Source organism: Tenrec ecaudatus, chromosome 12 (genome assembly GCF_050624435.1).
Source record: "Tenrec ecaudatus isolate mTenEca1 chromosome 12, mTenEca1.hap1, whole genome shotgun sequence".
In the NCBI taxonomy this organism is placed as follows: domain Eukaryota; kingdom Metazoa; phylum Chordata; class Mammalia; order Afrosoricida; family Tenrecidae; genus Tenrec; species Tenrec ecaudatus.
In genome coordinates this window covers 14,590,807-15,107,526 of record NC_134541.1, presented here as the reverse complement: position 1 = coordinate 15,107,526, position 516,720 = coordinate 14,590,807, and the positions used below count along the sequence as shown (strand labels likewise).

At 48.9% G+C, this 516,720-nt stretch overlaps 4 protein-coding genes across 11 annotated transcripts; 2 read left to right on the top strand and 2 right to left on the bottom strand.

Moving 5' to 3' along the window:
• The first annotated feature begins 29,490 nt into the window (after positions 1 to 29,490).
• Positions 29,491 to 179,846, top strand: NCOA3 (nuclear receptor coactivator 3). 7 transcript variants are annotated; one of them, XM_075528639.1, is made up of 23 exons: positions 29,497 to 29,621; positions 101,931 to 102,008; positions 146,174 to 146,278; positions 147,114 to 147,286; positions 147,951 to 148,051; positions 150,655 to 150,829; positions 151,251 to 151,439; positions 151,588 to 151,689; positions 155,812 to 155,952; positions 156,175 to 156,322; positions 157,325 to 157,719; positions 157,897 to 158,768; positions 159,615 to 159,753; positions 160,612 to 160,806; positions 161,223 to 161,429; positions 161,538 to 161,664; positions 162,996 to 163,167; positions 170,950 to 171,240; positions 172,582 to 172,686; positions 174,664 to 174,901; positions 175,539 to 175,713; positions 175,985 to 176,126; positions 176,319 to 179,846. In XM_075528639.1, the coding sequence occupies exons 3-23, from the start codon at positions 146,193 to 146,195 to the stop codon at positions 176,328 to 176,330; spliced, it is 4,185 nt and encodes a 1,394-aa protein (XP_075384754.1). In that variant the 5' UTR covers positions 29,497 to 29,621; positions 101,931 to 102,008; positions 146,174 to 146,192; the 3' UTR covers positions 176,331 to 179,846. The 7 variants fall into 7 exon arrangements, with proteins under 7 accessions (XP_075384748.1, XP_075384754.1, XP_075384751.1 ...); XM_075528636.1 differs by having other exon boundaries at positions 161,175 to 161,429; positions 174,661 to 174,901; XM_075528637.1 differs by having other exon boundaries at positions 161,175 to 161,429; positions 176,319 to 179,845.
• Positions 78,892 to 79,531, top strand: LOC142422353 (small ribosomal subunit protein eS7-like). The gene has a single exon (XM_075527748.1). It carries the CDS (start codon positions 78,902 to 78,904, stop codon positions 79,484 to 79,486), a length of 585 nt encoding a protein of 194 aa, XP_075383863.1. The 5' UTR covers positions 78,892 to 78,901; the 3' UTR covers positions 79,487 to 79,531.
• LOC142422352 (biogenesis of lysosome-related organelles complex 1 subunit 1-like) lies at positions 108,795 to 109,169 on the bottom strand. Its single transcript, XM_075527747.1, has one exon. It carries the CDS (start codon positions 109,167 to 109,169, stop codon positions 108,795 to 108,797), a length of 375 nt encoding a protein of 124 aa, XP_075383862.1.
• Positions 179,847 to 180,470: 624 nt separating the features above from the next.
• Positions 180,471 to 286,091, bottom strand: SULF2 (sulfatase 2). 2 transcript variants are annotated; one of them, XM_075528641.1, is made up of 21 exons: positions 285,957 to 286,091; positions 255,643 to 255,900; positions 236,678 to 236,917; positions 205,951 to 206,102; positions 199,730 to 199,899; positions 193,187 to 193,337; positions 191,589 to 191,764; positions 190,588 to 190,716; positions 188,947 to 189,003; positions 187,531 to 187,663; positions 187,125 to 187,329; positions 184,614 to 184,842; positions 184,411 to 184,507; positions 184,130 to 184,224; positions 183,563 to 183,625; positions 183,082 to 183,251; positions 182,850 to 182,992; positions 182,184 to 182,307; positions 181,819 to 181,852; positions 181,604 to 181,657; positions 180,471 to 181,272 (listed from the first exon to the last, which is right to left on the bottom strand). In XM_075528641.1, the coding sequence occupies exons 2-21, from the start codon at positions 255,815 to 255,817 to the stop codon at positions 181,242 to 181,244; spliced, it is 2,628 nt and encodes an 875-aa protein (XP_075384756.1). In that variant the 5' UTR covers positions 255,818 to 255,900; positions 285,957 to 286,091; the 3' UTR covers positions 180,471 to 181,241. The 2 variants fall into 2 exon arrangements, with proteins under 2 accessions (XP_075384756.1, XP_075384755.1); XM_075528640.1 differs by lacking the exon at positions 285,957 to 286,091 and adding an exon at positions 285,559 to 285,704.
• Between the last annotated feature and the right edge of the window lie 230,629 nt (positions 286,092 to 516,720).

The following is a 516,720-nucleotide window of genomic DNA, read 5'->3' as shown; positions in this document are numbered from 1 at the left end:
TAGTGGTGGGTTGGAGGGTGGGGGCACACACGTGCTGCCTAGGCATGCAATCAGGGCCCATTCCAGGCCTGCTTGGGACCCACAGCTGCTCTTGCCCCCTGGCCTCTGGGCCCTCCTGCCCCTTGCTCCTCGACCCCTCGGTCCCTAGGATTCTCCCCACCCGCCAAAGTCCCCATGTGTAGGTACTTTTTCCCACCAGGTTGCTCATGCCCAGTTGTGAACCCCTGAGACAGTAAAACCTGAAACCTGTCGTGTCCTACATAAAACCCCGCTTGGATCACAAAACGGGCTTTGGCATGGTGCTTTCATTGTGCGAAGCCACGAGCGGAGGCATTACCCACTTGGGAAACCTAGCAGGAATACTTTCTCTCTGCCAACTCTGGGGAAGGTCCTTGTCAATCTTCTCTTTGGTCTAGGAGGGTCCCAGCTTAAGGACCTTGAGTCTAAAGGATGCACTCTACCCTGGATTCTTCTTCCTTGATGGCAGTTGGTCTCTTTTTCTGCTTGCTTCTTTCATCTCTTGTAAGGTAAAAAGTGACACGGGCCATACCCCAGGGTAACTCCCCTTGCAATGAATCAGGGCGTGGTTCCCACCCTAATCCTCTTGCAAATGATTGGCTGGTCACATCAGATTGCTAAAGGAGGATGCCTACATTATAACTTAATTGCCAAACCACTACGAATCTACTAGGTAGCTAGCTAGCTTAGGGACAGGGGGTTGTCCCTCCCATGCCTGCAAAGGCCCCCATAGAAGATGTTGGAAAGAAATCAGGCAACCGTTAGACACCTATGAAGACCTCAAACTGAGCGTGCTCGTGCTCAAGCCCCCAGCCAGGTGGGAGGTACACCTGGGCGGCCCAAACTATGCCCAGGCTCATGACATCACCCAGGTGGGCTGAACTCAGCCAATGGTTGTCAACCAATACCATCAACCATGCTGTCCCCCAAGCCAGGGGTGGGCTAGAATAAAGGCAGGGAGCATGCTCTAGGACGTTCTCTCTTACCCTGCTCCTGGTCAGAGGCAGGGGGAGGGGGAGGGTCTCCCTCTCGCTTGCGGATGCACATGCGCCCACTCCGGGCATACTCGGGGCCCACAACCTCTTGGCCCACATGCTCTCAGCCTCTAGGATTCTTGGGCTCCGAGCCTCCCGGGATTCCCCCCCACCATGATCCACACGCGGGTGCTCTTTTCCACGTGGTTGTTCAGGCCCAGTTGTGAACCCCTTTGAGACTCACACCTGAAGCTTGTCCTTCCTAAAAAGTCACATGTATTACAAAACGGTGTGAAGTCTTCCATCGTGGGAAGCCAAGCACTGAGACTCGAGAATCCTAACAAATCCTGGCCCAACCAAGTTGACACATGTTTGGGGGAGGGCCACAAGTCCATCCGAGCTAAAGATTCAGCACAAAAACCAGGGAAAGCCTTAGCCAGGTGGTCACCCTGCTCCCAGCGGGCTGCCAAAGGCAAACGGTGAGAACAGCAGCTTGGCCGGCTTCTCTTCCCAGATCCTCTTCCGGGATCATTGGACAGCTTCACGTGGACTTGGTGACTTCCCCTCCACGCTCCCCAGCATAGCACAGGTTTCCTAAGAACAGGGGCTCTAGAATTACTACCTGACCACCCAGGGCTAGTCGTGAGGTTAGTGCCTAAAGCAAAGCCCGCCCCGCAGAGCCCTGGTTTCTTCTAAGCCTTCAAATTAGTCCAGATGCGTCTTGAGCCCCTGTCCCCCCCCCCCCACACACACTCACACAACACATTCACTTTCTGACCCCTAAGTTATAGGAGTGAAGTCCAAGGAGAGAATTCAGGACAGGAGCCCCAGGGCAATCTCCTTGGTGGTCCAGGGAGGAGCAGGCTACTCACAGAAAAGACAGATGAAAATATACACAAATAATGATAGACAAAAGAAAGACCAAATTATGCAAATTGAGAGAGCCATCTCCCTTTGTCCTCTGCGGTTCTGACCAGATGGATCAACAAAAGACCCCTCCTGACTGTCTTTATCACACACCAGGGACACAGGCTGGGCAGAAGTTAGTTTATATTTTTCTATCTGTTGTCTTAAGAACCTAACCACTCCCAACTCTGTGTACACAGAGCCTGTCTGTCCTGCATGGCATTTTGGATTGCTCAGGTATAGCCTTGGCTGTGTGTCAGTCCGTTTCCCATCTCATCGTTTTCTCCTCACGATTATAATTTTGCTGAACCCTGGCGGTGGAGTGGGTATGCATTGGGCTGCTAACCTGGAGGTCTGCGGTTCGAAGCTCCCAGCCACTCTCAGGGAGAAAGACAGCTTTCGACTCCTATAAACAATTACACTCTCAGAAACTCACATGTTCTACTCTGACCTCTAGGGCCACTATGTGTCAGAACTGACTCGATGGCAGGCAATTTTTGTATTATAACCTTGAGATGATTTCCCCCTAGGACAATTATCATACTCAGGAACCTATCATTAATAGCAAACTATTTTCTAGTAGACCCACTATGCTCACATGTCCCAATGAGCTTCTGCTGCTTTTTTTTTTCTTTCTGTTTTGATCCAATATGTAGAGATTGCATCTTGGATTTCACCGTTGTATTTCCCTTGTGTCTCTTCTCAGTAATCAATAGATCTGCAAGAGTCCTCTAGCCTATTTGTTTTCAAGACAAGAGTTGTGTTTGTTTTTTTTCCCAGAGTCCAGGCCAGGATTTGTCTGTTTGCTTCCACAGGCTTACAGGCAGCTCAAGTATCTGTCACATACTAGAATGATGTGTTTTGTAGCAGGGAAACAAGTTTTCAATGGAAAACTGCGGCAGCCCACCCCCTTTGTTGTTCAGGGTGCTGACCCGTAGATTCCCGCTGCTGCAGCAAAGCGCCACCCAGACCCAAAGGATTTTCTTAGCTGAAAGATTCTAAGGTAGTGGATTGCCAAGTCTCTCTCCCGTGGACCTGCTGGGGTGGACGGGGTGGGGTTTGAACAGAGTGCTGTTGTGTCCCCAGAGTTCCTTCCAGCCCTCTAGAGAAGAAAATATTGAACACAGTGAAAGGGGAAGTACCTTGCTCCCAAAGCCAGACAGCCTTCTTAGAGACCCGAATGCTGGCCTGCTATGTGCCCCTGAGCCATCCCGTCTCCTAACTGCTTAGACATGACTTTGTTTTGTTTTTTTTCCTCCGGAAAATCAAACTCCAAACTCACTGCCTTTGAGTTGATTCCGACCCACAGCAAGATTTTTTTCATCAGGAGTCGGCTCAGAAACCAGGTTTTTGTTTTGTTTTTTCTCTTTTGCACATAATGCCATTCTGTCCAAGCAGACATGCACTACCATTGTTTGCTTCCAACTTCCTTGCTTCCAATCCTTCCTCTTTGCAAGATAAGGCCTGTTTTTCCCAGGGCTCAGGGGAACCACACCTACCAGAGACTGCTCCAGGCAAGCTCAGCATTGTTTCCCTTTCTCTGATAAGGTCCACCGCTGCCAACACTCCCTTTGCCTCTTACCTGCCTCCACTTGGTTCTTAGGCTGACTTCTAATTCCGTTTGATAGTTGGTTTTTCTCCTTTAGTTGTTTCTGAATCATACAGGCAACTTGGTTTTAAGTCCAGTACTGACCCAAACCTTTAGATCTGGCTTCAAAGGGTTGTTCTTCTGACTACCAGGAGTCAGTGAGTGCTCTCAGAGAGGGTGTTCTTGGAGATTTAGTAGCTGCTAGTCCTTAAATGGAGGAGCCCTGGTGGCTTAGTGGACCATGTATTGAGTTTGCTAACCTCAAGATCAGCAGTTTGAATACACCAGCTCCTCCTTGGGAGAAAGATGAGGCCGTCTCTCTAGTAAAGATTTACAGCTTGGGAAACCTGGGGTCACTATAAGTCAGAATGGACTTGATGGCAGTCAGTTCGGTTGCAGTTTTGCTCTTTGACTCAAGCCCAGACTGGAAGGTGGCTGGTGCAGGGCCTGGCACTTGCCCATTTCCCAGCACCGTCCCATGCTGGTCTCCAGCCACAGCGGTTTTGTTTTAGCTCCCTCTCACCATCCCACCCCAGCTTTGGTGCCCAGAGACTTCCTTCTTCCCAGACGATCTCTTTGGTACTGCAAGACTTTCCGTCTCCTCATTCATTCTTTGAATTACTGTGGGCTTGGGGCAGCGGGAACTGTTGCTGGTTAAAGATCTCTATGCAAAAAGAACCGCAGTATCATTTGCATCTTTAGGTAGAAAACTGGTCAGGAATGGCAACTCTTGGCTTCAAAACCGTGACAGAACCAATTTAACCCTGGTAACCCAGCCCATTTGCCTATGCTTGGCCTAAGTGATGGGCGTGCAATTCAAATCTAATCTGTTGGGGGATTCTGGGAAGAAATCCTCTTGAATTAAAGAGCTACATGAAGAAAAGCTACCTTTCTTTTTTTTTAAACATTTTATTAGGGGCTCATACAACTCTTATCACAATCCACGCATATACATACATCAATTGTATAAAGCACATCTGTACACTCTTTGCCCTAATCATCCTCAAAGCATTTGCTCTCCACTTAAGCCCTTTGCATCAGGTCCTCTTTTTTTCCCCTCCCTCCCCGCTTTCCCCTCCCTCATGAGCGCTTGATAATTTATACATTGTTATTTTGTCATATCTTGCCCTATCCGGCGTCTCCCTTCACCCCTTCTCTGTTGTCCGTCTCCCAGGGAGGAGGTCACATGTGGATCCTTGTAATTGGTTCCCCCTTAAAGCTACCTTTCTTGTTCATGAGTTTTGTAGGCTGAAGACATGCTGCGCGGATTGTTGGCAGCCATCTTGGGACCCGGAGGAGACCATCCTCAGGATCGAGAGAACATGGGGCAAGAAAGGATGGATCCACCAGGGTCCTGCTTGATTTCCTGGGGCTGCAGAACCACCCTTTGGGAGTGCTCTGAACAACACCTGTAGCTGATCTCTCACGGTCACCCAGAAAAGCCTTGCTGCTTCGAAAAGCCCTGGGTGTCCTTTCGTCTCTCTATCACGAGTTGTTCTCTAATGTGATAAGCATTCCTTTACCTCTGCTCCCAAATTTCCTCCTACGACACTGCACCGCATACCATAGGTCTGATTTTCTGGGTCCCACGTCTGTCTACTCTCTGATTCTAGTTTCCAGCATAGTCAATAGTACTGAGCCCAAACAGAAACTTCAGCCCTGACCTAGGTGCTCAAGTTCAGTCTGTTATATCCAGTTACTAATTTAGGGTCTCCCCTGGGGTATCTAATCGCCATTTACCCATGGCCATCTGATCAGTGCCGATGCATGGTGGCCTCGTGTGTTAGAGTTGAGGTGCTCTGTCGGGTTGTCTTGGTTATAATCTGTACAGAAGCAGACCACGAGGCCTTCCTTCCGGGGGGCTACTGGGATGGGGGGGTTCAGACTGTTCTGGGTTGCAGCCAATCACAAGTTACTTGTGTCATTCAGGGACCTAATAGACACTTCCAGTGTCTGAAACAATGTTCTGCACACGGATTTAAACCCAAAAATCCACGCACAGTTCTTATGTTCTTTTTGGTAACCACCTACCAAATGGAGGTGGTGAAGGTTAGCACAAACCTCACCGTTGATTATTCCTTCATTTCGTGATTATAACAAGGGCATAAAACAAAACAAAAACAAGGGCATATCTGAGGCCAGTTCTGTTCCACCTACAAATACCCTTCAGCGGTAATCGCTAGCAAGCAGGCCCAAGGACTTTGCGTAATCCCCTTGGCACACTTGGTGAAGCCCTGGCTCTGCCACTTACTGATGAAGATCAACGATTGCAGCTTTTCGTGTGGAATCCAATTCAAAATCCTCACAGGGGCACCCATCGGTACAACATGATAAGCAGAGGAAAGGTTGAAGCTGTCATGGATTTCATCTTGCTTGCTTGCACAATCAATGCCTACGGAAGCAGCAGTCACGAGATCAAACGATGCGTTGCATTGGGTCAATCTGTTGCCCAGGACCTCTTTAACGTGGTGACAAACAAGGAGGTTGCTTTGAGGACTAAGATGCACCTGGTATTTTCCATCAGCTCCATGCAGGTGAAAGTTGGACACTGACCAAGAGCGACCGACTAATTTATGCATTTGAATGGTGGAGCTGGTGAAGAATATCGAAGTGGACCGCCAAAAGAACAACCTAGTTGGTCTTGGAAGAAGTACAGCCAGAGTGCTCCTCCGAGGCAAGGGTGGTGAAACTTCTAACATACTTTGGACGTGTTCTCAGGAGAGCCCAGTCCCTGGAGAAGAGCATCCGCCTGGCAAAGTGGAGGGGTGGTGAAAAAGAGGAAGGCCCTCAGCAAGATGGATGGACACAGTGGCTGCAGCCATGGCTCAACACAGGACAGAGTGTGAGGATGGTGCAGGAACGGGCGGTGTTTCATTCTGTTGCGCATAGAACATAGGAACGCGATGAGTCAACCGCGCCTAACAACAGCTGTTCTCTCTCCCTGTGAGTGGTGTAGCCACTCCTGAGAAAAATGTGCTAGAGGCTGAGACAACATTCTAAAGGTGGGCTTCATTGCCTGAACCTACGGACTACCATGACTATTAGCGATCAAGTCTTGGATGCAACCCTAAGAGTTCAAGTTACAAATCTCCCTCTTTGGATTTTAATAGCCTGGTTCATGGGTTTCAAACATTTGAGCTGATCTATGTGTCTTGAATAATTTTGGTTTCATCAAAAACGAGCCCGTTTCTAACATTCTCCAATGAACATCTACTTTTGTCATCTAGCATGTTGATTATCAAGGCCAGGGGGTTATTGGAGGAAATGGGGATAGCTGAAGGAGTTGGAGAACTCCCCTGGGGTGTGTGGGCATTTCTAATAGGATGCTCGTTAATAATCCCTGGATAGTTCAGTTGATTGCAATGACCAGTTACTGGTGATCCCTAGAAACCAGTGGCTCGAGCCAGGGCTTCGCAAACTTGAGGTACATTAGAAGTACCTGGACCACCCCCACCCACCCACACCCCGAAGGGGACAAACAACAGAAACATGAGTGAAGGGAGGTAGGAGTTGGTGTAAGATATGAAAATAATTACAATTTATCTTTTATCAAGGAGTCACAAGGATGGGAGGGTGAGGAGAGGAGCTGATACCAAGGGCTCAAGCAGAAAAAAATGTTTAGAAAATGAAGATGGCAACATATGTACAAATATGCTGGATACAACTGGTGTTTGGATTGTTATAAGAGCTGTAAGAGCCACCAATAAAATGATCTTTAATAAAAAGAAGTACCTGGAAGATTTATTAGAACACATGATGTTGAGCCCTGCCTCCAAGATTCTGATCGCTAGGTCTGGGAGTGACCGAGAATTTGCATGTCTAATTGGTTCCAAAGGAGCCCCGGTGGCACAGCTGTTAATCGCTTGGCTCCTAACCCAAAGGTCAGCAGTTTAAAACTACCAGCTGTCCTTCGGGAGTAAGATGAGTCTATTCCTATGAAGATTTCCAGTCTTGGAAACCCACAGGGGCAGCCCCACCTCACGATGAGTCAGAATCGACTCGATGGCAGTTAGTTTTGATGGGAAACCATTTCCTAAGAAGCCCTGGTTAAGCACTTGGCTGTTGAATCTGTTACCCACTCTCCACGGCAGAAGAACCCTGAACATCAGCATCTGTAAAGATTACAGCTTTGGGAACCACCTAGAGCAGCTGTAGTCGGTCCTATAGGGTCACTGTGAGGTGATTCCAGTGCTAGAGCACACCAAGGTGACATGCTGATCCACAGACAACGCTTTGAGAACCATTGGCGCCTATGTGCAAAATGAAACCATTCGATCATTTGTTTCACCGCGTATATCGTGTTCTGGTTTTGTTGTTGTTGAACAATACGTTTATATTGGGACTATCAGTTCACACTCCCTGTTTCCCCACCTCCTGGGGCGTGAGTTCTAGGGAAACAGTTACTGTTCACCCTTCCAGCTCCCACTCTGGAATAACGGAGTTCCCTGAAAGCAGCGACCCCGGTAAGCCATGGAGTCCGAGCCTGTGCTATTTAACCGAGATGGGATTCAGTTAAGGAGCTTGAGATGGGAGTGTTGTGGTGGAGTTTCTTGGCGAACCTGACAGAATCACAGGGTTTTTATAAGTGGGAGGGAGAATCAGAGAAAGATGGGAGTGGAGGTTGGAATGAATGAGACTGCTGACTTTGAACATGGACGGGACCAAGGCATGTCAGCAACCTCTTAGAAGCTGGAAAAAGCAGAAAATAGACTGTCCTTTAGAGCTTCCAGAAGGAACACAGCCTTTGACTTTAGTCTCCTAAGACCAATTCCAGGCTTGATTTCCAGAAATCAAAGATAGGGAATTTGTTACAGCTGCCTTAGGAAGCAATTACTCACTCAAGCCAAACCCACTGCCAACAAGTTCATTTCATTTCAACTGACAGCATCCCTCTATCGGATTTCTGAGACTGTGTATCGTTGGGGGGTGGGGGGCAGATAGCCTCATCTTTATCTGGGGAACAGCTGGTGGGTTCGAACCGCTGACTGAGTTTGGCAGAGCAATGCCTAGAGGGCTCCTTTGGAAACAAAGTCAGCCCTCAGTAAGTACTTTCTGAAAAGATGTGACAGGAAAAGTTCTTGTGGACACTCTGAAGTTCTCCCGGGAGCTCTGCTGCCCATGACCTCTAGGCTGCATGAGCATGCCCCTTCAGTTGGAGCGGAGCCTAGCACTCTGCTTTCATAGAACGTACTTACTATGTCCATTTTGGATTCTCTATAGGAGCCCTTGTAGTATAGTGGTTATGCATTGTGCTGCAGTCCGCATGGTCAGCAGTTCAAAGCCACCAGCCTCTCGACAGTTACAATCTCAGAAATCCACAGGTTGGTCACTAAGAGTCAGCATTGACTCGATGGCAGCGCTTTTATTTATTTTTAATGGGTCATCTTGCACCCCTCCAGCCACTCACTAGCTTCCCATCACCCTCTACCCTGCTTGGTTCTGTGTCAAACATACTGGATCTTTTGTGATCATGTATTATTCCTTCCTTAGAGTCCCTTCTTTTGCGGCTTTACATCCACATCGCTCCTGATTTTTATCCCAACATTGTCTCATCTGAATCCCGGGGGTCTAAGCCCACAGTTGGCTTGAGCTGCAAACGCCAATCGCTAGGAGAATTGCTTGTTATCTTCCGGACACGGTGTGAACCCAAGGCCCATTTCCTGTCCTCGCATTAGCAGGTCAGCCCAAGGCCCTGGGCTTCCGAGACCAGGGACAGCGGGCTCCTCGGATTGTCGTCGTCTCGGCTCACATTAGTTGGTTTTCAGTTCCATTTTTGGTTTGGCATCTGGGGATTCCCCTTATGTTCTTGCAAAGGCAGTTATTCATTTGAGAGAGTCTTTGTTAGCATTTACCCAGAATTTCCACATGGTTTTTTGTGGTGGTAGGGGAGAGGGGGAGGGTGTTTCCTGTTACCTAATCGGCTGACTTTTCTGGAAACTGAACTTGTCAAATAATAATGCCTTAGTCTCATCATTTTGAATATTCATATTTTCTGTTCCTTTGCACTCCCCTCGAGCGAGTTGCTCCTACTTCCTGTGTCTTGCACCCCCTTCGCTTGGCAACCTCTCAGGAGTCAGCTCACTCACCTTATAGTTTCAATTCTCCCTGAATAGAAGCCAGGCAGCTCCATCTGGCCCCTGGTTGGCCAGATATTCCTTGTGCCCAGCCACCTCATCAATCACTGGCCAGCCAGGCATTGGCTGTCTGAGGATGAATGCTCACGGCCGTGACCCAGACAACTATGGGGTAAACAAAAAATGGCCAATCACAAGTCACCAAAGAGCGTGACTTCTGCCCTTCCTTTGGAGGGGCCTAGAGGTGGGGTTGCCTTATGATTGGTGTGTACAGTGACTTATCCTTAGCAGGCTCTGCAAATGTCGTTGATTGATACTAGCCAGGAGGTTTTCTATTTAAAAAAAATATTTTTAAAGATAGAATCTTAACTTGGCTTATACATTTATCCCTGGCATAGATATTGTTTTCATGCCCTGACACATCCACTCCTCTGATGTTCTTACACTATAATTACTAAATAATTGGAAGAGGGTTTATCCTGTTAAATAAGCTCACTGTCATCACGTTAAAATCCAACTTCATGAAAATGGGGGAAGGAAGAAAGAAAAAGAAGCTTTCTAATACCAGAGCGAGGGTCAGCCTATCTTTATAAAAGCCCCAAGACACCCTAAAGTCATCCCGCCAATAAACCATGATGAAGCTGCTCCACACGCACCAAGGTCAAAAGATCTCTCTCAGACTCTGCCTCTAGCCCAAACCAGAGACAAAAACAAAGAAAGGGACAAGGCAGGGTGTGTTGTATGTCATTAACTGTGCTTAGAAGTCTCTCTGTTTATTTGTAAACATGAAAGAACATCTCCAGCACCAACAACAGGGGTTGTCTCCACGGGAAGAACTGGGAGTTGACCTGGCATCGATTTTTGTAGAAACTTAAGGAGGAGAAAGGAAGGAAAGAGGAAAAGAGGGAGAGAAGCGAGTGAAAAACCACAACCAAGGCGGAGAGATTGTGTGGAAGTGAGTCCTCAAACCTTGTTCTTTTAAGAACTGAAGGGCTGAGGATTAAACTGGCTCCTCACAGCTAGCCAGGTGCCATCCATGAGACTTCAACTCCTGTACAACAGAGTGGAACATAGTCTCTGAGTCTGCCCTTCTGTTTCACTCCATGGGGTTGTCGATGGCTGCTTGTTTTTGGTTTTTTATCCTTTTCACTTCCGCCATATACATCCCTTGCTTTCTTTCCTTTTTTTTTTTTCAAACTGATCCTGAGGTAGTTAGTTTGTGTGCCAACCTGGCCAATAAACACATGTGGAGTTAATTGAAGGGTAGAAGGATAAATGGCTCAGTGAACCTTGCCTTTCTGGTTCTCCGGTCTCTTGTTTTCTGATGGTCGGACCAGGGTGCAGCTGCCTTAGCCAGTTCCCTGCTTTAGCTGGCAAGGCTCACTTCCTGCAAGACATCCCTGAGGAGAAGCCTCATGGACCTACCCTGATGCAGCTCTGGGTGCTGGAGCAGCCATGTGGAGACCCCTGTCAGCACCGAGATGCTTATACGTTCACTGATTCAGCTTTCCTCCTGCAGTCAGCATCATTGCGTGTGTTTTGTGAGATGGAGGAGGACTTTGTGGATTGGTGTCAGACCTATGGGCTAATGTTGGACCTGTGGGCTTGGGCAGCACTAGGTTGGAATGTTTTCTTGATGCGCACTTACCCTTTATATAAAACTCTCCTACACATGAGTTTCTGTGGATTTGTCTCTTCAAAGTACACAGACTGACACAGATACATCTATTAAATATAGACTAATGGTTCTGTGCTCAAACAGTGCGTCTCAACGGCGCTCTGGACAGAAATAAAAAGGGCCACAGAGATGATGGCCAACACAGAACCATTTCAGACACTTGCCTCACCTGCTTTCTACTCCTGTAAAGTGTTCGTCTGTGAAACTCCCAGGGCAGCTCTGCACTGTCCCATAGGGCGGAGTGAGCAGCGAGTCCATCGGAGGGAGTTTTAATAAACATTACCAGGTGTTCTTCTAAGGTGCTGCTCGGTGGACTCAAAACAGCCAATCTTCTGGTTAGCAGCCAGATACGTTACCCAGGTGCACTACCGTGGGGCTCCCTCTCAGAGCTGTGGTTGTTAGGTGCTGTTGAGTGTGTTCTGACTGGAAGCAACGCTGGGCACAGCAGGATGAGACACCATCTGGTCCTGTACCAGCCTCTCAATCATTGTTTGAGACCATCGTGGCAGCCACGGTGTCAATCCAGCTCCCGGGCTGTCTTCTTCTTGTGCGCTGACCCTCCACTTGTTTTATTAAATCATTTTATTGGGGGCTCGCACAACTCTTATCACGATCCATCCACCCATGTATTGTGTCAAGCACACTTGTACATTTGTTGCCATCATCATTCTCAAAACATTTGCTTTCTACTTGAGCCCTTGCTATCAGCTCTTCATTTTCCCCCTCCCTCCCCACCCCCCATTAAATTTTTCCTGGGAAAAGCTGAAGGCTCTACTGGGAGTCAAACCCAGGGTCTCCTGTTGACGAGACAGGTGCTTTAACCAACTAGGCAATAGAGCCACCTTGACCCTCCACTTTATCAAGCATGGTATCTTTTTTCCAACCACTAGTCGCTCCTGACAATATGTCAAAGTACATGAGATGAAGTTTTGCCATTTCGCTTCTAAGGAGCACTGTGATTGTACTTTTCCCAAGACAGGCGTATTTGTTCTTCTGGAAGGCCATGTTGGTTTCAAAATTCCTCAGCACCATAATTCAAACGCATCCATTCGTCTGTGGTCTTCCTTATTCACTGTCCAAATTTCACATGTGTATGAGGCTACTGAAAACCTAGGTCAGGTGTACCTCAGTCTTCAGAGTGATATCCTTGCTCTTCGGCACTTGAAAGAGGTCTTGTGGGGCACAGTGGCCCAACACAAATCACCTCCCTTTCCAGGGCCAGCAAACCTCTCTACTTAACTGAATCCAGATTTGGATGTATTTGGCTATTGATTCGATAGCAAAAACCAGATTTTAAAAAACATATTTATTTATTTATTTATTTATTTAAACAGTTTATTGGGGGCTCATACAACTCTTATCACAGTCCATACATATAAATACATCAATTGTATAAAGCACATCCATACATTCCCTGCCCCAATGATTCTCAAAGCATTTGCTCTCCACTTAAGCCCTTTGCATCAGGTCCTCTCTTTTTTCCCCCTCCCTCCCCGCTCCCCTTCCCTCATGTGCCCTTGGTAATTTATACATCGTTATTTTGTCATATCTTGCCCTATCCGGAGTCTCCCTTCCACCCCTTCTCTGCCGTCCCTCTCCCAGGGAGGAAGTCACATGTGGATCCTTGTAATCAGTTCCCCCTTTCCAACCCACTCACCCTCCACTCTCCCAGCATCTCCCCTCACACCCTTGGTCCTGAAGGTATCATCCACCCTGTGGATTCCCTGTGCCTCCAGCCCTCATATGTACCAGTGTACAGCCTCTGTCCTATCCAGCCCTGCAAGGTAGAATTCGGATCATGGTAGTTGGGGGGAGGAAGCATCCAGGATCTGGGGGAAAGCTGTGCTCTTCATCGGTACTACCTCGCACCCTAATTAACCCATCCCCGCTCCTAAACCCCTCTATGAGGGGATCTCCATTGGCCGACACTTGGGCCTTGGGTCTCCACTCTGCACTTCCCCCTTCATTTAATATGGTATATATATACATATATACATATACACATACACACACACACTTATATCTTTTTTTTTTTTTTTTGCATGATGCCTTATACCTGGTCCCTTTGGCACCTCGTGATCGCACTGGCCGGTGTGCTTCTTCCATGTGGGCTTTTTTGCCTCTGAGCTAGATGGCCACTTGTTCACTTTCAAGCCTTTAAGACCCCAGACACTATCTCTTTTGATAGCCGGGCACCATCAGCTTTCTTCGCCACATTTGCTTATGTACCCATTTGTCTTCAACAATCCTATCATAGAGGTGTGCAGTCAATGATATGATTTTTTGTTCTTTGATGCCTGATAACTGATCCCTTCGGGACCACTCGATCACACAGGCTGGTGTGTTCTTCCATGTGGACTTTGTTGCTTCTGAGCTGGATGGCCGCTTGTTTATCTTCAAGCCTTTAAGACCCCAGTCACTATCTCTTTTGATAGCCGGGCACCATCAGCTTTCTTCACCACATTTACTTGTTCACCCACTTTGGCTCCAGCCGTTGTGTCGGGAGAGTGAGCATCATAGAGTTCCAATTTAATAAAAGAAGGTATTCATGCATTGAGGGAGTGTTTGAGTAGAGGCCCAAGGTCCTTCCGCCACCTTAATACTTAACCTATAAATATAGACACATAGATCTATTTCCCCATCCTCCTATATATATTTGCATGTACATGTCTTTGTCTAGACCTCCATAAATGCCCTTTGACTCCTAGCTCTTTCCTCCATCTCCCTTGACTTTCCTCCTGCCCTACTACCATGCTTCGTCGCCACCTGGGCTAGAGTATACCTCTTCTCTAAGCAACCTTACCCTTGATCATTTCCCACCAGGCCTGCCACTCCCCCCTCTCTACCATTTTGGGTCCCATGTTGTTCCCTTGTCCCTGTGTTTGTTAACACCACTTCCTTACCCCCCATACACCCCCACCCCAAGTCCCCCCGGAACTGTCGGTCCCATTGTTTTTCCTCCAGATAGTTCATCCAGCCTGTCCTATTCAGACAGACCTGTGGAGACACTAACATGCACGAAAACAAGACAGAGGAAAACAAAGCAACAGTATACAACCAGACAACAAAACAACAACAACAAACCACTGACAAAGAACAAAACAAAACACTTCACAAGAGAAAAGCTTGTAGTTCGTTCAGGGATCGTTTGCTGGCCCTTAGGAGCGTTTTCCAGTCCAGTCTGTTGGGGCACCACGCCCTGGCCCCAAAGTCCACTCTCAGCATTCCCTGGGGACCTTGCCGCTCCATTCCCTTGCTGTTCCGCTGCACTCCCTCAGTGATTTGCCTCGGTGTGGTGGGATCAGGTCAGGTGCAATTCCCACACTGTGTCTCCGGTGCTGTCCCCTGTATCGCCCTTAGTCACGGAGGGGCATCATTTCTCATAGTGGGGCCAGCCATGTTGTTCTCTCTGTGCAAAAACCAGATTAAAAAACCAAACAAACAAAGAAAGAGAACCCAGGATTGATGAACCGATAGAGACAGCCAGTAGAATAAGGGTTTGGGGGGTTCAGTGGTGGAGGCGGGATGGAGGGAGGACAATGTTAAGAAGTCCATGTAGAAAAAAACATTTGGAAACTAACGTGGTAGCAGTTGTACAGTTCTGCTTGATGTGGTCTAACTGTGCAGCGACACGCTGTATATTAATTTCTAAAAGGACAGAACGAGAAGGACAAGGCAGTGTGTGTCAAATGCCATCAATTGGGTTAGAAAGTGGGTCTGTGTATGTGGGTATTTGTAAAGGCAGATCTCTCTTTTTGGTTCATTTTTATCTCAGCTGAAAAGGTGCGAGATTATGAGAAAGCACCCGGAAGACAGAGAGTCACCAGTTTAGTGGTTTTAAATGTCTTTAAATGTTTGATTGTGAATCACAGATGAGATGGTACTTCACATTGAAGCCAATATATACTCTTGAGAAGCCATGCCTACTTTTGCTATTTTATAACGTTCCATTACAGCCCCTAGTGACCAGTAAATGACTTTCTATTTCTGTAGATTTGCCTAGCCTGGACAATTTCTATCCATGGAATCAGACGATATGTGATCTTTTTGTATCTAAGGTTTTCAAGGCTCATCCTTACGGCAGCATGCATCAGCACTCCATTCCTTTTTCGTTATCTAGTAATATTCCACCCGTATGGCTACATCTCACTTCGTTTCCCCATTCATCGCTTGATGGACATTTGGGTTCTTTCCACTTAGGCATTACATAAATCGTGTTGCTATGCACATGTGAACCAAGGTTCTGGGGTGAACCTATATTTTCAACTATCTTGGATATGTATGGGGGAATGGATTTGCTGCGAACTCTATGTTTAACATCTGAAGAATCGTCCAGGTATTTTCTAAATGGGCTGCGGCATTTTACAGCACGCTAGTTCCTCTACCTCCCCATCAACACTTGCTATTGTTTCTCTCTCTCTCTCTTTAATCCTTTCATTGGGAGCTCTTACAGATATCATAACGTTCCATTGTTCCATCACTTCAAGCAGTATTGTGCAATTGCAACCACAATCACTTTGGAAACATTTTCTTTCTTCTTGAACTCCTTGATATCAGTCCCCCCTTAGCCCCTCCCACTCCCATTCTATCCCCCAAGAACCCTCATTATTATGTTTGCCATATCTCACCCATCCAATATATCCTTCCACATACAATTCTGTTGTTAGACACCATTGAGTGGACTTACACAGTCACCAATGCTACCTGCTCCCATCTTTTTTTAAGCATCCCACATGCATGTTTGTAAAGCAGTTGGTAGGTAATCATAGTGTCTGAAATCAAGCAATTCTAATACAGGAGTACCCAAACAAAACAAACACACAACCCCAAAACCCAACAAACTCACTGCCATCAAGTTGATTCTGACTCACAGGGCCCCTGAAAAGACAAGGCAGAACTGTCCCTGTGAGTTTCTGAGTCCAACTCTTCACAGGAGGAGAAAGCCCCACCTTTCTCCCCTGGAGCTGGCTGGTGGTTTCAAACTGCTGACCTTTCAGATCGCAGTCTAATGTGTCACCACTCTGACACTACACTCCTTCTGGAAGTACCAGAAAGGGGAAACAAAACAATATAAAAACCACAGGAAAACAGCTGGACTTCAGATTGTTTCAGTTGTGGAGCGTCATTTGTGGGTTGGGGGCAGGGCAGCCAACCCAGGTGCTCATTCCAACTGGTTCTGGTGCCATCCTTGGCATGCACACACTCACAAAAGCAGTGAAAACAAACCCAACAGCCACAGGTGGACAACTCCTGGTGTGGTTTAAAGTCAGAAGGATGAGCAAGGTTACTCTGGTTTTCAACGACCAGCATGTTCTTTGTGACCAAGAACTCGAGCTAAATAGGATTCTTCCCAGAGGAGTTCTCCCATCCCAACCCCCCCTTTTAGCAAAACAACAAATAAAGCATTCACTGGTTCTAAATCTTGCCTGTCTGTCTGACTGTCTGCCTGTCCCAATTGTATGTACTGCCTGGGGAGTACAGTGGTTCAGAGTGTAGTCTAGGGCTGGAGACTGGGCCAGTGCCAGCTCATTTTTAGATTAGGTATGTCCAAATGGAGTTTTCGGCATGAATAGGACTTAGGTTTCCACCGAAGCAGTCTATTTTCATTTGCAGGGAAATTTCAGACGGTAATAACTATAATGAGGCAAAATGGGGCAGAGGAGGAAATTGTTGCTGGCCCTTGGATGTTAACCCCTGCAAGCCTCAACTCTGGAATTGCCACCCACGATCATGAATGCCATTTACCAAGGGGGCTCTGGTGCCCTACATTGTTTGTAGGGCTTTCCCCGGTGACATTTTGTTTAATCCTCACACTGGCCCTGTGAAGTAGGCACTATTATCACTGTCACGGTCATTTTAGGAAATAGAGGCGCAGAAAGTTCAAGAACCGGCCATTATATCACAGTTTATAAGCAGCAAAACCAGTCTAGCAAGCCAGACTGGGAGCCCAAAGCTGACACTCTTAACCACTGAGCTCTCGTGGAACACAAGAGGAGGGAACTTGCAGGAGGCTGTGACTGCAGAATGCCCGGGCTGGCCCAGACAGCTGAGAAGCACACGCTCATCCACCCATTGGAAGCCATGGGCGGAAATAGCAAGTGCTGCGATTATGGTGCTGGTGCAGAATATTGAAAGGACCAGGGACCCCAGAAGAACAAACAACTCTGTCTTGTAAGAAGCGCAGCCAGGATGCTCCTGAGAAGCAAGGAAGGGGAGTCTTTTTTTTTCTTTTTAAATCATTTTATTGGGGGCTCATATCACTCTTATCACACAATCCATACATCCATCCATTGTGTAAAGCACATTGGTACGTTCATTGCCCTCATCATTCTCAAAACATTTTCTCTCCACTTAAGCCCCTGGCATCAACTCCTTATTTTCCCCCTCCCTCCATCCCTCATGAACCCCTGATAATTTATAAATTATTATTTTGTCATATCTTACACTTTCTGATATCTCCCTTCACCCACCTTTCTGTTGTCCGTCCCCCAGGGTGCAGGTTATATGTAGATCCTTGTCATCCGTTCCCCCTTTCCACCCTACCCTCCCTCCACCCTCCCAGTATCGCCACTCTCACCACTGGTCCTGAAGGGATCATCCGCCCTGGATTCCCTGTGTTTCCAGTTTCTACCTGTACTAGTGTACATCCTCTGGTCTAGCCAGGTTTGTAAGGTAAAATTGGGATCATGATAGTGGTGGGGTAGGAAGCATTTAGGAACTAGAGGAAAGTTGTATGTTTCATCGTTGCTACACTGCACCCTGACTGGGTCGTCTTCTCCCTGCTACCCTTCCATAAGGGGATGTCCAGTTGCCTACAGATGGGCTTTGGGTCCCCACTCTGCATTCCCCCTCATTCACAATGATATAATTTTGTGTTCTTTGATGCTTGATACCTCATCCCTTCGACACCTCGTGATCGCACAGACTGGTGTGCTTCTTCTATGTGGGCCTTGATGCTTCTGAGCTAGATGGCCACTTGTTTACCTTCAAGCTTGATGGGGAGGCTTTGTCTCACGTACTTTTTGGACGTGAGATGGATTGACACACCAGTTGCAACCATGGACTCAAATATAGCAACAGTTGTGAGAGGATGGTGCAGGACCGGGCAGTGTTTTGTTCAGTGGCACAGACATTGGAATGGATTCAACAGCATCAAGCAGCAGCGACAACTATCTCAGATTCTCTAGTGGCAGCCGGGTGGCCCAGTGCCTCACTGTAATGCGATGTCCGAGGACAACGACTGGGGTGTGGTGTGGTGTGGATGTCTTTGGGATAGAGTTTTCTATCTACCTTTTTTTTTTAAAGAAGAGATGTGATGTATTCTTGACACCAGTTGGGCTGTCAACTGCAAGGTCAACCGTTTGAACCTACCACCTACTCCTCGGGAGGAAGATGAGGCTTTCTGCTCTTATCATTGCCTTAGAAGGTCCCAGGAGCAGTTCTACTCTTGCCATAAGGTCTCTGTGAGTCAGCATGGATTCCATGGCCTGAGTTTTCATTCCTTCCTCTGCTTTCTGCCTATGTGGTTGATGATTTGATGCGAGGCTCCGGCAACGGTAGCCACCTGTGACCGCGAGGCAGCCCTAGGCCAGGGTCAGAGAGCCAGTTTGCTGAAGACGGTGCAACAGCAGCATTGTAACATCCTCGTCCTTCGTGGACACACCTTGGTGCTGTCTCCCTCTAGACATGTTACGCGAGACAATTAAATGTCTTTATTGTTTATGCCTCTACGAAGAGACGGTCGAGCATAATAATTCCGAGCATGAGCTGGCAAGCCTGGGTTTAATATATCCTGACTGTAGCACATTGTAACGTCTAACCTCCATTTCCTCATCTGTGAAATAGAGATAATAAAAAAACCTACTGCCTAGGGGTATGGTGAGGGTTAAATGAACAATATGTAAAGCGCTTCAAATAGGCCTGCCAGCTAAGAAGTCTCTACCAATGCTAGCTAATTGTTTGGTTTTTATCGCCCCAGCCTGTTACATCACAGCCCCAAGTTCTTTATGTTAGAAAAGTTCAGATCTACAGAAAATCACGGGAAAATACAATGAACACCAGAAGACCTGAACCTACAATGGTTAGTTGGTATCATTTCCCCAGGTTGACTCATCTTCTTTTTCTCTCTGATTTTCCTGAATCATTGGACAAGTAGCTGCCAGCAGGCTCCTATGGTAAAACAGGGGAACGCTGGGACCTGTTCCACAATGTGGAAATCTATCGTAGCTAATCTTTCCCATTCTTAGGGAGAGATAGGAAAGTGGTCAGACTGCACCCTGCCAAAGGCGGAGATCTTGGAAGACCTGGAAAATCAAGCTGGTCCCCTTGAGTTCCAGCTCTCACAGATCTTATGGTTTGGTTATTGGAGGTCTGGTTGTCCGTTATGAGCCCTGTTGGCAGTGGTCACGTGCTAAACTCAAGGCCAGCAGTTTGGAAGGACCAGCTGTCCACAGGAAAAAGGGTGAGGTTTTCGGCACGCCCATAAAGAATTACCATCTCAGAAACACACAGGGACAGTTTGACTGGGCCCTACAGAGTGGCCATGAGTCAAAATCTGCTTGGTGGCAGTGAGTTTGGCTTTTTGGTCGGTCATCTGTTCTGTGCGGAGACAACAGGAGGCCCAAGCTGGTTCCTTCTAGGAATTTAAGTCTTTGAAGGAAGTGATAAGGCAGGATAAAATAAATGGTTTTATTAGATCTACTGCCAATCTGTTTTGACTTTCTGGGCCATATCTTCCAGCCCTCCTTTTGAATCTCTTGAGCCACTGAATATCCTTGTTTATAGTGTAGAGTCAGTTGTTATTTACAACCCAGGAGCCCAGAGTGCCATGCTGCTCTTGTGAAAATCAGCACCCTGCCCCCAGAGGACCAGATAGGGGCGTTACAGAGTCAGACATGCACGCCCTCCAGGTTCCTGACCCTTCAAACCTAAAGAGTGGTCTGAGTGGCAAAAAGAAAAAAGAGGAAGAGGAAGCGTAAAATTGAAATGGAGTCGATTAAAAATAAAATTGAAATGGGGTCTCTTGTGACAAACAAGTTCATTTGAAATGAACAATCAGAAATCTAGGCATAATCCCTTCATTTTTAGAGGGTTTGAGCTAGTGACCTTCAAGTTCTATCCTCAAAGCACTTACGCTTCTGGGCCCCTTGGCCGAATTAGTTTGGTATGATGATTTCAGAATTTAACCCTACTCTTCCTGCCTCTTGAAAGTCACCGACCGCAGTCCAACGGGAAGCCCGCAGTTGTAGACTGTTTCAGTTATCTATTGCTGTGTAACAAATCCCTGCAAAGGCCAGTGGCTTGAAAGATCGCTGTTTTATTATATCAAATGATCCTGCAGGTTGATTGTGCTCAGTGGGATGGATCTTCTGCTCCAGGTCCTGTTGGCATCTGGAGGCTCTTACTGGCTGCCATCAAGTAGATGCCGATTCATAGCGATCCTATAGGACAGGGTAAAACTGCCCCTGTGAGTTTCTGAGACTATCATTCTTTATGGGAGTAGAAATCTCATCTGTCTTTCTTCCGAGGAGCAGAGGGGAATCCAATCCATAGCCACTATGCTACCAGGGCTCCTCTGGAGGCGCTAGGAGCTGAAATGTGCCTGAAGGCTGGCTCACATGGCTGGCAGTTGCAGTTGGCTCTTGCCTTGGATTTCATTTGGGTTTGTCAATGAGCTGGCGTGCCTCAATTTTCCTCCGTGTGCCTTCTCCAGGGGTCTTGGTCTTCCCACAGTGCAGTAACTGGGTTCCAAGAGGGAGAAGGTGGGACTTGTCAATCATCCTAAGGCATAACCTTGAATGTCCCACCACGTTGTTTCTACCACTTCCATTCCTGAAGCAGTCAAGCAGCCAATCCTAATTCAAGAAAGAGAAAATGAAGTCTACCTTTGGGTAGGTGGTATGACCTGAGCAAGACAGGAGGAGGGCATGATGGCAGCCATTCTGACAAATGACTTACTCTTTGGGTTTAAGAGGTTGTGTGTCCAGAACAGTGTTTCGCAGATATCACCCAGCTGCAGGTGTCATGAAAAGCCTGCTGGGGCTGGCTGAGAAGCCACGCCCTCCTTGAGTTAGAGGCCTGTCCCTGGTCATCCACAAACAGCATAAATAAATATATATATCTGGGTTGACTAGAGAAACAAATTCATAAACATGCATGTGTTAGTCTGGGTAAACTAGAGAAACAAATTCATAAACATGCATGTGTTAGTCTGGGTAGACTAGAGAAACAAATTCATAAACACGCATGTGTTAGTCTGGGTAGACTAGAGACAAATTCATAAATACGCATATGTATATAAGGGAGAGGTTTATATACAAGAGCAATGGCACATTGAGAAAACATCCCAGCCCAGTCCAGATCAAGTCTGTAAGTCCGATATTAGCCCATATTTCTGATATCAATCTATAAAGTCCTTTTCATACTTGTGAAACACATGCAATGATGCTGAATGCAGAAGATCACAGGCTGGTGGGTATAAAGTCTTTGGATCCAGTGTCATTGGAAACATCTCAGCACTGGCAGGGGTCTCTCTGTGGCTTCTCCGGCTTCTGAAGTCTGGTTGCATCCATGTAACTTGTCTTCTGCAATGTCTCCCAGGGAGTAGCAGAGAGAGAGAGAGAGAGAGAGAGAGAGAGAGAGAGAGAGAGAGAGAGAGAGAGACACATCTTCTGCCGCCAAGAAGGAAGTTCCAGATTTCCCAGAATTCTCTGGAGAAGGCCAGGCTCACAGAAGTCTCATTGGCTATCTCTAGATTGACAGCCTAGACTCCACCCCTACACTCTTAATCCTTAAATTGACATCAAATTAGGTGACTACCACAATGCATATGTGTATAAGAAAGAGCGTTATATAAAGAGTAATTGTATATTAAGAAAACATCCCAGCCCAGTACAGATCAACTCCATAAGTCCAATATTAGTTCATATATATATTCCTCTATATATTCCTATAATCTATATATTCCTTTTTAGACTCATGCAAACATGCAATGATGCCAAATACAGGAAGATCACAGGCCAGTGGGTGGAAAGTCCCATAGATCCAGTGGCAGTGGAAGCATCTCAGCACTGGTGTGAGTCTCCACGTGGCTCCTTCAGCTCCAGGGCTCTAGAGTAGCTCCAAGAGTCTTATCACCAGGAAGACGAAGCAGAGAGAGTCTGGGTGTATCTGGCCTCCAGTTAGCTATTTATCTCCAGGGAGCCTCCAAATGAGGTCATCAAGCTGCAACCTGATTGACAGGCTAGACTCCACCCCTTCTCAAGTTGACAACATATTATGTAACTACCACTATATATATAATTATATACATATATGTGTATATAATATAATTGGGTCAATTATACATATATCATGATATATAATTGTTTCTATCAGCCACACCTGTGGATTTACATATATATACATATACATATACTTATGCATACACATATACAGTAGAACCCCAGTACTCAACATAATTGGATTTCGAAGTGAAATGTTGAGAAAATTGTGCATCGGAGCTTGAACAAAACATCAGAATCTGACCCGACGCACGTGATTTTTGTAAACAAAAGCAGTTCGTGTTTTGTTCACGTTATGTTAGTTGGTGTTAGTACGCATTGTTTAAATCTTTTGAGGGTCTGCTCCAAGCGTTTTGCTATAATTTTCTTAATTATTGTGGTTTTTGTACTGTTTTTAGAAAAAACATGGGTCCTAAGAAAGAGTTTTTTTGAAAGAATCATCATGATAAGGAACTGGTTAACCGTGTTATTGATGTTGTTGACGATAATTTAATAAATCCTTTTAGAAAACAGTTAAGCAAATGCCAACAGTAGACTGCCATTAGACAGTTTTGTTTTTTTTTTTTTAGAGAGAAAGCCAGCCAGGTCTGAGTGAAAACAGACAAAGAAGGGGGGGGGAAAAACTCCTGAAAAGCAGCTCCCAGTTGATTTTATGGAAGGGGATTCCCCTTCCAAACAACGACTCTCTCTCCATCCCTCCTCTCCACATCCACGTCCACAGATCCAGATCCTCATTAGTTTCAAAGGACAGGCCATACTGTAGTTGTTAACAACTTTTTAATTGTTGTGTTTCTTCATTAAATTTTATAATTTAACTGTGAACTTATTTACTTTGTATACAAAGGCTAGGTTAGGGTAAAGCTTAGTGGTCGAGAATGGAATAATCCGTTTTCAGTTATTTCTTATGGGAAATATTGATTTGGAACTCGACTGCATCGCATCTCAACGATCCTTCTAAAATAGATTAGCGTCCAGGTCTGGGGTTCTACTGTGTGTGTGTGTGTGTGTGTGTGTGTGTGTGTGTGTGTGTGTGAGTGAGATTGGGTCAATGGCTTGCTTGTGTTCCTTCTGTTCCCCACTTTACCTTCTCCCTTCCATGAACATTTACGAAGTGCCTCCAAAAGTAGCCTTGCTAACACAATGGTTAAGCCTTTGGCTGCTAAGTGAAAGTCTGTGGTTTGAACCCATCTGTCACTCCTTAGAAGAAAAGACCTGGCAACCTGCTCCCCTGAAGATCACAGCCTAGGACAGTCTATAGGGTGGTTCGACCCTGTCCTATAGGATCGCTGCGAGTGAAGGATGCACACTACAATGCTAACATCAAAGGTCAGACACTGGAGACACTGCAGTGAACTCGACAAATTCCTTGCCCTCATAGAGCTTATAGTCCCGAAAGGGAGACTCAGGCTCCAAGCTCACTGCCTTCAAGCCAATTTTGACTCAAAGCGACCCTATAGGATAGAGTAGAATTGCCCCCTTTGAGTTTCTGAGGCTGTAAATCTTTTTTTTTTTTTTTTAACATTTTATTAGGGGCTCATACAACTCTTATCACAATCCATACATATACATACATCAATTGTATAAAGCACATCCGCACATTCCCTGCCCCAATCATTCTCAAAGCATTTGCTCTCCACTTAAGCCCTTTGCATCAGGTCCTCTTTTTTTCCCCCTCCGTCCCCGCTCCCCCCTCCCCGGCTGTAAATCTTTATGGGAGCAGAAAGCCTCATCTTTCTCTTGCAGAGCAGCTGGTGGGTTTGAACTGCTGTCCTTGTGGTCAGCAGCCCGATATGCAACACACCATGCCATGAGGGCTCCTTGAGATGGAGACAGACTTTTAAAAAAAAAAAAAAAAGAAAAAGAGAACAGAAACCTAAAATTTTGTTTATTGCTGCGGATTCTAGTTGTATGGTTGGAGGTGTGGGTGGGTGCATTGTTTTAGAGGATCTAGGCAAGAACAGACATTTCTTGAGAGCTATATAACCAGAGAGTCAGAAACAAACAAACAAAACAAACAAAACAAAACACACAAGAGACATTCCAGAAGAAGGGAGCAGCAAGTGCAAAGGCCCTGAGGCAAGAATATGAGGTGCTAGTTTCAGGAACCTTCAAGATTGTTGGAGCAGGAAATGGGGAGAGACGGAATTACTTAAGATCGAAGAGGGAAGTGGAGTTGAAGTCACTCAGGGGCTGGGTTTTATCCCCCCCAAAATGGGCTGATCTCAGAAGGTGGTCAGCTTAGAAGTGACACAATTTAATACAGGCTTTTTCAAAGATTGTTCCGGCTACTGCGTGGGGGAACAGTTTGTAGGCATCAGTTGCCGCATTCTAAGCGAAAGGCCAGGCAGCATCTGGGTGTCCTGAGTCTAGAGTCTCAGCACCTGGCTCAGTATTGATTATCTGATGTTGAGTGAGGGAATACATATACTCACACAGCAAATATTTATTTACTGAGTACAGACAAGGGTCAGTCAAAAAGGATTGCTGTTGGAGTTGGAGTTCAAACATGCACGGGCTGATTCCAAATGTGTTTAAACATGTTTCTGTGATCAGTAGGTAGTTAAAGACAAGTTCTCTCTGTGATATACTTGTCAAAAAAAAAAAAAAACAAAGATGGGGGCCGCAGGAAAAAACAAAAACAAAATAAAGAAACAACAAGAAAGGATACTTCTTATACCACAGGGGAAAAGAGCATTTTTTTGAGGTCAGGGCTAATATAAAATGTTTAACAAAACTCAAAAAACTCGAGTGGATCGTCTTCCCAAATGACTGAGGCTTTGTAACAAGATGTGGGGATGCTGCCGCACATATGACAACCCTTCTCAGAGGAATCAAGGGCTTTGAGAAAGGTCACAGAGACTTCCATGAGGAACTCAAGGCTGGGAGGTCAGCTCGGAAGGTCATTGTGTGAGTCTGGGTAAACTGGGGAAACAAATCCACAGAAACTCATATGAATAAGAGAGTTTTATATAAAGGGTAAGTGTACATTCAGAAAGCATCCCAACCCAGTGATGACCAACACCAACTTATCAAGTCCTCCTCAATCTCACAAAACGCTTGCAATGAGACTGACTGCAGGAGGAAAGCCGAATCAGTGAATGTGTAAGCTGGCAGGGGTCTCCATGCAGCTGCTCCAGCACCTGGGGCTGCATCAGGGTAGGTCCATGTGGTTTCTCCTCAGGAATGTCTTATAGGAAGTGAACCTTGCCAGCTGAAGCAGGGAACTGGCTAAGGCAGCTGCATCCTGGTCCGACCATCAGAAAGAAAGAGACCAGAGAACTAGAAAGGCTAGGCTCACCGAGCCATTTATCTCTCTGCCCTTCAGTTAATCCCACATCTGTTTATCTGTCAGGTTGGCGCAATAAACCTTAACTATCTCAGTAATGATCATTGTTTTGTGGGGTTTTGAAGGGGTCATCTTGAAAGATTTTCGCGAAGGACACAGCATGATCCTGGAAGCTTATTATAAAGAAATTTTAAGAAAATTGAAAACAAAAATGATAATTTATAAATTATCAAAGGTTCATGAGGGAGGGCGGGTAAAATATGAGAAGCTGATACCAGGGGCTCAAGTAGAAAGAAAATGATGATGGCAACAAACAAATGTAGTTGACACAATGGATGGGTGGATGGATATTGTGATAAGAGCTGTACGAGCCCCCAATAAGATGATTAAAAAAATAAAGAACATTGAAAACAGTCTGGTGGGAAATGAAAGACTGAAAAGTGGTATCAAGGATTTTTTTTCCTTTCCCATCTTCCTGACACCACACCTGCTCATTCTTTAAAGGTAGCAAGGGCTGTCCTATGAGAATTTCATTGGGAAACCTCACCCTCGCCACCCTACAGCTAACGGGACCTAGTGCCCTCTGACTTCTTTCTCTTCCCCAAACTCCAAGATCATTTAAAAGAGCATGATTTACATTCCCCAAGGATGCCACAGCTGCTGTTCCCACATGGTGTAAGCAGAAGCACGCACAAGTCTTGGGGAAGGTTTAGAGAGATGGAAACCCACCCCCCCTGCCCTTCAGAAGGGTATAGACCTAGGTGGGCGGTCAGTCGAGAAACAGTAGCTTTGCACTTTGGTATTGTTATTTCATAAAGGCTCTATGGTTTTGTGGCGACACTTAGTGACCTCTTCCTTATAGTACTGTAAATTCTGTGCTGGGTGCTGGGGATTTATTAGAGAGCAGAAGAGACAAAAGCTGTGTCTTCATGGAGTTTTCATTCAGGTTGGGAAAAGAGATAAAAATACATACGTGATCAAAAGTGGTGTTCTCAGTGATAAAATGTACTAGAGACATGAAGTTGGGAAGAGGTATAAGAGAAGCTGGGCTTGGAATGGAACAATGGTGCAGGAGTAGGGGGGTGCTGGACCTTCTCTAATCTCAGGAAGGGGAGAGTCAACCTCTAAGGTTGATTACTTTGGGGTAGAGGTCTGTCTGGTATACCTGGGCCCTCTGGTGTCCCAATGCTAATGCCAGGCACCCTTCCCACAGAACTCTGGACTTCTGGGCTGGGTTCTATAGTTCGTTGCAACAGCCATACAAAATCACAGACAATAGTCGTGATTAGGAGGTTTATTAGTGAAAGAAAAGATTACAATTTAGGATTAGGAATGACCCAGGATACACTTCTTTTATCAGGACAGCTTCATGGTAGTGGCCATAGTCAGGCCTCTCCCCAGCCCTTTGGCCCTTTTGAGCTGGCCCAGTCTCTGCCCTGCTTGGGTAAATATTACAAAGCTCTTTAGGTCAAGAAACAGTAAGGTCTGCCAGTACGCCTTGGTCCACAGGTGCCCAGCTCTCCAGCTCTGTGCGTCAGGAAGCCCAGCTCTGTCAAGTGCCTGGAGCACCCCAATCTGCCAGCTGGTCTCCTGTCGGAAGGCACTTGGCCTTCTAATTCCACTGGCTTGGAAGCCCCATGCATTCTTTCCTGTCTACCTCTTGGTTTGGTCGCTTTTGCTGCCGTTGCTGCTTGTGGTCTTGTACCATGTCCAGTAATACAAGCCTCCCTGTCTCCAGGATCTAGGTGTTTCTCAATGCAAGGACCCCAGGTCCAAAGGTTGCAGTATGTCCAGAGGCCACATATCTTCTGTTTGCTGGTTACTGAGGTCCGCCTTTCTTGCCTCTGGGATGACTCATTTTAAGCTTACCAGGATGGCAAAATCGATCAGTCCTCTCATTAGGGTCTTATACACAACCCATTGCCACAAGTGTGTTATGAACCTTGTTTGCATTATTGGCAAGCTGTCTCGTCCCCTTGGTGGGCCACAAACAGCTTGTTTGCATAGTCTCACCCCATCATTTGGTGGGAATTTCACATCCAAGGTAAGAAAGGCCACATAGAAGCAGCTGCGGTTGGGATCACCCTGCGGCCAGGATTTAAAATAGAACAAGTAGGGAAGACCTCACTGAAGAAGTGACATTTGGACAAACAACACCCCAGGAGGTTGAGCTATGTAGATTTTCTGGGGAAGTGTTCAGGTAAGGGCAAAGTCTCTGCGATGGGAATGTGCTAGGTATGTTGGAGGGATTCCTGGTGTACATGAGGGAGCGGAAGAGAAGTGGGGAGTTTGCATAGAGAGGAAAGGAGGGGGAGAGGGGAAGTACTATGTGGCTTTCCAGGCCACTGCAAGGATTTTGGAGGAGGGACATAAATTGACAAGTGTTTTTGCTAGGATCCTTCTGCTGCTGGGCTGAGCATAGGCATTAGGGGCAAGGGTAAAAGCAAGAACAGCGAGGAGGGGGTTCTAGTGGTCTTCCAGGTAATCCAGGACATGAGGGTGGTGGAGCAGAGCTAGTTCATGGTCAGGTACACTGCATTTTATTCCTACCCAAGACATTTAAAATTGATTCAATATTATTAAATTGTAATTATTTATTATTTAATGTATGTGATTGTTTTTTGGTGCCAGTTTCAACTCACAGCAACCTCATGAAACCGGACTTGGTCCAGCTGCACAATTGTTACCTTTCAGTCCATATTGTAACCTTGGAGTCAATCCAACTCATTGAGACTCCTCTTGTTGACTGACGCTCTACTTCGCCAACAATGATGTCCTTCCTCAGGGACAGGTCCACACCATGTGAGTTCAAGTGTCACATTCTTGTTTCTAAGGAGCCTTTTTGCTGTCTTCCCCCAAGATTAGATTCCACACCCCTCGAGTTCTTTTTAGCTCCACCTCCCCCTTCTTTCTTCCTCCAATATCCTGGATCCAATCAAAGGTCATTTCTCTTTAGTCTTTCAGCTGTTAATGTTTGCAAGAACCCAGGCTAGTTGTTTTGTAGAATGTCTCACATTCTGCATTTATCTGCTTGTTCTTTTCATGATGAGATTCAAGTGAGTGACTTTTTGGCACTACCCAAGTGGCTTATGCCCTCCCCATTGCATCATTTCTTGAAATTTAGGGCAGTTCAACCCATTATTGGTGCTACTGAGTTCTGTCATTGGTTTAGGTGGTGTTGGATTTCTGCAGTCAGGGAAGCTAGCAAATGACAGCAATAGGTGGATTTACACTCCAACATTGAATATATTGTTTCTCACCACCTTCCACCCAATGGCTTTATTACTCAAAGAACAAGCTCTAGGCGGATGACCTTGTGCCATACATCTCATTTGAAAACGGATTAGTAGTGGTCCCAAAGGTAGGCTTACTCTGAGGCTCACGTTTGGCATACAATAAACACTCCAGGAATGTTAGTTGATACCACTGGATGAATGCAAGTCTGAACAGTAAACGGCGGCGCTGCCAATGCAACCCTCTTCGGCTCCCTGAGCAACACCCAGGTGCTAGGTGAACCAAGGCCTTGCAAGGATCCCACGTGGCCACGCCCCCGCTCTTGGACGCCCGGGCGCGGGCGCCCGAGCCCACCGTGCAGGCCGCGCAAGGCCCCCTGGGACCAGTAGTGCTGGGCGGGGCCTCGGGACTACATATCCCAGCGGCCTCCGCGCCGCGGCTTCAGCCGCTGCTCCCTCAGCCCCACCAGAGCGACGGCGGCGGCCGCGGCTGAGACGGTAGCGGCGGCGGTAGCGGTGGCCGCTGACTGAGCGGCGAGTTTCCGATTTAAAGCTGAGCAGCGAGGAAAATGGCGGCTATCGGTGAGTGGAGATAAAGGAGGCGGTGGTGGCGGCTGGCGAGGGGTGGGGTGCGAGGCCGAGGGGAGAGGGCGAGTTCCCGGCTCTGCCGCCAGCCGGCGGCTTGAGCTTCGCTGAGGCGCTGATGGGCGCGCCGAGCGAGGGGCGCGCGGAGGACAGTTTCGGGGTGTCGGGGGCGGCCCCGCAGCCTGGGGCGGTCCGCGGCCAGGGGAGGGCAGTCGGGGTCAGCGGGGGGCCGGCACAGGGGTAAGCGGTTGTCGCCGCGCGGAGGGGTCACCCCGAGAGTTTGGGGGTGACAGCGGGGGCTCTCTCTCCCCTCCTGTCCCTAAAGTTTTACCTTCCTCCTGCCTCCCCAGCGCTCGGGGCTGCTCCTGCACGCTCCCCGCGTTCCCTCCGCTGCCGCGAGGTCGTTCTCAGACAACCCCCCCCCCCCAGCCCCGAGGTCGTTCTCAGAATCGCGGGGGGGGGGGGGATGGCGGGATTTTGTTGCCTGGTGCCCTCCGACACTGGGGCTTCGGGGGGCGGTGCATTTTTCTAAGATGTATCCCCCCCGCGGAATTTCCATTTTGGGTCCTGGGGAGTTGTCTCGGTCCGAAGGCATTTTCCCGGGTCTGGTGTGAAGGCTGGGGAATGGCAAGTGGGAAGTTGGGGATTCGATGTGGGGCTTGGCCGTCTGTCTGTAGTACCCCGACTATTGTGTGTGTGTGTGTGTGTGGAGAGCGGGCGAGCCGTCGGCCGTCTCTAATCTTCTTAGGGTACTGGCTCAATTTGTAAGGATGTCAATAAACGTGCCCTGCACATGCCTTCAAATAACACGCCCGCAGCCGGAGGGGAGCTGGGCGCTTCCTAGACGGAGAGCGGGGGCACCTGGGCTGGAAAAGTTAACCCACCCGCTGTGGCACGCGAAGGGGTGAGGAACGTCGGAAGCCCAAACTTTGCCCTTTCTCTTTTGGGGAGGGGGTGGGGGATGGGGGTGGGGGTCTGTCGAATTGGAAGACTTCCTTTTTGCTGCGCTTGAGTCGCGCTTCAAAGCCAACTTGGGTTTTTTTTTTTTTTTTTGGTTTTTAAGCCCGTGCGGTAAAGAAACAGGAAGGCGAGTACCAGCTGGCTGCTGGCGGCGGCGGTTTGCAATGGAGCTGAATGAGATGGGCGAGTGGTAGTCGTAGTACTGAGTAAGACGGCTGGCGGCCGCTCGCCTCCATTTAAATGCCCGGCCGGCCTCCACCTGACTCCGGGCTACGGGCGCGCGGGAGCGGCTGTTGCAGCAGCAGGTTGCTGGGGTGGGGGTGGGGGTGGGGTGGGTGAGAAAGGATCCTCGCGGGCCCCCTCAGCGAATGCGGCGCGCAGTGGAGCTTGTAAGCGGGAGCCTGTTAAGTTTGTGAACTGCTCCGTGGGAAGTCCGCCCTGCTTATGTAGAATAGGGGCCGCTGCCTGCGACACACCGCCGGGAAGATGCGGAAACATTGAGAGACCCTGCCCTCCTCTCCAAACCCTCCAGTTCCCCCCCTCGGAGGTACCAAGTGGTACCTTTTTGGAGGGCGCCCTTGGACTTTAGAACCCCCAGCTTCAGGTGTTTATCAGACGCCTCTTTCTAAGGCAGGGAAATGAGCAGAACGTGTTTTACTGTCCCAGTGTTGCTAGCCTTAGAAGGACTCTTGTGAACTTGTGGCCGGTGTTGCCTGATGTCGGCACACCCTTTAGGAAATGACAGTCGGAGGGGGCCGGGGTCTGGCCCGTGCATTGTTTGTTAGATGAAGCGTCTGCTGTGGCTAACCAGTAAAATGATACTGAACGCTGCGGCTCCTGTCACCGGAGGCTGCTTCACGTTTGCATTTAAATGAGAAGTAAGCTACATCGCCTGTGATCCTAAATTACAGGGGTATTTTATGTATGGATAGAAATGACTTAATTGCCCAATCAGCATTAAAAAAAAAAAAGCCCTCTGCTGGCTCCTGGCATATAAGAAGTGCCGTTTGGAGATGGGAATTGTCGATTTACTGGGAAGCTCTAGGGCAGCTAGAGGAACTGTTATCTATCATAAAATATTCCTTTAACTACAGAGGCTTTGAAAATGCACAACAAGCCCAGCATAATCACCAAGACTTGTTTTCATACAGTTCAGAATGATTATTCTCAAGCTACAAGCATGAAGAATTCATTTAAAAAAATTCAGTGATGTCAGAGCTAGCTTATTAGAGGTAGATGAAACCTGTATTTTGGAAGTCAGCATGCTGTACATGTCTTTACCCACCGCAGCATGAGAATTGTTTCTATGAAGTGTGCTCTTCTCCCTCCCTCCCTCCCATGACAGTAAGTTAGGATTCATTTAGTAAGGAGTGGAGTGCACCCTTCTTGGACCCTGGGCCTTTTTCTAGGGCAGGTGTAAGTAAAAAGTAGTGATTATATGACTGTCTACTAAGAAGACCTTGACTGGCCTTTTGAACTAAGCTGCTTTGCCATTTTAGACACCTTACGTTAAAAATAAAGTTTACACGATTGCACTATTGAATGGTATGTTATCTATAATAGCTCCCAGTAAAATGCTTTTGAAAAAAGTTTGCTTTATAAAAATTTTAGTTCTTTGTGCATTAGTCACATGATTGTAGAACAGTTTGAACTTGAAGGCTACTCTGTCAGAAGAAGTCTTTTAATTGAGTACTTTTATCATTTATTTGAGTTTGGACACTAGGGTAAGATTGAAAACAGAAAAACAAAAAAAAATCCCCCAACGCAACAAAACCACCTCCAAATGTCTTTTCCCTAATTAGTTTTAAAGCTAAATGGCTGTAGTTTTGTTGTTTTTTTAAAACTATACCTATGCAGTTTCTACCTGTGGCTAGAGGCTGTAGAGTACTTTAAAAAACTTTTTCTCCTTTAGCAAATTGTAAGTCTATGACTTCCATTTTCTGGTTGTCTACACAGCAGAGCACCACAGTTTCCTATAATTGTTACTCTGTTAATGCTGCCTAGGGTTAGCTAACCAAGTGTGAATCAGGTTTGAAGAGGTACTGTCGTGTCCTAGGTAAAGGCTGGGTTGTGTTTACTCTAGTATAGAACGCTTCCTTTTTTTCATTGTTGGGTGATGAAAGATCTGGGAAATTGCTATTGGAGCTGTATGTTGGCTTCTTTCTTTTTCTTTTCCTTATAGCTCAGCAGCTGGAAAGAAATGGGTGTATGTCCGAGTCTCAGGGCCAGCCCTCAGTTTGAGTGCTGGAGTAACCTGTGGGCACTTTTCTTCCTTTGTAGGAGTGCTTTTTTGAGGCTGGGGGAAGGGATTCTAAAATGAACACATTTCACAGTCAAAGTGTGGAGGAGGGGCCCTCTTGTCATGCCGTTTACCCCTTCCCTCTGTTAGTGTTTGTTAGGTAAATTCACTTGGCCTGTCGGCTTCTGAGAGGACTTCTGGGAGAGGATTGTTTTGGGTTAAGCAGGCCTTCCTCCTGGAGCCTCACTTTATTTTGAGGCACCTCTGACGCATGGTGGAATGGACTGGAAGGTAATCACCTTACCCTCCCCCCTCTGTGAAATGAGCAGGAAAATGGCCAGCAGATCCACAGCAGGAGCTGCTGGAAGACTTTAGGGGCCAGTCACTGGATAATCTCCCTAGACTACTACCTCCAGCCTGCCCGTGTCAACAGTACCTCTGTTTGGGAGGGACTGCCAGCTAGGTCAACTTCCCAAGGGGGCAGCCATAAAGGTTTATTTGAGTAATAGTAAACTGGCCTAGAGGCCTGAGGAGTAAACCGGTTTTACCTATCAGAGCGGTCCTTAAAGCCAATGGATGAACATTGGCTGGTTCTCCTTAAGATCACTTGTGTCTTATTGTATGTTTTTCTTTTCTATTCGTAGTTTTCTTTTGCCTTCTAGGAAAAGGGGTGACTTTTTTTTGCCTGCTGTTTCTCTGAAGGTATTCTGAAGTGTTTCTCATGGCTTTGCTGTGAGGGAGGGCTGTGCATCTTCATGTTTTGGAAAACAGGCTGACTAGATGGCCAAGGTTAACACTTGATTATCCACACACTGATGGAAGGAGGGCAGTGACCTGGGTTGCTCAGAGGACTGGATAGTGCACTACTCCCTGGGGCTCTGCCTTTGGCAGCCATGGCAGCTGGGTTGGGGTGACTGGGTGGATTGATGGGAAGCGCTGCAGAAGTCAGCCTAATCCTCAATTAGGATAAGCCTCATCCTTAATTGAATGTTGAGTGTATAGGTTAAATCCCATTATAACAAACTCCAGGGGACTAGTTAAATTATTTTGTTGTATTGGGATTAGGCTTTATTAAATATTGTTTAAATGAATTAGTCAACTCTTGAAGTTTTGTTTTGCTTTTTTCTTATATGGAAGTGATGAAGAGTTTGGGAAAAGTAAATTTGTTATAACAATTTGACTTTCTGTTTTGAATGCCTTTTCCTTTGGAAAAAGGAAAGAAACTATGTAGAGCTTGGCAGAGGATTGATTCTTACCCTCCCCACCCCAGTCCCTAGCTTTGGGAGTGTGTTGTGTAGTTAGTTCCATTGGTTTGTCTCAGCAACCAACCAAGTTTAATTAGTAAGTTCTGTGACTGCTACCATTCATTTAACGTGTGGGAAGAGGAAATGGGAAATTCCCCAGGTTTTCAGGTAACTGCTGGTAATTTCGGCCCTGACAATTTTTATGAAATGTATTCCATTTAAGTCACTAATTGATTTAGTTATTTCTATTCAGCCCGATGTAGTTGGAAACTTTTTAGGTATCTACATAGTATTAATAATAATAATAAAGTGGTGGTAATTTTGTGTTAAGATATGTACTATTCATGTACATATGAAGTTTTCCAGAAACTAGATTCATTTATACATACGGGGAAAGTACTGTTTTTATGGTTGGCCAGAAATAAGATCTTTCTTTCTGATGGTACTTTTACGTTTGTATTTTTCTAAACTTCAGTCACGTATATACTGCCCTCATCGCTCAGGCCCGTTTCTGTAGAGAATTTTGCTTGGGTACAGCAAGACATTTTTGAAGCCATTCTTTTAAGTAGATGTTCCATGAAGGAGGGAAAATCTGAAAGAGGGAATTTCAAAGCAACCCAAGCAGTGTTTTGAAAGTTCTCAAGTCTTCAGAATAATGGCTGAGCAGTGGGCAGGAAGCCTGCCGTTGTATTGTGGCATTGTTCCTCCTGCTCATGCATTTGAGAACTTCAGTACAAAGGAGGAGAAAGCCTGGGGAGGGGGAAGAAAGGGGCTTCACAAAAAGAGGGCAGTGAGGGGAGAGCCTTTCAGAATAAATATATTTTTGCTCTTCTGTTTGAATGAAATCTAAAACCAAATTATTTTTACTTTGATGGGAAATGTTAGCTTATTTAATCCAAGTGTCTTAAACTGACATTTTTATAAATGAGAGTTAATTGCTGTTGGTGGAAAAAGTAGCTTGGTAATATGCTCAATTTCAAATCGGAGCCTTAACTGGAGAATAGCTACACATGTAAAAACTCTTAAAATATTTCCCACCTTTTGGTACCTGATCCCTATCACTTTGAAAAGAATACTTATCAGTGAAGTGGAGACTAGCTTGTTAGTGTAAGCTTTGGGCAAATCAATCTGTAGATCTTTGTTTTCATTTATTTAAAGACCCTACTGCCATTGAGACAATTCTGACTCCTAGGGAAGTGACCCTATTAAAGAAGGGTGGGCAATATCATCTTTCAACGTTCCTTCTGTTAGAAATTATTTATATAAATATATATATATTAATCACCACCAGGCCTCTACTACATATCCATAGGATGAGATATATATATATATCTATCTATCTGGTAGTGGTTATATTACAGCCCCACCTGGAAGCTTTCTACTCTATTAAAGACTTAGAGTATCAGAAACCCACAGGGACAGTTCTGTCCACCTATAGGGTGGCTATAAATCAGAATCAACTTCATGGCAGTGAGTTTGTTTTTTTGAGTTCTATGGGTATGTAGAATAAAGTTCTTTAAATTTTATTGGTAAATCAGTCATGAAGTGGATTAATGCATTCATGTCAGATAATGCTGTGAAGTCACATGCAGCTTTCATTGCTTATTCGTCATGAAGAATTTGGGGACAGAATGACTGAACTGTTGGCTTCACCACAATATGAGGAGTCATGGAACATGAAATTAAAAGTTAGTGGGATTTTTCTTTTTTTACTAAAAAATTTTTGGGGGGATAGCTTTTCACATGCTTCCTGAAGCCCCCTTGCACATGCTGTAAATGTGAAAAACCAATGTGTTTAATTTTCTTTCCTGTGTAAGGAAATAAAGTTTTCTTTACTCTCAGTAAAGCTGTCATCAGTGAAATGAGTTATTGAATTTTAAGTGACTCTGTAGAGTAGTTAAATCAGCTTGATGATTTTTATTCCAGATCGGATTTTGGCAACTTTATTTGAAAATGTTTTACAGGATTACTCAGGGTTTTCTTCAACAGATCCTCTACATAGCCTCTGTTCTAGTCAAGCTAGCCTCTCTTAAAAAAACCTGCTTTGGGGGGTGGTTCTGTTGCTGGCAATATCTTTTTGCCAATTTGGTTACTTTAGGGTTGGGGCAAGTGTTTGGCTTAATCTAGGGAAACCTAACTGCACACATGGTTCTGGGATGATCCTCACAGAATGAGACAGACAGGATTGGTATGCACACCTACTTGCTCATGAACTGTCTCATTGTCTGGCCTTGTGTAGTTAGGAGAGCTTCCTAAGATTTTAAGGAGGCCCCCCTAATAGTCTGAGCCTTGTGGAGCTGGCAGAGGGAGGGACACTGTCTCAATTCCTTAGGATGTCTCCATCTGGCTATGGAGGATGTCACAGCATGTGACAGTGGGAAGTGTGGGTGAAGATCTGAAGGTGCTTGGTGTGCCAGTAGGAGAAGCCCCAAGTGGGGACAGGAAGGGGGCCTCTGGACAGAGGCTGGACAGATGGAATATGTGCGGGTTTCTACCGAAGATGAACAGCTGGTAGCACCCAGCCTCCAAACCACAGAGGTTCCTTGGGGGTGAGGGAAATGATACCACGCCCCTCTGGCCATACCCTTCCAGAGACTCAAGACTTAGGGGAAGGGGAAAAGGGGGCCCTGACAGGGAGTGAGTCTATCAGAGCCCTTGAGACTTTCTCATTAAGCCAGTTCAGCCTGATCTTTGGAACCAAGAAGGTTAGTAAGGAGGACCTATGCCTTACATTATGTTGTTGGAAATCCGCACAGCCGAATATTGGAGTGGGGCTCCAACAGTTCATGGAAAACTGGAATTAAAAGATGAAGGATTTTTCCCAGGAGCCTTTTGAAGGCTCCTGGCACACCTATTCAACAATTGCTACACGTACAGTGGCATTGATCACATTCTTACTTTGCTCTCTGTTACTCCTCCCCCCTTAGCATACACTCCGGGGACATGGGGAAAGGGAAGGACGTAGCACTTAGCTTCCATAAAGATTTCTGCCTTGGAAACCTATGGGAACAGTTTTACTCTTCCCTGTAGGGAAGATCACTGCGGGTCAGTGTCTCGGGCAGCATTGCACTCTCAGTGCTTTGTTTGTTTCTCTACCTGGGTGGCGTACTGGGTTATGAGTTGGGCTGCTATCTGTAAGATCTACAGTTGGAAAACACCAGCCAGTCCACAGGAAAAAGATGAGGCTTTCTGTTCCCCATTAAGATGTATAGTCTTGTAAGCCCAAAGGGGCAGTTCTCGGTCCTGTTGGGTTGTTATGAGTTGGAGTGGACTTAAAGGCAGTGAGGTGTTTCTTTCCCCGGTGAAATCACGTCTGGGATTTAGAGTCCATCATATTTTTCCATATTCCCTAGGACTGAACAGCCCTGTAAGTTGCTCATACTGTTTTGATTCAGGACCCCTATTCTTCAAAGAACTGTGCTAAGTATTATGGACATTAAAATCCCTTTGTGATCTAGGAGTTTATAATCTACTTCAAAGCTTCTTAAACTGTGGGTCATGACCCCATATGGGGTTGCATAACTGAATGTGGGGGTCTTGAAAAATTTGGCATCAGTAAAAGGTTTCTGTTTGCTCAAAGACCAAAAATGAACGGAAACCAAACATAATGAATCGAGGTGTTTCTGGCCCGTGTTACAATTTTCTTGGGCAAAAACGGGGTCGTGAGTGGAAAACTTTTAAGCCCTGGTTCTAGTTGACTAATTGCAATGGGAACCAACAAACAAAAAGCAGTTGAAAAGGCAGAAATAAGTGGTTCAGAGACTGTTGAAAACTTCACAAAGCGGGTACAGACTTGTGTGAAAGGGAATTCATGGCTGGTGCTCATCTCTTCTTTCCCACATCTTGTATAAGGAGCCCTGGTAGTGTGTGCAGTGGGTTACTCATTGCACTGCCAACGACAAAGTCAGCACTTTGAACCCACTAGCTGCTCAGAAGGAAAAAGATGGAACTTCTTGCTTCTGTGAGATTTACAGCCTGGAAATCCAGAGGGACAGTTCTGTTCTGTCTTACAGGGTCTTTATGAGCCATAAGCGACTTGAAGGCAGTGAAGTTTTTTGTTATTTTTCTGATTCGTTTATGTATACACCTAGTTAAAAGTGTAAGTCAAGCAGGCAGGTGATGCACAGTGACAATAAATAGAGCTGCCTGTATGTACCCCAAGTCTCTCCTCCTTCCAGCCCTTCCAGTGACAGTTGCTGTAGGGTATTCTGGTTATGCCATCATGCACGCATAGCAGCGCTTCCGTTTCCGTGTTCTCTCCCCCTCTCATTTTAGTTTTCATTAACAAGTGGGAACCCAGTGGACTGCTATTCTTCACTTAACAAAAGAACTCCAGAGCTCTTTCTCCACCTCATTTAAAAAAAACAAAAGCAAAAGCCCCCAGACTGCAGAATATTCTGTGGTACAAATAGATTTGACATTAGCTATCTCCTCACTACTATTTCCAGTTTTTGTTGCATTTTGAATGGTGTTACAGTGAACTGTATGTTGATCTGGGCACCGCTATTGAAGTAAATCTGTAGTACAGCAATTTTGGAAGCGAATTTTCGAACCAAGGGAAATGCACATTTAAAGCTTAGATGCCTCTCATGAATTACTCCTAAAGTTGATACTCTCACCAATTGTTCAGGAGGCTGCCAGGTTCATCCCCTCAGATTGCTGCACTGCTGGAAGGCTTGAAACCTGCCAGTGCTCTTCATGTCTTCGCAGAAAAGAAACCGAAGTTCTCCCCCTGGACTACTTACCCAGCCTGTCATAATCTGACTCTAATCTTTTTCTCTAGCATCAGCATCTTTTCTCTAGTTTGTATTATTTCAGTAGCAATTAACCAGCCCCCTTACTTTGCCTCCCATCCCCCAGTCATTTTCCTGTATTTTGCTTGATATATTCTGGTCATATTTGTAGGTGCATTTAATAATAAAAGCTACTACTGATTGAGTGCCTACGTATCGTAGGAGGAGCCCTGGTGGTGCTAACTGCAAGGTCTGCAGCTCGAAACCAACAGTTACTCTGTAGGAGAAAGGTGGAACTTTGTACTCCCATAAAGTCTCAGAAACTTACAGGGACAATTCCACCTTGAATCCCTAGGAATCAACATTGACTCTATGGCAGTGATTTTGGTTGGAAATACTGTCTGCTTAGAGTATTATCTCATTTAACTGTCCTGAGTCGCTCACCCTTTTGGGCAGTAGACCTATTTTTCAAATGAAATATTGTAAAGGACTCCAAAATAGAAACTGATTCTATTCTTACATATTTATCTTTTAAATAGAAAATAATACTGTTTATCATGTAAACAGTATAGTGAGTTTGAGACTTGTGAATATAAATTTGATGAGTAGTTAGGTTAGAGAGGACTATTGTAAACTTAAATTCATATATAATTGGTTATTTCTGCATTTTTCCATTTGTGGTATCAAGATAATCCTGACCCATATAGATATACGGTTGTAAATGGTCTCAGGTAAACATTTTTTGGGGGGAGGGGCGGGGAGAAATATTTAACAAGTGCACTTGGGAAAAAAATCCAAGGTATAAAAGAAAGCATACACAACGAAAAAGACACCTTTTTCCAATTGTTGGCTCCTCACTTCCTCTACCCCTTCACCTCTTCCCAGAGACTGCAGTCACTGTCACTCCAGGCTAGGCATATAAACTCAAAAAACCAAACTCCCCGCCATTGATTGGATCAGTTCTTAGTCATCCTAAATCTATAGGACAGAGTAGGACAGCCCCACTGGGTTTCTAATACTGAATTTTTATAGGAGCAGACAGCCTCATCTTTTATCCCTGTAGCATCTGATGAATTTGAACTGCTGTCCTTGTGATTAGCAACCCAATTTGTAGTGTACTATGCCATGAGGACTCCTAGTCTAGGCATGTGGGCACACATATACTTAAAAGCTTTCAAGTTTAATGTATTTTCCTTTACATTTTTGATAAATATTGAATGATTTCACCCATTCTGAAGTGTGCAAGCCTGATATATTTTTATAAAATTAAAACGACTATGTAACTGACACTCAAACTATGTATATATTCTTTGGAGGAAAAAACTAACAGCATATTGTTGCATGGCAACCAGTTCTCTTGCATGTTGCATTTTGATATGAGTAGGAAGCAGGCAATAGGGCCTTGCTTAAAGATGGTGACCTGCTGCCACTTGGAACTGGTCACCCCCATCACTGAGCGGCCTCTTTCATATGCAACACCTATGCTTTCCTTGTGTCCTCTAGCCTTGACTGAACCACTTTGAACTGGTTTGAAGTTCTGTTTTGAAATGACCTTGCAGTAGGTTTTATGTTAGTAATTTATAGCTGCCTAATTCTTAATTGTTACACAGTATTCCATTAGACGGATATAGCATAATCTGCCCAGTTTTATTTTACTAAAAACAGAGCTTAAGATGAATGCCCTCATATATTTGTTTCCAAGGTTCATTGTAGCATGTATTTCTAGACATGGAAGGGGTAAATGAGTGAGTTTACAATTATGCTAAGTATTACAACTTGCCCATAAAATTTACAAATCTAATTGCAGAGTATGAAAATGCCCCTTTCTTCAGTCCCCGTGATATCAATTATGGTATCAAGATTTTTAATTTGAGTTTTTAAAAATTTTATTAGGGGCTCATACAACTCTGATCACAATCCGTACATGCCTCCATTGGGTCAAGCACATTTGTACATTTGTTGCCCTCATCATTCTCAAAACATTTGCTTTCTTGATTTGATGAGTTGAAAAATGTTTTCTTCTTGTGCTCTGGTGTTTCTTTAGGGACGTGCACATTCTTTACAATGCTGGGCTATCAAACCAGTAGCGTGGGCTAATAAGTGGTAGTCTAAGTATACTTGTGTAGCATTTGGGTATGTAATTTTCAATTAAAATGTACTTTATTGAGATAGGATAAAAGGTACTATTTATTGAGTTGCCTGTATCAAGTACTATGCATTTTTATATGTGCAATTAGAATTTTGACAAATGTAAACAGTTGTTTTACCTCTGCCCCAATCAAGATTCAGAACATTTCCCTTACCCCAAGAAGTTCTTCTTCTCCCACTGGCAGTCACTATTCTTACTGACCACAGGAAATTGCTTTAACCCATAGCCCCCTGCCATAATTCATAGTGATCCGATAGGATAGAGCAGAGCTGCCCCATAGGTTGTCTGAAACTCAATCTTTACAGGTGAAGACAGTCTGTCTTTACTTTCAGGGTAGCTGGCAGATTTGAACCACTTACTTTTTGGTTGTTAGTAGCCTAACGGTGAACTCACTGTGCCACCAGGGCGCGCATAACTGTGGTGCATCCCCTTCCTTCCTGTTTAATGAGGCATAATTGACATACAATAAATGTCATAGATTTGAGAACACCAGGTGAGGTATATTATGTGTGCGGTGCAAATCCATTGTCAGTTACCATAATGGAAATATTCATCACTTTTGAAAGTTGCTTTGCATCTCTTAACTCCCCTTACCTCCTCATTTGTATCATAAATAATTAAAAAAAATTTAAATGGAATCAAACAATATGTACTTGGGGATAGGGAGGAGTCTGATTTCTTCCGATAGTTGTTGAGTATGTCAGTGGTTTATTTCTTTTTATTGCTGAGTGTTATTTCACTATATGGATATACCACAGCTTATTTATCCAACCAATGTTCAACCATGTTTGCTATCAAATACAGAGCTATGCACTTTAATGCACAGGCTTTGTGAAGAAGAACATAGGCTTTGATTTCTTTCAGCTAAATATGTATGGGAGAAATGAATAACCTCTATGCTAAGTGCATATTTTAAACTATTAAGAAACTGTCCAACATTCTCTTAAACTGGGTGTACCACTGTCCAGTTTCCCCAGCCCTGCGGACGTTCCAAACTGTTCCATACCCTCCCACACTTAGTAGAGTCGTAAGTGTAAGTGTTGGCTGTTCTGACGGGCATATGGTAGTATATCACTGGTTTTGAGTTTCCCTTATGAGTAATGATGTAGCATCTTTTCATATGTTTTTATTGCCATTGGTAATACCTTCTTTTGGCTATTTTAAAATTAGGTTTGTTTATTTGACTGAGATATAGGGAATTAAGAATATATGGAATTAAAAGATACGGAATTTCCCCACAAACTTTTTGAAGTTCCTTTGTACATTCCAGATACAAATCCTTTTGGATTTGGATATATATGGCTTTCTTTGAGTTCATAGCCCGTTCATTTTCATAACTTTGTAAGAGCAAAAGTTTTAATTAATTAATGATTTCTCTCATGGGTCATGCTTTTTTTGTTGCATCTTAACAAATAATGGCAAATCTGAGATCATAATGATGATTTTTTTTCAGTAGATTTAGAGTTTTCTTTCAGAAATTGGTCTGTGCTTCATTTTGAGTTAATTTATATCTATGGTAAAAGGCGAGAGTTGAGGTTCATTTTGTTTGCTTTCCATTTGTTCCAACATTATTTGTTGGAAAGGTTATTCATTACCCATTGAGTTGCCTTGGTACCTTTGTTGAAAATTAGTGAACCATATATGTGTGAGTTTATTTTTGGAATATGTTCTGTTGAATTTATCTGTATGTCTACATTTATCCCAGTACTGCACTATTTTATTTATTGAAGCTTGAAATGAGATAATGTAAATCTTCCAACATTGATCCTTTTCACATTATTTTGGCTATTGGATTTCTATATGGGATTAGAAATAATTTATTGATTTCTACAAAATTTCTGTTGGAAACTAGATTGTGATTGTATTGACTCAGGGATCCATAGGGTGAGAAATAACATTTTAACAATTTATTTTTTTAATCCATGAACCTTTAGCTCTGTTTATTTTGTCTTTGTTTTGTTTTTTAGTCTTTAATCTCTCTTAATACTGTTGGGTATACTGTGTATCAGTATATCATCTTAACAGTTTTGGTCAGATTTGTCATGAAATAGTTAATTTTTAGTGTGACTATAAATAGCACTGTTTTTTAAAGTTTACTTTCCAATAGTTTGTTACTAGTATATAGCAATAGACTTTATTTTTGTATATTTGACTAATAACTTATAACTGCTTAACTTATTTTGTCTGTGAATTGTGACTATTTCTTTTCAGTCAGTGTGCCTTTTTCTTGCTTTATTGGACTGGCCAGTCCCTCTAATTGAATGATCTTTGCCGTGTTCAAAATCTTAGGGGAGAGAATTCAATCTTTCATCATTAAGAAAGATGTAAGTTATGGGTGTGCTGATCTGCTTTGCATTGGTCGATGTTGCTCTGCTTTATAATTTCATCTTAATGGAATCGTATAGTATGTTGTATCAGGCTTCTTTAGCTTGGCCTGATTCTTTGAGGACTATCCATGTTGTGTGTACAGCCCTTTGTTTATTTTTTATTGAGTAATATTCTACTCTAGAAATACACAGATAACACTATTTGTTTATTTACCCAGTGAGTTATATTTATGCTGTTACTTGTTTTTTAGCTATTTAAGAATAGAGATGCTTTCTTTGAATATTTGGATTGAGTTAAAGTGTGAACATACAGTTAGTTCCGTCTTCTTGGACAAACCCCTAGGAGTAGGACTGCTGGGCCATATGGCAAGTGTATGCTTAAGAAATTGTGAAGCTGTTTAACCAAGTGATGACCACTTTTCACATCACCAGTAATTTATTAGAGTTCCAGTTTTATCCACCAACATTTGGTATTTTTATTTTAAATTTTAGCCATTCTGGTAGATGTGCAGTTGTAGCTCATTGTGATTTTAAATCTAAATTTCCTTTCTCATTCTTTGATGCATCTTTTATCAGTCAAGTCATATAAATATTTTCTCTATCTTCGGTAGATCAGATCTTAAACTGCTGATCAACAATGCTTTTGTACTAATGCCTGACTTCTTGGTCATTTGTATTTTATCTCTTAAGTGCTTTAACAGTAGTCATGTACTTGAAAAGCAATTATGTAAACATATATTATAGATCACATTTTTTCCTGTTAAAAATCATTTTATTTGGGGCTTGTACAACTCATCACAATCCATCCATCCATTGTGTCAAGCACATTTGTACATTTGTTGCCATCATCATTCTGAAAATATTTTCTTTCTATTTGAGCCCTTGGTATCAGCTCCTCATTTTTTCCTCCTCCCTCCCTGACCCCCTAGATCTGATTTCTTAATCCAAATAAATGAAAAGAAAATTGAGAATGATCAATTTGAAGCAATCAAGTTTTTAAGTACAGTCAATGATTTTCAATTGTACTTAACTGTTGAAAGTCATTTAAAAATTAAAATCTATGGTCTGGAACTTAATCTTTTTATCACTTTAATAAGAATGAACCAATCAAGCCTCATTTATTCATTTATTGGCGCAAACACTAAATATTATTAGTCTGATATAATCCTCATGAGCAGGCTCAGAAAACCTATCAAAAACTGCATCTTTTCTGAGAGCTTGTTATTTGTTGTCTATTTAGCCCTTACAGGAAAACCCAATCTGTAAGGCTTACTTCCCTTAGTACAGAAGGAGTCCCATTCTCGCCAAGCTATATTCTCTTCTCTTCTCTTTCATGGTTCCCGCGGTGCTTACCTGTTCTGCATGTATTAGCTTTTGAATGCCTGCACTGTGAGCTAATGAGAAAATATTGGCTTCACAATGTGCTCTTCGTTGCATCTAGTATGAAACTATTGTAACCTTAAATGACCTAAGAGCCTCCCTGGACATTTTCCTTTTTGTGGTTTACTGGGAAAGGGTAACTCACCTCAATTTACTTACTAATCTCCTCACCCTAATTTGAAGATATATATATATATATATATATATATATATATGTATTTTTTCCTTTTCTGTCTGAATTATTCTTTGTCATGCTGGAATTTTGGAACATTTTGCAATTTACATTTAAGGAGGTTAGTTTAAAATCAGTGGAAATTTCCAGCTTTAAAGAAAAACAAAAACCAACTATTGGTCTAATAACGGCTTTGCAGGAAGAAAGAAATATGAAAAAGAACCGCAGACGTTCTGGATGTCAGCCTGTGAAATTTTCCACTATTTCCCATAATAACATGCAGGCATGCTTTTGCTGGTATTCATGCAAGTGCAGTCCCACTCTGAGTGGGATTTGAAGCTACTCTATCAATGATAAAATGACACCTGATCAGCTTTCAGTGGGCAGTGTGTAAGTGCACATAAATATGGTGCTGTGTGTTTGATCTCTGTGACCAGCAAGCACTGCACTTACCAACTTACTTAAAATCTCTTCTAAAAATTGCAGTTATTAATTTTATTTTAATTTATAGTTAATAGTTGTTTGTTTTTTAGTTATTTTAAATTATTTTTTATTTCAATAGATTTATTGTGAATCTGAGATTAGATACTCAATTCTCTCACAATTTTATTATATAGAATATACTGCATTAGAATGCTCAGAACAAAGTTTAGAAATATTTGTATAAACTTGGTACTTAATAGATTCCCAGAAGCATCTTAATCTCTATTTCATATTTCCTTTTAAGTTTTCAAACGGTTAATAGGCTACATATTAAAATTCGTAGTGGAGTTATTGTTCGGCCATTTTCAGACTTTGAGGCAAACATAATAGAGAGTTCCTAATGACTGCGTACTCCTAGTTGTCCTGTCCTGTGAACTAGAAGAAGGAAATGATGTACAGTTGATTACAAATGCACCATAATCTCCTTCTTCTACCTTCTTTAATCCCTTTCATGAAAATTGTCTAACAACGAGATTATTGATAATAATAATTATTATTAAATATGAAAACAACCAGAAATCCAAACTCACTGACTCATTAAGGAATCAGATTAAGAAATTCTGGTTTTATGTGCATGGTTTTCCTTTTTTTATGTCTATGTAAGATAGACTGGATAAATGATCCCAAGGAAAAAAGAGCGGAACCAACAATTCCAGGGGGACAGAGTAGAGGAGGAGATGGGGGAAAAGCAGTGGGGAGCCAATAAACCCAGGGACAAGGGAAGAACAAGAGATCTAAAATCAATGGTGAGGAGGCCATAGAATGTCCCTGGTGGGGTTTCATCACGTGCAATGTAGCTGAGAGGAAATACAGAGCGGAATAAAGGTCGAACATGATAGTGGGACAGGAGGAAAGTAAAGGGAAATAGAGGAAAAAACTAGGCGGCAAAATAACATTTATAGAGGTATAAACATAGGCATGTACATATGTAAATATATTAATATATAATGATAGGGCTATAGGGTTATGTACTTATATTTATAGATTAAGTATTAAGGTAGCAGAGGGCTATTGGGCCTCTACTCAAATCCTCCCTCAATGCATGAACACTTTGTTCTAATAACCTGGTATTCTGTGATGCTCACTGAGGTAGTTTATTGTGCCAGCCTGGCCAATAAACACAAGTGGGATTAATTGAAGGGCGGAGAGATAAATGGCTTGGTGAGCCTCACCTTTCTTGTCTCACACTCTCTGATCATCGGACCAGTGTGTGGCTGCCTTGCTTGTTCTGTGACTCAGTTTGCAAGCTACACCACCTGTGGGACACCTAACTTGTGGACTGTGTCGCTGTAATTTGAGGTTCCTTCAAGACCTGCTTCGCCACATAATTGGAATTTACATCTCTTGAGCTGGTGACCTGGCTGTTGGTGACCTGGCTGTTGGTGACCTGGCTGTTGGTGACCTGGCTGTTGGTGACCTGGCTGTTGGTGACCTGGCTGTTGGTGACCTGGCTGTTGGTGACCTGGCTGTTGGTGACCTGGCTGTTGGTGACCTGGCTGTTGGTGACCTGGCTGTTGGTGACCTGCCCAACTGTTTCCTGCGTGTGCCAAGATAGCCTGAATCTCTCTACAGAGGACTACCTGGCAGCCATCAAGACTTGGACTGCCAGTGTTTCACAACTTTCTCTCGGGAGTGAGTTGCACTGAGCCATTTGTATTGCTTTATAATTTAACTGTTCATCTCTTGTTATCTATCTACTATCTATCTGTATAAATATATATAAATAGCAATTTGGTTTTGTCTCTCTAGAGAACCCTGTCTAACACACTCACCTTCCTGACATGATTGCTGAAGACAAAATGGGTACATAAACTAATGTGGTAAACAAAGCTGATGGTGCCCGGTTATTACAAGATAGAGCATCTGGGGATCTTAAAGGCTTCAAGTTAAACAAGTAACCATCTAGCAGGGAAGCAACAAAGCCCACATGGAAGAATCACACCAACCTGTGTGATCATGAGTTGGTGGGATCAGGTATAAGAAGACCCAAAACAACTATTTTGATGTGAACGAGAGGGGTCAGAATAGAGACCCAAAACACATCTGTAGACAATTGGACATCCCCTCACAGAAGGGTCACAAGGAAGGTATGAGCCAGCCAGGGTGCAGCATAGCACAGAAGGAACACACAAGATTCTTCTAGCTATTTAATGCTTCTCCCCACCCCCCTTCAGAACCCCAGCTCTACCTTACAAATCTGGTTAGACCAGAGCATGTACACCAGTACAGATAAGGGCTCTCTACGCACAGAATCCAGGACAGATAAACCCCTCAGGACCAAAAATGGGGTAGAGATACAATGAGGGTAGGGGGAGAAGCGGGAGACTTTTTTTGCAATGACTGACATACAACAGAAACGTGGGTGAAGGGAGACAGCGGATGGTGTAAAATATGAAAATACAAATAATTTATAAATTATCAAGGGTTCATGAGGGTGGGAGGGTGTGGGAGAAGGTTGAGAAAATAACTGATACCAAGGACTCAAGTAGATAGAAAATGTTTTGGAAATGAGGTTGGCAGCATATGTACAAATGTTTGATACAATTGATGTATGGATTGTTCTAAGAACTGTAAGAGCCCCCAGTAAAATGATTTATCACAATAAAAACGAAATTCTGGTTTTAGGAATTAACTCTTTAAACTGTCAATGCTTTTATGCTGTGAGCAATTGAGGGTTTGAGGAATGCATCGGATAAGAAGTCATGTGTTTGCCAATACACTGTCACTTATTTTACATATTGCAAATACAAGTATATATTTGCACATAAATTGTTTTCTGTACTGTTGTGATTTATATTTGAATAAGAACAGTGTTGTCACATCACATTGGTCTCCACCCTTCCCCCTGTTGTGTGCTCCTCCCTTGTACTGTGGCATCCTTCCTCTTGACCTTTCCTTTATCTATACCTCTCCTCCTGTCCCTCCGTGCACTTCCCCTCTCAGCCTCCAGCCAATCTCTATTTTATCCATTCCTCTCAGCCTAAATGTCCCCTGCCCTTTCCCCCCACCCTAGTCAACTTCCCATCCTTCCAGTCCCAAGCAGTTTTGTTTCAACTCATCCATTGTACTCCTGTCAGTGTCAGTTTACTATCACTAATCTCACTTATCATTTGTTTCCTGTTTCCAGTCCTCCTCTCCTAACCATTTGTACATTGTCCTTGGACAAATGCTGTCCTTTTGATCTTAAATGGACATTCTAGCATGGATGAATTCAGTTGCAAACATGAAGGGTGATAAGGGATATGGTCTTGATGATCCCACCAGTCTCTAGCTGACCAGTAAGCCTGGTCACTTATAGGATTTTGAATTTTGTCCCACTGTATCCATGACCTTCAACTGTGCTCCTTTTCAGAGCAGTAGGAGCCTGGCGCCATCTAGTTCGTCTGGTTATAGGATTGTGGAAGTGGGTGCTTGCACGATTCATTAGTCCACTGGACTAGGGCTCCCCAAGTCTTTAATTTCCTTTCTCCTTTCCTCTAGTGAGCACATGCTTGCTGTACCCCAATGACTGGTCATGAACTTTTAAGACTCACAGTTGCTATCCACCACTGTAGGATGTAGAACATTAACTTTGTGAGTTGTGTTATGCTAGTTGACTTTGGTGCACTCCAAGACTTGATCTCCCAGGCCCACTGATTCATTCCTCAAAATGGTTTGATTATGTCTAAGAAGTTTTCATAACTTTTCCCCTTGTGTGCTTAACCACATTCATGTATATATTTGCAGTAAAGGTAAAAATACATACACAAATATCCTTTGGCAAATCTGTGTATGCTTGTGCGCCCCCTTCCCACACCTGTTCAGCCTGTATATTTACTACCCAAGCATCTACTTCAAGTTCACCACCATTGCAGGATTAAATATATAAACGTATTTTGCCTTTAACTCTCGATGTCTTGCCCTGCTTCCATCATTGTATCGAATTTCTCTTATTGAATATTGTCTTCTCCAGAACACAAGTTAGCACCTGTCTACCTTCTAACCTTTGAAAGTCCGCACTCTTCCTTGTTGCTTTTAAACACATCTTTCCCTTATCTTAGGAAGGCTTCTTTGCATCAAATGCATTTTCTGCTCTTGTTAGATTTTTCTGCCTCCTCAAACCGCCCCCCCACAACATGCACATACTCATACCCTCTACAATCCTTTAACCCTCCTGTCTACCTCTACACTACGGCTTATTCTATGAGGACTTAGTGAGACTAGCCACATGGCAACCTATTCTCTCTGTTACAGATCCCTGTAATAGCAGTAAGCAGATTGGCTGTGAAAACCAGAACACTACAGTATAAGGGAGGGACTTGGGTCTGTGTGTGTGTATGTGTAGGGATGATAGTGTGTCTTGGGATATTTGCATTTTATGTATGTAGGCATGTAAGCTTGGCTGAGAAAGTAACATTTGGGCAGTCCAGGGAGGAAGCCAGTGGATCTTGGAGGGCAGGGAATGTTGCACGTTCTCTGGAAAGGCCCTTTGGGTGGCACATTCTTAAAATATTTGAAGAGCAGCAAGGTGGTCAGTGTGGATGGAGCACAGTGAAGGAAGGGGGAGGCACTAAGAAGAAATCAGCATGCTGAGAGCACAGACTAAGTTTGAGCGGGATTTTGGGCAGTAGTACTGATTTCACTTTTTACTTTGTAAGCAAAGTCGGGAACCATTGCAAGGTTTTAGTTTAATTTTTTGTTATTGCCAATAGAAGTATTTCTTTTTAACCCTCCTAATTATAGTAGACTTCATGTACATTTGGGAAAGAAATAAAAATACCAAGAAGAAAATGTATTATCCATTAGTGAGGGTTTTTGTGTATCTTTCCAGCCTTTTTTTCGCCTGTGTGTGGGTGTGTACAAACGCTCTATAGGGGTTTAGCAGATAACAAATAAACTGAATTGGGCTTTAAAGAGATCCCTCCAGTTGCTTGGTGAAGTGTAGCATATAAGAGACAAGGGTCACAGCAGAGACCAATTAGAAAGCTGTTACAGTAAGTAATCCATGGAGAGAGATGGATGGTTGATGTGAACCACGGTTTTGACAGTGAAGGTTATAAGAACTGGTCTCTATTATTTGAAGACGGTTGCTACAATGTTTTGTGACTGACTAGGTGGGAGGAGAGAGGGAGAGAAGAATCAAGGTGACTAAAAAGGTTGTGGCCTGGCCTGAGCAACTGGAAAGAAACCTTGGGTTTAATTTTTCTTTTTATCATGCTACCCATTCAAGGTCATCTTCACTCTCGCACGACAATTTCACCACGTTGCTAGTCTGAACTGCCCACTTTGTTAATTAGTACCTAACACATGTAACGCTTTCTTGGCATTGGTATCAGTCTCCCTCACTACATAGTATGCTTACTTTTACTGAATCATCCTGAATTTAATAATCTACTCTAGGATTACTAACTTTCTGAGCCATATGGGCAGTTCGGTATAAAAAACCTTGACATAAACATCTATTTTAGTTTGCTTTTGGTGTATTTTTGCCATCTTTTAGGAATTGGATAATTTGATTAAGTTATTTTCTGTATAAAAACCATCAAATACTTTTAATTAACATAAAACCTTTTCTTATTTCAGTATGAAGAATTTTGTTTTCTTTTAAATAATCACCATTTATTGCTTATCAGCCACAAGCGAAGTATCCTAGGGGGAACAGATGAGTGAAAAAACTCCTACTCAGAAAGGAGCTTATGCGTTGGAGATACAGATAGCTGTCTCCTTTATGCACACAGCCTATGTTAGGATTTCATAAAACCAAATAGTTATTGGCATCGCAAAGGGCCCTCATACTTTCACATGTATGAATTTCTTTTTGGAGCCTTGTTTCACATTGGCACAAGTACTCTTTTTAAAAAAAATCATATCATTGTTAAGGGGAAGGGCAGAGTACAGACCAAGGCCCATCTATAGGCAAGTGGACATCCTCTTATAGAAGGGTGTCAGGGAGGAGACGAGCCAGTCAGGGTGTGATGTAGTGATGTAACATACAACTTTCCTCTGATTCCTAAATGCTTCCTCCTCCCCCACTATCATGATCCCAATTCTACCTTACAAATCTGGCTAGACCAGAGTATGTACACTGGTACAGATAGGAACTGGAAACGCAGGGAATCCAGGGTGGATGATCCCTTCAGGACCAGTGGTAAGTGGTAATACCGGGAGGGTGGAGGAAGGGTGGGGTAGAGAGGGGGAACAGATTAGAAGGATCTACATATAACCTCCTCCCTGGGGGACTGACAACAGAAAAGTGGGTGAAGGGAGAGGTCAGACAGTGTAAGATATGACAAAATAATAATTTATAAATTATCAAGGGTTCATGAGGGATGGAGGGAGCGGGGAGGGAGGGGGAAAATGAGGAGCTGATGCCAGGGGCTTAAGTGGAGAGAAAATGTTTTGAGAATGATGTGCTTTACACCATGGATGTGTGTATGGATTGTGATAAGTATTGTATGAGCCCCTAATAAAATGATTAAAAAATCTATTTTAAAAAATTAATTATAAAAATTATTAATTAATTAATCTGAGCTAGATGGCCTCTTGTTTACCCTTCAAGCATTTAAGACTCCAGACGCTATATCTTTTGATAGCTGGGCACCATCAGCTTTCTTCACCACATTTGTTTATTCACCTGCTTTGTCTTTAGCGGTTGTGTCGGCAAGGTGAGCATTATAGAATACCAATTTAAAAGAAGAACGTATTCTTGCATTGAATACGTGGAGGCCCAATGTAAAAAAAATCTATTCTTATGTACTGGACAATTATTAGAGTAACCAGTCTCTAACAATATCGGGGTCTGTAGGTGCAATTATACAGCGATAATATATAAAGATTATAGTAAAGTCATGGAGAATAGGAGAGAAAGTGAAATAAAGGAGTCAGACACATTTTATAGTAGCATGCTCACCTCAGTCTCTCTTGGTGGTTCACATGGAAGTGGGAGAAGAGAGGAGGAGAGAGTATATTTCTAACCAAGGCTTATATGTACTCAGTGGCATGCAGTGGCATCCTGATTACAGGTAACCACAGGAAGGGGATGTACAAATAGACATACACATGACAGGAAGGGGATGAGCTAGGGGTGTACATGCAATAGGAAGGGGAGGGATTAAGGGTGCACATGATAAGGTGGGCGGACCCTAGATTCAAGATGGCAGCCTTACCTTGATCCTCCTTGAGTTGGCTTCACCTCTGGACTTTCCTTCAGGAAAACAATCCACTATCCTTTTCAGAAGGGAGTAGGTCCTACTTAGGGTGGGACAGACTATAGAGTCTGATTGCTCTAGATGGCTGATAACTATCAGGGAGATTAACCTTTAAGCAGCGTGCATTGACCTCCAAGTGTATAGTCAATTTGCCATGTGACACCAGCAGCCTTCTATGTTTGACATGTATTTGGGGGAGACAACTTGGGGAAAACCTTTTTGCATACCACAGAAAATGATTTAGGACAACTGAGGAAGAATTGATGCCTTTGAAGTATATTGGCAAAGAAAATTGAACATACCTTGGACTGTCAGAAGGAGGAACAAATCTGTCTTGGAAGTACAGGCAGAATGCCTTTCAGAAGCAAAGACGGTGAGCCTTCATCTCATGTTCTTTGAACGTATTATCAGGAGACAAGTCATCGTGTTTGTAGAGAACCTGCAAAAAAAAAGGCAGACCCTCTGAGATGGATTGACTTTGACAGTGGGCTCAAGCAAAGCAAGGATTGCGAGGCTGGTGCACCATTGGGCAGCATTTCATTCTGTTGTACATAAAGTCACTATCAGAAAAGATTTGAGTGCACCCAAGAACAAAATAAAATGTAAAACTGCCAATTGAACTATGGTCTATTTTTATCAAACATAAAGAAAATCACACGCACAGCAGAAGACACATTCTATATAAAGATGTGAAAACATGAAAAAGACTTTCTAAAGTAAGGATTACCAATAGTTTTCATATATTGTTTTCTGACTCATAGAGACTATGTAAAACAAAACAAAAAAACACTGCCCAGTCCTATACCATCCTCACAATTATCATTATTAAAAAAATCATTTTATTGGGGCCTCTTACAGATATTATAACAATCCATAAATCAGTTCTATCAAGCACACTTGTACATTTGTTGCCATCATCATTTTCAAGACATTTTTCTACTTTAGCCCTTATTGTTAGCACCTCTTTTCCCCCACCCTCCCCCATACTCCCACCCTTGTGAACCCTTGATAAAGTATGTATTATTATTTTTTTCATATTTTATACTGTCTGCTCTATCTCTTCACCCACATTTCTGCTATTCGCACCCCCTCACAATTCTTAAGTTTGAACCACTGTGTGAAGCCATCTTGTCGAGGGCCCTCATCTTTTTCACTGCCCCTGTACTTTACCATGATGTTGCTTTCCCGGTTCTGGTCTCTGCTGACAGCATGTCCAAAGTACATGAGACCAATTGTTGTAAATCTTCTAGAGGTAGATTCTATCATTCCCATTTTATAGATGAGGACTTTGAAGGTTAAGTCCATAGTCTTCCGATGGAGAAGATCCAAAATGAGGCTCTTATGCTTCAGATCTGGAGCCTTGGTGGTACAATGATTAAATGCTGACCTGATAGCCCAGATTGGGAGGTTGAACCAATCCAGCAGCTCTGTTTGAGAAAGATCTGGTGAAATGCTGTAAAGTTGACAGGAGAGGAAACTCTGTGGAGCAGTTCTGCTGAAACATGGGGTGACCACGATAACTAGTGATTGTGAGCATTTTTTATGTTTGTTGGTTGCCTGGGTGTCATCTTTGATGAACTATCAGTTCATGTCCTCTACCCATTTTAAATTGGATCGTTTGTCTTTGTGGTTGTTGCTTTGGTGTTGAACTTTTCTATAGATTGTAGACATTAGTTCTTTGTCTTATATGTCGTTTCCAAACAATTTTCATGGATTGGTCATTGAGTTCTTTCTTGGTGAAATCTTTCATGTGCACACATTCTTATTTTAGGAGACCCTGGTCATCTAGTCTGTCTTCTGCTGTGCATGTGATTTTCTTTGTTTGATGTCTATACTATGTCCTAGAGCCTATAAGTTTCTCTTTAATTTTTATTGATAGTCTATTTAGGTCTTTAGTCCATCTTGAGTTCATTTTTGTATGTGGAGTAAAGTATGGGTCTTATTTCGTTCTTTGGCAAATGGAAATCTAATTTTTTAGTGCCATTTGTTGAAGAACCTGTCTTCCCTATTTAATGTGTTTCAGTCCTTTGTCAAAAAGTAGTTGTCTGTATTGGATAGAAGCATTTTGCGTATAAACATTTTCTTTTTTTGTTAAAATCATTTCATTGGGGGCTCCATCTGCTTTTTTCACCACATTTGCTTACTCACCTTTTTCTTCAGCGATCATGTTGGGAAGGTGAGTATCATGGAATGCCAGTTTAATAGAACAGAGTGTTGCATTGAGGGAGTACTTGAATGGAACCTCAGTCCCCATCTGCTACCTTAATACTAAACCTATAAATACGAATATATGCACATAAATCTATGCCCCATCCTCATATAAATATGTTTGCATATGTACATGCCTTTATTTAGACCTCTATAAATGCACTTTGCCTCCTAGCTCTTTCCTCTATTTCCTTTTACTTTCCTCTTGTCCCACTATCATGCTCAGCCCTCATTTGGGTTACAGTAATTCCTCTCAGTTACATTACCCTTCATCATACCCTACCTCGCCTCCTACACCCTCCTCACCACCAATTGTGATCACTTGTTGTTCACTTGTCCCTGGGTTTGTTAACAGCACTTTCTTTGCCCCCACCTTACCCTCCTCCTTGCCCCCGGGGAACCATGGGTCCTGTTGTTTTCTCCAGATTATTTAGACAGACCTGTGGAGATAATAACATGCACAAAAACAAGACAGAGCAAAACCAAGCAACAAAAGAAAACAAAGCACCACCAACAAAAAAAAAAACAACAACAAAGAAAAGCCTGTGGTTCAAGGACTGTTGGCCTTTAGGAGTGTTTTCTGATGGAGTCTGATGGGACATGCCAAGCCCTGGCCCCAAAGTCTATTTTTGGTATTCCCTGGGGACTTTATTGCTCTGTTCCCCTTGCTTTTTTGTTGCATGCCCTTAGTGTTTTGCCTTGGTGTGGTGGCAATTCCCACACCTTGTCTCCAGTGTTGTCCCCTGTAGGGCTGTGGGTCAGTGAGGGATGTTGTCTCATAGTGGAGCTGGCCATATGGTCTTTTCTGTGGATTGGCTGCTTTGAGCAGGAACATCGTCCTCAAGGCTTGGTGAGCCAGGATGTGTTCCACTCTCTCTTCCTCCCCCTTCGTTTGCTCCCATGTGCTCTGATCATACATGTTCTTCTTCCTGAGCTTCAGCTTCAGTGCTGTCCTATGAAATAAATTCTTCTGGGAGTAAACTTTTTCTTAATGTTAATTGTTTTACATTGAAAAAAATCTTTGTTTATGATGTGCCGTGCCAGCTACTCTGTGTCACTGTGTACCAAACAATTTAAGACTTTAGCTCTTCCTCTCAAGGAATTTACAATTTATTTGGGGAGATGAGAAGTAAACTGAAAGTTAGATAGCTAGAGAAGATTTACCTAAATAACATTTCAGAGGATAATCAGAGAAATTTAACAAGGCAATGCAGGATCAATTGCCAAATAAATTGTACAAATAATTACATTTGGAGTTCAGAGGAAGGGGAGAGTGCTCGAGGCTGGAGTCCTCCAAGGGAGGAGTTAAATGAATTCCTGGGAGCTATTTTCAGCCAGTGAGATTATTTACTCTATTTCTAAAATGGTATTAATGTTAGTTACAAATGGAACTGTAAGCTATTGAACGTGAACTTTGGCACCTTATTATTTTTTCCCCCTTATGAGTGCAGAGGAATCTGCATGCCACCAAAATGCAGAAAATACTTTGTCTTTTACATTTGCTCTGTGATGTCACTTTGGAAGACCTCTTTGGTTGAAAAGAAAGGGGGCAGCCATTTGTCACATTTGTAATCTGTTACACTTTGAGAGAGGAGTCCTGGTTGCGCAGACGTTACGTGGTTCAAACTTACCAGGGGCTCTGCGGGAGGAAGATGTGGCAGTCTGCCCTGTATAGATTCATTGAATTGGAGACCTCATGGTGTGCAGAGTCAGAGTTGGAATCCACTCCACAGTAGTGGGATTGGTTTTCTGGTCACACTTCATGAACCCTGACCAAGACTGCTTTCTGTGGCTGTAAGAGTTGATGATGAACTGAGAGGCTGGAAATAGATATCAGCTCCTTTGTGTTACTAATGTTGCTTGTATTGAAAAATCCAAACGCAAACCCATTGCCTTCGAGTCGATTCTGCTTCAGAGAGTCCTGCAGGACAGAACAGAACTGTCCCATAGGAATTCTGAGGCTGTCATCTTTTTTTTTGGCTTTACAAAGAGAACTTTATTCTGTCTTCCTTGAGGTACAGGACAAAGAAATGTAGATGTGGCTGTTTAGAAAAATAAAGTTCTCAACAGGTTGGCTGTAGAAAGTACTGGTCTCTTTTCAACATCTGAGGTGCCTGCATCCCTCGGAGATCTCTGTGTGTCTGGGCATTCATGTTTTACTGAGTCAATATTTCCAGGGCAGGAATCTTGGCTTCAAAGGAAATGATTGTATCCTAGGAGCCTGGTGGCGTAGTGGTTATGCGTTGGGTGAAATCTGCATGGCGGGCAGTTTGAAACCACCAGCAGCTCCACACAAGAAAGACTGGGCTTTCTACTCCCCTAAACAGTCTCAGAAACCCATTGGGGGGGGGGGGCAGGGGGTTGCTAAGAGCAATGGCGATGAATTTGGGTTCCTTGTTTGCTGATGGGAGTCAGCATCCTCTCTGCCTGCTGGCGTTGCTCTCCTTTGATTTCTTGTAGAGAGGAGGCTGTCATCTTTATGGATCAGGCAGACTGCTAATTTTTCTCTCAAGAGAGTGGCTGGTGGGTTCAAATGGACCTTTAGTTTTACAGGCAAGTACTTTCAGCACTGTGGACCCAGGTTCTTGAAGACACGAGAGTGGTTTACCAAGTTTCAGAAGGATACTACTGGTAATGTTTCAGGATGCATTCCTTAATCTGATATTCAGAACTCAATATTGGAGTTCAAAGCCTGTTAATCGTTTTGCAGACCAGTCAGTATCATATAACAGTAAAGATTTTGGAACTGTATTTTAGACATAGCTAAGTAATTTTCAGCATTTTATTCAATTCTCTGAAGACATTTGAGTTAGATGACACCTTATTTTTTTTTCAAATTTTAAACAAACCCAACACCTCTGGTAATCCTTTTTTTAAAATAGAAAGTGCTTATAAAATAATGATGGCATCCTATTATACACATGTTTGATTCAATTGATATATGGATTGTTATAAGAACTGTAAGAGCCCCCAATAAAATCTTTAAAATAAAAATAATAAAAGAGAACATGAGAGAAACAGAATGAAGAGGAGGCTCAGAGTAGTACTTGATACATACAGAGAAAGTACTGTGTCCTCTGGATGCCATGATTGTTTTGTTACTATTTTATTGGAACAACTTCTCTTGTAGTATTGTTGAAAGCAGGACATTCATGAACTAAAGCAAGAAAAATCCCTAGTAGAAAACCTGGAATTTATGAGGGGAAAGACAAGGTCATGGGAGAAAGACGAGCTTTCCACTCCTGCAAACAGTTATAATCTGGGAAACCCACAGGGGCAGTTCAACTCTGTCTTATGCGGTCGCTGTGAGTCAGAATCGACTCGATGACAGTGAGGTTGGGGTTTTTGTTTGTTTGCACTGTAGCTGCTAGAAGAGCCCAGGCAGTTGGGTGTCACAAGGTAAGGTGGAGTTTGGAGTGCAAGATGCTATTTTTTGAGGTCAGTACTTTTCATGGACTTAGATGACTCTGCACTATTGGAATGTCTCATCCTTTGACTTTGAAGACAACGACCTCTCCAGCTCTTAATGGGGTCTTCCTGGAAGTTGGTCAGGAAGAGGATGTCTCCCCGGTAGAAAGCTGGCTCCATGCTGCAGCTCAACACCACCATGATGGGGCTCTTGCTGCCTGTGAGGACGATCAAGTCTTTCTAGATCTTGAGCACACAGGACATGATCATGGTGAAGTTCAGGACCTGGTAGTAAAACTGGTACTTGTTCATCTTCTTTAGTTCCCTGAAAATATACAAGTGGACTTGGGGAAATGCCGTCCCCACAGGGCTCATGGGTACCATGGTGGGGTCATAGGGGGCTGAAGCAGCCCACTGACTCTACTTGTTACTCTACTGTGGTGGAGCACAACTTGGCCCCCCAGCCCACCAGCCATGTCCTGACCCCATCCCTGATAATACATTTTCCCAAAACAAAACCCACCGCTCTTGAATCCATTCATACGCATGCGGACTCTCTGATTTCCACAGTTGTAAATCTTTCCCCCCCTTTTTATTAATCATTTTGTTGGGGTGCTTTTACAAATCTTATAAATATCATTCAATTGTATTAAATTAAACACACTTGTACATATGTTGCCATCAACATTTCCAAAACATTTCTTTCTGCTTGAGCCCTTGTTACCAGCTTCTCTTTTTCCCCTCCCTTGCCTACTCTCCCACCCTTGTGGATCCTTGATCAATTATATATTAATGTTATTTCATATCTTCACCCCCTCTGGGGCAGTGGGAGGGCTATATGTCCAACCTTGTAATGGCTCCGCCCCCCCTCCCTCCCCCCTGCTATAACTCTTTACAAAGTCAACTGCATGTCTTCCCTGGTGGATTCCAACCACACATCTTTTGGTGAGCAGCCTAACATTGCAACTACCAAACTATCAGGATACACTGCCAAATATATTTTCATGTTATTATTTAAATTGATCTTTTTTTTGGTGTGTGTGTTGTTGTAAATTGTTAACTCCATCTCATGTTTGATCAGATCGCATCCAGGTTCAATTATTATTATTTTGGGAAGTGTTATTTGTTGCTTTGTAAGAATTTTCCTGCTACTTAGCACCTTAAAGTCATATTTAGTTTCATACACAGCTTCTAAGGGTTGGGGAAATAGATGTGGCTTAGCTGGGTGGTTCTTGCTCAAAGTCTCATGAATTGCAGTCCAGCTATTACCCAGCTCTTCTGTCTGCAGCTTGAAGGACTGGAGGATGGCTCCTTCACGGGCTGCTGCTGGGGGCAGCACTGCCCTCAGGTGTTGTCCTGAGTGATCAGGGAGAGGAAAGCTCCTGTGCCTTGTTTTGACCTCAGACGCGTCGACCTATCACTTCTGCTCTATTCTGTAGGTCACCCAGGCCATCCTTGAGACTGTGTGGAAGGGGGCTAAAGGTACTGCATAGTACAGTCATACTAGTTCATATGTAGTGTGTTTTTTTTTCCTTCAGAAACTATGGTGTCTTGTTCTTTTTTTGTGAGACTAGCAGCTATTGATGATCAGTATGTAGGCCTATTAATATGTCAGATAGAAAAATGGTAATACTTCTATCTTATTATGCCCTTTTTACTTAATAGCAAGAGATAATTCCCCAAGTCATCTATTTGGTCCCCTAGTGGTACAAGTCATATAGGAAAGGCCTGTTAAATGTTTAGCCCTTTGTCTTGATCTACCTGCTGTTAAAATAAAAAGTTTCTTAGCATTCTCCAGTGGTGAAATTTTTCCCCTCAAAGAAAAACTCTGTATTTAAAAATAACTTCAGACTTACCAAAACATGGTTGCAAAACTGTGTACTCTCCTCGTAGCTTCCCGTGATTGAAACCAAGATGCTAGCTTTGGTGTAAAGCTGAGCTACACCAAGGCCATTTTTTTCCTGTCCCTGGAGCCAGTGCTCTCCTGATTTCTCCCTGCTGCTTTCTTTTGGTTTCTCCTGTTCCTTTGTTCTCGATTTTTGTGTGAGTTCTTTGTAAAAATACATCTTTTTTTTCTTTTTTTACATTTTATTAGGGACTCATACAACTCTTATCACAATTCATACATATACATACATCAATTGTATAAAGCACATCCATACATTCCCCGCCCCAATCATTCTCAAAGCATTTGCTCTCCACTTAAGCCTTTTGCATCTTTTATGTGATATTCTATCTTACCGGTTTTGGTTTTTTAATCTTTTATTCGAGTTTTAGGTGACAGTGTACACAGCAAAATGGGGTTACCTTTTAACATTTCCTATAAATACATATTGTTTAGTGACATTGATTGCTACATTGCTTCAATATTTCTGCTTGGCGGTTCCGTTTTCATCATTGTTGCTTCCCTGTCCCCACACCTCCCATCTTTACTTCAGGGTAAGTACAGAGCAGCCTTCATTTAGTTTAAAATATATTTTTAAAGACATTTATAAATATTTATGAAATTTGTAATTTTGCTCTACTTTCTAAAACCTTTATGCAGTATACTTAAGAACCCACTTTTAAAAATTTGTTATTTCCTTAAATACTATTTGAAATTACTGAGTAATCATTATGTTCCCCAGTATTTAATTTAAAATAACAACTTCCAGTCAATAACTATAAGACAATTAGTAATTTTACTATAATTTTTATATGAGCTCTGTATTTTCCCTTAATTTTTATACTTGTTCCGTGTCTACATTTTCACAGCATATAGAAAGATGAGGCTTTCTACTCCTGTAAAGAGTAGTAGTCTCAGAAACACATATGGGAAGCTGTTCCCCATCCTAAAGGTGTATTAGTCTGGGTACTTTAAAGAAACAAATCTACAGAAATTCATGTGTAAGAGAGAGTTTTATATAAAGGTTAAGTGTGCATCAAGAAAACATCCCAACCTAGTGCTGCCCAAGCCCACAAGTCCAACATTAACCCATTAGCCATTAACCCATATATCCAGCAGCAGTCCACAAAGTCGTCCTCCATCTCGCAAAACACACGCAGTGATGCCGACTGCAGGAGGAAAGCCAAGTCAGTGAATGTGTAAGCAAGCATCTCAGGGCTGGCAGGGGTCTCCACATGGGTGCTCCAGCACCCAGGGCTGCATCGAGGTAGGTCCATGTGACTTCTCCTCAGGGATATCTTGCAGGAAGTGAGCCTTGCCAGCTAAAACAGGGAACTGACTAAGGCAGCTGCACCCTGGTCTGATCGTCAGAAAGCAAGGGACCGAGAACCAGAAAGGCAAGGCTCTCTGAGCCATTTATCCCTCCGCCCTTCAATTAACCTCACATGTGTTTATCAGCCAGGTTGGCACAATAAACGATCTCCAAAGGGGTTTCTGTGAATCATTCTTGACTCATTGGCAGTAAATTTGGTTTTGTAGCTGTTACACATTATAATCTCTAATCTCTGCTGTGCAACAATCATTCAGTTTTTATAGATAAAAACTTTTAATTTTTGTTGTTGTTGATGTGGACTTTGCAGTTATTTGGGTCATCAGAAATTCATTTATAAATTATTTAAGAAGAACTGTGGAGCAGTGTAACTTTTTTGAGTTCTGTGTTTGAAAAGTTGATCTGCAGCTTAATATTTGAAATCCAATTTGGGTATAAAATTCTTTCCTGGAGTGTTTGAAATATGTTGTTTAATTATCTTCTAGCATAAAACCTGCTTTTTCCAGCCTAATGCCAGTTTGATTTTCTTTATAAATGACTTAGCTTTTTTCTTTGCTTGGATGGTCAAAGGATTGTTTTCATAGTAGTTTCATATACTGGTGTTTGTTCATTCTGACTCATTTTTCCCCAGGCTTGTAATGAGTTCTTTCAATATATAATTTCAAGTGCCCTGCCTCCCATCTGTCCCCTTCTTTCCTCCTTTCCCACTCACACACCCATTAGGAAAGTTTTTCGACTTGGAGTTTCTTTGTTTGCTTTTTGTTAGTTTTTTAGTTTTATTAGTTTGCTTTTTCTTAGTTTTATCCTTGGTACTCACATGCTTGTTGAGTCCTTCTCTGTATGTCATGTGTGTGAAAGAAGCCTCTCTACTATTTCTGATCAGGCATATCCAGTTGTCTTCCTAACTTGGATTTGTAATTGTCATCTCAAACTCAACATGCTTGTGATAGCTCCATTCTTCTAGTTTCTCTGGCCCTCCAACTTCAAAGACTTTCTCTTACCCCCATGTTTCTATCTTCAAAATGTACTTAGAATCTGCCCAGACTTCAGCATGTTAATGCAACGACTGTGTTGTGAGTCGTCATCTTTTGCTTGAGTTACTGTGATAATGTCTTAACAGGTCTCTCTGCTTTTTACTCTTGCCTTTATACAGTCTTTTAGTAATAGAACAGCTGGAGAGGATCTTTTACAAAAAGTTGATTGTTCAGAAAAGGGGGTGAAGGAAGACACCAGACGGTAAGATATGGCAAAATAATAATTTATAAATTATCAAGGGCGCATAAGGGAGGGGGGAGCAGGGAGGGAGAGGAAAAAAGAGGACTTGATGCAAAGTGCTTAAGTGGAGAGCAAATGCTTTGAAAATGATGAGGGCAAAGAATGTACAGATGTGTTTTATACAGTTGATGTATATATGGATTGTGATAAGAGTTGTATGAGTCCCTAATAAAATGTTTTTAAAAAGTTGATTGTTAATTGGAAGTTAATACATATATCATTCTATAGTTTAATCACATCAAGCAGAGTTGTACAATTAATTGCTACCACAGTTTCCAAAAATTATTTTTCTTCCTGGACTCCTTGACATCATCTACCTTTTACCCATCCCCCCAACAAACAAACAAACAAACAAACAAACAAACAAACCTCTTATTCTACTTTTGCTTATCGTTTCATCAATTCTTTGTTTCATATACCGAAACAGAAAAACATATAACACAACTTTATGAGGGTCACCCCTCCATTGACATAACTCCTCTGAGATACACTCTAATATGAACAACAACAACAACAAACAAAACCAAACATAGAAAACGTTGAAAACAAGATCAGGTCTAGCATGCACCTGACAGGTTTATGCCTTTGATCTTCTATATTTATCTCTACAATGCACTTTGTGTAGCAACCACTTTCCTCCCATCCCTCACTCGAGGATAGAGGGAGTTCATTTGGGGAACTACATAGGAGAAGGGTATCTTTTCAAACTGTAAGCTGATTTGTTACTGCTCACCTTAAGACTCTTCAGGTGTTTTCCATTTGGCATCAAAGTCAAAGGCAACTCTTTACCTTAGTCTCTGAGGGATTATATGACTTGACCTCTGGTTCTACCTCTTAAAGTTGGTGGGGAAAATGGATTTAAATGAATTTTCCCAGAAACTTTTTGAAGCCCCTTAATATGATTCACTAACCTTTATCTCATTACAGCCCCAAATTACAATTTCTTAGTAGGCCGACCATGACTTTCCTATTGAATACTCACAGGTGTCCTCAAACTATGGCCCACGGACCACATGCGGCCCGCTGAGGACATTTATCCGGCCCGCTGGGTGTTTTTGCCCCATTTGTGTTTTTACTTCAAAATAACATGTGCAATGTGCATAGGAATTTGTTCATAGTTTTTTTTTTTTTAAACTATAGTCTGTCTCTCCAATGGGTGTGAGGGACAGTGAACTGGCTCCCTGTTTTAAAAAGTCTGAGGACCCCTGCAAGTCTAACATCTTCCCTTATAGCATCAGTTCTCAACCTGTAGGTCGCGACCCCTTTCAGGGTTGAACGACCCTTTCACAGGGGTCGCCCAATTCATAACAGTAGCAAAATGACAGTTATGAAGTAGCAATGAAAATTATTTTATGGTTGGGTCAGCAAACATGAACTGTATTAAGGGTCACGGCATTAGGAAGGTTGGGAACCACTGCCTTTTACGGTCGATCCTGTTACTTAACTCACTGTGGTAGAGTTCATTTTAACTTATAATAACCCTGGAGAGGAGAATTTCTGAGGCTGTAAATCTTTATGGAAGCAAATAGTCTCATCTTTCTATTGTGTAGTGACTGGTGGGTTTGACCCACTGACCTTGTGGTTGGTTAGCAGTCTAGCACTTACCTGAAAGCAACAACAGGACTCTAATACCTATTGTGCTTAATGCTAATTTGTTTATCTTAATTTTTTAGTTTTTTAAATTTGTCTTTAAATAAAACTTTACAAGGACAGCGATCTTGGTGTCACTCTTATTCATTCATATACCTGAAACACAGGATAGATGTTCATGATTTATTTATTGAACACATTTACCCAATATTTCTGTGGGGTTATCAAGGAATATGAATTGGCTTGACAGCCTATGTACTGGTATATTGCAGGATGCCCTTTAGAAACCATTCTTCCACTCCTGTATCTGGCATTAAGAAGTTTTTCTAGGTCATTGCTTGCTTTTCATCTTGAAATTCTATGGAAATACAGTCTGAAGGAGCTGGCTTTTTTTTTTCTCCTGTAGTTAATGGTTTAATAGCTGACATTTTGTAGAAACCAAGATATGGAGGTTGACTGAAATTGTTTAAAGACATCAGTATGGAGAAATTGTGATGATTGTTTAGCCATCTATGAAATATAAGATGGAATTCTTTTAAAAATGTTCATATTCTGCCAGCCTAGTAAGACCAGATTACTTTCTTCCCCCCATTACATATCATATAATTCAGTAGTTCAATCATTCAAGCATATTAAAGAGAATTGTACAATCACCCCTGCATCAGGTTTAGAGCATCCCTCCACTCCCCCCATGGTTAACTCTCCATTAAGATGAGTTGTACAGTCGCATTTAGTTCTAGTGCTCCTGCCCCCTCCCAAAAGAAAGGTTACTTTCATTTACTGCATTTGTATGGTAGTTGGAGGAGAAAGGAGTGAGGTAGGTGTAGTCATTTATTAAGATGCGATTCAAAATTGCTTATATATGTATAGATGAGGATTAGTAAAAGTATTGCTTTTAGGGTTCTAGTTTATATATGTACCACTTTATTACAAAAAAACTGTTTAAACACATCTTTGATCAGTGGATGGCTGCAGTCAAGTTCTGTCAGTAAGATTTACCTAGTTTCCTTTGAGTGTCTTAAAAAAAACTTCCAGTCGAACAGTGCATTCTGAGGGAAAATTCAAGACAGAGGTCAACTCAGAAGATTATGGCAACAGCTTTTTAGTGTGCCACAGAGGTTATCTTGTTGTATTTTCTCAGAGGACATAGGGCCATCACAGGGACTTATAAGAAGCTGTTTTAAGAAAATGAAAACTGCATCGGCGAGGAAAAGGTTAGAAAAGTTATGCTGAGGAAATTTTGTTCCACCAGGACCATATGCCTGCTCATTTTTGGAAGGGAGCAAGGACTGTCCTATGAGAAATTAATCGGAAGACCTTACCTACCCTGTATCCCCGACTTTGCCCCTTTAGACTTCTTTGTATTCCCCAAAAGCATTTAAAATGAACAGAATTTTGACTCCTGGCGGTTGACAGACAAGTGTGCACAATTCTCTGGGGAAGGGTTAACTTCAAACTCACTGCCCATCTAGTCAATGCTGACTCAGCAACCCCCTCCATGGATTTCTGAGACTATAACTGTTTATGGGAGTAGAAAGCCCAGTCTTTCTCTGTAGGAGCTGCTGGTGGTTTTGAATTGCTGATCATACAGACAGATCACGGCCCAGTGTGTAACCCCGACACCTGCAGGGCTCCTGGTGAAGGGTTAGAGAGATGAAGCACCAGCTTTAGAAGTGTACAGACCTGGAGGGAGGATATGTGGAGAAACAACAGGTTTACTTTCTGATGCTTTTGTTTAATAAAGGTTTATATAATTTTGAAGCAATACTTTTTTGATTTATTCTCATAAGGTAAGCTTTCCCCCCTCCCTTTTACTTAGAGAAAGATGGAATAGGAAGTTTTGAAGTAGTCAGGCTTCTAGCGAGCTGTCGAAGGGATCAGATAACAAGCATCAAAGAACAAAAAATAATATCAGTGAAAATGTGGGTGAGTGCAGAGTGAAGACCCCAAACTTATTGGTAGGCAACTGGACACCCCCTTACTGAAGGGTTGTTGGGGAGGAGATGAGCCAGTCAGGGTGCAGGGTAGCAACAATGAAGCATATAACTTTCCTCTAGTTCTTAAATGCTTCCTCTCCCCCACTATCATGATCCCAATCCTACCTTACAAATCTGGCTAGACAAATCTGGCTAGACCAGAGGATGTACATTGGTAGAGATAGCAACTGGAAACACAGGAAATCCAGGACAGATGACTCCTCCAGGACCAGTGGTGGGAGTGGCGATGCCTGGTGGGTGGAGGGAATATGGGGTAGAAAGGGAGAACCGATGACAAGAATCTACATATAACCTCCTCCCGGGGGGATGGACAGCAGAGAAGGGGGTGGGAGGAGACGTCGGACAGTGTAACATATGACAAAATAATAATTATGATGGGTTCATGAGGTAGGGGGGAGTGGGGATGGAGGGGGAAAATGAGCAGCCGATATTAAGGGCTAAAGTAGAAGGTAAATGTTTTGAGAATGATGATGGCAATGAATGTACATATGTGCTTGACACAATGGATGTATGTATGGATTGTGATAAGAATTGTACAAGCCCCCAATAAAATGATTTAAAAAAAGGAATTAATGCTGAAAGTTTATAAAGCAATGGTTCTCAACCTTCCTAATGCCGTGACCCTTTAATACAGTTCCTGATGTAGTGGTGACCCCCCAACCATAAAATTATTTTTGTTGCTGCTTTATAACTCTCATTTTGCTACTGTTATGAATCGAGCAACCCTCGTGAAAGGTCGCTGATACTTCACGTAGAAAGAAAATGCTTTGAAAATGTTGAGGGCAACATATGTACAAATGTACTTGACACAATGGATGTATGTGTGGATTGTGATATGAACTTTACAAACCCCCAATAAAATGATTTAAATAGAAGGGAAAAAAATGAAATTTTAAGAGTTTTAAGCTTTGGCCTCATAAATTCTTTAGAAAGCATATGAAATCTTATTCTCCAGATGTCCCCTTCACTACTGTGCCTTAAACTGCCAAACAAAAGGAGCCAGGCTCTTTCCTTACTGTGTTGTATTTTTCAGTTAAAAAAAAATGTGTATGGAACTTAGGGGCAGTTAGAAATAGTGTTTAAAATGTGAATGACTAGTGACTGGGTAACATGGTCTTGCTTGGTATGTTACACTCTGTGTTCACAATGAAAAACTACATTTTATGTTTATTAACATGTCATATGTGCTCGGGTTTTGAGCAGTTGATGGCATAGTGGGCTACGCCGTGTTTGGCTGCTTGCCTCAAGGTCAGCATTTTGAAAGAAGCAGCCACACCACAGGAGGGAGATAAGGTTTTCTGCTCCCTTTAAAGATCTCCATCCTGGAAATCACGAAGGGGCGGTTCTACTCTGCCCCACAGCGGTATTGTGAATTTGAATCCGTTCAATGGTACTGAATTTTTGGATAATGGTGTAGTCACAGTTCCGATACTTAGAACCTATAATCAATTGGACTTTTGTTATTATCTCATATAGTTTTTGATTGCAGAGATGGCCATGATCAATAAACCATTAAGCATAAAATGATGTTTTATCACAATCAAATCCTGTGGAGAAAGAGGAATGAAAATTTGTATTATAGGAGACAAAAACAATTGTGAAATTAGTGACTGGTGAGAGTTGATTAGAACCTAAGTTCTTTTGAATATTGTGATAGAACAACTGATTGGAAATATTAGTGCTTACTAGTATCTTAGGAATTATGACTTCACGATCAATTAGAGAGAAATGGAAATGCTCACTTACCAGTGTTGTGGGGTATATACTTTTTCAAAATTCTTCTAGGAGGTACATGAGCAAACCAAGTTGGAAGTTCTTTGGTATAGCAAACATTTAGGTGTCTTCCTGATGTGTTAGGCACTCTGCCGGCTGCACTGATGAGAAAATGATGGGAGCCAACTTGGCTTTCAAACAGTAGATATTCCAGGAAACAAAAGGAGCACATCTTCTTTATGTCTGAAGCAGAAGCACATGATTTTATAAAAATACGAAACCACCATACCTCACCTCTCACCATTCTTTAAAGACGTCTGATTTGAGTTCTTGTGAACAGGCAAAGCATATGATTCTCTAGTGTGTATGAGCAGAATTTCAGATGTGCCTTTTTATATTTGGAATTTGAAATCACCAGCCCCACAATGTTTTCTTTATCAAAGTAGTGGTTAGAAAAGAAATATTCTTGTTCAGATGAATGTTTCTTTTTGATACAGATTAGAAGAGTAGAACAGTTGTGAATGCTGCAAAAGAGATTGTGTGTGTGTGTGTGTGTGTGTGTGTGTGTGTGTGTGTGATTTGGTCATATCCTAGTAATTTATTTTGCTTGAACAGGAAACAAGTAAAGGGGGAAAAAGAAAAGAAGGAAATTTGCATGTTTTCATGTTTACCATTAAGTTAACCATAATGTAGAGGCCGTCCTCTGTCAAAAAAAAAGAAATAGAGGAGCTTAAATTGAGAGGCTAAGTGTAAACATTTCTTAAAACGAAATTTTAGGGTTTATTTTTTTTCTTGAAGGATGTTCTATTTTCCTAGGTTTAAAAATCCTGATGCACCAGGTTGGTCTTTTTGCTGAGGATGAGGCACTTTTGTGGTAGTGTTGCCATGGTGACTGCCTTCCAAGTGCTGCCTCAAGGTTACTCATCACTCATAGCCCTGAATACTTAGATTTTGTTAAAGAAAAATATCAACACTCAGTGGATAAAATGAAGTTCATTATTATACTGCAGTACTCCATTAAATCTGGCAATTTTTACTTATAACCAGTATTTTTTTGTTAACAGCCTTGAAAAACTATATTTTCTTTGAATTTTAACCGTGTGTTTAGAAGGCTCTTTAATTAGCCAGTCATATATTGTAATTATTTGATTTGATTCTATATATGACTTTTAAAACCCAGCAACTTTATTTCATTGAATTTGAGAGTGCATAAATGCATGCTTCAATACATGTGTGTATACACATATCTTATATGTTAATGAGACAAGGGAAAAGGTTTCTTTCTTTTTTTATTTATTTTTTGTTGGTCTGGTTTTATTATCACTGTATGTCAAAAATTCCAAACAATGTCAGTGACAAATGGGAAAAGGTTTCTTAACATTCCTTTAATTATGTTTTTTTTGGGGGGGTGGGTGGGTGGGAGGATTAAATGTAGTTTAAAGCTATCACTTGCCTCAGCCTTGATGTATGTTAAAACTGGACAGTAATTTGCTTTCCCAAACTCTTAATTCTCGGATCTGTTATCCACCGGGTCTCTCTTTCATGCACTATATCTTTGTCTTATGCTGCTGTTAATTTCCTCCACCTTACTTTGAGGATTTTTATATTTTAGTTAGACGTAGATGTTAGGCCATTTAAGCTCTTTGTCAAAGATTTTCACATATTGTTCTCAAACCTGTTTTCAGTTTAGGAAAATGTGAGAAGAAATGCCCCTTTGTTAGTCTTATTTTCTTTTGGGTTTTGTTGCAGAGAGAGAAAAAAATCAGTTATGTGCTTCCATTAGGCAGGAAGGTGACTTTGAAATCGGAGATGAGAAGCATTACTGTAAAAAGGAAAGTGCCACCGAAACACACACACACACACACACACACACACACACACACACACACACACACCCAGCACAAAGTATATGGCTAACAAATTTGGTCATTGAGCTAATGAGAATCTTAGTAGTTGCTCTATCTCCAGGGGAATTGGACGAATTGGTAATGATGAAACATTTTCATCTCTGTCTCTGCAGAGCAGACACCTTTGCAATGTCTGATCAAGATATTTACATGCTTGAAATTTCAATGAAGGCAGAGGACTATACATAGTATCGCAAATATGTCAGGTAGTATATAGCAGCTAATATTTGTTTCATTTATGCATATTTATGAAGGCAAGTATGCTATTTGATGCTATTTTTGCTGGTGTATTTGGAAAGAGGGATAGATTTAAAACTGGAAGGCATGATGCAAAACACCATGATCTAGAAAACAATGTCAGACGGGAGTCCAGAGAACTGCCCCAGTTCCCTCTTGGGCTTTCACTGTGTGTACTTGGTCAGGTCATTTGCACTGCGTTGTTTTCCTCATTTGCAAAACATGATAGTCCATTTCTGTTTTGACCTTCCATGATTTTAGTGTCAAAATTACTCTCCATAGTGAAGCAATGAGGGAGAATTGCTGTTGATATTAACCCAATACCAAACCTTCCAATTTATTTATCTGATTTTGAACATAGATTTTCTGTTTCTTTAGCCATTTCTTGGTTCTGACTCCTGGCATTCTGGTGTGTCAGAGTAGAAATCTGCACCATTGGATTTTCAATGGCTGATTTTAAAAAGATCGTCAGAGCTTTTTTTCTTCTTTTTACAAGTTTTTTGTTGTGGATGAATGAAGGTGTAGAGAGCAGATCATCAGTTTCACAATCAAAAGTTCTTATACATTTTGTTTATAATCTCATTCATTGCAATCTCTTTAGTGTTACATCACTTACCCACTTCTTCCCTGTGTTACCTGTTTCTATTCCTCATTTTCTGACCCTTCTGAACTTTGTTCTTGGAGTGTAAATGCTCTCAAATGGTTGATTATTCTAAGGTAAAACCTTACGAGTATTATTGTTCCCTTATAGACCTGCCTGCTTTAATGAAAAATTGGCAGGTGTGGGGTGGCAAGTTCAGTCCCAGACCTGAAGGGTGACTAAGGACCATAGTTCAGGAGTTCCAGTCTGTATTTGACCAGTAAGTTTGGCCTCTTAAAATTTTGAGTTATTTGTACATTTTTCTCCCACTCTATACAGCACTTTCTAATGTTATACCTTCCAGAGCAGATGGTAATGGTAACTGGCACCATCTAATTCTTCTGGTCTCGTAGTCTGAGACTGACATTTGTGTGCCCCATTTTCATGTGCCTTTCAGTTTAATCATTTCTTCTTTTCTTTATCCCAGGAGAGGCCTTAGATGGCTTCTCACCTGCAAATGTGTATACTGGGCGACTTCAGAAAACTCATGGAAAAATGAAATTAAAAGGTAAAAATAAAACTATAGTACTTATTTCTCAGTTTAAGTTCCACCAAGATCAAGACACATTTTTAATAAGTGGTGATACCAGCTATTTAGTTTATCCTTCATCAACTGAAGGCCTGGGAACTGAGCCATGTCACCACAGTCTTCATTACACATCTGACCCCAAAACAGATGCTTTGAGAAAAAAAGGATTTAAGATTAGGAAACAAAAAGAAGTCAGAAGGAGCCAAATCAGGCACGTAAGGTGGATGCCCTTTGAAACTCTTATAAGATTGCTCTTGTTTAATAAGGGGAATGAGCAGGAACATTGTGTTGGAGACTACTTTCTGGTGAAGTTTTTTTCCCAGGCTTTTTTTTTTTTTTGCTAAAGCATTGGCCTTCTTTCTTAAAATACTCTCATAATAAGTAGATGTTACTGTTTGGCCCTCCAGAAAGTCAGCAAGCAAAATGCCTTGGGCATTCCCACATAACCGCTGCCGTGTGTTTGTGCTTTATCCCTTGGTCTGCCTTTTCCTTGGAAAGGCCACTTCCACCTCTTGCCAGCCATTGCTTTGATTATGCTTTGCCTTCATGATCAGACTGGTAAAACCATGTTTTATCTCTCTCCTATAGTTCTTCCAAGAAAAGTTTCAGGATCTTGATTCCACTTATTTAAAATCAGCACAGAAAGGTCTACTTTTGTCTGCTGCTGGTCTGGATGCAACAGCTTTGGCACCCATTGAGAGGAAAGTTTACTTAACTTTAAGTTTTCATTCAGAATTGTCTGTGATATTGGCTATTGTTTCCTCTGTTTCTGTTGGTTCTCTTCATTTAAACTGGTGTCAAATTTTTTTTTAGTGCCTCAAACTTGTAATAAATGTGTGAACAGGTTCATAATAACACATGTGAACAAGTTAGCATGAGTTTATTTTGGTGCACAAACAATTTTTTAAATCTTCGCAGTCTATCCCCCATTGTATGCACCCTCCATGAACTTTTAGAAGGCCCCTTGTGTATGTATTTTTCTTAAACATGTTCTGTTTCATGTTTCAGAAACGCATTAGTTTCAAGAAATTGTACATGTTTGTGTTTGTTATTTTTAAATTAAGATAAACCTAACAGGACATTTAAAAATGTTTATAGAATATGTGAGTGAAATGTGGCAGTTATTTATAGTTTAGTGGTATATTTTCCCATAATCATATCCACATATAGAAACACATGATTTCAAGTGGTTGAGTTATAATTTTGCTTACTGCTGCAATTGTGATCTTTTTGTTCGTAAATAGAGCTCTCTTGTCATTTGAAAAATAAAGGCAAATATGAATCTGTTACAGGGTCACTGTGAGCTAGAATTGACTGGACAGCAATGTTTTTTAAAAAGACTTCCCAGCATGGGCATTGATTGGTGACTCAGTGAGAGACCAGGATTTGATTACTATGTACCTCATTGTAACCATATCTGTCTTTGTCAGTGGAGGCTTGTATGTTGCTGGAAAGCTGAATAGGTTTCAATGGAGTTTTCAGACTAAGACAGACTAGGAAGAAAGGCCTGGTTGATCTACTTCTGAAAAATGGCCAATGAAAAAGTTTTGTGGATCACAGCATGCAAGCCTGCAACTGAACTGATCGTGGGGTGATGTAGGTCTGGGCACTAATTCGTTCTGTGTCAAAGGTTTGGGGCTGACTTGACAGCTGTTGACACAGCAGGATGGTATCAATAGTAAGCCAGCCTTTGATTGGCTGATAAAACAATGACACAAAGAATATCCTTTTTCTGTTCACAGAAAGATGAGGCTTTCTACTCCTGTGAAGAGTTAGTCTTGGAAACTCACAGGGGCAGTTCTACCCTGTCCTCTAGGGTCATCTGTGATCTGGCATCGCTTCCGTGGCCATGAGTTTGAGCTTTACTCTGGCATGTAACTGTTTTTAAAGAACAGATACCACCAAGTCACATTTCCATTCTGGAGGGACAGACTGCTTTCATGTGTTGATAAGTGTTTCAGAATTGCTTTCCAGAAAACTGTAGTAGTTCTACAGTCTTATTAACAATGACACTTAAATTTTTGTGCCCAATTTTTGATTTGATAATCTTATCACAGAACTTGTGCCAGGGGCTTAATTATCTTTTTCTAATTCCAACATTCCTGTCAGATATTATTTTCATCTCCATTCACAGTTGAGGAATTTGAGGATCAGAGAGGTGAAGTAACTTGCACAAGATCTCACGCAGCATTGGGATTTAAGCCTCTGTATCTCTGCTTGTATTCCTTCTATCCGAAATCATTGTCTCTAATACTGCTCATACTGAGGGGTCCATCTTTACAGGTGTACATACAAATTCAGAATATGTATACCCACTGCCATTAAGTTGATTCTGATGCAAAGGGACCTTATATAGTGTCTGAGACGCTGTATCTTTATGGGAGCAGATGGCATCATTCTCCTGAGTGGCTGGTGTGTTGGAACAACTGACTTTGCAGTCTTAACATTTACCCAACCTGGATAAGTCCAATAAGGGTACACAGACTTATGAATATGAAGCGCATAGTAATATGTAACTTAATTTGCGATGTGAGAGGTAGCTGTGAAAGAAAAACGTCCTAAAGAATCTGGGTATGATTTCAGGAAGTGGAGTATATTATAAAGACATAAGGAGGTGGGGATGTGTTAGAAAAGCATTGGAGCAGAATACTCCAATTTGTGTAAAAAGGCTTGGAGAAGTTCTGGTGTTCTCTAAGAAATGATAAGTGATATAATGACTAGACCATGAGCTACACCGAATGGGCCTTAGACTTCATAGATGAACAGAGTGTAAGTAGGGACATGGAAAGAGTTCCCTGATTCTAGCTGAGGACTAAGTGGTTACATTTTGGCACAGTACAAGGGAAGATACTATAAGAACTTGTGAGATATAATAGTAATGGGAATAGAAGGTAATGGAGGGATTTGAGAGTTAGTTCAAACTAATGGCATGGCATGATGAATGTGAGGATACATGAGCATTTAAGAGCATTTTTGTATCTTTGGCTGCCTGGTTTGGTTGTAGAAAGTCTTTACTAAACATTTGTTGAGTGAATAAGTGAATAAAATATGTTGATAATTTTGGTGATGCATCAGAGTTTATAAGTAACATACTCCTTTTCTTGAAAAATTATCCATATATTCAAACTTCTGGATATTGCCATTATGGAAAGGTGGAGATGAAGTCTTCACATAAGTCTGAGAACCTTACAGCAAAACATCCCAGACCAGATTGTATTACTGAGGAATTAGACACTTAAGGAATTGACTCTAACCCTCTCAAACCCTTTCAAAAATCAAAGGGGAATGAGAATTTCCTAACTGACACTATGAAGCCAGGCGTATCCTGATATCAAACAACAGACCATTATCCTCGGTGAATTTAGATATAAAAATCCTCCACAGAACTAGGAAAATGAATCCAACAGCACCTTAGAAGAACTGTACACATCGGTCAAGTGGTGCTTATTCCGGTGGTTTGGCATTAGAGAGGCAGTGTAATACACTACATTCATAGAACAAAGAACCACGTGATCATAACTTGACGCAGAAAAGGCATTTGTAAGAGCCTACACCCTTTCATGATAAAGACATTTATGAAAAGCCGACAGGCAGTTTTATACGCAGTAGACAGAGTAAGAGTTTCCCTCTTAAGACCAGGAAGACAAGGAAGGGTTTGCTGTCATCACTGTGAGGCAGCGTGGTACTGGAAGTCAAGAAAAGAAATACAGGTGTTCAGATTGGGAAGAAAGAAACAAAATTATCCCAACTTCCAGCTGATGTGATGCTATATTTGAAAAATGCCACAGAGGCCACAGGGAAATTTCTAGAATTATCAGTGCCATTCAGCAAAGTTGACTATAGGGACAGCACACAAATCAGTTGATTTAAAAATTTTTATTTTACGAAACTGCAATGAGCATTCCGCAAAAGAAAAATTTAAAAGTTCTACTTATAATACCATCTAGAAGAATAAACTAGGTAGGAAGAAGGAAATGTAGAACTTAACATGTGCATTAGGTAGAAAGTTTACTGGGTTTACAGGATTTCAGTCAACGTTTCATACACATTGTTTCAGGTCCTTTGAAGTCCCTCAATATAGTATCACGTATCCCACTTTCCCCCAGAGTTTCCCCCTTCTATTCCTCCTCCTCTTAAAACCCTTGTAATAACTTTTCAAAGAATCAAGGAACTGAGACTTGCAGTGAGCAAGCTGGAAGGATCAGAAAGGAGTGGGAAGGGGGCTAGGGCGGGGGTGGTGGGGTTGCTACATGAGGTCTTATAAGAGGGTTTACTCCAGCACACTCCTCTCCAAACCTGAAACTGCTTTCCAGTAGCCTCTGTAGTAGCTGGGAGATGTTAAAAATCCAAATTCATGGGTCTCACATACTGTCTCCCAAACCAGAACCTTTGGGACCCAGGATTTGTTTAACAAGTCCTGCAGGTGATGATGCTCTCAAGCTTGAGGAGCACCTTGTTTTAGACTAGCCAGTGAGCAGGAACGAGGAGGGTTAACACAACTGGTTCCCTCACTTTAGGAATATGATTAATCCCTGTGTTTGGGAGCCCCATGAAAGCTTGGCTTCCTTTACAGCAAAGGAGGGGTGGTGGTGTCTCACATGTTAGAGTGTATCTGAATCACCTAGTTAAATCACAGGCAGGTGGGCCTTACCTCCAGAGTTTGATTCTGGGAGGAAGTTAAAGATCTTGCATTCCTAAGTTTCCTGGTAATGTGGATGTTCCTGGTCCAAGGACCACATTTGGACAGTCACTACTCTGTAACAAATGGAGTTATGATAAAGGAACGTGCAGCGAACATAGAGCAGAAAAGGTTGGGATGAGTGGAGGTGTTCTGCTTTTGGCCGGATCTTTTCACCAGCAAGTGATGTTATGAACTTGAGGTTCCTTATGAAAAATGGGGGTGGGACTAACCTTCTAGTACCCCTGCCTGATTACTTATGGGAAAAGTTTAGTTTCAGGTAGTTGTTGGGCATATGTTTTCTGCCTGTGTCCTCCCTCCCCTAGATTGCAAAATGGTTGCTGTTAGGTAATTTTAGAATGAAAATTTATACAATCACAGTGATGAGTTTGGAGGGAGGATAGTAATAAGAGCTTGAATTTAGAATTCAGACTATTCTGAGTTGATTAATCCATGTTCTCTATCACTTATGAGACTTTGAGTAAGTTACTTTAATCTGTTTCAATTTTAGTTTAGTTGTTTTAAAAAGATATTTTCCTATTGTTTCTTTTCCTCCCCAATTTTAGTTTTCTTAGCCAAGGACAATGCAGTGTGTGCTGTATGCCTTTGGATGTAATAAATGCTCCATCTTTTCCTTTTCTTCACAGAAGGGCCTGGTTAAAAATAATTTGAACAGGGAGGGAGGGAAAAAACGGCTGATAACAAGGGCTCAACAGAAAGTAATGCTTAGAAAATGATGATGGCAACAAATGTACAAGTATGTACAGATACGGATTGTTAAGAGTTGTAAGCGCCTCCAATAAAAGAAAATAAAAAAGAAAGATATAATTGAACGAAAAAAGAAATAATTTGAACAATTTGTTTTTCTGATTCCAAATGGTGGATGAAAATAATTGGAGTGATAAAAGGAGCAAAACTTGCCGTCTGAAATTACTTTCTGAGGAACTCGCTCTTACTGCTCACATGCTTATTGGAAATTCGAGGTTTGTCTTCCCAGAGGTACCTTGGAAGAAAGCACTGGTGATTGAATTATGAAAAAAATCAGCCTTTGAAAACCATGTACAGCGCAGCTCTACTCTGACCTACGTGAGGCTTCCATGAGTCAGAATTGACTGGATGGCACCTGGTTTGGTTTTAAGATAGCGTTGTGATTTCTGTGTGAATAATGAGCAAATATGTGATTCTTGAATGTGATTCAGACAAATCTGAACTTTGTATTTTCTCATTATTTAGCAGGTTGTAAGCTAGTAGCTTGTTTGACTTTAAGGGGAGGGATGAGGATAAAAGATAAGCATCAGCCCAAAGTGGATTCCTATGAGGTGAGAGATGAGGCATAACTTTCCACTCTCCCAACCTGTCACCATATATGACACTAGTTATCTTCCCCACAATACCCTCTGTTTCGCTGCTGGTGTAAGAAGTGATTACAGTGCCCACACAGACCCGTGTTTATTGTATGGTTTCTAAGGGAAGCCATGGGCTACAGCTGAGGATCAGGATCAACTTGGAGGTAACAGGAGATAGGATACACTTTGACAATCATGACAGCTTCCCCTTCGCACTGGGCCTGCAGGTGGGTGGTGTGTCTCTGTACTGATCCTAAGCCTACTTCAGCTGTCTGTGATCTTGCTGCTCGGGCTGCTGTGTGCCTCACTGTCCTAGTGATACAGCTCTGTCCCTCCGGGGTCTGGGAGGATTTCAACACAGAGGTCCAAAGGGTGTCTTCCAACCCAGGTTCTTCTTCATAGTGGTGAGGTTCCCTTCAACCTCTAGGGCAGTGATTCTCAACCTGTGGGTCATGACCTCTTTGGGGGTTCAGCGACTCTTTCACAGGGGTCACCCGATTCATAACAGTAGCAAAATGACAGTTATGAAGTAGCAGTGAGAATAATTCTATGGTTGGTGGGCGGGGGGTGGGGGTGGGGGGTCACCACAACATGAGGAACTGTATGAAAGGGTTGCATTAGGAAGGCTGAGAACCGCTGCTCTAGGGCATGGTTCTTAGAACCTCCTTCTACAGCCACAAAATTAGTCTAATATTCAGTTAATCTCTCCACAAGGATTTTATACACCTTACTTGTATAGTTAACTGTGTAATCCCTGCAAGGGTTTTATGTACCTAATTTGCATATAAAATGGTCCAATCTTGTTGCAAGATCATGGGTTAGCAAACCATCTTGGCAGAGCTACAAATCAAGGGCAGAAAGTCTGTTTTTGTGTGTGTGCACGCGTGTGCCCGCACATGACATAAACCCTAAAACAAGTTTATTGGGAGAGATTTCTATTGGCGAAGCAAAACTATACATGCAATATATTCAATCTGGTGCATAGTAGGCATTTGAATTGGTATTATATCTATGTATGTGTCTATATACAAACATACATATACCAGGAGGGCTCAAGTTTTTGGAAAATTCCATTATTTAATTTTCCATTTTTTCTGCGAATTGTTTGAAGTCCCTGTGTGTATGTGCATGTACACATACTGTTATAAGATTATATTGTACAGCTTAGGCACAATTATGTAAATTTTAAAAGAAATTGTCCATATGGAATTGAGCTTTTACAAAGGAAAATTTATATTTATCATTAAGAACCAGGGTGGTTCTGGTTTTGGGTCTGACGAATGACCCAGAAGATTGTATTTTGTCTGTGGATAGGCCTTTTTTTAATACTACTGTTGGGGGCATTGGTGGTGGTAGATAAAGAAGGTGTAAGAATTCTATAGACGCATTTTGAAAATTTTATGAAATGTATTACAAAACTTTATTAATTGTTACATACTACTTTAATCAAGTTGTTTTCCTTTGAAAAAATAAGTTGGTATATTTTAGATGTAAGACTTAAAATAGTGAATCTTAATACTTAGAACAGTTATACATTTATAGAAAAATTGATTTCCTATGCAGTCCATACCCCTCCATTTTTAACCTTTTGTGTTAGTGTGGTACACTGTTAAAACTGATGAATCAGCTCTTCCTAGGCCGGTGCTCGGCAAGAACAGCCATGTTCAGCTCAAGCGCGAAGATTGTGAAGCCTAATGGCGAAAAGCCGGATGAATTCGAGTCCGGCATTTCTCAGGCTCTTCTTGAGCTGGAGATGAACTCGGACCTCAAGGCTCAGTTACGGGAGCTGAATGTAACGGCAGCCAAGGAAATCGAAGTTGGTGGTGGTCGGAAAGCTATTATAATCTTTGTTCCTGTTCTTCAACTGAAATCTTTCCAGAAAATCCAAGTCCGGCTAGTACGGGAACTGGAGAAAAAATTCAGTGGAAAGCACGTTGTCTTTATTGCTCAGAGGAGAATTCTGCCTAAACCAACTCGGAAAAGCTGTACAAAGAATAAGCAAAAGCGTCCCAGGAGCCGCACTCTGACAGCTGTGCACGATGCCATCCTTGAAGACTTGCTCTTCCCAAGTGAAATTGTGGGCAAGAGAATCCGGGTAAAGCTGGATGGCAGCAGGCTTATAAAGGTTCATTTGGACAAAGCGCAGCAGAACAATGTAGAACACAAGGTTGAAACCTTTTCTGGAGTTTATAAGAAGCTTACGGGCAAGGATGTTAATTTTGAATTCCCAGAGTTTCAATTGTAAACAAAGATGACAGAATAAAATATTCCCAATATAAAACAAAACAAACAAACAAACAAAAAAAACTGATGAATCATTAGCTGGTCAGTAGTTTATATTTAAGGTGACTCTATATTATACAGTTTGATAGATTTTGATAAATGCTAAGTGTCCTGTATTCATTTACTGTCGTACTCAGAATAGTTTCACAGTTTTAACCTCCCCACCCCTTGCTTCACCTATGTTACCTGTTCTCCCCAACACTAACAGCTACTGACCTTTTCATGGTCACTATTTTTGTTTTGCCTTTTCCAGAAGATCATAATAGTTGGAATCATAGAATAGGTAGCCTTTACAGACTGACTTGGCAGTATGCATCTAAATCTCTTCCATATGTTTTGTGACTCTGATAGCTCATTTATTCGTGTTTCTGAAGAATATAGATGTACCATAGATTATTTAGTCATTCAAATACATCCCAGTCACTTCTAGTTTTTGGTGATTATGAACCAAGTGACATTATTTGTGTGCAGGTTTTAGTGGACTTATATTTTCAACTCAGTTGGGTAAATAGCTATGATTACCAGATCTTATGGTCTCCACTCTGGACTCCCCCTCATTCACAATGATACGATTTTTTGTTCTGATGATACCTGATCCCTGATCTCTTTGTCACCTTGTGATCGCATAGGCTGGTGTGCTTCTTCCATGTGGGCTTTGTTGCTTCTGAGCTAGATGGCCACTTGTTGACCTTGAAGCTTTTAAGACCCAGATGCTATGTCTTTTGATAATCAGGCACCATCAGCTTTCTTCACCACGTTTGCTTGTGCACCTGCTTTGTCTTCAGCGATCGTGTCGGGAAGGTGAGCATGCCAGATCATATGGCAATGCTATGCTTAATTTTACAAAAAATTGCCAAACTGTCTTCCAAAGTGGTCGTACCATTTTCTGTATTATTTCCACCAGCAATGAATGAATCCTTTTGCTTTATATCCTCGCCAGCATTTTGAAATGTCAGTTCTTTATTACATTTCAGCCATTTGAATAGTGTCTCATTGTTATCTTAGTGATACAGAATGAGCATCTTAAAAAAATATACACACAGTATTTATTTAAATCATTTTATTGGGCAGAATGAGTTTTTAAAATTGAACTATCTTCTTGCTGTTGATTAGTATTTTTTCTTCATAATGAGACGTATTCAAAAGTTCTTTGTTTATTTTAGACACAAGTGTTTTATCAGATGTATATTGTGAAAATATTTTTTCTCTTAGTCTGCGACTGGTCTTAGTTTTTTGTTTTGCTTTGAGTTGGTAATTGAGGTCCAGGAAGCAAACAAAGAAAAAAGCACCTAAAGCACTGCTGTTGAGCAACCTGTGGGGTAGATGAGAACTGCCTCTAGGGTTTCCTAGATGGTGAATCTGTACAGAAACTTCTTTCTCTTGTGGAGCGGCCAACAACTTTCAGGCTAATCGGTGTGCGCTTAATCTACATGTCACCAAGGCTCCCAATTGACTAGCTAATTCATGAAACCTGTCTTCAGATATGGAGTTAGAAATAGTGTATTTAAAATGTAAAATAAGTATTTTTATGTAACATTAAATTACTACACCTTCACATCCTTTTCATGACTTGTGATTTATTAAAGCAAAACAAGCTATTACAATTTTGAATTGTGACAAAGTTTAAATAATCTCAGGGATTAACACTCTAGTGTATTTTCTAAGTTTTTCTTCTCATGCTCTCCCATGGGTGTTTTTTTTTTAAAATATATTTCCATAGCCTGCTTTTACATCTAATTGTGAAGAATTTTTCATAGTATTTTAAAGGTTACTTCTATTTTATGTTTGTTAAAAATAATGCTGATATATAAGATTTGATTCCACAAATGTACTCATTTCTGAATTTTAGAACAAGGGAATTCTCTTTAATTACTGATGAATTGATGTGGTGACCCTATCAGACAGATCTCTGATTTCACAAGGTAGGAGAATCCAACTCTTTGCCCAAGGTTGGTTCCTGTGAGGCAAAGGTCAAGCATGCTTCCACCCTCCAATCTCCTTTAATGTAACATCAACCATTCTCTCCACAGCGCTCTACTTCTCTGCTAGGTTTGATAAACCATTGCCACGGCCACACACAACTTATAGTCTATACAGCAACTCATGATTACTAACAATTATGGCGAGTTTATTAGGGAAGCGCTAAACAAGGCAGGACCAGAAATGTTAGGGATGCAGTTCTTTTTTTGTCCTCAGTGCTGCTTGTTAGTCATGCCAAAGGCCTGCCCTTTTCTGGTCACTGTACTCTCAGCCATGTGATTCCTTGGCCTCTTCCCTGTGGGCAAGTGTTACAAGGTTCCTTTAGTGCTGATATTTGCCCAAAGGGCATTGCACTTTACAAGAAGGCTCATGGTGTTCCTTTGTTCACCAAGCCCAGAAGCCCATTGCTCTCTCTCAAGGTTTCAGCACTGCTGCTGCTGTTACCACAGCTTCTCTGTGCCGGGATCTTGATGTGCTGCTCTCATAGGTCTTCCTGAGGATCAAGGAGTCTCTGTTTTGTTTCTGAGATGGCTCACTTCATGCCCTGTGTAGGGGCAAGAATAACCAGTTCCCAGCTAGTGTAACACACCCTGTGTGCATGCCCCCACTCAGTTGTCTTTGGTAGAGTTACAAAGACTAGGTTATGTACGGAAGTGCCATACCAATTAATTTAACTGTGCCACATCACGTACAATGATCCAAATTAGGAATTTAATTGATACACAGTGCCCTCTTAAGTGAAAGAATGCCCAAGATTGTGTATTGAATTTAGTTGCTATGTGTCTTCAGTGTTCCTCAGTCTGGGACAGTTTCTCATCTTTGTTTCATGACACACTTTTGGAAAGTTATAGGCCAATTATTTTATAGTATGCCCTCAATTTGTACTTGTGTAATGTTTCCTTGTATTTAAATTCAGGAGGAAGAGCTTTTAAAAAAATCATTTTATTGGGGCTCACACTCTTATCATAATCCATACATACATCAATTGTGTAAAGCACACTTATACATTTGTTGCCCTCATCATTCTCAAAATTCACGGTCCACTTGGGTTCCTGGAATCAGCTCCTCATTTTCCTTTTTACCCTCCTTTTCCCTCCCTCATGAACCCTTACTAATTTATAAATTATTATTTTATCTTATACTGCCTGGCGTTTCCCTTTACCCACTTTCCTGTTGCCCATCCCCCAGAGAGGAGGTTATTTGTAGATCCCCCGAGATCAGTTCCCCCTTTCTACCCCTCCTTCCCTCCTGGTATCGCCACTCTCACCCTTGGTCCTGAGGGGTTCATCTGTCCTAGATTCCCTGTTTCCAGATCCCATCTGTACCGCTGTGCTTCCTTTGGTATAACCAGGTTTGCAAGGTAGAATTGGGACCATGATAGTTGGGGGAGGAAGCGTTTAAGAACTAGAGGAAGGCTGTGAGTTTCATTATTGCTACACTGAACCCTGAGTGACTCATCTCCCCACTACCCCTCTGCAAGGGATGTCCAGTTGTCTATAGATGGGCATTGGATCCACATCATGGGCTCCCCTCATTCATGATGATATGATTTCCTCCCGCCTTTGGTGCTTGAAACCTGGCCCCCTCGGCCCTTCATGATCACACATGTTGGTGTGCTGCTTCCATGTGGGCTTTGTTGCTTCTGGGCTAGGTGGCCGCTTGTTTACTTTCAAGCCTTTAAGACCACAGATGTTATATCTCTCCATAGCCGGACACCATCAGCCTTCTTCACCACACTTACTTATGCACACATTCATCTTCAGCGTTTATGTGGGGAAGGTAATCACAATGATGGTTTTTGCCCTTTGGTGTCTGCTACCTCATCCCTTCAACACTTCATGTTCACACAGGCTTGTGTGCTTCTTGTGGGTTTTGTTGTTTCTGAGCTAGATGGCCGTTTGTTTGCCTTCAAGCCTTTAAGACTTCAGACGCTATATCTTTTGATAACTGGTTACCATCAGCTTTCTTCACCACGCTTGCTTATGTACACGTCTGTCTTCAGCGATTATGTCGGTAAGGTGGGTATCATGAAATGACCATTTAGCTGAGCAAGGTGCTCTTGTATTAAGGGAATGCATGTGAGGAGACCCAGTGTCCACTTGCTACCCTACTACTAAACTTATAAATATATGCACATAGGTCTATTTCCCCCTAATCCTAAATATACTTACATATATACATGTCTGTATTTAGGCTTCTATGTATGCCCTTTGCCTCCTGCTCCTTTCCTCTATTTCTTTATCCTTTCCTCCTGTCCCATTACCATGTTCAGCCTTCATTCTGGTTTCAGTAATTCCTCTCCGTTAACCTTGCCCTTGGTCACTCCCTACCAGTCCTCCCATCCCCTCCCTGCCACTGGTTTTGAACCACTCATTGTTCCCTTGTCCCTGGGTTGGCCAACACCTCCTTTCTTCCCCTACCTCCCACACTCTCATGTCCCTCCGGACCGTTGGTCTCATTATTTTCTTCTCACATTGTTTGTCCAGCCTTTCTTTTCTCGGTGCATAAAACTGGGGATGGCTTTGACAGCACCAAAGTGGCACATAAGAAATTGGCGACAATGGCAGCAACACCAACAAGCTAACAAAAAAGCCACTGACATACAAAATTTAAAAGAAGATAAAAAAGAAAAATAAGAAACAAAAAGCCAAAAAAAAAAAAAAAGAAAAGAAAAAGCCTGTTAGTAGTTCATGGTCTGTTTGTTGACCTTTAGGAGTGTTTCCTGGACGAGTCTGATGGGGTGCCACGTCCTGACCCCAGAGTCCATCCTTCATACTCCCTTGGGACCTCCTTGCTCTGCTTCCCCCTGCCGCTCCATTGCATGCCCCCAGTGTTTTGCCTCTGTGTGGTGGGGTCAGTTCAGTCGCACATCCCACACTGTCTCCGATTATGTCCTGCGTAGGGCCATGGGTCAGTGCAGGATGTCGCATCTTGCCGTGGGGCCGGCTATATGGTCCTCTCTGTACATTGGACCCTCCAAGCCGGGCAATCGTCCTCTGAGCTTAGTGGGCCCAGGTGTGCTCTGCTCCATTTTTCCTCCTTCCTTTGCTTCAGCTTCCTTCTGGGTGTGGTGTGGTAGGTCAGTTCCTTTCCCACACCTGATGATCTATTTTCATTTTCTGTGGTACTCCCTTCCATGGTGGGGGTTGGGCTAATTCTGATTAGGGCCGCCGTATGGTCCAGTCTTTTTGTGGATTACTCCACGTGTTACGTTGCCCTCCTGGCTTGGTGTGTCATGATGGGGTCTGTATGCATGTTCCAGTTCTGTGGGGACACAACCAGTACTCTCCCCCTGGGTGGGTTAGCGCCCTACTTCCCCTCCTCCACTCCCCCCACCCCGTGCCATCAACTTAGTTTCTCCCTACCCCGCTTCTCCCTCCACCTGCCCCCCTTCTCCTTCTTTATGTTGGACTCTCATGTACCTCCCTACCTGTGGCTTGCCCTCTCTCCAACTATCTATGCTTCCACCCCTTTATTGTGAAATAGGTGTTTATTCTCCTATTCCTAGTGTGCTGATTGTATTTACCTCAGGGGGCTCATGTTATACCCGTCCTTTTGAGTTTGGCTTACCTCGCTTAACATGATTCCTTCCAGCTCTTCCCAGAGTTTACTAATCCACTCATCTATCGATGGAAACTTATGCTGTTTCCAAGTCTTTACGATTGTGAATTGTGCTGTAATAAACATTGGAGCGCAGATGACTGGTCATGTTTTGTTGCTTCCACTGGGTATATAAGGTAGATCAATTTCCATTTTCTTTAAGTATTGCCAGATCGCTTTCCACAGTGACTGTATAAATCTACAGGACCACCAGCAGTGGAGGAGGGTTCCTACTTCACCACAGCCCCTCCAACCCTTGTTGCTCTGATTTGCTGATTTGGGCTAGCCTCGGGGTGTTAGGTGGTATCAGGTGGTATCGCATGGTAGTTTTGATTTGCATTTCTCTATGGTTAACGACTTGGAACACTTTCTCATATGCTTATTGGCCATATGGGTCTCCTCCCTAGTGAAAGTTCTTTTCAGTTCTTTTGCCCACTTCCTTAGGGGGTTAACTGTTTTCCTCTTTTTGCGGGTCATGATGGTGTTGTAGATGTTAGTAATGAGCCCTTTGTACCATGTGTCATTACTAAATATCTTCTCCCAGTCTGTGGGCAGTCTTGTCACCCTCTTGGTGAAGTCTTTCGAAGTGTACAGGTGCTTTATTCTTATTAAATCCCATTAGTTGATTTCCAGGTCACCTCTGTGTGTGTGTGTACCCTCAGGAAGAAGATCTTGGAAGTATGTGCTGTGATGTCTTAGAGGCACATTTTCTGGGCAGCCCCATTTTTGGCAATATTAATTTTGACCATTTGAGTTAATATTGGCTACTTTTTTTCTCTGTAAAGTTAATATGCTGGATGATAATACAAAGATAATTCTGAGGTTTTCAGTCTGTGGCTAATGAAATATTCTATTAGCTTTAATTTTAGCTTCCACTGATATATTCTTGCCTCTTGAATAAGTTATCATGAATGCTGACAAATGGTGGGTCTCCCCCACCCCCCAAATTTTATTATTTCTTCATTATTAATTGGCTTTGTAATTTAAGGAAGAACTTACCTTTTGGATATATGTATTTTCATGTTTTTTGGGGACGCTATAATTTTTACTTTATTCAGTGGATTACGATTATTGATCTACATTATCTTGATGCTCAAGTTCTACCAGTTAATGTCACATATATGTATATATACATTTTTAGTGTCACATATTTTTATGGTGTTTTTTAATATGACCTCTTAAAATATGCTTTTAAAAATAATTTTATTGTTGCTCATACAACTCTTATCATAATCCATACATCCACCTGTTGTGTCAAGCACATTTGTACATTTGTTGCAAAAATATGCCTTTTAAAAAAAACTTAATAAAAATTTGTTGATTTCTTTAGGCTTCTGGATTTTGTGTCTTCTTTAGAAAAAGCCCTTTCCTATTTTAAATTGATTACTCACTTTAAAAAAATCACCTAAATCTTAAGATTTTCTGACCCTTACTATTTATTCTTTGATAATTATTTTGCTTATAAGCAAGCATACCACTGGGGGAGTGTTTGTGGAAAAAGAAAAAAAAAACAGAGAAGGCCAGAGTCAGAGTGGTTGTTGGGGATTGCCCAAAACACAACCATTAAAGCACACCACTTGTTTAGAAGGGGAAAAAAATTAACCTACTGGAATTGTAATTCTTTTTTAAAAAAAAAACAAACGTTTTATTAAGGGCTCATACAACTCATCATAATCCATACATACATCAATTGTGTAAAGCACATCTGTACATTCATTGCCCTCATCATTCTCAAAGCATTTGCTCTCCACTTAAGCCCCTGGTATCAAGGTCCTCCCTTTTTCCCCTCCCTCCCTGTTCCCCCATCCCTCATGAGCCCTTGATAGTTTATAAATTATTATTTTGTCATATCTTGCCCTGTCTGATGTCTCCCCTCACCCCCTTTTCTGTTGTCTGTTCCCCAGGGAGGAGGAGGTCACATGTAGATCATTGTAATCGGTTCCCTCATTTGAACCCACTCTCCTTCCACCCTCTCAGTATCGCCACTCAGACCCTTGGTTCTGAAGGTATCATCTGCCCTGAATTCCCTGTGCCTCCAGCTCCTATCTGCACCAGAGAATTGTAATTCTTAAACATATTCAATGTTCTCTTTGTAATGTAATGTGCTAAATATATTTAATCTTTTGTAGTGATTCAGGACATTAAGGTGTGTGAGCATGTGTGTGTGTGTCTATTCACTCCTACTCCCTCCTGTGGGTGATACCTCTTTTTTAAATCATTTTATTGGGAGCTTGTATAACTTTTATCGCACTCCATATATCCATCCATTGTCTTAAGTACACTTGTACATATGTTGCCATCATCATTTTCAGCTTGGTATCCACTCCTCATTTTTCCCCCTCCCTCCTTCAGTCCCTCATGAACCTTTGATAGTTTATAAATTATTTTTTTCATGTCTTACACTGACCGATGCCTTCCCCCACCCCCTTGTCTGTTGTCCATTCCCCTGGGAGGGGGTTATAGGTTGTTCATTGTGATTGGTTCCCCCTTTCTCCCCCCACCTTCCCCTTCCCCTCCTGGTATGGCTATTCTCAATATTGGTCCTGAGGAGTTTCTCTCTCCTATATTCTCTGTGTTTCCAGCTCTTATCTGTACCCAGGTACATGCTCTGGTTTAGCCAGATTTGTAAGGTAGAATTAGGGTCATGATAGTTGGGGTGGGGGCAGGAAGCATTAAAGAACCAGAGTAAAGCTGTATGTTTCATTGGTGCTACACTGCACCCTTACTGGGCTGTCTTCTCCCCACAACCTTTCTATAAGGGATGTCCAATTGCTTACAGATTGGCTTTTGGCCTCCACTCAGCACTTCCCGCCTCATTCACATTATGATTTTTTGCTCTGGGTCTTTGATGCCCGATACCTGATCTCATTGACACCTCATGATCACACAGGTTAGTATGCTTCTTCCATGTAGCCTTTGTTTCTCAGGTAGATGGCTGCTTCAAGCCTTTAAGACCTGATACTGTGATTTTAAGATTTTGTGTATTTGCTTTTTTAGTTTTTTCTATTTTTCTCCACTGCTGGGTTGCCAAGCTCTGTATTAGCTAAGCCGTACTTCCTTCCTCTGGTCAATACTATTACTATTTGTAGTAGGTTCTCCTTTCTGATTTACTGTAGGGTTTGGAAACCAGATATACATACAACGCTAGGACAGTTGTATTAAATAACAGGTAAAGTTGGGTCAAAACCTGGAGGTGCTGAATGAGTGAATGGGCTGTACTGCCCTCTGTACAGTGATGCCGGCATTCTCTGATCTGGATGCAGTGTCAGCATAAAGATCTCATTCATTCAGTGTTCTTAACTGCCATTTGAGATATGTAGTGCAAGAGATGCCATTCATGTTTCATGGTGGGAGAAACAGTACGGGTGAAGGGGGAGCTACATGGAGAGTAACTGGGAGGGCTGGAATTTGAATCTGTCTTCAGTTTCCTCCAAATGCGTTGGAACAAGCATCACTTTTGGCAGTACTCCCCTCCCCCCAGTGCACTAACCTTTTCCTAGTATTTCCTTGCTGGTTGGTGTATGCAGATTTAAAGTATTGGTTTACACATTGATTTTTAGGCAGATTATCTCACTAATTTCCAAGGTCTCATTTTTCTACAATCTGGGCCCCAGACAATTTGGGAAGAAAGTCAGGTCTGTTGGATTTAATGATAATAAAAGCAATTGATTACCATTTTGAAAAACACAAATAGCACACGTTACAAGTTATTGCATAACTTTTCTTCAGTGTTGTCTTCATAAGTGCACTATACCAATATGTTTCATGTTAATGACCCCAATTTCAATTTTTTGTTCTGCCCAGTGGATTGAATGTAGACGTGGAGGTTAAGTTCCAGAGACAGACTCCAGAGCTTCTATAGCAGACCCTCTCCTGGTAGTCTGTCCCCTGCCCGCTTTGCCAGAGCACGAAGGAATCTGTTTCTCTGCTTGAGCTGACTGGCTGCTGTGTTTGGGCATTTGTATAACTTTGCCCTCTCCGATGCTACAAGGCAGTGTGTCCCTTGCTCAGAAGAGATGGCTTTGACAGACCACCCTCATCTTTCTCCTGCAACATAACTAGGCTGGTGGGTTTGAGCAGCCCAACCCATTGTACCACCAGGCCTCCTTATCCAGGCATGAGGGTCTCAAAATTCATGGACTTCTGTGAGACTAGGACCATTTCTGTCTTACTCAGAACCCACATAAGCTAGAGTAGCAGTAGTCTAGTGGTGGATACAGCATCAGGAGACATTTGGGGAATGATTGGATGACATATCTTTATTACTATGTTCCTAGGCACTGTAATAAGATCCCACTAAACTTAACCTACTGCCATTCATTGGATTCGGACTCACAGTGATTCTATTCGACAAGATAGAACAGCCCCTGTAGGTTCCCAAGACCGTTAATCTTTTTTTAAAATTTTAAGATAGCATGGCTCTTTTCAGTTTATTGCCATGAAGGAGTTATACTAGTCCAAGTTAAAAGTGGACCCCAAATGGTTACATCATACAAGCTGTGAGGTTTTAAACTTGTGACAAGGGACAGAGGGAACTTTTCTACTCGTTGCAAGGAAATCCTCACTTAAGCTTCCGTGAGCCACAAGCACTTAAAACTCAGCTGGTCGTCCTTAGCCAGTCCAATCTCTACAAGGAACTGGCATATGTTCTTGCGCTCGTCACCCTGGAGCTGAATCACTGCTCCATATTCTGGATGCTCAATCACAGTACCATTGCAGGCAAATTTCTTCTTAAACGCCTTCACTAGCTTTTTGTCATGGTCATCAGCAATCCCTTGGACCAGTGGTAAGGGTCTTCCTGCCGTTGCGCTGTTGAATTCTTATATGGATATGATCTTCTGTCCCGGCAGGCAGAAGGTCATCACCCTTACTAGCATCAGCAAAGGGGTCAAAAGAGTGGAGGTTCTGGATAGCGGACATACGATATGATTCCTTTTCCTTGGTGGAAACGGCGTGGAAGGAGGCGGCTGGAGAAGGGCAGGGGGGACGGAGTGTCGGGAAGCGAGGGGGCTCGAGGGGGAGGCTGCTGAGTCCTCGGTGGCGGCTCAGTGACTGGGGCCAAGACTGTTAATCTTAATGGGAACAATAAGTCTTTCTCCTAAGGCTCCATCTTTCTCCCATGGAGAGGCTGGCTGGTGGTTTCAAACTGGTGACCTTGTGATTAGCAGCCCAGTGTCTAACCCAGTATGCCATTAGGGCTCCTTATAATAAGATAACATTGGCTTTTTCATTTGAGGGTCATGGTTCTAAAGGCTTACAATCTAATGTGCTCGTTAAAGGAAGCACATGTGCATACTAGAATACTTGTGAGCTGTGTGTAGTACGTTGCTTTTTTTTTAATCACTGGGGGCTTGTACAGCTCTTACCACAATCCATACCTCATCCATTGTGTCAAGCACATTTGTACATTTGTTGCCATCATTCTCAAAACATTTGCTTTCTACATGTGTGTTCTTATCAGCTACCTCATTTTTCCCTTTCCTCCCTGCGACCCCCTTCCTCATATACCCAAATAATTTATAAGTTATTATTGTCATATCTTACACTATCCAATATTTCCCTTCACCCAATTTTCTGATTTTTTTTAAAACTTTCAATTATGGAATTGAGTTGTAGGAAAATACACATACACACAAACACATTTAAACAAACATTTATTTGGTAGCTCTCTTACAGAGTGACAATCTAACCACCTTGGTAGACCAAGATTTTTTGCCTCTTACTTTTGTTTGCTTTTATTTTTATTGTCAGCATTTCCTGTCAAGTTATGGTTTTGAATCAGAAATGCTCTGAGAAAGACCAGGCAGAAAGACCAGGCAGCCAGTTGTGACCCCAGCCAAGTGTCTTCTTTGCAAGTGAGGGAGTTCATTGGATGAAACCAGGGGAGAAGAATGACTTAGGTGGCCAGGTGAAGCAATGACTGCAAACCTCCCTAGCAAGAAGCTGTCTCCTTACTCTGTGCTTCATGCTGTGCTGACAAGTTAAAGGTGTTATCTTTGGAATAGTTAATATAGCTAGTGATTGAAAAAATGATGTAATGAGAGGGAGAATGAATAGCTTACTTTTACTCCTTCCCTATCTGTATGTAGGTGGCGTCCTATCTCAAAGGCATGTAACTTGTCCTGTTGAAGTCCCGAGCACCTTTCTCTGCCATGCTTAGAGGACTATGAGGTACAAGTGAGTTGCCTTCTACTTAGAGTAACCCCAAATGACAGTATAACTGTCCGTATAGGGTTTTCTTGGCTGTAATCTTTTATGGGAACAGAATGCCAGATCCGATCCATGGAGCTTGATAGATTCAAACTACCATCCTTTGTGGCCACCAGGGATCCTGACATTCATGGACTAGGTTCTCTGAATTCAACATATTTTTACTTGTTTTTATTCCTGTTCCTAAAATGGGTTAGAAACTCTGCATATACAGGGAGAGGGAGGGGCCCTGGTGGCATAGTGGCGGCAGAGCGGGTGATGAATTGGGCTGCTAATGGCCATTCAAACCAGCTTTTAGGAGTTGGAATATACTCGATGGCAGTGAGTTTGGTTTCTGACATTTGCTTATGCAGAAAGCATTGTGCCCATTAAATAAGAGCCCTTTCCATCAGTTACTGGAAGGTCAGGGGCTTTAACATTCAAAAAGCAAAACAAAAAACAAAAACAAGGGCTATCAATTTGTTTGAATTTGAGTACCTAACATTTTTTTTCTGTCTTTGAAGTTACTGAACCAAACTTCAGTCAGTGGGGAAAACAAAGGATGTAGGATACAAAGGAGAGACAATTCTATTCTGAATTTATTTAGAAAATAGAAACAATACCTTGGCCATATTGATAAATTTAAAAGCAAAATTTTGTGTATTTTACAGCCATTAAAATACATTATAACACACAGTGCTTTGCTGATCAGATGTTCCCATGGAATATAATGGTTCAAACATAATCACCAAATTTTTAGGTAACCAATTTGTTAGGTAAGGGAAACCGAGGCACTTACAAATTACAAGGATATACATAGGAAATTATAAAGAATATACCATTTTCTGACTCTTAGCTACATTTTACCTAATTAGTTGCAAGATATACAGAATCTAATAGAGTGCTGGCAAAATACCTATATACCCAGTAACTGCTCAATAAATTCTGGTGATTAGTTTTAAGGGAGAAGGGCTTATTCTAGTTTTCAATCATGCACATAAACACTTTTTTGGGCACCAGAGACATAATATTTATAGTAATATTGGTAAAACGTTGGAACTACATTTCATTTCAATAGAACAACTTTATCAAATACTTTGTATTATAGGCTTTTGTGCTTGGGATATTTACCATCATTTTTAAGCTGCCTTGATTTTACATGAAAGACATTTGAATCTCTGATTCTCCTTTCTTCAAGGGCCTGTATCTTTCTTTGTAGGTGTTTTGCATAGTAAGTACAGGTCGCATTGTGTTGAATGCTAAGTTTACTTCAGTGTCTGGTACTAAATGCTTTGTATAGTACTAAATAAAATGCTTTAATATATCGTACCGGTAAGGATATCTTTGATCTAATCTTGACATGAACATTTTATCTCCTGAATTGAATTATTTTTCAAATATGAAGGGGCAGAAATATTTTAATCTTTATATGCTGAAGGCCCCAGAATCTTCAGTGGTTTTTTTGGCACCCCCTTCCCCGCCCTCACCCCCAAATGCTGCTGATGGAAGCCTATCTGTGTTAATAAATACCATCACCCATTCCCTTCCCCCACACTTGAGAGAGCCTAGTTTGCCTGCAGCTGCAGTGGTAGGCATCTTTCAGGAAGTGACCTTGGCTTGTATTAATCAAATTCAGAACACACAAAAAGGCTTCTTGCTAACATGCTGACTTGATGTAAAATTTTATCGCATCCATTTTCTTTCAAAATGAGGCCATCTTGTAAAAAGAAGATATACAGAGGACTCCTAATTAAAAGGAAAAAAAAAGTTCTGTAAGCCATATTAAGTAGGAAAAGTTAAACCAAACCAGAAAACAATTAAATCTGTTTTAAAAGATTTTTTTATTGACTGATGTGCACATACTTAAAACATGAAGTTTGGGGAACTGTTATTAGGAAATCACTTGTTTTACTGCTGAATAAAACACAAGAAAACAAAACCCTGTATTGGCATCAAATCACTTTATTTACTATTTTAGCAACTGGCACTAAATTGCTAGGAAACTTTATGAAGTTATTTTGAGGTGCTTTCTACACCCATAAAGAGGTACAGTCTTGGGAACCCACAGGGACAGTTCTACCCTTTCCCAAGCAGGTTTTTATGGCATTGACTGGATGGCAGTGAGTTTTTAGCAGATGAATATTAATTTAGGCACCTTTGTAACATTTGGCTTTCCAGAAATAGTATGGCATCTTACTTTACTGGTTTAAATTGGGAAAAAATGTCTTATGCAAAATCACTTACTCATTTTCTTACATAGTAGTATTGCCTAGAACTGCTAACCCACTATGCCACTAAAAACAAAAATACACTGCTGTCGGACAAGTAGATCTCTACCTGTGTGGGTTTCTGAGACTAACTCTTTAGGGGAGTAGAAAGCCCATCTTTCTCTGGTGGAGCGGCTGTGGTTTCGAACTGCTGATCTTGCAATTAGCAGCCCGACACTTAACCACTACGCCACCCAGGTACTTCCAGTATACTTTTGGTTTCACATGAATTTTGATCAGCCAGAAGTAGATCACAGTTGCTGGAGAAAGATGAGGCTTTCCATTCCTGAAAAGAGTTACATTCTTAGAAATGCAAAGGGAGTACCCTCCCTGCTCTGTAGGACCACTCTGAGACAGCACTGACTCCAGGAACACCGAGTGTTCAGAATTTGGCTAGCGATTATGTGGAGAAACATGGCTACGTGCAAATTCACAAACACTTTTGAATTTTAAAATTTAATTGGCCATTTTAATGAGCAGCTAATATAGGTATTTCAGTTTTATTGTGTAATACTTAAGAGGGATCTAGTTTTTAAATGTAGTGTATTGTTAGGGTGTGGATAGTACAGTGTTTCTGTTTTAGCTTACATCAGTTTATTAAAACACAGACTGTTGAAAATAGTCCTTGGTGGACTACCAGTAGTGTATTGAGGTTTTTCTCCATATAAAGGAAATTAACATCTGAAAAATTAATTTTGGATCCATTGTTTCTGTTGCCAAAAGGTTCTTTCCTGAGTTCCCCTGCCCTTGGGGTACTGACGCGCCTGGAGAGAAGAAATAAAGCAAAGGAAAGCTAGAATCATCAGAACAGAATTTGCCTTTCAGTAGTTCTACTTGAGAAAAAGAAAGGCAGGCGCCTTGCATGTTTGTATTCATGATTTGGGGAAGGAGTAGGGAATTTATGCCAAAACCAAACCAAAGGAAACATAAAAAACCCCAAAGTAGTAAAAAAGTAGTTGAATAAAAATATCTTCATTTTCTGAATCAAATATCTTCATTTTTGAATAATTTTAAAGCATTTGTTGTAAACAAAACCATTGTTACTATGTTTTATCATATTGTCAGTTGTTCTTAGAATTGCAACCTCAGAGGTAAATCTCTCTTTAATCTGCTTAAGTTTATTCTCTACCTCGATATTAACATTAATGGTCTGTTTGTTAGATTTTCCAGGATAAAGAAACTGGTTTTAAAGAGAAAGATAAGTTATTTCATCACTTCTCCCCTCAAATACACTTTAAAAATACATGGTCTTGCATAAAATTGTCACCTTGAACTTAGGTGTCCCCCCACCCCCATGTCCCCTTTAAAGGAGGAACCAGGGGTTTGGGAGCCTTCCTTGAAAAGGAATATATGCAATCCTGGTAGCCAATGAGTTAATGTTCATTTGCAGCCTGAGGGGTCAGCGTGCAGTCTCTGTTTCCTGATTGGCTGCTAAAAGGTGAAATTGAAACCACTGTAAACTTTTGACCCTGTAGCAATTCGTGTGGAACGCCTTCCACTGGTGGAGCCCAGCGCTTCCCTCGCCTCCCCACCCAGCCCTCCCACCCTCTTTCCTGTATTTATTTTGTGTGATCGTGCAGTCCTGCATGCCGGTTTTCTAAGAGAGGGGGTGGCTTGGGGTGATGGTGATGCGGAGAGGGAAGAGAACAAGCACCAGCAAGTGACTTGCTGGCTGGCATGTTTGCTTTAGTAACCAGGCCATTTCTAACTAGGACTCGGCTGGAGAGACGGGGCTGTTCACAAACTGGTCTGCCAACCGGATTTTTTAGTTTTCCCCTTAATCGCAAGGTAGTTTAAAAAATGCAGAAGCATTATTTAATGCTATTGTTCACCAGTAGTGTCCTTGTGTAAGCAAAACTGTATGGCATAATTTTCTAGATAGGCCGAGTTAAAAATAGTTTCGTTTCCAGCCATCTTGATCCATCCCATTAGTGTTTCCTACATCTTGTGGAATTTTTACAGAAACAGCCAACATTTTACAAAAGTGTTCATGAGACACTCTCCCCTCCTCCTGTCTTTGCCTATAAAAGGGGTGCAAATGGCATTTTGGTAGGATAATCGCGGGCAAAGATTGCAGAAATTGTGTACATTGTAATTTCATTAGTCGCCTTTTTTGGTGGGGGGTGGTGTGATTGGGCTGTTACCAATGCTTTCTGGTTTGACTTTTGGATTTGCCTTAGTTTCAGTTTACATTTACTTCACGGTGGTGAGGGCAAGCCTATGGAAAAGGCAGGGCTGCCTGGGTCTCTCCCTGGTTTCACCCTGCCCCACCCAGGTTTCTACCTGCCTTTGATCACAAGTGCCAGCGCAGTGTGGCACAACGCTGCTCAGTAAATACTCACTTCAGGACCTGTAGTAGTTGTTTACACCTGCTTCAACCCTCTTAGTTGGTGAGGGGAGGGAACCATGGCTTTGCTTTTACCGAGCCAGCAGTTTAATTTGAATTCAGTATCTTGTACAAGGACAGTGTTAAGAAGGTGAATGTCCTGATACCTGGCTTCTGTTTTCATTGTACATTTAACTTTTTAGATGGAATCCATATTCAACTAAACATTTATTACAATTAAAAAAACAGAAGAATTGATACATCAGCTTGATTTTATCATTTTCCAGTACAAACCTTTGCTGTAATTTGGAATCAGTTCCTTCCCCTACCCTTACCACTGTCAAAATGGCTATGGCATTTAACAAAGCATAGCAGTTTCTGGTGTCATTAATGTTAGGTTTCTGGTGGTTTACGTCGGTTCTTGCTTCCCAACGCTGACAGAGTTCACATGGCAGAAGAAGCACTTTTGTCATCCAGGTTAACTTGTGTGCGGGAAAGAGGAGTTTCAGGTATCACGGCCTCAGGAGGAACACACTGCAAGGAAGGCTTCATGGTAGGGGCCTTGGAAAAGTTCGTGACTGAAAATGGCCGTTTCAGGGGAGTGTGGGAAAACACGTGAAAGGAGTACCGGAACAGGAGTATGGATCCAGAGTGTGGGGCCAGGAGCAGAAAATCCCGAGAGAGGGCCCTGAGAGAGAGGCCTGATGTGTGCAGTGCGCCCTCCCTTCCATCCCTTCCTATCTCCACTGCTGGAGGGGCGTGGTGAGGGTATTGACCGACTTTATTAAGTGTTCCTGTGTGATGTCATGTCATGTCATGTCGCTGGTGCCTCGCATTGTGTGTGGGCCTAGATTGGGTTTTCCCAAAGGTGTCTAATTAGTGTGCCGGATTCCTTTCCAACCCCTTTATTGTGGCATGGACAGCTAATTTTTGCTAAGTGTAGGCACTCGGTGGAGACAGCCCCCTTTATCCCGCTCTAGCTACCTTTCATTGGCAGCCAGCGATGTTATATTTGGATTCATTTACTTGAACACAGAGTGGTGGACTCAGCTATAATTACTAAAAGAAGATCTGAGAGATTTTAAAAAATACAGTCTTGTACAGCTTCAAAATAATTTAAAATATTTCTATGACTTTAAACATAAGCCTGCTCCCCCCCCCCCCTTTGGGTCTAGCCATAGATTGCAGTTATAAGTGAAGTCTTTGGCTTAAAAACATTTTTGGCAAAAAGTTGTCAATAAATATTCCCAGGTTCAAAATAATACTAAGCTTAATTAAATACAAATATTATATAATTTTTAACCTGAAATTTAGTTGCATAGATTTATGCAGCAGTAATTTGAAGGTTATGGGGCACCAATTGCCTTTCCCCAAAGAGATGGGTCCTCAACTCTGAATTTAGTGACCTGGGGGAGGAGTCTTTGCTAGTAGCAATGCTGCCAGCAGCCAAAAAACAAATGAGCCGAATGTGAGTAACAGTAGAGACTCCTCCCCCACAGCAAAAGGGGAAAAATCAGGCTCACAATATTCAGTGAACCTTTTGGTCTGACTGGTGTCTAAGCTCCAGGATTAGTAGTCTGGATTCCCCTCTCCCTCTTGAATCTTCTCCCCCAGTTTGAACCTTTGTTCTGGCCTCCAGGCCCCTCTCAGACTAGCCATTAACCCAGCCACTTTGCTTTCTCCCCACCACTAGCTCCCTAGTGATGCAGGTTCTGATAATGTGGATCTCATTAGTCACTTTTCTGTTAATTCTAAAAGAAAAATGGCTGCTACCCCCCACCCCACCCCCGCCCCGCTTTCTGAGGTACCTTATATTTTCGGAGAGCGTCTTTTGGTTTGCATCACTGTTATTTGCCTTTTGGATCTCTAGCGTTACTGGAACAAACAGCAATGTCTTCTCACACTTTGGGAGCCGGCTCTAGGGGAAGGCCTTCTTTCTGGAGGAAGGCTGCCCCTAGCTTCTGCTTCCTGCTTCCCTGGAGATCTCCTTGTGCTGGGCATGCTTTTTACCTCACTCTGCTTGCTTGCTTTCATCTCTGATATCTCAAAAGAGAATGATTTCAGACATATCCTACCCCTGTGCTGCTGCATTAACCTAACAAGGACTAGGACTACCCATTCCCAAATGACAACCATAGGCCTATAGGTTAGGATTTGCCACATCATTTTGGGGGCACAAATCTTAAATTTTGGAAATCAGTATGGGTAAGCTTATTTCCTTAGTTTTGTTACCACGCGCTTACTTAGATCCTAGAAGAATACTTTTGATAAGGCGACAGACAAAAATTTTAAGCTTATTAATTTTTATTATAGCTGATTAGGTTCTCACTGAACAGGTTTTACACACATTTCCCGAGACGTTGGTTACCTTTACACAATGTCAGCATTTGTAAGCTTATTTTTGATAAAGGGTAAAAACAAAATGGTCCCCAAGTAATCTATTAAGGCTATTGCTTTTACCGAATCTTTGTTAACCCATCAACACTTTTCTTGGCAGGTTCCTGGTAACCAAGCCAATCAGACAGTGTTTAGAAAAGTAGTTTGCCTCACTCACCCAAGTGTTTTGTTAGGGACCAAATACAAGTTTTCGGTATTTGTTCAGCTAATAACTTCCACCTGTTGAGCATTTATGTACTACAAGCTAGTAAGTATTTTACACATATTTTGGTTTTTGATATTTAGGGAAGCCTTGGTTGCCCACTGGGTTCTACATTGGGCTGGTAACCACAGGGTCAACACTTTGAATCCGCCAGCTGCTCCACAGGAGTAGGATGAGACTGCCTGCTCCTATAAAGATTTACAGACCAGAGGGGCACTTCACCCCGCCCTATCGGGACACTATGAGTCGGAATTGACTCAGTGGCAATGGGTTTGGTTTTCTAGTCCAATGGAATGCACTGGCTGAAATGTGAAGGTTTTGTAGATGAGTCTTTCTGGGTCCCAGGCATTTCTGTGGACAGATAGGCTCAAACTCCTATCTGGCACGATGTTTGCCAACCTTCTTCTCCAGGCAGCAGCAGTGTTTGTGTCCTGGCTCAGTGGTTACAGTACACCAAGGATTCCCTGAGTGAATTTCTTTACCTGCTTCACCTCCATTGTTTATTAGGTGCTAATTTACCCCTCTTCTGCCCTCCCACCCACTCAAGAAGGAACAGTGACACCAAAGCAACCATCTGAAGTGAAATTTGCTGTCAAACCAGGGCCAGAAAATCTAGACAGTTCCCTTTACAGTTTGCCTACCCTTTCTTTCATTATCTTCCTCTCAGTTGGATCGTATAAAAAATCATGTTACCGAAAAGTTTGTTTTAAAATGAAAATGATTATGCCTTCTCATTTTTATTTCAGTATATTTGGCAATTTTTAGGTTAGGTTATATGTCAAATAGCCCGTTGCTTAGCTAATACAAGCTTTTACCAATTGAGCATTTATGTGCTAGGTGCTAGTAAGAACTTACAACATTTGCATTTACTCTCCACAAGAGAGTGACTTCCAAAGAAGTCCTCTTACATTGCCCAAGTTTGCCTTGCTAGTCAATGAAAGAGCTGGGAGCCAAGTCAAAGGCCCGCTGACTCTCAGGCTTCTGCTCTGCATCCCTTATGCTAACAAGTACTTGGGCTATTACGGGTTAGATGGTGTATACTGAATTCGGAATACAACCCACTTTACTTTTGGCATGTGGTTGTTAGGTGTTGTAAGTCAGTTCTGACTCATGGTGACCCTATGTGCGACAGAAGGTAGCATCACCGGCCCTGCACTATTCTCACAATTGTCCTTATGTTTGAGCCCATTGTAGCCACTGTGTCACTCTATCTTGTCTAGGACCTTCCTCTTTTTCTGCTCCTACATTACCAAGCATGATGTCCTTTTCTGATAACATGTCCAAAGTAGGTGAGAAGGAATCTTGCCATTCTTGTCGCCAAGGGACATTCTGATTGTACTTCCTCCAAGACAGATTTTATTTTGTTCTTTTGTCAGTGGTGCTTTGCCACTACCATTGTTCCAATACCATCGTTTCAATGCATTGACTTTTTCTTCAGTCTTCCTATTCAGTCAGTGTCAGCTTTCATATGCATGAGGCTATTAAAAATATCGTGCTCAGGTCAGACATACTTTAGTCCTCACACTAGCATCCTTGTTCTTCAACACTTAATGAGGTCTTGAGCAGCAGATTTACTTAATGGAATCTATCCATTGATCTCCTTGACTTCTGCTTCCACGAACTCTGATTGTGGATCCAAGCAAGATGAAATCCATGACCACTTTCGTCTTTTCTGTTTATCACGTTGTTACCTATTGGTCCAGTTCTGAGTATTTCAGTGTTCTTTACATGGAGTTGTAATTCACACTGAAGGCTGCGATCTTTGATCTGTATCAGCAAGTGCTTCAACTCTTCCTTACTTTCAGCAAGCAAGTTTGTCATCTGCATATCACAGGTGGTTAATAAACTTCCTTCATTGCTAGTGCTGCATCCTACATAAAATCGAGCTTCTCTGATGATTTATTCAGCATACAGATTGAGTATGGTGACTGGACACAACCCTGATACACACATGAGCAATTGATGGTCTGTTCCACAGTTAGCCTCTGATCTGGAGCTTCTCCATTGTCACTTCCCATCGAACATATTCATTTTGACTTCTCTGCATTCCATCTGGAATGGCTATATCTCAATTATAAGTTGGTGACTATATCGTGATTTTAAATAGGTGTTTTAAGGAATAAATCAGTTCTTTTTACACCTTAACTACTTGGCACTGACACTGCTTTCCCAGCCTCGGAAATACATGTGCTGGGCGATCCCTCACTTTGCCTGGTTCTCTCCCCTCTAGGGCATTTGGGGTTCCAGGTCATGCAGCCAGATTGTGGTTGGTGGTTCCCTAACTGTCGACTCCCTGGGGACTGGCCATTGCTCTGGTGTGTGTGTTTCTTGGAACTTGTGAGTGTACCATTAGTTCTACCCTTTTTCCCCAACAGGCCTTCCAAATTTAGCATGAATGCCATTAACTCTAAGGTATAGGTGATTATGATTGTAGTGATAGAAACACTAACAATCGTGTAAGAAGCTGAGGTGGTACAATGGATAAGTGCTTGGCTGATCCGCAGGTTGGTTGTGTGAACCCACTCAGTGGCTCTTCGGGAGAAAGACCTGTATCTGTAAAGGTTACAGCCGAGAACACTATAAAGCAGTTCCTCTCTGGCACCCAGCGGCAGCTTGAGTATTAGTCACTTGTTTGGAAATCATAAGGTGAGGCCAGCTACCTTTGTCCTACTATAACTGCCTCCCCATTTCTTTCAATGTGAAAGTATGTTCATGTACTTATTTCAGACGATTTTGAGGGGCTGCTTCCATTGATTATAGCTTCTTTTGGTGACCCAAATGCATTCTTTTGAGAGGAGAACCATTCTGGGCTCTTTTTCTTTTTGCTTCTTTGCTTTTAGCTACATGCCCACTCAGCCTGTATGCATCTGTTTTGTACTTGGGTAGTTACTTGTTAAGGCCCCTACTGGCATAGTGGGTCACAGGTTGGGCTACTCATGGCAAGATAGCAATTTGAATCCACCAATCACACGGAGGGAGAAAGATGAGGTTTCCTATTCATAAAAATTTACAGCACCTGAAACCCAAGAGGACTCTTCTCTGTCTGACAGGTTCGGTGTGCATCGGAATTGACTCGTGTTGAGAGAAGTTAGCTACTGTTGGACATTTGTGTCTGTCTCTGTTGAGATGGGGGCAGGCATCCACATGTTCATTTTGATCTCTGTGCAGGACTGCATATCGGTCTCCTCCACACCCACTGTATTTACCAACCAGAAGGGAGCGCATTTGCTCTGCATGCTGGACAGCTTACACTACAGCTGTGGCAGATGGGAAAATGAGACATCGGCGCTGATTCCTAGGAAGAGCTGTTGTTTAAACTTTTTTTGTTTGTTTCACGTATCCAGGGAAGAAAAGTGATACAAGTTATTTTGTATGTGACTGATGATAATACACTTATTAAGAAAAGGTAATAAAATTCACCTCCCCCCCTTTGGTATATCCTCAGGATCAAAACATTTGCTGAACAGTGGACTCAGAGACCAATAAAAATAAACTACTCGAGCAGCGTTTGACTGTTAGCCAGGTAATTCAATTTTACTTCAACTTGGTTGTTTGCAAGTTTTTTCTCCTTATCCCCCTGAAGCTGATATTTTCTTCTTTAATTTGTTATTTAATTGTAAACTTGTTTCATGTCTCGTATTCCTCTTTAATTATATTAGTTGGATTAATGAATGAAATATATGTATACATATTTACATGCACATAAACATAAATTCAAGCATATGGAGATGGACCTTGTCTTTATAATGAGCATTTTAAAAGCATTTAGTCAGAATCTGAATCACTTTGAGACGACTAACTTCCCCAGATTACTTGGGGTGGCAAAGGATGTTGAGCCTAGAGCTCGCTAAACTTTCAACATGAAATCAGAATAGGAAACTCGAGCCTGAAAAACTTGACCGAGAGCCAGAAAGCAGCTGTGCTTTCATCACTTGTTTGATTTCTTTGTAAGATCGTCATAGTCTCTTGGTCAGCTAGACTTGAAATCTGAGTCATTTTGGAATATTTTCCCCCGCCCCTTTGACAAATATTGCAAACAAATCCTATTTGGTTTTCTATTTTCATGTCTTCTGCATTTGTCCTGCTTACTATTTCTAATATTAGCTCCCTAGGCCAAGACCCCATCATATCAAGCTGTGTTTGTCGTAGCCCCTTATCCCCCTTTCACCCCAAATTTTCTAGCTATGTTGTTAGAGAAATTTCTTCATTGCATCCCTTCAGCCATACCTTGAATTTGCTCTAAGCTCTGGTGCTCCCTCTTCCTGATCTACAGGAAAAGGAGAAATTCTCTTCACTGACATTTGAAGATGGTCCTTTATTTGGAAGCTTTCCTAAGCCTGAAGCCTTAGCCCTTACTGTTTCTCTGTAAAACAATTCATTGGTTATACCAGTATGCTTTGAACATAGCAGAAAATTGTTTCCATGATAATTATTTTCTTAAAGCAGCAACAACAAATTAACAAAACATTTTATTTAGAAGTAATTGCAAACTCACAAAAGTTAAACAGGAAAAAGAACATCTAGGTAGACTTTGTCGGGACGCACCCACGGGTGTGCACGGACTCTCTCCCAGCACTTGGCACTCGCAGTCGTTTGAGGGTAAGCTACTTGGATTCTGCTCCTCTTCCCGAAAGCTGCTGTGGTTACTGAGGACGAGGGTCATTCTTTTAGCTGCTTACCAACTTACTAATAAATTGATGTTGATCCAAACGGACCATTCCACATTCCATGTTTGTCAGTGGAACTAGTAAACATCTCTTTCCCACTGTTTTGCTACAAGTTTAATCGAGAGCCAGGTATTGCATTTAGTTATCATTTCTCTTTATTCCCCTTATTCCTGAAATTCTCGGGGAGCCTTTATTGTGGAAGAACGCAATCTTTCTAATCTTCTACACCCAAAACAAAAAGAATGTTTCTTCATGTCTTCTGTTTGTCGAAGTGTCCTTGTAATGACATGGCAATTCTGCATGCTTGCGTGGAGCAATGCGTAGGTGATGCCATTCCCTGAGAAAGATCCACAGCCACTGGAGGCACCTGAGCCCACCTCATTGTGGTGCAATTTCAAGCACTTGACTAAGGTGCCAGATTTCTCCACTGTGTGATTTTCTTCTCTCTTTTGCCAGCAGTAAGCAGCCTCTGGGAGAGACAATGTAAATACCCTGATCCTCATTTCCATTTCCCCTAGATTTAACCATTTATTGATGACTCTTATCTGATTGAATTTTTCCCTGTGATGGTTGCAAAATGGTAATTTCCTCATTCTAACACTCCCTTCCCATTTACCAGTCAGCCTTTGCCATTATTCTCTAATCAGGAGTCTGTCCATAGGGACCCGTGAAGTTTTATTTTTCAAATGGTTCATAAGTCACTATTCGATTTCTTACTGTTTGGTGCTGAAATTGTCCTAGATTTTGCCAGTGGGGCTCTTTTCTTTGGATTCTTAAGTGCTTCTGGAGGATAGTATTTGAGATCAAGATCTTGGAGTGTAGCCATCCTTTTTTTTTTTTTTTGACCCTTTCAATGTAGCAGAACTAGGAAATACATGTATGTTTGTACATATAAACACATGCATATACATATACATAAATAATCATTAATTCATATGAACATGTCTCACCCCCACCCCAAATTCATATCCATAGGCCCTTTTTTCCCATGAGAACCCCTGGCCCACATCAGCAGCATATTTACTCATTTGCTCAGTTCTATATCTACATTTGAATAGTTTTATAATCGTTTTGCCCATTTCACTAGAAGAAATGAATTTAAGGAAATGAGTGGGGAATATGTTGTAAATCTCTTCACAAGCCCCATGCTGCCCTGCCCAAGGCTAGGGTAATACAGTTCCGTATTGGGTTTTTAAATTACTCATATTAGCCATTTTGGCTCCCTCCTCTCTTCTCCTTAGTTCCCATCCTCACTCGTTTTGCATGGTATAGTTAGGGTTTCAGTTAGGGTCATTTGTTTTGCTTCCTTGAATTTCATGCTTGGTTGGCTCTGGTAAAATCATTTCCCTTGAGTACAGGCTTTTGTTAAGCCCTCCAACTCACATTCTGACTTATAGTGACTTTATGTAGGATTTCTGAGGCTTTGTGAATTTTTTATGGGAGCAGACAGCCTCGTTTTTTTCTGTAGGATCGAACCCTCAACCGTACAGTTAACAGTCTACCACTGACCCAACTGCACTGCTAGGGCTTTTATTAGAGGCGAGTAGAATGCTCTTGGCATGTATGAGAACGGCTATTTTACCCTCACTCCACTTCCTGAAAGCATACGTGGGTTTTCCTCGGGTCTGCGTTACAGCACGGTGAGACTCCAGGAAATACAAGTCAGGAAAATGTTGGGGCCACTCCCCAGCCCCCAAGTTTAAATTTCTATTGGTATTAGTGGCTTTAGCAGAGGACCTCTGTTCCGGGCCCGTTGTAGACCCAGACCAGGGATGAGTCTGAATGACTCTACCTCTCTACAGTGACCCAGTTATCTGCTGGATTTAAAAAGAGTTGTTGCTTCTTGGTTTCTTGAGCCCTTTTCTTATTTAAGAAGGGGATGACTGCTTCCAGTCTCTTTGCACTAGACTGGAAACTGGGAGCCAAGAGTTAGTCACTATATTCTGGATGCTAGCCTTCAGATATATGTTCTGAGAGTTTTCTCTCCAGTCTTTGCCTTTCCTTTTCTTTGTCTGAATTTCTTTTTTTCCCTTCCCCCCACATCATATTTATTTTGTTGTTGTTATTGAGAAAATATACAGTAAAACATACACCAATTCAACAGTTTCTACATGAACCATTTAGTGACACTGATATGACCTTTCTCACCCTCCTTTTCTGAGTGGCCCTGTCCTTTTAACGTAGTATATAAACTCAAGTTCCCCAGATGTTTTGATAGGATCTTTTACATGGCTCTTGTTAATTCGATTCCAGATAGATAGATCTTAAAGAGCACAGTGTTCAATTTCACCTTTATTAGGGACTTCTATCTTTCTTACATGGCCCCTTAAAGGTTAGAGTGCATACAAATTTAAAATTCAGCTCTATATTTCTCCCCCTTTGATCTGGGTTCTTCTATGGGATCTTTGGCCAAAATGTTCACTGATGATAGCCAGGCACCATGCAGTTTGTCTAACGTCATAGCAGAGGCAGTTGCTCATGGAGGCAATTAGGTAAACATGATCGTCCTCTTCTGATGCCTGCTCTTCTTTGCTCTAGGTCAGTGGTTCTCAACCTTCTCATGCCGCGACCCCTTCATACAGTTCCTCATGTTGTGGTGGCCCCCCAATCATAAAATTATTTTCGTTGCTACTTCATAACTGTCATTTTGCTACTGTGATGAATCTGGCCACCCCTGTAAAAGGGGTTGAGAGCTGCTACTCTAGGTGAATAGTGATCAGTTGTTGTGCCTTGGTTGTCAGCTTGTAGACTTTGAAGACCATAGGCACTACATAGAAAGACAGGCTTGCTTCTCCTGTAAACAGTTGCAGTCTCTGAAAAGCACAGGGGCAGTTCTATCCTGTCTTTTAGGGTTGGATTGATGACAGTGAGTTTTGGCTTGTTTTTTTTTTTTTTTTGAGTTCATGCCACAAACTAGGAGGTGAAACAAAAGCACTAAATACATTATTAGACCAATTAACTGCGATGTCCCATGTAACCATGACCTCAAATCTCCAAACCAAGAAACCAAATCTCATGAGGTGTATTTGGTTGTACATAAGTGACTGCACCTGCTACTCCATTTTCTATGTTTTGTTGTCACTGTAAATAGATCTATTACATTTTTACAGAGATACAACTTATTGACAGGAATTAAAAAAATTAGCTGTGCACCCCTGCCCTTATTCAATATGATTTTCCATCTTTTAAACCCATCTCTCTCCTCCTTCCCATCCCTAATAAACATTAGTCTCCATGCATTTGCCCTTTCTTGTCTTTTTATATAAAAAAACGAGGCCATAACAATATTTGTTCTTCAGTGATTGGTTTATCTTGCCCAGCATAATGTAATATTCTTTTGAAGGACAGAGTTTTGATTTTTGAAGTTCAACTTAACCAATTAAAAAAATTTGTGTTAAGTTTTTGGCATCCTGTCAAGGGTTGAGGTTTGGGTTTTAAATTATGGACATCTAGTTTTCCCACTATTATGTGTTGAAAAGACTTTTATTGAGTTACATGGTAACTTAATGCGAGGAGTTACCATTGAAGCTGACATCAGGGCCTGGGTTTTCTTTGTGTAAAGGTTTTAATTTTGAATCTAATAATAATAATAATAATAATACAGGGACACTTATTTTGTATTTTTTCTCAAATCTCTATTGTAACTTACATCTTGCAGTGAAATTTTATGGAGTTACCCTATTTATTGCTGTAGTCTTGCTCCCTCCCATTTTAATATCTTTAAAAAAATCTTTCATACTGGCAATTAAAATTTTTCCCTTTGTTTTTCTCTAATTTTACTCTAAAGAAACATCATATTTGTTACATTTATTGCTATTTTCAGAGAATTAGACTTTTTTGGTTGATTTTTTTTCTATTTCATTATTTCTTCTTTTTGCTTAGAGTTTGATTTGTGTTGTTCCCCCACCCCCCAAAGAAAACAAATCCATCCAACACCCCCTAAACTCACTGCTATCAAGTAATTTCCAACTCATAGTGATCTTGTAGGACAGGCCAGAACTGCTCCTGTGAGTTTTCTGGTACTGTGACTGTTTTTAAAGATGCTGTAACTTTTTATTGAAGTAGGAAGTCTTCTTTTGTGGAGTGGCAGGTGGTTTTGAACTGTTGACTTTGAGATTAGCAGTCCAAGATGTGACCACTTTGCTACCTGAACTTTTAAATTAGGGGTCAACAATTTAGCCAGTGAATCTTTCTTTAATCAGGTGTGACCGGGACTCTGCTGTATACCTAATTTACATATTACTATGGCTCTCAGGCCATGTACAACAGCAGAGCTGAGCAGCTCTGCCAGAGCCCCATCAGCCTAACCTCTGTGCTGTGTAGTCCTGTACGAAGGGACCCTTGGTGATAGAATAGGTAAGTGCTTCACTCCTAACCGAAAGAGCAGGAGACAGATGTGGCGGTCTGCTTCCAAATACATTTATAGCCTTAGAAACCCAATGGGTCAGCTCTATTTTTTTCTAGAGGGTTGCTATGAGCGGGTTCAATGGCATTGAGTTTCATTTTGGCTCTTGAAGTTTCTTGTCTCATAGAGGGTTTTCAAGCCGTGCATTTACTCTTAACTATTTTTCTCAGTAGCCAGCAAAATCTGTTCATGTTGTGTTTTCATTTTCATTCAGTTCAAAATATTTTCAATTATGTGACATTTTTTCTTTAATCCATTTGGAAAATTTTCAGATAATTTTATGTTACTGATTTATAATTTAGCTGCATTGTGTTGAATGAGAATGTACTCAGTAAGATTTCAGCGTGTTTAAATTGTTGTAAAATGATTAATGTATTAAATTGAGTACTAAGGTAGATCCAACAGAAATAAAAAGGGCTTTCACGGTATACTCATCAGAAAATAGAGTACTAAGAAAAAATGCCCCATATAACACGTCAAAACAAATAATTACAGTCAAATTTCTCTACTTAACTCATTCAGTACTATGTATTCTGTTTTGATGAGTCTGGTTCTGTAGTCTGCATTTAAGAGGTTGTCTGCTTAACGTGTAAAGAGAGAAAGTTTGACTTTGTCTTCTCGAATGGATGTAAAATTATCTTGGATATGTTAGGTGAATAGTCTGTCATAGAGAGTCATATTTCTTGAAAGAAATAAAGATTTAAAGGAGCCCTGGTGGGTGTAGTAGGTTACACTTTGGGCTGCTAACTGCAAGGTCAGCAGTTTGAAACCACCAGGAGCTTTATAGGAGAATGATGAGGCTTTCTACTCCCATAAAGAGTTGCAGCCTTGTAAACACTCAGGGGCGGTTCTACTCTGTCCTTATAGAGTCTCTTGGAGTTGAAATTAACTCCATGGTAGTGAGTTTGTATGTATGCAGTCTTTTTACATAATTTTTCTTGGGGGTCCTTGGGTGTTCTTAGAGGACAATTAAAACATGCTGGCTTTCGGGTATCATGAGAAGGAAGCAGAAGCCACCATCTAGCAAAAAGATATTTCTGGTGCAGTTTGTGTACTCTCCTAGAGTGAGCTAAGTTTTCATGTGATTCCTTTTCTTTTGGCCTGAAGAAGAATCTTTTGTTTATTTATTATTTATTTTTTTTGAGCACTGTGCTTTATTCATGGTCCTGTTAGCACTGCTTCCTCCTGCGGGGGGCGGGAGGGTTGGAGGGGGCGGACAGGTGGAGGAAGGGAAGGACTAGGAGGGGGCAGGCTGCAGATGCCCTTTGTAGACATATTCCAGGGCGGTGGCAACGGTGCGCATGTCCAGCTCGATGCTCCGAGCCCAGTTCTCCACATCCCCGATTTCCTTGAGTGCCTGATTGAAGTTCTCCACCATTCCGATCCACTGGCCAGTCTGCTTAGCAAACTGGGCGGCCTGAACCTGCAAGGTTTTCACCTCATGGTCCAACTTCCTCTGGTTCATGTAGGCTTGAGCCACACCCACATTGAGGTGATCCACCAAAGCTTCTGTCAGGCAGGTTGCGGCAGTAATAGCCTCTCGCCTCCTCTTCTGCAGCTCCTTGCGCTCGTTCTGCTTGGCCTGGTGCTCTTTCAGCAGGCGGGGCAGCATGGGTTGGGGCTGGGTCCCGAGCGCGCCGGACCCCTCTTGGCACGGGGAGCTGCAGGTTACACCTCCGAATCTTTTATTTTTTAAAGTGCTTTGGATTCATTGTTTCAATTTTTATTTATCTGGAAATGTTTGTATTTCCCTTCATTCTTTGTTAACTGGATATAAAATTCTGAGTGGACAGTTTTAAAAAATTCTATTTCAAATGCCAACACTCTCAAGATATTGTTCGATTATGCTGTGGGTTCTGATCAGTAAGCCTCAATTCTTCTGTCTGTAATTTAGTTGTTTTTCAGTCCACTGTCAAGGTTTTCGCTGATGTGGGCTTGAAGCCATTTGACCAGATGTACTTGGCACTGGTTTTCTTTGTGTTTATCCTGGTTGGGATTCTATGAGGTTCTTCAATTTGTAAATTAGTCTTTTCTTCAAATCTGCCAAATTTTGGCCATTTTTTTTCATAAAAAATTTTTCTTTTCCTTTCTGGGCTCCAATTATATGCTTGTTAGATAACTTGATACTTCTCACATGTCCTTTAGCGTCTGTCTGCTTTTCCTCAATGCTGCTGCTTTTTTCCCTTCAAATTGGGCAATTCTTTGATAATGTCTTCAAGTCAATTTTTTTCATATCATCTCCAACATGAGTGTTTTCCAACAATTTAGCAAATCTATTTTCTGATAAGTTGTGATTCTTACACATCGTCATTCTATCTTAGGCCTGGGATCCTGGAAGAGGATGCTACTTAATTAAATTAAACATTGCAAAATTGCATAACATTAAAGTCAAATTACCCCCTCTTCTTTACACGCTAAAAAAATTTTTTTTGGTTGAATAATTCAAAAACATCCTTGAAGTCAGTGAAACTTCTAAGAACTAATCTTTACAGTAATAAAAATATCTGTAGTTTTTCAAGAGAGATTTAAAATTCATGACGTTTTGAATTCCAGGTCATATCATTCATGGACATGGACATTTACTCTTTGAAGGTATAACCTATTTAAAGAGTGGATAGTTATCTCATGAAAAAAATTTGAACCAATTTGTTTCATTTTAATTAAAATAAGAGTATTATATTGTTGGCTAAAGTAATAGAGGCATTGTCAAGGAGCTGGATAATTGTATGGGATAAATGAAGACACAGGAAAATGTGCCTTTATAAGGGTCACAATGAGTCAGAATTGGCTCAGCAGTGGGGGTTATATCACATTTCAATACAATCCTAATTTCTAACTTTCTATTATATCCTTATAGAAACTTTTGTAATTTAAAAAGAGTATTAGTTGCATAAAAACTACATTTCAAGCTAAGTCTATATCTTTTCCATTTAGTTTGCAATTGAATTATTAAAGTTTAAAGGTTTTTTTATTAAAAATTCTGCTTTTGTCTTCTAGTTACGGTATAATAGGAATCATACTCGTGGAAATCTTGTGAAGCTACTGTTGCTTTAAAACCATACATTTTCAGTGAATTGGTTTGAGGTTTACATTTTATACATGCAGTGCAATTGACATTACCAAATTGATTAGCTTGCTTAACTCTCAAGTTTAAGGCCAGAAAACCCAAGATGTCAAAGTTTCTTAGCACAGAAACTGGGTGAGCTAATTGTCTCAGCCTGACATCAGTTTCCTCAGAGTGCTCAATTTGTTGTTTTACAGAAGATTTGGCGGTCTTTCTTGCTTTCAATATCTGTGACTGACAAATGAGGGCTCCTCATTACAGAGCCTTAGTTACCCTACTGCCTCTCTCCTCCACTCACCATAAGTGTGGGGTGGCCACTCAGACTTGGAGATTAAAGTATTGGTGAGATGAAAATATTTAAACTTTTTAAAGGGATGATGGACAACAGAAAAGTGGGTGAAGGGAGATGTCAGACAGTGTAAGATATGACAAAATATTAATTTATAAATTATTCAAGGGTTCATATGAGGGTGGGGGGAGAGGGAAAAATGAGGAGCTGATGCCAAGGGCTTTAGTGGAGAACAAATGTTTTGAGAATGATGAGTGCAATGAATGTACAAATATGCTTTACAGAATTGATGTATGTATGAATTGTGATGAGTTGAATGAGCCCCCAATAAAATGATTAAAAACAAATACTATTTCATGCTAAATTCTTAAAAAAAAGATGAATATAGGGGTAGATAAGAATCAGCAGTCCTAATAGTGACTTGCAGTAGGCCTCAGCTCTTAACTGTTTCTTGCTTCAGATTGGTAGGGCTTTCTCCTGGGTACGGTTAGAAAACAGTAACTTATTAGTTGAATTTCATCCAGACCTTTTTTTGTAGTTTTGAAAGACTGTCAGAACGACCTTAAGTGACGTGATCACACTGAGAACAGATTACATGAAAAAGGAAATAAAATATTTGATGTATGACATAAGACTTAAGTTCCTTGTGTTTGTTTGTGGGAAGAGGGTTAGGAATGATTAAGAGCATACGTTCTGAAGTTAGAATGGCTTAGATTTAATTTCTAGTTCTACCATTTTATTGTATGGGTGACCTCGGTGATTTATGCCCTGCCCTGCCCTCATGTAGAGATAATTTTGAATTCCACTTTCATTCAGTTCACTATTCTTAATATGATAGGGCTTAATGAGAATTAGATGAGAGTTATAAATGAGATGCATTTAGCATACTATCTGGCTCAAATTTGGATGAAATATTTTTCCTGTTATTTTTTTATTTAAAACATTAAAATTATGTAATATTTTATATTGGGACGTATATATGTTAAATGTGAGTTATGAACTATACTTCTAAGAATTGACATAGACTCACTAGTTAAACGAAATAACTGTAAGGTTTTCTGTATCTCTTTTCCTGTGTTTCTCCCTGAAGCCAGAGACAACCTCCTTGCTATTGAATCTGACTTAAAGAAACCCTCTCGAATGGAGCAGAATTACCCCTGTGGGTTCATGAGACTGTAAAGGTTTATGGGAGCTGACATGAGTGGTGGATTTGAACTGTACACCTAACTTGTGGTTAGCAGCCTAGCATCCAGCCCCACTGCACTTACAGGGCTCCTTGAAGGAGACACAAGAGTAGGAAAAAGGGCTGGAGTTCCTTATGACTCATTGTGCCACCACGGTTTAAAGAAGTTATGGCTATCATTAACTTAGTTAATAATTTACATGCTTTTCAAAAAGTCCTTAAAAAACAAAACAAAACAACAACAAAAAACCCCATAGGTTAGGTATGTATTCTTGAACAAAGGTTTCTCTTTTTAGTTTTATAATATCATAATTTATGTCATGCATTTTCCCCTTTTAATGCTTGCTTGTAGTGTTCAACTATGTTATATATAATTTTTTCTGACTGTACTAATTATATTTCCTTCCTTTATAAGGTTTTATTAGAATTTATTTTTAATTCTGTGATTCATAGACATTAGGGTTTGATCTGTTTTTGACATGTCAATGGTGTTTGTGGTTCAAATCTACGCAGCAACTCTGTGGACGAAAGGCCTGGGAAAATCTACCTTTGTAAGATGATTGATGAGACAGCTATAGAGTCGATTTAATGACTCTTTGTAGAGTTTCCTACACTGTGAATCTTTATGGAGAGAAGGAAGCTTCATCTTTCTCCTGAGGAGCAATTTCTGGGTTTAAACCAATGACCTTGTGGTAACAGTTCTATGTGTACTCAGCAGGAGCAGTTGCTATGACTTGAAATCAACTTGCCAGGTTTAGTATTAGGCACCAGACTGGAACAAAAGCCCGACAGTCTGTCCCAAAACACCTAAAACCAGTATTGAAAATCCTACAGAGCACAATTCTAATCTGGCACGCATTGCTATAGGTTAATGGTTGCCCTTGACCATGGAGAAAGGGACACGGGAAGAGGAGATGGTGGTGGTGCTGGCTGAGGGAGAGTGGGGGTGAGGGGTGACTGTTATTTTTGGGATGATGAAAATGTAAAAGTTACTGTGTTGACTACACAGCCCTGGGTTTACTAAAAGTCACTAAATGATAGAAGGCAAATGTTGTTAGGTGCCACTGGGTTTGTGCTGCCTTACGGTGACGCGTGGCAGCAGAATGTCTTCCTCAGAGTTATGTTTAAGTCTGTGAGCTGTTTTCTGTCTGTGTCTACTCCTCCTTCCCCTTTGATCTTAAATAGTGGATTATTCTACTACAGAGGTGAATTCACTTCTAGCCCTGAAGGGGGTGACTAAGGGCCGCATTCTTGGGGGATACATGTGTCTCTGTGTAACCAGTAAGTTAATTATGATTTTGAGTTCTGTTCCATATTTTTCTCCCACTCTACCCAGAGCTTTTGATGCGGAGACTGATATTTGTGTGGTCTGTTAGTCCATTGGTCTGTTGTTTTCAAAGACCTTTTGATTTTCAGCACTCTTCTTTACTCTGGACAGGAAAAAGCCAGGGCTTGCATCTTACGGTTTAGTGGCTGTTTATGAACTTTTAAGACTCCAGCCACTACTTTCCCAATAGACAGATGTCCCCTGAGGCTGTGGTCCTGATTCCTCAGGCCAGGGACTTATTCCATCAGAAGTTGGTTATGTTTAAGACATATTCGTAACTTTACCTCTGTGTTAAGGTTCTCTAGAGAAACAACATCAGAATGCTAATAATATATGTATATATACACACACATATAGATAGATGTATAACATAAGAAATAATTAAATTATAATGCAGTACAAATGGCTCAGTGCAGCGCACTCCCGTGAGACAGCTGTGAGACACTGGCAGTCCTTCAAGTCTTGATGGCTGCCGGGTAGTCCTCTGTAGAGCAATTCAGGCTATCCGGTCACAGGCAGCAAACAGCAAGGCAGGTCACCAACAGTCAGCCAGATGACAGGGTCTGATAGTCCCCAGCTCAAGAGATGTAAATTCCAGTGGTGTGGTGAAGCAGGTCTTGAAAGAACCTCAAGTTACAGTGACACAGTTCACAGGTTAGGTGTCCCACAGGTAGTGTAGCTTGAAAATTGAGGCAAAGAACAAGCAAGGCAGCTGTACACTGGTCCATTATATTGATGACATGCTTATTGGACCCACTAAAGAGGGTGTATCAAAGACTCTAGATTAATTGGTACAACATCTGTGTATGAGAGGTTGGGGAATTAACTCAATGAAGATTCAGGCACCCTCCACCTCAGTAAAATTTCTAGGGGTCCAGTGATGGGCATGTCGAGATTATTCCTACTAAAGTGAAGGATAAGCTACTGCATTTGCCCCCCCCCCCCAACTGAAAAGGAGGCACAGCACCTAGTGGGCCTCTTCAGATTTTGGAGGCAACACATCCCTCACTTGGGTGTTCTACTTCGATCTATTTATCAAGTGACACGAAAAGCCTCCAATTTTGAGTGAGGCCCAGAACAAGAAAAGGCTCAACAGGTTCAGGCTGCTGTGCAAGCTGCTTTGCCACTGGGACCATATGATCCAACTGACCCGATGGTACTGGAGGTGTCAGTTGTATATAAAGATGCAGTGTGGTGTCTTTGGCAGACCCCTATTGGTGAATCACAGCGAAGACTGTTGGGATTTTGGAGTAAAGTCCTGCCATTCTCTGCAAACAACTCCTCCTCCTCTGAAAAACAGCAGTTGGCCTATTACTGGGCCTTGGTGGAGACTGAAAGCCTCACCATGGGCCACCAAGTCACCATGAGGCCTGAACCTACCCATCATGAACTGGGTCTTGTCTGACCTACAGAATCATAAAGTTGGACTGCGCAGCAACACTCCATTGTTAAATAGACGTGGTATATACGAGATCGGGCCAGAGCAGGACCTGAAGGGACAAGTAAACTGCATGAAAAAGTGACTCAAATGCCCACAGTCTCCACTCTTGTCGCATCATCTTCTTTTTTCCAGTCTGCACCTATGGCCTCCTGGGGAGTTCCTTCCCATACTTTAACTGAAAACCAAAAAAGTTCATGACCTAGCACAAAGGGCTAGGCTTGTTGAGTATTGGTGAGAACCCATGGTCTAAAGGCAAGGTGACCAGTGGGCACTCTGTGGAGACTCAGTGAGGCAGCCCTCATTGACTTGACCAGACGTGACCAGATGGAGATTTTTGAGCCTGTGAACTGGTGCATATTGTTGCTGACTTTATGATGGATTGATTACCTGTCTGGATTTGATTTTGCTTATGGATGCAGGCTTTACAAGGTTCCAACTGGAATGAAGATTCTTCATGTTGGAAAATCATTGTCTCCTCAGAGCACTGGGTTGATGTAAGTGGGTAGTATATAAATTGGATACTCAAAATTTGGGGGATAAAGGCAAGAAGTGGTTGGCTTACAAACTTTCATAGGTCGGGGAACATATTCACAGGATTATAGGATTAAAGGTGTAGGTGTTACTTAATTGCAGTCGTGAAGCTAAAGAATTATGTACAGGTGCCAGGTTGGCAAGGGGTGGATTGAGGTAATGAGTTTGTTGTGCCAACCTGGCTGATAAACACATGTGGGGTTTATTGAAGGGCAGAGGGATAAATGGTTTGTTGAGCCCTCACCTTTCTAGTTCTCAGGTCTCTTGCTTTCTGATCGTCGAACCAGGGTGCAGCTGCCTTAGCCAGTTTCCTGCTTTAGTTGGCAAGGCTCATTTCCTGCAAGACATCCCTGAGCAGAAACCACATGGACCTACCCTGATGCAGACCTGAGAAGCTTACACATTCACTGACTCGGCTTTCCTCCTGCAGTCGACATCATTTTTTGTGAGATGGAGGACTTTGTGGATTGGTGTCAAACATATGGGTTACTGTTGGACTTGTGGGCTTGGGCAGCACTGGGTTGGGATGTTTTCTTGATGTGCACTTAACCTTTATACAAAACTCTCTTTTATACATGAGTTTCTGTGAATTTGTTTCTCTTAAAGTACCCAGACAAACACAACCTCCTATATGCTCCACCACATTAGGGGATATATTTGCAGCAAAGGCAAGCACACATATACAAAGGTCCCCTACCACATCTCTGTCTAACCTCGGTATAATCCCACTCTCCCTCCCAAACCTCCCACACACATGAGTATCTACTCATAGATTTCCATAGGATTGTGTATATAACCGTATTTGCATCTTTTGCATTAACTCTTGCAAACCTCCCAATGTCTTGTTCTTTTTAATTTTCTTAATTATATAAGTTGTAATCAACTTGATACCAGTGAGTTTGGTTTATTTTATTTTTTTAAATTCCAGTCATCCCATGGCCTTGTTTTGGTTTACAATATTGAGTTATTCTATGGTGTGAGGCCCATGTGTGCAGTCACATGTTCTTGGAAAAAAAAACAAAACACCTGTAATAAAGAAGTCTTTGGTCTTGCAAAATTCTATCATGCAATCTCTAGGTTCTTCTCTGTTATCAGGGCAATATTTTCCAATTGCTGACCTTCCTAATTGCCAACTTTCATATTCCAGTCTCCAATAAATACCAATGCATCTTGATTAGATGTTTGATGAAGTTTAGATCAAAGGAGTTAGTAGAATTCTACTGTTTCTTTATCAGCAGCTCTAGTGGTTGGTGTATGAATTTGAATGATAGTTGTGTTAACTGGACTTTACTGTCCGTATATGTAGATATTATCCGATCACACATAGAATTGTACTTCAAGTTAGATCTTTTTAAAAAAAAATCTTTTTATTGGGGGCTCATGCAACTCTTATCACAATCCATACATACATCCATTTTGTCAAGCACATTTATATATTTGTTGCTATCATTATTCTCAAAACATTTGCTTTCTTCTTGAGCCCTTGGTATCAGCTCATCATTTTCCCCCTCGCTTCCCTCTCCCTCATGAACCCTTGATAATTTATAAATTATTCACCCACTTTTCTGTTGTCCATCCCCCAGGGATGAGGTTATATGTAGATCCTTGTAATCGGTTCCCTCTTGCCACCCGACCCTCTCAAGTCAGAGTTTGAAATATTCTTTCTCATGATGAATGTGTGGTACCATTCCTTTTGAATTTGTCATTCTTGGTATAGTGAACGCTGATTGGATTGTTCGACTAAGAGCCATCAGTGCCTGTTTATTACAGCACCCTAATGCCTTGAGTAGCAATCCTTATGCATTCTATTTCATTTCGACAACTTCCAATTTTCCTAGATTTGTACATCACATATGTTATATTCTGATTATTAATGGATGTTTGCAGCTGTTGGCTTTCATTTTGAGTCATGCCCCATCAGCAAACGAAGGTCACGGGAACTTACTCCTGCTGTGCTCTTAGGGTCAACTCTACTTTGAGGAGACAGCTTGCTCCGCTCCCTCGTGGTATTTTGAGTGCTTTCCACCCTGAGGGGTTCTTCTTTCAGCACTGTATCTGTTAGTCGTAAGGTGTTCAGTGAGTGACTAATCCTTCTGAGTGGACATCCTATTCCTTCATCCTCATTTATTCTTAGTCTGCAGTTCCACAGAAACTTGCTCACAATTGGTGACCCTGCTGATATTTGAAATACTAGTGGCTTAGCTTTCGGCAACATAACACACACACAAGCTGGGAGAGGAATAGGGGATACATTTAATGGGTTAATCATGTACTACGCGACTATATTTCAATGAAACTGTTAAAAAGAAACAAACACTTATACTTTCCTATATGTTTATTGAACATTTCAGAGATGTTTACAGGCATCTTGTAACAGTATTTCTAGAATCAGTGTTGGCTCCCGAGATGATGACAACACGAAGCAAAAACAAAGCCATCATTTCAGTGGCTCTGTTATTTGTAGCTGAGGTTTCATGGGGGAAGTCAAAATTATTTTACTTGAGGTGAATGCTTACTTATTTTCTCAATCCCCCAATCACCCCCCTTTTTTTCTTTAAATGTTTTCTTCATGGAAGTAAAACTGGGCTAGTGATGACAATATACAATGGAACTGCCTTCTGTGATGTTACATGGAAGATACAAATGAATATAGAACTTTCAAAACAGTTTTAATTTAACATTGAACACATAGTAATTTATATTAAATTATAAAGTTTTTGTTAAGGCCAAAGTCATGGAATATACTGGGGATGCGTAAAAACAAAACTTAGGAGCAGCTCATACCAAGGGCTCAAGTAGAAAGCAAATGTTTGAGAATGATGGCAACAGATACAAATGTGCTTGACACAATGGATGGATGTATGGATTGTGATAAGAGTTGTATAAGCCCCAATAAAATGATTTAAAAACAATATATTGCTATTTTATAATTTTACTTTATTATGCATGTGATAAATGTGCTTTATTTTTAAAATCAAAGACCAAAAGTTAATCTGGCTTACTCTTTTTTTCTAGTTTTCAGAATATGTAGGAAAGAAATCATTGAAATTCTAAGATACATTTTTGACATGAACAATCAACTATCTAAATTGCTGTATTAATCCAACCACTGTTTTTTTGCTCTTTGTGAAAGTGGATGGAGATAAGGCTTTAATACAGTAAGTAGCTCATTCCCGGGATTCAGAAAAAGGACAATTCCATTGTATGTGGACAAGTATAGACATAAAAACATGGTAAGAAGTAGCCCTTATAGTACTTGATTTTGTAACTCAATTATGAAATATAATTGGCCTATGTATCAGCTCAGCCATCTGAAAAGTAAAGTCTGTCAAGGTTCATATCACTGTGACAATGGCCCCTATCTCGCAAGTGCACTACAGTAATGACTTTGGCTGCTTGTTTCCAGAAACTTTTATTAAGAATATGTGCTTCTCAGTCTGTGTGGCATTTAACATATTAAAGCCTGTGTCACTTAGAAGTTAATATGGAGAACCTTTAAACTTCCGATCTTGAATAGAATTCTTTGCGTAACCATTATATGCAGTGGGTAATTTCAAAATGGGCCTTTTCTGGGCCTCTGCTGTGTGAAGCATGGTGTGTGTATATTGGACACAAGTGTATGACAGATGACATTTATCAAGGATAGTGGGAGCCGTGCTCATTTTCACGTTTTAAAACAACTTGGAAAGCTTTGCCTGTATACACATGCTCAGCATATGTTTCTAAATTTTACATAAAATTTCCATCGTGCATTACCTGTCAGTGTAAGAAATTACGTATAAATCTTTAATGAGCTTTGTATTTTAAATTTGTACAAGTTGAGTAGACACACATTTACTGATCAGCAGTGTAGGATACTGAATTCATTTCCATGGAATTTTCTTTTTCTTTTTTTGTTTGTTTTTTTTTCTTTTTTTTGGAATTTTATTTTTCATTGAGCTTTTAAGCAAATATAAATATTAATGTAACTAATGTATCCCAGATAGCACTCTTGTCACATAATGTTGTATGATGTGCCATTCCTTTGTTTGCCTGCCTTAAAATTTGTTCCTAAAGTAGAGAACCAACTTAAATAAAATATTTTTTTCTAAATCAATTACTGCTAGATTGCTATTGTGTTGAAAAGATCAGAACTTCAAAAAGTTAGTGGAAAATTTCCTTTATCCATCTCCCCTCCTTGTTCTCTTTTAATTCCAGTTTGCCCCGGCATTTGTGAAGTCCTCTTGTTTTTTATAGAGCTAGTTATTTTATGTTACTAGAGAGTGACAGTAATAGAATTAATTGGTAGTGTATGATTGTTTGTCTTGGTTCTTCAGAAATTCTCCTTTAAAATTGTTATCACAATCTAATTTTAGGAAATTTTAGACTAAAATTTTGCAGAGCTTGTTAATTAAAGTAATCTCTTGTGTTAGTGTACTTGTTAATTAAAATAATCTCCTGGGAAAACTCGATGCATTGCTGTTCAGCTCACATGGACTTGCTTCCATGTGCCCACAGTCAGGCAGGCAGATACGGATTGACTTCTGAAGACAAATTGGCCACGCTCAGCTGTCATCCTACTGTCTTTTCATGTCCAGACAGGATTCGGTACGTAGTATAGGGCGTTGATTCCTAGGCCTTGGGAAGGAAGTTGAAATTTCAGTTTTATGTATTTGCAAGTCTTGGGTTTTTCATGAGCCTCTTTTGTTGAGTGAAGATACCATGTAGAGTGAAACCCGTCTTCTACCTGAATGTGACTTTCAGTCCCATTTGGAATATAGAAACCTGAGTCCCCTTTCCTTTTCCTTTAAGCAGTTGAGAAGGAGAGCATCTTATTAAGAATGTTGACTTTTAAAATTAGGCTGGCCAAATTCTCTTATGTAAACACATTTGTATAGCTATCAGTTAAGAACTTTAATGTGACTTTTCTTTAAAATTTTTTTTTAAAATGTGACTTAAAAAAAACACATTTTATTAGGGGCTCATACAACTCTTATCACAATCCATACATATGCATACACCAATTGTATAAAGCACATCCGCATATTCCCTGCCCCAATCATTCTCAAAGCATTTGCTCTCCACTTAAGCCCTTTGCATCAGGTCCTCTTTTTTTCCCCCCTCCCTCCCCGCTCTCCCCTCCCTCATGTGCCCTTTTTTATACATTGTTATTTTGTCATATCTTGCCCTATCCGGAGTCTCCCTTCCTCCCCCTTCTCTGCCGTCCATCTCCCAGGGAGGAGGTCACATGTGGATCCTTGTAATCAGTTCCCCCTTTCCAACCCACTCACCCTCCACTCTCCCAGCATCGCCCCTCACACCCCTGGTCCTGAAGGTATCCACCCTGGATTCCGTGTGCCTCCAGCCCCCATATGCACCAGTGTACAACCTCTGCCCTATCCAGTCCTGCAAGGTAGAATTCGGATCATGGTAGTTGGGGGGAGGAAGCATCCAGGATCTGGGGGAAAGCTTGTGTTCTTCATCGGTACTACCTCGCACACTGACTGACCCATCTCCTCTCCTAAACCCTCTGAGGGGATCTCCATTGGCCGACACTTGGGCCTTGGGTCTCCACTCTGCACTTCCCCCTTCATTCAATATGGTGTGTATATATATATATATGTGTGTGTGTGTGTGTGTACATATACACACACATACATATACATATATATCTTTTTTTTTTTGTGCATGATGCCTTATACTTGGTCCCTTTGGCACCTCGTGATCACACTGGCTGGTGTGCTTCTTCCATGTGGGCTTTGTTGCTTCTGAGCTAGATGGCTGCTTGTTCACCTTCAAGCCTTTAAAACCCCAGACACTATCGCTTTTGATAGCCGGGCACCATCAGCTTTCTTCGCCACATTTGCTTATGCACCCATTTGTCTTCAGCGATCCTATCATGGAGGTGTGCAGCCAATGATATGATTTTTTGTTGTTTGATGCCTGATAACTGATACCTTCGGGACCACTCGATCACACAGGCTGGTGTGTTCTTCCATGTGGGCTTTGTTGCTTCTGAGCTAGATGGCCGCTTGTTTATCTTCAAGCCTTTAAGACCCCAGTCACTATCTCTTTTGATAGCCGGGCACCATCAGCTTTCTTTACCACCTTTACTTGTTCACCCTTTTTGGCTTCAGCAGTTGTGTCGGGAGAGTGAGCATCATAGAGTTCCAATTTAATAAAAAAAGTATTCATGCATTGAGGGAGTGTTTGAGTAGAGGCCCAAGGTCCTTCCGCCACTTTAATACTTAACCTATAAATATAGACACATAGATTTATTTCCCCATCCTCATATATATATTTACATGTACATGTCTTTGTCTAGACCTGCATAAATGCCCTGTGACTCCTAGCTCTTTCCTCCATCTCCCTTGACTTTCTAAATGTGACTTTTCAAAGAAGAAATTGGCCTTAGAAACTTGTGACCAAAGACCACTGTTTCCACATATTAAAAAAAAAGTTGTATTGACTTATAATTCACACATCCTATAATTAAATAGTTTAATCACATAAGAGTTAATTGTCCCACGGATTCTTTTGACTTGTGTGTAGACTCACTCTGCTACTAAGAAGAGACCCCCCCAAGTTTTGTTTACTTTTGAATCATTTTATTGGGGGCTCTTACAGCTCTTATAACATTCCATACGTCAATTGTATTGAACATATTTGTACATATTTTGCCATCTTCATTTCCAAAACATTTTCTACTTGAGCCCTTGGTATAAGCTCCTCTTTTTCCCCTCCCTCCCCACCATCTCACCCTTGATACATTATTATTATTTCGCATTTTACACTGTCCATTCTCCCCCTTCACCCACATTTCTGCTATTTGTCTCCCCCTCCGGGTGCGTGTGTGTGCGCGTGCTATATATCCAACCTTGTGGCCCCTCCCCCCTCTATTAAGGAGAGATTAAAAAAAATTATTTGAAATGTTTTCACAAGAGTAGTTTAAGACCAGTTCCCAAACCTCTTAATTTTAGCGCTTAGCATCCTTGAGAAGCTAGCACTCTCCTAATACACAGTTCTTTCTCTTTTAAAAGAAATAGTGTGTGCTAGGTGAATGTTTACTGAGCAAATCATGTTCCCAGTTAGTACTTCCTGTACTTGTTCCATGGTATCGGTCCCGTTTTAAACAAAATATTTACATTATTTCCTTTGGTTCTGTTTCCATTCATCTAGTGTTTTTACCCTTCCTTAGTTTTAGGGTAGAAGTTGACTGTTTGGCCCTGGCCCTATAAATAGTTGGACCTATAATTAACTCAAACCAAACCCACTGAAAACTAGTTGACTCTGACTCATAGCCACCTTGCAGAGTTTCTTAGGTTGTAAATTTTCATAGGAGTAGATAGTATATTTCTTGTTCAGAGGAACTGGTGGAATTGAACAGACTTGTGGCACAATATTCATGAGTGATAGCATTTTAAATTCAATCTATTTTTCAATGAAAGATGGATACTGAAATTGATTTGTTTCAAGTTAGAGTGTCTTGGGGCAGTAGTTCCACTAGGCCCTATTGGTCTGGTAAGTCTTTTTTTAATCTGTCCTTTTTAAAGGAATTTTAGTTTAATTACAAATTTCTCTCCTTTTCTATCTCAGGTCTGTTACTGTGTTCCTGGTCAGAATGGTTATAGTGGTGGCTAGGCACCATCTAGTTCTCGTCTCAGACTAGTTGTGGCTGTGGTTGGTTCATGTGGCTTATTAGTCCTGTGGACTATTTTTGTCCAGTATTTTTTATTGTCTTCATTCCCTGATGTTGCAGACATGTAGAAACCATAACTTGTATCTTAGATGGCTGCACACAAGCTTTTAAGATCCCAGACTCTATTCAGTAAACTAGGACATAAAACACTGTCCTTATGAGCCATGCCAAATGACTGAGTTATCCCACAATACTGTGGTCCTGTGCTTTCAAACCTGGCACACCTGTCTTCTGAGGTGTTTTGTTGTGTCAAGGGGAGTATCTATAGCTGTGTCCCAAATGTGATATATATGTGGTACTAATAGACATGTGTACACATCTGTCTGTAGATGACCTGAATATAGTACACATCTATATAATCATATAGACAAAAGGTATCTCTTTAATACCCTTTCAGTATTAAGGCTATCAAGATTTGTAGCCACAGAATCCCACAGAGCATTTCTACTGTCCTGTGGGGAGCTCTCTGTGAGTTGGAATTGATTTGATGGCAGTGAGTTATTTTTAGTAGATAGTAGATACCAAGACTTAAACAACTTGCTTAAGCTGTTTAGTTAATACAGAAGTAGAAAACATACAAATGCATTATAGTTGCAGTGTGAATTTAGGGAAAAGTTTTTGAATTTTCATTGTAAATAAAATTATTAGTCATTTTTTATAAGTCTACCCTTTGCTAAACCACTTCACTTTTATTTTTCACTTGAGTTTTGGGCCTTTCAACACTTTTACAAAAGGTATAGTGACCTGTCCATTGGGCAGAATGGGAAATTAAGAGTCAGACATGTTAATTTGTCAAGATCCTGCTGGGGCAGGAATCAACCCTGAAGCCTATTTTTTCCTTTTTTTGCTTCATTTCATTGAGCTGCATTCTGATCCAAGTATTCAGTTTTCTTACACAGTTCATTAAGATCTGTGCATATTTTATGTGTCTGGTCTAGGAATTAATCCTGTCTATTCAGGTTTTGTTTCAGACTAGAATTCCTTGCTAACCTATCATACCTAGAGTTTGAGTTTTGGGGTGGTCAGATAGTAGGGAGTACCACTAGCTTAGTCTTTACAATTGCTAGATTATGATTATTTCTCTTTCATTGTTCTTTATAACCTAATTCCTTTTGTTATTTCTTATTTTCCTTTTTTTCATGGCTGTCAGTACTTTTATCTCTTTAAGGATCCTAAACATTTAAACTCATTTCAAGATTGCATTGAATTGGGAAGTATGACAAATATACTTTGTAAATATCTGTTAGCGTTTGCATTTGAGTCACATTTTTTTTCCCTTGCTCTCTTGGTGTCCTCCTCTGCCCTCTCTCCCTTTCTTGGCACTTCCAGTGGTTTTCTGTTTATGTTGTCTGGACTGATTTCTGCCAGGTCCTTAGCCCAGGTATTCTTGGAATATCTGAGAGTCACTGGCCATTATGGCCCAGGTTTTGTATGTTTAATAAAAAAAGAAGCTGAACCCACTGCCACTGAGATGATAATAACTCATAGCGACCTTATATAAGGTAACCAAGCCTGTAAATCATTAAGAACCCCTGACTTTGTGGTTACTAGTTTGATGCTTACCTGCCAACAGCACCACCAAGTCTTCTTGGTTCTGTATGTGGTGCCTTTGTATTCTATCACAACAGGTGGAATGTAATAAACCAAAACCCACCACTACTGAGTTCATTCCAATCCCGTGAGACAGACAAAAAACACCTCTATAGGCTGTAAATCTTTATAGGAGCAGATTGCCTCATCTTTCCACAAAGAGCAGTTGGAGGGTTTACACTGCCAACCTTTCAGTTAGCTTTCCAACACTTAGCCCACTGTGCCACCAGGACTCCTTTTTTATTTCAGTAATCCACAATTCTAGCTCTTGTTTACAACTTTTATTCTTTAAAAAAACCTCCCATTTATTCATATTTTTGGTCTTTTCAACCCATTGGTTTTACTTTTAGTTGTCTTTTTGATTTCCAGACTGCCTTTGCTTGTTTTTGGTCTTGGGCCCCCTGTTGATGGCACCATCCTCTGTTGCTGTATGCTGGTTCTGTTTGGTTGCAAGCAGTTCTTTGCCATGTCCTTTTATCAGACAGTTCTTATGCTCTCACAATGACTTGTTCATAGAGGCCTCTGGGTAGTGTAGTGGATGACATGTTGGGCTGCTAACCAAAAGGTAAGCAGTTTGAACCCACCAGCTGCTCTGAGGGAGAAACCTGAAGCCGAGATTTACAGCCTCAAACCCATAGGGGCTACTCTGTCCTAGGGGGTCATTATGAGTCGGTGCTGATTTGATGGCGGTGAGTTTGAGTTTTAGAATATATATAGTAGATACTTCAATTAAAGTGGTTTTCAAAGTGTGGTTTGTATACCCTGAAAGGTCCCCCAAAGAGCCCTGGTGGTGTAGTGGGTTATGTGCTACTAATTGCAAGGTCAGTAATCCAAACTCAACAGCCACTTCACAGGAGAGACGAGGCTGTCGCTCCCATAAAGATTTACAGTCTTTGGAGTCTTACAGAGTAGTTCTATGTCCTGTAGGGTCACTGTAAGACAACTTGAAGGCAATGGGTTGTTGTTTGGTTGGGGAGCACTGGAGAACTTTTCATGGGGTCTACAAGCTCATCATCATAAATACATAGAGGTCACACTGATCTATAAAACTGCTGGGATTTTGGTGTTATATTAGTCTGGGTAGACTAAGGAAACAAATCCATGGACACACACATAAGTGTGTAAGAAAGATTTATATACAAGAGTGAGCAATTGAACATGGAGAAAATATGCCAGCCCGGTCCAAATTAAGTCCATAAGTCCGATATTTCCGGATACCAATTTTTCCGATACCAATCTATAAAGTCCTCTTCAGACTCCTTTAACACATGCAATGATGCTGAATGCAGACGATCACGGACCAGTGGGTAGAAAGTCTTTGGATCCAGTGTCACTGGAAACAGCTCTGGCAGGGGTTTCTGTAGCTTCTCTGGCTTCCGAAGACTGGTTGCGTCCATATGGCTTGTCTTCTGCAACATCTCCCAGGGAGTAGCAGAGAGAGATAGAGAAGTGTCTTCCACCTCCAAGGAGGAAGTTCCAGATTTCCCAGAATTCTCAGGAGAAAGCCATGCCCACAGTAGTCTCATTGTCTAGTTCCAGATCGACAGCCTAGACTCCACCCCTACAGTCTTAATCCTTAAAATGATACTAGATTAGGTGACTACTACAAGTGTGAATCTAGGTAGTGGCATCACTGCCATTGATGACTTAATGCTGATGCATAGTGAACCTCTAGGATGGAGTAGAAATGCCCAGGTGTGTTTCTAGGGCTGTAAATCTTCACAGGCATTGACAAGCTGCTGCTTTCGTGGAGCTGCTGGTGATTGTGAATCGCTGACCTTGCTGTTCTCAGCCCAGTGTGTAACCCACTACACCACCAGGACTCTTTCCAAGTGGTACTGCTCGTCATTTTGCCTTTACTGCCAGTCACTCACAGTTACAGAAGTAGGGGGTGGGCAGGGAACCAGCGGCCCATTTAGGGGTATCCTTGATGAAGCATCAGATCCTATTAATTTCATTACATCTCAACTCTTGAGTGCGTGCAGCTTTTTCATATTCTCTGTGGTGAGAATGCGGCACAGTACGCATTGCTGCCGTCCTGCCCAGACCAAGTGCATTGTCCCGAGGAACCCAAGGAACGGTGTTTTCATGAAACAGCATCCACACTGGCTGCAGAGACTTGGGTGTTTGGCAGACAGCTTCTTTATGTGGAGTGTTTGTTGTCTGTCAGCAATAAAACTTGAGCTTTCAAGAAATAAGGATAATTTTGGTAAACTTGAATCTGCCACTGTGAACTTGACAGCTCTCAGCATTTCCACATCTTTTTAATGTGATGTGGTAATAGTCAATATAGTTGTTTTAAATATTTGTACATTATTGTATTGCTGTTCGTAAGATCTGCTTTACTTAGGGAGCCAGTTTTATCCAAATGACCGGTGTTTGATGTTGCAAGATCATGCACTGGTGAAAGATATGAATAGAGTGCACAGGCTGACGGAGTGAATGTAACAGTGTGATGTCAGTATTGTTTCAGATTTCACTTGACAACTAACCTTTAAGAAGCTACCACTTGGGAGCTTTAGCAAATATCAAGGCATTATGTCCACAGTGATCTGAACGAAGCGATTAAAATACTCTTTCCTTGCACAAGTACACATCTGTGCAAGGCCACATTTTCTTCATATGGTTCCCTCAGAGCAGCGTGCTGCATCAGGTCGACTGTGATGCAGAGAAGGGAATCCAGCTGTCTTCTGTTAAGCCAGACATGAGATTTGCAAAAAAATGCGAAACAAAGCCACTCTTCTCACTAAATAGCTTTGTTCTAGAAAAGCTATTTTGAGATAAAATTGGCATTTATGTGACCATGTGGTGGATTTCTTTTAAAATCAAGTAAGTAATCTCAAATATCTGGGGATTAATTTAGAGTATGACAAGTATTGGTAGCTATAACCCATAAAGCACAAGTTGTTTGGGGTTCCCAACTTTTAAGAGCCAGAGCCCAAGTCCAAAGCCTTGAGAGCAGTGGGTTTGTTTGGAAGTTGGAGAGCATACAGCTTCCCTCTTTCACCTGGTTGCTCTGATGCCCTAACAAAGTCAGTCTTGCCTAGCGCTGCTTCTCTTCTGTTTCTACCTGCACGCAAAGAGGGTTCAAACTAACTAGTGACATTTCACCCATTTCAAGGACATTTGTCAGTCATCCTAATCTGTGTCTTTAAATAGCAATGTGAGATTTACTGTAGACATTTAGGACATTGAACAGCTGTGTGACATTGTATGCAATGTCTGAATCAGAGACCAGCCACTAATTTTCAGAAGAGACACTTGATAGCACATAAATGCAATTTGTGATTATATGCTTAGTAGTTAGTGATCCCTGCCACTCTGTTGTCAGCCCCTTGAAGGCAAACACTTGATTTATTTCAAACACTGCACAGTGTAGGGGGTACAGTGTCTGTTTGTTTATTGCAGGCATGTTGAAGAGCGGCCACTTGACAATACTGGGGCAGCGGGTTTTCATTGGAAAGAGCTCTGTGGTAAAAAGCCGGAAGCCATAGGACTACAGTGGTTAAGCACTCAGCTGCTGCTCCCAGAAAGGCTGGTGGTTCAAACTCACCAGCTAGCCTGTGGGGGAAAGAAACGATGAGGTTGCCAACTTCCATCAAGATCTCAACCTTTGGAAACGTTACTGGGCTCTTGTCCTCTGTTTAGCAAGGTTGCTGTGAGTCAGCATAATTTGAAGGCCATGCGTTTGGCATTTGGTTTGTTGTGTAAATGTTTTATAAGAATTCATGAGTACATTTTTGTCTCAGATGTTCTCTTAAAAACCAGGGGGTGTCTCCAGCTTCATTTTCTAGACATGTGAAGGCAGGTTTTTATGAAGCACAGAAAGAAGCTCTTTAAAGTCATGAGTCATGAAACTGACCTTTGAATGTCAAAGGAAAAAATTATGTTTTAAAAAAACCCTTTTGTGTGTACACAACAGGACATACTCTATATGTACAGTTGTATATGTACATTGATTATATTCCGCAAGTTGTGTCAGTATTCTTTTCCGAATTGCCCTCCTTTTCTGAATTGTTCCTGTCCCGCTAGCTCACTGACCCCCCAACTTTCTTTTCCATTTCTCAGTTTGATTCCATAAGTTGCCCTTAGGTGCCATCAGGTTAGCTTTGACTCAGTAGCAGTCACAGAAACTGAAGAACAGAACACTGCCCACTCTGGCCGTCCTGGCGATTGTTATGCTTGAGTCCATTGTTGTAGCCACTGTGTTAGTTAGTCCATCTCCTTTCTCTGCCAAGTATAATGACCCTCTCCAAGGACTGGGCCCTCCCTCCTGAGAACACATTCTGGCTGTGCTTCTCCCAGGACAGATTTTTTGTTCTCTTTTATGGTCGTCCTTGGTATATTCAATATTCTTCACCAACACCTTAATTCAAAGGCATTCATTCTCTCTTATTCATGGTCCAAGTTTAACATGCATCTGATGAAATGGCAAGCGCTGTGGCTTTGAGTCAGGCACACCTGTCACAAGCTTGCCCTTTAACACTGAGGAAGTCTTTGTAGTGCTTTCCCCAATGTATTATGTCATTTGAGTTCTTGAGCACTGCTTCCATGGGTGTTGATTATCGATTCAAATAAAATTAAATTTTTAACAACTGCAATTGTATCTCTAGTTATCATGAAGTTACTTATTGGTAATTGTGAGGGTTTTTGTCTGTGTTCAGGTGTCATCCTGAGGAAACAGCATCGGGAGCACATGGGACTTCCTCAGGTTCCCAAGGCAGATTGCTATCCTACATCCTTCTTCACCCTATTCTGACACCAACAGTCCCTCAATAACACTCTACTTTCCTGCTGGGCACATTAATTCACTGCAGTGGTCACACAGAACTCAGATGATGCTCATGATTATGGGGTTTTTTTTAGGGCAGTTAACATATTACAATTCCAGGAAGAAATACTTGGGATACAGTTGTTCATTCAGAACGGTATCTTCTCTGCTATATTTGCAGGCAGGCCTTTCTCTGGGCCTGAGTCAGTTAGTTAGCCTGGCCTCTGTTCTCTTCAGACAATGTTTGCAAAGCTCTCTTATGGCTATCAATAAAGGCCCAAAGGGTATGCCACCCCCCCCTATAAGCTTCATCCTGAAGACACTTAGCTACAACTCTGTGGGCCAGCCAACCCAACACCCCCAATTAATTGCCCAGGGACACCCTGCTTCAGAAGCCAGACTTTTGTCCAAAAGCACTTAACTGGGCTTGCTCTGTGGACTGGGCATTCCATTTGCTCTCTCATGCTCTGGCTCTTGGTTCTCTTATTGCTGTTCTTCTGGTGTCAGAGCTAACTCCTGGATCAAGGAAGTTCAAGTTGTAGGAGCTTGGGGGTCCCAAGGATATGCTGCATCCCTGGCTCTTTAATCTTGGCAGTGAGATTCTGCGCCCCCCCCTCCCCGTGGTGACCACAGTCAATCCTGTTAGTATTCACTTACAGATGAATCATATAATCCAGGCAGTCTCTTTCCCCCCACCCCCGCTCTTACCCAGACCCACCCAGCAGGAAAATGAAGGTGGCTTGGTGGGAGTAACAAGGCCGTGACTAGAAGAAGCATCTTAAATAATAGAGATCCCATATAGACTGTTCTTAAAGGAGCCCGATGCTAAAGGCAGACAATCTTCACCAGTAGACAAACTATTGTTCGGCTTTAAGAATTCAGATGATTTTTTTTTTTGGTTTAAGGTTTAAAAATTATCTCAGGGCAATAATCTTAGGGGCTCATTCAGCTTCCATGGCTCCCAAAATAGAGGTTCCAAGAGAATTTAAAGTTGAAAACAAGCTGTGTTGTATTTACATTCAAGTTGATTGAGGTGGCAAGCCTTTTTCCTATTCTTTTGGCTTTTATCTCTGCTTGCTGCACATTAATCCCCTAGATCCAAATGGATGAAGAGAGAAAGTGCTTTGTTTGCTAGGATATAGAGCTGTTAGCTTCATATTAAAAACAAACACTCCCATTGATCCCATCGATGCTGATTCATAGCAACCCTATATATATGGTTCTTATGGGGGCCAGGGCTCGCTGGTGGTTTGGCTCCTTTGTTTTGTATATAGGCCCTGATACAGTTTAACCTTTCTACTAGTAGTACCCCATATCCCAAAAGATAAATGATGAAAACAAACAAGCAAACAAACAAAAAACCCCAAAAGTTTTTCAAGAAATGGGATTCGGATATATTTGCTTTCATTCATTAATTGCATTATGATGCAATGAGGTAGATGCTGATTTGGAGATTTATTTGGAGAGAGAAATTCTTTCAGAAGTGACTTCAGATTTGTAAGGTAAGATCTGGGGTCATGATAGTGGGTGTGGGATGGGGCAAGGAAGACTAGAAGAAGGTGTGTTTTGTCAGCGCTGTACTGCACCCTGGCTGACTTGTCCCTTCCTTGTGACCCTTCCGTGAAGGGATGCCCAATTGTCTAGAGATGGGCCTTAGGGTCTCTTACAGCTCTTACCACAATCTGTACATTCATCCATTGGGTCAAGCACATTTGTACATATGTTGCCATCATCATTCTCAAAATATTTTCTTTCTACTTGAGCCCTTGGTATCGGTTTGTTTTCCCCCCCTCTTACTGTTTGTTTTTGGGTCTTCTGTCGACACCTTCTGATCACACAGGTTGGTGTGCTTCCATGTGGGCTTTGTTGCTTCCCTGCTAGATGGCTGTTTGTTTACCTTCAAGCCTTTAGACCCCAGAGGCTATTATACCTTACAAATCCAGCTAGACTGGTACAGATAAGAGCTCTCGATACACACGGAATCCAGGACAGAAAAACCCCTTACGAACAGTAATGGGGTAGTAATACCATGAGGGGTGGGGGGAGGGGCGAGAGGGGGAATGATTGCAATGACTAATGTAACACCACCCTCCCCCTCCCCCCAGGGTGACAAACAACAGAAAAGTTGGGTGAAGGGAGCAGGCAAAATAGTGTAAGAGATGAAAATAATAATAAATCATGATTTATCAAGGAATCATGAGAGTGGAAGAATTGGGGAGGGGGCAGAGGGAAAAAAGAGAAGCTGATACCAAGGATTCAAATAGAAAGTAAATGTTTAGAAAATGATGATGGCAACATATGTGAAAATATGCTTGATACAATTGATGTAAAAGCCTCCAATAAAATGATTTATTTTAAAAAAAGAAATGTGACTTCTAGGGATTTAGGTACCTGTTTTTTTGATGGGTCAGGAGGTAGGGCAGAAAAAAAGTTTCTTTTAAAGTTATTTAAACTAGAGAGTTGGGATTTATAATCCTTGAAGAGGAACAGACTGAGGTTAAGAGAAGGAAACAAACGCCCCCTCCAAACAAAACAAAAAAAACCAGCTGAAGCAAACAGCAAGGACTGAGCCCAGGCTGCTCTTATTCAGGAAGTCCTCTTCTGAGTCAGACTTGCCATTCTGGCTGCTAGCGCTGCAGCCCATCCACTCCTTCCCTGTACTCAGAGAAGGAAATGTAGCTTCAGTGTGGGTGGGTGTTCCCTTTGATATTTCATATTCTCTTACACTTTAATACCTTTTCTTTGAAACAAGTAATTCAAGTGCTCTATCAGGTTTAGATTTCTATCTTGTTAACTTCTGTAATCTTCAGCATGGCAGATAGCTAAACTTCCTGCTCAGCCTCTTCATGATTTTAATGGTGATAGATCCGGCTAAGGTATTCCTGTTAGGAGGGGATTGTGCTGAGTGCTTTACTGCACCAGCACCCCACTTTAGGAAACTTGGCCCCCATCACCGTGGGCTTAGTGCCACTCCATACAGCTGCCCGTCAGCACCCATCATTGTGGTTATTATAGGGCTAATGTTGACATACTGTAAGTCTGCATTTCGCCTTAACCATTCCTTTCTTCCGTGAGGCACGGAGAGAACGGTTGAGGAGCGAAAGGGAAACATGCTGTGATCATCTGACCGGTTCTCATTTTTTGCTGATTAATTAATGCCAACTTCTGTTTCTGCTCTGTGCACCCTCTAGTTCCATACTGCTGATCCCCCATATAGCCCTTTACCTGCAGGACTTTAAAAACTTTGATTTTTGTTTCTCTTTTTCTTCACCAGCTATGTGTATCACATATTCATTATACACCAAGGGGGCAGCCTTGGATATAAATCGTCATTTTGATACAAAGATATTTACCTCTGTCAAAGAAAGAGAACCACAAATCTAGGAGAGAGAGTGTGTGCACCAGCGAGCTGAGGGCAAGCTTTTAAAAGGAGCCAGGGCCATATAATGCACCAAGTGTCCATTTTAAGTTTGGATGTCCTATTTTACCTCCTTTCTAAAAGGTTCCGGTTTACTCTTTAGTTAAATGTGTTTATCTTAACAAATATGTAGGAAAATGTGTTTGTTGTACTGTTTAAAAAATTTTTTTTAGTTACATTCTAGCTACTAGGAACCACTTAAATTTCCATGGGAATGGTTTTGAATTCTAGGCAGCCACCTTAAAGTTTAAGTAGGAAGCCCCTAGGCCCCGAGGCTAATGCTCTCGGTCAGGTCATCTATCGGCTTGCTTCTGTAGAGATCTCCACTTTGGGAACCTTCGGAGTGGTTCCACTTTGCCCTCTCTGGGTCCTGTTAGTCAGAGTCTACTCAGCAGCACTGCATGCATTTACTTTTTAATCTAAGTCGAGGATAGTGTCAGCAGTGCTAGCTGAGCTGTTGTTTTGGATCTTTCTCATGGATTGCCACATGGAAGACGGTGAAATTGTGTTGCTGAGCATCCATCACTGTACTTGGGAGTGTACCATGGAGGGGTTGCCATCTCCCCCATGCCAGGTGCTTGCCCTGGGTAGTGCTTCTCTTCCTTGAGACTTGTTGGGAGGTTTTAGCAGGGGAGCGCAGCTACTCATATACCCTTGACCGAAGGAGAGTCCTCCTTCTATCGGGGAAGGTTGTCCTCTTCAGGAGGGACTCATGGAGTGGTGAGGGAGGAAGGGAACACCCGCCTAACCAGCCAGATCAGCTGAATCAACCCTGGCGATCAATGGGTGACAGATGTCGCAGCCAGATCGCTATCTCATCCAATGTGCTTTTCTTTCTTATGGTAAATCTGAATTCACCAGGCATGACAATCCCGGTTTTTACAGATGATAACTCTCTTAGCAAAATGATGAAATTGATATTCCATACTCTGGTTAAAAAACAATCAAGTCCCATTGTCTTTTTACTCCATATGGTAAAATCAACAGCAAAAGCATCAGAAACTCTGGAGTTTTATTTTGATAGGCAGCTTGAAGGCCCAATATTTTATGGAATGGGGACTATCAAAGTGAAAAATGAAGAGCCAGAAAGAAAGAAAAAAGTTTTATAAAATCCTTAATCATCCCTCGGAAAGAGACTGTGGCCCACTCCTACCTTTTAAGAAGGTACAGAGAAGCACCCTGGTGGCGCAGTTCATTACTCTTTGGTTGCCTACTGCAAGGTTAGCAGTTCAACTCCACCAGTTGCTCTGCAAGATGAGACGAACTGCTCCCAAGATTTATAGCCTTGGAAACACTCAGGACCAGTTCTAGTGTGCCCTGTAGGGTCACCACGAGTCAGAATTGACTCGAAGGAAGTTTTAAAAAATGCCTAATGTGAGGACAAAGGACAATAGTTGAGCAAGAGAAATGACAACAGTAGTAACATGGAGTTTTTAAAATCAAAATAGCCACATAACACATTTTCTCTAGTGGCTTAGAGCTTACAATGTAGAACTGGGGAGGCTGAAAGATCAGCAGAAAACTGGACTGAGTTTAAAAGGTCACAAAAATGGTCTGAACCCGGGGCCCAGGGAGACTAGGGAATGGATGATTTCACCAGGGAACATTGTTGAGCTGAATGTTGAGTAGGATTTTTTAGATCAAAAGAGGGATTCTAATCTAAATTCCACCACAGTTTTGCAAAGAAATGGAAAAACTAATGACCAACTTTGGAAAGGAAAGAAATTTAGAATAAATAAAACACTATTTTAAAAGAGTAGGCCTTTCACTCCCAGACCTTAACTACTATGTAACCACTGTATACAAAACAACTGGTAGAAACATAGGCATGAAGATTAGTGGATTAGAATTGAGAACCCAGAAATACAATAATGCAATACAACCAAGTACCTGTACACGCTTATTTTTTGATAAAGAACCAGATCCTCTTAAGTGGGCAAGAGACAGCTTTTTCAACCAACAGTGCTGGAAAAACTGGATCTTCATCTGCAAAAGAATGAAACAAGACCCACACCTCACTCCATGTACATAAACAAATTTAAGATGGATCAAAGACCTAAATATAAATCACACAATCATTAAAACCATCAATGAAAAGATAAGTCTAAACTTTAGGACACCAATACAAGGCATAAACAAAAATAACGAACATAATGTAAACTAACCACACTGTAGGTGAGATAAAGAAATGGGGCCTCATAAAAATGTTTGTGCACATCAAAAGATTTCATTAAAAGTGAACAGAAAACTCACAGATTAGGAAGAAAATATTTATTAGTAATGCAGTAGATAAATGGCTAATCCCTAAATTTATAGGACATTATAGCATTATCACAAGAAAATACAAATAATCTGATCAAAAGTGGACACAAACCATGAATAGGGAATTTACCAAAGACAGCATCTTGGCAGCCAACAACTATGTGAAGAAATGTGTTTGGTTATCAGCCATAAGAGAATTCCAAATTAAAAACAATGAGATAACACTGCACACAGACACTTTTGGCAAAATTAAATAAAATAGTAATAAATGCTGGAGAGGATGTGGAGAGATAGGAACGCGTTTACATTGCTGATGGTACTGTAGAATTGTACAATCGCTATGGAAAATGTCAGTACCTTATGATCCAGCAATCTAAGTACCTTATGATCCAGCAATCTGGGTATATACCCTAAAGAAATAAAAAATACAACATGAATAGACATGTGTACATCTCATTTTTGCAACTATTTCCTTAATAGTAAAATCATGGAAACAAACCCCAAACCCTACTATAGAGGAATAGAGAACCAAACTCTGTTACAGTCATGCTATGGCATTTTATGCACCAATAAAAACAGTGACAACTCTCAAGCACCACAAGGCATGGACAGCACTGGAGAACATTATGTTTAGGAAACTCAGTCAATCTTACCAAGATAATTATTTAGTATCATCATTGTTATAAGGAAACACTAAGAAGAGACATGGTTTATACACCAGTAAAAAAGACTTTGATAACTATGAGGTGGTCAGGGATGACGGGCAGGGGAGAGCGCAAAAAACCGAGGGTTTAACAGGATATTATTGATGTAATTTTTGACTTGGCTGTGTAATTGTGTGTACACACACACACACACACACACACACACACAATGTTTGTCTTAAAAAAAAATCCCTCCAGATTCCTTATTCCTCAAACCTAAATAGTGATTTGAATAACTATTTTATTAAAAAAATTAGAAAAGTAAAAGTGAAATGGACTTGGGACCCAAAAGAGTAATGTAGGGGATTGATAAAATTATTTAAGGTTAAAAACAGGAACATTTTTTCAGTGACATTTTATTGTTAAAAACTCTAGCGTCAGTCATTTGGTGCTGCTGCTGATGGAGGTGGTGATGATAAAGGGTGAGAACTGATGATGTGCTGTTAGAATGAAGCTGAAGTCTGGTTCATTCTTGGTTCATTCTGCATGAGGTAGATGTAGTGTATCAAGTTGTAGGAATCACTGTAACCTTTAGAACATCTAAAGAATTACCCAGCTAGTTAGTATGCTGTCACAAAGGATAATTTGATTTAGATGGAATTGGTTTGCTTAATTCCCTCCCTCTGCACAGTGGGTTATCTGGGAACTTCAACTCTTGCTCAGGTTCAGATTCAGAAGTCTCTTGGCAACCCTTTTCTAGCTGCAACTAACTTACCTGCCTTGGCTAATTGGTTATGTCCAGCTCTGGTGCTAGAGCCTCTGGGGAACTTGTGTTTGAATTCAGCTTCTTCAGGTTTAAACTGCAGCATCAACTTGAAGGCAGCATCAACTTGGGGTCAGCCTATTATTTTAGAATAAAAAGTAAATTACAAAGAGAGAAGAGAGAGAATGAAGCCTTGTGAATATACTAGTTGTTTGATGTCATTTAGTCAGCTTCAACCCACAATGACCCTATACACAACAGAGTGAAACAATTGCATGGTCCTGCGCCATCCTCACAATGGTTCCTGTGCCTGAGCCCATTGATGTAGCCATTGTGTTAATCGATCTCACGGAGGGCCTTCCTCTTTTTTGGTCACCTTCCACTTTACTAGGTTTGAGGGATAAGGACTCTGGAGGGATTTTTTTGGTTGGGGGGAGAGGGGAGAAGATTAATTATCATATTTACCTGTTGCTGTGATGATGGGGGCTATTGTCACTGGTATTTCAAATGCCAGCAGGGTCACCAAAGTGATCAGGTTTCAACAGAGCTTCCAGACTTAAGAACAGACAGCAAAGAAGGACTTGACTTGCCACACCAGAGGAAGAAGGCACTGAAAACTTTACAACAGAAGCAGAACATTGCCAGAGACTTCAGCAGATGGACTCCTCAGGTCCAAGGGCACTCGCAGTGTAACTGAAGAGGTGATGAAATGATATCTTAGAGGGGAGTCCACCATGGTGACAAGAGTCTGGTAAAACCAGTGGGAATGGAGCCTTTGGGATCTTCATTTGCTGATGGGACTCGACTCAAGGTAAAGAGAAACAGCTGCAAAAGTCTTCTAATGATTAGAACTTGGAATGTGCAAAGTATGCATTAGGAATATTGGAAGTGGTGAAAAATGAAAGGGAGCACATGAAGATTGCTATCCTAGTGTGTTGGTTACATAATCTGTTATCAATTTGAGACTTGAGAGTGAAGGGGTGGAGGTTAACCTGTCAATCAGGTTGCAGCTTGATGACCTTATTTGGAGGCCTTGAAGAGATAAATAGCTTGCTGGAGGTGGGACACGTGCACACTTCCTGTGAGACATTCCTGTTGAGAAAACACATGGAACTACGCTAGAGCCCTGGAACTGAAGGAGCCATGTGAAGACCCCTGCCGGCACTGAGATGCTTACATTGCCCCTGGATCCACAAGATTTCCCCACCCACTGGCCTCTGAGCTTCTTGCATTTGGCATCATTGCATGTGCTGCATGAGTCTGAAGAGGAATTTTGTAGATTGGTATTGGACATAGGGGCTATTATTGGACTTATGGACTTGATCTGGACAGGACTGGGATGTTTTCTTAATGTACAATGACTCTTTGATGTAAAACTCTATATGTCTATGAATTTGTTTCTCTAACCAACCATGACTAACACACCTAGGCATTAGTAAACGGCAATGGACTGGTATTGGCCATTTGGTGATGGCCAATAAGTAAATCATATGATTTACTGTGCCAGGTATAACACAATCAAGAAGGATGGTGAGGCATTCATTGTCAGAAAGGATCCTGCTATAAATCCACCATGAAGTATGATGCTATCTGGGATTAGGTCATATCTATTGGCTTTCAAGGAAATCCAATCAATACAATTATTATTCAGTTTTTCTACCAACCACAAAAGCGAGTGATGAAGAAATTGAAGAATTCTACCAATTACTTCAGTCAGAAATCAAACGTGCAATCAAGATGCATTAATAGTTATTGGTGATTGGAATGAAAAAGTTGGATTCAAAGTGGAAGGAACAGTAGTTGGAAAATACAGACTTGGTGATTGAAATGAAGTTGGAGACCGCATGATAGGATTTTGTAAAACCAATGACTTCTTCATAGCAAGTACATTTTTCCAACAACACAAAAGGTGACTGTACACACATCCTCAGATGGAATACACAGAAATCAAATTGACTACATCCAAGGGAAGACATGCTGGAGAAGCTCGATATCAGCAGCTCAAACCAGAACAGGGGCCAACAGTAGAACAGATAGTCAATTGCTCACATATGTCAGTTCAGAATACAGGTGAGGAAAATTAAAAACAAGTCCACAAGAATCAAAATGCAATCTTGAGTCTATCCCTCCTGAATTTCGAGAACATATTAAGAACCGATTTGCTGCATTTAACACTAATGACGAAGACCTGATGAGCAAAAGGTAAGAAAGAAAAGATCAAGGTGGATGTCATAAGAGACTCTGAAATGTGCTTTTAATTGTAAAGTACTTACTGCAAATGGAAGACAGGACAAAGTCAAGGAGCTGAATAGAAAATTTCAAAAGGCAGCTCAAGAAGACAAAAGCATTATTATAATGAAATGTGCAAGGCACCTAGAATTAGAAAACCCAAAAGGGGAGAACACACTCAGCGGCTCTGAAACTAAAAGAACTCAAAAAAAAAAAATTCACGACTCAAATTGCAATTTTGAAAGATTTCTATAAGCAAAATATTGAGTGATGCAGAAGTGTCAAGGGAAGAGTGAAAGTATACAGAGCAACGGTACCAAAAAGAACCCGTAGACAAGGTCACCATTTGATGAAGTAGCACATTGAGTTAGAATCAATGGAGTGGAAGGAAGAATGTTTAAACTGCACTGAGTTCACTAAAACATGGCTCCAGGAATTGACAGAATACCTATCCATTAAAATGTTCCAGAAAGCTGAAGAAGCACTTGGAAGCACTCACTCCTTTATGCCAAGAAATTTGGAAGACAACTACCTGGCCAACTGACTGGAAAAGAATCAAATTTGTGTCCATTCCCTAAAAAGGTGACCCAGCAGAATGGTCAAGCTATAGAATGATATCATTGGCATCGCACACAGGTGCAATTTTACTTGACATCACACAACAACCGTTGCAGTAGCACATTGACAGGGAGCTGCCAGAGTTCAGGTATATTGAAGAGCAAGGATATTACTTGTAGCACTACAGTGCTCCTGTCCCAAGTCATGGTCTTCTGCAAACCCGAGCTACTGAGCCATTTGTGGTATTACTCATTTCAGTTTCCTGAACCTAAAGTAGCTCAAGCCACTTAAATGTGGCGCTAATTGCTTTGTAGTTCATGCTACCAAACGAACAGGTTATCCGCAACAAAACAAAAGCCAATGGTCAATCTTTCCCCCTGCGCTCCCCCGAAAGCCCAGACCTACTGCCAGAGTTCATTCTGACTCTGAGCCACCCTGCGTGCAACAAAACGGAACTGCCAAGCCCCGCACCATCTTCCTCATTGTTTGCTGCGTCTGTTGTTGTAGCCACTGTGACAATCCCTTTTCATCAGGAGCTTTGCTTTCCCATTGGTTGTTATCCGCAAGCAGTTTGAATCCATCACCAGGGAGAAGGCAAAGCTTTCTATTTCCAGAAAGAGTCAGTCTTGGAAACCCACAGGACAGGTTCTATTCTGTCCTCTGAAGCCACTATGAATGGACTCAGTGGCAGTAAGTTTGTCCCCCCCGCTGCCCATATTCCTCTTTACTGAGGATAGTATCCTTTTCCAGGGACTGGACTTTTCCTGAAAACATGCCCTCAATATCTGAGATGATTCCTTGCATCTAAAGCACGTGCTAGCTGTTTGTTTATTCTGGCAGTGCATGGTACCTTCAATATTTTCTGTTAACACCACACCATAATTCAATTGTATCAGTTCTTCGGTCTTATTCATTGTCTAACTTTGCCATGCATATGATGCAATTGAAAACACCATGACCTGGGCAGGTGCTCCTTGGTCCTCAAAGTCAACCTTTGCTCTTTATAATTTTGGAACGAAGTAAAACTATCCCATAGTTTTCCAAACAGACAGGTAATCTTTCTCCCAAAGAGCAGCTGGTAGGCTTAAACGGCCCACTTTTTGGTTTGCGGCTTGAGCGCTTTAACCATTTGGGTGTCTTGGTCCCAAAGTTAATTGAAGCACAAAGGTGAGTGGCATTTACTAGAGACTCGTCTAATTGATGAGGCACTTCCTTAGTAGGTCATGGACTTATTGATACCCCTGTTCACATCGTCCCCTGCTGCTGCTGCCCATTTAATTTCTGTTCAGTGCTTCCTCTGTGGTGGTAGGTCTCTTGGGGTTGCATTTATTAGTAAACGTGTGGAAACCAACTGGAAAAAACAAACAAAGCAAATCCCCAAACTCACTTGATATTTTGGAAATTACAATCTTGTGAGCGAATAGACTAACTGGTAGTGACTACCTATTGAATTGTATGCGAAGGGGAGTGCCCGTTTTGGAACTTGATTTTTGGATTGAGTTACCATAGTATGTGCCTTTATGTATAAATGTTTCATAAACTCTCCCCAGGAATAATTTTTTTTCTTAATGGACTTGAATAGTCTGCTTTTACACAGCGCTTCAAGCAGCTTTCAGTAAATCAGTTCAAGTCCATAGCTGTTTGAAAAATTTCCTCCAGTTACTGTGATTCTCCAGAGATAGAAACACCCCTTAATTAGCATATTTAATCATACCTTGTAAAAGTCAGGCAAATAAGGCTGATGGAATAACTGAATAACATTCAGAGTTCTTGGCCCTTACATGTAAATCCTAGGAAACGCAAGCATAACAGTACTCGACAATTTGAGGGCATACGCATGGTTTTCTGATCCCAGATTCTCTTTTGCCATGTGAGCCCCTGACTGTTCATGCCCCATGGAAATAAGGGGGCTGAGTAATGCTAGACTACCACAAGGACCCCTTGTCTGGTGATCTGTAGAGTACTGACTACTTTTTAGGGGCTGGTGGGGATTAGGCACCTTACTATTTGATCAGTTGAACAATTCTTTGCTTCTCCTCTTCCTGAGTGACCCCAAACCCTGTTCTAACCTCTCCTTGCCCTTATGTATGATCTGATACAGTAAGAAAATTTTGGGTTAACTTGTTGGAAATACTGGGATTCAACATGATAAAATTTTGGGGGGGTGGGAGGGGGGAAGAGAACATCCAAATAATATTTGATCAGTATTTTGTTGACTTTAAGATCAGAAAAATTACTGTAGACTCAGCCCTGCCATTTAAGTGCTTTGTATGATCTAGTGGAAAGTCATTAAGCTTTGTTGAATTTCTCATTTCTGTATTTTTGAACTGAATTGTAATACCTATATCGAAAGGTCATTGGGAGAAGTTGTACTGTATATGTGAATGTTCTTAGCTCTCTAGTGTCACAACCGCCACCCTGCTCCCTCTCCCTTCCATTTAGAAGGGTGAAATAGTCCAATCAGTCCCTGCCAATATAGATTTACTGGTTTGCCCATCTCCTTTCCAGTTTGTCCCATACTGATTTTTCTCAGCCTTCTCTCCACACCCCCCCTCTACTCCCCAACTCTTGCTTGCCTGGTGGACAGTGACATTGTTTATTGGTATCGTTTCCTTTTGGACAAGGAGTGCTTCCTATATTCTCATCACCTGATGTTTGCTGTAGACAGTCAAGTATTCTCTTCCTGTCTTGAACTTAAATAACCAAAAGGAAAGCTGGTTAATAAGCTATGCCACGTTCCAAAATGTTCCTGGGTTCTGAGATGGCAAATATAATTCTTTCTACTTTTTAGCCTCATTCAGAGTTCAGAAATGCTCACTCTCCATCCATCTGTAATATTCTGTTTAAATATGTATAATATATGGTTATTATGCATAGCAAATTCCGAAGTATGTATTGGAGTTCTGTCCAACTGTTAATAAGATTCTTATTTTTTATGCCTTAACACGAACCCGCTTCTTAACTTTTGCCAAATAACAGAAATATTGGGTTTTGATAGCACTGAAAGGTATTCTTATTTGCCTCTATTCTATACTTGAAGGGATTACATAGACTATCTTGTTTAAATGTAATCTTAGCTTAAAGTGTGTATTGTCATATTGATACATTTATATAATACAACAGTCAGCCCTTTCCAATAGAAACATTACAGATAGATATACCTCCCTGCCTGGGGGATGTACAGCAGAGAAGCGGGAGAAGGGAGACGTCAGACGGTGTAAGATATGACAAAATAATAATAATTTATAAATAATCAAGGGTTCATGGGGGAGGGAGGAAGAGGGAGGGAGGGGGACAAATGAGGAACGGATGCTGGGGACTCAAGTGGAAAGCAAATGTTTTGAGAATGATGAGGGAAACCGGTGAACAGGAGTGCTTGACACAATGGATGTATGTGTGGATTGTGATGAGTTGTACGAGCCCCCAATAAAATGATTTAATAAAAAAAAAGGGATGGGGAAGCAATAATGACAGGATTAAAAAAAAACATTACAGATAAGGGCAATAACTTTAAGAATGCCTCACCGATCTGGATGTTAGAGCTCACAATGAGAGATTAAATAGGTTTCGGGTATTCACTGACACTGGGAAACGGTCGTGTCTTTTCTAGACTGGTGGTAGGGGCTTGGAAGGCTTCTGTGATTGGACTGTGGCAAAATGCAGTGTAGTACCTGTGTTTTAGCAATGTGTGTATGTGTGTGTATCACTTTAATAGCACCTGCAGAATATATGTATGCATCTCTGTTGGGTTCAATAGCAGGGATGATCATCTTTAATTGTAAGGAGTCAGAATTTAGGAGCCCAGTGTTAATAGGGTATTCTTTGGTTGAAAGTACTGTGAGTCTCTGCTTTATTAATGATTATTTCCCCCTTTAGCCTGTCCATATGCCCTTTAAGCCAGATAGGTGTGCTGAAAGATAGAAAACATGTAAGTGGCGCGGTTCTTGTGTCTGTCGGACTCTTTCGAACGTCTGTTGGGTAGGCAGGAGAGAAATGCTCTGTTCATGGGCCTGACGTTTGCTGCAGCTGAGCCCACCTGTGCGGCTCCCCCCCCCCCCCTCCTCATTTTTGGTGAGGGGCTGAAAGTGATCTACTCTTGAGTGTGGATATGCTAGAAATTTATCCTTCTTTTGTACCCTAAGAGTAATTTACCCAACTGGATAAATTATCCTTATAGATAAATAGTTTGGCTGTGTAGCTGCCAGTGAGAAACAGACAGCATATCTTGCAAATAAAACAAATGCTGTTTGTAATTTACAACAATTTTCATATTTGTTTAAAATGGAAGATTAAGGAGAGCAAATGGGAACTGCATATAAAAGGCTTGTCAGAGTCATCTGTGCTCAGGAATTGTTATTTTTGCATATGCTGAAACTGTTATTTGTTTGGCAGACATGCTCATTTTATTTTTCATGATTGAACAATTGTCTTTATCTTACTAAGACTTGAGGTATATTTTGCTGTACCACTTTGATTGCTGTTGTACAGTAGTAGTCCCTCATTCATTCTGTGAACTTTATGTGATCTTTTAGGTGTAATGCAGTTAAATGTACCAGGGGTTGTCTGCAGTAACAACTAGGCAAAGAAAAAGAAACAAACAAGCAAACCCAAAACACTAGGAAAAGAAAAATTTGTCAAATGTATTCCTTCAAGCAAACAACACAGTAGAAGATGACAAACCGTTTCCAGATGAAGCGATGACACCCTCTATTTTGGATGAACAGCATCACCGCGGTTTTGAATTTCAGCCATGGTTTTGTATTCGCAATTTGGATAATTACCTCAGCATCATACTTGCATTATAAAAACCAAGCGATTCTTGGCTTGTGTAAAAGAGTCATGCTGGAGGTCCAAAGGTGGAGGCTCCTGTAGGCTGCACGGCCATCGGTGCACACCGTCGCTTGCTTCTCTGTGCAGTCAGGAAAAAATCCCACTTTTCCCGAAGTGCACATCAGCATGAACTTAATACATAAAGAGAGCTCCCTGTGCCATTGGCCGAGCACTTACATACTTCGTACATCTTTAGCCTTCCAAGAACAGGGATGGTCCTAGCCACAGCACAGACATCAAAATCATAAATTTACTCGTGCTGAAATACTTCTAGTCAACGTTTGTTAGCTGATACAAAAATATTTTTAATACGAGCATTTTTTCTTGTACCCAAAACAGACCCTTGTCCAGAATAACTATTACATTTAATATTTTTTCCTTTAGTTTCTGTTAATCTGGAATCTTTACAGACTTTTTCTCTCTTTGATATCGAGTCACTATTAATCTGTTTCTTACAGTTATCATTTCCATTTTAAGCAGCCATGCTATAAAGACACCAAATCTGTCTATTATAAACAGCTCAATTTTTTATATTATTGAAATTATAGGTAAAAAATAAAATTTTGTTTGTATTTCATTCATTTATTGGTCATCATAAAGATTATGTCATAATCTAGAGCCTCTTCATAATGACAGTGTGATTTCTAGATATATACTCAAACATATTTCGCTATATATTTTTAAGTTTGATGTAGCATCTTGTGATTTTTGCGGTAATTTTGTCTCCTCAGTTGAATTGTGCCACCTAGTGGGAGTTTGTCATTTTGTACATCTGTGTCTTCCAATAGAGTTGAAAGGAGCCCAGGTGTTATAATGGGGTTACGAGTTGGGCTGCTAACTGAGTCAGCAGTTTGAAACTACAACCTGCCTCTTAGGTGAAGAATGAGGCTTTCTACTCCTATAAAGATCTACAGCCTCAGAAACCTGAAGGGATAATTTTACTCTGTTCTTAAAGTGTCAGGGTCCCTGTGAGTCTGAATCAACAGTTGTAACAACATTGTAACATAGGAAAAAAAAAATAGAAGGCCTAAACTTCATGAGTTGGCCCAGAATTCTTTAGAACAACGAATTTTCTTGCCGTAAGCAAAAGTGTTGATATGTTAAATGAAAGTGTGAAAAATAAGGAGCTGATATCAAGGGCTCAAGTAGAAAACAAATGTTTCGAGAATGATGATAACAAATAAACAAATGTTTGACACATGGGTGTATGTCTGGATTGTGATAAGAGTTGGATGAGCCCCCAGTAAAATGCTGTGATCCACAAAGTTAGTAGTTGGAAGCCACCAGCTGCTCGGAGGGAGAAAGGTGGGGCTTTCCACTCCCATGTAAACAGTTTCAGCCTGGGAAATGCAAAGGAGGGGCGGGCAGTTCTATCCTACAGGGTTGCTATGAGGCAGCATCAACACAATGACTGAGTTTGGTTTGGTTTTTGAGTATGAATACCTGTTTTTAACAACAACAACAACAACAACATATTTACCTTCTTTATCAATGAAACTTTAACCAAAGCAAATTTATTCGTAAGTCTTAAAATGATTGTTTCTCTATGGATTTTGCAGTGTTTTCTTCTAGGAAACGTATTTGTCCACACATATTTTGTAAGCAGTATGTTGTGGAGTTTCATAGTGTACTGTACATACCTGAGGTTATTTTGAAGCAGCAGCAGAAAGAAAATATTGGCTGACAAATACTGAAGAAGTAGTCCCTAGGAAAAAATGTTCTACTTTGCAAATATCCTGGATGATTTTAAACCTGTACCACTTCCAAACATCTTTTCAAGTTACTACATAAGCTTTCACTTGGGCTTACCCGGATCCAAGTCAACGTTGAGACTTTTTGGAGACGTTCTCATCTTTGAACGGTTCCACTGGAACATGAATTCGGAGTGTGTCCTCAGAGTACGCACGATGCTCCATATACTTGAGCCTTCTCTAAGTAACCACTGAACATTTAGCAGTACTGTATTACAAGAAGCAGCTATTCAACCACAGAACACCTTTCTATAGCCACTGATGTTGCATACATTTCCCTTTCTTAGTTGCTGATGTGCAGTCAAGATGAGTGGGTTAGGAGAAAGCTCCTTGGACCCTCTGGCGACGGATTCCAGGAAACGCAAACTGCCATGTGATAACCCAGGACAAGGGTAGGTGCTTTCTTTCCTAATGCCGCAGACCCCACCTTGTGTTTAAAAGTAAAATTCTAAATTCCTGTTGCTGACATTTTCTGGTTAGATGTCTAGAATTTGCTCAATGTGATTTTGTACAGTGAAACAGTATGAGTAGACATCCATATAATGGAAGCTTTACCGCTGATTCTGACAGACGTGAGAACATTAGACATGTCTTCGGTAATGTCAGAAATGTCTGTGAATGGGGCAGCAAGAGTGTGGAATCAGGAGTGAATGACCAGGGCTCGATGTCCGTAAGGATCTTTGCTGTCCACTAATGACACGGGTACGCTGGCGTTTAAAATACATCCTTCTTTTCCCTATTGACATTAGAGGTTAAAAATACGATCACCCACGGTGAGACAGCATTCCTCTGTAGCTCTGTTAGTATTATTAATGCTGAGGTCAGTGACATTGGAATTTTTAAGTGATAGTTGAAGAATTAAACACAAATCTATAATGAATAAGACCTCATTAATAATAATTAGCTACCACACTTTTTCACTGCTATTTGTTAGTTTTTATTATCTCCGCAAAGGAAACCCTAATCACTCCTAATTTGCAGTTGAAGAGATTCAGGCTCACCCTTTCCCAGTCTGCCCACCTAAAAGACAGATGAAATTGAAGGGAGGTGTACATGCATTTCCATGACTTTGTACTTCTCAAAGATAATGTGTTCATTAATGATTTCTACGGGTTGAATGTAGTTTGTTACCACATAGAGTTTATGATCATGCATAGGAGGCAATTCTGCCTATAGCTTTTGTGGTGATGGACATACCCATAGCTGGTTCTCCTTTTTCTTTCTCAGTCTTACCTGCAGTGGTGAAAAGTGGAGAAGGGAGCAGGAGAGTAAATATATTGAAGAATTGGCCGAACTGATATCTGCTAACCTGAGTGACATTGATAACTTCAATGTCAAACCAGATAAATGTGCCATTTTAAAGGAAACTGTAAGACAGATACGTCAAATAAAAGAGCAAGGTAATACACAGTGAGCTTGCCTTCTAGAAAGAAGGTGTTCCCTGAGTTTGCATGTACCTTTCCCCCGGTGATGGAGTGGTTAAAAGTTGGTGGAGGTCCAGGAGGCAGTTCAAAACCACCAGCAGCTCCGCTAGAGAAAGATGGGCGTTCTCCCGTATACAGTTCGTCTGGGAGACTCCTGTGGCCGCTCTACCCTGTCCTGTAGGGTCACTCGAAGTTGGCACTGACTCGACGGCCGCACGTTGTTCAGTGGGGACTGCTCATTGTGGTTAGTGTCTGCGGGAAGGGACGAGTGAGTTGACTGGCGTGGCTCTTTAGGGAGCTGTGATCAGAGACGTGAAAAGGCCTCCACTGTAGCCCACGCAGTCAGTTGTTCGCTCCTTTGTTGAAAGCCATGTGCCCCCTTTGTGTAGTAAGAGAGAAATTAGTATCGCTACTGCCTTTCTGGGCTCCTGGGACATTTAAGTTAAGAAGCGATAGCCTCATCTTCCCAGGAAAAGCTGTGTGCATGCCTGTGCATGCCTGCCTTTCCTGAGGAGGAGTTAATCTATGCGGGGCCTTCCAAGAGTGCCCGATTGTTTCTTGGTTCCAGTTGCTCCCATGCTTCTTGACGCCCCTTGTATAATGGGTCTGCTCGCTATTTGTAACACTACCTTCTTTTCAGGAAAAGCTATTTCCAGTGACGACGATGTTCAGAAAGCTGATGTGTCTTCCACAGGACAAGGGGTTATTGACAAAGACTCGTTGGGACCACTTTTACTGCAGGCAAGTGCGGAGATTGTAGACAGCCAGGAAGCTGTGCTGCATTTGCTTATGTCATCAAGTGATTTAGATACATTTTAAAATGATGATATTTGTGTGGAAATGAAAGCCCAAGGAGAATGTTTGTATGAGACAGACCTCAGTAAAATTTCCTCACACTTTCAGTGTATGCCGTTTGAGGCGCCCCATAGCGTATTGGTAATATAGTTGGAGACATGATACAATATAAAGAAGAGGTGAATGGTAACTCCTAATTCCACCTGTCACAGGTAAACATTTATGTCCATTTCAGCTCGGCCTTTTGCCGCATTTTTGTCATGATTGATCGTATGCCACACCACAGCACTGTATTTGTAAGAAACTTAGTTTCTGAAAATGTACCTCTTTTGAAAGTAGTTGCCTTGAAACAGGTTGAATTGGACCAACTTTTGCTGCCCTTGTAGAATGTTTCTATGAAGTTCACGTGCCAACACTTTCGTTCATTTTCTACCTAGTTTGTTCTAACTTGTTTGCTAGCACTGTTTTTCAGTTTATCACCCTTTTCACCCTCTTTGTAAATCCCCACTAAGGGGTAGTGGCATTCCTGTAGCTTGACGCGGCGTCAAATGGAGAAATGAATAGCTCTCAGATGATTCTTATTTTTAAAGCTTCTTTGAAGATTGTAATTACTTTTGATTCTGTGTTAATCTTATTTGTCTTTAAAAAATGTTTTAGACTGGAGGAAAAACAACGGGACCGACAGTTCCGGGGGGACTTGGGGTGGGGGGGTAGGGGGGGGTAAGGAAGTGGTGTTAACAAACCCAGGGACAAGGGAAAAACACAGGACCCCAAATGGTAGAGAAGGGGGAGTGGCAGGCATGGTGGGAAATGATCAAGGGTAAGGTTGCTTAGAGAAGAGGTATACTCTAGCCCAGGTGGCAATGAAGCATGGTAGTAGGGCAGGAGGAAAGTCAAGGGAGATGGAGGAAAGAGCTAGGAGTCAAAGGGCATTCTTGGAGGTCTAGACAAAGACATGTACATGCAAATATATATAGGAAGATGGGGAAATAGATCTATGTGTCTATATTTATAGGTCAAGTATTAAGGTGGTGGAAGGACCTTGGGCCTCTACTCAAACACTCCCTCAATGCATGAATACCTTCTTTTATTAAATTGGAACTCTATGATGCTCACTCTCCCGACAAAACGGCTGGAGCCAAAGTGGGTGAACAAGTAAATGTGGTGAAGAAAGCTGATGGTGCCCGGCTATCAAAAGAGATAGTGACTGGGGTCTTAAAGGCTTGAAGATAAACAAGCGGCCATCTAGCTCAGAAGCAACAAAGTCCACATGGAAGAACACACCAGCCTGTGTGATCGAGTGGTCCCAAAGGGATCAGTTACCAGGCATCAAAGAACAAAAAATCATATCATTGACTGCACACCTCCATGATAGGATCGCTGAAGACAAATGGGTGCATAAGCAAATGTGGTGAAGAAAGCTGATGGTGCCCGGCTATCAAAAGAGATAGTGTCTGGGGTCTTAAAGGCTTGAAGGTGAACAAGCGGCCATCTAACTCAGAAGCAAAAAAGCCCACATGGAAGAAGCACACCGGCCAGTGCGATCACGAGGTGCCAAGGGACCAGGTATAAGGCATCATGCAAAAAAACCCGATATAAGTGTGTGTATATATATATGTGTATATGTATTTGTATATGTATATATATACCATATTAAATGAAGGGGGAAGTGCAGAGTGGAGACCCAAGGCCCAAGTGTCGGCCAATGGAGATCCCCTCATAGAGGGGTTTAGGAGAGGAGATGGGTTAATTAGGGTGCGAGGTAGTACCGATGAAGAACACAGCTTTCCCCCAGATCCTGGATGCTTCCTCCCCCCAACTACCATGATCCGAATTCTACCTTGCAGGACTGGATAGGGCAAAGGCTGTACACTGGTGCATATGAGGGCTGGAGGTACAGGGAATCCAGGGTGGATGATACCTTTAGGACCAAGGGTGTGAGGGGCGATGCTGGGAGAGTGGAGGGTGAGTGGGTTGGAAGGGGGGAACTGATTACAAGGATCCACATGTGACCTCTTCCCTGGGAGAGGGACAGCAGAGAAGGGGTGGAAGGGAGACTCCGGATAGGGCAAGATATGACAAAATAACGAGGTATAAATTACCAAGGGCACGTGAGGGAGGGGGGAAAGGGGAGGGAGGGGGAAAAAAAAAAGAGGACCTGATGCAAAGGGCTTAAGTGGAGAGCAAATGCTTTGAGAATGATTGGGGCAGGGAATGTATGCATGTGCTTTATACAATTGATGTATGTATATGTATGGATGGTGATAAGAGTTGTATGGGTCTCTAATAAAATGTAAAAAAAGAAAAAAATGATTAGGGCAGGGACTGTACAGATGTGCTTTATACAATTGATGTATGTATATGTATGAACTGTGATAAGAATTGTATGAGCCCCTAATAAATTGTTAAAATTTTAAAAAAAGTTTTAGAAAAGAGATGTCCTATAGCTAAAAGTGGCTGATAGTTGCTGATAGTAAAGAGCATTAATTATTGTGATCTAAATTAAGGGTATAATTTTATAATTATAAAATTAAAATATTACATTTTAGGCACTGGATGGTTTCTTATTTGTGGTGAATCGAGATGGAAACATTGTATTTGTGTCAGAAAATGTCACTCAATACCTGCAGTATAAGCAAGAGGACCTGGTCAACACAAGTGTATACAATATTTTACATGAGGAAGACAGAAAGGATTTTCTTAAAAACTTGCCAAAATCTACAGGTAGGCCTTTCTAAATATGTTGCTTCAATTTTTTTTCCTTGATCACATCCTAGAAAATTGATTGCATCTCTTTTTTTGGAAGTAAAGCACTCATGCAAACTCATGTTTGCATGAAAGACAAATGACAGCAAAATTGTTCAAGTATGACCTGGAGCATTCAGATATGGTATAGAGTACTCATGGGCCAAACTCTGCAGTGAGTTATTGAGATGTTTCTTGAAGTGAAACGATGCTAATATTTTGCATTGTTCTGAAATATCAGTTTAGAATGTATCATGATGGTAGCTACATGGAATATATATATATTTATATATATATATTTCCTTTATGGTGGCCAAAGACTGACTTGCTAAATTAAAAAAAAAAAAAAAGAAAACACAGAGACCTATAACCCAAACCTTTTAAAATTTGTTTCCCAAAGTTAATGGAGTTTCCTGGACCAATGAGACACAGAGACAAAAAAGCCATACATTTAATTGCCGCATGTTGATGAAAAGCCCACACGATATTCTGGAAGACATAAACACCAGCCCTGAGCTGCGGCAGAGATATGAAGCCATGCAGTGCTTCGCCCTGTCGCAGCCACGCGCCATGATGGAGGAAGGCGAAGGTGAGAGGAGCGCGGGCACACGACTGTCGCACGATGGTCACCAGTGGCTCCTGCTGTTGACAAACTTGCCCTTGGTCCTTCCTAACCCACTGAAGGACATATCCAGAAGGGAAACATGATTCTCACCCAGTCCCACTTTTTACTGTAGATTTGCAGTCCTGCATGATCTGTGTGGCACGCCGTATCACCACCGGAGAAAGAGCATTCCCGTCGAATCCCGAGAGCTTCATCACTCGACACGACCTTTCAGGTCAGAGCTTGGTGTGTGCATGTACATTTTTAGAGTTTTAAAATAAACATGGATGTTTCTACTGCCGGCACTGCCATTTACTTTGCTAGGCCCACTGTCGTGAATGCTTTGCACGCGCTTTTCCCTTGGTTTCTTCCCATCCCCCCAAGGGGACGTTCCTGACAACCCTTGGCATATGAGTTGGGTGTGCTCATCACCGACAGTCTCTCCAATGAGCAGTAAACAACATCGAGGCACCCGGCTTTCTCTTCGAATATTATTATTAATTTAATGAGAATTACTGAGGGTAATTCCTGATGTCAACATGAACTTCAGGCTCTCCTGTTTGATGACTCTGGGAGAAAACAAAGTAAACGCGAGCACGAGAGCTGATGGTGGTGCTGTAACTGCGACTCTTTTTAAAAGCACTTCAGCTATGGAAGTATATGATATGTGAATATTGTACTAAGACAATGTCTTAAAAAAAAAAGAAAGAAACCAAACTTGAGCAGTGGTTAGACTGGGTGAAGGAAGAAGAGTTTTTGCTTAGGGAGCAGTGAGTTAATGTTAACTGTGGTGGAGCAGTTTGGAAAAGAGTATCAGTAATGGTTGCACAGCATGAAGAATATGATCAACGGCACTGAATTATACATGTAGAAGTCGTTCCGTTGGAGAATGTTCTGTTGGTAAATTTTTGGCACAATTAAAAAAAACTACACTAACAATGAGTACAAGGGAGAAGAAAATGCTTTAAAATTGATTATGGTAATGATTATTTAACTCTTGATATGATTCAACTATTCACTTGTATGATATGTGGACGAAGTGTCAAAACTTAAAAAGAAAAAAGATACAAAGGAAAACAAATCCTCACTGTGGCAGAGCAAATCTGCTCTGGTGGGTTTCTGAGACTTAAAATTCTTATCAGAAAACCTCAGATTTCTTCTACACAGCGACTGATTGGGTTTGAACTATTGACCTTGTTGTTTGCAGCTTAGTGCCACATGGTTCTGGACAGTGGGCAATTAATAAGGCACATTGATGAAATTCACTGCTATGGCACCGTTATCTGTACTCGCCTTCAAGACTGCTCTTACTGTCCCCTGAAACCCTGCTGATGCAAATGCTTTGTTATGTGTGCTCCACTAACAGACGAGACCCGAGCCAGCCGAAAGAGGGGTTGGGTGATTTGTCTTAGGATCATGGCTGACAAACGAGTCGGCACCTCACAAACGAGGCTGATCTCACAGCCTGGGCTCTCTGCTCGGATGTAGTAGTTTGACCCGGCGGTGTCCTTGTGGACACGCAGTAAGTGATGGGATAACACGGAGTAGGTGTAAACACAAAGCACAGTGACCAAGTTATTTGACTGTAAAGAACAGCCACGTTCACAGGCTTTCAGCCCTTAGATGCAGCCTCAGTTACCCACTTAGAGGCTGATCGAGATTAATTTGCACAGATGTGGGGGAAGAACTAATTTTTTTGTTATTGTCAATTTGTTCACACAGTGGGATACTATCTGCATTGGAAACGTTTCTTGTTATTTAGTCACCTTGAAGAAATTAAACATGGTGACAGGAAATTTTTATGACTATCCCTTGAGAGCAGGCATTGACCCTGAGAGCCATCTTGCCGTAGTTGTGACCGCATTCGTGCTGTAGGGGGAAGGCATTGCCGTCTTCCAGTTGCTTGCGCACAGCTGCCCTGTGCTACATTCAGTTCAAATTTTGTCTTAGCCTTTGGAGAGGGTTTTTATAGTCTGCCCTTGATAAATTTGCCTACTCCTTCATTCAGGATGCTTTTTCTGACAGCTGTTTTGTGTGTGTGACTTACCTCAGGGGAGTTGACTGGGTTGGGATCGTCCTTCCTCTGGGCACACGCGAGTGGGTTTCCTCTTTCCTGGGACCCATTTCCCCTTCTTCTTAGCCTTTACAAATAAACAAGTCAAAAACACTGAATCAGATGTTATTAAAGCGAAATTGTAAGCAGGTTCTTCGGTGGATGGCCCATATCATCAAGTCATTCCACTTCAGTGCCTGTTCCACCCTCCGTAGCCCTTCAGAACTGTCTTCCCTGTGAAGCCCCATGTGTTTTCTCCACTTGGACTGGGAGGTCTTTAGTGTTGCGCTTTTCTAAGGTGCGCATCGAGTGGGTAAACAGACTTTTATGAGGTGCCATCGAGCTGGGTCCGACGTATAGCAACCCTGAGTACAACCGAACAAAACAGTGCCCAGTCCTGTGCCACCCTCACAGTTGTGCTCACCCGAACCCGTCAACGCAGCCACCGACACTGACTGTGCCAATCCATCTTGTCGAAGGCCTGCCTTTTTTTCACTGCCCCGCTCTGTTACCAAGCATGATGCCCTTTCCAGGGACTGGGATCTCCTGACATCATCATGTTCAAAGTACGTGAGATAAAGTCTTGTCAGCCATGTTTCCAAGGGCCATTCTGACTATTTTGTCCAAGACAGACCGCTTTGTTCTTTTGGCCGTCTATGGTACTTTCTTTAAGATTCCTCGACAGCACCATAATTCCAATACAAGACCGCGCTCTGTCTTTCTGACTGGAATAAATGTATCGACCACTTCTTTATAGTACCTGCCTGCTTGCTTAGGGTTATGATCCTCGTGATCTAATGGATTTGGTAGACCTGTTAGTGCTGACACTGTATTGGGTAAATCTGCACAAGACCTCATTAAAGTGTTGTAAAGCAAGGAGGTTTACTTTGACGACTAAGCTGTGTCTGACTCAAGCCATGGTATTTTCAGTTGCTTCATATACGTGAGAAAGTTAGCCATTGACTAAAGAAGACTGAAGAAGAACCCATGCGTTTACATTATGGTGCTGGTGAAGAATAGTGAAGGTACCATGGACTGCCAAAAGAACAAACAAATCTGTCTTGGAAGAAGTACAGCCAGAATGCTTTTCAGGGACAAGGATGGTGAGACTTTGTCTCGCATACTTTAGACATGCTATCAGGAGGGACCGCTCCTGCTTGGTAAAGTAGAGGGGCAGTGACAAAGAGGAAGGCCCTCAACAAGATAGCTGGACAGTGGCTTCCACCATGGGCTCCCACAGAAGAACACTCGGGAGGGTGGCCTGGACTGGGCAGTAGTTCGTTCTGTTAGACACAGGGTTGCTATGAATCAGCACGGACTTCTTGGCACCTAGGAGGTTGGCTAGGCAGTTTGTCCAGAATATGCCTGGTAATTTTCTTAATGGCTTCTGCATCATTCTGCAGCTTAGTAAGGCTCCCCTGAAAAACACAGCTCCTGAGAGCCTCTGGTGCGAGTTTGGGCCCTGGAGCCCTTGCAGTGTGATTCCTCACGTGTTCTCCAGTGCTGCTTCCATCGAGTGGAGCTGGGCTTTCACGTCTGCTCCTCTGCCTCAGGAGACGGATCACACACTTGCTCCCTCTGCCCTTTTTTGTAACTTGCTTGTTCTTGTGAGCTGCCAGGTCCTGCTCAGAGTGAAAAGGCCTACCTCTTTTCAAAGGGCCATCTTCATAAAACACCCTTCCATTTCATGGCACATTGGACTGGGCACCGCTGCCCTCTCCAGTCCATTTGTTGCCGGACACAGGTGACAGATACTTGACTATTTGAATATCCCTCCCATTTGTAGAAATGCAGTCATCTCAGATGGAAAGAATAATTCCTGCTCACTGTTGCTTCATGCTGTAGGGACAGAATATCTTCATATTAATGGTTTTACTGGAAAGTGTTGCTTTGTTAAAAAAAGGAAACTGAAGCCTTAGTTTATTTGGACATCTTTGATCCTGCACCGTTGTTTCCCAAAGTAGACGATATCGCCCCCTGGTGGGGGTGGGAGGCACTATCCTGAATCATGGAAGCAAGCTCTCACTCACTCACTCACCCCAAAATTGGGGGAACTTCTGCTCTCCATGGTCCTGATGGAAAAGGAGTTGTGTATAGCACTTTCGTATTCAATTCAGCAGAATGTTTAGATGCAATAGTATCTTGCAGGATGATGGTCTTAAAGAAACCTTGGGTGTGCCAGAAATTCGGGTAGCACTGTGAATGTGCATCTTGTAAGCTGTGTTCTTCAGTGCTGAGCTACAGCATAGACAACCTGCAGGCACTTCAGGGCTTGATTTGCGTCTTTTCTTTTCTGGTCAATAGGAAAAGTTGTCAACATAGATACCAATTCTCTTAGAGCCTCCATGAGGCCTGGCTTTGAAGATACCATCCGGAGGTGTATCCAGAGATTTTTCAGCCTGAACGATGGGCAGTCTTGGTCCCAGAAGCGACACTATCAAGAAGGTGATACATTTTGGAATCAGCTCTTGTTCTTTGTGTGCCATTTTGTCTGAGATGCTAATTAGAAAGATGATTCTTGAGGTTAATGTTTTGACTGCTCTCTAATTATGATGCTGATCCAGCGTTACCCTAGGCTTTGAACATTTTCAGGCTGAGAGATCACCTTCTCTCCTGTTTCTTGCCCTGATTGCTGTTGCTGGTACTGAGGTGTGTTTCTCCCGACAGCTTACATCCACGGCCATGCGGAAACCCCGCTGTATCGATTCTCTCTGGCTGATGGGACTGTAGTGACCGCACAAACTAAAAGCAAACTCTTCCGGAATCCAGTGACAAATGACCGCCATGGCTTTGTCTCCACCCACTTTCTCCAGAGGTAAAGATGGACTCTGGGAGGTCCTCACATTAAGAACAAAGTGCTCGAGGCGTTTTATTATGAATGTGCAAAAAGAGGTGCTAGAACAAGAGAAGCAGCTTGGGGATCCTTGGATTCGCTGAAGTGGGGGTAGACTTCTGGGGTTATGATTTTTTTTTAAAGTTAAACTTTGTGAAAATGAGGATTCGTTAAATAACTACTTTTTTGAAACGTGGTCGTGGTGGTGGGTGAGAAAGGACATAGCCTGACCACCTCTATTACCTTTTATTTCCCACAATTTCTGCATTCGCTTTTCAGGACTGAATATAATATTGAATTCTTGCCTTTAAGAGTCAATAGTAGTTCGTCTTGGTGTTGCCAATGGTACACAAGCAACACACGAAGGCATGCAGTTACCGTGCACCTCTGGGGCCACTCTGCTCTGCCTAAGCACTGTAGGAGCTGGTTTAGTACGATGGCTAAACCTGGCTGCCATCTGAGAGACTAGTGGTTCACAGCGACCTGACAGCTCTGCAGGAGAAAGGCCTCTGACTAACCGCTTCCATAAATGTGACAGCCACGGAAAGTCCATACGTAGCTCTGGTTTTGTTACGTGGGGTCCACATAACAGAGCTGCTCTTGGCCCATCCCCGTGCTGTTGCTTATGAAAAGTACGTGGCCAGAAGCCTGGGGGCAGAGTGGTTATGCATTTGCTGCTAACTACAAGGTCAGTAGTGTGAAACTATTAGCAGCTTCTTGGGTGAAAGATAACAGGCTTTCTACTCTCATAAAGAGTTAGGGTCTTGGAAACCCACAGGGACAGTTCTCCCCTGTTCTGAAGGACAGTGGGTTTTTGGTTTGAAGGTTGATAGTAGGTTAATATCTAGATTAGAAATAGTGGGGGGTCAGGAGGGGTGGGGGGATGAAATTCCTGTGCACTTGTGTGACTGTTTTTTTGCTTCAGAGCTGTGACACATGCTGGTGTTGGTAAATACGTGCTCTTGTGCTGTATGTTTCTTGCAGAGAACAGAATGGGTATAGACCAAACCCAAATCCTCACGGACAAAGCATTAGACCACCTATGGCTGGATGCCCTGGTTCGGTAGGCGGCATGAGCATGTCCCCAAACCAAGGCTTACCGATGCTGGGTAGCAGGACTTACGGCTTGGCAGATGCCAGTGCCACAGGGCAGATGAGTGGAGCTAGATATGGTGGCGCTAGTACCATGGCTTCCATGAGCCCTGGGCCAGGCATGCAGTCACCTTCTTCCTACCAGAGCAGCAACTATGGTCTCAACACGAGCAGCCCCCCCCACGGGAGTCCCGGCCTCGGCTCCACCACCCAGCAGAATGTCATGATTTCACCTCGGAATCGTGGGAGTCCAAAGATGGCCTCGCACCAGTTCTCTCCCATCGCAGGTATCTGTGCTGGTACTGCCTTTTTCGTTGTCAGTAGTCTGTGCTGCTTTCCTCTCCCCACCATTGCCGTCCTTGTCAGATGAGATCACGGCATCATGGAGACCTGAGGAGCAAAGTGAGGGTTTGGTGCAGCTTATGGTGGTCTGACTCATTTGCCTGACTTTTCTCCACATCCAGGTGTGCACTCCCCCTTGGGGTCTTCTGGCAATCCTGGGGGCCACAGCTTTTCCAGCAGCTCCCTCAGCGCACTGCAGGCGATCAGCGAGGGCGTGGGCACCTCGCTTCTGTCTACACTCTCTTCACCAGGCCCCAAGTTGGATAGCTCTCCCAACATGACCCTGCCCCAGCCCAGTAAAGTGAACAGCCAGGATTCCAAGAGCCCCCTCGGCTTATATTGTGACCAGAACCCGGTGGAGAGCTCCCTGTGCCAGTCCAATAGCAGGGACCTCCTCAGCGACAAAGAAAGTAGAGAGAGCAGCACGGACGGACCCGAGACTCAGAGGGCCCCTCTGGAGAGCAAAGGGCACAAGAAATTGCTGCAGTTACTTACCTATCCTTCGGATGACCGGGGCCATTCCTCCTTGACCAGCTCTCCCCTAGATTCAAGTGGTAAAGACTCATCCCTTAGTGTCACCAGTCCATCTGGCGTCTCTTCCTCTACTTCTGGAGGTGTGTCTTCCACGTCCAACATGCACGGGTCGCTGCTGCAGAAGAAACACCGGATCCTGCACAAGTTGTTGCAGAACGGCAACTCACCTGCCGAAGTGGCCAAGATCACAGCCGAGGCTACGGGGAGAGACGGCAGCAGTGCGCCTTCCTGTGGGGAGGCGGGCGTCAAGCAGGAGCAGCTTAGCCCCAAGAAGAAGGAAAGCAACGCGCTTCTTCGCTACCTGCTGGACAGGGATGACCCCAGCGACACCCTCTCTAAAGAGCTGCAGCCCAAAGTGGAAGGCATCGAGGGTAAAATGAGCCAGTGTGGCAGCTCTGCCATCCCTAGCTCGAGTCAAGAGAAAGACTCTAAAATTAAGGCGGAACAGACCAACGAAGAGGTAACTTTCTGTTGCCCCACCTTAGCCACCGGCCTTCCTCAGCGTGTGCCGGGATTAGAGAGATTCCGAGCTACACCCAAGCTCTTTGCTCTGTCCCAGGTTCATTTAAAGGATGTGCGTTTTGAGCTACTCCCGTTGTATTTGTTTTGGACACCGGTACTTCTTGGTGTAAGGCAAGTGAGAAGTAGCAGGTGCACATGTTTTAAGACATGGCTCTCTTCAGTAGCCAGTGGGCTGAGCAGATTGGCCCACTCGGGGTGTCGTAGAAGTCCAGTGGAAGGCAGTTTTTGTCGCATGCAACAAAAACCTTGAGTTTCACCTGAAAATCAGGTTTCTCGCACAGGATCACATTTTGTCTATACAGCCCCCAAACTGGGCTTGAGGGGTGCTGTTCCAGCGATTGTTCAGCGGCTCCTGAGCCAGTGCCAATTGTGGAGGAGCTGAGGGCTAGGCAGATGCCCCTGTTTTCCAGTGTGTTGACTCAGCCTTTCTGGTGCACACTCACGAATACCCTTTGGAGCACACACGGGTTGCTTTATTATCACTGAGGGCTCGTGTCAGCCATGAGCACTTGAGTGCTGTGCTTAGTGTTAGCTGGGGAGTTGGGTTAATGGCTAGGGGCAATTTAAAAAACAGTGTGATTTATCTCAGTAGTTGTTCTTTCTCTGAGAAGGAAGACCAGGGAGAGGGGCCGTATATCAATGCAGGCGTTTTACTTCGGTGCTATCATTTTAGGCAAATACCGCATTCCACTTGTTTCCATTGCAGGTATTTCTTTTGACAAATAAGTTTGGACCTGTGTATTTATGAGCATACAAAGATTAATTTGTCAAAATTTATTTCCAGGGATCCGGAGATTTGGATAATCTAGATGCTATTCTTGGAGATCTGACTGGGTCAGACTTTTATAATAATCCCATACCCACAAATGGTAGTAATCTGGTGGGAGCCAAGCCACAGATGTTTCACGGAACGAACTCTCTGGGTAAGGAAAGAAGTTGGTTTTATTTTGTTGGCTCCTCAGTGTTTCTGTGCACTTGCATACACCCCTCCACTAAGAACCAGGGTCTGACTCACATAAAACTTAAAAACACACGCGCTGGCTCTATTTCCGATTCTGCCGCATGACGTACGCAGTTTTAGATACATTTTCCTCTTCTGTTCGTGTCTTACGGGCGTGATATCAGTCATCATGGCAATTCAGGAAAATGCACCTCTTCATTAGCCAGAGTGTTGGGAGGACGGGACACCCAGACAACAAACGTGAAGACCAAAGCCTGCCATTTGACACTCAGGGCGTCTTGCCAGTTGACCAAGTTTTCCTCTTTGGTGCTCGCTGGTCCTCCCTGAGACTCTCCCCTCCCTATTCCCTTACATTTTAAAATGGATCTGGGGTGTGATCAATTGAGAAAAGAATAATTCACAGTTACCCAGAATATGTCAGCTGCTGGTTTGCAGTAGCAACCTTTAATAAATGAAATAAATGTTCACTCAAAGCAATCAAATAGAGTGGGGGTGGGAGCAAATTTTCTCCGTTTCCTTGTTTGCGAAAAAGTTGCAAGATTTTAAGATGTTGGTGGACTTAGGACTACCAAGTACAGTAATGACCATACCATACCAGGTCTGGGTAGGGCCCGGGCCTCCGCCAGCATGGAGGTGCTCTACTCTATTTAGAATCTGAGGCTTTTAATTGATCTTTTGCATTTAGTGTGTATTTTGTTAAGGAAGACAGTGTTTGTTTCTATAGGGAAGGCATTTTTTGGTGGGTGGTGGTGGTCTTGGGCTTGAGTGTCTGTGTATTGACTCATGGGGATTTGGACTTGTGCTTGTGTGTTTCCAGCAGGTCTGAGAAGTCCGCAGTCTGTACAGGCCATCCGGCCCCCCTATAACCGCGCAGTGTCGCTGGATAGCCCGGTGTCTGTGGGCTCCAGCCCCCCGGGCAAGAGCATCAGTGCTTTCCCCATGGTACCAAAGCAACCCGTGTTAGGTGGGAACCCGAGAATGATGGAGGCTCAGGACAGTTACGGTGCCAATATGGGTATGTTACCTTTAATTCATAAGATGAAATGTTTTTGTGTTTGTTTTTAGAAAAGCACATCTTAAAATGCTTAATGAAAAAGGAAAAAACAACAAAAAAAGGGATTCATAGTTGTTTTTTTAATTACATTACCAAGATGTGCTTTTATGAGTATTCCTCATTTGGTCCAAGTCCAAGTTATTAAGACCTTCCTCAGCCTCTTGTGACTTGACTACATAGTCTTGTGCCTATCAGAAACGGTTTCATAGTGGGAAACCCATGCTTTGAAGGATCGAGCTCTTGTTGTGGTCCAGGCTGTATCTGCATGTTACGTGGAGGAATCCACTGTGCTATGGATAGATCTCATTGTTTTCACATGTTCTATTTAGGCGGACCAAACCGAAATGTGACTGTGAATCCGGCTCCTCCTTCCTCAGGTGACTGGGGCCTGCCAAACTCAAAGGCTGGCAGAATGGAGCCTATGAATCCCAGTGCCATGGGACGACCAGGGGCAGATTATAGCGCCGCTCTACCCAGGCCTGCGATGGCCAGCTCCTTGCCCGCCCTGCCCATGCGGTCCAATAGCATCCCAGGCACGAGGCCAATGCTGCAACAGCAGCAGCAACAGCAAATGCATCCAATGAGTAAGCACCCCCTCCCTTCCCCCTCTTTGTTTCTTTAAATACAAGCAAAGAAAAAACATGTTTTAGGGTAATTGTTTGAAAATTTATACTTTCTGTGTGCTTCTCCAGGGCGTGGTGAGATTCCCATGGGAATGGCAGTCAATCCTTATAGCCAATCAGCACCATCTAACCAACCAGGCTCCTGGCCAGAGGGCATGCTGTCCATGGAACAAGGCCCTCATGGGACTCAAAATAGGTGGGGCTTTATTTTGTGACTTTGGAGAACACTGGCTTTAGCTTATCGAGCACAAGTCCCGAGCACAGGCACACACGGCATTTTGTGGAGACGGCGGGTGAACAAACGGGGTAGAGGCAGCAAGCAGCAGCATTCACGAGAGGGAGGCTATGGTGGACACTGCAGAAAGTTCAAGGAAATTCCATGATCTTTCTAGTCTATTTCCCACAAACATTTTGAAGCCCCCCTGTATTACTTAGCTACAGGCTCATTCCGTGGTGCAGCGCCTGATGACCTCTCTGGGACAGTTAACTCCCATGATGATGATCCCCTAGGCTGGGGGACAAATGAACACCCGTCTTAGACCGCAAGAACACGTTCCTATCCACCTCAGCATTCCGGAAAATTCGTGTTTTAGGATTGGTTAACTTCTTTCCAAAATCAATTTAAACTTGTCAGGGATTGTGGGCCAAGTCTATATTTGGTTTTACTTGCTTGGTGGGATGCTTGAGCGCATGACAGAAGCCACCTCTTATTGTCATATCGGATTACAGTCAAAGCCGACTTCTTCAGTAAGCACAGGAAAACGCAAAACAAACCAAACCTATTGAGGAGATAGTGAATTTCTGCCGGTGAGCGCTTCTACCCAGGAGAGCACCAGTAGTTTCCGTTGGCAGTGCTGTTGTGAGGCAGGGTGTGTGTCTGCCCCTCTCCCTGTGTGTGTGTGTGTGGGGGGGGGGGGTTGGGGGGAAGACAGTGCCGTGTGGCATCACACATGGAGTCAGTGAGCTTTGTACTTACCGGACGCATGAGTTCTGTGGACCTGCTGCAACAGCCACGGGTTAGGTAACAATTTGAGCTTTAGTTTTTCTGTTGACTTTAGCTCTTTCGATAAGATGACTGGTACACCACCTCTATTTGTTAGGTCTGGAAATACCACCTTCTCCCAAATCTCTTGTGTTTCCTGCATATCTAATGTCTGGAAACCACTTTTTGGTGGTGGGATTGGCACCTAGTTACTGTGGCCGAAGATGGCGTGGTGAAGTTGTAGAGTTGTTGAGCGTGCTGCGGTCAGGTGGCAGCGAGTGGGCGCCCACCCTTAGCTCCCGTGTGCGCAAAACAGCAAACCACTTCCCGGGGCCTGCTCACAGCGCTTCCTTTCCTGTGCTCCTCGCTGGCGGGTTAAATCCTTGTTGTTTTTACCTTCTACTTACTTATTAGTGACCTTTGGGCTATTTGAGTGTTCATATACATTAAACATATTCCGTAAGCTTGCTGTGGCTGTGTGTGTGTGTGTGTGTGGTCATAAGGAGAGTGCACACCATTGGAATTGATTGTAAGCCTCTTTTTAGGCCCCTTCTGAGGAATTCCCTGGATGATCTCCTTGGGCCACCTTCCAACCTAGATGGCCAGAGTGATGAGCGAGCCTTGCTGGACCAGCTGCACACCCTCTTGAGCAACACAGATGCCACAGGCCTGGAAGAAATTGACAGAGCACTGGGCATCCCTGAGCTTGTAAACCAAGTAGGTGGCATAATTGTAGAGGGGGTGGGTTAAGAAAAGGAACACATGCACATATATGAAGCCACGCTCAAGAAGGCCTATATGTGAAGAGGCTTCAAACAGTTTGTTGAAAATTTTCATTTTCTGTTGATTTCAGTTTTCCACGAGCCTTCTGAAGCCTCTGTAGTGTGCATCTCTTTTTAAGACGACTGTTTGCCATGTGACATTCCAATACCAGCATAAAAATGTAATAATATACTCTAGAGTTGTGATACCGCTCCTAACAGCTTACTGCTTTAGTAAGATGTCAAATTCTAGAACCAGTCTAGTGAAATGAGAAGCCTTTTCATGCAGTGAGGGCTTCTCATTCTGTAGTTCTCCTGCTATCTGACCAGCTGACTTGTCTGGGAGTTGAAGCTCCTTCCATTCCCTGTGGTAGGTCTGTGTACACTCCACCCGTGTCCTTGTTCCCCACCACACGCCCAGCCTGTGCTGCCCTGGGTGTGGAGTGTCGCCGCTCTGCATTCAGAGAGGCTGGGGTGCACTGGAGACTCCGTCTTTGATGGAGTCCCAAGCATGGACCTGGTTATGCTACAGGTGGGAAGCACAGGCATAGACCTTGACAACCGGTCAGAGCCCAGTTATTTCCTTCTTGGTTGTTGACAAGCTCAAAGCTTGAACTTTCCTCTACAGGAACAGCAAAGTTTGGGGTGGGAGGAGGAGAATCGACTGTGTCTGAACGGCACTCGATAGTCAAACCGAAAGTCGAACTTCAATGAACCTGGGCCGGCAGAGCCGTGAGTTGTGTCTTACCTGGGACTCACGGGTGACTCGCGCAGACAGTGTTAAAATAGTTCTTAGACAACATTAGTGGGTTAAAACAGTGTGCTTCCCCCATCCCCCCGCTTTATTTATTCTAAATAAACCATCACCATGCATCCAAAGAAAGTTCGTGTTACCAGCAGTAAAGCTACGAGGAAAACTGCGAGAACCACGATGGAGTTAGAGACAGAAAGAAGTTGTGAATTAGAATCAGGTCGCCGCTTGTCTGATCTGATGGCTAAACACAACACGGCTGCATCGACCTTTATCAGGAGGGATTTGATTAAAGTGACTAATGTAGCGAAAGGTGTGCAGTCGTTAACCACGCAACAAGCAAACCACCAAGAGATTCAAAAGTCACTATTACTTGAATAAATCAGAAACAACCAACTCTATGCTGACGCCACAGTTGAGGCAGGAATCTGAGAATGCTGAACGCCTCCATAGTGATTGAAAGACCTAGAAAAATTGTAAGCGTAATTTTTGGTACCTCAGAACAAGTGCTTGGTTTTTCCATTATTTCTGATGGAAAAATATGTTTGGTTTGTGAACCTTTTGATGTTTGAGCATGAGTTTGGAATGAATTGAGTTCAACAATGGAGGTATCACTGTGTTTTCATTTATGGAAACAATTTTGAATGAAATGAAGAGGGAAAATATTTCTAAGGTAGCATTGATGTCCATATAACTAGGGGGACACATGGGCCAAGGGCACGCTGGGGCTGGTGGGATGAGGCCATGTCTACAGTTTCCACGGGTTGAAGAGTGGGTATGGGAAGCAGCGCGGCCCTATGTCTGGCTCCAGGAGTATGCACAGTACTGGGATGAGGAAGGGTTGCCCAACCCAGGCTCAGATGCAGGTGAGGGTCACACCAAGACCGTTAAACCCAAACCACCACCTCCCCTGCCCCCAAACTAAAACAATTTCAATTTAATCTGGATATAGCTTTTTTTGGCCCCGGTGATAAGCTATTTAGTGTTCTTTACGTGACAGTGACAGCAATAAAATCCAGCCTCGGCCTGCCACGGGCCTCGTACAGAGATCACGCTTAGTCACGTTTTAGAGTGACCACTAGACTCTCAACAGGCACGAATGCACACAGATGTGCAGACTTGAAAGTCCTTGGTGTTAGTTTTGCGTTATGAGGGTTACTGTTTTAACCATCTGTTCATGGTTGTTTTACACATCCCGTTTTCCTGGTCCGATACCATCTGCTGGATACAAGGAGCCCTGGAGGCACATGACTAAGTGCCTGACTGCAGCCTGCTTCTGCACAACTCTGCCAAATGCAGCTTGATGGCACATTCAAGTTGAAATCCCTCCTACGTGTAGCTGTCATGAACGTGCTTATGCGTGACGTCTTGCTCACTTAATCTGTTTCTGTACTTCTCATGCAAGAGGATGTTGTGTGTGTTTTAAAGGCTTTGTTACATATTTCCTCACTGTTCTGAAGCATTGTGCTAGCTGCTTTCCTACCAGCAGGGGATGAGCGGTTGGTCCTCGCACCCTTTTCCCAGCACCTGCTGGTGTGCTAAGCTGAAAGAAGTTACCCACCAGCGTGTTTCCTAGCCAAGTCTGACTCATGCAACCTAATAGGACAAAGTAGAACTAACCACTCCTTAGGGCTTCTCCAAGGCCACCATTGCTGTGGAAGCACATGGCCTCGTCTCTCTCCCGTGCAGCGACTGGTGGGTTTACACTGCTGCCCATGTGGCTAGCAGCCGAGTGCAAAGAACACACACGAAGGTACAAATGGAGGCAAGAAGGAAAGAGTGTGCAAGTGAATAAACAGATACTGAGTGTGACTATACTTATATATCCTTGCCAATCTTATAGACCCACTGCTCGCTCGCTCGCTCTGTCTCTCTCTCTCTCTCTCTCTCTCTCTCTCTCTCTCTCTCTCTCTCTCTCTCTCTCTCAATAGAGCAAACCATGTTTTAAATTGTATTTCTTTGATCTGCATGAGTGGGCATCTGTCTATTGGCCACTTAGGTTGTGGAGTTTTCTAATGGAGCTTTTATTTTGTTGATCTGCATGACTAGTTTGTGTGTGTTCCATCACTGATTTCCTTGCTAAGTCTTTACTTCCCTTCAGCAAATATGTATGTATCTTCTGCATGCCAGTCGGTTAGAGGATGAGCCATTAATTCCATCCAGCTCCCTAAGCTCTCCTCCCACCAGACAGGCAGACCCCAGAAGGAGACCCCTCATGTAGGAGATGGGGATGCCCTTGAGGTTATGAAGGAAAGGCCTGTGATCTGATGAGGCTTTGGCCAGGGGCCTGGGAGGAGAGTGGGGTTCTCAAACAGTGATGTCTGAGCCGCCATTTAAAGGATGTGTGTTGTCTAACACGTTGCAAGTACTTTTCCTTTTTGTGGGGCCTTGTTATGACTTTCAGATGCTCAGATTTTCAAATCCAGGACGACAGAGTACAGCGTAAGTGGAAGTGTCAGGTCGGGAAGCTTTGGGAGCAGATGGCATGTAAGCCAAGACCCAAAGGGTCCAGCTATGCCGTGGGCTCCGGGAGAACATAGCAGAAAGAGTTACGAGTCCTGGAGGCAGGAAGGCTAGAAAGCACCTGGAAGTATGTGTGCGTGAAGGGCCTGGGGTTAGAGGACGGGGAGAGGTCAAGGGGAGGTGTGGTGCCGCTGAGGCATCTTGAGGACTGGGAGCCTGGGAAGGGTGTGAAGCAGAGCAGCACTCTTAGAAAAGTCGTTGTTGAGCAAAGTGACCCTTCGACTTCACACCAACAAAGTCAGGCGACACAGAAATACTTTACTGAAGAAGCTGTCTCTTGTCCCTGCTCAGTGGTATGAGAGTCAACTTCTTACTGTTTGTCTTGGGAATATTTTATTTCTAAGACATGAGTATGGTGTCATTTCTTTATCAGTGCCAATAGACTTCTGGATATCATAGTTGCTTGCGGTTATGTAGTCGTTGATTTGAGACCCTTGGAGTCAGATGTGGTCAGAAATTTGGAAAGTTTTGGATTTCAGCAATGTGGAATGGTGCATATGTGCCATTCATTCCGTGAGCCTGCTGGTAGAACTTTGATTTGCTGAGAGAGAATGTGTGTGCATGCATGGACACATACAGCCATTGCTACTTCTCCCCAGATGTTTCAACAGAACCATCCACCCCTCCCCCTCTGCTCCCCATGCTGAGATACATTTTTTTTTACATTTTATTAGGGGCTCATACAACTCTTATCACAATCCATACATATACATACATCAATTGTGTAAGCACATCCGTACATTCTTTGCCCTAATCATTTTCAAAGCACTTGCTCTCCACTTAAGCCCTTTGCATCAGGTCCTCCCCCCCCCCCCCCCCCCCGTCCCTCCCCGCTCCTCCCTCCCTCATGAGCCCTTGATAATTTATAGATTGTTATTTTGTCAAAGCTTGCCCTATCTGGAGTCTCCCTTTCCTGCCTTCTCTGCCATCCGTCTCCCAGGGAGGAGGTCATATGTGGATCTCTGTAATCAGTTCCCCCTTTCCAACCCACTCACCCTCCATTCTCCCAGCATCGCCCCTCACACCCCTGGTCCTGAAGGCATCATCCACCCCGGACTCCCTGTGGCTCCAGATCCCACATGCACCAGTGCATAACCTCTGCCCCATCCAGTCCCGCAAGGTAGAATTCGGATCATGGTAGTTGGGCGGAGGAAGCATCCAGGATCTGGGGGAAAGCTGTGTTCTTCATCGGTACTACATCATACCCTGACTGACCCATCTCCTCTCCTAAACCCCTCTATGAGGGGATCTCCAGTGGCCGACAAATGGGCTTTGGGTCTCCACCCTGCACTTCCCCCTTCATTCACTCTTTGCATGATGCCTTATACCTGGTCCCTTTGACACCTAGTGATCACACTGGCTGGTGTGCTTCTTCCATGTGGACTTTATTGCTTCTGAGCTAGATGTCCGCTTGTTCACCTTCAAGCCTTTAAGACCCTAGACACTCTCTCTTTTGATAGCCGGGCACCATCAGCTTTCTTCGCCACATTTGCTTATGCACCTGTTTGTCTTCGGCGATCGTATCATGGAGGTGTGCAGCCAATGATAAATGAGTTTTCGTTCTTTGATGCCTGATAACTGATCCCTTCTGGACCATGTGATCACACAGGCTGGTGTGTTCTTCCATGTGGGCTTTGTTGCTTTTGAGCTAGATGGCCGCTTGTTTATCTTCAAGCCTTTAAGACCCCAGACACTATCTGTTTGGCTAGCCGGGCACCATCAGCTTTCTTCACCACATTTACTTGTTCACCCGCTTTGGCTTCAGCAGTTGTTTCGGGAGGGTGAGCATCGTAGAGTGCCAATTTAATAAAAGAAAGTATTCATGCATTGAGGGAGTGTTTGTGTAGAGGCCCAAGGTCCTTCTGCCACCTTAATACTAAACCTATAAATATAGACACATAGATCTATTTCCCCATCCATATATATATATATATATATATGTACATGTCTTTGTCTAGACCTCTATAAATGCCCTTTGATTCCTAGCTCTTTCCTCCATCTCTCTTGACTTTCCTCCTGCCCCACTACCATGCCTGGGCTCAGCTATACCTCTTCTTTACGTAACCTTACCCTTGATCATTCCCTACCAGGCTGGCCACTCCCCCCTCACTACCATTTTGGGTCCCGTGTTGTTCCCTTGTCCCTGTGTTTGTAAACACCACTTCCTTACACCCCCCCTACTTCCCCCTATCCCAAGTCCCCCCCGGAACTGTCGGTCCAGTTGTTTTTCCTCCAGATAATTCATCCAGCCTGTCTTATTTAGACAGTCCTGTGGAGACAATAACATGCACGAAAACAAGACAGAGGAAAACAAAGCAACAGTATACAACCAGACAACAAAACAACAACAAACCACTGACAAAGAACAAAACAAAACACATCAAGAAAGAATAGCTTGTAGTTAGTTCAAGGATCATTTGTTGGTCCTTAGGAGTGTTTTCCAGTCCAGTCTGTTGGGGCACCACGCCCTGGCCCCAAAGTCCACTTTCAGCATTCCCTGGGGACCTTGCGACTCCATTCCCTTGCTGTTCCACTGCACTCCCCCAGTGCTTTGCCTCGGTGTGGTGGGATCAGGTCAGGTACAATTCCCACACTGTGTCTCCGGTGCTGTCCCCTGTATCGCCCTTGGTCACTGAGGGGCATCATGTCTCATAGTGGGGCCAGCCATGTTGTTCTCAGAGGACTGGCTGCTCTAATCAGGAACATCATCCTCACGGCCTGGTGGGCCAGGCTGTGCTCCACTCTCTCCTCCTCCCCCTTCATCTGCTCCCGTGTGCTCTGATCAGATATGTCCATCTCCCGGAGCTGCAGAATCAATGTCATCCTTTGGAACAATTCTTCTCGGGGGAGGGGCTGCCGAGATACATTACATTAACCCCTTTCCTCCCTCTGGCAGGTTCCCTAGTTTATGTCCACCTTCTGAGGCATGGCTGGACATGTATAATTGTTAGTCTTGAATCTGGTTTTCTGAGTCATTTTCTATCTTAATTCGCCCCTTTGTTGAGTTAAAACACAACCTCATTTAGCTTCCCAGGCCCTTGTAGCACGAGATAGAATGTTTGGGGTCCTTGTGTGTCAGCAGATAACTCTTTTTGTCTTCCTGCAGGAGTTCCTCTGAGAATTTTGAAGGGCTGTCCCATAGTTCTTGGCCCAGGTGTGCATGGTGGGGGTTCTGACAGTGGCAGTGTTGCACCGGAGTCTCATTCCATTCTGCTTCCTGTGCTTTTGCTTGTGACCCATTAAGTATTTATTACAGAACTTTTCTCTTTAGAAATTTAATGAAGCCATATCTTGGTATGGTTCTTATTCATTCTGCTGTTAATAAACAAAACAAAAATGAAACAAACCAACCTTGTGCTTTCCACATGTTCAGTTTGAGGTGCCGAGCATTCAGGCTCCGAGACATTGGGACTGGAGATGGAAGTGTAGCATTTGTTGTGTGACTGGGACCAAAGCAGAGAGTAGTGAGAGAAGGTTGCCTGGGACTTAAGGGGGTGGGTGTGCCAGGCTAGAGCAGTGAGGTCATGCCACAGAACACAGTTGGGTGAGGTGTGCTGGAGGGGGACAGCTGGGGAGGGTTTTCCGCAGGCTTGCTGTCTGTCCCCAGGGTGGAGGTCGAGAATACTGTACTGTTCAGATCTGAGCCTGGCAGGCCCTCCTCCCCTTCCAGAAGGCTCCATCTCTTCCTTTTCAGTCATCCACTGACTGCCCTTTGTTTCCCAGGACCGTAGGAACAGTGTTGCCACGTGGTTTTTAAAAGGCAGAGTGTCACTGCTGTCTCGTGTTCCTGGAGGTCACCATTGAGGGCAGCAGCCACACTGCTCTCTCCTGAACCCTTAGGCGCATCCTTGCCCCTCTCCCAGTTGCTTTTGGCTGCCAGCAGCCCTTGGTGGCCCATTGCTGCTTATGGCTGCAGCTGCTTCCTGAGTATGGCATCTGCCTTCCACAGTATGTCCTGATGTCCAGTGCCCAATCAGAGGGATTGGGGAGCGCCCACCCCCTCCCATGTGAACTTACTAATACCTATAGTGACGACCCCAGACGAGCTCACTTTCACCGATACCAGGACTAGGCCCACCTGTGAGGCACACTCGTTCTTGTACATATCGCTTGAGGATTTATCAGCCTCAGGAGTGATCATTGGGTTTTCCTTTTATAATCGGTCTGGGAGGTCCGGGTTGGTGTAGACTCTGGTCTGGGACACACAGAGCCTCTCAGACTTCCTGCCTTGTTGGTGTTGGACTCGGCTGCAGTTGGGCGTCCATGTGTCCGAGACCTGGAGGAGGCTCTGGGGCACAGCTGGGGGCGTGTGGGGCTGGCGGGTACTCAGGGGCTGCAGGTGGTACGTGGATGCAGCAGTGTTGCATACACACGTCGGACTTGTCTTCCTGCCTCTAAGGCACAGGTTGCCTGTAGTGTTCCCAGATGTGCTTCTCTGGTCATTTTATGCGTTTGACATTTCAGGGACAAGTGCTGGAACCCAAACAGGAACCCTTTCAAGGCCAAGAAGCAGCCATCATGATGGAGCAGAAGGCAGCATTATATGGGCAGACATACCCAGCCCAGGGGCCCCCAATGCAAGGTGGCTTTAATCTCCAGGGACAATCATCCTTTAACTCTATGATGAACCAGATGAGTCAGCAAGGCAGTTTTCCTCTCCAAGGGATGCACCCGAGGGCCAGCATCCTGAGACCCCGGACCAGTACCCCTAAGCCGCTTCGGATGCAGCTTCAGCAGCGACTGCAAGGCCAGCAGGTAATGGGCAGCCTGCCTGCTTGGGCCCAGGGTGCCGTTCCCAGGCTCCCCCAGCCTCCCCTTTGTTTCAGACTGTGTCCTTGGAGCTGGTGGAGACTTGGGAGAGGCAGCTATCCACCTGGCACCCATAGGCTTTCCACCCCTCCTTAAATAACACAAGCGATTATTAGCTTTTTCTTTCTCTGCACAATTTTCTTCGGGCTACCTGTGAGAATGGACTGCCTTTTTGTAAGGGTCTGTGCACGTCAGCATTGCTCGTGGGCAAAGAGAAGAGCTTCCTGGTACCATGCTCTCTCTGCCCTGTTGTTCCTAACCAGATCGCAACATTTTTTATCTTGTAGATGTTTCTAAAACGTGAACACTGTGCTTCTCTCATTGTTTTCTCTATCCCCAAGAAATAGTTGAGCATTCAGTGACTTCATTGTTTATGTCTGAGTGCATGGCATTATGAAATGTGGGGAACGGGACCATCTAAGCAGGTGGATGAAAGAATTTAGTGTCTGGGGCGCCAGGGCACCGGTGTTGCTGAAAACCATCTCCTGCTCTCAGGAAGCCAGGTCAGGGTGGATGTGTACCGGCTCCCCTTCATCATCGCTCCCCACCCCCTCCAAGTGATCCAGGAAACGGCAGCCAACCCCCCCCCCCCACACACACACAAACACCCTGCTATCTAGGATAGGGTAGAACTGCCTTGTAAGTTTCTAAGACTAATTTTTTTAAATTAATAAATCACTTTATTGGGAGCTCTTACAGCTCAAATAACCATTAACCATCCATACATCAATTGTAGCAAACATATTTGTACATATGTTGCTATCATCATTTTCAAAACATTTTCTCTTGAGCCCTTGGTATTAGCGCCCCCCCATACACCCCTGATAAATTATAAGTGATTATTATTTTCATATCTTACACTGTCCACTGTTTGTCTCCCTGTGCCGTTTCTGTTGTTCGTCCCTGGGGGCTGGTGTGAGTGTGTGTGTGTGTGTGTGTGTGTGTGTGTGTGTGTGTGTGTGAGAGAGAGAGCGAGAGAGAGAGAGAGAGAGAGAGAGAGAGAGAGGATCATTGTGCTTGGTTCCCACTGTAACTGTTTTCTGGGAGTAGAAAGCCCCATATTTCTCCCAAGAGAGAACTGAGTCAGGGCTCAGTGGGACGAAACTTATTTTTTCTCAGTGCCTGAGTAACCCCAAGAAACTGCCTCGATCAACCCCTCCACTCCTGCTGCTGACACTCCTGAGACGCAGCCTGGCCACCACCAGGCAGGCGGGGCAGGGAGTTCGGAAAGCAGTGCTGGACTCATTGGCACCGACCACTTAGATTCCACCTGCTGTCTTTCCTCAGTTTCTGAATCAGAGCCGCCAGGCGCTTGACATGAAGATGGAGCACCCCACTCCGACAGGGCCTGCGGTGATGAGGCCTATGATGCAGCCCCAGATGAATGCACAGGTGAGGACCACTCTGTGGGGGCACCTGTCAGGGCCCCTGGCTCCCAGCGCGTGGTTGGCTTGCAGTAAGTCCAGCTTCCTGTGTAAGGAATCATATCCCAGTTCATCCCCCATTCTCTCGCTCCTTGCCAGCTCTCTTGCCAGTGACTAGGAGGCAATAGGAAGAGTGAGCGCCCCTCCATTAAACCCGCAATTAGGGCTTTTAAGTCATTGTCTCTGCGATGATCAGTCAATCAATCACTGTGTGGGAGAAAAGCCTAAACTTGCTTTTTAAAACAGCCATGATTCCTGAAGGCTCCTCCTGGATTATAAAACCTATGCTCACTGGGTCAAACCTCGGCATGGGGAGAGTGGGGAATGAGTGTATAACCCTGCCTGCAGTGAGAGCCTCCGAGGGCCCCCTTCCCACAGGTCCCCTCTCAGCTGCCCAACAGAGCTGAGGGGTGCTTACAAGGCAGACAGCCACACAGACAGCTTCCCTGGAGCTTGGAGGATTACTGTTGATGCCCCATACAAGACAACCCCCACCCCCTCCCCCCACCCCGAAAACCAGCACCCAGAGAGGCCCAGTGTTCACCACTGGCGCCTAGTCTGAAGTGCAGAACGCGTCTACATCATTCCCGGTTGGTGCAGCCAGGCCATCTGCCTTGTCCAGCGTCCTGGTGCTCGCTGACTTGGCTTCTCTGTGCCTGACGCCATCTCCACATGCTTCCCTCAGTGCCACTCACCCCGCAGAGTCCCTTCTGCCCGTCTGTTCCTGTTGTTTGGCGCCGTCATCCCTGAAGAAGCGTGTCCTCAGATCCTTCCACTCAGTTTCTGTGTTGAGGAGGTTCTTCCATGTGAAAGCTGGATGCCTGCGTTTGTGTAATTAGTGTCTGAATTCTATTAAGTAATTTGTAGCACTTCCTCCTGTGGTTGGAGAGGGCACCAGCCCCCCCACCACTAATCACGGGTTCAGTAAGCACAATTGTACGGTTGAGATATATAAATATTAAAGTCATCGCGAGCACGAGAGAAGAGATATTGAAATAATGGAGTCAGACACATTTCACAGTAGCAGTGCTCACCTCAGCCCTGCTTGGTGGTCTGTGTGGAGAGAGGGGAAGGGAAGGAGGGATAGGGAACAGGGGAGGAGAGGGAGCCAAGGGAGATCTCTTGCTAAGCCAGGCCTATATACCTTTGGGGGAAGTGCAAGCCCACTAATTACAGGTAAAGACTTACGTCACAGGAAGGGGTTGCACTATGGGTTATACAGCAATGAGAGGGGGACAATCTAGGGATATACACACAATAGGAAGAGGGATTTGGGGTATACATGTGACAAGATGGGCAGATCCTAGATCCAAGATGGCAGCCTAACTGTGGATGTAACTGACCCGGTTTGGCCTGTTCCCTGGCACCATTGTCAGTAGGGTGTAAACTCCACCTACAGGAACCAAATCAGTGACTTGCAGATCTCTAGAGAGAACTAGCCGATTGTCCTTAGCGGCAGGGAGGGGGGCCCTACCCTAGTCTGGTGACTGACTGCCTCCAGGGAGGATGTCTCTATGCATCTGACCTCCCCCCATATGCTGGCCCAAAGCCCCTAATGTTTGGCATGTTTATTGGGGAGACAAAGCTGGGGAAAAGTCTCTTTATAATCCCACATCCTCTTTAGCGCCCTTCTGGTCAGAATCCTCAGAAAGTCTGTACTGTAAAGGGACGTGGGTGTGGTCTTGTGCCCTGGGGCATTGTGGGTGCTATATGTATGACAGCCTGGTGCAGTTTGGAGTGCTATGTTTGATGCTGCCTGGTACATTGTGGGTGCTCAGTATGAAGCAGCCTCTGGCACATTGTGGGGTACAATATATATGAAGCTGGCCGGTACATTGTGGTGCTGAATGTATGACAGACTGCGTGGCGTATGGTGGCTATGGTATGGGTAAAACGGACTGGCTCTTGCCCTGAGTGTGTAACGTTCTTTCTTGGGTGGCAGCAGGGCTTTCTCAATGCCCAGATGGTGGCCCAGCGGAGCCGGGAGCTGCTGAGCCATCACTTCCAGCAGCAGAGGATGGCCATGATGATGCAGCAGCAGCAACAGCAGCAGCAGCAGCAGGCCCAGGCCTTCAGTCCACCCCCTAATGTGACAGCTTCCCCCAGCATGGACGGGGTCTTGGGAGGAGCCGTGATGCCACAAGCTCCACCGCAGCAGCAGTTTTCCTACCCTCCCAATTACGGTACCGCTGAGTGACATGACCTCCCCCAGTAACGATGGGCCCATGCTTCACCCACTTGGCCGCATGCTACTGATTAACCAGGCCATGGCCAACAACCTCTTTGATTGCACAAGGCAGATGCACGTGTTTAGATATTTCTGGTAAAAACCACCTAGAGTGGGCATGGCATGGCATGGCACCAGAAGTATTGTGCTATAGTGACCCTTCCTCTTAGGCTTTTGGTTGGGAAGGATGACGTTTATTCGACGGTTTCTTCCTTTGGCATGTGCCACATAGCAGGACTAGACTCCCTGCTCGGTCAAATCGGGGCAAGGCCTTGGTGATCTGGATCCAGAGGCCCCAGGACGGTTGGTGGATTCTGGGGCGGGTGAGGACAATGCGCCCCGCCCTCTAAAGGGCTCCAGTAGGTGGGGCCCCACGGCACAGAAGCCCCATGAAGGACCCCATTCTGCAGTGTTGCTTGTCATTGTGCTGACATTGTCATGAGAAGCAAGAGCCCCCATCTGGTAGCACTTAGTACCTTGTGTCCCACCTCCACCTTTTTGTTTTAAAAAGCAAAACGAACAAAAACAATACAGAAAGCTGATATCCTGAGGACATTGTTTTTGAAAGTGTGGTTGTAAATTTTTTTTTAAAGGAATGGGCCAACAAGCTGATCCGACCTTTGGGCGAGTATCCAGTCCTCCCAACGCCATGTTGCCGTCCAGAATGGCTCCCTCCCAGAACCCCATGATGCAGCACCCTCAGGTGGCACCTATGTACCCGTCCTCTGAGATGAAGGGCTGGCCCTCAGGAAACCTGGCCAGAAACAGGTGAGGGGAACTCACAAGATTGGCACAGCTCGTGTGGATGGAGCAGTCTCCCGCCTGGGAACACATTCATTGGCTGGTCCAAACCGAGACGCCTCCGTTTTGCCCATGCCCGCTGGGGCACTGAGCAGACTGCTGTGAGAGTCGCCTTGGGGGATGAGGAAGGGCAGTTTGCCTTGGTCAGGTGGTGCCTGCTACATGACACAACCATGACGGCTGCATGTCAATCACTAGGCTGAGCCCAGAAGTAATTCCACTCCCTCTTTTTTCCCAGCTCCTTTCCCCAGCAGCAGTTCACCCACCAGGGCAATCCAGGGGCTTACAGCATGGTGCATGTGAATGGCAGCGGCGGTCACATGGGACAGATGACTATGAACTCCATGCCCATGTCCGGCATGCCCATGGGCCCCGATCAGGTATGGGTGCCCCAGCCCGCTCCTTGTTCAAAGTTCTGCTGCAGCTTACAGGGGTTAGGTAGACTTCACCTGAGGTGGTTGGCCATTAGGGTCCTTTTAGTGAGGTGGCAGCACTGCGAGCCTCATGTGGACGTGCGGGTGCCCCCGTTGTGCAGGACACAGGCCTTACACCTGCTTCTTTTGGTTTGACAGAAATACTGCTGACACCTCTGCCCCAGGCCCTCCAAGGACATCACTGCACAAGTGGCAGTGCACTTGCACTGTCCGGAGGGAGAGAATCATGGTTCAAGCCCCGGCCCTGGAAGACCAGCTTTCATCACCATCAAGGGCATTCCAAGGGATGTTGTGTGAGCAGGGCTGACATTTAAGCTGAAGTGCAATATCTACCCCTCCCCACCCCCGCTTGTGGCCCCCCCCACCGCCCCGTCTGTCACGGTGTTCAGAACAGACAGTTTCAGCATTCTGTCTCCAGGGATGCAGCTCTGGAGCCCCCATCAAGAAACCTTTGGAGTCCCTGCTTTCTGCCTTGATACCCAAAGTCCAGCACCAGCAGCCAGATGACACTGGAGAAACCACAAGGGATTAGCAGGGCACTCTCACCGGCAGTGTGGGACAAGGGCACAGGCTCCATCCTTCCAGTGTTGTCCCCATACTAAGGCCTTTTGTCCTGGATGCGGCATTGTCGAGTCGCTCAGCCCTTCCTGTCTAGGATCCCTACTTACCCGTGTCCTGTAGTGCGTGCTTCATCTCTAGGAATGGACCTTGACGTCAAGTGGCTTTGCAGAAGGAAGAGGAGATGACAGTATTTAATTGCAGCAGTAGCAAAGGTCCCACAAGCGAATGTGCAGGCGAGCGCACTTTATTTAGAAAGTAATGGAGAAATGCAATATTCTCGGTCTTGAGGAATGGTGAATCCCCCATCCCTGGTGGTTTTTTTTTTTTTTTTTTTGGCTAAACGAATCTGTTGAATGAGAATGGTGATTGGTTTTGAAAGTACTGGTGTCTCCCTTTGCCTCTAGGGGAGAGCAATAATGCTATTTGAAATGAAAACTTCAGCAGACCCAAGGCCAGGTACTACATTCTGAATCAGAATTTCGCAGTGTTTCTGTGACTAGATTTTCTGTGTAAATAGCACCTTTAAGATATTGTTATGTAAAGTATGTATATACCTCTTTTTGTAGGTCACAACAACTCATTTTTGCAGAGTTTGTGAAGCTAGCTATTGAACACTGTGGATTTCAATCAGCTCAGCGCGGTGAGGTTACAAGTGAGGTGCCTCCCCTCGGCCAGTGTTCCTTTCCCAGCCGTAGACACCCCTCCCGGTTCACCAGAAGGCTTTTTACAGAGATCATGTGTTTAGATGTTGGCAGTTAAAAAAAATTCCTCTATCAGAAGCACTTTGTTATTTTGGGGTAGGGGTCAGGAGACTAGAAATGGATGAACTTTTAAAGAAAACGTATAAATTTAGAAACAAAACAAAATAAAAAAGCCAATTTGACTAAGTTAAAATAAAGCAAGAAAGTCTCTTGGATTTTAAATGGTCCGAAAGGACTGCAAGCAATTCATAAGGGGTGGGTTTTAGCTAGTTCAGTGCATTGCCTTCTTATTACACCAAGGTAGGTGGGTCCAACTTGCCCACCTTCTGCCCAGCTGTCACTCGACAACATGGAGTCGAATCGGGCATCGCTGACACTGCAGAGCCAGTGTCCCTACTACTTCCTGCTGTTGCCGCTCTTTGGCACCTGCACCAGTCCGGAGGGAGGGGAACCAAGTTGAATCCTCTTCATCCCAGGTACGTTGGTGGTTCAAACAGTTGTGCGGATTTGGGTTTTTGGAACATTTAAGGTGTTGGCCTTGGAAGGGGCCCAGGTGGCTTCTATCCTTGAGGTCAGAAGTTGAGGACCGACCACCAAGCTGCTTCCTGGGAGAGAGCGGAGACGCTGCTCTGGTGGCGATCTGCTCTGTCCTCCATCCTGACGGCAGGCAGAGCCTGTGTGCCAGCCTTGGGATCATTTTCTAGCAATAATTGAAAGCCCGTTGTTTTCCATATAAAAAATGTTTAGCCAATATTTCTAGAAGTCTCTGAAGGTAAGACAGTTTTGACTTGCTTGTGAATAGTAAAGCCCCGTGTTTTCAGAACCACGCCCAGAATGGATTCCTCTCCCCATCGGCGTGCCCCCAGGTCTGAGTTTGCCTCTTTGACCTGACCCCTTCCCTTTCTTCCCTCACTGTCAGAAATGAGGTTCATTTTCAGATTTAACACCCCTCCCCCCAAGTCGCCCGTGTGCCTCAGATCACACAGGCTGCCTGTGGGTGACGGCCAAGGCCCCGCAAGGGAGAGCCGGGGCTTGACACACAGCTGAGCCCTGAGCATCCAAACCTCCTTACAGTCTTGTGAGCACACGTGTGTACGTGTGTGCGCACGTGCGTGTACTGGGGGCATAATGGTGCTCATACCCTCCTTTGACTTGATGAACTAGCATAACCCACGCCTTGTTTTGTGAGCCTCTCCCCTCAGCCCGACTGTACGCTCGCAGGAAGGCAGTGCCACCCCTTCTTCGACCAGAAGCGAAGTGGGGATGACCTTTTTCTATTTCCTCCCTGTTGCGTCTCTTGGTGCGCTGCCCTTCACCAGAGGCAGCCTGTGGGCGGTTGTGGGTTTCTACCTTCAGCGCGCCTTCCTCTCCCTTTTGAGTGATTCTCTTTGTACTCCTTGCCCGCCTACTCTCCTACTCTGCCCGTTTTTCTAAACTTAGATGTCCATCTCTGGGGCAAACAGTTTAATCTTTTCATCTGCTTTTAGAGTGTGGGGTATTTCCAGTACTTACTTTTTGCTGAATCCAAAGATAATATAAATACATATATATTTTATAAAGATGAAGCTGTTATAAGGGAGAAACCAGTTCTTCCTGTAGAGACAAATAGAAATGCAGTGTCCGTGTACCTGTCAGGGTGCCCCTTTGTCCATGAGTGTCCGCTTGGCGGCTGTAAATATCAGTAACCAGTGCTAGGGAGTTGGGCAGTATTCAACGTTTAGGGCAGTGGTTCTCAACCTGTGGGTGGCGACCCCTTTGGGGGGTTGAACCACCCTTTCACAGGGGTTGTCCGATTCATAACAGTAGCAAAATGAGTTATGGAGTAGCAACAAAAATAATTTTATGGTTGTGGGGGGTCACAACATGAGGAACTGTATGAAAGGGCTGAGGCAGGAGGAAGGTTGAGAACTACTGGTCTAGGGGAAGTTGGGGTGAGGCAAGTGGGATAGGCTTGGCAGGGACCTGCTGTCGAACCAGAATGGACGCCCAGTCACCTGTGTGCAGTAGCCATGAGCTTTGTTCCCACCGTGGGGTGGAGCCCATGGGCAGTGAGGACTGGAGGCATTTGCCAGCTCTCAGGCAACTAGTTCATCACAAGCAGGGCGCTTTCTTCCCTCTCCCCCTCTCCTCACAACCCCCCTCCCTGGATGAGATTTTGAAGATGGAAATGTCATTCTGAGAGCAATATTTAAATTCTCAGGAATTGACTGGAGTATGGAGAATGAATTCAGTTTCAACCAAGTTTACATGACGTGTTGCTTTCAGGCAGTCTCCACCATGCTGTGCGACAGAGGCTCTAGACTGCCCTCTGGGGGAGGCAGCGTGGGGGAGGGGTGGGTGGCTGTGGTTGCTCTGCCCATCGATTTGGATGTCATTGTAAATAAAGGTTTCTATTTAAAATTGCAGCCCAAGAGCTTGCTTGCCTTTTTGAAAAAATGAAGTCCCTGTTGGCTGGGGGTCAGGTGGAAGGCTATACAGGCCACTGTCAGCAGTTAGCCAGTTCACCCCTTGTGGGGATCCCTGCCCTATGGGTGTTTGGGACATGGACACCCTCTGTCCTTGTGTGAGGCCCGGTGGCTGAGGACCTTCTCTCGCTAGAATTCGGACAGCCAACAAACACTGCTCTCTACCAGAGCCGCCCACCTGGTGTGACTCGACTTACCTGGGAGGCCTCTGAAGAGCTTCTGTTAAAGCTTGCTAAGTGTGGCTTACAGATGACCCTCTGCTCCCATGTAAGGAGCCCTGGGTAGTGCAAGTGGTGAAGTGCTCACCCAGGACTGCAAGGTCCCCGGCAGTGACCGGCTCTGAGTCAAGGCATCGGGCCTCCTTTGGTTTTAATTCCCTTCAAAAGGCCCTCGACTCAGGGCATCTCCTCCCAGAAGGTGTCCACAGGTAGTCTGTTGAAGGGGTCTTTTCCCCTAAAACCAAAACATACCAAATAACTCCACGAATGGCCTTAGACACAGGGCTGGCCACTGGCACATGGGGCTTTGACCGTGGTTTGTATGACAATACTTTGACTACAAGATTTCCTTACAAAGAACAATTTCATTAGAACTTGGGACATACATCAACTTCATTTGTCTTCAGTACCATAGAAAAACATCAGTCCCAGGCTGGGCGACAGGGACGCCGAGCGGAATGGTGTGGGGCGGGGCAGACAGGCCTACAACTGCAAGGAGTGTTCGTTACACACACAGCTTACTGACACCCCCTGCGCTAGGAATCGGGGTGGTCTCGTTAGTCAGGTATCCCCCAGGAGTCCCCACATTGGTGACATCGAGATGTCATAGGTACAGTGAGGTCGGGGCTCTTGCGGTCAGCCAGTGGAGGGCCCCTCCATTTGTGCTGTAGCTTGGCGTCGCCATCTGCAGCTGTGAGCGGCCTCTGTCCATTTCTTGGCGACGAGCCGGAAGGAGGAGAGGGTTTCAGTTGGGATTGTTGTGCCCTTTCGATTTACAGGGGGAGTGGAAAATGCCAGTGACCCTTGGGGGCAATTTCCAAGGAGAGATTTCTGCATCCTCTCCCCTGAGAGAGCTCCTGTTAGTGGTGACTGATATGAACAGGCCTTTTGTGTGGCTGGTGAGGTACAATCCAAAGCAAAAGCAGGGACAAAAATGTACTTCCAGAAGCATCTCCAGGCCCGCGGTTATCCTGCAGAATTTGCCATGTGGACCGAAAGCCTCCCAGCAAGCAGCAAAGGTCTGTCTGCCTGAAATCCTGGGGGTTGGGGGGAGGGTCTTCACGTTGCTGGCTGGTCTTGGAGCCCCTCTGGGTGCGGAGGGCCGGCTCTCACTGCTTAGCCTTCCCAGCCTTCCCATAGCTGCCCCCTGAAGCAGAAAGCACTGGTTAGAGGTCATGGCCAGCCCCACAGCCAAACTGACTGGCATCCAGGGGCAGGCTGCTGAGAGAGGGGGTGGGGGACCTGGTCTTAGACTTTTACGTTCACGCTGCCAGCTGGCACGCAGGGCATGTCAGCCCTGGACAGGACTGTGACTTGAGGCTGTGAGTGGCCAGGGTTCTGTGCCTTAACACTTAATGCCCCGTCACAGCCCAGGGAGGGGGAGTCGAGGCTTTGCATGCACAACCCCCCCCCCCACACACACACACACCACCAGCCCTTGCAGAACCAGCCAGGAAGGCCCCGGGCACCCAACTCACATGGACTTGGAGGAGGGTTTCTTCATCTCAGGCCACTTGCGACGCTGAAAATGCCTGCGTTTGCCAGTGTTAAAGGGAGAACGAGTGGAGTGTTATCCATCACCAAGAACGCCACCAGGTCCCCACAGAACTTGTCTACAGCTGGTGACAGCTGTCCCCATTGGGTGGCCCAGACCCCTGCCTGGCCTCTGTAGACTTAGAACCAAGCCACGTACCTGTAATGCTCGTAGCTCCCTCCATCTTTAAGTCCTGAAAGAACGGGCAGAGAACACAACAGCGCAGACAGTTTAGGGCAGAAGTGACACACACACACACACACACGCCCTCTCTACCAATGTGGGCTGCTGTCCCCAGAAGAGCCCACGTGCTGTCAAGGTGTGTTTGCACACTAAGTGTTGGTTGAGTATACGGAAATCTAGTGAGACGGCGTTCTTCTCCTGGGAGCCCCTAGCAGTGCTTGACACGACCCTGGGGCTACCAGACCTTCCGGATGGCCGGTCTGTAGCTGGATCGCCCCATTCCTGGAGCACCCTGTGGAACAGAGACCATGCGCCTGCCACGCCCTTGCCACACGACTCACCCAGGTCCATGTTCCGGGTGCGGGGGTTGCACTGCTTGTAGCCCTCACAGCTCCTCAGCTCCATCAGCTGCAGGTGCAGCTGGTTCAGGACCTCCCTGTCCAGCGTGTTCACCGCATTCATGAGCTGCGGGGCAAAGGCAGGCTGCCAACAAGCTGAGACTGGGACCCTTGTGGGTGGGTGCTTGGCCACAGCAGGTGCTCACTACACAACATGGGAATGAGCGCCACCTCTGTGTACTTGGTGTTAAACTTGCATTTCCAAGCAGGCTACTCTAGTCCCTCTGTTCCTGGAATGTCTGTAAGCCCTGTCTTGCCTGGGAGCGTCCCCGGGGAAGCCACCAGCCCTTGGCACCACCATTTGTAAAATGCAGGGCTGAACTTCTGCCCAGGAGGAGAGCGGGCAGCCTGTTTGGCATTCAGAACAAAATATGTGAGAACAATGAAATGTTGCTGCTGACATGGACGGATGAGATTTCAGGCGTTTCTTGACATCAGCTCTCTGGCAAGGCCAAGTGCACAGAGCTGAGAAGCCCTCGCATTGCCTGCAGCAGTCACCATCTGCGCTTAGGAGGCTGCGGTGGGAGCAGGGTCGTCCAGGACACGGATGGGGAGACACACACACACACGGATCAACCCATCCCTCTGCTGCTGCTCCAGCTGCCCTACCTGGTAGGGGTCTGTGTTGAGGTCAAAGTACTCCAGGAAGCCGGTCGCAAATTCACAGAAGAGGAAGTTGTGGGTCTCGTTGATGGTCCGCAGGCACCAATACGTGTTGTTGTTGGCGCTGGTGCAGGCACAGAAGGGTCCCACTGCCGAGGGGAGGGGCTTAGGGGCGAGGTGCAGAAGGCCACAGGGAGCAGCCCCACCCACCACCGGCCCCGCCCACCACCCCGCTCACGGGTCCAGAGGGGCGCCGTCTGCCAGTGCTGGTTGTCGTGGGTGAAGCAGGTGAGGCCCGGCATGCTGCACGTGTCGTTGTTCTGCAGCCGCTTGAGCAGCTTGCGCAGCTTCTTCTTGCGCTTCTGCTCGCGCAATAGCCACACCTTGTCCTTCTCCTGCAGCCCCTTCCTGCGGCACAGCCAGCGCACCCTAGCACCTAGTGCCTGCCCCCCACAGCCCAATGGCTGGGTGGTCAGCCCCCCCAGAAGCGGAGCCTAGGGAGACAGGCTTGGGTCTAGACCCTGGGGAGCGGGGTCTACCCTGCACATGTGGGTAGACTGGCCTGAGTCAAGACTGCCTCCCTGGCAACAAAATCAGGGATGGGGAAGCCCCAGGGCTGGGCTGGGGGAGGCCAGCAAGAGAGGGGGTGGGAGGCTGACCAGTTGGCTTTAGGAGTGGGGTGTGGCCATGTGAGATCCTCCAAGGGCACCTGTCCTTACCTGAAGGGGTGCAGGCTGGAGCCCTTGTGCTTGAGGCGGCCTCTGTGCTGCTGGGTGTGGTAGCTGCAACAGACCCGGCCGGAGCTCAGCTACCTTCTTGGGGTGCTGCTACCCAACCACAGCCTCCCTAGGGTGGCCCTGCCCTGTGTTTGGCCTCAGCCTGCCCAGGTGGTGCCCACCCAACCCCACCCTCTGCTTGGTCAGGGGCCAGCACATCTTTTCTAGAAGCCACAGCTGTGCACACTAACACAGGAGCCCCCGGCTCTCTGAATTCAAGAACGAACACTGAGCTACACTACTGAGCCCCTTTCCAGTGTGGGCAGGTCACTGCCACCAGCCAGCAAGTTCTGCGGCCTGGTGCTGCCCCGCAGGCCGGCTGGGGACATGGTCTGCTTCCTGTCTGACTGGCAGCCTGGACACCACAAGCTGACAGGGAGGGAATAAATGATTTTTTTACCGAGTGGAGTTGATGGGCTTGGAAACAATGAGAGCAGCTTTCCAGGGTGCACTGCGCTCCCACGGTGGGCTCAGGAGGGACCTCGCCCCCTCCGGGGTGGGCAGCCTTACCTGAATTTGTGGCAGTCACATTCTTCAGGCCGCTTTTTCTTCAGGTGGCCTCGGACTTCCCGCAGGTTCTTAATTTTGTTCTGCAGGGTTTCGATCTGAGGAGCGAGCAGAGGAGGGCTGGCTTCGGGGCCTGTGCCCAGTCAGCGTGGCTGTCTGCCCACCAGGCATGCTCCATCCACGCCAGGGGCCCCGGTGGCCTCACCCACCACCAAGGATGCTATCTGACCCTTCCCCGGGTCTGGCCTCCCTGGCTCCCCAGCCTGAGCAGGTATCTGGCCCACCTCATGGTCGATGTGCAACTTGTGGTCTTTCCAAGCCTGCAGGGACTTGTACAGGAGCAGGTCACACTGGACGGTATCATTCTCTAGAATGTAGCACCTGCAGGAGACAGGCTCATGAGTGGCCTGGGGAGCCCAGAGGCGGCGGGCACCTCTTACCAAGGCCCCTCTGCCTGCCCCTCCCTCCCAGCCTCCTGGCCTCTCACCGATGTGTCACTCTAATGGGGTTGGGGGCCGAGTAGTCGGGAAGGCCGCCTGTGCCACTGAAGTCCCCAGTGTCCTGGTCATCCTGGTCTTCAGGGGCCCCTGCCCAGTGCCGCCTGGTGAGGTTGTGGGGCTGGGGCACATCCTCCAGGCCCACGTGGTACACCTCACCGTCCAGTTCCACAGCCACCGAGCGGATGGAGCGATTCCTCAGGTAGCTGGCCTTGTACTCTGCGGGCGGGGTGAGGTCCCTGGCCCTAGCATCACAATGAAGCCCTGTGCTGCCAGGGCACCTCCCTGTACACCATTCAACCACATCCCCACGGACAACCCCGGACGCGGACGATCCTCTGAGTTGTGCGTCCACTCCCCACCTCCTCGTTCCATCCCCCCCACCAGCTGCTGCAGTTGAGCGATCTCATGAAAACCCCACTGCCATCAGGTGGCTGCCAACTCCCAGGGACCCTACAGGACTGAGCAGAAATGCCTGAGAGTTTCCCAGACTGTAACCCTTTTCAGGGGGGAGAAAGCCTCATCTTTCACCCACAGAGCAGCAGGTGGTTTTGAACTGCCTACCTTGTGGTTAGCAGCCCCTTGCCTAACCCTGATATGCCAGCAGGGATCCCCATTCTGGCTCACAGTGACCCTCTTCAGGGTTTCTGAGGCTGTAAATTGTCACAAGAGCAGACAGCCTCATCTTTCTCCCTTGGGGCAGCTAGTGGCTTTGAACTACTAACCTGGTGGTTGGTAGCCCAACTTGTAACCCACCAGCCCCCAGGGTTCCTTGCAACATCTGGTCAAAATAAAACAAACTCATCGCTGTCTGGTCTAGGGGATGCATAGGGTTTTCTTGGTCACACATTTAATGGAAGCAGGTCATCAGGCCTTTCTTCCACAGTGCTGCTGGATGGCTTCCAAATGCCACCAGCCAACCATTTGTGAGCACCCCCCCCCCCCCAACCCCACCTCCAGCAGGCCTTCTTTGGGCCCTGAGGGTTTATTGGGAGAGTAAATGAATAAACACCAGCCCTCCTGGGCCTCTCTGCAGGCTCATCTCACTCCTGAGGCATGTGCTGGGGAGGAAGGATGGTGGGCCAGGACCCGACTATCATCCTTCCACACTGCGGTGACCCGGCTGTGTCATGAGGACTCACGGTGGAGCAGAGTCCCCTGCAGTTCAGGTGCTTTCTTTTGAAGGCCTCTGAGCCTTCTTAGGGGAGAAAAAAAAGCTTAATGGAGTCGTGACTTCCTATATTGTTTAAAGATCATCTACTGTGCCATGTACAGAAGAGAGATGTTAGCTGAGTAATTCAATCTGAGAACCAATGATTTCAGCCAGCTTAAAAAAATGAATTAATCAGTTTGTGAGGGGGCTAGGGGAGGGGAGTCCACCGGGGTCAGACTGAAGGGGGGACATGCATCCACACCACGAGGGAGGCATGCTCGCCCTTGGCTGAAGAGGAGGCCACTAGGCCGACCCCTTGACCCAACTTTGGTGATGCACCAGAGAATGACGGGTTACTTATCTTCAGGTCGGCGGTTCAAACCCACTCAGCAGGCTGCAGAAGGGAGACCTGCAGAGCCCCTTCCTCAGGGATTGCAAACCCTAAAGCCAGACCCACTGCCCCTGAGTCGGTTCACAGGGGCTGATGGGACAGGGGCACACTGCCCCGGTAGGTTCCCGGGGCTGTCAGACCGTAGGAGTTAAGAGCCTTGCCTTTCCCCTGTGGAGCGACTGGTGGTTTCGAACTGCTGACCTCATGGTGAGAAGTCTGAGGCATAACCCACGACCCACCATGGCTGTCTCCACAAAGACGACAGAGTAGAAAGCCCCTTGGAAAACGCCATGCCGCTGCTCTGCTCTGTCCCGTGGGACCGCTGTGGATTGGCATCAGCGATTTGGGTTTTCACAGGGGCCCAAGAAAGGAGCAGCCGGGGGCAGTGCCTGGCTCTGGAGAGGCCAATCATGGCCACCTGCCCAGGCCTCAGCAAGACCAAGTCCTCCTGCCGGGGAACCCTGGTCCTCTCACCGCTCCCTGCGCCTGTGCTGACCGGGCGCAGGCCCAGCTCCCCTCACAGTAAGAATGACTCTTTACAGAGTTTCATCCAGTCGTTTCTCAGGCACGCTGGTGGCCTAGTGGTTCCACCCTGGGATGCTGGCTGCAAGGTCAGCAGTTTCTACTCTTAGAAAGGTGACAGTCTCAGAAGCCCCCACTTCTGCTCCGAAACAGCTTCCTCTTGTCCACAGCGATCCAGCCTAGCGCTTCTCCCGCTCTGGGGCCCTTTCCTCACAGCTGAGCATTTTTGGCCCAACTCAGGCCCCCTCCTCAGCCCCACCCCCCACCCTCCATAAGCCTCTTCGCCTGCCCTTCAGCTGCATCTGCAAACCCCCCTTCTCCACTGGACGGGACAGGGGGTGTGGGTGTGGCCCGTGTTCCCGGAACATCCCAGAATGTTCTAGAACAGCCCGGTCCCTGGTGGGAAGGTCAGTGGCCTCTCTCCGCGACACTTACTTTTCTTGAAGAGCTTTTTCCGACGCCCAGCCAGGCTGAGCTTGTAGTGGATACGGTCGCAGGTGCAGGCCTCGCCACCGCTGCTGCGCCCGTAGTACTTGGGCACCAGGTTGGAGAGGGCTCTGCTGTCGCCCCCCGGCCCCCCGGGGCCTTTGCACTTGTGCAGCTTCAGCTTGCCCGTGGCGTCCTCCACACACTGCCACTTCTGCAGGACATGCAAGGCTCCAGTCGCCAAGGCCATGGCCACCCGCCCCCCATGGCCTTTGTCCGGCTGCCCAAGGCCTGGGGTCTCCCTCTCAGCATTCCAGAGTTCTGCCCAAGCCCCCCAAGGGAACTTCAGGCAGTGTGATGTCAGAGAGGGCCCAGGGCCCACCCGCAGCACCACGCCCCCCCCGAGGCACCTCACCTGCCCCAGCTGCTCGCAGGCCGTCTGGTACTCGGTGCGCTGACACAGGTCCTTCACGCGCTGGTACTTGGGCAGGAAGTTCTCCTCCTGGCCGTCCACCTTGTCGCTGCTCTCCCGTTTGTGGAGCAGTTTGCTGCGGGCGGTGGGTGGGCGGAGAGTGAGCTGGCTTCATAGCAACCGGGCTCAGCCCAGACTCGGTGGTCCCCGCCATCCTGCTGCCCTCCGTCCTCCCTTAGGCTCACCGGGGGGACTCCCCGCACCATCCGCCAGCCCCTCTCCTGACTTCTACCTGGGCAGCAGGATGTGCCCGCTAGTGCTTGCCACCCTCCCAGTCCCCGCCAGCCGTCTCTGACGCACACATGGGACTCCTGTGTCCGCCAGGAGACTGTGTGCCCCAGCAGCCTGGTGGCTGGTTTCGGAAGGAGACTGCCAGGCCCTTTCTGCTAGGAGTGGGCAGTGTTCACCATCGACAGTCTCCTTGCCGACCACTCACAGCTCAGCCCTCTACGGCCCACTTGGCTCTGGACCATCACAGGCACCTCCTTGCTGTCTCCAGTGCTCCCACCCTCGCAGGGCTGTCAGCAGGCCTGTCCTCAGCCAGCCTTGCCTTGCTGCTGCTCACGCCTGCAGCCACACTGGCCTCTGGGAGCCTAACATGCCTGGAAGGTACCCCCTCTGCCCCCCTCCCCACGGGCTGCGTCTATGGGGACACCTCCCTTTGGAGTCTTCTACCAGGGCCACTTTCTCGATGGAAGTGGAATGGCTTCCGCTCAGCTCTGACCCTGGTGACGTGTGTCACAGGGAGGATTGCCCCGTAGGGGGCTTTGGGCTGATGGTGCAGGAGGCCCACTGCCAGGCCTCGCTTCCACGGCACTGCCAACCTTCAGGCCGTGGTTATTGCTGGTGCCTGTCGCTGGTGTGCTTCCGACTCAGAGGGACCTATGTGACTCAGGAATCACTGCGCACAGGGTTTTCTGGGTCGTTAATCTTTACAGAGCAGTCTGCCTCCCCAGGACCCCAGGGTTAGCTCCGTGTAGGACGCCTGTCGACCACAGGGCTTCCATGGGGCAAGGGAGCATGCACACGGTGGGACCCCGGTAGCAGGTCCCATCAAGCTCCCAGCCATCAGGTCCATTCTGACTCACAGCGATCCTAAAGAACAAAGTCGAACTGCCCCTGTGGGTTCCTGGGACTGTAACCCTTTACCCAAGTAGAAAGCCTCATTGTTCTCCTGCAGAGCAGCAGGTGGTTTAGAACTGCTGACCCTGTGGTTCGCAGCCCGATGCCTAATACAGTCTGCCACCAGGGCTGCCCACGTGGCAGGCAAGGCAGTGATTGTCTTTCTCCTGCCCTGTAGGGTGCTGCTGGACTGGGGTGCTGGCATTCAGGAGGGCTGCCGGTGGCTTCACCACTCACCCTCTCTCCACCAGGAAGGAGTCCCGCCAGACCCGAACCTTCTTTTTCAGATGGAACCTGGAAGAAATCACAGCTTCAGCTTCTTGTTCACATGGGGGTCTCACAACCCCCACCCTACCCCACCCCCGGGCACAGATGGCTAGACCCCAACACAGGTCTGGGGCCCTGAGACCAGCAGGCTAAGCATGACCACTCCCCCCACCCGCCCCAAGTAGGGTATCAAGGCATGTTGCTGCTGTCATCGATGTGAGCTCTTGGTCCACAGGGTTCTTGTGGAAGGATTTCAGGTCCTTCCCAGACCCTCAGCCTGGATGGTCTGTGGACACACATGTGCTAGCTGTGTCCACCAGGACCCTCTCAACGCACTGGTCTGGCCAGGAGCCATTGGTGTGATGCCAACTCAGGGCAGATGGCTCGTAGGGAAAGACAGGCTTTCCCTTTGAAGTAGATTAGCCAGACCTTTCTTCTAGCACACCCAAGGGGCCTCAGCCTCTAACCTTCAGGCAGGAGCTGAGCACGTGCCTCACTATGCCAGCCACAGACTCCTCTTATAGACACAGAGGGCAGGTCCAAATTGCTCCCTCGGGTGTCCGTGTGGGTGGCCTGCTGCTTCTGGAGCCCCACGGCTCCCACTCTGTATGGCAGGGTCTCCCCTCCATTCAGCTCAGCACCGAATGAAGTGGGGCTTCGCTCCAGGCTAATGGCTGTGTTTTGGGGGGGATCTTCCTGGATCCCTCACAGTATGATCTGGGCAATTTCCAGGTGCATGCCCTATGACCTCACACTGTCCTTTCTGCAACCCAAATGGGGACTCTGAGGCTGGGCTAATCAGAAGTCATCGCTCCTGTCTGAGGGAAGAGGTTAAAGGGAGGGGTCCCCCACAGAAGCAATTCTTAAACCTGTTCTACTCTCTACCCTTTTTTGCCTGAGAAATTGACAACACAGGCAAATGCTACCACATATCTCCCATTTGTAACGCGTTGGATTTGGAATTCCATTTTGGAGGTGTGTGTTCAGGAATCTTTTGCTGTTGCCAAAATGTTCATGCCCCCATTTGGTAACCCCCACCCCACGCCCTCAGGGTAACCAGAAGGGGTCGCCAGACGCTGGGTCCCCTGGAAGTCACAGAGGAAACCTTGCAGGCACCAAGAATTACAGCACCTTGGGGCTTTTAGCCTGGCAGCAATTCCAGACACGGCCACCAGATGTCACCGCTGCCACACTAGTGGCTGTTCTCCCTGGATTTCCCACCTGTTCTTACCTGCTGCCCTTCCCTTTCCTGCCTCCTAAGAAATACGTCCCCATGGGCAGTAAATACGTCCCCATGGGCAGTAAAGCCAAGGACACTCAATCAAGAGTGTGGCCTCTGGTCTAGCATCTGACCTTCTGCAAGTCCCTCACTAGCTAGCCTTTCCCTGCTGGATTGGGCCCAGCCACTGAGGACAGTCAGTGTGCCCGCCCCCTGGCCGCTGTCAGGGTCACGACGACAGTGCCCAGTAAGTGGGCCTGCGGTGTCCAGGCCTGGGAGGGTCGTGGCATTCTGGCAGGGGTAATGGAGTCTTGAAGAGGGGACACCTTTCTTCCCGTCCCTCCCATGGAGTGGGGACCTAAGAGCCCGTGGCCTCCCATCACCTTCCTCACCGGTTCACGGGCCTCTCCGTGTCCAGCAGCTTGAGGATGGACTTCCCGTCCATGTCGGTGGGGATGTCCAGGCCTGCGATGTCCAGGATGGTGGGAGCCAGGTCGATGTTGAGGACGATGTGGGGGTTCCTGGGGAAGGAGGAAGGGCAGGGACTCGCCACCTGGGCAGGGGTGACTGACCTCACTTAGGAGGGGGCCACCTGGAGGAGGGAGGGAGGTCGGTCCCCACGCTGTGACCTTGAGCAAGAGGAATGCTGCTGGAGACCCTCCCACCCTCCCCAAGGGGCTTGCAAGCCTCGACCTTCTCTCCCTCCTGGCCTCTGCTTGGCCCTCTTGTGCCAGGAATGCCCTCCCTGCCCACTGTGACCTGAGCAGAGGTCCCATCAGGACCCCCATCACTGCAACCTGCCCTTCCTGGACCCTCACCTCGGCCTCTGAGCAAGCCCGGGCCCTGGTCTCTTCCTCCTGCCTCGGGGCAGGGCTGGAGTAGGGGGTGGTCCCCAGGCTGGCACAGAGGCTCCCTGCTAGACCCAGCTATGGCCACATGGTGGGGGGTGCTCCTAGCCAGCCCCCACTCTGCCTGCTGGGCCCCAGGCAGGCTCTTTGACTGCGACCATCTGTTTGAACCGGATGGTTCCTGGGGCATCGTGGTAATGCACTTGGCTGCTAACTGTCCAGTGGAGTCTCAGGGGAAAGATGTGCTCTCGAGTCCCGTAAACAATCAGTCTCAGGTACGTCCAGGGGCAGTTCTACTCTGTCCTGGAGGGTGGCTACCAGTGTTCAGCATCCACCCAGTGGCAGTGAGTGTGGGGTGGGTCCAGCCACTGTTGGTGGCGGGCCGCTCCCTCCCTGACAGCGGGGTAAGGAGTGCGCCAGGACCCTCTGGGGACACTCAGTCCCTGTTTCAAACCGTCTCTGGGTGTCTCCTGTGCACAACCCAGGGAGGGACTCGGCTGCGAGGCCGGCCTGAGCCAGAGGAGTGGGGTGGGGGACACACTCACAGTGATCCAGCCTCCACGTTGGGGCCCCGCACGTAGAAGGGGACCCTGATGTCGAACTCATAGGGCATGGACTTGCCCTTCACCAGGCCGAACTGGCCGATGTGGTAGCCGTGGTCTGCGGTGTAGACGATGTAGGTGTTGTCCAGCTCGCCCGTCTCCACCAGCATGTTGTAAATCTGCAGCGCAGGTGACCGGGGACGACACGGGGGTGACGGGGGTGGAAGGGCTTGGGGGTGCCGAGATCAGCGTTGATGAGGTGCTCTCCCCTCCAATATCACCTAATAACGACTGGGGGGCCACCCTATTTAGAACAACCCTGCCCCGTTTCCTGCCTCCAGCCCCCTCTCCTCTCAATGCCTGCAGGTGTCGGGGGCCAGGGGTCGGGCCTGGGTCCTAGCAACCCCACGTGACAAAGGGTTTCCTTCACCAGCACATCGAGGAGCAGACGGCCAGGCCTTTCCCCTGGGCAGCCCGGGGGTGATGGGCTAGAACCACCAACGTTGTTAGCAGCCGAGCACTTCACCACTCCATCAGCTCTTACAGGACCTACTTCTTTGTTTGTCCCTGGCTCCCAGTGCCAGGATGTCAGCCCCCACTAGGCAAAGGCTCTTGGTCTTTTGCTCCCCGCTGTGTCCTATGTGAGGAGCCCAGTGGGGCAGTCGTTAGGTCTTGGGCTGTGATCCCATGGTCGGCAGTTCAAACTACCAGTAGCTCGGCGACCACTCCTGTTACAGTTACACTCCTACTGAGTTAGTTACACTCCTGTTACAGTTACAGTCTCGGACACCCACGGCGGCAGGCTTTTGAGTCAGCACCGACTCCACGGCAGTGTTTGGTTTTTGGTTTCTCATGAACTTGGGGCTCCCGCCCGCACTGCTCGCTGGCTGGCTGGCTAGATGGCTGGATGGAACTGCGTGCTCAAAAATGACTTTCATTGCCATGCAGTTCAATAGCCAGGAGCCTGTTTTTATATCTGCCGTGGGCATCACCCAGCCCCAACGGGGTGGCGCCGACCCATGCCACCCCATAGATGGGTGAGCCGTGGCCAGCAGTCACCAAGGACCACATGTCGGATGCGTCCACTGACTGACACGAGACGCCCTGCAGAGAGAAGGGGGGCTGAGGGTGCTGCCTGAGGGCGGGGGCTTTCCTCCTTGGTGGGAATGAGAATGTTCCCACACTGGTGAGGGAGATACCTTGCGACCATAGGACAGATCACCGAGCTATACCCTGGAGCAGGTGACAAGGAGGTCAACTGCATGCAGTGCGGACCGCGTCTCATTACGCTTGCCTCCGCCGCCGGAGTCATATAAATCTAGAGGGGAGACTCCCGGGGCTCAGCGCTCTCAACTGCCCACCCACCTCTGCTGCCAACTCTGCCCACCCGTCCACCCTGCTGACGACCAGGAGGGGTCCCGAGTGACCGCCAGGAGGAGAGCATGTGGAAGTGGTGGCCAGTGTCTGTGCATGCGCCACTGTGTGTGTGTGTGTTTGTGTGTGTCTGACAATGTCTAGGTATATGTGTATACGTATGTGTCAGGCTGCCTGCATGGGTAGAGGTGTCAGTGTGTGTCTGTGCACGGGTGCGTGCGTCTTACCGTCTCCATGGAGTCGTCCACGGACATGAGGGTCTGCAGGCGCTTCCGCTGCAGCATGTTGGTGAAGTCCATGTGGATGGGCTTCATGGGCCCGGTGTAGCGCATGATCCAGTGCTTGTCGGGGTTGGGTGCGTAGTTGTAGCTTGGCGTGCTGTTGGGAAAACACACACAGCAGTCAGGCCACGGGGCCTGGGCTGTCCAGCAAATGGGGGTGGGTGTCAAGACTCTGCTAAGCGGTGTCCTCTGTGGGGCCCAGCCTGGGAGGCTGGATCAGGCGCAGCTTTCAGTGGCACTGAGCCATGGCCAGAGCCTCCGCAGCCCCTGCCTGCATCCACGGGCCAGCCTTCCGCAGGTGCCTTACTGAGCCCCTCCCTGGAACCCGCTCTCTCTTGAGAAGGGAGGTTTGGGTTAAAAGGCCAGCTGTAATTCAGTTCCTACTGGGTTTCTTTTTCAGTTTCCAAGGCGATTGGCAGCCCCGGTGGCACCGTCCAACTGCTAACCATAGGTTGGTTCAAACCCATTGGCCACTGTCTGAGAGAAAGATGAGGCCGTCTGCTCCGGTAAAGATTTAGTCTCAGAAACCACAGGGCGACTCTGACTTGGAATTGAGTTGGTGGCAGTGGGCTTGGTTTGGGGCAGTCATGGCGGAGGATAGGGCACCCCAGTAGCGTTGTGGGTTACGTGGTGAACTGCTAACCAGAAGCCTGAGGGTCGGAATTTACCAGCCGCTCCAACGGAGAAAGACAAGAGGTCCTTTGCTGTCATGAAGATTTTCAGTCTCGGAAGCCCACAGGGCAGGTCTACTCCGTCTTGGGCCAGGGTGAGTCAGAATCAACTTTATGGTAATGAGTTTGTTTGTTTTCATGGCAAACGGCACGAGTTTGGTGGTCGAAGTAAAGACCTAACCACCACCAGTCACCCTGGAGTCGGCGTGCTTCAGGGCAGAACGGTACTCCACAGCTTTTAAAAATGTGGGCTCTTTTGGCCGGGAGGTCACCAGGCCTTTCTTCCGAGATGTCCTGGGTGGATGTGAACCTCCGGCTCTGGCTGGCAGCCGAGTGTGTGCAAAGTCTGGGCCTGGCCGGGGCTCTGTGGTGAAGGTAGGTCGGTTGGGGTAGAAGAAAAAGCAAACTGGTAAGTAAGCAGGGAAGAGTTATCATGAGGGAGTGTCACAGCCCTCCTCAGGAGCCTGGTGGTGTCGGGGGTTACGCATTGGGCTGCTAACTGCAAGGTCAGCAGTTCGAAACCACCAGCCGTTCTGAGTGAGGAAGACGAGACTTTTGACCTCCACAAAGGGCTGCAGTCTCAGACACTCACAGAGCAGCACTATCTTGTCTTCAAGGGTCGCTGTGAGTCAGAAGGGACCCGATGGCAGGTTTTTGTTTGCTCACAATCCTAGTGTCAGTTTCATGTCCCAGGTCACCAGGGAGATCTGGGTTTCTGGGACCCACTGAAGGCCTCATGGGCTGGGCAGCCACTGAGTCCTGGCACGGGGCCAAGCGTCACTGCTGATGGCAAATGGGGCAAGAAACGGGACCTCGTGACAGGCCCTGGGCGCTCAGCGCGTTGTGGGTGTGGCCCCAAGGCCCATGTGTGTCACCCCACTACTTCGGACAGTTTCCTTGATAAAATACTCACATACCTTACACTGCCGTCGTTAGATCGCTTTAAGGAAGAGTTGTGTATACAGCATCGCCGTCCATTTTAGCACACACCTCTTGCTCCCCATCCCCCTGCCCCCCACCCCATGTGTCCCCGATAATCCACTGCAGCAGTTCCCCTCTCTGCATCCACTCCTGAACGTGGGTTTCAGGAAGAGGAGAACACGCCCGAGCAACGAAGGACAAATCAGACAAAACAGGAAGAAGATACTCATCACAGTGACACGTAGACAAAAACAGAGAGACAAGACCATCAACAATATTTTAAAAGCCAGAGAAGAAATCCCTGTTGTGGAACAAGCGAGAAATACTTTCGCCTAGAGCAAATTCAGGTTGGCTCAGGAGGGAGGTCACCGGACCAAGTATCCTATTACACGTGGTTCGATCACCCTCATCAAGTTCACAATCTTCTCTGTGAAAGCGATGGAGTCCCTCGCCTGGGGCTGGCGGGGATCTGCCTAGATGCTCTGCAGATGGATTTTGGGCTCCCACTGTCACCCCAATTACTTCGCACGGCAGTCCTGGGAGCAGGCCCCGTCTTCGCTCTCCCTGTGTGAGGGGTGGGGGCACTGGGAGCCAGGGAGGGGAGCTGACTTGTCACAAGCAGCACTGGGCTGTGAGTTCTCAGCGTCCACCCTCGGGAGCTGACGTGGCCTGTGGGGAGACCCTCACAGCGAGGGGGGGCTCTGCGGGAGGACGGAGCGGCGAGAACACAGCTCGGGACTTACTGGCTTTAGAATCTCTCAGCACTGGAGCAAACCCAGAGCAAACCAACATTTCCCGTCTTACCTAAGTGTACGCCCCCCAGCCTGCGGAGCGCCCTCGGGGGACACCTCATGGAGGAGAGATGTTGTATTTAAAACCCCCTCACAACACGGGGGGGCCTGGTCACGTAGGTTACGTGTTCGCCTGTTAACCCCAAGCTCAGCAGTTCTAGACCAGCAGCCTCCCTGTGGAAGAGAGGCGGCCTTCCACTCCCGCAAAGTGGTACAGGTTGGGAAACCCACAGGGGCAGTGCAGAGTCGCTGTGAGTCAGAGCCCTGTGCTGCGTGAGCACGGACGGGTGAGGTGGCCTACACTGTGTGCCAGGTGGAGGAATTCCATTTTCTCGCTGACTTTTCAAAGCCCTTTCATGCACTTTCACCCAAAAAGAAAATAAAGAAACCCCCCCCCCCCCCAATGTGGACAGCGCTAGCCCTGAGCTAGACGACATTCAAGGGGCAGTTCCCCCGTCAGAGCTGGGGACAGAGGGAGAGTGGTGTTAGAGGCCAGGGGCTTGGTGGAGATGAGAGGGGAGACATGCCTTCCCCGTGGACCCCCTCCAGATCATAGTGCCGCTGTGCTCCTGGGTCGATACTGAGACCCTGGGTGACAGGATCCTAAAACCCAGCTCACACTGAGCTCTAAAGGGTTCCTGAGACTCAATCTTTATGGGAGCCGACGGGCTGGTCTTTCTCCTGAGGAGGGGCTAGTGGGTTTGCAGCCACTAAGTTGACCGGGTCCTGCGTCTTCTGCGGGAGAGCAGCTCAACTCTCCCGGTGCGCGGCCCTTGTCCTTGGGGCTCCCGGCTGAGGGTGGTGCAGACGGAACCCCCCCAGATATGAATTGTAGCCGCCATCCCAATCTGTTAGAAGCTCCCCAGTGTGGGGCTAACCAGCACCACCTCCAGAATCCAAGGAGCGGCGGGTTCACAAAAGGGCCTGGAGAATGCTCTGTCCTGCTGGGTGGGTGGCAGGAGCGTGACCGCCCTGGCCCACACATAGGACGCCGACTGCACCTCCTCCCCCTCCAGTCTGGCTCAAAGGCCACTTTCTCCTATGGGATCGCACAGACCATAAATCCACGTCCAGGACACCACACTGCCACACACACGTGTGTGAGTGAGCCTGTGTGAGGGCACATGTCCGCCTAGCTGCATGAGTCTCTGTGTAAACATGTTATGTATTTGTTTGTATCTGTGTGTGTCTATCTGGGTCTCTATGTCTGTGTGCTATGTATTCATGCCTGTGTTCTATGTGTTAGCATGTCTGCGTGCACACATCTGTGTGCATGTGTCTGTGCACATACATGTCAATGTGTCTGCACGTGTATCTGTGCACATGCCTATCTCTGTCCATAAATGCATGCATGCACATATCCATGTGCCTCTGTGCATACGTGTTGGTTTACATGTGTAAATTCTGGTAAGTGCACATGTATGCCCATGCATGCCTATGGGTACATTATTTGTGTACCTGAGTACATGCTAATGTGCATCTATGTGCCTGTGTACATGTTGGTCTGTGCATGCCTGTGTGCACACGTCTCTGTTCATGTGTGCAGTCTGTGCATACACATGCCGGTGTACATGTCTGTATGCACACGTGTCAGTGTGTCGGGGGTGGTGGCTGAGGAGTAGGAAAGGTGAAGACAGTTAGCAGTCAGCTCTGGAGCTCCACCAGGCCTGTTCTGGAGCCAGGCGCAGGGCCGTGTGTGTGGGGGGGGGGGGAGGGGGCAGATCTTAGTAGAGAAGCAGGCACTTGGCTCCCCTCCCACCAGCAGGCCCGGCCCCTTGTCACCCGCCTGACGGCCAGAATTAAACCGCCCAGCTGCAGAACTTTCTTTTTATCGGTTTTGTTTTGGAAATGATTATACCCCAGAGACAAGGGAGCCTTCCAAACCAGCCCCAAGAAGGCGGAGGGGGCTTCTCGGTGTCAGTAACTGCGGCCCTGCTCATTTTCCATGGCTGTCATTGCCATTCCAGAGAGAAACTAGATGAGCAGGCAATGGCTAATAACACCCCCCACACCAGCAGCACCCCCCAGCAGCAGTGGCTGCTGCTGCCGGGCTGGCCCCAGAGAGGATGGGGTCCTCTGCCCCCTCATTTGGTGGGAGAGAAAGACTAGCCTGGGGAGGGGGCGCAGAGTGGGCTAAGCAGGTGGGACCAGGCTGCAGGGGGAATGGGGAGGGAGCATTCCATCTGATCTGTCAGATCCCCCTCCCCACAGACCTGGGACCAGAAGCTTCCTTTACTCTGCCCTCTGAGTCACCTGCACGACCATCAGAGAGGGGGACCGTGCGTTCTGTCTGTCATGAAAATCAAACATCCTGCAAGTGCAGGTCTCCTGCAATGTCACGGCCACGGCCGCTGAGCTTGTGGGGTCAACCGCTGCTGAGGGTTGGGTCTGGGACAGAGCACGATTTACTAGGTTAGTGAAGCCAACACGACTACCCTGAGAAGGGAGGGCAGGGCCGGGCTGGGCTGTGCTGGACCTGGCAAGCACAGCTGTTCCTGGGAAATGTACAGAGGGGAGGCCAGCCTTGGAACACTGAGCCAGCGGCAGACTCAGCCTGGTTTTCCATGGCAAATCACAGTGACCCTACAGGACAGCATAGAACTGCCTTCTGTGGGTTTCTGAGGCTGTGAATCTTTACAGCAGTAGACAGCCTCATCTCTCTCCCACGGGATGGCTAGTGGTTTCAAACTGCCGGTCTTGGGGTTAGCAGCCCAGTGGGTACCACGAAGTCACCAGCACTCGTGGCCTGGCATTGTGGTGGAGCTGAAACAGGTCACTTTCTGCCCTGACCTCCCATCCTCCTGAGACAAGTCACACACACACACGTGCACACACAGTAAGCGGTTTCGGGCCTCAGGCAGAGTGTGGGGAGTTTCTTCAGGGGCCTGGCCTGGTCCCGCAGTGTCGGTGTGGTGGTCTATGAATGATCTGTCGACAGCACTGAGACTGGTTCAGAACTGCACTGTGCTCACTGTCTGCCACCCAGCCCACAGAGGCTCCCCTCCCACTGCGGCCACAAGGAGGGGCCACAGCGACTCCCGAGGGGGAAGAAGCATTCGACAAGAAGTGATCGCAGGCCATTCTGCAAATGCAGAGCGAGAGGCAGAAGAATGTAAGCAGCAGCAGTCCCTTGGCGGCAGTTCTCGGAGGCCAGGCTTTGCAGGGTCCAGCAGATGGCAAGTGCCAGGGGGCTGGGAGCTGGCACTGTCAGAGGGCAGTCGGGGCCCGGAGAGGGCAATAGACCCTCCTCCCCATCCTTACTCTCTCTCACTGCCGTCGAGTCGATGCCGACTCCTCGTGACTCTACAAGACAGGCAGCACTGCCCCCATGGGTTTCTGAGACTGTCACTCTTCATGGGAGTAGAGAGCCTCCTCTTTCTCCCACAGGAGTGGCTGGTGGTTTTGAACTGCTGACCTTGCGGTTAGCAGTCGGATGCTACATCACCAGGACTTCTATCCTAGCACATCTATTAAAGATTTTTTTGTTGTTGTTCAAAAAAGCAAGAAAGATTTACTACCACCTAGGGGGGCTTGCAGGCTGGGCAGAGATGGGCCGCATTGAGCTCTGCTGTTGACCAGCTGGGTGGCCTGAGGGAGGTCACCTCACCTTGTGGAGCCTCAGTTTCTTCCCCTGTAAAACGGGAATGCCTAGTCTACCTCCTACAACCTGCCTCCTGGTATGTGTGTCCTTGTGTGGTCCCCTCCTACACGGAAGGAGGGTGCGACCACCAGGGTAGGGCACCTACCCCAAGAGTGGTTATGATCATCGCCGGTGGGTCCAGTGGTGGGCCCTTGTTTGAAGACTATTTGTAAGTGCATAAATCAAATGCAGAGGGTTATTGAAGGCCCCTACCATCCTGAATCGAAGTTCTTCACAGACACTTCTTAGAGGGGGTGTGGCTGATGGGTTAAGCCCCATCTCCTGCTGTGGGGTCTGACAGGCTTGGTGTCCCAGGCCCATCCGGATGAGCAGTGCGCTCCTGGGGCCTTTGGCTCTGGAGTATTTGAGAGAAGGCCTGGAGTGCAGCTCTGCCATCACTGGTACCACAGCTTGTCACTCCACCACTATGCCAGTCAGTGGCTGCCACACGGCGTTGGGAACTTACATGTGCTGAGATGCGTTGGGGAAGAGGCCAGAGTACTGGGGTGCTGAGTCTTCAGGGCCGTGGGGGGCTGCGTGGCTGATGACCATCAGGACCGGCCTGTGCGGGTACATCTTCTTGGACGTTCGGAAGAAGGTAACGCTGTCATTGGTGATGAGGTCAGTGAGGTAATCCTGGGGGCGGGGAGAGACAGGGAGACGGCGTGAGCAGGAGACAGGCGCTGGTACTGAGCAGCTGCTGCGTGCCAGACCAGAGCAGAGAGAGTCATCCCTGCCCTCATGCAGGTTGTGACCCTGGGCAACAAACAAATAAGCACACAGGCTAGCAAGACAGTCACAGGGTGCTAAGTGCCAGGGAGAAAAAAAATACAGAGACGAGGAGAGGGAGAACAGGAGGGAATGCAGTGTGCTACTGACACATAACACATGTTAAGAACAATGACTAACACTCCTGAGCACTTATGGGGTGATGCACCATCCTAAGAGGTGGATACACTGATCATCCCTGTTGAACAGAGCATCAAGGCCCAGAGAAGTTATGTGGTAAAGCCCAATGGCAAACAGCTGGTCAATGCTGAAGGCAGGACTCCCGAGTCTTGGTTTTAAAGTCTGATCTCTTCAAGGCCCTGGGATACCGTGGTGAAGGGCCCCTCCCTGCTTTTCTTGACACCTATTTTTGGTGGGGGTAGGGATAGGAGCAGGCAAACCTATCAACAAAGAAAGATGATTTAGTTGGCAGGGGGTGAAAGACGAAGGGATAAACCAGGGATAGAAAACAATCGATAATGGGGAGCTGAGGTGGGGGCTGTACTTTAGCTCCTCTCTGAGGAGGTGTCCTTTGAACTGAGTTATGAATGATAAGGAGGTATGTCAGACATAGGAAGATCCAGAGGACTGGATTTCAACCTCATCTGCCCACGAGAACCCCCTGGAGAGACGTCCAAGGGCTCGGTCAACCCCAATAGGCTCTGACTGCATTGGTCTCTGCCTATGGCTCAGTCTGGGCATTAGAATTTTGAAAGCTCCAAGGAAATGTCACTGAGCAGCCAGGATTGAGAAATTGTGATCTGGAGGAAGCATTCTGGACACAGAGAAAGCAAAAGCCAGGCCTGCACAGCAAAAATGAAGGAACAGAAAGGGGGGGGGGGGGATAAAATGCCAGGTGGAGAAGAGATTGCGTGAAACAGATGCACAAACATGCCTGATTCAACTGATGTAGGGAGTGTGATAAGAGTTGTACGAGCCCCCAATAAAATGATTTTAAAAAATAATTTTAAAATTTCAGATGGAACGTAGTGAGGAGAGAGTAAACCCAGGCATGCAGTGGCACCATCGGAAAAGTGGGGAGTCCACTTAGACATGGGACAGAGGAGAGAAGAGTTAAGAGGTAGTTACGGCCAGACACTGAGGGCTTTAAAAGCTCAGCAGAGACGCAGTTTTGTCTCAACCCCTCTTGAACTTAGTGTTCAGCTGTGTGTACCTCTTGGCAGTAATGAATTCTTGAAATTTACCCTCTGCTTCCGAGAAGCAGCTTGTTCATACAGAACCCCTGAGACATCCATACTCTTGTAGAAACTTTCCTGTCAGCATGTTCACCTGCTCTCCATCGACAAGGGCAAGCACTGCGGCATTATTTCCAAAGCAGAGACACATTGCAGTGCCTAGCAATCTGTGGGTGGGTCGTGAACGTGCACTGCTTCCATACCACACAGTGCTACACACATGTTAAGAAAGACAGTAGAAATGTATGTAGTTACTGACATGGAAAGCTGTAGAGTCAAGTCCAGCAGCAGCCTAGGCTCATTTGGTGTGTGTAGGGGGGGGGGGGAATGGGGAGCAGGAGAAAAGGAAGCCCCAAATTGTATATTATTTTGGATACCAAGGGCAAATCTAGAGGGATAGATAGAAAAGTGTTAGTTGGGGACTGGGATAAAAGGAGAGAAGGGGAGAAAGCCACTTGATTCTTTATATGCTCTTCCTTGAATATGCTTTACAATTAGTTTAGGGAGAAAGCCCTCTTAAAAGGGGGCTATTGTAGGACCTATGTACTTCATCCACACCATGTTTCAGGGTGCACTGAGCAGTTGCTGGTGTTGCTGGTGACACATGATTTAAAGGAGTTAGAAGCTCTCTTAAAGTCAGGTAACTCATTTTTGTTGGGTGCCATTGAGTTGATGCCAACTCAGTGACCCATGTGACAGAAGCGCACTGCCTCAGGGGGGTCCTTGGCCGAAATCTTTTAATTTTGTTCTTTAATCTCCTTTATTAGTTATCCAGCTTTCAAAAGGATATGAGGTGATTAAAAACACCATGAATTTATATCAGGTACACCTTAGTGTTCTCTCCCTCTCTTAAAACGGTTTTATTAGCACTTCATCCACACGCCATACCATGAAAAAATCCAATAATTCAATCATATCAAGATTACCACAGTCAATTCTAGATCATCTTCTTGAACTCATTGTTATTCACATAATCAATTTTTTTCCTAATTGTGGCACAAATATAACCAGAACATCCTCCCATCCCACAACTTCTGCGTGGGTCATTCAGGGTTGGCTGAAATCTTCATGGGGTAGATCACAGGGTCTTTCTCAAATTGAGCTGCCTGCTGGGTGGGTTTCACACTGCCAACCCTGTGTTAGCTGCCAACTGAATTTGGAAATGGAGCAAAGCTCTCTGGATAGAAGAGGGGCTCACGGTCTGGCTTCAAGTGGATGCATTGGGCCAGTGAGTGAGTGCGGACCTGGCTGGCAGGGAGGGCAGAGACCACCTGCTGTTTCTGGCGGCCAGTGGGGAGGATGTTTTGAGTGGCCTGATGCTATTCTTTCTCTCTGCCTTTTTCTTTAAGGTTTTGCTTGGTCTCGTTGTTTTCAGTAGGTAAGATTGGCATGTATTTAAAATTGTAGAAGCTACAAATGGGTAGAGTGCAGATCATTCCATTCTGATCCCCAAGCCACCCAGCCCAGCCACACCCCAGGAGAGAGCAGGCACCTCTTTCCTGGGCCCCTCCCCAAGGCAACAGCACTCACACAGCAAGGGGGCATTTGTACTCAGCCCCAAGCTCGCCCTCACATGGGCACCTCCCCCCACACAGGGCGCTCTGCATCTCACCCTCCCGCCCCCCAAACATCTGTTCTTCCTTCTCCTCAGTAGGCTCCTCACCCTTGCTCGCGGCACGGAAATTCATTGGGAAGGTGCCCCATTTAAAAAAAAACCAGTGTATTTAACCGGTCTTTTTTCTTGTTCTCCCTCCTCCCCCTAATAAACCCATCTTGGTGATTTCATTTCCCCAGATCTACGTCTGTTCAGCTATGACTGAACTTTATTTTTAAAGTCACACTCATATCGCTTCCCGGGAGAACACAAATCCCTCGTGGTCTCTTCACACAATGGGGTTACACGAGAGCCATACACACCAACACGGATCAACGTGCCCGGCTCGGTGCTGGGTGAGAAAGCAGGAGGTGAATGATGGGCGCCATTGCCATCCAGTCTGAGGACACCCTGAGCAGCGCGTACCAGGTATTGTCTGGCGAGGTCTGCACAGGGCATGATAGACTGAGGCTTGGGGGAACTGAAGAATCCCAATTCAGGAATCAGGTTGCCCCCGTGGTGTGATTGCCTCTGGGCTGGGGGCACAGGAAGGGGTGGCTCAGGGCCCCCGACAGCCTCAGGGAGGTTTGGTTTTCTGACAGTTGCTGTGGGGGCTTAAGATGGCAATAGACAAAGAGCTCTGGAGCCGGCACCTGGCACAGTGTGCCAGCCTCATTACAGGGTGGGCAGATAGCGTCATGCCTGCAGGTCTCAGACCCACCCCCTCTCCAGGGACCCCCACCTCCCAAACCTACCCCCTCACCTCCGTCTTCAGTGTGGCATTGGCAGAGGTCTGGGCCCTCGTGCCTGCCTGTCCACCATTGACTGGACCCCCATCCCCACCCCCTGGGTCACAGAGCCCGTGTAGGGGAGCGCCTCCTCTCCCCTTCCATCCATGTGCTTAGGGTGGGGTGAGACCACCCTGACTGGCCAGCCATCTCTTTGGGCATAGAACCCAGGTCAAGTGAATGCGCTGGAGTAAAGGACAAGAGTGCCTTGCCAGGAGTGTGTGTGTGTGTGTGTGTGTGTGTGTGTGTGAGAGAGAGAGAGAGAGAGAGAGAGAGAGAGAGAGAGAGAGAGAGAGAGACAGACACAGACAGTGTCCGTGGAGACTACAGACTATGTGGGGTGAGGGGCAGTCTCAGGCTCTCTTCCACCACTGGTTTCTGGTCGGGGCAGTGGACAAAGGACAGAGAAAGGTCCATGAGCAGAGAAGGCCTAGGGGAGCGATGGGTTCTTGGCCATGTTTGGTTGGGGTGCCTGGGTCAGCCAGGAGGAAGCAGGTGGACAAGCAGACTTGTTAGCTCCCAGGGGAGGCAGGTGTGGTTATCCTACTTGCCTACAGGGTGGGGGTGCTTTAGGGGGTCCAGAGGGCATGTTCAGGGTTGCAGAGACTGCTGGACAGTCCTCCGACCGCAGGGCATCTCATTTCCCAGACTGTCCCCAACATCCGCCAGTCCCTCCCTTCTAGGGACCTCTCTACGGCTTGGCTCTGGGTCACTCTGAGCTCCCCTCTTGGGCTACAAGCCTGTGAGATCACTCCTTCCCCTGCCTCATAGCCCCTTCCCCCCCAATCATCTGCGCACTTCTGTGACTGGGGACAGTCAGCAGATGGCCTTGTGGAGGGAGCTTGGGTAGGGCTGGTAGATGCCCTCCCACGAGGTCCTCAAGGCCACCGAGGGGCTCTGCTGGCAGAGGCACAGGCTCGCTCCTGGTCCCTGTGGATATTCTGGTGGCCCCTGCCGGCTGCTCCTGGAGCTGGACCAGAACCTTGGGCCACGAACTGGTTCTGACTCCTCATCCATTAGGACACCCCTGTTCTCAGGACCCCTCAGACCCGGGGGGTGCCTGTCATGCACAGGGGTCAGAGTGGCCCGGAGGACTCCGAGTGGCTCTGATCCAGGGCCAGGGGTTGGGGAAGAACTGTCACAAGGGAACAGTCTGTGTGGGGCTTTCTGATTCTGCTCCTGCAATGAGCCACAGACTCAGAAACCCAAAGGGGCAGTTCTACTGTGTCCCACAGGGTCCCTGTGAACTGGAACCGACTGGATGGCAGTTGTTGTTTTTTTTTTTTTGTTTTGTTTGGGACTTTTGGAAAACTGGAAAATCCCTGCCTGGAGGCAGAGGGGGGAACCAGGTGTAAGGTTGCGGAGACAATTTCTATTTCCCGGAGGCAGAGGGGACGCTAAGCTCTCTCCCCAGGATGTGGGGATCCATTTCCTCCGAGTTATGGAGGCTGGCTGTATGTGGGGATGGGATGCACAGGAGGTGGCCTGCGTGGTGTCGGTCACCAGGGCCTGGGTGATCCGAGGACACATGGGGAGTGGATACAGGTCAGCCCTGGTCACCACCTAAAGGTGGCCTGGGGTTGCTGCCTGAATTCTGACGCATGCGAACCTGGTGGCAGGGCAGAGCTGTGCCCTCAGGCTGGCCAGACTGTAGTCCTTAGGGGAGCCGGAGCTGCACCATTCTCATGGGAAGCGGCTGGCAGTTGTCAGCGGAGTGCTTAACCACTGCTCCACCAGGGCCCCTTCGAAGGCCTCCCTACACAGGATGGCACTTCCAAGAGGGAGCAGGAGCGGGGCAGGCTGCGCTGAGCACCTCGTCCCTTTTCCCAGTGGGAGCTCCCACTTGCACCTGGGATCTATGAGGTCTTGGTGGCATAGGGGTCATGGTGCTGGGCTGCTAACCCGAAGACCAGCAGCTTGAAACCACCAGCCGCTCGGAGGGAGAAAGAGCTGGCTTTCGACTCCCCTAAAGAGTCACCATCCCAGAAAGCCACAGGGGCGCATGGTTGGCATTGACCCGATGGCATTTTGCCACCGTCTGGTTTGCTCCCGGGGTGGGCAGGGTCTGTCTGCGAAAAGTTGTAGAACTGAATGCCGGATACGAGCCCGTTTTCATGAGGCTATTCTGTTTGGGCAAAAGGTTAACACAAACAAAAGGCAAGAGTCCTGAAGCAGCAATGAGAGGCGGGGCAGGAGGAGGCAGAGAAGCAGAGGCGGTCGGTCAGTGCTGCCCGAGGACACACATGAGCCTGGGCACCTGGCCTGGAACGGCCCCGAGCTGGAGCCGGCTGCTGCCGGCAGGCCACCCTGCCTCTCCGGGCCGGGCCGGGCCGGACCTTACCTTGCAGTAGTCGGAACCGTGCTTCTCCTTCACCCCGTTGCGGCAGAGCGTGTAGTTATAGAAGCGCGAATTTTTCAACAGTCCGACCCACTCCTTCCAGCCAGGTGGCACATAGGAGCCGTTGTACTCGTTCAGGTACTTCCCGAAGAAAGCTGCGGGGGAGAAGGGCCGGGAAGCCTGGTGAGACAACGCGCTCCAGCCTTCTCCCGTCAACACCCGCACGGGGAGCACCGCGCCACCACCGCCGGCCAACCCATACCCATACCCATGTCACCCCTCGGAGCCTCCAGCCGGCCTGGGAAGCCCACAGACCAACCCCTGTCTCAAAAGCTTTTCAAATGCAGGAAATAAACTATGTTGCCATTCCGGGAGCAACAATGATGTTCGCCAAGTACGAAAAGTAGTTGGGCAAGTAAGTGCCCTTTCAAAGGGATGTGTTTGTTTATTTATTGGTTTTCCACTCGACAACTCATGCGTCATTTGCTTCTCCGTGATGACTGGGGGTCCCCAAGAAGCGACAGCACCGGTCCCACGTCCTCCGTGTGTGCCGTTCCCAGGCAGCCGTCTGCCCTGTCCCTTCTAGCCTCCCGAGCAACACCCGGGCAAAGGCTGCCCTCCAGGTCTCCACAGGTTGACCGGTCTCGGGATCAGTGAAGGGATTCAGAAGAAGGCCTAGAAGAGCCTGCACGATTCACAGTGGTCATTGGCGAATGAAAATATCCTGCTGTGTGTTACCTGTGACACGTGGAAAGGTTATCAAAATAGAGCTGGTTGGCTTCTACGGGTGGGAAAGTACCAGGTATGATTGGTGGCCTATGCTTAAAACGGAAGCAAACGCTCAATTTCAGCGGCAGGGGAGTGAGCATCAAGGTATACCCAAGTGTGTACATCCATTGGCTTCTATATTCCTCACCGCCACCAGGCCGGGCAATGTTAAAAAGACATCGACGTCACCGCAAGTTGGCAGGATGTGGAGCAATGGGACCTCTCCATCCATTAGTGGGAACAGAGGCTGGTCCAACCGCTGCGGAAAACAGGCACTGTCTCCAAAGCTCCAACCTATTCACATCTGCTGCTCCGGTGGTTCAAACCTGGGCTTTTATCCGACAGAAATGCATTCACATATTCCCCGGAAATGCCCCCACTTCCTTGCCACAGCATGTAACTGCTGGTGATGACAAAACAGCAAGGGCCAAGTCAATTGTCTGCCCCCAAATCAAATGGGTAACTACATGGTAACATGCATCTATAATGGACATCGCACAGGAATGAGAACAGATGAACTAGTGGTACATTAAAGACCCAGCAACCTACCTAACAGGAATACACTCTGTGGTAATGACATACTTCTGTGTCAGCTTGAAGAGATAAGCGTGTAGGGGTGGCGGCTAGCCTGTCAATCAGGCTGCAGCTTGATGATCTTATTTGGAGGTGCCACCGAGAAAAATGGCTTTCTGGAGGCGGCCACGCTCTCTGACTTCACCTTCCTGTTGGTGAGCCGCGTGGCTGAGAACAGCCCGAGCCCCGTGATGCTTCCACCGTCATCGGATTCACAGACTTTTCACTCTCTGGCTGGTGATCTTCTGCCTTCAGAATCATTGCGCGTGGCTGCGTGAGTCTGAGGAGGGACTTGTGGACTTGAGTTGGACCGGGCTGGGATGTTTTCCGGACACTCCATTACTTCTTGATATAAAGCCCTTTCTGACACAGAAGAGTATTCCTCGATTTATTTCTCTAGTCCACCTGACCTAACACATCCTCTCTTCAGGTACCATCGCCCACCTGGCAGCTTGTTGGTGGGCGTGTGGCAGAGCTGCTGCGAAGAACAGGAATTTCAGAACACTGACTGTGCTCATGGGGAACCTGGTCACCGTCATGGGAACAGAGTCAGGAGATACTGTGCGGCCTGAGTCAGGAAAAGCATGCTTCAAAGCTCTATCTTTTCACCATGTTCAGGCAACCTGCAGGCCGAGCAAGTGATCGGCGCTGGACCCCAAGAAGAGTGCGACCTCAAGATTGGAGGAAACCCGTGAGCAACCTGCGGTACGAAGGCGGCACGCCTTTCGAGCTGAAAGCAAGGGACTTAAAGCACTTACTGAAGAAGAGCGAAGGCTAGTCTTCGGAGGGGATCACACCTCAACATGAAGAAGACAAAAATCCTCACAATCGGACCAACACACCAATCATCAGTGCCAAGGTTGGGAGCCCTGATCTGAAAATCCCATCTGATGCCTTGGCCCCCAGGCCCCCCCTCCCTCATTTCCTCAGACCCTCACCATGAGAGCTGAAGAGGTCCCTGGACCCCACAGAGGGGTCATCCAAAAGTGTGCGGGATGATAGGATGAAAAGTGGCATTTGCCTTCTCCTGTAATTCAGGAAGCAAGTTCTTCTGGGCCTTGATAAGTAGCCGTCCTGAGTCTGAACGGGAGTATGGGAATCAGGACAACTGCTGCCGGCCAGCAGGGGCAAAGTCCCAGAGGCAGGAACAGGCCTGGGGCATTGAAGAGCCCGAGGCCAGTGACAGGGGAGGGGAAGGGGTCACAGGGAAGATGACGATCCCATAGGGTCTTGGAAGCTACATAGGGGAAGCGTCAGGAAGAATGTGGCAAGTCGCCCAAACCAAAACAGTCACTACCATTGAGTCGGTGCTGACTCAGCGACCCTACAAGGCTGGTCAGAACTACCCCACGGGTCTGCAAGACTAATTCTTCACAGGAATAGAGAGCCTCGTCTTTCTCCCTCTGAGCAGCTGGTGGTTTCGAACTGCTGGCCTTGAAGCTAGCAGCCCGACTCTAACCCAGTAGCCACCAGGGCTCCTTTGAGCCTCCCGGGCACCAGAGTTGGCATTTTTTGTATATTTTCCTGGAGGTGGCTTCACAGCTTTTGACACATCCTGAAAGGTGTGACAGCAAATGATTTTAGGATGTCACCCGTCTTCCATCCGAGGAGGGAATAAAAACCCCAAGAAGACCGCTCCCCATACTCCCCGGGCCTCTCACTCCCTGGCTAGTGTGTCTCTGAGATCTGGGCCCAGGGCTCTCTGAGGGTCGTAGCTCAGAATGCTGGGGAGCAGAGTTCTTGGCCCCACTGGCTGGTGGGACAGGGCTTGCTGGGGGAGCAGGGTATAGGCCCTCCTTGTGCCCTGGGAGTCCCACCCCATGCTTGTTACAACTCAATGCCATTGGCATCCCCTCGGCTCCATGGTTCCTCGCTTCATACACATCCCAGAAAGGGCCCTAGAAAACAGGGCTTCTGTCAAAGGCAAACTTGACTTTGTTCTCATTTGATTAGATTTCCTCAAGGCACTGGTGATTCCAGTGCCAGTGGAAATGGGAGGAGCTAATTAGCATGGACCCCCGGGGTTCCTTGCCCGGAGACAGCAGGCTGGAGAAAGAGCTGGAATTAAAACCAAGATTAAAAATACAACACGGGTCAGGGCTGGGGCGCGGGAAGCTGGGAGTCGCTGAGCTTTGGTGGCTGAGACAGGGGAGAGAGAGAGAGAGAGAGAGAGAGAGAGAGAGAGAGAGAGAGAGAGAGAGAGAGTTGGTGTGTGTGGGGGAGATGTTTGCGAGCCACTTGGCAGGCAGACCAAGACACATGACAAGCCGCCATCAAAGGCCTTTCCGCTCTGGTTGACATGCTGGGGAGGAGGGGGGGCGGCTGATGCAGGGCTGGTGTCCACCCATTAGGACAGATGCTCCCGTCACCTGCCTGCCTAGCCATAGGTGGAAATTTTACACCTGGCCGCAAAGACTGCTATCTGTCTGCCTGGTGTCACTAGGGTGGGTGTCAACCAGAACGGAAATACATGATGTCACTCTTTCTCCCGCCTTCCCTGCAGACCCAGCAAAACAACACAACCCTCTCACTCCTGCAGGGCCAGGATTGGGCTGTGCCCCAGCCCCGCCCCTCCCTCACAGCTCCTCCCATTGACCAACGTGAAGACTGAGACCCTGCCCCCTCCCCACCAACAGGCAGGCACTGTGATGGCCCCACCCCCTACAATCCCAGCAGCCTTGGACATGGGGATCATTTTGTTTTCAACCCTCTGACGGTTTCAGGGGCTCCGGTCTGCACCCCGCCTAGATGGTGGTCCTTGGGGCACTGTGAGGTTCTCACTTGAGCGCACTCTGCCTGAAGGTACCCTGACTCCAGGGCTGCATGCATCGCATACAACTGGCCAAGCAGAGCATCTTGGCTCTCATCACTGGTTCAGGGAGGAGCACGTGACCCCATCTGAACCAACGAGGGCCAGCCCTGAGATTTTAAGGGGATGACTTCGCTGGGTTAAGTGCTTGGCTGTAACGGAAGGCAGGGGGTTGGAACCTTCCCAGAAGCTCCCTGGGCATCTGTTCCCGTGAGGATCGCCACCGTCCAGAGCCTTCGAGAAAAGCCTATGGGAAGTCGTACTGTGTCAGAAGGGTTACTGAGCCCACACTGACCTGAGGGCATGCCTAGAAAAGAGCAGCTTTTCCTCCAAGAGCTGGCGGCAGGGAGGGGACATGCTGGAAGCTCTGGAAGCCACTTGACCACCAAGAGTGGGGAGTCTGCCTGAGAGCTCAGCAACAGGGAAGGAAGGAAGGAAGGAAGGAAGGAAGGAAGGAAGGAAGGAAGGAAGGAAGGAAGGAAGGAAGGAAGGAAGGAAGGGAGGAGAGAGCGAGAGCGAGAGCGAGCAGAGACTGAGAGGGTGAGAGAGACCTGCTACTGCTGATTCAAGCCCCTGGGCCCACTCTTATCTGACAGCCCCACTTTCCCTTCTATCAGGGTGGTCCTGTCCCCGAGAGGAGACTGCGGGTCAATGGGGAGGGGCCATCGCCGGCATCCTGCAGTGGAGACAGGGACCCCGACCGCTAAATGTCCCATGATGTTCAGGACGACTCCTTTCCACCCAAGAATAATTGAGCCCCAAGACCCTCAGCGCTGGGCTCGAGGAAGTCCACGTTTCTCTGAGGGGCATAACGCCCCCCACCCCCACCCCCATCCCCCCCAGATCCATCTTGTCTGCGTCACTCCATCTTGTCTGGTTCTTTCGCAGGCATTTGAAGGAGCATGACATGCTTGCTGTTGGATGGCCAGATCGACACCATGGGACCTGTGGACCATGTCCAGCTCGTCACCTGTTGCCACGAATCCAGTTGTCCTGGAACACAGCCGAAATGGTCACCTAATAGCTGAGGCGGGCAGGGATGGGGGCGGGCTGCAGGTCAAACAGCCTCTGTCTGTCCTTCACAGGGAAAGCTTGCCTACCCTGGTGCAGCACCAAGCTCACTGGGCAGGGCTCAGGAGGTCCTGGGGGCCCAGTCCCACCCAGGAGTTACAAGACAGAGGACCAAAAAGGGAAGCGGGCCCACAAGATGCAGCCAAGTAGCAAAAGCAGTCAGGGGTAATAATATCTACATGAAACACACCTGGAGCTATGGGGTTGACAGTGCAGGGGTTGGTGTGTGTATGTAACCAGGAGTCCTCTCGGAGCCCTGGTTAAGCATTCGGCTAGCATAGAGGTCAGAGGTTCGATCCCAGTTGGCTTCTCTAAAGGTTAAAGCCTTGGAAGTCCCTGGGGCTGTTCTACCCTGTCTTCCAGGGCGCTGTGACTCCGAGTTTACTGGACAGCAGAGGGTCAGACGCTGCGGGTCAAAGGGTTAACGTTGGTGCTGGAATGTTCCAGAAGGGAGTGGCTGGACTGGACCACGCATGGCTGACAAGCTGAACACTCCTTATTTACTTCTCTCAGGAGCCCTGGTGACACCATGGGGAAGTGCCGGGCTGCTGACCACAAGATCAGCGGTTCGAAACCACCAGCTGCTCTGGGGGGAAAAGACGAGGCTTTCTCCTCCCGTGAAGAGTTGAGTCTTGGGAACCCACAGGCTGGCACAATTCTCATTGCCATCGGGTCAGTGCTGACTCAGAGTGACTCCCCGGGTGGGTCCCCGATACCGTGACTGTTTTACAGGAGCAGGAAGTCCAGTCTTTCTCCCTCGGAGCTGCGGGTGGTTTCGAACTGCTGACCCTACAGATCGCAGCCCAATGTGTAATCACTATGCCACCAGGGCTCCTTAGGGGTAGTTCTACTTTCTGTGCTATGAGGTCAGTACAAGTCGGAATTGACGGGATGGCAGTGAGTTGGATGTCACCCCCAGTCCCCCACCAACCACCAGCAGGAAGTGGCCTACTTTGAGGGCTTTCAATGGCAGGATCCATAGGGCAGGGGCAGGGGGCCTGAAAGGTTAACAAAGGTGGGAATGGGGTCAACCCGATGCCTAGTCTGTGTAGGAAGTGCTCCACCAGGGGGCACTTGGCACCGTCCAGGACAACTTTGGTTGCAGGAATGGGGGGCTGGAGGGGGGGGGTCCGTGTGTGGAAGAGAAAGAGGCTGGCACCCAGGGACACAGGCTATGGAGGGCTAACCCTTCACCATGCAGGGCAGTCCCCATGACAGAGCTCTAACCCTGGATGACCAGTGTTAATAGTGGTCTGTGAGTCAGCTCGCCTTCGAAGATCGCGGGTTCCGGAGCCCGAGGACCCGGGCTTGAGCCCAGCCTCCTGGGGCAAAAGGGTGCTCCTCACTTAGCCTGTGTCTTTGCCCACGACATGGGTGCAGGAACACGTGGCCATGCACAGAGCTAAGAACCGGTGGGTGCTTAAGAAAGGAACTGTGGGTTACTAGAACAGAGCCCACACTGATTTAGGGTGTGGGTGTGTGGATGTAGAGGGGGTGGCTGAGACCTCCCTTTCTTTTTCTCCGGGCGTGTGTGGGGGTGGGGTGGGTGAAACCACGGGTCCTTGGAGAAATCAACAATGGTTGCTGGGAACCAGATGTGACAGTATCTTGGAAAATCACAAGGCCCACCCGAGACTTCCAGTAACGAGCCTGGCGAGGGGTGTTTATGCTGCACCGAGAGATCAGCTGAGCATGACACATAGCTATTAGCAAAGATGGGCTGGGGCGCTGAGCCGCGCCAACGAAAACAAGCAGCGCTCGCCAAGGCCGCTTCGGAAAGCGCATGGGAAACAAGGTAGAGAGCTTTGGGAATTCCACGGCCCCTAAAAGACATCACTCCGCCTGACACGCAGGCAGCCGGGGACGCACCAGCGTGACACCTGCTTGGTCCAGCAGCCCGGGTCACCCCATCACAAGCTTCAGCAATTGTTAAAACGTATCCTTTGGGCCATTCCAGCCTTAATATTCCCCTGAAATCCAATTTAACTGACATGCCTGTTATTATGAAAGACAGAGTACAGTCGACAGTATTTCTGTCCCTTCAATTCACAGGCATAAAACACATGAACACATGCAGATCCTGGGCCCGGGTTCAGTCACAGTCTCACACACACAGTCTCTCTCTCTCTCTCTCTCTCTCTCACACACACACACACACACACACACATACACACCACACACACACACACACACACACACACACACACCTCTCTCTCTCTCTCTCTCTCTCTCACTCACTCCATTTCAGCCTCTCGAACCTTCCAGTAATTTGGAAGACCTCTTCTTGATCACCCTTCCTTCATCTCCACGTAAATAACCAAACAGACCCACTGCTGTCCAGTTTGACTCCTGCCTCCTAACAGGACAGAGTAGAACTAGCCCTGCGGGTTTCTGAGGCTGTCGATCTTCATGGGAACAAGCAGGCTCATGTTTCCCCGGGAGGAGCCGCTGGTGGGTTTGAACCGCCAACCTTGGAGGTTAGTAAGCTACTCACTTAAGTTTTGTTGGAACAACTCCCTGGCTTTTCTTTCTGAGGCATTCTCACCTGTGTGTGTGCCACTGTTAAAAAATAAGAGAGTCCCATTCGGGTTTGCGAGTTTCTGAATATGATGGGCTTTCACTGTCCCGGCAGCTCTGCCCTTGTGTCTTTGAGGCTCTGTGCTCTGTGCTGTTGATCAGTTCTCTGCACTGTAGCATCCTGACGGCAAGGGCACCTTCAGAAAGACACCCGGGTGAATGACGACAAAAAGCCAACCCACAAAAGCCCTGCTCTGGAGCCGTGCGACAGGGTTGTTATGCGCTACGAGCTGCAAGCTCAGCAGTTCACACCACAAGGTGGCCGTGAGCCGACTCGGTAGCAGCGAGTTTGGTGAGAGTTTTCAGTCTATCCCCGTGGCTGACCCAAGGGCACCGGCACTCAGGCCTCCCTCAGCACAGGAACCAGGTCCTGTGAGGATACTGATGTGGGGTTCCACCCTGGGTGGGTTCCGTCTCCGGGGGTGGCCATGGGTGGCCTCCGCTGGGCACCTTCTCACGCTCTGCTCAACACAGAAGCCTCTTTGGAAAGGTGTCACGACCATAGGCCTAGCCGCCCTCCGAGGAGCCTGCCCTGGTGGCACAGAGTCTAAGCACTCTGCTGGTGACCAGACGTCAGTGGTTCGGACCCAGCAGCCGCTCCAAGAGAGACTGATGTGGGAGTCTGTTCCCATAGAGGCGAGCGTCTCGGGAGCCCAGAGAAGGGGCAGTTCTTTTCGTTCTACTGGGTCACTGGGAGTCAGAATCAACTGAACTATCATCCTTTCCCCTTTCTTCTGAAAAAGCCCCCCTGGTTTCCTCCAATCTCGGCCCACATGGCTCAGGTAGGGGTGACCCCAGAACCCAGGCCCAGGGCTGAGTGGGGACATTCCATCCTCATGGTACCGGGGAGTGGTACAGACGCTGTCGCTCAGCCTGGGCCACGAGCTAAGGCCTTGTCCTAGAACTATTAGGCTTGGGGTGGGGGTGGGGTAAAAGCCTCGAAGGGCCACCTTGAGAGGGTGGCCTGAAGGAGCAGGAAGCAGGACTGAGGGATGGAGAGGAAACACATTACAGCTGACACCCTCGAAGGACCTGGATCGAAGCTCACTTGAAGCTTCAATATCTCATCTGAATCCTCCCGCCAACCCAATGAGGGGAAGCGGAGGGTAGATGTTCTTGTCTCGCCAAAGAGGAAAGTAGGGTTTGGAAAGGTTGTGGGTGCCCCCAAGGCCACCCAGCCAGAAACGCAAGTCTGAGGTGGTGACCCGGGTGTCCCCTACAGGGGTCTTGGACTCTTCCCATCTGACTGGACTTGCTATAAGGTAGGTCAACGATAGCTCTTCCGGGGCTTCCATCCCTGGTGGCAAAGTGAGTTACGCATTGAGTTGCTCACAGCAAGGCCAGCAGTTCGAAACCACCAACCACTTCTCAGGAGAAAGATGAGGCTTTCTACTTCCACAAATAGTCCACAGTCTCAGAAACCCAAGGAGGCAGTTCTACCCTGCCCTGTATGGTCACTGTGGGTCAGAATCTACTCGATGGCAGTGCGTTTTGTTTTATGGTTTCCCACACCCCGAGACCAGATGTCTTGGTCCCTGAGTGCTGCTGTAACCAAAGACCGTGGGTGGGTGTCTGGGGAGAATCCACATGCAGAGTGGATTTCAGACCATTGTGAACACGTGTTCTCTAGAAAATTCTGTCACACACCTGCAAATCGGTGCCATGGAGCTCAGGTGAGTTAGAATCGACTCAAAGGCACTGGGGACGCCCCCCCCCCAATAAAGATCGTTTCGGGTTCCGGGTCGCAGGACCACACTTTGAGAGCCTCTGGTTTTGATGGCAATGACGGTGAGTGACAGGAGGAGGTCACAATCCAATGAGGCAGGTATGATTTCTGCCCCCACGTGGGTGGGAAAGCAATCCTTGGTGGCACACACACTTAAGCACTGGCAGAAAGGTGGGCAGGTAGATCCACTCACCAGGAGTGACCCTGTGACAGGCCTGCCCCTCGGCTCGACACGCTCCCTGCCTTGGCCACCTCACTACTCCGGACGCCAGGCTCCATCGCCCAGAGGAGGAAGGCCTTTTAGTACAAAAGGTGGATAGACTGAGGCACAAGCCAGAGGACTCCCTTCTTCCGCCCCACATCCCACAGCTTGGAAGTGGCCAAGCAGAGACTCAAACCCTGGTGGCCTGTCCCCAGTGAGCCTCAGCTGGGAGGCCACTCCAGCCAGCAGACTGAAGCCCTTGCTGTGCACTGATGGAGACGAAGGAGGAAGAAAACCAGGAGCAGATTCCTCAAACGGACAGACAGAGGTGTAGAGACCCTGCTCCTCGGGGAGAAGGGGTGGGGTGGGGGTGGGGGAGGTTCAGACTAGCCCCAAGGTTCTTTGTGCCAGAATCCCAGGCAGAAGGAGCTTTCAAACTGAGGTTACCCCCACCGCATCCCCATTATCCTCCAGGGTCTCTCAGGATACTCTGGCATTCCCAGCGCCAGATCTCGTGCTGCCTGGACACCTGGGCAGGGGACATGATCTAGACCATCCTCTAGAACCGCGGCTTCCTGACCAGCCTTGCCAGAGCATGAGGTTGGAGGTGTTCTTACCCTCGGAGGCCTGAGCTCAACTCTAGATAGTCTACCTGCCGGCTCAGTTCTCTCAGCTATGAAACGGGCAAACCATAATGCACAGGGCTCGAGGGCAGGATTCAGCAAGAAAAGGTGGGGAACTGCACCCCCAAAGGAGGCTGAAAGCACCGAGGACAGCAGTGTGCGAAACAGCCAGAGAAAAGCACAGACTCGCACAGGCCCCACCCTCCCGGCGCTTCCACGCAGGGACGAGACTGCCCGCAGGCTCCGGGGTCTCCTGGTCCCCCTGGTGATGGACCAGGGAGAAGGGCTTGGTTTCAGACTATTTAAAAAAAAATTTTACTGGGGGCTTTTACAGCTCTTATCACAATCTATCCATCCACCCATTGTGTCAAGCACATTTGTTGCCCTCATCACTCTCAAGATATTTGCTTTCTGCTTGCGCCCTTGCTATCAGCTCCTCATTTTCCCCCTCCGTCATGAACCTTGATAATATATAAATTATTATTTAGTCATATCTTACACTGTCCAACGTGTCCTTTCACTGGCTTTTCTGCTGCCCATCCCCTAGGAAGGGGTTATATGTAGATCCTTGTAATCAGTTCCCCCTTTCTACCCCAACCTCACTCCACCCTCCAGTATCGCCACTCTCACCACTGGTCCTGAAGGGATCATCCACTCTGAATTCCCTGTGTTTCCAGTTCCTATCTGTACCAGTGTCCATCCTCTGGTCTAGCCAGACTTGTAAGGTAGAATTGGGCTCATGATAGTGGTGGGGTAGGAAGCATTTAGGAACTAGAGGAAAGTTGTATGTTTCATCGTTGCTACACTGCACCCTGACTGGCTTGTCTCCTCCCTGCGACCCTTCTGTAAGGGGATGTCCAGTTGTCTACAGATTGGCTTTGGGTCCCCACTCTGCACTGCTCCTCATTCACAAAGATTTGATTTTTTGTTCTTTGATGCCTGATACCTGATCCCTTCTACACCTCGTGATCACACAGACTGGTGTGCTTCTTCCATGTGGGTTTTGTTGCTTCTCAGCTAGATGGCCGCTTGTTTACCTTCAAGCCTTTAAGACCCCAGACACTATATCTTTTGATAGCTGGGCACCATCAGCTTATATACCCACTTGTCTTCAGCGATTGTGTCTGGAAGGTGAGCATCATGGAATGCCAGTTTAAGAGAACAAAGTGTTCTTGCGTTGAGGGAGGACTTGAGTGGGGGCCCAATGTCAGACTATTTTTGAAGGCAGAACCAACAGGATTTTCTGATGGATTGGATGTGGCAGGTGCAAGGGGAATTTCCAGGGTTTCAATCTGAACAAACAAGTGAGATGGACTTGCCATTTTCTCAGAAGAGCATCAAAGGAGCCTTGGTGGTGCAGAAGTTAAGCACTCAGCTGCTCCCCAAAGGGTCGGAGGTTTGAAGCCATCAGGGGCTGCATGGGGCAGAGTGGCAGCCTGCTTCTGGACAGATGGCAGCTTCGGAAGCCCCCTGGGGCAGAACTACTCTGTCTACAGGGTCCCTAAGTTGGAAGCCATGTGAGGACAGTGGCTTTGGTTTGTGTTGAGACTGGGTCAAGAAACCTTGTGACACAGCGGGTAAGCCTGTGGCTGCGGACTGGACAGTCCGGGGAGCAGTTCCATGAGGGAGAGGTGGGGCGTCGGCTTCGGCCAGTTGCCAGCCTTGGAAACACTCCTGGGCAATCCTGCTCTGCCCTGCGGGTTCCTAAGAGCCGGCTTCCTTGGCTCAGCAGCAAGGGGTTGGGTTTGCTCTCCACTAGCGTCAGGCCCCCGGGTGGCACACCGGCGTGTGCCCACTACTGACCCGCCGGATAAGGGAAGCCGGAGAGAAGCGAGGGGGAGAACGTCTTTCCAGGACCACGTGGGATCAGGACGGATCAACACAGAGGACTCAGAGCTTATCTTCCCGGCTGTGTGGGCCAGCCAGCCAGGACGCTGGAACTCTGCTGTCGTGCCAAGGCAGCCTGACATGAACATGGCCAGTAAAACTTTATTGACAAGAACAGACAGTCGGCCAAGTTTGGCCTGTGAGCCCGTTTGCCATTTCAGGACGCAGGCTCAGGGTCAGCGAGACCCTCACCATCCACCCCTCACCCCCAGCCCTGCTCTTCCTGATGGAATTTGCATTTTGAAAAACACCTTGCAGCTCAAGCCAAACGTATCTGAGGCTGAAGCCTGAACCCGGCCTCTCAGTTACCATTTTGCAAGGCCCCGAGTTTGGTCCGACTGAGTTTCCACGCGATCCCCTGCCTCACCCACTGCCCCCCATTCATCATGTGGCTCCTGGTCTGGGGCGGGCGTGGGGGGGGACTGGGGTCTCCTGAGGAGCAAGTGATAAACGAGAAGGAAGGCCTTCTGCGTGCCCGCCCTGGAACGTTATAAATATTAGATGTGAAATGCCACCGGCCTGCGGTCTTTGCTGTTTTGGCAGACAGATTGGCTGAGGAGAGGCATGGCCGGGAAGAAATACATTAAATAAACCCGGTGTCCGGCCCCACTCAGGACGGGGGCATTTGTGAAGCGCTGTCACCAGATCCGTTTAACTTTGGGCGGCTTGCAAGGTTACAACGTAAGTCTTTTTCTTTGGCTTTTGAAAAGATACCGATGCAAATTCCTGCACACCACGATAGATAAATCGATGCTGCAGCAGTTTGGGCTGCCAGAGATGGGCCCTGGCTCTACTGGGACAGCAAGAGAGCCGGAAAGGAAGGTGGGCTGCACTTGGGCATGGAGAACTGGGGGCTAAGGGCAATGCCAGCTACATGCCCGCGCAGACATCTGTTTCATTTCCAGGCCGGCACCCACTGCTCTGACTTTTGCTACTGTACCTTCCGGGGGCACTCACCTTTCCTCTTAGTTTCACTTGTGCAGGTGAGTTGGTTTGTTCCAGCTCCCAGCGCTTAGGCTAGACAGGTGATCGGGACCTGGCCAACCAGAGTATTATCCCACCTTGCCTGGCCTTTGTGATAGAGCGAGGAAGGGACACAGAACGTAAGCGGAGCCAATGCAAACCTCCCCTGAGACTTTTGGGGGCGGCACTGGGAAAGAGGCTCTTTCTTTCCAGGTGAAATCCAGCTCGGGTGAAGCGGGGCCTGCGAGGACCCTCTCACTGTCACCAAAGAGGAGCCCCCCCTCCGGCCCCTGGAGTCTATTTTCAATACACATGAATGGGAACCTGAGAAGCAGAAAGCGGGGTTCTGAAGACGGTATGTACATCATCCCAGGACCCAGTCAGAGGTGACCAGAAGTGATTGCAGCTGCGGTTCTTGCTGCTGGCCAATCGGCATGTTGCTATTGTGTTGCTAGGTGCCTTCGAGCTGGCTCGGAGGACTCCTAGCGACCCTCTGTCCAGCAGAGCACCGCACGGCCTGGCCTCGCACTGTCCCCACAGTCGCTGCTATGTTTCAGCCTGATGTGAGTTACTGGGTCAAACCATTTCATGGAACAGCTTCCGCTGTTTTACCGCTTGACCTTTTCCAGGGACCAGGCTCCCCCATAACACGTCCAAAGGATGTGAGACAAAGTCCCATCCTCCTTGTTTCCAAGGAGCATTCTGGCTGTACGTCCACCCGAATCTATGACACAGTAATCCAATCTCATTTCATTTTCACTTTCTGCTTCAGACTTAAAAAGGATCCCTATTGGCATTGTCAGGTAAGCACTGCATTGCTAACTGCAAAGCCAGCAATTCAAACCCATCAGCAGCCCTGAGGGAGATAGATGAGGCTTTCTACCGCTGTCAAGAGTTACAGTCTCAGAAACGCACAGGGGCCATGCTACCCTGTCCTCTAGGGCTGCTGGGAGTTGGAATTGACTGGCTGGACGTGAATAATAGGAGAAGAGTCATCCATTCATTCCATACCCATACCTGTCAGGCATTGCTCTGGAGCTGGGGCTACTGTAGTGAGTAACGCACACAAGGAACAAGATGACAAATTGCTGTGGTAATTTAAGAGGTGAGAAGCCCACGGAAGGATATAAAGCAGGTGTTGAGGTAGAAGGGACTGGCATGGCGGAGGGCTAATGAAGTGGAGGTCAGGGAAGAGGAGGGGCATCGTGAGAGAGAACTGGGTGAAGAAGGTTCTAGGCAGAGGCAGTAGCAGTTTGAAGGCCGTGAGGAAGGGCCAACTCTTGCCAAGTTTGAAGACCAGCCACGAGATCAGGTGGTCCAGGCGGTCTAAGACAGGAGGAGGCATGGCTTTGGCAAGGTAGACAGCCTAGACTGGGTAGGGCTTGGCAGCCCTAGGCGAGGAGCCCAGAATTGGTCCTGAGAGTGGTGGCAGCCCCAGGGGAGGGTTTTCAGCAGAGGGGTGGCAGGCTAAGTTTGCATTTTCTAAAGCCTCCTCTAGTTTAGCTGGGACAAGGTAGGACTGGTTGCAGGGGAGAGCCAGGGACAAGCAGATGACCTGGGCTGGGTGGCTGTCTCTGGCCACATCCCTTTCTAAACTCCTGCTTTCTACCCGCTTGGCTGTGGTGAAGTTGCCGCTACCAGGGAAGACTGGGCTGTGGATGATCCTCAGGCACCAAAGATGGACCCAGGGGGCCTAGCTGAGCTGCAAGGGGGTGGGGATGAGGATGGGGGAGGGCTGCGGCATGCAGGGGGCTGCCTGGTTTGAATTAAATGTTGGCCTCAGCCCCACACCCTGGGGGTTGGGGAGCACATGGCTGCCCTAAACGAGGACCTGGCTCATCCATTCCCAAGAAACTCCAGGTGTCAGGCACAGAGGGCATCCAAAACCAGGTTTTATTTCCTGCAGAACCACGAGCCCTGTCTTCATCTTTCTTACAGTGTGGGTTTGTCCAAAAATGGGCAGAGGAAGGTGGAGAGGCGCACGAGGCCCGCAGCGCAGGTCTGGAGGAAGCCGCCCTCGCTGATCACCCAGGGGGTCTCGGACACCAGCAGGCCCTGGGCTTGAGACAAAGACTTGCTCACATGCCCTGGTTTTCCTGAAAGGGCATTTGTAGGTAACAAAACCTACCCACGCCATCACCCACCCCCTCCACACTGCTGCCAAATCAGTGTGTGCCGCATGGCAATCTACACGGGCACTGAAAGGAAGCCACGGACCCCAGAGAAGCCTTTTGAGAAGTAACCCCTCCAGCACACCCGTCAAGAAGACACAGAGGTGCAGTCGATGCCGCTGGCACCCGGACAGATTCCCAGGAGCCTGACAGTCACAAATACGATGGGTGTGGGCGGGTGGCATTTGCAATGCAAATACTTTGGGTGGCCTTGCCCAGCAGTGACGTGATTTTCAGAAAGAAGGACCCAGGTTTTGAAGTCCAGTGCAGAAGTCCCTCAGCTGACAGCTGACTTCCATTCCGGGCCTGGAAACCGCAGGGTCTGCTGAAGCTGTGCCCAACCCCCCTGCAGCGTGCCGAGAAAAAGGGTTTAGGGCACCAGGCTCAGGCGGTCATGTGCGCGGTCAGGTCCATTGAGTGGGTCCCGTGTCACACAGCAGAATGAGAAACTGCCAGGACTTGCTCCCACCAGCCTCCTGCTGGCTGCAACTACCGTGTCCATCCTTCTCACTGCAGGGCTTCCTTCCGTCCCCCCATCCTCTCTACCAAGCGTGATGGCGTTCTCTGGGGACTCTGGCCTTTCCTGATCACATGTCCCAAGTGTGTCAGACAAAGTCTCACCATTCTGGCTTCTAAGGAGCAGTCTAGCTGAACCTTTACCAAGGGAGTTTGGTTTGTCCTTCTGGCCCTCCGTGGTTTGTTCCATGATCCCAAGGAATCCTCCACTCTTCTCAGGCCAGCCCTTCGGCTTTCCCACGCCGAGCAGATGGGGCAACGGAAAGCGCCCTGACTTGGGGCAGGTAGACTTCCGTCCTTCAAGTGACCTCTTTGTTTTCAACAGGGATCTTTGGCAGTAGATTTTCCAAATAAAATACACACTTTCTTTACTCCCACCCCCCCTTATTTTGTTGTTGTGGAGAACCTAAACAGCAGAACCAGTGTCTGTGTGGACAACTGAGTGACTCTGGGGGGGCATTCTTGCGTGTGCTCCGACCGTTCTTAACCTCTCCCATTCCGGGCTGTTCCTCCGCAAGTACATGAACCCACTGCCCCCTGAGGTTTCCCTCTGACCTTTCCAGTGGCCGTGTCAATTTGATGCCCCGGAGATGATAAAAGAGCAGGATGCCCAAGGTAGATAATCTTTCTGCTACGCAAGCTAAACTATTGTTCGGATGCAGATTATTTTTGGTTTAAGGTTTAAAAATTATTTCAGAAAAAAAATGGCTTCCGGGGCTCATCTACCCTCCATGCCAGCCGAAAGTCTACAGCTCACAGTCATTTTGAAATTCTATCCTGCTTTGATCAAAATGCTCAGTCACGGCAGCCGGGCACCATCCCGTTCTTCTGGTCTCACGCACGGGAAAGGAAGCGAATTCCTGATGGAGGTAATAAGCCACATACTCCATTCCCTCCTCCACCTCCTTCTGATTTTCCTTCTTCCTTGGTGGCTCCAGGTGCACAGAGACCAATTACTGTACTTTGGAGTGGCCACTTGCAAGCTGTTAAGACTGCAGGCACTACCAGATGGACCAGGCAGTAGAACAGAGGCACTGCATGTGTTGCTGGTCCAGTTAACTGGGATGCCCCATGGACCCATGGCCCCGAACCTCCAGGCCAAAGCACCCAATCCCAGAAAGTGCTTGGTTGGGCCTAAGTAGGCCAAGCAGCTACTTTTGTTGCGGTCGTCATGGCAGCTCCTACTTTTTACAGATGTACAACCTGTTGACCATGATTTCACAATTGGCTGGGCAACCTTGCCCTTACCGATACCATTTTTTCATCTCTGTTCATCCTCCCTTTCCCCACTTCCTTCGACCCCTGTAACCACTAACTTTGATACCTCTACAATGGCCTTTCCTGGTCTTTTTCACGGAAGGGCGGCCCGACAAGATTGTGTCTTTTTGTAACTGACGCACTTCACGCGGCAGAACGCCCTCCAACCCTAACCCGGCTGCAGCACGGATCCTGACTGCGTCCCCGCTGGCTGCGGGGTGTCCCCAGCATCTGTGCAGCACGATTTATTTATCCATCCAGCTGGTGCTGGGCAGGTAGGCTGGTGCCATTCTGCCTGTTATACATCGTGCTGCAAGGAGTGTCGGCGTGCAAGTCTCTTTGAGTCTCTGCTTTCACGTCTTTGGACACATGTGTCGGAGTAGAACTGCTGGGGGTCGTGGTAGCTCCATCTTCAGTGTTTGAGGAGCGGTCACTCTGTTCTGCACAAAGGCCGCCCCATTTTGCAGCCCAGCTTCCCCCTTCCCTCCCCAAAGTTTCTTTGCTTTTTCTTTAATTTTTATTTTCAGCCTAGCCATCCTGTGGGATCAAGTTGATACCTTGCTGCGGTTCTGGTTTGCATCTTGGAAGGGTCATGACCCAGAGCGTCTTGCCATGCGCTTCCTGGTCAGTCGCCCCCTTTGGTGACATGTCTGCTCAAGTTCACGGCCCATTTTATGATTGGGGCTTTTGTCTTTTTTGTTAAGGGATCCAAGTTTTATATATGCTTTGGATACTGAATTCTTGTCATATACATGGCGCCTGAATCCATTCTTCCACTTGGTAAAGTCTCTTGATGAACAAAAGTCTTTAAATGTTTATGAAACCTCATTTACGTACTTTGCGGTTTTTGCTGTTTCTGTTTTTGTTTTTATATCAGATAATGCCCCGTTGAGAGAAAGGCCTGACAGCATTGTTCTTTGAAGAATTTCCTGGTTTCAGTTTGCACGTCGAAGTCCTCTTTGAGTTTGTTTTTGTGTATGTTGTGAGGCACGGATCCTGCTTAATTTTTCTGCATGTGGAAATCCAATTTTCTCAGCACCATCGGTTGAATAGAGTCTTCTCTCTCCACTGAATGGACTAAGTAAGCATCCTTCTAAAAAAATCAGCTGACCATAGACATGTGGGTTTATTTCTGGACGCTCAGTTCTATCCCATTGTTGTATGAGTCTATTGTTGTACCAGACTGTTTTGATTACTATAGCTTCGTAATATGTTTTAAAACCAGTAAGTGTGAGTCATCTTATTTTGCCCTTCTTTTTCAGGATTGTTTGAGCTGTTTGGGGGCCCCTTGGCATTCCATATAAAATTCAGGACTGATTTTTCTATTTCTGTAATGAAAGCTGTTATAATTTTTATCAGAATGGCAATGAATCTATAGATCGCTTTGGGTGGTACTGACATCATGACAACATCGTCTGTCAAGGGACCATCCTTCCATTTATTTACATCTTGAATTTCTTTAGACAATGTTTTATAGTTTTCACTGTATCAGTCCTGGTTATTACTTACTCCTAAGCATTTTAGTCTATTAAATACTCATGGAAATAAAATTGCTTTCCCTTATAGATTACTCATTGCTGGTGTATAGAAACCCAGTGGAATTTTCTTTGTTGACCTTGTGCCCTCAACTTTGTTAAGTTCCTTTGCCATCTCGACCAATTTTCTTTGAAATGTCTCATATAGAGGATCATTTCATCCACAAATAGAATTGCACTTCTTCTTTTCAAGTCTGGTTAACCTTAAATGTCTTTTTCTTGGCTTACTGGTTTGAATAGACATGGTAAGGGCAGGCACCTTTTTCTTGTTCTGGATTTCAAGGGGGAAACCGCTGCATCTTTCTCTACTGAGTATAATTTTGACTGCTGGCTTTCCAGACAGGTCCTGAATTACTCCGAGGAATTTCCTTTCTGGCCCAGCCTTCTTCAGGGTCTTCATCGAGAAAGGGTGTTGGAGTTTAGCAGATGCCTCTTCTGCATCCACACAGCTGGTCACGTGGTTCCTTCCCTTTGTTCTTTAGGTGGGTGCTTGGTGTTGATTGATCTTCTGATGAAACATTCCTTCATTCCTTTAATAAATCTCACAGGGTCATGGTGTGAGACTCTTCTAACACACTGTTGGGTTCTGTAATATTCTTTTCTTGTGGTGGCTTTGTCTGGTTTGGGGTAACTGGATTATGTTTGTTTTGTTCAATGAATTGGAAGGATTGCTTCCTTCTGCATCTCTTGGAAAAGCTTAAACAGTATGGTATCATGTGGTAGTTACATAATCTGATATCAACTTGAGACTATTATGAGTGAAGGGGTGGAGTTTAGCCTGTCAATCAGGTCACAGCTTGATGACCTCATCTGGAGGCGCTACAGAGGCCAGACACTCACCCACTCCCTGTGAGACATTCCTGTTGACAAGCCATATGGAGCTACGCTGATGGAGCCCAGAGCCTGGGAGCTGGAGGAGCCACGTGGAGACCCAGGCCAGTGCTGAGATGCTTCCACTACCACTGGTTCCACAAGACTTTCCACTCACTGGCCTATGATCTTTCTGCACTCATTGTCATTGCATGTGTTGCATGAGTCTGAAGAGGAATTTGCAGAGTGGTATTGGATACATGAGCTAATATCAGATTTATGAACTTGATCTGGACTGGGCTGGGATGTTTTCTTAATATGCAATTACTCTTTTATATAAAATTTTTTTCTTATAACCTTGAGTGTCATGAATTTGTTTCTCTAGCCCACCCAGACTAACACATCAATTCTCTGAAGTTTGGTAGAATTCCCTACTGAAGCCAACTGGTTGAGGCTTACCATTTAAAAAAACTTGTTATTGTGGATTGGGTGAAGGTTTACGGAGCCGATCAGTTTTCCATTTAAGAATCCATACATCGTTTGTTGCGTGCCATCGATGGAAATCTCCACAATGTGACATCACTTTCCCACTTCTCCCCTGTGTTTCCCATTCCATTTCCTTTCCAAACCCTCCCGGGCTTCTGGGTGTGGGCCTGGGGCAAATGCTGTCCTTATGATCTCCCACTCCAAGGTTTGACTGTTCTCAGGGGTGCACACCTCCCGGCTGCAATCGTTCACCCTCTCCACAAAACCAAACTGCTCCCCACACAGTTCCCACTCAAGGCAGAACTGCCTCTGTGGCTTTCAGAGACTGTAACTATTCACGGGAGTAGAAAGCCCCATCTCTCTCCCACCAAGCGGCTGGTGGTTTCAGGCTGTTGACTTTGAGGTTAGCAGCCCAATGATTAATCCACTACGCCACTGGTCCCACTCCCTAGAGACCTTTCTATTGTTGGGCTGGACGTAGAATCTTTAACCTGAAGGGTGCGCGAGAAGGCCACAGTCCTGGAAGCTCCACCCATCTCCAGTCAACCAGTGAGGCTGGTCTTTTTGACAATTTTGAGTTCTGTTTCACATTTTCTCCCACTCTCTCCAGGACCTTCGAAGGTGATCCCTTTCAGCATGATCAGCAGGAGTAGTCGGGCACCATCTAGTGCTTCTGGTCTCGGAGTCATAAAGGCTGAGGCTCACAGGGCCCTGAGTCCATTGCACTACGTGTCTCCCTGTGTTTTTGCTTTTCTTTACCCTTCTTTGCTTGGGGTGGGAAGAAGCCAATAGGTGCACTTAGATGGCCGCTAACTGGCGGCCACTCACTATCGTGGGGGGTTGCCTTTATGGACTGCAATGCCAATTGACCTGAGTGTGCCCCAAGACTGTGGTCCCGAACCTTCAGGCTAGGAGGATCTGCTCAGTTCACTTGCTCTGGGTCTGTTGAGATTTTCCATCTCCTCTTGGGCTAGCCTGGGAAGGTCATATGCTTTGGCCCTTTCCTCTAGGTCGCCTGGGTTGCCGCCCTGCAGTAGTTCACATCGGTGGTCACATGGCTGTGGTGGGTTCTCATTCGTTTATTTGGGGTGACCTGCGCCTTCTCCTTTCTTGTGTCAGTCTAAAGGTCGGTTGGTTTTATTGGTCTTTTAAAAGAACCAACCACTAGTTTTACGAATTGTATGAGTTCTGTTTTGCAGTTGATTTATTTCGGTTCTGATCTTTGTTATTTCCCTTCTCCTGCCAGGCTAAGGCTTGGTTTGTTCTTTGCTTTCTAGTTCCTGGAATTTTCGAGTTCGCCTTTTATTTGTTACGGAAAACACGAAGGACAAAACATCTAGGATGCTGAAGCACGAACTCTTACATCTGCTTATGCCTCTCCCATTTGTTTGGTGTCTGCTGCTTCCACGGGCATTGATGGTGGATCCAAGTCAGATGAAATCCTTGGCAGCTTCCGTATTTCCTCCATTTATCACGATGTGGCTTCTCGATCCAGTGGGGGGATTTCTGTCTTCTTTCTGTTGAGCTGTGACCCATCCTGAAGGCTGTCGTCTTTGACCTTCATTAGCTACTACTTCAAGGCTCCTTTACTTTTGGCAAGCAAACCTTGTGTCATCTGAATACTGCAGATTTGTTACTGAGCCTCCTCCATCTGACAGCTGCGCTCTTCACCGTCCAGCTTCTCAGATTATTTGCTCAGCATGCAGACTGGTAAGTATGGCGAAAGGCCACAGCCACGACGCACGCCTTTCCCGAGTTCAAACCACAGGTACCCTCTGTTCTGTTTGGATCCATGAGCACCATCAAGTGTTAGGGAATTCTCATCCTTCCCAATGGGATCCATAATTTGCCAGGTCAAACTAGAAATAATCTGCCCAGAGGATGACCTGGTAGAACATTCAGGCACCGGGGGCTGTTGGAAGGAGCAGCCCCCATCCGCAATCTTGATGGCCGCCAGAAGTGCTTTAATAGGTGCCTGCCACCAGCGGGTGATCCCTAGAGAATAGCCAGGCAAGAAGTTTGCAATCCGGTGGCCTGTGGGCACAGGTGTGTTTGTGTTGGGCCCAAAGGAAGTTTTTATTCAGTTGAGGATTAACTTAAGGCTAATTGTGTAAAACACCTGGCACAGTGTCTGGCACAGGGAAGATGCCCAACATGAAGAACAACTAGCCTTTTCAACGATGGCTATTATGACGACTTCCCAAAGGCATTTGCTTGACTCATTTCAAGGCTGTCCAGGAGAACCGTCTGCGTTGATGGAAACAATCTGTTCCCAGGCCATCTGATAAGGCAGCCAGGAGCCCCACATGGCTACTAGGCACTTGAAATGTGGCTAATTCAATCAAGTTGTTTCTGACCCATAGCGACCCTCTAGGACAGGGTGGAACTGCCCCCTGAGGGGTTCTGAGATGGTAACTACTAGAAAGCCTCATCTTTCTCCTGAGGAGCACCTGGTGGCTTCGAACTGCCAAACTTGTGATGAGCAGCCCAACTCAAAGCCCACTATGCCACCAGGGCTCTGCCAAGCAGGCGATAGTTTTCAGCTGCATTAATTTTCGGTGACTTGAGTTTGAGTCAATCCCCTGAGGCTAGTGACTAGCATGCTAAGTGAGCCACAAGGCTCCAAGTCCAGCCCCTTCCAGAATGTTCTTTTGTCACTGCTGCAAAAGGTCACAATTACCCTGGAAACTCCCTGGAAGCCAGGAGAGGTGGGTCCACAGTGGCACATACGTCACCTATCATACACTTCCTCCTTCCCCACGTTTACTTCCACATCTGTTACTTCTGAGAAGAAACAGCCACGCCCACTGAGTCAGCAATAGCACAGACACCAACCACACGGACCCCCCCCCCCATTGGTGTCATTCTCTCCCCACCCCCCGACAAGGATGAGCTCATGGTCCCCTAAGGGTCCCACCTCCCACACCTGTCAATTGAATCCAAAAGAGAGAGGTCTTCAGGGGGCACAGAGCCCAGAGCAGGTATTCTTGGCGATTTACACTAAACTGTTGCTAGAGTTTGAAAGGACTTCGGAGGGGAATTTCGGTTTAAGGGTCAGAGAACATCTCAGGACAACTAGTTTCTGTCCACATCCATTGGAATCGGAGCTTCCTGACAGGAAAGCAAAGGTGAAGGTGTTTGGCCAGGCAGCCTTGCTGCTCCGTGCTTGACACCACAATCCGGGGGAGGGAGGGGGCGGGAGGGTGGCAGGCAGGGTGACTGGACTTCCAGGGGCTCCTGCTCTGGCTTTAATGGGTCTTTGTGAGGACCACAGAGGACGCAGTATGTGAATGGACCCAGCCAATGGGCTGGGAGGATACACAGGAAGCTGGCTTCCTCAGCCTCACCCCCAGTCTTGTGCAAGGTTGAGACACAGGATACCTGCTTCCTGCCCTTCCAAGTGCCCACTTCCTCTTAGCGCCCTCGTGGCATCTCCACCCATGTTTGCGGGCTCCAGTCACATGATGGCAGGGTGGAATCACATCAAAGAGATCAGCTGTGTTGCAACAGAGGGAAACTGAGGCCAGAGGGGGCAGGCTCTCAGCTCAAGAGCCCGAGAGAGCTAGAAGAAAGCCTTCATCTCTCAGCTCCTACCAGGGGGCTTTTCCTGTCTTTGGAAACTTGAAGGTCTTGGAGAAATTGTTGTTGCCTGTTACCGAGTTGCTTTTGACCCATGGCGACCGGGACCTTTCTTTCTCCGAGCTGCCCAGTGGGTTCCAACTGCCAGCCTTCTGGAGAACCTGGGCTCTGAAATGGGCCTGGGACTCAGCATACAGGTCTCTCAGGTGTCTGGACCGGCCTGGGTCCAGGGAGGGGCTGCCCAACCTCACAGGATGCTCAGACGGGGTGGTGATGCTCAGTGTGGGGGGTGGGGTAGGGGAGGCATGAAGTAGCTCTGCTGTCCCTGGGCAGCTGGGGGAAGGGAGAAGGGTGCTGTGTGCACCCTCGGGGATGCCCCAGGGGAGAGGAGCTGCCAATGGGAGCAAGCCCAGGAAGAAACCAAGGGAGAGAAGGCCGCTATTGTGGCAGCAGGGACAGCTGCAGCAGGGCCCGGAGAAGGCTTCCTGGGAATAATCTAGCCCTTCTCTCCTCGGTGGGAGCACACTGGCGGAGGCTTGGAAGGCTGGCGTGGGGGCAGGGAACAGGAGGGACCAGACCCCAAACCAAACTCCCTGCCATGGAGCCCATGCTGACTCCTAGTGAGCCCGTAAGGGCGGGGCACAGCGGCCCTGTAACTCTTTATGGGAGCAGAAAGGCCTGCCTTTCTTCCATGGAGCGGCTGGTGGTTTCGAACTGACGACCTTTCAGATCGCAGCCCAGTGGGTAACTACTATACCACCAGGCTCCTAGCAGGTGGGCCAAGGAAAGGAAAAGGGAGTGAGGAGGAGAGGGCGGGGGGAGTGGCGGGGCTGCTAGCTATGGAGAAAGGTGTGAATTCACCCAATCACCTCACGCATGCGTATTGCACACCTACTATGAGCCAGGCAGAGGAGCCCCTGTGGTGAAGTCTATATGCACTGGGCTGTTACCACCACCTCCGGCAGTTTGAAACCACCAACCCCTCCTTGGGAGAAAGATGGGGGCTTTCTACTCCCATGAAGAGTGACAGCCTCAGAAACCCACAGGGGGAGGCCCACCCTGCCCTGCAGGGTCGCTCTGATTTGATGGTGGTGAGTGGCGGGCACAAAGCGAGCAGCAGACAAAGCCTCTGGTCTCAGGGAACCTTACAATTTAGGAGAGACACGATCTGCCAGAGAGAAAGGAACCCAATGGTGGTGTAGTGGTTATGCACTGAGCTGGAATCCCCAGGTCTGCAGTTCGAAGCCACCAGCAGCTCCACAGAAGAGAAAGGAGGCTGTCCACTCCTTGTGAACAGTTACAGTCTTGGAAGCTCCCGAGGGCAGTTCTGCCCTGTACTGTAGGGTCACTGTGAGTCGGCATCGACTTGACGGCAGTGAGGTTGGTTTGGGGTTTATCTGGTCAGGGTATCAGGGAGGTGGCCGGAGCGGTGGTTTTCCACGGGAGGGTGGAGATGAAACCCATCCACAATGCACAGTAGACAGTGGACAGGGCTCTGGAGGAATATGAAGCCGGTGAGGGACGGAAGGAGCCCCGGAGGAGCACTGGTTTTGGGAGGTGGGGGGTGGGTGGGGTTCAAAGCTGTCAGCAGCTTTGGGAGAACAAACTGGCCATCTGCTCTCATGAGGAGTATCCTCAAGGAAGCCCAGGGGGCAGTTCTATGCTACCCTCACAGGCACTGTACACAACGGGCAACAAGAAGGGGCTAAGGATGGAGTAGCCAAGGACATGGCCTCGAAGGAGGCGACGTTTAAACAAAGAACTGAGGAAATGGAGGGACGGGCCATTCGGAGAAGGAGGGGAGATTTCCAGAAAAAGAAGAAGAAAGAAGTGGGAGTGTGGCAGGGAGGCGGCCAGAAAGTGACAGGCAGAGGGTGCGGATCACGCGGGTCCTGGCAGTGTCTGGGCGGCTTTGGCCTTTACCTTGAATGGAGCTGGAAGGCCAGGCGGGCGGGGAAGCAGGTGCTGCCTGGCTGCTGAGACTAAAGGGGTGGGGGAGCATGGGGGGTAGGGAGCAGAAGCAGGACAAACAGGGAGGAGAGAGCTGGAACATTCTAGATGAGACACGATGGCAGTTTAGGTCAAGGTGGTGGCAGCAGAGGTGGATGCTGATCTGCGTGGAAGGGACAATCGGCAGGTTTTCTGACGGATGGAATGTGGCGAGCCAGAGGAAGGGGAAAAATCAAGACTGACACTAAGGGTTTGGCCTGAACCAATGGAAAGCGGGGCTGCCAGGGGAGCTGGCGAGAGGAGCTATGAGGGGGCGCAGCGCGAAGTTGGTTTGGGCATGTCAGGCTCTGGACACCTGAAGGCCACCCGGGGGGTGTTTCGCAGCTGGATGCAAACAAAGACGGTTCAGGGGAAGGGGTGGACGGGAAATCGGAACCAGAGAGGTCAGGGAGAAAGAAGGCAGGGTGAGGATTATAGCCAAGCAATGACAGAGGATGGCTCCAGACGTGGGGCGCTGAGGCCACGTGGGGAAACGCAGGTCACACACTCGTTCTCCCTCACACGCACTCCCTCATGCAACACGCTCTCTCATATAACACACAACACACTCTCTTCATACACACAGCCTCACATACAACACACTCTCAACAACACACTCTCACACGCCCTCTCTCATACAACACGCTCTCACACAACACTCTCATACAACACGTTCTCACATAACACACTCACATACACACTCTCTCATGCAACACACTCTCATAAACACATGCAACACACTCATACAATCTCACATACAACACACTCTCATAAACACATGCAACACTCTCTCATACAACACGTTCTCACATAACACACTCACATACACACTCTCTCATGCAACACACTCTCATACACACATGCAACACACTCATACAGTCTCACATACAACACACTCTCTCAACAACTCTCACACGCCCTCTCTCACACAACACTCTCTCATACAACACGTTCTCACATAACACATTCTCATACACACTCTCATACACACTCTCATACACAGTCTCATATACAACACACTCATACACACATGCAACACACTCTCATACACAGTCTCACATACAACACACTCTCACACACACTCTCTCATGCAACACACTCTCATATAACACACTCTCTCATACACACAGCCTCATATACAACACACTCACATGCAACACACTCTCACACCCGCTATCTCATCCATGCAGTCTCACATACAGCACACTCGTATACACAGCCTCATATACAACGTACTCTCTCTTGTACACACAGTCTCACGTACGCCCTCACATGCACTCTCATGTACAACACACTCTCTAACACTGGTATCTCATACAGTCTCACTCACATACATGCACTCTCATGTACAACACATTATCTCATACACAGTCTCACATACATACACACACACTCACGCATTTATCCTCTTTCACATGCATTCTTGCACACACACACTTTCTCATTCACACACACACACCCTGCCCTCACAGGGCAGCAGTGAATCCCCTGTCGGGCAGATGTCTTTCCACGCTCCTGTGGAGGTGCCCGACTTTCAGACACCCAGGAAGGTGACGGCCTCCATTGGCAGCCAAGCCAGATCCTCAGCTCACCTGCCTCCCGGCTTTACTTGACAAGAGTAAATATACTTGGGGTGCTCAGCACCACATCTGAAGACTTGATCCAATGGGGAGCCCTGGCCAACACTGGACTCTTAATGAGGGGTGTGCGCCCCCATCAACTCCCCCAGAGCATTCTAGAATGTGATGGGGGGTGGGGTGGGGACAGAAGGCTCACCACCAGTGCCCACAGCTCTACAAAACTGCACCAGATGGCAGAAGCCAGGACGGAGAAATAGCCCGAGAACTGCCAGACTCAGATGGCAACGTGGAAGGAAAAGCCATTTCTCTCCTGAAGAGAAAACGGGCACTCTGTCCAGCTCACTGGAAAGGACACGAAAGGGTATCCAAGGCCTGCCCCTTCTGCCACCCCTGACAAACACAGGATAATGGACCTTGATGAGCAGCATCCCAACAAGCCCGGCTCTCCTTAGTGTTTCCCCCAAAATATGATGCTCATCTGAGGATCCAGACATCAGGGAACGAGAGGAACAGAAGCACCCCCCACCTCCCCAAAGAGGCTCCTCACTCCAACAGCTCAAACCTCACCTCCCCAGAGCCCCGAGGAGCGAGCCAGAGCGGAGCCACTCAACAGAAGGAAGCGAGTAGTGTGAGCTTGGCCAGCAATGGCTAGAGCGCTCTCCCCAACGCAGGTGCCAAGTTGCCTCCCTGTTCCATCGTTCCCTCACCAGCGCTCGGTGTGATCTGATGACAACTTGTTTTCGCCATCTGAGGTAACTACGTGTGACACGTACAACACTGGCCTGAGCTGGGTTATGCTATGTCACCGTGATCACTCCCATGCTTTTCAGTGCTTCCCGTGTGCCAACCCCTATTCTGACATATGCAGTCCGCACTGAAGCCCCATGAGTTGACGCCTCCCTGTTCTCCAAATAACCAGGATGCAGACATTAAGCCACCGGTTCAGGTGCTCAGGAAGTGCCAGGGTCTGGGTGCAAGGCCCACGCGCTCACCCACTAAGCAAAGAGCGGCGAGGAGCCTGTTTCCAGAATCGCGATGCGCTCAAGCTTTGATGTGTGGGTGTGTACGTGCCCGGGGTCAGCGTAGCAGAAGGGTCAACTGCTCAAGAGTGCTAATGGATGCCTAATCCGTTTCTTAAAAAGCAAAGATGCAATTTAGCCTCTCAAGGGCATTCCTGCTTGAGACCCAAGTCCCGGAAGTGATGAGAAGCTGAAACACAGAAGTATTCACCCATGGATGGACGGGGATTCAGCTTGAGCTACTGCACACGTGGGGTAACTCAGGGCCCACAAAACAGAAACAGGAAGGGGTGGAGGCTGCAGATGCAGTCGATACTGAGGGGTTTGTGAACCCCACTCAAGGTGGGGGGGACGGAGGAAAGCACTGATCTGTGAATCTACTCGCAAATAATAACAGAAAGCGGCCAATGAAATGGACTGTTAGGTCAGAAACAGTTCAGAGGGTGAGATGGGGATGTCCAAGGGCTGAGAGAAGCCCGAGAAAATGGACCAAATCCTCCGACAGTTGGGTGAACATGGTCCTCCGTGATGTTACCGTGAAACGCGAATGTCACGTTTCCAACTTAACGGCGCATTCCATGTAGCCATGTCGTGACAGAAGGCACTTGTGACTGCATTTAACGCTGTCCAGCTCGGTGGCGCAGTAATCACGCATCAGGTGGTGACCCAAAAGGCTGGCGGTTTGAAGCCACTAACAGGTGAGCTTTCTACTCCCACAAAGAGTCACAGTCTCGGGACCCCACAGGGGGCAGTTCCACCCTGTCCTGTAGGGCCACTATGTACCGGCATTGACTCAGTGACAGTGATTTCGGCTTTGGGTTTCTATCATCAGGAACAGGTACCACATGCAACGCTGCAGCACGCAACTGACTGATGCTGTCATTTCCCCGATGCTCACTAGAAGATGCTCAGTGTTATGATTTAGTGTTCAAAACAATGCCGCTTAGCAGGCTATGGCAAGCATAATTAAAACTAAAAACAAACAACCCAAAAGAAATCTGACTTCTATCAGAACCTACTTTCAAGAGAGGCATCAGAGCAACCCCCTGTGATGGCCAGGAATGACCTGTGATGGGCGGTCTATTTATATCATTTACATTTACAGGAGAGTGGGGACCAGAGGCACCTACCCCCATCCCCCCATGTCACTGTCTTCCACACAGCCCCTTGGCCCACGGACACAACTTCCTGGGCTTGCGACATCTGAGCCCCAATCTCTGATTTCACAACCGCCTCAGCTCCTCATCCAAGGTGGGGAGTTTTTATTTATTTTTCATTAAAGCAAATGCAATTAATTGAGTTTGGAGCCTTGTGAAAGTGGAGATCAGCGAGTGAACTTTAACCGCTTCTCTGCCTCGGGCCGCAGGCTCGCAGGTGAGTCCCCACCAGCCACCAGAGCAGCTCCTGCCAGATAAATCAACAGGAAGCCAGGCTGGCTCTCTACCCAGGATGCAACACCCCAGCACTGGCCGCAGGAGGGGCACATGGGGTCAGTACGGGCAGTCAGCTGCCCCCGTGGGGCCACATTGGCTTTGGCATCCTGGTCACCACCATGCAGGGAATGGCCACAGAGTCCCCACTTAGGCCCCTCTTTCTTCTCCACATCCATTTAACTCCTCCTTTCATGTCAGTGTCCTTCCAGAACCTTCTTCCACGCTCTTGGTCTGGCACCAGTAAAGCAGCCCAGGTGTTTAATGATTTAAAGCTAATATGAATGCAGACTCCGGCACAGGGACCTTAGGGTCACTCCGAACTATTCACACCTTAAAAGGACTCATTTTATGTTGTCATTTTCTGTCACTGTGGGAAAACAGGACAGCGTCTCCGTGGCCACTGAGAACCTATGGGTCCCTGGTGATGCAGTGGTTAGGAGCTGGGCTGTCAGCAGTTTGAGACGCCCCGCGGTCACTCCTTGGAGAAAGACGAGACTTTCTAGTCTCATGAAGAGCTACCATCTGAGAACCCCCGTGGGGAAGTTCTACTCTGTCCTATAGGGTCTCTGTGAGTCGGCATCCACTCGATGGTCATGTGTTGTTCTTTTCCGTGCTGCGCTGAAAGACGTGGATCTGAATGGATGGAAGTGTGTGTGTGTGTGTGTGTGTGTGTGTGTGTGTGTGTGTGAGAGAGAGAGAGAGAGAGAGAGAGAGAGAGAGAGATGGAGATGATGATGATGGAGGTTACAGACAAGGAAGAAAGGAAGGCCTGGATATCTACAAGAGCCCACGAGATCACCACAGTCTGCTCCCTGGAAGGTCGTGAGGACAGTGCAGGACTGGGCAGTAGCTGGGCAGTGTTTGTTACGCAGCGCGCATGCGGGGTGGCTCCGCTGAGGCTTGTAACAGGCAAACCAACCCCATTTTCTTCACATACAGATAGACACATCTTCCCAGAATTCACAATTAGGAGTTCAAGATCTATAGCTATCAGTGCATACACCTTTAAACAAAACGGAAATTTGCCCATAGTTGTGTGCCACCTAACATCATCATCCTGTGGGGCCCTGAGAAGGGGAGGCTCCCGCAGGCCACGCCCTTTGCTGAAGCCCCGCCCTAGCCTCGCCCTCTACCGCAGCCCCGCCCGTCCCCTTACCTGTCCGGTAGCCGGTGCTGTTGAGGTACACGGCAAAGGTACGGCTCTCGTGCTGCGCCTGCCAGGAGGGTGAGGAGCAGTTCTCGTTGTTGGTGTAGGTGTTGTGGTTGTGGACGTACTTGCCGGTGAGGATGGAGGAGCGCGAGGGGCAGCACATGGGCGTGGTCACGAAAGCATTGATGAAGTGAGCCCCGCCCTGCTCCATGATGCGTCGGGTCTTGTTCATCACCTGCATGGAGCCTGCAATGGCGAGGGCGGAGGTGAGATGGGGGCCAGGAGACCCGACTGCACAGCTATGCTCCCCGCATGACCAGCTGAGTGGTTCTCAACAGGGAGCTCCTGCACCCCATCCCTGCAAGGGAGCCCCCGCACTTCCACCCCATGCTCCCCTCTACATCCCCGGAGAGCATCCTGCAGTCTCATCCCCAAAGGGCACCCACAAGCCCATCCCTGGAGAACACCTTGCATTCCCATCCCTGCATGGGGTCCCCACACCCTTATCCCTAGAGAGTTCTTATACCCCGAATCCTGCAGGCACTCTGCATACCCATCCTTGGAGAGTACTTGACTTCCCCATCCCTCGAGAGTACCCGTGTCTCCATGTCTGAAGAGCACCTGCATTCCCTGGCTTGAATGGAGCTGGCAGGGGACCCTATACCCCCATCACTGGAGGGCACCTCATCCTCCATCCCTGGAACCCAGGGGCCTAGATGGGAGGGGCTACTGGCACTGTGGGCAGGAACCAGAGATGTTGGCCCTCCTGCTGTGCACCAGGAGTGGCGGCCCCACAGCGACACACCCCAAGTTCCAAGTCTCATTGGCCATTCATGAGGTTAGCGTTCCAGGGTATCTGAGCCTAGAAGCTAATTCTGTTTTCACATATAAACAGAACAACTTAGAAATGTCAGGGTATTAATAGACACTTTTTTTTTCCTTTGAAAGCTACCACCATGTAAATTGAGGCTAGATTAAACTTTGTTTTGCTTGGAACATTCCCAAGAATTGTTTGTTGCTTATTGAAATTTGGTCACGCCAACCCCCTGGGCAAGTTTATCCCTAAAAACTACTGTGCTGGAATTCTCTGCCTTGGCCATGGGCCACGCTCTCGTTCCCCTCCTTCGTTCTGGACACCCTTCCCTCTCAGAACCCACTGCCCAGCCTGACTTGAGCACAACCACCAGCCACGCCACACCTCGACTAGAGCCCCCTGGGAGCTCTCTGACTTCTAACCCATGTCCAGGAGCTCACGTCACACAGGCAGTATGTTATGAGAACAGAACTGCAGGCCACCAAGCGCATGGCTTCTTTCATGCCGATGCCCGCTTCTCAGTGGAGTTCACAGCAGAGAAGGTGCTTGGGAAGGCAGGAAAGAAATGTGCGGTGCCCCTACCATGTTCGGGCCCATGATGCTTGCTTGTGTGCCCACCAGGGCAAAGGCGGCCTGTCTTGTCAATGCTGAGTCCTGAGCACCACCATGGTGGTGCAGCGCACACAGTAGGTACTCAAGCACCCAGAAAGGTTTGGCACATCATTTACCTTCAATACCAGGTGTATGTATTTAAGGTAAAATGGAAAGAAATCCTTTCTCATGTCCTTCCGTAGCCGTCATAGTTCGTTCCCTCTTTTCTTTCAGCTCCGAGGGTCTGCACTGAGCTTAATAAAACCCAAAACCCACAGCCAGAGTTGATGGTTGACTCATAGGCATCCTATAAGGCATGGTAGGTCTGCACGATACTGAGGCTGTCAACCTTTTTAAAAATTATTATTGAATCATTGTATTGGGGGCTCGTACAGCTCTTATCGCAATCCATCCATCCAGTGTGTCAAGCACACTTGTACATATGTTGCCACCGTCATTTGCAAATGTACATTGATTTCAGACTCCTGGCCCCAGAATTGTGGAAGAAATGCCTGTTGTGTCAAGCTACCGTGTTCGGTGCCCATTTGTTAGGGAAGCGCTAGGAGACGGCACACAGGAGTCCCCCGGGCATTTGTGGCTCTAGCTGGAGCCTTGCCAGATATCAATCACAAACAAGCCCCGGAGACTTGGAAACAAGTGATCAGACACTTCCGCCCCTGTCCCCCAGAGCTGAGACTGGAAGGGAGATTTAGATGGTCTTTTTGCTAAACAGGGAAGGAAATGGAGCTAGTGCTTCCCCAGGGCAAGCAGATTGTACCGTTCCTCTTCACTGTTTAAAACCACCCAAGGACTTCCCATCCCACTCAGAAGAAACTCATTTCCTTCTGGACAGAGGCTATGACTTGCCCCTTCACCCCATCCCACACCTCCTGGGCCTCATCCCCTCCTCCCTGGCTCATCTTGGTCTGGTGACCCTGGCCTCCTCGCTGTTTCTGAAGTGCTCCAAGCTTGCTGCTGCCACAGGGCCTTTGCACATGCTTTCCATGCTGTCAGAGACTCTTCCCCAGACTTCACTCGGCTGGCCTCCACTCAAAGGCTACCTACCTCCTCAGGAGTCTAAAGAGCCTTCTCCCTGCTTGCTTTCTTCCCTGCCAAGCTGATCAGCCTCATGAGGCAGAGTTTAGACTTCCTGTATTCACCATCTTATTTCCAAGGCCTAGAACGGTGCCCTGGTGGCGTAGTGGGTTACGCGTTGGTTGCTAACTGCAAAGTCAGCAGTTCGAAACAAGCAGCAGCTGCATGGGAGAAAGATGAGGATTTCCACTCCGGTACAGATCTACAGGCTCGGAAACCCCTAAGTGGCAGTTCTACTCCCTTCTCTGGGGTCGCCATGAGTCAGAGTCGAGTGGGCGGCAGTCAGCTGGAGTTGGAGAACAGTGCCAGGCACACAGCAAGCCCTCAACAAACATCTGCTAAATGCACAAATAAAATCTTGCCTTACTCCACTGGGTGAAGTCAGGAGTCCAAACGGGTTTCTGGCCACAAATGGGCCTGACTCTGTGGTTTTTATTCAAACTGGACTTCAACAATAACCATGCGTTTTCTAGTTCACCAGTCTCCTCACCACTCCCTACAGCCATACACCAACTGTGCCTGCTCGTGACAGTATCGGCTTTGTTGTTAGGTGCCACCCAGCGGGCTCCAAACCAGAGCACCCTTGTGCACCACAAAACGAAACACCGCCCAGCCCGGCACCAGCCTCACAATGATTCCCACGCGTGAGCCCTCTGCTGCAGCGACAGCGTTACTCCGTCTCCGTGGGGACATGCCTCTCCTTTACCGCACACGATGTCCTTCTCCGAGGACTGGGCTCTCCTGACAACGTGTCTAAAGTATGTAAGACCACGTCTCGCCATCCTTGCCCCGAAGGAGCACTCTGCCCGCACTTCTTCCAGGACAGATTTGTTGTGTGTTGGCTTGGTATTCCTTCCAGTCAAAAGCGGCCCTAGTGGCAGAGTGGGTCAGGGTGGGGCTGCTAACTGGGCAGTGGTCGTCTGCCGCTGCTGTAGGGTTTCATTCAGAGGAAGCCCCGTGGAGAAGCTTCACGCTGGCTGGTGGGTCGCTGTGAGTTTGCATCGACCCAGGGGCAGCAGATAGAGAGCAGGGGCGTCCAGATCGATGACGACCTTCAGTTATGAATCGCGGTGACTAGGGTGATGGGGCCTTTACAACATGCTGGGCTCATGCCAGCGTTTCTTTATTTAATCCTCTCAGCAAGTTGTTTTATCAAAGAGGAAACTAAGCTCAGGAGTGAGAAGGCCAGGTGAAGGTGCCCTCGCCCTGTCCCCACCCAGCCTTTGCCGTGTCGTTCCTTCTACGGGGGCTGCTTTTACCCCCAAGACTTTTCCGCCCCACTTCACTTCCTTCTTGTTTTTACTCAAAAGTCCCCTTCTTGGGGAGGTCTTCCCTGACCGTCCTATCCAAAATGGGTCTACCTCACTCCCAACACTTCATATCCCCTTCCTTCTTTTAAGGAACCCCGGTGGCTCTGTGGGCTAGGCATTGGGCTGCTAACCACAGGGTCAGCAGTTCAAACACACCAGCTGCTCCTGGGGACAAAGACGAGGCTGTCTGCTCTTTAAAAAAAAAAAAATCCAGTCTCAAAAACCCCATAGAAGGTCGCTATGAGTCGGCATTGACTCCTGACAGTGGGCTTTGCTTTCCCACCTTCCACTCGCCAGACTCTGTTCTTACCATCTCACGCCTCTTCTTGGTGGCACACATACAGGGTGGACTGGGAGACAAGCCCCAAGGCCGCCGGCAAGTACACCCAGTGGGGCCAAGGGAAGGTCACACAGCCACAAACCGCCCCAGCCCCCAACCCTGGCAGTTCTACTCCCGAGGTTGCTTTGTGTCCATCAACTTGATGGTAACTTTCTCTCCTTTTCTGTCCCCAGTGGTCTTCCACGCATGTATCTTGCTTGGGGCCTTTCTGGAACTAGAGCTCTGTGGCTCTTTCTTGAAGGCAGGTGCAGGGTGTGCCGGGCAGAACCCACCCTTTGCCCTCGTCCTGGAGATGTGTGGAGGATGGGGCAGCTGGTGGGGAGGACTCATCCTCTCTTGATCTCCTGGGGCTGCCCCAAGGACAAAGCTGGCTGTCCACTGAGCGGCCGGACCTTCCTGAGGCGACCACCAGGTACAATCATTCGCTTGCGGTCAGCAGCCCAGAGTACTGAGTTGGCAAAACGCATGTCGCCCACAGAGCCATTGCTGATGCTTACCGGGCTTTGCCCCAGGGTCGCTGTTCCACTCATTTGGGAGGAAACCAGCGGTCAGACTGTCCGCTCTCCACATGCCCTGACCGCAGCCGACGACCCCAGGGGCAGCGTCGGCCTGCCTCTCAAGTGTAGCTCTCACCACGCTCTGACGTGGCAGTGGCTTCTGTGACCAGGTAGCGGACACACTGAGCTTCCCCTCGGGGACAGCCACCTGCTTTACTCAGATGGCAGAGCGACGAGGCTCTGTAAGTCAACAACAAACAGATGAACTGGTGCCCTGGCCCAGCCCCAGTCCTGATGCACAGGGACAGCTCTGGGTCTCCAAGAACTGGGGGGATGCAGCCAGGCGGCACTAATGAGGCTTTGAATGCTTTCAAGATGCCAGGCAGGCAGCCCAAACACTGTGTCCACCGCCAACCTGGCGACATGCAGAGAAAAATGGACAGCTTCCTCCCTGACGATGGCTCCCGCCTCCGGGGCTGGGGCAACACCTCTCTGACTCCGATTCTGACGAGGGGGAGAGGCTCACCCCACCCAGCCGAAGACCCTGAAATCCTGGTGCTGAAACCACCGGCCTCCCCCGTGACCCAGCGCCCGGCTCAGTTTCCTTCCCGCTCCTCAAACTGACCGCTCTCGGGAACCGAGTACAAAGATCCACGTATAAGCCCCGCCCCCCAAGCCCAGGGGGCGAACAAGAGAAACAGGGGCGAAGGGAGACATCGGATGGAATAAGACCGTGGTTCTCGACCTTCCTCAGGCCGTGACCCTTTCAGACAGTTCCTCTTGTGGTGGGGACCACCCCCAACCATAAAATTATTTTCCTTGCTACTTCATCACTGTCATTTTGCTACTGTTATGAAAATCGGGTGACCCCTGTGAAAGGGTCATTCAACCCCCAAAGGGGTCGCGACCCACAGGTTGAGAACCGCTGGTGTAAGATATGAAAATAATAACAATTTATAATTTATCAGGGGCCCTTGAGGGTGGGTGGGGGGGAGAGGGAAAATAAGAGGAGCTGATGCCAAGGGCTCAAGCAGAAAGAAAGAAAATGCTTGGAAAACAATGATGTCAACAAATGTACAAATATGCTTGTGGAAATGGATGTATGTATGGATTGTGATAAGAGTTGTATGAGCCCCTAATAAAATGATTCAAGAAAAAAAAGAAAGAAAATGCTTGGAAAATGATGGCAACATATAGACAAATGTGTTTGACACAATTGATGTCTGGATTGTTATAAAAGCTATAAAAGCCCCCAACAAAATGACTTATTAATAAAAAATAAACACAAAACATATCACTCGCGCTCCTGCCTCAGGGCCTTTGCACTAGCTGCTCTTTCAGCCTAGACAGGGCCTCAAATCCTCGGTGCATCATCTCCCCATCAGAGCCCTTCCCTGCATGGTGTTGACTACCGAGTCCATAAGGCCTAACAGAGAAGGTGGCCTGGGTTTTTCCTAAGGGTCTAATTCTCTGGCTTCTGCTGGATGAAAAGGAACAGGAACTCTGCCCATGTGGGCACACATTCCCAGCAGGCACCATGAGTGGGTGCTGAGAAGCAGATGCCCTGTTTAGAAGGGTCTAGATTCCCCAGCTCCCTGCAGCCCCCAGGCTCTGTGGTCCCTTTATACAGGTGTCAGCTGTCCTTATCCACCTGCGGGGTTACGAAGGAAGTGGGCTTGATCTCGCACCTGTGACTCTCACCAAGAGGCTGTTTCTATAAAAGAGCCCATCTCGCGAGGGCCCTTCCTCTTTACTGCGGCCCCGCCACTTTCCCAAGCACGGTGTTCTTCTCAAAGACTGGTCTCTCCAGACAACACATCCACAGTCTGTGTGGTGAAGTCCCACCCTCCTTGCCTCTAAGGGGCATTCTGACTGGATATGCAATTATCTTAGTCTATGTCAACCAAGGAGATCGGTCAGATCATCTGCAAAGGTGGCACTCCAGTGTGGCCCAGCCACCCGCTCTGAACCCCACAGAGGGCAGGTGCTCAGCTGGAAGGGAGGCTTGATTTCAGGCCGTGGGGGACGGGCAGAGAGCCTGGGCCAAGTGTCCACCATGACAGGCTGGGATTCACTACACAGCCCTCATCTGGCCCGAGGGTCCTGAATGCTGGCAGTGCCCGGGTTAACGGAGAGCTGTCTGCCCAGAACAGCACCTGTTTTGTGGCACCACCGGGCTGGGCCCCACTTGAGCTGACCGCATCAGTCATTCTGTCCCCAGAGGAGCAGATGAGGGAAGGCAGGGGCACACACAGCAGCCATGGGAAGCCAATGTCAGGCAGAGGGGACCGCTGTTCTCCATGCAGTAACATCTGGTTCCCCACCTGCCAGCAGGCACCTCTGTCTATGGTTGCAGTTCCATCCTGAACAAGCTCCAGCGTCACATGTCCCTCAGAAAGTGTGCAGTCTATCCTGACCCTGAGACCTGGGCTTATAATTCCATTTGGGAATGGGTTTCTTTATGATGTTAAAGAGACAGCGTTCGTGTGGGGTGCTAATTCGTGTGGGGAATAGAAAATGCCTAAACAAGCCAGCAGGGATGGTGAAAGAGAGATCCCAAGCCCATGAGCTGACAAAAGAGACAGGGGCATAGGCCCCCCCACTCTGCATCCGGACTCCTGAACGGGCGAGGGGATCATTTGTTTGGGGAAGTGACCCACTTGTGGGGTGAACGACGAAGCAACCAAACTCACACGATCCAGTCCATTCTGACTCAAGGGACCCGGCGAGACAGAGGAGCCCTGGTGGAGGAGGGGTTACACGCCGGGTGGTGATTTGGAAACCGCCAGACAGCTCTGAGGGAGAAAGACTGGGCTTTCCCCTCCCGTCAACAGGGACAGTCTCGGAAACCCACAGGTCAGGATGAGTCAGCACCGACACGATGGCAGTCAGTTTTGTATTTGTTTTTCTAAAACAGAACTGACTCCATAGGGTTCTGAGACTGTCACTCTTTACAGGAGAAGAAAGCCTCATCTTTCCCCCATGGAGTGGCCGGTGGTTTTGAACTGTTGACCCTGCAGCCCAATGTGTAACCCATGACAGCACATCAGACCTGCTTCACAGGCAAAGTTCATTACAGCCATGGCCAAGGAAGACCCACCCCCTTCCTGACCCACCCGGCTCTCGCTGCTGGTTCAACTTATGCAGACCCAAGGCCCACAGTCGGTCCCTAATCCCCAAATCCATTAAGCGGATGTGGAAACAGCAGTGTGAGAATTTCCTTAAGGAACACGCCGACTGTCAGAGAGATCAGGTGATTCACTCTTTCCTCTCAGCCTTTAGTGGGCAGAAGCTCCTGGAAGAACATTCTGATTTGGTCAACTCCCTGGATGGCAGAGGGCCCTGGGAAAGGGAGGGTCATGAGAAAAGTCAATGGAAGTCAGTAATCACTGGCCATTTCCTTCCTGGGAAACTCCACCCAGAAATGGCCCCTCCCTTCTAATTCTAAAATTTGGCTGCCCTTGGCAGGGCTGTGGACAGCAAGGCAGGGCATACTGTTTTGTCATTTTTCTCACTTTAAGAGTACGCTTCCCGGAGCCTGTGGCATCAGCTGGCCTGGCGGGCCAGGTCTGTCAAGCCGGGTCACGCCCAGCCTCTTCTGGCCTTAGATGGTAAACACCAGGAGGCAGCTCAACAAGTCTGCAGGCTCCACCTTCCCAACAGAACCGGACCTGACCCCCATGTCTGTCTCTGCAGTGCCCTGTCCTGGCCCAGGTTACAAGCATCCCCCACCTGGACAGTTGTCCAACTGGTCTCGTCATCCACCACCATCAAAGCGAGTTTCACAGAGACATAAATCACATGGACTTAACCTGCTCAGAGTATTTCATTGACTTTCTGCTGGCTTTGGAATACAAGCCAATCCCCTCACACGGCCCACCAAGGCCTGTGTGACCTCCTGCCCTTGTCATTCCCCTGCTCCTACACATTCCCGGCTAGCCTCCCTGCCACAGGGCCTTTGCACTGTCTTCTTTCTGCCGGGAATGCTTCTGTCCTGGTTTCTTAATGTTGCATCCTTCTTGCTGTGCAGGGCTCCCCAGGGTCTGTGGAGAGGGCTACACTCAAGGGGCTGCCCGCTCGGGAAACCCTGCATAGTTGGCTGGGAGCTCAGGGGCCGCCTCGTACTCACTCTCTTCTCTCACCTCAACAAGCTCTGGTTTTGTCCCTCGTGCTCTCAGTCAAGAGAGCCCACGTCCCAGACTCTCTCCTAGCAACCTCTGCTTTAGGGCTGACTGGGGGTGGGGGGCTGGAGGGGCTGCACCATTGGTTTGGGGTTGGGCTTGGTCAATGGTCCCATCTCCCTCCCAGTGATATCAGAAGATCTGGTTGTCTCCCGCCACAGAGTGACAGCCGCTAGAGGTGGACCTGTGGCTTCACAGGCCAGTCTAGCCCTGACCGCACTGGCGCGCACCCTGGGGTGTCGCACTCGGCCCCTTTCCCTGACACTGGAACACAGCTTGGCAGAAAGCAGTGAAACTCTTCCGAGAAGATTCCAAGTCGGAGCATGTCCCATGTTTCTTGTAGTGAAGATCACAGGGTGAACAGAAAAGACTTCTCAGAAGACTTAACTCAATGGCTCATCTTCAAACAAACAAACAAACAACAAACTCTTCCCCTTTCTTCTTCCAGCTACCTGGAATGTGTTTGCCAGGGCAGGAGCCCCACAGCCATCTTGAACCGCGAGGTGACCATGACCCTGGCGGCCATATACTGAGGCTGGAAGAGAACTGCAGGGCAGAGGAGCTCGGGCTTGCGGGGGCCACGGCACCGCGCTGCCAACCTCAGACCATCTTAGATGAGCGCACGACAGAGTTCTAGCTTGTTGTTTGGTTCTTCCTTTTCCATGCAGCCAACACTAATTCCGATCCACTGTGCTCCCAGAATGCATGTGATCTCCCAAGGGCTGAGGAACGGGAGAAAAAAATCTCACAGGAATGTGCTTGGCAAGAGGCACGCCAGGGTGGGTCCACGGGAGCCGCTCTCCTCGCGGAGATACCCTGCGTGCACATGTTTTTCCTGCCCTGGTGAGCAGGCCCAGGAATGTCAGGAGGTGGGGTCTCCGGTGGAGTTGGAAGGACCCGCCAATCTGGTGTCCGGACTCCGGGCACGCTGTCCTGGAAACCTGACCTGCTGGCTATTGTCTGCAACTCGGGGTGTGGTTTCCTCGTGTCCACAGATGCAGAGTGGAAAACAGGGGCCCGGCTAGAAACGCCACAGAGGGCGGGCTGACTTGGAGCTGGGGGGCCGAGTCTGCCAGATCAGAGACCCCCGAGGGCATCTAGGGACAGTCGTCATTATCTGGCCCCCAGTGGACAGTGCCTCCAAGCCTCTGTTTGCTTCCAAAGGCTGCTGACAAGGTTCTAGGCTGGGTGTTTGCAGTCAAGGGCCGGCCTGCTGGTCTCTCCTGCAGCGCCCAGGGAGAGTCCGGTTCGGGCTTCTCCCCAGCTTCTGGTGACGCTGGTGACCCGCGGCCTGGCTTGTGGCTGCATCTCTGCAGCCTCTGCCTCCTCGGCCCCACGGCCATCCTCCCACAGGATGTCTCTGCCGAGCAGTCTCTCCTGCTCTTTCTTCAGGCCAGCACTCGCACTGGGCTGGAACCCACGCCACTCCATGATCACTGCTACTGTTATATGTGTGTGTGCGCAGGCAGCATGTAGATGTATGCACATACCCACACACGTATGTCTTTGGTATTTTCTTGGGGGTATCGGTGACTGTTTACACAGCAAACTAGGCTCCCAGTTACCAATTTCTTTCCCTCCTGTCGGGACACACTGGTGACACCGTTCTCCCTACCTTCATTCTGGTGACCATATTTCCATTTTTCTTGCCTGGTCTCAATAGAGACACACACACACACACACACACACACACAAACACACGCTTCAAAAAGTTCAGGGGGAAAATCCCATCATCTTTTCATTCCATTTTCCCACAAACTTTTTGAAGCCCGTGTGCTTGCACATACGTGTGTGGGTGTGAGCGTGCAAGCGACTGTAAGAGTGAAAAAGTGAGACAGACAGACAGGGTCCCTATGAGTCAGAATGGACACCGTAGCATCTGACAGCTACAATGTATTGACGCTGTAGCACCTAACAGCTACAATGTATTGAGGCCGTAGCACCTAACAGCTACAATGTATCACATACAGAGGCGTACACACTTTTACAAGGAACAGCTTGCTCACGGCAACAGTGTAGACACACACCCAAGGAGTACAGTACTCAGGGGTGATAGGTATATTTTCAGAACCAGCCTGTTACATAGGTTTGAAAAGAGACCTCTGGACCTAGTTTACCATTTCAGTCCCAAATGGAGCGTTTACAAGGTCTCTGCGGGCAAGAGTCTTGCGGTTGCCCCAGGCCTCAGCTGGTTCAGTAAGTCTGGGCTTTGCTTTTTTAATTGTGAGCTTGCTCTCATTCTGTGTGGGACCACCTACTGGGACCAGAGTTAGAATGGCTGGTCGTGGTAGCTGGCACCATCTAGTTCTTCTGGTCCATTTGGGAAACACAGCTCAACCCCCACACCTGCTCACGGGCAGCTCCCCTGCCCCAGGCCCAGAATGGCATCCTCGGGCACGCTCAGTAGATTCCCCGTCTCTGTGAAGAGCAGCGCCCCACTCGCCGGTGCTCAGGCCACCAGAGCATGCAGTGATGGCAGAAGGCACAGGCGATGACAGGCATGTCCATTCAAAGCGCAGAGATGGGCGTCAGCACTCAATGCACACCTAGCAAGGTGTGCACCTGTGCCTGGCCAGCTCTCCCCGAATAGGCTCACTCACGGGGCCCCCTCCACTGAGCTGGGCAGGTGGAAGCTCTGGAGAAGGAGCCCTGGTGACGTAGTGGTTCTGCGTTGGGCTGTGACCTGCAAGGTCAGCAGCTCGAAACCACCAGCCCACTGTGAGGGAGAAGGATGGAGAGTTCCAGTCTAGGAAACCCATGGGAGCAGTTCCACCCGGTCGTATAGGGCGCTGTGAGTCGGCACAGACTGGGTGTCAGTGAGCATTCTAGAAGCCGCCTGGCGGTGCAGTGGCCACACACTGGGCGGCTGGCCGACCGCAAGCTCAGCCGTCTGAAACCAACGGCCACTCCAAAGGAAGAAAAGGAGGCCTTCTAGAAAAAGTTAGACCCTGTAGAGCAATGGTTCTCAACCTGTGGGTCACGACCCCTTTGGGGGGGGGGTCAAATGACCCTTTCACAGGGGTCGCCCAATTCATAACAGTAGCAAAATGACAGTGATGAAGTAACAACAAAACTAACTTTATGGTTTGGGGGGGGGGTCACCACTATGAGGAACTGTATGAAGGGGTCGCGGCATTCGAAAGGTCAAGAACCACTGCTATAGGGAGTTACCGTCTTGGAAACTCACACGGGCAGTCCTATCTTCTCCCACAGGCTCGCTACAGTGGGGACAGACTTGGGGGCAGTGAGTGTGTCGTGTGAGCGCTAGGCCTAGGTAAGATTACCATTGAGAAGCATCTGCATTTATAACAGTGAACACGGTTGCGGGCAAACAGAGCTATGCGGCCCTGGTGAGGCTGCCCTCCAGGAAACGTGGGGCTCCCGGTCACAGGGAGCTCACAGATGGCTCAGCCTAATAAGACATGGGAGGGGGGGGGCATAAATTATCACTCCCATTTTTCAGATGAGTAAAACCGAGGCCCTGGGTCACATTCCCAAGGGTCGCACAGTCAGTGGGAGGGGAACACTACACATTCAGCTGCCTGGCTAGTGGGTTCTCCCTCTTACCCAATCCCTTGGGGCTACTTTCATTTGAAGATGTTCCGGCAGGCGGTGGGCTGTTTTGCCACATGAACATTTGGTTTGTGATTCATCCAGTCCTGGGGGGGAGGTGGGGTGGGGAAAGGAGACATTTGAAATCTGGCGATCTAAGGGGGTTTCTAAATGGCACCTGATTTCCTGCCTGCCTGCCGTGAACACTCGGGAAAACAAGCTGGGGGAGAAGCACTACCCCCCCACCTCCGATTCTGCGGTTCAGGGTCCAACAGGCTCCTCAACCCTCCAGGGTCCTGTGGCTCCCCGGGGAGTGTGGCCGGGATGTTCATAGACAGCAATTCAGTGGCCAGAGTTCTGCCCAGTCCCTTGCAGTTGCTCAGGTAAGGAGACCATTCCCATCAGATACGACCGCGACCTCACCTCCAACCGGGAGCCCTGGTGGCCTAGAGGTTACACACTGAGCTTTGAATCCCAAGGTCAGCAGCTCCTCGGGAGAGAGCAGGCTCTCTCTTCTAGTCTGACCCCTCGTCCCTGTCTCGGAAACCCACCGGGGCAGTTTTACCCTGTCCTATAGGGTCACTTCAAGTTAGACAGAACCCACTCAAGGGCAGTGAGTTTGAGTCCCCTGGAACGGCTCTCACAGAACTGCTGGCACTTTATAACACAGACACCCTCGCTTCACAAGAGGCAGCAACTGCTAGGACGTAACCACCTTGCACATGGATTTGCCCACAACCCCAGGCAACGGCAGCCGTCAGAGGTCAAAAGATGCCTGGCGCTGGTCAAATCTGCTGCACTGACCTCAGGAAGTGTCAAAAAGCAAGGCGCTTCCTTTAAGGACTAAGAGGTGCCTGACCCAAGTGTGGGGTTTTCTGTGGCCTCCTAGGCATGTGACAGTTAGACACTGATTAGGAAAGCCAGGAGAATCAACGCAGTTGAATGACGGTGCCGTGGAAGTACCACGGACTCTCACAAGGACAAACAAATCTGTCCTGGAAGTAGAGCCAGAATTCCCTGAGGAGGCAGGGATGATGAGACTTTGTCTCACGTACATTGGACCTGTGTTTCGGAGAGAGCCTTCCCTGGAGAAGGACACCATGCTTGGTAAAGTGGAGGGGCAGGCCCTCGACAAGACAGACGGTCACAGCGGCTGCCACGAAGGGCCCAAACATCAGAACCACTGAGGATGGCGTGGGAGCAGGGGCGTTTGGATCTACAGTCCACAACATCTCTGTGGGTCAGAACTGACTCAATGGCACCTGACAAGATCCTGGCTATTGGTTTTCCTGTTCGTTGGTTTGAAGCTTCCTTTTAAAGACTAGCTAGGTATGTTTCAGAAGCAAGTCCAGTCAAAGGCATTCCTTGGGTGAGACCGCACTGGGGTAGCGCAGACAGTGTCGGGTCCGGAGGGCAGTGTCCTGTTCATCTGGCGTCTTGGAGTCTGACCAGGCCCTGAATGTGCAAAAGGTGCCCGGGATGGAGTAGACCAGTCAGCCCTGGCTGCAGCCGCCTGGGCACAAGCAATAAGACTTCGTTAACTCCTTGTCCCCAGACACAGGGGTTTCCCCCCTGACCGCTTTAAGAAGGTATTGATGATGTGTGCCACTTTCTGGCTGATAAGTTGCTGGAAGGGGTCTTCCAGGTGACCACTTGGGGGTAGTGGGGCTGTGGGAGCAGCCTCCTATGACTCACAGCCAGCCCCCTCTGTGTGCAAGAGCAGCATGGCCGCCAGGTGTTTCACGGCTGTCGTCTTCAGAAGCAGGTCATCAGGCCTGTCTCCCCAGACCCTGCGGGGTAGGTTCGAACTACCAGACTTCTGCACTTAACCACTCATGGCCCCTGGAGACTCCCAACGCATGCAGGGAGCGGACAAAGAGATAGAGCGTGTGCAGCCTCCTCCTCCCTCCTGCCGCTCGGAACCAGGCCGGCTCTCGACTTTGCTCAACGTCTCTCTCTTTCTCTCTTGTCCTCCCTACCAGACCCTAATTAGGACGGATGGCTGTTCTCCCAGCCAGGGACTGGAAGGGAGCCTTGGATTGTCCTCCCTGAGAAGTCTCTGGCCCAGAGAACTGTCAGAATTACCGCACGGATGAGCAGAAAATAGCAGATGATAAATTTTTTAGGCCCACCCTCGGCGCGCCAGTTGTAGCAGACTGTGAGATAATGTGCTGGGCTTTTGGGGAGCATGCATTATTGATGGCAGCCCGTCTCGTGGTGCGTGGGCGGCCCCTCCCCCGCCACCTTTCCACCCCTCACCTCCTGGAAGAATCACCCCAACCAAGCCTTGGCCATCACTGAGCTGGGTGCAGCTCCCAGGGACAACCGCCCCCTGCGGGTTTCCAAAGCTGGCAGCCTGGGTGGGGGGGGGGGGCAGAAAGCCTCCTCTTCCCCCGGAGGAGCAGATGGTGGGCTTGAACCGCCTCCTTTCAGTGAGTAGCGGAGTGCTCTGAGCACTGTACTGCCAGGGCACTCTGAAAGGAGGCAGTGTCACGTGGAAGGCCAGAACCAGCTCACTGTGGGGGAGGAGAAGTTTAGGTCTGCGCGGGTCTGTGGAAAGGAGTCCTGCTGGGTGAGAAGCAGCAGGCACTGTGCAGGCATGCGCACAGGGCTCTAAACCTGGGGCAGCCACTTCCTGGGATCGATCTCTCACATCCTCTCTCAGCAGCACCATTTGTGCGGTGCAGCTACACACACTCAAGCTGGAAACAACACTGCCCGCCCAGGAGGCTGGGGAGGCAGGACAACAGTTCGGGATAGGGGCTCCGGGCTGCAGTCTCACTTGATCTCATTCCATCTGTGTACCCGTTCACCAGGGATAGCTCTCTGCCTCAGTTTCCCCATCTGCAAAGCGGGAGGGAAGGAACTAGGCGTGTCAAGTGCGACTCTGATGCTCTTTGCTCTCTTCTCCCCTATGTCTTCTCTCGCCCCACCCTGCCCCCACCCACCCGCCTTAGATGGGCGTGTTCTGCCGCTTTCATTCAGCAGTGACCAGTGCAGAATGACAACTGGACTGGAAGCGGAAGCTTCTTGGATTCAGAGACCTGCTCCCATGAGCTGGTGCTCACTCAACACCCCACGCTGACTGTGCCCCAAATCTAAGAGTTGCCTTGAATTCTCCATTTCCTCTAATGCCCAACCCACCCATCAATACACTTCCCACCTTCTTCCGAGAGGGGCCACCTCTCTCCTGCTCCGTGCTTTCACCCAGTCCCAGCGTCCACTATGGCCTGATCGATTATTTCAATGGCCTCCTATCGGCCCCTTGGCTTCTGCCCTTGCCCTCTGCCATCTACCTGCAGCCTAAAGCCAGTCATGCCTCCTTGCCTAACTCATGTCCATGCCACTGTGAACAAAAAGCACAACCAGGGACCATAAGCCCCCCCCACGACTAGACCCCAGGAGCCACCCCCGCCTCCACCCCCATCTCACCTCTTGCCACACAAGCTCTGTCTCCCTCCACTCCAGTTCACCCCCATGCTTATTTCCAGCTCCCCATCTTTGCCTCTCCTGTTCCCTCCTCCTGGAACAATCCCGGCCCAGTTCTCCAGCTCCCAGCACAGGGTGCTACAGGGAGCAGATGCTGCGTAAATATTTGCGGAATGAATGCGCAAACGAATGCCAGGGCATTTCAAATTCCCAGGCCCAGCGATGACCACCAAGGCAGCTCGAGGGGCCACACCAGGGAGACCCGGGGCTCAGCAGCTGCCTGCGAGTTGTCTCGGCAAAATTCTGCCTACAAGCCAAGCTCCCGCCACGGGCCCCAAGATCTGTAAACTTCGCTCGGTTATCAAACACGGCTCATTCTCAGTGCTGCTGGGGAGACAGGCAGCTTGTGTGTCAGATCGTCAATAACAGCTCAGGGCTCTGATTGCTGCCTGGTTGCAAATTCTTTCTGTGCTGATAAGCTCCCAGAGGAGGAGAAATCTATCAGCGTAATCATTAATACAAATTATTACAGGGAGTGACTTGGTTTTCTATAAATCATCTTTTCTTGGCAGCTAAACGACTGATTCATGTTTTTAATAACGGATCAAAAAAGGGTGTAGATTTGTGGCGGGGGCGTCTTAGACTGGCTGCAAACGTTTACGTCCTGGATTTCCCACCGACAAGATTCCAAACACAGTAGTCCTGTGACAGTAGGCATAGGCTAAAAGCTTCGTGTCCCCCTCCCAACCCCCTCCACCCCCCAGGCAAGGTCTGGCACTCCTGATCACAACTGCCGAGCCCCTCCAAGCCCCGGCTCCATCCTCTCTCCAGCTCGTGTTGTCACCCTTCCCCAGGTTCCCTCGGCTCCTGCCTCAGGACCTTAGCACATGCTGTTCCCACTGCCTGGCACACCTTTCCCCCCACCGTCACAACACGGTACACAGGACCAAGAAGAAGGGACACTGCTTTTAGGAGAAAGCTGGGTGCTATCTAGTAAAGAGGCCACATAAGGCTAGCTTGAAGGGTGATCTCTGTTGTTCTGTACGTTAAGGAGCCCTGGGGGTAATGCTGGCTGGGTATGAGGCTGTTCACCCAAAGGTTGGCAGTTCAAATCTACCAGCCACTCTGAGGAGAAAGGATGAAGCTGCCTGCTCCTATAAAGATTTACAATCTCAGAAACCCGATGGAGAGTTACCACAAGTCAGAATGGACTCAATGGCAGTAGGCCTTAGGTAGGTATAACATACACAGACTTATATACAAAAAGTGTCATATACCTCATGAATGATACTTTGTATTGATGGCACATGGAATGGTCATACTTTGGATGTGTGGTGCATAATGTACAAGATACGTCATTAAAATGAACTTCGCTTTCTGTTTACTTTTTTAAAAAATGTAGATGTAAGGAGCTCTGCTGGCAAGGTGGGTGACTTGATAGGCTGCTAACCACAGGTCTGCAGTTCAAACCCACCAGCTGCATGAAGGAAGCAAACAGAGGCTTTCTGCTCCTGTAAAGATGGCCAGCCTCAGAAAGCATAGGGGAAGTTCTCCTCTGTCCTATAGGGCTGCGCTGAGTCAGAATCAACTCCATGGCAGTGAGATGGTTCTAGAAGATTTAAGATGATGCATCTGCCACTTCTATTGGTGGCTGGAATTCTAATTCCCCAGGACAGTGCTGGTCTAGGGTTTACTATAAAGAAATAGAGTCCATGTAATTAGTGAATGCAAAGGCAGGTGGGGAGGAAGAACGGTGCAGAGAGAGCAGGCTTTCTCAGAGACAGACCCCGCAGTGAGCTTGGAACCTTATGTGGCGTTTGGTCAGAGCTGAAGGTCCAGGTGAACTGGACTCAGGAGGCGTCCCCTCCCCCTGTCCACTTGGCGACCTCCTTTATGGGGTCTCTCCTCATAAGGAAGGAGGCCATAGCTCAGGGAGACGGAGCCCAGGGCAGCCTCCTTTGGAGGCAGGAGGATGAGTCGGAGGACAGGTGACAGGGTGACCAGGACGAGACCACCAGTATGTGGAGGAATACAGGGGCCGGGCTGAGCCCGACATGCCCACGGTCTGTGTCAACCTTGGCAAGGTTGCCAGTCCCCACCTGGAGCCCACGGCCCTGTGAGGAGAGGAACCTCTGGATGAGGAGACTTGGCCTCCCGCTGTGGCCAGCTTTGTCAGCTGGGCTGGCTCATGAACAATAGTGACAGCTTCCTGCCATGCCCCCTCCCTGCCCACAGACCGAGTCCACCTCACCAAGGAAGGCTGAGCCCACAGGAAGCAGTTACTGTGGGTGCAGCAAGGCGTTCACACGCATACACATGTACACCACCCGCACACACAGAGCCTAGTCTTACTCCCTGATTGCAGCTGGCCTGGCTCACGTCACAGGTGCCTGTTTCCCACCGCAGCCTCTGTGGAATTTGTGTGACTTGTTGCACTGCCCGGAGATAAACATTTGGGTGTGATGTGACCTGGAAGGGCTGGAGAACTCTGAGAATCTTCTCTTTATTTGCCTGTCAGTGTCCAAGCGGCTAATTCCTGCTACCTGGTAGAGATGTCCCGAGACTAACACTTATTGTTCTGCCTGCCTCTTCAGGGCTAACACTGGTTTCCCTGGATCATCCGGACCCCTGAGTTAAGGTAAAACACCTGTGTGGGACTCCCTCAAAGTAGAAAGTGTATAACCACTGTGCATTTTGAGCAGGGGGCAGGGGATTCCCGCAGGACAGCCGGAAATCCTCACTGGTGTCACCGACTAAGACTTCTCCCTTTCACTTGACCTTAGAGTTAGGCCATCGGCTCTGCTGCTCCCGGGCACAGACCCTTGGCAGTCACACAAATTTTTGAACATGCACCCGCAAGTGCAAACCCACGCCCCCACGGGCTGGCTCTGATGGCACTCCCCACCAGGTACCCCGGAACACTGCCCGCACACAGTAGGAACTTCATAGACATGTGTTGAATAAATCAATCGGTTATAACATCTGTTCTTCCCCAGATATCGGGTGGGGGGAAGGGGCGGGTAAATGCAGCCCCAGCGCTGCACTAGGAGGGGCGGGAGATCCTGGGCTGAAGAGAATGGGTGTGTGGGGAAGCCCTGCTAGGGAGGCCAGGCCAGCGCGCAGTCAAAGGACATGTGTCCTCGGTTGGGTGGGGATACTTACCGAGCTCCACATCCTGGTCGTCAGTCAGCACCAGGATGATGTTGGGGCGGATGTTCCTGCGGTCCCTCTGAAACCTGCCTTTCAGGCGGGGGTGGGACAGGAAGGCAGAGCCTCGTCCCAGCAGAGGGAGCGCAGCCAGGGAGAGCAGGCAGAGCAGGAGGCTGGGCCGCGCCATCTTGCACGCTCTCTGCCCGCGGGAGTCTGCAGTTGGGTGTCTGGGGCTTCTTCCTTTTCCCACTGCCCTCTTTCCTAAAGGACCTGGAGGAGGAGGAAAAGAATCAGGTCAATATTTATGCAAAGGCCGCCCTGCTGCCAGTACCTGCATCAGGATTTGCACAATGCCTTCAGGCATGCTCAGTGGGATTTGCTTTAGAATTGCCGAAGCCCTAGCTGTGCAAAAGCCAAACTGGGGAAGGTTAGGATGGAAATATTTGCAATTTGTTCGGGCAATAGGTAGGGGGGATGCCTCAGGGACCACTTCCGCAGATAGAATTCCTCCCCCGGGGACCTAGGGGCAGCCCAGGTCCCAAGCCAGAGAAACAGTTTGTGTGTACGTACACACACACACACACACACACACACACACACACACACACCTCCAACCAGTTCAACAGTCAAGTCCTCCCCAGAGAGGCAAAGAAACAGCTCCCTAGGAAGGAACAAAGTGTTCTGGCCCTCTTGCTCTGAAAATTTTTATTTTGTGGTTACTGAGAATATATGTACGCAGCCAAATAGGTCCCGATCCAGCCGTTTCTACGTGTGCGGTTTGGCCACAGGGGCTCCCCAGGGTCACACAACCATCCTCACTCCTGCTTGCTTTTAGGGGTTGTTACTCCCCATCCACATAAACCCAGGGCACCCCACCCTCCCGCCTGACCTTTGGAGCTGACATTGTCCTGTCTGTCCCTGGGAGACAGTTCTTAAGCTAAGCTAAACTATTGTTTGGGTTGTAGATGCTTGGGGATTTGTGTGGGGGGTGGGCGTAGGGGGGGGAGGTGGTTGGTGGGCTATCTCACTCCCTTGGCTCCAGAAAGTCCACATTCCATGAGAACTGGAAATTCTGGTCTGCATTTCTCCCCTCTTGAGGGTCTTCCATGGACATAGTCAGTGCTGGCAGCTGGGCACCGTCCAGCTCTTCTAGTCTCCCGGCAAAGGAGGCCCTCGGCCACATTCCATTCTTTCTCCTATTCCTGACCCTCCTTCTTCCTCAGCTGCTCGGGGAGAACAGAAGTCTGGTCCTCCCCTCTGCTGGCACCGTGGACTGCCATCCAGCTCTTGGATAGCCTGTGATTCCACCAGGGTGGGGCTGGGTAATAGCACCTGCTATGGGTGGGAGGACTCGTGTGGGTCGTCCTGTGCCACTCACTGGCTCAGTTTCCCCATGAGTGGACCAGCAAGGAGTCTGTTTCCTCATGAAGTGGGGTGCAGGCTGCCTCTGTGAGGACAGAGATGTGGGCGGTGGGAAGCCCACCGGGAGCCTCTAGGTGGATGCAAGTCCTGCTCTCCCTGTTAGTTCTGAGTTGCAGAATCGACACACGGCAGTGGGAGAATTACAATCTCAAGGATTTTGAGAAATGAGCGGGCGGCAACACCCTGCCCCAGCCATCAGCCCGAGCCAGGGCGAGGCCAGGGCACCAGCAGAGGTGGGGAGGGGGCTGGAGGGCGAGGCCCAGCTGGAACCCACGCTGGCTTTCCTCTGCTCTTTGCTCTCTGTGGTCATTTTTCTGCTTCTTAAGGAAATGAGCCTTCAAGTTCTGTCCAGGAATAGACTTTTGGTCTCATTTATTTAAGATGAGGGAGAAGGAAAGCGAGTGAGGCAGACGTGTTGGGAGGAAACCAAGTCCCTCCGAGAGCTGAGTCACCAGTTTTGTGACCTTGAAGGAGCCGGTTTGCCCTGCTGGTTGTGGCGGCAACTGGCTATCACCCCCAAAGCCTGGGGGCTAAGAATCCCTCCAAGGCCTGCAACAAGGCTAGCAGGATTCTTCAGGGAGCTGCAGGAGCTGGCCAAGGGATCTCCTACCCTCCTTGAAATGCCCATAGGGGATGGATTCTCCAGCGGGCAAGGGCGGATCCACAAGTCAACACATACACCTCACTTGCACTGGGGCAGGGATGAGACTAGGAAGGCGCTGGGAGCATACAGCTGCATGGGCCTCTCCCTCTGCCCTGTCATGCACCTGTGCCAAGAACAAAACCCAAACTCCCCCCAGGGTCCCTCAGCCACCTCCCAGATGTCAGGGTGGTTCTGCATCCAGAGCCTGTCCACTGCCCCTTAGACTGAAAGGTTGTACCGCCCCCGCCCCCCCCCCCCCCAGCCCCTGGTTGTGTGTCACTGGCTCCAAAGCTGACGCTTGGTTTAAATGCCACCTCCTCCGTGAAGGCTGCCCTGACTGCCCTGTCTATGGTGGTGTGCTCGCCCGATGCCCAGTGTCTGAGAACTGGTTCTAGTTCCATCACAGGCCCCACTGCACCCTGCAGTTCTGTTCCTTGGGGACAGCCTTCCCCTTGGGAACAGGGTCAGCACATAAAACACAACCCACCATAATCCTATGGGCACTGAATCAATTCTGACACACAGAACCCTCTACAGGGTGTCTGAGACCGTCAATCATAACCAGAGCAGATAACCTCACCTTTCTGTCAAAGAGTGGCTGGTGGGTCCCCTGCGGTCCCCCCGCCCCCGCCCCAAAGTAGCTCCTCAGTGCCTTCATCTCTCAATATGTGGCCATTACCCCTACTGAGGAACAATTCCCCATGCCAGCCATCCCCCATTCTGTATGCACCCCTCCCTTCTCCTGCCCCTTCAAGCCAGTGTCAATGAGGGGCTCCTCTTCACTGCCAGCTGCTGGTGCTGCTCCATCCCTGCTCCATCCGCTCAGAGCACAGTGAGGCACAGGACTCTCCTAGCCACCCCCTCCCCTCCTGCACAAGGATGAGGATCCAGGCTGGCACCATGGAATTTGCCTGTGGAAATCCCACCCCCCCTTCTAGACTCTTTACCAACCCCCCTGAGAGGTTGGAAGCAGGGAGTCCCTGGCCAGAAAGTCACAGTATTGGCACATCTGGGAGCAGATTCAGGGTGGAGGCGTCTGAACTCAGAGAGGCACTGGAAGGAAGGCAAGCTCCACCTCCTCTCTCATGATGATGGGCCATGCGAGCCTGCATCTCATGGTACCCAGAGCCACTGCAGCCACCCGTTAACATGCGAGTATCTGCTCCATGCCATGTCGTGACCTCACTTACGGACATGGCAGATAATGACATCAGATCACCAAATGCAAGTGCCAAACTGCGGCGAGTCATGGCCCAGCCAGGCTGGCACATAACCTCCCTCATCACAGCCCGCATTCCTCTGGTCCCCCCACCCTGGCACTTGTCAGTGTCAGACCTACGGTGTGACTGGGCCAACTCACCAGACAGTCGATACCTGTCCTTCTGTGAATGCAAGGCCTTGGGTTACAAGCCAGTAAGTAAGACGCTCAACAGACAAATTTATTGAGTGACCCTGGGCAAGTGATTTAACCCCTCCGGGCCTCAGTTTTCTCCTCTATAAAATGGGTGCGAAATGTGAACAGAAATACCATACGACTTAGCCATCTCTCTACTCGGTATTTCTCTAAAGAAATGAAGAGGGAAACACGAGCAGTTGTAGGTACGCCCATACTTCCTACCAGAGCCTTCACCACCACAGCAAGAAGGTGGAAACAACCAACACGCCAGTCTACGCAGGAATGGGTAGACACGGCCTGGCACAGGTGTGAACCGGGGTCCTGCGCCCCCCTCAAGGGCACTGATGAAACTGTCTCCCACCTCATGGCAGGAAGCAATAGGCTCAGGAAAATCTAAAGACAAATCCCGTCTGAGACCACTATCACACAAGAAAGATGGTCCCGCACCAGAAGCAGCAGGCTCTGGGGGTTAGGGGGAGGCCAGGGGGCGAAACAGGATGAATATGCGAGATTAAATTAGCAATACAGTGTGTACACACACACACACACACACACACACACACATACACACACTCATGGTCATCGAGTTGATTCCAACTTATGACGATCCTGTAGGACAGGTAGAACTGGACAGGTGAGTTTCAGAGACAGGAACTCTACAGGAATAGAAAGTCTCCTCTTTATCCTGAGGAGCGACTGGTGGTTTCAAACTGCTGACCTTGTGGTTTGCGGTGAAACCACAACCTCTACACCACCAGGGCTCCTGCTGACCCATAGGAGAAACTAGAAATAGATGCAGGATCATGTACATTATGACTAGGTTGTCGTGGCCACTGTGGATGCCCTGTGCTAAGTGTTCTGTAGACTCTCCCTCCACCCTGGGGCTCCTAGGAGATCCGTCACCTCTCTCCTCGGCTGAGCCTCATCTCACAGTCGAGAACAATGGAGCCGAGTTGCTGGGCTCAGCTTGCCCCTGGAGAGAGCGGCAGTCAGCAGTGGCCTCCCTGACCTCTTCACCCAGAAGCTCCTGTTTCCTGACATCTCCTAGTCGGGTACCCCATCCCGGGCTTGGGCGGGCAGGCAGTCTGCACAACTTTCCTCCTGTTCTTTGCCGAATGTCTTCCTTTACCTGGCCTCTTTTTGAAGTGAAAACATCGCCTTGAAAGAGAAAACTTTCTCTCCAATGGTCAGTGGGAAATCAGCATCCCCGGCCACAAAACCAAAGTCAAAGACAGCTACAACCGTGCTCCCAAGTTCTCCCAGCCTCCTTCCCCTCCCGGGCCCAGCTCCCCGGTTCCCCTCCTCTCCTGACTCTTTAAGAGAGATTAGCGAGTGCTGAAAGGTGCTAGATCACATTAGCACTTTCCCCAGACTTGCTGCCAAAGTAACAGGAGGCGGAAAGAAGGCGGAAAATTCAAAACAATCTCTCTGTCTAGTTGGTCCCCAAACGACCTCAGGTTTCCCTGTCCCACACAGAAACTATCTGTGATATTGTTGTGACATGCTATCCAGCGGGTTCCAACTCATAGCAACCGGATGGATGTACAAGAAGGAAACACTCCGTCCCGCGTGTTTCTCACAACTGTTTTTAGGTTTGATCCCATGGTTGCAGCCACTGTCCAAACATGTTCGAAGTACGTGTGGACGCACCAACCAGCCCACTAACAGCACGGAACCCGAACCATCACAAGGAGTTTCTAAAAGAGAGTCTACAAATAGCCACTCTAGTGAATGAGAATCATGGTGGCCGATGCAGATGCTGCAGCCCGACTCTAACCACAAACCCGGATCAAGGCAGCTCCTGGTGCACCCGCCTTCGACAGTACACCCACTTGACAAATGGGGAAGCTGAGGCTCAGCGAGTGGAAATCCCTGGCTCGTGATCACGTGGTTCTAGGCAGCTGAGCCAGGATTCAAAGGCAGCCCCCACTGAACTTCTCCTGAAAGCTGACCCCTGAGCAAATGTCCGGGTCTCTGAGCCTCCGTTTCCTCATTTGCCAAAAGAAGCACCTCCTGGCCAGGTGTCCTCCTGGTTCTGGGCCTGTGTCTTGAAAGTGCAGGCAGAGCCCTTGGCGCTGTGATCTGTACTGGGAGTGCTAGGTCAGGATAGGGAGGTGGCGGGGCAGGGAGTTGCGGGGACTGGTTGGTTTCTCACCCACCTTGTTTCTGAGCACCAATAATGGGCTCCCAGGAACCCCTTTCCTGAGACTGAAGTCAACGCCCCCAGAGCAGAGGCCGGAGATAACTGAGAGTTCATGATTTCATCAGCTGGGTCCTCCGCGGGTCGACGTGAGATGAATTCCCTAGCTCTGACTTCTGGCCTCACGCCAGTCACACCCCAGATGCCGAAGAAGTCAATTAGAAATGACACCAGAGATTTACTCTCGTTTTTCCCTTCTTCTTGGTAAAAATTCAAAGTGAGAGTATCCGGCGAACTCAAGCAGGCTGGCTGTATGCTTCTGTCCACACGTTGGACCCACGTGTGTGTGTGCGTGTGTGTGTGTGTGTGTGTGTGTGTACACCCTGTGGCCAGAGAACCCAAACCACTTAGGTCTGCTTATTTTGCAATTATTTATTCAGATCCTAAAGGCATTTGACTATGCCAATTGAGCTCCAAATTCGGGAAGTCCAGAAAACGTCACTGTGCTCCTGTGGACACTGTGCCCAGACCAAGAGGCAGTCACTGGAACACAACCTGGGGAAGGTGTGTGGCTTCGCGACAGGGCTGGATTCTTGCACCATATTTCCCCAGTCGGTATGCTAAGCACATGATCTGAGCAGCTGGACTTTATGGGGAAGAACTAGGTATCCGGTTTGGAGGATGGCTCTTTAACGGCCTGAAATATGCAGATGACACATTCTCAGCAGCCGAAAACAAAGAGGTCCTGACACAGTTTCTGGTACAGCCTTCAGGGTGGATTATACCTTAACAGACAGACAATAAGGTCCCCAAGACTGGAGTAGCCAGCACCGTGGGAAATGGAGAAAAGGCTGGCGTTGTCAGGAATTTAATTCGGATCCACCACCATCACTCATGGCAGCAGCAAGTCTGGTGCAAAAGATCTCTTCGTGGTGTCAGAGGTCAAGGACGCTTGACTCAAGCTTGGCATTTCCAACGGCCTCCTGTACCTGCGAAAGCTGGTCAATGACTTACGGAGCAGCGGAAGAAGAGTGACCGGACTGCGGACAGCCGAAAGAATAACAAATCTGTCTCGGACGAAGTGCAGCCAGCATGCTCCTTAGACGGGTGTCTCACGTACTCTGGGCACGTTTTCAGGAAGGATCAGTGCCTGGAGAAGGATGCCATGCTTGCTAAAGTAGAGGGTCAACGAACAAGAGGAAGATCGTCCCTGAGGTGGTCTTGACCCCAGTGGCTGGAGCCCATGGCTGCAGAGCTTGTGAGGAGGACTGGGCAGTGTTTTGTTGGACAGAGGCTCGCTGAGCATCAGAAGCCACCCAATGGCACATAACAACAACAACATCTCCAAGTGTTAGGTGGGGGGATAACCCTTCTTGGGCTGGAAAACTCCAAAACCAAATGCACTGCTATGGTGTCCATGCTGATTCATAGCAACCCTGTAAGACAGGGTAGAAGTGCCCCTCAAGAATTTCTGAAATGAATTGCTGAGGGGATTAGAAAGCCTTGCCTTTCTCTGAGGCTGGTGGTTTTGAACTGCTAACCTCGCTGCTCACAGACCAACTTGCAGCCCACTCCACCACCAGGGCTCCAACAACAGCCTCCTGAATCCCAAGCTTTTTTTCTGGCTTCCACCTTGACCCCTGTCCATCCAGTCTCCAGCCAGCTGTCAGGGGTATCCTGCCTTCCTCTGCTGCACAACCCCCTGAGAGGACCCATCATGTGCAGACTGAACTCCTAAACCTCCCAGAGACCGACAAGACCTTCCACAATCTGACCCAAGACCTTTCTGACTCCGTCCCTTTTCACTCTCTTCTAGGTCTACTGGGCTCCAGCCGCACTGGCCCCTCCCTGTTTCTGGAACATGCCAGGCCCAGCCCCACAAGACCTTTGCACCTGCTGTTCCCTCTGCATGTTTTCTTCATGCCCCCTCCCTCTCCTCCTTCCAGTCACAGCCCCAACCCCCACCCAACAGTGCTTACCACCCTCCTTGACACTTGGCCAGCTGATTCCTTTGTGGGTCTTCTCCACAGGAGGCCAGAGCCTGACTGTCTTCCCAGCATGCTTCATGGCTGGTTCGTGCTATGTGTTCACTTGGCCGGGCCAGAGGACCCGGCTGTTTAAACAAACACTCGTCTCAGAGGTGTTTTCTCGATGTGGTCATCAACTCTCGGGAACGTCAAGAAACAAGAGCTCACTTCCAAGGAAGTGGGTGGATCTCACGCAGTTAGGGGGAAGGCCTGAAAGCCACAACACTGGTCTCCTAGTTAAGATAGGATCCTGCTTCAAGACTGGAGCACCAGTCCCCGCCGGAGTCCTCAGACAGGGGGCTCACTCTAGACAGGTTTGGGGCTCATCAGCTTCCATAATCACACGAGACAATTCCTTAAAGCCAACCATTCTCCGCCCCTCCCCCACACACACCAACATCCCCTTCTCCCACCACTTCTGTTTCTCCAGAGAACCCTGACTACACAACACCCAAAACTCTGCTTGAGACACAGCAGGTACTCAAAGAGCAGAGAGTTTTCTCCCTTCCCCTAACCACACATCCCCAAATGTCTTCGCCCCACTGCTCCCTTTCCAGAAAGCAGTTACTCAGGGCCCCCTGGCAATCAGACACTTTTGTGCTACAACTCACAGTCCATGATAAAGTGCGTTTACAGGGTATCTGCTTTTACCACGGTCTCCCCCGCTCCCCCCGCCAATGGCTCCAGCGCCCCCAGGAGGTGGTACTGCCCACTTTGGGAAATCTTGAGGGCACCCTCCCTGCCCCTTCCTTCAGGTGACAGCTAACAGGAGGGGGTGCATGTGAAGCCAATCAGCACATGCCATTCCTCTAGTTCCAGGGCTTGGCCCAAGATAGCCATGTGACGCTGGCCAATGAGAGAGGGCGCGCGCCAGGGACTGGATGCTGGGAGCCAGGATAAGGTGAGCTCCCAGCTGCGGGCAGCCCCCAGGTGAAGCCCTAGAGAGGATGCTGGTGACACTGGTGGGAACACAGGAGGGCCACTTCTTGCTTAATCGTGTCCAGGCTAAGCACCCAGACACCGGTTCACTGCACTTCGCTTCAGAGGGTTTTGCAGATTCTGCGTTTTCACAAACGGAAGGTCCGCGGAGCCCTGTGCCCGGCAGTCTCCCGCCATCTTCCCCACGGCTCCCACATGCTTCGTGTCCCTGTCTCCCTTTGGCCCTTCTCACAATAGGGCAAACTTTTCCCATCATGCAACAGCACACCCGACAGACGACGGTTTAGTCCACACACAGCTTTTCTGCGCACGGGGAAACCGAGAAATGCGTGGTGCTCTATTTCTGACCATCCCCGCTTATCGCCCTCAGGTATGTCCAGGTATGCCTGCAGCGCCACTCCCCCAGGGGGGATCCTGGATACAAGAGAAAATACATCCTGGGCTGATCCCAGAGAAAATACATCCTGGGCTGATCCCGGGCCCTGCCGAGTTTGAAGGCGCCTCCTGTGCTCACCCCAGGGAGAGATGCAGACGCCCACAATGGAGAAGTTCTGTAAGTTGCCCGAGGCCACACAGCAGAGGGGCCTCCCTCCCACTCACGGCTGGCCCCTCCGAGGCTGGGCTCTCTGGCTGCTGGCTGGGCTCAGTCCCCGGAAGCTCTAACAGGGGATGGGAGGCAGGGAGAGCAGAGGCAAGAGCCTGGGGTGTCCAGTTCTAGGTGCCTTGCTCTCAGGTGGCTGCAAAGGGGTCATTTCCCTCTGCTGCTCCACTGAGGGCCACGGGCCTCACAGATCTGCCCCTGGAGTCCCTTGTGAACGGTGCTTGACCCGACCACCTTTGGAGGGGGCAACCTGCTTCCTGAAGGGCCCCAGAGCTGATAAAGCATGTGTTTGGGGACAGTGGGGAAATGGGGGTGGAGGGAGGTAGGGGGATAATTGGGAGTGGAGGGGGGATGAGCTTTGCCTCCAGACACTCCAGACCCCAGGGTCCACTTCCTTTACACCTGTGTGCACCTGGACCCCAGCAGGCAACTCCACAGGCCGAGGGCAGGTGCGCCGCAGGCTGTGGGACCCAGAAGACCATCACAGGGGGCTGCCTGGAGGAGACCTTTCGGAATAAAGGTTGAGAGGGTCAAAGGAACAAGGTACTGAAGAATGCATGGAGGTGTGTCCTCCGGATGGGGTGAGAGAACATGGGTGTTTTCAGCAGGGGGCAGGCCAAGTGAGCAGCAGTCTATAGGGAGGAGACAGAGGCAGAAGGGAGGGGTGGGATGTGGGGTCCTGGATATTGCTCACCCAGAAGTCATCTAGACAGAGGCACGCACACACTGGTTCAACCTTATGCCCCCTGGCGGCTCCCCCTCTTCAAGGCCACAGGCTCCCCAATTCCTCTCCTCCTCCTCTCCAGGGTGGCTGAAGTGAGCACATACGCTTCTGGAACATTCAGATTGCAGCCTCTCCCTGGACTCCATTCCTGGGCCCTGAGGGCCTTGCCCATGGCTCTCCCAGCCAGCCTGCTCTGGGAATGCCAGCTGGAGCCAGCAAACCCTGTGGGCCCTAACAGCAGGACAGGGAGCAGAAGGCCGCTTCCCAGAGACGTGTGAAGGATCCCGCTTTCAAGACGAGGGTCGGGATTGTGGTGCACAAACCAGGGTCAAAAGAGGACGGCAAGCAGCAGACCAGGAGCTCACGGCCCCAGGCTCCAGCTGCCTGCCTCAAGTTCATGCCACGAGCACGGAGGGCTGAACGACCGGGTGCCAGGCACCGTTCTTGGGGCGGGGGACGCGGCTCATGGACAGTTGTCATCAAGCGGCTCTGACTCACGGCAGCTTCATGTGTACATGACCAGGACGCTGCCGGGGGATACAGCAGCGGAGAGCCAATGATCAGAAAATAGCACGTTTCCCATAACCCCCCCGACCCCCCACCACCACCAAAAAAAACCAAACAAACCCAGCTCTCTGACCATATAGAGCTGACAGTCTACGGGGCCAACTTATAAGAAGCTGGAGCAGCCCTGACCTGGCAGCCATGACCTGGCAGCCCTGACCTGGCAGGGCGGTGAGGACGAGGCAGAAGGGAAGCCTTTAGAACAGCTGGAGACAGGAAGTGCCTGAGACAGGTTGGCTAGTTTTGTGTTTTACATGTTCAGGAGCCACGGTGGCTGCTAATGGCAGGGTCGAGAGTTAGATACCGCCGGCTGCTCCTGGGGAGAACGGCAAGACTTTCTCCTCCTGTCAAGAGTTAGTCTTGGGCCACAGGGCCAGTTCTACCCTGCCCTGTCGGGGCACTATGGGTTGGCATGGACCCGGTGGTGGTGAGTTTGGGCCACCAGCATTCTCTCGCTCCATTTTCTGGGGCTGCTCGAAGCTTGCATCTCAGGGCCTTCTCCTGGCCCACCCACGGCCCATCTCCAAATGTGCCCACAGCTCCAAGGCTGGACCATGGGTCCCAGGCCTGGGCCATCTAGTCCTCCCGCCTCAAACAGCGTGACCCTGATGCTTGGGCCTGGCCACTTCTGGATCACGCTGACTGACAGGAGTACCGGAACGACACTGGTGCCATCCTGCCTCAGGTGGAGTGGCGAAGGAAGCCAACATGGGGAAGAGCCCAGGGCTGTGAAATGGAATGATTTCGGGTTTTTAAGGAGCACATGGGAGACCTGGTTCCTGCCAAGCACGGTGCATCTTTAGGTTCACATCTGTGACCACTGCATCCCTCAGGTTCAGGTGCCAACACATTCCTCTTGGATCTGCAGCAGACTTGAAATGGTTTCCTTCTTTCCGGACAGGTCCCCCCTCTCACCCGATGGAAGAGGAATGGGGTGTCCACAAGACGGCTTACGAACACCAGCAGAACGCCTCAGGTAGGGTGACAGGTGCTCCCACGTTGCCTCTTTAGGGATATGAATAAAACTTTTTTTGTCGCTTAGGTCGGTCTATCTCCCTTGCACCCAGATGAACCCAAATGGTCCAGCAGGTGGGGGTGGGGGTGAGTGTTGACTCAGGTGCCTTCCCAGCCAGTCTTCTGCCTTTGTGTTCAGAAGGACTTGACAACACGGCCGAACCGCCGCCCACAGCCAGGCCTCCGGGGCCTGTGCCTGACTCACTGCCTTATCTCTGGCAACTTCCTTCACCCTTGTTTGCCTGCTGATAAGACAAAGGCGGTGTGCAGAGCAGACCAAGCGTGGGCATGGGGGTCACGAATTCTGGTCCCGACGCTGTCCCTCGAATCAAGACGAGGCTTCAGTTCCCTCAGCGTCCAACAGAAACAGGGATGCCGAGGTCTGGCTTTCACGATCGGGATGGGTGGGGTCTCAGGAGGAGGTTCCCATCAAGATGGACCCACAGGACCCGGGCCACCCTGTCTGACAGCACCGCTGTGAGTGGGCGTCCATACAATGGCAGGAGTTTGTTTTTTTTCTTTAGTGGTGGACTGTAATTGGGAAGGTGGACAGGGTAGCAGAAAATGGCTTCTTTCTGGTGTCCAGGGACCCTGTTGATGGGCTGGATAGCTAGGGAAGCCATGCCCCTGAATAAGTGTCTTCTCTGGCTGCTGCCGGGCAGCGGGATCTCAGCCCACAGGCAGGGCTGTTGCTGGGCACCTCCGTGGGGCCTCAGGCGGCCTGGGCTTCCTCACCTGGGAGTTGTGATGGGTGGGGATTATGGTGACCAGACACTCCGGGGAGGGAGGAGCCCAGCCTGTCCATCCAGCACAGCTTCATGACACCTCCTTGGGGGGCGTGGCCTTTCTGTGTAAGAAGGAGACCTGGCAGATTCAACTCCCTCCCCTTTCTGCCTAAACTGGATCTTGCGCCTGGTTCCCCAATTGTTCTTCCGTGTTGCCTGCCAATCGCGGGAGCCAGCAGTGGATGGGTGACCGACGGGCCGATTTTGGATTCATTTACCTGTGCATCCGCCAGCCTGTGCCTCTCCCCCTCCCACCCTGCTCTCTGAGAAGCCTGACTTGAATCGGACTGGACTTACCTACTTCTCCAACTACGTGAGCCCTTTCTTGAAAAAAAATCTCTTTCCACATGCAAACATCTAGAAATATCAGGAGTCTTGCTTCTCAGGCACCCAACTGTGTTCCGATATTTGGTCCTGGGAGTGGCCCCTGAGAAACCAAATAGTGAAGAGGAATTCTCTAGACTGGTTCTCAGGTCTATGGAGGCCTAAAGGCATGGAGAACCCTGCCTCTGTCTCTGTCCGTATGGCCACGATTCGTGAAGAGGGCGCTATTCATCCCCGGCGAAGGGGCAGAGCTACTACCCCAAATAGTACGACGCACAGATGGGGCCGGTGAGAAGCGAGGCTCTGGGTGGGTTTTATGAGTCCAGGAACGCAGGGGGAGAAGTGGGAGGGGCACCCCTCACTATTTCTCCTATTGACCCACTCACCACAGTTTTTGCTTCCTGTCCCTGCAACCCCCTGCTCTTGGGGGTCTTAGTTCCAAAGGAAGGAATACTACCATCTGGAGACACAGCACTTGTCCCATTGAACTTGGGGTGAAGAACGCTTCCTGGCCATTTTGGGCTCTCCCTGCCTCTGGATCAGCAGGCAAAGACGGGAGCTACTGTACTGAGCGGTACGATTGATTCTGATCACCAGGGGGAAATTGGATTCTCATATTGCAAAATAGTGGTAAGAAGACCATGTCTGGAATCCAGGAGATTCCTAAGGCATCGCTTAGTACCATGTCCTGTGATTAAAGTCAAACTTCCTCACCCCAATTCTGACAGGGCTGCTAATACCCAGACTCTTCAGGAATGGAGGTTTGGGTCACTCTACCAGGCAAAGAACCACAACCAACCAAGGTATTCCTGCGGACAAAAGAAACTTGGAACACATAGGAGGAGGAGGGAGTTCTGAAGACCAGCACGAGCACAAGGCCAGATGCAACACAGGACTGGAATTGTGATGAATGAATCTTATGTGTTCATATGTGCCGGTTTTTTCCCCTCACTTTTAAGATATAAGAAAATGGGATTAGTACGTGTTTGGTTGGACACCTGTTGGCTGTGTGATGTTAGGCAGAAGTATGATGTTGTTACTGTCTCTTGTGATTATGGATGGCTCAAGACTTGTGTATAGGTGTCCAAGTTGGCAAGGAATGGTCTATGATGGTTAGAGGTTATGCCAACTGAACACTCCTGGGTAGGAGTGGGGTGGAGCCCAACCTTTCCATCAGGCACAACCCGAAGGCCCTGTCTTGGGGGAGGGGCCTTGGCCCCTCGTCTTCTCCTGGAGGCGGAGTTTGCATCTGGTACCTCCATCTCCTTTGAACTGTCTACGGATCCCAGGAACGGATAGACAGTGGATTCGTTTGGCCAACTTTGGGTTCATTTACCTCTGCATCTGCCAGCCTGTGTCCCCCACCCCTCCCACCCTGCTTCCTTGCATCGGGAGAAGCCTCACTTGAACTGGATTGGACTGACTTCTACAACCGTGTAAGCCATTTCTTGAAATAAATCTCTCTCTATAGACAAATACATGCAAGCATCCGGGTTTTGCTTCCCTTAAGAACACAGCAGCCAAGGGCTCCCAAAGCAATGGTCCCAGCGGGCAAAGCAGGGTGGTTTTGTCTTTCGGAGCCCCAAAGCATCCTCCCCACCTTACTGTTGTTGACTGGAGCAGTGGTTAAAATGCTCAGCTGCGAACCAAAAGGTCTGTGGTTGGAGCCCCGCAGCTGCTCCAGCAGTGGAAGACCAGAGATACGGGAAACCCACGAAGCAGTTCTACTCTGTGCTTATGGGTCAGAATCAACTTGACGGCAGTGGGGTTGGTTTGGGTCTTTCTGGAGCCCCACTGGGTTCAAGGGCAGGGGCCGCAGATCCCACCTGTGGATGGGAGGAATGCCGCGCTCACATTGTAGGCAAGTGTGCGGGTCTGTGACTGTGTGTGCCCATCGTGGAGAACACAACCTACCAAAGTGTGTGCATGTGTGTGGCAGGCGGGGCTCTTCTCATCATGCAACATCCCTTCTAGAAAGTACAACATGACCCGGCCTCTACCCATGGTCAGTGTCTGCCAAGTCTGGACGATGTGCCTACACCCAGATCAAAGATCCCCTGAGCTACAGGAAGTCTGGGGGTGACCTAGAGTCCCCCACCTCTTCCTCTGCATATGACCCACAGGGGTTAGATCAGCAAGGTTGGGGTCCAGGGTTCTGAACAGAGGAGGCTGAGAAAAAGGTGTGGCATGAAAGTAACAATAGCACCCACCCCCCTTTCTGTGTTTCCGAGAATGGATGGTCCCGGGGCCACCTGGGTTGAAAACAACTATTTCTTCCCATTCACTTGTGAAGCAGGGAGGAAGCGGTCTTGCCAACCCAGAACAGAAACGAAACAAAAGTGCAGGGTGGGAGGTCAGGGAACTGGCTCGGACTCGCTCGGAGTCCTTCCCGTCTGCTGATTCCAGAAGCAAGACAACTCAGGACGATGGGCTCAGGGTTCCTGCCAACATGGAACACCGCCCTCCTCCCCTCCCGCCCTAGGAGAGGAGCCTGCTATCCCCAACACGGTCTCTTTAGGGGCTGGCCAGCCTGAGGGGTGTGAAGAGCTGAGATTTAAAATGGGGGTAGTGAGTCGCAGTCCCAGAGCAGGTTTGGGAAGGACTTGGGCAACCCTGGCTGCCAGGATGGGAGGGAGTGGGCTCAGCAGTCCCTCCTGGGTCCGGCAGGGCCATGGCATTTTATAGGCAGCTCCCAGGAAGTTCCTGGTGAGACGGCAGCTTCTGGGACAGGTGCTTCCTGGGGAAGCTAACAGTTCATTTCCTTCTGAGAGGGGCCCAAGTGTACTCCACCCTGACCCCTACACTGCTGTCTGTGCCACACCGAGGATTCAAAGGACGCCCCTCGCCATTGCCTTCTATTTATATGGAAGGGGACCTTGCTCCCCACTGCGGGGAACAAACCAGCTCTACCTGTCCCGCTCAGGGTCCCAGCTCCAGTACGATTGCCATGTGAAGCTGAGTCTGGCTTTGGTCAGCAGCATGCCTGCCCTGTCCTCTAGAAGCTGGGACACACACCTAGCCAGGTGTCACCCCCACAGCTCTCCAGACACAATTGGCCCTGATGACACCACGACACCATGGACGGAACCTGGGGCCACTGGGGAGACCAAGCATGCCCCCTGCTGAGTTGTCCTCCCAAAGGGCCTCCTTGAAGATCAGGAAGGAGGTCACGGGGCTCCCTCCTGGAAGAGTCAGAAGGCTGGAGAGCGAGAAGGGACTGGCTGGCTGACAACAGGACACAGGGTCCTTTGTGCACCTGATCAGACCACCTGATCACCCACCAGGAATCACACCTTAGGACCCAGTCAGCCCAATTCCTGTGGCTTGGCCCCAGGCTGGAGTTCCCATCACTTTTGGGGGAGACACCTGTTTGCAGCAGCCTTTGTCCAGAGTGGGGACTCAGGCTCAGATGCCCACAGGGGTTGGGAGGCAATGTGGGGAGTGAAGAAGATGGATGGAGGACAACAGGGAGGGGTGGAGACTGGGGATGCCATTTCCAAAGGAAAAACAACCCAATGTCATTTAAACACGGGGCCTGCCAATGCTTCAAAGTGATCTGCCCTTTGCTGAGCACCTACTGTGTGCCAGGGGCGGCATGAGAAGCTGGAAAGCCAGGGTAGACACAGGCTGCCAGGTCTCTGCCCTGGGGAGCTGTCATCCTCTCGGGAGAGAAAGAGTTCACTGACCAGAGAAGATGAATTCATTCCATATTGTCTCAAGAAACTTGAAGGAAGCAAACAGGGTGAATGACGAGGGAGAGGGAGGGAAGGAAGGCAGGGCTCTCGGAGGCAGAGATCAATAGTGGGCGAGAAGCCAGGTGGGGGCGGAATACTTTCTCAACATAGGAACCAGGATGTGCAAAGGCCCTGGGGTTGGCACGTACCTGGGTCTGTTTGAAGAACGTAATGAAGACCAGCAAGACCGGGCCACCTGGCACAGGTATGAGGTTATCACCTTCTCCCAGCCCACGCCTTGCTAGCAGGCCACACCGCAGGCCTTCCTGGGTGTTTAGGGGAACTGGGGATCAGACACAGACAATCCTAGGTCTGTTCTTTGTTCCTTTGTCTCAGCTGTGGACACACACTTCCCTGGCATCGAGTTGTAAAGTTATTTCTGCAAAAGGCCTTCGGCCCAAAGCAATAAAGTCAGATGTGAACAGAGTCACTATTCACGCTGTGGGCTGGTTCTGCGAGTGGGGGTCATGGCAAGGTCCTCTGGTCCCGGCCTCTGGCTTTTTTTTAACCTCAAGCCCTCTTGGCACAGTGTAGTCCCCAGCACACACATCACTCACGGTTATAGAGCTTGGGGTTTCCTTGGAGAAGAACATGAATGGAATAAAGGGTGACTTTCACGGCCTGGCACCTAGACTCCACTGGTCCCCTTCCTCCACACCTGGTCTGCAGCCCTGCACGCCATCCTCAGCCATCACATCCCTGCTACTGGCAGGTGAGCCTCTCCTTAGCTCACCTGGGAAACGGCTCAAGGCCGACAGTCACTGGCGTAGCTTCATGGCCTCCCAGGTGGGGGAGGAAGACTGAAGCAACTTTTTCCAAACCACCTGCTAAATTTAGAGACATGAGTCGGGAGATTTTCGAATGACAGGTCCATTTCTCCAACCCTGGTGTGCTGTGGAATCCAATTAGCAGCTAGAAATAGACCGTCAGGTGGGGGGTGGGGGGGCACTGCCAGGAGGTGCACCATCGACGACACCAGGGCTGGACCGAGGGGAGGGAGGTCTGGGGCCAGCGGGCTCAGCGGCTGGGCCTGGGTAGGCAGCAGCTCCCTGTAGCCGGGTCTGGCAATACCTTGCCGAGCCAGCGACTCCGTCATTACTGCAGGCTCCTAGCCAGGAGTCACCAAGTCACTCCCGTCATCCAATGAGGCATGAAAGGCATTCTGGGAGTTGGCTCTGCCCTACACTGTGAAGGGCCCCAGACCCCAGGGGACTCCGACCTGGAGAAGCTGCCGTCTAGATGTGGGCCCACTACTGGTCATAGATATCCATGCCCCCTTTCACATGGACAGCCCCTCTGCCACCGAGTCACCTCCCCGACTTAAAATGGCAGCCCCACACACATGAGGGCCAGAGTGTTGCAATCCGGGGTGTGCTCACTGGGTGCTCTTTGGGTGTAGACCACCGCACTTTTCTTTCTAGGTGCAGTCTGGACACTCTGCTGAAATCTGTCCACACAGAAGCCCCCACTGATAGACGGGCGAGGATTTCCCAGGACAGAAGATGAGAATTTTACTGCTGGACCACGACTGCCGTGTGTGTGTGTGTGTGTGTGTGTGTGTGTGTGTGTGTGTGAGAGAGAGAGAGAGAGAGAGAGAGAGAGAGAGAGAGAGAGAGAGAGAGAGAGAGAGAGAGAATGAATATGAATCCAGAGGCAGGGCAACTTAAGGGGCCATGTAGAAACCCCCCAATCATTGTCTGCCTAGTATCTGTCCCCCACTTTGGGGGATACCAGTCACATAATTTCCTTTTGGACACTCCCTCCCAAGATGCCTTGCATATCACTCCTGGCTGTGTAACCCAAGCCCAGCCAATCATCCCCTCCCTGGATCCCCGCCTGTCCAGCAGAGTGTCAGGGTAGAAAGGAAAGACGGGGGTGCACTTGTTCTAATGCCCCCCATCTGCTGCCCTGCCTTCTGGCATCTCCTGCTCTGAGCCCCCAACCCCCTAATCTGGCTGCATCAGAAATCCCATGGATCTTCCGCACCCCCAGACCCTTTTTGAGAAACCAGATTTCACCTTAAAGTGGGGGAGAGCTGGTCTCTATTAGGTGTGGGGATCGGCTAATTTGGTGGAATCCATCCCCCCGAGAACCATAAATCCTCACAGAATCACGCCCTATGTATGTGACCAACCGGCTGGCTCTGCAGGCTGCTTCGAACGAGAGAAAAGGGCGGTGGTGACACGGTGTCAAGCTAAGTCTTCAGAAGCCAGTAGCCTTCATGTGCGCACTTGAGGGAGAAAGAGCTTCCACCTTGGAAACTCACAGAGGGGGTTCCACCCTGTCTTACAGGGTCTCCGAGTCAGCATCGACTTGATGGCAGGGAGGGAGAGGTGAGAAAGACGAGGCTGTCTGCTCCTGGAAAGGTTTGCAGCCTCGAAACCCACGGAAGTTCTGCTCCGTCCTGGAGGACCACCACAAGTCAGCATCAACGCAGAGGCAGAGAGTTTGCCGGTTCCTTTAGGGTTTCGGGAGTCATTTTCCCGTTGTTGAGCAGCGGATTTCCCCACTGCGAGGGAAGCAGCAAGGCTGTGACAGGGATCGGCGGCAAGTGGACTGTGAGACATCAGGGAGCGGCAGGGACTGCGGCAAACACAAGGACACAGGCCAGGGGCAACAGGGGCTACGTACGCCCTCCGTCTCCAGATTTTGAAACCGCCAGCCCTCACAGTTGTTCTAGTGTGCCAACAAACCTACCCAAAGCTGCCAGACAGTGTGTAGGTCTGAGAGCCGAGCAGGCCCTGGGCAACCGGCTCCGAAGGTCTTTTAGAAACGGGATCGCCGAGCAAGGAGGCCTCACGTGCATCATCAGTCAGACCTGGCCTAGGCTATTCCTGCATCACCGAGTGGTCCCATGGCCACGTGAACGAAGCACTCTGAGCAAGGTCTGGCTCGTGGAAAGTGCAGGGTGTGGTTGGGAGGGGGCAGACAACCCCAGGATGGCACAGGGTGAGTGACCCCTGCCCTGTGAACAGTATTAACCCCAAACCCATCTGCACTCTGGGGCAGAGTGACCATGAGGATGCATGAAACCAGCTCAGCCCTGCCCAGTCATTTCCTCTGCTGGCGGCAACCTGCTCCGGGTCCTTCCATGAGCAGTCACCTTGATGCAAAGAACCCTACCCATAGGTGAAGGTTTGCCCTTCCAGCCTCCTCCTCCTGGCTTCTTTTGAGCCGAAACACTCCAGAACCACCAGTCCCCTGTTCTTGGTGCTGGGGACACAGTGGCCCACGTCCCTGTCAATGCAGAACACGTATGGCCCCTAAAAGAAAGGAAGGACCAAGGACAAACCAGCTGAGAGGTCAGTCAGCCGAGCTCATTCCAGAGGCACTAGTGCTTCGCCCACAGGACAGGGCGTCATTCTGGGCAGCTGAAGAGGGTGGTGACAGTGGGGCTGGCAAGGTGACCTGAGGGGTCAGAAGGAGCCCGCCATGTGAAAGGCTGAAAGGAATAGCATTTCGGCAGAAGGCACAGCAAGGGAACGACTCGGAGGTGGAAATAAGCGCCGAGGCCTCTGCGGCGGAGAGAGGGGTGGCCAGACCACGCAGGCCCGAGTGGCCTAGGGAGCGAGCTCAGGCCATGCTCCAGCCTCAAGGAACCCCTGAAGGGACCCTTGTCTTTCGGGGAGTTGCACAACTGACGCCATCCCTGTGGGGACTTTGTAGAAATGGCCAGCAGAGGGCGCGCCACTGTGCACCTTCTTGCTGTCTCAGGGAGCCTCACACGTGGCTGTACACTCGCCAGTCAATTGGAGGTAGCTGTGAAATTAAATCTTAAAGTCCAGACCCCAGGTCCAGGGACATGGCTTTAATTGGCAGCGAGTTTCCCCAGAGCAGGCTCAGAGCCTGTCCTGTAAAGTCGGTCCCTGAAGTTGGCTCCTTGCTAAAAGACAGGTGGAGCAGAGGAAGTGGGGTAAGGTACAGAAAAAGCACACCAGGCCAGGAAGCTTCAGGATTGAGCTCTAGACCAGCTATACTTTGTAACTCATTGCAACTTCTCCCAGGGAGCCCCGGTGGCCCAGTGGGTTAAGGGGTGGGCTGCTGACTGCGCAGTTGGTGGTTCAAACCCAACTGCGCAGTTGGTGGTTCAAACCCAACGGCTGCTTCTTGGGAGAAAGCTGAGGCTGTCTGCTTCTGTAATGATGGAGCAGTTCTACTCTGCCCTCTTGGGTGGGGATGAGGCAGAACAGATTTGATGGCAGTGGGTGGGCACTCTCTCTAGCCTGGGTTTGCTGGTCTGCTAGGAGACTATCCCATCTCCCCTCTGGGCACAGGGGCTAACAAGATCCAAAGGATGCCGCCGCCAAATTCTTTGACAACACTGCGCAAAACTACATAGCAACAGTAATGATGCCTGCGGCTTTGAAGCCATTCCCCTGTGCCAGGTCATATGCTGGCCTTTCACAAGCACTCCAGGACAGCGGTTCTCAATCTGTGGGTCACGACCCCTTTGGGGGGTCACCTGATTCATATCAGTAGCAAAGTTACAGTGATGAAGTAGCAATGACAATAATGTTTTGGTTGAGGGTCAGCACCACACCATGAAGAGCTGTATGAAAGGGTGGTGGCATTAGGAAGGTTGAGAACCCCTCCTCTAAGAGGAAGTTACCCAACGGTCCCCACTCAACAGAAAAGGGAACTCAGCTCAGAGGGGTGGAGTGCCTCGCTCTACCCCTCGGCAGCCAGGCTAAGCTTGGAACCCGGGCAGTCTGGTTCTGGAGTTTTCACTCTTGCCTGTGAGGATGCAAGCACCCACACACTGTCCCCAACACACACGCACCTCGCAGTGACCCGGAGTGGAGTCTCCAGGCCTCATCAGACATTTCCACAAGTGAGACACTTGTTTTCAATAACCCACAAGCAAAAGGAAGGTGAGTTTGTGGAGACACACAAGACATCTGTCTGGTTTCACTCTCGACACGGGGTTCCAGGAATGAGCCCACAGGCTGCACCGAGGGACGCCTGCTGTTTGTTCTGGCAGGGGCTTTTGGCAAACAGTCGCCTCTTTTGACCAATCACATCATGCAGGGTCATGCCACTGCGGTAGCCAAGCCTGCTCGGACCACACAGCCATAGCCCATTGCGTTTGCTGCCGGCAGGTTGGTGTGTGAGCATTTGTCGGCTGTACCGTGTCTTCTAACGCAGTTGTGACAAAGTCAACCACTGTGGAGATGGTGCAAGGCCAGGTGACGTCACACACACACACGTATGACGTGTGGGAGGCAAGGCGACAGCAAGGGACACCAACAAGACAGAATCTGCCCCTGGAGGGTTAGTTGACGGAGCTTTGCCCTCCAATTAAGAGAGAGTATGCAGATTAGCCCAGTACTCCCTCTGTGTCCTGGGGTGTGATGTCTGGAGCTGTGGCAGCTCTTTTGAGACCAAGAGACAGCCAGTCCGAAGGCATGATGAGAGAAGAGATCCGGACTCCTTAATGACATCACTACTCTGCCACACCAGCCTTTGGACCAATTCCTTTTGTTTTTTTAAAAAAATAATTCTGAGCATTTATTGTGTGGTGTCTGTCTGGGTCACCTATCTTCGTATTAAAAAAATAATTTTATGGGGGGGGAGCGCTTGCAGCAATTCCATCCATCCATCCATCATGTCAAATACATTTGTATGCAGGTTGCCATCCTCCTTTCCAAAACATGTTCTTTCTACTTGAGCCCTTGGTATCAGCTCCTCATTCCACCCTCCAGCCTCCCTCACAATCTCTTGATAATTTATAAATTATTTTCATATCTTACACCATCTGCTGTCTCCTTTCACCCACGTTTCTGTTGTTCGTGCCCCTGGGTGTATGTGTGTGGGGGTTCATATGTCAATCATTTCATTGCAATGAGTTCCCCCTTTCTCCCTTCTCCCTACCCTCATGGTATCGCTACTCCCATTACTGTTCCTGATGGGGTTATCTGTTCTGGATTCCATGTGCCGAGAGCTCTTATCTGTACTGGTGTACATGCTCTGGTCTAGCCGGATCTGTGAAGTAGAACTGGGATCATGATGGGGCGGGGGAAGCATTAAAGAGCTAGAGGAACGTTGTGTTTCGTCGGTGCCGGACTTCTTGTAGGTGCGATCATGAAATGTTCCTGTAGCACCAGATGGAGTGGGTTACGGGTGGGGCTGCTAACCACAAGGTTGGCAGTTTGAGACCACCAGCCGCTCTGAGATGGGGCTTTCTTTTCCCATAAAGAATTAGTCTCAGAAACCCATAGGGGCAGTTCTACCCTGTCCTAGAGGGTCACCAGGAGTAAGAATCAACAGGATGGCAGTGAGTTTGCAGTATGACTGAAGCCATTCTGAGTCAGGAATTCTATCACTTGTAGCAGAATTGGCCACGTATTGGCCCTCCAAGCCCCTAGGAACCCAGTAGGCCCGTGAGCTCTCCGAGCTAGCTCGCCAGATGAATGCCCTGCATTCCCAAGTCTAGGGGTGGGGGTGGGGTGAGGGGGTCAGCTTCTGGAGCCTGGTTTTCACCCGAGCATAAACATCTCCTGACCGTCTGGACGCTAGCAGCCTTGTCCAATCCCATGCTAAAAAGCTCCATTTTGGGAGGTGGGTCAACGCCCGTCGCCTGCTCAAAGTCACTGAGGAGTGTGAATGGCAGTTCCTTTCCCAGACACATCTGGCTCACACCTGGCCAAACACATCGTGGGCAGTTCTCGGTCCCTGTGGACGACCCGGCCCATCAACGCTCACACACCAGAGTGGCTCACACCCGCGACCCTGGAACCAGGAGGGTGTTTATGGCCTGCCTTGTCCAGCAGGGCCCAGGTGTGCTGAGCGGTGGGCCAGACCTGTCACGAGACCGTGCCATGGCCCAAGAGCACTGTGTGTTTGGGAATCCTTTGACGAGTCCTTGGAGAATTCTGAATCCAGGGTTGGTCTCCATTCGGGAGAATTCCGTGATGTTGGGGCCTGGCCGTGCGCTCAGGGGCTTCTAAGCAACGTCTCAGGGGCATCTGCTGCAAAGCGAGGAAGACCCAGTGCTGTCAGTTACTCACTGAGTAGCAGCAGCGAGGTGGGCATGGAAGCACTTGGCCCAAGCCACCAGGAACTTCCCGGGAACATCATGGAGGAGTGAGAATGTGGGGTACACTAAAATTAGTCACCAAAGAGGGCCCGGGGCTGGCACCGGGGAGGGGCAGGGCAGAACCACACTCAGGAACAGAGCACATCCCCCTCCTGCTGATCAAGTCCAGTCCCGGGGCTTAAAGTAGGGCCCCAGGTGCTGGCAGCCCTCATATTTTGGTTGCCAGCCCCAACCGCCCCAGGACTGTCTGCCCACCACCAAGCCAGCTTTCAGACACCCATGGGGAGTGGCAACTCCAACCCAGCATCTCTGGGCCCAACCTCTGCTCCCTCCCACCACACTTGCTGGAGTCCCGCCTGGCCTGGGCTGTCCTGCCATCCTGGATTCCTAGGCACCTCTGGTGCTGGGGGCTGGGTCATGTGGAGGGGTGATCCAGTGCTAGCTCCAGTGCTAACCCTAAGGTTGGGAGTTCGCACCCACCCAGGGGCACTTTGGATGACAGACCTGAGCGACCCTGGAGACCACACCGTTCTGGTCTGCCACACGTGGGTCACCATGAGCTGAAATCCACTGAGTGGCAACTAATGACAACAGCAGCAGCCCACCCTCTTGTTGGGCTGCTCTGGGCAACTCCACCCACGGGACGCCAGCAGCAAGCCCACCCCAGGTGTGCTCTGGCCCCTACCACGGGTCCCTGGAGGAACAAAATCAACCTGGCTGAGAACCACAGGAAGACCTACTGTCTACCTCCAAACGCTCACCCTGGCCACCACCACCGCCACCGCTAGCCCGTCCTACCCTCAGCTTGCCCCGGGTGTGCATCCTTCTCTCCACAGAAGTCTCGGTCACACAGAAGCCATGTCACTCCTTCACTTAAAATGCTCTGCTGGCTTTCCGTTTCGCTTCAAATAAAATCACCCTGGCCTATATTTCTCTCCTCTAACTCCCTCCCCCCATCCCCAGCCGATTGTACCTTCTACCCCAGTGGCCTTTAGTACAGGTGCCTAGGGCAGACCACGTTCCCTCTGGGCCTTGTTTCTCTCTCCACCTGGAATGCTCCTCCCGCCACAGGTTATATCCTCAGAGGCCTTCCCTGGCCACCGGCCCACACACGCCCCCCACCCCATCCTCACCAATACGGCCACTTCCCACCACGTCACTACCCCACCTCCACCGGAGAGCTCAACACCTGCCAAGAGAGGCTTGCTGGTGGCTGTGGCTGTGGCTGTGGCTGCTTGGGCAGCCCTTACTTGCCCCTCTGCAACAGACTCTGGGAAAGCAGGGGTCGTGCTTGCTTTCCCAGGAAGAACATGCAGCGTTGTGCCCTGGTCACTGAGAGAGTTGCCCCCGTGTGTGTGTGTGGGGGGGGTAATGGACACTGTCACACCCCTGGACCCGGACAAGAGTTCTCCCACCTTCCTCAGGAAGACAGGGACCCTCTGTCCCCACCCTCTTGCTGGTAGGGATCCATGCCCCCCTCTGCATACTGGTTCACAGCCCAGGCTCTTGAACCTCCCCCAGGAGTTCGATTCCGAGGACCCCTCTTTAGAACATACGCCCTCCAGCAAAGGCAGGCCCATTTGTCTACCAAGCCCAGTGGAAGTGGGCATTGTGGGGGAACTACCCACCCAGTAGCTTTTCCCATGGCCCCACCCCTATTGCTCATAGTGTCACCCCTCCCTACCCTCTGGTGACAGGCATTGGTGATTTGTCCTTCAAGAAACTAGCCTTCCCTTTTACTGAGGAGCTACGGAGTCCCTGCAGAGGCCCTGGGGGGTGTAATGACTAAGTGCTCACCTGCTAACCGAAAGGTTGGTGGTTTAAGTCTAGCCTCAGGGCCCTCAGAAGAAAGGCCTGGCCATCTACTCCACACCCATGGAAAACCGTGAAGAGCACAGGTCTACAAAGGCACACATGGGCCATCGTGAGTCAGAATTGACTTGATAGCAATGGGTTGGCTTTTGTTCCTTTAGGTTTGGGGGTCACAGTTGACTTGACCCATTTCCTTTGCCCTATCATCCCCACCCCCCACCCCACCACTCAAAGCTCTGGGGATAGACCTGTGGTTCTGCCCTAAGCCAATGATTGGCAGCTCATTTCCTCAGCCCATGATTGGCTCAGTGGCAAGCGCCTGACATAAAACAGTCCAATCGAGGGAAAGCCTCAGAGTGGGTGGGTGTTAACACATAGAGCCTCCTCTTTCCTGTGTGGTTGGCCCACAGAGGGTGAGGCGCCAGCTCCCCGGCCGCCATCTTGGCACCTCCATTAGGGTCCCAGCCAGTTTATTGAGGGCCCACACTGAGCACTTGACGGGGATGACCTCATCCCATCCTTTACCACAAACCAGCAGATAGGTGCTATTATCGTCGCCATTTGTCAGCTGAGAGTACGAGGCTCCGGAAGGTTAAGGAACATGTTTCAGTGCACACTGCAGGCCTGCACAGCCAGGCAGCTTGGCTCTCTCAGCCGCCCCCAGAGCCTGCTACTCCCTGGAGCTGGCTCGGGAGAGAGACCACTGCCGTGGTCAGCAGGGGAGGCCGAGAAGGCAAGTGAGACGCTGATTTCTCAGGAGACAGTTTAAGCCCTGTCACCAGCTGCCGCCTAAGGGCTCTGCCGAGGAGCGCTGGTGACAGAGTGGACACGCACTGGGCAGCTCGAAGCCACCAGCCTCTGCGGGCGAAAGACGGGGTTTTCTACTCCCATGAAGAGTTACAGTCTTGGAAACCCACAAGGGCAGTTCTACCCTGTCCTATGGGGTTGCTACGCATCACATTGACTCAATGGCAGTGACTTTTGGGTTGGGCCTTTGTGGCCCCTCCTTTCTCTTAAATAGGTTTGAGGGCCCCCCTGCCGCCCACCCTTGCAAAAGGACTCTGACTGCCCTTCTAGGAACATCGCCCCAACTGGTGTCCCTTCTGCCATGTGCACAGAGCAGCTGCTCAGTAAACAGCAGCAGACGCTCCTGAGGATCCCGCCTCTCACTTCCTGCCCATCGGCTGCTGGGCCTGGGCCCTCACACCCAACCACGGCCAGCTCAGTGCCTCATCTCCTCAAGACTCCCAGAGAGGCCCAGTTCCCTAGCAACCACCCCAATTAGGCAATCACGCCATTTATCAGGATGCCAATTAATTATAATGGTCTTAATAATCTCCCAATTAGGTAGCGCCTCAAATCCTGCGAGATCAGGGGTATTTGCAGATTCCCCACCAGGGGCCATCTCGGGAAGGCCAGGCGCCTACAAGTCCTGTGGTCAACAGATCACCATCAGAGGACCCACTGACCCCATCCACGGGCTCCACTGGCAACAGTGTCCTGGACCCTGTAGCCGCTCGTAGAGGGACAGGTCAGCTCGAGGCAGTCTCTGACCACAGGTGGCTCTCACCTCAGAGGCATTTGAACTCTCCCACCAGAGTGCTTTCAGGGGCTAACAGCCTCCTATCAGCCCCATGGCTTCTCCCTTCGTCCGCACCGGTCACTCCACCTCACCTGAGTTGAGGGAACCTGTGTGCATGCTCTCAGTAGACTGAAAAGCCACCAGGCCACATCTTCCGGGAAAACACCCCTCCCCCCCCAACACACACATGCACACACAAGTTCCCCAAGGAATGGTTGCTTTTGGAGGCAGGTGGAATTAATGAAAGGGTTGCTGCTGGCATAATGGGCTACGCGATCTGAAAGGTTGGCAGTTCAAAGCCACCAACCGCTCCAAGGGAGAAAGATGGGGGTGGTGCTGGGGTTTCTACTCCATAAATAGTCTCAGAAACTCAAAGGTGGTCAGTTCTCCTCTGTCTTACACGTGGGAGTCTTAGCTTCTATTGTGGAAGGTGGTACTGTCTCGGTAGGAGCCTGCGCTTCCTCATGTTGGAGCAAACACGGCAGGATGGCACTGTGGTTTGGAGTGCAGGCCCTGGAGGCCGAGGGCCTGGTTTGAACCTTGACTCTACCACTTGCCAGATGTGGGAGAGCCAAGAACCCGCCCCCCCCCCACTGCACCCCGGTTTCTCAGCGCTGCCCGACAGGGCTGCTGTGTGCAGTCAATGAGTTACAGCGTGTCCAGGGCTTAGACCAGCGCCTGGCCCGCAAAGCACCGCAGAGACAGTTATCCCCGGCCTTTCACCTCCAGTGAGGAGTCCTCTCTTTCTGTGCAAGGCGGGCTGAAATGCTGATGGCCAGCAGGCCAGGGGTCCGGGGCTCCTTCTGAAGGGCAAAATCTCTAACACAGATGCTGGCTGGAGCGGAGATGCTGCCCCTGCAGGCAGGCCCAGGCCTGCCACATTTGACCTGATGCAGCCAAAGGGAGAGGGGAACCTTAGACCCAGATCAAAGGCGGACTTCAAATGTCACTGTGCACAAAGGCCCCTGCGTGGTGCAAACGGATTGCGCACAGCTGGGAACCTAGTAGTTGGTGGTTCAAACCCATCTGGCGGCAGCTGGGGACAGCAGCCCCAATAAGCTTCTGTAAAGACGCCAGCAGAGAAAACCCAATGGGGCAGTTCTACTCCATGACACATGGGGTCTCCTGAGTCACAGAACAACGGGGAGACAGCCAGTCACAGAAATGGGGGGGGCTGTGCAAGCGCTCATTCACTGAGTCCCTGGAACGAACTGCTGGACAGGAGATCCATGCACACAGACACACACGCCACAGGTGTGTGCACACGCATTTCCATACTGCCACACATGTGCGCGCGCGCGCGCGCACACACTGCCACAGGTGCATGCACGCACATAATTACCCTGCCACATGCTGTGCACACACGCACATGAACAAAGACATACTCTGCCATACACAATTCATGCATGTGTGTATACACGCATGCACACACACACTGCCACACGTCACGCTTTGTTGGCAAGCCCAAGCTTTTTACAATCAACCCATCACTCAACCCTTAAGTTGGAAAACTTAACATGTTATTAGGGTTTCAGGAAAAGCCATAGATTCCATTTAAAAAACCCAAGAAACATACACAAAGCCCAAAGCCCAAACCCACGCCGACCCTGTGGCAGTTATGCCAACCAACCGCCAGCCTTTATGTACACAAACTTCACCGAGGAAGAAAGATACCAGCCAAGCCCACGGCCATCACCCTTCCAGCTGAAGTTTACAGCAAATGACACACGGAGCCGGACTGCTGGAAGGGTGGGGGTGGGTTTCTAGCTTCTCAGACGGGCAAAACTGGTAGCGGACCAGCTCCTAGCTCCTAGAGGACCAGTGGTCTTCCATCCGTCCTCTCCACCTTCTTTCCATGTCTAATGAATGGCTCTAATTTAATTAAAACCCTCTAGTGGTTCTCTAATGGGTAGCGGAGTTGTAGAAAGAAAGTCCCTTAATATTAACTATCAGATGAGAGTACGTCTCCCTGCTCTGGGAAGCACCTCCTGCCGGGTTGCCCCCCAAGGGAAGCCCTCCCAGAGAACCTGCTCCGAGGAGCCCTCCCTTCTCTGCTCCAGAGGGAGAGCAGCGCTGTGGGAAAGAGGCAGGGGACAGATGGAGGGGCGAGAGGGCGGCTGTCCCAACACGCACAGATGTACGAATACCCAGATTCAAACGTAAGCTGAATGTAATTACTTGGTTAATTAAATATTGACTTTTAACTCACAAAGTGATTAAAACAAGCTGTAAAGAGGACGGTCCAGAAAGGCATGGGGGCAGGGGATGAATCAAAACCTTCCTGAAGGTGGAGGAGGGCTGGCTTTTCCGAGTGAAGGTCGCTCTTTCCACTGTGTGGAGGCGCCTACTGTATGCAGGGGTGTGGCTCAGTCTCCGGGCAGGTAACCAGTGGAGATGCGCTAACCATTCACAGCTGGGATTTACAGGTTTTTCTGCCTAACGCGTTCCCCGCCCCCACTCTAGCCCCTCCAGGTGCACCAGGTGCCTGAGACGGGGAGGCCGTCGACAAGGTCTTCCCACGAGGTGGTACGCTCCGAAATGATCGTGGAATGAATGAATGAACGCACTAGTAGAGCTTTGTTTTTACGTTCCCATCTAGAAATCGCAACAACCTCCCTCACCCGGCGGCGGCGAGAGCATCTCTCTCCAGGGCGAGAAGTGGCTCAGCCCGGCCCGGCCCGGGAGGAAGTTTGTCTTTGCAAGCCCATTTGCCCTTTCGTATCAGCGCCTTCCCCGCCACTCCAGAGATCCGGTCCACCGCTTTCTCCGGTCCTGCCCGGACAAGCCCCACGTGGGCCGGTTTCTAGCCCGTCCTTGGGTTCTAAATCCAAAGGGGTCAAGGAGGCCGTCCCTGTGCGGCCGGCGGGCCCAGGCGTGCTCCCCCCGGGTCTCCAGGGCTCGGCGTGGCGCGTCCGCGGGGGCAGGGGCGCGGTGGGAAGTCCTCGCCCGCCCCCCAGCCCGCCGGTGGGGTCAACGGGGTCACCCCCCTGCGGCCGGCCGGCCGGCGCCTGAGCCTCTCTCTTCCGGCCCGCCTGGTTAGCCCCTCGGCGCGCGCGGCGCTGGGGCCGACCCCGGCTCACCTGGGCGGCGCTCGCACCCAAGAGAGGCTCGGGCTTCGGGAGCTGGGGGCTCACGCCAGGCCCAGCGCCCCCACCCCGCCCACCTGGCCCCCGCGCCTCACTCACCGCGCTCGGGGTCCCGGCGGCCTCAGCCAGCTCGGGGCGCCGCCGCCTCTGCCGCAGCCCGGCCGCGGGGCGCAGAGGACTCCGCGCCGCTGCTGCTACCGCGGGCGCCGCCGCCGCTGCTGCTGCTGCCGCTGCTGCTGCATCCCCGGGCGGGCGAGCGCGGCCGCCGCTGCCGCTGCTCCTCCTCTCCCTCCTCCTCCTCTTCCTCCCCGCCCCCTGCTCCCCGCCGCCCGGCCCCCGCCCCGGCGCGCCGCCCTCGCCAAAGTCCGTCTCCGGGCCGCGCTCAGTCGCCTCGGCGCTGCGGGCGGCGCGGGCCGATCCAGCCCCGGGCACCCGCGGCCCGGCGCCCGCCTCCCGCCCCAGCGCAGCTCGGGCCCTGACACCGCGCGGCGCTTTACCTTGGGCTCGGGGACGCGCGCCCCCCAAGTCCGGCCGGAGCCTGGGCGAGCCGAGTCCCTGGGGCTCCCGGCGCCCCGTCGCCTCCGACCCGGCCGGCCGCGCTCCCGGCGCGGAGCGCGCACCCTCGCGGGGACCCACGGACGCACCCTGGCTCCCGCTCGCCCTCGGCACAGAGTTGAAACAGATGTGGGATTCGCCCAGGAGGTGGGGAGGAGGGAGGGACGCGAGCCGGAGTCGTGTGCGTGTATGTGTACACACGCGCGCCACACAAACCGGTGTGTGTGTGTCTAATCAATCAAATATTGTAATAAAGTCCGGAGGGCCACCGACCAGCTCCACTTAGGGAAATTCTTGCCTCTTTTTCGCCTCCTTTTCCCTCCTCCCCGGGCCGGAACCCGCCCAGCGTACCCAGTCCCTTCGGAATGGCACGTTAATAAATATTTTGTATTTTTTAATCTCCTCTCACCGGGGCTCGCCTGTGTCTGCAAGCACCGGGCGCTCGCCTCTTAACTCCACACGTCTGCCTTTGGAAACGCCTATTGGAGCGGGAGTGGGGGTGGGGGTGGGGCACCCGGGTGGGGCACCCAGCATTGGAGGGTGAACTGCCCACGCGCCCCGTAGCTCCTCGGAGAAATTAACTTGCGTTCAAGTGAAAACAGCAGCCGTTGCCCAGCCATGGCCCCGGCGTAAGAAAGAAGGAAGGCTGGTTGAAGGCATTCTAAAGAGGAGGGATTGGACTCACGGTGGTGCTGTCCACCGCCGTTTCCATTGTCCCCGGTGTCCCGGAAGAGCCAGGAAGGGGGACGCAACCAGCGGAGGACTGCCTAGCAGCCACAGAACATTCACCTGAGTTGCTAAGGAGAGGCAGGCCCTGATGAAAAGCATGCTGTAGGCAATGGTCACTTACCGAAAATAACTTATTTAAACTATTGGAAATCTTATGCCGACGGTATATTTATCATACCCATTTTTGCAGTGGTGCAGACAAACTCAGAGAGGTTAAGTATCTGGCCCAAGGTCACTCCATTCTCAGTGGTAGATCCATGGCGGAAACGAGGCAGCCTGACTTCGTGAGTTACCATCTTAATGTTAGGCTACTATTACTAGCAAATTAACCTCTTCTTCAAAAACAAACACACCACAATGGGGACGTACTTTTCTTTTGAAGCATCCCTGGGTGGACTTGAACCTCCTACTTTGGAGTTAGCAGCTGTGCCATTAACTGTTTGCACCACCCAGGGGCATCTAGATCAACACACAGTCCAATGGTTGGGGGGGGGGGGGGACGGACCCAGGCATACTCTCTTTTCCAAACCAGGCTCCGGGCCCCACAGGGGCCTCTCACGTTGGTGTTCCGGGTTCCTAGGTCAGCTTTACTTCTTCACCAGCAAGTACCCTCTGGCCTGCCCCTCTCCCCAGAGGGGTGGCACATGGATACAAAGCCTCTAGTGCAGCGCAGGCAAGCTGTCTCCGTGTGTCGTTTACCATGTTCAAGCAGCAGAATTCAGTGTCGGGAGAGACAGGCAAAATGAATTTTAATAATATGTTTTATTTTATCTGATATATCCAAAATGCTTCCACTTCAACACGTCGTCAATTGAAGGCCTCGCTGATGAAAGAACTTGCCTTCTTTGTCCTTTCGTCTTGGAAATCTGGGCTGCCTTTGGCCCGCAGAGCACATCTCACTGTGGACCCACACAGGTGGCTCGGCGCTCCCTAACGGAGCATCATCGGAGCGCTGCAGGTTCTTGGGGCCACTTCTCAGAGTTTAGTGGTGTCCCAGCTGAGAGGCCTGGGATGGGACAGGGAGACCCCAGCTAGGATTTCCCCATGACTTGCTTTTTATGTTGGGTTCACAGGGTGTTTCCATACTATTTCTGGGGGAGGGAAATTTTCCCAGTGGGCTATTCTGAAACCATGGCATTTCTGCACACTGCTTTCCGGCAGGTCGCGCAGTCATGAATGTGGCATGCCCTTCCCCACCAGGGGCCTGCCCCCAACTTTCTGCACTAGCCTGCCCTCATTAGGGACATGCAGTATTGGAAGTGCAGGAACCCCCAGAGGCCGAACCAGGGTTCTGTGGGGACTGGGATTTACGTTCTGTGGTTGGTATTCAAAGACAGAATGTGGTCAGAACTCCAGCACCAGCTCAGACACTCATGGGGTCTGGTCACGTTGGTTTCCCAGGATTCACAGCAAAACCTACAGTTCTCTGTGCCCAGTGTCCTAGCCTGAGTTTCCACCACCCCTTCCTGGGAGGCGCCAGGGGCCCCAGAGGCACAAGTGTCCCCCAGCCTGGGACTGAGTTAGGCCAGGCCTGGGCGGAGTCTTTGCAGAATTCCAGGGCCTCCAGCCCCTGCCCTCCCCCAGTTCCATGTCGGCCCCCACTTGCCTCGGGGACATCTCTCTGAGCTGGAGGCGGGCCAGCTGGACAACCTGCCTTTCCAGCTCATCTGGGGGCGCTCCCCAGCCTTCCCCTCCTCGTGGGTCTGACCTCTTGGGGACCTCTGTCTGGACACCTGTCAGCCTGCCTTCTTCCTTCTGCACGCCTTGGCAGCCCTCCTGCGCACAGTCTGCTCTGAGCCGCCCCACGCCGGGCTCGCGGCTGTGTTGTTTCACTGACTCATCCCAGCAGCACCAGCGAGGAATCGCCCTGCTTTCCACCAGAGGCTGCAACTCACTCTGATTGTCCTGGCTCTCCGCTTCGGGCTGACTCTGGCCTGGAGTTGGAGTCCATGGGATTTTATGAGGGCTGTAAAAGCCAGGCTTTTAACATGTCTCCAACAAATTGGTGTGCGGAGGAGAAACGTTGAAAGTTGCTGGGAGGTGGGGGGCAGGGGCTGGCGAATGGGAGGTGCAGGACTGGAACACAGGTGGCTTTCATAAGGCACACACACACACACACACACACAGGGCCGGCCAAGGCATCTACCAACCACAGCAGAGAAGGCTGCTCAAGAGGGGGTTCGTGGGTCCACTTGGGGCCTCCAAGTGCAAATTCCTGAATCATCCCGCCCCATGTAAATGCACAGTTAATCTAGCTTGAGTTTTTGCTTAGACCCAGGCCATCTTGTCAGTAGAAACGCAATTACATTACAGACAAACTGTTTATATTTCCGGAGAGATTGTGATAATGGGAAGCAGCAGTGCAAACTACCACTGAGTCAGACGCACATTAATTGTGTTTCATGCCATCTCCCCGGGCCCCCGAGCTGACAAAGATTTGCTCGACGCCAGCAAAACAGGTCTAATCTTCTCAGCCCAGTATATATGTGCCCCCCTCCCTAATTACATGTAATTGTAGAGTCTAATTTATTCTAACACCCGACGCCTAAAAGTGCACATTCATGAATCCAGGGTTCGTTAGGGAGGTGGGAGAATTATAATTGGGCATAATTGCAGTCTCCTGGGTGTTGCTTATGGCTGGTCTATAAGACCGAGGATGGCAAGTCAGAATTCTGGTGGGTTTCAAAGCTCTCCCTTCCTGCGCCCGCTCCCCCAGCCCCCAGTGATGAAGTTGTTTAAGGACCCGTAGCACCGACAGCTTGTCTAGTCCTTCAGTGGCCCTCTTTGGGATAAGCAGGTAGGGAAGGCTGAGCTTGTGAGGGTTGTTGTGCAATGGCCGGAGGGGCCCAAACAGGATGAAGGCCGGTGTAATTGGGTATTAGCGTGAGTAACAGGGCCCCAAGCGGCGCAGCTGCAAATCTCTGAGGACAAGGTGGAGCTGGCGGCTCTTTTAGTGGATGAGCGCTTTCTGAAGGGGACAATAAGTACAATTCAATTTAAGCTTCAGTCTGTGACAGCGCCCGGTGCTTTCCAATGACCTTCGAGAAGTCTCGCTGGTAAACGGAATAATCGCAGGCGGATTCGTGGGGCTGCCTATTTAAAAAGAGCAGAGGGCAGCTGCAGAACCAGCCCCCCGGGGCCCAGGTTCCAACCTGGGCTCTGGTCTCTCATGGGCTGGGGCCTCCCGAGCAGACCACCCGGGCCTTAGCTTTCTTGTGGGCGCAGTGCTGGAAAGGCCATGAGGGGGCAGGTTTGGAGCCAGGGGAGTGCCACTAAGGTGCCATGTGCACACGGGGCCGGCTCAGGGAAGGTGCTGGGCAAGGCTTCTCTGGGTCAGCATCGGAACCTGTCATGGGCCCCTGTGAAGAAGTCCAAGTCTGTGGAATTCCAGGCCAGGGGCGTCGGGACGAGATGCCAAGCCTCTTGCCAACCTTTTTTTTTTTTTTAAAGCCTCTTGCCATGTTTTAATGCAAACCAGACCATGCCAGTCCCAGACCTCAAATCTCCACCCCGCCTGAAACTAAAATCCGAATGAATTCCCCAGGAGGACCAGCAGGTCTCCATGGTCCCGCCCATCCCCTCACCCAACCCCCTGCAAAATCTCCCTCCTCTCTCTTGCTTCTATGTTTATTATACAACATTTCCAATGAGCCACCTTGGCAAGCGGGTTGGCAGCTCCTCAGAAAGCACAACAGCATCGCCACCGGACCCAGCCACAGCATTCAGGCTCACACCCAGCAGAGCAGGCCTGCGCAGACTCTAGGGTACCAACCCAGCCCCGGCTATCAAGTCAGCCCCTCGTCACAGGAGCAGCTGGGACAGAGAAGAGCTGTCCCCCTTATGGAAGGAACCAAGGTGGCCCTGTGACTAGAGCAGCAGCCGAACCTCTCTGGGGGAGAAACGGACAGGCTGCTCCCTTGCAGGCTCCCCACCTTGGAGACCGCGGGGGTGGGGGGGAAGGTCTTCCTTGGCGTGGCATCCACTCCTGGGCAGTGATGTCGGGTTGGGGCACATCTTTCTTCCACAGAGGGAGCGGCTGGTGGGTTTGAACTGCTGACCGTCGAGTACTTAGCCACTGCACCACCAGGATGCATCTGGTCCATATTGAACGTGCATTTGCACAGGCACCACGGGATTGAATATTTGTTGGCTGGCAAAAATGACGAGGAAAAACACGAGGGAAGAAAAATATTGGAAACTTGGAGAATGAAAATTGTCTTTCTAGGAGCCTTAGTGCCATAATGAATCACGGGTTGGGCTGCGATCTCTAAGGTTAGTAGTTCAAATCCACCAGTTGCTTCTCAGGAGAAAGATGGGGCTTTCTTCCCCATAATGATGTACAGTGCCGACAGTTCTCTTCTGTCCTGTAGGTCCGTGAGGAGTCAGAATCGACAACAGGGGTGTGTGTTTGAGTTTGGCGTGTTGATGTCCCTTGTTCTCATTGCTCGTAGATTCCCTATCTTTGGCTTTGCCTATTTGCTAAAGGGTACTATGATTCCCAAATCAGTCGCTGCCTGCCAGGGGCCTGGAGCATTCCTTGAGTCATTGGTGATCCCCACAGGGGTCTCCCTTTCCCATTTGTGGGCGTCTCTGCCTGTAATATGTCTGGTTTGTAATTCACAAGGGGTTGGACTCAGAATCCATCTTCCTTGGGCTTGATCTAAGTCACATAGTAAAGACAATGGCTTCCTATGCCACCAGGTATAGGATTTCATATGCCAACACATTTTTGCGTGGGGGGGACAAGTAGTGGGATCACCAACACACAGCAGTAGGGAATGAATGCATGTTTGAGCACCTAGGTCAAGCTGTACCTGAGGCCCGGGAGCGCACACTGGGATGCTTCAGTGATGTGAGCCAATAACCCCCTCTCATCCTCGCTGCCTACCCTGGTCTTGGCAGAATCCCAGGGCTGTTGGACACACTCGACAGGATATGGTGCACAAGGACTGTGCGTCTGGGCCACCGGCCTGAGTTGAGGACTGGGTGCTCTTCCTGAGTTGCGGTGACTTAGGTGTGTCTGGCACCCCGACTCTGAGCAGACCCCTTCTGCTTCAGTTCTGCTCTCTTGGCCCGGCGATGCTGGGAGCGTGAGAGGCTGTGTGGTCCTGGTTTAGGGCGGGGCTCAGCAAACCTTTTCTGCAAAGAGACAGAACTTGCCCATAGTTTCAGCATCATGAACATGCATGTGAAGTCTCCATGGCATTGCTGTGCTTGTTTTATGTAAAACTACTCATTGCCATTGAGTTGGTTCCGGTCCACAATGACCTCCATGGTCTCCAGAGTGGGCTGGGCCAGTTTGGTCCTGTTTAGCATCCAGGGTGGTCCCTACCAGGAGCCCCCAAAGGGTTTGCTGTGGCAGGACCTTGCCTGGTCCGGGTGCCTCACACACAGCCCCATCCGCTGCCGTGACTTGGCGCAATCCCTGCCCCCTTGGCACCCAACTTTGTCCTCGTCCTGCAAGTGCTCCTGGGTGACTCATCATTTGGACTGATATCCTGGTGCCCACAGGAGCTGGGCTGCCAACCAAGCCTGCAGCAGAGGCCTCTGGGAGGAGCCCTGTTCACCTTGGTCTGTCCCTGTTCACCTTGGAGAACTGATGAGGACAGCGACACCCTTACTGACCACCTGCTGCTCAGGGCTGGGCCCTTGGCGGCAACCCATAGAAGCCACGTTGACCAGTTTAGCAGGAAAGGGATTTGTGGAAAGTCACTAAGTGGTTTCCAGGCCCGTGGGCAGGCCAGGTCACCTGACATTCGTCCAGTCAGGAAGATTCGGGGGCCCAGTAAAACGTATCTGTGCACTGCACGGGCACAAGGCTTGGACGCGGGTTCCAGCTCTCTGCTGGGCGACCTTGGGGCTGGTTCTAGCAGAGCCTTTGCTTTATCAGTAAGACGGGGACAGATTTCTGCCCACTTTGTGGGGTGGCGGTGGCTTGTGTGACGCTATGATGCTCCGTCACCAGTTACTCAAGTACCAGCAGGACCACCCATGATGACAGGTTTCAGCAGAGCTTCCCGACCAAGATGGATTTGGAAGAAAGACCTGGCCGTGGACTTGTGGTTATTAACCCATGAAGACCCTCTGGATTGAGCAGAACAATGTCTGACCGACGAGGCCCTACCTTGGAAGGCATTCAGAACACACAGACTGGAGTACATCAATGATCTTGAGGGGGGCACGGGACTTGGCAACGTTTTGTTCTGTCATCCGTGCGGTCACCGTGAATCAGAGCTGGCGCAATGCCAGCAAACAACGATGACAAATTCTCCCCCTACTTTGCCGTGTCAGATGAAATGAGTGCGAGGGACAAAGGAAAGGATAAATGAGACACGGGAGTAGTTCTGGTCCCCTGGCAGCCCCCTCCCCCTCAAGGCTTCCCTGTGGACGCTGGGGTGGCTGGCCCACTGGCAGCGGCATCACTGGACCCTCCTAGCCAGGCGGCTCTGCGGAGCTCTCTGTGGGTGGCACGGGGACCACATTCAGTGAGCCAATCACAGACACTCTCTGCGGTGATGGTCCTGGGCAGATCATATGCCTCACCCTGCCTCACCAGAGACGCCCCCCTACCCCCAGGTGTTGTTCTCGGGCTGCCCGTGGCCCAGGTCTGGCTCTCCAGGGGCATTTCAGACCAGGCTGCTGGGCCCTGGGGATGGAGGGCACAGTGATAAGGAAGCCATGCACCAGCTGTTTGGGGTGGGATCAGGGGGCAACCCAGTTGCTGAGCCTGGAGGGAGGGGCTGCCCCATGGGGGGCTCACATCAAGGAGATGCTAATACACGCATTCTTTGGACGAACGTCTTGAAAATGACCACTAAGTACCTATATCAGATCGTGGAGCCCACAGGGTGAATTTCATCAAGTCCCCTGCTCCCCAGGGCTCAGTGCCAAGACCCTGAAAACAACCAGCCAGCCAGCTTGGCAGGCAGCGAGTTTGTGGCGGAAAAGCTCAGTCCTTTCCAACACTGGGCTCCCTTTGCTATGGCTAATAGAAATCCGATGTTGTTCAGGTCACAATGCCATCACCAAGGGGCACGGGTGATCCCAGATGGCTCTAAGCCACTGCCTCTCTAAGCATGGGGCCTGGGACAGCGACATTCCCACCCAGGAAATGGTCAAACCCAGAGGCAGTCCCCTTGACGTCAGTTCTGAGCCTGGGCAGCCCAGGGGTGTGGCGGCTGACCTGTGCTCGGCAGGGTTTCTTTGCCTGGTTTTTGGGTGAAGATTGCCAGGCCTTTCTTTCAAGGTACCTTGGGGTGGACTTGAACCACCAACCAGTGAGTTAGCGCCTCTGTGGTAACCAGTAACCCGGGGACTCAGGGAAGGTGGGAGAGCAGTGAAGTTCTCAGCCCTCCCTTCCCCCTGGGCCTACAGAGTCTTGTCGGCTGTAACCAATCTCAGCTCCCGACAATGAGAGTAAGCAACATTCTGCCTGGTGCTCTCTGGGGAACTATTTTCCTTCCTGTTAAAAAATAGAGCAGTTAGAAGGAGGAGACCCTGTCTCCTGTTCCCCCACATGGGGTTAGATGTCCTATACGCAAAGCTGCCTGGCCCTGGGGACCGTCACCATATGGTCAGGATGGGCCATCGTCGCCCGTCTTCTGAGGGTGTTGGAAGAGAAAGGAACATCAGAGTCAGTCTGGGGACCGGTGGTGATCACAACAGTCAGTTCCTTCATAGCGCTGTCCCTACCTGTGGCGGATAGCATCCCCATAGAGCCACGTCCACGCACTTGAGGTGATGTAAAAGCCAGACAACTCACTGGTCTTTGACTGGCCGAGACAGCGTAGAACTGCCCCATTCACTCTCCAAGGCTGTCAATCTTAACAGAAGCAGAAAGCTTCAGTTGCCACCTGTGGAGCAGCTGGTGGGTTTGAACTGCTGACCTTGTGCTTAGCAGGTGCACTAATATTTCCTCACTGACTTCCGATACAGCTTGCTCTGCACCTGCTTCCACACCTGCGCTTTGTTGATGGTGGTGGCAGCTGCTGGCCAGTGGGCCTGGCTCACCCAGACCCCCAATGCACAACCTAAGGACACACTGCCTGGCCCCATCCCACCTTCATGGCTGTTGGCAAGTTTACCCACTGCGGTAGGGTCACAAGGTACTTTGAGTTCAGCTTCCAGCAAGGTATTGGACCAGTGGCATCATGAGGGTGACCTGGGGTGTGGATCACACCGGGAAACACCAAAATGGTGAGCAGTGGTTGTGCAGAAATGTGTGAATTTTCCTAAAAATGGCCCTGTAGTTAGTCAGAACCACAAAAACAGTGTCGGGTAAGTCCAGCTTACAGGCATCGATGGACTTCCAAGGCTGAAGCTCTGTTCTCATCGACTTTGGGAGCGTTCTAATGAGTTCTGGGCAGAACTGCCATTATTACTTCATTACAGTGACGCCACCTTACCCCACCCCACCACCTGAAGCTTGTGGTTCTGATCCGCATGCGCAGAAAGCAGGGCTTTTGTAGTCGATGATTTTGCCGATTTTTCTGATGTATCAATTACTATATTATGGGCCGTGGCATTTGTGAACCCACAGCAATCTACACTTGTTCGGATTCACAGCCTGGAGGGTGATGCCATCTGATGACCGAATAGAGTACAAACCGGACCAGACAGGGAATCGTGGGCTAGCCCCGTTGACACATGTTTGGGGGAATGCCATTCGATCCATAACATTGACCCGGAGTCCCTCCCACCCAGTCACTGCGTGGAAATCACAGACAGGATCTCTAGAAGAGCCCCAGTAGGCCACGCCCCACACCACAGCAGAGAGAGTGCTGGGGGAGGCAGGCGGGGAGTGAAGTTGGCGTGTAGCGGCTTGTGCCGGAGGAGGTCTCCAGGCCCCCTTGCGAGTGGAGACGAGGTCTTCTGTCTCTAGGTTACAAGCTCACACGGTGGCATCTGCTAGAGCCGTGTCACGACGTTTGGTGACACTAGTATGCTAGCCTGTGGGCCTCCTTCCAGACTGGACGGTGCAGAATCCTCAGGAATGTTTATCATCAAGTTTACTCGTAGAATGATAAGTGATACGTTAGCTCCAAGTTTCTTAAACAAAGCTGTATTAGCTTATAGGGGCACTAACAACAAAACCGTCCTGCAAAATAGTTCTCGACGAACTCGCGACAGTAACAGCTTCACTCACGAGTCATGGAGTGGAAGCCGTTTTGCCGTCTTTCTGCTTCTTTCCCTTGCATTGCCGTCGGTTGGCGGCCCCAACAAGAAGCAGAGAGTGCTGTAGGAGGGATGGAGATGCCACCGTGGGTAAGAGGGTGGTAGGGTGGAATCAGCCGTGGGCTGTTGGTATTGATTCAATTTCCGCCATGGGAGGGTGGCCAGCTTTGGGGCCACCCTCGTGACATTTTAATAGTTCCATCGATGACATAGACCTCACAGGCCATACCCAGGGGTGCGTGGTTTACTAGGGAGCTCAGGTTCAGGGTTTCCGAGGAGGGGACAGGAGACAACTTAGGAGACGGAAGTCGGTGTGTCCATCTGGACGGCTTCCAGCCACGGAGGGGCCAGCTCCTTCCCGGGGGTGCCCACAGGGAGGCTGTGCTTCTTGGCTGAGCTAGCCTCCTCTTGGTCTCTGCTCTATTCCAGCAAGTGTCGCCGCCCTTTAGCTCCACCCTCCAGTGACCAGTCAACAGTGAGCCTCTTGCCTGAAGGTGCCCAGCGGTCTTGCTGCGGGGGTGGGGGGGGTTGCCACGCTGAAATTCCGGAAGGGGTTGGACTAGAGCAGCCGTTCTCAACCTGTGCGTTGAGACCCCTTTGGGGGTCCAACGACCCTTTCATAGGGATCGCCCGATGCATAGCAGTAGCAAAATGACAGTTACGAAGTAGCAATCAAAATAATGTTATGTTGGGGGTCACCACCACATGAGGAACTGTGTGAAAGGGTCGCAGCATGAGGAAGGTTGAGAGCCACTGGACAGGAGCTCAGTACCGCAAGTTAACGACAATGAAGAAATTCTATTCCTTGATTGAAGGAGTCCTTGGGGTGGGGGAGGGGATAGTGGGTTACACATTGAGTTGCTCTGACCTCAAGGTCAGGGGTTCGAAACCACCGGTCTCTTTGAGGGAGAAAGATGAGACCGTCTAATGCCTGTGAAGGCTGCGTTCTCAGAAATCCACAAGGGCGGTCCCTCCTCTGTCCTGCAGGGTCGCTGTGAGTCTGAGTTCACTCCGTGGCAGTGTGCTCAGTCGGGTTGGTGTTCCATCATTTGCGACCGCAGGCAGGTGGTCTCTGGCTCTGCCCTCCCTTGAGTCCCCCTGAGTTCTGGTCTCATCCACCCAACTGGCTTCTCCTGCTAGCTCGTCTAGCTCAGTGCCGGAGCCTGACCTCAGGATCTCCCTCCCCAAACCTGCTCCTCCGGCTGGTCTTGTCTTTGTGGTGGCTGAGCCTTCCGCCTGGGTAAGCCTCCCCAACCCAGTCCAATCCAGGACAAACTTCCAGCGGTTGCCCTTCCCAACGAGCCCCTGCCACATGCGGCCAACCTTTTCTACCTGCCCCCCCCCTCACCCCACCTCATGTAGAGGCACCACTCCACCTGTGCAAATTGCAGGGCCTCCTCCACTTTGACCCGCAGTCACTGTGCCAGCCCGCTATGTGAAATGCTTCCTGGGAAAAGCCAGCCACCCCCCCCCAGCCCCCCAGCCTCGATGATTTCACTACTTGGGTGACTGCCTTCTGGGTTCCTGCACTGTATCTCTTAGGTTTGGCTCTGACACGGGTGGGGGGTTCGGGTGGGCCTGGGGTCGGCGCTTGGAGGTTGGTGGTCAGGGTTGGGGTGGACACGTAGGCTGTGAGACGGAAATCCGAGGGCATGTGTTTTTATCAGGGAAGCAATCCCAGGAAGTGACCGTGGGGAGTGGGACGTGAGAGAGACCAGCGAGGATGCTCCCACAAGGAGTGATCGAACCTGAGATCCCAAGGACAGACCTGGGAATGGAACCACGTGCAGGACCACGCGGCAGTGTCCCCAGGCTATTAATAAATAAGCTCCTCGGGGCCTTCCATTGGGGACCCTTGTGGGGTGATGTTAGTGCTCAGGTACCTTCTACATCGCACAGGTCTGGGCAGAGAGGCTGCTGGGGCCGTGGACAGGCCTTCGGGCAAAGAGAAGTAGAGGCCAGACGCAGGCAGTTGGGCTCACGGGCTGAGGGCGGGGCGTGGGCAGTGCCCGCTGCAGCACATGATGACAGGGGCGCTCAGGAGGTAGCCAGACTCTCATGACAGGGCATGGGGACACCTGGCTACAAAGGCTCTTGTTCCCAGCCCTCCTCCCTCGTGCGGAGAAGAGCCTTGGACTGGGGTGACTCCCCTTGAAGGCTGCATCACTTTCAGAAGCAGTGGTGCTCAGCCTGGCCTGGGTGCTTTCCCAGGGCAATCAGGAATGGACAACATGTGTGACGGTGTGTGCGTGTGTGTGCGCATGTGTATGCGTGCGCGCGAACGTCTAAGAGTCTGTATGAGAGAGTGTGTGAGAGTCTGTATGAGTCTCTCTGAGTGGGAACGTGTGTGTGAGAGAGAGCCTGTGAGAATGTGCTGTGTTAGTGTGTCTATGTGAGTGGGAAGGTGAGTGTGTGCACGTGAGAGTCTATGTGAGATAGTGTGGATGCGACTATGCATGAGTGTATATGGGAATGAGAAGGTTTGCGTGTGTAGGTGAGAGTGTGAGTGTGAGTGTGAGAGAAGAGTAAGGTGTGTGATGGTGAGTGTGGTGTGTGTGGTTGTGAGTATAAGTGTGAGTGTGTGTGAGAGTAAGGTGTGTGTGATTGTGAGTGTAAGTGTGAGTATGTGTGTGTGAGAGAGAAGGTGTGAGTGTGTGACAGTAAAGTGTGTGAGATTGTGAGTGTGAGTGTATGAGTGTGAGCATGAGTGGTGTGTGTGTGGTTGTGAGTGGTATGTGTGTAAGTGTGAGTGTGAGTGTGTGGAGTGAGAAGGTGTGTGAGTAAGGTGTGTGTGATTGAGTATGTGTGTGTGTGTGTGTGTGAGAGTGATTATGAGTGTAAGTGTGAGAGTGAGTGAGAGTATGAGTGGTATGTGTATAATTGTGAGTGTGAGTGTGTGGAGTGAGAAGGTTTGAGAGTAAGGTGTGTGTGATTGAGTATGTGTGTGTGTGTGAGTGATTGTGAGTGTAAGTGTATGAGTGTGTGTGGTGTGAGAGTGTGAGTCACTGTGTGTGTGTGTGTGTGAGAGAGAGAGAGTGTGTGTGCGTCCGTCTGAGTTGCGTGGAGGTGGGGGTGACAGAGTAGGGGTGACTGATGTGTCCCAGGAAGAAGAGCGCAGGCTGCAGGGAGGGGCAGCCGAGGACGCCTGGCGAGTGGGTACAGCGGGCACGTGGACTGGAGGGCAGCAGAGGGCTGGGATAGCCGCCGGCCCTGCTCTTGTGTTCAGCCACAGTAATCATAGTGGCAGCTAAAGTCCCTGAAGGCCTACCACGAATGCCTAACGCCACATTCTGTGCATTTCACATATTTTTGCTTGATAAGCTATTGTTCCCAATTGTTTAAGAATCATCTTCAGTCCCCACAGCACCTGTGGGGGTGGAGCGCGGCCATCCCCGCGTGAGTGGAACACTCGTTGGGATTTGAACCCGGCCATCCGGCTCCAGAGCAGGGCTCCTCCCCCTTGGGCTACTGGTTGAATTGTGCTCATAAAAGGTGTGAGTCACCTGTGCCCGTTACCCCTGTTGACAGATGGGAAAACGGAGGCACCAAGTGGTTAGCAATTTGCTTGGCTCCGAGTGGTGGAGCCAGGAATCCAGCCCAGACAGCCGACTCCAGGCCACCCTCTGAACCCCTGCGCCTCAGGGCCCAAGGTCATGGGCTCTTTGAAGAAAGGTGAGTCACTTAACTTGGCCGTGCCTCAGTTTCCTCACTTGCCAAGTGGGGCTCTGGTCATCCTGCCTGCCTGACTCACAAGGAGCGGTGAGAGAAGGGAATCGAGGCCAACATTCCCAAAACTTTCAGTGGAAAGTGCCTGCAGGAAGCTGGTCCTGGTCACTGGGCCCCAGTCTCGGTACCTGTGAGCAGGGCTTCTCAGCTTGTGGATGGCTCACCTGGAATACAAGTGTCTCTGGGACAAGACCCCAGACTCCTTCAAGCTCTGAGTCCCAAATCGTGCAGCTCTGCCCTGACACACAGTAGAGCAGCCTTCTCGTGGCTGGTGACCACACGCATTGGATTGTTGACCAGCAGAAGCTCGTGGTAGAAGAACGGGTTCCAGAGGTCAAGCCCAACGTTGGCATCTTTGACGATCCCGGAGGCCAGAGGATTGCAGCAAGATCCTTTGAGTGACGGAGATGCAAGCCCAAGCGACTTCAAAGGCTACTTCGAGGATGAGTCTGCTCCCTGTTGTTTCTTCACATGCTCTCCTGAGCAAGCCTTTTCAGAAAAACTCATCTTTCCACTCGATCCATGCATGCCACAAACCTACGGAGCAGTTAATGTGCGCCAGGCTCTGCTCTAGGCTGCAGACAAAGCAGATGACGGCTCAAGGCCGAGGGAAAGTGTGTGTGTATGTGTAGGGACCAGTGACAACAAGACACACAAGTACAACCATATATCTATGTGTACCTACACAAGGGACTTCCAAAACTTTGTGGAAAATGGAATGATAAGAGTGGGATTTTCCCAGTAGGATCCTCATATGCACGTGCATGGTGAATGCATGTAACACACACGCACACACACACACACACACACAACCCACTCGCTGCCATTGAGTTGATTCTGACTCATAGCAACCCTATAGGACAGAGCAGAACTGTCCCAGCGAGTTTCTGAGGCTGTAAATCGTTATAGGAGTAGACAGCCTCATCTTTCTCCCCTGGAGCGACTGGTGGGCTCAAACCACCGGTCCTGTTGCTAGCAACTCAGGGCCTAGGCCAGAACACGGCCGTGCCTTTCACAGGGTGAGTGAGCTGGGCGTCCCCACCTGCGCATTGGGGAGGCTTGGGCTTGATGAGCAGGTTTCGGTGCAGCTTCCAGGTGACACTGGGCTAGGGAGGGACCTGAGACTGACATCTAAAGACCAGCCAGCGGAGGAGACCCAGACCGTCCTGCTGGGCAGGGTAGACACAGATGCTGATTATCGCCACCGTGGGTATAACCAACCTGTGCCGAAGATGGGGAGCACGGGAGACCCCGACGCTGACCGCCTCCCCCACCCAGGTCGCTGAGCGCTGAGGGTTTTAGGACCCTCAGCTCTGACAACACCAAACCACCGCTCCCTGGGGAAAGCCCATCTCCACAGGTCAGCGCTTGGCTGCTCACCGGTAAGTGAGCGGTTCACACCCAGCCGGGGGCTCCGTGGGAGAAAGGTCCTGGCAACCTGCCCCTGGTAGAAGTTGTCCTAGGAAATCCAAGGGGGGCAGTTCTCCTCTGTCACTGCGTCCACGTCTAACGGGCCCCAGAGCTCCCACCAATACCACGTCGCCGGGGCTGCCTGTGCTTTCTCTTTTCCCAGACTCAGCTTGGGGTTCAGGATGCAAATACCACCACAGCTGGAGGGCCCGCAGATTTAGCAGGTGGGCTGGTGGGAAAGGGCTGCGCCTGGTAGAAGGGCATCTGAATGCTAAACGCGTAGCCATTGCGGGAAGGGAATGGCTGAGCCTTCAAATACCATCAACTTGGGAAAGGAAGAATGGGGCTTTTATGGGCACGTGGTTTGTCTCCATAAAGCAAAACATCCGAAGACCTGCCGTCCCTGGCACGGCGTGTGGAGCGGCTGTCTGCCACGGCAGTTCATACCCCGGCGCAGTGTTTCTTAAGACAAAGTTGTCGAAGGCAACTGCAACGAACACGTGCATCCCTGTGTGCGGCGGCCCTTCCGCAGTGCCTACTGAGCACCAAAAACCAAACCCCCAAACCACCAGTCCTTGCCCTCGCGTAGATACCAACTCATAGCGACTCCAGAGGACAGAGTGCAGCTGCTCCTGAGACGCCAAGTCCTTACAGGAGTAGAAAGGCCCCCTTCCCCTCCAGCAACCACGAGAAGTCTTGACCGTGTACAGCATGTGCCCCGAGGAATTCCAGACTCCTCTCAGAACGCACGCCTGTGAGTCGCCACCGAGAGCCCACCCCTCAAACCCATGCCCTGGGTACCAAACTAGAAACATTGAAGGGATCTGGGGTCCAGAGTCGTCCCAGCCCCCTGTGGATGTGGGTGTGAGTGTGAGTGCTTACGAGTGTTGTCTGGGGTGACTGTGAGTGTGTATGCATGTGTGTGAGTGCTGGTGGACACAAGGTCTCACTGTCCTGGAAGATCTTTGACTAGCTCCCTCCTCCCAGTCCTTCACTCACATCATCCCTCTGACACCCCCTGGTGCGGGCGAGCCTAGCATCGGCTGCAGCAGGGACCCCTGCTGTCTACTCATCCAGCTCACCAGCACAGCGCCCACTTTAGCTTCCAGAGCCTGGGGCCCTCAGGGATGAGAGGGTGTGTGGGGTAACAGCTAGCGGTCATCAGTCTTTAAAGCAGTCAGTGCCAGAAATAAAAAACAAACACCCCAAACCCTGTAAGACAGTTGTGTTAGTCAGGGTTGACTAGAGAAACAAATTCATAGACACTCATGTGTGTGTAAGAGAGACTTTTATATCAAAGAGCAATTGTACATGAAGAAAACTTCCCAGCCCAGTCCAGAGCAAGTCCGTAAATCAGATATTAGCCCATATGACGGTAGGAGTCCATACATTCCTTTTCAGACTCACGCAACCATGCAATGACGCTGAATGCAGGAAGATCACAGGCAAGGGGGTGCAAAGTCTTGTGGCTCTAGTGGCGGTGGAAGCTTCTCAGCACTGGCATGGGTCTCTATATGGCTCCTCCAGCTCCAGGACTCTGGCTCCATCAGCGTGTAGCTCCATGTGTCTTGTCAGCAGGAAGATGAGGCAGAGAGTGTGGGTCTGGCCTCCAGTGAATTATTTATCTCCGTGGCACCTCCAAATGAGGTCATCCAGCTGTGACCTGATTGACAGGCTAGACTCCACCCCTTCACTCAAGCTAACAGCAGATTATGTAACTGCCACAACAGTTCTTCTGTCACACGAGGTCATTGAAAGCTACGCTTGCCTTGCCGGTAGCCAACAACAGCCAGAACAGCACACGAAGCTGCGTCCTGGGTGGCCAGGAAGAGCAGCCGATTGAGGATCCCTACAAAGCACAGCTTTTCATATGAATTCCAAGTCCGTGTCGAGAAGACCCACGTCCTCCCACTGCACTAATAGATCATAAGATAAATGGAGGGGAAAAAAGTTACCAAGGATTTTGTCTTGCTCGAATCCACAATCAATACTCATGGAAGCAGCAGTCAACAGATCCAACGAGGCATGGCACTGGGATATCCTGCTTCACGGGACCCCTTTAACGTGGGGAGGAGCAAGGAGGTTGCTTTGAGGACTGAGGTGCGCCTGGCTTCAGCTCTGGCATTTTCAGTTGCCTCATATGTGTGTGAACGTGGACATTGAGCAGGGAATACAGAAAAGGAATGGATGCATCTGAGATATGGTGACGGAGAATACATGGAAAGTGCCATGGAGTACCGACAAAACAAACAAATCCGTCTTGGAAGAAGTACAGCCAGAATGCTCCTGGGAGGCAAGCTTGAGGAGGCGTGGTCTCCCATACTCTGGACATGGTGTCAGGAGAGATGGTCCCTGGTGAAGGACATCGTGCTTGGTGAAGTGGAGGGACAGTGAAGGGGAGGAAGGCCCTCCATGGATAGACGGACACAGTGGCTGTAGCCATGGGCTCCAAATTGGGATATTTGTGAGGACGGCACAGGACCGTTCTGTTCTATTGTACTTCGGGTCGCTGATTCGGACCTGACACAACAGCACCCAATAATAACAACAACAAAACACAGGTGAAGGCTGCACTTTCGGGACAGGGTGACCGCTGGTGGTACTGTTGGCAGGGCCACTCTGGCACCCAGCACTGTCCTCAGCATCTCTGATGCCCAGTCTCTCTTTGTCCCCCCACAGTGGGCATGGTTCCCATGCTGGGAAGTGAAGTCCTTGCTGGACTGGCAAATGGTCCTGGAGTTCTTGACCCCCTCCTGGGGCCTTCGGTGATGGGTGTTGACTACCTGCAGAGTGCAGGCTGCATGCAGGGCACACAGACAGACTGGCCAACCCCGATAGGGTACGGGCCTGCCCAGGGCCTGGAATGCTCCCCCGCCACAGTCAGCCTCCACTGGCCAACGGTGAGATGAAGGGTAGCCGCAGCTCCCAGCCCACGGTCTTGGGGTCCTATTCCAGCCCTCTGTTCCCCACCACGCCAATCCCAGCCTTGTCAGGTAAGGCCTGAGCCGGCAGCCCATCTGTGCTCTTGCCATGTCCATGCACCCTGGTCTCCATGTGGTTCCTGGCCCTCTGGAAATGCCACCCATCTCCTCATTGTCACGTCCATCACTCATTAGCAGGACAGAGGCAGGGCTGTCCTTTGTTCTGAGGGAGAACTGGGGGGAACAATTTACTCAGAGAAGTGCTTCCCAACCTTCCGAATGCCACCACTTGACCCTTGAATACAGTTCCTCATGTGGTGGTGACCCCCCCCCACCACATGCTACTTTATCACTGTAATTTTGCTTCTGTTATGAATCGTCATGTAATTATCTGATATGCAGGATGTATTTTCATTGTTACAAATTGAACATCATGAAAGCATAGTGATTCATCACAAAAACAACATGTAATTATAGATTGTGAAATATTTATTTCTAATGACAAATAAGTGAAACTTTGTCTGGAAGCGTGATGTAGCCCAGGTAACAGTCTTCACACCGGGTCCTTGTAGGTGGGCGTAGCCGCAAGTGGGTGGACCCACCTGGAGACGGATAGAGGAGCGGTGTCTCCGTTCCTAAGACCATTGGAAACAGGTGTTTTCCGATGATCTTAGGGTTGTTCGACCCTCAAAGGGGTCGGGACCCAGAGGTTGAGAATCCCACAGGCTTAGAAAGAAGGAAGACACACAGAGGTTGACCCGATCGGGCTGTGGGTGTGTCTGTCCTCCAGCCAGTGCCCTCAATGAGGGCCGATTCCACACAGCCTCCCTCTGCTCTGCACTGAGGAGGTGAGAACTAAGCACATGCATGGCCCCAGGGCCCACAGACCAGCAGCCCCTGGCACGTGGTGGGCGCCGTGTGTGCAGTGGCCCATTGTCACCTGCTGGTCCCCAGTCAGGGTCACAATATTCCTGCCTGCTCGTGCACCTCCCTCACGATTGTCCTTAGGCCTGAGGCCATTGCTGCAGCCACCGTGTCCGCCCATCTCGTGGCGGGTCCTCCTCTCCTCCTCTTTTCACTGCGCCACTACTTTACCCGGCACGATGTCCTGACATCCTACCAAAGCGCGTGAGATGACGTCTCACCATCTTTGCTTCCAAGGAGCATTCTGGCTGTACTTCTTCCTAGACAGTTCTACTTGTTCCTTTGGCGGTCCGCGGTCCTTTCAATATGTTTTGCCAACACCCTAGTTCAAATGCATTGATTCTCCTTCAGTCTTCCTTATTCAGGGTCCAACTTTCACATGCATATGAGGTGGCTGAAGGTATCATGGCTTGGGTCAGTCCTCAAAGTAACATCCTTGCTTTTCCACACTTTAAAGAGTGCAATGTACTGTTTGATCTCTGGACTGCTGCTTCCATGAGCATTGATGGTGGATTCAAGCAAGACCAAGTCCTTGACCATTTCAGTCCTCTCTCCATGTATCACGATGTTCCCAGTTGTGAAGCTTTTGCTTTTCTTTACATTGAATTGTAATCAAAACTGTAGGCTGTAATCCTTGATCTTCATCAGCAAGTGCTTCAAGTCCTCCTCACCTTCAGCAAGCAAGATGGTGTCATCTGCATATCTCAGGTTGTTAATAAACCTTCCTCCCATCCTGATACTGTATTCTTCCTATAATCCAGCTTCTCTGATTATTTGCTCAGTGTACAGATCAGGTAAGTCTACTGACACATCCTGATATGCTTTCGTGATTCTAAATCACGTAGTATACCCTTGTTCTGTTCACACAGATTCCTCCCGATCCATATCCAGGTTCCTCAGGCACACGCCAAGTGTTTTGGAAGTCCCCTTCTTCTCAAGGCTATCCACAATGTGTTGTGATCCTCACAGTCAATGGAACTGTGCACAATCAGTGAAACACAAGTAAACAGCTTGATGCTAACGCTCTGCTTTCAGCCAAGAGCCATCCGACCTACATCAGCATGTGCTTTTGTTAACTGGGAGACATCTGAAGAGGATTTTTAGTTTTGCAAAAGTAGGTGGAAAACGGAACGAGCATCGAGTGCTTGTTTTGAAGCGAGCTGGTAGGGGGGCAGTGTACACCCTGGGCAGCAAGGGTGCCGCTGCTGAACTCCATCTCTGGAAGGGCACTCATATCCAGTCACTGTCACCCCGAACAAAGCGCGCTGCCCCTGGAGTGTCCTTCCTACAGCCACAGGCTCATTCCAAACAAACTGGACCCCTGGGAACCAGGCGTTTGGACTTACTCATCGATTTTGTTTGGTGGACTGCTTCTGGGGTAGACGCATAACCAAAGGGAATCTAATGACACCGTGGCAGAGGCAGGATTTGAACGCAGGCAGTGGGGTTCTTTCCAGGTGCTGGGAGCATTTGTGAGCTCTTGGTGGTGTAGTGGTTGAGCTTTGGGCTGCTAACCCCAAGGTTCGCAGTTTGAAACCACTAGCCATGTCCGGGGGAGAAAGACGAGGTTGTTTACGCCTGCCAAGAGTTGCAGAGTCGGGGACCCAGAGGGGAAGCTCTATCCTGTTGTGTGGGGTGGCTGGGCCTCAGAATCAACTACGGGGCAGTGAGTCAGAAGCAGAGCCAAGTCAGGGGCAGAAGCTGGTTGGGCCCTTCCCGGACACTCTCTGTTTTAAGCTGCCTGCTGATCCTACACAGCAAGGTCTGTCTGTGCCCTTGTTTTAGCTATGAGGAAACCGAGGCACAGGTTGGTGACATCACCTGCTGGGATGGGGACCCAGGACTCCACCCCCAGAGACCACAGTCCCAGAAAGCTCCGCAGGGTCTGTGCTTTCTCACCTGCTCCAGAGGAAACGTCTGGAACCAAAGCTGGCTTCTGAGAAGGCAGCGACAGCGCCTCCATCCAGGTGTTTCCTGCCTCCCAGACTGCACCCCCTCTGAAGTCCCCACTTTGAGCTGGGGCTGGAGATGGGGGGGCTGGGCTCCTCCAAGGTGGGAATGAGCTGTATCGGCAGTCCAAGACACTGGACTGATTTTGCTCAACTTGGCATCTCACGTGAACGACACCTGCATGGGAAGCAGGCAAAAGGTCCTGAGTAGGCAGGAGGCGAGAAGGAACTGTGCTAATCAAATGACGTTATTCTGAACACCCCAACCTTGAATTGCACGGGGGCAGGGAGCTTCCAGCAGGAATCCCCAAATGGAAAGAGTTCTCTCCCACACCGAGGCCACAGATCTGGAGATTACAGCCAAGACAGCCATCCCAACGTTGCTGGGTTGCGGAGTGGTTGGAGGAGGTGGTCCCGAGCCAACACCCCCCACCACAGTGGAGGTAGGTGCCCCTGTCCCCTGGAGTGGGCACCGCTGGTGGGTCTACCATGCCCTGCTCACAGGAGGAAGCTAGGTGACATCAGGATGGCATAGGAGTCCATGTGTGAGCATGGCAAGCAGGAGTGTGTTCCCAGGCCAGGCGAGCATCATACCCTGTGGCAGGCAGCTGGCAAAACATATAAAAACCTCCATCAAAAGAAGAAATCAGAAAATTATTAAAAACGGAAGCAACTTTAAAATGGGTGGAACGAGAGGATCAAACAAAAAGGCACTACATTTTAACCTAACTACATCTGCCACAAGCGAAGTTACAGTGCTCTGTCTGGTAGCAAGAGTGTTTCCATTCCTGGGCCATGCTCAGAGAAGATTCACTGGAAGCTGTATGTGTGTGTGTGGGTGGGGGGGGGGGGGGAGCAGGGGACTCTGAAAACAGACTTTGGGCTTCCACTGTTACCCTTCTACAAACCAGGAAAGAGCTCACTATTTAAGCTTTGATACCATTCCCTCCCTCGGATTTGGATTTTATCATCTACAATCCTTGGATCACTTGCCACTTTCCATTCCTTTGCTTTGGGTGGTGGTGTTGAAATGCCTGTCGGGAGGGAGTCTTGTTCACTGTTGTGTCCCCAGTTCAGGACAGTTCCTGGCACGATATGCATTTGTGGAAATATTAAATACATGAATGAATGAGAGCGGGTATTGGCCTTTTAAACCTAGGTCCTAGCGGAGAGCTTGGGACACAGCAGGAACTCAATAAGTCCTTGTAGCACAGGTGAACTAATGATTGAAGAAATGAGTGTAGTCTCTCCACCTGTCCCCTCTGCACCCTCCCATTCCCCACTCATCCTACAGCGTGTGGTGGCTACTCCGCGGATCTGGGGGTCTTGCCTGCTCATCCAGCTTCTTAGTTCCCCAGTGCTACAATGAACAGAAACTCCACAAGGGAGTGGGTCTAAGAAACAGAAGTGTGTTTTCTCACGGTTTTAGAGGGTGGGGAGTCTGAATCCAGGGTGACAGCTCCAGGGAAAAGGTTTGTCTCTTCATCAGGTCTGGAGGAAGGCCCTGCGTTCATCTTTTGGAGCTGCTGCTCCTGGGGCGTCTTCAGATGGATGGCCATCTTTCGTTCCCACTCTCTGCTTCTGTGCTGCAGCGAATGACTCACTTAGCCGTCTACCCATCGTCCTTGTACCTGCCACCCGACGATTGGGTGAGGCCATGCGAATAATGTGCCTGCGGCCTGCCAAGGACTTTGGAGAGCTTGCTAACAGTGTGACTGCGATGTACAGCACCCTTGTGAGGGTGGACTTATATAAATAAGGTGTGATATAAAGTTTATGTGCCAGCCTGACAAATAAACACAGCTGGGGTTAATTGAAGGGTGGAGAGATAAATGGTTCAGGGAGACTCACCTTTCTAGTTCTTGGGCCTCTTGCTTTCTGATGGTCGGACCAGGGTGTAGCTGCCTTAGTCAGTTCCCTGCCTCAGTTCGCAAGGCTCACTTCCTGCAAGACATCCCCGAGGAGAAAGCACATGGACCTACCTGGAGCAGCCGTGTGGAGACCCCTGCCAGCGCTGAGGTGCTTACACGTTCACTGACTCAGCTTTCCTCCTGCAGTCGGCGTCATAGTGTGTGTTTTGTGAGATGGAGGAGGACTTTGTGGATTGGTGTTGGACATATGGGTTACTGTTGGCCTTGTGGGCTTGGGCAGCACTGGGTTGGGATGTTTTCTTGATGTGCACTTAACCTTTATATAAAACTCTCCCTTATACATGAGTTTCTGTGGATTTCTTTCTCTAACGTAACCAGACTAACACAAGGTGTAAGGAACCCCAATGAGGGGATTGGCTAATTTTACTATCCAGTTAGGCTTAAAAGAGAGCTAATCCCAGAGCAGAGGGGAGCTCATGGCCATCTAGAAGAACATTCAAAAGTGGAGTGTATTCTGAGAGAGAGAGAGAGAGAGAGAGAGAGAGAGAGAGAGAGAGAGAGAGAGAGAGAGAGAGAGAGAACAATACCAGAAGTGGTGAGCAATGGCGAGAGATGCTGAGAAGCAGTGGCGGAAGGAGATGAGAAGGAGCCATGTTGATAAAATGACGTCATTCCGAACACCCCTGACCTTGAATTGTAGCCCGTTTCTTCTTCATACATGGTGGCTCTGGTCTGTGAGTTCTGTGCGGCTGTGACAATGAGTGATCGCTCAGCAGAGGAGTCATTGGTCAAAGGCTGGAGAAAGGGGGCATGTCTGGCCTCCTCTTCCTAAGAGTCAGCCTTGGGCTGCTGAATGCAGGTAAAAATTCTCCTCCCCCCTGTGGAGTTGGATCAAGTCAGAATGTTCTAGGTGCTTAGCTTATTTGTTTCATCTCTTTTATGCCTCAACAGAAATCGAGTCAAGATGCACCCTTCACGGATCCTGTCTGAATTAACCTAACAAAGACAGTCCATTCCCAAACGGGATGCTGACCACAGGCATGAGGGCTGGGATTTACCACACACAGGAGGCTTCAAGAAGTCTGTGGGAAAATGGAATGAAAATACAATAGACTATTTCCAAGAACTTTCTGAAGTCTGCTCATATTCGAAGAGGAATAATTCGACCTCTAACATCCCACGCTTTGGCCACCCCCCAAATTTATATCCCTGCCGCATGCAAACACATTTACTCCATTGCGTCACCCCCAAAGTCTAAAAGCAACTCCAAGTTCAAATTTGCAGCTTCTGAATTGGATCCTGGGATAAAGGTCCCCTTCACCCGCGAGCCTGAGAGTTCAGGCTGCAGGTTATCTCTTCCCAGAGTCCAGCTGTGACACAGGCACAGGAAGATGTTTTCATCGCAGACGGGACACTGGAGGCAGGGCGGGGCTAACGGCACCACACAAGTCCCCAACCTGACAGAACAATTTCGGTTAGCCTCAAGGCTTGACGACAATTCCCAGTTCTCTGAAACCAACTGGCTATTAGCTCCCTCCTCCAGACGGGGAGCATTGGCCAGGCTCTCTGGATTCTGGGTGGAGACTCCTTAGCCCTCAGCCCAGCTGTCCTCACAGGCGCACTGGGAAAGCAACTCTGGCCCGTGCATTTGGGAGACGTCAATCTCCTAGTTCATCTGAGTGCCCAGCACACACCCTAGCAGGGCCCGCTCTCCTGATGTGGGGGCATGGCAGCTCTGAGCCCTTTTTGGACAGTGGTCCAATCCCCTGGCGCACTTTAATGACAGCCCCCCCACACACACACACTCTGGAACCGAGTTGACAAAGATGGAGCTCTTTAAAGCCTAGGAGGCTGTGTGTCCACTCTGCGATCCAGGAGCCCTTGGCCAGCCCACGGACAGCCCAGCAGCCCCGGCCTCCCCTTCGAGCCCCAGGCAGCTCTGTCTCCTGTACTCCTTCCCGGGCCGATCCAGGGCTGCTCCAGGGACGGCCCTCTCTCAGAGGACAGCAGCGGTCCCTCCTCTGGAATCCCAAGGGGCAGACCCTGCCTTCTCCTTTCACTCTTCCTCCGGCCCCTTCCGTCGAAGCTGGTAAGTTTCCGCCGTCGCAGATGTTCGGGTCCGTTCATTGTGAGCTGCACCGTCTCGGTGTGTGTGGGCCTGCCCCGTGCGCGCACGCTAGGACACACGCTCTTCGCTCATGGACAGAACTTTACACATCTTTACGTTTTGATCACATTTCGCTCAGCGCTTAAAGCCCATCTTTGCCCCTTACACCTTCCTGGAAGCAGCAAGGAGAGACCAGCAGAGCCCTTTGAGGTCTGGCTTAGAATCTCGACAGCCGACTATCCAGGCCCGTCCCTGCACGTCTACCTCCCACCTGACATTTGAGCACAATTCAGCACAGGCACAGCCTTTCTCAGTGTCCCGCGCGCGCCATCACGCTCCGCCTTTCCTGTGCATTCTCCGCAGGCTGTTTGAACGCGATAGAGCAACGTGGCTTCCATGCAGCGGTCAGCTCACTCTTTCTCCAGGAGCGTTAGCGGCCGCTCCCTCAGTGCAGCAGGACTCTGCCCGCGTCCCCGGGTCTCAGCGTTTGCTCTGAAAGCCTCACAAGCAGCACCTCTGGGCTCTGAATTTCCAGCCCAGCCTGTGGCCGGGGCCCTGTGTGTCCTGAGATGAAACACTGCAGCGCTCCTCACTCCCTGGGAATCTCATCAACATTGCCTTTGATGTCCCTGTGATGTCCACCCACCGCCTCTTCAGGCCGCCCAGGCTTATGCTGCTAGGACCTTACCACTCACCTGGCCTCTCCCCAGCAGCCAACTTCAAGACTGCTTCCACGTCTGCTCACCTCTCTCCTGCCTGGGAGCCAACATGCATCTCTGCATTGGTCATGTGTGTCCTCCTGCAGGGAGCCAGGCTGATGGTCTGCTTGCTTCCCAGGCTCCTCCCCAGCCAGACTGTCCCCAAAGCCATCTCTGCCCTGTGGACACCTCTGTCTGGGAGCCCGTGGGTGCAGAGCCTGTGCTGAGGGGCGGACGCGTGATGTCCTGGAATACTTTCTCAGACAGATGTTTCCCAGGAGTCTGGGGTGATCCTCCTTCTCCAGAGCTAAAAACAGTGTCTGCTTTCCAAACTCAGCAGCACCTGTGGAGGCGAGAATGCCAGACAGCGTATTTTTAGCAGGTAACAGACTACACAAACAAGGCTACAATTAGCATGTGTGTTTCAAGGGCGGGATTTCCACGCACATGCAGAGAGGGTCCCCACAGCTCAGCTGTGTCTCAGGTGTGGGGGAGGCAGGTGCACTGAGGGGAGACCCCAGGGCCCCCTGGGAGTTGCAGGAGGGAGCAGGTTTCCCTCAAGCTCATTGTTTTCCTTGCAGGTTGTCAAAGGCCTGACCGGCCCCCACTGCACGTCATGTCCTAGAGGGGACAACCTGGGCGGGCCAGGGTGACAAAGGTGCCTGTCATATCGGGTCAGGCTGTGGCCATTCCTCCTTAACCTCAGTGTCCTGGGGGTGAGCAGGGGCAGGGTTCCTGGGTGGGACAGGACTTGGGTGACTCCCAGCATTCCTCTCCACTTCTCTCAAAGGGTCAGGGAACTTGCCTGCCAAGAATCCTGCTCCATTCTTGACCCTCCTCGAAGTGGCCCATGGAGAAGCAGAGGAGCCGACAGGGCAGCCGCACAAGACAGCGGTGCCCCCGCTTCCTTGTCGGCGACATTGTGAGCGAGTGGACCTGTCCCCTCTGGTTTCTGTAGGGTGGGGGCTCATTCCTATGCAAATGACAGCACCCCACTGGCCAAGGCCCAAAGGGATTTCTTGGCTCTGAGAGTGGGAATGTTTCAGAATGGGGCTGCCTCCGGCATCATTCGAAAGGTGTCGGGGCGGAGGCTCTCCTCTCTTCCTCCTCTTCCTCCTCCTCCACCTCCCCTTCCTCCTCTCAAACAGGGTCCCACTTTGCTGGCCTTTCTGGGTGGAATGGTGGCGACGCTGACTCCCAGGCTTCTCCTTGGCAAACTCCAGGAAAAATCCATATGAGGGAAGATGGTTGGCCATGAGGGCATGTGGTTCTGAAATCCCACCGAAGGCAGGAAGGCTGTCTGCTTATCCAGGTTCTGGGACCAGCGGTCCGCCTGTGCCTGCTCATTCCACGGCACGTTTGTCCACGTCTCACACAGTTCTAGCTCCAGGAGACATGAGCCCTCACTGTGACTCCGGGGAGGGCTGGCAGGTGTGGCAAAGCCACCCTCCAGACTGCAGCTCACAGGGTGCTTCCCTCCCTCCTGCCAGCCCGGCCCCACCGCTGGCCTCTGTGGGCTCCTCTCTGCTCAGCAGCTCACAGCTGTCACTGTGGCATCTGCAGGAACCCACCCGTCAGAGCTTGATGTGCGGCCCCTTCCCCTGGATGCCTCAGCTCCCCAAACGCCATGCCCAGGGGATGCTGTGATGGGCATCCTGGGCTGGTGACTCTGCAGCACACACCGGCTGGTCCATCCATGCACTCGCCTGTGGCCAGTGCTGCCAAGTTTAGCCTCAGGTTGCTTAGCAACTCACCTTCCCTTCTCTCTGCCTCTCCCCCTCCTTCCCATCCCTGCTCAGAGACCTTGCTGAGCATCTTACTGTTTGCTTCGCGGTCGTAGCTTTGCCAAGTTTCTTCTGCGTGTACTTTTCCCCAACTGTGAACATTCCCTTCCTCGGGGGAGCTCTGATTCCGTCTGGTAAGAAACGAGTGTGTTTGTTGCCATCTCCACCCATCAGGAAGATAGAAATGTCTTCCTTTCTGCGGGCTCTCCACCAGCGCTGAGCTTCATCTTTCCTGATTCATCATCATCCTCTGCACGCCAGCCGCAGGACCTGGGGCCACTTTCGCCCTGAGCAGATGGAGAAGCTGAGAACCAGCCCACTGAAGGGACTTGATGGCATAAGGGAGAGGCGGGATCTTCCCCGGCTGTCTCACCATGGCCCAAGCTCCTTCTCCAAGGTCACAGTGAATTCTCTTTCCCTCACTCACAGGCCACGTCTCCATGTTCCCACGTCCACACACCACCCGGATGATCATTTCCTTGATATTTTCCTGCAGAGAAATCTAATTTTGTTTTCACCAGGAAACCTTTCTGTGAAGAGAAAATTTGGCCTCTAGAGCCAACAGCACCCCGGCATGTCGTGCTGTAGCCGGGCGGTAACCATAGAAATAAAACACAACAAACACACTCTGAGGGGCTGTGTTCGGCACGAGGCCTCAGGCCTGTTCTGCCCGTGGTTCAAAAGGATGCCTCATGGGGCTTCGAGAGGCACAGGTATATCTTTGCGCCAAGTCATGGCGTTTCCTTTGAGTACCTGGAAGATGTAAGAAGAGTAAGCGCAGGTGTCTGTGCCACCTAATGGGAGGCCTGGACATGGAGAGGGGAGTCCCTGGATAGGGCAAACCTGCTAAAGCACTTGGTTGCTAACTGAAGAGACGGAGGTCCAAATCCCCGGTGTTAATCCAGTTCGACTAGAGAAACAAATCCAGGGAGACTCACCTATATGTAGGAAAGAACTTTCTATCAACGAGTAATCATACTTTCAGAACACATCCCAGCCCAGTCCAGATCCAGTCCATGAGTCCAATATTAGCCCATATGTCTGATACCAGTCTATAAATTTCTCTTCAGACTCATGCAACACATGCAATGATGCTGAATGCAGGAAGATCACAGGCCAGAAAGTCTTGTGGATCCAGTGACGGTGGAAGCATCTCAGCGCTAATGTGGGTCTCCATGTAGCTCCTCCAACTCCAGGGCTCTGGCTCCATCAGGACATGACGTCATGTGTCTTGACAGCTGGAAGATGAAGCAGAGAGTGACTGGGTCTGACCTCCAGTGAACTGTTTATCTCCTTCATGCCTCCAAATGAGGTCATCAAGCTGCGACCTGATTGACAGGCTAGACCCTACCCCTTCTCTCAAGTTGACAGCAGGTGATGTGATCCCCATAGGCCCCTAGCATCGACTCAGAAGAAAGGCCTGGCATTCTCCTTCCAAATAATTAACCACGGAGATAACTCTGCTCTGAGACACGTGGAGTCTCTGTGAGTCGACCTAGTGGCATTCTATTTTTTTAAAACCAGGAGGAAAGGGCTGGAAGGGACTTGGAGAAGATCCTTCCATGCAGAGGGAATGACATTGACCAGGCTGTGCATGGAGACGGAGCCCTTGAACCAAACGGGGAGGAGCCGGCAGTCAGTGCAGAGGGAAGACAGAATGGGAGTGACAAAGAATTTGACTTGCAGGGAAGCGCCAAAGGAGTCTGAAAAGGTGGGCATGGAGGTCACGGTCAAGGGTGCTGTTGGTGGCCCTGAGAAACCAGGGAAGGATGAACAGCCACAGTGACTGGGACTCAGAGGAGACCTGGTTCAGTCCAGGTGACTCATGGAGAGGAGAAGAGATACAAGATGCTCTGCCTCGTGGGGAAGCTTCCCACCACGTGTTCCGTCTCCACTGGCTCGGCACTTGCCCCCCTCCTTCCCAACCCCCAGAATGCTCCTGTCCTAATAAGGCATGCACCCTGCAGTTCGGAGGAGCTGAACTTGTGGGATAGGTGCACAGTCTGAGTCTTCTAGTTGATGCTGGGGCCACAGACGTTGAAAGAGACTAGGCTTTTGGCCCAGAGCCAACAGAGACAGCCTACTCCTAGCCTCCTGGACTGGGAGCCAATGCATTTCTGTTCTATTGCCCCTCCCTGTGGCATTTCTCTGACAGTCGCACGAGGAAGCTAAGATCCGCAAAGAACCGTTAGCTCCAGCGTCACAGAGGTGAGAAAATGTGGCCCAGGAAAACTTGTGAAAATCTCTGACCAAACTGGGCCAAGGGACTCAGGAGCATAGACCTGGGGGGGGGGGGAGGGGGTGTCCCAGCTTTCATTAACATAACATAGCCCACAAAGACAATGCTCTCTGTCCTACTTTAGTGAGTGGGGCCTGGAACCACAAGCGTTCATGAACAACTATTGGTCTCTTCCCGCCCAGAGGAAAGAGGAAAGATGAAAACTGAAGATACATGGAAACCAGTAGTCAATGGACTAAGGGGTCAGAGCCCGGGGTCCTCAAACTTTTAAAACAGGGGGCCAGTTCACTGTCCCTCACACCCGTTGGAGGGCCAGACTGTGGTTTAAAAAACTATGAACAAATTCCTATGCACACTGCACATATCTTATTTTGAAGTTAAAAAAACAAACGGGCCAAAAACACCTGGCGGGCCAGATAAATGTCTTTAGCGGCCCGCATGTGGCCCACGGGCCATAGTTTGAGGACCCCTGGGCCAGATCAACATCCATCTCCAAGACCCTGAGACTAGATGGTGCCTGGGACCACTGCCAACTGCTCGAAAAAGGGCTACATTAGAAGGCCCTCGACAGAGTGGAACAAAATTCAACATCCTAGAAAAGACGAGGCTTACTGTTTTTATGAGGCTGGTGGACCACCCGCCCCAGACTAGGGTGCCCAAGACTTCAGGCCTGGGAGTGAACTCAACCCCGTGGCTCAATTTCAGCCCAACAGTAGACAGGTCTCCAAGAGGAAGGAGGAACAATAACATGAGTGAGTTCTTCACACCTCAGCACAATCAAGCCTTTGGGATAAAAATGGGCAGGATTTGCCCACGGACAAAATTCAGAAGGGTTAGGAACTCAGGAGGAATGGAAACAGCAAGCACAGAGAGGAGGTGGGGTAAGCGATGGTTCGTGACTGAAGAGATGGCCATGGATGAGATGAAAGACAACTTATACGAATCGTTGGATGTAAAACTGGTTATCTACTCTGTAAACCCTTCCCCAACGCACAGTAAAAAGTGAAAAGTGACCAAGACACACGGGACCTAGTGACAGGTGCACGGCCACACCCAGGACAGGCCACTGCAGTGCGGTGGCCCGTGCAATGGAAGGATGAAGAAGCAGTGTGGGGAGCAAAGTGCAGGTGGGATCTGAGAGGAGGGCTGAGGGATGTGCACCAGAGACAAGCGTGTTTATCTGCAAGAGAAGAGAGCGGAAGGTTTGTCTGAAAAATCTTTATAGATCGCTTCCCATGTGTGTTTGATTGTTTTGGACCACAAAGGAATCCTTAACAAAACCGAAAATGGAAACATTTCTCCTGGTTCTATTCTGCTCATATTCAAATGATATCAAATTGAACACCCAGAGGCCAGCCACGAGGGCCAGTCGGTGACTTGACTGTGGCCGAACTTATCCGGCACGCACATTTTCCAGTGCATCTTGGGCTGTTGTTGATGCCTCTGTTCTGGTGCCATTGAGTTGGTTCTGACTCATACAACTGAACCAAAAGCCCCCTCCCCACAATCAGTGCTGGGCTCGAACCCATGGTGACAGCCACTGTGTCACCGACAGCAGATGGGTGGAATGGGGAGAAATATCCTCCCCAAATAACTCGTAGCGTAAAACTGAAACCCCAACTAGCACGACGGTTTCTGTAAACAGCAAAGGCAGCAGAGTTTGCCCCCCACCTGGGGGAGTGCCAACGCACCTGTCTGATGTAGATGCCCGTGTTGTGACACAGGGAGAGCATGGACAGAACCAGGGAGTTCTTAGAAAACAGCGACGGAAGAAAGAGCAAACAAACCAAGCTCAACGGGAAAGAGGGTGTTGTCTTCAGCTGGAGCAGAACCAGTGGCGTCTATGTACTGTCCATGTGTATAACCCACTGACCTCGAGCTGACTCCAACCCGTACTGACCCTACATAGGATTTCCAAGGCCTTTTGTTTTTATAAACCTTTGAGGGAGCAGATAACACACTGCCATCAAGTCAACTCCGACTCATCTAAAAGAAAAAAAACCTCAACTGCTGTCAACTTGATGGCGACTCATAGCAGCGACCCTATAGGACAAGGTAGAAATACCCTTGTGAGTTTCCAAGACTGTAACTGTTTACCGGACTAGAAAGCCCCTGAGGAGTGGCTGGTGGTTTCAAACAGCTGACCTTGTGGTTAGCAGTGCAATGCCTACCTGACATCACCGCCATGGCTCCTTAGGAATGCCACTGGGGCTTTATGCACACATACGTATTTGAGCAAGACATCCATCATGTGTTGGTCTGGGTAGACTAGAGAAACAAATCCACAGAAATGCATATGTATATAAGAGAGAGTTTTATATAAAGGGTAAGTATACATTAAGAAAACATCCTTGCCCAAGCCCATAAGTCCAACATTAGCCCATATGTCCAGCCCTGATCTACAAAGTCCTCCTCAATCTCACAAAACACACGTAAATGATGTGGAAATATCTCTGCACTGGCGTAGGTCTCCACGTGGCTTCCCTAGCTTCTCCAGCTCCAGGGCTCTGGCTCCATTGGCTGGGCTCCACGTGTCTTGTCAGCAGGAAGAGGAAGCAGAGAATGTCAGTCTGGCCTTCAATGAGCAACCTATCTCCGTGGAGCCTCCAAATGAGGTCATCAAGCTATGACCTGATTGACAGGCTAGACTCCACCTCTTCGCAAGTTGACAGACTATGTAAGTGCTACATTCATTTCCCCTTTCCCATCCTCTCCTACCATGCCCCTCGGCAATGGTCAATCCAGTACTGTCTCTGTAGATCCACCAATCCTGAGTCTCATATACAGAAGGTCAGGCAAAATACAAACAGGAAGTAACAAACAACAATGACTAAACAAAAGAGGAAAACTTCAATCAAAGAGAAAGCAGAAAATAGTGAAAACCGAAACCTCTTTTAAAAGGGACATAAAATGATCAGGCGTTACATTTTAACCTCACTACGTCTGTCATCATGGAGTTTAAATGCTCTCTGAGAGCAAGGCCGCTCACATGCCTGGATGGTGGTCAGAGGGCATTCACAAGAGGCTGAATCCACAGAGGGTCCACACAAAAGGATTGGGACTTCCGCTGCTATCCAGTCTGCTGCAAACCGGGTGTTCACAATTTACCATTCCCTCCTTTGGATTTGGATTTTATTATTCACAATCCTTGGATCACACAGGCTGGTGTGCTTCCTCCATGTGGACTTAGTTGAAACTTCACTTAGCCGGGTGCTTGTTTAGATAGAGATAAGCCTCTAGGACCACAGACGCTAGTCTTTTTGGTAGCCAGCCACCATCTGGCTTCTTCACCACATTTTGCTATAACGCCCATATCTTCAGTGATTTCTTCATGAAGGTGAGCACTGAACAGAGGCATGTCATAAGAATGAACTGTTCTTAGATTAGGGATAGAATTAAATCTGAGTTTAAAATCCATTTATATGGCTTACATACGCCTCTGGTTCACATTAGATATCCTTATCATTTTCTGACAGAGAACATTATAAACCATCCCTCCTGGGCATATGGATAGAGGCATTGATTTAGCCAATGATATAGAATTTAAAACACTGCTGAGAGGAGGAAATTATACCAACATAGCCAGCTTCAGATGGAAATACATGAATTGTTGACTTGTGTAGATTAAACCCTTAAGTGACTGGACACTATTTACACAAACAATGGAGGTTAGTTATAGAGCAAAACTTTTAACAATATTCATTCACAAAGGCAGAACCATGCCAACCAGATTAATACATGTCATAAGAAAGCATGGGAGACACTAAAATAGTAAACATATGGTGGTCCTGGGCTACCATTCACTGGGCACCCTCAAAGCAAGAGATCCCAACTAAAGTCCAACAGCTGCCCACTCCATAACCTTGGGACAGCAGTCATCTGCTTCTCACAATTGGGTATTCCAGGCCAAAGTCCAAGGGAGGATATTCATTCCTTAAGTGAATTTGAGGTTAATCCTAGTTAGTTCACTTAATGGGGTTTCCACATCAAATTCTTCTGGTGTGACCTATGGAAGATATTGTGCACCTCAAAAAGAGAGAGTCTGAAGGCCCATAGAGAGTGTAACTCTTTATGGGAGTAGAAAGCCATGTCTTTCTCCTGTGGAGCTGCTGGTGGTTTTGAACTGCTGACCTTGCAATTAGCAGTTCAATGTGTAAGGAAATGGCTCACGAGTCAGAGAGAGAGGCAAGTCCCCAATCCTCAGGTCAGGTGTCAGACTGGAGGCTTCTCCTGACTCATGTGACTGTGGTGCCCGGGGTTGATGAGCCTCTAATCAGCAAGTGAGACAGCTGCCCAGGGTGGCTCCTGCATGGTTGGTGCGAACACGTCTGGGGCTTGGTGGTCAATGTCTGGAAGTTCCTCCCATTTCATGTCACTGGCAGGAATGAATGTAAGAGGTCTACAACTCTCAGAGACACGTCCTCATCAGAAGTGGACATCTTCCTGGGTCCTCAACCTTCCCATCAAGAAACCATACCCACCGCACCTCCTCATCACCCACAGAAGGAAGATTAGACCTAATCACCCCTCCGTCTTCCAGCTGTTCCCTATTCATATGTATCCCATATGTGCAGATGTTGATGGACTTGGCTAGTTGACACGGGATCTACCCATGGTGTTCCTAGGCCTCCCTGTGCTGGGGAGGTGGAAGCAAGGGCCAAGGTTACCAAGAAAGCCATGGTGTGTACACAGGCACTGCATGGAACAGCTCTGGCCTCATGTGCAGCAGAGACGGTGCCTCTGTAGGGGGTGGCGGGGCACTCCCTGTAGCAGCGGGCCCACGGCCCCCCATCTGCAGACACCCCACTTGTGGTGCAGATGAATTTCATCCCTGCTCTAGCAAGAACGGACGAAACTGTGGGTTTGGATTGGAGCCCTGTGGCGATGTGCTCACATCCTCAGAACAGACTGTTGAATTGACGGCGTCTCCAGGACCGATAAGGAAGAAGCAGCTGGGACACAGAGAGAGGGTCCTTATCAGGCAATGTTCTGGCCCGAGGCTTCTGGTTAGGCAGTTTAGGTGGGGGACTGATCACTAGACTGATTTCCTGCTTTCCAACGGCCACGCAGCTTCCACATCCAGAGTCTGATGCCAGAAATCTGAACAACAAACAAATGTGACTATGTGTGTGTGTGTGTGCGTGTGTGTGTGTTAAAGTACCAGAAGAAAATTTACCCTGGGAGCTGGCAAACCGAGGAGGTCTCTTGTGTCATGACGTGGTGGGCAACTGCTCACAGTGGTGGGGGGGTGGGGGTGGCGGTGGTGGCGGCGGGTGGGGCGGGTGGGCGGCTAAGGTAGCAGAGAAACTCCCACAGCAGCGTCACGAATCAATCAGCCCAATGTCCATCATCCTGGCCTCTACTTTACGTGATCCTTTCCCCTCCATCGGCTTCTCTCTCCACATGCCTTTTCTCAGTAGGAAAAACTGTCTTCTGGTTTCAGAAGACAACCCTGCGGAAAGTCAAGCAAAGAATTAATTGAGATTTTCCACAGGGTCGCGGTCTCTACCATTCAATGACTCCCACCTTCTCTTGGTGAACTTAGCTTCATGATCTCTTGTTCCCTCAATCCTTGAAAAGTGCCGTGTGCCTTCCGGGCGTGGGCCATCTTCATTACACTGGCAGCGCTGGACCTTCTGATCACGGCACCACACGCCGAACTTCATCCCCTCTGCGCCCCATCCTGGTCTCTACCGGAGCTTCCTGCCTTTCCACAGCCCCTTTCTGATGGGCGGGTCTCACACCGATGGGCATGCTTTTTTTTACTCCTGCTAGAAGCCAACTATCCTGGCTATACTTTCCCAAAACAACTGGAATAGAATGACCCTGATCAAAAGGCTGACGCTTGGCGGTGGCTGGGAGGGCGGAGGAATGTGGCTGTGCAGGCTGGCTATGGAGGGGTTAGCTGTTTCAGTGGGCTCTGTTGCCTGGAGACCCCAAGTTCAACAGAATGAAATGCTACCCAGTCCGGCGCCATCTCCGTGGCTGGGTCTCACACCATCACACCATTGTGAGCTGTGGTTTTTGAGAGTTGGTTTGGGATCTAGATTGCCTGTCTTCCTGGACACTGGATACATAACCACCCAATTCACTGACTTGAGGTTGGGCTGGTGGGAAACGGCCGACAGTGAGCAGCCTCAAGCCCAGCCCACTTTAACACCGGGTGTCCCAAGCATCAGTCCACCAGATCCCTTGTCAGGGCTTCTTCCTGCACGTTGGAAACATAACTCCTCAACTCAACGGAACAAGGAAGAAGGACCTCTAACGCCCTTCACTTGGACCTTCAGTCAAACGTGTTGACAAGACGTACAAGTGTTCCCTCACCATCTGAAGTTAATGAGGAAAGGAATTTCAGGTCTCCTCACCCAGAACAGAGACACATTCTATACAGAAACTCCATAGGGCGGGTCACACTGCTTGGGACCTTAGTACAGACAGGCTGTCTCAAGAAAATGTCCAATTGTTTCCCCTAAGTCTGCGGACCAGTTCATCGGGGACTGCATGAGCACTGGGGAGAGCAAGGCTCAAGGAGACCTTGGGGGTAAAGATTTGAGAACCCTCCCTTTTAGTCAGGCATGAGGCGGAGTGCTCCAGAGAAGGCGGGGTCTGCCCTTGGCAGAGGGATAAATGTTTCCAGATCATTTTAGAAGGTGGTAAGTGCTTGGCTACGGGTACAACAGTCTGCTGAGCAAGTACTTCTTGTTAAGTGCCCTTAAGTTGGTTTTGACTTTGTGGCCGTTACATCATTTCCTGTCAACTTGAGGAAGGGGCGGAGTCTAACCTGTCAATCAAGTTATAGCCAATGAAGGCTCTGTGTGGGCATGACCTTCTCCTGAGGATTCTGGAAACTTGTGTCTTCCTCCCTGGAGATGGGACACACACTCTCCCTATGAGGCATTTCTGTTGGCCAGCCACATGGTGCTATGCTGACGGAGCCAGACCCTAGAGCTGGAGGGGCCAGGTGGAGACCCATGCCAGCGCTGAGATGCTTCCACCGCCACTGGATCCACAAGACGTCCCACCCACTGGCCTGTGATCATCCTGCATTCTGTATCATTGCATGTGTTGAGTGAGTCTGAAGAGGAATTTATAGACTAGGATCAGACAGACGGGCTAATATTGCATTTATGGACTTGATCTGGACTGGACTGGGATGGTTTCTTAATATAGAGTTACTCTTTATAGAAAGCTCTTTCTTATACACACATGAGTGTCCCATGGGATGGCCAACTGCAAGGATGGTGGTTCAAAGCCATCAGCTGCTCCGCAGGAGAAAGATGAGGCTTTCTGTTCCCATAAAGATGTCCAGTCTGGGACACCAGATCTAGGGCTGCTGCGAGTTGGACTTGATTTGAGGGCAATGGTTTGGTCTTCCCATGGAATGCTGTCAGATGAGCCCTGAAGTCGGAGGGCATTTGAAGTACACAGTGGCCACAGCACGGACATGAAGACGGTGCCAGACACTGAACGTTTTATCCTGTTGGTGCCACCCAGAACCATGACGGAGCCCAGCACAGCATTGGTCTCTGGCAGGTCAACTGGGATCAAAGCTTGCCTTCCAAGACCTTGCATCAGACAGCGTGTTACTCTGGGTTGACTGGAGAAACAAATCCAGACACTGGAATGTGTGTAAGAGAGGTCTTTACATCAAAGAGAAAACAGCCCAGCCCAGTCCAGATCAAGTCCATAAGTCTGATATTAGCCCAGATATCCAATACGATAAATTCCTCTTTAGAATCACGTAGCCATGCCTTGATGCCAAATGCAGGAAGATCACAGGCCAGTGGGTGGGACGTCTTGTGGATCCAGTGGTGGTAGAAGCATCTCAGCACTGGCGTGGGTCTCCACGTGGCTCCTCCTGCTCCAGGGCTCTGTCTCCATCTGTGTGTCTCCATGTAGCTTGTCGACAGGAATATGAAGCAGAGGGTCTGCGTGTCCTGCCTCCAGGGAGGAAGACAGGAGTTCCCAGAATCCTCAGGAGAAGGACATACCCACATAGAGGCATTATTGGCTACGAACTGATTGACAGGCTAGACTCCACCCCTTCCTCAAGTTGACAGGAGAAGTGTAACTGCCAGAGACAAGGTGTAGGATGTGTCACTGAGTCTCAGACGCGTATTTCCCCGACATCTTTAGCCTCCCCCAGCTTGAAAGATGTCTTAGAAGGTGGCACGGTGTCACAGTATTCTTGACAGGGTGTTTTTCTTCTCGACAGAGCTGCACACAGAGATCTCATTAAAAAGACAAACGGAGGCCAGGCTGGGGCTGTACAAACAGACATGGGCCGGGGAAAGAAGGGGTGTGCTAGTCCCAGTTATCCCAAGCCTGAAGAAGCCACAGCAGAGGTCAGCACAGGGTAACCTGGCTGACCCTTAGCCAGGTGGGCCTTTCCCTGGAACTGTGGGTGTTGGGCATCACCACTGCAGCTCACACCCATTCCAGCAAGGAGGAGACTGAGAAATGCACCTCCCAACTCCCCAGGGTGACTTCTAGGGGATGCTCAGGCTGTGGGGGCAGGGGGGACACCATGGTGGCCTTTGGGGCCAGTCTCCCCACATAGAAATGGGAAAGGGTAGTGAGAGGGAAATGAAGAAGCCCGAGGGAAGGCTGGAATACAGGAGAGTGAGCAGGGGAGAGGGAGTCCCAGGAAGGCACCAGGAAGTGGCCCTTTGCAAGGCCATGTGAGCCGGGCTGGGGGAGAGTGGAGGAAATCTATGGGGTGTCTGGGGACCATTATCCAGGTGGAAGGAGCCAAGGGGGAGGTGTGGCAGGGGCTCACAAGTGAGCAGGAAGAGGGGAAGTCAGGTGGATGCGGACTCATGTTGGACTTGGTCCCCAAGAAGTGACTTGACTTTGGCCCACATGCATTGGGAGCTGGTGATCAAGTCAGTGAGGGAGGACAGGGTCCAGGTGAGGCGGTCGCAGGCTCCCTGGGCTGTTGTGTGACATCAGGCAAGACGGAAGGAGGGAGCACAAGGAGGAGGCAGCTGCCACCATTTGGTGACAGGATCCTGTCTAAGCTGGAGGGAGACTGTATGGTTGTGGGGGAGGGGATCAGACAGTGGGGGCGTGGTCCAGGGGAAGCAGGGCAGGTGGGGTGAGATCATGGGCAACCGGTAGGTGAGGGTGTGGTCTGGGAGGATGGGAGAGTGGGGGGATAGTCTGGGGAGGAGTAGATGGGGGTGTGTTCCTGGGGGAGAGGGGGTGGGGGTGGGCATGGATGGGGCGGCCGATGCAGCAGGGGCAGGGTTGGACTCCGGCTACATTCCGAAGGCAGAGGCAGAGAGATTCGCTAATGAATCGCCCGACTGAGAGGGTGAGGGGAGTGGGAACAGACCAAGGCTATTATCCGCAGTTCCTATGGAGACGAGCTCACGAGGGCAGGCTTATTAACTCTGATGAACTCACAATTAGGAGTGTGTGGCGGCCCTGAAGCTCCTGGGCCGTCTTTAGCTCGCTGGGGTGGTGGGAACGCAGCTCAGAGCACGACCCACCCATGTGACGTTCACCCCTGGGCCCCTGGAGTGGTACAGCGGGCGGCCCCGTGGCTGCTTCTGAGGACCGGGCAAACCCATTGCTGCAGATCCAGAGGGGCAGTGTCAGTGTGGGGGTGTGGTTACGGATGGCGCAACCGTGGGGACCGGGAGAAGGACCAGCCTTGTAGACTCATTGTGGCGTTCGGACCTCCAGAGCCGGAAGATGGTTTGGGCGTTTGGTGGCCATTTGTTATACCAGGTAGCCGATACATCAGCCCTCTCGACCCTGGCCTATACTGCTGACTCCTTAGACCTCTTCAAGGACCCCCTGTCCTCCGACTTCTGGTTCTGCTCAGCCAAGTAAGGATCTCCCAGCTGGCTTGACCCCTGGCAGAAGGTCTCAGCCTCAGCACGCCTCCCCTGGCTTCGCCCACGCCTCCAGACCCTGCTCTCTCTGAGACTCACATAGCCAACGCTTGGCTGCATTTCACGTCCCCAACCCCCAGCCCACACCTCTGTAAACACTTCTTCTCTCACTCTGGTGGGACTGCCGGTGTCCGCTTTCCTGTTGGAACCTCAGATGATACATGTGCAAAGACTGGGATCCTTGACACAGTGGGACACAGGCTCCAGCACTGAAAACCCACACACACCAGTTGCCGTGGAACAACCTCAATCAAGTGTGCTGCGTGGAACCGCATCCCCTACTTGTTAAAAGACGTGTTTCATTTTTGTTGTTGTGGAGAGGATGACAGAAGAACATCCATCCACTCAGCCATTCAGGGAGGGGGAGGCCATTCTTTGAGGTTTGAAATGATTCTCTCCCCCTGCCTTACCTAATTGTTCCTCCCCACCTATGTACAGAAACCCTCTGCTCCCCAGGATCCCTAGCTAATCGTTGAGTTGCAGGAGTCAATTTGCTCCCATCTAGATAGTTCTTAGAAGAGCGCAATCCTCCAGGCAGACGGGGGTTCCTCCTTACGCGGCATGAGTCCTGGCTTTCCACCACTTGCTTGGCAGTCTGTTGTACTTTGGTGGTTTGTGTGTTGCGGTGATGCTGGAAGTTATGGCATCGGGATTTCAGATACCAGCAGGGGCGCCCACAGTGGATAGATTTCAGGAGAGCTTCCAAAATAAGAATATGAGACTATTCGGAAGGACTGGGCTATCCACATCAGAAGAATCAGCCACTGAAAACCTTATGACCACCAGCAGAAAATTGTGAGACTGAAAACCTCATAAACAGCAGCACATCCGAGGCGTTGGCAAACTGAAACGGAGTGGTATTGGCCGTTTGGAATCAGGCGGTCATACAGTTTACTGTGCCTGGGATGACAGATTCAAGAGGAAGGACACCACGTTCATTCTCAAAAGGGCATTTCAAGAACTGGCATGAAATCTAGGACAAGTGCCCAAAAGAACTACCCACATACAAGGAAACCCAGGCAACACAACTGTCATTCAAATTTATGCTTCAACCACTTAAGCCAGTGATGAGGAAATTCAAGAATGTTACCTTTTTCAGTCTGCAATTGATCAAACATGCAATCAGGATGCACTGATAATTACCAGCTGTGTTACTCTGGGTAATCTAGGGAAACAAATCCACAGAAACTCATATGTATATAAGAGAGTTTTATATAAAGGGTAAGTATACATTCAGAAAGCACCCCAACCCAGTGCCGTCCAAACCCATAAGTCCAACATTAGCCCCTATGTCTGACACCAATCTACAAAGTCCTCCTCAATCTCACAAAACACACACAATGATGCCGACTGCAGGAGGAAAGCCGAGTCAGTGAGTGTGTAAGCAACTCTGCACTGGCAGGGGTCTCCATACAGCTACCCCAGCACCCAGGGTTACCTCAGGGTAGGTCCATGTGGCTTCTCCTCAAGGATGTCTTGCAGGAGGTGAGCCTTACCAGTTAGGGCAGGGAACTGGCTAAGGCAGCTGCACCCTGGTCCGACCATCACAAAGCAAGAGCCCTGAGTACTTGAAAGGCAAGGCTCACTGAACCATTTATCGCTCCGCCCTTCCATTAACCCCACCTGTGTTTCTTGGCCAGGTTGGCACAATAAGCCTTAACTATCTCACCAGCTATTGGAATAATACAAGAGTTGGAAGCAAAGAGGAGGGAACCGCAGTTGAAAAATATGGTCTTGGTGACAGAAAGAAAGCTGGAGATTGCATGATAGGATTTTTCAAGACCCACGGCTTCATCACACATACCCACTTTCAACAAAACAAACGGTGACTTTCCACGTGGACGTGTCCCTGGACTAGACGGGGATCAAATTGGCTACCTCTGTGGGAAAGGATAATGGAGAAGGCCAGTATCAGCAGCCAGTGAGGCCAGGAGCCCACTGTGGAACAGACTATCGATTGCTCACATGTTCAGGTTCAAGATGAAGAAAATGAAAACAAGTCCACGAGAGCAAAACATGACCTTGAGTCTATCCCACCTGGATTTGGAGAACAGCCCAAGAACAGGTTTGATGCACTGGACACGAATGACAGAAGACCTGAGAAGCTGTGGGGTGACATCAACACTATGATACACGAAGAAAGCAGAAGTCATTTAAAAGATAAGCAAGAGAGGAAAGACCACAATGGATGTCAGAAGAAACTCTCAATGTTTCTCTTAATCATGGAGTAGCTAAAGAAATGCTGAAGTCGGAGATGAAAAGAAAATTTCAAAGGGTAGCTCGAGACGACAACGTCAAGTGTTAGAATAAAATGTGCGAAGACCTAGACTTTGAGAACCAGAAAGGAAGAACAAGCTTGACTTATCTTAAACCGAAAGAACTTAAGGAAAAATTCAAGCCTTGAGTTGAAATATCGAAAGATCTGTAAAACAAAAACACTGAATGATGCAGGAACCATCAAAAGCAGAGGGAAAGAAGACAGAGTCCCTGCTCCAAGAGGAACTAGTCGCCGACATTCAACCATTTCAAGAAGCAGCAGGTGAGCAGGAGCCAGTGGTACTAAAGGAAGAAGTACAAGGTGCACGGAAACTGCTAACCAAAAGCCCGGCTGAAGGACTTGATGGGATACCTACTGGGATGTGCCAACAAGCTGATGAAGCACAGGAAGCGCCCCCCCCCCACTCATCTGTGCCAGGAAGTTTGGAAGGCAGCTACCTGGCCACCTGACTGGAAGAGATCTATATTTGTACCTATTCAAGAAAGGTTACCCCAAAGAATGCTCAAATTATAGAACAGTATCATTGATAATAATCACATGCAAGTGAAATTTTGATGCACACCATTCAACAACAACCGCAGCAGTCCATGGACAGGGAGTTGCCAGCAATTCAGGCTGGACTCAGAAGAGGCAGTTGTATGAACGGAACAAGGGTGTCAGCATGTTTTAAAATCAAGGAAGGTGTGTGTCAGGGCTGTGTCCTCTCACCATGCGTATTCAATCTTATGCTGAGCAAATAACCAGAAAAGCTGGATCATATGAAGAAGAACGAGCTATCAGGATTGGAGGAAGGCTTATTAACAACCTGCAATGTGCAGATGACATGAACTTGCTTGCTTGAAGTACAAAGGGCTTGCAGCACTTGCTGAAGATCAAGAATTGCGCATTATCAGAAGACCCCAAACAAAACAAAACAAAAAAACATATTGTTGAGAACAAGAGGGGTCAGAGCCGAGATCCAAAACTCATCTGTAGACAATGAGACATCTCACGGAAGGGAAGAGTCAACCAGGGCATATAGTATAACACCCATGAAATACACAATACTCACAACCTCAGTCCTGCCTTTCAGTTCTGGCTAGACTGAAGTATGTACACTGATACAGATAAGAACTCTCAACACACAGAATCCAGGTCAGATAAACCCCTCAGGAACAGAAATGGGAGTAGGGATACCAGGAGGGTAGGCAGAAGGTGGGGCAAAAAGGGAGGAAGGGGGAACCTATCGGCAATGATCAACACATTAACACAAGCCCCCCTCCCACCGAGGGGGACAAATAACAGAAACATGGGTGAAGGGAGAAAGCAGCTAGTGTAAGATATGAAAATAATAATAATAATTTATAATTTATCAAGAGGTCACGAGGATGGGAGATGGGGAGGGAGGGAAAAAAGAGGAGCTGATGCCAAGGGCTGAAATAGAAAGTAAATGTTTAGAACATGATGATTGCAACACATGTACAAATATACTTGATAGAATTGATGTTTACATGTTATAAGAGTTGTAAGAGCCCCAAAAATGATTTTAAAAAAGAAATTACAGCCTTCAGTATGGATTATGATGGAAGGTAAAGAAAACCAAAATCCTCACAACTGGTCCAGAAGGTGGCATCATGGTAAATGTGGAAAAGGTCGAAGTTGTCTATGACTTTGTCTCGCTTGCACCCCCTCGCTTGCACCCCCAGTCAATGCTCATAGAAGTAGCAGTCAAGAGATCAACTGACACATTGTATTGGATAAATCTGCTGCACAAGACCTTTTGAAACTGTTGGAACACTTAAGAGTGTCCCCTTGAGGATGACAGTGTGTCTGACCCAAGCCATGGTATTGTGAATCCCCTCCTATGTTTGTGGAAGTAGGCATTGAGTAAAGAAGACCGGAGGAGAATTGATACACTAGAATTACGGTGCTGGTGAAGAACACTGAAAGTACCACGGGCTGCCAAAAAGAACAAACACATCTTTCTTGCAAGCAGAACAGCCAACAAACTCCTTAGATGCAAGGACAGTGCGATTTCATTTGTCTCACGCACTGTGGAAATCATATCAGGAGAGCCCAGTCCCTGGAGAAGGACATCGTGCTTGGTGAGGTAGAAGGACAGCAAACCAAGAGGAAGGCCCTTTACCAATGGGATGGACAGAGTGGCTGCATCCACAGACCCCAGCACAAACACCACTGTGCGGCCTTCCTTGGGGAAAGCAAGTCTAGGTTCCTCTCCACAGGCTCTGCACTGCTGGGACCTTTTGAAAACACATCGCCAGGCCTTTCTTTCTTAAAAAAAAAAAATCATTTTATTGGGGGCTCTTACAACTCTTATAAGATTCTCCTTTCCCCTCCCTTTCCCACCCTCCCACCAGCATGTACTCCTGATCAATTACATATTGTTATTTCATATCTTACATTGTTCATTGTCTCCCTTCATCCTTCATTTCTGTTATTTGTCCCCCCCCTTTTTGGGGGGCTATATATAGAATCTTGTAATGGGTTCCCCTTCTCTCACTATTCCCCCTCCCTAGCCATCCCCCTACCCTCATGATATCACTACTTCCATTACTGTCCCTGAGGGGTTTATCTTTCCTGAATTCCATGTGTTGAGAGCTAGCTCTTAGCTGTACCAATGTATGTCCTCTGGTCTAGCCAGATTTGTAAGTTAGAACTAGGTCGTGGTAGTGGTGGTTGGGGAGGAGTGGGGGCAGTATTCAGGAACTAGAGGAATGATGTGTGATTTCCCCGGTGCTATACTACATCTCGGTTGAATCATCCCTTCCTTCGATCACTTCTGTGGGGGGTATCCAATTATCTACAGATGGGCTTTGGGTCTCCACTGCAACCCCTCTCTTTTGCATTAATACAGTTGTTTGTTTGGGATCTTTTGCTACCTGTTGCCTGATCCCGTTGACACCTCATGATCACACAGGTTGGTGTGCTTCTTCCATGTGGGCTTATTTGCTTCCCTGCTAGATGGCCACTTGTTTGACTTCAAGCCTTTAAGACCCCAGACACTATATCTCTTGATAGCCAGGCACCATCTGCTCTCATCACCACTTTTTCTTATGCACCCATTTTGTCTTCAGTGATGCTGTTGGAAAGGTGAGTATCAAAGAGTGCCAGGTTGTCAGAACAAAGTGTTCTTGTGTTAAGAGAGGCCTTGATCTGAGGCTCTCTTGCCGAGTGGAGACCCAAAGCCCATCTGTAGATAATTGGATACCCCCCACAGAACTGATAGAAGGAAGGGATGACTCAACCGAGGTGTAGCATAGCACCGAGGAATCGCACGTCATTTCCCTAGTTCTCTACACCAAAGCGGGCACCCCCGGGGGTTGAAATGCACTCCCGTGGCCAGCGGCTATGGATGGTGCTCACTTGATCCTCCATCAGCTCTTAGTAGGAGTTAGTGCTGGGAGGACTACATGTCCTACTGGAGCAGGGCAGACCAGAGGCAGATGGGTCACCTTGTCATCATGGAGCCAGTGGGTGGGCATCCAGAAGTATTGGGAGTGGCCAGGGCCCTGCAAGTGGAAGGTCAGGGTGCTGATGTCCCCCATTCTTGTCCTGGAATAGGGCAAGCACTCTACATGGTACCCCCTCTTCACTGCAGCTCAAAGGAGGAGGCAGGACTCTCCTCCCTGCCTTTCCTAAACGGCAGCCGCAGGCCCTTTTTTGCGCCGGGGAAGATGGATGATTTCATTATGTGTGGCACTCAGCAATAAATCTCCGAGCTCAGTCAAAGCGAGCGCTTTCCTGACGCCGCGTCTCCCGTTCCCTCTTATTCATTGTGTTTAATCATTCCGTTACCGAGGCTGCCACGGTGGGGGGAAGCCACTCTTTATCCACTGGGGACCTTTGACCCTTGAGGGGCTGGGCTGGGGGTGCCCCCGGAACAGACTGTGCTGGGGTGGCAGGTGGGCAGGGTTCCTAGAAAGGGAGGAGGCAGGTGGACAGGCCAAGGAGGGACGGGAGGAAGCAGATCATTAATGAAGGAACGAAGCCCGTCAGTAAGGGGATATTTAAGGAAAAGTCCTAGTGGGACCTGGCAGCCTGGACAGCTGTCCCTGCTTGGCAACAGTTGACCCCCCCCCCACTGGAGGTGGGAGGGGCTCTCAGAGGGTTGGACCTGCCATCCAAGAGAAAAGCAAAGGAAAACCTGCCACATGGTCTTTTGCCAAGTGAGTGTCGAGGAATTTAATTTAAGATGAAATGTGCTCTTGTTTGTGTACAATTAATTTTCCTCCCGAATGCTGGGTTTTGTCGATCACTGGAGCGTTTCAATAGCAACCGCGTCCCCCCCCCACCGTCATTAAGGTAGCGTGCGCCGCTTTGTTTTGCTAAGCGGGCTGTTTGTGTTAACATGTTGGGGAAGCAAATAAGCCTTGGATTGGTTCCTGGGTCTGAAAGTGGAGAAGAGAAGAAAAACAAAAACAAAAAAGGATGAAAGAAAACACCTCGAAATAGAGACTTGGCGCCTTCAGGCATGATGTCATCCGGAAAGGACTCCAGGCCCCGCTGTAGAGAAAGAAGACGGTGGGGTGTGTAAGAACCCTGGAAATGGGAGCCACATGCAAACGCCTGCAGGGGCCTGGCAGCTCGCCCAAAGCTGGACCTGTGGAAGGCAGAAACCTGCCAGAGAAGGAAAATGCAAATCTCTTTTGCTCAAACCAGGGCTGGCCAAGTGACAGGCTGGCGCCCCAGGAAAGATGGGGAACTTTCTGGGCCTGGCAAGACAAGGCAGTCCCATTGAGTTCTGGCTCTAACAAATTTCACAGGTTTTTTTTTTAATGTTGTGTTTTCAACACGAGCATATTTTGTTTGCAGAGTAAATATATGTGTTCGCTACTTCAATTCCCAGAGCTCTATGCATGTCTATTTTTCTCAAAACACATGCATCTCTTAATTTAGCTCCGGTGAGTTTTCATATCTTTACTTCTTTGCTTTTAAGAAAGAGCTGGTGTGGTCCTTCCTATTGCTGTGAAACATGTCACACATTTATTCAGTAGCTCTCAACAGCCCCATTTGTTTTGTCCCAGTTGTGTGGGTTGAACGTGTAGCATGGCATGCCTGGAGTTTCTGTTCAGAGTCTTTGCGATTAAAGTCAAGGGATTTCCCCGGCTGAGGTCTCCTCTGGGACTCCAGGGGCCTCTGCCAGCTCACATTTTAAAAACGTTTATTGTGTAAAATATATACACCATTTGCTATTTTAACTACTTTCTAAGTTCTATGGGTGCAGTTCTTATTTGTGCGTCCATCTCTGAATGCACACGTGACTTATTTCCATCGTTAGGCTACTGTGAATACTGCTGCCAGGAGCATGGTTGTGCCAGCTGACTTCTGATGGTTCATGATGGAAAACCAGTTCACACCCCAAAGACTGTCCAGACCAAGACTGTGCTGCTCACAGACACTTTCTGCCTGCACGCGCGTGTGCTCCGCCATTGTGTGTCTGGTGCGGACCATTCATCTGCGCAGAGACAGTAGGAAAATCAACTTTTAATTTCCAGGGGCGTGGCATGGGTGGTGGTGGTAGGATACCTGTAATCTTCCAGAGACTCTATTTTACAATGAAAAAATCAAAATGATTCACCCCCTATTAATCTTTTAAGACCCCAAAGCCTACCTACTTAGCCTCCACTGAACTTGGTTTGTGTGGGAAATGTCCGGGAAGGCCCAGGCGCCATGGCCGTGGCTCATAGCAGAGTGTCCGCATGTCTTCCAGTGTCTTAGCATCTTGTCGAGTTCGGATCCGGCTCCACCTGCTGCAATAGAGGGAGCAGCTCCCACCAAGCCGACGCTGGCTTCCCAGTCAAGCCGGCGCAGCACCTCTGCTTTGGGGAGCTGGCAGGCCCCAGGCTCCTTCTCCATCTGTTCCACCCTCTTTAGGTCACTGACTTCCTCCAGTTGGTCTATTGCTGCACCGCCGTCTGCTTCCCTGCCAGTGAGACCAGGATAGCAGACGAGCGGGAAACAGCCTTCCCTGCATGTGCACAGCCTGGCCAGACTCTTTACTCATTTCATTGGGCAGTCTCGCTGCAAGCGAGGTATTCTCATTCTGCCACATGCCAGCTACATGACAGGGGTTATATTACCAAAGGGGACAGGGGCGTGCGCCTAATGGAGGCAGATCGTGTGTGCAGCCAATAGAATGGTCCTTAGAAGCGAAGATGACAAGAGGTTGGCGCCATGTCATCAGGAAAGACGAGTCACGAGAGAAAGACATAGTGTTTGTTAAAGTAGAGGGTTCGCTAACAATAAGTAGAGCCCTCCCTGAGGTGGATGCACACAGTAGCCCCAACAATGAACTCAAGCAAACCAATGGCTGCGAAGGTAATGGGACACCAAACAAGGTTTCCCTCTGTGTAGCATAAGGTCACGGCGAGCTAGTTGGAGTCAACTCGATGGCAACCAACAGCCAGAAAAAGGAGCCTGGTAGTGTATCGCCAAGGTCAGCAGTTTGAAACCACCAACAGCTCTTCGCAAGAAAGACAAGGCTTTGTGCTCTAGTCATGATTTACAGTCTCAGAAACCCACCAGGGCAGCTCTACCCTAGTCTACGGGCTCAAGGTGAGTCACAAGCCACTGCGTGGCAGGGAGTTTGAGGACTTGCTTTGAGTTTGGAACAGCAATAAACAAACACACACACACATTTGCACTCAGTTTCGAAGGTGCCAATTTTAGTGTGACGCACACAAACACTAGAGAGGCCTCCCTGGCAAGTCTCAACTTGCAGGCTTCCTCTCAAAGAAAGAGATTGTTGTTTTCTTCTTTAAAAACAAATCTTTCCCACAGGTTTTGAAGCCCAAGGCATTTCTAATGAACGCTGCAACATTCTGTCCCAAGCGCCAGTGACTTCTCGCTCTTCCTGCATGGCTTTGCTCTCTTTTGTCCTTTGCGGTATCCCCAGGGCCGGAATGGTGCCTGGCATGCAGGAGGCTTCTTAGCTGTTTGCTGAGCCAATGAGTGAAGCTATGGAGCCAGGCTTCTGGGCTGGATGTTCAGAATCCTTAAAGAGCCCCAAATTTTGGGCAAAAGGGTAGCTCACTGTTGCAGGCCCTGCCCTCCCGTTGCTCCCTGGATGGGTCCAGAGCCCGCTGCTGCTGGTCAGGGGAGAGGTGGTTTTCAAAGGCAGCAGTGCTGGGAGGGGCCTGGACTCTATGAAGGAGTCCTGGCGGCACAGTGGGCTAAGCACTGGGTTACTAACTGCAAGGCCCGAGGTTCAAAGCCCCCAGTGACACGAGGGAGAAAGACGAGGTCATCTGACTCCATAACGACATACAGGCTGGAAACCTGCAGGAGTCGTTCGAGAGCAGCGCATTTGCTTATGATGGGGGGGAGGGGGGGCGCTTTGCCACTGCCTCCAGAACCGCCGCCTGATGTCATCCCTGTCGCTGACCCTGATGGCAGCCTTGACAGACACAGCCCGACTCCACCCTCGAGAGGTGGAGCTTTCTGAAACCCTCCCACCTTGTTCCACGGGGACGAAACAACAAATACACACTTGTGGCTTTTGTGATCACTTTGAAACATTTCTAAATGGCCAAGACCCCAGGGACCCAGAGCCTTGAGCATCCTCTCCATCTCGGAGGGCTAAGGCCCCTGCATCTCTGGTACCCAGCATGGGGCCTACACAAGCTGAACTCAGTGCAAGGAGTACCTGATGACCTCTGGGTGAGATCATTTGAGTCAGGCTGCTGGGGAGGCTGGATGAGGTTGTGTCACCACCACTTGTCCCTTTGTCCTGGCAGCCATAGGGTGCTGTGTTTGGGCGCTTGGCTGTTCATTAGATTTCTCCACTGGAAAAGATCTCTTTACCTCTTTGCACTTACTGAATGCTGTTGGGGGTGGTACTCTGGGACCCTGTGGGTATCCTGGTCCCCAAATTCCTCCCTCCCCACCCTCCAAGGGGTTCTGGCATCCGTCTACTGATGATTTCACCTGAGTCGATTGATCGTTACATTGGTGGGTGCTTGCGGTGATTTCTCACTCTCTTGCCCTATGCATTCACTAAGTAGCTCCGTCTGTAAAGAACTAGCCCCCCCCCCCCTAACCATCTCAGTTAGGGTCACTGTGGACTCAAAGACACCTCCCTTCCTCCGTGTATCCCCTCATTTCCCATGCTCAAGCATCACTAGATTTTGCCAACTAGCACTCCAACTTCAGTATCCCTTTGAAGTGCCCCCGGGTCCCCATCATTCCATCTGATCCAAAACCACTTCCCAGAGTCTTAAGACATGTCGCTCCCACGCAGACAGAGAAGGAGGGTACTTCGCTCCAGGAGATGAAATAGTCATGACAACCAAGTACTGCATACCCTCATCGGTGGGACCCTAGAATTAAGAGTGGAGCTCCAAACATGGGCTGTTGATTGTGGGGTTCTGTTTCAGCATCCATGTGACATATCTTTAGGGCAATGTGGTTTGGAGGTCTTTTTTGTCAAGGACACACATACTGAAAGGTTTAGGGAAAAGATGTCCTGCTGTTTGTGCCATATTTTCAATAGGTTTGGTTAAAAAAAAAAGGACTCCACCCCTCACATGCATTATAAATGAGGTGACAGATACTGAATGCACTGAGCCAAGCATTGCAGCTGGAGACTGAAATAAAGGGGGTGTCGTATGCAAATGGGTGCAGGGCTTCTCCTCGATCTTTCCTGTAGCTTGTGACAGTTTAAAAAAAATGGTGGGGAGAGGGGTTAATTAAATGCAATGAAATAAATCCAAAAGGTACAGATGTTCTGGTTAGGGAGGCGCCATTGGCTTTCATGTAAAAGTGTCCCCAATTCTGCTGTGTGATATGGGGATGGCAGACAGCCCCAACCCCAAACTCCTAAAGCCCGAAATCCCGACAGATTGAAGAGCAACCGTCTGTCATCTAGACTGTGACTCCCAGTGATCTCAGGGAACAGAATAGACCTGTTCCACTGGGTTGCGGAGACTGTAAGTCTTTACAGGAGCCGACAGCCTCATCTTTCTCTCTAGGAGTGGCTGGTGGGTTTGAACCCTTGAACCTCAGACCTTGCAGTTAGCAGCCCAAGGCTTAGCCTACTGCACCAGCAGGGATCCTTGATGTCATATAGGAGAAGAAGAGAGCATGGAAGGACAAAAGTCAGGGCTCAGCTAGTCAGCAATCCAAGCCCAGCATTGTGCTCGTTGGGGCCTGCTTCACACACTAGTTACCAAATTCTACCATCCATCGTTAACAGATGGGGAAAGTGAGGCGTAGCGAAGTTCCCTGGTCGCACAAGAATAACAAGTCATCTCAGGTAGGAGTCCTGGGCGGTGCACCTGCCTCAGAAGAAAGGCTGGGTTATCTGCCTCTGAAAGGCCACAGGCTCAAAATCGCCCATGAGCCCATTCTGCTCTGACACACATGGTATCATTAGGAATCAGGATCAACTTGATGGAAGCTTCTGAAAAACAAAATTCCAGGTAGGAAGAAAGTCGTGGTGACCTACTTCTGAAAAAGAGCCAGTGGAAACCCCATGGAACCAATCTCCCTGTGCCTGGGGCCACCTTGAGCCAGGCGCCATAGCAGCCAACAGCAAGAACAATCTCAAGTTTCGACCAACCGTAAGAAAATATGGCTCAGCCAGTTCATGGGGCAGAGGGAAAGGCTAACATCTACCCAAACATCAGTTTAAAAAATTCTGACCGGGACTTATATGATTTAATTCTTATTATGTCACATGTTACGTACTTATTTATTTTAGGTTTTAATACTTTCTTTTTTAGAGCAGGAGTTTTCTGTTCTTAAAGGAGATTTTTCTCAGCTGGAAGAGTGTGTCTTGTGCTGGCTGGTTAACTGGATCCCTCACTAAGCTGACCCTTGCCCCTGAAGGGAGTCTTGGAAAGCAGGCATGACTCCTCTTTTTCTTTCTTTTTTTGTGTTAAATAAAATTTCATTCTGTTTTCAGTAAAAGTTTATGCAACAGATTAGGCTTTCATTTAGCAAATTCTGTACAAGTTGTTCAGTGACATTTGGCTACATTTTTTCCAATCAAAAAAGAAGCAGAGAACAATTAAAAATTTTTTAAAAATTAAGAATGGGTTAAAATGGACAACAAATGATAAGATGTTAAATTTTAATCTAACTCTATCTGTAATAATTTACTTTCTGGCGTACTGTGTGTGGGAAGGTCTTTTCACATCCCTGGTTCAAGATCTGAGGGAATTCAATGAAGACTTAGTCCCCATGGGGTTTCTGCAAATAGATGTTGGGTTTTCACCGTCATCCATAGCCTTCTGCAAACTGGATGCTCAGAATTTAAGCTCGAATGCATGTTCCTCCTCTGATCTTAGATTTTTAAATTTACAATCCTTGGATCACATGGGCTGATGTATTTTATCCAGGTGGGCTCAGCTGGCACCTCGCTTAGATGGCTGCTTATTTTAAGACAGGCTTTTAATACCTCATATGCTACTACTCCCTTGGATAGGCAGGAAGAATCTGACTTCTTCACTGCATTTTGCCATAGCACCCTGATCTTCAGCGCTTCCTTCATGAGGGAGAATTGAGTGACAGCTCCCTTTTCTCGATACAGAATTCGTAGGCTACCATTCAGGCAGGTACCTTCCCCATCAGGTAGTCCCGGTCCTTTCTTTCCCAGGGGGAAAGCAGGGAGGTGAGTGTGCTGAGATTATTGCCCACTCCTGGCCAGTGCCACTTGTGGGTCCAGATTTAGGGACCTCTTCTAGAAAGTGAAAAAGCTCCTAAGGAGCAATGTACTGAAGCATGGAGACCGCCACCCAGACTGTATCACAGTGGTAGCGGCTGGTGTGTGGACATCGGGGCACTTTATTTGGGGTGGCTGGTGAGGTCCATAGTGCACCCTTCCCTGGCTCTGACACCTGTGATGGTGGAGGCAAGAACACACTTGCTAACTTAAACAGTGCCCATGAGATACTTGCTGATGTCGCGCCTGTAAGAGAGATGAGCAAATGAGCCAATTAAGGCAGCTCAGCTAACGACATGCCACATTCAGGCAAAGCACTATTTGTTTCCCACGTGGAGAAGGAACCCGAACTAAATCAACATCTTGGAAAGAAAAACACCTCTGATGAATCCATTAAAATGAAAGATTTCTTGATTTTCGAAAGCCTCTGAAATGACGCTCACTCCAAGGTTGGAAAGTTAGCAGTCTCTACCCAAACGACAGCTTCTTTGACCATTTATGAATGTTTCCATTCAGGGTCTGTGCCATGCAGCTTGTTGGGGGTCCCTCCGCTAAAGAGGACACGTGGTGGGTGGGGAGTGGTGGCAGCAGAAAAGGAGGGTCTTAGGCACGTCATGCAAGTGACAGGTCTGAGCCCTCTGTCCCCCTTTTCCGGTGCTGGCCTCTGTGCAGATTCAGGTACCAAGAGGCTGGCAGGAGAGAGACATCTACACAAAGCAGAACTAGGAGGTTGGCTGGCAGTTTCTGATTCACAAGGTATGGGGAGGGGGGATCAGAGTCTGGTTATGGCGTTCTTACTGAGGTTAAGTTGTCCTGAGAGCCCCTTTGTCCCCTCCCCCTAAGGGCCTCTAGTCCCCACCCCTATCAGCAAGCCTGGCCTGGGTAGGGAGTGGCTGACCACCTTGATACAGTGGGGACTCAGAAAACACAGAGCTTCAGGGGCAGGTTTCGTGGGGAAGGATGGTCTAGTCTCTCTGTTGACTGAGGGTGTGTGGAATTTGGGATTGAAAGTGCACTGGGGACAATTTGGGGGAGACAAGTGACCAGACTAGAGCCCCTCCCCACCTGCACCAACCTCTTCCCCAATTTCCTGCCACAATGAGGTCCCTACCCAGGCTGTGCTGTGATGTAATTCTTGTTCCCTCTCATCTGCTTTTTGTGCTTAGATAGCAAAGGACAGGTGATTTTTTTTTAAACATAGTGTAACACCTCTTTCCCTCTCTGGTGGATGCCTTTGACTGGACTCAATGTCTGCGATCTCCCACAGCATGGTGTCCAGCTTCTCCGGAGGCAAATCCTTTCGGGACTTCAGACAGCTCCCAACTATTAGTAGTGGCTTAATAAATGCCTTACCAACCCACCACTGCCGCTGAGCTGACCCCTAGAGATCTATACGGGGCCTCTGGGGCTGGCCTGGGCTTTACTAGAGCACACGGCCTCATCTTCCTCCTGAGGAGCAACTGGTGGGTTTGAACCGCTAACCTTGCACTTATCTGACAGTGAGACCAGGGCTCCTTAATAAATACCTTTAGATGGCTGAACAAATGTTGTAGGGCCAAGCCAAGGGGCAGTGTGGGTGCAGTGGTGCTGAGGAGCAGAAGAGACTCAGCACAGGGGTCTTGGGACTGAAGACCCCCTTCTAGGGAAGTTGGTGAAGTGAGGCAGCTGGGTCTGCACATTTGGGGCTCCTGGGAGGGGGCCCACATCTAATAATAGGAGTTTCCTCCTGAGAGCAGACCTGCAGGTGGGGTGTGATCGCAGCAGCTGCTTTAGAAGAAAACAGAAAGCCCGACTTGGAGCCGCAGCCACCAGAGGTCTACCACCCAGAGAGCAGCTCTCTCAGCCCTTGACCATTGGCTCTCAGAGTGGGTGCTGGCACCTCCCCTCTCCCTTGGGGTGGGAGACCAGGCTGATCAATGCCTGAAGACTCTCCGCAGGGGCTGGGAGCAGCCACAGGTTGGAGGAATTCATACATCCTGACACACAGGGGAGTCACCTGCATCACCCCACGATCATGACCATGAGGATCTGGTAGATTTAGACTAATTGGCACTGAAGAAGAAGAGATAGTGGGTAGGGAGCTGAGATTGGGTCTTCAAAGAAGTGGTGGTGAGAGGATGGGGGAGGGGTGCTGGGGTCCCTTTGGTGGTGAGAGGATGGGGGAGGGGTGATGGGGTCCCTTTGGTGGTGAGAGGATGGGGGACTGGAGGGTTGGGGGTTCCTGTGATGGTGACAAGAGCATCTGAGGCCCCTGGGTGGGTGAGAGGATAGGGGGAGTGTGGAAAGGCCTGCGGTCCCTGTGGTCGTGGGCAGATGAGGGTGTCTGGGCCCCGAGGCTTTTGCGAGAAACATCCTTCTTGGATCTGGCTGTTAAGGCAGAGCTGGAGCTCAAGCTGTCCACTGTGGGTACAACTTTATCAGGACATCGACGCAAAGCTAGTCCTGGGTTCTCCTTGGATTGCTCTAACAATCAGGACACCTACCACGATCACCTAAATGTCCTTAACGATGAGCCGAGAGCATATTTGGTCAATTTTACTTTCATTGGCTTCCAGGTAAAGCTCTCAGGAAGGCTTTTATTCAGGTGATGGACACTGTGGGGGGAGCAGAGACTGAGGCAGGGCGCCCTGAGAGCCCCCTCCGTGTTCTCATCTGTGAGAGGGGTGAAAATACCAGAGCCCACGGACTGGACGCCAGTGAAGTACTGAGAACCGTGTCAGACCTGTCAGTACAACCCAAACCAAGCTCCCCGCCATCAGGGCGATGTCCATGCTGAGCGGCCCTAGAGCCCGGGGTAGAATAGCCCCGTGAGTTTCCACGCCTGCAGCTCTTGAGGGGAATAGAAAGGCCTGTCTTTCTCCTCAGGAGCAGCTGGTGGTTTCAAACTGCTGAACTTGCTGTTAGCTGCCCAACGGATAAGCACTATGCCCCCAGGGCTCCTATACAAGTCACTAACAGACACACCAAACCTGTACGCAAGTCCCACCTAGGTGAATGCCTCTGAGCTCAGTCACAAACTCTTGCTGTGGAACTGTGCTGTCCAGCAGGCCTTTTCACCCGTGGGGGCGGCCCTCAGTCGGCTGACTTCACGTCCTGGCTGCCGTCTGCTCTGGTCTGGTGGGAAGGGAAGGCACAGTGGTCTCATGAGAGGGGCCTAGGGGACCTGGCCTATGGCTAAGACTTTGGGTGGGGGAGCTAAGAGGCCCGAGATTCCTGACATGTCATGTGCACCCTGACAGGTACCAGGGGACACGCAGGCATGGGGGGTGGGGGGATAGTCCAGCATGGTGGTCTGAGGGGCCCAGGGGGTGAGAGATCACAGTGGCCGGGGTGTGGCAAGGACATAACGGGTGGGCTGCGTCTTTGGACGCTCGCAGTTGCCCACCATCCCCTGGGGGAGAAGCTGGGCCGGGCTGCCGCGGGAGAGCTCTGCTTCAGGGCCAAGGTCGGCTGGGGAAACCTTAAGTCCAACCGGAAGTCACCGGCGTTGGGCCTGAGAGGATCCGTGCTGTGGGCAGAGAAGCCTCGGGGTGTCTGGGGTCGCAGGGGGCGCGGGGCTGGGTCACGGGCAGATGGGGCGCAGAGGGGGGACCCCCACACCACGTCAGCGCGGGCGCAGCCCTCCGTGGGGCAGGACCGGCTCTGCGGGGAGGGGGGCCGGGCCTTCGCCAGTCTGTCCCCTGGGCGGGGGTGCTGCAGGTGCCCGTCGGGCACCCCGACGTCGTCATCGCAGTCACGGGCCCCGGACAGAAGAAAAAGGCCATTTTCCCGTCACCTCAGAGCAAGTGTCGGACCCCGGATTCATCCTGGAACCAGAGCCCGCTTCCTGCCTGTAGCACAGCGGAGGTCATGACCCCGAGTGCCCAAGGGGAATACTGCCTGGGCACGCCCTCTGTCTGTCTCTTCTGGGGCTTCACAGTTGACACTGTCTCTCAGCTTCCTGTGAGACTTGTAATGATGCTCCAATCAGTAATGCAGCCTTCCTCGTCTCCCAGCCTGCTCTAATTGATGCCCCTGGATAATACATTCCCTGGATTATGAACAAATTCCAACCCTACATCTGTCTTTGAGTTTTTATGGCTCATATTGTGACTTACTAGCTTGTCAAAAATTTGTCTTATTTTATAGTATATAGCGTACCTTTCTATGATAAAATAATCAAACTGTTCCAAAACTATGAAAACATCTTTAACATCATAATATAGTAACAACAACAACATCATCTTGGTGGGCTTATAAAAGTAGTTCCTATTTACATAGAAAAGAAGATACTGTATGCATATGTCCCTGGGGTGAGTCCCAGGTAATATGGCAGGGGCCAGACTAAACTTAGGGATACATATGGGATACATATGGTAGCCCATTAAAAGGGAGGATGGTAAAATGTATGGGTAGCCAGGGAACAGGGCACTAACCCACACAGGGTGGGGGAGGGTGTTCATTGTGTTTCCACAGGGAAAGAGAGACAAGACTTCAACCTGACGCTCCAAGACAAGAACGCAACACACTGACATGAATCAGGGACCCGAGGGGCCAGCCCCATTACCAACTAAGTGGACAGCATCAGCCTCCCCCCAAGAAGAATTCACTTCAGAGGACAGCACTGACGCTACAGCTCAAGAAGAGGGGAAGAGGGACTGGTCTGGTCAGAGCACACAGGAGCCAACGAGGCGGCATAGGGGGAAAAAAAGAAAAGAGTGACGCACATCCTGGCTCACCAAGCCCTGAGGACAATGTTCCTGCTCAGAACAGCAATGCACAGAGATGACCACAGGGCCGACCCCACCATGGAACACAGTGTTCCTCATTGACCCATAGCACCATTGGGGATAACACTAGAGACACACAGCGGGAATTGAGCTCACCACACTGAAGCCAGCCTCTGGGGACATGCAGCAGAGCAGCGGGGGAAGCAGAGCAATGAAGTCCCCAGGGATGGAGGCGGTGCCAGGGCATGGCACCCCATCAGACTCGACTGGAAGGCACCTGTGAAGGAAAACAAACAGACCCTGAACTACTCATATGTTTATGTGTGTATGTGTGTGTGTTGTTGTTGATCTAGCTATTGTTTTACTTTCTGTTGTTGCTTCATGATACCCAGTCTTGTGACAGTACATAGCATGTCTAGCTGGAAGGGATAGGCGGAATAAACAAGCCAGAAGAGAGAACAATGGGATGACAGTTCCGGGGGGACATGGGGGTAGGGGAGGCGGGGGAAAGGAAAAGGGTATAAACAAGCCCAGGAACAAGGGAATAACAAATGATCCAAAATCAGTCTCAAGGAGGGTGTGGGAGGTCTGGCAGGGCTGTATCAAGGGCAATGTAACCGAGAGGAATTCCTAAAACCCAAATGAAGGCAGAACATGATAGTGGGACAAGAGGAAAGTACAAAGAAACAGAGGAAAGAACTAGGAGGCAAAGGGTAGTCATATAGATTTAAATACAGACACATAAAGATGTAATATATTTATATACCACAAGGGGGGAAAAGATCTATGTACATATATTTATAGGTTTAGTATTAAGGAAATTGATGGACAGTGGGCCCCTGCTCATGTACTCCCTCAACACAAGAACACTTTGTTCTAACAATTCGGCAGTCTGAGATGCTCACCTGCCTGGCACAATCTCTGAAGACAATGGGTGCACAAGCAAATGTGGTGAAGAAAGCTGATGGTGACCGGCTACCAAAAGATATAGCACCTGAAATCTTAAAGACCTGAAGATAAACAAGCAGCCATCTAGCTGAGAGACAACAAAACCCACATGGAAGAAGCACACCGGCCTGTCCCGACTTGATCCCTGAGGACAAAATGGGTGCATAAGCAAAAGTTGCGAACAAAGCTGATGGTGCCCAGCTATCAAATGATATAGCATCAGGGGTCTTAAAGGCTTGAAGATAATCAGGCAGCTATCTAACTAAGAAACAACAAAGCCCACAAGGAAGAAGCACACCAGCCTACCCTGACACGAACGATGAAGACAAAGCGGGTGCATAGGCAAATGCGGTGAAGAAAGCTGATGGTACCCAGTTGTCAAAATATATAGAATCTGGGGTCCCATAGGCTGGAAGATAAACAAGGGGCCATCTAACTGAGAAACAGCAAAGCCCACATGAGATGGCAAGGCGTCAAAGGGATCAGGTATCAGGCATCAAAGACAAAAATAAAAAATAAAAATCATAGCATTGTGAATGAAGGGGAGTGCAGAGTGGGGACCCAGGGCCCATCTGGAGGCAATTGGACATCCCCTTGCAGAAGGGCTGTGGGGAGGTGACGAACCAGTCAGGGTGCAGTGTAGCAATGATTAAACATACAATTTTCCTCTAGTTCTTGAATGCTTCCTCTCCCCCACTATCATGATCCCAATTCTACCTTACATAACCTGCTGGACTGGAAGATGTACACTGGCATAGATAGGAACTATAAATACAGGGATTCCAGGACAGGTGAACCCCTCAGGAACAGTGGTGAGAGTGGCGATATTGAGAGGATGAAGGGAGGGTGAGGGAGAAAGGGGGAACAGATGACAAGGTCTACATATAACCTCCTCCCTAGAGGATGGACAGCGGAGAACTGGGTGAGGGAGACGTCAGATGGTGTAAGATATGATAAAATAATAATTATTTCTAAATTATCAAGGGTTCATGGGGAGGAGGGAGCGGGGAGGGAGGGGGAAATTAGCTGATACCAAGGGCTCAAGTAGAAAGCAGGTGTTTTGAGAATGATGATGGCAACATACATACGAATGTGCTAGACACAAATGATGTATGTATGGATTGTGAAAAGAGTTGTATGAGCCCCTAATAAAAGGATTTTTTTAAAATTTAGTGCCTATTTGTTATTACCAACCATTGTATGAGCCTCAAAATTTTAATACTGTGGGCTATATAGCTTTTAACTTTCCAGTTTGGACATTTGTCTCCCAGGGACTGCCCACACTCACCCAAAGCATGTCCTCTGTGCAACAAGTGGAGCTGGAAGTTTACAAGGTTAAGGTCCTTGTCAGGTGAACAACATGATTTCAAGTTCACAGACAGCCTCTGCCATCAACATCAATTACCCTATCAAGGAAAGAAGACCTTGGCATTGTTGGTGAGGAGCAGGTAATTTATGAGCTTGTCAGTATATGCCATGGTCCCCCATCTGTATCAATGTGAAATAAGAAAGCATCTAAGAGGTGTCAGGAACATACAGTGCACCTCTCCTTCCCTCCTCATCCTGCCACTTAACATTGACTCATTCAGGTATGAAATGAGGTCTCTGTGATGGGGGAGTGTTAATAATTCTGTGTAGTCATATTAATATCATGGAATCAAATAGTGGAAACAGGTTATTAAAAATCTTTTTTATCCCCAGACTCCTCGGATGACATCAACCATTAAGTGCTCAATTAATAATGGAAAGATTGGTGGTTCGAACCACCCCTGGAGATGTCTTAAAAGAAAGGTTCTGAAAGCTTGCAGTCTCGAAACCCCTATGGAGCGCAGTCCTACGCAGACACACATGGGGTTGCCATGAAGCAGAATCGACTTGATGGTTATGGTAGAAGCCAAGCAGAAGGCCTAGAAGCAGAGTTTTATTGAATCCAAAGTGGAGGCTTGTGTATGGGCCTGCCTTTCCAACTCAACTCAACTCAACTCAACTCAACTCAACCATATTCATTGCCATTGAGTTGATTTCCAACTCAGTGACTCTATAGGACAGGGTAGACTCTAAAGTACAGCTCCTGAGAGTTTCCAAGACTATAACTCTTTATAGGAGTAGAAAACCTCATGTGTCTCCCCAAGAGGGGCTAGTGGTTTAAAACTGCTGACCCTGTGGTTCACTGTCCACCCCATAATTCACTATGCTACTAGGTCACTGTATTACCATGTCCCCTGCCCAGACCTCCTCTAGAGGGCTGCAGAAAGTTGTTAGTCCAGCATGGTGGTCTTGACATGAGTGATACGTAGAAGCAGGGCTATGTATCATTTGGTTACCCATGATCTACTTCTCCTTAGAACCTGCCTGGTTTCCTTTCCAAAATTCCAGTGTGGGAGTATCGGGGAGATTTTCCGCCACACAATGGAAGGACTGAGGTCCGTGCTGTCTGCTGAGGGTGAATGCTGCCCCAAGCTTGGTTCACCATATCCTCTTTCCTGGGGATTCAACCTTTGAGCAAGTGAAGGCGAAGGACAGCACAGAAGGAGGTCACTTGTCCAAGGGGCAGTGTCCTGATCTCAGAATAAGATGGCATCGCTTGGTTCCGCACATTCTTGTGGTCCTGTCTGGCCCTCCCTCTTGTTCACTTGAATTCCTGCTGATGAAGTCCATTCTGCTATGCTATCCAGGTGGGCCTCTGTTGCTCCAAACCAAGACTCTCCCTTGTCTGAGACAAGATCTCACTGACATCCCTACTGCCAGAAGAAATAACCCTTCAAAAGAGAAACAAAACCAGACTCCCTGCCCCCAAGTTGATTGGGACTCATGGTAACCCTTGAGTACAGAATAGACTGCCCCAGTGGGTTTTTGAGACTAGACCTCTTTCCGAGAGGAAAAAGTCCCATCTTTCCCCCATAGAAAGGCTGGTGGGTTAAAGCTACTGATCTTGTGGTTATCAGCCCAACTCAGAACCTAGTACACCACCAAGGCTCTTCTTGATAAGCCTCAGGGGCCGTGTTAGTCCAGGTTGACTAGAGAAACAAATCCAGAGACATTCGTGCATAAGAGAGAATTTTCTATCAAAGAGCAAATGTACATGAAGAAAACACCCATCCCAGTCTGGATCAAGTCCATAAGTCCAATATTACCCATATGTCGATACTTGTGCATACATTTCTCTTTAGACTCATACAGCCATGCAATGCATACAGCCATACACCAAAGGCAGGAAGATCACAGGCCAGTGGGTGGATCCACTGGTGGTGGAAGCATCCCAGTCCTGACATGCGTCTCCATGTGGCTCCTCCTGCTTCAGGGCTCTGGCTCCATCAGCGTAGTTCCATGTGGCTTGTCAACAGGAATGTCTCACAGGCAGAGTGTGTCTCTGGCCTCCAGTGAGCTATTTATCTCCCTAGTGCCTCCAGATGAGGTCATCACGTTGCAACCTAATTGACAGGCTAAACTCCACCCCTTCACTCTTAATAGTCTCAAGTTGACACCAGATCATGTAACTACCACAGGTGCCAAATTTTACCAAGATCTCTTCTCTGAAACACTGAACTCTTAAGTCAGGGTAGAAAAGAATAGGGGCGTGTGTGGGGAGGTGCTTTTGGTCATGCAGGGCAGACACCTACTCCGCCCAGATGGAGCTAAAAGAGGGAATTCCTTTTACAAGGACATAGATCTCTAAGGATGCAGAAAGAGGGGATGAGGCTCGGATCTGGGAGCACAGACCAAGACTAGCCTGCCTCTTCCCAGGGGCCTCACGTTGTCTCTGGCTGTTGACGTGACTTTTCTCGTCTTCCTTCCTCTCTGAAGCCATGGGGAAATGGTGGCTCCATGATTCTTAGGGAGATTTTAAAGAGAGTTTGATGGGCCCTGAATAGATCAGGTGTTCTACCCTCATTCAAGCAGCTAGGGCAAGCAGCTGCATTAAGCAGCGGCTGGAGGCCTCTCTTGGGGAGCGGGGTGTCTGTGCTGGCAGGCGCTGCAGAGCGTTAACAACTGTGCCAGCAACTCCACCCCCAAACCTCCCTGGCTAACTTGGCGGACCTGCCCCCTTCTTAGCAGACTCCACAAAGTGCTCAGTGGCAGGGGTCGGGTGGGGGCTGACCAGTCTCTGAGTCCTTGCAGCAAGTCTAATTTCTCTGTGCCAGAAGGACCGACTTGTAGGCCTTGTCATCAACCATTCTTCCTATGTCTGTGGGAAGGAGTCCAGGAGGATTTCCCCCTCACAAGCCTATCAAACTAGAGGTGGCTGCGAGCAAGTGTTTTCATAAGCAGCCTGTCTGGCCAACTTTGCATCGTGTGAAGAGATTACAAAGTCATTTGCTCTCCCCCCTGCCCCTTCTCTCGCAGGCTGTGGAGCTTGTGACAAGCAGCGGGGATGACTCCATGTTCCCAGAGAAATGGCGGGCGTCATCCTGGCTGCTCCCCATCAGATGCACCTTTGAATGTCTTGAATCTTCTTTCTAGTCAGAAGATGGAGGTGGAATCTGGGCACTGTAAGATCATCTTTCTCAAGCGTGTCCTTCACTGGTTGTTAATACACTCACCAGATGTTGCTACCGTCTCCCCGATCCCAACCTGGTGACCCAGCACCATGAGCTCAGCCTCCTCGGCTCTGAGCACCTCTTCCTGTTACAGTAGGCTGGCACCGTGCTGCCCTCCTCCTCAGATTTCCGCAAGTTCCCTCCTCTGTGGGCCCCGGGGTGACCAGCTGCACGGCAACTTCTAGGTCAAATCCAAGGCCATCCTACCGACCCTGACACCTGGCAAGCTCCCTTGGACAAAGGGGAACCGCCCCAGAGGCCTTCCAAGGCTGAGATCTTTTCAGAAGCTGACTGCCACTGTTTCTCTCCTGCAAGCTAAGGAGTTCAAAACCACTGGCTGCTCTGCAGGAGAAAGATGAGGCTTTCAACTCCTGGAAAGAGTTCCAATCTCAGAGAACCACAGGGGCAGGCCTAACCTGTCTTGTAGGGTCGCCTCGAGTCCAGGTCTTTCTCCCGCCTGGCCTCTGGGTGGCTCTGAACCACCAACCTTTGGGTAAGCTGCCGACAGCTTACTCTGGGTGGCCATTGCTCCTTGGCGCTATTCTAGACTTTGCTGAACAACTGAAAACCTAAAAACGAAACAAAAACCACATTAGAGGCTCTAAGATTCTGAGAGCCCTGTAAGGCCATGCCTTCAGTGTAGCCGGAAGGAGGGCCAACTCGGGGTGCAGGTCGCCATTAGCTAATTGTGGTGTCTGAGCGGCTTGCATGGAGCATAAAAGTGAGGCACTCAGATGTGGGGTCAGAGGACACGGCTTAAAATCCCAGCCTAGCGACTCACTCGCCCCGTGACCTCACTCCGCCTGGTTCTTGATCTGTAAAACAGGGCCAATGATAAGATTACCTCCAAATGTTGTGAAGTTTACATGAGTAGTGCACCTAGTGCAGAAAACAGCGTGTGCCCGTGAGCGTTGGCTGTCACAAACACTACCTGATCCCACTCCCCCCGCCCACCCAGAGATGGTTCAGCGTTATATCCATTTCAGGATCAGGAAAGTGTAACACAAGGTTTTTAGTGCCTCTGACATGTACACCGTCCCCCAACCACCCCTGCTAGATGGGAAGAGGGAGCAAAAAGAGGTGATCCGAGATGATTTGCTTTTAATGCCCCTCAGGGGCTCTTCACAGGGCCACGTGAAGCAATGAACTCCTAATGCTCGGTGGTCCTAGTGGAGCGTACAGGAAGAAGAGAATGAATGTGTGGGGGGTGTTTTGTCTGGATTGCTGCCTTCCCTGTTATGGCCACCCCCCCAAGAGCCAGCTGGTTGTCTGTGGTGGGCTTGCATGTTGCTGTGATGCTGAAAGCTGTTCCACTGCCATTTTCAACACCACTTGGGTCACCCATGGCAGACAGGTTTCCAGACCAAGACAGACCAGGAAGAAATGCCTGGCGTTCTGCTTCTGAAGTTGGTCAACGAACACTCAATGGATCACAGAATAGGGTCTGAGTCACTGATTCCAGTATTTGTGCCCCCAGAGGCACCAGTGGCTGGAGAAGGATGTCACACTTGGTAGAGGGCCAGTGAGAGCCACGGTAAGCCTCAAGGAGAGACACTGACCTGATGACCACAACCATAAACTCAAACTCACCAGACATCAAGAATATGATCCAGACCATGCGCCACTTTGTTTTCTGATACATGTGGTCCCCTTAAGTGGCAGATGGCCTGACTGATGGGTACAAATAACAACAGTACCATGCGATGAGTCTTAGACCCAATTTATGGATGGCAAAACTGGAGTCCGGAGACATTAAGTGATTTGCTCAAGCGCACACAGTAAATATCGAACGTTTTATCGGAATCTGTGCCAATCTGCTTCCAAGGGCCAGATAATTTCAACTGTACTTTGGTTTAATTTTTTTTTTAATCCCAAAGAGAGGAGCTGAGAACATCAACTATGTCTTTTGGTGGATGACCAATTCTGTGGTAATTCTCTATATCAAGAAGCCCATTTTAAGAGAGCATTTCTAAAGCCCTCCTTTATCTCAGTCTTCGGCCCAGCATTATCGAGTAATTGGTCCCAGCTGAAATGGGAACCAGGCATCCCCTCTAGACAGCTCAAAGCATTGTTTCTCCTTGTGGAGCCTCACAGGCCTCCTTTCATCGCCTCTCATCCCCTTTTCCAAAATGTTCTTTTCAAGCATTGAACCTTGGCAAGGATTGGGCATGGATTGCCCTGTTGGTGGCTGTATGTCTTAGCTCTTCTGAGACAATCCTCCTATCCAACATTCTGCCTCTCTTTGAAGCCATTGGTTAGGTGTAGTTTCTGACCCACAGACTAGGCTTACCTGGGTTCTAGATCGCTGAAGACAAATGGGTGCATAAGCAAATGTGAAGAAAGATGATGGTGCCTGGCTATCAAAAGATATAGCATTGGGGGCGTGGTGGTGTCTTAAAGGCTTGAATGTAAACAAGCAGCCATCTAGCTCAGAAGCAACAAAGCCAGCCTAGAAGAAGCACACCAGCCTGTGTGATCACGAGGTGTCGAAGGAATCAGGTATCAGGCATCAAAGAACGAAAAACATATCGTTGTGAATGAGGGGGAGTGCCGAGTGGGGACCCAAAGCCCATCTGTAGGCAACTGGAAATCCCCTTACAGATGGGTCTCAGGGAGAAGACGAGCCAGTCAGGGTGCAGTGTAGCAATGATGAAACATACACCTTTCCTCTACTTCCTAAATGCTTCCTCCCACTCCCCAACATCATGATCCGAATTCTACCTTACGAATCTGGCTACACCAGAGGATGTACACTGGTACAGATAGGAACTGGAAACACAGGGAATCCAGGATAGATAAACCTTCAGGACCAGTGGTGAGAGTGGTGATACCGGGAGGGTGGAGGGAAGATGGGTTGGAAAGGGGGAACCGATTACAAGGATCTACATATAACTTCCTCCCTAGGGGACGGACAACAGAAAAGTGGGTGAAGGGAGACATCGGACAGTGTAAGATATGACAAATAATAATTTATAAAGTATCAAGGGTTCATGAGGGCGGGGGAGGGGGAGGGAAGGGGAAAATGAGGAGCTGATTCCAGGGGCTTAGTGAGAGCAAATGTTTTGAGAATGATGAGGGTAACGAATGTACAAATGTGCTTTATGCAATTCATGTTTTTATGGATTGTGATAAGAGTTGTATGAGCCCCCAATAAAATGATTCTTTAAAAAAGGAATTGTGGGAGGGAGAATATTTTAACCTTATATTATCATCTTTTCCAAACTGAGCATGTGGCAAAAGTCTCCATTGTCAGCTGCCAAGTTTGGGTGGCTCACTGTGCAGCACTTTTGTGACAGCGACCACAGACTGATTCAGGTGGTGTCAGTGGCTGGGAGAGGACGGCTGAGAAGGGCAAAGGAACAGAAGAAGCCCAAGGACATTGGCATTTGCAAAACCCTAAACCTCGTGAACAGATTTCCCTCAGTACCTGGGAGAGCGGAGGGGGGGGTGGGGGGTGGGGTCTTTGAGAAGCAGCCCAGAGGACAGTCCGTTTTCTAAACAGAGAAGGACCATACTTATAAACAAAACTAGGAAACTGAGATTCCCAGGGGTCCGGTTCTCTGCAGGGGTGAAGGGGACACCGTGTGTTGATTTCCCAGGCAGCTTCTGCGTCTGTGGCTACGCCATCTTCACGGACACACGGCATAGAGCAAGCAGTCCCACCTCGGTCTCCATCCCAACAGAGCAGTGTGCAGCCGCCCTGCTGTCAGCACTTCCTGGACAAGCTTGTGACCGTGACAGCCTGACAGCTCAGCGCTCACATGAACATTTCAGGCACATTTCCCAACAAGATTTTCCGAAGCACAAAAGGCCATTTTCCAATGAGATTTCCTTCCTAAAGGCTCATGGCTTTGCATTTAGGCACGGTACTTAATTCATTTATACACTTTGAATCGCACCTAAAGAGAATGCATGTTTTCCACATTCATCAGAAAAGGATCCGGGTGAACCCAGGTGGGGAGGAGGTGGGGAGGGAGGGAGGACCTGGACCTGGAAGAATTCAAGATGATGCCATGAGCCGCGCGGCCTCCCTTCAGAGGCTTGGAAAGATAATTTCTCATCCCCCACAAATGAGGAAGAGCAATAAAGAATCCATCCTCCTTTGGCACGCATCGGACAACATTTAAAATCCATCAAAGCAGCCTTAAGTGCCATTTTAAATAGCAAATTAATCTTGAGCGTCCAACTCCGCTGTAGCCGATCCATCTTCTTTGATTGCGGATGACGGTCATGGCAGGGAGCAGGGAAAGGGGAGGCTGGTCTGGCCTTCACCGTGAACCAACGTCCCCTCTGATGAGTGACCTTTCAGCCTGGGCTTCAGGGTCCTCACCACCAAGCTGAGGACCTGCCATTTGACCATCCTCCTCCTGGAGCTATGGTGCCCAGAGAAGTGTCCGTGTCTTTGCTGCCAAACACGCCCATGGAGAGAGCCAGAGACCCCCTTTCCCAGCCTCCCCTCCCACAGTCTCCTCTGTCCTTGACTAGGATGCCCTGCTCTTGAACACTTCCCATGAACCATGAGCTTGTCTCGCTGCCCGGTGAATGCTGAGTAAGCTCTTCTTAGCCTCAGCTGCGTCCCCTGGCTTCCTGTGTTTCCTTTTCCCTGACCCCAGATTCCAAGAAGAAAGAAACCCAAACAGAATCGGAGGTGGATTCCAAGTGGGGAGCTGCCTTGATCCTCTCTGTGTCCAATGGAAAGCTCAGAAGCCTGTATAGTTTTTGTAGCAGGAGACCCTCCAGTCTGGACTCGAAACTGGTGCCTGCTGAACGCATGGGCATATTTGAAGGCTTGCTTCATTGTTGTTGTTTTTTTTAAGTGAATGAACACAACTCATTTGAGATAGCTTAATTCGTTAGAGATAAGCAGACCTGTGAATTGTGGTGAGATGTCCCAGAGTTCATGACAACTCCTAGCAAGGGCATGTGCCAGAGTCGAACTGCTCTGTGGGGTCTCCTAGACTGTGGTCGTTGTGGAAGTAGATCACCAGGCCTTGCTCCTGAGCGGTCAGGCTCCCAGTGGTGACGAACCAGCAATCTTTTGGTTATTAGCAGAGTGCTTTACCATTTCACCAGCAGGGCGCCCAGACATGTAAATGTTGGTAGGTGGTGCCAAGTCGCCTCCAGTACCTGGGGAATCCTGTGAATGACACACTAAGCCATCCTTAGAAGTTTCCTTACACTTGAGCCCATGGTATTAGCCACGGTGCCAATCCATCAGGTTGAGCGTGTCCAAAGTATGTGAGATGAAGTCTTACCCTCCTTGCTTTCATGGGGCATTCTGGTTGCACTTCTTCCAAGATAGATTTGTCATCCTTCTGGCAGTCCGTGGTATTTTCAATACTCTTCATCAGCGCCATAATTTAAAAGCATCAGTTATTCTGTGGTCTTCCTTATTCATTGTCCAGCTTTCACCATGCATAGGAGCTATTGAACTACTCTGAGTCAGGACAGGTGAGCTTTAGTCCTTGTTCTTTAGCCCTTGGAAGAGACCTTGTGCATCAGACTTGTCCCTACAAGTGATTCTTGACGTCTGCTTCCATGAGCATTGATTGTGAATCCAAGTTTTAAAAAAATCCTTGACAACTTCAATCTTTTCTCCATTTACCATGAGGTTGCTTTATGGGCTCTGTGTGAAGAGCGTTGCTTTCTTAACATTGAGGTACGATCTGCATGGAAGGCTGTAGGCCTTGATCTTCAACAATAAGTGCTTCAAGTTCTTCTGGCTTTCAGAAAGCAAGGTTGTGTCATCTGCATATCAAAGGTGGTTAATCAGCCTTCCTCCAATCCTGATGCCTAGTTCTTCATATAGCCCAGAGTTTGTGATTATTTGCTCAGCATACAGATGGAATACGTGTGATGAAAGCATAAAACCCTGACAAACATCTTTCCTGGTTTTACGCCATGCAGTGTCCCCACGGTCTGTTCAGATGAGTCCCCGCGTGTACAGATTCCACAAACCAAACGTTCTGGAATTCTCCTTCACAATGTTATCCGCAGCTTGTTACGGTTTAGATAGGCCTTTGCTCAGTAGATAAAACACAAGTTGTATTCTCTGCCTTCAGCCAAGGTCTGTCTGACATCAGCAACGATCTCCCTCATTCGACATCCTTTCTGGCGGCTCCTTGTCGACGTGCTGCTGTAACCACGGTTGAAGGCCCTTCAGCACATCTTCCTTGCGTGTGCTCTCAATACTATTTGACCATTTCCTCACTCTCTTGGGCCACTCTTCTTGGAATGGGCACAAATATGGATTTCTTCCAGTCAGCTGGGCAGGTAGCTGTCTTTCAGATTTCTTGGCATGGAACTCTGAGTGTTTCCAGTGATGCATCCGTTTGTTAGAGCGTTTCAATTGGAATTCTGTTAATCCCTGGACCCTTGCTTTTTACTAATGCCTTCAGTGCATCTTGGGCTTCCCCCTTTAGCACCATTGGTTATTAGTCACACGCTACCTCTTGAAATGTTTAACGTAGACCAGTGCTGTTTGTCACAGTGACTCAGTGTATTTCTTCCATTTTCTTCTGCTGTGTCCTGTATCGCTCAATATTTTGCCTATAGAATCCTTCAATAGTGCAATTGGAGGGTTGATTTTTTTCTTCAGTTTTTCCAGTTTGAGATATACTTCCAATTCTAGGCCTTTGCACATTTCATTATAAGGCTTTACCTTCTTCAGTTGCTGTTGGAAATTTTGTGTTTGTGTCTTTAACTTCATACTTTCTTCTATTATTTTAGCTACTCGATATTTAAGAGCAGGTTCCAGGTTCTCTTCTGATAGCTACTCTGGTATTTTCTTGGATTTCTGTCTTTTTGATGACGTTTGGCTTTCTTACGTATGACGTTCGTGAAGTCATCCTAGAATTTGTCTGTCTATGATCATTATTGTTCAATGAGGCAAATCTGTTCTCACCATGGTCTCTAAATTCAGGAGGGATATTCTCAGTTACGATTTTGACTCTCGTGGTCTTGTTTTAATTGTCTTTAGCTTCAACCTGAACTTGCATGTAAGTAGTTGATGGACTGTCCACAGTTGCCCTTGGCCTTGTTTTAACTGCTGATCCTGAGCTTCTCCATTGCTTCTGTCCACAGACATCGTCCACTTAATTCTTGCAGATTCCATCTGATGAGGTCTGTGTGTGAAGTCACCATTTACGTTGTTGAAAAAAGGTATTTGCAATGAAGAAGTTGATATTGCGCAATTCTATATACTGTGATCTCCTGAATATATATATTATCACCAAGGCCATATTTTCCAGTTGTGGAATTATCAGTGCATCTTGAATGCACATTTGATCAATTTCAGATGAAAGAAATTGGTAGTATTTTTAAATCTCTTCATCGCTGGCTTTAGTGGCTGCCACATAGACTGGCCCATAAACAGGCAGGGGCAATCACACAAATAAATGATAGAAAGATTAAATCACTTCCTGAGAGCAGGAGATAGGGCTGAGAACTTGGCAATTGAGTGAAGAATTTCCAGGGAACATAATGTTAATTTGGAAGCTCAAAGAATGAAGAGCTCACTCACTCCAGGGAGGGGTGGCGGCGGGGTGTTTTGGGCAACAAGAATGGCAGGTGCCAAGGCGCAGTGCTGGCAAAGGCAGCCCATGTTTAGAGCCAAGGACGGGAGCTGAGTGGGTGGAGAGGAGGAAGGGAAGCCGGGGAAAAGCAGTCTGAGTGGACACAGCATGTGCAAAGACCCGAATCAGACTGAGCCTTTCATGCCCAAGGAAGCTCAGGCTGCTTTGGCAGGAACGTGGCAATGGGCAGGAGAGGTGGGGGGGGGGGGGGGAGCAGACCCCAGCCCCTATGGAGGGGAGGTGGCCTTCATTCTAGGGCCTGGGAAGGTATCAAAAGCAGATGGACAGACAACAGATGAGTAGATATGAAATAATCTAGAATAATCACAAGTGTACAAAATGCTCGGTAAAGGAGAGGGACAGCAACATAAAAGAGGACCTTCCAGGAGACGGAAGGGTACCTGGGCTGCAATGGTGGCTCCGCAGAACAATTGTGCGGATGGTGCAGGCCCAGCACACGGACCAAGGCCACTTGCCCACCAGCAGCCTTGGTTGGTGAGGCGGCTCCACACTGTGGTCAGGGGCTGCCCTGTGGCAGATGCTCCCTGGGGTGCTCGGGAGTCAGACCCTGGTTCCCGTTGCTCCTGTGTGGCCGTCTCCCAGTGTCAGGGCTTATGCCTCGTTTCTGGAATTGGGGACTGTGCAGGCTCAGTCGGGACCCACAGCGTGCATGACAGGGGTCCCCGAGTGCCAGGTCCTGTGGGCACCGTGTCCAGCTGCCTCCTCATTCCATCTCGCTGTCTGACACAGCCTCCTCTTCACACCTGAGGTGGCTCCCAGAGCCTATTTCACGGCTCATTCAGGAGGAAGATTAGGACGCCTTTCCCATTGCCTGTATTAAATGATCGACTTCACGGGGGATGAGGTCTGCGCCGACGCCCGGCAGAGCCCCTCCTGTGCCATTAGCCATTCTGATGACCGAACCTGGCCCTCGCCCGCTGTGTGTGTAGGGGGCATGGACAGAGGGCTCACCGGGGCCCTGCTGGATGCCAGACTGAGTTAAAGGAGACTCAGGGTGGGGAGCTGTGACACCGGCTGTGATGGAACCAGGGCAGGTGAGCAGCAGTAGAGAGAGACACCTGCTCGGGTCTCTGGACTCCCGGTCCAGTGCTCTGCAGACCCCTCCATGGTAAACCGTGTCATGGTCCTCCCCGGGGCGAGTGTGACTTGGGCTATGGCACTCATTACTTAGAGCCACCGTGCACCGGAGGGGGGAGGAGGGAGTGGTTCTGGGCTCAGTCTTTCTGAGTGCTTTAGTGCGCGTTCACGCTGAGAAAAGACACGTCACACTTTACAGACGTGAAGATAAGTATGCGGGGATGGGGGGAGCTAAGTGGGTGTCTCAGGCTGGCTTCTCACTCAGATGGTCTTCTCTCCCTCTGATTGGGCGGGGCAGCTCTCCGGGGAAGACTTTCCTCCAATGAGTGGTCCAGGCATCCAGGCTTCCTCATCACGATGCCGCCGCCGTCTTCAGCGCTACTGGACAAGGATGGGAGATGAGAGGCTCATGAAGAAGTGGTTGTGGCCTTGCTTGGAGTTGTGTTTTATCTTATCACGCCTATTTTCTTGACCACAATTCTGGTGCATAGTCCGAGTTTATCACCAAAGAGGCTAGGAAATGGCTCCCCATGTGGTGGCCGGCTTCTGCCACATCTGCTGAGAGTGGTAGCTAGAGGCACCGGGAACAAGCATTTTATTCACCCAACATGACTTGCGCTTATGGAGGAGACCCATCTGTAGGCACTGGAGACACAACGGAGACTGCGACAGACCTGCCTCAAGGCAGTGTCATGCTTTTGTTGGGAGGCAGCCAAGGTGAATGAAGTGGCTTCTCCATCAAGATCCACAATGGCGCACCATCATGCTGCGATGCTAGGCAGTAGAAATGGGGATGGGGACGTGATGGACACAAGGGTGCGCTGCATCGTACTTTGTCATTGGCTGCAGCCCAGTGACAGGGTTACCCCTAACTGCAAGGGAATCTAGCTAATGCAGTCCTTATTCTTAGAGGCCATGCACCCGGATGGAAGGCTATTCCCATGGTGAGGGTGGATGTTGGGAAACAAGTAGATTCTGCCCACTCGTTCTCCCCTCACTGCAGCTTAGGGTTTTCTGGGACTGAGGGCGCTCCTGGTACATGGGACTTTTGGTTTAAAAAAAAAAGTTGAGCTGTGAGAGTTGTGGGTAAATGGAGACACGTTATCATGAGGTGGTGGTATGTGGTTCCAATGCACAGCGACCCTATGTACATACCTCTGCTAGTCTGAGTACTTCAGAGAGACAAATCCACAGAAAGTCATGTATAAGAGAGTTTTATATAAAGTTGAAGTGCGCATCAAGAAAACAGCCCAACCCAGTGCTGCCCAAGCCCACAAGTCCAACATTAACCCATATGTCCAACACCAATCCACAAAGTTCTCCACCATCTCACCAAACACAAGCAGTGACGCCAACTGCAGGAGTAAAACTGAATCAGTCAATGTGTAAGCATCTCAGCACTGGCAGGGGTCTCCACACGGCTGCTCCTGCACCCAGGGCTGCATTGGGGTAGGTCCATGTGGCTTCTCCTCAGGGATGTCTTGCAGGAACTGAGCCTTGCCAGCTGAAGCAAGGAACCGACTAAGGCAGCTGCACCCTGGTCTGACCATCAGAAAGCAAGAGACCCAAGAACTAGAAAGGTGAGCCTCACCATTTATCTTTCTGCCCTTCAATTAACCCCACATGTGTTTATTGGCCAGGTTGGCACAGTAAACTTTAACTCAATACCTGTTCCCGCGCCATCTGCACAATTGTTGGTCTACTCTATCTCAGCCAAATTGACCACACCGGCCACCTTTCTGCTCTTCAAACAGGTCAACCTTGTTCCTGCCTCAGGGCCTTTGCCCTCACCCTTAGCTCTGCCTGGAAGACACCCCAATGTTTTAAGTCGCTCGTTCCAGCTGCCCCCTAGGGTGGTGCCCAGGGCTCCCACTGCATTTGCATCTCAGCCAGGGTCCCTGCCTACTTTTCAGATCTCGAGGATTCGTAGCGTGGGTTCGCGGCAGCTCTGGAAGGCACTGGCTCTTTCTGGTGTTCATAACAACCCAAAAGAAAAACACGCATTAAATTCCGAGATTGTGATCTAGGAAGCAGGGAATTTGGAAGAGATTTGTAAGCCCAATAAAGCACAGGGTGGATTAAAGGGAAGTGCGGGCGGGAGGAACAGGCCCTTGACTCAGACCCCTCCTCTGGGGTGACAATCTGTCCGGAGGGTAATTTGGCATCGGGGAGTAACTGACAAATGAGAGCACACATTTCTTTGGCCCTGAATTCCGAAGCTAGGGAATTTGTCCCACGGAAGTATTCACACCACGATGCCAGGAGTCTCTGAGGATTTGTGGAGGAGGAAGCATGCAAACTTCATGCCAATGGGTGAGACGGCAGAGACTGCTGGATCTCTGTCCCGCCTCCAGCCCAGTCAACAGTCACTTGGTACATTTCCCCAGTCTCCCCTGCAGGTAGACACAACCATGTGACCCAGTGTTGGCCAAAGAGATGTGATGAAAGTGTTCCGTGACAGTTTTTGGAATCCCCCTTATATTACAGCTTATAGGACCTCTTGTCTCCTTGTCCCATGATGCCTCTCTCTGACCTGCTGCAATGACCAGAGCCCTTCCTGTCACCTTGGGGCATGACCTTCATGAACTCAGTGTTCTTAATGGTTTTGTACAAGCCTCAGACATTGGTTCCCATGAGCAAGGCTTTTCTCTCTTAGCTAAAGTTGGAATTCCGCTAAATGCGGTGTCACCAGACTTTAACCTGACCAAGAGCAGAAAATTCAGTTAGTACGTTATTAAAATACAGTTTAAATATGCACACATTTGCCAATAATTTAAATGATAGTGACACAGGGCTATTGATGTGGAAATATGGCCACAATATGTTGTGTAGTGCAAACGCTTCTTTACTTTGCTGAACCAAGGATGTGTGAATCTACCTGTTATACCCCAGAAATGCTACTCACCAAAATATTAATGTTGCCGATCTTTGGGCGGAGAGATCAGTGGTGACAGAACACAGGAGTCCTTCATGTCCCCTAATTTTGAAAGGTTTTTGAAAATCTTAAGTGTGACTTACGTTGGTACTTCACCCCTTGAGAAATAACTTAATCCACACATGCTCCCCTGCAGGCCTTTGCAAACAGATGTGCTCCGGTGGCAGTCCTTCTACAGGCAAACTGGGTCCCCCTCACGGTTCCCAAGCTGTCACATGTCACACTGAAAGTGACACTGCGGACAGGATGAGGGAGGGGACTGGTGACAGGCAGAGCTTGGCTGAGCAGGACAGACAGCCGAGCAGCTGCCTTTGCGGCGTGGTCTCAGGGGCTTCCATACAGCTGACAGACTACAAAACAAGTGGCGCTCTGCTACTCTGTCACCTGGTGTCACTATGAGTCGGAGCGGTGCTTAATTGCTCGGATGCGAACAGAAAGGTCGATGGTTTGAACCCACCAGCGGCTCTGTAGGAGAAAGACGAGGCTGTCTGCTTCTGTAAAGATTATGGCCTTGGAAACCCTTGGGGGGCAGTTCTGTTCTCTTAACTAACAGCCACAGTGAGTGGCTCTGACTCACAGTGACCCTGGATGGAGTTTCTGTTACATCTTTGTGGGAGCAAACAACCTCCTTTTTCTCCTGAGGGGCAGCCGGGGGGTCTGAACCACGGAACTTGCGGTTAACGGTCCACCACGTGGCCAAAAGCACAGGCTCAGAGGGTCATTACGCGCTGGAATGAAGCTGGGAGCTGCAATAAGCACCAGGCTTCCGGTAGGCCCCTGGGTGATGGGAGCAGGCATGATTGGCTGCTGACCTCAGAGCGAGGTGCTTCCAACCCACCCACCTGTGTTGCTGTTCTTCCCCGGGTCTGTTTTCTGGCAAAATTTGGCTGGTTGCCAGGCGAAGTGCCATCTCTGCCTCTGGGAGTGAGCTCCCACCCCAGGAACAACGAAAAAGCTACACACGCCAGCATCAGTAACAGTGGGTATCATGACATCTTGTGATGCGGACAGGTCCAAGGTCCCTCCTGTCGGGCGGGCCCCATGTGGAAAAAGATGGAATCTCCTGGCTGCTGCGTGCCCTTAATGCACGTTAAGGATCTGATCCTGGTCGAGCCACGCAGGGCCATGTGTTGGAGCACCATGGGTCACGTCACAGGTTGAGACATGTGAGAGAGCCTGAGGTCAGTTTGGAGGCTGGAGGCTAGCACTTTACACCAGCCCCAGGCCAGACTAGCACAGCCAGGGGCAGAGGAGCCACAGAGAGAGGGCATCCTGCGGAGGGGCAGGGATCACAGCTTGGGCACCTCTGCTTCCTGTTTACCTAACAGCTCCACCTGTGAGCTGGATCTTGGTGAGAGACGGGCAGCTCACCTCAAGTGGTGTTACAATCAACGCTTGCAAGTTGCATGGGTGGGCGTTGCTGATTTTGGTGAGGAGCCAGTAAAAGATAAATTAAAGTAGGAGGGGAAAAGGGAGAAGGGGGAGGTGGGGAGTGACCAGGGGATACTGCCAGATCCTCTCTCACTGATTCCTCCTTGGTTAGCCTGGTGTCCCACTGACACTGACCGTTTCCCCACCTGGAGACGGGCAGCGGGCATGGTCAGCAATTCATGTCTGAGAGCCGCTCTGAGCAGTGTCCCGTGGAGAAGCACCCCCACTCTCGGGCAGGTTGGGTACGGCTCCCCCACTTTCCCCGTAAGATGGAGCTCCCCTCGCTGACACTGGTAGGTTGCTGAACTGGGCACAGCCGGCCTGTCCCAGGACCTCAACGTATCTACTTAGGAGCAATATTTATGTACGCGTGCATGTGTGATTTATGTGTGAATATTTATTTGTGTGTGTGCGTGCCTAACTGAGGAAGAGTATTTATATGCATGCACGTGCACATAAGCATGTATATGTATGCGCATCTATGTATGAGTAATCATGTGTGTGCATGTGTATCTAAATGAGCATTTATATGTGCATGCACGTCTATGTATGAGATTTTATGTGTGTGTATGCATGTGTGCCTTTGTAAGAGTATTTATTTATGTGTGCTTGCATGTGAATCTATGTATAGTCATTATGTGTGTAAGCGTGTATAATGACATGAGATTTATGTGTGTTTACATGTGCATCTATGTCTGAGATTGTACTTAGGTGTGTGTATACCTTTGTAAGACAGTGTATTTGCGCATATGCAGCTTATCTGTGTAAGCGTATTTATGTGCGTATACACGTGTGTGCATCTATGTGTGTGGATTCTCCCTGAGTCAAGGCAGATTCACAAGACTCTCATTGCTACAAACCAGTGTCTGGGGTTCTTCGAGACATGGATATGAGGAAGTGGCTCTCGCCCCAGTGTCCTTGGGCCTGCAGGGGTGGGGACAAATAGCAGAACCAGAAGGATGCTGGCAGGTGGTTGGGGGGGACTGAGGAGGAGAGGAGCGGCTGGGCAGGCAGTGAGATGGGGGCAGGAGGGGATGCCCTGCTGAGAGAGGAGGAGGGGAGGGCGAGGTGTCACTCAGCCTGTCCTGACTTAGGGACACTGATGGTCCCGTCACTGAGGCTGGAGCCGAAGGACTCTGTCAGAACCGAGATGTGACTCATCTAGGGGACCACTCTGCACACAAGAGCCCGGGAACGTGTGTGTGCAAGCTCACATCCATGTGTGCACAAGCACACGCACACACGTGCTGCTGCCCCCAGAGGGTCCTGCGCAGCCTGCTCTCTGAGCCCCAGGGGAGCCTGGCAGCGGCCCACCTGCTCTCCATGGCAACCCAGCCTGAGACCCGCTGTGAGCCAAGATGCTGCAGGGCTTCCACATGAGCTGCTGTTCGTTCACGCAGGTCAACTGTCCCTCGTGTACGGCTTCGCTGGTGTGTGTGTGTGTGTGTGTGTGTGTGTGTGTGTGTGTGTGTGTGTGAGTTTGAGCACACAGGATGGAGGCAGGGGAGATACGACCTGGACCACACACCAGTGGCAGCTGGGCCCTGCAGTTGGTCGCTTATGGAGTGCTGAAATCTCAGTGTAGACACATCCTCAGGGTTAGGGAAAGAGCCCCGTGTGCAGTGTGGGCCCCAGCCCTGCAGTCACCTAGGTGGAACGGGGCATGTGCCCCGAGGTTCCCCAGTGATGGCTCCCCTGGACCATGAGGCCCAAGCTGGGTGGTGGGGCTCCCGGCTGGGCCTTTGTCACTCGTTAGGTGTGGAGTACGATGGGGCATTTGAGAGAAAGATGGGTGAGGGACAAGAAGGGTTGGGGAGGCTCACAGTTGGCTCTTCATCTCCTGAAGGTCAGACTCAGACCCACAGGGACTTGGTAGGTAAACTGCAAGGCCGACTAGACCCAACCAGTCAACAGCAGCACGGCCTGAGTGGCAGCCAAACACTGACACGGTTCCAGGCAGGTTTTGGCCATTGACTCCACCCACCACCCCGTGTCCCCACCCATCCCCACTGGCCAGGCTATATGATGGGCCATTTCCACTGCAGAGGGGACAGGCCAAGGGTGTAAGTCAGCTTGTCTAGGACCACACAGTGAAGGTGACACCTCTGGGCCTCTGTGCTGGGGACAGGAGGGAGGGGTGGAGGCTGTGGAGAGAAGTCCTGTGACAGCGGGTAGCCAGGTGGGACCCTCAACATCACTTCCCTGAGAGGCTGTGGGGGCCCCAGTTGTCCCACCTTCTGAGGGGCCACGGGCCCAGGACCTACCGAGATGTCCAGAGAACCCAGGAATTGGAATCCTTAGATTCACTCTCTAATTATTTTATGAGCTGTGGTGGTTACATCATCTTCTGTCAACTTGCGAAGGGGTGGAGTCCAGCCTGTCAATCAGGTCACAGCTTGATGACCTCATTTGGAGACACAAAGGAGATAAATAGCTCGCTGGAGGCCAGATACTCTCTCTGCTTAACTCTCTCTGCTTCGTCTTCCTGCTCATAAGCCAGATGTGCTAGGCTGATGGAGCCAAAGCCCTGGGGCTGGAGGAGCCATGTGGAGAGCCGCGCAAACCCTGAGATGCTTCCACCACCACTGGATCCACAGGACTTTCCACTTGCTGACCTGTGATTGTCCTGCATTCGGCATCATTGCATGCATTGCGGGAGTCTGAAGAGGAATTTATAGACGGGTATCAGACATATGGGCTAATATCAGACTTATGGACTTGATCTGAACTGGGCTTGGATGTTTCTTAATATATAATTACTCTTTGATATAAAGTGCTCTCTTACACACATATGGGTGTTTCTGGATTTGTTACTCTAGTCAACCCGGACCGACACATATGCTGATGTTGACTTCACCTCTCAAAAGAGCAAATAAAACGTGGAGAGGCCAAAGGACACCTGCCTGCTGGCCGTTTGGGGCCAAGAGGCTGCAGAGTGACCTCTGACCTGCAGAGACACAGTAGAGCTGGCCACCAGGAGCTGCCTAAGCCAGCACAGCTGCCTAAGCCAACCAGGCATCCTCCGAGGTGACACCAGACTAGTAATCAGAGGGGGAAGGACCCAGGGGTGCAGGATGCATCTGTATGAGGTCCTATCCTGACCCAGAGTGGGCCTGAAGTAAGGAGGACAGCAGAAGTTCACGTTAGGGCTGTGATTCTGCTCAGGGGCGCATCTCTGCAGGCAGGACAAGGAACAAAGCCATGCCGGGGGGAGGGGCTGCGCTCAGAAGCTGGTGGAGTTGAACTGCCAGCCTAGTGGATGGCAGCCAGTCCTTCACTCACGAAGTCACCAGGGATCCTGATCACGCTCACTTAACTGGAATGTCCCATGAAATCATGCCCCCACCCCCAAACCAAATCCCACGAGAAATTTGGTTGTACATCCTCAGATTCAGCAGTTACTCGTTTTAATTGTTTTGATCGTCGTTGTAAATATATCTATGTCACAACTTTGCCAATCCATCTTTTTATAGGTACACAAGTCATTGGCAGTGATGACAATAATCAGTTGTACAACTCTACCTTTAAATAATGCAATACTCCCATCACGCAGCCCTCTTAACCCTCTCTTTCTCCTCCCCCCTTGCTAATCACCAGTCCACTCTGGTCATTATACATCTTCCTTTTCCTGTCTTTTTAGAAAGGCGAGGTCAGACACTGCTTATCCACTCAGCATATTGTCTTCTAACTCCAACCACAAAGTAAAACAAAACAACACAAACCACAACTCATTTTCCTTGAGTCAATCCTGCCCCTTAGTGACCGTACAGGACAGGGCAGAACGGGGCCCGTGGGTTTCTGAGACTGTCACGATGGGGGTAGAAAGCCCTGTCTTTCTCCTGGGGAGCAGCTAGTGGGTTCAAACTGTTCACCTTGCACTTTGTAGCCAAATGCATGACCACTGTGCTACCAGGGCTCCTCAACTTTGTCCATGCCACACCACATATCAAGACTTCAAGTCTCCTACTGGCTGCGTAGGGTTCCATTTGTGTGTAGATCCATCTGCCAGTGGGCTGAGGTCTGCAGTGGACATTGATGTACAAGCCTCTTTCTGAATCACTGCTCCAAGTCTTTGGGGGTAGACATCTGACACTGGGATCACTGGCCAGATGGCAGCACCATTTTCAACCTTTTGGAGAATCACTGTTCTGCTTCCCACAATGGTTGTGCCATTTGGCAGCCCCCCCACCCCCCACAGCAGTAGATAAAGGTTCCAGTTTCCCCACCTCCTCACGAAGATTTGCTATTTTCCATCTTATTACTTTTCAGAAAAGGCAAGGCAGCCCAGTGGGAGTGGCATGGTGGCTCCCTGTGGTTTTGAGTGGCATCTCTCCGAGCATCTTTTCATGTGTTTGGTGGCCATTTGAACGTCCTGTTTGGTGTGATGTCAGTACAACTCTTTTATCCTTTCGCTGTGATGTGACAGGTTTAAAAAACGGAGTACTGCATGTTTCTTTGGTTTCTTCTCCTCTGTCTGCCACTTGCCCGAGTACAAGTTCCACGAGGGAGGGCAGGGGCTTTGGCCACATTGCATCCCGTGCCCAGAGCTGTGCTTGGCACAAGGCACATGCTCCACAGGCATGAGAAGATAGTGAGCTGGCTGCTGGGTGGTGCTGCAGCACCCCACTGACCTTCCGGCATGGGTGAAGCTCTGTGCTCAAGGCTGAGCTCAGCCACCACCTAGCCCATTCGTGTTCCTCTTCGATCCAACAGATCTTGGCCTTGCCCATTGTGGGATGGGTGGGGAAGTGTGGGAAAGAACACTCCCACCCCCATGTGCTCTTGGAGAAGTAGACACGAGCATAGGAGAACAGCTTTCCCATCCACCACTCCAGGCAGTGCAGGTGTGGAACTGCCCCACTTCGTGGGGCTCTCCTCCTTCTGGAAGAAATCCCAGTTCTCACCCTTCCTTTTCCTCTTTCAGTCTGAGGAGTGAAGAGCCCTAGGCACAGGGAGGGCAAACCTGCAAGATGGGCTTCCTTTGTCACAGGCTGAGTACAAGCCTGGCATCGTTGTCAAGAGTGGATCCCAGAGCAGAGACCCCAAACTCATCTGTAGACGACAGGACATCCATCCCCTCACGGAAGGGTCAAAGGGAGGGATGAGTCAACCAGGGCGCAGTAGAGCACCGATGAGACACACAATATTTCTCTGGTTCCTTGAGGCTTCCTCACCCCCCACTATCATGACCCCAGTTCTGCCTAGACCAGAGCATGTACACTAGCACAGACAAGAGCTCACAACACATGGAATCCAGGTCAGTTACATTCCTCAGGGACAGAATTGGGAGTAGCGATACCAGGAGGGTAGGAAGAAAGTGGGGGGAGGTGGAGGGAGAGGGGGAACTGATTGCAGTGATGAATGCCTAACCCCCGCCCCCCCTACCCCGGTGGATGAACAACAGAAATGTAAGTGTCAGGAGACAGCGGTTGGTGTAAGACATGAAAACAATAATAGTCTATAAGTGATCAGGGGTCACAAGGGTGGGAGGGAGGAAGGGAGGGAAAAGGAGGATCTGCTACCAAGGGCTCAAATAGAAAGTAACTGTTTAGACCAGGGGTCCTCAAACTACAGCCTGCGGGCCACATGCGGCCTGCTGAGGACATTTATCCAGAATGCCGGGGTTTTTTTTGCCGCCGCTGCCTGTCCTGCTTAGCAGCCGACTCGTCCAGCATGCATAGGAATTGGTTCATAGTTTTTTTAAAACTATAGTCCGGCCCGCCAACGGTCTGTGGGACAGTGAACTGGTTCCCTGTTTAAAAAGTTTGAGGATCCCTGGTTTAGAAAATGCTGATGACAGCATATGCTCAAATACATTTGAAATAATGGATGCGTGGAATGCTATAAGAGCTGTAAGGGTCCCGAATAAAGTGATTAAAACAAAAAAGAGGGGCGCCCATAGGATTTAAGGAAGGTGCTGGGGGTTGCCCTTGGAAGACCTTTCTCCCTGGGGACGTGAAATCCTGGGGTGAGGGCTTCCAAACTAAGGAGCCACTTGGTCACCCTCAGCTGACTGGAGGGGATGGCTGGAGGCCATGCCGCTGCTGCTACGAAGTCAGGTCCCTGGGCACAGGACTGTGGAGGCCCTGCTGGAATGCTCGGCCCTGGGCTAGGACAGCAAGCCATTCCCAGGCCTGCTGACGGCCCACTCACTCTTTCCACACTCCCCTGAAACGGCCATTTTCAATCACGAACTTTTCCACGGCCCCTACCATGAGGCCTTCCTTGCACAATCTCCAGGGAGAGTGTGTTCCTCCTGAGGCCGTGATACCCAAACTCCTCTTTCCCGCACACAAGTTAACCCAAACCACAGTGCCACATGTGGTTGGGGTTGGGGGTGGGGAAGACAGGGGTGGCGCTCACCCATCCAGGCTCCCGGACATTTGGAGAGCTAGATTTACCTAGTGATTGGACATGAGTGAGGGTATCTTGGGTTCTCATAATGATTGGGGCTAGAAATCGTGTTGCGTCGGCCTCTGTTGGACCTGGACCAAGGACATCAAATGTGCTTCGAGGTCCGAGGCTGGAGGCGGTCCCTCACAAGAAGACCTGCCATGCACACATGCCAACGGAGCTCCCGTAGGGACACTGGTGGAAGTCCAACTAACAAGGATGATGGAGATGTCTGTTTCATTCCCTCTGAGTCTCTCTCTTCCATTTATCACTCAGTAGGGTTTGCTCCCTGGGAGCTGGCCCTGTGACAACTGGTGGGCATGTTCTGGAGAGCCACCTGGCGCTGGCATACCAGCCCGATTAGACTCCCAGAGGGGCGAGTCCCTGCAGATGCCCAGGCCCTCGGTGGCTGGAATGTGCCAGGAAAGCCGCGCCGCTTCAGGGGAACTGGCTGCAGTCACACGCCACATGCCGTTCTAATTGCTGCCCAAGCACGAGCAATGCATGCCCACTTCGGTTTTACACACACCCCTCTCGGGCTTGGACTTCTTGGCACCGGGTCCCTGGAGGTGGAGGAATTACCAGCCATCAAGCAGTTTCCCTTTTCCTGCCCTGGGAGGGATTGGATGGTCCTCCAGGGCTGGGCTGTGAGTCCCAAGCATCTGCTTCTCCCAGACATCTTTAGTTTAGTCAAGTATCTTGGGTCCAGCAGCTCAGGCCAACACTGGGGTCTCTCTGGTGTCTTGCTTCCTGCATAGCCAGTTCACTAGCATGACCGTCTTGATGGATCTGCCACCAACTGTCAACTGGAATCAGTTCTCTTGGCTCCATTTCCCTGCCTCCCTCCGGCAACCATCTCCTCTCCTGATGGTCTCTCCCTAGCTCCTCCCAGCACAGTAGGCAGAAGCAGCTTCCACCTGTTCCTCTACTGCTCAAATCCCCAACGGCTCCCTTACCTGGACACATTAAAATTCTTTATCCGGGTCCCTTCCCACCTCTCCAAGCTTGTCGCCAATCACCTTCCTTCAGCTTGCTCCACTTGGATACACAGCCATTCTCCTCTCTGGGATGCTTCCTATCACTGCCTACCCTCCCTGCCTGAAATACTCCCTCCTTGGCTCTCACCACCTTTAGCTCCCATTGATCTGTGATGGTAAATTGTATGTGTCAATTTGGCGAGGTTAGACTTCTCAGTGGTCTGGCAGATGGTGGGCTGACAGTTCTTCCTTAATGACATATCATGAAGTCACTTCAGTGATTGGATCTGATATGATCAGCCAATCAGTTGAAAGGGGAGTTTCCTTTGGGGTGTGGTCTCCAGTGTCCACGCCCACTTCTCGCTTATCAACGTGGTTAGTTTGCAAGGACCTGGTCTTTGGAATTCAGGATAGATAAACCCCTTAGGAACAGTAGTGGGAGTAGTGATATCATGAGGGTGGGGGATGGTTGGGGAGAGGGAGGGGGGAGAAAGGGGGAATGCATCACATGGTTGGATATATAGCATCCCCCAAGGGGATGAATAACAGAAATGTGGGTGAATGGAGACAATGGACAGTGTAAGATATGAAACAATAATGATAATATTGAATTGATCAAGGATTCAGGAGTGTAGGAGGGTGGGGGAGGGAGGGGAAGGATAGAGGAACTTAAACCAAGAGCTCCAGTAGAAAATGTTTTGGGAATGATGATGGCAGCACATGTACACATGTGCTTAATACAACTGATGTATGGGATGTTGCAAGAACCTCCAGTAAAATGATTTTTTTTTAATAAAAGAAAACCAGAATTATTTGAAAATGGAGGACGACTCCAACAGATCACAAAACAGAGGGTGACGACATTATCCTAGAACCACCAAAGCACGGAGACTCATGGCCCAGCCAAGTGGACACCCAGCCTCGGCCATCATGGCCGGTCTTCCTCTCACCTTCCTTCCTGCCCGGTGTGTGTCGTGAATATGCACAGTAGTCAGAGAGTCACTCCGTGACTCTTGTGAGAGCCAGATGTCAGATACCGAGAGCATCCACGTGCTAGGCTGAGCTGTCTACAGAAACAAAACCAGTGGCATTCATGTATGTATAAGGAGGGAGACGTCGGACAGTGTAAGACATGACAAAAGAATAATAATTTATAAATTATCAAGGGTTCATGGGGGGAGGGGGATGTTTTGAGAATGATGAGGGCAACAAATGTACAAACGTGCTTGACACAATGGATGGATGGATGGATTGTGATAAGAGTTGTACAAGCCCCCAATACAATGATAAAAAAATTTCTATCAAGGGAGATTTTATATCAAGATAGCAACCCAATCCAGTCCAACAAAGTCCATGGATCTGACGTCAGCTGGAGTCTCTCAGACTCACACGGCTGCCGGTGGATGAAGCAGGAACGTGAAATGAGAAGCTGGACGATCAGATTGTTGGGTACAGAGTCACGTGGGTCCCAAGTGGGCAGGGCACACAGCAGGTGCCACACATCCCAGAGTTGGCAGGCCACAGGGCTGTCAACCCCAGAGCCAGGCACACTGTCCAGGCAAGCAGGAAGGTGAAGAGCCAGAGAGAGCTCAGTTCTGCTTAATGTCTCTTTTGTTAAAAGGCCAGACCCCCAAGGAGGTATCATCAGACTGTGACTTGATTCATAGGTTGGCTTCCACCCCTATTTTCACACTGGTACCATCAAGTGGGCATGAAATCTAAACATCACAGTCAACAAGAGGAGGAGGTGAAAGAGGCTGTTCTGGAAGGGCTCTCTCTCTCTCTCTCTCTCTCTCTCTCTCTCTCTCTCTACCACTGTTCTCCTCACCTGACCTCCTGCTCCTGGGCTGTAGACTGCAGAAGTCTTCAGTCTGATGACCTGTAGACTTTGGGCTCAGGAGCCCTTGCAAGCAGGTGAGCTGGCAGAGGTTTAATGCCTGCCACATGAGATCCACGGATTTTGGACTTGCTATCCCCTCAACAGTGTGAGCCACGTCCTTGAAGTAAATGCCTTTCTGTTTCTTTTTTCCATGAGGCCTTCCTTGATGCCCTATTTGCAGTTTTCTTTGGGCTGGCTCCTTCCAGAGGCTCTACCAAAGAATCCTTTTTAATGTGTTCGTCTGAGTACTTTAGAGAAACAAATCCACAGAAACTCCTGTGTAAGAGCGAGGTTTATATAAAGGGTAAGTGCACATCAAGAAAATATCCTAACCCAGTGCTGCCCAAGTCCACAAGTCCAACATTAACCCATATGTCCGACATCAAGCCACAAAGTCCTCCTCCATCTCACAAAACACACACTATGATGCCGACTGTAGGAGGAAAGCCGAATCAGTGAAGCGTGTAAGCACCTCAGCGCCGGCAGGGGTCTCCACATAGCTGCTCCAGCACCCAGGGCTGCATCGGGGTAGGTCCATGGGGCTTCTCCCCGGGGATGTCTTGCAGGAAGTGAGCCTTGCCAGCTGAGGCAGGGAACTGCTAAGGCAACTGCACCCTGGTCCGACCATCACAAAGCAAGAGACCTGCGAACCAGAAAGGCGAGGCTCACTGAGCCATATATCTCTCCGCCCTTCAATTAACCCCGCATGTGTTTATCAGCCAGGTTGGCACAATAAACCTTAACTATCCAGAAGAATCCTTTTTCCCTTGACTTTCCAGCTTCTAGGGGCTACCTGCATCTCTAAGCTTGTGGTTGCCTCCTCCGTCTCAAAGTGCATCACTTCAACCTCTGCTTCCATGGCCATGCCTCCTGAGCTGACTCAGATCTTCTTGCCTCTCTCTTATCAGGATCACATTAATCCCGAATCATTTCTCCCCATTCAGATCTTTCACGCATTCACATCTACAAAGTCCCTAGCACACCCACAGGCTCCGCAGACTAGGACATGGACGTAGCTTGTTGTTGTTAGGTGCCATTGAGTCTGCTGCAACCCATGTGTGCAACAGAAACCCCATCCCGTCCTGTGCATCCTCACAATGGTCTGTCGTGTCTGAGTCCACTTTGGCAGCCACTGTGTCCGTCCACGTCCTCCAGGGTCTCCCTCCTTTTCGCTGTTCTTGGAACTTACCAACATGGCCAAAGTACGTGAGATGAAGTCGCGATGTCCTTGCATGGAAAGAACATTCCGGCTGCATTCCTCCAAGGTCTGTTTGTTTTTCTGGCATCAACCCTGTACTCCAAATGCATCAGTTCTTCTCGGGTCTTCCTTATTCCGTGTTCAGTTTTCACCTGCCCAAGAGGTGTTTGAAAGACCGTGGCTTGGTTCAAGTGCACCTTACCCCTCAAAGTAGCATCTTTGCTCTTGAACCCTTTCAAGAGGTCTTCTGCAGCAGATTGGCCCAATGCAAATCGACAGTAGATTTCTTGACGGCTGCTTCCACGAGCTTTGGTTATGAATCCCAATGACATGAAATCCTTGACAACGACAATCTTTTCTCGGAGTATCATGACATTGTCCATCGGTCCAGTGGCGAGGAGACCCTTACTCAACCTTCCACAGTGAGTGACTGCCAATTTTAAATGGAAGGTGTCATGGGACAGCTGCCATTTGAGCAAATACCTGAGTGGGGTGTGTCAACATCTGGGGAAGAGTCATCCAGGCAAAGAGAACAAAGGCCCAGAGGAAGGCACAGACCTGCGGAGTTGAAGGAAGAGATATGACCCCAGCTACATCAGAAGCATAGGGCAGAGAGAGAGTGTGTAGCTGGGTGGAGACCTGGACACACTTTACAAACTGCCAAGTGGGACAGAGAGGAGGGATTAGAATGTCATTGTGATGGCAAAGACCACTTTGCTGTTGCTGTGGGTGTGGTTCTGTCCCAACCGGTCAAGGGGGTGGGGGTGGATTTCAGGCCATCTCTCCACCCAGCCCCTTGGAGTTGGAAGGTGGGGGATGTTAAGAGAGGGCGAGGGAGGAGAGAACCTTCTGCAGGAGTCCCTGTGAGTCCAACTCTCTGTTCACGACAAGGTCAGACCCTTCCCACAGTTTTCCCTTGTGGAGAGCCCCCACCTTCCTGAAATCTCCTGAAGCTCCTGCAAGCCCACCATTGCCCCGGCTGTCTCCTCCTTCTCCATGAAGTGTGCTGTGAGGCTGTTACAGACACATCTGAATGTGTCACGCAGGCCCTGTGCCAGCCTGAGGCTCAGGGAGAGCGTCAAGCCAACTTGAGGCTGCTGATCCTCATTTCTCCAAGACACACATTCTTTGTCCTTGTTCAGGAGCGAGGGCACCACGGGGAGACTTTAATCCCTAGAAATAGGCAAATAAAACTTGATCCTTTCTGGGGAAACCTGAACCCTGGGGCTGGGGGTGGGGTGGATGATGGTGTGTGCTTACAGGTGCCAGCTTTCAGCCAACCATGTTCACATTCCCTTTGGCTTGTTTAACATGTTCTACTTCCCCAAAGCATGTTGTTACCTACCAGTTCATTTCTCCTCATTGAACAGGCAGAAAGTATTTACCTGGTCCATGTATTTCTAAGCCTTTCCTGGACCAACCCAAGGTAAAAACCCAAAACCCAAAACACCAAGAAATGCTCAGAGACACAGATTTTGGGGTAAGCACAAGCCACTCACTCTGCCCTCTTTCCTTGTCGGTCTATTTCACCCTCTTCCTTATTCGCGGCGCATGCGACACTACCAAGCTCTTCTGCCTCTTCAGTTTATGAGCCTGATGGTGATAGCGAGCAGGTGGGACGCTTATTTGTTCAGCACCCACCCTTCCTTCTGGTGCCACCAATTTGCTTTCCTCTTGGGAAAACCACCCTTCCTCTTTCATCCATGTCGGAGGTGAGCAGGTGTGCCAATGCATTGCTGTCCACTGTCCAGTTGGTTTTGACTCATAGCATCCCTATAGGAGACATAGAACTGCCCCATAGAATTGCCAAGGCTGCAAATCTTTACACAAACAGACAACCTCATCCTTAACCTGCCGAGAGCCTGGTGTGTTCAAACCATTGACTGTTGGATGAGCAGTGTCACCACACCCATATCAGAGGGAGGCAGGAGGGTCAGCGGCCAAACCGGGCCATGCCAACAGAAATAGATGGAAAGGGAAGGAGATGTGATGAAGGAAGCAGGTGACCAAGTGATGCCATTGCTGGTTTTGAAGATGGAGGGGTCATGAGCCAAGGGAGGTGGGCACTTTCTAGAAGCTGGAGAAAGCCAGGAAGTACATTCTCTGTTGTGAGCAGCTCAAACGCATAGCCACAGTGCCCCCAGGGCTGCGCGTTTGTCCACAGTATGCCTGAGACCAAGTGTCTTTGTGGTGGTCTGGGGACAAACATTGGACTCATTGGTGGGAGAAGGAGAGTCACGGCGGCCCATTGAGCAGGGAGGAATATGGGGGGAACTTGCTGGTTCTCTAATGGACTCTGTCTTGGCAGATCACACTGGGTGTGTTGGCAGAGGGAATCAAGTTGGGAGGGAGGGAGGGAGATCCAATAGTCAGTGAGCAGTAATGTGGCCCAGAAGACGGTAGGGAGCTGGGGATTAAGACTGAGAGCATAAAAAAGGAAGAGTGATCAGGACCATTCCTGACTGGATTCATCTAAGACTCAACCCTGGGGGAGAAGAAAAAGGTCAAGGACAGTGTCCAGGCTGTCAGTGAGGACTGTCTGACCAAGAGCAGCAGGATCTGTAGAAACTAAGACCCGCAAGGCTGTGAGAGAGTGGGGAGAATGGGACGGTCCCTGTTTGTCTTGTAGTTAGTAGGTGTTGACAAGCTGATTTGGATCCATAGCCGACCCAGGTGACAGAGTAGAACTGATCTATGGGAGTTCTTGGTTGCAGTTTCTATGGGAGCCAGTTTCCAAGCAGAATAGCTGGTGGGTTTGAACCACTAACCTTTGGATTAGTAACAGAGCAATAGACTATTTTATACACGGACATACCTCAGACACATTGTGGCTTCAGTTCCAGACCACTTAATAAGGCTGGGAAAGGCACAGCCAGCCCTTTCTAGATTCAAATGGTCTTTCCTCTCATAGACTGAGACCAGAGAAGTGGCCAGTGGTGCCAGCCCGCTGGGGCCCTTACTAGGTGACACCAAATAAATGGGGCCGGGTGATGGCAATGACTGATGGAGGAGCTAATCCTAAGCTGCAGCTCAGCCGTTTTCTGCTCCGCAGTCTTCTCTGGGGGCGTGAGACAGGAAGGTTTAGACCTTGTCAGAAGCTGGGGGATGATGAGAAATGACCCCAGGGTGGCCTCCCAGGGGAGAGGGCAGACCGTGGAGCAACTCCTTGAAGACCTCTTATCCTCTTAAATTCTAGAGGATCATAAAGACATCCGCAAAATCTCAGCTCAGCTGTCGTTGAAGCCTTTCCTGCAGGACTGTCTTCAGCTAGGGTCTCTCGAGAAGCAAAAAACCATGAAACGTGTAAGCTTATAGCAAGAAAATGGCTCACATGGCCAAAGAAACAGGCAAATTCCAACTCCACGAGTGAGATGTTAGCCTGGAAGCTTTTTCCTGATTCCTGTAGCTACAGAGGCTGACGAAACCCCAGATCAGCAGGGAGGTGACAGGCTGGTGGCTGCAGAAACACATGAATCCAAGGTGGCCTGGTAAAATGGCAAGTTGGGAACAACTCATAGACAGACAGGCAATCTGGCAGCCCGCTGGTTTAAGCCCCCAAAAGAACCAGAGGTCTGAAGATGAGCCGGAAGCAAGATCAAGACTCAACAAAAGCAGGCAAGCTTTCCCATTGCATCCACTGAGAGTGGAAGCAGGCCACACCCCCGAGGAAACTTTCTTTCGATGGATTGCACCGAGGCTGTGATCTATGTATGGGGTGGCATCTCGCCCCACTCTTCTTACAACTGATTGGCTGCTCACGGCAGTCTCACTGTGGAGGTGACTGCATTATTAGACGCACCATGAGCGATTGCCAGAGGACTGAGAATCCTGACCAGGTCAAGTTGGTACAGAATCCAACTATCGTAATCGTCTATAGGCAAGAAGAGCAGGCACCAAGGCGGGGCGTTCCCTACAGTTATGACCAAAAGGAAGGCAATGCCAGCTGAGAGTCCTCTGGTGGTGCAAACAGTTAAGCACTTGACTACGAACTGAAGGTGTGTGCGTCAGGGTGGTCTACTCCGCATGCCGAGCAAACGCTCAGAGAAACTGGATGATCCGAAGAAGAATGTGGCAGCAGGCCTGGAGGAAGGCTTATTAAGAACCCGTGATAAGCAGATGGCTCAGCTGGGCTTGCTGAAAGTGGCGAGGACTTAGGGCGCTTGTTGATAAAGAGCCCGGCTTTCAGCCTTCAGTATGGATTACGACCAATGCACAGAAGACCGATTCCTCACAACCAGACCAATAGGCAAATCATCACCAATGGAGAAAAGGTCTTAGTCTTAGTCTTGCTTGGGTCCATAAGTCACGCTCCTGGAAGTGGCACCCGAGATCAGAAGACACAGTGCATCGGGTAAATCTGCTGCACAAGAGCTCTTAAGGTGCTGAAAGGCCAGGGTGTTGTTTTGAGGACTGCAGTGCACTTGGTCCAAGCTATGATATTTTCAATGACCTCTCTTCAGCATGTGGCAGTTGGACATATTCAATGTCCAACATATTAGATCTATTGAATGAGTAAGGAAGACGGATGCGTTTGAGCTATGGTGTTGGTGACAACATTGAAAGTGCCACGGATGGCCAAAGGCACACACAGACCTATCTTGGAGGAAGTACAGCCAGGATGTTCCTCGGAGGGAAGATGGTGAGATTTCATCTCACTTACTTTGGACACATTGTCAGGAGAGACCTGTCCCTGGTGAAGGACTTCATGCTTGGTAAGGGATCCGGGCAGTGAAGCAGAGGAGGGCCCTGGGAAAGATGGACTGGCATGGTGCCTGCAACAGTGGGCCCACGCGTAGGAAGGACTGTGGAGGTGGTGTGGGAGCGGAAGGTGTTTTGTTCTGTGGACACAGAGTTGCTATGAGCGGGAACCAACTCGAGGGCACCTCTAGCAATAACTAACTGCAAAGTCGGCAGTTCAAATCTACCTAGAGCTTTCTCAGAAGAAAGGTCTGATGTGCTGCTTCTGTGGAGTCCAGTTCAGATTCAGGATGAACTAGAAGCAACAGCTTCTACCTGTTGGGTGATTGAAAGAACACTACTGCTGTAACAACCAGTCTCAGACACCTACAGGGCATCAAAAATCTGGATGAAATTGGTGGTGGTGGTGAAATAATTCATTCAGGTAGATATTTCCAGATGCTTTTAAGTCTCTGAAAGACTGCCAGTTTAGAAGGCAAATATCCAGGGATTTTGGCTGACTTTTTTCTGTATAGACACAGCAGATGCTGAAAGATGCTGTGAGTTCCACAGTTGACATTTAATCTCTCTCAGAGCGGGGAGGATGCCCAGAATCAAAGCAGACTGACATTCTCGCTTAGAAACCCTCTGCCCTCCGTGTCCTGTAGGGAGCCCCTTTGCGCACACTCAGAGGATGCTGAGATCCCGGCACTGGGTGCCTACCTTGCAGGCCTCCACACAGAACTGCCGACACCATTGGTCTGATTGGCAGGTTGGGGGAGGGATGAGGCTGGCCTCTCCTAAACAGAAGGGGAGAATGGGGGCAAGTCAGACCAGAGATGGGCAGCCAATGACATGTCAGCGGCTCATTGGAGATCAAGGCACGTGTGTTTCAGAAAGTGGTGGCTCCATGGTTAGGCACCGGAAGAGCAGCTGTGTGCATCCACCAGTTGCTCTGTGGGAGAAAGACATGGCAGTCTGCTCCCATAACCATTCACGGCCGTGGACACCAAACCACACCAGCTGCTCTCAAAAGTCAAGTTTGACTCATAGCCACCCTACAGAGGGTTTCCCAGGCTGTCCATTATGGTGGGAGGCGGTCGCCTCATCTTTCTCCTACAGAATGTCTGGTGGGTTTGAACCACCCGTTTTGAGGTTGGCACTTCAATGCCTGATCCACAGCAACACCAGATCTCCTTTGGAATCTTTGTGGGAGTTCTGCTCGGGCCTGTAGAGCTCATTGGAGCTGGAATGGGACTGAATGGCAATGGGTTGGCTTAGTTGGTTGGGACCTTAGTGGCCCCTTTGCTTGTGATCTTCAGGGAAAGTGGAGGGGACCCTGAGGTGTGGGATTATAAAGCGACTTTTCCCTAGCTTTGTCTCCCCCAAAGACATGCCAAAAGTTAGAGGCCTTTTGCCAGCATATGGTGGGAGGTCAGATGCTTAGAGACATCCTCCCTGAAGGTAGTCAGTTGCCAGACAACTGTCTGGTCCCACCACAAGAAGGGCCCACTCCCTGCTGTTGAGGACAATGGGCTACTACTCCCTAAAGGCTTGCAACCATTAGCTTGGTTCCTGTGGGTGGGTTTACACCCTACTGATAATGGTTTCCATGGAGATCCAGAGAACAGGTCAAACCGGCTCAGTGACATCCAAAGTTAGGCTGCCATCCTGAATCTAGGATCCGCCCTTCTTGTCACATATATGTCCCCAATCTCTCTTCCTATTACGTGTATATCCCTCGATTGTCTCCCTCTCATTGCTGTATAACCTATAGTGCAACCCCTTCCTGTGATGTATGTCTTTACCTGTCATTAGGGGACTTGCACGTCCTCCAAAGGTATATAGGCTTGGGTTAGCAATAAAGAGCTCTCTCGGGCTCCCTCTTGGCCTCTCTTTGGCTCCCTCACCTCTCCCATCCTCACTCCCGTTCCCTTTCCCCTTGTCCTCCTTCCCCTCCCCCTCTCTCCACAAGGACCACCAAGCGGGGCTGAGCATTGCTACCATGAAATGCGTCTGACTCCATTATTTCAGTCTCTCTTTTATCTCTCATGCTCTCTATGACTTTAATATAATATTTATATAGCTCAACTGTACAATTGTGCCTATAGATCCCGTGATTAGTGGTGGGGGACTGACTTTCCCCCCCACACTGGGGCCAGCTCCAGATTCCAACCTTTTCATTCTCCCGGGGAGATGCAGGTTGAAATCATCTTCCATTAGGGAAACAGTGAAGTCCCCCAACTGCTGTGTGCCCCTTGGTGGCCCCGAGCTGACCGAACCCGAGGCTTGGGGGAATTAAAGGGTTGGGGAGAGGGCAAGGTCAAGGCCAGGTGGAACTTCCAGTCACGAAGACTCATTTTACTTGAATGCAAGATTGAAAAGGTGAAAACAAAGGCAAGATGAAAAAAGGACACAAGATTGAAAAAAGGGCAAGATTGAAAAAAGGCGATATTAAAGAAACCACAAACAACCTACGAAGAGTTTAAAGAGCGAGACAGGATCAATTTTCTCTTTAGAGCAGGTTTTAAAATTTGAGAAGCTCGTCTGTTTCTGAAAGTACCGCGGTGGGAGCTTTGGCTCTCCCCAAACCCCAGCTAATCAAACAAACCCAAACACCCCCTCCCCATTCCCCCTGCATGCTGGCTTGCAGAAGCAAACCTGTCATTTTTGTTTCTGGATATTTTTTTCTAGAACAGTGGAGCCAGATCTCCCTGTCGTTGGCGCTGAATGATATTGTGTCTGAGTCACGATGGAAACCGGTGACTGATTCAGCCGACCTCAAGCACAATAAAAGCCCTAATCCTCAGTCTCTAAAGACTGTGAACCTGACCTCGGAGTGCTTGCAAACCCTGCCCTGGGGGCAATGCTTGTGCATCCATCAGCTTCATCAGTTCAGACCCTCATTCTTTCCCCCCTCTTCAGGTTACCCGCTTCCTAAACATCTAAGGACCAGTTCCAGGACTCCCCAGAATCCCCAGACTCCCACAGAAAACCAGGCACGAAGACTCCTGTGATGATCGGCAGGGCCCAGTTGACCAGAGCATTTCAGATGCCCCAGAGGCCCCGACAGAAACATCGAGGTCCCCGTGGTTCCTGCGAGCGCTGCGGGAAGAGGAGCCACGGAGGCAGGGTAGGTGGAGGAGTCACTACGGATCCAGAGTGTTTTCTCTCTCTCTCTCTCTCTCTGTTTGACGTGTTACCCAGCCGCAGGGCTGCATGGCATTGGGACCAACCCTCTGTCTGCAAGCCCAGAGCAGGCTGAAGGAAACCTGGTCCTTCACCTGAAAGGGAGGGAGCGTTTCAGCTTCTCGCAAGGTGGTGGAAAGGGCATCGGAGGGAGAGCGATGGAAATGGTTAGGAAAGTGAGAGCCCCACGCTGGGCACCGTCCAGTGCTCTCTCCCCTGGGTGTGAAATTAGTGACTGAAGGCGAATTTCACAGGCACTTTGTCCGAGTGTGCTGGCACAGCGGCGGCTGGAGGAGTGATGGGCCCTGCGGCCTCTCTGCCAAGTCCCGCCCGCCTGCAAGCTGCTGTCCTTATTCATGCCCAGCGTGGGGCTGGGAGGCTTTTAGATGGATCCAGCCTCTCCCCTTCCTATTAGCCTGGCCAGCCAGAGAGCCACAGGAGATCAGCATACTCACCAAATTCACGCTTCCTCTTTGAAGAGAAGCCATCCACATGGAGATCCTGGCAGGGGAAACTCCCTCCCTCCTGTGGAGTCCATGCTGACTCAGGGGGACCCTTTAGGGCAGGGTAGAACAGCCCCACCCCCACCCCACCCCCGCAGTTCTTCCACACTGTCACTCTTGATAATAGAAAGCCTCATCTTTCTCCCATGGAGCGACTGGTGGTTTCAAACTGCAGACCTTGAGGTATAGCAAATAAGGAGAGCGTTCAAATGGTCAGCTTCCTAAGCATGCAAAGCAGCTGTCATCAAGTCCACTCACGGCACCCCTGGGCCAGTCAGAGTATACTCAGGGGCTCCGAGGGGCCCTCAGGGAATGGGCTTCCCAGAAGTACAGCCCTGGCTTTCTTCTGAGGCGTCTTGGTGTGAATTGGAACTTCCAACTATTCTGCTAGTAGCTGAGAGCACTCAACCCTTTGTCCTACCCAGGGACTCCCAAAACCTTGAAGGTAAAAGGGACCTTTGGAGCATCTGCTTCAGCTTTGACTCTAAGGCATGTGTAACTCCCTTATCAAGATTACTTGCAGTTTGCCTGGGGATGTTTCGCAGAAGAGAGGGAAGTTGGGAGATTGTGAAATTGGAGAAGTAGCGGTGTTACCTCGTTCTCTCTCTCTCTGTCTCTGCCTGGCCCAGGGAGTTACAGAAGACAGGACACTGGTGTCATTACTCCTGTTCACGTCCCGATGGCAGAGTGGGTTAGGCGTTGAGCTGTTAACCACAAGGTCAGCTGTTTGAAACAACCGACCACTCGGTGGGAGAAAGATGAGGCTTACTACTCCGGTTAAAAGTTACAGTCTCGGAAACCCACCAGGGAAGTTGTGCTCCCTCATAGAGGGTCACGTGGAGTCAGGATTGACTCAATGGCAGGGAGTTTGGATTTTCAGACTTTGGTGTAGACATTGGTGTTGTTAATTCCATCAAGTTGACCCTTACAGAGGGGACCCTTGTTCCAGGCTGACTTCATTCCCAGGGCTGGAGTTGTTCCGATTCATCAGAGGTTGGTCCTAACCCATGAGCCATTGTGTGGCCAGGTACCATCTCCACAATCAGAGCACTGTGGTAGGCATCATTCGGTGATGATTCATGGGGCTTTCGTTGGTCAATATTGGGCATCACAGCGTCGTCAGGCCTTCCTTATTCTGGACGCTCCACCGAAACCTGTCCGCTTGCTGGTATTTGCCATGCCAGTGGCATAGCTTGCAGTATCATAGCAACATGCAAGCTATCACAGTAGGAAAACCAATAGGCGGGGGTTGTTGTAGTTAGGGGGTGGGGGCAGACATGAGCTAGAGTCCCAGTCAAAGGGATCCTTGTGAGTTAGCAGGTCTCAGAACACAGAGTTGCTTAAACCTCTGGAAAACAAACAAGTCTTAGTTACAAATAGCATCTTTGGAAGCAGTTTTGACTTTTTATTGGATGGACCATTGGCAGCGTTGTCTCTGCAAAGCAAGCCTGATGCTCAACAAGTCATGTCTTTTCCCGATGGAATGTGCACTCCTCGTTATGGCCTCGATGGAGGTGGTAAGGTATTTGGCACCTCCCAAGCAGGGTTTGAACTTTCATCACTCTTGCTGAAAATTAGAGATAAATAAAAATCCACTCACAGCTCTCCAGTGCATACTATGAATAGACTGTGTGTCAGGATGCTTTTAGGTACAGAGAAAAGAAACTTTCTCTCAAATTGGCCTAACAGTTATCAAATATGTTGGTTTTCATAAGTCTTATAAGTCAGATTCGGCAGTCTGATGACATCTTTGGGGATCAGGACATGTGATTATCAAGGTTTTGTGTCAACTTGGCTGGGCCAGGATTCTCAGTGGTTGGCAGTTAAGACATAGTAATCCCTCATGATGAGATCTCCTTAGGGGTGTGATCTGCTTCCAATATAAGTGGGAACTGTGGAAAAGCTTGCTTGCTTTTTGATGCATCTAGATCCTGAATCTGGCTCACCATCCGACTGCTTGTTCTTTGAACATGAGCTAGCAGCCCTACTGTATTGCCTACTGATTCTAGGAGATGCCAGCAGCCTGCCATCTTACCTACCAGCCTTGAATTTATTCACCTCTGCAGCCAGAGCCTGCCACATGACCTGCCGACCTTGGGAGTCATCAGTCCCTGCAGCCATGTGAGGCAAGGAAATCTGCCAAGCTCAAGTCTCGACACAGTGAGGCAACCCAAGACCCCCTTGCTAAATTATTGGAAAGACCCCAAACGTCTCTGAGATCTAGCTAACTGAAGTCACCTTAGAAATCATTCGGGGAGGGATGGCAGACAGGCAGAACTTGCAGGCAAGCAACACTGAAAACCAAAATGCAAAGTAGCTAAAAGCCACACCGGAGTGAAAAAACCCACATCCTGAAACAAATGGGCAAACAGGGTACTCAACCCTCTCTAAAAGCTGTTTTACTGGAAACTCAGGCCTTATTATGGGATGTCATATGCATTTGCTTTGGCTGTTGGTTGGTAGCTCCCCATTCTCTCTGCATGGGGATCCACGGCCAGGCCTAAGTGCTGTCTTCTGATACGAGAATCCTTTGCAAGCAGGATTCATCTTGGAGAGCAAATTCACACGCACCCGAATAGCACACCAAAACTCACTGCAATCCAGTCAATGCCAACTCATAGCAACCCTATGGGACCAGGTAGAACTGCCCCTGTGAGTTCCCAAGTCTGTAACCGTTTATGGGAATAGAAAGTCCTGTCTTTCTCTTAAGTTGCTGCTGGTGGTTTCAAACTGCTGACCTTGTGGTTAGCAACCGGTGAGTAACTGCATGCCACTGGGGATCCTTTCCTATTTGCATAACCCAGCCTATTTCAAAAAAAATCCCACCTTTCCTCCCCCCATTTTAATGAATATGTATAAACCACCCTTGGGCGTCTGATGGGGATAAAATGCCTGAAGCCCCCAGACTTCAGTGAGGCAAGGATAAGCATTTTCTAGACCCCTCCTCTTCTTCACCTGCTGGCTTGTCCTCCCCCCCAAAAATTTGCTTGTTTGGAGACCCTGTGCCTTGTCTGGTCAGTAGGCAAGAGCCCCTCTGGGGATAGTGCCGCCCCTGGCAAGAGCCTGACCCAAGGCCTTGGAGCGTGCCTGCCTCTCCAACTGTGCGAGCCATTTCCTCGATATAAACGTCTCTTTATATGTACATGTGGGAAAATGAGAGACTTTCTATTTCAAAAGAGTTACAGTCTCAGAAACCCACACGGGCAGTCCTACCCTGTCCTGTAAGGTGGCTTGTTGGCAGTGCACTCGGCTTGGTTTAGGAGTACATGCGTGTCATTGGTTTTGCTTTTCTAGAATCCAGTCTAGGGCAGGGCTCTCCACTTTGGCCCCACTGTTGAGCACTGGCTTCCATCCTAACTCTGCTGTTTCTCCTGGCTGCCCCTTCCAGAAGAAGAAATCAAGATTCATGTGGAGGGTCTCTCTGAAGAGCAAGAAGGACATTTTCTAGAAACCACTGTTGACTTCCAGTTCATCACATGTGTGCTTGACCAAATCCTGCCCAGAGAGATTGGTGGGATTGCCCTTGGAATGGAATCCATGAGTGGTTCATGCATTTGACTGCTACCCAGAAGGTTGGAGGTTCAAGGCCTCATATCTACTTCCAAAGTAAACCAAACTGAACTGAACTGAAAACAAAACAAAACAAAACAAAAACAACAACAACAAGACCAAAACACGAAATCAAGCCAAATCAAACAACAAATAGCCATCGAAGCCTATGGAGTACAGGTCTACTCTGACAGCATGGGGAGGCCATGAGTTGAAATCGACTTCATGCAACTGGTGTTGTTGTTGGGGTTAAGAATTAAAGAGTACCTAGGAAACCCTCCAGTTCTTAAAAATCATTATTATTTTTACAGAGAACCCTAAAAATTATTTATAAATAATTTTACGGGGGGCTCTTACAGCTCTTAAAACAATCCATACGTCAAGTGTATCAAGCACATTTGCACGTATGTTGCCATCATCATTTTCAAATCATTTCCTTTCTACCTGAGCCCTTGGTATCAGCTTCTCTTTTTACCTTCTCTTTCCCCACCCTCGTGACCCCTTGATAAATTATAAATTATTATTATTTTCATATTTTACACCGTCCGCTAGGTCCCTTCACCCACGTTTCTGTTGTTTGTCCCCCTGGGTGGGGGGTGATATGCCGATCATTGCCTCCATTTCCTCTCAGGTGGGAAATTGGTTTGCGTCAGCTACTTTGCCACTTGAATTCTCAGTAGCCTTTAATAAATGGAGTGTCAGACCCTGCAAACCTTGCTGTCCCTGATAAGTGAAATATTCTTTCTTTCATCCTGCAAAAATGAAGTATTCACTGCACCCCTTCTGTGGGCCAGAGTCCTCGCTGAACACCAGGGATAAGGTGCTGAAGAGAAAGCAAACGGTTTTCCCAGATGCACAGAATCACATGGGAGGCTGTCTGTCTGCCAAGGAGCAGTCGCTATTGGTGCCCTGGCCATCTCCCTATGGCTCCGCCCCTTCCTGTGTGTGCAGGTGGTCTCCCCTGTGGGCATCTGCAGCTGCTGGAGGGTGCTCGCGCTGGGTGTGGGGCAGTCAGGGAGCACCAGGCAGTTCATGCTCCAGGGACAGCACCAACCAATGATCAATGTGAGCTGTTGGTGAATTTTCCACAGTTTCCTGCCCTCCCAGGTCTTTGGTGTGTCTTGCATAATCTCCCAGAGGTCCCCAAGGAGGGCCTGGTTACCCATACTAGAGCCTACCTATTAAGTCTATCTATACCCATCCTTCTCATATCTCACTTCATTCACGCCCTACTGCGGCTTCCCCACCTCCCAAATACATCGCTCAAGTTTGCTTGTATGCCTGCTTCTGGGAGAATCCTGCATGAGACAGTGGAATGGATGCTGGACAAGAGAAGGGGAAGCATTTGTATCAACACGTTGGCCGATGTTGGCAAAGTGTTTGAGCTGGTCTAGTAAGGACACTCGCTAACTACTAGGCTGTCCCGTGAGCAGGATCTGGAAGCTCAGGCCAAGGAGGGCAGCTGAAACATCCTAAAAGCATGCGTGACACTTTCCACCTGGACCTGCCAGTGTCTGCTGACACATGGCTTCAAAGCTCAAACTCATTCTTCTCTTCTTGCTTTTGCTGCATCTAAGACATGTGAGAAGATGACAGGAGTGCACAGAATAAATAACCCTCCGAGTCAGGACACGTCCAAGGATTTCCCTGCCTCCCCTCTCAGCTGCACGTATCAATGAGGGGACGACGACACCCTTTGGGTTCCAGATAAAGATGTTTTCCTGTATCCATTTGTGGCCTCGCCTGTCAACTGACAGCTCTCACGATGGATGATGAATAGATGACAACCGGATGTATCAGTGTGGCAGTTCCATAATCTGGTGCCAACCTGCGAAGGACTGGAGGCGAGTCTGTCAATCAGGTGACAGCTTGGTGACCTCATTTGGAGGCACAGTGGTGATAAATAGCTCACTGGAGATCACTCTCTCTGTGCCCTCTTCCTGCTGACAAGATGCATGGAGCTACGCTAGAGCCCTGGAGCTGGAGGAACCACGTGGAGACCCCTGCCAGTGCTGAGATGCTTCCACTACCACAGGATCCACAAGACTTTTCATCCACTGGCCTGTGAATCTTCCTGCATTTGGCGTCATTGCATGTTTTGTGTGAGTCTGGAGAGGAAATTATAAACTGGTATTGGACATAAGGGTTAATATTGGACTTATGGACTTGACGTGGACTGGGCTGGGATGTTTTCTTAATATATAATTACACTTTATATAAAGCTCTTTCTTGTACACATAGGAGTGTCTCTGGATTTGTTTCTCTAGTCGACCCAGACTCACAGTCAGGTAGGGTCACACTCTGCTGTGAGTCATATTGCCCCAAATACCGGACATTCCCATGGACATGCATGGACTTTCTCTCCTGGGAGAGTCTTGGAGTGGGTGACTCCAGACTGGCAGGGGGACTCTGCACCGCTAAGAGCTCAGAGACCCCGATTTCTTCATGTGTGAACTACAGTCCCAGGGACGTCTGTTTCATGGGGCACCATGGTTACGACAGCCCTGACAGTCTCGTCCATGATCCAGGCAGCAGGAAGGAAGATGCGATGGAGTCAAAAGGGGACAGAACAGCACGTTGTATTTAAGGAACCTTCTGAGAAGTTGCCAAACGTCACCTCTGCCATTCACATAGCAAAATCAAATAGAGCAGTGACCTTTTTGTTTTTTACCAGATGGATTCAATATTTTAAAGATCGATTTCCGCCTGCTGCATACCATCACCACTGTTCCTATTACAACGACCAAGAGTATGGCGAATACTTGGGTATTGTTAAGGACTAGGTACACTCTTAGCAGCCCTGGTGGTGTCGTGGTTACGTGTTGGGCTGATACCCTCAAGGTCAGCAGTTTGATACCTCTAGCCGCTCAGAGAGAGAACGAAGGGGATTTCTACACCTGTCAACAATGACAGGTTCAGATACGCACAAGGGGGGGGCTCTATCCTGTCCTACAGGGTCCCTAGGAGTCAGGGTTGATTAATGGCCGTGAGGTTCTTGTTTTGTTTTTAGGGACCTTTTTGAGTGGGGCGGTAGTGGTTCAGCAGTAGGAGTCTCGCCTTCCACTTCCACGCAGGGCTCTGGGTTTGGTTCCCAGCCAGTGTAGCTGATGTGCCCTTAACCCTTATCTGTCATTGGAGGCTTACACATCACTGTGACACTGACCTGGTTTCAGCATCTGACCAACACAGATGAGAAAGAAAGACCTTGTGATGTGTGTCTGAAAATCCTCAAAGAAAGCCCTCTGGATCACAGTGGTCCGGTCCACCAGCGGTCACAGGGATGGCCCAGGACTGAGCAGTGTTCTGCTCCGTTGCACGTGGGGCTGCCAACACTCAGGGGCCTTCTGAGAGGCTGAGAACAACCACCACTGTCCTGTTTCTGAATGTTCCGCATGCTCCAGCTTCCAATCACTATGGGTATTGTTACAAAAGGAGCCCTGGTGGCGTAGTGGGTTGTGAATTGGGTTAGGAGCCACAGGTTCAGCAGTTCAAACCCAGCAGTCACTCTACAGGAGAAAGGCGAGGCTTTCTGCTCTGATTTGACTTACAGAAACCCACAGAGGCAGCTCTACTCTGCCCCATAGGCTCACACTGAGTTGGACTGACTCAGTGGCAGTGAGCTAGTCTTGTTTGTTCTCATGTACAAAGGAGAAAACAAGCCCAGAGAGGGTGTGCAAGCTGTCTATGGCCACACAGCCAGCAAGTGACAAATCCAGGACTCATACCCAGATCAGCGGGGGAATTCTTGCTCTTACACTCTGGTTACTGTAATTGCTACACACCAGGTCCACTTGCCATTTTCTTTGATTGATTTATGGGTGATGGCCTCGTAGCTTCCCCCCCACATCCCAGCTCTATAGTTGGACGTGGGATTCATCTTTTCAAACACATGCAGGAGGGAGAGGGCAGCACAGTGAAGCCTGGTCCCCATGACCCAGCTTCATCACCCTTGGCCGCCCCTCTCCAGCAGCATCACACTTCCACTGTGTCTCTCTTTTCCTGCATTATTAACCAAGCCCCTGGACATTGCCTTATTTTATCGTATCTATTTTCATCATGAGTCAGGAGCAACTCGACGGGAGTGGGTTTCTTTAAAAAAACAAAAGACAAAAAAAAACCCCAACACATCACGCCCTCATCTTACCAGCGCAACCCCACATTATCGCCTCACCGCCTACCAATCAGGCACAATGGCTTCAACGCCACCGAATGACCAGTCCGCGTCCTTGAGTCTGTGCTGGACACATTAAAAAAAAAACACTCCTTTTCCACGTTTTCATGTTTTCGGTACAGCCTCCTCCTTTCTAGGACAGGTGCATGGAGAACGTTCCGTGTGTGTGTGTGTGTGTGTGTGTGTGTGTGTGTGTGTGTTGGGGGTGGGGTGGTTGGCTAGTTGTGCTCCATGGACCCAGCCCCTTTCATTTCTAACATGCCGTCTATCCTCCCCTTGTGCTCTGACAGGGGGCATTCTGAGGGAAAATGCTCAGTTGGTCTTCGGCAGCCCCTGCAAATGAAGTCTACAGAGGGCCTGCCTTGTGAGACGTAGAACGCCAACCTGAGAGCTGTGTTTTAAAACGAAGGCCACTTCTCCTTAGTGTGCCCTGGAAGCACGTTGGAAAAGAAGAAGAAGAAATTGGAGAGAAGGGAGCAGGTTAGGATGACTGCATTGGAGAAGACACCATCAACAGGTCCGCGGGCGCCTTCTATTAAACCATCAAACCAAACTCGCAGCTATTGGGTCCATGTTGGCTCATAGCGACCCGAACGGACAGGGTAGAACTGGCCCTGTGGGTTTCTGTGGCTGTAACTCCGTGGGAGTAGAAAGACTCCTCTTTCTTCCTCTGTGGGGTTGGTGGTTCTGAACGGCTTAACACGTGGCCCAGCCCACCACCGTGTATCACACTGCTCACTCACTGCTTTCCACACAGAACGCAGATTCCTGGCCTCTGATGTTGGGGCCCCGGTGACATAAGGGTTGATGGTTGGCTGCCAACTGAAAGGTTGGTGGTTTGAATCCACCCAGGGCTTCCTGGCAGGAAGGGTCTGACAAGCTGCTTTTATCAAGATCCTCCCCCACCCCCCGCCCCTAGACCAGTTCTACTCTATGAGGCGCTGGGCCACCATGACTTGGAATCGATGGGATGGTGCCTGGTCTAGTGTGAATTGTAGTCCTCAGAAAATGTGCTGGAAATCCTAACCTCTACATCTGTGGCCATCATCCTATCTGGGATTGGGTGGTCTTTGTTATGTTCACGAGGCCGGGTTGGCGCCCAGCACCAGGTCTTGAGTGGAAGCTTAGGTGTGGATGTGGGTTAGTCACAGAGCGCTAGCCGAAAGGTGGGCAGTACGGAGAATGGTGAGGCCACCTGCTTCCCTAGACATTCACAGCCTGGGACACCCCATGGGACGGTCTGCTCTGTCACCAGGGGTCGGAATGGAGCGGGTACTAGGGGGTTCACTTGGGTGGTTTGGTGCCATCAGTCCCTCTCCATGAGACAGCAGAGATGACATAAGCAAGGGGTAGAGAGATGCCAGGCCACACGGAAAGAGAGTCTTCCGGAACCAGAATGCCGAATTTGGACGTCTAGACTCTGCACTGCGAGGGAATACATTTCTGTTTAAGTCATCTCTTTGGCTGGCTCTGTTGTGACAGTACCAGACAGCAAAGACTGCACCTGGCAACGCTACCAGTGTGTGTGACACTAGGCTTGCCACCCTCGTAGAGAATTAGTCGCAAACACCCACGGGGTCAGTTCTAACCTGCCTTATGGGGTTGCGATGAGTTGGCATTGGCTTGATGGCTGTGAGTTTGGAGTTTGTTTTTGGTGTGTGTGTGCACGCGCGCAAGCACATGCCTTTGTACAATACCTGGTGAATAATGTGTCCCTTACGGAGGTTCTGGCCCAAACGTGTGGACAACAAAAAACCTGCTCTGGGGAGTGTGACCACCCACCTCTCCTACAGCCAATAGGAGCCCTCCTTTCCCTGGCCAACTCCCACCTGACTCAGGTGCCATGGAAATGCTAGCAAGGTGGCTGGCCACACTCACAGAGGGTAGGGCTCTGTGTCTCCGCTGCAGAGGTCCAAGGAGGACCTTGTGGTGTCGTTTTAGGAAGTAGGTGACTGTGTGGAAAAGACAAGAAGAGACTCTTCTCTCCCCCAAAGTACCAGCTCTCCCCCTCCCCCGACTTGAGAGACAGAAATGTCTGCTGGATGGGTTCCTGTGTGGTCTTCTCACCAGATTCCTGGCTAGCCACAGGCAGGAGGGAGCCCAGCTGTGTTTGGAGTTGGAAAGTTTAGAATGCTGGAGCACGGTCCATCACTGCCGTCAGAGTGAGGTCTCCAAGTGTCCAGGGTGTCCCTGAATGCTGATGGTGTGGGCAGAGATGGCGGCTGCCAGGGCGGCGAGCCCTGGACTGGGAGCAGGAGCAGAGTGCCAGCTTCTGGGCATGCTCCTGGTGGGTGCAGCCTCTGGTGGGGAGACTCTTGATTCAGGAGAAACTGGATAGATGGGTCTGGAGAGGCTGTGATGGAGAACAACCCCGGAAGCTCAGAGAGGGGCAGTGGCTGTCCAGCAAGGCGAGGAGATGTCCAGGTAGGAGGCATCGGGGCTGGGACCGATGGTCTCAAGCTACGGTCTGCCCTGTCCTGGTGGTTCGTGAAGTGAGTGTAGGCGGAGGACAGCAAGCCTTGTTGGACAGATTTCACGCGCTGAGATAGTTAAGGTTTATCGTGCCAACCTGGCCGATAAACACAGGTGGGGTTAATTGAAGGATGGAGGGATAAATGGCTCGGTGAGCCTCACATTTCTAGTTCCAGGGCTTTCTGATGGTCGGACCAGGGTGCAGCTGCCTAAGCCAGTTCCCTGCTTCAGCTGGCAAGGCTCACTTCCTGCAAGACATCCCCAAGGACAGGGATCCTCAAACTTTTAAACAGGGGGCCAGTTCACTGTCCCTCAGACCCGTTGAAGGGCCGGACTATAGTTAAAAAAACAAAAACAACCTATGAACAAATTCCTATGCACACTGCACATATCTTATTTTGAAGTAAAAAACAAAACGGGACAAAAACAGCTGGTGGCCTGGATAAACGTCCTTGGTGGGCCGCATGTGGCCCGTGGGCCATAGTTTGAGGACCCCTGCCCAAGGAGAAGCCACATGGACCTACCCCAATGCAGCCCTGGGTGCTGGAGCAGCAGTGTGGAGACCCCTGCCAACACTGAGATGCTTACATGTTCACTGACTTGGCTTTCCTCCTGCAGTCAGCATCATTGCGTGTGTTTTGTGAGATGGAGGAGGACTTTGTGGATTGGTGTTGGACATATGGGTTAATGTTGGACTTGTGAACTTGGGCAGCACTGGGTGCACTTACCCTTTATATAAAACATTTACTTGATGTGCACTTAACCCTTTATATAAAACATTTATACATGAGTGTCTGTGGATTTGTTTCTCTAAAGTACCCAGAAGAACACACATGCATTCTGATGAGATGTCACGGCCAGGGCAGAAGGGTGAAGAAGGTAGGCTCAGCGCCCCGACCACCAAGGACGGAGTCCCAGCTCTGCCAGGATGCTTTCCAGCTGTGCCTTGGTTTCCTCATGGCTGCTCCACGTGTGCTAGAGTAGAGTTGTGCTCCACAGGGTCCTCACGGGAAGAAATGTTGGCAAGTAGATCACCTGGCCTTTCTTCCAAGGCACTGCTAGATGGGATCAACCACCATGCTTTTGGGAAGCAGACGAGCCCACTCGCGGGGGAAGGCTTAGACGTCACGGTGCCTACAGCACATGGAGCTGTGTGTGGTCCGTTGGGAGTGTCCGGTCCGTGGACACGTCCGTCCTCATCATTGTTACTGATTGGGACCAGGGACTGTCGGCAAGTGAGACAAAACATAGTGTGGCATGCCCATTCAGTGGGAGAATGAACCACTGACGCCAGACCTAAGTTGGGTGAACCTTGAAAACAAGTCTATTACACGAAGGAAGTCAGTCACCTAAGGCCTCATCTGAGAGGCTTCATAAAGGTCATGGAAAAACGGGATGAACAGATAACGGAATTTTCCATGAACTCCTTGAAGCCCCTTCGTCTTGGTTATTATCCCCATGGATATGAACTATGCAGAGCAGGCAAATCCTTAGAGACGGGAAGAGGCTGGGGGTGAGGAGGGGGTTCAACTGCTCAGTGGGTGTGGGGTTTCTCTTTGGGGTGATAGAAATGTTCCAGAATGTTCACTGAAAACTCCCAAAACTCGCTGCCATCGAGGGGATGCCAACTCAGAGTGACCCTCTAGGACAGTGGTTCTCAACCTTCCTCATGCCGCAACCCTCCTGTGGTGGCGACCTCCAAATCATAAAATTGTTTTCATTGCTACTTCATCACTGTCATTTTGCTACTGTGATGAATCAGTTGACTCCCCATGAAAGGTTCGTTTGACCCCCAAAGGGGTCACAACCCATAGGTTGAGAAACTGCTGCTCTAGGATAATCTAGAACGGCCTCTGTGGGTGTTCTCCTGTGGAGCAGCTGGTGGATTTGAACCTCTGACCTTGCCATTCGCAGCCCAACACATAACCCACTACGTTCCATGTGTCTTACCAAAAAGAAAACGTAAATAAAAGTCTTCCAGCTAACCAGGACCACATGATGCTGGCCCAAGGGCAGCTGGGGGAAGAGGGGGGAGTCGAGTCACTCATTGAGTGTCCACACGAGGATGACCTTTCTTGAGAGGTGACCTGTGTCCACAAGGGATGCCGCCCGCAGGGTTCAGAGGCCCAGCCAACAGCCCGAGAACGAGCGAGGCAGGTTATGGGAGGAAGTTGCTGTTTTACGTAAGTTAGAGCTTGCCCAAGAAGGTCACTTCCAGGTAATTGGCACAGGAGTTCTTAATGAACTCAAATGCAAATAACAACCGCTCTCACTGAACCTGGGCAGTCTGCTTCTGGACAGCTCCAGAACTTACACACGAGACCAGTAAAATCAGGAATTTGTGGTTCCCATCTCCCAGTGTTGGTGGCTTGGCAAAGAGGAGGACCTTGGAATATGATTGGCCACTGTGGGAGTTACATAATCTGCTGTCAATTTGAGAGGCTTAAGAGTGAAGGGGTGGAGTTTAGCCTGTCAATCAGGTCACAGCTTGAGAACCTCATTTGGAGGTGCTAAGGAGATAAATAGCTCGCTGGAGAGGGGACACACACTCACTCCCTGGGAGCCAGTCCTGTTGAGAAGACGCATGGAGCTACCCTGATGGAGCCAGAGCCCTGGAGTTGAAGGAGCCATGTGGAGACCCCTCCTGCCAGCGCTGAGATGCTTCCACCGCCACTAGATCCACAAGACCTTTCACCCACTGGCCTGTGAATTTTCCTGCATTTGGCGGCATTGCACGTGTTTCGGGAGTCTAAAGAGGACTTTGCAGATTAGTATAGACCTATAGACTAATATCAGACTCAGGGACTTGCCTGGACTGGGCTGGGGTGTTTCCTTAGTATACAATTGCTCTTTATATAAAGCCCTTTCTCATACGCATATGTGAGTGCCTCTGGATTCGTTTCTCTAGTCTACCCAGACTAACACAGCCTCACACAATCACGCTGTCCGGTAAGCGAGGGACAGCTAATAGCAAGGTTGGCAGTTCAAACCCACTAGCTTCACCTAGGGAGAAAGTTGAGGTTATCTGCTCCTATAAAGATAAATTGCCTCGGAAACCATGTACAGGGTCACTGTGAGTTGGAGCCCACTGGACGTGGCAGTGGGCTTTGTTTCTGTCAATATCCAGTTGCTGTCTTGCCAACCTCACCTCCTGGAGACCCCATATGTGTCAGGGTAGAACTGTGCTCCATAGGGGTCACAATGTGTGCTGGACAGAGATCACCAGGCCTTTCTTCCTAGGCACTTCTGTGTGGATTCAGACATACAGCTGTTCAGCTGGCTGCTGAGCACGTATATCATTTTCACCTCTCCCTGGAGCCCCCTCCTGTAAGTACCTGCTCCTGTTTTGTAAGGACGCCAGCAGTAGCTAACCTGTCCGTTTTCTGTGGACTCTAGGACTGTCATGGTTATGCATTGGGCTGTTTACTACAAGGTCTGCAGTTTGAAACCAACAGCCTCTCCTCGGGAGAAAGATGAGACTTTCTACTCCTGTAAAGAGCTACCTTTTGGGAAACTGACAGAGGCAGTTCTGCCCTGTCCTTTAGGGCCTCCATGAGTTGGAATTGACTCGACGGCAGTGAGTTTAGTTTGGTTTTGGTCTTGGACCGTAGGCAGACGTCTCCCGGATCAGCCCCATCTTCTCACCACTTCTCACACTGTGCCATATATCAGGGACCCGGTAGAAGGCTCTTGTGAGAATGGATCAATGAAAGATCTCTTTGTTCCCAAGTCAGCTCTTCAGGTTTCCTTTTAAAGTATAACACTATTAATATTTTAGCTTGACATCCTAGTAAGACGCGGGTGACTTTTCATTGATTTTGTTTTGTGTTGGGTCCAGATCCTTTGTAACCAGAGAAATCAGTCCTGGCCACCAGAGTACACCGGCTACAAGGGCGTGTCTTCAGCTCAGCTTCTAAGAAGAGTGTGTCTGACTGGCCAGCTTGGGTGGGCGCCCATGCCTGGATTAGCAGGCCCTCCAAACTGCATTCCGTGGGCAAAGGTGTCTGAAGAAAATGCAATTGCTGCAGAAAGGGAAGAAGTGATGGCTATATTCCAAAGAAAACGGTTTTCAGTCCTAGCCAACGGACTTCGTATCCGCAGCGATGACAACTATTTTAGAATGCTGCCCTACACCCCTAAAATGAATTTCATAAATAATATGGCCTACCTGGTGGTACGGTAAATTAAGCATTAGACTACTAACTGAAAAGTTGGCAGTTCAAACCCACTAATTTTCCCCTGGGAGAAAGATGAGGCTGTCTGCCGCCAGAAGGATTTATAGCAATGGTTTTCAACCTTCCTAATGTCGTGACCCTTTTATACAGTTCTTCATGTTGTGGTGACCCTCCCCCCCCAACTATAAAATCATTTTTGTTGCTAGTTCATAACTTAATTTTGCTACTGTTATGAATCAGGCAACCCCTGTGATAACCCTTGTGAAAGGGTCATTTGACCCCCAAAGGGGTTGCGATCCACAGGTTGAGAACCACTGATTTATGGACTTGGGAACTCTGGATAAGGTTGCTATGAGCCTTCAGAGACTCGTTGGCAGTGGGTTTGCTTGGGGGCCCTTGGCATGCACACTGGAAACCCGGTGGTGCTGTTCTCTCTCCCAGAGTCAGAGTCTATTCAATGCAACAGGCTTTGTTTTCTTTGTATACACCCAATTAGGCTATAATTAAGGAGTCCTGGTGGTGCAGAGGTTAAGGTTGGTGGTTTACTGCACCCCATGTTCAGAGGCAAGGAAAGCCAATGAGACAACCTTCCTATGTCCCACGGGTCACGATCGTCAGAGTGGGCGGGACAGTTCCCAGCAACAAGTCCCTGGGTCCACACAAACAGAGACGATACCTGGCTATTAACCCAAACGCTGAAGGTTCGAGCCCAGCCAGAGGTACCTCAGAAGAAAGAAGAGATGTTTCCACGGTACACCCAGAGCTAGCTTAGTACCTGTCAACCTACTTCAAAAAAAAAAAAAAAAAGGTCATTGAAAGCCCAATGGGGCATAGTTCTCCACGGACATACAGAGAATGCCGGAGCCAGAATCCATGACACTGACGACTCATCGACATCTCAGCCAACATATTAGAATGCAATAGACATACAATCTCAAGTTTTCCTATTCCTGTCCCAGCAAGAGGAGCCCTGGTAGTGTAGTGGTTATGCATTGGGCTGCTAACTGTAAGGTCGGCAGTTCTAACCCACCAGCCGCTCCAAGGGAGAAAGATGAGGCTGTCTATTGCTGTAAAGAGTTATAGTCTTGGGAAGCCACAGGGGCAGTTCTACCCTGTGCCCTGGGGCCACCATGAATCAGAATGGGCTTGATGGCAGTTTGGTTTGGCATACCATCTCATGGGCGTGGTGGCAGGGTTAAGGGGTGATGTCAAGGGGTCCATACAGAAAAGCATGTTTGGAAACTGATTGTGGTAGCAAATGCACAACCTACTGGATGTGATTGAACTATGGAATGATCTGATATATGTACTAAGCCCAGTGGATAATAATTTAAAAAGAAGAAATAAAAACAAGCCAGTTTGTACATGATTGATCATAATAAAAATAACAAAACCACAGAATTAGATAAAATTAGCACCAGGGGAAAGTGCACCTGGAAAGAGCTCCCTCATAAGACACAGAGAATGGTGGGGGCGCTTACCCCTCTTATTGAATATGCAGCTGTATTTAAGGACAGGAGGATGGTCTGAAGGCGTTTGCATGTGAAAGAAGGGGTTGGAAAGGACAGGGGTGAGGTGGATGCAGGCAGAACAAGTCATACAGCCAAGGGTACAGGAAAAGAGGCAGCAAATCCTTTGTGGCCCCTCTGGATTAGCTTTTGGATTCTGTTAACTAGAACCAGCATTTTCACCTACTGGGATGTGAAGTGGGGTATTTCAAAGTGACATGGGGCTCAGGACCATAATTGGTTTTGTGGGGGGCTGTCTTGGACATGCCATGTAAAATCCCTAGATCCCTGTCCACTCAATGCCACCAGCCTCTACACGGACAACTTGGGAAAGACTTTGGAAGCTGCTGGTTGTCTTGACCAGCTCACCAACCTAGATCAACCCAGCGTTTCTTTGTGTTTTTCTTGGTCTTCGGGCTATTTAGCTGCTCTGCAGAGAGAGGTGTTAACTTGCAATCTGAGTGACGCACCTGGTTCCTGCCCAGAGAAACACAAGTCAGGTCTGCTTGGTTCCATGGGTAGCCCTGCCTCATGTGGAAGGAGGCCGTTCTGCATCGATTCATCAAGTTCATTTCCATATCTCTAATGGCCCGTAAATGGTCTGCTCTTACGATCCTTCTTTGAACTGGTTTGTAACACCATTCAGTTGATGCATTTATTATTGAGTTTAATAAAACCTTTGACATGTATTCATCTAATGTTTATGTGAGGGTGATTATACCTTAAAAATTACTTCATAATATTGATCATTGTGCAACCCCAAATGAATCCATCAGCTTTTCAAAAACTCCCCAGAAGTCTTAAAGTCTTGAAGACAATTAGGCGGCCATCTAGCTGAGAAACAACAAAGCCCACATGGAAGAAGCACACCAGCCTACCCCGACATGATAGCTGAAGACAAAGTGGGTGCATAAGCAAATACGGTTAAGAAAGCTGATGGTGCCTGGCTGTCAAAAGATAGAGAATCTGGGGTCCTATAGTCTGGAAGATAAACAAGGGGTCATCTAACTGAGAAACAACAAAGCCCACATGGAAGAAGCATACCAGCTTGTGAGATCAGTAGGCATCTAAGGGATCAGGTATATGGCATCAAAGACGAAAAAAAAAAAAACCAAAAACCATAGCATTATGAATGAAGGGCAGTGTGGAGTGGGGTCCCAGGGCCATCTATGGGAAATTGGACATCCCCTTGCAGAAGGGCCACAGGAAGGGGACGAGCCAGTCAGGGTGCAGTGTAGCAATGACGAAACATACAATTTTCCTCTAGTTCTTGAATGCTTCCTCCCTCCCACTATCATGATCCCAAGTCTACCTTACAAGTCCAGCTGAACTGGAGGATGTACACTGGTACAAACAGGAACTGGAAATACAGGGAATCCAGGACAGATGAACCACTCAGGACCAGTGGTGAGAGTGGCGATATCGGGAGGGTGGAGGGAAGGTGAGGGAGAAAAAGGGAACAAATTACAAGGTCTACATATAACCTCCTCCCCGGGGGACGGACAGCAGAGAAGTAGGTAAAGGGAGACGTCAGACGGTGTAAGCTATTACAAAATAATAGTAATTTATAAATTATCAAGGGCTCATGCGGGAGGGGCGAGTAGGGAAGGAGAGAAAAAAATGATGAGCTGATACCAAGGGCTCAAGTAGAAAGCAAATGTTTTGAGAATGATGAGGGAAACAAATGTACAAAAGTGCTTGACACAATGTATGTATGTATGGATTGTGGTCAGAGTTGTACGAGCCCCCAATAAAATGATTAAAAAAACCAAAACAAAACAAAAACTCCCCAGACGTGGTTACTAAACCTAGCGTGAATCACCACACAACAAATGTACCCTTCTGATGGCCAGGGCTTGACACCCTCCACCTTAAGCCGGGCGCCTTGTTCACACATTCTCTCCATCACCATCTGGTTCCTGCACCTGGCAAGTCGCCGCCCTTGAAAGGACCCTCTGTGCTTGGGCATCTTGCTGAAAAGAAATGACATCCTGTGTAATCCCAATCTCCTCAACTAAGGTGGCTTCTTTGGTATGGGAAGACTGTTTTTAAGCATGACAAGGACAAAGGGCCTGAAGAGACCACCGGCACGTCAGAAACCCTGCTAAGCCTCAAACAAAACCCCACCCAACAGACCCTGACAGAATCGGCTCATGGCGAGCAAAGGCCGTGTCCCCTCGGGATCCGTTTTAAGCCCCGTCCTCCCGTCTGGTTGCTAGCGGGACAGGGAGCGGCTCCTAGTCTCTGGGTTAGCCAGGTGTGGAGGGAGGGTCAGTCTTTAATCTTCGCGTTTCTTGCTCATTTTCATAGCTTTGTGCCTTCTCAGAGGAAGTGGTAGGTGGAATCCGGAAAAGTGACCTGGGCATTTCCCTGCCCTGCTCTTTATAAGTCACATCCTGAAAAACTAGTGTCTTGCCAATACATCGGGTGCCTGGGGGAGGGGGAGAATGGATCTCTAGTCCATTCACTTCAATCAGTTCCGGACATGTCCCCAGTCCTGGCAGAGTCTATCTAAAGCACCTTCTCAAGGGGTTTGCAGTCATATCAGGAGTCCCTGGGAGATGCCCCTGGGCCATGTGCTTGACTGAAAGGTTGGCAGTTCAGGTCCACCTGGAAGAGCCTCAGAAGAAAGATCTGGCGATCAACATCTCTGTAAAATCAGCCATTGAAACCCTATGGAGACCATTCTAATTGGACACACGATGGGAAACCATAAGTCAGGACCACCTTCAAGGCAGCTAGGTGTTGGCAACTGTGTTAGACAGGGTTTTCTAGAGAAACAAAACCAGGACACTTATGATTTTATATATATATATAATCACTATATATAATATATACTAATTAGCTGTTATAGTCCTTTGTGCTGAGGAATATAACAGCTAATTAGTCCACACAGCAGTGCAGAGGGCTCAGTTCAACTTACTTCTATGGAACAGTTAATGTACTGGAAGTCCTTCAACTCACAAGGGCTGCCAGGTTCAAGGTCAAGGAAACAGTTAATTCCGTAGGGCAGTGCAGGCAGTCTGGCCACAGGCAGCAAACAGCAGGGCCGGTGGGGTGGCTCACCAACAGTCAGCAAGATGACAGGATCCGACCATCCAACCTCAAGCGATGTATACATCAGCAGCGTGGTGAAGCAGGTCTCAAAGGAACCTCAAACTGTAGTGACATGATCCACGGGTTGACAGTCCCACAGGTAGTATAGCTCACAAGTTGAGACAGAGGACTAGTAGCCACCCGCTGCTCTGACCACCAGAGAGCAAGTGAGAGAGAGGCAGGCTTTGCCAAGCCATTTATCTCTTTGCCCTCCAATCAACCTTACGAACCCCACATGTTCCCAATGGCCAGGTTGGCGCAATAAACCTACTCACCACAGCAACTACCTTCCTGGAATGTGCTCGGTGTTGAGGAGAGAGACGTGTGCAGGAAACATGAAATCCTTGCCTTCATGCAGCATCCAACCCCAAAAAACACATGGCCTTCAAGTTGAATCTAATTCACAGGGACCCTATTGGACAGGGTAGAACTGGCCCTGTGGGTTTCTGAAACGGTAACTCTTCATGGGAGCAGAAAGCCTCGTCTTTCTCCCATTGAGTGGCTGGTTGTTTTGAACTGCTGACCTTGCAGTTAACAGCCCCAAACACAACCACTACGCCACCAGGGCTCCTTCACAGAGCTTACACTATTGAAAATCCACCCCAATACTTAAAAAGGTGCGAAGGAAATAGGGCAGGATATTAGACTGGTGAGGGCAGGGCTGCAGGTGTGGGCACGCTTAGGTGCTTTGGGACAATTGCTCCTATGTAAGTTCAAGTTGAAGCTGAAGGAAAGGAGAACAAAGAATCAAAATACAACCTTGAGAATATCCTGCCTGAATCTAGAGACCTTCTCAAGATGATGCATTAGGCACTAATGACCCAGGACCAGGCGAGCTGTGGGGTATCCTCAGGAGCGGCACACAGGAAGGAAGCCAATCCAGTCATCACAAACACAGGGACGGAGGAAAAGACCAGAATGGATGTCAGAAGAGACTGAATCTTGCTCTTGAACCCAGAGCAAGAAATGACGAAGTAAAGGAGCTGAACAGAGTAGTTCAAAGGTCAGTTCAAGAAGACAAAATAGTTGATTATCATAAATGGTGTGAAGACCTGGGAAGAACAGACTCGGCATGTCTCCTGCTACACGAACCGAAGGAACAGTTCAAACCTTGAGTTGTAATATTGAAGGATGCTCTGGGGAAAACATGGAGTCTCCAGGAAGCCTCAAAACAAGATGGAAAGGATACATCGAGTCGCTGTACCAAAGAAAATTGGTTGACACAACTATTTCAGGAGGTGGTATATAATCAAGAACTGACGGTGTTGAAGGAAGAAGTCCAGCCTGCATTGAAACAGTAGTCCAAAACAAGGCGTTGGGAATCAGCGCAATACCAATTGAGGCACTTCAACAAATGAAAGCAACACTCACAAGGCTATGCCAAGAAATTTGGAAGACAGGTACCTGGCCAGCCAACTGGAGGAGATCCATATGTGTGCCCATTTCGAAGAAAGTAATTCAATAGAATAAAGATATTATCAAACAGTATCATTAATATCACACACAAGGAACGTTTTGTTAAAAATAATTCCAACATAGTTGCAGCAGTATATCGACAAGGAGCTGTCAGATATTCAAGCCAGATTCCAAAGAGCCTCATAGATATTACCTGTGATGCTCTAGGTGGGGGTCAACCCTCTCTACTTGGCACAGAAGAGATAGTGACCTGACTATCTATCTATCTATCTATCTATCTATCTATCTATCTATCTATCTATCATCTATCTATCTATCCATTTATCCATCCACCCCTCCACCTAACATGGAAGATTTGGTGAGCACCCACTCTGTGTCCAGCATTGTGGTGGTTAGATTTTATGTCAACGTGATGGTACCTGTGTGGAGAGCCCCACCTGTCAAGCAACTGGTAGCCTGATGACACCTCCTTGAGGGATGGCCTGTTGTAGATGCATGAGAGACACTGGGATCACCTCCTCCTTGCCCTTTACCTTCGTTCTGCTCGGACCCCGTGTCTGTTTCTAAGGGTGACCCCAGGTGGGCCACCTAACCCTGAGAGCTGTTGGTGCCCTGCTATGTCTCCACCCACCTTGGATCCACATGACTCAGCACCCACCTGCATGTGATCTCCTTTCACCATTTGGCGTCTTTGACCTGCTTTGGACCTATGGACTTGAGCTAGGCTTGGGCTGGGTGGGTGGGATGATGCCTTCTGGATGTCCACTTGCTTTTTGGCATAAAGTTCTTTCTTGTACACAGATGAATGCCACGGGTTTGTTTCTCTGGACAATCTCGCCTAACACAAGCATGTTTTGGGTGTTGGGGAGAACAGGGGAACAAGAAAGATGAGATTCCTGCCCTAGGGACATTTATATATACTGAAAAAGCACCACGATACTGTGAACAAATGAGTAAATAAGACCTTGGTGTAAATAAAGCGGCATTCACGGACTTCTCTAAAGTCTGAATGTGCACAGGTGTGTAGATGAGAGTGTTTGCGTGCATGACTGTGTGGTGTCACGAGCGGCGTGATCAATAATTACTTAATGATCTTTGACATTTTCAAATGCTCGGTTTATTCGCTTCAAACATACACACCAAACAATCTCACAATCTTAAATATTACTTACTGGCCCGTAGTCCCATCAGGCATTGCCTTCATCGCTGTACTCACCGGGTGCAGTTGGAGAGAGCAGGTGCTGATGTCTGCTCCTTGGTTCCTAGCTCTCTGAGTTCAGTCTCTCTACCCGGGCCTTTATAGGCGGTCTTGCTGGCTCTTTGACGTCATTCAAGGTCCTATCAGGGTTCCAACATGTGTCTGGGGAGCTTCTAGGTGCCGCCCTGGTTGGTGGTTTACTTTTTTTTTCAGCGAGTCAGCAGTGATTCAGCATTTCTTACTGAGATTTTAGTCTCGCTCAACACGGAGTCAGAGGTGGTATGGGATTCAGCATCTTGCAATGAAGCTCCGCATCTGGTAAGGTAGCTTTAGCACGCTCTCATCAGTGTGGGGCAGGGCTGGTCCTGCAGTTTGGGGGGCTGTGCTGAGACTGCTGCTTCCTTTCATGGCAGGGCTCACCCGTGGAAGCTATTTGGCTTCACTGTTGACGTGTGTGTATCAGGTCCCCTGCCGGTTTGGGACATTGTCACTGTGACACCAAGGAGCTTGGGATGAGGCCCCTCCGGTTGGTTCTGTGCACAGCTCGCTCTGCTCTCTCAGTCATGGGGCAGCTGCTCAGTTTCTGACGAGATACAAGGGACTTGCTTGCGCTTTCAGAAGGGTCTGTGAGCAGGACAGATGGCTGAGACCTGGCACAAGATTTACCCATTGTGACTGTGGACAGCAGAGTAATCAGTAGATCAATTAGAGTCCTGATAAGCCAGTCTCCAACTGCTCTGCTTCTCAGATAAGAAAATTAAATGAGAAGATCTGAGCCATTTCTGACTTGAGCATCTCATTATGCCCCTTTACGAACCATCAGTAATGAATCAAATTGGTAACAGCAGCTTGAAAGGTGAGATAAGAGCTTTAGGAGAGGCGAGCCCTTATCCACAGGGAGGAACACCTTACCACGGGAGGTTACACAACATGAAGAAGGTGATCAGCAGCACTGAAGCACACATGCAGATTTTGTTGAGTTGATGTGTGTTCTGTTGTGTATAGTTTCAACAGCAACAATGAAATTATTGAAAAGAAAGAAGAAAATATGACTGATGCCAGAACCACACAGCTACCCAGGTAACCCACACAGGGACAAGGCTGGGCCACATTTGGTCTCGGAGGCTCCTCCTTTCTCAGTATACCCCCCATCCCTGCAGCCTTGTTGTTTCAGGAAGCCTCAGTGTCCTCCAGACGGGGGGCAGACAGGCGGCCTCGCCCACATCTCCCCTCAAACCCACCACCCAGCACCCACGCTCTCCTCACTGCAGCTAGAGAGATCATTTCATACATCAAACTCATCACATCACCCTGCTTTTAGTATTGTTCTAAAGTTTTTTCCAGCCCCCTCTATGAGTCTGGGTACTTTGGAGAAACAAATCCACAGATAAGAGTTTTATATAAAGTTTAAGTGCACATCAAGAAAACATCCCAACCTAGTGCTGCCCAAGCCCACAAGTCCAGCATTAACCCATTAACCCATATGTCCAACACCAATCCACAAAGTCCTCCTCCAGCTCACAAACAGATGCAATGATGCCGACTGTAGGAGGAAAGCTGAGCCAGTGAATGTGTAAACACATCAGCGCTGGCAGGGGTCTCCACACAGATGCTCCAGCACCCAGCACTGCATGAGGGTAGGTCCATGTGACTTCTCCTCAGGGATGTCTTGCATGAAGTGAGCCTTGCCAGCTAAAGCAGGGAACTGGCTGAGGCAGCTGCACCCTGGTTCGACCATCACAAAGCAAGAGACCCGAGAACTCAAAAGGCGAGCCTTACTGAGTCATTTATCCCTCTGCCCTTCAATTAACTCCACATGTGTTTATCGGCCAGGTTGGCACAATAAACTATCTACCTCGCCCCTCAATGAAAGATAATGTGCTAGGTCCACTGTGATTGGGTTTGATGGTAACAGAGACCCCAAACAACAGTGGCCTAAATGGAGTAGAAGAGTACAAACAGTTAATATACTTGACTGCTAACTGACAGGTTGAAAGTTTGAGTCCACCCAGAGACATCTCAGAAAAAGCCACAGTAACCTACTTCCAAAAACACCAGTCCCTTACATCCCGTGAAGCACAGCAGTGCTCCGACCCACATGGGGTTGCTGAGTGACAGCCAGCGTGGTGGGAGCCAGTGAGACAGGGTGGAAGACACATGAGCAGAGCACAGCGGCTGCACCCTTGGGTCACAGCAAGCATGTCAGCACGCAGGGGAGAGAGGCAGTCAGGGCCCAGGTGGGGTTGGCAGGCCCAGGTGGGAGTTTGGTGTCCATTACATGTGTGTCGGGGAGAAATCGTTGGAGGCTTGTGAGCAGGAGAGTGGCACCATTCTTCAACTTTAGAAAGCCGTGTCTCAGTCTCTCTATGGCATCTATCTTTACCCATCGGCTTGAAATGAACTTGTCACTAAAGCGGCCAAATCCATATCAGCTTCACTTTCTCTCCGTTACCATTAAGCCTGAGGCCTAAGGAATCTGGAGGGATTTAATTTTTTTCCCTAAAAAAAAAACAACTTAGTTGGGATTTAATAATATAACATTTCATTCCCATCATGATCAGTGGAATTGTACATTTGCAACCACAATCAGTTCCAACCATTCTTTTTCTACCTGGACTCCTTGACACCCCACACCACTCTACCTACCCCCTCCCCCTTATTCCACTCACTGTCTCTATAAGTTCATCAATCCTGGGTTTCATATACTGAAAAATGGGAAAGCATAGAACACAGCTTCAAGAGGGTGACCTCCATCGACACAAATCCTCTGAGATCTCTTCTATGAACAAATAAAAACCACACAAAATAATACAAATAAAAAAATACAGAACATTTTGGAAAATCAGACCAGGCCCAGCCTACACCACAGGGGGGAATCCATGTATGAAAAACTTTGGTTTTACAGGAAGCGCACTGAATATTGTTACTCAGGACATGAAATCAACAACAACATCCCATTAAAGTCTCACTGAATGTGATTCTCTTTCCTCCATCCCTCCTATCTCTCCCCTCTCCCTGTTCCTGCTCCTGGCCTCTTTGTTGTCATGAGAATCTTGTCTTTTGGTGTATAAACCACATTTTTCCCCCTTATAATAATGGTGTTATTAAATATCTTTGTAAGATTGACTGAGTTTGCTAAGCACACTGTTTTCTAGTTTTGTCCATCTCCTGCTGGGTCGAAGAGGGTTGTCATTGCTTTTTATTGATGCATAATATCCCACTGTATGAATGCACCGGAGCTTGTTTATCCATTCCTCTATAATTGGGGTTTTTTGTTTCCAAGCTTTTCCATTGTGGAAATTGCCGCAATCGCTATTGGAAGGCAGTCTGGTGAGGATATGCTGTTCCTCACTCCCTCATCTCCATCCCAAAGAAACAGCCCACGATGGCAGGAGCCACGTCTACTTCCCCTCCGCAGAGTGTGCCCGGCTACTAGCGCATCACCCGGTGGGTGGCAGACACTAAGCAGTTGCTGAGGAAGGCAGGCTCAGAAAGGGTTGTCTGCGCACCAGGGCAGCCCTGCTCCTGCCTTTCAGGCGTGCAGATCAGGGCCGGCTCCGCCCATGCGGAGGCACTGTCTGCTCAGGAGGTGCAGCCTTTGAACTATTTGCGGCACAACCCCCTTGGTCCTGCGGTTGATTTCACGCCAAGGGCGAATGAGTAATGATTGGCGCTGCTTCTACAACGATCGAACCATCTCCTTGTGGCTTTGAGGCTAAGAGACTAAGAGGGCAGAGGCCGCCAGGGATGGGGCTACAGGCCGGACTGTGACAGCCAAGGAGAGAAATAACGAGGGGATGATGTAGGGCCACCTTCAGGGGTGGCAGGAGTCATTGGCTAAAGGAGCAAATAGCTTTCCCAAGGCCACCTGCTGAGAGGGGCTCACGGGCATGCGTGTTTTCCTCTTTTGGGCCACATGGGAACTGTGTTCCGGTGTTCGGCAAACAGCTTACAAGCAGCTGCCTCTGACTGTGGACTTGGCTACTTGACCATCCTGCCTCCCTTGCAGCTAAGTCGGATGACAGTTTCCAGTCCTTGTGCACCCCCATGCATACCTACGTTACGCAGACCACACAGCCCTGCTGGCTGGAAGGGAGGAGCACTTGAAGCCCTTGGGCAAGTGGGCATCACTTGTGCCACTCCGGGACCTTGAGATGTGGTGACAGGAGGAGTGTGGGATCACAGTGGCATTTGAATCTCCCTGATGTCCCAACATCACCCCTTTCTGGCTGTGGACCCTTGGGTGTGTCCTTTCCTCTCTGGGGACTCCCATTCCTATCTGGGAATTGGACGCCATTCCTACCTTAGGGATGAATCCTAGCACCACCCTCTGACCCACACATGCCTACAGGTTTGCCATGAGGGGCACCAACTTTCAGTCTCGCAGGGATCGTTATGTCATTTTAAAAGCTTCAGAACACAGTCTATGGCCTGAACAAAAGTTTGGGTTTTTGTTACATAACAACAAGTAAACAAACAACAACATTTCCCCCCATAGTTTTAAAATCGGCAGAGCTTTTTCAAAATGCAGCCGGAGCGTAAACGATGGGGAATTGGGGCTTTGTTCTCTTCTGGACTTTATCAAGAGCTGTCACGATTTGGGAAAAGCATCCTCTTGCTTACCGCCATCCAGTGGAGTCCGGTCCTAGCAACCCCACAGGGCAAGCAGAACCACTCCTGTGGGCTTCTGAGACCATACCTCTTTACAAGAGTACAAAGCCTCATCTTCCTCCCTCAGGGTGGCTGGTGGTTTCAAACTGCTAACCTTGCAGTTAGGCCCAGAGCCTCCTGTGGCCTCTCATAGCCCCAAATAACACATGGTGCTCCGTCTGGGTTAGCAGCTTCCTTCCCTGGGAGTCTACCTGCCCAGACATCTGAAGTGCATCCTAGCGGAGCATTTGCATCTTGAGATGGGTTATGTTTTACTCTAAATTCCTTCCCTTTCTCCCTTTATAGTATAGGCAGGGCATTCAATTGATTTAAATTATGCCTGTCAGTAGATTGAGTTATCATTGTCAGGTGAGTTCTTAATTCGCGGTGACCACAGGGCCACCATGATGGAACACAACGCTCCCGTCTCCAGGATGCACTGGTCCACGGTGACCCACGGGGATTGCACGGGCTGACCTTTCCAAGTCCGGCTGTTTCCTCCCAGTCTGTCTTAGATGGGACGCTCTGGGAAACCGAGTCAGCACCACAACGCACACGCCCTCCGTGGTGGCTGCGCATGAGCGGTACCGGCTGGACACGGAAGTCAAGTTTCCCCAACGGAAGGCGAGAGTTCGACCCTGAGTCGCCGCGGTCTGGGGTGCCGTGTGCTGGAGCGGACAGAGCCGAACCCACCGCAGGGCTTCCCAGGCTGCCATGTTGACAGGGGCAGGTTGCTAGGTCCTTCTCACACAGAACTTCGGGGTGGGTCTGAACCGCCAACCTTTAGACATGCAGTCCAGCCCTTCACCATTGCACTGCCAAGACTTCCTGCTGATCTTCTCTAGGAATGTCAAGTCAGGGGCCCTAAGAGAGGAGAGTAATAGTTGTTACTAGACATTGACCTTGGAAGAGCTGAGCACCACAAATCTAAAAGACCTGCAGCCCGCCCCTGCACCAGGATCTCAGACTCACGCTGCCATACCCTGAGCTCTTCATTAAAGACAGCCGAATCCGACAACTTGGGGTGTGGGGTGGGGGGGTCTTCTCTTCCCTCCTTTGCCAAGAGCGGCGGCCCCAAACGCATCTGCTGGGGGCCAAAGTCATTGTTATCTTTGCCTCCCCAGGCTGGGCCAGGCCCGACCGTCTGTGTCTCCCAGAGCGTCCTGCCCTGGCCAGCCCGGCCCAACGACGGCCCAGATTGCTGCAGGAGGAGAACTGGGCTCCTGCCAGACAGAGCTCCCTGCCTGGCCAGCAAGTAATTTGTTTCCTGCACAGGAGACAGCGCAACAATCGAGAAACAAACAAACACATTTTCTTTTTTTTAACAAAAAGGCAGAGAGCTTAGTCATGCAGATCAACGTGGAGGAGGAAGGGAAGGGAAGCGCCTCATTCTCATTCCTGGCAGCCCCTGGCCCACCAGGCGTTTCCATGAAACACTAGCCTCATGGGCCCACGCCCCACACCGTCAGGAAGCCCTGTCCCCACCAGAGGCCACTGCGCCTGTTCCCAGGACACCAGGAGGCAGGGCACTAACCAGGGGTCACCTGGGCCATTCGCGGTGGCACAATATGGGCCAGTCTAGATTGAATTCAGGTCCTTTCACTGGGGGCTCCGGGCAGGCTGGTTCTCACAGCGGGGGATGGGGCCTGGAGCAGAGCCGGGTCTCCTGGACACCAGGCCTGGGCCACATGAGGGTTGCGAGGCCTCTGACACCGCTGGGTGGTTTTGTGATGTCGAGTCTGTGATGTGTAAGCACCACACCAGTGAAAGAAGGTGCGTGCCTGCGTGTGGTTGGTTTGTGGGTACACACACACACACACACACACACACACACACACACAGCTGAGTTCAATGCCTCCGCTCCTGTGAGCAGTCACGGCCATTCTCTCCCTCTCCCCAAAGAGTAGCGTGTTCGACAGCGGCGTCCTCTCACGGCTAGATGATTGGGAGATTGCAGGGATAATGTGATGCAGATCCAAGTATAGTAATTCCGCATCGTGGGTATGTTTTGACTTGTCATGTTTTATTCTGAGAATAAGAAAACCAAACAGCCTGGGAAGAGGAGGCTCAGCAAACAGCCAGGTGCATGCAGGCAGAACCAGGCTGAGTTCAGCAGGAGGGTCCCCCACAGCCCATTGTCAAGATCGTGCCACGTTGGCACCTTGACATAGGGACGCTGTCACAGGTGTCTGCCTGCCCCGTCACACTTCTCGCTCCTTGATCGGAGATGATGGGGGACCCACCTGGGAAAAAGGCAGCCCCACGGCTGCAGCATCTCTGAGGAGCCCTGGCCCTTCCCCGGGACATCGAGGACTGTCCCCCAGGTGCCCTTCTTGCCCAGAGTGGGAACTCTGCTCTGGAGACACTGCGCAACTTGGAAATGCTCCCAGATGTTCAGCAGGCTCTGGGCCTCAAAGGTGTCTCCCCGCCCCATGTCCTCCCACAAAGGTGTCAGCTTCATTCTTGACTTGAGCTTCCTCCTGGGGTGCTGTCACCCAGCTCTCTGCCTGGCTGTGCCCAGTTCTGAGGGCACTACAGAGCATCATCTGCTCACAGAGCGCCCTTGGAGCCCTGTGCACACCACCCACATCATCCGGCTTTGATTTTTCTTCTGGGTCCCATCTCCATGATCTGGAAGCACTGGGAGGACCAGCCTCCCCCTGCCACTGTTGGGAACTCCCACAAGGCAGGGAACTGTGTCCCTGGACCCACAGCAGCTCCTGGCACAGAGAAAGAGTGGGTGTAGAACTGCTGGAAGGCCTATGCATGCCCTGGGCCTCCCAGATCCTGGGTTCAAGTCCCGGGTCCCAGCTTTCTCCTCTGCAAAATGGAGTGGAGGATTCCCCACTCAGCACTGCCGGGAGGCTCAGAGGCAGAGGGCACACACATCAAAGGGCTCTGGCCACTAGGAGAGCTGGCGTTAGAAGACCACGTTACAGCTGCTGCCTCACACCTGGGCACGGGCTGAGGAGGAGGTGTGTGTGTGTGTGTGTGTGTGTGTGTGTGTGTGTGTGTGTGTGTGTGTGATTTCTCAGACCCATAGGGAATAGCAGCAGCTTATTCTTACTGCAGTCCGAGTACAGGCGGCTGTCATCTGCTAATCAGTTGACCCAACTCATGGCAACCCCATGGGACAGGGCAGAATTGCTGGCTGTTATTGTTAGGCGCCATCAGATTGGTTCCAACCCAAAGCGACCCTGTGCACATCAGAAGGAAGCATTGCCCTGCCCTGCTCCATCCTCACAATTGTTTTTACGCCTGAGCCCACTGTTGTAGCCACTGTGTCCTTCCATCTCCATGAGGGCCTTCCTCTTTGTCGCGGCCCCGCCACTTTACCAAGCACCCGTCCCTCTCCAGGGACTGCTGTCTCCTGACAATATGTCCAGAGCATGTCAGAGGAAGCCTTGCCACCCTTAACTCTAAGGAGCACTCTGGCTGTACCTCTCCCATGACAGATCTGTTGATCTTTTTAGCAGTCCATGGTATTTCCAGTACGCTTCTCCAGCACCACGGTTCAAATGCATCAATTCTTTGGTCTTCCGTAGTCAATGTCCAACTTTTACATGCATACGAGGCAACTGAAAATACCAGGGCTTGGGTCAGGTGCCCCTTAGTCCTCAAAGTAACATCCTTGCTTTATAATACTCTAAAGAGGTCTTGTGCCAGCAGATTTACCCAATGCAGTGCGTCATTTGATCTCTTGACTTCTGCTCGCACGAGCATCGATTGTGGATACAAGCGAGACAAAATTCTTGACGACTTCAGCCCTTTCTCAGTCTATCATGATGTTACCTATTGGTCCAGATGTGAGGATTTGGGTCTTATTTACATTGATTTGTAGTGTCCACAGAAGGTTGCAATCCTTGTTCTTCATCAGCAACTGCTTCAAGGTCTCCCCACTTTCAGCAGGCAGGTTGTTAACAAGCCTCTCTTCAATCATGATAATGCATTTTTCTTCATATAATCCAGCTTCTCTGATGGTTCGCTCAGCAAAAATCCTCTAGGATGGCTTTCTTGGCTGTAAGCTTCCCACGAGTGGACCACCAGGTTTTTCTTCTGCAGAGCAGCTGGGTGGGTTTAGACCACCAGCGTTTCAAGTGCCTCACAAGGGTGGGGTTCCCCAAATCCTGGCTCTTTAGAACAGGGAACTGAGGCACAGAGAAGACAGGTTCCCTCCCTGCGGTCACATAGCAAGCAGACGGTGATGCTGAGATTTGAACCCAAGTGACCTGCCTGCAGATCTACACTCTTCATTAGTCTATCCCACTTCTGTCCCCAGTAGGATTGCCAGGTTACGTGAGTTTCACTCTTGTGGAAGCCCATGCTGAGGGAAGCACATGCTATTACCCTTTGTTGACTGAGGCTGGGCTGGACAGGGTTCTCTAGAGAAACAAACTAGGTCACTTATGATTATGTATATATGTATATATATACACACACAGCATGAAGGAATATAAGAGCTAATTAGTCCACACAGCAGTGCAGAGGGCTCCGTTCAGCTCACTTCTGTGGAACAGCTAATATACTGGAAGTCCTTCAACTCATGAGGGCTTCTGGGTTGAAGGTCAAGGAGGCAGACAGCCGGATCTTCTCTAGGGCAATGCTGGCAATCCAGCCACAGGCAGCAAACAGCAGGGTGGGTCACCAACAGTCAGCAGCTCAGGAGCTTAGCAAAGCAGGCCCGGGTGGATATAAAGCTCAAGCAATGCAAGACGACAGGATCCGACCGTCCCAAGCTCAAGCAATGCATATACCAATAGTGTGGCGGAGCAGGTCTCGAAGGAGCCTCAAGCTCTAGCAACACGATCCACGGGTTGGCTGTCCCACAGGTAGTGTAGCTCACACATTGAGGCAGAGAACTAGCTAAAGCAGCCACATGCTGATCTGATCACCAGAGAGCAAGAGAGAGGGGGGCAGGACTTGCTGAGCCATTTATTTCCTTGCTCTCCAGTCAAACTGTGACCTTATTAATCCCACATGTTCTTATCGGCCAGGTTGGCACAATAAACCTACCGATCACAGCTTCCCTGTCTCACATCCATCGCCATCAAGGCAGGTCTGAATTATAGCAGCCCTACAGGCCAGGGTGGAACTGCTCCTGCGGGCTTTCTAGATGCAAATCTTTATAGGAGTAGACAGCTTCATTTTTTCTGCCTCAGAGTGGCTGGTGAATTTGAACCGTCAACCTTGCAGTTAGCAGCCAGGTGCTTTACCCACGACACCACCAAGGTCCCTCTGATGTCTCTGAGGCTCTGTGGGTATCAGTAAACACAGACTGTGTGTGGCACCATCTCTGTCAGGGAAGTCATTGGGCGTTGTGATGAATCATGGAGATTTTGCCACATATCCACGATGACACATGGAATGTTCGGCTCGGGAGCTGCGATGGAAAAGATTCTCCCCTCCAATGGCAGTGTTGCCTCATTTCCTTTGACTGACAGGGCCTGAGGTTCTAACATATACACTTGTCAATGAACCAGAAGCTTCTGTTCCAAAGGCTCCCAGGTGCTCCCAGGTGTCCACTCCCTCCTCCCTTTAGAGTAGCAGTTCTCAACCTGTGGGTTATGACCCCTGTAGGGGTTGAAGAACCATTTCACAGGGGTCGCCCAATTCATAACAGTAGCATAATTGCAGTCATGAAGTAGCATCGAAAATAAGTTTATGGTTGTTGGGGGGGGGGTCGGGTCACCACCACAGGAGGAACTGTATTAAAGGGTCATGGCATTTGCAAGGTTGAGAACACTGATGTAGAGTAACAGAATCTCAATGTTTGGACTGGGTAGAGGGCCACTCAGAATAAAGCCTCACTTTCCCAGCTTCCTTTGCAGTGATATGAGGTCATGCCACTGAGCTCTGGCTGAGTCTGCCACTCCTACACGGAGCACTGAAGGAGAGAGTCTTCTCTTTCTCCATTTTTCCGACAGTCACCAGGGGTTCCTGGGTGCATGTGGTGCTGAGCCACCACAGTGGACCATGTGGATGAGCACATGCCCTCAGGGAGGATGGAGTGGAGGAGACAGAAAGAGTCTGGGCACTGGCCTCTCAGGTGACTCCATGCAGGAGAGCCTGCAGCTGGACCAATACCCTCACTGACACAGACACCTCCCTTCAGCCGCTCACACCTCAGGCTCCAAAAACGCGCCCCACCCTCCAGAGTCGCCTGGATGGTGTTGGATGGCTGTGCCCTTCACGCTGCGTATTTGGAAGCAGCGTCTTTGTAGCTGGAACTCAGCTAAGGATCCCAAGATGAGACAGCTTGGGTGATCAGAGGATAGCTCCAGTGACAGCTGAGATGAGTCTCTTGTCTTTGGCAGGAACTTTCCTACTTTAGGATAAGCCCTGTGGCATAGTAGTTACGTGCTGGGATGCTAAACCGTATGGTCAGTAGTTCGAAGCCACCAGCCAGCTCCGAGGGAGAAAGAGAGGCTTTCTACTCCCCCTAGGAGTGACAGTCCTGGAAGCCCACAGTGGCAGTTGTTCCTTGTCCTATAGGGCCACTCTGAGTCATAATTGACTCGATGGCAGTGAGAGCATCCGAGTTTTGTGCTTTGAGAAGCTTGGCAAGAATACAGTTCTATTCTTCTTCCAGAACCACCGGGACCGGTGACAGATGATGTGAAGGTTTCCCTGGGCAGACACACACACACACACACACACACACACACACACACACACAGAATCTCTTGCAGTTTCTGCCCTCTGCCTGCAGGACTCCGTTGCTCTCCGGGGACAAGCTGCTGCATCTGCCTTCTCTGAGCACAGGGGTTATGGCGGCTCATGCTCTCTTCTGGGACGATGCTGTGTTTGCCTGCGATGACATCATGAAGTCCAGAGGATGAGGTGGGAGGCTGGTGTAGCCAGGAGATCCCCCCTCTGTCCCATCTGATAGCTAGCATCACAACCCAGCTCCATGTCCCTTCTGGTGACATGTCTGGGCCAGTGAGCACAATCTGTGCCCTGAGCTTGAGTTTCTGGCTCATTTCTATGACACAGAGGTTCCCACTAGGGTACCAAACGCATCATACCCGTGTCCCATGAGGAATGAAATGTGATGAATTTCCCAAAGCTCACTCCTCTCTCAAGGTTGAAATCCATTTGATGGGGGAGCCTGGGTCCCTGGAAATGCTGCTCTCCTCCATCCAGAATCCCTAGGAGAGCGATGGATGTGTGGGCTCTTTAATCTAACCGAACCTTCCACCTGGCACAACCAACAGGTTCAGCCAGGACATAGACCAGGTAGCTGGGATTGCCTTGGTGAATGCGTGGGGCCTTTTTATACCTTCTTTGGTACCAAGGGTAACTTCTGACCGGATCCAGTAGCTGCTAGGACACCTTGGGCAGGCTTGGGTGCTACACAGCTGGACTGCCGAGCATGTAAAATTACGGGAGGGACCCTGGAATTAAAGGTGAAGGAGAGACTCATCCTGGCAGCAGGATGTGACCACTGGGCTGATGGGCTGAGGGCTAGGGGCGTGGAAAGGGCAGGAGACCAGCAGGAAGGAGAATGAAGATCAGAGAACATGGCCAAGAATGACCCCGAGGGTCAGGTCCTGTGCTTTACGGCATGGTCTTCACAAGGGCTATTGAGGTTCAAATTGATTACAAGGAAGTAAAATTTAACGTTCAGTTCCATCATGCTAGCCACATGCCAAGTGCTCAGGAGTCACACGCAGCCACCCTGCTGGACGGCACAGGCAGAGGACATCCCATCCTTACGGAAAGTCCTGTTGGGAAGCAAGGCGTCCAGTCCAGCAGGTCATCAGGCTAGAGGAAATGACAAGTAGAACCGACCAGCAGGTCCCCGCTCACTCTTCCCCCTCCCTCCACCTACTCATCTCTTCACATCCCGGTCACTGCATCCTCCCGTGCATGGGCACCGCCGTGGGCGCCGGCCCCCAGGAACAAGATCACCCAGACAGCTGCAGCCCTCCACCCCGGGGAGCTTGCCCCGGGGTTACTGTGCCATCCAGTCATGGAGAAAAGGAAACCGTGAAAGCCAGGCTGTGGCTGAATGGGCTTCAGGACCAGGATGATCAAGGGCCTGACTCTGGACGCCCCTCCACTGGTATGAGTAAAGAAACCGCTGACAAAGAAGAGGCTTCCACAGGCCAGTGTGCTTTCCCCCGACCTGCGTGGATCCAGGGGAGATGGACCAGGGCGGGTGCAGGGCTCTGTGATGTCACCAAGGACTGCTCTGTGTCCTTCTGTCCTTCTGCCCCGCCACCCTCAGCCTGCGGCAGTCGCTCTGCTGGCCTGTGGCCAAAAGATGCTGTGGCTACTAAGCCCGTGTCTTCCCCAAATCGAAGGGAAGGAAGGAGGAGAAAGAGGCTTACCGGGGAAATATGCTTTCCCAGAATCCTCTTCAGACATTTGCTTCCTCCATCGGCTAAGAGATGTCCTGTGGGATGGAGGGGAGGCTGCAGGATGCTTAGAGAACACGTGGCTGCCAGGGTCCTGTTAGGACAGATGGTGGGAACACAGGGCTGGCTCTGACCATGCCTTTCCCAGCCCAGCAAGCTGGCTGGAAGGAGCCATTGTGTCTATGTGTTCACAATTGTGCGTGCGTCTACAGAGTGAGCATCCACAGCTGCTTCCACATACACATTGCACTTGACACTGTCTGCAAACCTCTCCCTGGACTCCCAGCGACCCAATTAACCACCAGGTGGTTCAGATCGAAAGGGATTCTGTGATACCTTCCCCCTCCCCTGCTCCCTGGGTTCAGGGACACCAGCAGGGACTGTCTGTGTCCAGCACTTCGCATTCCACCTCCCGGTGCCTCCCAGGGAGAGCTGGCTGTGCCTGCCTATGAGGAGCTGACTCTGAGCCCCTCTCCGGGGGGTTGGGGGGGGGGTTTGCCAGCTGCTGCCTCTCTCACAGCTCTGGCTGCATGAGGGCTGGGAGATAAATCATCTCTCTGTTTCAAGCAACAAAAAACCAAACCACAGTGGTTTATTATTTCTGCTTGAAAATGCCCAGGGTCTTCTCTGGAAGGCGGGGGACAGTCACCAGCTGTGGGCTCAGCTGGGCATCAAGGCCCTGTCCTCTGGTTCTTCTCTCGTGATCCGGCCAGTGACTCAGATGGAGCCTACACAAAGCCCCTCTCCTGGAATCCGGGATGCCGCCAGGGGTTCATAAGAGCAGTGTCTCTGAGCATCCACCATGTGCGGGTCTGTCAAAAAATATCACTACGGGGGCTTCCAGGTCACACAGAAGGCGGTTCTACAAGCCCCTGAGCAGATGATGGCTGCAGCCCAGTTCCTTCAGAAGCACAATTGCCTTCTCTCCTTAGGGTGCCTTCTATTAAAGGGATACTTGCTATGCTGTTGGGGGAAAATAAATGTGAGGTCAGGAATAAGATCAAATTTTTCACAAAACACCGAAAGGACAGCCTCATAACTCAAGGAGGCTTTGAGGAAAAGTAAAAATGAAATGGGCAATGTAGAGTCTTTAGTGCCAAACAAGTTCGTCTCAAAAAAAAAGACGAGGAAGCTTTGCAGCAATGTGATGGGAATCTCCTTCCTAAAAGAGAATTTTTACATGGAGCAAGTATTTGTAGGGTGATTGGAGAGACATTCATGATCAGTCAAAAGAGGAAGACCATCAACTTCAACCAACCAAGAAACTGTGGTCGAAGCCCAGGCAGTAGAAAAAGAAGACTGTACAATCCCCATTGATGAGATAGCTGCTTCGGGGGCACCTCACAGGGCTCAGCATTGGGATTTAAGCACACACCTCAACCTCAGCAAGCTTTTGGCTGGATGGGTGCTGAAAACAGTTGGCTTGAAGATCAACTAGCTCAAAGAGCTCATCGTACCACCAGTGTGTTAAGATAGAAGAAAGCCAACAAAGAGGACTTTGTGGAACTACTAGTAACTGAGGACGAGGCTTGGATGGACCGACCTGCTGCAAAGAGCCAGGTCCAGTCAAACCAGTGGCTTCTGTGGAACTGATGGGCCAGTCTAATTCGAGGTCATGAGGTCAGCTCAGAAGGTGCTAGCAACTATTGCTGTTGTTGTTGATTTTGATTCCCAAGGGGTACTCTTGATAGCTTTTTTTCCTTCAGAAGACACAGGATGGTCCAGGGAGTCTATTAAGCAGTCGTTTTAAGAACATGGAAAACAGCGCTGGTGGGAAGAAGATCAGGAACGTTGCGCTGAGGGATCCCGCCTCCCCCCCCCCAATCAAGATGATGTATCTGTTCATTCTTTGAGGGTAGCAAGGGTTGGCCTATTAAAAACTCTGGGAAACCTCACCCCATCCACACTACAGCCCTGATCTGGCTCCTGCAGACTTTTTGTGTCCCCCCAAACCCAAAGGATGCCTAAAAGGAACATCCTCTGAGCCCATCGAGGGTGCCGAATCTGGTGTAAATCGCAGTGCACAGAAGTCTTTCAGGCGAGGGTTCAAGGAGATGAAGACTCTGCCTTCGGAAGCTGCAGACCTGGATTGAGGCTATGGCAGAAGCAATAGCTGTGCCTTTTGCTTTTTCTGCTAGATCAAGGTGGCCATGAGTCCATAGCAAGACTTTCTGACTGACCCTTGCATTTCCCAGAGTCACGGGCCCATGGGATGACATTCCCTGCTGACACTGGAGTAAAATGTGGCTGAGTCAGAATGCCCGTGGGTCCTTGTCCACGCTTTGCCATACACTGCAAGACTTCCCCAAGTCAACTGTGATCTCTGAAGGTAGACCTGGCACCGCCCAACAAGGAGTGAGTGTGGCCGTTATATAATCTACTGTCAACTTGAGGAAGGGGTGGAGTCTAGCCTGTCAATCTTGGAGGCATGATGGAGAGAAATAGCTCACTGGAGGCCAACCACACTCTCTGTTTTGTCTTCTTGTTGACAAGCCACATGGAGTTATGCTGATGGAGCCAGAGCCCTGGAGCTGGAGGAGCAACGTGGAGACCCCTGCCAGCGCTGAGGTGCGTCTACCGCCACTGGATCCACAAGACTTTCCACCCACTGGCCTGTGATCTTCCGGCATTTGGCATCATTGCATAGCTACATGAGTCCAAAGAGGAACTTATGGACTAGTGTTAACCTATGGGGTAATATTGGACTTATAGATTTGATAGAATGGGCTAGGATGTTTTCTTAATGTATAATTTCTCTTTGATATAAAGTTCTTTCTTTTTTTTTTTAAAATTTTTTTAAACAATTTATTGGGGCTGATACAATTCTTTTCACAGTTCATACATATACATACATCAATTGTATAAAGCACATCTGTACAGTCTTTGCCCTAATCATTTTTTTCTCTTTTCTTCTTTTACATTTTATTAGGGACTCAAACAACTCTTACCACAATCCATACATATACATACATCAATTGTATAAAGCACATCCATACATTCCCTGCCCCAATCATTCTCAAGGCATTTGCTCTCCACTATAAAGTTCTTTCTTACACACATATGAGTGTCTCTGGATTTGTTTCACTAGTCAACCTGGACTAACACAGGTGAGGATATTGTCAACCAGAAGTATACAGGGTCTTGCCACAACCTACCACCTATCTTCAGCCCAAATCAGGGCTTGTCCCACTAGCTTCTGCTCTCCCTTCTTTTTCTCTCAGTGTAGCTTAAGGCAGATCACAGGGCTTTGGGGGGGGGGTTCTCTTCTTAACACACCTGCGCTATAGCCTTATCACCTTGGACCAAATAAACAATCCAACCCCAGCCCCACTGCTGTCCAGCAGATTCTGACCCATAGTAATCCTACAGGACAGAGTAGAACTGCCCCCAAAGAGTGTCTGAGGCTTTAAATCCTCACAGAAGCCAATGCCCCATCTTTCGTCCAAGGAGCAGCTGTCAGGTTACAGTGATACACTTTAACTTCTTTATGTTGTTGTTGGGTGGCTCGGTGTGGATCCCAACTCATGGTAATCCCATGACACCGAGTCGAACCTGCCTAAGAGGGTTTTCTAGACTAACCTTCTCCCACAGAGTTACTGGGTAGGTTTGAACCAATAGACGTTCTGTTAGCAGCTACGCACTTTACTGCACTCCACAGAGTCAATCCCCATGCTGCTTAATCGTGCTGTTAGGCCGGGTTGGCTAGGGAAACAAATCCAGTGACACTCATGTATGTGTAAGAAACAGCTTTATATCAGAAGTCATTCTATGCGAGGGCGCGCACACACACACACACACAGACACACACACACGAAACCCCATGGATTTTTTTCAAAGCTATGTATTTAATTTTTTTTTAAACAAAACAACCTTATCACCCAGTCCATAAACCCAATACTAGTCCATCCGTTCTTCTTCAGACTCCCGAAGCCACATGCAATGATGCAGAGTGCCACGGTCACAGGCTGGTAGGCACAGAGGCGTTGGATCCCAGGGTGTGGGAAGCATCAGATCTCAGAGCGGCTCGCCCACAGGAAGGGAAAAGCAGAGAGAGAAAGGGAGGCTCCCGGGGCACACCTTATGCGAAGGCCATGCCCACAAGGCGTCACCATCAGGTTGTGATGTGACTGACAGGCTTCATTCCACACTTACACTTTTATGTATCTTCAAGTGGACTTGAAATTATGTAACTATGCAATTCCCTTATCTACATTCAGTTCATATTAGAATTTCCCCAAATGTCTCTCAAACAAGGAGGCCCGGTGGCACAGTGGGCGAGATGCTGGACTGCTAAGTTGAGAGGCAGGTGGTTCAAACCCACAGAAAACAAAAAGGCTGTGTGTTCCTGTAAAGATTTTCATCTCAGAAATATTTAAGGCACAATTCTACCCCATTCTACAGGGTCACTGTGAGTTAGAATCAACCAAATGTTAGTGTTAAAAATTTATTATTATCACAAACATCTTTTCAGCTTACCTTTCTCAGCTCAGGACGCAAACACCGGCTTCCCAGCACCTAGCTGGTTCATCTCTAAAGTTTCTTTGGGTGCACAGTGATCTCCCTTGCCATCCTTTTAGTGTTCGTTCACTTAACGTGTTGAGTCCACAGGTCAGTTGCCCTGTGGAATGTCCCCTGGTCTCCATTTGTCCCTCTGCTACCTCCTGGTGCCTCATTTTAACCCCCTGCCCCTAGAAGAATAGGGACCCATTGAGTTCCTTTGGGAAAGGTTGCGGGTGTACATGGACGCGCTGGCGGTTAACCAAAATGTTGGCGGCTGCTGCCTGAGAGAAAGATGTGGCAAGTCACCTTCTGCTGGGAATCCCTTGGGTAAGGTGACCAGATTTTAACATTGGTAAAGCAGGACACAATTGATAAAACTCATATCCTGGCGAAATAGCCACATGGCAGCTGAAAACCGTATACCCTAGCTTGTCGTGCATGCTATCAAAAATTCTGAACTTTTTAAAACGCCGCGGGATGCGGGACAAACTGTTAAAAATCTGGACTGTCCCGCCAAAAGTGGGACATCTGGTCATCTTACCCTTGGGGAAGTGCTACTCTGCCTTACAGGGTCGCCATGATTTGCAGAATTATTGGGTGAATGCCAACCAACCCAGTCTGTGATGTTCGAACTCAGAGGAGCCAGGTTCCAGCACCTTCTCTATAAAGTGATCTGTGTACTTTCAGGCAATTTCCTGGGTTACTGTGCTTGCTCTCAGCCTCTCCACCCTCCTTGTCACAGCGTCCTCTCAGGTCAGGCCCCTTTATCAGGGTTCCTGACCCCCCTAGGAGAGACGTCAGCCAGAATGCCAGTTCCACCATCATGGCTGTGTTCCCAGGGGTGGGAATACTGTCTTGCAGCCATGTCTACACCACCACACCTCCTGGTCAACCCGAGGGCAGCTATAGGCTAGTTGGAGGGTATGTGCCCAGGACGGCCAAAGGCCCTTGTTACCACTTCAGAAAGGCCCCGGGACTTAGTGCTTGGCTCTGTCATGGTCATCTCAAGACCTTGAAACAGCCTGAGGGGGTTGGCGAGACCCTCTTTCCACAGACAGTGAAAAGTCAGGAAGACAGCAAAGTCAGAGGTCTTACACTCCTAGGGATTCTGGTCCTTTTCTGGTCTTGCCTCTGACCATCTGCTCCCACCTGGCAGTCAACCACCAATGGCTCACACAGGTACTCGCCAGTTGCTTCCACAGGTTGGATCTCAATGTGGCCCACATTTCTCTTGCTCCGCAGGTAGACCACCCCTAGAGTCTCCCTCCCTCAGTAGGTTACTTGTTTGATCTCTAGGGAGCTTGTGGGCAGGTTTTTATGTTATACCCTCATAACTGCTCTGGGAGAGAGAGAGAGAGAGAGAGAGAGAGAGAGAGAGAGAGAGAGAGAGAGAGAGAGAGAGAGACTGTCTCCCCACGCTGCACTGTGTAAGTGAGGCTCAGAGCAGTGTGGTCCTGGCTGGCTGAGGGCAGGGAGACAGGGCTCAGCCTGGCGGTTGGTGAGAGGCCAGGAGGTGGCCGAGCTCTGAGCCCGCAGGGAGCCGCTGGCTCCAGTGCAGGTTTCCTCAAGTTGGCATCACCCATTAACGTGTAATTGTGTCCGCTTATCCAGCCCGGGAAGTCAGTGCCAGGAAAGTGGCTTTGAACTCCCTGGATGACGGGGAGTCGTAATTGCAGCTGCCCTTCCCAGCGCAATCGCCCCATGAACCTGAACCTGGGCTGCTGGCCCGTCTCGGCACAGGAGCGGTTAAGTCAATTTCGCAACCCTGGCTCCCGGAATTAGAAAGCTTCCTTGCGGCCCAGGGTGTGGCCAGCCTCTGCCGGCCCAGTCAGGTGCTAACTTCTCCTCCAGTGGCTCCGGCCAGTCAAGGGAATGGACTCTCTGCCCGATTTCTCCCCAGTGGGTGACCCAGGACTGTTTGGGATCCTTACGTTACCCCAGGGATTACAAAGTCTTTCAATGGTCCCTGCCTGTAAAGAAAAATGTATGAGAGGCTTCAAAGTGTTTTTGGAAAACTTCTATAATCTTTGATTCCATTTGTCCACTGACTTTTTGAAGCCCCCTTGTATCTGACCAGGGCCTTGTGACCGGCTCCGTCGACATATGGAGCTGGAGTTGGTTTAGAGACGGTTTGCACTGCACACAGGGAACAGCAAGGGACACCGAGCCTTAATAATTTACGGCCATGTCTTGGAGGAAGTACAGCTGGAAAGCTTCTTCGAAGAAGGAGACACTTGGTCTTTTGTATTTCAGATGTGCTATCAGGAGGGGCCAGTCCCAGGAGAAGGATGCCATGCTTGGAAAAGGGTCAGGAGGAAGGGGAAGCCCTTCCATGAGACGGATTGACACACTGGCTGCAATAATGTGCTCAGACCTGACAAGGGTGAGGATGGGGCTGGCTCTGCCTTCTGCTGGGCAGCGTCCCTGTGGGTTGGAACTCATGCCATTGTGCCCAACAGCAGGGTTTGATCCTGTGCGAGTTGGGGAACAGAGAACCCCTGGACAATGACGGGACTCAGGGACTCAAGGCTTCTGAGTTCCCAGGAATGGTGTGATGCATCAACTGCGACTCCCGCGCCTTGCAGTTCTCTTGGCTCCTCCCCCCCCCCTTGTGCACCAGCGCCGCTGCCTTCACACACTGCGAGCAAGAAAACACCACGCTACATCTGGGCGACGCCTCCACACACAGAGGGTCCAGGGAAACCCTGGGAGCATCTCACATGCATCTCAGTCAGGTATCCATCCATGAGCCAATCACAGGACGGGGGCAATGGGAGGAGCTGAGTGGGTGAAACCAATCACAGCCCAGGCCTAGAGCTAGGGTGGAGCCAGGCCCACTAGGCTCCTGGTGGGGTCCAGGGTAGAAGGAGGAGATGCTTGGAATCCCCATGGTGCCCCTGCCTGGAGAAAGTTAGCGGTTTTCTTCTGCAAGGTGGAACCATCGTGGCCCTCTGTCCCGGGCAGCGCTATCCAAGGGCCCAGGGAGGACAGAGGGGACGCCGTCAGGGTCATTGCCGCCGCTCTTCCTGACGCCACAAACCTGGAGTGTTTACTGACCAGTCCACGCTCTGTGCACGACCGAGGCCAAGCACCAAAAAGCTCAGTCAGGGACATGGAAAGGTCTACTCCGTTTTTGTAAAGTGGATATTGCGTTAAAGTTAACTAACAAGTTAATTCATTAAAATTGGTTTTGCAGTACATAAATAATACACAAGCACATTCCGCATAAGAAGATGAAAACATTAAGATGGGTCTGGGCCCCATGGCCTCCCCAGGGTGTGGCCGCCTGCAGGTCAGCGCCAGCCTCTTGGGTTGGGGCCCACACAGCTCTCTCCACCCTCACCCTGGAGCCAATCACAAGTCTTCATTCTTCCTCTCATTCGTAGTGAGTGAGTCCTCCCGGCACTCAATGAACACAATGCAGGGCAGGGCCAAGGGATGGAGGGAGCTGTCAGACAGAGGGTCAGGGAAGGGGTCCTGAGAGCAGAGGAGGGGTGTGGTGAGATCCTCCAGGGGAGGACAGGTCCCAGCAGAGGTCCTGGGTGGGAGTGGATTGCGTGTCCTCGGGGAGGCTGGTGAGCGAGGAGCATCAGGAAGGGGGATGTGAGGAGAGAGGAGGGTACCTGAGACCAGCCGTGAGCTTCTGTATAAAGACACAGATGTCTATCCATCTATCTAATTACATCTCAGGGAATAAACCAACGGGGTGTTAAAATGCATGCATACAGGTCTATGTTTATATAAACACGCACATGTGCATTATATATATATATCATATTTTTACCCAAATAACACACACCCTCTTTGTTTGCTTAGCAATTGCTCTCTCCTCCCAGGGAGGAATTTTTATATGCATTGCTGTGTCATTTTTTCTTTTCTTTTTACATGTTGCTGTGCTTTTTTTGTTAATTATCAACCTTATGTTTATAAAAAATGCCAAAGGGGAGGGAGGGGAAAAAAAAAAGAGGACCTGATGCGAGGGGCTTAAGTGGAGAGCAAATGCCTTGAGAATGATTGGGGCAGGGAATGTATGGATGTGCTTTATACAATTGATGTATGTATATGTATGGATGGTGATGAGTTGTATGAGTCCCTAATAAAATGTAAAAAAAAGAAAAGAGGAGAAAAAAATGATTAGGGCAAAGACTGTACAGAAGTGCTTTATACAATTGATGTATGTATATGTATGAACTGTGATAAGAATTGTATGAGCCCCAATAAATTGTTAAAAATAAATTTAAAAAAAAGAAAAGTTTACAGAATGACAAAAAAAAAAATGCCGCCCAGCGGTTTCTATACACACACTGGTTTTCCCACTGCATTTTGCCTCCTTGCCCACAGGTGGCTCTTGGCCTCTGTCCCCATCTGTCACCGGGTCCTATTTCATTTCTCACTGTGCACAGCGTTGTCTGTCCCCTGGCCCCACATCAGTTGATGGTCCGTGTGTTATTAGGTTCCTGTGGTTAGCTTAAGAATATTACCACAGGTGGCTTATTCTCTCCAGCTCTGGAGGCAACAGGTCTGAAATCAGGCGTCAGCAGGGAAGCTTCCTCCTAGCGTCCTGCTGAGAGTCTCCCTCCCTGGCTTCTCCCAGGTCCCTGGGGCACCTGGAGCTCCTTGGCTTGCAGCTGTCACTCCTGGTCTCTGCCTGTCTTCATGTGCTTATTTCTCCCCCTAGGTGTGTCCTCGTGTCTTCTTATAAGGACACCAGTCACCGATTCAGGGCCCAGTCTAATCCGGTGTGACCTCTTCTTAATGAGCGGCATCTCCAAGATGCTAGTTCCATATACGGTCACGTGCCGGGGTTCTGCGTGAGCAAGAGTCGTGGTGCGGCTACTCTTGTGGAAAGCGAGGAGGACTTGAAGCACTAGCTGATGAAGATCAAGGTTGCAGCCTTCCGGATAGATGACAATTCAATGTCGGGAAAGAAAAAAGTGCTTCCAATTGAACTAGCAGGGACCATCTTGGTAAATGGAGAAAAGATCGAAGCTGCCATTGAGTTCCTGTTGCGTGGATCCACAATCAGTCTCACGGAAGCAGCAGGCAAGAGGTCAAACAGTAGATCGCCCGTGTAAATCTGCCACACAGGGACAGACTGGACAGCCCCATGGGCCACACCACCCTTTCATTGATCACTGGCCATGCTGCCCATGGGAATGCCAAGCCCACGAGACCCGGGGCCGCCTCTCTGCTGGAGACCATATCCCCAACACCCTGCAGAGCGCCAGGCCCCTCATCACCAGATGCTGAGAGCGCACTGTGAGTGACATCAGAACACGTGTCCCCCCAGCAGTGTGACCTCCAAGGGGATCGGGTGGGGGTGGGAAGTGCTCACAGTCTCCAGGGACCTGCCAGCAGGGAAGGGGCTTCTGTGTACCAGCGCATGAACATTTCATGGAAAGACATGGGACCATTGAATTGGAAAAAGAACTTTTAAAAAGGGGCTGCTGTGGGATTCTCCTATGGGGCCAAGGACCCTGTGAAACTACAATTGCTCATGAATTGCATCTTAATTGAAAATATTGTTTGAGGAGGAAAAATACGATCAGAAGCATTATTGAAAATTTAACTTAATATGTATTTTTAAAAACCATATGTCCATTAATGATATTAGGAAACAGCCATTGCTAATTAAATTACTGTTATGAAAAGAAATAAAAAGGGCCTGGCAGTGATGAAATGAAGGTTGAGAAACGCTGAATTAGAAGAAAGCCCGTCAAGCCCCCCGCCCCACCACCCCCAGATGCCCGGCGTGTGGAATGTGGCAGGCCGATCAAACATGCAAACACGTAGAAGTACAGAAACCGGCACAGTCATTTTTCATGGTGGCGAAAAGAATAGAAGGCAGAGCTCCCTGCTTTGGGAAAACATTTCTTTTTTCCTGCCCAGGGAGAGACTTACAAAGAAGATATTTACATGTTCCCGAGGCTGCTAATTTTCTCATTTATCATTTGTCGCTGCCCCAGGCATCTCCCCGGCTCAGGGATGTTTGCGCGTCTTTAATGATCCCTTTTACCAAACACTCGCACGCTGTCCTCGCCACCAGGAAACCCACTCGCCGCTGCTCCTTCCACAGGGCAGTGTCACCCAGCGCGAAGATCAGGGCTTCCTGGCGCCCAGAGCCCTGCAGCTGGGGCCCTGTCCCCTCCCGCTCTGCTCCCCAGGGAAACCAGGGGCTCCGTCATCAGTGGGCTGATGAAGATGGGCTGGGGGTGGAGTGCGGGGGGTGCTGGGTCCAGGACTGCACTGAGGGCAAATGTCAACTGGCTGTCAGGTGGGACGAGGGGGTGTTTCTAGAACCCTGCCCTGCCCTGGGGGCCCCAAGGAGAAGCAGGTCTCATGGGGGTCTTAGGGGTCTCCAGGGAGTCCCCGCCAGGGTTCTACAGCCCCCAGTTCATACCTGTCCTGCCTTAGTTCCCCTCTCCTTCCTGCCTGCCCACCCAAGGTTGCTGGCCCATCACCACCCTCCCTGGCAAGGTGCAGCTGAGCCCAGGTCTGCGGCCAATGTTCCCTCTGACCCCTTGGGAGGGTCCAGCGTGCAGAGCCCCTGGGTGCTGGCGCAGAGGAGAGGCCTCAGGTCCTTCAGCAGCAGCAGCAGGCTCAGGCCATGGCCACCAGAAGGCTACCGGCCCTCGCCGACATCTCAGAAATGCTGTTGGATTGGACATGCGTGGCTCCCTGAGACTGGAAGCGTCTGAAGGAGGGGGCTCCATGATGGGAAAGGGGGGGGCATCCCTTCTTACAGCAGAGCCCTCCTTGGTCGAGCACAGGGGAGGGGGCCTCTTCATGACATGCAAAAGCTAGGGCTCAGTGTCCCCTAGGGGAAGGTGGGTGATCACACAACTCAGGAGAGGGGCTTCACCGAGCCCCCCAATGTCCCTACCGGATGCCATGGTGCATTGGTCAGCCAGTTGGCTGTGGAGTTCAGTCACCCATTTCCTCCAACACAGGAGAAAGGCTTGGCGATAGATTATCATAAAGACGATGGACTAGGAGGTAGTTAGATTAAAATATAGCAGCTCACTATCGGAGCTGCCTTCTGACCCACTTTGAAAAACACCTTGAAGGGAAAGGCATGTGGGCCAAGCCTCCAGCGAAGACCATCTGATCACAGGCCAAGGTGTGACTAGCCCAGCTCTCATGCAGAATACACAGCAAAGTGGATCACTGCAGATGGGGTTGGGCTAAAATTCAACCCCTTAGCATCTGATCTCCTTTTTTGCCCCAATTTAAATGGAAATAATCTTTAATATTTTCTGCTTCTCCCTTGTGGGTTTTCTCTGTTTTCCTTCATTGGTGTTATTGTTTACTTACCTATTGCTTATACTTTTCCTGTACATGAAATCCAGAATGGGTGAATCTATAGAGACAGTGGCTGGATTAATGGCTCCTTGGGGTGTGGCAGGTGAGTTGGGGGGAAATGAGGAGCTAACAGCAGTGAGCACAGAAATGAAGAAAATGCTCTAAAGCCATTGTTATGGTGACTGTACAACGCTTCTCAATAGGATAGATTTTATGACTTGTGAATTACAGGCCCATAAAACTGTTTAAGCAAAAATAAATTAAAATTGGATTAAACTTGGAGGGGGTGGAAAAAGAGTATGGCCTACCAAATCCTATGAGACCACTCTACTTTGTTACTTGGAATTGCTGTACATCAAAATTGATTAGGCGGCACCCAACCACAATCATAACAACGGGTATTGGCTTCTGCCCATATGGAGACAAGTTCATCGATACTTATCGTGAAAGCATGTGGAATAATCAAACTGCCCTCTAGTTCTCCCCGGGCTGAGCAGTGACTATTGAAAAAGCATCTGTATATTACAGAGTTTATACACCGAGGGACTAAATCCATCGAAAGACTAGACACATGCCAACGTAGTATTTTAAATATCATCCTTGGGCCTTGTGGAGGAATAGAGAGGAAGCTGAGGGTCAGGAAAGTTAGGAATGTCTTCTCTCAGAGAAGTAGTAGGTCTGATTCGCTCTTCATCAGGGACTGGATCAATGACGTGACAGTGTCGATTTACTGGCCGCCATCTTGTCACAATGGGAGTGAGGGAGAATGGTGAGAGAACAGTTGAAGTCAGAGCCAGGTAACAAAGAGTGGGTCTGAAATGCCACTTGGCCCTGGATCCACCCATGCCTGCAGCCCACATGACCCCTGTGGATTTCCAAGGCTGTAATCAATACGGAACCTGGCAGCCACATCTTTCTCCCACGGAGCAGTCGGTGAGTTCTCACTGGGGGCCTTTCAGTTAGCAGCAGAGCCCGGAACCACTGGGTCACAAGGGCTTCATGTATTTTCAGAAATCCTTTGCGCTACATAGGGGTCCTTTGGTGTAGTAGGTTACACATTGGGCTGCTAACTGCAAAGTCAGCGGTTTGAAACCACCAGCCACTCCTTGGGAGGAAGAGGAGGCTTCTTACTCCTATAAGGATTGATAGTGTTGGAGGGGAAATTCTACTCTCTCTGTGGTAGTTACGTACTTTCAGGTCAATTTGATAAAGAAGTACAGGGGTGGAGTCCAACCTGTCAATCAGGTCACAGCCAGATGATACCTTCCTGTGGACATGGCCTTCTCATGAGGATTCTGGGAACTCCCACTCCTTCTCCGTGGAGGTAAGACAAACTCTCTCTCTGCTTCGCCTTCTTGTTAGGGAGCCACACTCAGAGAACTGGAGGAGCCACATGGAGACTGAGATGCTTCCAGACAGCCACGCCAGTGCTGAGATGCTTCCACCAACACTGGATCCACAAGACTTTTCACTTACTGACCTGTGATCTTCTTGCATTCAGCTTCATTGCATGTGCTGCATGAGTCTGAAGTGGAATTTATGGGCTAATATTGGACTCATGGGATATTATCAGACTTATGGCCTTGTTCTGGACTGGGCTGGGATGTTTTCTCAATATAGAATTGATCGTTGATATAAAGCTCTTTTGTAACCATATATGAGTGTCTCTGGATTTGTTTTTCTAGTCAACCCAGCCTTACACACTATCTTACAGGGTCACTGTGAATCAGAGTCCACTCAATGGTGTGAGGTTTTTGTTTATTTACTTTTCACTAAACCATGTATTTTTGGTGGTTTGGCAGTTCCTGTGCTGACAGGTCAGATCCAACAGCAGCCCTGCCCCTCCGCCTGGGTTTTTACTAGAAGTAGAGATATTTGTTGAAGGAGGACAATCCCAGCCCCAAAGAACAAAATGACACGCTCCAAACCCGCTTCTCACTCTCTAGTTTTTGAATACACATTTTTGTGACATGTTTTACTTGTTTTGTCAATTTTATCTGTCTTCGATTCTTTAAATGTATTTGGGATGGTAGAGCCAAACTTACAAGGTGGCATTGTGTTGGTCTGGGTTGACCAGAGAAACAAATTCATAGACACTCATATGTGTATAAGAAAGAGCTTTACATACAAGAGCAATTGTATACTGAGAAAACAGCCCAGTCTAGCTCAAGCCCACGAGTCCAATATTAGCCCATATTAGCTCACTAGTCCCTAAATTCCTCTTTGGTCTCACACAGCACATGCAATGGTTTTGAATACATGAAGATCACAGGCCAGTGGGTAGGAGGTCTTGTGGATCCAGTGGTGGTGGAAGCATCTCATCACTGGCGTGACTCTCCAAGTATCTCCTCCAGTGCTCTGAGTGTCTCAACAGCGGGAAAGGGAAGGCAGAGAGAGTGGGTCTGACCTCCAGTGAGCTATTTATCTCCATAGTACCTCCAAATGAGGTCATCACACTGCAACCTGATTGGCAAGCTAGACGCCACCCCTTCCCTCAGGTTGACAGGAGATTTTGTAACTGCCACAGGCATAATTTTATAATTGGGTAGAATGGAGCAGCAACAAACAAGGGAAGTGTAAACACAAAAGCTCGCAGAAGATGACAAGAAAGGAATCTGTGAATCCCTGGAGACAATTCCTAAATTACCTTCCTTTTAAAACTTAATGAATCAGAAGAGATGTATTCCATTGAATGCCCGAGTTTAATGAGTGCATATTGTGGTGCTCGTATCACTAGCACTGAAATGACTAATAGCAATGCAAATATTGTTCCATTATAAAATTTGTTGCAGATTCTGTATCCATTCCTTGCTGTGGTGAAGACAACAGTGTTGTGGTGGCTAGATTGTATGTTCATTTGAATATGCATGAAAGCGTAGGGGTGGAATCCAACTTATCAATCAGGTCACAGCTTGATGATGCCCCTTGGGGGTGTGGCCTTTTCATAAGGGAGAAACCTGGGAACTTTTTCACCCCTCCCCCTTCTCTGTGCCTTTTTGCCTTCCTGCAGGCAGGGACTCTGCCTGCCTCCAGGGGTGGCCCCATATGGCTTGATCCTGAGAGCTCTGTGTGTCTTGTCATGTTTCCACTGACTTGGGACCCACATGTTTCTGCACCCATGTTCCTCTGATCTCCCTGCATCCCCCGTCATCATCTGTACCACTGGCCTGCAGCTACGTGAGTCTGAAGAGGGCTTGCGCTAGCCTTGGACTGAACGTTGAACTGGGTTGGGCTGACTTCTTGACATAAAATGACTACTGGATAGAGAACTCTTTCCTATACTCTGCGTGTATCATTGTTCCCTTTTCCTAACCCGCCTTCTCGGCAGCACCACCAATAACAGAAATACAGATCCTGCATTGTGTTATACTATTTCTTCTAAGAATGTAGATTATTGGCTCAAAAGAGGGCCAAGTGGTTGGCTACTGGCCCATTTGAAACTTGTATTGACAGTTTCTGAAGGGTAAACAAAACAAGGTGCTGTAGCCAGAATCTATTTCTAGGGTGCAAAACTAACAATGAAAATTGTAAGTAGGAGCAGCTATACTATTCTCCGTCAGTCCATTCTGCATATTATGGTGTTTGCAAAAGATTTAGTCCTCAATCATTTAATTATCAGTTTGCTATGGATGGATTTAGCCATCGATACAACTTGAATATTGACTGATAAACAGGAAGACAGCTCAATTCACAGAGATTGCATGTTGCTGTATTTAAACCAAAGACACGTTTCAAGTTTAACTTACAAACTAGAAACACGAATCCGCGTGGATCACCAGTACTGCGAAGTCATCTTGCCACGCATTGCCGCTGTCGTTACGGTAAGTGCTGAGCAAGGACTATCTTTCCAAGGGAGAAACGAAGTATTGGGGTTCCCACAAAATGAAGATTCGGGAGGTTTACTTAAATTTATTTCTCAGTTTGACTTTTTTTTTTTTAACAGCTTGCATCTCAAAATACGGCGACACAGGATGGGGCATACGTATTAATCAACTTGAAAAGTAATAAGATTTGTTCACCTATTTTCAGTGAACTAATACAGCTCACTATTCGAGTCTAGCGCTCCTGCTCTTTCTTCTGCAGATCGCTAACTGTCGTTTTAAGATAGGCCTCTTCTCCGAAAGATGGAAACCCTGTCATCAAGCGATTGATCACACTTGCCAGCTTACAAAGTCATACCAGTGAAGAAATTGCACATCAAGTACTTTGCTACTTCTGTGAACTTTGAGAAATCGATTCCTTCTAAGTGCCGAGGCCGTTCCTATGGTAATGCTGCCAATATGTCAGGGCATTACAAAGGTATGCCACGTAAAAGTTAGGAGCACAATTATGACGCCGTTTCCACACCACGTGTAACCTTCACTTCATCCTGTAGACGGAGCAGAGTCGATTGTTGGTCAGAAGGAGCTGCCTTTCTGCCCTGAGTAGTCAGGTACCCTACATCCCTTTCTGCTGCCCCCCTTCACTGATGGGCAGTTCCTAACACCCATTTAGACCATGATCGAGTATTACAATGCTTTTCGGATACCCATTGGGAAGCGCCTGCTTTGGCGATGTGTGCCTGGAATCCTGGGACCATTCGCTCAGATTGTAGATGCCTTAGAAAACACTGCTGACGACCCGACACAAGACAGAGGCACCACAAGAACAGCTAAAGACATTGCCAGCCCCGGCACCTATATGCATGTGCGTCATGTGGACTGATATAGTGCAGCATTTTCATTAGGCAAGTGAGGCACCCCGCGATGAGGAAGCACGTTTAAAAACACGCAACGATCGCTAACCGTCACCAACAGCGTGACATCATTTCGGAGAGGGCGGTGAGGATATTTGAAAACACAACCAAACAAGGGCTGTCCATTGACTGTTCCTCGAGCAGGTCCCCGCAGCAGGGCCAGGAGGAAGACACCAGTAGATGCCGGAAAGAGTCCAGAGCGCAAGAGGCAGGGATCAGTTCCCCGCCACCGTCCCCGACACACTGAATCTTGCATGAAAAAGAAGGCGCAAAAGTGTCTGAAGTTCGTTTCCCAAAAGACCTCCCTGTTTTGACAGCGCGGATATGGGTGATGAAGAATGCAGGGAAGCAAGCCAAGACATCCGTGCCGGCTGCTCCTGGCGACCTTTCTGGAGAAGAGAGAGTACTTCATCCTTCGAAGAGAACCGAGGGTGTGGACTCAGGAAAGACGCACTTTCCTCGCCGAGGCACGCATGAGTCCATGGTAGAAAACAAAGTGCCACGTGCATCCCCAACGTTGGAGACACTTGATGCACCTCCTGACCTTGATGATCACAAACGGCACGACGGGCACCCGTGGCTCCAGAAAGCCTCGGCTTCCTTATTCGTCTTGCTAGGCGAGGAGAGAGAGGCTGCTCAGCACGCAGCTCATCTGTGAGTGGAAGGCAGAGCTGTCTGTCCCGGGGACTCTGAGGCTGAGCAGGGCTCCCAGTCAGCACCCTCGAGGACATGGTCGCCCTCGTTCTACTTGAGCAGCCGTGGCCTCCAGGAGGCTTCTGATGGGCAGAAAGTGAGGCGTTTCCCAGGGTTAGCCCGAGTCCCGGCTCTCCATCTACTGCGGAGCTCAGAACCTTCTCGCAATCCGGCTCCTCCCTGAGCAGCCGCCCAAGCAGCGCCCATCTGCTGTCCGCTCACTCGGGCCTCCCTGGCCCACGCAGGAACTCGTGCTCTGTGCTTCATTTACTTGACTTGTTTTACCTTTGTTTGCACAACCCGTCACACCTGACTATTTTGCACAAATGAGCTGCTGAAAAACCACACACACACACACACACACACACACACACACACACACACACACACACACGAGACCTAGTCAAATGGTCACATCTTTGATCCTGCCACAGGTTCACATGGAGCGGCCTTCCAAATGCACGTCACCAAGTGATGGTGAAAGTGCCTTTATTGCTGGCCATCCATGCGTCCAATGAAATGCTTCCAGAAGCCTCGGAGAGAACGGTAATTTGGCTCTTTTGCTGTTCAGCGTTGATCTTTGCTGTTTTGACAGGAGCCGGATGGAGCCCCGCAGCATTGAGAACCCATGCTGTGAAACCCGTAAAGGTGGTGACCAATTTCCAAAACCCTTCAGGAAATCCGAGTCCGTTCGAAATGATGATTAGTTCTGGAACTGAGCGCTGGGGAGTCATTGTAGGGATGTTTCTTCGCTCGGAGTCGTAACTGGAGAGCAACAAGCCCGGAAGCCCACTTGGTTGTGTGGACCCAGGAGGCCCGACTCTCCACGGGGCGCAGTGCCGAGTCCCTGGGTGACCGTCAACTCTCTCCTGTAACAGATGTGTCCTGGGACAAGGAGGGGCTCGTCTGAAGGACTCAGATAACAAGCCGCTGGTCCTCTTGGCTCTCAGAGGATCCACCTTCTGGATTTTTGCTGAGGTGAGACACTTGGATTGGACGTTCCACCCTGTCACCTGAAGGCTCTGTCCCTGGGCGGATGGCAAGGACCGTGGGTGGAGAGCAGACAGAGGCGGGAGAAGCTGGGGAGTTGTTTAACTTCTTGCAGCCACATTTTGACATGCTCTGCTGGCGTGGAAGGATCCCTGGTAGAGCGGTGGGTGATGCGCAGCACCACAAACCTCAAGGTCAGCAGTTTGAAACTGCCGGCAGTTTCACAGGAGAAAGATGAGGCTTTCTGCTCCTGCAGAGACTGGCAACCTTGAAAATGCCCAGGAGCAGCTCTACCCTGTCCTGTGGGTTGCCAAGAGTCAGCGTCCACTTGACGACGGGGAGTTTTTCTGCTGACATGGGACTTGGGGGTTGGTAAGAGACTCCTTGATAGGAAGGCCAGCTCGTCAGAGATCTTCTCATGGGGCCCAGTGCTGCTGAGACACACATGAGCTCACTCTGAGTCGGCGTTGGTTCATTTTGAACTGGGAGGTTGACACGTATGGGATTGAGACAATGATCAATGGAGTTTGGAGAAAGCTTTCTGCCATCTGTGACTCCCCCATCAGTGATCAGACTGCAACCTCCTGGTCACAGAACCAAAGGTGAGCTCACTGCCAGGCCCACCGCCCAGGAGCAGAGTCAGCCTCTAGGTTGAGGCTTTGCAGGGGGACCATGCCAACACACTCGGCTCTGGGGATTGCGGGTGCTGCTTGCCCTGCAGCCAGCGCTGGTTCTCGGGGTTCCTGAGCCTCTACCTGGGATGCCACATCACCCACCCTTCACCTGCCCCAGGACCCGCAGAACCGGGGTCAGAACCACTTCACAGAGAAGCAAAGCCACCCAGTGGGAAGGGATGATGCATTGCTTCATGGAGAAACCCCATCTCTACCCACCGGAGAGCAGCCCTTGGGGACAAACACGGTCACCAAGATCTTTCTCCCTCAGGTGGGAGCCTCGCCCTCACGTCACCCTTGAGCAGCTGGCTGTGCGGGCAGAGGGAGCTGGACTCTGAGCCCTCAGGGTTTCGCTCCCTTTGTCTGAAGGTTTTACTTTAGAGGCTGTGCAGACAGTACAGGGGCACCTGCACACGGCCATTCAAGGTAGTTCATTCCTCACTGCACACTTCCGCTCATCAAATTCAGGCCCCCCGCCCCCTCCCCAAAAAGTGAGAACGGGCCACAGAGTAGGAGCACAGCCCTTTCTGTCAGCTACAAGAGTGGGGGCCAGCTAAGTCCTCATTACTCCTGGACTCTGGTCAGGGATGCTCACCAGGAATTCTGAGGTGGAAGAGGGCCTTGGAGCGGCTGGGGGTGGTATGGGGTGGTGTGTGTGTGTGTGTGTGTGTGTGCGCGCGTGTGTGTGTATGTGTGTGTGTGTGTGTGATAGGGGATAGGATAGGGGGATAGGAAACCCCCAGGGGTGGCTGGTGCCATGAGTGGGGGTCATGGGAGGAGACAAGAGCTTCTGCCCACCAGCCTCCTCTCTGATTCAGATGGATGGACGTTAGTCCACTTTTCAAATAAAAAATGGCATGCTTTAAAAATGGGGTTTCTGCATACAAATTTCCTCTAGTTCTTTAATGCTTCCTCACCCGCCCCCTCCACCCACTATCATGATCCCAATCCTACCTTACAAATCTGGCTAGACCAGAGGATGCACTGGTGCAGATAGGAACTGGAAATACAGGTAGTCCAAGATGGATGATCGCTTGGAGGGAAGGTGGGGTACAAAGGGGGAACCAATTACAGAGATCTACATATAACCCCCTCCCTGGGGGGATGGACAGCAATAAATTGGGTGAAGGGAGATGTTCGACAGTGTAAGACATGACAAAATAATAATAATTTATAAATTATCAAGCGTTCATGAGGGAGGGGTGGGGTGGGGACAGAGGGGGAAAATGAGGAGCTGATACCAAGGGCTCAAGAAGAAAGCAAATGTTTTGAGAATGATGATGGCAACAAATGTACAAATGTGCTTGACACAATTCATGTATGCATGGATTGTGATAAGAATTGTTTGAGCCCCCAATAAAATGATTTTTTAAATAAAGAGCAATCGGATTCTATAGGCAACCCACTGTAAAATGTAGCAACCCCCTGGGGACGGTTCAGGGGCATTAGAGGTCAACTAGCACTAGGCCATGATAATGACTCACTTCTTTGCTGGTTTATTGTTACCCACTGACAATGTAACGTGTTTCCTGTATGATGTGTATGCCTTTTCAAAGATCTGTAAGTCCAGTGATATAGACCTATTGGAAAATACATTCTCTCTCTCAGTCCCGACATAGGGATGAGGAGCCCCTGGGTGTGGGAGGAATGGGGTTTCTAAACTGTTGGAGGAAAATTGGGGGCAGAGACAGCACCCAGGGAGAAAGCTATGTCTAAGAGTGAACGCCATGATCTGAGTTGTCCAGGCCGTGATCTCAGGGGACCACATCAGGACTATCTCCTACCAGCTTGGAGCCCTCCCAGGAAGGTGGCCTTCTTCCCAGTGGTCCTAGGAGGGCAGGACTGTCATCGTATCAGGCTGGGTGGTGCTGGTGTTCTGGTGGCACCTTGGGCTGCTCACGGCAACACCAGTGGTTCAAACATAGGAGAAAGCCGAGGCTGTTGGCGCGTGTAAAGGTTTATGGTCTTTGAAATCCCATATAGAAAATCCCAGGAATCTGAATTCACCCATGGCGGTGAGCTTGGTAAGGGCTTTGGGTCTTGGTCCATTCGAAGCCAAACCCTGGGGTCGAGGAGGTCAAATAATTTGTTTGACCTAGGCCTTTCTTCCTTGGTGCCTCCGAATAAGTTTGAATTGCCAACATTTGGGTTAGTAGTTGAAGTCAAACTGCACTTTACAGGGCTTTGTGATAATTAAGTGGATGGTGTTAATCTCCCCATTTGGGAGATGGGGAAGCTGAGTTACAGAGAAAGAAAAGGTTGATGTTCACTGGGCAGAGCAGGGTGGCGAGCGTGGCAGGGCTGCCGGGTGGATGTAGGAACCCTTTAATCCAAGGCCTTGGCAGACGTGGGGGTGGGTATTAATCATCAGAATGACAGTGCCACCAATTGGCTCTGTGCCCGTTGGCCTTCATGCACCTTTGCTCCTTGTCCCCATCTGCAGGGAATGCTCCTGACAGGTCCAGGGAGCCCCTATGCATGCACCCCAGTTGTCAGCAGATTTAGGGAAGTCAGACTCCTGTGCCCTCCGCCAGACTGTTTGGCCCTCTGTATAGAACTGATTCCAAGTCTGAGCACGCCAGCCCGAGGAGAAATCAATGGCCGTTGCATCAAGAGGGCTCCTCTCTGAACAGGCTTGGACTCAGCCTCTCCCAGCCACGCCACACAGACAATCATCTCCCAGTAATCCCATCAGGGCCGTGGCTGGAGCATCTTTCTCTCTGATTAGGCTGCTCGGCCTGAGCCACTTCAAATAGGCCACGGTCCCCACCTCAAGGCGGGGAATTCTGCCTGCGCACCTGACTCTGTAAAGCATTTCCACAGGCGATGGGCATGACCTGGGCTATGCTCACCTGGCTCAGGGGATGGAGAGCAGATTCCAGGCACCCTGTGCGTCTTCCAGACCCTGGTCCTCGGGGCCCTTGGGCGCTGGCTCGCACCACCAACAGGAAAGTGTCTACTTGGAGTGATGGGGGCGCTGAGCGGATTCGTCAGCGTTCACACTTGCTGACCAGGAGCCCACCAGCACGTGTGGACCTCAGGGCCCCAAGACTAGGACTCCCACCTCTCTCCCTAGGAACTTGTGGTCCTGCTGGGTGGTGACTTCACAGCTCATTCCTTCATTTAGCAAACCCTGCTAGGAGTCCCTTCCCGGGGCCACCCACTGACCTGGTGGTGGGCGAGGCGGCTCCTGCCCTTTGCTCTGGACACCAAGCAAGTGATCGAAGGACACCACAGACCACTCAGGGTGCCCGGCAGTGGGTAGGGGAGGACCTTACCCAGAAAAGGGAGGGGCTGGGTATAGCATGGCACAGCCACTAAGCGGGGGTTTGGTGAAGTCAGTGAGGGAAAGGAATGGCAGGGAGGGGGGCAGCATGTGCAAAGGCCCCGGGGCGGGAACTCCGGGCAGCAAGTTTAGAAAGAAAGAGAATGAGTTCAAAGGGGCCAAAGGCAAGGGTGGGGGTTGAAGATGAGGCGGGAAGGAGAAAGGGGGCTACTGTTGGTTGGAGTCAGAGCAAGCAGGGGCTTGTAAGCAGGCCTCCAAATAATCTTTCATTCGGGTTCGACTCCCTGGTGGCGCATTTACGTTTCCACTGGAGAGACAGAATCAGAATCCACAGTTTAACCAGCTCCCCCGGGGAGATCCTGCCCTAGAGGTCAGATCTGGGAGTCAAAGAATCCAGTTCAAATGCACATTCTGAATCGGTCTAATGGGGCAGAAATACAAATTCTCTGACGGAGATACAGCTGGAATGAATTGAGTTGAACCCCTGCTTGGAAGCCGTGTCAGGGACCTGGGGGTGTTGCTCAGAAGCTGTGGGACTCCAGAAGGACAACAGGCATGTCAGGTGCCGGCAGCACGTGACTGAGCACAGAGGAACTCCATGAGGGAAGCTGCATTCGAGGGGGGCTTGGAAGCCCGGTTGAAGTGGACTGGGACTGCTTGGGGGTGGCAGGGAGAAGGGCGACACGGCCACTCCCTGCAGGTCTTTGCTTTAAAGAGGGCGTTCGGATGGATGTTAGAGAGGCATTTGGCTCCCACATACACCGAATGGTAGAAAGCTGTGGAATGGCTGCATTCTACAGGCCACGTCACAGAGACAGGAACCAATCAGAGCTCTGTGCACTGAGCCTGGCCCGATGCAGGCCCCGAACTGAGCACCGGCCCTGGAGCAGCTCATCTGAACCTTCAACTACCCCAGGAGACTTGCTCACAAGCACACAGCTGGTGACACCCCTGAGCTAGGATCCCAGCCGGAGTCCCCTCCCCGTCCCACTACTCTCTAAACTGGCTCAGTCACATGAGGAAGTCCCGTGGAGGAACAGGGCTCTGGGCCCCCATGTGAGCATGATGTGTGCAGGGCCTCTGAGGCACGGGGCTGGGGCTGAGCGGAGGGCCCGGGGCATCACTGGTTTCTGTTCCCTGGGCCAGAGCCATCCCCACCCGGAGCCGCAGACTGGTTCCTGCTTCTGGTCTAGCAGTTTCTGTCTGTCCCAATACCAGCAGGAAACAGAAGGCACGCTCCACGGGGCTTGGAGCAGAGAGGGGAGCAGGATGAAGGACCGAGGGCCAGCCGGGGAGAGCCTGTATTGTCTCCCACTACTTGCGTCCCAGCCTGTGGCAAAGCATCGAGCTGGGCTGAGCTGAGCACCCAGCCCCAGGACTTCATTGCTGGGAGAAGCTTAGCCAGGGCAGGGGAGGGACAGGCATTGGGGATGCTGGGACTGCAGGCCGATGGGGGATGGTTTCAATGAATCTGGAGGTTTATGAATGTGGAAGTGGAGGGAGGGAAGCAGCGATTTAGAAATATTGAGTTGGCCTACTGATGATCCCGGAGGCCTCCGGAAGGAGGAAGCGTTCTCTCCTGGAAGAATCACAGGCAGAATGTCCCTTAGGAGTCCAGAGGGTTATCAGGAAGGACCAGTCCCTAGGGAAGGACACCAGGATGGGCAAAGTAAAGGGGAAGCTCCTTCATGCGATGGAGTGACATAGTTGTGCCAGCAAGTGGCTCAAACATATATGCTACTGTGCGGAAGCCATAGGATCAGGTGTTATCCTACTACGCACAGGGCGACCCTGCCTCTATACAACAACCATGCTCGGCGCAAATGACGTATGGATTAACCTAATTGTTTTTTCTGATTTTAATTTATCCACACTTTTTCAATTCATATCCTTTCTATCAAATAGCAAGTCCTGGTGGCGTAGGAGACTCTGAGTTGGGCTGCTAACTGCCAGGCCAGCAATTCAAAACCAGGAGCGGCTCTTTGGGAGAGAGAGGAGGCTTTGTACTCCTTTTACGGTGTCATGAACCACAGCGGCAGCCCGACCCTGGCCTGTGAGTCGCGGTTGACTTGATGGCAGTGCGTGTTTGGCTTGGTCACACCAGGTTCATAACACACGAGGGAAGAAGCTGACATGTCCCCAGGCCCATTGCCTGGCCCGTGGAAGACTGCTGTGGGTCTGGAGCTCGTTATTTCGATCACTTAGTCTTCCAGATCTAATCTGCATGCCTTCATTTGGGGGCGGGGCGGGGAGAGCTGTCTCATTATGTGCCATTTGCATTCTCAATGGCTTGGTGGCTACCTCGTGGTGTGATTTGGTAGTGATGGCATATTTGCGTCACTCTGATTTCACTTAACGGCCTGGTCCCCATAAGTGAAAAGCGGGTGGGTGTGAGAGTCAGAAGGTCACTAGTAGGAATCCTTTGGGACTCTGTGGGGACAGTGCCCTTTACAGGCACTCTTTCTGGTGAGGGACAAATTGAGTGCTTCTGCTCAAGTTCAAAAGTCTCTTATCCTTGACGTTGATAGACAGGCACATCTATGTCACTCGCGGGGTTGTGCTGCACGAACGCAGTGTCAGCAGTCAGAGACTACAAGCCCGGTTAAAGGGAAATAGAGTTTCCTTGTGAAAGCAAAGCTCTCTCTTGCCGGAGTTATTCATTTTTGCTGCCTCAGCCCATGATCTATCATCTCCCGGCTCTTTATTATTGTGGTGAAAATATACACAACGAGGCCTAAAGCCAGTCAACAAGTTCAAAAAGCAGAGCTCCATGACGTTTGGCATCCTCCGACTTGTTGCCACCCTTCCTGATACTGTGTTCAAAATGATCCCCCCCACCCTCCAAACCGCTCCCATGAAGCCATTTCTCTTCCCGCCTCCCTCTTGCCTCCGAGAGCCACTAATAATTTGTAGCTTCGGAAGGTAGGGCTGCGGTGAGTCAGGGTTGACTCGATGGCAGGGGAAATGGCTTTCTTGAAGGAACTCTTGGCTTCTCACTCATTGGCACCGCGGACAAAAGACCTGGCCATCTGTTTAGGTCCAGGTGACAGGTAAGAAAATCCTATGGGGACACTTCTACTCTGCCACATGGTTGCTGTGAGTCAGAGCTGACTGAACGGCGGCCAACAAGAACAACATAGGAGCGACTTTGAAAATGTTCAAGAACTTCAGAAAGGTCTTCCACAAGAACTTCAAAAAGTTCTTGGGAAAATCCCATTGTCTTTTCATTCCACGTTTCCACAAATGGCTTGAAGTTCCCTCATGTGCTTGCTCATCTCATCTAGACGAGTAAGCAGAAAGAGCTCGCTACAAAGAATAGAAACCTTTATTAAACAAATATCTCAACATGTGAAGCAGTTGGTTCTCCATCCAGGTCTATCCGTCTCTGAAGGGGGTGCTTCCATCTCCCTAACCCTTCCCTGACGCATTCTGCCCTTGTTGATATTTACATCACGCCCAAATGGAAGTTTGGACTTCCTCAAGGGACTCCAGTCATGTGCTTTCCCAATATTCTCCGAGGTTTGGAAAGCCAAAGCAGTGTGAACGGGCAAGATCGTGATTTGTGGCAGATGGGGGAAGGTTTCCCAGTAAAACTCTCTGACAACAGCCCTTACCACCCTCACAGCACGAGCAGCTGCATTGTTGCGATGGAAAGCAATTCCTCAGCATCATTTTCCTGTCTCGTTCTGTTTTCAATTTTCTTAAAATGTCTTCCCACGCCGGTCATGCTGTGTCCTGCATGGAGATTGATCAACATTACTCTTCCAACACCAGCCCCCACCCCCAAGTCTCCATAACCTTCTGAACTGAGCTCTCTGCCTTTCATTTAAATCACCCAGCAGGCTCCCTCAGACGCCAGACCTTGTTTTGACCAGGCTTTGCTCTGCGGATCATGCTGGTGAATCCAAGACTTGCCCCTCTTTATGATTCGATTCCTTCCATGATAATCATATTATATTCTTCAGCTTCCATCCTGCTTAAGAGACCTGATGGAAGAATCTGCTCATGGACCCCACTGAGCTTCCGGCGGTGCCCCCAGAAAGAAAGAGACCTCGCTCGGCAAGCTGGATTGACACAGGGGCTGCACCAAAGGGCTCAACTGCAACCACACTGTGAGGGTGGCACAGGAGTGGGTGGTGCTGTCTGTGGGTCGCTAGGACTTGGAACCAGTTCAGTGGCACCGAACGACACCGATGTCTCGAGCGATCAGTCCCTGGAAAAGGGCACTATACTTGGTAAAGTAGGAGAACGACCTTCAATGAGCAGGACCGACAGACTGGCTGCAGACCTTGGGCTCAACACAGAATCACAATTGTGAGCATGGCTCAGGCCCAGGGAGTGCTCTTTCAGTTCTGCTATATCGAGTGTCGCTATGAGTTGAAACCCATCGAGGGCACCTAACCAGAACCTGGTCCTGCCGGAGAGACGACAACCACACGGTCTTGCTGGGGAGACGAGACTCAATAGAAAACCACCACCACCAGCAAAAATGCTAAAACTCCCCTTTCCTATTGCCAAGAAAACTCTCCAGGAGAAAGCTCCTTCTAGGAGAGCCTCGGGTAGTCACTGGGCCAGCAGGGTTTGGTGGTCCATCTCTTAAGGAGAATGCTGAGCACGGCTCATCTTCCAACTCAGTGTTGTGCCCAAGATGTAATTGAAAATTAGGCCATTCCCATTCCAGTGACTCAGCACTGAAGCAGTCATCCATCTCGGGCTTAAAATTAACTGCAAAATGCAGAAGAGACAGTTCAGCACTGGGGGAAGGCACGCAGTAAGCACATTTTTACAACCTTAAAAGCATCTTGGAATGAAATCATACTTGGAAAACAACAACAAAAAAACCAACTAAAAAAAACCCCAAACCCTGGCCAACTTTGTTTTTAAAAAATAAAACATTATGTATCTTGGAAATCTTTCGGAATATTTTATCAAAGGATCCATTCCCAGTGGTGTTATTTTCGGGCTGCGTTTGATATGAGCTGACACATAACTTCTATTTAGCATTTCCTCGGCTTTGAACGTCGCAGCACCCAAATGCCAGTTTCTAACGAAGGAAGGGAGCCAGCCTGGGAACGGAGCCTGATTAATATATGCATGTCATTAGCCATCTCGTTCTTGCCTAAGATGGTAGGTGAGAATGTTGCATGAGTTTTGTTGATTTTGAACAAAAGGCAAAGGAAAGTGGGGATGTGGTGACTCCAGGGTGAGCCCCCTCTTCGTCTTCATCACCCTCATGGTCATCCTCACAGTAGCAGGTCACTAGCTTGTCAACTTGGCTGGCCGGCTTTCATTGGAAGTACCATGCTGTCAGAGACTGTGGTGCTTCTCACTGATGGAGCACCCCGGCACCCCGTGGGCCCCTCCCAACATGCTTTTGTGAAGGCTGATGTCTAGTCATGGTGCAAGGAAGCTTCTCAGGAGCCAATCAAAGAAGGGCCTGCTTTCCCCGAGGGGAATTCCCTACATGGTGGGTCTTCAGGAAGGGACTCTTTTATCCAAATGAATCTAGAGTTGACCCCATTCAGTGCTGACATCCCTCACGATTCTTTTTGGGCTGGGGCAATGTGTTAGTTCTCCTAAAGACCTCCTTGACCACCACCATTCAAGGACCATCTGATGCAGGATGTGACCTCTACACTGGGCACACAGGACCTATTTGGAGTCACATGCTTCTGGTTGGTTGAGCATCCCAAAGTAGCATCTTAAGTCATTACCTGTGAAGACCTCAAGGCGGCAAAATTACAGCCAGAAGCACTAGGTGAGACAAAGATTTTCTACCTTTTGGTAAAGTATCCACACCTATTAGCTTCCATTTCCAATCCGGGAACCACCACCGAATCTGCCATCGGTGTAATTATGCCCACTGGCACCCCCATCGCTACCTCCACCGCCAGCAGCAACACCATCAACGTCCTCATCACCTCTGAATGTTCTGTCCCCGTGCCCACAGGACTACAGGAAGGACAAATGACTCAACCGAAAACAATGAGACTCAAGTCTCCCATTAAAAACTTCGAGGTTGAAAAGTCATTCCTATAGGAATGGCTGAGGTTAGAAATTTGGATCCATCAGGAACCAGGCTAAAAATTGGGATGCCGAGAATGCGACCAAGAGCAGAGAAGGCAGAGCCCAGGACGGGGAGAGATGCTGCTGGTACTAGCCCTTGAGTGCCTGGCTTTAGCTAATGCTAGAGGGTAGAAAACCACCACTCTGTCCGCTTCTTTGTTGCTGTGATCATGGAAGCTATGCCGTCAGTGTTTTAAATACCAGCGGGGTCATCCACGGCACACAGGTTTCAGCGAGCTTCCAGACTAAGATTAACTATAAAGACAGCCCAGGGAATCTTATTCCAAATATCAGTTAACGAACACCTTGTGGCTCATAACAGAACATCGTCCCATGTGGTGCTGGAAGACGAGCCCTCCGGGTCAGAAGGCACCGCACAATGTGGTGATGATCCAAAGACACCATCGTTCAAGAGGATGGTGCAGGACTAGACCATGCTTGGCTTTGTTATACAGAAGGTTGTCGTGACTCAAAGCCACCTGGATGGCGACTGACAGGAGACTAGTGAATCTTGCTTTCAGGAGGACCCATTTGATGTGTCTCCTGGTATCTGCAGTCTGGAGAGTCCTGATTAATACAGACACCAGTTGAGAACAGCTCTGTCTAAAGTCAGCTGTAGGTTTGGGACTTTTGCTATCAGACTCGACAGAGCCCATCCTCCCTGATTCAAAAAACCCCTTACCTTTGAGTGGGGCTGGTTTCAACGTCCGTCTGGTCGTGGTCCTCATTTCTGCAGGACTCTGGTGGGATCATGGGAGCAGTTCCATGTGAACTTGGAGGAACATGGTGACTGCGCAGGCCGACTCACGCTTGTGAGTCGTGGCCTCTTGATCACCCATTGTTTCCCCCTAAAAGACCGAGAAAGAAATAAAATGGGCACAGACATTAATTTTGGCAAGGAAATAAGAGATACCGGAAATAAACACTCTTCAGTTTCTGGAAACTTCAACTGTATCTCATTTGGTCTGGACTTTTCCTTTGTTGTCCGCAGCTTCCCACTGCATCCCTTCGGAGCTCATATTGTTGCATCTGGTCTTTCTATCCTCAACCGTTTCCTTTCATCCCCACTTTGCCCGACTGCTTACCAAGGGCATTTGACCACGATGCTTCCAAAGTTTACAGCGATGCTTAAGATATTTTCTCAAAACCGATTTTGGCTCTGGCGAGATGCAGAGTCTGTAAGCACTGTCTGTAACACAGCCTCTTCCTCCCAGTGAGTTTCCCAATAGCTCAGAGAGCTGGGCACGCCCTCTTTCATGCACCTGTTTGCTCCGCAGCAAAAGTCTGCTCCAAAGGAAAGGATCATTCACAGCTGCCTCCCCAGGGGCCCTGACATCAATCCCACTGATTGGCAAATCTGAGATGCGGGCATGGAATCTACTTTTCTCACAGCACAAAGAAGAAGAAGAAGAAGAAGAATCTTAGACTATAGACCTTTCAGCGGGAGAAGATGCACTTACATCCTTCCAACAAAGGAAATTACCCGACTTCAAGCTTCCAGGACTAGGACAGCAGCAGCACCCTTGTAGAACAAGGCCACGCTGGTTCTTGTTGGGCGCTGGTGAGTTCATTCCAGACTGGGTAGAATTGCCCATTGAGTCTTTTGGGAATTGTGTGACAGGCCTTTTCCCTGTGGAGCCACTGGCTGGGCTTGAATGACCAATCTTTTGGTTAGCATCCCACTGTATAACCATTGCACCATTCCAAAAGCCAAACTCCCTGCCATCGAGTCAATACTGACTCGTAGTGACCCTAGATGGCAGGGGAGAACCGTGCCCATGAGTTTCTGAGACAGTAACTGTTTATTGGAGTAGAAAGCTGTGTTAGTCTGGGTCGACCAGCAAAACAAATTCATAGACACTCATATGTATTTAAGAAAGAGCTGTATATACAAGAGCAATTGAATATTAAGAAAACGCCCCCACCTAGTCCAGATCAAGTCCATAAGTCCAGTATTAGCCCATATGTCTGATTCTAATCTATAATGTTCCCTTCAGACTCACAAAACACCTGGAATGATGCTCAATGCAGGAAGATCACAGACCAGTGGTGGGAAGTCTTGGGGATCCAGTGGCGGTATAAGCATCTCAATGCTGGCAGGGGTCTCCATGTGGCTTCTCCGGCTCTGAGGTTCTGGCTGCCATCAGCCTGTCTCCTTGTGGCTTGTCAACAAGAATGTCTTAAAGGGACTGAGTGTGTGTCCTGCCACCAGCGTGCTATTTATCTCCTTACGGCCTCCAAATGAGGTCATCAAGCCGCGACCTGATTGACAGGCTAGACTCTGTCCCTTTACTCTGAATCCTCAGACTGACTCCAGATTATGTAACTACCACAAAAGCCCAGCCGCTGGTGGGGGTTTCAAACTGCTGACCTTGCAGATTGCAGCCCACGCATAACCTCTGGCATAGCGCCCCGTAGTACCACTAGGACACCTTAAAGCAGCGGTTCTCAACCTGTGGGTTTGAATGACCCTTTCACAGGGGTCGCTTGATTCATCACAGTAGCAAAATGACAGTGATGAAGTAGCAATGACAATAATGTTATGGTTGGGGGTCCCCACCCCATGAGGAACCGTATGCAAGGGTCGCGGCCTGAGGAAGGTGGAGACCCGCTGCCTTACAGCAATGATAAGGCATGGTGTTGGCAATGGATGGGAAGGCTGGGCTTTGGCTTGAAGCACAGAATGCTGACCCACTGCTTCACGGGATCCTATAGATGTGTCTGTGGGACACCTATAGCCACCAGTGCTGGTCTTGCACCGTGTACTCATCCCTCAATCTGCCAGCAAGGCAGCCTGGTTTCACACCCAGCCTGACCAGCGACAGGGCAGCATTCCCTTCTGGACGGTGTCTGGCTGTGCCTTGAGGCCTCTTGCCCAACTCTCTTCTCAGGGCATGCCCGCTCTTTGCCCGCGTTCTTCAGGCCTGAGCTGCCTGGGGGCCATGGGGTGCCAAGGGCCCAGTTAAATTCTTGCACAGGGCCACCGGGCACACACCGGCCCTGCCCTAAACACCTGGTCCTCGGAGGGCTCTTGGCTCCCTGGTTTTCCTTCCCCATCTAGGGGTGGGTTCCCCAGAGGCCCCACTGGTTCTTGTGTACAGAGGCTTTGGCGATTCATGGAGCCTAAGTAGGGAGTTTCAGGCGATGATTTGAGGCCTTACCAATGTCTCCAAAGGCTAGCTCCTCATAATGGCCATCCTCATAAGGATGTTTGTCTGTCCAGCACTCAAGAGCAAAGGGAACCGGCGCCTCAAAACGGACCCACGCAGGACTGGCTGGCTATTCCTTGAGCGGATCAGGGAGCTGCGGACAGTGGGCCCTTTCTTTCCCCATCTGGATGTTGGAAGCCCCTCCTTCCTGCCTCTTCTTCGGTCTCCTCCTCCCTTCCTAGTCCGTGACTTCTACCTTATATTTTTTTCTGTCTTTCCCTCCATCGTCTCCCCTCCATCCCTCCCAGATGAATTCCTGTCTGTTTTTCTTCTTCTGTTGCGCTTTATCTCTTTCACACCGATCTTTATTTCCTTTGGCTGCCTCCTTCCTCCTCCTTTGCTTCTTCCTCTCCTTCTTCCTCTCCTCCCTCCCTCCTTCCCGTCCTCTCCTATCCCACCCCCCTACCCGCCCACCTTGCTTTGACTGCACTGTACAAAGTGCCCTGTGTCAGAGAAGGCAGCGAGCTTCCCGAGCAGGGCAGACCTCTCTGGTGAGAACCGCGTCTGCGGAGCCTGCTATGAAGCCAGGATCTGAGGGCCGGCCTGTTCGCGGGCCTGAGATTGATGTCCCGGTTTATCCCGGGCTTATGGAGGAGGCGGCCAAGAATGCAGCCCTGTTCGCGTCCACACGGCCAGCTGGAATCTGCTGTCTGGACGCCGCCGTGCTCTGGGCTGACTCATCCTGTGGTTTCGGGTGTCGTGGGGGCCGGAGAACCGACCCCCCGCCCTCTCACAGTTTCCACCATAAATCTGCGCTGGGTGAGGGACGGGGCGCTGGGCGCCTCCCGCTTTGCACCCAGTAGGCTCAGCCCACATGGGGCCCCATCAGGTGTGGAGGCCTAGCCACTCAGCTTCCAGAGAGAGTGGCCTTCTGCCGGGCCCCAAGACCATGGGCCAGTGTGCCGCGTCTCAGCACAAGGCACCACCGTGGGCCAGTGTGCCAGCCAGGGGCCTTTCCGCCCAGCTGACCGGTGTGCTCCGTCGCCTTCCCTCATGGGCTGCAGGGGCACCAAGGTCAGCCCCGGAGCTCCTGCCAGGTCCCCAAGCTTCCCTCCAGCCCCCCGATCTACTTTATACAGGCCCCCAGAGTGAGCTCCTGGGGTACACGAGACATGTCCCCAGATAGAGCTCCTAGAATATAGGAGACCATGCCCCTACAGATTAGCTAGCGCCTAGTCCAGTGGTTCTCAACCTTCCTAATCCTGCGACCCTTTAATACAGTTCCTAATGTGGCCGTGACCCCCCCCCACCATAAATTATTTTCGTTGCTACTTCATCACTATCATTTTACTACGGTTATGAATCGGCAACCCCTGTGAAAGGGTCGTTCAACTCCCAAAGGGGTCGCGACCCACAGGTTGAGAACCACTGCCCTAAAGGGATGCTCTACTGTGCCCTAACAGATCGCCATGAGTTGGAAGGGGCTTGATGGCCATTCGATGTAAGGGATCAACAAGATGGTCAGGTCCATGAAGGGTTGGCAGTTCAAATCCACCCAGAGTTGACTCAGAAGAAATGCCCAGTAATCTACTTCCCAAAGATTCCCTATTTAAGACCAACGGAGACAGTTCTACTCTGACACACTGGGGTCATCGTGGTTGGAATCAGGGTTTGAGCTGGTTCAAAGCGGGTCAGTAACTGCATCGTAAACAAGGGCACTGTAGACAAGGGCACTGTAAACAAGGGCACTGTAAACAAGGGAACTGTAAACAAGGGCACTGTAGACAAGGGCACTGTAAACAAGGACACGGTGGCACAGCAGCCTAATGGGCTGTCCTGGTCTTTTGATCTGAGTAGAAAGGAAATCCCTCTGCCCCATCAAAGGGCAGCACGAAGGCTCTGCTTCGACAGTGGGGTGCTCTCGGGGGTCCTGCCACATCCTTCCTCCGGAAGCTTCCTGAGCTTGATGCCGAAGGTTGGCTATGGGCAGGACTCTGGAAAGCAGCACACGTGCCAGTCCGCCGCCAGTGTTGAGTGGGGCAACGGTGTTTGTTGTCTGCTTGGGTCAAAACGCCACGAGCAAAACCACCTTGTTGGCCACACAACATGCATTCTGCCTTTGTCTACAACGTACGGGGCCGTGTGAAGCCCTGTAGGAAGTGACTCAACATGGGGTTTCCGGAGACCCCCGTGTGCACCTGATCCTCTCCACTGTTTGTCTGTTGGGTCTGTCCGTCCACACGCCGGAGGGTCAACCCGACCAGGACAAAGCTTGTTCTCTTTGGTTCTCTTGTGCACCCCAAGCCCCTGAACCACCCTGCCTCCTAGTAGGCGCTCAGCTAACACCACGGGATTCCTTCTAAAATCAGTTGAGCCTTGCTGTCTGTGCGGGCAATCAGGCACCAGCCCTTGGTTGCCTCTGAGCACTGGGCCCTCTTCCCGGCTGTGGGGGAGCAGTGGGTGCCGCCCCAGATCAGGGATGAGTGGGGGGAGACGTGAGCATCTCACGAAGACTCCCTGGGCGGGGTGGGTAGCGGCGAGCACCAGGAAGGGAGCTGCAGAGGCAGGAGGGTGGTTCAAGCAGCCGGTGCAGGACGGACACGAGAGTTCAAGGCGGAGGAACAGAGAGGGGGAGGCCCTGCTCAGGAAAGGCTCTGGGTCTGCAGGACGATCAGCGGCCTGTGGTCAGAGGTGGGAATTTTCTTTTTCTACCAAGGGCCATTTGGATATTTATATCATTCTTGGGCCCTACTGGTCAGACATTATTTAACTCATCCCTCAGACGATGGCTAGAGCAGTGATGTCAGGTTACTTGCTGGGCTGCCAACGGCACGGTCAGCAGTTCAAAACCACGCGCCCTTCTCGGGAGAAAGCTGGAGCTCCCTCCAGTGAAGAGTAACCGTCTGGGAAGCCCGCAGGGCAGTGCGACCCTGTCCTAAAGGGTCGCCGTGATTGGAATTGACTGGACGGCAGTGGGGGTTTGTTTGTTAGTTTGTTTGTAAGGTGATATGATGCCTGGACCGGCTTCTCTTTGGGCGGCCTGTGATGTGAGCTGGTGTTGACATTGACGTTGCTCAGGCCTTATGCCGGGTCTCCGTAAGTCAGGATTGACTCGATAGGTGGAGGTTTAGATTTTGTTTGTTTGATTTAATAATGCCTGCGGCCTGCATCTACCCCCCTGTTGTAGGGCCTTAGTGAACTGAAAGACACTGGACTTCGTGCGTCATGACAGGGACATCAGGGCCTCTGAGCAGAGGAGGGATGGGGGCCTATTTTGATCCAAGAAGCCCTCCCTCACGTGCGTGGACCCCAGCCTGCAGGGCAGAAGCAGCAGGGCCCTCACTGAGGCGACCTAAAAATCCAGGTGAGACCAAAGGGCGGGGCTGGCAGGTAGCAGGAGACCAGCAGGGCCCAGCCAGGAACTTGGATTTGAAGGTGGGGCTGATGGAAATGACGGTCAGAGGAAGGCACTAAAAATCAATCCGGAGGACTCCGAGGCCTGAGTAACTGGGGAGAGAGGGTGTTCAGGTCTGAGGTGGCAGTGGGGGCCCAGGGGCACCTGCCCTGAAGGAGGGAGAGGCTGGGGCCTGGCAGGGAAATCTGGAAAGACTAGGAGGCCCTCCCCTCCCTCCCAGGTCTGAAGCTCTTCCGTCCTATTAGCAGAAGGACCAGAGCCGAGGTGTCACCCAGCCCCTCTGCCCTGGAGCCGGGCGAGAAAGGCAGCTGGCAGCGGAGTCTGCTCTGCCTCTGGCTTCCAGCTAAGGCCCCTCACAGCCACTGGGAAATCTGCATTGATAAAATTTTCATTAAAGAAACATTATCCCTCTCCCTAGCCTTGTTCTTCTGTGACTTTGAGTACCCTGCTAATTTGGGTCTGATTACCACTGTGATCTGAAGATTGGAGCATTATTAAAAATTTAGATGAGCAGAGATTCCACCCTGCCCCCACCCCTCCCAAGGAGCTATGCTAATGATGGCGACTGATGGGGCTGACTGGCAATTAGAGAATTATCTGTGGTGGACGGCCAGCAGAGCCCTCTGCCTTCTGAGGAAATTAGCTGCTTGGCTTACAGATTTAATGGACCAAATGCATCAAAAGAAAGTTCTCTTTATACAAAGGACCGTCAAAAAGTTCCGCATATTTTCCATGATCTTGGAATTCCTTTTAACCATGAACTTCTCAAAACCCTTCCTATCATTTTGACGGAGGGCATTTCTACAGATGTACTGTGGCTGCTGGTTCTCGTTCCCAGCTCCCTACAAGCCACGGAGCCAATGCCAGGTCATGCACCATCCCCTTAACGGCTGCGAAATTTGAGCCTATGGCCTCAACCGCTCTGTCAATATGTCTTGTGGAGGAATCCCCCCCCCCCCCCACCGCCCCTACTTCCTTCTGCTTTACCAAGCACAAGGCCCTCTTTCAGGGACTGGTCTCTCCTGACTATATGTCTGAAATACGTGAGATGAAGTCCTGCCTCTCTCATTTCTGGGAAGCAATGTGGTCGTACGTCTTCCAAGACAGATGTGGTTGGTCTTCCCTGGCCAGTGATGAAGTCAGTTGTGTCTCCCGACAAGAGAATTCTGAGCATCCGTTCCTCTCCGGTCTTCCTTGCTCATTGCCCATCTTTCACACGAGCCCTTCCATTCTCTACGGGACATCCCTGCTCGTCCACACTTTCAAGAGGCCTTGTGCCGCAGACTGCACCCTTGCAATCAATCACCTGATTTCTTTTTATTTGTTTGAGACGGAGGAGAGAGAAGGAGGGCCGGCCAGCCGCCCTCCTAGGATTTCTTGACCGCTGCTTCCACGAGCGTTGATTGTAGATCCGAGTGAAATAAAATCCTGGGAACTTCTATTTCTTTCTCCACTTATCACAATGCCTTTGGGCCAGTTGTGAGGCTGTGTGCTTTCTTCATATAAGTCTTTGGCCTATGTTGTACTGGGGGGAGAAAGACACCTCCAATCCCAATACGATTTACAGAGACATGTCTCTTAAATCTTAAGTAGGCCACAGACAAGACAGCGACAATTATCCGGATGAGGGAGGTCACAGGCACGGGGCCATAGAGCGTCTACGACTTGATGGAGCCCAGCTGCTTTAGTCGGACATGGGGGGTAGAAGGGAAACTGTCACATGCTTGGTGGCAGAGCAACGCATCGCTGTTACAGGCAGGATTGCAGAAATGAGAGAGGGGCAGTCTTTGGGGTATATGCAGTATTCTCAGTCAAGAACCTTACAAGACGGTTCAGGGCCATCCGACGGAGGCAGTCTGAGAATGACTTATATTGCCCTAGGTGCAAATGCACTCGACACGATGGATGTATGGGTTGGTTTATAAGAGCTGTAAGAACCCCCAATAAAATAATTTTTTAAAAAAAGAAAGAAAATGCTGTATGGCCATGGAGACACCTCTACCTCAACTTCACGGAGGGCACCCCCAGGAAAGTCCCTATGGGCCTGACTGCCCCTCCCTTGGCTGACTAGGGGCGTGGTGGTACTCCGTGTTCTAATACACTCTGCCTGAGGGCAAAATGAGTGCCAGTTAATATTGCCAGTTAATAGAAAGAATTCAGTGGAAGTTGAATCTATGGAGACTCAGATATGGATTTAGGGCTCCCACCGTCAAAAGCTGCCTCCTGCAAACCCTGTGCTTAGAATATAAGTCCGAAGACTCTTGCAAACCTAACTGTGGAAAGAGCCATTATGCAAAGTGAGGAAAATCTCTTAGCCACAGTCAGACCCCTGGAGGGAATGAGTTACCGCGTGTGGGGGCCCAGGAGCACAGTCTCAGGGGACAGCAAGGTCAACTGGTATAGTGTACTGCCCAAAGACAGCGTTCTCCATCCTGCTTTGGGGAGTGGTGGGTGGGTCCGCTAAGCTTGTCAACAGCCACCGAAGACATAACTATTGGACTCTCCTCACCCAGAGAAAAGGGGAGTGAAGAAAGGTAAAGAGGCACAACACGTGATTCCTCCGAAGGACTAATGGACACGTGAATCTCAACCTCTGCAAGCCTGAGACCAGAACAGCTAGATGATACCCAGCTGCCACTATTGACCTCTCGGGAAAGGATGGCATTAGAAGGTTCTGGATAGAGTGGGAGAACACTGCAGAACAGAACTCAGAATCACAGGCTCACTTCTCTAATAGGATCTGGTGAAACCCATGAAACTCTGCTACAGTCCTTGATCACCCTTCAAGCCTGGGATGGAACATGTCCCCCCTCCCCCAGATCCCTCTTTGGCTCAACTCCAAGTCACACAACCGATAGTAACAGTAGGGAGATGCTCACAGTTTACAGTTTAGGTTCCCGACTTATTTGGCCTTCGGTCCCTTTTAAAAACCAACAACCCAGTGTCCCACTGGCAATGAAAGATGAATGTCTACAGCTAGTGGTGGGATTTCAAACAATTTAACCATGGGTTTGCTTCCCTAAAGACCGTTTTAAATATATGTAAATAGATCAAACGCTAGTTTATGATTTCATACAGTTAATACTTAAATCAGAACAATAAAAGAGGTACACAAATGTAGATTATGTTATAAGAAGGAGTTTTAAAATATGAATCAAAAACCTGACCAATTAAACAAGAGAACTGTTATTTAAGATATTTCCATACTGCTTCTTCATTAGCAATAGTCTTTGCTTTTATCCAAGCATCAACGGCAGTGGGATTTATCTTTAGCTAACGTTCCCTTGGTTGTGGGCACTGTTTCTCTTTACATTCTGTGTTTGTTTACTGAAGTAACAAGCGCAAGGGGATAAAAATATAGCATTTCATCAAAAGTATAACGAGTTTTAGGAAATGAATACTAAAGTGCCACAGGCACAGCTCCATCTAATCTTTTATACCTGTGGGTGGATGAACAGCACTACAGGTGCTTGCAATACGCTGGTGCACAGATGAATGCTATAGAAGAGTAAGGAATGTACATTGTGATTTCCACATTGGGCCCGGCTGCATCTTAGAGAGAACCCTGCTTACAAGTGCCATTTTTACAAGTGGTTCGCCAAACTTTACAAAAGATTATGTATCTATTCTACCTAACGGGTGGGAACTGGCTGAATCCCACCACCGACCATAGCCCATAATCCAGGATAAAGTATAGGCATCTGCGTCTGCAGACGTCCTGGATCGTTTCCATAGGGGCACTGCCACCCACTTTAGGAAACACTGCTTTAGACCAATCAATCATCTCTACCACCCTGGGATCATTCGTTTTCATAGAAAACATAGGTTATGTGCTAAAACCACTGAGAATATCCACAGGCAGTCACTTCCCCATCTTTCCACAAGCAACTCGTACCAGGTGACGCTTGGGTTTCTCCTCTCTCCCAGCTGCGCCAGTCCTTTAGCCTCCCCGCTCTGTCTGTCTGTCTCTGTCCTTATGGGACTCACCCTTCTATTGGTCCGTGTACTGCCTCTCTCTCTGACTTGCCTGCCTGCTGCTGGGAGGCTTCTGGGTTCAGAACCACTAGACTCTCTTGGTTGATGTCCACCCTTTGCGGTTTCCTGAGCAACTCACAATGAAAAGAATTCATGTGGTTCGTTAGGAAATCTGGCCAATCTCTCCAAGCCCAGCTTCCCAGGTGACTGTGGTGAGTTCCCACCACCTGCCCATTAGGCTGTCGTCCTGCAGGGCTTACCTGTTGCTGTGATGTGGGACCTGCTGCCACTGGCACTGCCGAGACCACGGGGACCACCATGAGGACACGATTTCATGAGGCTTCATGCCTGACAAAAAACTAGGAAGAAAGGTTTGGGGATCTAGTTTCCAAACTCAACCAACGGATCACCACCAAACCTGGCCCAGGACAGCCATCTCCTGGCTTGGAAGGCTTCAACAATGGGCTTAAACACGCCAGCCTGCTTGTAGATGGGGCAAGACAGGAGATATTTCTGGTCGGCTGTTCCGTGGTTAAAGGGCTCTGTGCTCTTTTCACGATCCAGCAAGTGATAACCTCCTGATCAAAGACATTCTCTGATAATGTGTTGTAATCTCTAGTCTCTGTACTGTTCTATGTAATACGCTATGTCCGTGTAACACGCTAGCCGGTGTAATGCGCTGTGTAATATGCTAAAAGAATATTGACAGGATTAAAATGAACCATCTTCTAACAGGCTCACAAGCAGTCCTCGCTGAATGCAAAATAAGGCAGGAAACAAGAGAACAAGACAACGCAGTGGAAACTATTAAAATTAGAGTCCAGACGCAGGAATCATTGCATTAAACATAAACAGATGCCCTTGCGAGAGGGACGAGCCGGTCTCGCTTTCATCTGCAGAGAAGCACAGAGCCGACTCTCACCTTCTGCCACATCGGCCCAAGGTAGTGTGCTGCAGAATTGCTCTAGAAACTGCAAGGGGGGGGGGGTTACTGCTGTGGCCCCACTTCAAATGGTTGGTTTGTTTTCAAAACCCCACTGCCTTCTTGTCCATTCCGACTTAGAGCAACCTTTTAGGGCAGAGTCGAACTGCTGCTGAGGGTTCCGGAGACTGAACCAGGCATCCTCCAACTACGGCTCGCGGGCCACATGAGGCCCGCCGAGGACATTTATCCAGCCCACTGGGTGTTTTTGCCCCATTTGTTTTTTTACTTCAAAATAAGATGTGCAGTGTGCATAGGAATTTGTTCATAGTTTTTTTTTGAAACTATAGTCCGGCCCTCCAACGTGTCTGAGGGACTGTGAACTGGCCCCCTGTTTAAAAAGTTTGAGGACGCCTGCTCTAAACCTTTACACAAACAGACGACCTCGTCTTTCTCCTGTGAAGCAGCTGGTGGATTCCAACCTCTAACCTCCCGGTGGGAGCCCTGGTGCCGCCGTGGTTACATACCGGGTTGCTCACCTCAAGGTCAGCAGTTTGAAACCACCAGCCGCTCTGCAAGAGAAAGAAGGGGCTTTATACTCCTCTGAAGAGTTAGCATCTTGGAAACCTGCGGGGGCAGCTCCCCCGACACCCCCGTCCTATGAGCTGGTGTCCACCCGTGGAGGTGAGTTTGGAGTTTGGACCTTCCTGTTAGCAGCCCCACACTCACTCCCCTGGCCACCAATGCTTCTTATCCAGCAGGTTTGGGGTGGGATTTCCAAATTTCCACTTTTAATAAGCCTACATCACTTCTGACTAAGCAGCGGTCGATGGTGTGGAGTGAGAGGGGATAGGTGGGGGTCAGGGGTGAGGAGCCCTGGTGGCGTAGAGGCTACTCATTGGGCTCCGATCTGCAAGGTCTGAAGTTTGAAACCACCAGTTAGTTGTTTCTTGGGAGAAAGACGGGGCTCTCTACCCCCATGAATGGCGACTGTCTTGGAAACTCACAGTGCCCTTCTGTGTCGGCGTGGACACTGCGTGAGTGTGAGGACAGGGCGACACTGGTCACCTGGAGGCTGGTTCTTGTGGAGCTGAGGGTCTAGCAAGGGAATGGTGCGCCCACAGGAACGAGAGCAGCGCACTGAGCCCTCACGGGAGAGACGCGCCTCAGCGCCAGGGAGCCGGGATTTCTCCTCCACCTTCCTGACTTCGGCCTTAGAAACGCAGCAACAGGCCAGCCGTGCTTAGGGACCCAAAGCAAGCCAGGGACACCGCCACATACTTGCATATTTATATATTTATGGAGTTCAAAGAAAAATAAAAACAGGGCTAGAGCCGCGCAGGGTGTGGGAGGCTGGTCCTGCTTGCAGATCTGCACGGCTCATCTCGTCCAGGAGGCCTGGTTCCTCCCAGGCCCCCCCTGCGCCCCTGGCCAAGGCCCTGCTGGACGCAGAACACAGAGGGTGCAGAGTTGGCCGGGGAGGGGCTGCGGTTTCAGAGGCAACTGCAGCTGGCTTGCGTACTGGCTCCTGCTCTCCCAGAGGGCTTCCTCCCTGCAGCGATGTAGAAGGGAAAACAGGATTTTATCCAAAGGCAGGAGCCTGGCTGGTGCCAACCCAGGGGGAGCTGGGAAGCTCTCTCTGGGACAGCTCTTGAATTGCTGTCTCTGTGCCAGGATCCACAAAATTGCTGCCCTGATAGGGGTCATTCAGGCCTGCAGCAAGGGGTGAGTATGGTCCACTCCTGCCCCCCAGCTATCCAGGCCACAAGCTCAAGGGTCTGAGTTTATGCTAGGGACCGGATGGGTTTGGAGGGTGACTCCAGAGCTCCTCGTGCTGTGACCCAGGGGTCTAGGTCTGATGTCGTGGGGTGTTAGTGGAGGTGAGTATGGTCATGGTCACATCGACCGATCATCAGGAAAGACCAGTCACTCGAAAAGGACATGAGGTGTGGTGGTGGAGTCGAGGGTCAGTGGAAACCGAGAAGGCTCTCCAGGGCTTGGAGCAACTCTGTGGACACACCCAGGACTGGGAGGCCACCGTATCACCCATCAGGCCGCTCTGAGTTGGCAACAGCAGCCATGACCTTGCTTCAGAGGGCTCTGGTGGTCCTGTGTTGAATTGTCACCTCCCATGCAGGAAACCCGGGGCTGATTCTGGCCCGTGCCCCTCCTGTGCAGCCGCCCACCACCTCTCTGTGGGGGGAGACACGCATGCTGCTAGGATGCTGACCCGGATTCTGTGGCGCTTCCGGACATCCTGCAAAAAATGAAAAGTGGGTGAAGGGAGACGTCGGACAGTGCAAGACATGACAAAATAATAATAATTTACAAATGATCAAGGGTTCGTGAGGGTGGAGGGCAGGGAGGGAGGGGAAACAATGAGAAGCTGATAGCAAGGGCTCAAGTAGAAATAAAATGTTTTGAGAACGATGATGGCAACAAATGTGCAGCTTGATGCAATGGATGGATGTGTGGATTGTGATAAGAGTTATACGAGCCCCTGATAAAATGATTTCGAGAAAATAGAAAACCTGGTGATGTAGGTCCCAAGATCAATCAAGGAAAACCCAGTGCATCTGATCTGATCTGATCTGCTCCTCAGCCAATCACAGGGATGCAGCAGCGCTGGACAGGGATTCTTGCCCCCAAGAATTTGGACACCATGAGTGGGGCTGGATTTGATGATGGGTAACAGCCCCCGTGCTAATGCTCCCCAAACCTAAGGAATGGTGGGCGGTGGACCAGTCTCCTCTTTGGCAAACATTTCAAGTTGCATTTCTAATTGCTGCTGCCAGGTGCCACTGAGTCATTTCTAACTCATAGCCGACCCCCCAGGGTTGACAGCCTGAAACGCCGCCTGGTCTGGCACCATCCTCACCCCTGTCCTGCTGGAACCCACGGCGGCAGCCACGCTGTCAATCCATCTCCTCAAGGAGCTTCGTCTTTCCACTGCTCTTCGACGTTCCCAGGCGCGATGTCCTTTTCCAGGGATGGGTCTCTCCTGAGAGCATGTCCCGGGTATGTGGTGTGGTGTGGATTTCTAATCACACAACACAGATGAAGGGACTTCTCAGTGTCCATGGGAAAATGGAATGAAAAGCTCATGGGAATTTTCCAGACAATTTTTGAAGCTCCCTGGTAGATGCCCTTTCTAGGCCTTAGAGCAATTCATGTTAGAACAATTTGATGTCAGCAAACTTCATGAAATTTGAAGAAACCAGAGCAATGGCAGGGTCCTTTGACGTCACCACGAAGTCACAAAACCCAAGGAGGAAGGGACTCGCCCACGGGCTTGCAGACGGCTGGAGCTTACCTCCAGGAAGAGAGCGCAGAGCACAGAGAATGGAGCAGATCTACACACGTCTTTTGAGAAACTTACTTCCAACCTAGAATTTTATTCATTTATTTATGTAGCTCAAGCAAAGAAAAAGAAGGCTAGCTTTTATAATCGAGTTATAGATCGAGATTTTGTTTGACTTGGATCCCCAACCAATGCTCACGGAAGCAGCAGTCAAGAAATCACTGATTGCCAGCAATCAACTCTGACTCATTGAGCTAGTTAAAGTTTACTGTGCTAACCTGGACTATAAACACATATGGGGTTAATTGAAGGGCGGAGAGATCAATGGCTCGGTGAGCCTAGCCTTTCTAGTTCTCGGGTCTCTTGCTTTCTGATGGTTGGACCAGGGTGCAGCTGCCTTAGCCAGTTCCCTGCTTCAGCTGGCAAGGCTCACTTCCTGCAACACATCCCCGAGGAAAAGCCACATGGACCTACCCTGATGTAGCCCTGGGTGCAGGAGCAGCCGTGTGGAGACCCCTGCCAGTGCTGAGATGCTTACACACTCATTGACTCTGCTTTCCTCCTGCAGTCGGCATCATATTGTGTGTTTTGTGAGGTGGAGGAGGACTTTGTGGATTGGTGTCGTTCATATGGATTAATATTGGACTTGTGGGTTTGGGCAGCTCTGGGTTGGAATGTTTTCTTGATGTGCACTTAACCTTTATATAAAACTCTCTCTTATACATGAGTTTCTGTGGATTTGTTTCTGTAATGTACCCAGACTAACACACTCACTGAGCCCCTTCAGGATCTGTACCTCTGCGGGTTTCTGAGGCTGTAGAACTTTAAGGGTGCAGCATCTTTCTCGTGAGGGGCAGTTGATGGATTCAAACCACTGACCTTCTGGTTAGCAACCCAGCGCACAAATGCAGCTCCCAAAATAGCAGTTAGCTCCTTAGAAAAGTAAACAAACAAACAAAAATCACCTCACTGCTATCCAGTCAATGTCGATCAGAGTGACCCTATCGGACAGGGTAAAACTGCTCCTGTGGGGTCCCGAGACTGTCAGTCTTTATGGGCGTAGAAAGCCTCATCTGTCTCCTGAGGAGCGGCTCCTGGTTTCGAACTGCTGACCTTTGCTTAGCAGCCCCATGCATAACCACTATGCCACCAGGGCTCCTATAAAAGTCAGAAAGTGGTAAAAGATCAAGGTAATTATTTATCCCAGAGGAAAAAAACAAAGCAGTTGTGAATAGAAAATTATGAAATTTTAGAACGTGCGGCTCACAGGGGAATGAATGCCTTTTATTCCGCCCTGGTGGTGTGAACACTGCATTTTTCATTGGCCCCAAAACGTCATGTTCTCACTCACGCTGCCCGAAAGAGGGGTGGGAGGAGTGGCACGGCAGTTCTAAGCACTCCCTCTCTCCCTCTCTGCTTCACAGCAGGAAGACCACCGATGATGTGGAAGCGAGGGGAATGAATACACACCATAAGCATATTATTTGGAAACATAGAGGCAGTGCTTATAGAAATGCTAAAATTGTTGAGAGTGGTTGCTTTGCACAAAGGGAGAAAGGTGGTGCGGAGGGATGGGGCGGGCAACTGCAGTTTTTCATTATGAGCGTTATAATCTTATAATCCTGTGTCATTTCCATAAAACATCATCATTAAGCCCAAACAATACGTATTTTGAATGTAGCCTTTGCACGGCAGAAAGACAGACGCCACGTTATTTTCCTTGCTTCATTTTCGATGGTATGTTTGAGATTCGTCTGGGTGGCCTGCAGTTTTGACCTGTCAGTCGCTGCAGAGCATCCCACTGCAATGGCACTGTCACCTCTGCTTGTTCATCGTTGCCCCTCGGAGACACAGATGCAGTGAGCATCTCTATGTGTGCGTCTCTGTGCACGTGTGTATCCGTGTGTCCACACGCATGTGTGATCCCCAAGGCTGTTGTCTTAGAGATGTAGGGCAGCCATCACAGAAATCCCACAAGTGGCCGGCTTTCACAAACACATTTATTTTCTCACAATTTAGAAGTTAGGAGGCTAAGCCAAACCCAGGGTTTTTCAAGTCCATTCCAACCCATAGCGACCCCCTTGGACAGGGCAGAACTGAAAATGCTTAATGGGAGGAGAAAGCCTCATCTTTTTCTCTCAGAGGGGCTGATGGATTCAAACTTCTGACCTTGAGCTCAGCAGCCCAATGGGTAGCCCAGGACACCATTCAGGCTACATGCCTGAATTCAGAGCCCCAGCTCCAGAGGAAGGCTTTCTCTCTCTGTTGGCTCTCGGGCATGTTCTTTCTCCTTTCAATATCCAGGGGCCTGGGGTTCTTTGGAGACCTCAGTGGGTCCTGATCTACTCTTGGGTTTAGGAGGTTCTTAGCACAGGGACCCCAGGTCCAAAGGATGCACTTCACTCCTGTCTTGTCTGTATCAATGGTAATGGGGTCCCTATCAGTTCCATTCTCTTGTTCAATCTTTTTCATAACTCAAAAGAGGTCGATTCAAGATGCAACCTAATCCCATAGATTGTAACCTGCCTAATTAACACAACCGCCTCTCTCCTGGCCTCATCAACCTCACAGAGGTCGGGATTTACTATACTTAGTATAAATCCAACAGATCACATGGTGGGGGTAATTGCACAATACTGGGCGTCCTGGCCTAGCCAGTTAGACAGCTTTTAAAGGGGATGCAATTCAATCCAGGATAGCTATCATTGCTGGATCCCAGGGCTTCAGCGCTTGCTCACTCTTCATGGATAAAGCGATCACTAAACTTTCATTCCACACATTACAGCCATAAAACACATGTTTTAAAACACTGACGAGCTAGTTTTCCTTTTTTATTTGTTCCAGAGAATGTCATGGTTGGTTGCATGCACCATATGTCTGTCTATTCGGCCCCCTCTGTGCCTGCCCTTCGTGTCTTCCCTAGCTTGGCTGATTGTTCTATTTTCTGGACCCCGGCTGTGACACCAGCTACATCATGGCAGAGGGCAAAACTCATGTCCTTGAGACTCCAGAGTTTGGAAAGAGATGGTTGAAATACAGGACAGAGGTCTTGTATTGGCAACAGACCAACAGGTGTGAGCAGTGGCTCAGACTCTCTCAGGAAGGCCTGCCTCAGAGAGGGTAACTCTGTCCTTCCCATTCCCTCTAGCCTCTGAGTCATTCCAAATCCCTCTCTTTCAGCCTCACCAGGAGCCAACCTGGCAGCACATCCAAAGGGGCCAAGTCACGATCTCATTGTCTCTTGAGGACTGAGCCACTCAACACCCCCTCTTCCAACCTGTTTTAACTCCACTGAAAACGATGTGACCAGAACAATCACATCGCAGTTTGAAAAATGTCATGAGGCCTGTTTTCCTCCAACAGAAAGATTAAAGATTGTTCTGGGTAGACTTTGTCATCTGTTGGCCTGTTCTGTGTCGTCGTAAAATGGCGGCCACCTCTCTCAGTCAGTGGTTCTCAACCTTCCTCATGCCACGACCCTTTCATATAGTTCCTCATGTGGTGGTGACCCCCCAACCATAACATTATTTTTGTTGCTACTTCATCACTGTCATTTTGCTATTGTGATGAATCGGGCGGCCCCTGTGAAAGGGTCATTGGCCCGTTAAAGGGGTCGTGACCCACAGGTTAAGAACCGCTGCTCTAAGGGCATGTTTCCTGAACAGAATCCAAGAAAGGAAGGAGAAGAAAGCTCTTCAGCTGGGCAAACCTTCCCTAGGAGCGCCTTCCATATCGCTCCCGCCCGCCAAATTGACTTCTCTTCAGACTCCATTGCCTAAGATTGGTCACGTGCCTGTGCCTCCCCCGCAGAGGGGTCTGGGAAACAAGTAAGCGTCATGCTCCGACTCAAGGTTGGCATCTGGGCTCTGGAGACGCAATTCACCTGCTTGGACTCCCTTGGGTCATGTGCTCATCCTGACCCACGTCCTGGACCCAGCCAACGGCCAGGTCAGGTCCCATGGTCCACCCTTAGCCCCAGACACGGAGCTCATCCTGAACCCCATGAATGGACAGTGAGGAAACATGGGGTTTGGTGATCAGAAGAGCAGGGGCATGGTTACCAGCAACTACAATTAGAAAATGGACACTAGCCAGGGAGTCCCGGGCTGATGCAGGCCTCCTTAGCTGAAGGGTGGACAGACGGTGCTCACTCAGAGGTGCATGGGAAGAATGGCCTGGGGTATTGCATCTGGGGTCACAGCCTGGAGAAGTCCGTGGAGCCCTTCTGCTCGGCCATGCGCTGGAATTGACCACGAGGCCACCCACTGCCCAACACCGGAGAAGCCACATAAACCTTTGCGTTGCTCAGGGCTTTCTGAGTGTGAAGTTCTGAGGGAGGTTAGATTTGGGCTAGCTCTCTCCCCAGTCCCGCATCCCTCTAGGCAGGACCTGGTGCAGAGGACTTGCCCCTGGGCTGTTTTTCTTACCTTCTGCCCTGCTCACACCCTCCCTGCCATGTGCCAGCATTCCCTTCAGGAAGGATTGTCTTTTGGGCAAGAGCCGAAGGAGCCCCATCATAGACCACAGCCACGGAGAGTTAAGCTGAGTATGTCCCGTCAAACCACAGATCTCCTTGACGCGGTCTCTGCAGCCTCTCTAGACGCAGGAGCCATGGTGAAGGTGAATGATCTCTCCCCATCTTCAGCGAACGTTCTATTTCTGCCTTCCTCAGTGGAAGCCTTCCAACCGCCCCACGTCTCCATTAGCAGCTTATGACGAATTGGAGCCGCACAAAGGCTTGAAATGGTTCTGTTCCCGCCTGGGCTCAGCTATAAAAGCAATTTGAATGCACACAGCTTTCAAACGACTTGGCAGCCTGTCTGTAAAATGTTCCACGGCCTGAAAGGGGTTGACAACACCCGCTCACACGGTTCTGACCCATGGATTGTTTCTGGAGCCAGGGAACATTTTTTTGTGCGACCAAAATGGGAGCCGGGACCTGATCAGTCAAACCCACTGTCAAGTGGCCTGCCTCGTGCACGCGGCTGGCTCCTGGGGAGAAAATGAGCAGAGAAAGGATTTGAGCCGCCTGTGCAGGGGCGTGCAGACAGGGGTGGATGGAGGCTGGAAAGGTGGAAGGCCCTTTGTGGTGTTGGCCGCCGATGGCTTTTGCTAACCCCATCCTGGGCTCACGACGGGGGAGCAACATGCAGAGTGACATCGGGGTGCTCAGGGCCGGAGGCTGGAGAGGTGGAAGGCCCTTTGTAGTGCTGGCCGCCGATGGCTTTTGCTAACCCCATCCTGGGCTCACGACTGGGGAGCAACATGCAGAGTGACATCGGGTGCTCAGGGCCGGCAGCAACCTTGCCAGGTGCTTGTCCTACCCTTTTCTTGCCACTTCAGATCCGAGGGCACCAGGAGCATGTGTTTTCTGTTCCTGGCGAATATCGGGAGGGGTGCTCTCTGCGTGTACCCCTTCCCAGCCAGGGGCTCTCTGTGCATTCCTGCAGGCCCTGGCTCCCCGCGGCAGAGCGCACTGCCCCCAGGAACAGTTCTGCTCCCTCTGGGGGATCGTGAGGAGTCAGGACACAACAGGGCCTGGTCTTGCTTGTAGTGTTGGTCTTTTGAAGGAAGACAATATCAAGATTAATTTTTAAGTTTCTTTTTTCTACTAGATGGGGGACCAGCATTAGTTGTCATCTGTGCTTTTCTTACCCAAAGGTAGAATAACGTTGTGGATCATTATCTTTTCCTTTGGTGTGTGGTGAGCGGGGAGGAAGTCAGGAGGTGGGCTGGGGAGAGAGCTCAGGTGGAGCCACGGGAGCTGGTGTCTTCAAAGTTCCCCCGAAAAGTCAGACAGTCCCGCCAGTCACTACCATGTCAAGGGCAGGGTCACTGGGGCCCTGAAGAGTAGGTGACCCACGCAAGGTGACAGAGCCAGTGGGGAGGGAGGCAGGAGGATTTCCTGGCGATTCCACCTCGCGTTTCTGCGTTAATCCCATCACCCAATGTCCCAGTGCAGATGCTGGAGAGCATGATGGAGGCTCAGCTCAGCCCGGACCTCCCCGCGTCCTTGGGCAAGTCGCTTCTCTCTGTGCCCAGCTTGATCCCATCTGTCAAATAAGATGAGGGTGGTAAGAATCCCCCCCGCCGCCTTCCCTGGCCTCCTGGTGCTCGTGTCTAGGGATCAGAGCCGCGGTAATATGTGAGCGCATGTGATGCCCTCTGTAAAAAGCGCTACAGGAACTGTTTTGTTGTCAGCTCGTCCACTGGGATCCGAGATGTTGCTACAATCAGGACTGCTGTTTCGAGATGTCACTGAGTCAGCTCGGACTCGCCGTGACCCTGGGGACACCAGAGGGGTACACATCTGGTCCTGCGCCGTCCTCACCAGGGTCAGGTTTGAGGCCATTGTTGCAGCCACGGTGCCCACGCCCCTCCTTGAAGCCCTGCCTCTATTCCCTGCCCCTCCACTTGACCAAGCGTCATGTCCTTCTCCAGGGATGGGTCTCTCCTCACAACATGTCCAAAGTGTCTAATACAGTGGTTCTCAACCTTCCTGATGCCGTGGCCCTTTCATACAGGTCCTCATGTGGCGGTGACCCCCAAGCCATAACATTATTTCGTTGCTACTTCATCACTGTCATTTTGCTCCTGTGATGAATCAGGAGACCCCTGTGAAAGGGTTGTTCAACCCCCAAAGGGGTCGTGACCCGCAGGTTGAGAACCGTTGGCCTAGAGAGTGGATCTGAGCGAGAAGAAATCAGGATGAAATGACTTCGTTACTCCAGCAGGCCCTGATCTGGACCACGGTTCACATTGCTGGGAAGAGGTTATGCACTGATCAATGGCAAGCACGCCCAGGGCAGGAGTCTGCTTCTTTGGGGAGACCCTTTCTCCGCAGACAGTAGCACCACCAGACTTTCTGAACGTGTCTTCCCCAAAGTGTCGGCACGACGACGTGTTAGGATCCGTTGTCAGAGAGTGTCATTTCGGAAGAGCTTTAACACACTGAACAAAGAAAAATGCACTCAGCGAAACGCCACCAGAATGAAAAGCAAGCGTTGACTTAGAGATGGCCAAGGACCTAAGCTCCCGGTCCTGCTGTTGACCTCTATGATTCTGTCAAGAGACTCTCCCAGTCCGGAGTGTCCGTCACTTCAGAGACTCACTGAGAACACCGCATGGCCCCTCATTCCCATCTCGTCCTCCCTAGGCTTAGGGGCTCAGGACAACGCAGGCGTTCCTGCCGAGAGAGTCCCTACTCCGCTCCCACATGTGCTGCTGTCATGTGACATCACCACCCTCTCCAGCTGCATCCAGGACCCCTGGCCCCCGTCTCCACTCAGCCAACCATGCTTTCCTCTGGAGCCTGGCCCTTGGCAGGCAGATCCCTCTGCCGTGGGGCTGGAGGGGGCGGGGTGTCTCTCTTTCTAAGTGGTAAACTGCCCCTCAAAGGAAATGACACCCTTGATGCGTCCCCACAGGCTTGGCTTTGACCTTTCAGAGCCCACCTCCACTGGGAGGGTCTCAGACCGGCCCACGAGCTGATCACCGGAGATGTCAGCCCCCAATGACACAATGAGCCCCCAGCCAGAGGGGAACAAGACTTCCAGAGAGAAGCGGACTGAGCTAGGGCCGAGCTCACGCCTCCGGTGCTGTTGCCACATCAGCTGTGTGACCATTGCCTTGGTCCATCCTAGGCCAAGGGGGAGAGTCACAGCATCCCCCACAGGGCTATTAGGAGGCCCCAGGGGGACACAGCTCTCTTTGAGGGGCAAGTGCCATTTGAAGTCTTAGCTTGGCTCCCATGGGACTGACTCTCCAGAGGACCCCTAGTGCAAAGGTGGGATCTATAGCCACTGCCTCACCTTTACTGAGCGGCAAAGGTGCGAGAGGTGTCTTGCTGAGGGCCACAGCATCACTACCAAACGTGCCGAGCCCAACTCCAAGAGCATGATTTTACGCAAGCACATATTCATGTCACCTCTGTCCCACGACTCCCTCCACCCACGGCAAATACTGATCGCAGAGAGCAAGAGGCTGAGCCGGCTGGATGCCCCCCGCTGGGCTGTTTCAGCCATCATAAGCTGAATACTGAGTTTCAGCTTCAAAGCCGGTGGGTGGGTGGGTGGGTCTCCGAGTTAATTTTCCTCATGGCCGTTGATGTTGCCTCTCGTTTATGCGGAGGGACTTCACGATGTGCTCTTTCACTGCGTGCTCCGTCTCGGCTGACACGGGGCAGGAGGGGGCTGTTTGTCTTGGCCTCGACTGGTAAAAGCAGCAACTAATTTTGTCAACCTCTGGCTTCTCCCAAGTTCATAGGACTCCATGGCTACGTGGTGCCCGGGGGACCCAGAGCACTGATGAAAACTCACGCCAGGGCTGTCATTTGGGGAAACCCAGTGTTCCACCTTCAAGAATCATAAAGACTGGGGGGCAGGGGGCGCTGAGATAGGAAGGAGTAAAGGCTCAGAGGCATATTGGGGCAGCCCTGTGTGCCTTCGCCTGCTTTCCCCACTAAGCCTCATTCCTTTGTCCGTTCGTTCGTTCGTTCATTCACTATGTTCCTGTGCTGTCCCAACCTCAGAAGATAAAGCAGAGAATCAAAAATAAAAGCCGTGGCACCGGTCAAGGAAAAGCCATATATGAGCTATCATGTACCTAGAATGAATTAGAATTCACTAATATGGGAAGCAAGGCAGAGGGTGGTAGGGCTGGTGTGCAGAGGGGAGTCATCTCCGAGGACCACAATGTGGAGCAGGGACCTGAGGGATATGTAAGCAGGAGACAGGCTGGTATCAGGAAGAGGGAACAGTAAGTGCAAAGGCCCTGAGGTGGCCCACATCTGGAGAGCTGAGACGAGAGTGGTGGCAGCAGGATGGAGGAAAGAGGCAGGTGTGCAGATAAGACTGGCCAGGTGAGGGGCCTCACCACACAGGATCTCATAGGTCATGTAAGGGCTTGGGCTTCATCGGAGTAGGGTGGGTGGACTTTGGAGGGCTCTTCTCACAGAGCAGGATGGATTCGTTCTGCCGTGAAACTAATTACCACAAACTTCATGGCTTAGCACAACACAGATTTATAATATCATCATGTTCATGGGTCAGGAGTCTGACATGTTGTAGTTCGCCCCTCTGGGCCTCTTACAGCTGCAATCAAGATGTCGGCCAGCTGTGTCCTAATCTGGAATCTCCACTAGGGAAAGATTCATGTTCAAGCTCCTCAGATCTCTGACAGGGTTTTTCTTGGGGCTGGAGGACTGAGTGCTAATATCTCATGAGTTGTCAGGAAGAGCCCACTCCCAGGCACCAGATGCTGTTCTTCGTGTCCTAACGGGTTGACTCTGCACAGTCTCTCACACTGGGAGCTGTCTGACCTCAGGAAGAGCCCGCTCCTTACACTCTGTTACAGAAACTACAAAACCCTTACTGCGAATCGGGCAGACGTGTACAGAGCCAACAACCTGTTGTCCGTTCAGTCGTGTGTACTTCCTTTGTTTCATCTCATTGATCGCAACCTCAGGAGCACACCATCACTCAATCCCACTTCCTCCTTTCTGCTTCTAGGCCTCCTCGTTTCCTGACCCTTCAGAACGGTGTCTTTGGGTAAACGCGGCCCTGTGCACCTCCAAGGTTGCTTATTCTAGGATGGGAAGACATCCCTCGTGTTACTGTTCCCCATGTAGACCTGTCCACTGAGCCACAGGCGACCGGGGTGGGGGTGGAGGAGAATCACATCCAGATGCCTAAGGGCCAGAATCTTGGAGGGTCCACCAGTCTCTATCTGACCATCAAGTTTTTGTTGTGTTTGGACTGGAATGATTTTGAGTTTTCCCACGTTTTTCTCCCACTCTATCCGTGATGAATGAGTAGGTTGGAGGTCCTGGGTGGCTCCCAAGGTTAAGCACTTGGCTGCTAGTCAAATGGGTGGCATGTGGAAGCCACTCAAGGGCGCCTTGGTGGACAGGCCCGAGGATGCACTTCGATAGGTCTCGGTCCCCACCGCCCTACGGGGGCACCGTCTATGCTGCAGTGCAGGGGTGGCCAGGAGTCAGAATCAAGCTGACGATCACAAAAAGCAATTGCTTAGCTCGGACCCACTAGATTACCCTCCCTTTGATTAACCCAAAGTCCACCAATGAATCAGTGAACCCCAGAGGTTGCTGGCCTGTCTTAGGTACGGCTTCTGCCCACGCTCCTGGAGAGGGGAGTCTACACAGGAGGTGGGCCTCTTGGAACCATCCTGGAATCCTGCCTAGGACAGTGATGGGCGTGTACGTCGTTCAAAGGATGACTCTGACCAGCGTGTGACGAGCAGGTGGAGAGGGGTCAAGGGTGGACGCTGGGACTCTCGTGAGAGACCTGTCTTCATAAGGGTTTTTTCTGAGAGTGGTGACAGTAGGGGAGAGAGAGGTGGCTGTAAGATGGACATTTTTTGTCAAATGGGCTGGAGAGGAGATGAAATATCACGTGTCTCCAGGTGCCTCCCCAGAGGTCGGCCCAAGCAACTTGAACCTTGAGCTGTGAGAGCGTAAACCGTTTTCCAGCAAGTGTAGAGATTCCGCCAGCATTCGCTCTGGGTTGGAGGCATTCATGGCAGACACATTCTCGCGCCTGCTGGTTTCTCTAGAAAAATAACCATCTATTATCGACGCAGAAAAAACGAGAAAGATCCCCAGGTGTCAATTTCATCCAAGAAAACAATACGGCAAAGGAAATGAGCGCGAGTCCCCTCCATCGGGGTTCTCTCCAGGGACTGGTTCCTGGAAGGGGGGCAGAAAAGGGGGTCTGCAACACAAGAGACGCCACGACAGTAATTTGTGGGGGAGGCACGAAAGAAGGGCCCGGATTTGGCTCGCTTTACTGGTTTTGACTTGAATTAGATGTAAGACAGATGAGGCGGATCAGGCCCGTGCTGCAGCAGACAGCATTACGATGTCACATGGAGCAATAAAGGTGCAAAAATTGAACAGAAACATATGTTCTTCAGAAATTAGCTGTTAGGTATGAGCATTTCTCTTGTTGATGCTATCGCTATGAAATCCAGTATTATCCCAGGGAACGGAAACAAGGCCGCTAAGTGTCGGATGACAAGCTGTCTTCCACTTCATCAAACCCACTTGTTAACTTGACGTCCTGCCTGCACCACTCAGGAAGACACAAGAGAGGATATCTCTGCTTCCCAGCTTGGCCTGTTCGGGACACCATGCCAGCGTGGCACGCCGGCCATGGGGTGGACAGCCATTCAGCTCAGACAGATGGTCAGTACCATGTTCTGTATATTTCCAAAGACATAAACGAATCCAGTAAACCCAACACCGTGCAGCTGAGCCCCACACCAGGGCCCTCTTCCGGAACAGGTCCCTACTGGTGCCAGCTGATTCTGATTCACGGGGGCCACACGTGGGCAGAGCAGAGCAGCCCCTGGGGTGGCCAAGGAGTGGCCTTTTAGTTTGCAAGCAGATCACCAGGTCTCTCTTTTGAGGATCTCAGGCTGGGTTCGAACGTCCGGTCGTCGAAGTCGTAATCATTCCGCCACGCCCAGGGATTCCCGAAGGGCCCCAGATGCAGCTCTTCTGAATGTTTCCTTCAAGATCTCACATGCTATAAGGCATCATGCATCATTACGCGGTCCAAGTGCATTTGTCCGCTGTGATGGCTGTTGTGAGGTGCTTGTGAGTCTGTTCTGACTCATGGTGACCCTACAGCGCCATCTTCCACAAGCCTGGTTCTGCCGGGGATCAGTCAGCTTCCCTGAGGGTTTTCCTCTTTTGGCAGGTCCTTAACTTGACCAGGCCTGATGTTCTTCTCCAGGGACTGGTCTCTCCTGACAACAAGTGCCAGAGTCTGGAGACGAAGTCTCACCATCCTCTCTTCCAAGGAGCGTTCCGGCTGCACTTCCAGCTGTTTCTCTGGCAGCAGGCAGCCCATGTGCATCCGCAGTCCTCTGTATTCCATGTCCAGCTTCCGCAGGCCTTGGAGGCCATTGACAAGACTAAGGCTTGGGATTAGGCTTACCTTAGGTGTTAGTCCAGGTTGACTAGAGAAACCAATTCATATTCACTCATATGTGTATAAAAAAGAGCTTTCTATACGAGAGCCCTTGTATATTGAGAAAACTTCCCAGCCCAGTCCTGATCAAGTCCATAAGTCCCATACTAGTCCATAAATTCCTCTTTAGACTCTCGCAGCACATGCAATGATGCCGAATGCAGGAAGATCACAGGCCGGTGGGTAGAAAAGTCTTGTGGATCCAGTGGTGGTGGAAGCATCTCAGCACTGGCGTGGGTCTCCACAAGGCTTTCCCAGCTCCAAGGTTAGAGCTGCCATCCGTGGGTTTCCATGTGACTTATCAACAGGAATGTGAAGCAGGGAGTGTGTCCCAGAGACAGGAGATCCCAGAATCCTCAGGAGAAGGCCAAGCCCACCCAGAGGCCTCATTGGCTATGACCTGATTGACAGGCTAGACTCTGACCCCTTCACTCAAGTTGACAGGGGATTATGTAACTGCCACGCCTTAGTCCTCAAAGTGTTATCTCTGCTTTCCTACACTTTGCAGGAGTCTTTTGCAGAAAACTTGTCCAGTGCTATACATCATTTAAGATGAGCCCTGGTGGAATAGTGGCTACACGTGGGGCCGTTCCAAACCATGTGGGAGAGAGACGGAGCTTTCTACTCCTGTAAAGATTTACAGCAGCGGTTCTCAACCTGTGGGTCTTGACCCCTTTGGGGGTCGAACGACCCTTTCACAGGGGTCACCTGATTCAGAACAGTAGCAAAATGACAATTAAGAAGTAGCAACGAAAATAATTTTATGATTGAAGCGGGGGTGGGGTGGTGGTGAAACCATCCTTCTGAGACCTCTCATAAATGGTAAAAGTCCGAGGTCCAAAGCTGTGAACTCTAACAATGGAACCTATAGGGTAATGTCCATTTAGATCCTCTGGTTCGAAATGGGTATCATGTGCGCTTACTTGGGGGGGTCTTGTCATAATAACTTTGCAATAAATGGAATGAGTTGTTACATGATAGGCATCACGTGATCTTTCTGTTAATTTTCTATGACAAACTCCTACAGGACAACGGCCATTTTTTTTCCTTCTCTGGAGACCCGGTGGTGTAAGGGTGAAGCACTTGACTGCGTACTGAAAGGTCAGCAGTTCAAATCCACCCGCTGCCCCCATGGGAGAAACCCCGTGACAGCCGTGGAAACTCTATGGGGCTGCCGTCCTCTGTCACACAGGGTTGCTGTGATTGGAAAGGCAATGGGTTTTCCTTTGGGAAATGTGCTTCTGCTTCCATGTCAGAACAAGAGTTATTGGGCACGCCTACAGGTGGGCAGCCACATCCAGAAGACCCTTTCTCAGGGGTAGTATTCCAGTGCGCTCCCCTTCCATAAAAACCTTCAACGGGAAGGGAGGAGCAGGTGGGGGAAGCCTTCTCTTCGCTCCCCTCCTGCTGTCTTATCGACGCCCAGTGATGAGGAGTGTCTATCCCCGAGACCACTGGACTGACATGCTAGTAGTGAGAGAGAAAATAGCTCAATTATTTAAAGACAGATGGCATGCTATTCTTACTTCGAGTGCTGCTGGAAGTCTCTAGTAAATATTGGGAGGGAGCGAGGGCTGAGCCAGTGATTCTGCCCAACAACAAAGGCCAAAGGCAAATGAAATGGGAGATCGCAGCTCAAAAGTGGCGCCCAGCAGTGGGCATCCCCCAGGGACTCGCCTCAGCCTCTTGTGCGGCAACGGCTATTTCAGTCCTGATGTGTTTACTAAGACTGTGAGCTCCTCCAGGAAGGTGCGTGCTGAGCCGCATTCACCCTGAAATCCTCTGTGCCCAATGCAATGTCCTGGCACCTAAGAGGTGGTCAAGACTTCCAAGTTGCCATCAAGTTGATTCGAACTCACGGCACCCCCAATTGTGGTCAGGTAGAACTGCAGTCCACAGGCTGATATGGGGGCAGTAGACCAGTAGGATTTTCTTCTGGTTTCATTGCTTGCCAATGTTTCCTGGTACATCACATCACGTCATTCTTTGGCTTCTGCATTTGTTTTGATTCATCCTTATTTTGGAAGTTCTCTCTCTCAAGTAATTTTCTTCGAGATCTGTGGGTGGAACCCAAACCTGTAACCCTTTGATTAGAAGCCAAGCACATTAACCAATAGCACCAGCCAGGGACTCCGTGCCATACTTAAGGTCTTGTCTGACTGAAAAGAGCCCTGGCGGTGCGGTTGCTAACCAACTGCAAGGCCAACAGTTCAAAACCACCAGCCACTGCACAGGAAAAAGACGAGGCTGTCTACTCTCATAAAGATTTACTGCCTTGGAAATTCAGAGGCAGTTCTACTCGGCCCTGCAGGGTCACTGTGACTTGGAATTTACTTGATGGCAGTGGGTTTGGTCTGATTGGGTTCATCCCAGTGTGTCTAGTGGCTTAAATTACTATGATCAACTCCTCCAATCTCAACCTGCCGTTCAGCCTCAGCACAGCCCTTCGGACAACTTCAGCAGAAAGGCGTTCATTCAAGGCACAGCTACAGCCTTGCTTTGTCAAGAAGGGACTTCTTGCTGTGTGTGACGGAAAACATCAGTCCCATATAGGGGAGTTTGAGCGCTGGCTTGCCAGGGGGCCGATGGCTGGTTGCTGCCCGTTGCTATAGCATCACTACTGACAAGACCTTTCATTCTCACACGCATCCTGGGTTGTGCTTTACTTTACAGCCATTCTAGCAAGGCCAGGCACAGAAGTTACAGTGGGAAGCCTTTAGGACAGCGATCTATTGGATTAGCTCTTGGGGACCAACGGGGATTGGATTCATTTCTTGTGGCTGAGAATGACCACAGACAAAGTGGCTTAAAACAGGAGAAATGTATTTTTCAGAGTCGCAGAGGCCAGCCAGACATCTAAAACCAAGGTGTGAGCAGAGGCGGCGTTCTCTGAAGGTTCTAGGAGAGAACTCTTGCTGACCCTGTCCAGCTGTGGCTGCTGATGTTCTTAGGCATTCCTTGGCTTGTGGCTGCATCACTCTGGTCCCTGCCTCCACCGTTACAAGGCCCTCTTTTCTCTGTGTGTGCCTGCATCACTTCCTCCCCTTAGGAGGAATCCACACAGTGGACTGAGCGCCGATCTGACTGAACCTCATCTTAACTTGATGGTACCTTCAAAGATGAACACATTTACAGCTTGTGAACGGACGTGAGCATTTTGGGGGTGAGTGGGAATTTGGCCGGAGGAGGGGCTGGGTGCTGGTGGGAGATATTATTCAACTAGTGCGGGGGCCCCAGGGGTCAATTTTCTGAAGTTTTTCTAAAGCAATCAGCTAGGACTAGCCAGTTTTTTAATAGTTCAAAAAAAGTTCAAGGTTATCTCTGGACAGGCCTACCTGGTGGCCAGAGGAATCATGGTGCTGTTTAGTTTAACCTGGGTGGTAGGTGTCCCCCTCGAACATCCAGGGCTCCATCTCCTCATAGAGAATGGATCAGGGAGGGTCAAGTTTTCCGGATGGAAATCAAGTTCTTGCCAGAAACTCGCCCCACCAAAAGGTGGGTCCTTGGAGGCAGCAGGCATTTTGGTTGCTTTTGTTGAGTGTTGTGTGAGTCTTTGAGCACCAAGAACAGTATCTTACCCTTTGGTTCCCGTTCAATGCATCAACATCGAAAGATGAGGAGGAAACACTGGGTTGGTGTGTTCTCTTAGATAACAGAAGGATTGTTTATTTCCCCCAAATGCTCTGTGAAGTGGTATCAGACTGCAGGCCCCAAACAAGGACCTCTACCAAGAGAATCCTCCTTTGAGGTTGGAAAAGGGTTTTTAAAATCACGGACCCATTGCCTAGGCAGGGGTCTCACTACTCTGACGCTGTCAACCCTGGCATCCCCTGGTGGCAGGCACAGTTCATAAAGCAGTTGCCTGCTAAGGAGAAAGATGGCCATTTGAGCCCACCAGCCCCTCTGAAGAAGAGAGGCCGCCGGCTTCCTTCAAGATTATAATCTTGAAACCAAGGGGCAGTTCTCTGTCCTGCAGGCTTGCCATGAGTCAGATCAACTCCACAGCAGCAAGGTTTGGACACATCTGTTAACCGGATGGAGAAGTTCACACCCCCCAGCCATGTCTGGCTCCCTGTACTCAGTGTCCGCAGCTGGAGGCCCACAGTCTGTGGCAGCGCCAGCTCCAGAGACTCTGCCTTTGTTCCTGGCAATAAAACCTTCAAGCTTGAGCCTCGGGTCGTTGGAGGTTCTGGAGGACACTGAAGTCCTTTGGACCTAAACCACCCAGAATAGCATCTGTTGTGTGCAATTCTGACCCATGGTTGGTCCAAGCTGTAGTGTAATTGGGTTCTGGGGACACAGAGGGTGAGGGACAAGAGGCTCACTCCCCCAGTGGCCTAGCATATCCTAGCAATTAGCAAGGCTCTGAGGGGACCACCAGATTAGTGCCAAGTTCTAGAAACATCTACCTTCATGCATGCACAATAGCTCAACTCTCATTATTCTTTATGTTTCTTCCATCTGCTGGTTTGATTTCTTGATTCTGTGATGCCTCTTAACAAATGCATACAACCGAAGGTTACTGATGATTGGCTTGCCTCAGCTCTGGGAATCTAACAGTGAAAACACACACACACACACACACACACACACACACACACACACACATGCCAGCAGGAAGAAAAAAGAAAAGACATACATATTCACGAATTGGATGATCGGGAGATTACTCCGGGGATGAGCTTTCTTGTTACTGACTTGAAGGTAGGATTTGTTAGTACGAGGAAATGAACTTGAGCATGATGCATTATAATTTGATGTTTCTCATGCAAATGGAAAAGAAGCAGGAGTATCTGTCATTTCGGCTCAAGGAGGAGCCCACCTGGAAAGAAGGAGTGACATCAGGGCTGTCTCATCAGGTGATGGTTTGTGATGGATGGTCGGAAACTAGGAATAATTTTGTGTTGGCCCCAATCTACGGAAGACCTTTTCTAATCCCCAAGAATGTAGGTGTTTGTTGAACAATTTTAAAAGTAGGAAGTTCAGAGATAGCATGGTGGCGCCATGATAACACCCGAGATCCAGGTTCTGCCTGACCTCACACATCTCTGTCTTTATTGTAAGGAGCCCTGATGGTATGGTGGGTTGCATGTTGGCTTGCTAACCCCAAGATTAGAAGTTCTAATCCTCTAATTGCTACTCAGGAGAAAGATGAGGCACCTGCCCCCCTAAAGACATACAGTCTCAGAAAACCCAAGGGGCAGTTCTACCCTGCCTGATAGGGTTGCTATGAGTTGGCCTTGGCTCAGTGGCAGTGGGCTTGGTGTTTGGGTTATCTTTCTTACAAGAGCCCTGGTGACTCCGTGGTTAAGATTGTCAGTTGCCAACTGAGAAGTCAGTGATTGGAAGCCACCAGCTGGATCCTCAGGAGAAAGATGCTTCTGTAAAGACTTACAGTCTTGGTGACCCTAGAAAGTAGCTCTACTCTGCTCGGTAGAGCTGATGGGAGTCAGAATGGAGTCAATGGCAGAGTTGAGTTGGAATCTTCATGGGAACAGATTGCCAGAGAGGGTTTTTGAAGAGCCTCTGGGTGGGCTCCGATTGCTAGCTTTCCCATTAGCAGCCCCATCTTCAACTGTTCGAATTATCAAGGCTGCTTAATGCAGACACCGATGCGGGTATCCACCACTGTCATCAGGACACAGAGCCCATGTCACTGCTCTAAACGTCCCCTTGTGTGGCCGCTGTGCCCACCTCTCTTCTCCCCACCTGCCCCTCAGTCCCTGTAGTTCTGTCGCTTCAAGACTGTCATATAAATATTGGATGAGCCTGTCTTCTCTTACTCAGCCAACTGTCTGTGAGCTTCATCGTGGGGGTGGCGTGCATCGGTAGTTGTTGCTCCATGGGGAGCAACGGTCTTCCATTCTAGAAGTATTCCTATCGTCTGTGGACACACACCCATTGGCATCCCATCGATCCAGACTCATGGCGACCCTGCAGGACAGAGCAGAGCTGCTTCACAGGGTTTCCATGGCTGCAATCGCAACAGAGGACGGTCTCTTCTTTCTCCTGCACAGGAGCTGGTGGCTTGGAACTACCGACCTTTCGAAAGAGACAGCTCGGAGCGTCACCTCTGTGCTACCAGGATGCCTGTACGTGGACAGGCTGTAAAAGAGATGGCATAATGTAAGTGTATTGTTGTCAGGAGGTGCCGTCAGGTTGGTTCCTACTCATGGTGACCCAGGGCCTCTTTCTGCGCTGTCCTCCCGATCATTGTTGGTTTGAGCCCATTGTCGCGGCCACGGTGTGCATCCGTCTCATCGAGGGCCTGCCTCTTTGTCACTGACCCTCGACTCTACCAAGCGTAGTGTCCTTCTTCTGGGACTAGGTCCTCCTGCTACCATGACAAACGCCGTGAGATTACATCTCCCCATACTTCTTCCAAGACAGATTCGTTGGTTCTTCTGGCGGTCCGTGAAATTTTCAGGATTCGTCACCAAAGCCTTCATTCCAAGGCATCAATGCTCCTTTGGTCTTCCTTGTTCATTGTCCAACATTCACGTGCCTCTGAGACCATGGAAAATACCATTGGGGGGGGGGGCAGGCACACCTTCCTCCCCCAGTGAACACCTTGCTCTGTAACACGTCACAGAGGTTTCATGCAGCACATTGGTCCGAAGCAAGCTTCTGTCTATATCTATCTATGTATTTTGTCCGCCCACTGTTTAATGGACACTTGGTGCTCTGACGAAGGCCACGGTGAACATCCACATCGCTGAGTGGACATCTGTTTTCATTTCTCTCAGCTCGCAAGTGTTGGGGGAGAGGGTGCGCTCCTGGAAAATACGGGGAATGGTTTGTTACTAAAAATAGTGTGAGCGAATGTGAGTCTGCGGGACGGGGAGGGAAAGTCGACACATGGCTACTAAGCGGAGCCAAGATTTCATTAAAAAAGGAAAGTCTGTTGGTGGCTTTGTATTTGCAGCTCGGGAGCTCTGCACAGCCCCTCCCGCCCCTCCCCCCCGCCCCAAGCTCTCCGTGGTGGGTACACCACAGTGGAACCCCGTTGCTGCCTGGAGCTGCGGTTCAGACATGTCCAGTGTCTTGTGTAGAACATGTTTTCTCCTCCCACTTCTTAAGAGATTTAAGATGAACTGTATTGCCAGGGTGGGTGGCAATTATTTAGCTCAAAGAATCCCTCAAATGAACCAAGCACCCAAGCCCCGCAGGCTCATTTGTGCCTGTCACTTGGCTCCTTCTACTCTAAATCTCCGTTGACCTGGCGGTTAAAATGCCCATTGCCAATGCCGGCACTTGTAAGACCCCTTTCCCTTGTTGTCCTAGTCCACGTGGGGCTGGAGTCCCTTGGTTGGCAAGGACAGCAGCTGCTTCAGCCCGGCCAGTTATGCCCGTTTCTTCTGTTTCTGGCTCCCCCGCCTCCTCTCTCCTTCCCTTCGTCATCACCTCCTCTTTCTCCTCCTCTTCCCCCCCCCTTCATTTTGTCTGAAGGAATAATAAAAGATCATAAAGAAACAATCATCTTTTAAGTGTGAATTCCTGTGCCTACCTACAGGATATGTACCGGCCCCGATGGGGTAGCAGGCTCGACTGGGCTGCAAACTGCAAGGTTAGTGGTTCAAACACACTGGTCACTATGAGGGAGAGAGGGCCCTTTCTGTTCCTGCACAGATCTAAAGTCTTGGAAAGGAGTAGTGCTACTCTGTCCTATAGGGTCACGCTGAGTCAGAATGAACTTGAAGCCAGTGGGATTTGGGGTCCAGATGTGGTATGGAAGATGCTGTGTGTAATACTCAGGCTGAGCAAGGCGAGGGGGCAATAGCAAACAAGACAAAGTTGTCGTGACTTAAATCAACACGCGCTTTCCTGTCCCTCGATGTTCCATCCCACGCGGGGGATTCGGGGGATCGTGTTCACCGCAACCATTCAGGGGTCTAGGATGCTGGAAGCCATGCCTACACCTACTTCCAAGACCACTCCAGCGTGGACAGGGAGCAGACAGAAGCATGCAGCTGGCTCTGCTTAGGAACTGTTCCTATCACTTTCCCACCAATTTCCTTGGCTGAGAGCGATGCTACATCCATATATGACTTAAAGGGGTACACCCAGAAGAACTGAGGAGCAAACAGTATAGACAAGCATGAACAATGCCTGTCCCAGAGGAGTACAGGGTGTGAAGAGAAAAGAATTGACTTGATACATAACTTCGCTGGGGCCATGGTTCTCTCCTTGACACGCTGGGTCTCAGCAAACGGTCGGGTCCCCACCGGGTGGATTACACAGCGGAGTATTATTCGAGGCTGGGCAGTTGGTGCACTCAATATCTCTATAATCTTATTTCGTCTCCTCCGTGAGGGTATTAGCATACATTTCCGGGCTCGGAGCCAGGTGACTCATTTTCTTTGCCTGTTTTTTCGTCTCCATGGTGCCCTGGTCTTCGCCCGAGTCCAACAGTGGGCCCAGTCAGAACTGTGCCAAGGGCCCTGCACCCTCCCAGCCTGGCCCGCTGGCACCCCTCCTGCCTGTCCCTGGAGCCCACCCCCAGCGAGTGCCCCCCGCAGGACCGAGGCGCCAGGGGCAAAGTCACGTGGAATCTGATCAGTAACAGTTGGGACGGTGCCCAGGTCAACTTTTCATCACTTCAGGAAAACAAGGTAGCGGGGACGGTTCACACTCTCCTGGCGGCCTCAGGCGCGCCTTTGTGGGTGCTGGTGGGTGGGACCCCTCTAACCCTGCCCCACGGCCCCTCCTCCCCCCTCGGGCTCTGGGAAGTATTGAGTGGGTGGAAAATCCAGAGGATAATGTCAAGGTTTCTAGTGGGATTAGGAGTCACTCCCCTGAAGCCAAGTTTTGCTTTTCCCGTCCTCCAGGAAGCGGGAATGAGGGGCACGACCCCAATCCTCTCAGACCAGACAGGCCGAACCTCACGGATTAGAAGAAAAAACCCAGAAAATCAGAGGAAGAATCACTGAGGTGGTTTTGCCTGGAATGTTCCCGTTTTCCCTGCTTCGAGGTCAGCACACACGGAACTGTCGACAAGCCATCTAAGGCGGGGATTCAGGAGAGCTGCTCTCAGGAAATACACACCTCCTATGATGGGGGACCTAAGAAAAGGTGGCCTCTTAACCCCCCCAGATTTTGGACATGCACCCCGAGGATCATAGCCAATCTGGCTGAAACATCGCCCTGAACAAGATGGTTTGGCTTTCCCGTCGTTCAGCCCTCTCCACTCCAGTCGTTATCCTCAGCTATCTTCGGGTGTCCAAATGTCCTTCAGTCGAAACGCACTCTGTAGAATGGACGCCATGGAGCTGCTCTGGCTGAACTTGGGGTAGGGTGCTCCATGTGACATACTGCCCCCCCCGTGGGAACACCTGTCTCCTGGGTCTCCCCTCTAAGGAGATATCCCCTCTGAACCTCAAAGACACTCTCCACACATGTAAAGAATGATTAGCCCTCAAAGGACCCACCTTTCAGAGAGAGCATCTGAACATGTGAGAGGGGCACGTCACTGCTCCTTTGCTCACCCACGGGTTGGGGGATTTGAGCCCAACCAGAAGCCCCTGGAAACAAAGTTCTGGCAATCTCCTTCCTAAAAGGGAGCCATCAACAGCCCTGCCGAGCAGAGAGCCACCCCGTCACAAGTGGGGTTTCAATGGCAACCAGAAAGGAAGAAAGTGGTGCTGGGCTGCCACACTCCCCGGCGGGGTGCACTTCGTGTGGGGTCCAGTAATGCTACTACATCACCCGCAGCCGATGGACTAGGCCCGCACAACACAGCACTAGCTCGTCCAACATCTGCTCACCGCCGCGAAGAATGCTGGCCTAGAGCCTTTGGTTGTTTTCCAGAGGCGAGAACTAAGGATTGCTTAGCCAATGGCCAGTTGCAGCATCCTTGTCCTTGACTTTCAGGAGCCCCCTGCCACTGTTTCTACTGGGGGCTGCTGGACTGTCTTTGACTTATCGTGATCTCGTGTATAAAAGAACAGATTGTCACCCAATCCTGTGTCGTCCTCACGATCAGTGTGCTTTTCAGCCAAGTGGTATGGTCCCTGCGTCATTTCATTTCACTCTTTTGCTGACCCTATGCTTTCCCAAACCTGAGGTCTGTGTTAGGCTGCGTTCTCGAGAGACACAAAACCAGGAATAGATAGATAGATAGATAGATAGATAGATAGATAGATAGATAGATAGATACCTACATACATACATAGATATATAGATAGATACATAGATAGATACCATAGATTGACAGAATTTCATATCAAGAAAGTGGCTCACATCATTGTAGATACAGTTAAGACCAGTCTAATTCAAGTCTGATGTTAAGCTGGACCATATTCCTGAATTGTGTAGCTTCCAGGACCGATGAACCAGGAGCAGAAAAACCACAGGCTAAGGGAGGCAGAGACACATGAATCCAAGGTCAGCAAGCCAGAGTCAAATGAATCCAAGTTTGACAGACAATAGGTCACTGATAGCTCCCAGAGTCGGCAAACATTGTAGCAAGTCAGTGAGCAAGACGCAAGATCTAGACCTGCCAGAAGAAGACATCTTTGCTTGGGCCAGGCCCACGATAGTCAACAGAGATGCTTCCCATTCATTAAAGCCACTGCTATCCAGCTGCTTCTGGTTCATAACAACCTTGTTTCTGAGCCTGTAAAACTTTATGGAAGCGGAAGGCCACATCTTGGTCTCTCAGCACCAATGGCGGTTTCGGACCACCAAACTTTCCCTGAGTAGCTAAGCGTTGTAACCCCTGGGACATGCCCCAAGCGTCTTTCCCAGGCTCTTTTCCGTCTCGAGCGGTCATGGGGTCATGGCCCCCAAGGCTGAGCCAGGAAACCAAGAGGGCAGGTTCTGGAGTGAAATCAGTGATGGTTTTCTTCTGTAATAAATAGACAGAAATTGTTAAAAAAAATAAAAATAAATAGACAGATAGGAAGAGTGTCTATTTCCTGGCTTGGAGAAGTTGTCTGAGGACAAGCGGCAGGAAAGCTCGATCATGTGAGCAGGCGGAGAGGTGCTTAAGAGCCAAGCCAAGATGGGGAGGAATACAGAGGAGACAGATAGACATGGTGAAGCTGAATGAATCATTTCTCCTGGTGTTTGTTCGTGCTATGTCAGCCCCCAGCTGGACTGACTCACTGCATGGTTCTGCTCCATCCCCACAATTGGCTGCAGACCGGGCAGTTGTGATCCAAAAATCGCAGTTGCTGATTTTTTTGAAGTCTATCACCAGACTTTACTTCCTACTCTGCCTTAGCCTGGAAGCTCTGCTGAAACCTATTCAGTATCATATCAACAAGCAAGACTCTACTGAGCAAGCATCAAACTGGGTGAGGCTTCCTGAAAACACAGCCACTGAGTGGTCCTGGGCTCAGAGTGATCCTGTAGGACCGAGTAGAATCACCCCGGGGGGTTCCTGAGATGGAAAATCTTTATGGAACTAGAAAGCCTCATCTTCTCCCAAGGTGTCCCCTATGGAAGGTCAAAATTCTCCTGACCCCTGCTGTCCTGTTCCTCTGACACAGCCTTGCAGCGCACTGTAGTCAGTTCCAATCACAGTGCCCCAGGCAGCCGAATCGAACTGCCTCCTAGGGCTCCCACGACACAGTGTAGATGGAAACAGATGCGCACATCTTCCTCCTACAGAGCAGCTTGGGGGTTTGAACCACTGACCTTCAGTAGCCAGCCAAGCATTGCAACACTGGGCTCCTTCCTCTATTTTTAGAAAAAACTCAAGTCAATCCCTTTGCCATCAAATTGATTCCGACTCCTGGCGATCCTGTCGGGTGGACGAGAACTGTCCGTCTAGGGCTCCCTTCCAGGGTGTGGCCTTTATGGAAGCAAATGCCACAGCTCTTTCTTCCATGATGTCAAACTGTCAACCTTCTGGGTAAGAGGCAATTATTTTTTTAAAAAATGATTTTATTGGGGGCTCATACAACTCTTATCACAACACATACATACATCAATTATGTAAAGCACATTTGTACATTCATTACCCTCATCATTCTCAAAACATTTGCTCTCCACATAAGCTCCCCTGGCATCAGCTCCTCATTTCCCCCCTTCCTCCCCACACTCCCTCCCTCATGAACCTTGATAATTTATAAATTATTATTTTGTCACATCTTACACTGTCTGACGTCACCCTTCACCCACTTTTCTGTTATCTGTACCCCAGGGAGGAGGTTATATGTAGATCCTTGTAATCGGTTCCCCCTCTCTATCCCACCCTTCCTCCACCCTCCCGGTATTGCCACTCACCACTGGTCCTGAAGGGATCATCCACCCTGGCCTCCCTGTGTTTCCAGTTCCTATCTGTACCAGTGTACATCCTCTGGTCTAGCCAGATTTGTAAGGTAGAATTCAGATCATGATAGTGTTGGGGGAAGAAGCATTTAGGAACTAGAGGAAAGTTGTATGTTTCATCATTGTTACACTGTACCCTGATAGGCTCGTTTCCTCTCCGAGACCCTTCTGTAAGGGGATGTCCAGTGGCCTACAAATGGACTTTGGGTCCCCACTCCGCACTCCCTACCTCATTCACAATGTTATGATTTTTTATTCTTTGATGCCTGATAACTGATTCCTTCGACACCTCGTGATCACACAGGCTGGTGTGCTTCTTCCATGTGGGCTGTGTTGCTTCTCAGCTAAACAGCCACTTGTTTACCTTCAAGCCTTGAAGACCCCAGATGCTGTATCTTTTGATAGCCAGGCACCATCAGCTTTCTTCACCACATTGCCTATGCACCCATTTGTTTCCAGCAATTGTATCGGGAAGGTGAGCATCATGGAATGCCAGTTTAATAGAACAAAGTGTTCTTGCATTGAGGGAGGACTTGAGTGGAGGCCCAATGTCTATCTGCTACCTTAATACTAAAACTACAAATATATGCACATAGATCTATTTCCCTACCATCATATATAAATATATTTACATCTGTACATGCCTTTATTTAGATCTCTATATATATCCTTTGCCTCCTAGCTATTTCCTCTATTTCCTTTTACTTTCAAGAGGCAAATATTTAACCCTTATGCACCCAGCCCTCCTTTATTCCGTTATGTTGTGTGTGTGCGCATGTGTGTGCGAATACATTTGTGTGTAAATATGATCGCTTGAGTCCGTGTTCATTGGGTATTTGGTTTCCGACATCCAAGCGCAGGTGAGCCGATTGCCTCTCCCCACTTCTGATTCATCTGGACGCACAGCCCCGCTGCCCGGCAAGCGAACTTTCTACCCATAACGTTAACACTTTGATTTTCTCTGCGGTGTTTGTGGTTGACTCACAGGCCGTGCCACCCCTCCCCTCCTTTATGGTCACTGGTCATCCACTTCTGCCTGAAGCTTGTTCCCTGTGCTGTGGAGCAGAGATTAAAGCCATTCTCCTGCTTACTCACCAGGAGCCGTGGGAAGCCCCCAGGACAGGAGGGAGTAGGGTGGAAGCCTGGTTTGGCCCCTCAACCAGAGCCTCCTGGTACCCACTGTAGGTCTGCCAAAGACAGACAGACTGCATCCACATTCACATCCAAACTTTCCAGAACCACTGGGACTGGAGGACCTCCAGGTTAGGGCAACCTTTAAACTTTCAACCTTCAACCGAATCCTATGAATGAAATAAATAGCTTATTCTAAGCACTACGTGGTGTCTCCATTGTGGTCTTCTGCAGAACTATCCTGATGGATAAATCGACTGCAGAGGTGGGATGAGAAGTTTAGGGGCCAGGGAAGGTCAGCTGATGGTGGAGGGTCAATGTGGAAACATGGTGAGACTAGGGAGGTGCAGCTTGGAGACTGTAACCAACACCATTTAAGTGTGCATGCATCAAGTGTGGAAAGGATGTCTCTTTGGCTATGCAAACTGTCACCAGGAATGGTGGTGACACAGGGGTGAAGCGCTTGCCTATGAGGTGTAAGGTCCATGGCAGGAACCCACCAGTCACTCTGAGGGAGAGAAAGGAGGCAGTTAAGTAATAATTGAAGCCTGAGGTCTCTCCTAAAGCGTCATGATGAGTCAGAATCAGCTTGATGGCTATGGACTTGGCTTTCGGCCTTTCAGGCCTCCCCCATTGAACAATAGCCCAAAACACCCACTCTTCAGGGGTCATATCTGGCTCTTGGGAGAGGCAGCGTGGGAGCTGGAGATGGCGAAGTCCTTGGAAGGACTCTTGGGAGACGGAGTTGCAGGCACTGGGCAGAAGGTAGAGAGCCTGTGTGACCCTCAAGCCAGGTCACAGAAATTGGAAGGTGGGGACCCTGTGCCGGGCTCTTCCCTCCCCCTGAGTAGCTGAACCTCACACACAGGCCTAGGGTCGCTCCGTGCTGAGCCCAGAATCAGATCTGAGAGCTGACCCGCTGGCTCGGTGCAGCTGGACGATGTCCAGATGCCCAGGGGAGATGCATCAGGCACTTCTTCCGAAACTCCGACTGGTGACCAATAGACAAACTGTAATGCCATGAAGCGTGTCCTCACTCTGTGACAACATAGCAAATACAACCCAGAGAAGGAGCCGGCTGCTCAGCAGAATGAGCCAAGGGTCTTCGTCCTCCTGCGGCTGTCTAAGGCTGACTCCCAGACTCACATGGACCCGAAATCTTTGCAGGGCCAAAGGGACGATGCACTGGACATGTATGTATGTATGTGCATCGTCTTCCTAGTGGTGAGATGGTGAAGAGCTCAGCGGCTAATCTAAAGATTGTCAGTTCAATCCACCTAGCAGGGCCTGGGAGAAAAACCGGTGATCTAGGTGCTGAAGAGAGTTGCTAGGTCCCAATAGAGTCCATTAGGACTCACAGTGACTCCCGTGAGACAAAGCAGAATTGCCCCATGGGGGCTTCTAGGCTGTAAACATGAAGGAAGCAGACCACCAGATTTCTGGTCCCAGGGGCCACGGGCTGGACTCTCACTGCCTGCTTGGGGCCTGCCGCCAAGGGTTTAGCCGTTGAGGCTCTGGGGCTCACCCAGTAGAGGTCCCACCCAGTGCAGTCCTCTGCTCCTCCAGACAGACTCGTCGGCACCCAGCAACCACCAGGCAAGTCACTGGGAGAAACTGGACATTCGGAGTTCCTGTGTGCCCGCCAGGGAGCTCTGTTTGAAGACACCAGCCATTCCACAGGAGAAAGATGAGGCTGTAAAAGATTTACAGTCTGTACAAATGTGCTTTACACAATTGATGTATGTCTGGATTGTGATAAGAGTTGCATGAGCCCCCAATAAAATGAATTTTTAAAAATTCATTTTAGACACCCAAATGGGGCAGTTCTACTTTGTTTACAGAGTCACTATGAGTCAGAAGCAGCTCACTGCAGTACACTTGAGTCTGTCGAGTGTGCCCCTCCAAGAAGCCCTGGTGGAGTTGCGTGCATTCAGCAGCGAACTACAAGGTCAGTGGTTTAAATCCACCAGTTGATCCAAGGGAGAAAAACGAGGCGGACTGCTCCCATCAAGATTTAAAATCCCTGAAATCCCAAGGGGACGTTCTACTCTGCCCTAAGGATCACTGTGAGTCAGGATGGCCTTGATGGCAGCGTGTTGTGTTTTCTGAGTGTACCTCTCTTCTCCGCATTTCTCTCACCCCCCTCAAGAAATGACGGCCCCACCCCAGCCTTGTTTTCATAACACGCGTGCGCGTCTGCTATTCTTCCCAAATAGCGTCCATGCAGCTTGACATGTTTTAAATCCTTCTGCTCATGGTAGCAAACATACTGCCTGTACCCTTCTGGAACTGGCTTAAATGTACGTAGTATACGTTTGGTTCTTGTTGATGTATGTGTTTCCAGTTTGCTTGCAGCTACGTACAGCAAGGGTACACTGTGGTTCACTGTGCCACTCTTCCTGGCGATGGCCATTAGACTGGCTCCGTGGTTTCCAGAATCACAGGTAAAGCTGCAGTGACAGTTCTGGAGCACGAGTTCTGGATCATGTGTCCAGGGCTATCTCACAAGCACTTAGCTAAGAGAGGGAGGGTCTTGCTTTTCCAGAGTCTACCTGGAGGGATCACGGGAAGATGCTGAGGAGAGTTGAGTCGGGGTCACAGGTGAGCGATTGTGTGGTTGACCTCTCGGGTGCTTTGCATGGCAGTGATTGAAGCTCCCTCTTGCAAAGACCCCTGCCTTCTTAGGGAGTATCACCATTCCCCATTAGATGTGCCCTGTCCCTAATTACTTAGCAAGATAATAGTTAGCTTTAGTGCGCCAACTAGGCCAATAGAAACAGGTGGGTGGAGTTTCATCAGGTCGCAGCTTGACTGGAGGGCGACTGAGATCAGTGAAGATGCTGGCATCCCATATCGCTTTTGCTCCGACCAGCGTGCTGCTGCTTTAGCTAGTTCTCTGCCTCAGCCTGTGTGCTACACTACCTGTGGGCCAAGACAACCTGTGGATCATGTCAGTAGAGCTTGAGGCTGCTTTGAGACCCGCTTTACCATGCTGCTGGTGCGTACATCGCTTGAGCTTGAGGCTGCTGGATCCTGTCAAGTGCATCACTTGAGTTTGAGATCGCATGGGGCCTGCTTTGCTAAGCTCCCAGAGCTACTGACTATTGATGATCCACCCTGCTGTCTGCTGCCGGTGGGCAGACTCTGCCTGTCTTGCCTGTGGGAGGACTCTGCTGTCTGCTTCCTTGACCTTGGACCCAGCAGCCCATGTGAGTTGAAGGTCTTCCAGTATATTAACTCTTCCACAAATGTGAGTTGAACTGAGCCCTCTGCACTGCTGCATGAACTAACTAGCTGTTCTATTCCCTCTCGCTGTATAAACCTATCCTCTCATATATATGACCATAAGTGTCCTGGTTTCATTTCTCTAGAAAACCCTGCCTAACATGGCATATGTGCCCAGTTGGCAGATGCGCCGGTTTTCAGTGACTCAAGACTAGTAGACACATTCTCGCTCCCTTTTCCAATGCCTTCACATCCTTTCAGGCAATTCTGCTTCAAGAAGAGGCTAGGGCCATGGCCGGGCTCCTTTGCAAGGTTGCCACCCTCTGTGTGGGAACAGTTCCGTGTCAGCCCTCCATTCCCCTTTGTCTAGCACCGATGTTGACTGAGGCCCTGTGCTGTCGTGGAGACACAGTCTTCACCCACAGTCAAGACTTGCCTTGGATTGGCTTCAGGGACCCCCGTTCACCAACATGAACACAGCACCCAAAGTGGCCGCATGTGCCTTTCATGTCGGAAAGACATGTCAGGCTAGGTCACCGTTCTCATTTCCTTGCTCTGCAGGGGTCTCGTAGGAGATTCGGCTTCCGGCAGAGGTTTGTTCTGCACTCTGGATTCTGGGGAGCAGAAAGGCTCCCTTCTTCTCAAGTCAGACCCTGTATCTCCTGCCAACATGAACTCACTAGCAGTGAGACGAGGTCATCCCGCCAATGCATTGGCGACCTCATAAACAATGGGTCAGTGATTTCCCATCTATTTTTCAAACACAAATAGATGAGTTTGACAGACACAGATGGCACTTTGGAAGAAGCCATAGTGAGTGACATGAATTTTGAATCTGCTTCCATGAAGCATAGAAAACAAAAGGAACTTTTCTTCTATAGGAGACTGGATGGGGGTCCTTAGTCCCCGTTGCTGTCTTGTCTTATTTTGGATGTTATCGAGTGGGATCTGATCCGGAGGAAGAAAAAGTATTGGTTCAGAAAGGGGAAAGATGATCCACAATGAGCTGGCTTGTGGGTCCAAATAGAACCACAATGGGAGGCGGGCTCAAGATCCGGCAGTGCTTCAGTCTGTGGGACATGGGGTTGCCATGAGTTGGCATTCTCCCCATGGCTCTGAACATCAACATCTTTATCTTCCCTTTTCATGTGGAGAAACCATGCCTCCCTCCATTCAATCCATATGATCTGGGAGCCAAAAGTCAAGCCTGAGGCCCAGAACTGAATCAATCTGATTCTCAGAGCTGAGCCAGAGCCCAGGGTGCACCCCTCACTCCAACCGTGACCCATTGCCGTGAGCATGTGATCTCAAGTGGTCTAAACAGAATGCATCACAGGGCTTATCTGGAAGTTTCTGGAGAACAGGTTGGCACTTTGTGTGAGCAGAACCTTGCTGAGTGAGCTGAAGGTGCTCTAGCCACCTTCTAGAAGGAAGCCAACACATCCGAAGGTAGACACCAGGCACCGCAGAAACTGACCAGAACCTAGCCCTGCCTGCAACCAACATGATAAGGGGGTGCTTTCTTTGGGAAGCCAACGAGCTCCCTCCTTACTGAAACAAGTTTGATGTGCAGTTTCCACCGTCCAGAAAGGCCTCCTCATCACCCCCTGGAGACTGGCCCAGCAGTGAAAGCATGGAGGCCTCAGTTTCTCCAACTCGACTGAAGAGGGAGTTGACCTAAGGTGCCTCAGCATCAACTTCTGACAGCTGCATGCATCCGGTGCTCGGATGCTGGGTGACTCTATGTGTTCTCTGAGTGTGCAGTTGTTGGAAGACACTGCCTGGACTCGAATCTGAATGTGACCACCTACAGGCTGTGATGTGGGGTGAATGATTCAAGCTTTCTGTACTTTGGCCATCTTAGTTATTGAATAGTTTGTCCCTCAAAAAATTGCTGTGAGATGTGATTAGGACAGTGCCTGGCACAGAGTCAGTCCCTGGAGCTATCATTCTTGTTTGACTGTTGTTTCTCCTGATGATCCCTGCTGAAGCTTCCTGTCTGACTGGCCACCCCTGCTCCCTAGTATGATGCTCACTGTGTCAACTGGACCGGGCTGTGGTTCCCAGTGGTTTCAGCCAACAATGGCCCTATTGCTATCTCCTACTGCAAGGCAAGCTAATGTACCATAAAGTAATGTCATCAACCAGCCGATTGCAGGGGGATGATCCTGAGGGTGCAGTTTGCCTTGAGACTAGAAATAGGTAATTTGGCAGAAATCACCCTCCACTTTATCCTGGTTCTGTTGCCTGATCTACAGCCTTAGGGGTTCGACAAGATCATTTTGATCCTCTGGGAATCCAGAGGTGGGGGTGGATGGCATTGAGGTGACCCACCCAGGCCATTGGTGCTTACGTGACCTTAGGACCCCTGGAGTCCCCCTCAGACTGAACAGGAACTTGGTCACCAGTATGACAGAGTGCGTGGCCTTGGGCATGTGGTTCTTCTGGAAAGTTGAGCACGTGAAGCTGGCTCTGAGAAGGAGCAGACCCAGAAGTGGAGGCAGTGTTAACCCGTCTGACGTGTCCTTGGTAATGTTTTACTGTAACCCTCCCTTAGCTTTGATGCTCGCCCGAGACGTTAGCAACACTCGCTGGCTTTGACGCGCCCCTTTCTGGAGGACCTTCCTTGACGTATTCAGGTGGCGTGGCCCAATTTGCATCATATCTACTCACAGTAAAGACCAGGAGGCCTCTAGAAGTTCGTGGGAGAATTGTACTATCTTTTCATTCCTTCCCCCCCCATGAGCTTTTTGAGGACCTCCCGCCACCCCCCACCCCCCGTCTTATGGTCTTATGTCCTGTGATAGTAATCTTGTGGCTGTTTCTCTAAAAGCATTGATGTTTTTAATGGATGCAAGCCTGAAGACGTCCCCAGCATGGTGGCTGACCTACAAGTACTAGACGTGTCAGGGTCCTAGAGCACCGACCCGTGGGTGTCGGCCTTTCCAGTCCCCACAATTGTGTGAGCCAATGCCTTGAAGGAAATCGCTCCAGCGGGAGACTGAGAGGAGCCTGGGGCCCGGGGGGTTATGCTCTGGGCTGCTCACCGCAGGGTCAGCAGTTTGAAATGACCAGCTTCTCTTCGGTAGAAAGATAAGGCTTCCTACCCTGGTGAAGAGTTCATGTCAGAAACCGAGATGTGATGTCCCAGAGTCAGCTTTGACATGATGGCAGTGAGTTTGGTTTGGTCACGGGCTCTGGGAGATGACGCATTCAGCTGCTGGACATAGCCGGTGCACTAAGGGGCCCCATCCCATCCCATCCCATCCTATGCCACAAAGTGTAGCTTTGCTGGGGCCTGACTATGGCTCTTTGCTGTCAGGCTGATGGGTGGGACCAGGCCAGCTCAGGACTTGGAACTTGGAAGGCAGAAAGAGCTGGGTTCCTCTGTCATCCATGTTCTGTTTACATTATTCGCATGTGAAAAATAAGATGTGAAGAAAAGTCACTCATGCAAGCCACCACCCATCTTGAACATCCCGTGGCCTTCCAAGGAAACAAATAGATCTGTCTGTCTGTCTTGGAAGACTGTCTGTCTGTCCAGTGAGCACGCTACATGGAAGCAAGGATGGCAAGGCTCCGTCTTGTGTACTTTGGACTTGTTGTCAGGAGAGACCAGTCCCTGGAACAGGACTTGATGTTTGGGAAAGTAGAGGGTCAGCAAAAGAGCAAGATGATCCACAAGACGGACTGCCAGTCGCTGCCACAGTGAGCTTGCACAGAGCAGTCAGTGTGAGGCGCAGGACCGGGCAGTGTTGCGCTCCAGTATACACTGAGCTGCTCTGAGTGGGGACAACGGCATCTGTCAGCTTGTCACATCGTGGGGGCTTGTACGCTACTGTGATCCTGACAGCCTTGCCACTGGTATTTCAAATACCAGCAGGGTCACCCACGGTGGGTGGATTTCTGCAGAGCTTTCAGACTAAGACAGACTAGGAAGAAGGACCGGGTGATGGGCTGCTGAGAATTAGCCAGTGAAAGACGCAGGGAAGCACAACAGACTAATGCAGACAGAGTGCGGGGGAGCTCTGCTCCCCGCCTCGCTGATGGGCTCTGGCTCATCCCCAGCACCATAAGGATGGCACGGGGTCGGGCTGAACACGATATTGCTGTCTGTCTGAACTGACAGGACAGGCAGGGACCACTGTTGTAGAAGTAAAGTGCAAGGGAGGAGGGAAGATGCTGAGCCAGAAAGAAGTTCTACGGGGGGGGGGGGGGAGGAAGGAGGGGGGAAGATAGTATCAAATAACAAAGGACCACAGTGTCAATGGCGGAACGGTGTAAATATTGGTGCTTTACAATCAGATCAATGCGGCATCCTTTTTACTGTCTCCAATGGAATTGTAGCTGTTGAATATTCGCTAACCATATACACGTATATAAACTTTGTTATCTATAAAGTGTTTATAACAGATATGTTATCATTTGCTTTTCTCTATGAAGTGAATTCTTCTGCTTGTTCCTAATAATTTCCTGTTATTTCAAGTTATGGGGACTTTCAAACTGATCCTTCTAATTTTGAACTGCCTATGTCGAAACGATTTCATCCGAACTGCACGGTCACTGGACTGGTCAGAACCATCGGGATGGACAGTGCATGTGTGTAAATAGGCATGACACACCAGAAGGCTCACCCTCCCCATGCAGCTCTTCATGGGGTGGCTAGAGAGAAGCCTGCAGGAAAGGACATCTTGCCCCAGACCTTGACTTACAAGCTGCCCCTCATTGGGTAAGCCAGCGGCTTGTATAACGTAGGGAAAAGCATCGCGGGAAGGCGAAGTGTGCCTGGAGGATACCTTTTTGTGTAAATGGATTGTGAAAGGCGAAGTGGGAAAGGAGACCAGACAAGAGTGTTCTCGGTTGGTCGATTTTGGAAACAAGAACTTCCTGAGTGTTAGGACCTGTGACGTTTCATGGAAACCCCTGGGAAGGGTCTGTGTGCCCAGCTAAGTCGGCCTCTGTTGGAAAAATCCTCTGGCTATGCTGTCGGCAGGGTAGGAACTGGTCTCCACCTGCCCTTTCTTCCTGCCCCCCTCCCCGCCCCCTTGCAGGACTGGTTGCCATCCAGTCCACTCCAGCTCTCAGCGACCCCATGTGAGTGGACCTGTGGCCCTGGGGTTTCAGTGGCTGGTTTGGGGGAAGCGTCTTGCCATGCCAATTAAATGATCTCCTTCTGGTTCGACAACAGCAAGAAGAAACCCAAATCGCCGCTGTCTATTTGGTTCCCACACAGAGCAACTCCATACGACAGAGGACAGGAACCTTTGGGATCTCAGAAGCTGCAAAGGCTTTCGCTTTCTGCTGAGGTGCGGCCGATGGATTGGAACTGCTGACCTCATGGTTTCAGCAGCCTAGTGGGAATCCACTACATCGCCAAAGCTGCTCTTTTCAGACGTAATATCTCACTGATAAGACAGTGGGGGGAGGGGAGGATGATGGTAGCCACCTCCTGGGGTCATAAGAATTGAATGAGCTCTCCCTGCGCTCATGGTTGGTAATAGCGACGATCACTCTAAGGCTGCTAATAAAATAGCTGGAGGTTAGAGATCACCCAGAGGTGCCTCGGGAGAACCAAACCCCCAACCCCAAGCCACTGCCATCAAGTCAATTCCAACATATTTGTTGTTTTCGTCGTTGTCAGGTGTGACCGAGTCGGTTACAACTCACAGTGACCCTCTGGACCACAGAAGGAAACACTTCCCGGTCCGGTGCCATCCTCGCAATTATCCTTAGGTTTGTACCCATTGCTGCAGCTATCGTGTCTGTCTATCTCCTCTACGGCCTTCCTCTTTTTCGCTGCCCCTCTGCTTTCCCAAGCATGATGTCCTTCTCCAGGGACTGCTCTCTCCCGACAGCAAGAACACAATATGGAGACGAGCCTCAGCATCCTTGCAGTCCCTCGTCTCTACCGCCCAGGGAGCCCATGTGGCAAAGGAGGGGCATTCTAGGAAGGCCATGGCCACCACAGGCTGACCTCCTTCCTCGCTCTCCATGACCCCATCGTCCACCATGCTCCTCTCTCATCTTCCCTCGCCTCCCCCGCCTCCCACCCCGCAAGTGTTCTTTATCCTCGACACCACTGCCATCTAACTGAACCGTGAACGTTCTTTGCATAAAACAGTTTATAGGGGACAAAAGGTGGCATTTCTTTATGGGCCTGCATCCAGGCTTTAGACAAATGGAGCTGATATTAAAGAAAACAAATTGTTAATGCAATATTAAGATTTCACTGCCTGTGCTTCTGTGGGGTAACCAAATATACTAGGGCCAAAGCAGATAAATTCCACCCCAAAGCCATACACACAAAAATGAAAAGCCAGCTCCAAATTAGGTTTCAGATAGACGCCCCTGTCCTTAGACATCTCACAGTGACAAATGGATTAGTCCCCAAGTGGAACGCAAACCTACTTTACTTTCATAGAAGCCAAGAAGACTAATAAAGGCGGTGTCGCCGTGCAGGCCTGAATCAACCGAGCCTCCGTCAGCCTCTGTTTAATAGCCTGGTGCTGCTCAGCTGAGCTTCTTAATTAAGTTGCAATAAGAGTTGGTCCTTAAAGAAGCCCCTTAAACACCTGAGCCCTTGAATTATATAAAGATGGATGTATAAATAAACAATAGTCATCTATAGAATAGATACAATTTATCCAAGTGCATGCAATACATTTATAAATAATTTATTTTAGTTAATATTATATCTTGCAATTTATTCACTTATTATGCCGTTCTTCATTATCTTTAAGTTATTACTTGTACCAAGGATCCACCTCGGTATGTCTCTCCATGCCTTCCCAATGCCAAAGCATATCTCAAAACCCCCAAACTCCCTGCCATCAATCTCTTCTGACTCTTGGAGAAATGCCCTCGGGGTTCTGAAACTGAATCTTGTCATGGGAGCAGAGAGCCTCCTCCTTCTTCCGTAGAGCAGCCGGTGGGTTCAAACTGCCTCCCTTGCAGTTAGCAGCTCAATGGGTACTCCACGGGGCCACAAAGTCAATATGCAATGATCCCGAGGAGCTGGCGTGACACCTGTTTATCTGAGGCATAATCTCCATGCCAGGAGTTCGGCTGCAACCTGGAAGATTGGTGGTTACAATCTACCAGCAACTCCTTTGGAGAAAAGATGTGGTGTTTCCCATAAAGATTGCAGCCCTAGGAAATCCCAGGGGGCAGTTACCCTCCAGCCTGTAGGGTTGTTATGAGTCAGGATCGACTGGGTGACACCCAACAACAACCTTCCAAGCAAACTTGTCTCCAAAGCAAGCATCCTAACCTGCCCCCTGGCCTCTTGCCTACCAGATAGAGCCACGTTAGTCGGGAAAGGCGTGTGTCTCAGTGACTGTGTTGGGCTGGGTTCTCCCGAGAAGAAAAATCTGTGACATATGCATAACAATGTTGTGGATTGTATTTGTTGAGCTAGGCTATGAAACTATATACTGTGTGCTTTTTTTTAAGTGAAAAAAAATCCCTCCAGATTTCTTATCTCTTAGACCTAAAAATATTGGGTCTGAGTGGTTAAAAAAAAAGAAGAGGAAAAGTAAAACTGAACTGGACGTGGAGTTTTTAGTCACAAAGAAGTTGATTTCAAACATGAAAAAAAGAAAGAAAGAGAATGGATCACACAATTGTACAAATGGATAAGTTAAGTCCAGTTTCAAGTCTGTGCGCCAGATGTTGAGCTGGAGGCTCTCTCTAACTTGCATGAATTCGGGGACCGATGAACCCAAGATTCACAGGAACACCACAGGCTGCAGAAGTGGACGAAGGCAAGGTCAGAAAGTCATGTTTGTGACTGGAGCGGCAAATGAGTCCAAGGGTCGCAGGTCAGAAGTAGGACCACTGATGGCTCCTAGGATGGGCAGGCAAGATGGCAGGCAGTCGGCTCAAGCACAGAGAACTGCAGATTAATGAGCCAAAGGCAGGATCCAGACCCAGGAAAAGGCAAACACATTTCCCCACAGTTTCTAAAAATACAGGATGTGGGCCACAGCCCCAAGGAAACTTCCTTTTCATGGCATCAGGGGTGTGATCCCAGTAAAGGGATTACACTCCACCCTCATCTTACAATGGCCGAGCTGCTCAGAGCAGAGCCCATTATGGAGTTGATACATTGTGTTAGGTCACATCATGGGGGAGTCCTAGACCCTGACGCCCAAACCACTGAGAATCGGGGCCTCCCCAAGTTGACACAAAATTGAGCAGAGCTACCTAGGACCACCATCACAATGGAAGATGCCACAAGTGGATGGTCTTAAAGAGCAGAAATCTATTTCCTCACAGTTCCAGAAGCTCAATCAAGGATGTGTCCTGTGAGCCGCTCTCCTGGTGATCTCTGGCTGGTGATCCTTGGCGGGCCTTGGTATCTGTTTTGCCTCAGGTGTATCCCTATGTCTATTTTGCTCTCTTTATCACTTAGAAGGGATTAGGTTTAGGACCCACCCTACTTTAGTAGAACTTCATAAACATAGCAAAACAAAAGCCTTCATTTCACACACGATGACCTACAAGGGCCCCAACTCCAACACACATTTGGGGTGGATACAATTTAATCCATAACATGTATGCTGCAATTATGTTTAAACTCCATGTTTTTCCTTCACACCAATTGCCTGATCTGGCCAGCTCTTAGGACAGCAGGCCGCACATGGGCTCAGCCATTCTAAGTACACACGTCTGGACTCCCAGTGAAGGGCAGTAAGAAAAGGAATGTCCATATCTACAGTGTAATGCCTTGGTCTGAAGGCACACACCTACCTCTCTTCCATCCAAGCCCACTCTCCACCACCCCCTCTACATTCAAGGAGTCGGGACGTGACGTCCTTGTGTTTCTGGAAAGGGGGGGGGGGGAGAATGAGACACGTAGACTCACTAGTCTCTACCCTCCTCTTCACACCCCAAATTGCCTTATCTCAGACTTGCCTGTAGACATGGGCATCAAGAGCCACGAATGCTGTCCTCCACATGGAACAAACATACTTTCCAAAAGTAGTAGAGAAATCAACCATTGTTTGTCGTCATGATTTGTTGAAGTAGGGCTGGACTAAGTCCTCTTACCTTGAATGGCGCCGGCACATAGCAGATATCACATCCATGCGTGGACTGAATATGCAGCTGAGTGAGTGAAGGAGGGGAGCAGACAGTGCTGGGCACACTGGGCCTGGGGAAGCTGGGAGACCATCACCTGTGCGCCGCTGCTGACAGCTCTGCGACCTGGGCGAAGATACGAACTGTGCTGGGCAGGGAGCAGCAGAGGGCACACGGGTTGTGCGGAGGTGAGAGCCGCTCCTGCTGTAGAGATTGGCGCTTTCTTTCAGGAATCAGGCAAAGGGAAGGCCAATACCTTTGATCATAAAAGATTGTTCTTTTTGAAATGGAAAGCCTAGAAGTTAAATGGCACTAAATAGCTCTATCAACGTCCTTGTGGCTGATTGTTTTATCTTATAAAAACTAGAGAAGCTCAGTGAATAGGAGCATGATTGCCAGTGCAAGCTTTTAGAACGATCTAAATGCCAAGTCCTCAAATAGAATAATCCCTTAACTATAGCACACAGTGTTTTAATTCTTAACCGTTAAGAGCACCGTCAAGAACAGATGTCTGGACCACCTTAGTTCATTAGGCTTACAGGGCGAGGATGAGTTCGATTGCCATTCCAACACCTTGTATTTGTTTTCTTAAAACACAATTGATATAAACGCATGTGTTGCTAGGCGCCATCGAGTCGGTGCCACCACATAGGGACCGTGCGCACAGCGGCACGCAACACCACCCGGTCCGGCCCCGCCCTCACCATCGTCCTGGTGTTGGAGGCCATGGTTGCCCCCGTTGTGTCGAGCCACATCGTCGAGTCTTCTCTTTTTTTCACTGCCCTAGACTTTGCTAAGTATGATGTCCTTTCCCGGGGATTAGTCTCTCCTGACGACTTGTTCAATGTACGAGAGACGGAGTCTCTCCATTCTTGCTTTTAAGGAGGATTCTGGCTGTACTTCTTCCAAGACAAATGTGTTGGTTCTTTTGGCAGTCCGCGGTATTTTCAATATTCGTTGCCAGACCCAGAATTCAAGTGCACCTAAATGCATATCACTTATTAAAAAACAACAAACACTTTCCCATACGCTTAAATTCCCCTTTGATCTTGGTATTATATTTGTAGCAACATAAATATCTGTAAGAAGAAAAGACAAAGCTTGCCTCTCAGTAGCTTAAAACCACAAAAATTCATGGCTTGCTCAAATCTGTGCTGCTATAGTGGGGGCCAAACACATTCTGTGGGACTCTCTGTCCCCCAATTCCTGCACCTTCTGGCACTCTAAAGGGAGATCTTCTAGAATTGGTCGGTCCCTTTGTAGAAGAGAAGAAGGTCTGAGACAGTTACAGTGTGTTTTAAAACATTCTCCCCAGGGAAGAAGCCCTGGTGGTGCAGTGGTTACACACTGGGTTGCTAACTGACAGGTCAGTGGTTTGAAGCCACCAGCCAGTCCTCGGAGATAGAGATGGAGATGGGCTTTCAGTGCCCATAAAGATTTACAGTCTTATTTCTACCCTGTCCCATGGGAGCAACAGAGTCATGATGAGTTGGAATCGACTCAATGACATTGAGGTTTTTGTTTGTTATTTATCTGCAGGTGACACCTGTCACTTCCATGTGCATGTCACTAACCAGAGCCGGTCCCAATACCGCCCCCCACTTCACTAGGGGGAGAAGTTGGATCCCGCCATCTACGTGGCTCCACTGCTTGCTATGTGGGTCACCGTGGGCAAGTTACTTAAATTTTTATTTCTCCATGCTCAGATCTCTCATTTATTTTTAAAAAATCATTTTATTGGGGCTCATACAAATCTTATCACAATCCATACATACATCAGTTGTGTAAAGCTCACTTATACATTCGTAGCCCTCGTCATTCTCAAAATTCGCCTTCCGACTGGGTTCCTGGAATCAGATAATTTTCCTTTTTCCCCTCCCACTCCCTCCCCATGCCCTCTCCCTCATGAACCCTTAATAATTTATAAATTATTATTTTATCTTACTTACACTGCCCAGCGTCTCCCTTCGCCCACTTTCCTGTTGCCCATCCCCCAGAGAGGAGGTTATATGTAGATCCCTGAGATCGGTTCCCCCTTTCTACATCCCTTCCCTCCCGGTATCGCCACTCTCACCCTTGGTCCTGAGGGGTTCATCCATCCTAGATTCCCTGTGTTTCCAGATCCCATCTGCACTGCTGTGCATCCTCTGGTCCAACCAGGTTTGCAAGGTAGAATTGGGATCATGATAATTGGGGGTGGGGGGAGGAAGCGTTTAAGAACTAGAGGAAGGTTGTGAGTTTCATTATTGCTAAACTGAACCCTGAGTGACTCATCTCTCCCCAACTCTCATTTCTTAAATGGAAGCAGAAACAAAGTTTGCTCAGAGCATTGCGGTGATAATTAAATATGATCATTAACAGAAAGAGTTCCAAAGGATATTTGGCATGGAGCAGGTGAAAATCGACCCAATGGCTACAGGTTTACCTCTTTGGTTTGTTTGTTTTTTATTATGATAAAGATGATGTCATCCACTCATATACCCCATGAAGTGTCTGTACATTTGTATTTACTGTAAGTAATACCAGACTGTGATGTTTTCAACGAAATCCATAATCTGGCAGAAAACAATCTCCTTCCTTTGTATTCTACAACCACAGGCCTACACACCCACCATACATCAACAACACGTCGGTCTCCCTAGGAACTTTGATTGTATCAGAGTTTTGTTGCTTTTGGCTCAAGTCTGCTTAACAATTAAGAGAAATTGGCAGTTTATGCTTGGTGTGAGCAAGAGCGCAGGGCCATTCTCATGGGCAGCTGTTGCCCACGTGTCACTGGCCCTGGGCGAGGTGATGTCAGAGACGACATAGATGTTGGGAGCTCAGATGCTGAAGCTCTGATGCAGCTGGAAACTCAGGGTCAGGGTATCGGTGGAGAAAGGAAAGTGAGTTGGTAGGAAAAGAGAACAAGCAGGTTATTTCTGGGGTGTCAGAGCTGAAGAGGAGTGGGGACAGGAGGAAGCTGGGCAGAATCTCTTCTGGAGGCAGAGGTTTGGGGGGTGGGGGGGAGCATGCTGCCTTGGTTGGCGGAGAGGTCCAGAGAAACGAGATGCGAATACCAAGGCAAAGAGGGGACATAGAGAGCAAGATCTGGTTGACACTGAAGCACACGTGAATGGATGAGTGTCGGGATGGAGGCAGAGGTCCAGAGAAATGAGCTCAGGCACCAAAGGCCAAGGGGGGATACAGAGCACAAGAAGGATGGGTCAACTATGGAGGTCACCTTGCATGGATGGACGTGAGGCAGACAGTTGTCTGCGCTTGCCCAGCATTCATGCCTACAATTGTGCAGACAGCTCTTTGGATTCCCTCTGGGAACACTGGCTTAGCTCGTCTCAGCCCAGCTACCAAGGTGATCGTGGGGCTCAGGCTTGGCCAGTCCTACATCACGTGTCCCTGGCCACACCGATGGGTTCCGTAGGTGACCCCGTTGAAGCCATCAGCATTAGTCCTGGGCCGCCTGACGGAGTGACGGGAGAGGATCTCTTCCGAGTGGGACTTGGAGGTGGGGCATACAATCCTAGGAGAACTGAGGTTCCCAGGGGAAGTGTGTGTCTGGGCGTGGAGTCAACTCGGGAAGAACAGGGTCAAGGCCAAGGAAAAGAGAGTCAGAGTCCTGGAAGTGGATCTTCCCCCTCGGGACCCAGACATGTTCCAAGCTGCTCTACCTTTCCTTTCCGGGCATGAGTTGAGGCGTGCCTTTCCTTTGCCTCAGCTCTCTGGGTTCTATTTTTGACCCCTGTGTTAGGCAGGGTTCTCTAGAGAAACAAAGCCAGGACAGATTTATACAGCATAAAGGAATACAACAGCTAATTAGTCCACACAGCAGTGCAGAGGGCTCAGTTCAACTCACTTCCATGGAACAGTTAATATACTGGAAGTCCTTTACTCACGAGGGATCCTGGGTGCAAGGAAGCAGACAACTGAGTCTTCCCTCAGGCAAGGCAGGCAGAGTCTGCCCACAGGCAGCAAACAGCAGAGCGTCACCAACAGTCAGCAGCTCAGGAGTTTAGCGAAGCAGGCCCAGATGGGATATCAAACTCAAGCAATGCAAGACGACAGGATGGATCCACCAGCCTCAAGCTCAAGCAATGCACACACCAGCAGCGTGGCGAAGCAAGTCTCAAAGGAATTTCAAGCTCTAGTGACAGCATCCACAAGTTGGCTTGTCCCATAGATAGTGTAGCTCTCAAGTCAAGGCAGAGAACTAGCTAAAGCAGCCACATGCTGGTCCAGTCACCAGAGAGCAAGAGAACGAGGGACAGGCCTTGCAGAGCCATTTCTCTCTCTGCCCTCCAATCAAACTGCAACCTGATTAAGCCCACGTGTTCCTATTGGTCAGGTTGGCACAGTAAACCTACCCATCACAACTACTGCTAACCAAATGTGTCCTGAAAGACAGGACGTGTCCATCTTTGAAGATTGGCTCCTCTTCCTTTGTGGACAAGTATCCCCCTCCACTCCAGACACACTCTGGACAGGCTTGTTGGACCTCACTCGCATGATCCTGTTGAAGTCTCAAAATCCACACTCCCATTTGGTTTTCTCCAGGAAGCCCAATATTAATTGACCCTGGAGGAGTCCACATCTCTGGAAGAATCGCCCCAGCCTCCAATACCAATCTTACCTTCACATCATTTACCTTTGAATCATTCACATCACCCACTTTGTGCCCAGCCAGCTCACTGAGCAAGCTCCAGGTGGCCATCCATCCAGTGGTCATGATACAAATGACTAATAGGGACCCTAACATTTGCTTCTTCTGAATGCATTAAGACAGTAGCTATGATCAGCACTGTAGTGCCCCCTTCAATTACCTTAAGCCAAAATCAATAGTTTCCTTAAACCACAGTAGGGAAGAGGAGAAAGCAAAGGGGAGCCAGTGCCCCAAGGAAACTGTTAACTGATAGCTAAGCTGAGAGCAAATGAGCTGTAAGGTGCCTCAGAGAATCAAATAGGACCCCCCTCTGTCCTGGTCACTTCTTGACTCCTTCTCCCAGCAGACTTTTGCAATAACTGAGCGGCTTTCTCATCAAGCAGTTATGAAGATAAAAGTGTTGTTGACCCAACAGCTGGGAACAACATGGTCGTCAGACTGTCTTTTTACCTAGAGGGCATTTGAGATCACCAAGACAGCGGGCACATCAGCGACTCCCATGTGCCCTCCAGGAACAAGCCTGAGCTAATTCGACCACCTCCACCTGAGTGGTTTTCCATTTCTGTAGGCGTGGCACCAGAGGTCTTGGTGGCACCCTGGTTAAGCCCTTGGCTGCTGACCAAAAGGTTTGTGGTTGAACCCACAGACCATTCTGTAGGAGAAAACACCTTAAAAAAAAAAAAACTTTCTTGAAAACGTCCCAGATTTTTGGCCCCAAGTCCAGAGGTCTTCTGTTCTCAGTAGAAATGTCAGTCCCCTGCGGGATGACAGAGAGCATTATTCCTGGCTGTGTAGACGCCAAGAAGCCTGGATTTCTTTCCCACGCAGCACCATTGACTAAATTCCTTTTCTACTTGAGCATCTAGATGACTAGCAACTGGCGACTGTTGCAACCAACCGAGAACCCGGCAGATGTGCCGGTCAGGACCTTGTAGCTTGACGCGTTCATCCTGTCCATGTCTGAACAGCTGGTGGACATCGCAGAGCCACCAACCAAGCGTCTGATTTGCAGAGGCCATTCCTGCTCATCGCCTGGTGACAGCTGACAGACTAACGGAGCAGAAAACGTCCGTGTTTGCTTCCAAAGATGAGACTTGGATCGCAAATCATTGGGGAGCCCATCTGTGAACATGTCTTGACAAATACTAGAAGTTACAAGTCAGTAAAGAGCACGATTCTCAGACGTCAATATCCATCTGAGTAACAGCTAGTAGATGTTTCCTTTGGGGAGAAGAGATGGGCTGGTCACAGAGAAACTCTGCCCTGACCCATGAACTCTGTGGGAAAACGAGACCAGAGGGTGGGTGTGGGTGGGAAATGAGTCAAGGTAGGAAGGACATTTGAGATGCGGTAGGAGATAGAGTGGATCCTTCTTCACCCACCGTGTTTTTCCTAGATCATATCTCTACAGACTGGAAATGGCATTTTTCATACAGCCTGGCACGTCCGTGTGATGGTTAATGTTATGTGACAAGTTGGCTAGGCTTTGGTTCCCAGTGGTTTTGCCCTTCAAGAGACCAGTTGCAGTTCCATAATGGAATCTAATGGAATCAATCAATCCATGGAAAGGAAAGGCTTTGGTGTGTCTTCAGACCAAACAGATATTGTGGCAGCATTTTCTCTGCTTCTGTATTCTTCCTGTCACCTGATTGACAGGTCCTGGACTTGCCAGCGCTCCACAATCCTGGTAGCCAGCAGGTGTCTCCAGCCTTGGACTGTCCAGCTCCTACAGTTACCTGAACCAATTCCTGGAAGTCAATCTCTCTCTCTCTTCTCTCTCTGTAAAGGGACCCCAAGTTGCACAATGGTTAACCACTTCACTGACTGTTAATCAAAAGTTTGGTGCGTCAACCTCAATGGCCACCAGCTTCTGAAACAATTTATATCCTTGGAAACCTGCTTGGGGAGTTAGACGCTTTCCTATAGGATGACTAAGAGTTAGAATCAACTCATCAACAATGGGTTTGAGCATCTGGGTCTACATCAAAGGAGCGCTAGTGGCATAGTGAGTGGTTTAGTTGGGCTTTTCACTACAAGTTCGGTTGTTCAAACCCACCAGGAGCCCCTCAGGAAAAAGATGAGACGTTCCGCCCTTGAAAAGATCTACAACCTCAAAAACCCACAAGGTGTATCTCTACCCTGCCCGACCCCGTCACTACAAGTTAGAATTGACTGAATGGCACTGGGGCATATCTACGAAGGGGTATGAGGCCACCAGCCACATCTTAGTAAAATATGCCAGTCTGCGTTCATAGGGTATAGTCTTGGAAATGCTAGACTCTGTCTACTTGTCACTGTGTATTGGAATTGACTCTGCAGCAGGCAGCAATGATATATTTATAGAGTGTCTCTTTGGTTGTTTCTCTAGAGAACCCGATGGAGACAGCACTACACGCTCACCTGTGGGGTGTCCATGGGGGCCTCTTGGGAAGTATCCTCCCAGAGAGAAAGCAAGCCCTTCTCTCTTCTTGTTGATTGGACTGTAGGCTCACGCAGGTACCTGGAGCCATGAGTTAGCAGCCTCGTGCTGGATACAGCAGAGCTACAAGGCAGAAGGGGCCTGAGCCTTCCATGTCTCCAGAGGCAGCGTACTGGACCTGAACTATCCACACTGATATGAGAAATATTTTAATTTTGTTTAAGGTGTTTTTTTATGGGGGGGGGGGGACTCATTGCCTAAAGAAATGTCATTTCAGTGGAAGCCACTGAACTAGAAATCTTGGGGAGACCCCGGAGTGTGATGGATAGTGCCAATGTACAGTCTGATGAAATGACAGCTCAAAACCCCGTGCCCCTCTGGGCTAAGTGATGAGATACTGACTGTATGAGATGAGTGAGTGCCCAAAGGACAGGTCAGGTAAATGTGGGCACAGGAACTGGGTCCTGAGATGGAGAGTGAGGGAGAGCAGAGCAGAGAGAAGACGACCACTTCTGAAAGTTTGGGAAGGGAGATTTAGCAGCAGACAGGAAGATTCAAGCCACACCAATTTCTACAAAGGTATCCTGCATGTGGGATCTTAACAGCAACTAAGATAGCTTGCTACATATGTCTAGCGTTGACCTTCAACAGTTATCTGCCGAGTAAAAGAAGGCAGGAGCATCCGAGTAAGAGCTAAAGGAAGAGGAGAGTGTGGAATGGTGGCTAAGGGAGCTGGAATTCTAAAACCTGTGTCTGTATATTTAGAGATGGTCCCCAACTTCCATTCTGAAGACGCTGTCATAAGTTGGCACCGATGGAAGTTGAATCTTCATTTCTTTTTAAGCTTTTCATTGTTATGGACTTTTATTATCAGTATCGTTATCAGTCCGATTTCTGTGGCCTTTGGGAATTGACATGAGAACATTAACATCAGCAAAGTCCCTACTCCAACACTGTAGGTAGTACCCAGACATATTAATGATGATAAGATGCACCCAGAAAGGTCTTAGTGTGAGTCGTCAAAACTTCAATACATCATAAACCAGGGATTAACTCTATCCGTGGCAGAACAATGCCTACAAAAGAGTCCTCAATAGATATGTATCAACCAACCAATCAATCAATCAAAATCAATTACTCAGTCATTATTGTTATGATGACTAGTACTATTGCCATCGCTATGGCTGAGCATGACGAGTTGCTGACAGTTAATCTGATGGCCAGTGAGGAGATGCCGGTGCCTGGAAATCCATTTCCACGTTCCACATTCTAGCAATGGTTTCTCCATATACCCAGACCCACGTCAACTCACCCTCAGCCCCCAGCTTAAGCTCGGTGTGTCAGTCTGGGTAGACTGGAGAAACAAATTCATAGACACCCCCACATGTGTAAGGGAGAGGTTTATAAACAAGAGCAATTGAACATTGAGAACATATCCCAACCCAGTCCAGTCCAAGGCCATAAGTCTGATATTAGTCCATATGTCTGAAATCAATCTAGAAAGTCCTCTTCAGACTCACAAAACATTTGCAATGAAGCCGAATGCAGGAAGATCACAAGCCAGTGAGTAGAAAGTCTTTGGGTTCAGTGGTATTGTGAGCATCTCAGTGCTGGCAGGGGTCTCTCTGTGGCTTCTCCGGCTTCCGAGGTCTGGTTGTGTCCATGTGGCTTGTCTTCTGCAATGTCTCCCAGGGAGTAGCAGAGAGAGAGGTGTCTTTCACCTCCAAGGAGGAAGTAACAGATTTCCCAGAATTCTTAGGAGAAGGCCATGTCCACAAAAAAGTCTCATTGGCTATCTCCAGATTGACAGCCTAGACTCCACCCCTATACCCTTAATCCTTAAATTGACACCAGATTAGGTGACTGCCTCACCGTTCTTAGCACATCAACTGTGGTCACCTTGGTCCACAGTAATCTTTTCCTCCACTGACAACACATTGTTACCGTGTCACTGGACATTGACATGGGCTGCCTGTAGCATCCTGTGTGAGTTTGAGCTTATTTCATTTCCTATCTTCCCAGCAGCTGATGAACCTTCAAGAAAACCTGACCCCAGCTGAATCCTTCAGACTCATTTTTGTGTATTTCCTCACATTTTAAAAGTCATGTGTGGAGGAAGCACATCAGCCCATGTGATCAGGAGGTATCAATGCGATCAGGTATCAGGCATCAAATACCCAAATCAAAAAATCATATTGATGTGAATAATGGGGAGGGCAGAGTGAAGACCCAAAGCCTGTCTGTAGACAATTGGACATTCTCTTACAGAAGGGTCACAAGGAAGAGATGAGCCAGTCAGGGTGCAGTATAGCACGAACAAAACACAACATTCCTCTAGTTCTTTGATGCTTCCTCCCCAAAACCCACTATCATGACCCCAATTATACCTTACAAATCCTGCTAGACCAGAGAAGAGCTGGAAACACAGGGAATCCAGGACAGACAACCCCCTCAGGACCAATGAGAGTAGTGATACCAGGAGGGTTAGGGGCAGGTGGAGGGAGAAAGGGGGGACTGATCACAATGATTGACATATAACTCCCTCCCAGGGAGTTAGACAACAGAAAAGTGTGTGAAGGGAGCTAGCAGTCAGGTCAGTGTAAGACATGAAATAATAATTTATAAATTATCAAAGTTTCATGAGGGAAGGAGAGTGGGGAAGGGAGGGAAAAATGAGGAGCTCATACTAAGGGCTTGAGTAGAAAGAAAATACTTTGAAATTGATGATGGCAACAAATGTACAAATGTGCTTGACACAATGGATGGATGGATTATTCTAAGAGCTGTAAGAGCCCCCAGTAAAAAGAATGAAAAAATAACGGTCATGCGTGTCCCCTCACAGTTTTAAATTACTACTGACATTTCTTATTATGGCTTTAAATATATGGGATATAATGTCTGCCAAGCTGTAAACATTGATATCTTAAAAGAAAACTGTCAAATCACTTAAAAAACAATAAGTTGTTTTATTTTTTGTTGTTAAGAATATGAAAGGCTCCCCAAAGTTTTGGGAAAATGGAGTGAAAATGGAATGTCTATGGGGTTTTAAGGCCCCTGTGTATACACAATAGAAATAGACACCAGGTTCAGTTCCTACACGCAAACTTCAATGACATAGATTACATGTTGTGAGTCTGTCATATCACATGGAAAGTGTATCGAATGAGGGGCTTGGTGCCAGGGAATGTTGATATCCGTCAGCACTGCTTAATCACACACACACACACACACACACACACACACACACACACACAAGGCTTTAATTTGGGGGAATTCTGCTTAATTATTTCCCTCCTTCAATCTGCACACCCCTGCAGTAGAATCTGATCTTAATCTGCTCTATTGATTCATGGCAGTTATTGCTTGGTCACCCCATCACCTAGCAGTGCCCCGAAAACAGGTTTATACATTTAACCTTTGTAACTATAAACACTTAAACTAAAAAGAGAGTTATTCTTAATTAAGTTGCTATTATAGTCGTTCGTAGGACAACATTATACAAAACAACAAACATCTGATAACTCAAGATGGAGAATCGTTGATCACAAAAAGTAAGCTTTGGCAGGAAAATGGGAAAATTACCCACATCCTTGCTGGCTATTGAAAACGTTTTTACTATAGCCCATAATCCAGAATAAAGTATTACAAAAAAATTTCAAAACAAAAAACCAAAAAAAAAAGTAAGCTTTGTGACATACAAGGGTAGCTTCAAAACAGTTTATGGACAAAATGGGATAAAAAATAATGGGATTTTCCTAGGAACTTTTGGAAGTCTCCTACTAGTTACGAGTTGGGCTGTTAAGTGTGGGGCCAGCAGTTTGGAAACACCAGCTGTTCCCGGGGGAACGACCAGGCTTTCTACTCCCGTGAAGAGTTGAAGTCTCAGAACTCACTGGGGCAGGCCACTCTGTCCTGTGTGCTGCTCTGAGTCGGCACAGACTTGGGGACAATGAGTCTGGCTTTGTGCGGACATCTCTTAATGACCTGTGGGGCTTGCTTTCTCGTGGAGAGCGATGGCGTGCTTGGTAAAGTAGAGGGTCCGCGGAAAAGAGAGAGAAGACTCCAAGAGCTGGACTGACCCCACGGCTGCCACCCTGGTTTCAACTCCCTCTCACTTTGTTCGTTTAACCAGGTTAAAAGGTTTATCATGAAGATTCTGTTCCATCATCTCCAGGCCGACTTCCTGCTGCAATTTCAGTGGAAGGGAACAATCAAAACCAGGGTTGTAGATGGCGGGGTCCCGGTGATCAGAGCCAACACAATGGCTGTTGCTTGAGATCGCCCCTTTGCATGGGGGCTTCCGCCCATCACGGGATGGTAAGGGCCACCGCGAGACTGAGTGGGCGATGTTTTTATTGGGAGGGGGGGTCTCCCATTCTCCCCTCCAGAGTCTTCCTCCACCCCTCTCTACCCTGCCTTCTGCCCCAGGAGGCCAAATGCAAGCCCCCATCAAGGAGACCGATCCCCTCTGGTTTCCAGTTGGCTTTGGCCAAAGGAGAGAGAGTGGCTAGTGGAGAGAGGAGCTGGGCATGCATTCCCCGGGCTTCCTCTGTGGGCTGGCCCAGGGTGGCTGCATCTCTCTCGAGCAGACACACGCTCCTTCACCCCTCTCCAGCCCCCTCTCACTCTAGTTCCAGAAAACTGCCTGCTTCACAGTGTTCATGGGCCCATTCACCTTTGTAGTTTCCTTCACCCCTTCCCCTACCTCTAGAAACATCTGCAAATCTGCCCCCGTCAAGATACAGCTCAGACACCCTATGAAGCCACACTACTCTGGCCCATGGAGTGGCTACGAGCCAGAACGGATTCCACAGCAGCAGCCCCGACAGCAAACTGCATCCCCAACACCATTTTCTCTCTTCCACTCTCCTCAGATCACCCAACCTGAGAGTGCTTTCGGTTTTCTGTCGGCACGCTGACTGATATACTTGTTTTCCCATAATAAAAGGAGGCCATTTGTGGAGATGGAGAAAATGGGAAATACGACACGTGTCTGCCGAGGATCTAGAAATGGCTGACAGCATTTTCAGCCTGCCCAAGCCTTCTGTGTGCCCTGGAGACCTGTGAGCTTCAGTGTGGTGGTGGCTAATCTAATACCCGACGGTCCAGCTCTCTCCCCTGCCACGGACAAGGGTCCTGTGGACAGCGCTGGGAGCAGAAGCAAGCTTAAAAAAGGCTGGTGAGGGAGCACTTTGTCAAGAATGCCCAAAAAATGCTGGGTGGGGGACGGGGGCAGGGAATTCCCAAGTCACAGGGCCAGCCCAACACCTCCCCTCCTCTCTGCTGCCCAGCCCCTCCCACCACTGCCCTGTACAGCAGGGATGCCTAACCCCAGGGAGCGGATAACTGCGGTGGGAGCTGAATTCCAGAAGCCAGGGCCCCAGGATCGCCTGCATGAGCTCACACCAATCACCCTGAGAAGGGAGCCCATCCATCAGTTTTATCCGCTCGGCTCTCCGCCGTGCTGATTTAGAAATTCCAGACAACCCACGGAGAGTTCTTTACTGCAGCAGTGGGCAACTGATCTACAATAACACGTAAAAAGATAGGGGTCCCCAGGCAACGCAGCAGCTGCAGCCGAAGTTGAAAATGGACTTAAAATATGTGATGGATCCACCTGCTGGTGGATGGGGTGGATGCTGGGGATGGAGGTGGGGGCGGGCAGGTGGGGAAGTGAACTTTCTCCTTCCATCCCTGAACTGGACAAGGAGCCCAGGTCCAATGTCCCATGTTCTTAGTGTCCCCTTCGCACCGAGAGACCCCGGGCCCTCAGGGTGTTTCGGTATCTATCTCAGAGCCTCCTTGGATCATGAATGATGATCACATGAAATTGGGCTGCGTCACTGTTTCCTCCAGGTTGGCCCACCATTTAGATTGTTGTTAGCAAATACTCACAGGCCCGTTGCCGTGGGGTCTGCGCATGTGACTTGCTTGGACTCAGTGAATGTCCAACAGCAGAGACGTTCATTACTTGCGTCTGTGTGGTCTGGCCAACTCTTGTTCCCAGGGAGCCTCTGTGAGAGGAAGGTCCCCAGGAGGTGTGGTCTCTGCACCCCCAGGATGAACGCAGGTGGAGCCAACCTGAGCTCCACCCACAGCTGCCACCAAGCCCAGAGGAGCCCCACTTGGACCTGTCCAGCCCTGCTGGACCTGCAGACCTGTGAGCAGGAGCTTGTGTGGTTGTCTGGTTAGCCAATGCATTAGGTTGGCAACACAAGCAAACTACTGAATGAAGGGCGGTAATTCAAACCAGCGGACAAACAAAATTTCCCACCCTAAAATCGAGGTTCACTCATTTCTGCATTTGTTTATCTGTTCGCCCATTTATTCTACCAGGCTCTTTTAACCACCATTAGCATCAAGCATCGTTCTAGAGAGGGTCACCTACCTCCATCCTGCTGGGCTGTCCCCGGTCTTGCAGAGAGGCACACGCTTAGGGATGGCCATGTTCCTAGATCACGTTATGGGGCAGGCATCACCTAACTCCTGCCTGTTTCCCAGCCCACCTCTCCTGCTCAGCCCGGCAGTGTCGTCCTGGGGAACCAGGCTGGGGAGTGGGTGAGTGGAAAGAACCCCTGCTCCTGACTGGACACCCTCAGAGGACCCCTGCCCACCTACATGCCTCCGTGTAGCCACTCAGAGGTGACAGACAATGATTATATCCGATTCATGGACCTGCTCTGAACATTGAGTTGAGTCACGGAAAGCTCTGAGACAGTGCCTGGCGCAGAGTAAACTTGAAGCAGATTAGCGGCAGCTGTTGTTGCCATCGTCATCTTCCTCATCGTCATCATCATCATCATCATCCTTGCCTGTGCTGTTTCAGCGTGTTGACTGCAGGTTTGGATCCTGGTTTTGTTCCTGACCAGCTATATAACTGTGATCAAGTGACTTAACTTCCCTATACCTGAATTTCCTCATTATGATAATGGGATACCAATAGCAACCACCCCCCCAGACTGGGATGCCATGCATAACTACAAGTAAGCGTTTAGAAGCGTGCTAGGCACATATTAACATGCAATTTACTATCATTACCTTCAGGAGCCCTGGTGGGGTTACCAGTTAAGTGCTCCACTGGTAATCAAAGGTTGGCACCCACCAGCTTCTTGGAGAAAGACCGGGCGATCTGTCTCTATAAAGATTCCAAAAACCAAACTCATCCCCCTCAAATCAACTCTGACTCATAGCGACCCCACAGGTCAGGGAAGAGCTGCCCTTGTGGGTTTCTGAGACTGCAACCCTTCTCAAGAGTACAAAACCTCATCTTTCTTCCCTGGTGGATTCGAACTGCCTACCTGGTGACTAGCATCCCAACACCAAGAAACACTTCCGAGGCAGTTCTACACTGTCGCAAGGAGTGGCTCTGAGTTGAATTCGACAGGATGGCACTCAACAACTGAAAACACATAAAATCTTCGTCTCCCGTACTTTAGCCACGTTGTCAGCAGAGACCAGTTTCCTGGAGAAGGGCAGCAGACAAGAGGGAGATCCTCAACAAGATGGACCGACACGGGGCTGCAACAAGGGACTCAAACATCACACAATTGGGCAGACGGTGTGGGAGCAGGGGGTGTTTTGTTATGTTTTGCATTGAGTTGCAATCGGTTGGAATGGACACAATGGCACAACAGCAACATGACATGAAGGTCCCAATGATGAGAAACTGTAAAGACCTCGCCGTACAGATGGAGCCTGTAACCCCCTCTTCCTTTTTCTGGACTCCCAGCCTTTGCTACAGATCCTTTATCCCATCTTGAAGACCGGCCCTGATGCTTGGGATGCGCTTCTCCTGATCCTGGGGGCTCTGTTCAAAGGAGACCTTGTCCAAAAGCTTTGAAGATGGTCACCCTTCTGAGATGCGCTCCTGTCCAATAGCAGATGTCTAAGTGACCGTTGGTCCCCCCTCCTGTGATCTGTCCACCTTCTGTGTTCTGGGACTTGTGTCAATTTAAGAGCTGCTGGCCCGGAAGTCAAGATAAGATGAAACAAAATGAATGTTTTGACATTGATTTGTCTTGTCCCCAAAGCTCTGTGTGCACTGTAAAAAAAAATCTTTTGAGGAGAGAATCTTAATAGCAGATTATGATCTAACTTCAAAATGTTTTGACAGCTCTTCAGAGGCACAGCCAGAGCAAGCTACATCTCTGCTCTGAGGGCCTCCAGCTGGAATAAACCCCAGGGTGTCGAGTCTCATGGTGAAGTGGGTGACCGTCCTCATTCTCCAGAGCCAGATTGTGAAGACGCCTGCCTCTAGTCTTCCAAATTCCGTTGAGTGCTTATAAGGTGGCCCAAACTGGGAATATTCTGGGAATGGAATCTCGAGATGAAGATTTAGTCTCGGCTCTGGAAAGATTCCAGTGTCCTGTTTGATCGTTTTCATAGATAGATATGTTTTGACCACACCAGTTATTATCCAGTTGGTCCCAGCCCATGAGAACCCCGGGTCACAGAGTAGAAACTGCACCCAGGCGGCAGCAATCTAGAGAAGGCGATAGCCCGGCAGGTGTATCGCCTCTGGTGTTACCGGGTGGCTTTGACCACCAACCTTTAGGACTTGCTATCTAATTTCCCATCCCCTTTCCTTGTCACACGGAGTCCTGATGGTGTCGTGGTTGAGTGTTGGGCTGTGATCTGCGTGGAAGACAGTTCGAAACCACCAGCAGCTCCTCAGAAAAAAGACTGGGCTTTCTACTCCTGTAAATAGTTAAAGTCTCAGAAACCTACGGGGGGAGGGGGTGTTGCTGTGAGTCAGCACTGACCTGATGGCAGGGAGTCTGGTTTCCTTGTAATATTCACGTTCCGGGGGATGCTTACCTTCTCAGGCATCCCATGTCTCTCAGTGGACGCTGACTGAGCTAAGATAACTAAAGGAGTTGCACCCCCTTTGCGCCACTAAATAAGACCTGAACCAAGCACTAGACGATATTCCCCTGGTGCAAGAGTGATTTAATCCACGTGAAGCTCATGTTTTCTTTGGTGACCTCCTTGTGGATGTGGAAGACATGGTGGCTTGAACCTGGGAACTGTTAGGCTCCCAGGTTGAGCATGCCAAGCAGGGTATGCTCCACCAGACCTGGGCACAGAGAACCACTTTGATCCAGACACCCCCGAGAGCCAAACCACTGGGCGTTTTGCTTACATGAGCCAATAGACTCTTAAAGAATCGAGCCAGGATCAACGAGTGTCTTTCATGTCAGCAGGTTCGTGCTGGTAGCTCTTCAAAGGTGGCGTCAAACACTCTGACTGCTGCTGACAGACAATGGGCACAAAGTACTGGTCTCAACCCTCAATGGTTGACCCCTTCCTCCTCACAGCTCCGACAGGATTTATGGGGTGGAGGGACGTGTGTGCGCGCGCCCGCGCACATGATTTGGGGGAACTTTGAAATGCAAACTTTCAGCACAAATGGAAATTTTACTTTCAGAGATGTTTATCCTCCCCTCTCTGAAAGCCTCATTCATACCCAATGGCGTCTCCGGGCATGTTGATAAGAGGAGGGATCTTAGAGGGAACAGTCTATGTTCAGAAAACTGGCCTTTCTCAAGGTCATGCTTTTTCCAGGAGGGGTGGTGGTGTGTGTGCGTGTTTTGTGGGTAGTATGGCCTTCTGGATTTGTGTTGGGATTTTTATATGCTCAAAAGGCACCCTGAGCACTGACCAAACCTAAGTCCAGAGAGTGAGGCCCATGGGCTTTCGCAGAGAATGATCTCTCTGAGCAAGCACGGAGTTTCCGCTCCCTCGCGGTGTCCTTCCAAGGAGACCGCCGTGGAGAGGAGACTCGCAGCACAAGTTGAAGGCAATCCTTGGGAAATATCCGTCATAAGACACGGGGAAACTGTTGTCCATATTTTAGTTGTGTCTTGAAGAGGCGAGGTGAGTTAGTTTATAGTTTATTGTGCCAACCTGGCCAATAAACACATGTGGGGTTAATTGAAGGGTGGAAGGATAAATGGTTCGGTGAGCCTTGCCTTTCTAGTTCTCGGGTCTCTTGCTTTCTGATGGTTGCACTAGGGTGCAGCTGCCTTAGCAGTTCCCTGCTTCAGCTTGCAAGGCTGTAAGGCTCACTTCCTGCAAGACATCCCCCAGGAGAAGCTGCATGGACCTACCCCGATGCAGCCCTGGGTGCTGGAGCAGCCGTATGGAGACCCCTGCCAGCGCTGAGATGCTTACACATTCACTGACTCAGCTTTCCTCCTGCAGTTAGCATCACTGTGTCTGTTTTGTGAGATGGAGGAGGACTTGGTGTCAGACATGTGGGTTAGTGTTGGACTTGTGGGCTTGGGCAGCACTGGGTTGGGATGTTTTCTTGATGTGCACTAACCCTTTATATAAAACTCTCTCATACATGAGTTTCTGTGAATTTGTTTCTCTAAAGTACCCAGACTGACACACCAGGTGTTCTGTATGGTTCTATAATGACCCCAAGTCCCATTATTCTCTCAAAATACACATGGATGAACATGCACGATATGAACTTTGAAATGGGTGAGGCTCTCTGGCATTAACTCTACGCCACGAGGAACCCATGAGTCATAAGAAAGTTATTCAGAAAATTTCCAGACTGAGACATGATACATGGGAGCACGTGAAGTATGGGGAGAACAACCTGTGAGTTCCCTTTGACCCGGCATTCCATGACACATAAATCTATAAATCCATAGCACCTCCCTCACCCTGGACCTGGATGTGAAGATGTGTGTGTGTGTGTGTGTGTGTGAATGAGAGACAGAGAGAGAGAGAGAGAGAGAGAGAGAGAGAGAGAGAGAGAGAGAGAGAGAGAGAGATATTGAGCTGTCTTCTAAACCTGGATAAGAGACATGTATGTCACACCGACACTTGTCTTCTGGAGCCACGGCGACTGATTCGCATGTGAGCCCCACACGTCTGCTTGCGCGCTGAGAGAAGGCAGAGATGGAAACGAGCTTCCGCCCAGTACCAGCTTTGGACCTAAGCTACAAAACACTCCTGCCGAGGCTGAGTGCAGCCATGGGTCTGGCAGTGACTCCATGGATGAAGTATCATAGAACACAGCCATTCTCAGGAAACTTCCAGAATTCCTGAGCTGGGGAGCCCTTGAGGATTGGGGGGTGTGGTGGGGAGGGGCGTGAGGAGTTGGGGTACTAAAAGGAGGTCCTAGGAGTCCTGGGAGGGGGCTGCCCAGAGAAGAGTGACGGAGACAGGCTGAAGCCACGGTGACCTTTTCCCCAGGTTTGCACAGGCACTGCGTCTGTCTGCAGTGCGCTTGCAATGCCAGGCCCCCTACGGATGCTTCTGCTCCAGTAGAAAGGTGCTTTGTGGGGGCGCTTGGTCTCACGCCTGCCCTATCCAAGATGCCAGGTTGTCTGCCCTCTGAACACTTCAAGGCCTCTGCGTCTGGCTGAGTCCCAGCGCTGACCACCACCTAGCCCGTGCGCCTGACACTCCGACCCTGGGGCAGGCTCGCCCAGAGTTAACAGAGCACATCTGTGTGGACTCCTTGGCACCCGGACGCAGGGTGGGGAGGATGCCTGTGGAGGGAGGCCTGGAGCTGGCGGCCTCCTGTTTTCCCTCCTGTCTCACAAATCCCATCCTAGGAGAAGCAGACAGCATAGAACACAACTCTCTAGAGAACTGGGGGGGGGGCGGGGGGGAGGAGTGACAGCTCCTCAGGCCTGACCCCCTCACTGACACCCAGGAGAAGAAGGCAGACATTCGTCAGGACCCTGTTCGCCTCTCCCTATAGGACACGGGGATGGTTTGCTGGGATCAGGAAGTCCTCAGCCCAGCTCTATCTGGAGAGGCTTCCAGAGCCCAATAGAACAGTTCCAGCCAGCGGCCGGTGGCTCAGGATCCAGCCTCCCTTCAAGACACCAACAAGGGTGGGGGCTCTTTCTGGACAACAGGCCCCCAGGGCGCCTGCTTCTCTCCATTGCCACTGAGCCCAAGCAGGTCCCAGCCCCCACCATCTGGATCCGGGACCCCTCAGCAACCAGCAACATACCTCCCCACTCCTCTCGCCTTGTCAATCCAGCTTCCAAGAGAGCTTGTTTCAAGATATCTTACTGCCATCAAATCGAATTCGACTCGCTGCAACCTTCTAGATGTCAGAACCAATCACCACGGGGCCCTGAACCATCCTCACAATTGTTCAGGTGCTTGGGTCCATGAAGGCAGCCCCTGTGACATCCATCCTGTCAAGGCCTTCCGCTTTTTCACTGTCCGGCTACTTTGCCAAGCATGATGTCCTTCTTCAGGGGCATGTCTCTCCTGACAACAGGTCCAAAGTACGTGAGATCAAGTCTCACCATCCTCACTTCTAAGAAACATTCTGGCTGTACCCATGTCTTTGTTCTTCTGGAGGTCAATGGTACATTCCATCTTCTCTCTAGCATTGTCTTTCAACCACATCATTTAAAGAGATTCTTCTTCAGTCTTCCTTTATTCAATGTCAACTTCCACTTGCATATGAGGTGATTACAATATCATTAGGGGACTCTAGAAAGTCTCATCTTTCTCCCCCTAAAAAGCTTTGGCATAAAAGGGCATGTCAGGTCAAACCACTCCCCCTACCATGACATTCCAGGGGGTCCCCACTGCCCTTGGAATGGAACCCACATTCTTCCCTGGTTCCCACTCTCTGTGGCTCTGCCCCCTGCCTCCTTCCCCATCCTCAACCCATGCCATGTTTCCCACACTCGAGCCGTAGGCTTTCTGCCCCTTGAACACAGTGAGCTCTCACTGCCTCAGGACCTTTGCACATGCTGCTCCCTCTGTCTGGGAAGCTCTTTTGAAGATTGACCCTTGGCCATCTGTCAGCTCTCAAATGTCACTTCCTCAGAGGGGACTTCTCCGATTTTCTGCCTAAGTCCACCCCCGGCAGTACTGATATTTCACAAACTTCGGTTCCACCATCCATGCTACTCGCCCTCTGCCCAGGTGCCTTGGGAGCTCCTGATGGGACAACCCCAAACCAGAAGTTGAAATGATAGAGGCTCACATCCGGCTCTGATGCCCAGCTAGTTGGTGATCATGCCTTGAAGTTTCTGTCTATAAATCTATAAAATATTGGCTTTCCTTTCAGGGTTCCCGGGAGCACAGGAGCTAATTGAGGTGAAGTGATTTGTAAGTGAAATAATCCTTTATCGGCATTTCTTAGCACACAGCCATAATTATTGAACATCTTCTCCACACCAGCCAGGCCTGGATCAGGAATCCAGATACCCAATCTGCTTGCCTGTCCTGGAATACCGGGAGCTGGGTGGGTGTCATGGTTCAGCCCATAGACCTTGGCCAGCGGCAGCCCAGTTCAAATTCTGTACCTATCACTCAACATTGGCATGGTCTTGGGAAATGGACTTCCTTTCTCCTATGTCAGGGTCCCATTCCAGAAAATGAGCTTACCAACACTTCCCAGAGTGCCTGTTATCTAGTAGGAATCATGAAATCATCGTTAGTTGTCAGAGGGAAAACCAATTTATAAGCGCCAGTCTCTGATTTTAGTGCCCTGGCTATTGTTCACCAGTTCAGCTTCTCTGCCAGGCTCTAGGCTCAGACAAGCCCTAGACTCACCAGTTCTCCTGCTCCACCCGCCCTGCACCTCTCTCCGTTCCCAGAGTGACATCTGCCTGCACAGAAAAGATGTTGTGTTTGTTCTGTTCCCAAGGAGCAGCACTGGGCTGCTCTCTGAGAGAGCAGCAGTTTGAACCCACCCATTGCTCCTCAGGAGGAAGATGAGGCCATCTGCTTCCCTAAGGATTTTCAGCCTTGGGAAGCCTGTGCCGCCGGTCTGTAGAGCGGCTAGGAGTCTGAACTGACTCAGTGGCAAAGGATTGGTTCCTTTTGTGTGTTTGTCATTCTGTTCTCAGCCTGGGCATGTTACCTGGCATCTAAAAGATGCCCCATCAGTGCGCTGGAG

Excerpts from the sequence above, each read along its gene's own strand:
- LOC142422352 (XM_075527747.1), bottom strand. The coding sequence starts at position 109,169 with ATGCTGCCCCGCCTGCTGAAAGAGCACCAGGCCAAGCAGAACGAGCGC.
- NCOA3 (XM_075528633.1), top strand. The coding sequence starts at position 146,193 with ATGAGTGGGTTAGGAGAAAGCTCCTTGGACCCTCTGGCGACGGATTCC. Across the intron at positions 159,754-160,608 it reads TCACGGAACGAACTCTCTGG|CAGGTCTGAGAAGTCCGCAG; the intron begins GTAAGGAAAGAA and ends GTGTGTTTCCAG. Across the intron at positions 174,902-175,538 it reads TTCCTACCCTCCCAATTACG|GAATGGGCCAACAAGCTGAT; the intron begins GTACCGCTGAGT and ends TTTTTTTTAAAG.
- LOC142422353 (XM_075527748.1), top strand. The coding sequence starts at position 78,902 with ATGTTCAGCTCAAGCGCGAAGATTGTGAAGCCTAATGGCGAAAAGCCG.
- SULF2 (XM_075528641.1), bottom strand. The coding sequence starts at position 255,817 with ATGGCGCGGCCCAGCCTCCTGCTCTGCCTGCTCTCCCTGGCTGCGCTC. Across the intron at positions 190,717-191,588 it reads AACGTGGAGGCTGGATCACT|GAACCCCCACATCGTCCTCA; the intron begins GTGAGTGTGTCC and ends CTCCTTCCCCAG. Across the intron at positions 181,853-182,183 it reads CACCCGGAACATGGACCTGG|GACTTAAAGATGGAGGGAGC; the intron begins GTGAGTCGTGTG and ends CCGTTCTTTCAG.